The sequence below is a fragment of the Manis pentadactyla genome, chromosome 7 (assembly GCF_030020395.1).
Source record: "Manis pentadactyla isolate mManPen7 chromosome 7, mManPen7.hap1, whole genome shotgun sequence".
Lineage (NCBI taxonomy): Eukaryota > Metazoa > Chordata > Mammalia > Pholidota > Manidae > Manis > Manis pentadactyla.
This window is the reverse complement of record NC_080025.1, coordinates 101,719,539-102,293,839: the sequence shown is the minus strand read 5'-3', so window position 1 is coordinate 102,293,839 and position 574,301 is coordinate 101,719,539. Positions and strand designations below refer to the sequence as shown.

The 574,301-nt window shown below is 39.9% G+C and overlaps 3 protein-coding genes, 1 long non-coding RNA gene and 1 pseudogene across 7 annotated transcripts; 2 read left to right on the top strand and 3 right to left on the bottom strand.

The window, feature by feature from the left end:
* The first annotated feature begins 34,084 nt into the window (after positions 1-34,084).
* Positions 34,085-39,353, top strand: TRIL (TLR4 interactor with leucine rich repeats). Its single transcript, XM_036897478.2, has one exon. It carries the CDS (start codon positions 34,619-34,621, stop codon positions 37,055-37,057), a length of 2,439 nt encoding a protein of 812 aa, XP_036753373.1. The 5' UTR covers positions 34,085-34,618; the 3' UTR covers positions 37,058-39,353.
* A 7,471-nt stretch (positions 39,354-46,824) lies between these two features.
* LOC118918577 (S-formylglutathione hydrolase-like) lies at positions 46,825-47,874 on the bottom strand. Its single transcript, XM_057504614.1, has 2 exons — positions 47,690-47,874; positions 46,825-47,572 (listed from the first exon to the last, which is right to left on the bottom strand). Exons 1-2 carry the CDS (start codon positions 47,843-47,845, stop codon positions 46,880-46,882), a joined length of 849 nt encoding a protein of 282 aa, XP_057360597.1. The 5' UTR covers positions 47,846-47,874; the 3' UTR covers positions 46,825-46,879.
* A 93,281-nt stretch (positions 47,875-141,155) lies between these two features.
* CREB5 (cAMP responsive element binding protein 5) lies at positions 141,156-527,100 on the bottom strand. Of its 4 annotated transcripts, XM_057504613.1 has the most exons (13): positions 527,011-527,081; positions 523,541-526,536; positions 463,640-463,711; positions 458,420-458,513; positions 438,836-438,957; positions 378,220-378,392; positions 237,901-238,027; positions 232,950-233,060; positions 160,517-160,840; positions 156,382-156,612; positions 148,431-148,539; positions 147,840-147,868; positions 147,398-147,536 (listed from the first exon to the last, which is right to left on the bottom strand). In XM_057504613.1, exons 2-12 carry the CDS (start codon positions 523,541-523,543, stop codon positions 147,864-147,866), a joined length of 1,371 nt encoding a protein of 456 aa, XP_057360596.1. In that variant the 5' UTR covers positions 523,544-526,536; positions 527,011-527,081; the 3' UTR covers positions 147,398-147,536; positions 147,840-147,863. The 4 variants fall into 4 exon arrangements, with proteins under 4 accessions (XP_057360594.1, XP_057360595.1, XP_036753297.2 ...); XM_057504611.1 differs by lacking the exon at positions 147,840-147,868 and having other exon boundaries at positions 141,156-147,536; XM_057504612.1 differs by lacking the exon at positions 147,840-147,868 and having other exon boundaries at positions 141,156-147,536; positions 156,382-156,609.
* Positions 219,627-223,809, bottom strand: LOC130684299 (uncharacterized). Its single transcript, XR_008998518.1, has 2 exons — positions 222,790-223,809; positions 219,627-222,332 (listed from the first exon to the last, which is right to left on the bottom strand). It is a non-coding gene; the product is annotated as an uncharacterized LOC130684299 (long non-coding RNA).
* On the top strand, positions 328,181-334,676 carry LOC130684395 (40S ribosomal protein S2-like; annotated as a pseudogene).
* Positions 527,101-574,301: the final 47,201 nt, after the last annotated feature.

Below are 574,301 nucleotides of genomic sequence, written 5' to 3'. Positions count from 1 at the left end.
TTTCACCAGCATGTACTTCCCTGGGTAGGGCTGTGAGGGACAAAGCAAACGGGGTCCCCACTAAGACCTAGCTCCTCCAATGAGCCCCTGCTGCCCCAGAAGAGTCATGGTACTTGCTAGGCCAAAACCTAGGAACAAGTCTTTAAGAGTTCTGGTTTCTTATGTAATAAGAAATAGAATTCTCCTTTGTCCTCATAAGTAAATTGAGTTCCACATAGCTTTGCTTCTAGATCATTTTCTTCCTCTAATGAGTAGCCAGAGGTGAGATAGCTGCACCAGCCCAGGAAATATACGATCCTGAACCCAGTTCCACATTTCCTGTCATTTCTAACTCTTCAGTGGAAATTTTTTTCTGGTAGGGTACAAAAAGTTGATAGTCTCATTTTCAATGTGGAAACATTACAAAGACAAGAAAAACAATTCAATAACTGTGTTATTAAGATATGCCCGGTTATGAAATCTGAAATAGGATGGTTTAAAAATAGTGGTGTCAATCTTTCCCATGCTATTGTGTTTTGGTGATGACAGGGTAACGCTGAGATTTCTCCAGTTTCTCACTGCAAACACCCCTGAATGTCCAGTAGAGGTACTGTCCAACAAAAGAGATCAGCTCCAGAGAGACAAGGGGGGTGAGGGAAACCTTGGAAAAGACCAAAAGCAGGTAAATAGAGAGGGGTCCTGAACCCCAGAGTGTGCTGTGCCCACCCCAGAGAGGGAGATGGATTTGAGGCTCCCCCTTTCCCCAGTCATAGATGCCACAGTGGCCCGGAAGCCACAAGTGCAACTGGGCTTTGCAGTGAGCTATTTCTCTCCATTTACATGGGGCCACCAAGTAAAGAAAACAACTTGGCATTAGGAGTACAGAGCAGGTGAGGATAAGCTTTTCTGGGGACTTAAGTTCAATACCAGGAAAGACAGCATGGGAGCTGGGAATGTTGGCAATGAATAGCTGCCACAATTCCATGTTTATTATGTTGAGGGATTCTGGCATCTTAATAAATTTGTAAGCAACAAATTCCTAATGAATGGCATAACAATGTGTAGGGAAGAGAGATGTGTCTAGCAGAAAACAGAATGATACATTAACATAGGGCTCAAACTATAAGGCGTAAAGGTTAGTTCTTCTCACGTCTGCCTGGACACATTTCCTAAAACCATCAAAGAAGGATTCTGTATTTCCTGGAGGGAAAACCTGAGGTGGCACAGGTGTGCTCTCTAAGTCCTCAGAAACTGGCTCTCTGATCATCACCAGGGCAGCTGTTTCAAACTCTCAAGTTCCAGCATGACCCAGGATGGCTCCTTTACTCTCAGCAAGAGGCCTTGCCTCCTACCTTGCTGAGACCAGCCAGCAGCCTGACGCAGGGCCCCCAGCCTCCTGGCACCCTGCCGCAGCCGCAGCACCACCACGTCACCCTCCTATCGCGGGGTCAGACCCTCTCCTCCGCTCTCTGCGCCGCAGCCCCAGCGCTCCTGACAGAAACTCAGGCTCAGCATCAGTCTGACCATCTTCCCCCCAAACCAGCAGCTCCTCTTGGTTTTCCCTGGTCTGCAGAGAACACCCCCATTCTGGCCCACTCATCCTTCTCTTGCCTTTCTCTCATATTCAGCAGGTACTCAAATCCTGTTTGCTCTGTTTCAACATCATTTGCATCTCCCTTCTCCTTTCCCTTCGTGTCTCTAGACTAGTGCATAGGAGAGTTCTCCCTGCTTCCAGCCTCCCCATCATAGCCCCGACCAGTAACCCCTCTAGATGGTGCTCGCACTTCGCTTTCTAATGCACAACTCCAGTCTACTCTATGACCTAAAGGCTGCCAAGCACTTGCAAGTTAATGTCAAAATGCCCTGGCTTTGAAGGTCTGTTGCAAACTGACTCCAACCTCCATTCTGGGGGCTGCTTTTTTTACTACCCAAACACATCCAGTCAGATGAGATTATCTGCCCTCGGTTGTATACCATCTTTATTTTCTCCCTGATCAAGTCTCTCTATGGGTCGCACTCTATGAAATGAAATACTGCCCGGGCCTCAAAGCTCACTTGACAGTGCCACAAGCATTAAGCCATCCTCTTGCCTCGGTTTCTCTCTTCCCACCCCTCCCTCAATAGAATCACTTTCTTCTCCACATTATTTGTCTCATTCCTGTCACACACATTTCTGCCTGGTGTCAGAGTTGTTTGACGTTTGCCTTTTCATTCTCCATTTGAGCAAGTAGCAGGCCCTGCATCCCCTTGCTTCAGGGAGGTAAGTGGCAGGATGAGAAGCAGAAGGATTCTGGCTTTTGTTTTCTAAAAGCCAGAGCCCCAAGGGGAGGATAGTGTTTGAGAAAAGCTTAGTGGCTTAAAAATACAGATGAGAAACACTAAACTAGAAGGAAACTCCCCAAGTTGCAGGGCAGGAACAAATTCTGCAGGCTCTGTTTCCTGGCAGGGGCCATGTTGGGGCAAGACCCCAGAGAGGTGGGGTGAAGGGCTTTGAGGCAAAGCCCCAGGGGAGCCGAGGAGGGCAGTCCACGGGCCACCAAACCCTGTGGACTGACACAAGCAGAAAGACAGACCAAACAGAGTGGAGAGAGAATCAAGTCAGGAAAGCCCACTAAAAGGGACTCAAAGAGTTAGCCAGATAAAACTAGAGAATCAGAAAGGACTTCACAGAGTTAATTAGTTAATTAGTTGAAGTTTCAAAGGCCAGGAATGACTTGGAATATCCGGATATTCCCCAGATGAAAAACAATTCCCCGGATAAAGAAAAACATCAGAGCCTAGCCCATGTCTCCATTGTACTTAGATGAGGCCTCCAAGGCCAAAGGTTGTCAAGGTCTTCTCTGCCCTTGATTTCCCTGCCCTACCTCATGCCCTACTCAAGAGGTAGGGCAGAGAAATGGGACAAGGGTCGTGCCACTGTAAAATCTACTTACCCTGTAAGAAAGGCCCAGCTTATTCTTTGACTTAACCTATATGCTGTTCTTCCTCTTCTTCCAGCCCCCTAATCAATTAAGTAACTTTGTAACCAGGACAGGCAATAGACCTCCAAAGTGTAAATGAACCTGTATGAATAAAGAATGCTGGGATCTGTACCAACAGCCACCTAAAAAACCCTGTTCTTAAGACAAAACTTCAAAGGAATTATGAACCACCTGTATGCATCATGCCTTATGCTGACCCCTACCCAAAAGGCCCTATAAAACCCCAAACCTGATTGCCCATACTCCCCTTTCTTCAAGTGTGTACTTTTTGCCTTAAATAAAGACTTCTTACTGTGTTATATCTCTGCACTCTTCCAGTGGTAAGCTGGAAGTAAGTCTTTGTTACTTTGCTTTTCATTCTATTTTCTAAACCTAAACATAAGGCTTCACACTCTCTGTCCTACTTCCGACAAGTAGGGAGGGGCTACTGAGATCTCTGATTTGGGCTTGCAAGGTCCCATCGCCAGGTGACCAGGACAGGGCTGCAGCTGTGTGATCATGCTCTCTACTAGCCTGCCTGTCGCACCCTAGGCAGGCCCACTCTGTTACTCTATTACAGGGTGCAGTAAAACTGACTTTGCTTTCTTGACTTTGTTTTCACTCTCACTTCCCTGAGTCTCCCAACGGAGTTCCTTCCCTGTAATACAGGTTAACAACGTGCTGGCCTGTGGCTTCTGGCTACAGGAGTCTAAGTCTGCTGTCTAACACAGTGAATGTCCTTGCTTCACAGCACACAGGGGTTTGTCAGTATTTAGCAAGATGGTGCCTCTGAAATTTTCCCCTCTCCATTTGGGCTTGAGGCACTGGAACATTCCCTAGAGAGGCATTTTGTTCCTCTGGGGTCTCAGCATTTACTAATAGTGGCTGCCCCCAGTTGTTCCTAATTCACTGTGGGTGAATGATTCAGTTCAATTCAGCGTCTACAACTTGTGGCTTCTTAAAGGAGCCAGGCCATTTTGCAGCACAATGAAACACAGCTCAAATAAAGTAAAACCACCTAAGAGCACAATCATAAATTAGAAAATATGAACTGTATTTATTTCCAATGTCCAGAATTATAAACTCTTCAACTATGAAAACAAATGTATGCCTGGGTTAAAAAAAAGAGAAAGAACTTAATAGAAATCAGACAGTGATCCTAAGTGCTTTGATGTGGCCTCCTGTCCTTCCATGCGCTTGGAGGATTGGCTCTTTCTGATAAAGTTGTGGGGCCCCTGCTGAGGTGGCTTCTTAGTCCCCAGAGAAATAGAAGGGCATGTTCATGGCCAAAAGGGAAGGCTTCATTGTGTTTTTGGAGTAAATGTGAGATTTCACAGGTGAACCAACACTATTACAGCCAGAAGGTATTTTGGGCTGATTGTCAGAGCTGCTTTTGAACACGAGCAAAAAGAATTTATTCAAGATTTGCATTACTTAAAGGAAAACAAACCAGGCAGGACAAAATAAATGGGGAATTTAAGAAAGAAAACCCACTGCCACCAAACACCACCCTGAGTTTGGCAGAAATGATTAAAGCCAGATGGAGGAGGGAGCCCAGGTGCCCAGACAGGGGACGGGGTTGGGGGGGCGCGTCGAAGGACAGAAGCTGCTGCGCCTTAGCCAGCAAGGTCCAAAACCTTCAAATCACTTGCATGCAAGGCAGACAAGTATTTTCTTTCTTCCTCCATGTCCTCCTCTTGCTTCTTCTTTCCTCATTCCCTGTAGTAACAGGGATGTTCTAGGTTGGAAGTTTCCAAATGAAAGGGCTTTGTGACGGGGCTGGGTGGAGCCTGAGGAGTGGGGTGGATGCGGTGCAGCAAAGCAGCCAGCAGCACAGTCATGATTCCTCGACACTCTCCCCAAACTCTGAATTTCATAATAACACTCCCATCCCAGAGATGATAAAAGGTGCATTCGGCTGCCTCGATGGCAGTCCTACAGGCAGTTCATTGGTGGGTCGTTAGACGCTTTGAGCTTAACCAGACCTACACATATACTCAATCTAATTCTATCATGTGGCTTCTAATGCCATTGTATGTAGCCCCTGGCAGCAAAGCCATTTTCCAATTGCTGGCATCCTCTTCCTTCAGCTCTCATCCTTCCAGAATCATTTACAGCTCCATGTCTGAATCTCCCCAGAAAATATATTTTTTTCTTGGGTAAGATGGTTTCCAGAGAACAACACTTTCCATAGGAGAAATGAATCTAAAAGTTCTTTTCATTGCAATCGGCACAATAGTGAAGAAATTCAGGGACCTTGATGCTGTGTAAAGGAAAAGAATGTCACAGAAGTTCTTTGTGTCGTATTTTTTTATTTATAGCTTTGATCACATTTGTGACTTCACCCATTTAGTGAAGAACATTATTAGTTTGTTCATATGAGTGCTTTGTTCATGTTTTGATTCAATCCAGAAGCCCTTAAGAGAAGCTGCATGAGCTCTACAAAGACAGGGACTTTGGTCTAGTGCGTTCGATCCAGTATTCACAGCTCCTAGTAAAGTACCTGGCTCTTCATAAGTGTTCATTAATATTTATTGTTGAATGACTAAGGTATTCTCTAGTGGGGAAACTGAAAGTTTTGACCATCTTTTGAATGTTGTGGTATTTTGTGTCAAACAGATGCATTTATCTATCTTGGAGTGAAGAAGAAAAATTCTGACCTGATTTCACTCTTAGGAAGAAGTGAGGCTCTTAAAATAGATTTTTATCTCGTATACTTTAAATTTGCAAACTACCACGAGGTATTTAGAAAGTCAATCTCTTCTGCCATTGCAAGTAAAACTTCTATTCTGTGTCATACAGTACTCTTTTGTCAGCTGCAAGCTAAGCCCTGCCAGCAAGAACAGACTGTTCCCTTTACAATATGCCTGAGAAGAGGATTCGGGACTCTGGTAAAAAGGATGTACTTCAAATTAGATACACTAAGCTAAAATTTCCTCAGTCCCCTTCATTTTGAGGTAAACAAAGCAAAAGTGAATGTGTATTGTTTTATTCTTCATCATCCTTAGCTAATTGAGCCAGTGGTTTGAGGATTTGAGAAAATACAAAATTTCAACCTCTGCTTTTCAGCTGAGTCAATAGAGCTCCAACAACTGTTGGCCAAATCCCAGGTGAAGCTGTGCAGTGATTCTTAAGCAACATTTTAAAAGTCTCTCTTATTGATAAGGAAATTATAAACTGAAACCTAGACAGCTGTACGACCTTTTCCCAGAAAGAAAAGTCTGTTGCCAGTGTGCTGACAGCTGAAGAGAAAGCCAGGGGTGCTCCCAACAGTAAAACTGGGCTGGAATGAGAGGCAGCACTGAATCTTCTGATGGAAATTTGGATGGAGACCTAAGAGTTTTCTTTGAACCTGAGCATAGGGGAAATGTTACCAGCAAGAGGTAAAAGGACTTTGTGATGATGTCAGACCTCAAGCTTCTAATAGTGCCTTCTTCCACTTCACAACTTGCTTTGGGAATTCCAGCAGAAAGAAAAGCATATGCTTTCAGAGATCCCCAATGTGCCATTGAGGATTGCAGGGGCTGGGGGGGCATTTCTATGTTCCTCCTGTTTCGATAGTTTTAAAATCAATTACCCTGAAATGGGTGGATGATCCAGTTGTGGACTTAACCTGTGGATGTGGCTGTCGAGCAAATGAACAAATCAATGTATACCATTTATCTTAGATAACTGCTGTTTAATGTGTTAAACGCTTGATATAAACTACTTTGCTAACTGTATTGGAAGTGACTATTACTGAAATACAAAAAGTAGAAAAGTTTTCCTTGTCATGCCTTCTCATTTCTTCAACTCTTTGGAAATATAATCCATGCATATCCTCTAGGATTCAGCCCACAAACAGGAAATGTGATTTAACAGCATTTAAGCTCTTGAGATTTAAATGGATTTGGCTATTGATTTCTTACCAGCATTAGCTGGGTTATTAGGAATGGATTGTGTTAATTTGGCTGACAATGAGGTTGACAGTATAACAGCATTACCACCAAAAAGCTGCTTTGGCTTTTGCCCTTAATTAGAATTTTTTGTACCATAGCAGCTCAGATTTGCCAGGCATCGTGCTTTAAAGGGATTAGGGTGAGGATTATGAAAGTGGAACCCTCCTGGAACAAGGCTAGTTATTCATTTTAGGAATGCAGCCCCAAATCCCGATTGGCCAAGATACTTGGAAATGTTTGAGGATTCCTGTCACCCTTGAAGTTGCTGTGACAGCGTAGAACAGCCAAAGAAAATCCTCCTAAGGAAAAGGCTGATTGGGAGTTGGCATGGCAACTGTAAACAGGACCCAACCTTTCTCATTTTAGAAAATTCAAAGGAGGCTAGGAGCTGAAAGTAGGTTACCAGAATACCTACAATGAGAAGATAGCAAAGCGCTGTTTAATTAATTAGAGAAGATAAAATCAGAAAGCAGAGTTGTGGGATGGTGTTAGCAAAGAGCTGAAGAGGACTTCACTCTAAAGTCCAGCGGAAGCAGTGCATCAGATGGCTGAGATTGGGGGCCGAGGCAGCCTCGTGGGGCCAGGCATTGTGCTGGCCCGGGCAGGCCTCCAGCCCAAGGTGGGCCCGGCCGACAGGCTACACAGGCTGAGTAAGAGTGCAGCCCACAAATCACTTAAAATATTTTGTGATTAAGGGAAAATAGTACCACCTCCATGAAAAGGACTTGGAATAAGACCAATAGTATAATTAGCTGAACCTTGATTTGAGCCACTCCCCCATGTGGCACCGTTGGCTCTGTCATTGGCTTCTCTCTAAAGAGAAAATCTGAGCTCTATTCACATAAAGGAATGTAGGACTCCTCCTAGATTGGCAGTCAGATGACTCAATCGGATGACATAAACCACCCCCCAACCCTCCCACCCTCCACCCCCATATACATAACCACACTTACATATTCAAAAGGTGACATAATATCAAGCTGCAAGGTGCTTGCAAACCTTTTGGAAGAGAGTAGGCTAGGACATACATGGACAATATTTTAAATACTTATTAAGCAATAAATAACTAGCTGCAGACAGACACACTCTGGATTCCAAAGTCTAGTTTAACTCATTTTCAGTCATTCAGACCCCTACATAAGAGCTTTGGTGAGTTTAATTCCAAATGGGGGAAGACATAGTGTCAGATATATGCCTTGACAATTCTTTCCTAAAATTTATGTGTCCTTATTGCTCTTACTGATTAAAAGAGAAGATTGAGAACAACTTAAATATCCACTATTTGGGTCTTCTTATATAAATATGATGCATTCCTTTTTTTCTCTTTTTAAACTAGAGAATGAGGGAGCTCACTTTATGCTGATACAGAAAGATCTCTGTATCACTCCATGTCCAAACAGGAAAGTAGAAACCACTGTATGTTTCAAGCAGAGAAGGAGGCAATCTAGGGAACTGGTTAAAAAACTGCTGGCAGGGCTGAGGAGGAAGGAAAAAAGGGGACTCGTACCTAAAGACGAGGCAGCTGCCCCTGTCCCTGGCTCAATCCTGTGAATGGCTATTCCTTGTTCATGTCGCGGAGACCACCCCAGGCTGGGGTGAAGCCAGCTGCTCAGCCCTCAGCCGGGGAAATGTCTCATCTCCTCCTCCCACACTGGAACCTACTGCCAGTGCCTCCCACTGGAGGAACCTAATACGAAATCAGCTGGATGAGTGAATCTGGGGAAAAGGATAGAGAGAATCTAGTAGGATGAATTTGAACCCAACAGTCAGGAGACACATGTGGTACATTAACCCTTTTGTTCCTCAGATCAGCACATTACCCTGTGCCCATTGAGCAACAAGCTGACACTTCCACGCAACAGAATACAGCTCTGCTCCTCAGACACATGAATGCTGGCTCACTGTCTGCCCTAAAGGGGGAACCCCAAGAGGGCCACTGTGAAGAGGCCACCTTAGCCACTGTACTCACCCCTGGTGAATTTCCCTTCTCTTTCAGTTCCACCAGACCTTGGATATTCTGTAATGTAAGAGCTACATTGTAAAGTTAACTACAGACAAAGTCAATGTTATATAAGCAAAGAAGAGATGTACAGCTGCTGCAGTTCTTGTTTCTGTAACTGGTAACAAAACTAGTTGATTAATAATGATTTTGATAGCTGAATTTGAAAGTTGAATAATAATTGATAATGAGCTTCTCCCCATGTCTATTCCATGTTCCCTTGACTTTAACCAACACCTCAGTTTGGGATTCAAGGATGACTTGAACCTTCATTTCTGAAAGGTCAGTTTTTAGTAGTCTGGCAGGTTGCAATATTATTCCATTAACTTTCATCTCCCCTGCCCTGTGGCATCCATGTGTCTTATTAAGGCATGTATGGCATGTGCTACTTCCTGCTTACCACGTCAATAACATAATTATCAGCATGATGTTCCGGGGGATATTGAGATGATCAATGCCCTGCAGACCAGATCTTGTCAAAGAGCAGAAGAGTCACCACAGGCCTGTGGTAAGGCAGTGAGGGTGTTTTGCTGATTCTGGTTGTTGAAAGCAAGTTCCTTCTGGTGATCTTTGCTAATTTGGTATTGAAGAAAAAAGCATCTGCCAGATCCACAGCTGCATACAAAGTGCCAGGAGCTCTGCTGGATTACCCAGTAGGAGACCAAGTCTGGTCTAGTACCTGAATCATTCTACGGGAACCCACCATTATCCTCCAATAACCATCTTATTGCTGCAAATGCCAAACAGATGAGATAAATGAGGATACAATAGAATAACTCCTGTACTGTTCAAATGTTGGATGGAAATACTTATCTCTGTGATTCCCCCAGGGATATGGTATTGCTTCCAGTTAATCTTTATGTAGGAAGGCGAAATGCTAGGAAGCTTCTGCATGGCCATGCCTGCTGTAATTTGGCTCACTATCCAGGCTAGGCAATTAATACGGGGGTCCTTCTGGTTGTTGAAGGTATCTATGACAACTTTATCTGGGAGCAGAAAGACGACCAGGGTAAGTGAATGGCCCACTGGAGCCCTGGGAGACAGCCACAGGCCAGAATTTTCATGTATCACCTTGTTATCACAAGTGACCCCCTGACTCCAGTGGTCCCAAAGCATTTGGGGCCTCTGGAGATTACCGATGCTTAGAGCCAGTGTTCAGAAATCCCTAAAGACCTGGGTATTTGCTTTTCCCCAATGCACAGTGAGTGGCTGCAGGTCTTTGGGGAAAGACTTAAGGAAGATTTCTGCTAGGTATTTGGCAGTTATAGAGTCGCTGCTTGAGACTTTCCAGCCTCTCCTCCTTCACCTAAGGTTAGAGTTCTCACACTTGAGCTGAAGTGCTTGCTAAAATGAAGTCTGCTGGCCCCACCTCCAGAGTGTTTGTGTCAGCAGGGCTGGGGAAGGGCCTGAAAATCTGTATTTCTAACAGTTTCAGGGGCTGCTGCTACTCCTTAGGCATAGTTTGAGAATCAGTGATCTGAGGATTTCCGTGTCTTTGAACTGAATCAGGTCTGGGGCTTGGATGACAGGCTTTGACCCTCCATTGAACAGCTCAGCTTTCAGTTCATTAGACCTAGAAGTTTTCCAATTACATAAATCAAGCAATTTTTAGCAGATTGCCCATCCATTTTGGTCCTAGGACCACCATGAACAATTAGCCATCATCAAAGAACCCTGTGTGCTAAAATACTCTGCTTCCTGCTGCAGGCACCCTGGAGGAGTGCATATGGGACGTGTGGGCAACTTACTCAGGCAAACAAGCCCTCCCAAACCTGCTGGTGGTGCTGTACACTGGTTCAGGCTGTCTGAAGGGAAATTTGGCATTATGTATTATCAAAATCAGAGATGCACATATTCTTGGACATAGCATTTTTACCTCCAAGATTCTAATCTGCGGATATACTAGCATCTATGTGCAAAGACCTACCTACATGTTGTTTATTAGAACCCTGTGTATAATGTCAAAAGCCTAGAAAAAACTTAAATGTCCATTCACAGTGGATAGTTCAATCTATACCTGGAATATTATGTAGCATTGAAAACAAGGTTGATCTACCTGTTCTGTCCTGGAAAAGTCTCCAAAATTACTTAGGTGAAAAATATCAAGGTACAGAAGAGTATATGGTATGCTTCCATCTGTTAAAAAAAAAAAAACAGGGAATAAGAAGATACATACAGTTATATACAGAACATATATTTATATGTATATAGAACATTTCCAAGAGATGGGACTTAACTTTCCATTAGATAGTCCTTTCTTTCCAGTGTTTCAATTAAAGAAGTGTATTTACTATTTTTCATTAAAAATTAATAAAAAGAGAAAAAATTCATTGTCAAAAAGAAAAAAGTAAATTTGACAATTCTGTGTGCATTATTAATGTAAAGGAAATTTTCTTAGGTAACATTTAAGAGAGAAGTGCTATTTTCTTCTAGGTGTTTTGGAAGGTAAGGGGAAAAAATCCTTTTAAACTGATTTTTACTGAATCAGCAAGGCCTTTGTTCGACAATTTGCAATACTGGAATATAAATTCTCATTAAGTATACCCAATGTGAAGAATTTTTGTTTCAAAGTGTATTTCTGTTTGGCACATAATAGGCATCCAATAAAAAAACCCGTTGGGTTGGATTGCATCACTAATTAGATGAATGTCAACCCCCAGCATTTGAGAAGTGGGATTTAAATACTAAACATCATCGAGACTCCCTTCATTTAAAGGTGATTTTGTAGCTATGTGTATTTAATATAGATTAGCATCTTTTCCTTTAATTTTCAGTTTATTGGACAGAATATAAGGATGCTATGAACTAAACCAAAAAGTCATTTTGATACAATTAAGCAAACTATTTAACCATATCAGTAACAATTAAAAAGTTACCAAGTAGGAATGGAAAGGAAAATGAGAAAGAGAAAACCAACCTCCAGAAGCAGAAATTACCCGAGGTTGGAGTTGAAAAATGTACCTATACTGAATTAAGGGGGATTTTAAACATAATCATTCTCAAATTAATAGTGCTTAAAAATAAATAACTATACCCATTAGTTACTTTTGGAAAGGGAACGTGGAAATTCATCATCTTTGGTGTCTGTCAGCTTGGAATCTCTTACTTGGTACTTTCGTGACCCACATTCACATGCAGACCGCACTGATGATCTTGATGGATGACGAGACCTCGAACTGCCTTCTGAAACATCAAGTCAGACTGCATTCCTTTCTCTGTTTTTATGTATTAAACATACTTAGTGTAATCAAATCTTCTGAAAACGAGCTCTTATGCTACATGATAGCATCAGATACTATAATCCTCTCATTTCCCAACCTTAAAGATATTTTAAGCATAAGGGATTCTCTGCTATTTATTTAAGCTTGCATGTTTTTTCTTTCCCAAGTTTACTGAATTATTTATTAGTTACACAGTATTCATGCTCTGTGCTAAGTGCCACTTCTCTCCCTTTTGCAGCTGGAGTACCAGTACAAATTCTATTTCATTATTAATTTTAAAGCTCACCTGAAGCTAAGAAAGCAACCATTCATTGTGATAGAATCACTGGGGTGGTAGTATATTTTCAAAAACATTAGGATTTTGTTCTTAATATGAGTCTTTTTTGCTGCTTTTTTGTTTGCTAAGAGACAATGATATATAGGCAATATATAAAATCTTCACACTAAGGTGTGATTATTTGTTGGCAAGATCCATACCTTGACAGGTTTCCAAGATGAAAAAGCTGAAATTTGGTTTGCTGACAAAATGCTTAGCTATTTGATTCAAACAGGAATTGATTGATGGAGCATTCTCACACCTGTATGCCAGTCTATGCAAAATGCTATAGACCAGTATGTTTCAAACTTTACGGTGCATACAAATCAACAAGAGATTTTGTTACATGCAGAGTTGATTCACAGGTCTGGGATGGGGTGAGAGATTCCACATTTAACAAGCTCCCAGGTGATGCTGATTCTCCTGGTCCACAGACCTCACCTTGAACAGGAAAGTATAGAGCAGTGGCCTGCTACCGGGGCTGCAGGCTACTGGAGATCCTAAAAGAAATACAGATGTCCAGGTCCCACCTTGGATCAGTTGAATCAGAATCTCTGGGGACTTGATGGAAGCATTACTAAATTTTTTTTAATATCGCCAAGTACTATGGACTGAATGTGACCCTCCCAAATTCATCTGTTGAAGCCCTAATTCCCCCATGTGATTGGATTTGGAGATGAGGCCTTTGGAAGGTAATCAGGTTTAGAAGAAGTCATGGGCAGGGGCCCTGCTGATGGGATCAGCATCCTCATAAGAAGAGACACTAGAGAGCTTGCTCTCTGTCTGTCTCTCTCTGCCAAGTGAGACACAGCGAGGAGATGGTCATCTGCAAGCAGAAAGAGAGGCCTCCCCAGAACCTGACTGTGCTGGCACCCTGGTCTTGGACTTGCAGCCTCCAGAACTGTGAGAAAATAAATCTCTGCTGTTTAAGCCACCCAGTCTGTACTACTTTGTTAGAGCAGCCTAAACTGCTAAGACACCAGGTGATTCTAATACTATGCAGCCTAGGCTGACAACCATTGTTGTAAAGCAATAATCATAACTCTGTTTAGGATGCTTTCAGACTACCTGGGGAGCTAAGACTTGGACCTATAAAAGTCAGGTAGTCAAGTGTGAGATTGGGTCAGAGGGGTAAAGAGTATTAGGAGATTTAGAACAGACCAGCCAGGGTGGGGGTGATGAGGGAAGAAGGCTGTGTCACTTCTTAGAGTTTTGCTGAGGACCAAATGTTTAAAGACTGAAGGCATAATTTACATTATACAACAAAAAGTCTGCACAGATTTTAAGTATTTGGTTATAGCTTTTGATCATTGTATAACTCAGGTAATCATTACCTCAGTCAAATATAGAACATTGCCATTACCCCCAGAAAGTTCCTTGGTTCCTATCCAGCTAATTCCCACCACTCATAGAGGCAACAACCATTCTGATTTCTATCGTCATAAACTAGCATTGTCTGTTTTAGAACTTCATATAAATGGAACCCACAGTATGTACCTTTTTGTGTCTAGCTTCTTTTACTCAGCATAATTATTTTAGGATTTACCCACATTATTACAGTTATCAATATATATAATTCCTTTTTATGGCTGTGGGAGAGATGTTAAACTTTATAAAGAAACTGCCAAGCAGTGCCCCAAAATGTGCATATCATTATATACTCCCACCAGCAATGTACAATAATTCTAGTTACTCCATATGTTCACCTCAGCATTGTCAGTACTCTTTATTTTAAGGTTTCATTTTTTAAAATGCACTCAACTGTGTAATGAGACCAAGGCCTCTGAAGAGCAATTTAGCATAGTGATTAAGAATACTGAGTCCTTGAAGGATAACCTAGAAACATAAAGAGAATTATAGATGTAATGACCTCTTGACCTAGGAACCCCACTTCTAGGCATCTACCTACATTTATATCTGTTAGTACAAGATAATAAATGTACAGATTTATTCATTGCAATATTATAAGCAATAATAAAAAGTTAGAAAGAATGAAAGGATCCAGTAACAGGGAACTGGCTGAATAAACTAGAGTACATCCACACAATGGAGTTCTAAGAAGTTCCAAAGAAAGAATGAGAAAGGTTTGTATGCACTGAGGTAGAGAGAGCTCCAGAATATAACATTAACTGAAAGAAAATTTTAAAAAGCAGTATATGTACAAAGTGAGGAGGAGTTACAATAAGGATATACAATCTACACACACACACACGAAAAACAAAACCCCACTACATGGGACATATATATAAGAAACTAGTAAAATATGGTTACATGTAGGAGAGAGAGACAAGGTTGAGGGAGGAAATAAGGCTTCTCTGTGAATATTTTTCCATATAGTTTTTTTTTTTTTTTTTTTAATAATTATTTTTTATTGAAGGGTAGTTGACACACAGTATTACATTACATGAGTTTCAAGTGTACAACACAGTGGTAGAACATTTATATACATAATTCTAGGTTCCAGCTATCACCCTACCAGGCTGTTACAATATCTTGACTATATTCCTTATGCTATACCTTACATCCCGGTTACTAATTTATTTTACCATTGGAAGTCTGTCCTTTTTTTTTTTGTGAGGGCATCTCTCATATTTATTGATCAAATGGTTGTTAACGACAATAAAATTCTGTATAGGGGAGTCAATGCTCAATGCACAATCATTATTCCACCCCAAGCCTAATTTTTGTCAGTCTCCAATCTTCTGAGGCATAACAAACAAGTTTTTACATGTAGAACAAATTCTTACATAATGAATAAGTTACATAGTGAACAGTACAAGGGCAGTCATCACAGAAACTTTCGGTTTTGCTCATGCATTATGAACTATAAACAGTCAGTTCAAATATGAATACTCATTTGGTTTTTATACTTGATTTATATGTGGATACCACATTTCTCTCTTTATTATTATTATTTTTAATAAAATGCTGAAGTGGTAGGTAGATACAAGATAAAGGTAGAAAACATAGTTTAGTGTTGTAAGAGAGCACATGTAGATGATCAGGTGTGTGCCTGTAGACTATGTGTTAATCCAAGCTAGACCAGGGCAATAAAACATCCACGTATGCAGAAGATTTCTCTCAGAACGGGGGGGTGAGGTTCTAAGCCTCACCTCTGTTGATCCCCAATTTCTCACCTGATGGCCCCCCTGCGACTGTGCCTGTCTTAGGTTGTTCCTCCCTTGAGGAATCTTACCCGTCTCTGGCTAACCAGTCATCTTCCGGGGCCATACAGGGAAATGTGAAGTTGGTAAGTGAGAGAGAAGCCTTATTGTTTGAAAAAGTTAGCTTTTTACTTCTTTGCATATTTATGCCCTGTGGCTTCTATGCCCAGCATTTGTCTTGAGGTATCTTTACCACTTGGAAGAATTATGATACTCGGTAAATTTGATATGAGGCACGAATTCTATTTAAGGGTTGTAATTAGGAAGGAAGAAGAAAAGCTATAGAAGTAGCAGGCGGAAGAAAACATGGGAAGATTGATTATTTCTTTGATATATCTTCTTGTAGAGTAACTTCAGCATGTATAGGTTTTAAGCTACTACTTAAATTGCACACACACATTAACATAATAGGAGTATAGTTACATAACCAAAGCATATCTGTAATTACCAGCCATCTGCAGTGAAACCAAGAAAACCAGTTAGGCACCTTAGGCATTTGTGAAAACTTATCTATGATATGGTGGATATTGTCCAACTGAACTAGAACAGTCTGAGAGAAATCAGACAAATTAAAACAACCCATTCCTGGGGACTGTTCACATGCCATATGTTCTTTTAACAGTAAATAGTTTTTAGTTGTAAGACTTTGGAGCGCTACAATTTGTACTTCTCCAAATTCTTGGTTGAGTTCCAACAGTATAGATCCAGTCCAATTTTGTTGTTTTACTGTATGCACAGGCCAGCTTAGATATCTCCTTCCTCATTCCCATGGCAAGTCCAGGAACTGGTGGGATGAGTGCATCTACAGCTGTAGCAGTGCGTGGATCTTTGTTGGGGTTTTTTGATGATCATCTTCTGGCATGAGTCTTCCAGAGAGTGCAGATGTTGGAAGTTCTTTTTCATATCGTATCTTAGTTCATTTTCGGGGTAGCCCAATTAGGCTTTGATCCTCTGTATAAACACAAACAGACCCTTTGCCTACACTTTTATATGCCCTTTATACCCTTGTGTAGAACTCGTTGGAGGTTACCACACAGGAACTGCCCTTTTTTTTTTTTTTTTTTGCTATCACTAATCTACACTTACATGACGAATATTATGTTTACTAGGCTCTCCCCTATACCAGGTCTCCCCTATAAACCCCTTTACAGTCACTGTCCATCAGCATAGCAAAATGTTGTAGAATCACTACTTGCCTTCTCTGTGTTGTACAGCCCTCCCTTTTCTCCTACCCCCCCATGCATGTTAATCTTAATACCCCCCTACTTCTCCCCCCCTTATCCCTCCCTACCCACCCATCCTCCCCAGTCCCTTTCCCTTTGGTACCTGTTAGTCCATTCTTGAGTTCTGTGATTCTGCTGCTGTTTTGTTCCTTCAGTTTTTCCTTTGTTCTTATATTCCACAGATAAGTGAAATCATTTGGTATTTCTCTTTCTCCGCTTGGCTTGTTTCACTGAGCATAATACCCTCCAGCTCCATCCATGTTGCTGCAAATGATTGGATTTGCCCTTTTCTTATAGCTGAGTAGTATTCCATTGTGTATATGTACCACATCTTCTTTATCCATTCATCTATTGATGGACATTTAGGTTGCTTCCAATTCTTGGCTATTGTAAATAGTGCTGCGATAAACATAGGGGTGCATCTGTCTTTCTCAAACTTGATTGCTGCATTCTTAGGGTAAATTCCTAGGAGTGCAATTCCTGGGTCAAATGGTAAGTCTGTTTTGAGCATTTTGATGTACCTCCATACTGCTTTCCACAATGGTTGAACTAACTTACATTCCCACCAGCAGTGTAGGAGGGTTCCCCTTTCTCCACAGCCTCGCCAACATTTGTTGTTGTTTGTCTTTTGGATGGCAGCCATCCTTACTGGTGTGAGGTGATACCTCATTGTAGTTTTAATTTGCATTTCTCTGATAATTAGCGATGTGGAGCATCTTTTCATGTGTCTGTTGGCCATCTGTATTTCTTTTTTGGAGAACTGTCTGTTCAGTTCCTCTGCCCATTTTTTAATTGGGTTATTTGTTTTTTGTTTGTTGAGGCGTGAGAGCTCCTTATATATTCTGGACGTCAAGCCTTTATCGGATGTGTCATTTTCAAATATATTCTCCCATACTGTAGGGATCCTTCTTGTTCTATTGATGGTGTCTTTTGCTGTACAGAAGCTTTTCAGCTTAATATAGTCCCACTTACTCATTTTTGCTGTTGTTTTCCTTGCCCGGGGAGATATGTTCAAGAAGAGGTCACTCATGTTTATGTCTAAGAGGTTTTCGCCTATGTTTTCTTCCAAGAGTTTAATGGTTTCATGGCTTACATTCAGGTCTTTGATCCATTTTGAGTTTACTTTTGTATATGGGGTTAGACAATGGTCCAGTTTCATTCTCCTACATGTTGCTGTCCAGTTTTGCCAGCACCACCTGTTGAAGAGACTGTCATTTCGCCATTGTATGTCCATGGCTCCTTTATCAAATATTAATTGACCATATATGTCTGGGTTAATGTCTGGATTCTCTAGTCTGTTCCATTGATCTGTGGCTCTGCTCTTGTGCCAGTACCAAATTGTCTTGATTACTATGGCTTTATAGTAGAGCTTGAAGTTGGGGAGTGAGATCCCCCCTACTTTATTCTTCTTTCTCAGGATTGCTTTGGCTATTCGGGGTCTTTGGTGTTTCCATGTGAATTTTTGAATTATTTGTTCCAGTTCATTGAAGAATGTTGCTGGTAGTTTCATAGGGATTGCATCAAATCTGTATATTGCTTTGGGCAGGATGGCCATTTTAACGATATTAATTCTTCCTAGCCACGAGCATGGGATGAGTTTCCATCTGTTAGTGTCCCCTTTAATTTCTCTTAAGAGTGACTTGTAGTTTTCAGAGTATAAGTCTTTCACTTCTTTGGTTAGGTTTATTCCTAGGTATTTTATTTTTTTTGATGCAATTGTGAATGGAGTTGTTTTCCTGATTTCTCTCTCTGTTGGTTCATTGTTAGTATATAGGAAAGCCACAGATTTCTGTGTGTTGATTTTGTATCCTGCAACTTTGCTGTATTCCGATATCAGTTCTAGTAATTTTGGGGTGGAGTCTTTAGGGTTTTTTATGTACAGTATCATGTCATCTGCAAATAGTGACAGTTTAACTTCTTCTTTACCAATCTGGATTCCTTGTATTTCTTTATTTTGTCTGATTGCCGTGGCTAGGACCTCCAGTACTATGTTAAATAACAGTGGAGAGAGTGGGCATCCCTGTCTAGTTCCCGATCTCAGAGGAAATGCTTTCAGCTTCTCGCTGTTTAATATAATGTTGGCTGTGGGTTTATCATAGATGGCCTTTATTATGTTGAGGTACTTGCCCTCTATTCCCATTTTGCTGAGAGTTTTTAACATGAATGGATGTTGAACTTTGTCAAATGCTTTTTCAGCATCTATGGAGATGATCATGTGGTTTTTGTCTTTCTTTTTGTTGATGTGGTGGATGATGTTGATGGACTTTCGAATGTTGTACCATCCTTGCATCCCTGGAATGAATCCCACTTGGTCATGGTGTATGATCCTTTTGATGTATTTTTGAATTCGGTTTGCTAATATTTTGTTGAGTATTTTTGCATCTACGTTCATCAGGGATATTGGTCTGTAGTTTTCTTTTTTGGTGGGGTCTTTGCCTGGTTTTGGTATTAGGGTGATGTTAGCTTCATAGAATGAGTTTGGGAGTATCCCCTCCTCCTCTATTTTTTGGAAAACTTTAAGGAGAATGGGTATTATGTCTTCCCTGTATGTCTGATAAAATTCCGAGGTAAATCCATCTGGCCCGGGGATTTTGTTCTTTGGTAGTTTTTTGATTACCTCTTCAATTTCGTTGCTGGTAATTGGTCTGTTTAGATTTTCTGTTTCTTCCTGGGTCAATCTTGGAAGGTTATATTTTTCTAGGAAGTTGTCCATTTCTCCTAGGTTTCCCAGCTTGTTAGCATATAGGTTTTCATAGTATTCTCCAATAATTCTTTGCATTTCCGTGGGGTCCGTCGTGATTTTTCCTTTCTCGTTTCTGATACTGTTGATTTGTGTTGATTCTCTTTTCTTCTTAATAAGTCTGGCTAGAGGCTTATCTATTTTGTTTATTTTCTCGAAGAACCAGCTCTTGGTTTCATTGATTTTTGCTATTGTTTTATTCTTCTCAATTTTATTTATTTCTTCTCTGATCTTTATTATGTCCCTCCTTCTGCTGACCTTAGGCCTCATCTGTTCTTCTTTTTCCAATTTCGATAATTGTGACATTAGACCATTCATTTGGGATTGCTCTTCCTTTTTTAAATATGCTTGGATTGCTATATACTTTCCTCTTAAGACTGCTTTTGCTGTGTCCCACAGAAGTTGGGGCTTAGTGTTGTTGTTGTCATTTGTTTCCATATATTGCTGGATCTCCATTTTGATTTGGTCATTGATCCATTGATTATTTAGGAGCGTGTTGTTAAGCCTCCTTGTGTTTGTGAGCCTCTTTGCTTTCTTTGTACAGTTTATTTCTAGTTTTATGCCTTTGTGGTCTGAAAAGTTGGTTGGTAGGATTTCAATCTTTTGGAATTTTCTGAGGCTCTTTTTGTGGCCTAGTATGTGGTCTATTCTGGAGAATGTTCCATGTGCACTTGAGAAGAATGTATATCCCGCTGCTTTTGGATGTAGAGTTCTATAGATGTCTATTAGGTCCATCTGCTCTACTGTGTTGTTCAGTGCTTCCGTGTCCTTACTTATTTTCTGCCCAGTGGATCTATCCTTTGGGGTGAGTGGTGTGTTGAAGTCTCCTAGAATGAATGCATTGCAGTCTATATCCCCCTTTAGTTCTGTTAGTATTTGTTTCACATATGCTGGTGCTCCTGTGTTGGGTGCATATATATTTAGAATGGTTATATCCTCTTGTTTGACTGAGCCCTTTATCATTATGTAGTGTCCTTCTTTATCTCTTGTTACTTTCTTTGTTTTGAAGTCTATTTTGTCTGATATTAGTACTGCAACCCCTGCTTTCTTCTCACTGTTGTTTGCTTGAAATATGTTTTTCCATCCCTTGACTTTTAGTCTGTACATGTCTTTGGGTTTGAGGTGAGTTTCTTGTAAGCAGCATATAGATGGGTCTTGCTTTTTTATCCATTCTGTTACTCTGTGTCTTTTGATTGGTGCATTCAACCCATTAACATTTAGGGTGACTATTGAAAGATATGTACTTATTGCCATTGCAGGCTTTAAATTCGTGGTTACCAAAGGTTCAAGGTTAGCCTCTTTAGTATCTTACTGCCTAACTTAGCTCGCTTATTGAGCTGTTATATACACTGTCTGGAGATTCTTTTCTTCTCTCCCTTCTTGTTCCTCCTCCTCGATTCTTCATATGTTGGGTGTTTTGTGCTGTGCTCTTTCTAGGAGTGCTCCCATCTAGAGCAGTCCCTGTAAGATGTTCTGTAGAGGTGGTTTGTGGAAAGCAAATTCCCTCAGCTTTTGTTTGTCTGGGAATTGTTTAATCCCACCGTCATATTTGAATGATAGTCGTGCTGGATACAGTATCCTTGGTTCAAGGCCCTTCTGTTTCATTGTATTAAATATATCATGCCATTCTCTTCTGGCCTGTAGGGTTTCTGTTGAGAAATCTGACGTTAGCCTGATGGGTTTCCCTTTATAGGTGACCTTTTTCTCTCTAGCTGCCTTTAACACTCTTTCCTTGTCCTTGATCTTTGCCATTTTAATTATTATGTGTCTTGGTGTTGCCCTTCTTGGATCCTTTCTGTTGGGGGTTCTGTGTATTTCCGTGGTCTGTTTGATTACTTCCTCCCCCAGTGTGGGGAAGTTTTCAGCAATTATTTCTTCTAAGATACTTTCCATCTCTTTGCCTCTCTCTTCTTCTTCTGGGACCCCTATAATACGGATATTGCTCCTTTTAGATTGGTCACACAGTTCTCTTAATATTGTTTCATTCCTGGAGATCCTTTTGTCTCTCTCTATGTCAGCTTCTATGCGTTCCTGTTCTCTGATTTCAATTCCATCAATGGCCTCTTGCATTCTATCCATTCTGCTTATAAACCCTTCCAGAGTTTGTTTCATTTCTGCGATCTCCTTTCTGGCATCTGTGATCTCTTTCCGGACTTCATCCCATTTTTCTTGCGTATTTCTCTGCATCTCTGTCAGCATGTTTATGATTCTTATTTTGAATTCTTTGTCAGGGAGACTGGTTAGGTCTGTCTCCTTCTCTGGTGTTGTCTCTGTGATCTTTGTCTGCCTGTAGCTTTGCCTTTTCATGGTGATAGGAATTGTCTGCAGAACTGGGACGAGTGACGGCTGGAAGGACTTCCTTTCTTGTTGGTTTGTGGCCCTCCTCTCCTGGGAGAACAGCGGCCTCTAGTGGCTTGTGCTGCGCAGCTGCGCGCAGACAGGGTTTCTGCTTCCTGCCCGGCTGCTATGGAGTTAATCTCCGCTGTTGCTGTGGGCGTGGCCTGGCTCAGGCAGCTACTCCAAAATGGTGGAGTCGCGTTGGAGCAGGAGCTGCTGGGAGGCTATTTATCTCCGTAAGGGGCCTCCCTGCTCCCTGCAGCCCAGGGGTTAGGGTGCCCTGAGATCCCGGGTTCCCTACCTCTGGATTAAGTGACCCGCCCTGCCCCTTTAAGACTTCCAAAAAGCACCCGCCAAAACAAAACAACGACCACAAAAAAAAACAAGAAAAAAAATTTTTTTAATTAAAAAAAAAAAAATTTTTTTAATTAAAAAAAAAAGGTGGTCTTTCGTTTTTCTTTATTCTCCGGTGCCAGCCTCAGGCTTCTGCTCACCGGTCTTTCTGCCCTGTTTCCCTAATATTGGGGTCCCTGTCCCTTTAAGACTTCCAAAAAGCGCTCGCCAAAACAAAACAGCAAAAAAGCAAAAAAAAAAAAAATGGTCGCGCGCTTTTCTTATGTCCTCTGTCGCCCAGCCTCCAGTGCCTGCTCACTGTTCTTGCTGCCCTGTTTTCCCATTATCGAGGGCCCTGCACTCTGGCCCGGATGGCTGGGGCTGGGTGTTCGGCAGCCCTGGGCTCCGTCTCCCTCCCGCTCTGCCCGCTCCTCTCCCGCCGGGAACTGGGGGGAGGGGCGCTCGGCTCCCGCGGGGCCGGGGCTTGTATCTCACCCACTTCGCGAGGCGCTGGGTTCTCTCAGGTGCGGATGTGGTCTGGATATTGTCCTGTGTCCTCTGGTCTTTATTCTAGGAAGGGTTGTCTTTGTTATATTTTCATAGATATATGTTGTTTTGGGAGGAGATTTCCGCTGCTCTACTCACGCCGCCATCTTCCGCCCCCCTCTCTTCCATATAGTTTTGATATTGAATTATTACATGCATTACCTACTTCCAAATTGCAACTAAAAAAAAAATCCTGTAATTGAAAAACAAACCTAAACATATCTAATTGGTAACTTGATCACACAGAAAAATTGTAGAAAGAAACACACTGATTTTGTGAAAATCTGTGAGCTCATAATGGTAATTAAAAAGAGAAAGAATCAGTCGTCATCATTGAGGTTGTCATTAAGAATCCCCTCTCTTTAAACTGACAAAGGAAGAAGCATATATTGTAGACACCATATAGATGCTCCTCCTGATGGAAAGCCGTATGAAACATACAACAACACCCAAAATACATTCTCAACAAAATTTGTTAACATGCATTAGCCAAGTTCTTAGATGTAACTTCTGATTTACAGGAAATACAGGGGACAGAGGAGCAAGCTAAGTGACCACGTGAGGAAGCATTCAGACAAACACTGAGAAGGAATATTAGTAGATTAAAAAAAGGACTGTTTTAGATTTAAAATACCTAAGGGACATACAAACTAGATAAAATGCCTGGTCTTGACCTAAATCCTGATTTGGACAAACCAGCTTTGGGAGAACCGTTACAATTAAGGTTATTTCCACATAATCAAGGTATTAGTTGCCATGGAAATTCACTGACAATGAAAGAGATTATAAAAAGAAAACAAGCTATTTACAACATGATGATCTCATTTTAATAAAAAATACATACATGTATACTAAGAGATCTGGAAATATATATAATAAAAGATTAACATTTAATGGTTTTTGGTTGGTGGGTGTATTAGTTTTATATTGCTGCTGCACAAATGACCAAAATCTTGGTGGGTTAAGACAATAAAAAGTTAATATCTTACTGTTCTGTAATTCAGAAGTCCAACATGGATTCGTGATCCCACTGCGCCCACTAGGATAATCTAGGATACTCTCCCATCTCCAGGTCAGCTGATAAGCAACTTTAGTTTCATCTGCAATCTTACTTCTCCTTTGTCACATAATTTAACATGTTCAAAATATCTGGGGATTATGATATAAACTTTGAGGGGCCATTATCCAGCCTACCACAGTGGGAATATGGTATCAGTTTTCTTATTGTTGCTTATCTGTATTTTCTGGCTTTCTACAATGCACATGTATACTGCTTCTGTAATAACAAAAGGCCATCCTTTGTTTAAAAATAGGCATATTTTAATATGCCTATTGTGGGAGGAAGCAATACCATAAGTGATAATGTTGTGGAGACCATGAATATACACCTGTAGTAGGAATAAATAAAAAGTGTGACCTGACCTAATTTGGTGGCTTGAAAAATTTCCACTTACAAAATCACATTAAAAAATGCTATTATTCAAACAATGTGTATGAAAGGGCAGATGATATGACACTCTGGAATATGTTATGTATCCAAACAATGACTTCAGTGATGATAAAGATACTGTGGTCAGATATTTATGTAGAAAGTATGAATAACAATTTTCATGAATTGTGAGTTCAAGTCCCAGCTCTATCACTTACTAGCTGTGTGACTTCGTGCCAGTTATTTAACCTCTTTCTTCACTTCCATTGTGTTATCTATACGATGAGACTAATAACTACTTTCCCCCTGGGGTTGCTGGAAGATTAAGTGACTTAATCCTTGTAGAGGACTTAGAACTGTGTCTGGCACATGATAAACACTCTGTAAATGTTACTCATTAATAGTTATTATTCTGGTAGCTGTTTGTAGCAACCTGTTTCAATGGCAAAGCACTCAGGTATTTTAGTTAAGTTGGTACTTATTTTCCATCATCTCAGGGAATTATCACTGAATATCACTGGAGCTCTTAACACCCAAAGATCCAGGAGTAGTTAGCCTGAGGGTGTCACTATGGGATTTCTCTCAAATGGCTAGGTTCCCAGGAAACACCCCTTCAGGGCTAGCACAGTGGCTGATTGATATTCTTGAAGTGTCAATGTTATCTTGCCCAGAATTGTCAACATGCCAAGTGGTACTTACAACTATGGGGGGTCTAACACCTGTACCCTGGGGGCAAGAAAAGTCTAATAATTTGCAACTCTGGCAACTTGGAGGCAAAGCAAACAAATTTTCCAGGACTGACTGTGAGAGACTGGAGACAACTGCAGTCTGCATTATCCTGCTCATGGTGGATGACTATTAAGCCTAACAGATACCATGAGATGTTGAGATCAGCCAAGCACAACACTTACCACCATATTTAAAGAAGTTTATGGTTAACAAATTTTAATGATATTGAATAATGTCCCACAGAAGAAATGCAATCGATTCCCTGATGTTGAAACCTGGAGGGATCTTAGTGGTTGTTTTATCCCAGCACGTCTCAGATGAGGTTAACTGCATACCTGCTGCTCCACCCCTTTGTTTCCTGCAGGATTTCTCCAAGCCTGGAACATGCTATCGTGTGTGCTCTGACTCTGCCAGACCAAGACATAGTATATGGCCCACCCTGATCGCAGAACTGCCCCCCTTTTACCCCTCATAGTCTTTTAATGCCACAAGGACCACTATTTGTGATAAGAACCCTCTGGGCAAAAACAGATGTATTATATAATCACATTTCATAGAGTAGGATGCCCAGAGTGGTCAAATGACTCACTGGGTGATCTAAATGATCACAGAGCTGGCCGAGAATCTAGGCCTATGTCTGTATAGCTCTCTGGAGAGACATGGTTGCTGAAGATCGTGCTCCCTGGGCCCAAGCAGCCTGGAAACAGTGAAAAGATGGAGACAGAACCTACAAGGAAAAGCAGAAGATCAGTTACCTGAGCTTTTGGCTTCCTCCTCTTTACTTTTTCTGCTCTACCTAACATTTAGGAAAGACCTGCAACGTAAGAAAAGCCCTTGGCAGGAGTGTTACAGAGGACACCCAAAAGCTGTGCCTAAGACTTGGTTCTGTCTTGGAGGACCTGAGATTCTCACTTAGAATTCAGACACACATGCGGTTGAATGTTAGCAACAATCCTATTTTCATAACACTTGTAGTTTCTAAGTACTTTTACATACATGTCCCAAAACTCATACGTTGGGCAAATGTGATTTGTCCCTTACTATAGGTGAGAAAACAAACAACTGACCAGAGAGAATGCAAAGTGACTCCAGGTCAGAGACCCAGCAGGTAGGCATCATCTTCTGTTCAGTCCATACACATCATGTGAGTAGTTGATGACAAATGTTTGGCTTTTTGATGACATCTGTAAATGCCTTGGGGGTTTTTTACACTGTATACAGTAAACTGTTTGACTCTCCAAGGTTATTTCCATTACCAAATTGGTATTTTTAAAAAGTTGTAAGAAAAATCATTTGTAACAAGGACATGGCAGGGTAATAGAGAAAAGCAAGACTGAATTTGGTACCATGGATATTTTTGCCAAAGATTTTGAGCTGCAAAAACAAATGTTCATGGCAGGAAATTGTGATCAGAGAAAATAGAATGAAAAAAAATACCTGTTCTTTCACCAACTAAAATTCTTTAGTTCTACATATCTTTAAATGGAAACAGACACCTCTTTTTTCAACCTACAGTGTAATACTGTGGACACTGAAAAAGTTGCTAAAAGCATTCACGTTTGAGCTATGTCAATGATATTTTGGAAATTAAAGGGATGTATGGGCAGCTGGAGGAGTGTCCTTACAGATCTGTTAGCATCCTAACAATGGAAACATTTGCTGCCGCCTGCAACAAGGCTCCACTGCTGTGGCTGGAGCCTTTGATGCTGAGTCCTACTCCAGCATGTGGCACTCCTAAGCATAATCAAAGTGCAAATCTTCAGAGACAATTGCAGAGACTCTGAAAAGGGGATGGATGCTTCCTTCCTCTGATTTCCTTCCCTGCCATGTTCCTGGTCATAAGTAAACAACATTTGGCCTTTTGATGAAATCTGCCAACACTTTGAGGGTATTTACACTGTATATTGTCAATTATTTGCCTGTCCAAGATTATTTCCTTTGCTGAGATTGACAGGACGTTTCTTGCCAGAATAGAGCCAGAGTTTTCAGCTGTGTGGGTATGAAATGGCCTCCTTGTCTGGCCCTATACAATGACATTAGAAGTACGAGACATCTGCACCCCTGGAGGAGACAGAGTTTGAGGGAGGGGGGTGTGACATGTGTACATCCAGGCTTTGTAATAAATCACTGAAAATTCACGGGATGAATTGCTGCTAATCTTTGATATCAATACTTTTCAAAAGATGTGCCCCCCTGACAAATATTTTGAAGCCATTCGACAGAACAATTCAGGTCAAGTTGTGAGAAACAGGTAATTTTGTATGAATTAAACTCCCTTCAAATACACATCAGCCCACTAAAGATATTGGGAAAGAGACAATTTTTAAGTTATAAATGGAAAATGAAACCCACACACCATCAAAGTTGATGATCTTTGCCCTCTCACTAACTTTTTATAGTTGAGATTTGGGCTCAGAGAAACAGGCCCAGGCAGGTTTGCACTTTGGAAGCACCTGGACCTGGAAAGCTTTGTGTGTTGTTTCTCATGGTTATGGATCATTGTACCCAAGTCTTGGACAAATTGTTTTTAATAATGTAGTTATTAGGGAAAAAAAGGGAGAGAGATATCTAAAGCACCCCTGAGAATTCGAATTGAGTGTAGGGGAGCCCAGTTTGAGCTGGTGGGCACTTGGCATGGCTGGGCTGGCTGCTCACAGCCTCCATCTGTCCCGACAGGTCAGCACCAAACCTAACCACTGGTGCTCTTACTGCGCCAGTTGCAAAATATCTTGAACATCACCTTAACTGGGCTCATTAGTTGTGCACATAGGCATGTATGAACAGGGACCTAGGACCTAGGAAGGTGCAGCTATAAAAACTTGGGGTCAGATGCCAACAGTTTAGATTGTGATCTGCATTCTAGCAGTGGTGGGTCATTGCAGTGCTTCGCTAACTTCTCTAGTTCTCAGATTCCTCTGCTCCAAATTAGAGATAGGAATAATCCTCACCTAATTGCCTCATAAGAATTATGTGGAGCCTAAAACCACATATTAGATAGGAAAGCATTTGTGTTTAAAAAATTGTATTAATTTCAAAGAAATGCAGTGTAATTGTGCATCATTTCAAAAATGCTGTAAAGGGATAATTCCTTTTCTCATCGTGCAAAGACAACCATGAACATTTAAATACATTTTCTTCTAGCTTTTTATGAAAACTTTTTGGCAATTCAACAACAGCTGCTGAGTACCACAGAAATGAAATAAAACAAGGCTGTAGTCCTTCCAACTGGGTGGGGATATAAATGGCTGAATAAATGTTATTACGGCAGTGTGAAGAAATCCAAATAAAAGAATAGTGGGAAGTTGTACCATAAAATACAATTATAGGTCTGGTGCCTAGAGATTACAAATATTTTAGTATTTAGGAATAAGAGACACTTGTATACCTAAAGCATTTCCTTAGGCTACTGACTGAATTCTGTTCTAAGGACATCATCAGAACACTGCTATAAAATTTCAGTTACACAGAAACAAACTCTATACTGCAACAATAAACAGTGTGTGGCTTTGCTTTCTTTCCTAAGTCATTATGCTCAGTCAACAACTGCCTTTTTCCTTTATGAGCTTGTCAGAAGTGCCTACAATACACACTGTAGTTCTTGTAGATATACAATCTCTTTATTCGTGCCCATTAACAATAATCAGGCATCTTTGAACCAATGGATAAGAATTTTCCTTGGACATAAAAGCCAGTGTGTTGAATGCAGTCACCTTATAAATTGCCATAAACATATACAATGTTATGTGTGCTGATGCTTTCTACAAAGGTTTTAGCTCTCTATTATTATCTTCCCAGAAGATAACTGCTATTAATAATATATATAAAATAATATAAAAATAACAAATGGTGCTCATCTATGACATCACTACCCTCCTTAGCATCTTATCTACATTTAACTCCCAGTCATGTTGAGGCTTTGCCTCACTTCTCTTTCCATCCCTAGGCTCCTGGCAAAGGGGACACTGAAATGTCTGAATAAGCACCTAATAATTCTCATTCAGCATCAGTACCAAGACAATCCCTGCGAATGTGCTCAAGGAAGATCTGTAGGTCCTATTTTGGAGGATCTGAATGAGATTCTTGGGGGTGGGCCTAGGATCCTGTCTGTATTTTTAATGAGCTCCTCAGTTTTCTCCTCTGCAAAATGGGGATAACAATTCTACCTCACAAGGTAGTTGTGGAAATAAATGAGTCACTTTTGTATAGAGCACTCAGACCTGGGCCTGGTACTCAGCACTACATAAGTGCTGGTCGTTATTACTGTTATTATGATAGGATCAGCCAATCGTGAACAAGTGTTTTGGAAATATTGTCTATTAGTTTTCTCAGAGTTAACTGTCCATAAAAACCATCTGGTGGCTTATAAATGCAGGTACTGGGGCTTCTCCTCCAGAGATTCTGATTTAATGAGGTTGATACCTAGTTGGGTATCTGCACTCCTATATTTTCTTAAGGGTTTTGGAAAATGGAGAATTAGCAAATATACCATAAACCAGTGGTTCTCTTATTCACATTCCTAATCCCCAAGGCAAAGAAAGCTCCTCTCACACTGGAGCTAAAATAAGGCTCATTCAGATAGAGAAAGACTGATGGACCATCTGATAACATGCCAGGGGACCACTGGGGACTCTCAGTTTCCTACTGGATCTGCATCAGGGACCACACTGCCTGTCTGGTTTGGCTTGCACGGGGTGGGGCAACAGCTGTGTCTCTGTAGGCTGCCCAAGTAAGCTCTGAGTGGTGCTTCAGCAGGACTTGGCAGGCCCATGTCTCCCTGCAGTGGGGAGCTTGGCCCCAGCTCTCCTCCTCCAACCTGTCCTGCACCAGGGCAGCCTGGGCCAAACAGGCCGGCTCCAGGGGCTGCTGAAGACGTAGGCTGGAATCCTTTCTGCCTCTACAGCTGAAGTGCAAAGGAACCCCAGGTTGCTTGAAAAGAAAGCAGTGTACATCCCTGGCAAGCCCAAAGAGATTCCAGGCCTGGGCAAGAACACCTGAGAATCCTTAAACGACATGTATATGCCAGGGAATCAGCCCGAACTTGCTTGTGCTTCTGACCTCTGAAACCACCTCACAGTGTGCTTGAGATTTAAAGGGCAAGCCTTCCAAAAGTAAAATGATGTTATCTCTTATGAACATGGATCTCTATTTGTTATTATGAAAATTATATATTTAAGCATAATCAATACTTGAGTCTCCTGGAACCTGATTAAACATGGCTCCATCCACAAAGACATTACAGAGTTATGAGGTAAATATTTAAATGGAGGTAACTCTGTCCTTGCTTTTACTAAAAATTACTGCTTTTTATAGAAAAATTAGGTATCAGCTATGTTATGATAAAGCAGAATTTACATTTAAAAAAGTGCTTTCCTTCAAACTCCTATAATTTTTCTCCTTGTTCTTTCTAAATCCAACTGCATATACTTTCCCCTCCTAAAATCTACATAAGGACGTGCCTTTCTCTAATATTTGAGAAGCCTGGGGTTAGAGTGTGAGAGATCCCTGGCCCACGGTGCCTCCTCTCAGCTCTGGTTCCCACATTCCCAGGAGTCTCCCAGAAGCCTCCCAGACATGCCAGTGGAAATCCCAGCTCACACCTCCAGATTCTTTTCACACAGCTGTCCTCTGACCGGTATATACACCTGTGGCATGACCGGCCCCCAGGAAGACAGATGGGGAAAAGGCTTGCAGAGACTTAGGCAGTTGAGTAAGGAATTCCAGGGTCCATTTCTTAGCAGGAGTGGGAGTATGGGCTGTGGGTGAGCAGATCTCTTTGGAAGCCTGATATCCTGCTCTTATGGGGAGGGACACAAAGTGAGATGGACTGGTCTAGGGTCCAGGGTAGGGGCCCAGGTTGCTCTGGTCCAAGAGTGGTACTGAGTATCTCTACAGTGCCTGTGTATATCTCATGTAAGTGAAGCTTGGTCTGGATGGATGATCTTTCAACACACGTCCTGCACAAACCACAGTCACAGATTTCAAAGTTCCAGAAGGCTAGAACTAGATACACAATATTTTCTTTGTATAGCATTGACTTTATGTAGCCAGAGATACCGTCCATTGATGTTGCAGTGCAAATATGATTATGTCAACTGGCTCCTGAAAAAAATCCTTAAAGGGGAATAAGGGAACATTTATTTGGAGGTCATTGTATGAACAAGGTTGTGTGCTGTCAAAAAATACAGATGTCAAAAATATCTCAACCAACAAAGATTTGGATAGAAGATTTAGAGCTTCCTAAATCACTCTTTTGCACATGTCCCCAGGCCTCCCCTCCATGAGTGCCCTACTGACCTTAATCTAGGTAATACTCGGCACTTCCCTCCTCTGGAAGCTTCCTCAAGCCCTCAGTCCAGGCGAGGTGCCTTTCCTCAGGGCTCCCACAGCTCTTAGGCACTGAAATTGCTCCTTGCCCAACCGCCTTCCCACTGAACTGTTGCATCCTAAGGTCTGGCACTGAGTATCAGCCACGGCATTCCCATTGCTCATCCTGGGCTGTGGCACACACTCAGTTCTCACGAGAAGCTTCTTTGCCTGACCTGCTCACCAGCAGCAATAAGAATTCCAAGCAAATGCAGTTCTGGAGTTACCTTTGTTGCTCTTCACTGCCAAGGGCTCTAAGTACTGCCAAATTCAACCAATATAACATTCTAATTCCTAGAAGAGACAGATGGTCTGAAAATAAATCAACATCTGAATGTGTGTGACAGAAATGAAGTCTGATTAGGGCCACATATGCCTATCACATAAATGTACTCTGAAGTATTTAAATGTCATTCATTTGTGAAGTTGTGATCAGGTTATATGCCTTTTAAAGGGAAGCATTTGTTAAAAAGATGGTATTCATACCTTCACAGAAAAAATTTATATGTGACACACACACACACGCACAAGTGTGTTATCTCGTTTTGATCTCAAAAATCTTACTTTTACTGCAACTGGACTGAGGTGCTAGCAGCACCAGTATATCACTGCTTATACTTATTTGAAACATGGTATGCTACATCTATTTTAAGCAAGGTATATGTGGCAGATGGATTACTTCAATAAAATGGAATGCTATGGAAAAGTTGTTGTCTTCTGACATGAAACTACATATGATGTTGTTTCTTCCTGCAATCTGGGACTACTGGTAACACTGGGCAATAATACCAAAGGCAGCCCAAACTTTAAAAATACCGAGTATCTGCAAGCATCTGATAAATCTTACTTCAAGGCATCCATAAAGCACACCCCTAGTGGAGTGGTGATTGGTGTGAACCACAGTGGCCTTTGAGGGACCGCTACCTGCTGTCCGCATTCACTCTGGAGTTTTCTGTGAAGAGCAGGAGGAGAGGCGGCTTATGCAAGGGGGTAGGGCCCGACTTCTACTTCTCCCTCTTCCACATTACATCACTCTTAGCTTCCCAGCCTCTTCTCTGCTCCCAGGGCTGCTTGTGTGTCCCGTGGCTGGGGGTTCAAGGCAGCTGCTGCCACAGCCCATCCCAGCTAGATCCAGTGGTTCAGTTTGAAAGGCAGCAGCTTCTTAGTATTATTTCCTTGAAAAATGGGGGTGACCTGTGTTTCCAGCAAGGATTGAAGGTCCTCCTAACAGCTTCTGGGGCCCAGATCAGGAGAGCATGTGCTGCACTGTGGAAGCTTGGGTCTCACTCTCCAGGGCAGCCAAACCTTTATAAAGAGGACTCGTCAACAAGTAAAAGGGCTCAGAAGTCTCTCACAAGAAGAACTAAAAACCAAACTACCAGGGCAACTTCATCTTTCATCTTAACACAGATACTTGGTTCGCCAAGATCATCCTTTATTTAGAACCTCAAAGCAAATCACAAGCAAACTTGGTGTGTTCATTGTGCCCTGAGTAGACATGCTGCTGCCTACATCCAACACCCACCTCCTTGGAGCAGAGGTCCCTGCACACCCATAAATCTTCACCGACCACCTGCCAGTGATCTCATCTTTCCTTAAATTCTGAACTTGTGTCTATTGCTTGCCTATGTGAATTGCTAAGTGAGGCATTTAATCACTGCCAAGTACTGGAATTACCCCAAATCCTCTATCTCAGCAGTTTTCTCATAGTATTGCCTTTATTATTATTTTAACCTTTCCAAGTCTAGCCTTACTACTAGATCATCAGCCTTCTGAGGTGAGGAAATATCTCTTTAATTTGCCACAGACTAGGTCCTTAAAATTACACTTTCTGAACGCTTTGGGAGGCGGGGGTGTCTTTATTTTTAGCAAGATTGTTTGCATGAACAAATAGCAGTTAACAGTTATTCCTGGCCCATGCTCTTCCTCAGCAGGGGCTGCCCTCAGAAGCCATCGATAATACTCCACCTTCTGTAGTTAAGAAGTGATAATGCTTCCCCAACTAAGCCAGGACTGAGAACTTTCGGGCCTATAGATGGAAGATCACGGCAAGCCCAGGCACCAAGTGGGAGGAGACCACAGGCAGCAGTTACCAAGACGGCCTGCGAGGGTTATTCTCTATGTATGCACACGTGCAGAGCCTACCTAGGGGGAGAATTAATGGGACTAAATCACCAAAAGCTGACAGACACCTCCCGGTGGTAGAACCAGTTCTGAACTTTCTCCACGCTCTTGCCTACAGCGGGGCCAAGCACATACTCAGTTCAGATCCCTAAGAGGGGGCGGTGCCTCTCCTTCGCTACCAGTATAAGGTTGACCTGGCTACTTCTGACAGTAGTCCACCGACAGCTCTGCCGACAACCTTTGCTCTCCCAAACTTCCTGCAGTATGCTGGCAGACTCATGCTGTCCGAACTTCCCGCTGAGTGGCACCTGAAAGACCAAGTGACTTAAAAACTTATAAGACGAGCCGTGCTCCACCGCTCCGAAGCGCCTGGTGTACTAGTCTAAAATAAAAAGGTCTCTGTCTGCAAATTCCGTTTGCGCGCCCGGTAATCCCTCCGCCCGCCCCCAGCCCCGAGTACAGGGCCGACCCCTACAGCTGTTTTTAATCCCTACTTTTCTCACTTGGCGTCCTGGGCTCTGGCTGACCAGACGCGGAGCCACTTAGCGTTTCCTCCTCCCCCTGCCGGGGTCTGTCCTCTCTCCGCCGTCTCCTCTTTCTCCGCCTGCATCCCCGGGGGGCAGAGTGTGCGAAGAGTGAATTTCCGCCCGGTTTGCCCGCCACTCGCCGACTGTGGTCCTTTCCGGACGCAGCTTGAGCACCCCCGGCTCCTCCCCCGACTGTTCCACCGAGGCCGCTCTCCAGGTCCGGGGCAGAGAGCGAGGAGGCGCAGGCTGCGGGGGCCGAGCCGCCGTAACAACCAAGCCGCGCCCGGAGGAGCTCCTTGGAAGGGCTCCCGCCTGCAGCTGGGGAATCCGCTTGGCGGAGAGAATCCGTGCCAGGGAATCCAGCTCTCCGGACTCAAGCTGCAAACAAAAAACTCAGGTCGTGTTCCCTCCCTCCGCCCCCGACGCGCACCCGGACAGTTTTCTGCAGAAATGCAACAAGTAGCATCCGGAGCTCGCGGAGTTCCCTGCGCCGCCTGACTTGGCCCGGCGAAGCCCGCTTGCAGAGCCCCAAACCAGCCACCGGACAAAGGCGGAGGAGGGGCCGGACCGCGCAGCGGAGTCCGAAAGAGGCCGTTTAGCCACTCTGGCCAGGCCAAGGGGAATGCAGAGAAGACACGGAGCCGGTGGGCCAAGAGGACTATCCGGCCGCAGCACGCAGGGCGGGCGGCTATGGAGGCTGCCCGCGCGGTGCGCTTCCTGCTGGTGCTGTGTGGCTGTCTCGCACTCCCGCCGCGGGCCGAGCCGGTGTGCCCGGAGCGCTGCGACTGCCAGCATCCCCAGCACCTCCTGTGCACCAACAGGGGGCTCCGCGCGGTGCCCAAGACCAGCTCGCTGCCGAGTCCCCAAGACGTGCTCACCTACAGCCTGGGCGGCAACTTCATAACCAACATCACGGCCTTCGACTTTCACCGCCTGGGACAGCTCAGACGGCTGGACCTGCAGTACAACCAGATCCGTTCTCTGCACCCCAAGACCTTCGAGAAACTCTCACGGCTGGAGGAGCTCTACCTGGGGAACAACCTCCTGCAGGCGGTAGCCCCCGGCACGCTGGCTCCGCTGCGCAAGCTGCGCATCCTCTACGCCAACGGTAATGAGATCGGCCGCCTAAGCCGCGGCTCCTTCGAGGGCCTGGAGAGTCTGGTCAAACTGAGGCTGGACGGGAACGCCCTGGGGGCGCTGCCTGACGCTGTCTTCGCCCCCTTGGGCAACTTGCTTTACCTACATCTGGAGTCCAACCGGATCCGCTTTCTGGGCAAGAACTCGTTCACCCAGCTGGGCAAGCTGCGCTTCCTCAACCTCTCAGCCAACGAGCTGCAGCCCTCCCTCCGCCACGCGGCCACCTTCGCACCGCTGCGCTCCCTCTCCACCCTCATCCTATCTGCCAACAGCCTGCAGCAGCTCGGGCCGCGCGTGTTCCAGCATCTGCCACGCCTCGGCCTACTCTCTCTCAGGGACAACCAGCTCACGCACCTCGCGCCGGAGGCGTTTTGGGGGTTGGAGGTCTTGCGCGAGTTGCGCCTGGAGGGCAATCGGCTGAGCCAGCTGCCGGTGGCGTTGTTGGAGCCTCTGCACAGCCTGGAGGCGCTGGACCTGAGCGGCAACGAACTGTCCACTCTGCACCCCACTATCTTTGGCCACCTGGGCCGGCTGCGGGAGCTCAGCCTGCGCGACAACGCGCTCAGCGCCCTGTCTGGGGACATCTTCGCCGCTAGCCCAGCCCTCTACCGGCTGGATTTAGACGGCAACGGTTGGACCTGCGACTGCCGGCTGCGAGGCCTGAAGCGCTGGATGGGCGACTGGCACTCGCAAGGCCGGCTTCTCACCGTCTTTGTGCAGTGTCGCCACCCTCCAGCCCTGAGGGGCAAGTACCTGGATTACCTGGATGACCAGCAACTGCAGAACGGGCCTTGCGCAGATCCCTCGTTCTCCGTTTCCCCGACCGCCGACGGCAAGCGGCATTCCTTACCCACAGCCACGGAGGAGGAGATGGAGCCCCCTACAGGTAGCCTCATGGATGAGCTGCCGCCGCAGCCACAGCTACAGCAGCGGGGGCGATTTCTGTCTGGGGTGGCCTGGGATGGGGCCGCCAGAGAGCTCTCAGGCAACCGCAGCGCCCTGGGGCTGAGCCGACGGGGTCCGGGCCTCCAGCAACCTGGCCCTTCCGCCGCTGTTGCTGCGGGCCCAGCGCCAACCCCTCTGGACCTGCTGGAGAAACCTGAGTGGGGACGTACGACTCCCGCTGAGCTTGCCCACGCGGAGCCCACCCCGACGGCGGAGCCCACCTCTGCGCCATTGCCCGCCAGCGACTCCTGGCAGCTAGCGGTAAGGCAACGCCTGGCCGCGCAGCAACAGGAGAGCGCAGACCAGTCCGACGGCGGGGTCGGCCTGTTGCCGCTGGTGTCCGATCCGTGCGATTTTAATAAGTTCATCCTGTGCAACCTGACTGTGGAGGCGGTGGGCGCCGACAGCGCCTCGGTGCGCTGGGCAGTGCGCGAGCACCGCAGCCCCAGGCCGCTTGGCGGCGCGCGCTTCCGCCTGCTCTTCGATCGATTTGGCCAGCAGCCTAAGTTCCACCGCTTCGTCTACCTGCCGGAGCACAGCGACTCTGCCACGCTGCGCGAGCTGCGCGGAGACACCCCCTACCTGGTGTGCGTGGAAGGTGTGTTAGGCGGCCGGGTCTGCCCGGTGGCCCCCAGGGACCACTGCGCGGGGCTCGTCACCCTGCCTGAGCCTGGGAGCCGGGGCAGCGTCGATTACCAGCTGCTGACCTTGGCCCTTCTGGCCGTCAACGCGCTGTTAGTGCTCCTGGCCTTGGCCGCCTGGGCGTCCCGCTGGCTGCGGAGGAAGCTGCGCGTCAGGCGGAAGGGCGGGGCCCCGGTGCACGTCCGTCACATGTACTCCACCCGACGGCCGCTGCGCTCCATGGGCACCGGCGTGTCTGCAGACTTCTCTGGATTCCAGCCGCAGCGGCCGCGCACCGCCGCGTGCGCCCTCAGCGAGGCGGACCTCGTCGAGTTCCCCTGCGACCGCTTCATGGACAGCGGGGGTGGCGGTACCGCAGGCAGCTTGAGGCGGGAGGACCATCTCCTGCAGCGATTCGCCGACTAGATTCGGGGCCTCCGTCTGTGTGGAGACCATCTCATTGGCCTTGAGGAGCCACTCCTTCTCAGGGCCCCTAAATCCCCCTAAAGGGAAGATGTCATTTTATCGGACCTTCTCCTTTCCTCCTTTTGTGCACTTGCCAAGAGAGACCAAAGGGGACAGCCAGCCAATCCGGCAACATCCCCTAATTCCCAGTACTCACTCATGAAGTAGGTGAGCGGTGCTTGGTGGGGTCAAGGCCAAGACTCGGAGTCAAATGGGTTGTGAGGCCTGGAGGTGGGAGGTGGGAGGCCTTCTTTAGATGGAGCCCTTGGCACAGCTATTTGAATGGCTTTTGTGGCATTGCAATTCAATAGCCTGCCCCCTTGGGGGTAAAAAAGGGTGTGTACCCCCAACATGGCTAGAAAGAGATTTGGGGCATGCTTTCTGTTCAGTGCTAACCAGAGGAGTTTTGTTTCTCTTTAAGGAAAAAGGAATTTATTACCATTACAAAGGAGGCTTAACTGACTCCACTGGTCTGGTGGTCTTTGCCAAGGAGGGTGGTGGTGTAAACAGGTGGTAAAGTTTAACACACTCACCAAGAAACTCTTTTATGTTGGCTAATAGAACATTTTTTAAACATTAACTTTATGTTTAAAAAATTAGGGATGCTATTTTTTTTTCAACAATGTGAAGATCTCTGACATTTAACAAACTAGTGAATAAACTCAAGGACTATTTTTGTTGAGCCAGGCAGTTCAACTACTTTCTTTTTAATACTACCACCAGAAGCACATTCGCTGACCTTGAGGTTAACTAAGATTACATGCTTTCTCAGGAGAAGGCTGCATGCAAGACTTCTCTGCCAACGTTGCTCCTACGGCTTAATTTTATTTTTTTAAATCTATATGTGGACAAGGAAATCTTAATGCCATACTTGATCAAAGAATGTAATGTGTATGTAACTGATGACCCGGTAGGGAATGCCAGCATTCTTGTTCACTTACCACATCTCTGACAATGTGTCCAGATTGAAATAAATGGGATGTGGTACTTCTCGTGGGGTTTTTTTGGTGACACACAGTTGACTGTGCCCTACTCTCTTGAGTTGCAGTTAGCTGATTTTCTAACAAGAAGAAGGGAAAGGGGGTTGTCAGTTTATAGTATAATGTTTGATCACAATAATGTCTTACTCTATATGAAATAGATGGGAAGAAATTATTGGGGAAAATGTGAAAAAATGTGCATCAGTGGTTTGTTTCTATTAAAACCAGAAGACTGTTATGAGTACTTAAACCTCACTGTGAAATAATTATGTGTTTTGCAAAGTCATCCCTCCATGATCCAGTGTTTTACTGTGTTATTAAACCATGTTTTTTAGTTAATAATTACAGTATTTCTTTTAGATGTTTTTGTTTTAAACTTAGGGTTAGGCTCCTTTATTTGCTCAGTTGGTTTCAACTATTTTGGGATACTTTTTTCCCTGCTATTTATGAAGTACATGTTTATCATTAAAAGTAGTGCTTTGGTTTACATAAATAATTTTGAGTGTGGTCTAAAAATGCAGTCAATAAGAGGGTGTACATGGTATAGTCACCATGGTTATGGATATATTGGCAGTGGGGTGATGTGGAGGCTACTGCAATGGTGCTAAGGCTAACAGGGAATCTTCTGTTTAGGGCCTTAAACCCCTGAGGGTCCTGATGACTCAGGGAATCTGTCATAGTCCAGGGGTTCTTCAACCACAGTCCACTCCTTTTATGTTTGGCCTCCACTGAGCGGGGCCTGCCCTTGTCCCAGAAGCTGAGCAGGGACCAGGGATCTAAATGAGCTGATCTTTGTTAATATTCAGATGAGTAAATGTCCAGACCACTGAAAGTACAGCTGCTTTTTCTGGCAGCCTTATCTATAGGGCCCAAACTTAATAAACCACAGGAAATAGACTGTCACACTCAGTTTGCTGCCAGGCCTGTTTCAGATTCCCAGCATATTGGTACATAGGCAAGGTGCAGTTCTCTCTTACTTGCAACCCTCAGGCTATCTTGCACCTTGCCTGCTTCTTCACCTTTTTCATTCATAGAGCAGTTACATCTCTTAGCTATTTGTTTTGCACTGCAGTGTAAATTGAGTTCCATTGAAAGTCTGAAAAAGACCTCTGGTTCTTCCCACCACCTACCCTTTCATCTGCAGAACATGACTGAAAATGCTTAATGCCTGGATCTGTGTAAAAAACAGTTTGACTGGAAAAGTCATTCAGTAGGAAATGAATAAATGTTATACATTGTTATGCTCAGTTATGTCAATAAACCCACTTACTAATGGAGGTGTTTTATTGTTGGAGTTTCATAATGATACCGCATCTTTCTGCAGCAATTCTTGTCAATGAAAATGAAACAATCTTGAAGTCTTTCTGTCCTCTTTCAGTGTTCTTAGATTTCCATTTCCATGATATAGAGTATGGACTTCATTTTTAAGTAATGGTTTTGTGACATTATCCCAGAGAAAAAATGAGATGGCTCTAACAGCAGATGGTCAGCTTTTAGATGATAGGAAGATGCTGTTAAACACCAGGGATAGCAAGATGATTAGGTCTCAGCGAGCAATGGCTTTTTAAAGGAAACAAAGTCAAGCCCTTTGACTCTTAACAGTCAATGATAAGGAATTATCTTGAACTGGACAGCATTTTTACCATTAAAGTTTATGAAAAGGTAAAACTCCTTTGAAAAAAGAATAGAGTTTGCATGAGGTAGGAGTGTTCAATGAAAGAGCCATTGAAGCAGTCTGGAATGTGGTGGGACCCTCAGCTCAACCCGTAAGATTATTGCTTTCATAAAGCAGATCATTTTGCCAGTGCTGCCAGATAATAAGTAACATGTGATCAGAACACCTCTACTAACTTGCCACACACCTGGTTTTTATCAGAGGTACAGCAATATGGGCAGCTACTGCACATTAAGAAATCATTAAAATAGACAAGGGTATTTCCATTTAACTCCTCCCCACTCTGCTTCTAAGACTTACAGGTAAGTGACAATGAAGCATATTCTTGTACCTTCACCATCTCAGAGTATCATAGCATCATTAAAGTTCAGAATGATTTTAAGGAGGTGATGAAAGAATCTTAGTCATCTGAAATTGCTTGCCTGCTGTTTGCCTAATCTTTTTGTGCCTCAGTTAAAATAGGAATCCAAGTCCTGACTACAGAGTGAGTAAAAAGCATTCAACAGCACCAGGCACATGGCAGATGTTCAATAATTATGAGATGTATTTCAGTAGCAGTATTCTGTGCACAGGTCAACAAATTACATGATGCATTTCAGAAATTTCATGGATGAAGCATTTCTGCTTAAGCCCTTCACCAATCAGAAAATTCAGATAATGAGGTTATAGTGACCCTTCCCTCCCTGAGTTCTGGTTAACTGAGGCTCTTTTGAAGCTCTTGTAATACTTTCTCATTTTTTTTCAAAGTGAATATACTAGTACTTGGGTAACCTTTTCTATATTAATCTCCTGGCATAAGTTAATTTATTTTTTAAGTTGAAACTATGGATGCGTAAATGGTCTTGTGTATTTAGCACCTCCCACCCTGTAGTTTAGTGATCACATCTCCAAGTGTCCTTTTACTCTTAGTTTACTTAAAAGAATACTTTGTGCACAAATACTTTTGTTCTAGGAATTTCAGGTCATTTCATCCTCAGTTATGTGGCAAATAGTATTCTTTTCATTTTGCATGAGATACTGAAGAATTTGGAAATTATACTTACTTATATTTATTACTTAAATAATTAGGGGGAAAGTTTAGCTCCCAGATATCTAGTTGCTTTATCTGGAGGCAGAATACCTAAATATCCCATTACATCTGTTTGAGAGATTTTAAGCTATAGGTGGTATGATTCCTTATTGACACAGAAACGTGACTTTACAATTTGCCTGTAAAGTGACATCAGATTACTAGGCAAATTGTCATGCACCAGCATTTCAGGCCACAGTATCTTCTGACTATGTAAATCCTTAACATTTCTTTCAAACTGACCAAAACTTTATAATGCTAGCTCTGTGCCATAGTTTGTGCCAAGATATGGAGGGCAACACTTTTGTGTGGTAAGACTAGCTGTATGCAGTTAGTAGCACTTATTCACTGTTCCAAGTTAGAGTTCCTGATTAAGTAATGCTTACCCCATAGCTGATTTTACACTTAACTCTTATTATATGTACACTGTGGTGTGTGGAGGCATACTTTTATTAGTAACCACTCTCTTACATCCTTATCTCCCAACTATGGTGCCTTCTAAGGCTTTTTATTTTTAGGAAATTAAAATGATTGCAAATAATAACAGCACCCATATTAGCACCACTCAATAACCATTAACATTTTGTGATGTTTTTTTTGCAACCTTAACTATGCCTATTGACAAAACCCAATTTTCTTCCCCACACCCTGTCCTCCAAACCAACTACCATTATGAGTTGGATGTGTTTTCTTCTAAGTCAATCCCTTTATTCACAGAAATTATGCTGTGTCAGTTTGCAACGAACAATGACTTAGCGAATACTGTACCATTGCTCCTAAGGGAAATTCAAGTTTAGTTCCTGCAAGCCTTGGACCACAACATTTTCATCAACCTATCAATAAGGAACCTTATGTGTGTTTCTCTGTAAAGAATCCTTATTTAACACATTGAACCTGTGGCCAACAGCCTTGTAACTCAAGCCTGAATGAAGCTTATGTAACATACGTGTTCTTCCTAGGTCGTATCACAACCTTCCTGGGCTTTGCAACTCTAACCAGCACTTTAACACTGTGCCTGAGAGCCCTTCTAAACAGCACTATCACCAACTAAAAGCATGGAAGTGCAAAAAATGTGGCACTAAATAGACTGTGAAGAGGACACTTGTTTATAGTATGAGAGTTGCAACAATAAAGTGAAGTACTGCCTTGTTCAGGCTTAGTGGAAGGATGTACAGACAAGTCAAATTGTCCGGGTCCCTGTGCATGTCTGAGAGTGGCCCTGAACAGGCTGTGGAGTACTATGAGCTCACAGATAGATGATGATGAGTAGGGGTTCACAAACACGGAATCCTCAAACAGGGAAGATCGCCTGTACTTTTCACCTTCCCAGATCCTCCTCCTGTGCACTCCTCCCCTTTTCTTGATGCCATAAATTACCAACTTTTATCCCTTGAGCAATTTTATTCCCACCCACCCTCCCCTCCCCCTTTCCCTTTGGTAACCACTAGTCCCTTCTTGGAGTCTGTGAGTCTACTGATGTTTTGTTCCTCCAGTTATTGCATTGTTCTTATACTCCACAAATGAGTGAAATCATTTGGTACTTGTCTTTCTCCACCTGGCTTATTTCACTGAGAATAATACCCTCTAGCTCCATCCATGTTGCTGCAAATGTTAAGATTTGTATTCTTCTTATGGCTGAATAATATTCCATTGTGTATATGTACCACATCTTCTTTATCCATTTGTCTACAGATGGACACTTAGGTTGCTTCCATTTCTAGGCTCTTGTAACTAGTGCTACGATAAACATAGGGGTGCATATGTCTACTGAATAAGGGTTCTTGTTTTCTCTGGGTAAATTCCTAGGAGTGGAATTCCTGGATCAAATGGTTCAAATGGTATTTCTATTTTTAGTTTTTTGAGGAGCCTCCATATTGCTTTCCACAGTGGTTGAACTAATTTACATTCCCACCAACAGTGTAGGAGTGTTCCCCTTTCTCCACATCCTCACAAGCATTTGTTGTTCCTTGTGTTTTGGATGTTGGCCACCCTAACTGGCGTGAGGTAAGATCTCATTGTGGTTTTAGTTTGCATTTCCCTGATGATTAGGGATGTGGAGAATTTTTTCATGTGCCTGTTGGCCATGTGAATTTCTTCTTTGGAGAAGTGTCTGTTCAGATCCTCTGCCTATTTTTTAATTGAGTTCTTTGCTTTTTGGGTGTTGAGTTGTGAGAGTTCTTTACATATTTTAGATGTGAACCCCTTGTCAGATATGTCATTTACAAATATATTCTCCCATACTGTAGGATGCCTTTTTGTTCTGCTGATGGTGTCCTTTGCTGTACAGAAGCTTTTTAGTTTGATGTAGTCCCATGTGCTTATTTTTGCTTTTGTTTCCCTTGCCCAAGGAGATGTGTTCAGGAAAAACTTGCTCACGTTTATATTCAAGATATTTTTGCCTGTTTTCTTCTAAGAGTTTTATTGTTCCATGACTTACATTCATATCTTTTATCTGTTTTGAGTTTACTTTTGTGTATGGGGTTAGACAGTAATCCAGTTTCATTCTCTTGCATGTAGCTGTCCAGTTTTGCCAACACCAGTTGTTGAAGAGGCTGTCATTTCCCCATTGTATATCCATGGCTCCTTTATCGTATATTAATTGGCCATGTATTTGTGGGTTTATATCTGGACTCTATTCTATATCATTGATCTATGGATCTTTTCTTGTGCCAGTACTAAATTGTCTTGATTACTGTGGCTTTGTAGTAGAGCTTGAAGTCAGGGAGCATAATCCTACCAGGTTTATTCTTCCTTCTCAGGATTGCTTTGGCTATTTGGGGTCTTGTGGTTCCATCTGAATTTTAGAACCATTTGTTCTAGTTTGTTGAAGAATGCTGTAAGTATTTTGATAGGGATTGCATTGAATCTGTAGATTGCTTTAGGCAGGATGGCCATTTTGACAATATTGATTCTTCCTATGCATGAACATGGTATGTATTTCCATTTATTAGTGGCTTCTTTAATTTCTCTCATGAGTGTCTTGCAGTTTTCAGGGTATAGGTCTTTTACCTCCTTGGTTAGTTTTATTCTTTGGTATATTATTCTTTTTGATGCAATTGTAAATGGAATTGTTTTCCTGATTTCTCTTTCTGCTAGTTCATCATTAGTATATAGGAATGCCACAGAGTTCTGTGTGTTGATTTTGTATCCTGAAAATGTGCTGAGTTCAGTTATTAGTTCTAGTAGTTTTGGAGTGGATTCTTTAGGGTTTTTTATGTACAATGTCATGTCATCTGCAAACAGTGACAGTTTAACTTCTTCCTTACCAATCTAGATGCCTTTTATTTCTTTTTGTTGTCTAATTGCCTTGGCTAGGACTTCCATTACTGTGTCAAATAAAAGTGGAGAGAGTGGGCATTCCTGTCATGTTCCCAATCTTAGAGGAAGAGCTTTCAGCTTTTCACTGTTAAGAATGATGTTGGCTGCAGCTTTGTCATATATGGCCTTTATTATGTCGAGGTACTTGCCCTCTATAATCATTTTGTTGAGAGTTTTTATCATGAGTGGATGTTGAATTTTGGCGAATGCTTTTTCAGCATCTATGGAGATGAAAATGTGATTTTTGTCATTTTTCTTGATGTAGTGGATGATGTTGATGGATTTTTTAATATTGTACCATCCTTGCATCCCTGGGATAAGTCCCACTTGATCATGATGGATGATATTTTTGATGTATTTTTGAATCTGGTTTGCTAATATTCTGTTGAGTATTTTTGCATCTATGTTCATTAGAGATATTGGCCTGTAATTTTCTTTTTTTGTGTTGTCTTTGCCTGGTTTTGGTATTAGAGTGATGCTGGCCTCAGAATGAGTTTGGGAATATTCCCTTCTCTTCTACTTTTTGGAAAACTTTAAGGAGGACAGGTAGGTCTTCTTTAAATGTTTGATAAAATTCAGCGGTGAAGCCATCTGATCCAGAGGTTTTGTTCTTGGGTAGTTTTTTTATTACCAATTCAATTTCATAGCTGGCAATTGGTCTGTTCAGATTTTCTGTTTCTTCCTGGATCAGTCTTGAAAGGTTGTATTTTTCTAGTAAGTTGTCCATTTCTTCTAGTTTATCCAATTTGTTAGCATATAGTTTTTCATAGTATTCTCTAGTAATTCTTTGTATTTCTGTGGTGTCTATAGTGATTTTTCCTTTCTCATTTCTGATTCTTTTTATGTTTGTAGACTCTTTTTTTCTTGAAAAGTCTGGCTAGGTGTTTATCTATTTGTCTTCTCAAAGAACCAGTTCTTGGTTTCATTAATTTTTTCTATTGTTTTATTCTTCTCAATTTTATTTATTTCTGCTGTGATCTTTATTATGTCCCTCTTTCTACTGACTTTGATCCTCATTTGTTCTTCTTTTTCTAGTTTCATTAATTGTGAGTTTAGACTGTTCATTTGGATTGTTCTACTTTCTTGAGATAGACCTATGTTGCTATATACTTTCCTCTTTGAACTGCCTTCACTGTGTTCCACAAAAGGTGGAGTTTTGAGCTGTTGTTTGCATTTGTCTCCATATATTGCTTGTTCTCTGTTTAGATTTGGTGATTGATCCACTGATTATTTAGGAGCATGTTGTTAAGCCTCCATGTGTTTGTGGGCTTTTTTGTTTACTTTGTGCAGTTTATTTCTAGTTTCATACTTTTGTGATCTGAGAAGTTGGCTTGTACAATTTCAATATTTTTGAATTTACAGAGGCTCTTTTTGTGGCATAGTATATGATCTGTTCTTGAAAATGTTCCATGTGCACTTGAGAAGAATGTGCATCCTGTTGCTTTTGGGTGCAGTGTTCTGCAGATGTCTGTTTAAGTCCATCTTTTCTAATGTGTTGTTCAGTGCCTCTGTGTCTTTACTTATTTTCTGATTGGTTGATCTGTTTTTTGGAGTGAGCAGTGTGTTGATGTCTCCTAAAATGAATGTGTTGCACTCTATTTCCCCCTTTAATTATGTTAGTATTTGTTGCACATATTTGGGTGCTCCTATGATGGGTGCATAGATATTTATAGTGGATATATCCTCTTGTTGGACTACACCTTTATCTTTATGTAATGCTCTTCTTTGTCTCTTGTTACTTTCTTTGTTTTGAACTCTATATTATCTGATATAAATAAACTTCAACTCCTGCTTTTTTCTCCCTATTGTTTGCCTGAAATATCTTTTTCCTTCCCTTCACTTTGTCTGTGTATGTCTTTGGATTTGAAGTGAGTCTCTTGTAGGCAGCCTATAGATGGGTCTTGATTTTTTGTCCATTCTGTACCTCTATGTCTTTTGATTGGTGCATTCAGTCCATTTACATTTAGGATGCTTATAGATAGATATGTACTTATTACCATTGCAGGCTTTGGATTCTTGGTTACCAAAGGTTCAAAGGCAGCTTCTTTACTATCTAACAGTCTAACTTAACTTGCTTACCAAGCTATTATAAACATAATCTAAATATTCTTTTTTTTTCTCCCTTCTTTTTCTTACTCCTCCATTCTTTATATATTAGGTGTCATATTCTGTACTTTTTGTATATCCACTTGACTGAATTTGTGGGTAGCTGATTTAATTTGCATTTGCTTAGTAATTAATTGATCTACTTCCTTTACTGTGGTTTTATTTTCTCTGGTGACAGCTATTTAGCCTTAGGAGCACTTCCATCTAGAGCAGTCCCTTTAAAATACACTGTAGAGATGGTTTGTGAGAGGTAAATTCCCTCAATTTTTGCTTATCTGGGAATTGTTTAATCCCTACTTTAAATTTAAATGATAATTTTGTCATGTAGTGTATTCTTGGTTTGAGGCCCTTCTGTTTCATTGCATTAAATACATCATGCCACTCCCTTCTGGCCTATAAGGTTTCTGCTAAGAAATCTGATGATAGGCTGATGAGTTTTCCTTTGTAGGTGACCTTTTTTCTTTCTCTGCCTGCTTTTATTTTATTTTATTTTTTTTCAGGTTTATATATTTATTCAGGTGATTCAAACATCAGTGAAGCATTTTAGCATTATGAAATCCAATGTTTGAAATCTTTTTTCCCTGCAGTTTTATTTATTATAGTTTTATAATCTTGAAGAGACTCTCTTAAGTTTTTTATGCATTCAGGTATTTTGCATGATGTCTGATGTGATCAGTAATAAAGGTTGCAATGAAGTAGTAACTATGATTGTAACCCTCTTGTAATCTAAAAACAACAGGGATTTTCTTTTCTGTACAGGCAGCTATGAAGTTATCAGGCAATAATTGTCCATCAGAAAGAAACTGGTCATCTTTTCCTTGATCAATCAGTATGTCCAGCTGAGAACCTGGATAGGACTTCACAAGATGGGTAGCATCATAAACCTTCCACTTATTTTGATCTGTTCCCAAATATCCACTAAAGGCTTTTTTGCCCCAAGGACAGAGCACTGGGTTGCAAATTGGAGCAAATGCTGACACAGATTTGTATTTTCCAGGATTCTTCAAAGCACAAATCAGAGCTCCATGTCCTCCCATGGAGTGGCCAAAAATAGACATCTTTTGAGGGTCCACTGGAAAACTGGTATTTATGAGTTGGGGAAGCTCCTTCATTACATAAGAGTACATTCTGTATTTAGTTTTCCACGGATCTTCAGTGGCATCCACATAAAACCCAGCACCAGTGCCAAAGTCCCAGCTTTCATCTTCGCCTTTAATATTGCAGCCACGGGGACTGGTATCTGGAGCAATGATAACAAGGCCATGTTCTGAGGCAGCTTGATGATAACCAGATTTTGATATAAAATTTTGTTCTGTGCAAGTTAAACCTTTTTTCAAAAATCAAGCCTTAATTTCCAAGGTCTATCTTCAGCATCTAAGGCAACTGTCCTTGGTACTTCTGATCTGAATTATTATTTTTTTAACCAAAACCAAGACTTTAGTAGCAGACAGCCAATACAGTGCAGGACATTTTCCAGTTTCTGCCTTTGGTGGTAAGTAGATAGCGAATTTCATCTTGCAGTTCAGTTCAATACTGTCATGTTCAAAAACTTTCTGCAATCCCCCAAAACACTTGTTGCTGGAAATCTGTTTCAATGCCATTCTTCCCTTAGTAGTGAAGATTAATCTCATTAATTTCTAAAGAATTAGTGCATTTACATGTCTAAGTACTACTTGTTTTCTTGTAAGCACCAAAGGGTAGACGATCTCCAGCGGCTACGGAGAATGGAGTCGTGGGCCTGGAAGCTCCGCCTGCTTTTAATACTCTGTCCTTGTCCTTGATCTTTGCCATTTTAATTATTATATGTCTTGGTGTTGTCCTCCTTGGGTCCCTTGTGTTGGGAGATCTGTGCACTTCCATGGCCTGAGAGACTATTTCCTTCCCCAGATTTGGGAAGTTTTCAGCAATTATTTCTTCAAAGACACCTTCTAATCCTTTTTTTCTTTCTTCATCTTCTGGTACCTCTATGATGTGAATATTGTTCTGTTTGGATTGGTCTCAGAGTTGTCGTATTATTCTTTTATTCCTAGAGATCCTTTTTTCTCTCTGTGCCTCAGCTTCTTTGTATTCCTCTTTTCTAATTTCTATTCTATTTACCATCTCCTCTACCTCTCCTCGTCTGCTTTTAAATCCCTCCATTGTATGTTTTATTTCAGGTACTGTAGTTTTCAGAGTTTCTCTCTCTTTCTTGATTTCATCCCTGAGATCTTTATTATTTTTCTGTAGCTCTGTTAGCATGTTTATTATTTTTATTTTGAAATTTTTATCAGGAGAATTGGTGATTTCAGTTTCACCGAGCCCTCTTTCTGGTTTTGTGGGATTTTGGATTGAACAAGTTTCTTCCACCTTTTCATAATCCTACTGAATAATGTGAAATAATAGCTTTGTGTAGGTGGCACCCTCTAGAGCCCAGAAGCTCTACTCTACAGAGATGCCAAGCATATGGGAGTCACAGACAAGTGGTGCTGGTGACTGCAGGGAGGAAATAGCCCTTTCCGCTTCCTGGCCACAGTGCCTACATCCACTGCCAAGGTCAGCAAGCTGAGTGCACAGGTACCAGTCTCTGCAATATGCCCCTGCAGTTGCCATAGGTGGGGCTGCCCTCCAATTGGCCTGGTGCGATCACGGGGGCAACAGATTTGTGAGTAGGTGCCAGCTGGGCAGAAGGAGTGGCAGGCTGCTTATTGCAGTGGGGGGGCCTCAGGCCTGAGTTGCCAGTCAGGGGAATGGAGCCCATGAGGTTCCTGAAAGTTCCCCACCTGCTGTACTGAGTGTGCCAGGATGATTTTGTCCACCTGTCCTTTCTCCTGAATAGCAAGCTCTGTGCTATCCTTGCCCCTTTATCAACCCTCTCACTGTTTAGAAGTCTTTCAAAGCGCCCACCTTTTTTTTGTCCCAGAGCAGCTGGTTGTGGGTACCTGTTCTCCACAAGCGACTGGAATCTCAGTCTCTCAAAGTTTTCCATCTGTCTTTGCTTTCCGACTCCTCTAATCTCCAGAGCACTGTGCAGTGTGGGGTTGTGCTTCCCGAGTAGATCTCCAGGGATGGGTATTTAGCTGTCCTGGGCTTCTACTCCCTCCTTGCTCTGTTTCTCTTCCTCCTGCCAGTGAGCTGGGGTGAGGGAAAGGACTTGGATCTGGCCAGATCGCAGCTTTGCTACTTCACCCTTTTTTGTGAGATATTCTCTTTTCCCAGATGTAGGCTGGCTGGTGCAATCCTCTTTCTGGTCACTCTTTTAGGATTAGGTGTATTTGTTGTGTTTTCCTGTTATATATGGTTTTGGGAAGAGATTTCTGCTTCACTTCCCACACAGCCATCTTTTTCCAGTCTCTGCCAATATTTTGCCTCATTTACCATTCTCTCTCTCACCTATTTGAAAGTTATCTGCAGCCATCATGCCCCTTACCCCTAAATATTTGAGTTGTATTTCCTGAGAACAAGGACATTCTTTAAAATACCATAGTACATATCAATATCAGAAATTTTAACACCAATAAAGTGCTATTTTCTAATATACAATCCATAGTTAAAATTGCTCAACTGTCCCAATAATGCCTATTTCTAGTTATCATCCCCATGGTTCAATGTAGGATTATACACTGCATTTAATTGTCATGTTATTAGTCTCTTTCTCCATTTTCTTTGGTTTGATTTCTTTTAAAGTAAGATTTATTGAGGCAAAATGGAAATCTAATATGTATTTTAGACCATTTGATATTATCCTACACAGCTCTTAGGTATTCCATACTTCTTTTTCTTTCACACTTTTAAGATCTTTTTAATTCAGCTTGAATAATTTCTATTGACCTAGCTTTAAGTTTACTGATCTTTTTCTAACAGGTTCCAGTCTACAAATAGCCCTTTATGGAATTCATCATCTCTGATATCTTTTTTTCCTAACATTTCTTTTGTTTCTTTTTAAAACTGTTTCTTTCTGTTAAAGCTCCATATCTGTTCATTCATGTTGTATAATTTTCCACTAGATATTTTAATATATTTATTAATTTCAATTATATTAAAGTCCTTTTCTTATAGTTTCAACATTTGGCCTCTGAGTCTAGTTTTACTGATTGCTTCATCTTCAAATAGTAGGTCATTTTTTCATGCTTTGTTGTCTTGTTGAGTTTTGTATGAATTGTAAGTTTTAATTGAATGCTGGACGGGGTGTCAGAAGAACACTCAAGACTGAGGAAAACAGTATTTATAAGTGGACACTACTCTTCTCTGTCAGGCTAGTGAGGAGTTGAGTCAATTAAGTCAGCACTTGAGCTGGGCTTGGATTTTGCTGCTACTATTAGTGCACCACAGACTTCAAATTCCTTCAGCCATATGCACATTTTTTGCCAAATAGCAGGGTTAGCTTTAGTTATTAAATTTCTTATTTTCAAAAGTATTCTTTATGTGTAGTAAATAAAAGATTTTCTTAATTTCACAGACTGTGTTTTTAGAGATTTTGCACACCTGAACAGATGTTCTTAAGTTAAAATTCTGTAATAGTTTATCCTAACATATATGCAAATTAGCACCCAGGAGTATGTTTTCTTTTTATTTAAGTCTTTTGCCCCCAACATTATGTAAAGCATGGGGACCCCTTGCCAGATAAAATTAACATGAGATTCCTGTTGTGATGAACAGCTCTATGAATCAAATTATATTTCAGTAAATCGGAAAGAGTTCAAGTGAAGGAGAGTGAAGAATTGTGTACTTTGTAAAGCCCTATGGTTGGGCTTTTAGGGTCAGCTTGAGAACATCACCAATCTTGGTATCATAAATTCTCAATTAGACATCTCTCTATATACTGTGTTTGCTTAGGAAGGAACCCTGTCTTATAAAAGGCAATGACTTCCTAGTGTACACACTGAACTTTAAACAAATGCTTGACCTGAAACCAAGTTGGTGAAAGAGGAGCACAAGGAAATAGATATAGTTGGATTCTTGTTTTGTGGGATGATCCACTGATGACCCTCTCCTGGTAAGGATTGTGCAAACCCAATACTCTACAATAATCACCAAACTCAAAATGTTAGATAGGCAAAATGTTAGAATGACAACAGCTCATTGTCACAGAGAAAATAAAAATACAGAATTTTAACATTGCCAACATCAAAGGTATTGGTAACTGACAACTTCTTATAGAAGGAAGAGGCTGTATTTGAGATGTTTATCTTGGTTTGTATATGCATTATGTACATACACATTATGTATATTATATACATATGTATGTAAAGACCTAAGGTGGCTATTACAAAAAGTGAGTATGTAAGACTCAAGTCCCGACTATTTGAGGACATCGGGTATTTGTCTAACAGACTCTTATAAGCATGTATTTTGTGTTAGGCACTATTGTAAGAATGTTCCCTACACTAATTCCTTCAGTCCTCACAATAACCCTACGAGGTAGATGCTGTTACAGTCCTCATGTTGGAGATAAGGAAATTGAGGCACAGAGACAGTTTGGACTCTTGACCAAGGTCCCTGAGTGGGGAGGTGCTCAAGTCTGGATTGGGAGCTAGGCTGGCTGGCTGGCTCCAGAGCCCTAGGTGTCAATCCTGACACCCTGTGACCTTGTATGTACACATGACAACTGATAAAACATCAGGAATTGTTCTTATAATTCACCATGATCATTTCTTTTTTCCCCAATGCAACACTTTAAAAATCATCTTTAACTAGTTTGGCCTTTATTTTCTGCCTATTTTTCTTAATCTGTGTAATACACCAAGGGCAGTATCCAGTGTTGCATTATTCATGCTTAAATATTTAATGAGAGACATGTAGTCCATCTCACAGACACAAATGCTGCCGTCTGTCTGAGATGGGTGGGTTCTGCTGTGTGCTGGGGGTTAGTTCTTTCCTCTGGTTCATGAGCTCCCTTAGACCAAGAATCCCATCTTGTATTTTCCTTTGTGTCTCCTCAGGGCCTGGCTGGCTTGAATAGAGATCACGGCTACCTGTTTATTGATGAGGGCTGCAAGGCAACTGTTAACCTTTTCTCACCAAGACACACATGCCCATGTTTACTGTTCACATAAGCAATATACATTCATATATTGGGGGCAGGTCATTTAATAGTTGTAATTCCACACAAACATACATTTATACAACAAAGGTTGAAGACAGATGATGCTGTAAGATGGGGGTACTTTATGGTTCTACTTTTCCTATCTCTAATGTAGGAATACAGTTTTCAAAAAAGTGAATGTTTGGGAAACAATATACATTTCTTCCCTTTGTGCACTATTTATAGATTTCATGTTGCTTTGAATAAATCTGGAATTTTGTCTTATTTATGTTAGTATTCCTATCATCTACCACAGTGCATTTCACATAGTAAGTTCTCAATAAACACTGGTAGTTTTTTTAAATTTAAGCATTAGTCTTATTAAGTGAGTTATGGTAGGAGTTTTTCAACAAAGATCTCTTCAATCTACTGAAGCCTGAGTTTTTGCTCTCTGGGACATGGAACAGAATATTGTTTAGACACACTGACAACTTTGTCTTCTACCTAGTCCCCTTCTTTAGTAGCCTTTTGCTCCACAAAATCATGACTGAGACTTTTTAAAAATCCAAAGCATAGCAATAATTCATGAATTTCTTCTTGCACCAGAAAGACACAGTAAGACACGTGTTTTTGTGAGATAAGGAACATTTCAGCAATACTGTAAGGCATGAATTGAAGTATAGGCAACTAGTCCCACCAGGTAAATGATTATCTGCAGTTGCCAGCATGAGCAGTCTCAGTGGCTGATAAAGCTGCTAACCTTGGCATATTTATCATCATCACCCCAGGGGACAGAAACCAATATCTCTATTCTTGTGAATACACATCCATAAAAGGAGGCACACTCCAGTGGAAAACAATTTGTGCATATAGGGGTGTCTGTGTGTGTGTGTGTGTATGTGTATGTGTGTGTGTGAGAGAGAGAGAGAGAGAGAGAAAGATGTTGCTTTTTATATTTTCTTTCCTCTTTTAATTTTTTTCTATTTTTACTGAAAAGGGAAGATGACATCAGTCTGTCATCTGCAAGCTCAGATTCATGACAGTTACTCCAGCCCATAGACTTCAAGGAACATAGTTTTTCCTTATAAGGGAGCTGAAAAGGCTGCCAGCCATGGACTATCTGTGCCGTCATCTCAGTCTACGACTGCCGTCTGATTAGGGGAGGCCAGAGGTGAGGGATGCGACCTTGGCCAGCGGTGCTGTCCCTCCCACCCACTCGCAGCATGGCGCTCACTGCTCTCTGGCCTGGAATCCAGAGGCAAACGCTGGGAGCTGAGCTCGCAGTCAGCACCCAGCCTGCTCAGGTGGGAGGTGGAGCAGAGCCCCATGGAAGCTGCTGTGGGTGGGGGTGTGTGGGTGGGGGTGGGCAGTGCTCAGTCCGCAGCCAGCTGGGACAAAAGTACAGAGGTGAGAAAGGCTTTATTTGCAGAAAGAGTGGTTACTTTTTGTTTTAGTTCGCTAGGGCTGCTGTAACAAAGTACCATGAATTGGGGGCTGAAACAACAGAAACTTACTGTCTCCCAGTTCTTGTGGCTACAAGTCCAAGATCAAGGTGTTGGCAGAGTCGGTTCCTCTGAGGGCTGGGAAGGAGGATCAGCCCCATGCTCTTGCCCAGCTTCTGGCCGTTTGCTGGCAAGGGCATCCCTTGACTTGTAGACACATCAGCCCAATCTCTGCCTTCAACATTGCATGACGTCCTTCCTGTGTGTCTGTCTGTGACCAAATGTCTCCCTTTTATAAGGATTCCAATTATATTGTAGTAGGGAATCCATTCCACTCCAGCGTGACCTCAACTTAACAATAATTACATCTGCAATAACCCCATTTCCAAATGTCACATACTAAGGTTAGGACTCCAAAATCTGAATCAGGGTGGGGGTCATGACTCAGCCCATAACAGAATTCAGTCTGTGATGGTTGATATTATTGGGGGTCTTTTCTTGATTAGTAATTAAAGGAAACAAGGAGAGGACATGAAAACAAGAAAGGAAATAGTGAGCTGTTAATTTTTTTCTAACAAAGAAAATCAAGAGTTGGGAAAGTGAAATGAAGCCTGTGGGGCAAACAGTAGGATTCCCTCACCCTTCATCAGGAGAGTCACCTTTCTGAAGACACTGACAGTATCTGCGCTGAAATATGATCTACAGGTCCAAGAAGACCTAAGTTCCCAAAACTTTTGCAAACTCTCAGCAGTTTGTGAATTTTAGCTACCCAGGCAAAGTTACACAAAGCCCTTGACTGAACGGCTTCAGAAATATGGTGGTGCTTCCTGGAGGGGCCTTTCCCTCTCCTGCGTTCTCAAATATGGTGGGAATTATTTGGGAAGGAGCAGCTCCCTCAGAAGAACCCTGTCCTTTCAGCCAGTTGTCTTCCTAATAGTACAGTGTTTTTATGGTAAGTGATCTATTTCATTAACAAATCCCAAGGTAGAATGAAATTCAGCTAAGACCAGGTGCCAGGTCTTTGTTAAGTACTTGTAGGTATTATCGTAGTCCTCAAAGAAGCCAATAATGCCATTACTCTCATTTTCCAGATGAAACAATCAAGGATCAGAGCTCAGCGACTCGCCTGGGGGCTCAGGGGTTAAGTGTTCGAGGATTTCCATGCACTCCTGTTCTTTGGGGCCTCACAGCTGCCCTAAGTATTTGAGATTGAATTTTTGAAGGATGTGAATTTTTTAAAAAACATCTTAAGTATCACATGTATTTAAGAATTCATTTTACTCCCTTGAGCCACCGGTGTAAAACGAGGACACTGCATTGATTTAGATGATCTCTGTGTGGCTGTGTAGTCCTAAAATGCATCTAAAATTGTGATGTTATTTTCCTGTTTTGGATGTAAGAAGGAGAGGATGTATGCTGTCAATTGGCTTTTTTTTTTAAGATGGAATTTCAGCATCTCCTTGTGGAATTTCCTGGTTCTCAACCAAGCATGTAGATCCTGTCTCTCAAAAGCTTGTCTATTTTTGACTGCAATGGGATTATAATTTGGTTATTTGGGGGGAGGGGAGGCAATGTCTTCAGAGCCTCATATTTTTCTGTCTTCCTCAAATGTCCCTGTGCTTCTGCTCTCTGGCAGATGTTCAGAGCTGGCCACATACTATTTCCTTTGCACCCAGCAGTGGCCATCCTCCCTGGCCAGGGAGCCACGCTGGCCTTTCTGTGCTGAGATCAACTTCTGCTCGGGGCACATCTCCTGTGGGCCAACCAACAGGCTTTGACTGATTTAGTTCACGAAGACTTGCTTGTTGTGGATATGGTAATGATGCCAGTAAAATTCAATTACTCTCTCCCAGAGGACTGTAGCAAGCCATAATGAATTAGGAAACATGAGCCTTGGAGTAGCTGAACTGAAATTATAATGGGGCTATTGAAAAACAAACAAAAATCCTAAGCATTCATTTAATAATAGATGCTGCCATTCTCCCCACCAAAAATTAGTCCATCAACTAACCCTTTGTTCTTGTCATAAAAGAATGTGCCTTAGACACAGCCGAGAACATTTTATCTTAATTACTTGGTGGTGGTGTTGCCCCCAGAGTACACCTGGCTTCTGGTGACTGGAACACAGGGAGGAAGAGCCGCCTGCAAGGGCCTCCAAAGGCCACAGCATTAATCCACACTGGACTCACAGAGGCTCCCTGCCCATGGCTGGGGTTTCAGGTTGCCATCCAGGGCTGAAGTCTGAATGGAGATTGTCATCTCAGAAGGTCCAGCTAGCACTTTACCACTGACATCCATCAAGAACGCCAAGGTTTGTATTGTCTCGTTAATTTGAACCAGCCTTCCTGATGTCAGATCCTTTTACAATCCTAACCTTTCCACCCTGCCTTGTGGTGCCGTTTATAGCCTCTCCTGTTCGTGCCACTGCCTGTGTGCTGTGCCCTGGAAGGGCACTCTTGGGGAGGAGGTGATTTGCCCCACTCCATTCGTGGAACTTGTAAAATTAGTAGATGTTTCTTCTTCAATATGAATTTCAAGCACATAAAGGAAGAAAGAACATTTAAGGCAGTCTGGATGTATCTGCAGACTCCCTTGGGCAGGTAATTTTAGAGTTAAAATAGTTTTTCATTGCTACCTGCCCTCACTTTTTCTTTCTCATCCAGATTCCAACATCCAAGTGTATAACACAAAATTGATGGGCAGAGGAGGTATGGAGAAGAGGACAAAGGTGCTAAAAACATTTCTGAATTAGCAGCCACCTGCAGTATTTTTTGGTTTCTACTGAGACCAAGCCCCTTTCTTGGAGAATTGTTCCCCCTGCCCACCAGCACATGAAGAACTGTAACCATGGATCATGCCTGCTTCCCACAACCCCACGAGGCTGGCCAGCTCTGCCCAAGCTGAACACAGCAGAACTTTGCTCTAAGGAGCTGGATCATCAGCCAGGCATTTGGTTGTACCGAAGCTTTGAGAAGGGACAGTTCTGGATTTGGGGCTGCCTTTTTCAGTCATGTGTACAGAGAGGTGGAAAGTGAGGGGGTGGGTCATTTTGCCATGATTCAGAGATGCTGAGAGGACTACAAATTGACCCCCCTTTTTATAAAGGATGACCGTCCATTTCTTCAATGGCTCCCCCCCAGCTCTTGCCTGTGTCCTCTCTGTAAGACCTTATGCCTAAGGCTGCACCTGAAGCCTCAAACCTTCATTACCTCTTCATCTCACTGCCTCCTTGACCAGTACCTGCTACATGTAAAAAGTGATAAATGAATAATTTTATATTAAAAAATCTTAATGCATTTATTTATCAGGAGCTAGAGAAATAGCAATCTGTGGCTTTATCTTAGGACTTGTCCAAACTAGGGTGTTCTTTCTATCACAAAGAGATGGAAGTTTCAGGATATCAAGAAACAAAAAGCAGCCAAAGGGTTTTACTGTCCCTTTATTTCCCATGAAATACAACGCTAAGCAGTGTTATTTTACCCATACCTCTTCCTGTCCCCTGCCAAAGGAAAGATCTGATCCAATGTCCCATCTGTTCCTGGGCCTGCACTGGGGTGGTGTTGGGCAGGGAAAACACACAAAAGGGTTTTGCTTACATGTCACAGCCATGCCTGGGCCCCGTGCAGGCAGTCAAGCGAACTCACCTCAGGGGAGAAGGCTGTGGAAATGTCCAGTCTGACTCTCTCCTCATTTGGCACAATGAAGGGTAAATGTCTCCATTATCTGTTAGAAAGCGAATGGGCAAGCACAATTCCTAAACAAAGGGACACTTAAAGAGGGTATTAGATTTCTTATTCCCTCGGTTTTAGTTATCCCCTGGAAAAGGGAATGGGTCTTGGTGTAACTTGTTTAAGAACTGTGGTCACTTTATTAGCCTCTGATGTCCCCCTTAGCAGGAAATAATCAGAATAAAAGATGTCTGGGCCAAAGATAACACAAACCTAGGCATGCCAAGCTAGGTATTTTTGCATGGCTCCATTTAAATGTCACAGTAACGTCCTACAGAATGATCACATTACTACTAATTTTCTAAGAAGTCAAATGAGTGCCTAAGAGGCCATACAACTGGTAAGCAAAAAACCTAATAAGTTAAAAAAGGATCATACAGCTGGAACACAGACCCACATTTACCTGACTTAAAACTATACTAATTGCATTGCGCTCTATTGCAGTATTTCCCGCACGTCTCTGATAAGGCTCAGGGTTGAGTGCTTGTTAAAAACCCAATTCTGGGTCACACGGCAGATGTAATAAATCAGAATCTCCTAAAAATAGGTACAGGAATTCACTTGAGGTGAATCTGATCAGGTAAGTTAGGTAAATGCTGCTGTGGCGGCTTAAATGCTTTTTTAACCCAGTAATTGTTGGTGAGGTATATGCTAAGAATGTCTTTTCTTCGAAGAAGAAGCTTTTTATTTTAGAATAATTTCGGGTTTACCTATAGGTTACAGAGAGAATGCAGGGAGTTCCCAGATACTTTTTCTCACTTGTTTCCTTCTCATGTTACGATCTCATACAACAATGCACATTGTCCAAGTTGAGAATAACACTAACAAATTACTATTAACAGCAGAGACAACCACTTGTTGGCATGATGACATGGAAGGAAGGGGAAAGATAGGACAGCCCACTGTTCTCTTCTCTTTCCTTCTTTCTGAGTAGGCTGAAGGCAGAGTGTGTGGACAGAAGGCTCCTGAATCAAGAAGCAGGTTGAGGTCATTTTGTGCAGCATTTCCACCATTCTGGTGGGAATGAAATACATATGCGTGCATAAGGAATGAAATGCAAATTGTGTAAGTTTGGTTATTTCATGTATGAGTTAAATGCACTTCTATTTGCCTTTAAAACTTGCATCGGAGTGTATAAATGGTAAAAATTCATACTAATGATTTAAAGTCTTAAGTTTTCTTTACTTAGATTATAATATTAAATAGACAATTAAATGACAATAAAAAATAGCACAACAAGTCAAGGCAGAGACTGGAGAAGAAAATAAAAACTTTACATTTTAGCTCCTTGACTGTACCTTTTCCCTACTTTTTGGACAAGGGGCTCCATATTCTTGTTTTGCATTGGGCCCCACAAATTATGTAGCCAGTCCTGCTGCCCCTGGTCAAGAGCCATTTTCTCAAATTAATGAAGCCACTGATGGTGGCGATTGTGGCTCTCGGGCAGATAAGTGGAAAATGTCAGAAGATTTTCTGACATGCTAGGCAGTCCCTGAGACGGAGGGGGCTCATTGTCCTACGTTAACCAGTCCTGCCTGCCCAGATGGCTCCACGTGCCTCAGGATGGTTACTAATATTTTAGCACTCCTACATATGGCCCTAGGAGTAGTAGAATTCCTTTTGGATCTTCCCAGTGGCCAAATGCTTTTTGATGCAGAAAGTGTAATGGCAAATGCCACATCAAGAAGCAGTTAGATGCCTGACCTGCCCCAGGCCTGTGGCTTTTGCATGTACCACTCTATATTGTACTGCTTCGTTATTTCCGTGCTCCAGTGGGTAGATTTGCTCTTTCAGCTTGACTATTAAATCAAAGTAACATCTTCTGTATCTACAAAACCTGCTAACTCATTAAACATGGAATGAGCTGTTTCTGTGAAAAAGCAGCACAGTAGATTTGGGACAGCAGCTTTACTTTATATCTGAAAGCAAATTAGCCTAATGGAGCAGAACGGATACAAATGGCTGTATTGCCAACCTGCACTAGGAAACAGAAAGAGGCTCTTTGGCTAATTAATGGATACCACTGCACTCCGTTCCACACTGGAAATTTTGTTGCAACGTGCCTTTTAGCATAAGAAGGATTGTTCCTTTTAAGATAAGAAGGATTTCCAGCCGGTGCGGGAGGTGCATCCTTGCCGGCGCAGTGAGGCCACGTTGCTTTTGCCCATGGGAAGAAATGCTGGCCACGCGCATGAGGAAAAACCCTGTGCGTGCGAAGGTGGCTGCTAGCAGCCCAGGGTGTGGGCTTGCCCTTCTTGCCACGGTGAGAGTTGTATAACTCTGGGGTAGGGCATGTGACCAAGGATCAGGCATAGTTAATAGACTGCCCACTCAGACATGCCCCCAATCCTTCCGCCTGGGAAACCAGCCGGGGACTCACTGCCTCCTCCATCCTCTCTGCCTCCTCCTCGCCAGCCAGCCTGCTGCGACTCCTACCGCCCCCAGTTCTCTACAGCCCTTTTTCTCAAGGCTTTCCACAACATACACATATTCCTAACATACACAAGATTCCTTCTAGTATCTTGTCTGCTATTTTCTGGAATTGTTTTCCAATTGGTCTCCCTGCTTCTTTCTACCTACCGCCTCTATAGAATTTTGAAAATTGTCCTTTAAAAACAAACTTGACGGTTTTGATCCTCAGATAAAAATCCATTGTCTCCATAGCTGTGAGGACAGAGCTTTCTCCCTTGGATTCAAGGTCCTATAAGCTCTTTGTAGAATGTTCTTCCTTAGGCTAACAGCAAGCCTCACTCTTCTTGTCCTTCAGAACATGTTTCAAACGTTCAAATTGAAACTACAACCCCCTCCCCCCCTTACTCCCCCACCCTTTGAGTATTTCGCTATAGCACTTGCCAACCTGTCTGCTAATACACTCTATCTTCACTCGTCTGCCTTACTGTCTTTTCCTTCACCTACACCAGTGTGATTTTTGTGAGATGGGGATTTTTCTCCATATTGTTCATTGCTGTATGCCAGTCCCTTGTACATAGTAGGGACTTAATAATTATTGTTAAGTGAATTGACAAACAGATCTGAGTCTAGCCAGCTTCTCCTGCTGCATCCCCTGCCACAGGCCTGAAAACCTCCATGTGCCAGCCACGTTAGATCCGGGAAGTTCTGCATCACACCTCCACAGATGTGTGCATGCAGTTCCTTCCTTCTGTAATATGTATCGCCCCTTTCTACACATGCCAACCTCTTCATCCTTCTGCAATCCACTGGAGCCTCAACAACCCATAAAACTTTCCCATAGTGCACGCTCATCACCGGGCCACACTAAATGGAGATTGTCAGCATCCTCCCCCAGACAGGCTAAGCAACCCCAGAGCCAGATGGTGCCGTTTGTCCCCACCCCACTACCCAGTGCTTTAGATGTTTGATGAGTGAATACACAAATGACATGTCCAAAGACATACCACCCGTTAGTGGCAAGACCCAGACAAGTGCCCAGATCTTCTGATATTCCACCCATGGTACTTTTTTATTTCCATCAGAGAACTCCTTTGATAAGCCATTCTCGACAGCTTCTCTAAAACCCACAGTGTAGTTTCTGCACATCTACATACTCCAGCTTCCTGGTACCAGGCTGTACCAAAACCAGACTTTGTCTTTCTTCCAAAAACGAACTTTTCTTTGATTTGTCATTCTCTGAATTCTCTACATTATTCATAGTACTATCTGATTAATTGATTTTTGCAAAGTGGCTGTTAAAACACAGAGAGATTTTAGGTGTGAAGATTTTGTTGAGATTTACAGATGTTTTGAAGTTACTCAAACCAAAGGAATATATCCTGGGCACATTTGCAAGCTTCTGATGTCTGTCCCATGAACACATTTTCTTTTTCATGCAAAATTTCAGACACACACAGAAGTATCACAAATAGTACAATAGTAAGAATAGTACAGCCTCACAGATTAATCACTGAGATTAACAATTATCAAAGATTTGCAACATTTTCTTTTCATTTTCTATGCTTTCTTGAATTATTTTAAAGCATATCTCAGACATGATATCATTTTATCTTACTTCAAAATGCATCTTTTTTTCCTATTTAAAAAAACGCACATAATCACAGTGCTTTTATCTCCCCTAACAAAATTACCAGTAATACATTTTCATGAAGGTAGTGAGGTACAGCTTCTCAGTACCTCACTAATTGTGTAACACAACAGAAATAACTCCTTCTAAAGAAGGGGATATGCATACATTTTACCTCCTTACACATCTTAGATGGAAGTTTGAAAGCCCCTTACTTTCTTTGCTGTATGAGGGGGGCTTCATTGGGGCTTTCTTATTAATCTGGAATTTTCTCCTCTTAGAGTCTCAGTAAATGCTGGCTTAGAGGGCTGAAATCTCTCCATGGCCCAGCCCTAGGCATGCTTACCCACTCCACGCCCTTTGAGGGCTCCCCATCTTCAGGCAGCCAAGGTTAAGGTTGAACTTAGGTGACAGGTGTTTTCATTTTCTGTCTTCCTTGCTGTTCCTGGCATTTCAAAAGCATAGTGTCCAGGAACAATAAGGAGAAGGCATTCAAGTAAATGACATTCAAGTTTAAACTCCCAAACTCCCCATATCACCTATGCCATCTATAGGGCCGGTGTGGGGAGAGAGCACCAAAACGACCACAGCTCCAGAGGTCAAAACACCTGGCAGATCTTTTGTTCCCAGAAATCCCTTGGTCTTGAGCATGTCCTCCCACAAGACCTTCCTGGTACTTCCCAGGGCCAATGCTGTGATGCCAATCACTGCTCCCACCCTCCCAGACTTGGCAGGACCCAATTCTTCCCCACTTCCCTCCTTCCCCCACCCACCCCTGAAGCTCATTTCCCTTCCTTCTAGAAGGCTGCTTGTTGTTGCTGTTGCTAAGCAGCGGGTGCACTCTGGCAGTGCTCACTGCCGCGTGTCCACTCTGCCCCACTCAGGTCATTCAGATTAACCCTGTGTGGCGGGAAATGGTTTGAAAACCTGGGGCTGTGTGACGGTCTGAAGAACCACCACAAAGAGTCAAGAACAATTCACACCTTGCATTTCCTAGCCCTGTGCCCTTTCTCGAGGCAAGGAGGTGAGCTGGCTCTTGGCTCCCCGGCCACACACACTGGACTTTCTATTCTGGCTCCACCACTTAGTAGCTGAGTGACATAGTAACTTCTAACTTCTAGGATGTTATTCATCCTCTCCAATTAAGTCTTGGTTTTCTCATCTGTGAAAGGCGATAATAACATAATGGTTTTTGCATTTATCTGCTCTGAGGAGTAAGCATGTTGAAGTATAGTCTGTTATGTAAGAACTCAAGACAGATTAGCTGATATTAATGCAATGTGCACAGCACAAACATATTTATCAACTGCTTTCAGAACAGTATTTGTTAGCTGGTTGAGATAACTGGTAATACTTCCATTCTGCAGGTGGGAAGGCCCAGAGGAAAAGCAACTTACTCAAAGATAAAACAGCAAACCCAGTGCTGGAGTCAGACTAGTTTTGTGCTTTTCCCACTTTGTTGCCAGGTTCCCAAAGATATCTAAGTCTCCGGGTCAATTCCCCCCTGACCTTTCGTCATGGAAGAGAATTTTACTTTGAGGCAATTGACTCTGTGGGCCTTGTTTACCACTTTGAAACAGTTTATCAATATGAAGTCATCCTCAAGATGAAAATACACATGCATCCATTTTCGTGTCTGGCATAATGAGAATGAACAAATAATTTAGACTTCAATCCAGAGCATACCATGAGGACTCGAAAGGAAAATTTGGCCTTGCAGCACATGCTGTTGAATCATACATACAACCCACCAAAGTGACAGGGCTGAGGAAAGCTGAGTTTCATAAAAGAAAAGGTGGTAGGCGTACATCATGCTACCCAGGGAATTTTAAGTCTTTTCCACCAGCTTCCTTATGATTCTGATTGTACTGCTTCCACTTTCTAGAGCTGGTCAATTCAGCTGGTCCCCAAGGAGGCAGAGGCTCAGGTCTGATGCCTGAAACGACTTCCCTTATTCTGTTTTGTGACGCTGGGCTGCACTTGACTTCAGCCTGGTCCTGGTGCCTCCAGGGAACCTAGTGAGGGCAGGCGGGCCATGGCTTTTAATTCTTTTGGTGGGTCAGCTCTAAGACTATACAACAGTAAGTGGCCTTTGAGTAACATGATTTTCATCTGGACCACTATTTACTCAATATTTTCTTGAAATTTATTCACTTCTTTTATAGTTAAAAGACATTTAAAAAATCTTTGTATTAGTATAGGATGGGCTTTATTGCAGTAATGAAAAAACCCTGATACCTCAATGGCCACCATCTCAAAATGTGGTGATGGCCTTCAGGATGTGTTATGCCACAATGTGGCACTCTGGTGTACTGATAATTTTGAGCTGAAGGCACTTGAAAAACAGCAGAGCCAGAAGAGGCTTCCTCTGAACTCCCCTTCCTGCCTACAGACAGACCCTGCAGAAGCAGCTTAACTGTCATCATCTCCCCAGGAGTCTCATCAGCCAGGGGAGACTGGCTCTTACCACAGGGGAGGAGACTAGAAGTGAATATCACCTCAGACAAACCTTCACACCTCTCTTCTGTTCTTCTAAGGGCACAGCCATCTTTCCTAAAACTTCCCAGATTAAGATGGTATATAAACTCTCAAATCTCACTGGGTTTTTGGGTATTCATGTTTTTTCCTGTGATGCCTTCATGCATAAAATATTCAAAATGAATAAATGTGTATGCTTTTTCTTCTGTTAAGCTGCCTGTTGTTAGTTATTTTATGAACTCCACTACCAAACCTAGGAGGGCAGAAGGAAAGTCTTCCTTCCCAGCTGTGGCATCTAGGGCCACTGAGGCAGGGGTGAGAGGGGCTGGAGGGCTGCACGCTGGCTTATGAGTGCTTCAGCTTGCAAGCAACGTAGGCTTCCACTCTCAGTTCATGGGCGAAGACCAGTCACGCGGTCCCTCCTACCTGCAAAGGGGCCTGGAAGGGAAGCACCGCATGTGGGATGTTTGCTGAGCATAAATGCCCCTGCCGCAGGATGGAAAATGAAACACTGAGGTTATCACTTGCTGGAAGTAAGAAAGATCATAAATAGATGTCATGAGCACAGTTATTACATTCTAGGTAGATACTTTTGCCTGGCAAACATTCTTATTACTAGGTTTATTTAGTTTGTCCAAGAGATGTTGGGGGTGGAGAGTGGGGAGGAAAGACAGAGAAAGAGAAAGAGAGAAAGCTAGGCATTAAAGATATTTTAGCACCAAATTGAAACTTTCTCCCTGGAACCAGAGGGATTGAAGTACACTTGAAAGAGGAATAACCTTCTCATTATATGATGTAATGTTGCTTAACACCTTGTCCCCGTCCTATCTAAAATCATCTCTCTTTCCACCTGAAATCTTCTGATGGACAGCAGCGGTCCATGGGCTCCACTCTAGGAAACGCCTCCCTTGTGGACCTGAGCCAACATTGCCTCCAAGGCAGCAGCAAGGGCTTATGAGGTTTGCCATGTGCCTGGTGCCTGAGGCTGCTGAGGGCAGAGTGGATGATGGTCATTAAGATGTCATAGAATGGAAAGGCAGAGATAAGCTAATAGTTATAAAACAGTGTAAGAAATGCATTTGGGAATTACAAGGTATCATTGGAGTGATCCCTGAAGGACAGGAGAATTTTCAAGAAAAGTACTGTAAAGTCCTAATTGTATTCTCTGTTTCATTTTGTTTCCTTTTAGTTTTTCTTTCAGTGGCATTTATGGTATTCTTTTCAAGGTGACTCCCTCTGATAGAAGAAAAGAAAATCAGCTAATGTTTTCTAGGTACTTTGAATTTACTGCCCCTTGGAGACATCAAATGTTCTCCAAGGGCCACATGATAAGAAATGTGGTGTCATTTCAGGATGTGGGGAAGCCGGATTGCAAGATGTGGAGAAGGTTAACAAGAATGTCAGATCAATACTGCAGTTATTGATCAAACTCACTCAATACAGGGGAAAGGCAGCAAGCCGTGGGTCTAGCCCAGGTCCTGGTCCTTTGGGTCGTGCAGTATTGACTCACTTTGTATGAAGTTGTCTGTGGTTCCTGCACAGGTTCTTTGCAGATGCAAAAGAGCCTGCTCCCTTATGCCCACCCATGAAGAAAGGGTGACCCGGGAGGTCTCATACTCTAAGCTTAGCCTCAGTCAGTCTGTGATTTGTTATTCTGGCACATTTGGGCTCTATTTCCAGGTGCTGAGAAATAGTATTAACGTAATCACAGTTGTTTTCATGTACTTACTTAGTACTTACTATGTGCCTGGCACTGCTCCAATTGCTTTAGCTACTTAATTAATTTAATCTTTATAACAGTGAGTACTCTTATCACAACCATTTTAGAGATGGAAAAACTGAGGCCCAGGAAGATTAAGTAAATTGTTCAAGATTAGATATCTAGAGGAGAACAGAGAGAGAGTTCTCAGGCAGTCTGGGCCTAGAGTTTGTGATCACTACCCTGGACTGTTTCTGGGCAAAATAGTTGAAAGTGTTAATCATAAGATGAGGAATGTAATAATGACACATACAAAAGAAGTATTTATAAAAAGTTCAAAGGGATCGGTGATAGGTGTTGTACATGCACTTGAGTGAAGTCCTTTTAGAGAAGAAACAGAGAGTGGATCACATACTAGGAGGCAGAAGGGGGCAAAGGCCTAGTATAGTCATGGACCTGCCAGGCTTTACGTGTATCAGCTCATGTGCTCCTCCCAACGCCCTTGGAGGTACATGCCATTGTCAGCCTCATTTTACAGACCCGCTGGGTGATTTGTTTAAGTCACCCAGCGGGCAAGCAGGGCAAGCGGGGCAAGCGGGTCTCAGACCAAAGTGCCTAGAGGCAGAGCTGGTGCTCCTGCCCACTGCCTGGCCACCTGCAAGGGCAGGGCTAAGGGGTTCATATCTGTGCCAGTCGAGGGCCCAGGAGTCTGAATGAGGTGAGGAGGCAGCTGGGGACACCTTTGCTGGGGACAGGAGGGTGTCCTGAGTTCAGGCACCCCTGGGGGCTGATGTCTTGCAGTAAATGAGTCTCCCAGTGCTGGTAGGATTCGGAAAGACGGGCATACCTGCCTTAGCACATTGCAGTCAAATTCACAGGGCTGCTTAGGGGAAAGACACACGGAACAGAGGGGGCGCATAGGGACCAGAGGAGCGTGCCCGGCTGAGCGCTATGCAGGACTAGGTCAGACTGGCGTTTGGTGGACGTGCATCTACCACCCGTGCGGATGCTCTGGACCATGGTTCCTCCGCCTGCACATTATCGACATTTTGGGGTGCATAGCCCCCTGGTTAAGAACCACTTGTTTGATCTTATACTTTGGGCTTTTGAGCAGAGAATGCTTCCGGAAATTAGCTTGATATGATGTTGAGGAGTTCATGTATTTTGTAAAATTTCTTCCACCTCTCAGAACCTAAGAGAAAAAAATGGTGAATTAGCATGCACGGTACTTTATCACTGTTAATTTTTGGTATTTTGGGAGTGCATCTATGGAGAAGAGGGGTTGAAAATCATATTAAGCATACTTCTTTTCAAAATCTCTATTATTTTATTTATTCTGTTTTTTATCGGCATGTCTATTTTTTCACCTCAATGTGACATCAAGTTCTCTTCTTGCACCATACTTCCCCCTAGCGGTCACCTCGTTTAGTAGCACACAGAAGAAAGGAGCTAATAAGACAGCTTTTTAAGAATGACTGTAGGGGAAGTGGGTGAGGTTCAAAGAACAACCTTAGCTTCTGGCTTAGCTGAACTGTGATCCGGCTTCTCCGCCGAGCCGCGCCCCTTTCCTTCCCGAGCCCCCACCCAGTCTTCCTGCAACCCCACTCTTTCACATTCCAGCACCCAGTGACCCCATGCTCCTTCCCGCTGGCATAACGGGCCTCTTCTTTGCAGAAAGAATTCAAAACTGCTTTCATTTTAAGTAGAAAGAGCATCCTGTGGCTAGAAATATCCCACAAGAAGCGTTTTATGAATGCCCCGAAAAGAGTTGCTACGTGAAAAATAGCCATGATTCGGCTGGAAAAAATATAGATTCCTTGTTGTTTCCAGGTTGGAGCTTTAAAAATTCCCCAGGATGTTTTCCCCCTAAGTGGAGACAGTGCCCATCCTTTCTCCTCTCCCACCTTCCCACCATTTAGTTAAGCCCAGTGGGAGGGGAGGAAACCAGCAAATGCACGTTATCTGTCATCGTAACAGCTCCGTTAGCTGCCTTCCGTCTGGGAGAACTAGGGACCATTCTAACGGCTTCCTTCTGTCTGTAGATGACATCGTGTAATCAGCAATCCTGTAAAGCTTCGAGGGTAGCTTTTGAAAAAAAAGATGGCAACCAAGGGAATAGAGACAAAGAAAGCTCCCGGAGAGAGTTAAACCTTGTCTTCAAGGAGGACATTTTTAAAATAATTTTACATGGACATGTGGGCTTCAGTTATATATTTCACTGTCTTAAAATAAAATGTTCAAACATCAACCCATTTCAAGCTTGGATGGTGAATTCCTAACAGATACTTTTTTTGCAAAGGTTTTTTTCTGATTCCAGAAAATAACATTTTATTTTAGGCTATGAGAGTTAGAATTTCTTTCAGCAATCAGGTAAAATGAATGCCCAAAAGCTTAATTCCAGACTAGAGCTATTATTACAGTAGTTCTGATTTTAGGCCCTAACTAACAAAAGGACAACAAATAATGAAGAGCTTGGAAGGTCAGCTACTGTGAACAGGAAATTTTCAGAAGTCTTGGGGATGGGCAGCAGCTGGGCTTTCTTAAGGTTTATAGCCTTAATAGAATATACATGCATTTGTTTATTTCTACTTTATATGAATCTATAACAGATGAATAAAGTCCACCACTCTCTTTACCCTGCCCCATATTAAAAGAATTTCCCCTTCTCTTTTCTTGTCTCTCAATGTGAATGGCTTTAGCAACAGCTTGGGTGTAAAAGTATAAAATGTGCAATGATGTTTTATAAAAAGAAATGGAAATGACAGAAATTCCTTATGCATTTATTTATATTTCGGAAGCTTATATAACTTCTCTACCTTGTCAATTTACTAGGTTTGACCCTGAGAGCCCCCAGCTGACATGAGCCTGAGACCCAATACTCTGGTGACAGATATTACCCGGAAGAAAAGATATCAACTGAGGCAGATAGGAACTTGTCAATATGATCAATATAGGTGGTGAACCCAGGTAGTTTGGGCCAACAGTGATGGTGTGGCAGTTGAATTTCCCATCCTCAGATCTAAGAATCTAAACCACACTTACAGCTCTAGAGACACGGCACCCAAGGTGACTGGTTTTCTGCATGACACAGGAGAGAGGTGGCTGTACAAACTTCCATCACAAGTGGTTGAATTGGTAAGGAATTTCAAAATTCTCCAACTGCTGAAGCAGGATAAGGGCAAAATGATACATCAGTGAGCATCATATTGAGAATCTAATATAATCAGATGATTCATGTTAACAAAATGTCAAAAATCACATGATCAAAGTCTAGATCTTGTCTGCAGCCGTGCAGTGTCCAGGGCCATGGGACCCTTTGCCTCATTGTCGGGTGGCCTACTGTCCAGAGTGTGCTAGAACCACTGTAAGAAGAGATCCAGTTTATTTAGAAGGTTGTGTTTTTTAAAGAAGTCCCCTCAACAGTGCTAAGGATGCCTCCATGGATGAAACCAATCACTAACTATGCATTAGCCTGTCAAATCACTTCCTTCTTCCCTCCATTCCTTATTTCTTTTCTTCCCTCTTCTTTTCCAGGATAACTATATTTCAGGCACTACTTTAGGCGATGAGAGGCAAGATATTTAAGGACAAAGGCACAGGTGGGACAGATCCTGAGTCGTTGAAGCTAGAAGCTTATAGAATTTTAGGGACTTAAAAAAAAAAGAGAGATAAACAATTACAAATACAAAATCATGTATGAAATCGAGAATTTACTGAGAATGAAGAACACAACAAACTATTGATAAACTCAGAGGTTTAGGTCATTTCTCCTGGAGATCACTTTAGGCAGTGCACCAAAAATGTTTAATGAGAAGTGCTTTCTGACTGCAACCTGGCTTCCTCAGCTCCCCACTGGAACATTCGACTACTCCGCCTACAGCCCTCGGGGGCCTGCGCTAAAGAAACCCCTGCCTGAGGTTTCAGCTTCATTCTCCTCTTCCAATTCTGAATTCCACATCTCCTCTCAGGCGCCAACACTCAGAGCGGTGGGCAGCTGAACAGGTGGGTCCTGAACAGCAGAAGAACGCATGTCCCAGGAGCACGCTGGGAGGAGTGTAGCTCATGGTCAAGGATTTGGGTTTGGGTGTGCTGGACAAGATGTGTCCCAAGTCCTGTTTGTGAATTTCACTTCTAGGAACCTCTTTTTTCCCTCAGCCAAGTGCCTGATGTAGAGCAAACATGCCTTCACCTAATGGAGGAATTTACTTTCAAGTTTGATACTGAAAGTTATTTGTGTCTCTTTGCATTGTCTCACCACCACCTCCCTTCACTGTGGACTACAGCAGACACTGATTACCAGTGAAAAATCCATTCCCTAGTGAATGTTCTCCAGCTTGCCTTTTACGCTGTCTGTCAGATCCAGTCCATCACATAGGTAATCATATTATATATTGCCTTCTCTATGAATAAAAAATGAGGGGATGGTATTCTGTTTTCTGCAGTTCCCTATCATGAGAGACTAGACACAGGATGCAGATTTCAGCTCCACGGCTAAAGGGAGAGTGCAGATAATAAATCATTTCACATTTCTGGGATGGAAGACAAGCTCCGTGGGGATTCTGTGTGGAAGCTTTGGTCTTCTTCATGATCAGCACTTCGGATGGTAGTCTGCGCTGTCCAGGGGAGAATGAGTGGAAACTTCAGGATGGGACCATATCCGCCAGAGTGGGGTGTGGGAGACACGCAAGAACCAGAGTGCCAAAGAGGCTTCGGTGAGGTACCTGGAGGGGTCCCACTCTCTCCAGTCATCATTAAGGTGTTGCGACTCAAAATGTTCCTCAGCTCTCCGAAGGTTGCACAATCCTTGGAAGCCAAGTACAATCACTTAACTTCTTAACATCTCAGTTTTCCTTAGCTGTAAAATGGAGGATAAAATCTCCCTTGCCTGCTTCGTGGGATGATATGGAAAACAAAATATAATGATGAAAGTGAAAATGCCTTGTAAGTCCAGGGAGAGTTATGAGATGTTGCTATTAGAAGCAATAGCATAAATTAACATTATGGAGCCTTTTTATATACAACCTCTCAAACAACTTATGTTTCAGCAATGATTGCCTCATACTCCTTACGTTTGCATTTTGGTCCTGCTTTGTTGTTTAAATAGGTCATGGAAACTAATTCTAAATGTTGAATTCTACCGGATCCTCTCATTTAGACTGGAGCAATACAGGGAAAGCAATTCATTCATACATTTACGGTCTCCGTGTTTTCAGCCTATTGTCTAGCACGTTCCTAAGCATTTCTCAAATCAATGAAATAGCGCCACCGTGTGGCCTCACGACTTAATGTCCTTCGCTACTCATTTATCTTTGAATTTTTAATTGTAGATACTGGTAAATAAATATCAAACACTCCGTTTCCTGTTTAAATAAAATACATTTGTCTATATTTACCTGTAAAATATGTGTACTTGACGGAAACTTAAGGAAATCCAGTGTACCTTTCCTCAGCTGACTACCTGTTAGAGAAAGAATGTATTCATTCCCTCCTTACCACGAACCTGCCTCAGTAATGCTTGTGATAACAGGCTTAATCGCAGTCACAGTTCTGCCTTTGTGATGGTGGTAACTAAGAAAATGTACTTTTTCCAGGATATCTCCCCCCAGTTCTTAGATGAGAAGGTGTGCATAATGTGTGTTTCACAAAATACATTTTGTTGCGGGGGGTATAATATAAGGTAACACGTACTTAACAAAAAATAAGAATAAAAAGTATTTAAGCATACTTACCTAGACTCAGTCACCTATACTAGAATGAATTAAACAATTCAAGGCAGAAACACTTTTGGAAATGGCGCTATCGCATTGCATTTAACTGATTTTAAATGGAAGAGCCTGAGCAGCCATACATTTGTTAAGGAGAATATCACAGCACGGAAGGGTTCTCTTTTTTTTTTCAATGAGATGTGAATGACAATAACTAACTAAATATTTGTTTAGCAAGGCACTGTATAAAGCACTTTACTTACATGTGGCATGCAATAATTGGGAATTGGGTTCACCACGGTTCTTAAAAAAGTTATAATGAAATTAAAAAAGAAAAACTAGCCAATGTAAGCGGAAACACACTTTCAAGCTAGGAGCTAAGCTTCTGCCTGCAGTGCTAGGAGCTCAGTAGCTTTGAACGCTCTGGGTGGTTGATGCCCTCTGGTGGCCATTACGGGAATTTACAAATTTAACCCTGCAGTTTAACAGTAATGGAGACAGGTAACAGGATGCCTGTTGGCGAGTAGAGTCCTTTCAGGGAAACTGAAGCCACTGGTATGTGACCAGGAAGTAAGGTATCTTTGTTCTCATTAAATTTCTGCTGTAGATGAAACAGATAGGAATTGAATCAGATCCACTGATGTGTTAGGATTCAATATGGAATGTGTGGCTGCAGCCTAAAAAATGAAGGTGTTAACCATGGGCTAACAAGGCCGTGGTCTGTTTTCCCATGTTAGCTGTTAAATCAAATGGAAGCAAACATCAAAAACATTAAACAAACCACCAAAAGAGTAAACAAGGTGTGGTATATTCATTTGCTCTATTTAAAACTGAAGCTTCTTTTTTGGGCCATACATCACATATATACCCATGCATCCACATATTCGTGCATGTGGACACATAGGGAAGTGCAGATATGACACTGAATTGTCAATAATCATAACCTCTGGGAATTAAGATGAGGAGGGGAGGAGAATGAAGACTTTTGCTTTTTCCTTTAACATTCATTCATTTATTAACCCAAATTTGCATTTCTTTCATAATAAAAAAGTCTTAAGTAATACAAACAGATGAAAGGAAGAAAAAGAACCAAACATATGCTTCTCTGAAATATAACATGCCCTGAAAATGTGATTAACAGGGTAAGGAAGTGTAATTTATTTTACTTTCAGAATTTAAAAACATGTAGTTTTATACATTCGTTTTCATAGACTTTGTAATAATTCCCTGGCATTTTCTTTGCTCCTTAAGATGAAAAGGAGACATTTACTCAACCACAGATCTAAAATATTTTCATTACATGCTGAAGGGTGTGAGCCAGTTAGAACAAGAAGTTTGGAATCCTTCTTCCAAGTCCCAATGTCGCTATTTCCATATTTGTGATCTTGTTAAAAAATGTTTCTTTACAAAGCTAACAGAAAGCAAATAATGTTTTATAGCCCATCTTAAAAGTCACTCGGGTGCCATTTATTTATACCAGGCCTTTGTGTCAAAGTATTTAAGGTGTTTTTTGAAATGTCTACAGAATACAAAATACCATAAAATAAAAATAGGTGTGAGGGATAAGGAAAAGGGAAAAAAGGGTAGGGATATAAAATAGAACCAGACTTGAAACGAATGCACAATTGCAGCAATGGAAACGAAGCTCGCTGAGTACGAAAGCGAAGCTTGCCGAGTAAAGCTTTCAGTAAGGGTGAATCACAAGTTTAGCTTGGAGTTTGCTAGCCGCGGCACCAAAGGAACACGGCTAGTTTCAGGAGTCGCAGGCCCGTGAGACACAAACTAATCAGTCATTAAGGAGGGACAACACCTTCTGGGCTATTAAGAAAAAATGGCCCCTGCTTGACTGGTTCTGGAAAAACTTAATGTTGTTCGTCCACCGGGGAGGGAGATGGGATGCAAGAGCCGGAGCGCTCCCCTCTCTTGGGCCTGAGATGAGACCACGACTGTCAGTCAGTCTCGAAGCCTCCAGAAGTTCTCTGTCTATTTTGGACGCCTCTATTTTCTGTCTGATGGGTCTCCACTGCAGCCCCACCTTCTCCGGACAGGCCCTGCCCTTGTCTCCATTTCTTCCTGGTAAGCCTGTGCTCAGCTCTGTAACACACTTTCACTTCATGTGTAAGCAATTAATAATACAGCCAAGCCCCCGCCCCACTTGGGACATCTGCATTTCCTTTTCCTTCTCCTAGAATGGGCAGGTGAGTGCCATTATTCATTTTTTATAACAATGGTTCCATTTCGCTTGGCAGCATGGGTCAGCGTCTCACTCTGACTCTTCACTGTATTTCCAAATTCTCCTTTGGCTGAGATCACAAGTGAACCATAACTGATTACATTATGTCAGCTTTGTTTAGTGCATCCTGGTTCAATCTTCCACATATTTTATTCTAGAATTGTTTATTTTCTCACAGCCATTGCCCACTGATATTTGGGTCAGGGTCCACTATGACCCCATCTTCTTTTAAATCAGTCTTGAAATGAGTCCATTCGTTTGTGCTGGCTGTGTCCTCCCTCCACTCCCTCCCCACTGCAAGTGTGCATGTAGCATCCAAGTTCACACATAAAAAACACATTGCGCAGTGGCGGTCAGTGATGCCTAAACCCAGAGCAATAAATGGACTATTCATCTCCCCAGGGTCTTGGCCTCAGAAGGAGATTGAAAGGAAAATAAACAAAGCTGTGAGTTGGTGGAGGTGAAACCCTCCAGATTTCCTTTCCCAGACAGCACAAGAAAATTAGGCCCAATGCCCGTGAAAGTGTAGGCATGCCATCCTTTGCTTTTGCCCAGTTTTCCTATATATATAAGACAGGAGAGGAGTGCCAAGTCTGTCAAGTTTCATATGCTAGGAAATGGATGGGCTAATTCAGAGACCAGAGATTCTCTCTAGGACCAGTGTTCCTTCTCACTATTTTTGGTCATGAATGGATGATCAAGGTCTAAAGGCAACAAACTTTTCAAAGTGGGCACACAGACCGAGATCAGTGATGGCCTTGGATAGGAATCAATGATTCTAATAGCCCAGAAACCTTCTTATCCCACTTTGGCCCATCCGAGGCAACCTCATTTCTGCCATGTCACCTTCTCTCCCAAAGTGACGACAGTGAGGGCGAATTATCACTCCTTCTCTAGAAGAGGTCCATGCATTGAACCTGCTATTAGTAGGTGGTCGGTCCTCATGAGGAACAGAGCCACATTAGGTGACAAGGTTTTCAATCAAGGAGGCGGCAAAAGTGCGATTAGTCCTATGAGAGGAAGCTCAGGTTACACCCTGTCTCTGCTATCATCAGTCATGTGCATATTTGTATATGGGCATCTACGTTGTATATGCTCAACATATACCCTAAAAATTTTGAGGGGTAAATATTTAATCTTCCAAATGTTTTGCTTACTATAATTTGATGCTAGTTTATTTGAGGCAAAAAGGTTTACAACTAATTGCTTTTCAGTGCATTGATCTGTTGTCAATATAAAATGACATTCTTTGATTTATGTAATACTTCATATCATGCAATTACCTTTTGTGATATTGTAATTGCTATCTTGCTTACTTTTAGTTTGCATTTGCTTGAAAAACATCTTTATGACCTATATCCTCTTTCACGTACACAAATTTCATATTGTTTTTCCTACTACTCTACCAGAGAAGGGAGACATATCTATGTAGTGTTTTTGATTACTTATTTAAACCCATATCAGCCCTTTTGTAAAATACTATCACAAGAATCTATCTGATGGGTCAATGAATTATCACACGAAGCTAGAATACCCAGATGTGAATAAAGAAAATAATCTCCAAGTCTGAATACTTTCTTTGCACTGGCTGAACCTGAGTACTTTACAACAGCGAGCGGCATGACCGGGTTTTCTATGAACTTTTTGGAACTGTGTGCGTGGGACACGTGTGTGGGTGTACGCACAAGATAGGGGATCGCAACACACTTCTTTCATCATTTTAATGACTCCCTATAAAACGAAATAATTGTTTTCAATTTTAAAAGAATTTTGGGAAAGATTTTAAATTGTCGCCTTCCAAAAAGTTTTTTTTTTTTTTTAGTCTACCATGGGAATGATTTTAGCATCAAAGACATTGTTTCCAATCTGTAAAACACCACTTTTATTCACCATGAAGCAAAGTTTAATCCTTGGGAAAGCAGGGTTAGTACAGATCTCTGGTATTTTAGTACCAGAGATTCTTGGTAATGACTTGTAAGATTTATAAAAAGGTTCCACTGGTGAATTCAGAGGGAGGAGAAATGAAATGCATCCAACACTCTGGCCAGGCTGTAGTGGCCTTGCATCTTAAATGAGAGACAGGTGTTGCTCTGGAGCCAGGTGAGACAGTGATCATAAAATACACACAGATCTACTCAAAAGTTGCAGGGCACATGACCATTTTTATCAAAGGCAGCACTGGAGTGTGCGGTGATCCTCAGCCAGGCTGTGCACACAACCATGGGTCAGAATGTTTTTAAAATGAGAAAAATTGGTGAGGAAAGATTTCAAACAAACGGCCCCTGTTTTGAGGTTTTTAAAAAGCCAATCAAAATTTAAGGCAACTTAAAAATGACCAAAAAGGTGTAATGCTGAAGGAAAAGTAGTATAACACCAATTTAAAATCTGTCAGTCAGCATGAGTTGTCATTTTCAAAACAAAACATTGTCAGGTTTTTGCATTAGGAGGTTCTTCATTTAGGACCTAATCCAGCTCTGTATCATATTCCTTTGGGCCACAAACATTTATTCAGCTCTACAATGCACCAGGCAGAAGAGAAAACTAAGGCCTGGAAGAGAAAAATAGTTTTTCCAATATCACACAGAATCAAATAGTTATTTATGTAGGTATCAAATTACCCCAAAAGTTAGCAGCCTAAGACAATTTATTATCTCACAGTTTCTTGTGCAGCAGGAATCTGGTGGAACTTCGCTGGGTCCTCTGCTTCAGGGTTTCCTTACAAGGCTGCAATCAAGATTTCAGCCAGAGCTGAGACCTCATCTGAAAGCTCACCTGGGGACGAGTCCCCTTTCCAGGGTTCATTTATGTGGTGTTGGCAGAATTCAGATCTTTGAGTTTGTTGGACCGAGGACATCAGTTTATTGCTTGTTGGTGTCTTGAGGCTTCCCTTAGCCCCTTGTCACACAGGGCTTTTCACAGTGTAGTTTACTTCATTAAAACCAGGAAGACAGTCAGTTTGCTAGCAAAATGGAAGTTGCAAACTTTTGTAACCCCATCAAAAAGTGAACCCTAGCACTTTTCCATATTCCATTAGTTAGAAGCAAGTCACTTGGTCCAGCCTGAGAGAGGGGATTTTTATGAAGGCATGCAAGTGGAGGGAATTATATTAGGGCATAAATACCAGGAGATGAGAATCACTGGGACTGTCTTAGAAACTCACCTACTACACAGAGCAATGGTAAGACAAAATACACTACAATGTGTTTTTCCATGCTACAGACAACATATTCTACATAAGTAACAGAAAAGAACAGATTCCTCTTCTGAGCTATGTAAAGTGGTATCTATGGAGAAAGCCAGTTGATTTCCAGCAATAAAAATTTTTAAAACATTCTATAAATTACTTAGTATTTTGAGGAGGTGGTCAAAAAATATGTTCATGATAGCAGTCCTAATCCAAAGGGCCCTGTCTCCTCAGTTCCCACCTTAATCTACTTCAATTAGGATGACCATGTAATTTATCATTCGACACTTTGGGGAGTGAAAAGGAATAGTAAAGATATTAGAAACTCCAAGAGTGAACCAGGACCATCTCTGGTAAACCTGGCTATATAGCCACCCTACTTAGATCCACAGTGGGAGAACCATCCTCCTCCAATTTGGTAGCTCAAAGCTTGGGTGGAAGGAAAGAGACCTGGGGACACCCCTGGCCTTGGTGGAGTTATAGATCAGCAGCCAGATAACCCTCCCATCCTGCATGTGAGGTGGCTTCTCTGGGAGCCTTTTCATGAACCAAAGGTCTCTAGGAGCCCACAGAGATTCTTAATGCCATTGCCTCCCATCATTGTCACTTCTCATTCTTTCTCTGTTAATTTATTGAACAAACATAAGGTGCACCTTACCTCTTTTATGGTTTATGATAGCTCTGTTGTTACTCAGCCCTTTTAATTTTATTTCATTTTTAATATTTCCAAATTCAGTTAGGCAAAATAGATGGCCACATTTGTCAATGATTGACATTTGGATGAATGGGTCATTTCTGATATAACATTGATAGCAGATTTTCAATGGAAAATGATAGTCCAGTGTTTCATCAAATGCTTACTTAAAAATGAAAATCTGTAACACCATTGTCTATTAGTGGTCAATTCCTCTTTCTCTTTTAACACTCACGCCATATACTTCCAAGTTAAACCATGGTAGGCATTCATAGAACATGATTAGATTGATTAATTAAAGGCAGCAAGCATTTGCAAATATTTGTTGAAGTCCATGCAAATACTGCCTGCAAAGCAAGCATTTCTTTGGTAAATATATCGGTTGAAATGAATACTTTCATTGAGAAACAAAAGCTGGTAAAACATTAATTTGAATTGATATACTTACTGCTTTAAACAGTATTCCAAACATGAAAATCGTTTCTGTATGCCTGGGGCATCAATTAAAAGTGAGGTCAGACAAAGACAAATATTATATGACCTCACTTATATCTGGAATCTAAAAAAATCCCTGTATTTGTAGAGACAGAGAACAGATCGGTATTTGCCAGAGGTGTGGGGGAGGCAGTGGGCAAAGTGGGTGAAGGTGGTCAAAAGTACAAATTTCCAGTTGTAAGATAAATAACTCCTAGGGGTATAATGTGCAGCGTGGTGATTATCATTTGTGTGTTTCTTAAATGAGGTCTAGGGCAATTTCTCCCATGAGAAACTTGCTGGGGATATAGTATATGCATATCGTATGCATATCGTGCTTGTCCTCTGGGGAAGAACTCTAGCCTGATAACACACCCTCTACATTTCAGCTGTCCTTTAGGGTCTCATTGTTTTTCAGCCACTCAAACAGGAAAACTATGATAATCTTCACTGTTCTACCTTCATACCCACCAGACCATCTCTGTAATTTTTCTTGAATTTATGTATGTAATATGATAATTATAATATGAGTCATAAGAAATATGTATTTAGTCATTCAGATGAGCAGATATATATTTCCCAAATATATTTCGTCTTCATTTGCAGTCCCTGAAAACACTGCGGAGGCTTAAAGGTGAAATGGGTGCCTTGTCATGTTAATGAGAGACTTTTGGACCCCCACCCAAGGGGATTGGAGGCTGAATCAGCCAATGGTCAGTAATTTAGTTTACCATGACTATGCAATGAAGCCCTCACATAACCCCTGAGAAGAGCTTATCACTCTCTTGGACCCTGATTCTCAGTCTGGGAGAGCTTCTAAGCTTGGGGAACCAGAATGCCTCCATGTGCCACCCAGCAAGGCCCCAAGCTCCACGAACACAGAAGCTCCTTTATTTGGGAACTTGTCCTATTGTATCTCTTCATCTGGCTGTTAACTTGTATCCTTTACAGTAGTATCCTTTATTAAACTAGTAAACATAAGTGTTTTCCTGAGTTCTGTGAGCCACTGGAGCAAAGTAACTGAGCCTAAGGGTGAGGTCATGGGAACCTCCAGTCTGTAGCCAGCAGGTCAGAAGCACAGGAAACAGCCTGGGGGTTGTGACAGTTGTTTGGGGCTAGGGGTGGAGGGCAGTCTTCTAGGAAAGAGCCCTTAATCTGGAGAATCTGCTGCTATCTCTGGGCAGATGGCACCAGAATGGAGTTGAGTTCTCTGACACCCTGCCAGCATTCAAGAATTGTTTGCTGTTGTGTGTGTGTGAAACCACCCCCAACACACACATATTGAAATCAGGTCTGAGAATCCAAACAGAGTTATATCACTATTACTGCTGTGTATAATACTATTACTGTTGTTGCATGTATATATACAGGAAAAGACAACATCACAATAACATATTTCAAACTTTACAAAAAGCCTCCAATCAAACACATTACAATCCCATTCTGAGGTAACCGTTAATGATTTCTCATACATCCTTCCATAATTCTTCAATATATATGCAAGCATATGTTTCTTTTTTCTTCCTTTTTTACACATAAAGGAGAATATTATCACACTTAGAAAAATACAACTTATGACTACATTTTGAAGATCTTTCCACATCAGTACTTATTTGTTGATCAGCCTTATTATGTCCAGCAATTCTCCAAGTATTCCACTAATGGATGTGCCATACTTAGTGTAGCCAGTTTCACACATTCAAATTGTTTTCTGTTATTGAAAACTTGCCTCTATGGACAACCTTGTCTTGTATATGAGTGCAAGTATATTGTAGCTCTGGGGGAACGCGTGTTCCCCGCCCAGGGTGAAGAAATCAGTGAAACCGAAATAAGTCTAGGGAAAGGCTAGATTGGGAAACACCCTTTTATTGCTCACAATGAGACCCGGTTCCAGCCCCTCTGGCTGCCGCTCTTGCCCCTTCCCTTTCTCCTGGGGCCCCACTAGCAATAGCCTCCCGGTGCTCTCTGTCTCTGCCACCACATCATGTGCCCACTTTCCCACCTGCCCCTTCCAGGAGGAACTCCATGGGTGGGTCCTGGTGACTGACAGGTGCCAGACCAGTTACACAGTGAGGGGGAGGAGAGAGTGGCCTCTGTCCACCCTGTCCTGGAGGCTGTAGTGGTAAACACCTGTTAATATATAAAAGGATTAAGACCTGGCAGGAGATTCTGGAAATATTGCAATTTACCCATATATGTCTATTTGTAAATGCCTAGAAGTAGAACTGCTGGAGTAAAGGATATATACATTTTTTTATTCTGATTAATGTTGCCAAACTGACTGAGTCTAATCACACTCACAACATGTCCACATACATGGCCAACTCACACTTCCATCCACAGAGAATAAACATGCCATTTCCCTACATCTTTAACTTATCTGTCACAATCTAGTTCATCATTGTTTACCTTATAGGTGAAAAATGTTCCTTTTTTTAAATTTGGCTTTCTTTAATTATGACTATGGCCAAGTATCTTTTCAAATACTTGTATTCCACCTATATTTCATTTTCTGTGAATAGCATGCTTTCAGATTACTTGCGCATGTTTCTCTTAGATTTTTGGTTTTCCTTGCTCTGAAGTTTGAAAAGTTGCATGAGCTTTGGGTGGAGTTTTATACAGATATATTCCAAATTTATATAGATATATACCAAATCCTAGATCAAGTGTTCTTGGGAACAGCCTAGCAACTATAATGTTCTTAAGTATGATTTTTATGAGCCGTTAGCTGCTATGGCTTTGGGCTTTACAAAATACACAAGGCCTGTCTTTTACAGAATGGATTTCAATTTTTAATGTCAGCCCTAAGGAAAGCCTCACCCCATCTTTCCCTTAATGATGTGCTGGTGCTCAGCACCAGCAAATGCGGCATTTTGATCCTATGAAAGCATTAACTCTATCTGGCCCTGGTTTTCATTGGCTTTCTCTGGATTGCTGTCAAACACTATGGTAATAACAAAAGTAATTCTGTACTTCACTTTGAAGTGTTAAAGTTATGGGTCACTTGGAGAGGCTGATTTTTTTTTTTTTTTGGTCAGTGAGGGAAGGCTTTTTGCAAGCAGGGTACATGGGTTTGTCTTGATCTAGCTAATGCAAGTCTTCAGAGAGGCTATGCAAATAGAATATATTTATCCATTCTTTTGATTTATATATTTTCTTAAAGGTCATGATTTACAGTACAGTCTGGTTCTCTATCTCTCCTTAAGTTGCTTTCTGAGAAATGCAAAACCTGTGGGGAGAAAGAACTGTATTCCAGAATCTGGCTTTTGAGAGATTTTCAAAAGTAACTCCCATTAGTATCACTAGAGGCGGGGCTCCCAGTCCTTCCTACCCCAGCCAAATGCCTGGAGGGTAATGGATTATCTTCCTCTCAGCCGACTCCATGGGAGATATTCTCAATGGTTTATGCATTCTGGCTGGAAAAACTCCCTGCGGACATATGGGGAGATTTCTTCCTGTGTTCTCCAGCAAAGGTCTGCTGGGATTGAATATGGCTCACAAAGTGTAAACCCCATGTACTGTAAAAAGAAGATCAAGGGCAGCATTGGCACTAAGTGCTTGTTCAAAAGTTTCCAACTGCTCTAACTTTTTAAACACAGAGAGTGAGTTCTTGTTGCTTTAGCCTTAGGGAATACTTGGAGAAAGTGTCTTTAAACACCCTCTCAAAATGCCCAGATTTTAGGAGGAGGAAAGGAAACCATAATGGGAACAAAGCTATTGGTTTCATGTTTGGATAAGAAAACAGAAAGGCAGGAAAAAATATAAAACACAGATCTTCCAGAGCAGGCGGTTATGTTTGTCTGTGCAGAAGGCATTTTCAAATTTAAAGCCAAACAATGGGTAACCAAAAAGATATTTGGTAGCTCAATTCTATTTCCTTCACGTGTAATTGGATTATGTTAGAATTTAGGTATATATAACATCTTTTGTGATGAAGCAAGAGATAAGCTTAGTAAATGGATAATGTGCTTTTGGAAAATCAGCAAGCAAATCTTTGAGTGCAATCCAAAGAAAGAAAAGAGTGCTCTAAAAAAATTTTTGGGGGTGGAGTTGTTTCTGTATCTCAAATCCTGGATCAGGAATATTGGAAGATCAATGCCATTACCCAGCGCATGTTCAACCAGTGCCACCTCATCACGTAATATTTTTCTGGTTGTTCCACGAGCTTAAAGGACAAAAGGTTAGCAAATACTTAAATTACCGGTCACATTAAGCTTTTGTTTTGTGATTCTTGAGCTCCAGGGAGGCCCTACAATTTTGGACATGGGTTGCTAAAAGGTAGATTTGGGAAATTATTTACTTTTCTCTTTTTCCATCCGGGCTTCCACATTAATTGAATGGATTCATTTGGTGCCATTTTTGTTCCCTTTAGAATTTTGGTCATGAAAATTAAAGAATCATAACTCTAATATCTCACACAGTCTCTGAGTAATGGCAGGATGCTTTATTGCTCTGACCTTTCCAGTTTCCTAAGTTTTGATTTGCTGAGGTCTTTCCTCCTCTTTCTTGCAGTTTACTTATTATGATTATTAATGAGGAAGCAGAAAAATGACCATTCAGTCAAACTTTAGGGAATAGGACATAATAAATGGTCTCTGTCTAGGATCTAACATTTGCCCCTAAATACAGTAATTATTAGGTTGCCTGATGATATGCTGATTTTTACAAGGCTCTTACTAGGGAAAGAAAAAGAATATAATAAACCCACTAATGTGGGTAATGACTGGTATGGAAATTGAAAATGGTCCAAAATTAACCCACTCCTTTTTTCCATCTTCTAAATGCCCCCTGGGTCCAAATATTATTCATCATATAAGTATACTTGCATTTCTCTCATTTCAATTAGTTCTGCATTGCCAAGAAGCTCCAGAATTATTTGCATTTAAGTGCTATCTGATCTTACCCAAGCACTGCCAACGAATTAAACAGAATCTGAGGAGAAATATAACAAACCTGCATTGGTAGATTGATTCAAAAACTGGAATATATGCCCTTTCTGTCTTACCTCGTTGTTCATTCCCTGGCACTCTGAACAGCAATGGAACTGAGAGGCACCCAATGAGTGGAAATTCAACATTATCACTGCATACTCAACAGCATACTTTCTTCTTTGGGCTTTCCCAACTGCATGTGAAAGGGCAGCATTATAGTAAATGCAGGACTTTCTATGTGCCTTTTAGAGAAGTTAAAAGACAAAGAATGAATGGGGAGGAGGGTCATGGTGAAGACTGAGGAAGGGAGACTGTGAAAGAATATGTGAGGTCTGATCTTCACTATTTGCAATGCTATTATCTACCTTTTGTACAGGTTGTATAAAACACTGCATTTAAAGAATGCATCTTTCTAATGAATTCCATGTCATTCGTAAATGTAGTTTGTTGAGGATGAAACTGAAAAAAATAGAGGGATTGAAAAGAAACTTTAACATCACCTCAAGTCTCATTTCCACATTGGTGTTTGAAAATTTTTAAATACTTAACTGAAATTATGGTAGAATAGTGGATAAAAGTCAAACTCAGTTAGGTCCAAATACCAGCTCTACCAAAAAAAACAAAATAAAAACACAAAAGAAACAACCAATCAAAAAACCCACCAAATCTTTATAAGCTGTAAGAGAAGGAATTTGCTCAACCTAAAGAAGATTACCTACCAGAAAAGAAGAGTAATTATCATACTGAATAGTGAAACATTCAAAGTACTCCTAGTAAAATTGGAAAATAGAAAAGGATTTTCATTATTACCATATAATGCAACACTATATTAGAGAGATTGTCAGTGTTTTAGGAAGAAAAGGAAATTAGAAGTACAAATAGAATAAGAGAAAGGAACAAAACTATCACTATTTGCAGATATGATTGTGCTTATTGGCTGATTTGTGTCCCCCCAAGTTTACATGTTAAAGTCTTAGCCCTCAGAATGTATCATATTTAGAGATAAGTTCTTTTTTTAAATTAAGGTATTATTGATATACAATCTTATGAAGGTTTCACATGAGCAATATTGTGGTTTCAACATTCACCCATATTATCAAGTCCCCTCCCACCCTATTGCAGTCACTATCCATCAGTGTATTAAGATGCTATAGAGTCATTACTTGTCTTTTCTGTGCTATACTGCCTTCCAGTGACCTATCTATATTGTGAGTGCTAAAAATAATGCCCCTCAATCGCCTTCACCCTTCACCACCCCTTCCCTTTAGTAACTGCTAGTCCCTTCTTGGAGTCTGAGTCTGCTGCTGTTTTGTTCCTTCAGTTTTGCTTTGTTATTATACTCCGTAAATGGCTGAAATCATATGGTACTTGTCTTTCAATGAGGTTTCAGTGTGGGTCCTAATCCAATATTCAGTGTCCTTATAAGAACAGGAAATTTGGGCACATAAAGACACCAGAAACATGTGCAGGCAGAGGTGTGAGCATGTGAGGATACAATGAGCATGTGAGGATACAATGAGGCCATCTGCAAGGAGAGAGTCCTCACAAAAACCAATACTGCCAAATAACTTGATCTTGGACTTCTAGCCCACGGAACTATGAGAAAATAAATCTCTGTTGTTTAAACCCCCAAATCTGTGGTATTCATTATAATGGCAGAATTAGCAAACTAATAAAGATACTTACTTAAACATGAAAATGAGTCAAAGAATGTCAATAAAGTGGCCAGATAATGATCAAAATAAAAATCAATTGTATTTTTATACCTTATTGTAATGTGGGGGAAAAATATCCCATTCAAAATACCAACTGGAAACATAAATACTTAAGAATAAATCAACCACAGATATGTAGGACTTTAAAAAAAAGAAAATGGGAAAAGTTTTTCTAAAGGACTTAAACAATAATGTACCATATTTAGGAAAAATTGATTTTAAAAATGGCAATTCTGCTCCCAAATCAATCTAAAACCTCAGTTCAATTCCAATGAAATTTCAATCAAGATGTTTTTATATAAGACTTAATAGAAAGATTCTAAATATTTGTAAAACAAAATATGAAGGAACAGTAAGAAATTTTTGAAAAATTAGAAGGGGAGAATATTTTTGTTAGCTATCAACATACCACAAGGATAGAGTAGTTAAATGAACAGGTATTTCTTTAGGAACTTGATCAAAAGAGTAGAATAGAAAGCATGCATATGTATACAGGAACTTTTTAGATTATAGTCTTTCAAATGAACAGAGAAAGTGTGTCTGTTTAATAAATGGTGTTGGTGTAATTGATTTGCCATTTGGAAAACAATAAAGCTAGATTCCCACTTGACACTAGGAAATTAAATAGATTCCAGATGGCTTAAAATATTAAATATTGAAAACAAACCCAAAGAACTACTGGAAAAAAATACAGGAGATATATTTCACTACAATCTTGAGTCAGGGAAGGGCTTACTAACCAAGACACAAAACTCAAATTCATAATTAAAACAAAACATTTTTAGGAAATATGTTTCTCTAGGCTAGATTATTCTTACAGCAGTGGCCTTAATTTCTGTGTGATATCATACATAAAATTTTAAATTATGCACCAACTTTGGAGGAAATAGTTATATAATATGTAATAGATAAAGGATTAATATTCAAAATTTATAGAGCATTTCTACTAATCAATAAGAAATTATTGTGAATCATCAGAAAAATGGACCCAGGAAATAAACAGTTAATTCATACCTGAAGTACTATAAATGGCTGATAAACTTAGGAATTCTGAGCCTCATTAGTAGTCAAGTAAAAATGAAATATCAAAATTTATCCATTATTGGTAAAAAATTGAAAAGATTTATATGTCAAGGATCAGCAAACATGGAGAAAACAAGAATGATGAAGACTTTTTGGAAGGCAGTATGACAAGATCTGACAAAATTAAAAATTTATTATATGCTTTAACTCAGGGTTCCTCTTCTAGTAATCTAGCCTAGAGAAATACTCACACATGTGCACAAATACATATGTGCAAGGCTGTTGACCACAGTGGTCTACGTAACTGCGAGAAGTTGATGTATTAGTTTGCTGGCATTGCCATAATGAAGTGCCACAGACTGGGTGATTTATTTCCTCACTTGGAGTCTAGAAGTCCAAGACCAACATGTTGGCAAGATTGGTTTCTTCTAAGGCTTCTTTCCTTGGAGATGGCTGTCTTCTTTCTGTGCCATTACATGTCTTTCTTCTGTGTGTGTGCATTTTAATCTGTCCTTCCAAAGACCCTAGTCATATGGATTAGGACACACCTCAGTGACCTTTAACCTTAGTTACCTCTTTAAGACCCTACCTCCAACTATAGTCACATTTTGAGGTATTGGGGGTGGGAGGTAGGACTTAAACATGTGAATATTGGGGGGACACAATGCAGCCATAAGAGTTCAGAACATACTAAATGCAAGATGGGAAAGTGGTAATGGTACATTTAGGTTATGGAGTAGTATACAGTCATTAATAAGAATGAAGTAGACTTATGAAAGATTATGAAAATACTGGTAGGTGAGAAAAAGAGTTGTTATATAAAAGTATACAGTATGATTCCATTAATGTAAAAAGAAGAAAAAAAATTGATATGGGTACATATCAATATATATTTTTGAGAGAGAGAAAGACAGAAAGAGAGAGAGAGAAAGGTAGGGGCGAATTGCAAGGCTATACACCAGAGAGCTGGCAATGCTCGCTCTTGCTTTGAGGCAGTGGAAATGGCTCTAGGATGGAAGGCGGGCAGATAAACTATGAATTTTATGTTTTGTATATATGTTTCTATTTACTTGAATGTTTTTAAATGGGAATGGATTTTTAAATTACTTAGTAATAATTTAATTACTAAATTACATAGTAATTTAGAAAAAATGACACAGACATATAGAAAAGGAAAATTTGTGTTTTGGGTTGAACAAAACAGAATTTACAACTAGTTAACACTGTTGAGTGTTTTCAAAATTCTACTCTCAACAGAGTCCAGAGCAGCCCTGATTCAGTTTTTCTCCTGTCTGCTGTTTGTTCTCATGGGGAATGTGAAATGATGCTCTAATCAACTGGCAGAGTAGTGTTATAGTGTAAAACTCAAAGGAGGAGCTAGAGAAAAACCCTCCAGCGTTTTCCAAGGAGGCACCCGGGGAAGGCGATGGATGCGAGGTAGTGCTGATGGAGCAGGACTCTGGTGAGAGAGGGGCAACTGCTGTCCTTCTGGCTACTCCCCACCTCCCCCTGCCCTCGGGTCCCCGGAGCTGTCAGTGAGGAGACTGGGGCAGCAGCTGGCTCGGAAACTAAGTCTTCGGGATAGGCTGGGGATTAAGCCCCACTTGTCTGAGAGCTCTGAACTGGGGCTTGGCAGGAAATTAAGCTGGTCAACTGGAAACCTAGCCTGGCAAAACTTCAACCCCTCTGCCCCACAGCCTTTGTGTGTGATGTTGCCCTCAAAATAACTTAGATCCCAGTATAACACTCAAGTCATTATCAGACATGCCATAGTTTAAATAAGAGCAAAAATAAATGATCTGTGTGTTCAGTCAAGTGTGGCTTTTAAGGCCAGTGCCTATTCAGCTATGATTTAGTTTTATTTTATTTTTAATTACAAACAGTTTTCTTCCCATAGAAACTGCCACAGGGAGGTGTAAAGTTGGGGAGGAAGGCTGTGAGTGTCAATGTAACATGAAGATTCTCAGGAGGTAAATCAGTTTGCCACCAACAGTTTTAAAAATGTGTTATGGCAAGAAAAATGGGTCAGGATTGAGGAGATTTGAGCTGTGATTTCTGAGGCATTGTGGGATGGCCAGGAATTGTAAAATAAGAAGGGGAGGTTACTCCTGGTATAAGGGAAGCTGAGACAAAGACTTGGGGTGCAAGAGTGTGGCCAATGGGAAGACTATTCACATAGAGAGAGCCATTAATTGGGGAGGACTGAGGCTGCTGGTAGAAAATACTCAGTCTTTTGTGTGGCTTAGGCTGGCTTTCTAATATTTCTGCTTCTTTGTTTCCATAGGAAAGTATATACATTATACTGTCCACCTACCTTAAAAGCATTGTGAGATTTAATGAATTCAATCTATAATGTAAAAAAAAATCAATACCTTATTTACAATTTTAAAGCATTCTTTATTTCTAATTTTTTAAGTGTGCAATTTAGTGGTATTAATTTATTTTTTAATGTCTGAAGTGTAGTTGACATAATATTATATTAGTTTCAGGTGTACAGCATAATGATTTGACATTTATATATATTACGAAGTATTCGCCATGGTAAGTGCGGTTACCAGCTGTCACCATACAGAGTATTACAATAATGTTACCTATATTCCCTATGCTGTACTTTTCAACCCCGGTGTGACTTACATATTTTATAAGTGGAAGTTTGTACCTCCTGCTACCCTTCACCTATTGCACTTATCCCCCACCACCCTCCCCAGACAGCCATCAGTTTGTTGTCTGTATTTATGAGTCTGTTTCTGCTTTTCTTTAATTTGTTTGGCTTCTTAGATTCCACATGTAAGTATTCTTCATGTATTAGGGATATTAGCCTTTTTGTCTGTGGTATATGTTGCAAATATTTTCTCCCACTTGCCAGTTGTCTTTCGGCTTTTTAAAAATGGTCTTTTGTCATGCAAAACCTTTTCAGTTTTGTTAGTCAAATTTGCTTTCCATCCCTTCTTATATTGCATCTAGATTCTGAGTCACATTTGGGAAACTTTTCCTACATTAAAGCTAAAAAAAGAATTCACCCATATACATTTCTAGTATTTACTGGCTTCATTTCTTTTTTCATATCCCCAAACCATTTAGAGTTGTATGAGATGCAGATTAAATTTTATCTTTTTTCCAAACAGCTATGCAGTTGTCCAAGATAACTTATTTTGGAAGTCCATCTTTACTGCAGCGGTTTCAAATTCTTCCTTATAATACACTAGATTTTCATAAATATTTGAGTTTATTTCTGGATTTTCTTCTAGTCCACTGGCTCTGTGTCAGTACTACACTGTTTTAATTATAAAGACTTTATAGTATGTTTCAGTGTCTGCTAGCCTCTCTCATAAATATTCTTTTTCAATGTTTCCTGCCTATTCCTACATATTTGTTTTCCAGATAAACTTTGGTATCAATATAACTCCATAAAATAGCTTGTCAGTATTTTTATTGGGACTGTAATGCATGTGTAAAGTAACTTGGGGAAAACGCACGTCTTTATAATGTTGAGCTATCCTAAGAATACATATCTTTACATTTATTTCAATTTACTTCTTAGTCTTTCAGCTTATGACAGTTTTCCTTGTATAGGTCTTACACATTTACCATTAAATTTATTCCTAAGTATTTTAGCTTTATTGATGCTATTGTGAATAAAGTATTCTCTGCCACTCTATCTTCTAACTTTCATTGCTTAGGCATATGAGAGCTATTGATTTTTAATGTTAATTTTATATCCTGATACCTTATGAAATTGTTTTATTCTTTGAGTAACCTTCATCATTGATTCTCTGGGGCTTTGCTAGTATATTATCATATCACCTCCCATTCTTATCCTCTAATTGATTTCTCTTGTCTAACTGTGTTGACTAATACCTCTAGTACAATGTTGAGTAGGAGAAGAGCTAGGGGTCTGTTCATCCTTGCCTTGTTCTTTATCTCAATGAACATGCCTGGTAACACTTTAATAAATATAAAAATATCACGGACATTGAATATGAAAAACTGTCAAGAATCTGGATAGTGTTATTTCCTGAAATTGGACACTACACTAATTTCCTTCTGGCAAGCATACAGCATAGAGAAGCATCACCTTGATTCACTGGAGGACTGTCTCTTTCCCATTTACTGTTGCTTTTAATGTATCACTTCCAGGGCTTTCAGCTAAAAATCACTAGAAACTCCTTTTTGCAGGCTCTGGTTCCAATTTTGCTTTCCCAGCACTCTGAAACTGTCAAAAATCTCTACTTAGTGGGTACTTTCAGTTTAGTTTCACAGATGTCACCCTGCACATACACAGCTTAGGAACCCGCAGATACCCCAGGAGAAACCAGCAGAGCATTGGCCTCTCAGCGCAGTTTTCTTCCCCCTGGGATCTAAGCAGCTCAAGTCCTGGTTTCTTGGATATTCCCTGATAGCTTCAAACAGCTGGATTCTTTTTCTCTGTATTTTACCCAACTTTGATGGTTGTTCTCAGCAGAAGAGTCAGGCTATCTCCCTAGGATAGTCTGATACCAGGTAGGTCATTAACCTGGTAGCAAAAGCCATCTTCAGATCATCTTTCTTAAAGTGATTGTTACTCTCTGGTGAATTTTGAAGACCCAGTCAGTCTAAATTTTAAAGATAATTGGGTACTTACATTGGGGATTTATGTATTTTTAAAATTCAGATTTATCACTGTGCTGTCATGCAAGAAACACCATTGCCTCAAGGTGCTTTCAACTGGAACATAAAAGCTCTGTTCTAGTAGGTTTCGGTTTCTGAGGATCCCAGTTTGAAGTATGGTTACATCTTCCCTGGGCTGTGGAACGCCGATTAGAAATCTTAGGCATTTTTAAGGAGTTCAGACCACCTTCACTTCTGTTATTTGGTCAGCCTTCAAGACCTATTGATCTTACCTCTTCATCCTTTACTTTACATTCTCAGTAATGATGCCCATATTCAGACTTTATTGTTCTATTTCTGGGCTACTGCAGTCATCCCTTATCTGGATTTCCAGCCTCTCACTTCACCCACCTGTCTCCCTTCCAGACTACCCTGTGTGCTGCTACTTGAGGCGGTCGACCTAAAACGCAGCTCCTAGTATGAAAGCCTCCTCCTCGGAAACCACTCCGCTGTTTGATGAGTGAAGTTCAAACTCACAAGTATGGCATTCATTACCTGATCTCACACTGCATTCCCCTCCACAACCTTTCCCATTCTGCTTTCATGAATCTCTAATCTAGACACACTGTCCTTGAACCTGGTACACAATAGCTCACCCTCGTACTTTGGCTCATGTTGTTTTCCCTGATGAAACCATCCATTTAAAATATTGTCAATGTTCTGAAATCCTACTCATCCTTAAAAACCCATCTGAGAAGCCATCATCATCTTGAAATCTTCCCTATTCCTCTAAATCAGAGGAACTGTTTCTTCCTTTGTAGTCCCATAGCATTGCTTGTAACAACATATATAGCCTTTACCTTATGCAGTATTAGAGTTAACATATATTGAGGGCTTATTACATGGCTAGAGAGAAAGTTAAGCTCTTGAAAAACATATCTCATTTATCCCTCCAAATTGATTGAGAAAAGGATTATTGCTATATCCATGTCACTTGAAGTGCAGAACTATCTCGTAAATTAATAGCTACTATTCCTGTGCCTTCTATAATGGAAACTCTTATTAAATTGATTTTGCTAGAACAAAGAAGCTCTTTATTAGATGACTTGTCCTCAACCTGGGAGTCTTATTATTAACAAGAGGTCAATTCCTCCCTTCAGGAAACTCAGTCAAGGAAACATTTGTTGAACACTTACTATGTGAGCACTTCTATATTTCATATAATTTTTATCACTGGTTATGTTTCCCATCTTACAGTTGAGGAAATGGAGATTTTAAGGAAGTTAAGTAATCTGCTTATGAACATTCAGCTAGTGAGCCCAAGAGAACTCATGGCTTTCTGTTTTCAGAGCTAAGGCTTAACCATTATACTATAGTGTCTTAGAGAACTGATGGTGATTGGAATTGGTTCCAGACTTCATACCTCAGAGTATCTGTTGTAGACCACTATTTTTCTCTTTCAATTTATCCTCCTTTTCTTCTTGGGAACATGGCCTGCCAGACAGAGACTAAATTCCCAGACTCCTTTGCAGTCAGGAAGAGCTACGTGGCTGGTTTTGGCCAATGAAATGTAAGCTTCTGTGATGTGAGTAATTACCACCTCACTTGTGTGAAAGAAATTGTCTGCCTTCTATTTCCTCTCTTTCCCTTTCCCAAGAGTTTAAAACAGGAAAGGAAAACCCCTGTTTAGATCATTTAGACAAAAACAACATTTTAAGGATGTCACAGCAACAAGATAAATTAAATATAAGTTCCTCAATGGTTTTATAGAGCAGAGCTATCCCACTACCTACTTAACATAAGAAAGAAATAAAATTCAACCTCATTTAAGGCACTGTATCTGAAGGGGGGGGAGAGGGCTTTGTTACAGCAGCTTAGCCTTTATTACCCTAACTAATCTACCATCTATTTCAAATTGATGCTTTCCATGCTTCTCTGAAAACAATCTGAAGTTTCTTATCACCAGATTCCTAGACTTGGGGATGGATGTGGATCAAGCAGGTATTTATGAATTCATCAATATAAAAACCAAGCATAAATGAATAAATTAAAGTGCTAATAACACAGTTAAAGCATTTTTCATCATGCTTTACGATCCCTAATTAGAATTTCTTTCCATTGTAAATTTCATTTCTGCAACCAATACACTTTAAGTTATACTGGCTTGCAATCCAGTCACAGACTGTTAATATTTTTTTTCAGCTAATATGGAGCAAGCCTAGAAAATTCAATGAAATAACCAGCTGGGTGATACTGAATATATTCTTTGCAGTTTTCTGGATGCACAGAGTAGGAAAGAAAACTATCCCATCAGGGGAATAAAGATAGGAAGACACCTGGCCAGAAGATAATGAGAACCACACTAACCTGGAGAAGGGAGAATAGGTTCCAGAGGAGTGTTCAGATACCGAAGTGTCAGAATATGAAAACTGTCCAAGAGAAAAATCATGTTTATTCTATATGTGCCATAAGCCTGGTTTGGAAGGCTAAAGAGCTTCAGGTCAGCAAAACCAAATCAAAACAAAACAAAACACAGGTCAAGTTTGAGAGAATGAAGTGGTGAGAACAAGAAAAAAGAAAAAGACGGGAAGAAGAAAAGAAGGAAGGACAAGTCGGAAGAGAAAGACAAGGGAAGGAAAGGGTTCTATGGAGAAAAACAAAAACAAGCTACACAAACTGTACAGAGAGGTCAGTTCACATCCCTCCCTTAGTGGTCATAAAGCTGTCGTGTGGGCCTCACTCTGCAGATGTGTGACACGCCCAAAGGAAGTCCACACCTCACACCTCATCGCAAGGCTCTTCCAGCTTCTGGCAAGGCTTTCTGTGAACTTTACACTTACGCAGAGTTTCTCTCCTTAGGCAGCCACCTCCCCTGTATGAATAGAGGGAGGAGCCAGAGGTAGCAGAGAAGCATCCTTGCCCAAGGTCTAACTTCTTTGGGGGTTTTATATTTTCCAATGGCACATTTGCCATGTCACCATTTATACTCATGGTTGAGTGTGCTTGGAAGAGCGAAGGACCCCCAAAGCAAGTTTGTTTCTTCACCCACCAAGGATTGCAAGAGGTGGGCTGGGACATCTGCAGGCCGCCCCTGCGACGGAGCAGGCCTGGGGTCTCCCATGGGGTAAAATGGGATAAGAGGTGCAGGACCAGGGCGTCGGCGGTCCCAGAGGTACACCAGTTTCCAAGTAAAGTCCATCTTTATTATCTTCTCTCCTTCCTGGAAAACAGCCCTTTCACTCTTTGTACCTTTTTTTTCCCCTACAGGACTTTAGCCAGTGGTCCCTGGTACTGGAATTTTTTAGTTATAATAGACCTTGATGATGAATTTGCAGTAATTTATACTGATTATCCAGGAAAAAAAAATACAAACCTCTATAGCCCAACATTTACTGGAAGGACTTTTCTGCCTGAAGTCTAATATGAACTCATATTTCACACTAAATGTTTTCTGGTGTGAATCATTTAGGGGTATTGGTGAGTTGGTCCTTTTAAAAGCATCATTGATAAAATGTTTTAATTTAATTTAAACATTCTTTAACAGATTGACCTCAAGAGCTTGGCTGGAGGACTGTGAAGGATGGTAAAAACACACATTACTTACAAGCTATTAGAAGTTGGAAAAGAAATAATTAAAAATTAAGCCAAATGATGGCAAGAAAAAAAATATCAAAAAGGTCAAATAGATAGAATGTGTAGGAAAAAATGGCAAGATGACAGATTCAAACTCAGATATATTGGTAATTAAATATAAATGGATTTAAAATTCCAAGTAAAGACAAATTTTGTTAATGACTGATAAAACAAAACCCATGTATATGCTACTTATAAGAGATTCACCTTAAATATAAAGGATAAGAAACATTGAAAATCAAAGGGTGGAAAAGTATATAAAATGTATACATAATATAATGAAAGCTAATGTAGTTATCTTACTATGAGAAAAATTGGACTTCAGCCCAAGAAATATTGCCAGAAGTAGAGGGATATTTTATAAAGATAAAAGAGTTAATAATCAAAAATTGTATGCAATAAAGAATATAGTCATACATTGTACAAAGCAGAAACGGACAGTACTAAAAATAGGAATGGCCATATGCATAATCATAGTTATACTTTATAACAAAGCTCTCTCAGTACATGATAGAATAAACAGATAAAAATTCAATAAATACATAGGGTATTGAAATAGCAGAAATAGCTTTACCAAATTTGTATACAAAGAACTCTGCACCCAGCATCTGTAGAATAAACATTTTTTTATAATGCACAGAAAACATTTACCAAAAGAACCGTATACTTGGCTATAATGCAAGTCACCACAAATCTCAAAAGTTGGAAATAGGTTACCTGAATATCATGGAATTAAACTTAAAATCAATAATAATAAAGAACTACTATGGAAAAAATCCCCAAATGTTTAGAAATTAAGCAATGAACATCTGAATAATCCATAGGTAAAGAAGCAATTACAATGAAAAACTTACAAATAATAAATTGCACTGAATGATAATGAAAATATGACATATGAAAACCTATGGGATGCAGCCAAAGCTGTGCTAAGAGGGGTATGTATAGTTTAAAATCTGTGTATTGGAAAAGAAGGCTACAGATGAACACTCTCTAAGTATTCATCCCAAGTAGCCAAGAAAATAATAGCAAGTTAATTCAAAAGAAAGTGGGAGGAAATAAGAAAGATAAAAGCAGAACCAGTGTGAGAAAAGATAAATACTAGAGAAAAATCAGCAAAGCCAAAAGTTGGTTCATCAAAAAGACCAACCTCTTCCATAGGTAAACCCCTACAAATACTGTCCAAGAAACAGAGAGAAGTGAGAGATTACCAAAATCAGGAGTAAAGAAAGGGAATTTCCACAGAAAACCTCAAGCATTTAAGAAGGAAAAATTACCAGTTCTATATAAATTCCTCCAGAGAATTAAAAAGGAAAGCTAATTACTCACTCATTTTATGAGGTCAGCAAATCTTGATAAGAAAACCTGAAGAAGAACATCACAGGGAAACAAAATCATAAGCTCATCTCTCTCATAAACATAGATTTTGAAAATCTTCAACAAAATGTTAGTAAATAAATCCAGCAATATATAAAAAGGACGATCCTTTATGGCCACTTGACATTTCTTCCAGGAATACAAGGCTGGTTTAACATTTGCAATTATTCTGTGTAATTCATAACATTATCAGAATAAAGAACATGTGCATGATTATCTCAATAGATGCAAAAAAAGCATTGGATAGAATAAACCTCTATTTGTGATCAAAACTCTTACCAAACTAGGGATCTCAAAGGGAACTTAAAATATTTTTTCAAACTTTGGAAAGCATCACAAAAAACAATTCTGCCTCCTACTTAGTGTGGAGACATTGAAAATTTATGCTGTGAGATTGCAGATGCAACAGGGACATCTCTGTCATTGCTTCCATTCAACATTGTGCTGACAGGTCCAGCCATGAACAACAGGAGGACTCCTGGGGCACTCAGAGGGAGCTGAACCTCAGGCAAAGTGCCAGTCCCTTGAAGGGTGGGACCCCAAATCAAGCAACTTATTCCCAGAGAAGTCTGTGGTCTCAGAAGAGTCGCAATGACAGGCATGAGGAGGTTAACTCTGATACTCTCTAGGTTTGACAAGAATGCTTGGGGACTTCCTGAATGTCCAGGAGATAGGTGAGAATAATCTATTCCAGAGAGCTGAGAACACAGCTGAAGGGCCTAATGGGTGTAAGTGAGGCATATCAATAATTTTTGCCAGTATCTATCCTTCCCCAGCTTTTAGAAAGTATTTGTGTTGGTTCTGCCAGATATCTTGGCCTTTGTTGTACTTCTCAGAGTAAAGGGCGACAGCAGAACAGAAAGTGACAGGAAGGGCTCAGTTAGCATTTGTAAGGAAGTAATGCTGCCCAGTGGGGATGGAGGGGGGAAAGCAAGGATAGTGGTGGTTGGAAGAGGGTAAGAGGATGGGAAACCGTCAGATGGAGAAGAGAGATGTGCAAGGCAGCCAGGTGAGTAGAATCTGAGGGGACAGGTGGGTAAAGGGGATTTTTAGAAAAAGAACTCCAATGAAGACCTGTTATGCATTACTGTTCAAGAATTTCTGAAGTATTTTTAGAGGAAGTGGCAAAAATGCCCAGTTTTATTCATGCTATCTCTAGAAGAACCTCTAATTAAGGTTGTTAAATAAAATATAGGGTGTCCTGTTGATTTGATAAACAGTGAATACCTTTTATAGCATTGAAATATCCTAAATATTGCATGGGACTATTAAAAGATAAAGTGAGACATATTAGAGATTTTAAGAGTTTATTTGAGCAAAAATCAATTCAAATAGGGTGACACCAACCTGAAAGTGGTTAGGACCACATCATAGACAGGAGCTCAGGGAGAGACTCTTATGGAGAAAAGACAGAAGCAAAGCAAGGAAATTACTGATTGGCTATAGCTTGAAGCTGGTTGGCTTGTAATTGGTGTCCTTAAGCACCTCAATTTCATAAGCTTGAGGCATTTACAACCTTAGATTTTGGTTTGCTTATTTAGGCCACAACCTCAGTCTAATGGTCTCCTTGTTTAACTGATTCAACAGAACATACTTATCCTAAAAGAACTATTAGCTGTTTATATGCAATTTATTTAACTACATGTCCTGTATTTGTATTTGTTAAACCTTACAACCCTATTCGTATAAGAATTATAAATGACATGGAAGAATTTTTATTATAACATCATCATTTATCCACTCCAGTGTCCTTTTGCATTTTGGCATATATCAATACACATGTAAAAATGTAAGAAATATACTTATCTTCCCTTGATAAAATTCTCTTATAATTCACTGTGGCCAAAGTGCTTCTAAATGTATAGTCTGTATTGTCAATATACTTCTGGGTGAAGACATTTTCCTAGTTGCAGGGCACCAAAAGAAATATGATCTGAAAGCAGGTTTTACAAGTACGGAGGGAAGAAAGTTTATAGGACCTCCAGGAACCTGGGTGGCAGGAAAGAGAGGAAGATGGGAAACCGAGATCACCCAACACAAGATTCAGAGAATGGACTCTGAGCTGCACTTAATTTGTAGCCATAGCAAAAATCAAACTTCCTATTACTGCTCTCCCGCATGCTGAAGCTCATTAACTGTGACTGTTTCCACCTCAGCACACACTAAAAGTGTTGTTGTATAATAGACACTCTGTTTTTCTGCTCAAGTCAAAATTACTGAAATATCATCTCCCTAGCATCTTAACACATTTATTATAGAAGAGACTTTTGTCACTATTGGTTTCAATTCTGCTTTCTTTTCATTACATTATTTATCTTGCCTGAATATATTTACTGCCTGTATTTCATTTTTCATCTTTTTATCCATTTTCTCCTCTTGATTTCTGCTCATGAATCATGAGTATGCTCTCTCTAGTAAGTGATATTTAAATGTATATTGCCAATTCCTTGCAAATGTAATATTTCTTTGTAAACCAATTTCCAAATTTTCAAAATACACATTTACATAGGTACATATTTAACAAGTCCAAGGCAGCTTTTTATGTCCTCTGTCATACTGGACTGAACTGTACTGTGTGTATGGCATTCTCTCTCTTTCCACACTCACAGAGAATATAAGCCTCCATTCATAAAAATGACTTACAATACATTCTGGGCACAACATTTAAAAGATTTTTCAATTTGTACAAGTATATCTCTAGTGAGGAAGTCCAAATAAACAGCCAAGCAGTCAATGTCACCACTGAAAAGAATTTATTCAACATTCACTGGATGGAAAATACTCAAAAGACTTGTGCTGTTAAATCAGATTGAATTATAAGATGTGGGGTCCATAGAGAGCAGAGAGCTTATTGCAGAGTCCCAAAGACTCCCTCCCCCAGAGAAAACTTCCAGTTCATCCAAGCACCTTGTCTTAGCTTTATAAACATGAAACCTTGTACAAATAACACTGAAGAAATATGCACATTTCAGAATATGCACAAAAGTAACAATTTAACATGTTTTTCGAAGGGAGCTGAAAGGGTGGACCATTTTTACAGCATATCTCAATTAATGCCTTGAAGCAAAAACAGTGGAGTCAGATCTTACCACTTCCATCTGAATCACTTGGAAATCTAAATTATTTCTGTTTAAAGTAATAGTTTACTTTCCTGAAAATGGAGTATATGTAGCAGCTAAAATAACTAACATACATATCCAATAACAGCAATCTTAGCCTTAAGGAGCAGAAACTAGATAACAGATAGTATTTTTAAATAAACAAGTCTAAAATCCTTAACATCTTTTCTCTGTTTTCTTAATTCAAATATTTGAAGCTTGTTTTTTCCCTCAAAATCTATTGTACTCTAGTTACCAGGAGGCCCTATCAGTTATCAAGACTTATTATAAGGTCAGAGTAACTTAGATGGTATAGTTTTTGGTGCAGGAAAAAATGTATTGATCAACACAGTGGAGCAGAGGGCCCAGCAATGTCCGACATACATAAGGCAAATGTGCTCCTTGGCAAAGGTGGCCTTGCAGATGACTAAAGAGGTGGATACGTGGAGGTGTCTCTATCATTACATATGTTGAGGTAATGGGTTGTCCATATGTGAAAAAATTCAGTTGGAACCCTACGTCACACCATAGGCAAACAAATATCCCCAATGGGTTAAAAATTTAAATGTTCAAAGCAAAACTTTAAGACTTCTAGGAGACAAAAGGAGAGAATATACTTGCATCAAGGATAGATCCCTTAAAGAAGACACAATGGAAAGTTCCATACATTTGACTGACTACCTCAATATTGAGAATTTCTGCTTATCAAAAAACACCATAAAAGGAGTGAAAAGGCGAGCCCCACCATCGGAAAAGATATTTGCACTACATATAATTGGCAAGAGGTTAGCATCCAGTATTTATAATGAACTAGAATAAGTCAATAAAGGAGAAATGAATAGAAATAAGAAAATAAGCAAAAGAAACAAGCATTTTCCTGAAAAGGAAACATACAGGCTGAATTAAATTGTGAAAAGATGCTCAATCTCATCAGTAACCAAGGAAATACAAATTAAAATTATAATGAGATTTGTTTTTTCTCTCTTAACTGGTAAAAATTTGGAAGTCTGACCATACAGTATTGGTGAAAATGTGTTTCAGTAAGAATGCTCATACCTTGCAAGTGGCTTGGAAACTTTGGAGTAAAATTACGAACAGTTGAAGAGCTTTATAAACCAGATTCCACTCTGAAGCCCACTGAAACTCTTGGATGGAGATACATACAAATGCTTTGAGAGAAGAATTTTCAGTATAGCAAAAATGGAACAGCCCAAAACATTTATGACCAGGAGAATGAATAAATAAATTGTGGTATAGTTCTAATAAAATACATATAGAGCAGTGAAAATGAATGAACTACAGTGACTCCAAACTCCAAACCATGCAAGAATTTCAAGAGCATAATAATGACAAAGTACAGGAGATTACATATAACATCATGCCATTTTTATAAAACTCAAATACTGGGAAAACCAAGCATTGTATATTCTTTGTTCAAGAATACACAGACAGAACATAACAATTTTTTTTAAAAAACAAGAGAATGATAAACACAACACTCCCACAGAGGCCTCCTTCTGGAAGGAGGTGAAGCGTGCAGGTAAGTGCTGTAAAACACCAGTTTCTACATTGAGAGGTTAGGTCACAAGTGTCATTTTACAGTTGTGTTTCAAAGCTTATGTATGTTACATAGCTTCTCTTTTTGTATTAAATATTTCATCGTCATCATCACTGTCATCACCAGAGAATCTTAGAGCTTTCAAAGACAGGGTCTATATAGCTTCCATCCCCTTATGAGAACTTGGCCATGAGACCTGCACAAAAAGCTTTCTCTCCTTCCATCCATTCGTCCAGGATTTAGACCCTCAGGAGCACCTTCTTTCCTCCCTTCATTTTGCTGGTTTTCTGCTGTGCATTCTGCTCTCTGGCCACCTTCTTGGGCTCTTAGCCCAGGCTGTCCTTGTGGGCTCAGGAATACTCACGAGCACTCAGGTTGGCCATACCCAGCTCCCCAAAGACCTCAGCCTCAGATTCCCCCCTTCAAATCTTGCTGGCCTGGGAGAGGGGCTTGGACAGCAGGCCCCAAGTGTGGCAGGACCCAGAGCAGCAATTAGCAGAGAGGACAGGTGAACAGCTCTCATGCCTGGGCAAAGGGAACACAGGGGGACTTGTAGACCTTTTACCAAAGTATTTCATAAACCCTTAGAGCTGTTTTGAGGGTATATATCTTATTTAGCCCAGGCTGGGACAGATTCTGAATGGGGCGGGATAAGTTTGATGCAATTCTGTTGTCACATACTACATTGAACTTGAATTTGTGGTCTCAGTGTTGTGTGAATTATTTAAACAGACAGATTGCATTTTTTTTATTACATGGTTCCAAGCTCAATTTTACACATGGGTCAAGGGAGACTGAATAACTGGTTCCATTTCTTCATTGTTCCCCGTGTCCACAGCTTTTGCACTGGGACTTTGCAGTTCTTCCCACTGGAAATGGAGGGGAAATCCCTGCCCTTTGACTAGGATGCAGGCACGGTGCTTGGCGATGCATCTGGAGGCATTCTGCCTCCACTGTGAGAGGGCTGTGTGCCTGCGGCAGCCAGCTCATCCCAGGCCGGTGAGAGCTCCAGAGAGCAGACCTGATCTGAAACCCCAGGCTGGAGCCAGACCCAAATGAGGTCATCAGAGCCACCCCAGCCAGCCTGCAGATGTGCGCAATAGCATAAATGCTTATTATTGTGTGTCACTGAATTTCAAGTGGTGACACCAGCATTGTTTCACCACCAGGTGACTGATAATCTGGTCTAAGGGTGACCATGGCTTTCCAAGGGATAGCAAGTACCACAGGGACCACTTGGCAGTATCGACACTTTCCACTACACCACTACCACCATCATCCCTTATCATCACTATTAGGGAAACATAATTGCTATGAGCTCTGAAGCAGAGTTTCTGAATTTGATTCCTGGCTCTGCTTCTTAACAGCTCTGTAATGCGGGGCAAGTTACTGCTTTTAGCCCCAGCTTTCTTATCTACTTACTGTGTCTACCCCTTGGGGATTCCTAGTGCTCATTAACAATTAAATGCTCTGAGAAATTCTATAATAAAGAAAGCTTTAAATTTCTTTAATCTGTTTTTTTCCATAGTTGTTTAACCATGAAATCCTTTTATTTGCAGAACACCACTTACTATATCACAGGACACACATCCCTTGGGACATGAGAACTGGTTTTCAAGTGTTGCTTAGTGGCCTGTAATGTGGTCAAACACCCTCCATGCAGAGGAATCTTTGCCTGGTTATACAGTATTTCCTTTCTAACAACAATAAAACCATACTGCCTTTTCTCATTTTCTGCTTTATATAATAACGTTTAACAAAGCCTTACTTTAACTCTCCAATTTTAAGCATTAGTCTTGGGTACCTTTTCAAGTATGAGACAGAACTCGATCCATGTAAAAGTGAAAGATGAAAGTCGAAATTATACTGCCTACAGAATTACCAATTTTCCTTCAGTTTTTCACATCTATGCACAGTGTTCCAAAAGCCAAAACTTCATCTCTGAGCCATTGGCCAAAGCACCAGATTGACATTTTCAGCCTCCTGCTGAACATTTTCCCCAGCACCTGAAACTCAGAATGTCCAGAATTTAACCAACCATCAAGTGGAACTGCTCTTCCTATTTTCTTCAGTTGTAGTTAATGACAATGCCATTCTTGCTGGGATCTGGGCCAGAAATCCCAGGTTATTGGTGCTTTCTCTTGCTCACTTTATCTCCTAAGCCCAGGCAGTTACTGGGTCTTATAGACTTGACCCCTGCACTGTCCTATACATCAGTCACCTCTTTTTTACTTCTGATACTCAGGGTCAGGGTGGCAAACTTTATGTAAAGGGCCAGATAGTATGTATTTTAGGCTTTGCAGGATCATATGGTCTCTATGACAACAACTCATCTCTGCCATTGTAGGTTGAAGGTAGCCATAGACAATATCTAAATGAGAGTGTTCCAATAACACTTTATTTGCAAAGACAGGCTAACTTTATGTGACAGAGAGCTGTCGCTTGCTAGCTCCTGCTCTAGGCCAATCTTCTTTATCTTCAGCTAAAACTTGCATTTCTTTAGGGATTTACAGGTTGGTGTGTGTGTGTGTGTGTGTGTGTGTGTGTGTGTGTGTGTGTGTGTGTGTATGTGTGTGTGTGGAATGCTTTACAAGCTCCCAGCCATTCCACACTGCAAATAATATCTAAGTTGGCAGAGGAAAAAATTGAATTTGGAGGGATTAAGTGACTTCCAAAAGGCCCATAGATAATAAGTAGCAGAGCCAGGATTCAAACTTAAGTTTTCTGTCAGAAAATCAAATGCTCTGCACATGGAAGTCATCTATATCACTGGCTCTTCAGTGGCCTCCCCATCTTCTGCCTCCATCTTCAGCACTGGTCCTTATAAATGACTACACCATTTCTCTACATTATAGCATGCTGCATGTCATGTTTCTATGTAAAGTCTTCAATGGCTCTCTATTTCTCAATTGGGTACAGACTCCTTATCTAGCCCTTCAAGACCTTCCACAGGAGAGTCACAATGCCTTTTCAACAATGATTACATGGTTGTCCTGTTGAAATCATAGTTGTCACTCAAGATCTACTTCATACACCGCGTTTCCTTGTGAAGAATTTTTGGATCTACCCAATTGGTATGGGTTGGGTTCTGGGAAGCAATCTCTGGGCCAGAGCTCAGCATGCAGGATGTTTATTAAGAAGTGTCCTCGGGGTCAACACTGAGGAAAGCAGGGCACAAAAGCATCAGCTGCCATGAAAGTGTGATAAAAGATTCAGCCAACACCTGGGGAGCTTGGATGCCAGAATGGTTCTTAAGAGTTGTATCAAGTTGAGCCAAGTTGACCAAACTTTCACTTCCATATCAATCAGTTAGTGGGCTTCTCAGAAAGGGGTGTGGCTTTGGACAAGATAACTGTAGACAGGACAATCCCTGAAGGGGCTGACAGCTGAAGGCTGTGTGTCACCAGCACTCCCAGCAGCTGGGACAACAAGCCCTTCACTGAAAGGTGCTCATCAGTGTCCATCACATCAACCATATGTCGAATTTCTTTGTAACTCTTGGATTCAGTCATACACAATCTATTATAACCCAATTTACAATTTTGGGTATACATGCATTTCCATATTTCCATACATCTATTATCCCCTTCTGCTCAAATTAAAGGATGCAATATTAAAAGAGCATGGACTTCAGAGTCAGGTATACCTGGCTTGAATCTCAGATTGGCTTCTTACTCCTGTGTAACCTTGGGCAAACTCCTGAACCTGACTGTGCTCTTGTTTCCTGATGTGGAAAATTGCAGTGCCATCGTATCACAGAGCCATCCTGAGAACAGCATGAAATGACAAATACAAAGCCTGAGAGTGCTTGGCAAATATTAGTTTCCTCCCTTTTGAGGGAAGAAACTCATTTTGGTGTCCCCCATAGCAATTGTCACAGTGCCATGAACATATAAGACACTTGATACATCTTTGTTGCTTGAACTGAATCCTTTGAAAACTTCCTTAAATTAATTCCTAGTATTGACACAAATTCTTCACATATAGATGTCCTATCTAACCTAGAGACTTCAGTTAAAATAAAAAAAAAAAAACTAAGTGAAAGAGAGTGAGAGGTGTGGGTGGGGGCCAGGGATGACAAAGGATCTTTTCATGTTTCTTTGCATATGTTTGAGTGTCTGTGTATGCATGAGGCCACTGGGACCACTGGGTAAATACTTCAATGAGTGTCTCTTGTTCAAAATCCATCATTTAAAAACCATCTGTCTTGAACCGTAGGACAGTAACAGAACCACAACATTAACCAAGCCTTTGTTCTGGTAGTTGGCGGGGCTTAATGACCGTGCTGGCCCGCTCCTTGAGGCTATAGTCTTTTGCAGCAACCAGCAGTAAATGTCAGCTCTGAGAGCCACCCAGTTTGACAACAAATGATTTAACCACCAAGGGTGAGAAGAAGACCATATTTTATTGAGCCACTGAGCTGGCTTTGAGGACTTACTTGCTGGCGTTTTATATCAGATGGGCAAAAATACCTACAGTGGCAGATGGGACATGTCAGCCTGGGAGTTTATTTCCTTTTTTTAAATCTTAGCTTACAATAAATGATAGAAATTGAAGCAGACTTTTCACATTTTTCAAAAAAGAATTTTTGACCTTCTCATGGTCCATATTCATCTAAGTATAAAATTCCAGGGAGTGATACAATCCTAGTGCCAGTTAAAAGCTAATCACGCATTTGAATGCTAGCACTCATAACTTGCCAAGAACCCCTGAGACTGGGGCAACTTCTTGATTTAGCTGAAAATTCATCATTTCAACAGAGTATTGTAAATTGAATTTCACCAAAAAAAAAAAAAAAAGAGGCTTAGTAAGGCATAATGTCTCTTTTCTTATCACTGTTATCACCTTGAGTCCAAAGCCACAGCACATGTTTGTGCAGGTTGTACCTGGTGCAGAGGTGCCTGTCCGAGTCACGAGTTGGAGCTAAAGCCATGTTTAGAAATCCCAAAGGCAAATAATTTTCATAATTCCATTTCTCTTCACTATGTATAAAAGTTCAAAGAAGCTCAAAGTAAAATAGATACCGTAAGGGGAAGGGAGAGGGAGGGAGGTGGGTATGATTATGAAAGAGCAACAAGAAGGACCCTTGTAGGTGTCAGAACTGTTCTGCATCCTGACTGTGGTGGTTGATACACAAAAATGCAAGTGGTAAAATTGCATGGAACTTACACACAAGTGATTACAAGTAAAACAGGGAAATCTGACTAATACCGATGTCAATAATCTGCTTGAGATATTATTCTGTGGTTTTTGCATGATGTTATTTCTGGGGGCAAATGGGCAGAGGGTACATGGCATCTCTATCATTTCTCACAACTGATGTCAATCTACAATTATCTCAAACTAAAAATGTTTAATTAAAAAAATAGATACTCCAGATTTCACAAAGGGCTGTTTTTTTTTTTTACAGGGTGGTCCTCTTCCTATTTATGGCAAAGCATCAACTTTCTCAGCTAGTGGAAAAAGATGAATGGCTTACCCTGTTTTATTAATAATAACATGACTTGGCCAAGACTGGAGAGAAATGATTCTTGATCACTGTCTGTATGCATTACAATGACCTTATCTCAAAGATTTTTTCCATTGACATTTTAAGAGAGAATATAAATATGGGTGTGCATGTTTTAAGCAAGCCCCAAGAGACAGGAGCTTGAGATTACAAATCTTCAGAAGTGTTTTAATAGTCTGTCAAACTCAGTTGACAATGTTTTATCAATTATGGAAGCTATTTCCCTAATGATAAAATTAATGGTTTAGAAGGAGAAGGAGAATTTCTTTGACATCTAAGCACAAAAGTCATCCAAGGGGTTTTGCAGACAAATCAAACCCAGCACTTCCCCTGTTAATGAAGAGAACTCATTTCAAGAGCATGCTTCAGTTCCAGAAGCATCCTTAGCAGTGAAGGAAATAATAAAGAAGGTTCAGGGAAATGTTCCAGGATGTCAGATAAAAGGCAGATTAAGAAAATATTAAATACTAACTAAAATGAAGTCAGACCTCACAGAAAACGCACACCACTGTGATGATGGCTGGACTATAGTTTTCATGCTCTTTATATCTGCTATTTGTATAAAGGACTTCAGGGAGCACAAAGGGACTCCCCTAAAAAAGAGGATATGTATTATGTTTCCAAACACCACACAGAAATAAGCTCATGTGCAAAAAAGCCATAAGAACCTCCGAGACAGTACTAAAGAACCAGTTTTTAAATGTTGTTAGTGTGCCATGGTTCTTTGTCTTTCTTTACACTTCTTAATTTTGTTTGACTCCTTTTCTCCTACACTTACTACCTCTTTCAGATTTATTTAGTAATGTTTCACCAGTGTTGGAGGAAACTTAGGGACGGGCCCTTTTATTTCTTAAATAGCTATAAAATTAAACAAAAAAAAGCACATTAAATGAACCTGACACAAAATAACAATTTTTATTTTCCCAAGCTATTTCAGAGAGGGATAATATCACTCACATGGAAGGCACTGGGCACCTTTGTGCTTTTGTAGTGAGATTGATGGTTTCATTTGTTATTGCCAATATTGGCAGTAAACTTATGACTGATGGGTTTGTCCAGATCACCCGAACTCAGAGCCTTTCAAGACAAAACCTCATGAGGCGTAGCTGACACCCATCAGCTCTTAATCTGTTAATGACAGTTAATCTGAAGTTAATCTGAGCAAATGGCAGGTGAGTTCCTTCCCCATCTGCCATGTAGAATCAGAGAAAACTTAATCTTCGAAGAATGTTTCCTTACTTGAAAATAGTAGGTTGGTTCAGAATCATAGTAGTTCAACGGGTTGGTTGGGGATTCCCTAGGGACCCACTGATACTGGTCAAGAACATAGTTTAACAAGGCTCTTTGTGAATAAACATTATTCTTTGGGAGCTTACACCAGCATTGTTTATGTTTGTAGCACCTAAGCTTTCTTTTATCTAGCAAAGGGGAATTCTGGATCTAAGGCCCTTGAGGACAGGGATCATCCATCTTTCTATCAATTGTAAGAATGAATCTCAGTGTCAAAACTGGACCCACCTGAATTTCTACCCAGTGTGCTCATGTTTCTCTCACACACTCCTCTACTCCTCCATTCACTGACAGCCCTTCAGGGGAGTCCCGTGGCTCTTCAGACCTCAGGATATGGCTAACGTCCTCTGTGTCACTATCCGGGTGGCCTGCACCGATTTGCTGCTGCAGCCATGCTGACCTCTCATCTTTCTTGATTCTATCAAGCTCTCATCCTCACAAAAGATCATCACATCCTTAAAAGTCTTCCCTAGCCCCTTGACCAGCTTGCATGAAGGGCACTCACAGCATGCATACCTCTCTGGGCAGCTCTCACCAAGAGGCAATTTTCCATCTACTTGTGAGCTTTTAAAAATTAATTACTGGCTTCTTCACTAGACTGTAACTTTCCTGGTGGCAGAGATTTTCTTCTTTTTATTTGCCAGCATCTAGCATATGTACAAAGCATGCAGTGAGTGTTCAATAAATGTTTGTTGAATGCATTCATGAATGCATGATGCAAAAATATTTTACTGATGACCAGGTTTGGGAGTGGGTGGTTGTGGGAGAGAAGGAACAGAAAGAAGGGAGTAAGGGGAAAGCAGAGGGAAAAGAGAGAGAGGGAGAGAGAGGTGGGGGGACTATAAAGTATATCTAGCAAAGAAGGATCAAGTAATTACATCCCAAACACAGGAGAATTGTACAATGTAAACTGAACCCATGCAAATCTTTAAGGCCAACTTTGCATCTTTCAAAAATATATTTCTTAAGTTCATTCATTAAAAAAATATATTTCTTAAGCCCCTACTGGGAACTGTGCCCTTTGCTGGGGACACAGCAATGGACAAAACACTCTAAGTTCCTGCTCTCAGGCAGCTTGAGTTCCACATATGCAAACAGATATTCAACACATAAGCTGGTACTCAAGCTATGTAGAAAAGTAAAGTAGGGTGCGAGGAAGACAGTGTAGAAGGTGCTATTTAGATAGGGTGGTCAGGAAAGACCTCTCTGATGGGGCAGAGACCTGAAAAGCCAAGGACAAGCTTTGTGGATTCTGGAGCAGCAGGAAGAACAAATTCAAAGGCCCTGAGGCAGTGGTGTGCTCCGTGTGGTGTGGGAACAGTTAGGAAGGAATGCAAATGCTGTCACCAGATGTGTGTCTTTCATCCTATGTCCACCCATTTGTGTCCTTCTCCTTCTCTGGGTAAGTTCTCTAGGGCCTAGTTGGGGAAGGCTCTGCTCCTTTAAGGCATGAAGAATCTCAGGATCTATGTAAAAGTATCCAACAAGTGGAAGTTTTGGGGGGCCTTGCACCTGATTCTGTTTTCACTCCGACTTATTGGCCATCTCTCTTTCTCTTTGGATGGTTCTCATCTTCCCTTTACACCTGACAGCCAGCATGTTCTTGCCTTCTCTTGCCTGTGACCCTCTGCCTAGGGCTGCCAGATTGACCTGACCGGGGATCGGGTTCTCCAAGGCACTGACACCTCTCAGGGATGCTTCCTCAGACTTCATTAGGTTCCTGGAGCAGAACCAGCATGGGTTAGCCATCAGCAATCCTTGCCAAAGTGTTATCTGATAGACTTTCAATGATGGCCCTCCAGAGGAAACTTCAGTGTCAAAAATATTGAGTAATTTCCAAAGACAAAGGATGCAGAAGGTATTACACTATAGGGGAGGTGGCTGTCTCTGCTTAGCACACTGAAGTCACATCCCTGTTATAGTTTCTATATCATTGTACCTTAAACTTGCCTAACAATGTCATTGACAGTCCTGTATCTCCTGGGAGTGGGGATTCATGGCCATCAATGGCTCCCTGGGTCTGTTCTCAATGGTGCACCTGTAGAAAAGGGTGTGGAAGACAAATGCCACCACCCCTCCCTCAGAAATACACCTTAATGCTCAGTGATGGTGCTGGAATCTCATTGCCTGCTTTCTGTCTTTCCTCTGGACTGCTATGAATGTTTGCATTTCTCTTAAGACTGTTAATCTGAAGACACATAAAATTGCATGCAATTGAATGGTAGTTTGGCTTCTAACAAATGCAACTGGGGTAGTGGAAAGGATTGTAACAAGAACCTAGATGGAGAAAAAAATGAAGCCTATTCTTTACTATTGCCCCAATATGCTATTAAAATAACCTCAAATATTATAATGAGAGAAACAATATGACCTTCTAAGCTTAGCTAGGACAGAAGGAATTCTTTTAAAGTCTTGAAGATTATCAAAGGATCCAGTTTATAAGCATCAGCTATTAAACTGCAGGTGAGAACTTGGATTCCAGATGCACATGAGTGCATTCAAGAAGAACAGAATCCTCTCAGGATATTTCTGCTAGAGACAGTATGCATTCCACAATAAGCAATCATTAATTATCAAGTTATTGAGAGAAAGTATCTCTTTGAATGTTTATTTGCTCACCTAACAGTTCGTTATTTGAAAAAAAAGTTTCTGTTATTGGTCTTACACATCACACTGACACAATGTTTTTTAAGTCTTCGCAAGTGATACGTTATAATACATTATACTAATGGCTGTTCCTTTGTTCATATAAATAATTTGTCCTATTGAAAATACAGTGTTTAGAGACTAAGGACCTTTAATAGGATCTTTATCTGCTGTTTAACATGAAACAATGATGACTATCAATGACTACCTGTATCTTTCTGATAAACTCACACAAATGCAGAGAATACAGCAGTAATTTAAATGATAAAATTTCCACATGTATGCACTCAGTTTAAGATCACTGTAATTTATAAAGTAATATCTGTAAAAAACCAAAATACAGATATGTTGAACTTTGTGGTGGGCATTCCCTCCTGTCTGGCTGTCCACTCCTATTGGCAGTCCAGTTTCCTTTGGGGAATTATGGAATCTTAGGGCAAGTCTCCCTGGAGATCTGTGGTGTAAGAATCCCTTTGGCTTAAATTTGCCGGAAAAACTTTAACTTTAGCCAAGAATCCTAATGTGCACTTTATGAAAAACAATGAAAATAAATAAATAATGGTCAAAAGTTTAGATATATTTAGTAACTGCTACTTTGATGGAAAACTAAAAAATTAATGTCAGGTTCTATTACTGAGTGACCTAGTGGGGAAGGAACTTTGCATCTAGTCACTTTCTACTTAGACACCAAATTATCTTCCCCTCAACAGTAACATATTTTTTAATGTCTTCCTATAAATCACAGATAGAAAATATCATATCTTAATGTCAACAGACATGGTGGAAAAAAAATGGGTTAACAGTCATGCTTCATCTTGTATAGCTTTGGATGGGAAGTGCTTTGTTAGGACAGCAAATTATTATTACTGACTTCTCACTGGGGTAGGAAGAGAAGAAAAACCAATACTCACTAACTTCCCTGGTTAATAGTGTTTTGTAAAGCCCCAGGTAGTCTGACCTGAGTTATTCCACTTTTTAAAACTGGGAGTGATGAACAAAAATTAGCATAATATAGATGCTTCTAACAGTAAAAAAATTATTTCCTATTTGTTTTCTTCTATTTTTTACTCATTAAAACCCTGCATGTGCAGCCTCCTCCCGTGCTGTAATGCAGCCTCTCTGACAAGGAGAGTGTGTTTTAAGGTCTTTTATGCACCATACAGATCGAGGGTGGGCCTGAATGACTTGGCCCCCAGGCAGATCCAGCCGTGGGAAAATGCTGCTCCCCTCCCACCCATCCCCTACTTAAATTTTGCCACAAAGTCACCCTCTCCATGGGCTACTGAGATGCACCATTTCATCTTAGTATTATGGTTCAGGATTCATAGAACGTTAGATGTAAATGGTACTTTAAAGATCATTTGGTTTAACCTAGCCACCTTTTGGAGGAGAGAATAGAAGCTAGTCTAAAATAAGTTAATTGGGATGTGGGAGAGTGCATACTGGATTTTTATTTCTAGACTTAAGTTCAATCCTTTTATTGAAGCCCTTGAATTTCTCCCACAGAAATCATTGCTCAGTCAGTGCCTCACCTAGTAAAATGGTACATTGGTTTATACTGTAAGCCAACTGTCCAGTAGACCTTTCTGCCTACATGGAAACAGTCCCTATCAGTGCTGTCTATGTGGCTGATGGGCACTGAAATGTGTCTAATGTGTTTGGGAAACTGAATTTTCTTTAACTTTTTATTGGGCAAATACAGAGAGTTCCTGTACGTCCTTCCCCATTCTCCCGATGTTAACAGTAGAACCCCATTACATTTGTCAAAATGACGAAATCAGCCTTGGTACAAGATTTAACCTACAGGCTTTACTGAGATTTCACCAGTTTTCCTACTTATTTTTCCGTTATAGGATCCAATGCAGGATCCCACATTGCATTTACTCATCATGTCTTCTTAGTCTTGAAGAACTGAATATTTTCTTTGATTTAATTTAAATGTGAATGGTCACATGTGGGTAGTGGCTTCTGTAAAGGACAGTGCAGCCGTGGAGTGTACAAAACATGTTCACACCAACTGCCTTCTTTAATTCTGACAACAGCCTAATGGGGAGCCATTATTACTTCCAAGTTACGGAGGGAATTGTGGCCTAGAGAGCCTGTGACTTACTCTCAGCACATCAACAGTGAGTGGCAAAGTGGCTGAAAGCTTCTAGGGTTTTCTGACCCTCGGTGGCATGCATTTTCCTCTCTACCACAGCTGCTTCCCCACTGTGACACGTGTGACTTAAAACTCACAGGAGACTCTGATGTAACATTTATTGCTAAGATATGTGGAAAAATCTATATGTCTTAGGACAGCCTTTAAAAAGCAAACAGCCCTTTGGAGTGGAAAAGGTCTCACTATTCTGGAAGTGCGGCTCCTCCTCTCCCTGACCTCTAGATAAATGTTGGATCCCAGACCCCAGTCTTGGGACCTCTTCTGTATTTACACTCTCTCTCTAAGTGATCTCATTCAGTTCCTTGGCTTTAAATAACATTTATAAACTGATGGGCCCAAATTTATATCTTCGGGCCAAACCTTGCCCTGAAACTCCACCTGCTTCCCTCCCATCATTGTGTGAACGTCTAACAGTGTCTCAAGCTGAGCATTCCTGACACTGCACCCTCCCCCAGGCCCCTGGGCCAGGCCTCTCTAAGCCTCCCATCTCTGTAAATGGCACCACTACTACTCAGTTACTCTAGCTGAAAACCTAGAGGTCGTTCTTAATTCCTTTCCCGCTCATTCTCATTCGCAGCACCCAAACCACCCACGAGGCTGTGTCCCCAGTGGACCCCCACAGGCCTCCTCCTCCTCTGAAGCCCCGTCCTTCCTTAACTGGGCTGCTGCCTCGGCTTCCCGCTAATCTGTCTCCAGGCAAATCTTCCCTCCTTCAAATCATCCTGTAGTCCTTAAAATGAAATCCAAACACCTCGTGATGGCTTAAAAGACCCTAGATGGTCCCCTGTCTACTTCCCTGTACATAGTCTTCATTCACAACATTCAAGCCAAGCCAGACTCTGGCAGACTGAAAACTCGAACCCACCAAGAGCTCATCCACCTCAGAGCTCTGCAGTTACGATTCCCACCGTTTGGAAGTTCCTCCTCTAGATCTTTGCGTGGCTAGTTCCTGTCATTAGGGTCTCAGTTTAACTGTCACCTCCTTGTGGAGACCCTTCCTGATTGTCACTCACTCTCTACCACATTGCCCCAGTTACTTTCTTAATCACAGTTATCTACTCCAAAATGTTCTTTTTGTTCCCTTGATTATCTCCAACTAGAATGTCAGCCCCATGAGACTAGACACCTTCTCTCTCTTGTCACCAAATCTCCAGTGCCTATACATGTTATACTTGGTAGAAACTCAAATACCATAAAGGAATAAAGGAATGAGGACTCACGCACCAATATTTATGTGGTCAGCTCTCAATAGAAATGAAAATCTATTCTATGGCCCAGTTAACAATTTTCTGAGTGGCACTCCAGGGCTAGCCCATTATTGGGTCTACCTCTCCAGTGAGATTAACAAAGTGGTCAGCCACAGGTTCCCTGGGCCTCACAGTCATATGGATAACAGAATGACATGCCAGAAGTCAAAGCCACTGTATGAGATAGGCTAGGCTAGTCGAGGCTGCAGAAACAAATACCATCAAAACCTCAGTGGCTTATATAACAAGGGGTTTTACTCACATAAACTCCACTGCAGGATGGGTCTCTCTCTAGGGCACCTCTTCCCCTGGCTGCATTTCAGCAATCTAGACTGCTTTGATATTATGATGTTGCCATCATAATAAATGGCTGCCTAGTCTCATAGCCGGCAAGAGACACACCATCTTCTACATGCTTTGACCCAGAAGTAACAAACACCATTTCTGACCACAGTTCATTATCCAGAACTGCTCACAAGACCCTGACTAAGTACAAGAAGGCCTGCAATATGGAGAAATAAATGCCCATTTGGCAAGTAGAAAATGTTTCTGCAACAGTCCACCCTTGAACACACATAAAACAATTAATGCTTCTCCAAGGGGGATTATCTGAAGTCCCATCTAGTTTTGCATCCAGCTCTAAGTCCAGAATCTTCAGGGATGTGCTACACGCAGCATCTCCGTCAGGCCAAGCTGACCTCATCAGGGTCCAGAGACCTGAGCACCTATGATGACAAGTTATCTGTTCTTACCCCAAACCAATCAATATACAGCAGTGGTACAGGGGCGGGGCAACCACGAAACATGCTCCTTTTAGAAAAAAGAGAAGATTGTCAGATATACAGTACTCTCTGGTAAATAACAGTGACCAGGGTCCCCATGGCCTTTGGTTCCATCTCTGGAGGTTTCTTCCTTTTCCATTGTTTTCCTTGGTCAGATATGGAGTATTGGGAAACATGCCCTCCTAAAGAAATGCATGGCTTCTCAGCCCATTTTCTGCTCATAAAACATTGTCTCAGATAGCCTCTTTCAAACCAACAGCAGTTTTCTCATCTGTCTACTTCCAGTCAATTCTACGAGCCCACAGCCACATCCATAGTTCTTTTCAGGAAACAATCTAAACTTTATTTCCTTGCTTTCTTACCTCCATGACCCTCCCTGTCTCAGTTTCACGGTGCTATCTGCTTTGGTGTTAAAGCTACTCCTTTCATAGGATTTTACCCTGAGTCTTTTTATCAAACAGAAAGGTTTTATTGAGCATCACACCATTAGTCTGATCTCTTCCTCTGAGTTACTTTGGGTCTTTGTAGCTCAAATGTTTTCCCAGTACTATTAGAAATCAAGAAGTGGTCTCTTAACCAACTTTATCAGGTTTCCAATTTCTGGAATGTATTTCCCTTCTCTTCTGTTTGTAAAACAACCAGTTCTTTCTTGAGTTCATCTTTTTCTTCTAATACCTTGCCACACGTAGTCTATAGTAACCTCCTCCCCTGGAACTGTAGGTTCACTGCTTTGTGAAATCCTACATTATTGCCTTCTCTTAGGCAATAAGCCACATAACATAGAGGGCCATTTTCCCAAAAATTGACATTAGTTTCCTCACTGTCCAGGGTCACATATTTCAATTCTGAGCTTGAACTGGCAGTACTCCTAGACTAGGTGATCTCCAAGATCCCTTCAAAATGTAATGTCCTATGACTCCAAGATGATGCCCCTTGGTTTCTCCTACAGTAAAATCCTTGCCAGAACCCTATTGTTGGAGGCAAGTGCATTACACCCATAGAGAAATCAGTATACAGAGTAAATACTAATGTGTATTTTCCTCCTACTTGTTTAAAAAGAGCAGAAAGAGAATGAAGAGGCAGTAGTGTGATCTTGAGTGGTAAGTCTTCCATATATTTGGTGTAATGGTACCAGGTCAATCCAGTAAAAGGAGAGCAAGTGACAGAGAGCAATGGAAAAAGCAATCCAGCATGATAAGGGAGGAAGGAACACAGTGCTAAGGAATGTATTTGAGAGGAGTAATTCCTATAGTCAGAGAGGGTGTGGTGGTCAGAGGCAGGAGAGACTCCACCTTTCGAGTCTCTGACAGCTGCTCAGGCAAGCAGTTTATGGCAAGTTTCAGCAAGCGGGGTTAGCAGTGAAAGCTTAGGGTCTTCGGGAGCACTGGTTATGCCAGGCTTCACTTTCTTTAGGGGTATTTGGAATTCTGTTAATCACTGGTTTTGTGAGAGTCGTAGCCAAGTTAAGAAATGAACATGGCCATGGTGAGAACTGGTGGCTTGGTGCAAACACCAGGGCCAGGGGCTATTTGACTTTGGGCAAGTTACTGGACCCCTCTGAGTGTCGTTTTCTTTGTGACAGGGATATAAAAATAGGTTATGGTGAGAAATAAATAAGATAATGTGCATAAATAGGATATAGCCAGTGCTCACCAATTGCTAGTGCTGGTAATAATGGTGATGCCAAAAGTAATGATGCCATGTAGGAGGTAATAGAGGTTTTCAGCCTTATTTGTACATTATAAGCACCTGGGAACTTTTAACAGCCTGAAGTCTAGGAGGCATCTCACCCATTAAGCTGGAACTGTTGGTGGTGGAATCCATTTATTAGTTCTCTACTTTTTCCCTGACTGATTCCAATATGCAGTCATTGTAAAGAACCACCGGTTAAAGGTAACACTTCTGGAGAGCAGGTTTACCTTATTAGAATTAAATACGTCTTAAAGTATTGTACATTAATCAGGTAAAATTTTAAGAGATCACTTTCTAATTTCATAAAGAATGGCTCACAGGAGTCAGGGGTGTGGATCCATCCATTCATGTAATTCTTCAACAAATGTTTTACTCAACCCCTTTATTAGCTTTTCTCTGAATGAAAAAGAGAGAGGAACTATTCTTGGGGAATTGATAGTCAAAGTGCAGGACCTAAGCGAGAAAATCAACCCCAAACTTGAATAGAAGTTGGCTGACAAGGGGATCTCAGGTATTTTTATAGTGGCAAATTTCCTTGAAAAAGAAGTACTGCAATCAAAATGTCAAACACTTGTTCAATTTGGGTGGCGAGTATGTGGGTATTTGTTATACTATGTTTTGCATTTTTCTCTATGTTTGAAATATTTCATTAGAGAAAAAAAGTGCTGTATTGTGCTTAGTGCTATGACAGAGGTAAGTTAGAATGCAGTGGGGAAACGGGGAGGACCACTCGTCAACTAGCCCAGAGTGGATGTGGGAAGGTGGGGGACAGGGCCACTCAAAGCTTTCAAGAAACCATTGACACTTACAAAAGAGGAAGGTGTCACAAGAGGATTTGAATTTTAGAACAATGAATGGGAGGCAGCAGAAATATGGAGGCAGGGATATCATTAGAAGACCAGTTGCCCCCCAGTGTGAAGTTTGTAAGACCTAAACTAAGGCATCTACAGTGGGGATGGGAAGTGAGAGGAGAGGCCAAAGGCATTCTGCAGTGGACTGACAAGACTCAGATACAGTCATAAATGACGTGCAAGGTAACCAAGAGGAAATCCAGGACGCCTCTTGAGTTCCCACTGTGGGCTTTTGGGTGAACACAGGTCTTGGCATTACTGACTCAGCTAGGGCTTTTAGGATGAGGAACAGATCAGAAGCTAAGGCAAGAAGATGATGAGTTCTTTAGAGAAAGTGGGACTTGTCATACACTTTACATGAATAGAGTGCGTGGGCTCAGGAGAGTCCAACCTTGAGATACAGACATGGGGTTGTCAGTTGTCAATTCATCTCCTGAGGAAAGGGACTAGATTCAGAAAACACGGCGACCCATACAGAGCTCCTGAATACATCTGCCTCGGTCATGAGGATTGGCGTGAGAAGAAACAGATAGGCAAACAGGAGGTCAAATAGGGAGAGTTCTGACCAGGCCCAAGTGATGGTGTGAATATCAAGGAGAAAATAACCCAAAAGGTAAAAAACCATGGAGAAGTCAATAGGATACCCGTGAAAGTTACCTCTGAATGTAGCAATTCATTTGCAAGCCAATAGTGATTACAAAAGCTATTTCAGGACACTGTACTATGGAGGGTGGACTTGTAGTATGGAAAGTACTCATTAAACGTTTGTTGGATTGAAATGCACTGGGTTGCTGCCATCATGGAATAATCTTTGAGCCTTGAGGCAAGTAGGACATGTTGGAGAAGGAATGAGGTCTTTTATTGGGCTTCTCAATTTGGTGTAGGGCCAGTGGTTCCACTGATGAATCTAGAGAGAGGGCTCCCTTTGCCCAGCCTGGTTGGGTTTGCTTTTGCCAAAATTCTACAGCTCTGATCCATTATCAGTAAGTGTCACCCATTTGCCATAGATAGAAACAGTAAGTGCAAAGGAAACACACGGTGGAGGCGGATGACTCAGGATGTTTGGCAATGGGATAAATGGGCATTTTACCATCAGTTGTGATAGACTGCAGGCCCTCAAGGCAAAGACTGCTGTCTGGTTCTCCTCATTGGCGTCCTCCTCCTACTCTATGTTGTATAGCTCCAAGCTTGCCACCAGTACCCACAACAAAACATTAATTAAAGCTAGCTTCTGGTTCAGGTTTGAAAAGTCCATATGGAACTGGGTGTGTGTCAGAGAGCTTCCCGAACCATTATGGCCATTGCCTCTTTCATTCACCCACCTAACTTAGTAGCACATACTGAAACCCCAAAATAGGGAAGAAACTCTGTCAACTCTATCCTTGGGTGCATGTCCAGAGCATAGTGCTTGTGTCTACCATCAACAGACATTCAGAAAATATCTGTTGACTGACAGGAGGAACTGAGGTAGAATCTTCTGGCACTCTGAAATGCCTTAATATTTTTCCTTAGTATTTAATATTTTTCCATGTGAGTTGTATCAGCTAAGGTTGAATCAGACACACACACCACATACATATATGAATATAGATGGTAGATAGATAGATAGAGAGAGACAGAGATTCATTACAAGGAATTGACTAATACTATTGTAAGAGCAGGCTGGCTAAGCAAGCCCAAAATTTGTAGGACAGGCAGTCAGGAAGAGAAGATCACATGAGAGTGGAGCTCTGGGGGCATGGCTGAAGCTGTTGTCCACAGGCAGAATTTCTTTTCTGTCTCTCTGTCTCTGGGAAGTCTCATTGGGCTTTAAAAGGTTTCCAACTGATTAAATCAGGTCCACTCAGATTATCCAGTATAATGACCCTTACTTATAGTAAACTGATTAGTGACTTTAATGACATCAGCATTTCACAAATACATCTAGGTTAGTGTCTGATGGAATAACTGGGGACTTAGCTTAGCCAAGCTGACATTTGAAAAGCCATTACATGGTTTTAAGAACAATGTTTTAGAGGTCCTGGGGATCAGTAGAGAATGTAGGTGTGTGTGTGCATGTTTGCAGAGAGACAAATAAGGGCTGGAAGTCGTGGGACCTTGCTCTCCCTTGTGAATCTGGAATCTCACGGAAATCCGTTTGAGGAAGGTCATTGGTGTCTAACACATTGCTCAGGGAAACTCTGAGCGGAGCTTCTGTAACCGTGACACACTGGAGAAGAGCCTAGTCTAGTGTTTGGGGCAGGTGGTAGGCCACCAGAACAGACAGCTTGCTTCCTTCCCTGCCAAAGCCAGCGGGCGCGACAGGGCCTCTGTAATTTCCTCTGAATTCTCACAGGGTGGATTTCTCCATAGGGGCACCAGGGGGCGCGCGAGCTAAGGAAAACGCCACGGGACTCCAGGAGGAGCCACGCAGGTGCGGCGACCGCGACTCCGAAGCAGCGCCCCGGAGACCCCCGCACGGGTACCTCCCTTCCCCGGGACACCCACCAAGGCGGCCACCCTTCTGTGCACGTTTCGGGGATCGGCAGACGGGACTCCTGGGAGCAAAGAGCTAAAGGTGGGGAAGAGACGTTTGTTGGGGAGGGAGGTTGAGACCCCAGGACAAGGGAGGAGGGACCGAAGATAACTCGGGCCTCACTTGTCAAATTGCTGACCCCTACCTCCTCCTCCTGAGACCCGTGGGCAGCTTGTCTCAGTGCTCGGGATGTAGAGAGGCCAGCGCCCGGGGAGGAGGGCACCTTGCGTCTGCTCCGCCGGCCTGAGGCCCTCGTGGGTGCGCACAGACCCGACCAGGGCGCGGGCGAGATGCCAGCTGAGCGCTCCGCATCTCCGCAGCTGCAGAGCGCGCAGCCGGCATCTGCATTTTTCTCCCACCTGACTTCTCTCATCAGCGGCTCTACCCTCTCCCAAGTCCAGGGCCCAAGGCGAAAACGTAGAGCTTGTCTTAGCTTTTTTTCCCCCCCTAATTTGGGGATTAAAAAGGACATTGTTGCAGCTGACAAAGGTCATCCATCTCTCCTCTTACCTCCTGAAAAATGCAGAGTCCTAACGAAATGCTTTTAAAGCAATATATATTTTGAGGGCAACAAAAATCACTAGAGGACTTCAACCAAGGTTTTAATGCAATGACATTATTAAAAATAATAATGGCTTTATCACAGTTCTCCAAGGTGAATGGTGGACGAGGACAAATAGAACAGATCAAACAGTTGGAAATTATAAACAATGGCTGCTGCACTCATAATTTGCACTCATGATTTGCACAATAGGGACATTGAAGTGCTCAGCGAGACTGCACAATAAACACATTTCTCTCTCAAACATAACCGAGGTCACGGAAGGAAGCTGTGTTCTTCTTTTCTTGTCTGATGTAGGCACCTCATGGCCTCAGCTTATGTGTGGTTTTGGAAACCTCTGATAGGAATGAGTGTCTGGGAGACTTCTTAGTTGTCAAGAGGCTTCTTATATTTCCTAAAGAAACTCAACCTAGATTCATTAAGCCATGTCACAGAACAAAGAGAATTAAATATTCCTTTAAGACTGCAACGAATCCTGAAACTTAAACATGTGGGAAAGACATGAAAGATTTGTGAAATTTTTATGGGAAATGTGAAAAGATGTTGTTTAAATATCTTCAGATGAGGAAAAAGTGGGATTTTCCTCCAAAACTCAAATGATTTTCAGCCATCTATTCTCAGACCTCTCCCTGTAGATTTCAATAAATAAAACATCTTTTTTTGTGTTATTTAGGAAAATACTTATGTATCAATGAAAGCAAGGAGATTCTTTGAATGATGTTGCTAATGTGAGTTCCAGTAAGGCCAAACCTTGTATTCATGTTGGAAGTTTTTTTCATTGAAACTGTAGGCTCACATTAAGGATTTTCCCTCCCTTTATAAACTTCAGCGCTGTGCTATAACTTCCTTTATTTGCAATCAGTATATCCCATGCTTAACAAAGAACTTTTTAAAGAAAAAATGTGCCCTAATGAATTCAGTACTTCTTTATATGCATTTTTATATGCACTAAATATATAAGTATAGTGTGTACCTGGTAAAGTTTATTTCTGCTGATGGAGTAACCCAGGTAAATCAACACAGAGTCCATAGCACATTATAGGGTACATTTTATTGGGTTTTACCTTCAGGTAAAGACTATTAAGAATGTACAAGTGCCTACATACCTAACCTTCCTTGTTTTACACAGTGCTGTATACATAATCTCTTTAAAATTTTTTTTAATCAAAGCTTGCTATATTGAATACATTTAATTGGAATCCAGTGGTTAAAAATATAAAAATTTACTGCTGTAGAAAAGTTTTGATTAGTACTTTCCATTAGCAAGTGTTGTTGAGTAAACCCTCTAACAGTCTATTTGCAGTCAGACAAGAACAGATTTAGCAAAACAGGTGATGTTTTCAACTGTACAAATATATTATTTCCCATAAATATTCCTAATGAAAGAGGTGGTCTGTTTCAGAGGAAGTAACTGCAGTGAAGACTTCTAAATAATTGAAAAAAAATCATTCCCAACCTTGATAAATACGGGCGTGGAGGCTTGAAGGGTGAGTTATTAGGTGTGGAAAGGTAGAGTCTAAAACCTTCTCCCAGGTACATCATAAAGTAAACTGCCCTAAAGCATGGCTGTGAAGCACTGCCATTCTCTTATGTCACAATCTTACCCTTTCTTCCTTTACAGAAAAAACAGTAGACTCAGATACAAAGAAAGGGTGTTTTACCCTAATGAAACGTTTCAGAAAGATGAGGGTTTATGCTGGAATTCCTTCTCTTGACTATGCTAGAAATTTTTAAAGAAAAGAGAAAATATTAACAATTTTAAGCAAAATAAAATTTTTTTTTAATTCTCAGAATTTTTAAAATTAATTTTCATTGCTTGTTTAATTATCAATTTGGGCTTTTTTAGTTCACAACAAAAGTAAAAATAGGATTCAGACTTGGAAGGGAATTTTTGTCCCTTTTTTCCGATTTATGATCCTCCAATTCAAGAAGGGCTATATTTCCCTTGAACTGTGTGTTTAAATCTGGAATCAAGATGGGAGTAGTTATACTACCAGCTATTTTTCCTAAGTAACAAGTCAGTGTTCTGTCTTTCATAGCAGACAGACCTCTGACTTCTCACAACGAAGCATGGAAAAGCTCCATGTGCTGGAGCCAGAGGTCTGAATTTAGACTTTTCTAGTACATGGTTCCAGCCTATTCTTAGAGTTCAGTACAATGAAGATCTTCATTTTTATTACTATGCTTATGTTTTGGTAAATTCCTAGCTACTATAATGCTGTGTGTGTATACATGCACATGTGTGTGATGGGCACATAGCCAAAGAAGACAGAGCCGTAGGGAAAGAGGGAAGAGAATTAGGGATGCAGAGGAAAAAAAGCAGAGAAAAACCTCTGCTTTACGATGTTACATATTCTACCTTTTCTATTATCTTACTCACAATGAATTTAAAGGCTAACAGTAGAGAAGTAAATCTCCTTTGTTTTTCAAAATATCACAGTTACAGGAGACTATTCTGTTTCATTATTGTTCAGATGTAATGTTTCTATTCTATGTCTTACTCTGTGTGTGTGATACAGACACACAATTTTTCTTGCTTTTTATATTACCACTGTTGGCTGACAATGAAACTGTGATTAACATCTAATTCGTTGTTACATACCAATGTTCTTTCTTTGCAAAATTGATACCTCTATATAATGAATGTAATCCAGTGACAGCAACAAAAACAATACCAGTTACAATGCTATGCATGAAAAGAACGTTATATCACAAGAATATTTTACAGAAAAATGACATTTTATTTTGGAATTTTTGATTGGATTTTGGTGAAGAGAAAAGGTTAAGGTACTCCAGTCAACGAGTAACCAAAGAAGCAAAATATGTAAAAGAATCTCAATTTTTAGATGATATGTACTTGATCACTACTCATTCTACTCCCCATTTGCAGTTTATTAATTAAATCCAAAATTATGTAACCTGCTAACATTGTAGGTTAATCAAGGATAACATTGAGTTCAAAGCTCAAGTAGAATATAGTTGTATTACTTTTTGGTATTAAAAAAAAACCTTTTCACAGTGTTACTTCCAAGTAGTTTTGAATGAATGACTATTAAGAACTTCCAGTTATAAGAAACAGCCTTATTTGCATATAAGGAATGCACTGTTTTATGCATAACAATATGCCATATAATAATATAATATATTAACATAATGTAATAATAAAAACCCTTTTATTAACACCTGTGATGCTTCTGGCACCACACGGAGCAGACTTATACAAGAAATAAGAATCATGCACTTTGTCCTAGAAGGTACAGTCCAGTGACTTTTAGGACCATTAAGTCTCCATGTAATCCATTTTATTTGCTGCTTAATAAATCTATTTTAATAAATAGCTTTCAAAAGGTAACTTCCACTCAACTCCAAAAGACTTTTCACACATTCTGAACTTGTGGGGTTTGCATTAACAAAATGTTCCTGTAATATTTCCAAAACACTCTTTAGGTTGAGAATGTAAAACACCTTGGCTGTGTGGTCTCTTCATTCTGTCGCCTGCTTATATGACTTTAATACTTCTAACCTACTCTTTCACTTAACAATGTGTCATGAACATCTTTTGATATGTACACAGAAGTCATCACTATTTTAAAAGCTTTAGAGTGTTATACCATATCAAAATTAATTCAGTCAACTTTCTATGATTAACCATGTATGTTGTTCTCAGGTTTCTTTTTTTGGCATGAAATACAATTGTGTAACAGTGACTTTGTGCTTTATCTCTTCCCAGAAAGGACCAGTTAAAAAAAAAAAATCCATGCAAACAATCAGGATGCTGTTTGTGGTCACATCATTATTCTGTTTTCTTAGATTGCACCAAGGATCCTCTCCCTAAGATGTATTGTTTTAAAGTAAATTTGGTTTCTTGATGTTTGGAGTGTTATGGAACACACGGGTTCTGCTTTCATTCCTTATGAATCTGGGAAAAGACATTCTGCCTGTACAGAAAACAATAGCATTCATCAAACTTACAACAAATGATCAGAAAATAATGAGAATTTAAAATTTCCATGAAATCTCATATTGCTATGAAGAAAAAAAAATCTTTCTAAAATCAATTACCATGTTACAGGCAGCACAGATAAAGCTTAAGAAAAGTTCAGAAAACTTCTTCCTTATTTAGAAATGACATGTGATCAATATAGGGACTTTTAAAAAGGATGAATGTTTTGTAGATGTCCAAATCACAAAATTATTGCTTAAAAAATCAAGAAAGCAAAAAGAATAGTAAATGACTAGAACATTTTGCTAACTGCCTTCATTCTTTATCACATTCCACAGCATCTTGAAGGAATAACAGAGCCGCCTGCCTCAGCACTACACTTTCTGCTCATTTCCTGTCATAGGAGATGTGATTTTTCAGTGACAGTCTCCATTGTCATTCACCTATGACTGCTAGATCAAGAGGATGACATTATCTAGAAATCTATGAAGTAAGAAGCATCCAAGACCCATTCCCTAGGGACTGTGTGCAAAAGCAGGTACAATAAACAAGGGAAATGGACATTGGTCTTAATATATATATATATATATATTTTGGATCTGTCTCCTCAGCAAGGGCAACTAAAACAAAAATGAACAATTGGGACTACATCAACTAAAAAGCTTTTGTACAGCAAGAGACACCATCAACAAAATAAAAAGGCAAACTACTGAATAGGAGAAGATAATTGCAAATGACTTATCCAATAAAGGGTTAATATCCAAAATATATAAAGAACTCACCCAACCCAACAACAGAAAAACAAACAATCCAATTAAAAATTGGGCAGAGGGCTTGAATAGACATTTTCCCAAAGAAGACTCACAGACGGTGAGCAGACACATGGAAGATGCTCCACATCTTTAATCATCAGGGAATGCAAATCAAAACCACAATGAGATATCACCTCACCCAATCAGAATGGCCACTGTCCAAAAGACAAGAAATAACAAGTGTTGATGAGGATGTGGGGAAAACGGAACCCTCCTGCACTATTGGTGGGAATGTAAACTGGTGCGATCATTATGGAAAACAATATAGAGTTTCCTCAAAAATTTAAGAATAAAAATACCATACAGTCCAGTAATTCCACCTTTGGGTATTTAGCCAAAGAAAATTAAAACCATAATTTGAAAAGATACATGCACCCTTCTGTTACTGCAGCATTATTTGCAATAACCAAGATATGAAGACCTAATTGTTTATTGATAGATGAATGGATAAAGTGGTACATATATAGAGAGTATTACTCAGCCATAAAAAGAATGAAATCTTGCCATTTGTGCCAACATGCCTGGACCCAGAGGGCATTATGCTAAGTGAAATAAGTCAGAGAAAGACAAATACCATATAATTTTATTTATATGTGGTATCTAAGAAACAGAGCAAATGAACAAACACAAAAAGAACCAGAAACAGACTCATAAATACAGGGAACGGCAATTTGAAAACAGAATAGAAACAGGTTAAAGGATTTGAAAATTTTTATGTGTTTAACAAGTTTTGTTTTTTTTTTAAAAAAGGACTTTTTTTGTATTTAAAAAAAGGAAGTGGTAATCTTGAATTAGCGCTCTGGTCATTGTGTACAGAAGGTTCTAGAAAGAACAGGAGTGCTTCTGAGTATTCCTTAGTGAAGATAGATTCTAATTCTGCTGTGGAATTTTCTTACTTCTTTGAAGTGTCCAGTTAGAGGCTGGCTTGAAACTCTTGGTCCTGGATGAAAATCCAGCCTCCGGGGGTGGGGAAGGAGGCGGAGTTCCCTTCGCCTTGCTGCTTTCTGTCTCTGTCATCTCCCACAGAACAGCTGCCTGGTATGCGAGGCCACGTTCAGCTTACTATCGTGAGCATTATGACTACAGCCCAGGGTTGCCTGAATAACTTCTTCCTCTGTCGTACTTGGGTAGTTCCCTACTGTTTTTTTAACACAGATGAGGAAGGGTGAGCCTCTTAGAGGAAGTTATTGTTTCTTTCCTGAGATGCTCAGAAAGGGCGATTAATATGGGCCAGGGTGGGGCTGGGACCCTGTTGAAATCTTGGCGAGAGCCTGCTAGTGGACCCCACCTAAAAGCTGACATAACACAAGGTCCCGGTCCAAGCTGTTCCACAGATGGAAGCTGTTGCCTCCCAGTTCCAGCTGATCTGGCTCCATGGCTGAAATGGCATCTTTCCCTTAGGAACCTCCATTCCTGAAATTTCACTCAAGAGATATGCTGCTTGTGAGAACAGCGAATCGAAGAAGACAGCCTTTTACGCCCAGGCCTTGGGTGACCTCAGATACAGGAGACATACCCATAATCTTTTTCTCTTTCCTGGGAGAGCAAGACCCCTTTCTTGTTTGTGGTGCCCACTCAGTGCTCCCCGCAGAGCATGGTGACTGGTGAGGGGAGCTGGCAGCACTGCCTGGGGGTTATGTGGGGAATGGCTGATGTGGATGGGCAGGGCTGCCAAGGTAGTTGTTATTTCACTGGGTTACTGTGGAGTGACAAGGACTCCTTGCATCCTAGCAGGCTGGCATCCATGGAACATATTTTTAACATGAATTGCAAAAGAAATAACAAAAATATGAAATGGCCAATTAAAGAGCCATTTCACAAAGCTCCTGCCTGATGACAATTCCCTTGGTCAGTCTCGCCATTTTCTAATGGAATGAAATCAGAGTCCATGAATGCAGGATGTATAATGGGCCAGGGATGAATGGGGGCAAGGAAAGAATAAATAAGGCTGAATTCCTGAATATACCTTACTGCATTCCTAACATATTGGCTGAGTTCACTGCATTTTAGAAAGCTCTGGAGGGGCCCCCCTCTGTGTTTGGTGGAAGGTATGGGCCCATATAGTCACATAACAAGTGATTCTAGCCTACTCTGCTATTTCTAAGACTAAAATATTCCCTGCCTAGTGTAAAACTCAATGCCCTTAGCAGATTTTTTTCCTCTTCCATATTAACCATGCTTAAAAACTTCAGCGACTCTTTCCCTGCAGTGCTGTGAAATACTACATTGTTCTCTAGGAGATTTTAAAAGCCTTCAAAGCAGGTAATCATGCTTCTGAGGTCACATAACTGATGAAGACCTAAGTCTCTATTAATCTCTGTGTGTGAGCATGCCATTGGAGTTTATAGTAAAGATGAAAAATGGGGAGAAAGTGTTTTTTCCATTATTTGACAGGCTAACACTTACATAGCTTCTTACTTAGAGGCTGGGCACAAGGAAGGCAACACTCTGATAGCTTCCATAGCTTCCACAAAAGATCTTTTAAGCATGGGAAGGAATATTATGACTTGCTGTACTGTTTTGTCTTTGACCTCCATAAAGGGAGATCAGTCCCAGAAGTGGAGTGGAAGCACACACACAAATAGGGGAAGACACAAAGGCACTTGGGTTTTCCTTTAATTTCCATATGTATGGGCTGGCAAGGGGACTTCTTAAGTCACGTTAGAATTCTATTCCCCTTAGCATCACAGCAGACCACTCTCCGCCTTCAGACCTCTGTGTTTTGCTAAGTATTTCACTGCACAAGCAAACTATCTCAAAACTTAGTGGCTGAAACCAACCATTTTATTTTGTTCACAATTTTGTGGGTCAGGCATTCAGGAAGGGATTGACTGGGCTGTTCATCTCCAACCCACATGAAATCATTTGTAGCTGCTGGGGCTGAAGCCTTTCCAAGATGGTCTCTTCACTCATGGATCTGGTACCCCTGTCCTCCTTGGCCTCTCTCCTCCGCTGCCTTCTTTGCGCTCTCTCTCTCTCTCTCTCTCTCTCTCTCTCTCTCTCTCTCTCTCTCTCTCTCTGTGGCATCTCATCCTCCAGGTCATTTTCACAGTATAGCCTTTTCATGGCAGGACCTCAGGGTAGGAAAATGTCTTACATGGGGCTGGCTTCCAAGAGGCAAGAGGTGAAAGCATCCAAGCCAGTGGAGGCCTAGGCCTGGAACAATCCGTGTTACTTCCACAGAATTCCCCTGGTGAAATCAGTTATGGGGCCCAGCCGCATTCAAGGGCTGCAGACACAGACCCGCCACTTAGTGGGAGATGGCCAAGTCACCTTGCAGAAGTGGGTGGGGGTGGGAGGTACTGTGGTCACTTTGAGAAACTCTAATCCATCACAGTAAGAAACAGAAGTCTAAGTGCTATGCTGAAGAAAATTTTGTTGTTGTGAAGACATAACCTATAAAGCTTTCCTTTTCCACTCTGATATCCAGGGTTGCATTTCCCAATGCTCCAGTCTGTGAGCACTGGGAATCTCCATGTGGGTCACCTCCACTCCCCAGGCACCTGAAGCCCACAGGCAGATCTGTCATGCCTTTTCTAGGGCTCCTGCACTGGGCTCCCCTGTTACGTCACTTGTCAGCCTGTTCTGGTGCTGCCTGTCTGTCCTCACTAAGAGACTGGGAGCTGAGGTGGGAGCTGTGTTTTATTTATTGCCATAATTTTTAACTGAGCATTCTTTTATAACTTGAGCTCAGTTGAATGATGTTGATTGACAAGAAATATATAAACGCCACCCTGATTCCAGGAGCTTGGCCCTGTAGGTTCATTGATGTTGCTTCAGATAAGAGAGTGTAAATAGAAATGAAATAATGGTCTGCCTAGTGGGAGTGTTTCATTCTGTAGGACTGGCACAGATACACTATGTTTTGAGATACAGAGGTGGGCATGGAGGAGATTTTGAGAAGCAGAGGTAGGCACGAAGAAGTTATGAAAGCAGGGAGAGCCAGCTCTAGCTTCTTTATCACTCTTCTTACCAGATTAGCTCCTGCGGACAGCTCCCACATGAATGTGGCTGTAGTTCAGGATGGACCCAAATGGGTTCTTTCTGTTACTTAGACCACTGGCTTCTATGACTCCCCAAAACCTCTTGAGTTGATCCAGACTAAACATTTTCTGCTTCTAAAACACCTAAGAGACTTCAACATGATGATATATATGAACATGTGCATGTGCATGTGCATGTGCATGTGTATGTGAGAGACTGAGAGAAAAATGGAGGAGGAACTGCTTAAATATGACTTTGATACTATTATTGATAAACACTACAGCTTTGTTGCAGGGAAGTTAAATAATGGAATTACTCCAACCCTTCCCTAATCTAGGTCATATTATAGAGACTTTTATTTATAAGATTTTTTCCAAATACATTTTACCAATAAAAGAAAAACCTAAGGATGAGGCCAGGAAGACTTTGTCCTTCTTGGAATTGTCAGTGAACCAAATCCATGCCTTCTTCAATTGGTAATGCCGCTGATAAGAGAGAAGCTGAGGACTGGTGATTAGCAGCTAACTAGCCAATTTATTTCTAGAAAATAGGGTTTAATTAAACACTCTCTTTAACAGTTCTTACCAGTCAAAGGATTAGAACTGTTCTGGCTGCCAAGTACGACCTGTCAGCAGGAAATAATCTGGAAGAGAAATAATTTTCTTCACCTTAAAATAGGAGCAGAGAAAATATGGAAACCAATATTTTTCATCTTACACTTAGTAATTTTGAAACTCCATAGTCAGCTCTCTGGTGTCTATTTTATTATTTTAGACTGGATGTCATTTTTGCCCAGAGGATTTTACTGTCATTTTTTGGTGTTTTAATCACATTTCTGCAGCTTATCACCTTTGAGATTTGCCTGCTGTCTATGATGAAGAGTTTATGTGCTAAATTGAGGAAAATGCAGACAGAAGTTTGTGCTTGCTAGTTGGAAAACAGATCGGAATGCTCAGATAGCAAGGGTGAGCTGGCAGGCGGCTCGGAGCCAAAAGCACCGCAGCCTCTGTCATGAGAGGGTCCAATCCAATAGGAAATTTAGCAAGTTCCTCCTGACTTCAGCAAATCTCACCTGCAAATCTGGTAAAAATTGTTAGCACAGTGGCCACCTACTAGGTAAGAGTCAGGAAATGGCTGATGTGGGAGAAAGCGACCTACCGCATCAGAGAGATGACAGCACTGCCAGGGGAGCCTAGCGTGACTGCCTGAGGGAGCGTGTGGCTGAGGTCCCAGGGTAGAGAGCTGGGGCTCCTGGAGGAGTGGCCCCCAGTGCAGGCAGTGTCCATCACCAGGAACGGCCAGGAGCAGTACTGTGCCTCTCAACCCCCATGGGCTTTTCAGGGAGCTTGCAAGTTACCTGTTCTTCACATGACTATTTTACTAGTTGCCTGAAGAAGTTACATGAAAAAAGTGAAGAATATAGGCTGCTCATCGTTAGCAAAACATTCTCTCATGTAGGTATCAGAGCCCTTAGGTAGGACTTTTTTTTTGGCTTAGTATTTTTATTTGTTTTAAATTGTATACAATGTTTTGTACTGAAGGTATTTGCTTTTTTTTTATTAAGGTTTCACATGAGCATTCACCTATATTATCAAGTCCCCCCCACACCTCATTGCAGTCACTGTCCATCAGTGTAGTAAGATGCCACAGTCACTGCGTGTCTCCTCTGTGCTGCACTGACTTCCCTGTGACCCTCCCACACCACCTGTGCCAATCATAATACCCCTCAATCCCCTTCTCCCTCCCTCCCCACCCACTCTCCCCCAACCCACCCCTTTGGTAAGGAGTCTGTGAGTCTGCTGCTGTTTTGTTCCTTCAGTTTTGCTGTGTTCTTATACTCCACAAATGAGGGAAATCATTTGGTGCTTGACTTTCTCTGCCTGGCTTATTTCACTGAGCATAATACCCTCTAGCTCCATCCATGTTGTTGCAAATGGTAGGATTTGTTTTCTTCTTATGGCTGAATAATATTCCATTGTGTATATGTACCACCTCTTCTTTATCCATTCATCTACTGATGGACACTTAGTTTGCTTCCATATCTTGGCTATTGTAAATAGTGTTGCGATAAATATAGGGGTGCAGCCCTTAGGTAGAATTTTTATTTTGAGTTTGGGTCTACTGTGTGTGTGTGTGTGTGTGTGTGTGAGAGAGAGAGAGAGAGAGAGAGAGAGAGAGAGAGATTGTCTATTTCTGACATTATTATACAAGTCAATGGCATATATTCAAACATATTTCTTAGCTCTTTTTCAGTGCTAAACTGTGTGCTAAACCATATGTGATTCTAGAAATGAGTAAGCTACAACACTGATCCAATAGATGCCATAATTTAGTCAGAGAGTGAAAAACACATATAAATATTGATATGAATGTGTTATGAGAGGATATGTGTATGTGAGGATATAATTAAAGCACCATGAAAGGAGATGGGTAGATGCATTTTAATTGGCAATACCTTGAGAAGGCTTTGTAGATAAACAAGACAGCAGGCCTGGGCTCAGAGGATGAGTGAGCTTGGCAGACTCACTCAGGGTAACAGGGTCGGGGGAGGATTCTTGCCCACGGGAACTGTGTGAACAGTCACTCGGGGAGAAGGCACAGGCCTTGTGTGGGGAAAGGCATCCCTGGAATGGTGGGAGCAGAGTGTGAGTATGGGAAGAGGATAAGAGGATGGAGACACATGGAAGGAAAGGGCGTGTGGAGTGACACTGTAGAATAATATCTGAAAGTTATTAAACCTGGACTCTGCTTGGTACACAGTGAAGAGCCATTGAAGGTGTATGGGTTGGAGCAGGAGTGTGTGTGTGCAAGAGGGAGGTGGATGGGGGAGAAGCAGGGAGGTAGGGAGAGGACATCTGTGGTTTAAAAAAGGGACAGTTTGTGAATGGAAGCAGGAGAGGCCAGTACTGCAGTAACCCAGCTCAGAGATAATGAGATTCTGCAAAAAGGAAGTGCAATGGCAGAGAGGTGGCCGATTCAAGTTTTACTGGGGAGGCAATATTGCCAGCGCTTGCTAACTAATTAGAACTGGGGTAAAGATGGGGATGAAGGTGTAGGAAATAGGTATGGAGCTCCATAGTGCTGGCTTGAGACAGGGAATAAGCAGAAGGAACAAGTTTGCATATTCATGTATCCATTTATTTATTAACGCATGCAGCAAATTGTTACTGAGTGTATGCAGGCAGTGAGCTGGAGACTGGGATACAACTGAGAACTGAGACAGATATGGAGCTCCATTGGCCCTGGGAATTGGGGCCAAGAAATCACGAGAATAGATAGGTTCTATGTTATGGACTTGGGAGATGTCCCTCTAGAAGCAGTCAGTGAATCCAGAGGCTTGAATATCTCATCAAGGAGGAAGTTCATCAGTGGGAGTAGATCTCACAAAATGACCTGATCCTCTAATCCTCAAAGTTTCATTTAGTGTGATGTACAGTACTTGTGCTGAGAAAAAGAACACTAAGAAAGAGAGACTAATTGTTTCAGGTCTTCTTCCCAAGAGGAAGAAATACAGGAGTATTTGCATACAAGAAAATAAGTATACAAAGCATCTTTGCCCTGCAGTCAAGATCACCTGCTGTTGCTTTTTCCTATGATTTTAATGCTATAGGTACAAATATTTAATCTTTCCTAAGTAAGGTCACCTAGATTCAGTGTCTCTTGAACCTAATAAAAATAATGAGACTATTAAATTAGAGAATCCCTTCTCAAGGTGGGTCTGGGGTGTCTGGGCTCTGAGCTTGCAGCAGTCCCCACCTTTGCACTCTCTCCTTGCACATCAGCACTGCAGCCATCGCTGGATTGTTTTCCTGTCCTTGGAGATTGGCCTGATCAGGTTCACTAATGGTTGGACTTCTCTTGGTATTTGCTTACATAACACTATCAGGACACACGTCTTAAATATTTTATCAGGTTTAAAAGATCGTGTTCATAATATGGCATTATGTGGCCTGCAGAGCAGAGTTGGAGGGGGGAGGAAGGTTCGTGGCCAGTCCTAAGTGACCATAACTTTAATACACATTCTGAAAAAAAAAATTTCATTAACTTGATAACAAAACTGGAGGTATTAAGATGTTGGCTTTCCCTATCTTGTAAAGACAGCTATTAAAGCATCACACACTTTACTTAAGTGCATCTTCCTTAGCCAGTATAATCGACTCCTGAACATAAAAATCACATAGTTCTGACCTGTGTCTGTGCTGCTCCGGGTTCTGGAGAACCGGGCATGGGCTGATTGCATGATTTGGCTGTTTGCATACCAAAATGGAGCTCAAATGCTTCTTATGGTAAGTGAACTCTTGGAAGCAGAGTGGAAATTTATCCATTAGCTGAAAGAGCTGAATGCACTATATGATGTAGAAGAGCCACTCTATTTGATTATTAAGTGTTCTGTCATCTGAAACTATAAGTTAACAAGAATAAAATGAAATGACCCAGGAGCAGAATGTTTTTTTAAAATCTTAAAAGGAGAGAAGCAACACCTGAGAAATTGCCAGATTCCTTTTAGATATTTTCTAGGCAGCTGGCTGGTTATAAAATAGTGTCTGCTTTGAAAACCGTCTCAAGTAAATGAATATATTAATGTTTATGACCAAAATCACCCTAGAAAACAATTATTTCTACCTGACTCTTTAAACAATGGAATTCCTCCTCAAGTTCTGCCTTTCACTAACCTGGATCTAAGGATGACAGTCATGATCCTAGTTGGAAATACTACCTGTGAGGTTTTTTTTCTGAAAGCTTCTTGGCTCTCTGGGCATGATCTGTCTTCCTGATGGGTCACTCTGTTCTTAAATTAAATCAGTAACTTTTCATTTTGAGTGGGTGTCAGAATCTCCTGGAGGGCTTATTAAGACACAGATCACTGGGCCTCCCTCCCAGGATTTCTGATTCAAAAATTCTAAGGTGCCGCCGTGCATTTCTTACAGGCTCCCAGATGCTGCTGCTAGTCCCAGGACCGCAACTTGAGAACCACTGAAATTGGTGATTTCTAAGACACCTTGACTCTAAACGGGCCCATGAACTTAATGGAGGCTTTTCTCTCATGATAACTGACCAACTTAAAATAATAAAACCTTTTCCAATTTCCTACTAATCAGAAAACTACCTGAGCTCGACTAGGAAGTAGATTTTTCACAGGTACGTCTGTGTGGAGTAAGTGGCAGAGTATTTGTGACAACATGAATGGACCTTAGGAACTTATGCTAAGTGAGTTAAGTCAGACAGAGAAAGACAAACACAGCATGATATAATTTACACGTGGAATCTAAAAAACCAAACTCCTAAAGCCAGAGAGTAAAATGGTGGCTGCCAGGGGCTGGGGGCTTGGGGAGTAGGAGAGAGATTGCCTAAGGGTAGAGGTTTGCAGTTGGTAGCTGGGTAAGTCGGGACATCCAGTGCACAGTATAGTGATTGTACATGCCACTATGGTGCTGTAATCATCCAGCTTGCTACAGGACCACAGCTCAATTATTCCTACCACAAATAAATGATAATTACACGATGACCTAGAGGTATTAATGTGGCTACAATGGGCCTCATATTACAATATGTGTCAAATCAATATGTTGTCCACTTAAACTTATATATGTTATAAATCAAATGTATTTCAATAAAAATAAAGAATAAAGAAAAAGCATGGTAGTGGTGATGTAACATTAAATGTTGGATTCTATTCCCAACGAAAAGGCTAATTCCTATTTATGAGTTTTGTTTATCAACAGGATGAGTTTGCTGCTTTAGAAAAAAATTAAAGTAGGCATTCAATATGGATAATCTTTCCCCTTGAGGAAGACTGGAGACAAGTGCTGGGTGGGGAATATGAGAGGAGATCAAGGCTGAGTTAGAATAAGCAGTGGAGGCTGTGTGTTTATGAGTGAAAGAAACCTGTACCTGCACCACTGAACAAAGGTGGTCTTCTTAGACCCTTTGGTTCCTTTCCTATCACTTTCTGTCATGACCAAGGTCTCCAAACCAAGGCCACCTAATGGAGAAAGTCTACCTAAAGTACTTTTAAACTTTAACTGCTTATCAGTGACTCAGGGTTCTTTCTAAAATGCAGATTCTGGTTTATTAAGTCTGGGGTGGGCCCCAAGATTCTGCATTTCTAACCAGCCAGCGTAGCTGGTCCATGATCACCACAGCTGGCTGCATAGGAGTGCACAAGAGCAGGCATGCAGGGTGATGTCTTAAAGCAGCACATTGTTTCTCCTGATTTTTCTTCTTATCTTACAGCCATGCCATCAAATGCCTGGTTGGCTTGCATAACTATTGACACATACTATCCAAGGGAGTTAAGTTTCTGTTCCTTTAAATGATCCTGATACTGCCTAGTTCATATCTGCAGATGGTTTAGCAAATACTTCCTTTACCATTTTTCACATCTAAGATAGACATCATTTTCCTGTGCTAAATTGTTAGTCTGACTTCATTTTGAAATGAACCTTATTAACTGATTTCTGAGTTTTGAAGTCAATTCTAATTGTCTGGACTTTCTCCTTGATTCTGGGCCAAAAGATACCATAGGAGGAAGCAATTGGTCATCCCCATGGCTGTCTTTGAATCACCAGTAGCCCCCCAGCCTAGGGAATGGATGATATCTGGTGATTTTTTTTTTACATGGAATGCCAGCTTTTTTCATCTGAACAATTTAAATCCTTTTTAGTGCCTGATATATATCCAGTTCCAGTGAACTGTGGTTCATTACAGCTGGATGAATGTTTATTGAGCACCTTGTATATTTAAGGCACTCAGAAAGATACCAGTCTAGTTTCTCAGGTTGTTTATAACCCAGGAGAAAAACGTGGAAGAAAGGGGAATTAGTTCAAGTACAGACTGAAATAGTATGTCTGTGGAGCAGTGAAACAGCAAGTAAGGGAATACTTGCCTGTGTAATGATGATGGCCTTGCACGAATCAGGGTTATTGGGTAAGGTTGCTTCCTCCTGATGTTGCAGAATCCCTTCAACTCTTAGTTAGGAGTCCAGCATCCATGTTAGGCAAAAATAGATCCAGCTAATTTCATGGATCTGCAACTTTCATGAACTTTTCCTCCAGTCAACATATTCATTAATTATATTTTGTAGCTAGTACAGGAGAAGTTCAGGTTTCTTAGTCTGAAGCTACTTCCTCACTTAAAAAATGAACATTTCCTAAGCACTGTGCTAACCTTCATTTACTGCCTTATAGACGCCTCATGGGATGTATACTATTATCCTGATTTTACAGACGCAGTAACTGAGGCCTTGAGAGGCTAATTTGCCAGGTTAAACAGCTGGTAACAGAACCAGCACTCAGGCCTGGAAATGCTGACTTCAAGTCCATTGCACTGGCTCATGGGATTTGTGCACTTAAAAATATGTTCCCTACTACTTAGTTCATTTACAATTTTTTTAAATTGTCCCTGATGAATTTGCTCCATACTTTACTGTTCAGAAGGGCTTTAAAATTGTTTAAAAAATAAATAAAATGAAGTGACTTTGGGGGATTGGTTTTGGAAACTTTAACTTTAATCTAAACATTTTAATCTCTTATTAGTTAATGCTATTTTGATTTAGTCAAGAAGTGGCCCAGACACAACTGAGTATGTATTATCATCCCATCATTAATGTTTAATGCATAATGTTTAGATTTAGAGACTATTATTAGAGCAACCTGACCTCCTAGTCCAAGTGCCTGGGATTTGAGAGGCAGGCTGCTTACCAAGACACACAAATTGGGCCATATAACTGGGACAATATTGGAAGATTTTCATTTTCATTTGAATGAACTAGAGAATCAGTGTGTAAGTATTTTTAACTTACCTTGAGGTCTAGTTAAATGCCATCTTCTCTCCCTTTCCTGTTTTATTTTAAAAGAGAATTTATCTGTTTGCTCTTAGGGACTCAGTTTGGAGGACAATAATATCTTCAATTCCTAGGAACAATAAAATAGGAAACCAATAGTGCTAATAGGAAAAACAAAATAAACATTTGCCTAGAAATCAGGAGACATGTTGTCCAGTTTCAACTGGGTGACCTTGAGTGAGTCATTTAGCCACACTGGGCCTGATTCCTTACTGTAAAATGAGAACATTGAACTAGCTGTTCTCTGAAGGTTTCTTCCAGTTCCAAGTCCTATTTTGCTATTATTGTTTATTCCTATTAGACAAAAGCGTGAAAGTGAATCTTCCTTCTGCATTAGTCGAACTAGGTTAACTGCTATGAGGAGAAAAAGAAAAATCCAAGTGCATTAACTAAACAGAAGTTTACTTCTTGTGTCTACAAACTCCATCATGGCTGCTTCTGATCAGTCAGCAGCCCTGGGCACCTGTCCTACATGCAGTGACTCAGGGACCCAGGTGACTTTCAAATGGTGCTCCTTCATCCTCCAGGACCTTGGAATCCCATGCAAGGTCCTTGTCAAGGGAGTGATGAGAGAGTCGGGAGGATCTGGCAGAGGTTTTCAGGACCAGAGCACACTCCCTGGGCCATCACGCGTCACATAGCTCCACCCAGCTACAGTGCTATTGGGCAGAGGTCCCTAGGTAGTCATCACAGAAACAATTTCCATTTCCCTCTGGGTACGTTTATACTGACAAAGAAGATAAGTCAGGACCAGAAATCTGTGTTTGTTTAAGGTCATATAGGAAATGAATAGGCAATTTGGTATTAAAATGAAGAACTGTTCCTTCTCACTCCAGGTTGTTCTATTCTCTTTTAAACTCTTGCTCTAGTCTTTGTAACAATTCTCATCGCTTTCTTGGAGGCTTGTTGATAAGAACTGCCCTGTTTCCTGGTCACAAAGGCTTCTTTAGATAGTTAGGAGAGTACCTAGAGGGAGTTTTTGGACAAGAGCATTTCCTAACCTCACCCTGGGAACATTATGTCAACATCCTTACAAACGCAAATGCGCTGGAACCACCTATGGAGATTATAAGAAAAATCCAGGAATGATTTTTCTTGGAAAGTGTAAGTATAATCAGTCAGTCTAAAGTAAGAGAGTAGGAAATTGTAAAACATTACAAATGAAAATCTCACTCTTGTTGATGGTTAATTTTTATATTTTGGATATTATAGCCTATGAGATGAGCCATAATATCCAGAAAATTTCTTAGCTTTGTAATTTTACTTTTACCTAATCTATAATGAATATTCTATTTGTTTCAACTCCAAGCTTTCAGTGAAACAAGAATTAATTAACCATTCACTACTTCAATAAACACTTGTTAACATCTACTCTATGCCCGCCCCACTTTGTGTTAATCTCCTCACTGTATTTTTTTTTCTCTTAGTATGTTCTAAGGGTAAATGACTAGATTTCAGTGAGGTTGCTTTAGAAATAACAACTATTCCCCTTCAGCAATCATTCTCCTCACTCCCTTTTCGAAATTCCTGCCCACCCCCTTAAGGAGGAGCTTTCAATACATGTAGCTCTGCTTGCTCAGACATGGTTGATTATAATAGGGATATATGCGTGACTCCATTTGGACAGATTCTCTCTCCTGGGAATCTGGACTAGGAAGGAGGAGACTGAGTCTGTGTCAGGTGTTTTAACTAGAAGACTGTAGATATGCTGGAGGTTGCAACTCTCATTTTGGAGCAGAAATGATGGGCCCACATAGAAGCAATTAAGTGAATATACAAACCAGTTGAGAGGGAGGGAGAGAGAAAGCAGACACGGAGCAAAATGAGAAACCAGATGGCCACAGAGACAGAGACAAGCCAGATTAGCTATTTACTGACTTTGCAGAGTTGTGATAGTTGCTACGGCACCTGGTTGGGCTCCACGAGCTACACCCCTCTTACAACCTTAGAAGAAATCCACCATAACTCAGGCCTACCTGGCAGGGTTTCTCTTCCTTTTAAGCAAAAGAATTCTTAACTAGGAATTAAGTCGATTAAGATCAAAGTCAGTAGGCAAATTTAAATAGAGAGTGTTCCGTTTAAGGTAACTTGTAGGTAATAATAGTAGAGAAAGGAATTATCTTGTGAATGGAATATAATCATGTTTAGATATTCAGAACAATTTTTTTTTTGCTATAAGAATATTGAGGAATTAGAATGTGTTGTGAACATAAGCTCTTCCTTTTTTATTCCTTTAAAGGAACCTATAGGCAGACCTTTTTCTGAGAAAGTGCAAATGACTTATGGGAGACATTTTATAGCCCATTGGGTCTATATTAGCACCACGCTCTAACCAACTAAGCTAACCGGCCACTTCACTGGGTCTATATTATAGTAACACTGGTTGGGTCTATATGGTAGAAATACCAGTTTCAAGAGACTAGGAAGTTGCTAAAAATTGCTGTGATTCAGCCTCCAAATGGTACAAAGAAATATGATGTGAATGAAGACACCGCATCTGACAACAGTAAGATAAAACTTAGTGGTTCATGACTTAATTTCCAGATTTAAATATAACCATTTTCAATAATCATAAAAGTAACAATAGTGACATTTTTCTAGGTCTACTATTTAAAAGACTGTTTTTCAGATGTTATAATTTATCCATCTTCTCAGCCATTTTGAAAACTATCTATAGTTGCCAAAAAGAAGGAGTTTCTAAAGTGTGCAAGTCTAAACCCAGACACTATATATTTTAAAAATCAGTACATTTTTCTCTTTTGTGGCCTCATTTTCATGCTTATTTTGATAAAGTCGGCATTACTACCATGGGAACAGGTCTCACAAAGTGTCTTGTTTTCAATTAGAAACAAGGGGGCCTGTCAGGCTCCAGAATTTTATGATTTCATAATGAAGATACTTAGGTTCCAAATCATAATGAAGATACATAGTTCCACACCTTTTTGCTTAAAAAAGAAGACAGAAAGGAATTATAAAAAAAAACAAACTATTTTTCTTGGATAAGAAAATATGTAATACAAATTAAAATGTGATCCAGTAACCAACCAATAACTTGCCACGATTGCAAGTTCAAGATAAAAAGACATGAAGCTCCAGAGACACATACGGATGAAAGGTAGGATGGAGACTAGAGTTGTCTATTTTCAAAGTACAAATATGGGATCACAACAATTTTTTTAGCCAAAAGTAATGGCTTTGAATTTGCAAATGAGTGTGGAATGGGCATTGGAAAGACTCCCTTGGGAACTATGAGTGTAGTGAGTGGCCTAGATGTAAATGGAACAGATGGGACTGCCATTAGAACAGCAATCATCCCTCCCACCCCAAATTGTTGTTTCTGTTCCAGTTTCACATATCCTGTCCCACTGTCAGGTGATGTGTCAGATGACATATCCTGGTAGTTGGTTTTAAAATATGACTGTTACAGCCACAAGATGAAGTGGATGAGTTGGAGTGTTCTTAGAACAAGAAAGAAGACAGAAAGGAAACAACAGATCATACACTGCACAAATGTTTATTGTGTGCCCATTATGTATCCATTCTTCTAGAACTAGGGACACAAGGGTGAACAAAATAGAAAATGGCCTTGCTCTTGTGGAGCTTACATTCTAGTTTGGGAAGACAGACAATAAAAAATAACAACTAAATATAAATTATGTTCGATGGTGGTAAATGCAATAGAAAATCTAGTCTGAGCAAAGCAAATGAGAATCAAGAATGAGGGTGATATCATTTTAAATAGGTTGGTCAGGAAAGGCTTAACTGATAGGAAGACAGCTGAGGAAGTGAGCTATGCGGACATCTGGGGAAAGAATATTCTGGGTAGAGGGAATGAAGAGCACATGAAAATGTTCTCATGTGGCTGGTGTGAGGGATGTCGGAGGAACCTCAAAGATATTAATGGAGCTGGAGAGGTGTGAGAGAGAAGGAAAATGGTAGGAAATAAGCTCAGGGAATCAGCAGGTCGGGGAGGCAGGTCATGTAGAGCCTTTATAGAACTTGGTAGTAAGTATTTGACTTTTGCCCTAAATGAGGGGAAAAGTCCTCCTAGTTTGGAGCAGGGGAGGGACATGGTCTGACCACCATCTTCAAAGCCTCCCTCTGGCGGCCAGTTAGAAGAGTATTGGAATAGCCCAGGTGGGAGATGCTGGCGGTCTGGACAGACCTGTAACAGTAAAGTCGGCGATAAATTAGGGTTGGAATATGGCCATGCTGATGGATCAGACACTGAGTATAAGAGGAAAAGAAGCATGACTAAAAAAATAATAAAAGAGATGGGAATGTAAGAGAGTTCAACCATTGTGGAAAGCAATATGGAGGTTCCTCAAAAAACTAAAAATAGAAATACCATTTAACCCGGGAATCTTACTCCTTGGAATTTACCCAAAGAATACAACTTCTCAGATTCAAAAGGACATATGCATCCCTATGTTTATCACAGCACTATTTACAATAGCCAAGATATGGAAGCAATCTAAGTGTCCATCAGTAGATGAATGGATAAAGAAGAGGTGGTACATATACACAATGGAATACTATTCAGCCATAAGAAAGAAACTAATCCTACCATTTGCAACAACATGGATGGAGCTGGAGGACATTACGCTCAGTGAAATAAGCCAGGCAGAGAAAGACAAGTGTCAAATGATTTCCCTCATTTGTGGAGTATAAAACAAAGCAAAACTGAAGGAACAAAATAGCAGCAGACTCATAGACTCCAAGAAGGGACTAGTGGTTACCAAGGGGAGGGGTGTGGGAGGGCGGATGGGGAGGGAGGGAGAAGGGGAATGAGGGGTATTATGTTTAGTACACATGGTGTGGGGGATCACGGAGAGAACAGTGTAGCACAGAGAAGGCAAACAGTGACTCTGTGGCATCTTACTACACTGATGGACAGTGACTGCATTGGGGTATGGGTGGGGACTTGATAATATGGGTAAATGTAGTAACCATATTTTTTTTTTCATGTGAAAACTTTATAAGAGTGTATATCAATAATACCTTAATAAAAAATTAAAAGATAATAATAAGAAGAAAAGAATTAAGAAGAGGAAGGAAAGCAGGGGGAATAACTAGAAGAGCACACACACAAAGGGCTGTGGCCACCCTTAGGACTTCTCTGGAGGTCAAGCAAAGAACTCCAGGATTTGATTGCCTGAGAGCCAGCATGTGATTCTTGGTTCTTAGGCATAACTTGGAACATGAATTTCTGCATTTCTTGGCTGTTAAAATCTACTGACCCCAAAGTGGAGCTCAGTTGTGTGGCTAACCCACAGTGAATGTGTTAGACTAGTGGCCTCAGTTGAGCAGTTGAATGGAAGAGGCAGTGGGAGTGTAGTGATGGTTGGGGAGGGAGAAAATCTCACCTCCTTTTGTCCCTAGAGACAGTGATCCTGAAAGAGTAAACCCTAGCATGAATGAGAAGGCATGTGCAGAATAGATGTGATTATCCCCAAACCCAAATTCATCATACAAAGGTTACATACATTATTTGCATTTGAGTGCTTTATTATATTGGAATTGCAGTGATATCAACATTTGTACAAATGCACAAAATCTTGTCTCTTCTTGCAGAAAGAGATGTAAAAATCTGACCTAGTTGAACAGTCTTAATGAACTCACTGTCCATTGATAACAATAAATGTGTTCACAATGCAACAAAAAGCTTAACATAAAATTAAACATATTAAATGCTGCAGCAAGTATTTACATGTATGTACCCCTAATTATTTTTCTCCTTCCAATAAGGAAGGTGGTTGCTTCACAAATAGACAGACAAACACAAATGCTTTGTTGTTTACAATTACAAACAACCCCCATGTCCAGAACTTAAAGTGACAGCACCTTTTTTGGGACTTCCTTAGTTAACACACACTTTGCACAATGCTAAATTTTTTTCTTTTAGTTCTGTTTTTGGACAATATTTATATTCCAATTGTCCTAGAACATTGTGTTTGAACTGAGCCCCTTTTCTGGGCATTTCTAGAAGATCCCAAACCTCATGTCCCCTTCAGAGAGAACATTTCAAGCTTATCTTTTCTCCAAGACAAACCTCAAAGGCAGAACTCCTCTATGAGGCAGGTGTGATTTAGCAGAACTCAGAAGGAAAGAGGGTGGGTAGGTCTTCTTATGTACTGGCTGGCTGGTTGGGAAGGGTCCTTTCTTGGAAACACCCTCCACTTCAGCCATGCTGATACCTTTCATCATCTCCTGTAGTGTCTAAAGCACTTGTACTCTAAAGGAGCAAACTAGAATCTCATGAGCTTATTGCAGATAAGATTTTAATGATGATTTTAAAGCTAATTTATTCAGGTTCCACATTCTCAGTCTGCGGCTAAAATGATTCTGTTAAAAAAAAACGCTTATAAAGTTCTATAATATGAAACTCAGTGTAAGAAAATCTTGATGACTTCAGAAGAGCTTTCTAAATCCTGGCTTCTAATAAGCTACATATTGTAAGTTGGTCTATATAACAGTTGATAATTATTGATTCCCCTCTGATGATAAGCATGGAAAGGTATCAGAATACCACTTCAGAGTACTAATCTTTCAACAAATGCTGGCAATCTGGCCTTACCCGCCTCTTCAACTTGTGGTTAAATAGTTTTTTTTTTTAAAAATAGACAATTTATAAGGAAAAAAATATATAAACACTCTTTAAGCAATTTGGCTATAAGCACTACGTCACTGAAAAACTCCAGAAGGTATAGTAAAATATTTTGAATGGACATCCACTTTTTCATTTTCACAACAAGCTAGGACATTTTTCTTCCTTTCTTTTAATTTATCTGTTTTGGTATTGGTTTTTACTTGTAAGTTTATTGCTTCAGTGTCTTCTTGTCTTTTCTTAGATTATAATTGTGAAATAGAGGTGCTGTCCCTAATTATGGTACAAGGCAACATTGTAGTTTTGAGACCAAGGACTGAAATATATAGGGCCCCTGCCAGTCATTTCAGCAGCCTCAGCAAGACAATGGTAGGGCCACAGCCTAACGTGCACCACACGCACAAGAGTAAGTCTCCTGGCTCATTCAGGACACTTTGGTTTGGAGGATGAGACAGAAAAATCTTAAGGGTAGCTTAGCTGCTGCTTCACATCTGTTGCATAATATACCATTTTAAAAAACATGCTATGAATAAAGAGATAAAGAATATAAACTGGCTCTTCTTGGTATTCTCGAAGCAGGCTTCATCTAGGCTGATGAGAGAAACATGTCTTCACTATGTTACCAATGAACGCTTGCAAATGTACCTGGTGCAAATATTCTGTATTTTAAATGATGCAGCTCAGAGCCTTAGAGAAAGGGTGGGGGAGTGCCACAGTGGGGAGTGAAGCCAAGTTTGAGGACAGGGAGGAAGGGCAAAAGAGAACAGGAGAAATAGAAAAGGATCAAAAAAGCTAAAGTGCAATTTTAAAATATAAATTACTTTAAAAGCAGAAGAGAGGTTCTAAACTGCTATGGTTCGCATAGGCACAGTTTCATTCAAATTCAAATGTGTTGTTTCCTTTTCCTTCTCAGATATACTGCATAATGGAACTTGAATGGCTTAAAGCTACTGCACATTGTTTGGGCAGGGACAAAAAGGGCACTGAGGAAGCCTAATAGTGCAAGGCATTCTAGGCAAGTGGGGTAGCGGGGAGAGAAGCAGAGAGGAAGTGGGTTTACACTTTTCTAAGAAAGCTGTTCCAGTTCCAGTTACTGATTCCCTTTAGCTGAGCTCTGCTTCCTAAAAGAAAGAGTTTACTTTAAAATTAAAAGAGAAAAAAATGTTTTTAAAAACCGTTCAGAACATAGATAAAAAAATAACTCACAGATCAATACAAATCCTTAAAATTTCTATGCACAGAGATCTAAGCAAACATTTCCACCAAATGATGGAAAATAGCCATTTGAAACCCTGAAAAAATGAAGATACAATTAGAGTAGTTTATTAGGAACTAACACTTCAAAAACAAGTAGATCCTACAGAAGAATACTGTTCAAATGGAATGTTTAAAAATAACATTTATTAATAAATATCTTATAAAATTCTAAATTAATAGATTCCTGTTCAAATTTTGCTTTGGTCCTTGAATTCCACTGTATATACACATACATACATATATATTTTCTTAGATGGTTTTTATTAACCAGAAAGAAGCACATTCTATCCTAACTGGATGGCTAGTTTTATAGCAGTTACTGATGCTTAAACCCCCCCAGCCAAAGGCTGGTCTTTTACCCCAGCTGGTTTAAGATTTTAGTGATAAACTCAACTAACACACTAAAGTTCACTTACCTAACAGGCACCAACCCCCTGAACATTCACCATTGTCGCCCCTCTATTTGGAGCATGTGCTGCGTTTGATTTCATTGACTGGATAGGCTCCGAAGAGCATTTGCTCTAAGTCACCCTAAGTATAACAATGCATGAGGTGACAGAGCACAAACTGCTTGTCTCCCACAGGCCCTGTTAAGACTGTGACTTGCATACGTTGCCACGGAGGTAGGAGAGAGTTGAGTGGGAGTGGACAGGGAAAACATCCAACCTAACACTGGGTTTTCAAATGAGTACATTCATCCATGGCTGGGATTTTCATGATACCCATCCCCACATCATATGTGGAGAAATGTCTTAAAAGGAAAAACAAGATGTGGATGCCTCCGTGCAGTTGAGGATTCACCTGGTAGAGACACCCTCAGATGTACCTAAGTTGTTAACTCCCATTGCATAGGCAGGGGAGGCCCAGGAGAAGCTTCCAGGTAGGCGAGCAGTGACTTCAAAGCCAGTTCCTGCCAATTAAAAAACCACATGGGTGAGGCAGTACACCAGGGCCCTGGCCTCCTCATGGTGTGCTCTGAAGGTCGTTACAACTGATCTGTGAAAATATGGATGCGTGAGCCGGTAATTGAGTGGGAGAAGAAAATGGGATAGAGAGATGTTTTCCCAGATTGGTAAGAAGGGGGGATTTTTCAGGCCGACTGAGTATTCCGTGGTCTGGCGAAGGCTAGGCCTTCAAGTGAAATACTTAATATTGATAAGCCTACTGGCAGGTCCGACCACTGAGCCTTTCTGTTCAGGATTTCAAGAAGCTCTGACAGCTAGCTGGCTTCTCCCACCTTCTGTATTTTCACACCGCTAATGAACATCCCTGAAGGCCTGGAGTACAACAAGAAGACAGTTTATTCTAATTATATGTTGAGGCCCGTTTGCTAACGTGTGTGGTTGGTTTGCCTGCTTAGCATAAAAAACAGACATAATTGAGCTATATATAATGCACATCAGTCAAACTGTCAAGTTGCTGAATTAAGAAAACTCTGACAAGTTCTTAGTTACAGAGGCTTTCAGTTTAACAACGAAATATTTCAATCAAGAGGTGGAACAGAAAGTAAACCATAATTTTAGTGACAGCCCACTCCCTGGACACTTTGATATTACCACTGGATTTTTAAAAAAATCCATTTCATTAAGTGCTATGCATGCAGTAAAGAAAGAAGTTTTTGTTTACTTAAAGTAAAAAATAAAATAAAATAAATTTTAAAAGCCAAACATTTCAATGAGCTCTTTTTCCTTTTTAGGGAGACATGCAGATGGTCCTAAGAAGGAGTTCTGAAAAAATCAATTCTGTTGTCAAAGTAGAGATAAGAATGTTAACTACTTTTTTTAGCTAACTCTTAAATATTTCTTAGGAAGCCAGTTAGTTTAAACCAGTCAGCTATATTACTTCTGAGATTCAAAATAAAACAAAACAACTATGTATTCAGTATTTAAAATACTTAAATGATATGTTTGTCTAAAATATAATAGAAAATCCTTTTCATTTGCATTTTTCTCTTTTTTTTTGTTTGTTTTTGCTTTTGTTTCACTTTTTAGACTATATATCCAGTCATGAGTTTCATTGGACACTCAGAACTTTCTTTTGAAAGCACTGTATATGTGAAAAGATTGTTGATAAATATTGATTTAAAAAGTAAGTTATTAGATAAAACCGAAACTAGTTATAAAAATCATGCTTCATGACCCTATTTTCTTTTGTTCTCCAAAATAGATTCTTACAATATAGTGAGAAAAAAACAAAACACGTCCTTCCCTTTTCTGAACTCTTATAAAAAGCTACACCTCTTGTAAAATACAATTCTTTTAAATCCCATGCACACACTCACACACACATACACACACTCGTGTTAGGAGGTCAAGCATTCAAATGGAGATGAAACACCAGCACCTGTCTAGATGGCTAGAGAGAAACATCAGCCCCTGTTATTTGTGAGATGCTATATTAAAACATTAGCACAGTAGAATGGCTTGTTTCAAGGAGGCACAACTGTGGTTCGGGACTATCTGCTTTTTATAATGGGCAAGTCCATGAAAGTCATTGAAAATATAAATCAGAGATGTGAAGAGTGGAGTGGCTATATCCATGGGATTCTTTCAGCAGCCAGAAAGTGCTTTAACTGTTGTGGGATGGCTGAAAGCAGCCCTATGGAAACATTAGGTTTTCTTTCTCTCTTTGTTCCCCTCCAGTAGTTTGTCTACTTTACCCACCAGAACAGCAAAGCTGGTTCCATTGACGTAAGAAGAAGAAGAAAAAAAAAAGTCTTAGGCTATTAGCAATGTAGTCTGTGTAGTGAATAGAGCCCTTCTGAATTATTACATAGTACACAGACTTTCAACGTTATAGACAGGCCATATAAAACCAGTTGTAATTCGAGGGTGTGATGTTATAGCCCCGCATCATAATTTGGACTTTCACAATCAAGGCTTACAAAGTTCCCTTCCCTGGTGTCTCCACAGCTGGCATTCAACAGTGCTTCACCTATGGCTAAGCCACCTTTTATTTGCTGTGATTATTAAAAACCTTAAATCAGGCACATTAAACATCTCCCAGTTACTATTTTGTAAAAAGCAAGAGTTGAATGAACTCCAGCTGTGGGTCATGGGCGAGGGAAGCCATGGCTAGATCCACATTTTTGAGGTTTGCTTTCTTTCCTTTAAACATTATTTTCTTCTTTACATGCAATGCTAAAGGGGGAGGAAATAAAATGAACAAAGTAAAAATGAAGAATAAATAGGGAGCCCAGGAAAAAGTGGAAATGGAGAGGAAAATTGGGCATTCAAGGAAGTGGGCCAAGAGGAGGAGGAAAGGTGGTGAGATGCTTGATGATTTTATTTGGACGTCAGTGGATCTTATAATTTTTTATAGTTAAGAGAAAAACAGTTATGGAAAAGGCTTTGTGTTTATCTGGGGTTCTGGTGACATCACAGCACAAACTCAACCCTATGTCATGATGTCCTCAGACTCATCACCCAGTTACTTTGTGTCTGTTTACTTGGCATCTAGGTATGCCTCATTTGGGCTAAAAGCTGCGGTATAACAAGAGTCAATATTTCAGGCAAACATTGGACTGATAAGAATGAAACTATGACTATATACAGAAAGACTTCAGTTTATAAACAAGTAATTGGTACCAGGAAATTAGAGAAAAGCACCAAAGCATTTCCCAAGCTGATAGATATTAATTGCATAACTCCCTTCTTTCTTATATAACTAAGTATAAAAGACAACATTTCCATAATAACTGTAAAAATGAAAGCCAGTCTTTGAAGGGCTGAGGAGTCTTCCAGGTCTGAGTTAATTCTAAAAATGCCCTTAAAAGAAAGGACGCGTGATAGACGACAGCGCTTCTTGGAGGAAAGGTCTGAGCCGTGGATTTTAAAGAATGGGATTCAGGTCTGTTCTGTGGGTGGTGAGCTGGCTGAGGGTGGAGCTTCCTACTACCTCGCTCCCTGCCGAGGAAGTGGTGACGGTGTTGTGCTGGATGACCTGCTGCTGAGAGCAAGCTGGGACAGGGCTGGCAGGAGGGCTACTCTCTGGACCTAGGAAAAAACACACACGCACACAGATAGAGCTTTCTTGGGCGGACTTGCGGACTACTCAGAAAAATACCACTAGATGTTTACTAGAAATAGAAGCATTTCACGCATTTTCTCCTGGAGGTTAATTTCAAAACTTTAAACTGTAGTCACAAAGCTATGCCTTCCCAGTTTATAGCTACAAGCAAAGCCATGCTTTCTACACCAGCAAAAATGATTTTATGTGTTTGAGTCTTGGTATATGAACTTCCCCATCTTGTATTTTCACATTAGCCATCCATATATCAAATGTGGAAAAATACTCACATGTGGTGGGAGAATCTGTGTTGCTCAATCTAAAAAATTATTTGAAAATAAATTGACCTTCAGCCATGAATCCCTGTCCCACCCACCATCCTCTACTCAACTAGCATTCAACATATTGACATTCCAGATGCAGAAACTGGGGTCTAGAAAAAGGGATCTGCTTTACATATTGGCAAACTGAGACAAGGCCATCAGCTGTTCAGTCTCATAAATAACACGCAGCATATCCTGAAGCATTCACCAATGCCTGTTCCCCAGCCCACGGATTTCTCTGGACAACTGCTAGCCTGCTGGGAATTGGGTTCCACCAAGCCATTTTTTCTTACTGGCTTTGGAATTGAAATTTGGTAGGATTTGACAATGTGAAAGTCTAGCCAGAAATTATCAGGATGCGGTGGGCACAGCGAGGGACAGGGGCCAGAAAGGAGATATTCCCCCTGGTGCAATAGCCTGGAAGCCACGGAAGAATTCTAGTATGATATCTGCTCGGTGTGCAATCTACACTTTACCTTTGCTCTTTCAATAAAACTCAATGCAAAATTAGTGGCAAAAAGTTGGGCACTAAAAAAAGCAAAAAAGCCGATAACTTACTTAAATATCCTTGAGATTCTTTCTGCATGGCTGTTATTGGGCAGTCTTTATGCGTTAACAATAACTGTTTCAGCTGTGCGACCTCATTTTTCAACATGGACACTTCATTCTGGAAAGACACATATCAAAGCCATGTTAAGAATACCAGAGAATACAAACTCAAGGCCCAGGCCCCTGCTTTTCAAAAGCAAAATTGGCAAGCTTTTCTGTTATGTATGAATGATAGTAAGAATATTTTTAATGGGATTACCTGTAAATTTGTAGCATGCCTTCAGTTTGGCCCTCACATTTACCAGAGGCTTTCTGAAGAGGCTAGATTTTAACTCAAGAGAGGAATCCTATTAAAAGTCCAGCATACACCCTTTAGGTGATGGAGGCACATTTCTTGGGTGGGAGTGTCCAGTCTATACTTACTAGGTGACTCCAGGCAGGTAACATACCCACCTGAACTCTGGCAACCTTGTTGAAAGGACAGGTAAAAATAGCACAAAGTTTTTTAGGTTGAGAGGATTAATGAAATGATAAATATAAAACAAACCCTTAAACTATGCCTAGTAATTCTTAAGCACTTAGTAAAATCAGCAATCATAATAATCATTTTCACACTGTGTTACAAGCTCAGGTTGACCTTCAGGGTGAGAAGGTGAATGGGAGGCATGCATTGGGAAACTGTGTGTGGCAGGATTAGTGGCTTTGAACTGAAATGTTCTCTGAATAAAATGACTAATCTACCCTCAGATTTTCCCAAAGAAGTTCCATATGGGCTATAGAGTTCAACAGAGCATATTCTCCCTGCCTGGTGCCCACTTAACAGAAGGCATGGAATCACACTGAGCAAATACTGATCTTCTATTAGGATGAGATTAGCCCAAGGAGGCAAAAGGCAGTGACGTTTGGGGGCCACGACTGAACTGATTTCATTGGTTCATTAACTAGGTGGGCTGATTTTAGTCTATAAACTCTTTTCTCCCACAGGATCAGGGTGTTGTGTATTGTGCATTGGGTTTTTTTTTTTCTTATTTACTTAGGTAAGTGCCACAAAGTTCTACTTTAATGTAGTAATTCACAAAAACAGGTGCACAGCTTTGTAAAGTAAAGCACTTGGCACCTTTGTCTACAAATACAAATGTAGAACAGAAGGTTGGTTCCAAGGTGCTTCCACTTGATAAAAGTAAACTGTAAAAACACCACTATCTCAAATAAGCCATTACAGTTGTGATAAATAATACCCTCTTTCTGGCCAATGTTCATTTGTGGCTGTCTGGCATTATATTCCCTAGTAGGAGACTTTAAAAAATATGCATACAGAAAAGCGTGTTTGAACATTGCTGTCATTAAGTTGTAGCTATACTTGCAATATGAACTTAGCTTTTCAGGCATGTATTTATCACCTAGAAAAGCAACTTTGGGATTCTAGAAGTTAATTAAAAAAAATTTTTTTGAAACGTGTTTAAAAGAATACCTCCCATTTCCAAATTCATTTGTGAAATACATTATAAGCAATCAAATGCTGAGTAACATAAATAACAAAATAATTGAAAACCTCATCTACAAAATGTTTTGTCATTCTCCTCCAAACCTCACAAAATAAAAATGCCTATTTGAAAAATCAGCATTAATGAAGAATAAATCACCTAATTGCATGGGAAAATTGCTCTTAGCTCTGAGAATGTTCAGGAAAGTGAACTGTACCTCTTACCTCCAAGTAAGGGTGACTCATAAGGGGCCTAGTCAAAGCCAAAACTGATCCTTGTCAATTCTGGGGTCAATGGGACAACTTTATTTAGAAGACAATATATTTTTGCCTTAAACACTCATTCTTTTCTGTCTGATTTTATGCCCATTTAAATTCTGACATTCTTCCTTGCTTTCCCAGCTCCCCTCTCCTTAAAATACCATGTGTGAAAGAAAGTTACCATCAGACCATTAAGTAGAAGGCAACCCCTGGTTAAAAGCAAAAGAAAAAAAGGAGAGAAAGAAAACTAAGATGTGTGAATATATATTTTCTTGGCCTCCAGATGGAAAGTTGTATTTACATTTGGACTATAGAAAGGTCATTTTTCTGAAACCACAGCTGCTAGATGCCTGCACCCTGAGGAGAGGCCCTCAGCTCCGGACCATGCAGACAGGGGTTCTTAGAAGATGGAGTCAAGCTCCAGTTTTTAGTGAATCCTGCCAAACTTTTCTTCTGTGACCTAGGAACAACAAATAAGGAAGGTATTTAAAACAAAACAGGATTCTCCTGTTTTCTTGTACTTCTGGAAGAAAAAAAATAAAAACTCATTTGGAGCCATCTTGGAGTGGTTGATCTTAGTCTCCATTTCTTCCCTCACTATGTGCTGGGCAGTCACATCTTTTCTAGGGAGAGTTCAACTTCCCAGATATGAAGTGTTCACTGTCCCTTCTTTAAGAAAATACTTTGAATTCCATGTGGGTTTCACAATTGCAAGGGCTCACTGTCTACAGTACTTGGTATGCTCCAAACTGTTTTACAATAAAACTTTTGCTTCCATGACATGTCAGAATAAAAGCACCAATCACCACTATGAACAGCATAAGTGGTGTCCGGCCTATAATCCCATGGAAAATAAATGACTTTGGTGGCATTATTTGTCTAGGCATAGCAATAATAGACAGTTATGTTGTAATATAGAAACCGAGGCTTTGGGAGTTGTGAGGGTCTGTAAAAAAGTAGGAACCTGGAGAGTAGTATGACAACTGACCATCATTTAAAGATATATGTGAATATGGACATATTTCTTAGTGTAATATGTTAGTAATTATGTTATTTAGCTGTGTTATGGTTGGAAAATGAATGCCAATTAATAGTCTCCGTAGAGAACAATCAGCCTCTTGTTTAGATCATACACATTTAACTATGATGCTGAGCAGGGTTAAGTAAGAGTCTAATGGCCACAGAAGCAACAGAAGTTTATGGGGCAGCTTCCCACAGAAAAAAAGGAACTCTCAACTAGGAGTTGAGAATAATAGGGTTTGGCTTCCCAAACTGCCACAACAAGTAGTGTAAAAAAAGATGGTTGGACTAGTTCTCTAGTTTCTTTCAGCAAGATTTTTACTCTATGAATGTTTCTGTGTTGCCTTCTAATGAGAAAGCTAATAACCAAATAATCTAATGAAGGACTTGATATTTTATTCTTTAAAGTTAACTACTTTTGCTATTCTAACATATGCTTATATTTCAAGTCTTATATTTCCTAAGGGATCCAGTTCTAGCACCTCGTGCTTCCAAATCTAATCAGATTCCAAGCAACATTTATAGTTTCATTGCAGCATAAAATTTCATGTCCATGTTAAGTGTCCATATTATTCAGAGAATTTATAGAGCCTGTATATATAGATCCTATGTGGGAGCCTTTAGGTTAAGAAAGATCAAGAATGGCTTCCCTAGAGAAAGCAGAGCAAATGTATGCTGTGCACATGCATAATCATCTTAACGTTTCCATATTGATGGACTGACTGATGTAGGAAATACACAAATACTAGACCACGCTTTGAATAAAAATCGTTTTCAAGGTAACATAAGTAGAACCACCTTGAATTCATTTTGAAAGAGAACAACCAGATAGTAAATGTTTCAAAATGCATGAAAGAAATCAAATTTGGCCTGTAGCTCTAGTAGGGAAATAAAAACCAGGACTTCTGAAAGGCGTTTTCTTACTCTGAATTACCTTGCTTTATGAATTGAGGCAAGTCACCATTTTTTTTTACTCCCCTGTGTAGGTTATAATAATAGTTCAAGATCTTCATATAGAAGTACTTTGCAAACCCAAAATATTAATAATCAGTATTGATTCTCCTGCTGAAGTCAGCCCTTCATTTTTTTATTTCTCTAGCTAGTTTGGGTTTACTACTCTAAACCATTTAGTCATTTGAATGGGGACCATAAGGGGGTGGATGCAGTTGGATTAATCTGTTTTTTTTGTTTTTTGTTTTTTTTTTGAGAGGGCATCTCTCATATTTATTGATCAAATGGTTGTTAACAACAATAAAATTCTGTATAGGGGAGTCAATGCTCAATGCACAATCATTAATCCACCCCAAACCTAATTCTCGTCAGTCTCCAATCTTCTGAAGCATAATGAACAAGTTCTTACATGGTGAACAAATTCTTACATAGTGAATAAGTTCTTACATGGTGAACAGTACAAGGGCAGCCATCACAGAAACCTTCGGTTTTGCTCATGCATTATGAACTATAAACAATCAGGTCAAATATGAATATTTGTTTGATTTTTATACTTGATTTATATGTGGATCCCACATTTCTCCCTTTATTATTATTATTATTATTTTTAATAAAATGCTGAAGTGGTAGGTAGATGCAAGATAAAGGTAGAAAACATAGTTTAGTGTTGTAAGAGAGCAAATGTAGATGATCAGGTGTGTGCCTGTAGACTATGTGTTAATCCAAGCTAGACAAGGGCAATAAAACATCCACGGATGCAGAAGATTTCTCTCAGAACAGGGGGGGTGAGGTTCTAAGCCTCACCTCTGTTGATCCCCAATTTCTCACCTGATGGCCCCCCTGCGACTGTGCCTGTCTTAGGTTGTTCCTCCCTTGAGGAATCTTACCCGTCTCTGGCTAACCAGTCATCTTCTGGGGCCATACAGGGAAATGTAAAGTTGGTAAGTGAGAGAGAAGCCATATTGTTTGAAAAGGTTAGCTTTTTACTTCTTTGCAGATTTATGCCCTGTGGCTGGATTAATCTGTTTTTAAACCCATAAGGTTGCCTTGGGATGAAGTAGCACCCCTATAGAGATGTTTAATACTATAATAACATACTTTAAACAAGCATTCTAAAAAGTCCCTAATAGCTACATTTGCAGTTTTTGGCTTTGGGAAATGTCGTTTTATTAATATGATAAGCCCAGAAAGCTTTCTGATGCAAAGGAGGAGTCTGTGCCAAAAAAATCATTATCAAAATGGGCCCTGCAATATGGCCCCTCCTCTGCGTTTTTTGTAGATTGGCTGAGGCCAGGTTTGGTTCATTCTACAACAAAGGACTTTCACTTTGTAAAGCAGCAGTTCCCATCTGGCCTCTTCTCTTGCCAAGTCCCAAACCTGGGCTCGGGTGTCTAAAATTTCAGCGGCGACTTGGGCCATGTGTCTTTGCACTAAAAAAGAAAAGCAATTATTTCTACAAGTGACCAGATGATTTCCATATCATCTACTGAACAAGAACCATCCACTGAGCACCATATTAGCAGTTGATGAATTTAGAGCTGATCTTAGCCACCATATTCATGAAAAGAATGTGGATTCCTTACGTTTAGGAACTTCTAGAATAAAAGATCAGAGCAGTGGGTTAGGTCAACAGAAGACTTGCTTAGGTCCTCCTGTGACTACTGGAAGACTCCTCATGTCCCCTGAGCCTCTCAGTTCCTTCCTATATAAAATGTCCCATAGGGTGGTTTCTAATATTTCCCTTAATTCCTATACCTGTGTCGACCTCTTGGGCAGAGATTTGTTGTGAGACGAGGAAATGAAGTCTGGGAGTTTGACTTTGTTTTCTTAGGTCTGATTTTTTCCAATCTGAAACTCTGCAGCCTAACTAGAAGGTTCTATGCTGGAAAACATCTCAAAAGTGGCAGCTGGCCATCCAGACCTTGGATATTCCGTTTGGCTGGAGTTTGTTTGCTTAGCACCTTCCACTTCTGTTTACTTAAAATTTGGCTCATTGGCCCAGCCTCAAGAGACACCTTTTTCTTTTGACAAAGGTCCAGTGAGAGGGAAAGGGTCATTCAAAGGTAGCAGAATCTGCATATCCTCTCCAGCATCATGAGGCATAATGCAGGGCACACACATCACAGAAAGCATGGAACAGATGTGGTTTCTGTCCCTCTGGGGAAAGCAGTGGCTGGAACAAACCAATAATTGTCACAGACTGTCCCTTTCTTGGCTTTAATGACCAAACATATGGATGCCTGTTGAGTGGCCCCAATAGGATTTTTTTTTTTTAGTTATTTAGGTATCTAAATATCTTGTAGATTTTGCCCCCACAGGGGACATTTGGCAATGTCTGGGACTTTTTGGTTGTCACAACTTGGGGGTGGAGTAGAGGGTGCTACAGATATCTAGTAGATAAAGGTCAAGGGTACTTCTAAATATGTAAATGAATAGGACACAACAAAGAATTACTGAGCCCAAAAGTCCACAGTGCCAAGATTGAGAAAACCTGCACGTTTTCATTGTCCTCTTGCAGACTTCAGAACTGAGAGCAAATTCCAGGGATTCCCACACTCCAGTCACTGCAGAACCACTGCTGTAATGTTTGTTAGGTCCACCTATACCAGAGTTTTTCTTTACTTAATATGTTTGTACAAATTAACTCATTTTTAAATGATTTAAAATGATTCAAAAATAAAAATATGATTACTATTAAAAATGCTAATTCATGTTCTACCTAAAAGCTTCTCAAGTAACTACTGTGCCTGCCAGATTCTAGAATTATAGACTTTCAAATTGGAGTGACTTTTGAGGCGTTTGAGTCCAGCCATCCCCATCCCACTGTGGCTTGACTCCCTTCAGATATACCCCTGCCAAGTGGCCAAACAGCCAGTTCTTGGACACTCCAAAGATGGGGAACTCACTCATTTATTTCAAAAACAGATACTGAGTGTGCACACTTGGGAACTCACCATTCTAGCTGGGTACCATACTAGAAATGGGGTAGGTGGTGGGGAGAGATGGTAAGAAGACGCAGCCCCCTCTTTCACGTAGCAGATAAGCTAGTGGGAGGAATTACTATCTTATTTCCTCCATGTCTGCTATATCTGTTTCCCATGTTTCTCATGTCTATCACAAAAAGAATAATAAATTTAGGGGAAAAAGTGAACATCCATAAAAAACAATTTTCAGTCCTTGTATTCCCCAAACTTTCTTTGTATATTTTCAATTTGTACCCTGGATGCCCCAAAGCCACTTCCACTTAATGGAATTGAATATGCAAAGGCTTTAGGGGTTTGGCACCCTAATTGCCCCTTTCTAAGGATGCACAGAGAACCAGGTGGGAGAAAGGGAAGATGACCTATGAACTACTGAGGTGCAGATTCTTCCTGTTCTGGGCAATCTTTCCCCCTCTTCCCTCCACTCTTCAGCCATTTCTCTGCTCCTGGCAGCACTGGATTATGATCCACAGCTCTTACATCCATCCTTGGACTGCCTGTCACCTAGCTATTTAGTTGCTTTTTTCCTCCTGGTGAACAGTGCACTCCTTTTTGCATTAGAACAAATGCCTTGAACTGCATCATTTGTACAGTCTGCTGGAGAAGCCCTGGGTACTGCAGTTTTGCTCCCCTTTTCTCAAATACTCCTAGAGGTGGCCTTGATACACAATGTCCCCATCTGAGCCACCCACAAAAAGCAAAAAATCAAGATTCAAATCTTGGTGAGTTGAAAATGAAATGGAAACATGTCTTTCCTTATGGAGCAAAATAATAACCATAAACCTTCCTTTCCTCCATAAACAAAAATATAGATAATCTAGCATACATCAAGGCAACCCCCTCTCCAGTGAATATAATGAGCTGCCTTTCAGTTGAAGATTTATTATGTGCTAAGCAAACTGCTTTCCTCCCAACAACTCTATGGGGTTATTATTCCCATTTTATAGATGAAGAAACTGAGAGCCATAGAGGTTAAACACAACACGTAATTGTTGAACAGGAGTTTGAATCTCTGCCCAAAGCCTATCCTCCTGACCGTAAAGCTCTGCCTGTCAGGTTCTTCCTCTTCAGAGCTTTGCAGGCAGGTTGATTTAAAACTGAAGTTATTCTGTTTTGTAGACATTAATACAGTCTGAGGAGTAAGACTGCAGTTGCTCTGTGGGCTAACGTGTGGTATGACTGCTTAGGTCAACAAGAGCCTGCTGGGACAGGAAATGCCAACTGTACACAGGGCCTTTGAGTCCTGAGAGACAGCGGCCTGCACCTGAAGCTGCATGTTTGTCTGGGTGAGTTCTTCTGCTTTCTTTTCCAGTGACATCACCCAGACCTTCCTCTTCTGTCTGCAGCGGGTGGCGGCTGCCCGGTTCCGTTCCAGAAATTTCCGCCGCCTCTCGTCGGGATCCTCATCCACCACCCTTCGCCGGCGCCCCCCTGCGGGCTGGGGCGGCTGTATCGTCTGGGTTGGCTGCATCTGTTGTGTGGCTGGTGAAACCTGCTGGGAACGAGGGGAGGAAACCAGGATAAGGAAGGAACATGTAGGGTGCGGGAAGAAACCCAAGCTGGTGTTGAAATGCAAAGCACAGAGAGTCAGTTGCTTCAGCAATGACATCAAACTTGTTTTCTAAGAATGAAGTAAACAATGAAGCCACACTCATGAAAAGAAAAGGCATCACTGAACTATTTCCTGTGATACTTTGGCAAGACACAGGAATGACTGGTGAAAAGAGAGTCAAATGGATTCTTCCCTCACAGGAATTTGGCTCAATCATGGCAAAGGAAATATTTGTTTCTCCTTCAGATGTTAAAAATGTTATTTAAAGTGCCAAAGTATGGCTACTGATGAAAACAGAGAGGTCAAGGGTTACTGTCACAATCGTGATGAGTCTTCCGTCATCTGCAGAAAACTCCTTCTGGGCGGGCTGTGAGCTCTTTTTATTCAAACCGTGTTCATGGAACACACCGCTGGGACATGACCGCTACTGGGACTCCTGTCAAAAGAGCCTCGGGAAGCCGGGAAAGCAGCTGAAATCCTATTTTCACGATTTCACAGTTCTTAATGCAAAGGACTAGCTGGACTTGCACACTTCAGGTGGGTCTGCCTGCTCCTCAGAGCTCTCAGACAGGAGTTACAGGAGGCTTTCCTAGGTGACTGGGAAGCAGCGCCTCTGAAAGGACACGATCGATGACCAAGAAGAAGCGCTGAGCGGGGCTGTGCGCCTGAGCAGTGAGGAGGGACGGCTGCACGTCACCACGCACTTTCAGCTAAGGAAATCCTTGGAGGGGCAGAGCGCTTTATTAGAAAGGTTTACTAAGCTTGCGGATTCCTTGTAAGGCCTGTGTGGGGCTCGGCTACATAGAAGTTTTTGTAGAACTTCCACACCTACAGCTTTTATTTCCCTTCCTGAGGCAGACACACAGCACCTAGTGACACTTCTACGACTGACACTTTATGTGTCTGGACACCTAATGCTTTCCTCAGTGCACTTCACTCCTTCCCTTTTTTTCATTCTTAATAAAGGGTGTTTTTTCTGGTTTCCTCTTGTTTCTCAGTCACTCAGGCTTATGGCTGTAGTACCTATAAAGTTGTTTTACAAGCGACATTTAACTTGTAGAAATAATAGGCAAAAAGTTTTAAAAATGAAGCCCAGCAACCTTTTCAACCACATTCCAATCCTAGGATAGAAATCAATCAGAATGACTGTACAGGCACTGCTAATGGCTGCCGGCTGACACCAGCTGACTGACAGTGATGTAGTTTCATCCTAACTCTATCAAACTGTATATGACTAACTGTAAAAGAATCAGGCTCAGGCTTGAGATTGGACTGCATCTCAGTACCTTTATTTAAAGCAAAGGCATTTTCTAAAACTGTTTATTGGTAATTCCTTTCCTCCCAATCACAGAGGAATAGCAAAATAAGTTAATTGTCTACAGCCTTACTCATCAGAGTGGCTACTGAAGATGTAACCCTTGCTCCTGGCAAACGTTAGCACTTGTTTCAGATGCTACTTCTGAGCTAACTACTGCAAAACAAAGCTTTAAGGGGGAACATGCTACCCTGGCTGTTTTTGCCTTTACATTGCTTTTTGTGAATTAGCGATCTCTAATTGCCAGCCCTAGACAAGACTCTCAAGTAAGCAAAACTGGGTTTTAACCTCCATTCCAAGTACCTCTCTTTCAATACTGTCCTCCTACCCTAACTTCAACCAGCCTGTATTCCCTGAAACTTTCCTGCACCTTCACCCAAAGGAGTAAGTTATGTGGTGGTTTCAGGATCACTCCAGGTTCAGGGCTCAAGGTGTGGTTTGGTTAAGAGAAATTCCTAGTGTCCGAGGAGTGACTCAAGAACTCTGAAATGACATCCTTATATGCAAGAGAATCATTCGATGATAGAAGAAATTGCAAATGCAACCCTACAACCAGAATTGGTGTCCCTGGTAATTATTGCTTCTTACCCTTTATTTTTAAGATAGAATTCTGCTGGCATAGACAGTCTGAAATTTGGGGTAAAAAATAATGAATTGTGATTTCAAAAAGACAGAATTTATTCCAAATCATCTTAGAATCTCAGAGTTGGAGGGACTTTAATAAACTTCTATTCCTATTATTCTAATAATCATACAGTTAAGCAACAAGATAAGTTCTTGGTAATCAGTCAAGTTAATACAATTTAAGAGTGAAATTTTGAGTATGGTCTAAATGATCTGTCCAAATTTTACCAAGTCAAACCTGGACTCTTTTTAGTATAAGCTAAAAAAGCAACTGTTTGTGCAGCTAATTATAATAGCAATTAGCTAATTGCATATACAATTGACCACTTACTTGAAATGGAGGGCGACTGGCTCACTTGTAATTAGTTAATGAATGGTTTTTATATTCAAGAAGTATTAAGCTTGTCAGTGAAGTAACTTGTCTACAAAGGCAACCAAAATGTGATACTGCCCTTTTCCTTAAAAAATAAGGACACATGGATCTATTTGTTCAGATGTTTTGGATAGAATTTTATTGCTAAACTACTTGCTAAATTTCTGTCACATTACTTTGGTTTGGAATTCATCATGGCTAATGTGTATTGAAAATTGTGCTAAGGGCTATACAGGCATTCTCTTATTTAATACTCCTAAGAGATTATGAGTGTAGTCTATCTTTACCCCATTTTGCAGATGGGAAAACTGAGGCTTAGGGAAGCTAACTGATCAACCACAGTCTCACAGCAACTAAGGTGGGAAAAGAAATTTTTCTTGCTCCAAAGCCTGGACTCTTACTTGCAATATAAAATACATCTTAGGACCTCTGCAAAAGTAAGTTTACTTAATAAATAAGTTTATCTACTGAATAGATTAGAGAGTTGCTTGTAGATGACCCATTTCGTGAATGGCTCTCCAGGTTTGGGATATGTTAGAAAATGGGGTTCCAGAGCTCAAAAAGCTGCCTGGTATGAGGTACAGAGGCAGATGGAGGTGACAGTGAATAAGGGTTCTTTGGCGATCCCAAGCTTCCAACACCATTCTGAGCCAGCTGGTTGGAACCTGGCAGTGTGGAATGGGTGGAGGGACTGACAAAGGTCATCCTACTTGAAGATACAGAGTCTAGGGCTAGCCATCCCCTTAGACATGCCCTTCATCTACTCACTAAAAATTTAGTTGGTTACAGGGACCTGCCTCTCTTTTTGGGTTGGGTGACATAACGTCTGCCTGGTCCCCCAACCCTCTTTCAAATGAGTCTAAATGCTGGCTTTTTTTCTAGCCATTCCTGGTGACTCTCCACCTCTGGGATTTGGCCCTTCTGTTGAACTGATCATCTGCAGAACTTGGCTCTGTCTGCTCCCTCCAACGCATTTCACATTGGGTGGGATGAGTCACCTTTCTTCACCATTTACACAGCACCTTATGCCCTAACATCCATCACCAGGCCTCTTTGTCTGGAATCGTTACTCTTTAGATTTTTAACATTTACTGTTACTCAGAAGATTGCCCATTGTATTTAATCGCCATTTTACAGGTGACAAAACTGAGTCTCTGATGTTATAAAGCACTGCAGCTAGGACTGCAGTTAGAGTTAACTTATTTTTCTTATTTTTTATTCACATGTTCACATGCTTAAATTCTTTCTAGTGCTTCTATTGGTATTACGGTCTTAGGGTGAACTTTGTAACACACTCCAGAAATACATTTTGGAGAACTGGAAGTTTACATTTGCCCTTAGAGACTAGAGCTGAAATTTACCGTATTATTTATAGGCAGGGTCTTATCTGTCAGGGTCTTATGGGTAACTGTTACCTTCTAGGAATGAACAGAACTCCCCAAGGTGTCAGAGAGAACACTTGGCTTGTCAATGACCCCCACATTAGAGCTTGACCATTATTAAGAAGGGGGAAGAGATGATGGAAAGGGTCTCACCTGTGCTTGGTTGCCGGAGTGCAGGGGTGGGTGCGGCGAGGTCTGGTGATGTGCTGGGTGTGCGTGAAGGTGGGCGTGCGAGTGGTGATGTGGGTGGTTCTGCTGGTGGTGGGGCTGTGGATGGGGGTGGTGTGTGGGGTGCTGGTGCTGGTGAGGGTAGGGATGGTGGGTTGGCAGTGTCGGGTGCTGATGGGGGTGTGAGTGCATGTGATGGTGCGGCGTCTGGTCCTGCCGGGAGCCCATCATTTCCATCATGTGGCCCATGGTGTTCATATTTCCATTGGACATGGCAGCAGGGTGGTGAGTCAGCGCGGCCTTCAGCCTCTGAAGCAGAACAGAAGGAGAGGGGACAACTGAGGTCAGTCCTGTACAGAACAGGGATTTTGAATAAAAATGACTCATATTTTGAACTCCATAATATTTTATGATACTACTGTTAGCATTTATTTTTACTGGTAATAGTATGGCTTTTATGTTAGTTTTCAAATTTTCATATATATTATTGTAGTAGGAGGTCAATGTCAGCCAGGAATGTTAATTAATTCAACTGTCACAGCAAATGAGAGGGTAGATACCCCATCAAGATTTAGACAATCAACTACAGGGTATTTCCTACTATGTAATGTTTCATCATACCCTATTGACAGCTGAATGCAAGTATAAACTAAATAAAAGCATTCAATACAGTAATGCCACTAAACACAGGGCTCATCTGATGTGGCACTGTGTTTTGTAAGGGTCACAAGAATAAACGATTTTTGTCTCTCAGAAGATTTCTTGGACACATAAAGCAAACAGCCTCAAAGTTTAGAATACAGGAACACACAGTACTAATGCTATTTTAGGACTTCAAATTAGATTAGTAATCCATACATTTTGGAGGCAATGTGTAGTCTTTTCCATAGGTTACCATGCTATTTCTCATAATCTCTCCCTATAATTTAATTTTCTCAAACAATAACTTTCTTCTGACTTTGGGAAGGAAGTGAGGCAAAGTAGAAGAATAGGGAGTATTGCACTTCTACAGCTTCTTTGGTGGCCACATCGACAGGAATATTTCTAATACAAAAGCACTATCATTAACAAACAGATACACACACAAAGAACTTCAACAGGGATCTAAAGAGCAGGTTGGCAAACTTTATCTATAGCATCAGATAGTAAATTATTTTCATCATTCTATGCCTTATGGTCTCTGTCACAACTACTCAACTCTGCCCTTTCAGTGCAAAGGCATGTACAGGTGATATGTAAATAAATGAGCTGCTGTGTTTCAATACAACTTTACTTAGGGACAGGATGTTGGAATTGCATATGATTTTTGCGTGACAAGAAATGCTATTCTGTTTTTGATTTTTCCCACCATTTAAAATTGTAAAAACAATTTTTAGCTCACACACTGTGCAAAATTAGGCAGGCAGCAGGCCAGATTTGGTCCACAGGCCATCATTTGCTGTCTCTGATTTAAAAAAATCAGTTGATAATCAGCTCCGTTGCAGTTTCTTCAAAATTGTTTTTTCTTGTACACAGATAATTATCATTATGTCCTGAGGGCACAATGTGCTAAGTACTATATAATACAGTTATTCAGTGGAAATGAATCTCCTGCAGAGGTGACAGTGTAGCTGGCAAGCTCACATTGGCTTCATGAAGTATTTAGCAGGGGACCCAAAGTTCTCTCCTCATTTGTGTACTTATCTGATTGATAACAGTGGTGTGTAATCACTGTGAAAAAGAGGTGTTGTGTTTAAATGCTGAAACTAAGGATTCTCAAGCAGTTAGAGTAAACTTTTGATAAATACCAATTCAATTCATCAACATCTTTAGTAAAACATAAAGAGCCCCTATTTGTAAAAAAAAAAAAAAAGTTGGGGGAGGAGACTTTGGCAAACTATATCTTAATATTAAATAATCACTGAAAACATTTCCTACGTCTTAATTTAGTATCACTGAACCCACTTGCCTCCTGTTTTGAGCAAACAGCTCCTAACCTTTACCATGAGAATCCTGAAAAAGTTAAGCTTCTGGAATCCCTCAAAAAGATCAGAGGCTAGGTGTTGTGTTTACTGTTAAGCAGAAAAGTGCTAATATGCCTCGTCTTCAGTTTTTAGAAGTGATTTCATTGTTTTTATAAAAATGCACATTATAAAAAATTTAAGCATTGCTTTTTACAAGTACAACAAAGTCAGCAATAAATGAACCAAATGGTTTGTTTATATTTGGTGGGTGGACAGCATTCCAGACAATTCTCTATATGTGTATGAAGAGATGAAGGAATAAGTAGAACAATATCATAACAGTGGGATCAGAATAAAATGTTATTTTTAAAACTCTTATTTGAATATAACATAAGAAAAGAAGTGAAAATGGAATGAATTGCTGGTACATGTTTCTTTACCCCAAGAAAACTTTCTAAATGTTATCTCCAAACCCAAGGATAAAGAAAATTATGAAAAAAGATCATATCAAAATCATTTTTAAAAGTGACATGTTAGACAGTATTGATGGACTTTCTGGACTATTCTTTGTAGTTTCATTATTATAAAAATATATAGCTTCATAGTAAAATCTACTACAAGAATATGAGGTGTCAAAGTAAAAGTCATCTGCCCACCCTTCTCCCTGTAGGCTCCAGTCCCATTCCTCAGGTGTAACCACCGTGAATCCTCAGACATACCCTTAGCATTGATAAGAGTACATCTGTGCAAGCCCTTTTTATGATATATGGTTTCATAGCTTGCTTTTTTTCACTTTAGCAATATATCTTCAATACCATCCTCTATCAATAAAAATAGCTAATAACAATAGCCTGCATTGATTGAGCACTCTCTAAGTGCCATTCCTCATTTATATTTTACAAGTATTAACTCACCTAGTTCTCAGAACCACTGTTAAGGCTCAAAAGAGAGGCTAAGCCATGTGCCAGGCTCACACTGCTGGGAGGGAGTAGAGGCATGTTATCCCCAGAGCCTAGGAGAGATGGTAACAGATGGTTCTCTACCAGAAGAAACGGTAACAGAAGGCCACACTTTGCTGAAAACAGGAGTAAACTGTGTTCTGCCACCTACCCATCATGGAAAGGAAAAGAAAATAGAAAGAGAAGGACCTAGAAAAAAATGGCAAACACGATGCCATTGCTGCAGGGTCCAGCACACTGTTACCCTGCACAAAATTGGAGAGTCAGACACACTCTTTCTGAAATTTGCCAGAGGGAAGGGTGGACGGTAAGAATTTCCTGGAAGCTCAACTGCAGCAAAGGATCATGGGGGCTCAGCCTAATCACCTCGTTGGTATTTGAGAAGACCGAATCCTTAAATTTTCCCAACACACAGGTCTGCATAAGTCCACCTGTCCTTTCTCTTTGCCCCCACTTCCTTGGGTTGATGACCCTTCTCTGTCTTTCTAATGTTCAGAATATGAAGGTCCAAGTCCCTGGTAGAGCTTATGCATAGGCACTGCAGTGGGGGCGCCCTGCCTTCCCATCAGCCTTGGTTTTCCCAGGCAGGCCTGCACAATTGAGAGTCTTGTCTGGAATGCTCTTTGCCTTTCTCTTGGCGTTCTTGAGCTCTCAGCTCCAGGCTCCTCCTTAGTAAAAATCTCCCTGGTCTTCTGGGAGACCTGTTCTAAATCAATTCCTGTTGCTACATGGGCCCAGAATAATCATCTTCCTCTTTTTAAAATTCAGTTTGTAGAAACGATTTTTAGTATGATTATTCAATTAATAACCCAAATTATAAGCTTCATGAGAGCAGGAACCATGGTGGATTTGCTCAGTGTTAAATTCAGTTTTAGCACAGTGCCTGGTACATACTCAGCCACTGAACTCAAATGTTTTGAATGAAAGAATGAATGAAATAAAGAAAAAGGAAGGAAGAAAAAGAAAGAAAGAAAGAAATGTTCTGAGGTTTGTGATGAGAATGAGGCATTTTCATCTTAGATCACTGCAGGTGGTATTTATGTGGGAGGATGATCTTATCAGTCAGCACAGATCAGCAGAGTCTACTACAAAAGTCAGGCAGGCAGATGGGCTATTAAAGTCCTATCAAATGAGCTCCCTGCTTTATACCCTTCCTGCCCTCTAAAAAATGATAGCATAAAAAAAAACCATAAATAAGCAAAAAGAATGCACATAAACTTCATCTGGATATACTATCCCTGAATGAGTGGCATGGAAAATTGAAATGCCGTTTAGGAGTGGGTGACTATGTTATCCCTTCAGTGCTACAAACAACTTTTCCACCTTTAATAAGAAGCAAGTGGATTCTATGCACCAGATTTTCATCTCTCAAATAATTAGCTTGTACTGTTAAGGGAAATTACCTGATTGCCTCAAGTCTCTTCTTGCATGTTTCATGCCAAGACAATAATACTAGTAAGGCTTATAACATTCCATTTAACTATTCACTTAACAAATATTTATTGAGCATCTATTATGTGCTGGGCACTGTGTTAGGCACATCGCCATCTGCCCACTACCTGAAGAAAAGGTAACACATAAAACCAAAGCTTCTTCAAAGCACTGAAGAGAAAAAATACACACTTAAGTGCAGAAATTAAGACTTTCAAGCACCCCTTAGAGAATCTCAGGCCTTTCGGTTGAGTCCACCCTCCAAACACCAGTCACTGTCACCTTCGAAGGAAAGCAGTGAAGATAAATGATGATGAGGCTGCTCTGCATACGCCATTTAATATTCTCCATGTCATATCTAAATAGTTCAGAGCACTTCTCAATCCTAAAGAGCCTACTGCTTCCCTGTATCCAACAAGAGTCATTGCACTGTAAATCATTAAAATATACCAAATATAGGTATTTGTACCCCACTCTCTTAGGGATGACAAATGGCCAGTAAATGAGTCCAAGCTGTATTCTGCAGAATGATTTTTCTTTCTGAAGCTGAACTGTGTCTTGTTTTAAATAACATTCTACCCAATGCCAAAAAAAGGCAAGGGAGAGAGAGGGAAATTAATGAGCAAATAAACATATATTTTTCAGCTATAAAAGCCAGGGCTATTACTGAGGTGTGACTGCAAGAAAGAAAAAATGATTCTGTTTACTTTCTATCGTCCTCTACCACATCCATTTATTTGAGAGAGCAAATCAGGAGAGGCAGCGAGAGGCCCAACACAGCTGGTTTCAGTCAATAGGGGTCATTTTCATTCGGTCTGTGTATTTTACAAGCTCCTTGTTCACTGGTACCGATGGGACAGTGGGCCTGCTGCCTGAGATCTGAGTCCCGGTAAGAAACCAGCTGTCCATCTCGTCCCATACTGTGCATGGCCCCTGCCATGAGGGCCTCTCTTTCATCTCCAGCTTAGCTCAGTTTTGCATCGCACGCACACTGGGTGAAGCCCAGGTACAAGCTCATGTCATTACTGCCATGTGGGTGTATGTATGTAGGCCTGAGTGAGCACATGCACTCATGGCACACCCACCCACACCCACTGCAGGCAATTTATCTCCCATTAATAACTCACTTGCCAATTAGAAACATTTGTGGAACTGTAAAAACATTTCTCCTCTATCTTCAGCGAGGCTGATTGCTTATGCTTTACAGATTCTGAAAGCCAAGCTGGACTAAACATTATTTGAAATTCAGTTGGGTGGGGGTAGGGAAGGTTGGAGCATTCTTTCTAGAAAGGTTTTCATTAAAAATGGCTGTTGGGTTTTGTTCCAGAAAAGAATGTGGTAATATCAAAATGTAGCGTTGCTGAGTGGCCGCAAGGGGCTGTCTATAAAAGACAGGACAAAATCCATATCTGTACTTCCTTTCCAATACAAAATAATTGCCATGCGTGGCCACCCCAAGGCATTGCTATAAATGTAATTTCTTCTTTCTTTCTCCCCCCATAGTCGATCAGACGAGGTGGTCAACACAGGCTTCTTGAATGGTTCAAAGGGTCAGTGGTGTGAGACTGGATGCCTCCACTGGAGCAGTGCTTACAATATCAATGATTACTGTATCGAGCATTTTTGAAATTGTCTCTGATTTAGTAAAAATAACTGATGTTTGTCCACTGAGTTTTATGACTCTTCATGGCCAGTTTGGATCCCAAAATGCTTCCCAAACTTGAGGAGAGATAGGGGTGGGCAGAAAGAGAGCTGTAACATGGTGCTATGGGACAGTTACATAAACTTTGAGCTTTATTTTGCCAATGTAGAAATAGTTTTAATGCCCACATTCACATCTGGGCTTCAGAATGTCCATTGAGAAAAATCATATAACTTGGATAGCATAGTGGATCCCCAAATCCACATTTATGTCAGCATCACCATTACAACATTTACCTAAAATCATACCTGCTTATTCACTTGGAATAAATATGCTCCTTTCAAAAGTTTATAATGTAACTCAGCTCTGATGATTTCACAATTTAAGTATTCTGCTTTAGATTTTGGGTTGGTAATAAAATTTCCAATAAGGTTACCAGGTTGGAAGGAAAATTACCTGGGAAGGGAAGGTTGCTAAGATCAAGAAGAAAAAGTATTCATACTCTTAGTCATGTTGTCATCAAAAAGTATTAACTCTGAAGATATTAAAAATAATCTAAAGTAAAAAAACAAACAAACAAAGGAATTGTATTATAAATCAATACTCTGGCATACTGGAAACTGATGCTAGGAAATCTCACAAATAAGAATGGTACCTCAGAAGAGTGGTATTTCAGCAGTTCTAATATAAGCAAGGAAAAGAGAATGGCATATGATTTCACTTTCCCATTTTCCACTTGTAGGGATGACTTCTAAAGTAAGGTAAAGCAGACTTAAGTGTTAGGTGGTGTGTAAAATTGTGGTGGTTAACAAGCCAAACAAACCTCAGAGACAAATATTCATGATTTCCTTGCCAGTCTTTTTCATATTAATACCTAACTGATATATTAATTACAGCTCTGTTAAGAGCAAGTCTTCATTTTGTTTTTGTTAAATGAAGAAATTAATAAATGCCCAAGTACAGAATTATTTTATTTCAAATACTACTTCCCTGCATCTCTTTGACTCAGTGGCTGACTTTAATAATTAACCAGGATGGTGAGCATTTTAAGATGTCATACATTTTAGTGAATTTCAGAACAAACTGCTTTTCTGAGAGCAGGAGCTAGTCTTAATTCTACCATAAGACAGCTTTTGGTCCTTAGATAAGTAAACCACCTGGTTCTTTGTGCCTTAATCTACCTTACACATGAGGGCAGGATCCTAAGCTCTCTGTTCCATCAGAGGAATGATCTGAGTTGATGTTTGCTAAGAGTAGAAATCTATTGGAGAAATGCGTTGAATGAATGTCTAAAATAGAGAAAGAAAAGTGATTGTTTCAGAGGACTTCAGAAGAACAGAAGATTTGGAGTGAGAAGTCTTGTTTAAAAAAGCCTGCCTCTAGCCTGGGTGGTCATCTTGAGCTTCAAATTCTTCCTCTGTGACACGGGGATATGTAATGGGATAAGAAACTGTATAGGCCAGAAGGATACACAGAATAATTAGTGGAACAGGGTGGAGTTGTTTTGTGGGCAAAGGGTAATACCAGCTTTTGATTAAAAAAAAGAAAATGAGGTATTAAAAAACTACTTTTTACTAGCATGAAAATATATTCACCTCAGATTCTTATAATTCAAAATTAAGCATAGTAGAATATTTTTCATCCATAAAAAGGAATAAAGTATTGATATATGCTGCAATGTGAACCAATCTCAGAAACATTATATCAAATGAAAGGAGCCAGACACAGGAAGTCACATATTGTATGATTCTGTTTATATGAAACATCTAGAATAGGTAAATCCATAGAGACAGAAAACAGATTAGTGGTTGTGGGGATGGGGAAGGGGAGAATGAGGAGAGACTGCTTAATGGGTACAGGGTTTCCTTTTGGGTGATAGAAATGTTTTGGACCTAGATAAAGGTGGTAGTTGCACAACACTTTGAATGTCCTAAATGCCACTGAAATGCACGCTTCACAGTAAGTAATTTTATGTCACATGTATTTTATGCCAATTAAAAAATATTTTAAGAAAATAAAGCAAAATAAAAATCTTATCTTTCAGCAGACTGCTGATAGAAACTCTTGACTTCATTTGAGAATTACTAATGTTCATTATGATGACACCTTAAGAGAAACACTGTATTGTGAACAATAAAAGCCAAAAAGATATTTTCCCCTATAATGGCTACAGTCAATGCCAGGCTTTTAGTCTATGTCTTAGGGAATTTGGCCTCTCTGCAAGACATTGACACCGTCTTTTCCCTACATCTCTATCATCTTCTAGCTGGCCTAGAACTAAAGAGAAAATGCAGAGGTCATAGCCATCAACTGTGTATGATACAAAGCTAGTAAAGGGTGTTAAATACATTGGAAGAATCAGTATCCAAAAAGATCTTGGCAGACTAGCAGCAAGGAATCTAATAAGAGGAATTTCATGAGGATCATCTTATTGTAACAGCTTATGCTTGTTTAACAAAAACAAAACCAAACAGAACGCAAAAAACCCCAGTATGGTCCAAAGGCAGCTTAGCGGAATATCAGAGGCTACAGAGATTTCATGTGACCTTGTAAAGCATTATTACGTGACTTTCAGCTGCATCAATAAAACTAGATTAGAGAATTTAGTGCAAGAGAGTGAGAGGCCTGTTCACCTCTGCACAGGTCATGGTTTGGCACCATGCAGGTGCATGTTCTCTGCATCCCCTGCAAATCTCAACCTCACACCTGGTAAGTGTTGGATGTTCTCTATAGGAGTATCCCAATTCTCAACTGATGGCTGTACAAGCTTTTACCATTTTTCCCCTCTATAAAAACACTTTGATGAACATCCTTGTATTTACATTATCTTGGCATGTTTGCCTATTTCTGAAAAGTGTTCATTATTTTTTTAAAAATTGGATGAATTGTTCAACCAGTCAGATTCAATTTCTGGGAGAAGTGGTGGTGGTGGTGATGGTGGCAGCAGTGTGCGTGTGTGTGTGTGTGTGTGTGTGTGTGTGTGTGTGTGTGTGTAGGGAATGGGGACTGGGTGTCTGCTGAGGGAGATCTGAAAGGAAGAACTGAGGGTGAGGACACCTGTCAAGTATCAGCTTCAGTTAAAAACCTTTCTTGGGTCTCATTTCTTATTCTATCAACATCCTCACTCCCAAGTGAGGTGTTGCATATTAGAGGGCACCAGGTTCCTTAGGCATTCAGGGATGACTTTGGGTACTAATTTGGTCCTAGTAGATATTATATCCTCCTGGCTGGTTTCTCTGGCAATTTTAAAGGTGCTGAATACACAGTGGGCTTAGAATAAATATTTGTTGATTGCCTGCCTGCCGACGGCCTGCCTGCAAGTCTCCAGGAGTGGTGCCTAACCATGGAATGTCTTTGAAGCGCTGGCCTATAATTTTCTCCACAGAAAGAACACCTTTAGGTGGTGGTTGCAGGGAGAATAATGCCCTTTGTCTTGCTAGCAAACACTATTCACCCCTAAAAACCCAGCACCTGCAAGGCTGGGTAATTTTAGGTGAGGGCTTATTTCCAACGTTTATAGAAGAAGAAAGTCCTATTGGAAAAAAGTAATCCTTTGTTATTTTATTTTGGACGAGCTTTTAATCAGAAACATAGGCAAGAACATATGTTAGAAAAATACATATGAAACATAGAACTTTTCATTTAAAACTCACTATGGAAAATCCATGCTAATGCAACATTAAGTTTGGGATTTTAATTGCACAGAAGTCAGGAAATTCAGAGTTCAAGTTCCCACAGCAAATTTCACTCCACATGTGCATCCTAGGACCTTTCCTGAATGGGAAGACCTAATTATTTGGCAAAAAGCAATGCAAGGAATAGTGAGGAAAGGATTTCTTCTCACTGCTACACCTCCCATAATCCCAAGCAAGATGGACAGTGGTCAACCTCAGCTACCTAAATAGTACTCTTTCTGAAGCACAGCAGTCCTTGGTGACCCTCATGACGACCAGCGCCACTTACCGCCTGAGGGAGGAGGTCCAGGTCTTGGCAGCATGCTGTTTGGGTGGCGCAGCCAGTCGCCATCACAACCCCAGGCCTCCAGCAGTTCCATCCAGTCCCCACACCCTTCTGAGGGCAGCTATCTTCAGTAGGTCCTGCCACCCCTGACCCACTCTATCCCCAGAGGACATCTCTCAGCAAACTTCTGAACCTCAAAGTCTGACTAACAGGCCCTCGGGATTGGAAGAAAGGTCTTCTTCACATCTCAGCCTGGTCCTGAGGAGACTTGTCCAAGTCAGCTGTTCTATATTGTCCTCTTCCAGCTTTATTCCAGTTGTTGGGAGATGGCAAGATGTGTGCATAAGGTGTCTGGCAAAGGGGCTCGAACTTATTAACGTAAGAAGTCACCAGGGGTTCCTCTCTACAGGCAGCAGACTGTATGAAGTATAAGTTGTCCTGCCCCTTGGTATCTATATCCAAGTCTATCTAGCATGCTCTAGTGTGACCAGTTCTGGTTTTCTCCTTGGTAAAATGGCAATGGTATATTCTGGTTCCCATGCTCTCCTTTGCCTCTGGACCTGACCCCTGCCCAAATTCCCCAAAGTGTGCAACACTGATATGGGAGAAGGCGAGGGGGTAGGAAGGTGGGGGTGGGGACAGAGAGAACGAGGCCGTAATAAACTGATTTTTAAGGGCTACTCAACTTCTTTTTTGGGGTTTTGTGAGTGTTGGTGGTCCAAAGTCGCTCAACCAATAGCCAAATCAACTTGCTGTGATGGTTGTACTGTCCTGCTCAAGAAAAGATCCAGGTCTGCCAGGGAATGGTCTGGGTTATATGGTGCTCAACTCAGCAGCCCTTTGACAACACAAACAGCACATTTATAAATAGTCCCTGAGCTATGAGCACATCAAGAATCTATGATGCCACTTGTAAAGTACTTGGTGTGACTGAGTAGGGTGGACCAGGAGAAACCTGCAGGAGACTCCAGAGAAGAAGCATCATCATTAGCAAAAGCTTCTATCAGTGTACCATCTTTAGTATTTTAGGCAAACCACACCAGCGAGAATGAAGCTGTGCTCAACACAAATTCTTTTTTCCCTGCATGTCTGCATTTTTTCCTCCTGCATTTCCAAGAGGAGCCATTTATAACACATAAAGAATCTGGCCACTTGTGTGTGTACAGAAAGTTACGCTTAGGAGAGCATTTGAATTATGCCCAAGGAGATGATGGTGCCAAAGCATTTCCAACTGAGAAGTGAGTCCACTTCTTTCTAAGCTGATATGTTTCCAAATTATGTTGGTTCTCACATGCATGTACACAGTTCCATTAATAACCAGGGACTGAAGAATATCAAGTATTCTATGCTCTTTCCTAGCTTCAAAGTTTCCTCTGAAGTTTTCCCTTTTTTGTGTCAGGATGCATGACCTACAGAATACATGAAAAACTTGGCACATTTTTGAGAGTGGAATTACAGGTCCTTGCTAAGCTTTTTACCTCTACATTTCTATTGTCTCCATGGTGTACAATTCAATGAACCAGAGATCTAAATCTACTATTTTACTGCCTACAATACAAGTAATGGGGGCGGTGGGGTGGGGAATGTGGAAACATCTCTTTAAATCACATTGTCCAAACTGAGTACCATTCTAAAACTGCCAAATAGAAAGCTTTCTGGTTGATTTATTAATTGAAAATGGCCTAAGAATTTATTTTCTAACAAGCTTAAGATATCATTTTCACGATCTGTCTTCTTTTCCAGCTCAAGCAATTTCTTTTCTGTCTCCAAATTTCTCTTAAGCAACTGCTCACCAGGGACTGACAATAACATAGTAACTTGCCCTAAATCAGTACCTTCCTTCTAGAGAGAGAAAAGCGCTTTGCAGATATTAAACTTCGGAAGTAGGTAATGAAGATCATTCCCCACATTTTGGAAATGTAAGAAACTCCTGTGAAGAAATGTTAAGTCACCTGCTTGGAAGCCAGGGCAGGGAAGGGATCTGACTCTGATGTTGTTTTTGTGGTGCAGCCTGACAGCTTCTGGTTAGAAGATGGTGGATAATAAAGACCATGGTGGGAAGGACGAAGGAAGGCAAGAAGCAAAAGGACCGAGGAAGGGAAGAAGACATAGAGGAGAGTAGCAAGAAAGCAAGCAAGTCAGCTCTAGTGGGAGGTGGAGAACATGCTCTTCCCAAGGGCTCTGATATTTGCATTTATTAACTTACAGTGATAAGTCAGAGAATCATGGTAAAAGGGAAGTGGACACAAGATTGAGTCAAAGTATTCCAAGCTCAAAACAAGCTCAATTCCCTTTTTAAAAGAATTGTCCACTCCACCTTAGTTTCCAGATAAATTCATCACCAAAATGTATTATCAAGTGGTTTTCTCCTTTTACCATATGCCAGCAAGAGAGAGTTTGGATTTGGTGTGGCAGAAAAGGAAGAAACTGCGTTCTGTATGGTTGTTTTATATATGAATAATTATTATATATAGAAATTATCCCACTTCTGTAAGGTTTGCAAACCATGTGTGGTTAACCAGAAGCTAACAAAATGGTTAACCAAACGTGTCAACTACCAAACCAAGTGGAAATAGTGATGGCAGATCAAGCAATGGGGATTTGTTTTCCCAGTTCTGTGACCCATTCTCCCCAGCAGCCAGACTGACTTCCAGAATGGCAGCATATTTAAGGAGCCTGTTTGGGGTGGTGGTCTTCACATAAACGAAGCCTGGCTGACCAGGGGAAGGGTCATCCGCATTTAGACTGTTGCTTTTGCCAGGCAGATGTTGCAGCTCTGGCATGAACTGAAACATCTTCTCCAACATGTTCACAGTGAGTGAGTTCACCACTGCTCTGACTAACGCACGGGACCAAGCCCTTCAAGCGAGAATCTTTTAAAAGTAGGAGATAGATTGTTTGTCTTGGTACCATTTCAGTGCCTGCTACTTTTTTCCCTTTCTTTCTTTTCTTCTGCTCTGACGTATCCTTTGATTTCCTTCCAAAACCCATTCACTATGGGAAGTATATCATTATTAAGCTTCCTGGGTGGGACACCACACACTGCATGCTTTGCCAAAGAGGACAACTGTCTGGTCAGACACTCAATTTATTACAGGGGGAGGAGGGGTAAAATTTGCTATTTAGAGGAGGACTTTTTTTTTTTTAATGCACTGCATTGATTTGTATTATTTAGTAGCTTAAAATCCTTTCTGAAAGTAGGAGAGAGATGTACTAAAATTCATTGTATACTAACAAAGAGACAAATGTTATACTCTTCTGCAACCAACCCCAACTCTTTTCCCTGAGGGAAAACAAAGTCTTTGAGTCAGATTCCAGCAAAAGAAAATACATACAACATTGCTTCCCTTGGTGTTCTTGGATGGAAGACTGGACAGAGGGAAAGTGAATGGAAAGGGGGCAGGTCCTCATTCTTTTAAATCTCTTTCTTCTATCATCCCATATTTAAAAATTTTAAACTAGTCTCTGTTTTTCACTCAAAGATAGTGTATCACAGAATAAAAGTCAGTAACTCCAGGACTGTGTATTCACCATCCATGCTGATCACAGCAGTAGTAATTACTATATTAATCTACCTTATGAAGTAACAGTTACCAAATTATCTAATTCTGGGCCTTGGTTTCACATGTAGGAATGGAAGCCCTCTGAATGCATTGTCTTTCCATTCCACTGGTCTTCACTTAGTTTTGGTCTCAGAATTCTGATCTCTGTATAATCAGTTGTCAATTAATTAAGTATATTCTCAAAAGGATACCACAACAGAGAAATTTTTACCGAGTGCTAATAAGGCATGGTACTTCCAAAGCACTTGCCACTGGGACACACAAATAGATTTGTTGGGAAGACCTCTATTTTTAAATGGAGACACCCCCAGTGAAGTGCAGAGGTGGGGCTGGAAGGCAGGGTGTAGCATCAACTTAGTTGATTTCCTTCTAAACAAAAGTAACTACCCAGGTAAGATGCAAACATCCTCATGTTTAGTAAATTGTGATCATTTCAGAACAATAAATTATGTTATTGCATCTCTAGCTACAGATATAGGTGGAGTCTATTTATTTTGAGAGAGGACGATTGTCAGGACAACTAACTGAGACATTTCAAATGCAATTTAAAGTCATACTCTTTAAGCACATTAGGAAAAAGAGTGAGGTTATCATTTTAGGGAGAATAACACATCAGATGCACATCTGAGAATTCCACATCACATGTTGCCAAAATACATGCCCATTTAGGAATACAGAAGACTTAAAGTAACTTAATCTTCCACTCTAATGTGCTCTTGGGTAGCACGGTTGATGTGCCCAGCACTGGCTCGGATGCACGAAGGCAGATCATTAAATGTTCCATGACACTTTTCTAACCAGAGGCGGGTTTTAACCTGGCTCCACTTCAGCTAGGGTAACAGCAGTCTCCCTCCCAAAGATTCCTTCTACTCCTCCAACTGGCAAACGCTTGCTTCATTTCCCCTGTAGAATAAGGATCATGCAGAACGACCAGCTGAGCATGGCAGCTCCTCATTCTGGACTCCCCTGGTATCTGGGGAGAAGCTGCTCATGCTTTCGACATACATTTATTGAGCATTTGCTCTATGCACAGTCAGAAATGCAAAGACAATACTGCCCATTTCCAAAAAGCTTGAAGTTGAGTAGATTCCATTGCCAGGAGGTACTGAGACGTTACAGGTTAAATGGGCTGTTTCTAGTGAGATTTCAGATCAAGGTTGGAGTGCTCTGACCAGACTGAAGTAGATACTGCAGGTGCCCTGGGGCTAACTAGCATTTTAGATTGCAGCACATTAAAGGTATGAAGTTAACCTGGACTTTGACTGGGACTTTTTACCAGGGCTTAATCCAGCGGTTCTCAACCAAGGTGATTTTGCCCCCTTAGGGACATTTGGCAATATCTGGAGACATTTTTGGTTGTCACAACTTGGAGCAGGGCACTGCTGGTGCCCAACAGGTACAGCCTGGAGATGCTGCCACACACCCTATGATTCACAGGATGGTCCCTCACAACAAAGACCTATCTACCCCAAATGTCAGTAAGGCCACGGCTGAGAAACCCTTCCTTAAATTAACCTGACTGCCAGGTTAACTAAGTCATGACTAAATGGCATTTATCAACCAGTTATTTATCTTATTATGTTGAAGGGGATACCACGAGACCATTGTGATGTGGGCATTAAGATGGGCTGGTATCAGAATCCAAGTAAATAATAAAATATCCTCTGTGTGACATTTCCTCTCTGTCCTTAATGAAATTCACCAACTCACTCTGGCTCATGAATGGCACTGATAATAACAACACGGAGAATTTAGTTTTCTATAATCATAGGTACCAGTAACTAGAACAGTTTTGGAGCTTGTCTGGACCAAAACACAGGTTAAAATTATTTATTTATTAAGATGCATTTCACAGATTAAAAAGTTGAGGGTCAGTGAGATTAAAGGCCATTGTGATCACATGACAAACTCAAGCTTGATGGCGGATTAGAACCTGTGCCTCCTGCTCGCCAGTCTGGGCTTCCTCTGCTACCCTAGAGACTAATCTGGGACTCAGCTGCATCTTGAGTCGTAAATAAGAAACAGAGATGACATCTGAAAATGCTAACCAGCCCATGTGCTGTGTATTTTCTGTGGCATTGAGTCAATGTGTTTTGAGGTGGGGCTACTTGTCGTCAGGAGCCATGGCGACAGTGTCAGCCACCGTGCCGTGGGGGACCTGAGGGGCAAGTTTTGTTAGACCTGTAGGCATCTGCATCTCCCCCGGCTAGAGATGGGTGCTCTCCTGGTAGGATCTGCTAGCCTGTGAGGCCGGGCAGATCCCGAGCCCTTCTGGGGAGTGTTATCAAGGGCATAACCGTGTCCCCCTTTACCAGTGCCAGCTGGGGTCTCAGCTCAGTTTTCTTCCTCTGGCTCCCTAAAATGATTATTGAATAGTATTCTGTTACATTGCAAATAATTCCAGCCTTGAGGAGGTCTTTCAAGGGAATTATCTAAAGTTTCAGCCCTGATATCCTCTTCCTAGTAATTTATTAGTTTTGCTCATGGGAATTTGGCCTGTACAGTGGAGAAAGGTACATATGCCACTTATCTGCAGAAAAGTAATAAAAGTGGGCTCTGCATCAGGCAGTGAATTTCACACGTCTATTGTCAAATAATCAACCCAAACCCAGAGATTCCAATAAACATTCCCATAAACCTTTTCAGTAGGTAGACTCAACATTTATTTAGTAATAAAGGTGGGGAGGAGGACTTCCTTCCCACACTCACCCTGCCTTCTGTCTATAAAGAATTTCAAGAGGGGGCCTAGAAATATGGAAATTAAAGTATCTACATAACTTCCCTTTACTTCCTTTTTCCTCTCAGATCTTCTGTAAAATAAATACAAGGTATTTCAAAGCAACAGTTATGCTTGACATTTCTGTTTCATGTTGCTCCTTTTCTTTGAAAGGGTTAGGAGATAGGCATTAAAATGGGCAGTCATGAGCTTCACACACACTAGCTGTCTCTTCTTCCAGTTTACTATCACCAATATTCTCCTTGAAACTATCACCATCTGTCTCCCCACACGACTGGATCTGCCTCATGACCAAGGAAATAAAACAAAGTATGAGGCCAATGTGTGTGTAAGATGAAGAAGGGGAAAGATGGGGGAAGATACCATGGCATATGACCAGGTCCCAGCAATACTGCACAAGTCTGCTCTGAGATTTTCCTATAGACCTTTAAACAGAAACTTTGTTGGAATTTTTGGATTCTGTCCATGGAGTTCAAGTGCATTCTTCAGGGCAGCCAGTTACTGTTCCATAGAGGTGTGAATGTCCTGGGGTTTCACAAGCACAATACTTCACATTGTTGGTTCAGAGTTACTTTAATTCCTCTTTCTGCCACCCCACCCCCAGCCACATTAAGAAGTGGTTGTATCTGCTCAGAGGCCTAGCACAGCCAGGCTGAACATGACAGCAAAACCATCCACAGGACCTGCAGTGGATAGTCCAGTATAAGAGTATAATCAAATGTTAACAAGGAGCACGACTCCATTTTTGCTTGACCATGGTAAAGTCTGACCGTTATCCTTAGCAGTTACATGCAGTTTACCCAAAGAGCTCTGTTTTCCTGAAAGATTAAACAAAAATGGGTATCCATTTAAGTAGCCATCCCCAGGTAAGGTGGCAGATTAAAGTTCTGCTCTATTTAGACAGTAAGGCACATATGCTCTGGAAAAAGCCCCCTGTTAGTGTGTTTGGATATCCATGAATCAAACAGATCAAGAACCCCTACATTCACCCCGCCTACATGTGTTGCCATTTCCAGATTGTTCCCTGTGGATTTCTTGTATATTATACACAAGGCAACATCCTAAAATCAAATCACCTCTAAGAGAATTACGGTGTTAAACTGAGATATACAACCCGGATGCTTCCCAACTTGGGGAACCCCAGGAGGTCTCCACAAGATAGAACGAGACAACACAGAAGAGCCTAATGATGTCTACACATGCACTGAGCCTGATGGTGACTTTATTTCTCTGACTTTGAGAAATTGCACTGGGGACCAGAAGAACAATGAATAAAGAAAAGTCTTCTTAAATTGTACAGAACTTTTAATAGATATGTGATTCTGGTGGAAAATCCTGAAGAATAGCTTGTAGATATCAATACCTTTAGCAATAGCGACTTGAAATCAGGTCTTAGGATACAAAGAACAGAGGGCGGAAGGGGACACCAAAGAAAGTTGCTAAGGTGCAAAACTGGGTGAAGGGTCAGACTGCATCAGGTTACCACTTACATTCCCTAAGATCCTGGTGAGCATTCACTCCAGAAAGGCCTAAAAGCTGCTTGGCATTCAAGGTGGAGTGAGAGGCAGACATCACACGCTTTGCTAGTGAACCACATCACACTCCCCTCCCTTAATGAAAATCTTGTGGCCTTAATCCACAGGCTCATAACCGAATCTTCCCTGCCAGGGCAGCAGACAAATCTTGCTTTCCCACAGGCTGGCGTGGAATTTTAGCATCCCACCATGGTGCTTGGGGCCGAAGGATCCATCATCAGGACAGCCAAATACGTTTCTCCACCCATTGAGACTCTGTCCTGGACTTTAGCCAAAGTGAGAAAACCAGGGAGGAAAAAATCCTATAGCTAAGCAAACTGAGCAGGAGGGTTGAGAGCAGCAAGAAAGGGTTGAAGTGGCTAATTTTTCCACTTTCACCCTGCTGTGGTTAATGCAGTGACAGATAATTTATCACACATTTTGGTTGCACACCAGCTGGCTGTAAAAAAATCAAAATAAAAAAAATAAGAAAGAGTTGTTTATTAATTCAATTAGCTGGCTTATTTATCAGGGCTGGGTTAGCAGCGGCAGTGAGAAGGCCAGAGGATGCCTGTGTCAAGCTGTCTCTTGCAGGCCCTGCAGGCAAGTGGAGACATGCATTCTTACCCCTCAAGACTTGGAGTGTAGCACTAGCTGTGTTTACCCTGAATGCCTGGTGCAAAATGAGAAAGCCCATCAGTTGTAATGAAATACTAGGGTGGGAAGATGCTCAGAACAGGACATAGTCATTTGAGTGCTGACAGTTATGAGTATTGATCACCCATTCAGGGGCCACGTTCTGAGACAATACGGTGTCCCTTCTCTACCTAGTTTGGTTGTTGCTTTTGTTCTTTTCTCATTTATTGGTGTTTATTTATACATGAGGCTGCCAGTGTTGCCCAGGATCAGAGAAATCATTCATTCAATAACTGGGTTATTAAGTAAAGAAAACCCACAAGAGGTGTATTAACTGCTGCTTTGTGCCAAGTTCTGTCTGTGGTGCTTTTACCCATGTTACTGCATTTATTGGATCCCCATGTGGTAGCCAAGCTTTGTGCCCACTTGACCATGAGCCAGCAAAGGCAGAGATTTTAACTGATTCACCCAGGGTCTTTCCCAAGGCTCGGAAACCAGTGTCCCACAGCTGCTGTCCCTGTGACCCTGCTCTTCACTGGTTTAAGCCAAATGTCTGCTTGGCAGCCTACACTATACGGCTTCTGCTGATCCTGTGGTGGCAAATAGAAAAGAAAGGAGACAAAGGAAGACATGCCTACAATTTGGCAGTTTCACTTCAAAATAACCTAATCCTAAGAAGCGGTTATAATGTATACTTTTGATTTTGCTTTTATTCAGAATATAACAATTTCCCTCATTTGCCTTACAAATAAAATGTTTTAAAAACCTGAAGGAAAATGGCTTTGGGACCAATATATAAGTATATGAACTTTCACATGTAATCTGGAACAAGTAACATTGTGGGTAAAAAAGAGGGGTATCATCATATAAGAATACAATAAATATTCTGGGTAATCGGCTGGGTAGTTGGGCAGCAAATGTGCCAAGAAGATGCTGCCAATGGTAAAACCAAGTCAACCACTTTAGTGGGGACATTGCACTTGAAGGGGAAATGTGATTTGTGTGCCTACACCAGGGCTGGGTCTAGGGTGAGATGCATGTGACACCCGAGCATTCCACTGAATGTCAGGATTCTGGATGTATATTGGGTTAGTTTCTCTGTATCATGTGAAGAGTTATGGAACCTCTTTGTGGTTCCTTATCAATCACTAGTTATACAGGGCCAAAGATTTCTCCCCAACTTCTGGAAATGTCCGGTCTCTACCTTTCCTTTCTTGCCTCCCTGCCTTCCTCCTCCTATGCATGTAGTACCAAGGGTGAGAATGCAACACAACTTTAGGGGCACAGGGGGCTATATGTGGGAAAACTCGCAGAAGTACCACCTTGCTGTGACTCCTTTGGCCTGTCTGGTCCGTCCAGCCCCTCAACGGGCCTATATTTTCCCACTTCCTTTGGCCATTGGCTAACTCAGTCTTGGCTCCTTGCACTTAGCTTCTACCTCCATAATTTACTAATTTGTAAAATGTCCCAGGAAATACCAAATCTTTAATATGAGCTGTTCTTGATAATATTTCCAACATTTGCCTTGCCATACCTTAGAAAATATCTACTGAGTTGAATATAATCAAGTAGAATATTAAATCCCATCTTCCTGTGAATATCTTCTGCCTCTTCAGTTGTAACTAGTTTGGAGTCTCTGCTTTCAAACATGGGAAAGAAGTTTTATGTGGCAGTACACCAGTATTTCTTCCATTTCTTCTTTTTATTTTCAGATCAACTTAAGCAAGAAAAAATAATTTTAAAACTGATATAGTTTATCCAACTTTGGGTATTCTCCTATTTTTCATATGTTTTCAAGCTTTCCAGATAAGCATACTGTCTCAATTTCTACTGCTGACCATGTTATCAACATGGGATTTTATAAATTTTGTGTGACAATGGCTGTAACATAATGACCATCCTAGCATTTATTTAACTTTTTATACCTTAAAAGATGCTATGTAAACCTGTTTAAAATTTCTTCAGCAGTCTTGGGTCAAAAACATTCCTACTGTATTTCCACCAAAGTAACAGATATACGTGTATGCACATGATCTATTTTTGGTTAAGAAGTTTATTCATGTGTAGGAAAATCACTCAATTTAAATTTTCACATTGTTGAAGCCTAATGTTGTTTTGGATTCAAAAATATCTTTAGTAAGTGTTCAGTTGCTAAAGTTCATTTTCAATTTTTAAAATTGGAGGAAAGCCCAAGCCCTTTGCCCCAGCACCATGTGAGTACTAGATACAATATTTCCAGAAAAAAACCCAAATTTTTTTATAAAACAGTCTACTTGATTGACAGATAATTTCAGGGAAGAATTCACAGCTTCCCTTGTAACAACTTCATCTGACCACTCGAGTTATTTCAAATGATAATTTATACTTTTAAAAGTGAAGGAAATATCCTAGAAGCGAGAAAAACATCTTTGTATTTTGTGGAAGCCACCTTAGCACTGAAGGTCTGGCCTCTCACACTGGGTAGGAAAGGCTGTGGATGTTTCCCCACAAGCATTGCTTGACTTGCCACAAAGGTATTTCTCAGACTGACTTCTGGAGTTTCCTTCCAGAAAAGACTTATGACTAAACACAATTTTACATTTCAAACCTGATTCCTTCAGAAATATGGAAACACTGACAGATAATTTCACTTATGTAGATTTGTTAAGACCACATACCAACATTTGAGAAATTCTTAATTTTCCCATTATAGCCTATTGAACAGCTCTATGAAAATAAGATACATAATTTCCATGTAAATAAAGCAAATAAGGGATTTTCAGGATTGCTCTTCATATTTTCTCTAGAGAATGGGTATCCCATCTGCTTTGCTGAACACAGGATAATCGAAGGGCACTGATCTCTCCAAATGGCTTCATTCATTACTGTCTCTGGATCCTCCAGGGCATGTGCCCTGAGAAAGGTCACTTCAGCTACCCTCTGGCCTCCCATACATTATAACACAGCCCACCCACACCTCCTTTTGGATGTAAAATATTTGGAAACGCATTGGCAGGAACGAGTACTTCTCCCCTCAGAGTTCAATGCTATAGAAATAACATAATTCTATTCCTCAAGTTCCAATTTAGTATGCGTTCAGAATCTAGCACTATTTTGGCTAAAACAGTTTGAATATACTTTACTCTTCTGCCATCATAAATATAAACTACAGTGCAAAAGGGGAAAATACAGGTGGCAGCTACTGAATGCTGAAAGAGAAGAAGTGTTGCCTTTTAAGTTGGATAGATGCTTCAATATACTTCAAGGAACAACAGTTAAAAGACCCCTAGAATCAAAGTACAGTTTGATTTTGAATAATTTTAACACAGCACTAATTACACTTTGAATTGTGGAATGCCTCCTTAGTTAGAACCTATTTCCTCTATTCAGGATGGGAAAGTTGTGTTTTCTTTAAGACACAGTAAGAAAGTTAAGTAGTGCAGAGTATACCGACTTTGTCAGGGGATTGGCTGGATAGCATAATTGACGTTCAGCTTCTTATTCTCCCAGGTGTACAGGCAGGAGGGTTACACTGCAGACTGCGGTTTCCTTGCCCAAGACACAGGGAACAATCAAACAGACTGACTGTGTGCAGGGATGGCGGGTGGAGGAGAGACAAGATCTGGCTCCTACCCTCAAGAAACTTACTGTCTTGTTGGAGGAATAAAAAGCATACACACCAAAACCAAACAGCCCAAAGGGCCAAATTAGCGGAAAGGGTAGAAAGTGAATGTCAGAGACCGAGCTTGGCAGCAACGGGGGTGGCTAGGAGGGTGAGTCACTGTCAGGCGCTTTTCAGCTGGGTCTTGCAAGACCATTGGAGGGGGACAAATTCCAAGTTTCTAACAAGGCTTAGAGATCTTGTCTAGATAACAGTATGAGCTTCTTGGAAGAAGTCTCTCTCTTCTCTTCTTCTGTTCACTGACAAGAAAGATTATTTAGTTAAAGAGACCCCAGTGGTTTATTCCCTATGCAAGTCTTCCTTTTCCTTTCACCATCCAAAACAGGTTATGCCTTTGTTTGGTTAATTTCTTCTGTAAACAGAAAAACATGGTCACTGCCACGTGGCAGTTGGGGTAATCAGGCCTGGATGAGGGAGTCAGAACAGTTTAGAAAAATGCATATCTTTTTCCTATAAGACTCCTCATTTCCCTTCCTTTTCCTTTTCCTTTTCCTATGAAGGGCTACGCAGAAACAAATAATTCCAGTTAATAAATATCCCAGGATAACAAATCCAGCAAGCCCATTTCTTCAATATTTAAACTGTGGACATTCCTTGTGTTTACCCTCCCCCCCGCACCCCCCACCGCCCTTTCTTTTCCTCTGAAGCAGAGCTGGATATGGCAGGCTGTGTTCCAAAACAGTACCCTTTACTCTTCTTCCAGGAAAGAATTTTTCAAATGAGGCTTTAAATGCTCATACAGTATTAGTGCGCACACATACACCTACACATAGTTGGGGCCTGCCAACTCCTGACATGGGAATTCTCAGAAGCACACCAAAGTCTCTGTTTGATTTAAATTTATTTTTAATCACATAAAATCCAATTTGGAAAATTGATGCATGGGATTTTCTGAGTCACCAGAAGCTCTTTATAAGATTGCAAATACATTGAGAAGAAAGAAATCTGTCTTGGCATGGCTGGTATTTCATAACAACGGCAAAAATGATCGGTTTCCTCAGTTTAGAATGAATGAGATGAGTTTTTAAGTCTATAAAAATATTCTATTAAATCTTAACATAAAGTCAAAATACATTTGATACATCTGACTCATAAAGAAGAATTAGAGGAAAAAAGTAGTCAGACTTTTGAAATACATTTATTTTGTTAACTTAATTTTCAGTCTTATTTAATTATCCCAATAATATTTATTATTCTGGGTCATATTGATCAAATTATAACAGTAATATTTACTCTCTACTCCCAGTCATTTTGTTGTTGTTTTTGGCAGGATACTAGGACATTTTCCATTTCCTTAAGGAGTTTCCCCAAATGATAATGATGAACATAATTTGAATTCATTTTAGACTCATACTCCTTATTAGTTATATGCCCATGGAAAAAGTCTCTGTGTCTGTAAGTGGATTTCATGAGGGAAGGCATGAAGATTTTTATTAGATCTAACAAAACTTGTATCACCAACATAACTGGGAATCATAGATAGCTAACAATAACCAATTCTAATGATAACTGATAGTCAAATTTTGAAAGAGGGGAGGGCTAATTTCCTATCTCCACATATTAATGTGCCTAAATCCTCAAAGTGTTATTCAGGCTCTTTCTATTCCAAGTTACTATAATCCTCTACTTTTAAGTCAAAACCTATTGCATTGATACTATCAGCTTAATATCACACAACCTTTTACCAACTGCACATTAAATTATACAGCATAACTAGGAAAATCTGTTAACTGATGATGTTTTTCTAATTTCTGCAAGTTGTCAGTACTTTCTTATGAAATTTTCTTGTTTCCTATTCTTTCCATGGGAAGAGTAAGCAGGCTCTGTATGCCTGGGCCATCTTTCCCACCATAATGTGAAAACAAATTAAAGGTATTCACAATTCCATATGGAAACATCAACATACAATAGAGAAAAGATCAATAAACTGTTCTCCATCAGGGGAATGGTCTCATAAATCACTGTACATTTGTATGAAGACATGTCGTTCAACCAGAGAGATGTTTTTAAAGAATACTTGTGCTTAGACCAAAGACCCAAAGAAAATATTCTGTCGACAGTAGTCATCCCTGAGTAATTGGGTTATAGGGTTTATTTTTTAAATTTTTATTCTCTTCTTTTTTTGCATTTCCTAAAAATTGTTTTTGAAATTTAATATGTATCAATCAGAAAAAATATATACTTTTTAAAACTCACAAGCACATGGAATTTGTCCCCCTCAAACCATCCTGCAAAAGATTTAAAAGAAACAGTGTGAAGGTTTCTATTTGCACAATTTAAAAAGCCTCCTAAGAAGATGATTCACAAGTCCCAGAACTTTCGATGGGCAAACATCTGGCCAGCAGATTAATTGGTTCCTGTTCTGATTGTTTTGCGGTGGTGCTTGCAGGACTTCCCACTGTCTATTTTTTTTCTTTCATTCAAATATGAATCACATACATTGTTACTGCAATGTAGTTACATGAAAAGTTCTGTATTTTTAAACCAGGGGGTATTTTTCTACTAATCTTTTTATACCAGAGCATTTATGTTTGGAAGATAAAATAATCTTGGGAGGGAAATTACTATAAGGATTTTTCTCTACAATGGACCTATACCAAATTGAGCATAATTTATAAGTGCAGCCTGGAATAAGACTATTTAATTCGCGAATGGAAAGGCAAGTCAGAAATCATTAGAGAAAAATAAGTGTAGGGACACACCAAGAAATACTACAGCGAGTTCAAACATTGCTTTAAAATTTAAAACATTAAATTGGGGACCACAGTGGTAACAATTAAGCTAGGAATGCCTTTGGAGTGTTGAGTTCCTCAATAGAATCTACTACGTAAAATGGTTGACCACTATGTTGTATACCTGAAACCAATATAATATTGTACACCAACTGTATACGTCAATAAAATAAGTAAATGAATAAATAAATAAAATAAAATGGTACAGATACTTTGGAAAACAGTTTGTCTGCTCTTCAAAAAATTAATCATAGCGTTGTCATATGATCCAGCAATTCTATTCATAGGTATATACCCAAGAGAATTGAAAACATGCATCTATATAAAAACTTGTGTAGAAATGTTCAAAGCAGCATTATTCATAAAAATCAAAAAGTGGAAACAGGCCAAATGTCCATCAGTTGATGAGTGGATGAATAAAATATGGTGTAGCCATACAACAGAATATTATCTGACAATAAAAAGGAATGAAGTACTGATACATGGTACAACATGGATGAACCTTGAAAACATATGTAAGTGAAAGAAGCCAGACACAAAAGGCCACATACTGTATGATTTCATTGATAATAATGTGTCCCAAGCAGGCATCCTTAGAGAGACAGGAAGTGAATTACTGGTTGCCAGGGGCTGGAGAGGGGGGAAGTAGTAGTGATTGCTAATGATAGATGAAGTATTTATTTTTGGGGTACTGAAAATGTTCTGAAGTTAGATAGTGTTGATGGCTGCAGAGTTCTGTAAATATACTAGAAACCACCAAATTGTACATTTTTAGAAGGTAATTTTTATTGTATTTGAATTCTATCTCAGCTAAAAAAATTGTGTGTGTTTTTTTTTAATGGCCTTATTATGAGATGCTGTTCCTCTAAATGAAAAGCAGGGATAATATGACTTTTAAATTTTTCCAACGAAGTTTCAAGCTCTGGACTAAAACATTTAGAATTTTAATGCATTTAGACAGAAACATAGAGATTTTTTAAAAATCTGGTCTTCCCTAGTAAACAAGAATATTTTTTAAAGCAGCACTGCTTAAGTTCTAGCCAAGAGAACCACAAGACCTAACTTCTAAGCTGTGCTCATGGGGCAGTGATAGAGGGGCAGTTTTCTCATTTGTAAAATGGTGGTAATACTTGCTGGCTTTCTTGTAGGGACTCAATTCACAAGGACAAACATGTATGGGTCACCTATTGGGTTCATGGGACAGTAGCAGACATCAGGCAAATATAAAGATGAACAAAATGTGGTCTCTGGCTTAATATTGCAGAGGGTAAAAAATAATATGGGCAAATGATCTTAGGATATAATAGTAGTGTCATAATAGTGATTCAAAAAATGTTATGGGCTAGATAAAAACAACTTAAATGCAAACCAACAGAATGATAAGTACATTTTGATGCTGGAATACCATATAGCAGTGGAAATGAATCACCTATGAGAATCAACATGATCAATCTGATATACATAAATGTGAGCCCCCCAAAATCAGATTTTAGAAGAATATATGCAGCATAAAAACATTTATATAAAGCTTACAATATGCTAAAATATTATATATTATTGACACTATGTATATTTTATATATACATATAATGTAAGGATGTCTAATGGAATGATAAACACCAAAATCAGATAGTAATTCTTCTGGTACTCAGGGGGCCTCTGCACTGTAGGTGGCGGGAAAATTTGTGTTTAGTGTATTATTTTTTGTGCAGTTTTTGTGTATGTTAAATACTGCATGATCATTTTTAAAAATTGGATTAGAGAAAATTCATAGGAGTAAGACTAGGAGATAAGGGAAGATTTTTAGGTCGAGGTGCCTGAGCTGGGCCTAAAAGGATGCATAATTTCCACAGGAAGAGAGGGTGGGGAAGGAATAGTGAAAGCAAAGAAAAAATAACCAGGCTTCAGAATTAGGGACTGCAAGATTTCTTTAAGACACAAAAAGCATTTTAGATCTCAGCTTCCTATATGTTTTGACCTGTAGAACACAAAGGACAAGGAGATTTTTATGAATCATTATGCCAAAAGCCTGATACATTAAAAGCAAAACATAACCAGAATATCAAATGCTGTTTGGAGAGTTGCAAACTTGTTTTTTCTTTTTAATAGTGAGAACAAATTGGGATCCCTGGAATATACCACTTGGGAGATGGTGGGAGAATAATTTTATCCACAGTATTAAGTTGTTGCCTGAGGACAGCTGAGTAAACAGTTTGCTGAAGTCTGTTTGAGGACTGCCAGCTAGTTACACCCATAATTTCATCTCTATTAACAAAAACAACTCATACTGTCGCAGTGCCCTGCTTTGGCTACCCTGTGGTTTGCAGCATTTGAATTATAGAGTGTCACTTGAGTAACATTCTATAGCAATGGGGGCTGTGTTTTGATGTCCTTTCATTACCCACCCCCACACTGCTGATTTATGGCATACCACGCAGAGACCTAAATCAAAACTAGAAAATATGTGTGAAATAATGCAAAACAGAGTCACAGGGTTGACAATTCTGTAATTATACCTAAAGGGAAAATAATTATGTAATACTTCATGGCAAGAGTGAGTCTCAGAATAACAAATGTCCATACTGTAAATGTAGAGTTCTGGGAAGAATGCGCAGGGTCTTTGAAGAGAAGCCGAGGAAAAGGTTGCCTTTTAACAAGACCCAGACACAACTTTGTGAATGATACCAGCCTCTGATAATAATGTTTATAGTCCAGGAAATGAAGGCCCAAGTGAGTGAAGTGACACGGCCCTGACAAAATGAATGCCAAAAAAATGGGACAAAACTTGAGTTGTTTATTGTTTGAATTCAGTCTTGACTATTATCTGCTGTAGCCATTGGTTTTACCTATCAGTTAGGATTCTGAAAGTGTGAAAGCAACTTATTGATAGAAAACAGAAAGCTCTCAAGTCTTGACAACTATCAAATAGAAACTAAATCAACATTTAAAAAACAGAACAAAAAAAAACTTATATTGGAGACCTTTCAGTTAAAGAAAGAAAGATGAAGGAATTCCTCAGTGTCAAGAACATGGAACTCTCCCCTAGAATCTATCAGTTAATGGACAACCTCTAAGTAGAGGAAATATGAGAGAAGTAACCTGGGCAATAATCCCAGCTTAAATCTTCATGTTGGAAAACAACTCTGCATCCACCTCTGTATTGTACAGTCCTGACTTGGGAACTGAAAGGAAAGATGCTAGGAAAAGATTAGGTGACTAAGTCTCCTACAGGCTGACTTCCTCATTAAAAATTAGCTCTGAATTTAGGTGTTCCCTAAATCCCTCAAGCCACTCACCAGGGAGGAGCCATGCTAGGTGAAATTGTGTGAGGTCAGGGGGTGGGGGCATCCATTAAAACCACTCCAAACAGGGAAATCAGGGAAAGATATGAGTTTCTTGAAGAAACACAGGAGTTGGCAAACTATGGCCTCTGGCCCTGAGTTTCTAAGTGAAGTGTTACTGGAACACAGCCATGCTCATTTATTTGTGTTAACATCTATAGCTGCTTTTGAGATGTAATGGGAGGCTCTGGTAGTTTCAGGTACCACACGGCTCACAAAGCCAAACTATTGATTATCTGGCCCTTGTCATAAATAGTTTGCCCACCTCTGCTTTAGATTACCAGTTATCTGGAATAGCTTCAGTTGTTAAAAACTTTTTAGAGTAATAATTCATAAGAAGAGCTATTTAATGGGCATAACCTTTAGGTATTTATGCTTAAGCTTTAGAACAAGAAAACTACTTCCCTAGTTTCTTTCTGCTTATTTTACTTTCCTAATTAAGGGCAAACATATACTATCTATTCAATGATTATTCAAATAATCATTTGAAATCAGGTCTTAATTTTTTTTTTTTTCGCTGTGTAGGAAAGAATGACAGTAGCGGTGGGTTGAGGACAACACAATCAGTGGTAAGATGAGTCCTGTTTGAAAACCAAGCCATTTAAGAAAGTATTAATAAGGTATCAAAAGGAAATGCTGAAATGAGGGCTTAAAGGAGCTATTTACATGCTTGAAAATAATAGTAACAATCTAAGGCTCCTTAAAGCATTGTCTTTCAATAACTCATTTAATCCTTATAAGAACCCATACATGAAGTTATTACTTGCTCCACTTTTAATGATGAAATTGAGTTCACTGAGGTAAAGAAAGCTGCCCATGATCACTGACTAGTAAAATATTAGATCAGAGCTAAGTCACAAGGGTCACCTTCAAACCCACATGCTTTCCACACTCCACAGTGCCCTGAAACCAAGTGAACCACAAATGGAGACTTTGCCATTTTTGTCTCTTATATTCAACTCAAGTGAACCTGGGCACATCTTTTATTCTCTTTGGCTATCAGTTAATATATAAAAGATTGATGATGTTCTAACAAAGGTTTTACTGCTTTGCTCTGTGAAGCCATAATTGGGAATTTTTACTGCGTTTAGTTTGAAAAGGTCTTTAAAAGAGACCTTGTGTTTCCTTTGTTCATAACAAGTCTTGCTTCTATATCTTCTCAAGTATTTGGCTGAACAAATAGGTAGTTTCATGTACAGGGTAAGTTGTGTGGTGCACACACCTGGCCCTCACACTCTACCACTTCTGCTGCCCCTGAGGAGTCAAGGTTCAGGTCTCCTGGGCTCATGTTTCTGTTGGTGGGTGTGGCTGCAGTCTCCTCTGGGCCCTCCTGGATGCCCCACTCCCCATCCAGTCTTGCCCCGGAAGCTGCCCCCGCAGCCTGCCCAGGTCACACTGCTGCCCTATTGCTCTGTTGCCTCAGCTTACGACACTTTGGAGTGTTAGCCTGAGCACTTTCTAAACCTGAGCCCACCGCAGCTAGTGTCTGGCAGTCTCTCAAGTGGAGTGTATCTGAAGAGATTTCTGCCAAATTCAGCAACCTCCACCAGCGTCTGCTATCTCAAGAAGTGGCATTTGAAGTGAAGCTACCCCATGTCCCTTAAAAGTTTAGTCTGGGCAGCCAAGGTAGTGGCTGCCCAAGGAAGTGGGAGAGTTTCAGAATGAGAAAAACTGTCCTTTGCTGTCTAGTTTTTATCAAGCAAGGGAGAAAAAGGTGACTTGCCTCTCATGAGAAATTTATCACCAGAAAAAAATAGCGACTCACACACTAGCCATGCAAAGGAGGACTGGGATGTTCTCTGACTCCATGAAGCACAGTTACTCAACCTTTTTCTAAATGACTAAAGAAGAAAGTTACAAGCAAGAAAAATGTCTTCTCCTGAGAGATTGGACCCCACCCACCCACAGGGAACTGTAAATCAGATATTACCGGCACAGCAAATTGGCATCCAACGCTTTAAACATTATGAAGTGCCAGGTCTGGACCTCAATACAGATCCTTTTTGTTTTAGGCACTTGCCATTGAAAAATGAACTTGGAAGTTTCTAGAAAGGGTAGGGCTATACATGAAATGTCCACACGGGGAAAGCATGATATGAGAAGGGATGTCCTGCTTCCAACATGTGCTAGGAGTCTGATAAGAAGCATTTCATGTATTCATACAACTCCTTGAGGTGGGTGTCATTCTCTTCCTATTAAAGATGAAGAGGGGTCCTAACAGGAAGAGGAAGTTTCCCTGGCTCAAAAGTGAGCAGAATCTCCCAGTTCTAAGCTTCCTTGACAAGGCAACATTAACTGACTGAATATTTCCCCTGAAAAATCCTGGGGATGTGACCATGAAATTTCAAGCTTTGTTTTTCTCCCTTAAAGGCAGAACAAGTTCCTCTTTACAGGATCACTGGGGCCTCAGAGATCAGTTCACCCAAACCCCCTCACAATATGAAGAAGGAAATTGAGGAGCAGAGATATAGGGTGTTATTCAAAGACAGAAGCTAGTGGCAAAGCTCTTCTTTTTGGCCCTACTATTCCGTAATGGTTTTTATAACAAGAGGAAACACCCCAGGTAGTGAGAGAAAGAAAAAAGGGACTTCTGATTATGGCAGCTCAAAATTTAAGGCCCACCCACATTTTGTTCACAAAAACATCGATTATCAACTCACAGTGTCATCGTTGGTGTAACTGTTTTTACTGTAATTGGTTTTTCTCTCCTTTTTCTTATTTTTCTGATTATGAAAACCAAAACAAAAAGTGATGAAGAAAATGGATCATGATTAAAGGTCTAAAATGTAATACCCTTATATCCAACAAAAATATTCCACTCTCTCTCCCTGTACTTATTCAGGAAGTTTAGCCAATGAAGACGTTCTGGGGCAGTACTGGAAGAGGATGTGTTAGTGCTCTGGTTTTTGTTGTGTTTCTCCTTCCCTACTCCCAACTATGGTGGTGGGACGAGGCTTTCTAGTAAATGCAAGCACATGCACCAGCATACAAGGCAAAGGGCTTCTCCAGACGCTCAAGAAAGTTTGGAGTGGAGGCCCCCTTTCTGCTCTCATAGGTGGGGCAACAGAAGGAGCTGCAGCTGAAGCGCTGTTAAGTTCACTCTATTCTTCTCTCCCCTTCTCTCCACTGCCTCTCCTTCCTCACAGCTCACTTTTTTACAACTCTCACCTCCTCTACAAGATTTTCTATTAGAGGCAGGAATGGTTATGGAGGTTCTGCTCAACTCTGAGATGGTTTCCACATCTGTCACCAGACAGCAGAAACTAGCTCTGGGCATGGCTGTACAAAACTGTGGGGCCTAATTGCCAGTAATGGGCCTAATTTCTCCATTGGCAATAGCCCCCCTCTTTTACTGTAATGGACATGCCTCATTTTAAAGTTGGAAGAATGTGCCAATGATCTTAATCACCTTTTTAATCTGATCCCAATTTCCAGCTTCCTGGATTGTCCTATTGAACCAAATAATGGATCTCCTCATTTTGGTTATGTCACATTCCAATTGTCCCTATAGGGTCCAAGAAATTACATTTCAGTCAGGTACCCAAGGAGCCTTCCCCAGTCCTCCTTACTAAGGAGTTAACTTCAAAGCCTCATTGCACCTACTTGAATGAATAGTTGTTTACTTCATAGCTGCAACAGAACATATCTTGTGAGCTCCAGGACACCCCCATTACATGCATGGCATGGGGAAGGGGGTTCAGAAGCAAATGAGTCACCCACTAAATGAGGATACAGCTATAGGCCTGGTTAAAATAGAACTAATTTATCTGACTGAGTCTCAGTAAATAAAAAAAAGAAAGAAAAGAAGGTAAATGTTATTTTTTAACCACCTCCCCAACTTTTGCATGTTAAGCCTTTATCATTCAGACCAAAGACATGTGCTTTCTTTAGAGGACTGAATTTACAACCAAAACCTCATGGCCAGAGGCCAATGCTCACCCAATTATAGGGTAGGGTCTTCTGAATGGTCTGGGAGAACAAGAAAGGTCTTGCCTTACCCAGGAGGCTGCCTGGTAATGAGAGGGGTGAGACGGATTGAAGGCTCTCCTTACAGAAAGCTGCTTAACTCAGATTGTTACCAATTGATTGAAACTGTCTCCTTATGGGAAGATGGCCAACATGGTTAACTCAGTTGGGTGGGAGGAATTTCTCTATGTGGCATCAGAAATGGTCAGACTAGATTGGATCTCATGACCAAATTTCAGTATTTGTAAGATTCTCTTGATCCTTGTCCAGTAGTGAGTGCTTAACACCTTAACTTAGTCACAGAACTAGAAAAGACTGCAGGAAACCCTTTCCCCAAATACACACACATTATCCTCAGAAGGTTGCCATTTTTGTCTTCTGATCCACAAAGGGAAAGCTCACAGACTCTAAAGCAACTTATTCTACCCTGAGGTTTTCTCTGAAACTCTAGCTCCTTTCCAAAAATGCAAATTTTCTAATATATGGGGATGATTATCAGATCTTAAATTAGATATTGGGATTCCTTCATGCAACACAGTTTTCAGATGTTTTACACATTTTGGTGAGATAAAAGTTCCCCCAAGGACTCCACCTCACTTCTACATTTATGAGAAGATTAAAGCATGGGATGTAACTGCCTCCAAAGCCACTGGTCACCTCCTTGAAACTTCTCCATCCTCACATCCTCTTACTTCCCTCAAGAATCCTTCTCATCACTACACATTTCCCCTTTCCCTTTTGAGGAAAGGGAAGACATGTCTCTCTCTGCCACAGGGGCATGTCACACTCCCAACACGCTCCAGAACCTGCCCCCGCACTCTCCCTCCCCTCCCTCCCAACTCTCCATGATACATGAAACTCAGACTTAGTTCTGCATTTTCACCCAAGAAGTCTAATATGATAAAAAATCTGAAGGTTTTATAAGTGACAGCACTGTTTTCTATCTTTATGGGAGATCTTTCCAACTGACCAACTTTCAAATACTTTGAGGACATTTGGATGTCTTTTTTGAAGAACTTTCTTCAGATTTTAATTTTTTTTCTTTTTACAATGAAATTAAACTTGAATGTATTTGTAGGCCACCTGAACGCAGGGATTAAATTTTAGATGGGTCACAAAAGGACTGATCTGTAGGGAACTGCTTTACATTGAAGAGGCTTTAGGCAAAACTGGGCTGCTTCTGTTCCCCAGCTGGGAACTTTGAAGCAGAAGCTGGATGGATCTGGATTCTATGCAACTTCATTATTTTGAAAGTAACTGTCTTTTACATGGAAAAAACCACAGAAATAAAGTTGAGGGCAGCAGAAAGGGTGTTTGCCAATTTGGAGTGTGCCTCTCCTCCTAGCACCCCCTCACCCCCTATGCCAGGTCAAAGGTTAAAAATGCTCACCAGATTATGCTATGTCTGTCCTGATTCATCTTGGAAACTCTAAGTCTTCAGGGCCATATTGAGCTGAATGGCTATTTTGTAACATTTCCAATCAGAACCACTGCCAAGTTCAAAACCAACTCAAGTTTGGTAAGATATTTACTAATAGGAAGATTCCTGAAAGGACAGAGCAAAGCCCAAACAAAGAAAACAATGTTATGAACATAACAACTGGAGAAAGCCTAGTGAACCCATCTCAGAATTTCCATTCATCTTCTCACTCTTACTCTGTCTCAGATATGCTTCCCGACTTGTTAGTAACATACTGCCTATAGTTAAGTCTGGTACATATAATCACAATAAAATTTTAAAAAATCGCACAGAGGGAGGTGGCAAGAACTTAAAATGGGCTAAGTTATTACTTGGATACATAAAGGCTGAATGAAGTCATTTGATTTTGCAAAAATTAAGTCATTACATGAAGACAAAACAGGGTCCTGAGTGATTCTGCTTCCAGAATTTTCTCCTAGCATACAGTTTAAAACCAAATGTGATTATTCTTCATTAAAACAAATGTGCAAACCAAAGAAGCAGAACTGGACACTGGTATAGAAATGTTTAGACTTTGAACTGGCACATGAATGACTTGCACTTACTTCATACTTTGTGAGGCTCAAAGCACAGTATCCCCCTAACCCCAGGCGTTGTCTTGGAAATGAAACCTTGCCAAGGGGGCATGGTTGTCCCTGTGTTCTTCAGGGAAGACTAGCAGGTAAAGGGAACTAAAAGTCTAGTCGGTTTATCCAGTCTGACAGACGAGAATCTGTGGGAGGGTCTTCCTCATCATTACTTAAGGCTTAGTTACCCACAAAAGCCATTCCCAGGTCTCCAGCTCAACAGCCGCCGTCTTATGGACAGTTTTCAATCTTGTGGCTGAAACTTGAGATTCCCACTTCTGGATCTGCACAGATTTGTTGTGCGCTAACCAATTCAACTTCTGGGCTTTCCAGAGGAGGCTAGACAGCAATCAGACAGGGTTTGAGATCACTGAGGACCTAGTGGGAACGTTAACAAAAGTCTTGGGACAGAAAGCATCACATTTTTTTCTTTTCACTTGACTGTCTTTTATTTCTCATTTTCTCAGCCAACTGATTTTTAAGTAACTTCAAAGAGAAGGTGTATAACATAAAGAAAATAAGCATAGTGGCTAAACCAATTAACAATATTTAATGAGCTCTTATTATGCATCAGGCACGTGCTCAGGAAGATATGGATATTAACTCATTAATTTTTTTAATTTGGTGTGTACAGGACTTTCAGCTTATACTTTGGAAAACAGTTCCTCCAAAGCTAAGAACTTGTCCAACATGTTAAATTCACATTAGTCTGATTTCAAAGCCCTTGCTTTTTCCCACTGTACCATCCAAAGAAAACTTGAGATTAGAGTCAGCTATGACTTGCAGTTAATTTCCAAACTGACCTGCATATAGAATTACCTTCATCAATATGCTACCACTGGTGCAGAGAGGGGGCCTGAAGCAGGGTGGTGGCCCTATTTGTAAATGTGCTGTATCTATTTACTACCCCACTTACTCTCTAAGAGCACATTATTGTGCGCCCACCATAAATACTGCTGGGTTTGAGACCTGGGGCAATGTATGAGAAACAGGTTTTCTGCTGTAAATACCAATAGGCAAAGAAGAGATTCCTTCTCTTCAGTCATTCATGTCTTGACCAAGATTTTCCTTTCTTTTTATTGCTAGTGCTGATTCTCTTTTTTCAGCTGTTTTTGTTTTTTATTTCCCCTTTCCTGTCTACTTATGTCATGGCTACACAAGACAGATAAAAACAGAGTTCATGCAAAGATACGGGTAAGGCAAACGTGACTTTGTGGCATTTGCTCTACCTGACAGAGGAATGCTGAAGGAAAGCACAGCAACTAAATATTTACTGGCACACCAACAAATGCATTCATGGTTCTTCAAATGAAGTCAATAATCTTGAATAAATGTTCTCACATTTTAAAGTGCTGGATTTGTATAAGGGGATAACATCTAGGAAATACAGATAAAACATCTAGGAAATACAGTAACTCTTTGTTACTGCCTTTACAAAAAGCACAGATTGTGGTTCAAGAAAATCTGAATCAGATCAGATCGTAGGCACGGTAAGTATGTCCACATTGTCTACACTTTTTTACAGTTTCTACCATTGACACAAGTGACAATGATAGGTGAGATATTCAGAGGCTAATTTGTAATAAAGTCTGCTTTGGTACCCTATCGAACATTTTATTATTCAAAATAATAACAACATCATTCACATAAAAAACTAATATAATTAGCTCATCTTTGTCACTATTTTGATGACAAATAGTTTAGATTATTTCATGGCTGTATAAGCAGAGAACTTGACCATAAACTTAAAAATATATCTATCTATGAAGGACTATGTGAAGGCAAAATTTTGTTTGGTCAGATTAAGGCACTGAAGTGACTAAAGATGATTTATGTGACATCAGCAGAGTGTAAGTGACCCTTCTAAATCTCATTATCCTCAGAAATAAATCCTTCACAACAAGAGAAAAGAAATTACCATCAACATGTATAACAAGACACTGGGAAAAAGAATGAAAGAAATTCTCACTTGCTTTTTAACACGTGTAAAACTAACCCACATTTAAAAATCTCGTAATCTATGGAGAGGGATTTTATTTCTCATAAGAAGATAGCAGCTTTACAAATCAATAATATTTGCAAAGAGTTTTAAAAAGTGGAAAAGCTGTGAAAATAGAAAACAAATAAATTACAGCTCAGACTTTTCTTTTAACCTACCAGAATCAAATGGTCTAAGACCATCCAACAGGAATATTTGCACTTAGCAAATATTTGTGCATATAAACCCTCTCGTTTTAGTTTTGATCTTTCTCTTAAACATCATGAATTTTACAGCTTGGCAAAGTGTTGTGTTTGCCATCCAAAACCCAGATGGCTAATGGTAGATTAAAAGCATAAACTTCGAGGTCAGTCTTAAAAGAAAATCAGGGCCTTCTCTGCAAGTTTTGGCTCCAGTTTATGTGTAACACTGTGTCATTTGTTATAATGTTAACATTGTATCAATTGTAGTTTGGTTAAAATTTTTTAAAATAATGAGTGACATAAGAAAATGATAAGAGAACTTAAAGGTGAATTCAGGTCCATAGAAAAATGTTTTTTATATCTATTGAGTAGTCATTGAAGGATACTCTCAGGGCCATGAATACATTTCTCCACTATCTTCATCAAGTAAAATAATCCCCACGCTTCTGATTATATCATCTTTCATGTACCATGGCTAAGAAAAAAATCAGGAAACATTCTATTATCAATCACTAAAAACCCACAATAAAAGGATAATTTATAGGAATATTAAGAATCACTGAAAATAAATTCAAGGGGCCTTCTTATTGTCAGGTCCATGCTGCAGAATGCCTAGGCACAGGGGAAAAGTTGTGCCTTGCAGCAGAACTAGCTTTTAATGGCTCAAGTGTGGCAGGATAATGAGGACTGGGGGAAGAAGGTGTTTAACCACATGGGAGCTTCACAGATTTCTTGACAATATTAAAGCAACAAGCCCAAGATTTTCATATTCCCTGAAGACTAAAATTTTCTCCACATCCCCCAGCTCCTAAGAAATGGTGGCCTGTCTTGAAAATCAAATTATAGAAAGAAAAGTGGACTCAACCCCCTTTAACACAGGATTACAGCATTTATAAAAAGGGGTAGATGTGTTTATATAATGTATGCACACCTGAGAACTCGAATAACTGTTAATAAGTACTAAAGATTCAGAGGTCCACATAAAGTATTTTCATGGCTGTGAGAGCAAGAATGTTTTTATCTTAAAGAGCAGAATATATCATTGGGAAAAGCTCATAGGAGAAATAAGGTAATCTATGATCTGATCACCCTCAAAAACCTCATATCAGTCATGTTTTATGCAAGGTTAGGCCTCTTTCTGTTACCATTCCCCCTCCTGACAATCTCTATCTACCCTGGGTAAACTTGGCAAAGGTAAGAAACAAGCCCCTCATTTGAGTTGAACACTTTTATAAGTAAGATCCTTTAGGACTCTGTATTTGTAGTAATTAAGGATGAAAGCCAAGAATCTCTAATGGATTTATTACATCTCTTAGCTCTAAACAAAAATGAAGCACTAAAGATGTATGAGGAAATAAATGAATGAAAAGAAATGTACCAGTTCAGTTTCATACTGTCTTGACGTGATCTGAGAACCTTAAATAGGAAAAAAAAAAAAAGGCCAAGAGTTTAAGGTTAGGACAGATAACTATTTTGCTAAAGAAAAGAAAAATCTACTTAAGTTTATCAGGTTTTTGTTCTATTTTGTGTTGAGTAGGAAGGAGGGTTCAAGGCACAGAAGGTTCTCAATTCTGGGTGCATAGTGATATGGAAATACAAACAATTAAACAGCAGTCACTCAAAGTATGTCATAGTATTATTTTGCTTTAAGTTCCATAGCAATGGTTGTGTTTCAGCCGGATATTTGCACTTAATGCTGTGTATATAATTTCAAGCCCTGGTCCACATCAATAAAAACAACAAAAAAAGTTACTTAACAAATGTTCACCAGAAAATCCAAAACACCAATACACTGTATTAAAAATTATCTTGAGATTAAAATTAAGTTTAATCTATGTGACCTGAAAATTTGAGCACATCATTTTGACATCCAAATCTATAAAATTCTATTCCTATAAAATTTGTTTTTCTAAAATAGTTCTTTATCTTAAGATTTTTGTATAAAATGGGAGGTGTTCAAGGGAACTGATCCAAATTGACAATCAAAATAATAGTTGACACCAAATGTCATAGGCAAGTTTAAAAACCAAATTTGGGTCACATCATTGCAGTGCTGCATGGATATCTGGGGAAATTTATAAAGCTTTAATTTAAGTTAGTTGGCTGGCAAATTTAGCTTTCTCCTCACTACAAACTTTCATCCTTAGCAAGTTTGAGAATGAGGTCAGTTTTTATCCTCAACCAATTATGTGATAGAGTCAAATATTTCACACTATTTTATTTTTATGTCACAAATTCATTTCTAAAAATTATTCTACCTCCAAAAACAACCTACATCATGCTATTATAAAAAATGATTTAAATATTTAAGGAATCACTAAAACCTTCTCAAGTCTTGGCATATATAATTGGTTATTTTCCTGATTTATCACTTTTACCCCCACACAAGTATTTCCACAAGACGAATGTTACACACACACACATACACACACACACACCACGTATTTAATGTGACTACAGATAGGAAAATATTTGGACTTTCTCCCAGTCATAGTGAGGAGAAAGTTAGCTATATGACTTTCTCCAGCTGAAAAAGGCCCTACCCTATTTGCTTGTAATATTGGAAAGATACCATGAGGGAGACATGTTTAATTAGGGCTTGAGTTTAGATTTCATTACATAAATGTCCCCTCTCAACAGTTAAAGAGGTGCCCACTCAGAAAACATTCTACCTAGACCCTTCTAAGGAATGGAGACAAGCCTGTTGACTCACCATTTGTCTTGAGCAGAGAACTGCCGCATTTGAGAACAAAAGGGACCTTAGAAATCTTGTCAACACCCACAATTTTATAGGTGAGGAAACTGAAGTTCAGAGCAGTTAAAAACTTGCCCAAAGGCCCACCACTGGTTAACAGCAAAATGGCACCCATCTGTGATCTCATCCCAGCTCTTTACTGCTCTAAGCAACACATTTCACACCTAAGTAAACAGTTACATGTAAAAATATATTTCTTTACATCTTAGTTTTTTCTTCTCTTGAACTTGAGCTCATCGGGCCTATGTTAATTTATTCAGAATTTCTGGATGTTAGAATCCACTTCTTTGCCTCTCTAACCCCATCAATTTTACAGTGTTCTGTCATCCCCATGTGACAATAATCACTGCGGTTTAGTGTGTGGGAAGCAGGAGGAAGTGTATGTAGACAGAGCCTTCCTAGGAGGTAAGTGCCCTATATGTGCTGCTCTCAGCACAAGTAGAAGAATATATGTCCCACCACTTGGAAGGATTATGGGGATTAATTAGATAGCATTTGTAAAGTGCTTTAAAAATGAAATGTGCTATTATTACACCTAATTAAATTTCTCTCTTATATATTCAGCAACAATTTCATTTGTATTTGTTCTCATGCCAAGAAAAGAGCTGTGTAAGCTCACAAAAGCATTAATATGAAAGCTAGTCATATGTAAGCTCTGTTTCCTTCTTTTTCCTTCTTAAAAATGTTCTATTCTTTTATCACTTCTTCTCGTCTCCAGACACAGATCTACGCTGAAGGGACACATATGCATATTCATATGTCAGTGACATATTTTGGAGTGAAATGCTTTTTAATAAATAGCTTTGCTGTGTGTGGCAAAGCAGTTTACTCTCAAGGTAAATGCTGATTCATAAAGAGACAGCCACACATGATAATATATGTCCTATGTAAGTTATGGCAAGATTGCCCATCAGATGAACACAAACATGCAGAGGCGCATTGGTTGAAGCAAAAACTTTGGCGGGTCTGAATCATTCCCTCAGATCTTCGGTGTGGCATCATCAGCAGGACCTTGTAAACATCTTTCCCCACTGGTTAGGCTACTGTCTTAACCTGCCATGATGCATCAGAAGCACAGAATAATTTGGTTGGTCTGGTTTTGCTGCCACATGTAGATACCCAATGGAGTCTCCAGGGAGACAAGGAGAGGTGTGTGTGGAAACTCAATCTGATTTAGAAATCAACTCTCCTGTAGGTAATATGTTCTAATAAAGACCTGGAAATACAGACTCAGGGTGCAATTAACAGTTGGGAAATCATCAAGCTAGGAAACTGTTGATAGAGAAGTATTTCTATTGTTCAAAACATGTTTTGTGCATTAGGAAAACAAAACCAAATTCTTTCTCTTGGCATCTACCTTGAAAAGCACATCAGCTAATGAAGGGGGCATCAGGGTTGACATCACAGCATAACCAGCAGCCTGAGACCTATTTGTATGTGGTTAGAAGCTAAATTCTAGTTTACTGCTGATGTCATTAGTCAAACTTGCATTAGCGATGTGGATTGGCAAGCTTTCCATTTCTTCCACATAATAAACAACCATGGCATACCATAGACAAATGTAAACCTGAGCATGTCACGCATTCTGAAAGGTTGCATGGCATGTACATTCTGAACAGTTTCCACTGCCAGAGCTGCAGGAGCAGAGACGAGCTGGAGTGATGACACCTGACCCTCCTACTTTGCATCCTCTCTACAAAGGCAAGTGATCCTCCCCCATTCTGGCCTGAGCACAAATGAATGGAAATGTTTTTACAGCAAACTTACTTAGCTAAAGATGCTGGCAGCTGATGCTCCACTTGGTAAACTCAACAGAAAATAAAGAAAACTAAGCCCTCATTTAAGGAACACAGTTTGACCTACATGAGTGTGTACATTGCAAAAATCTCATTGTGCACCTACAATTTCTGGTGGACTGCACATATCTACTGTAAAAACCACAAAAGCACAATGCACATCTGCTCTGGCTATTGAAATTCTGAGACAGCATTCTTCGAATACATTATTCTAAGAAATCCCATATAAGTATAAATAACCAAAGTCAGACTTCACATATCTGGGAAAAGTAGATGTCAAAATTGGGTAAATTTATATTTTATTGCTCCTTCTCTTTATTTTGGAGCTATTTCCTTTGTACTTGGCAAGATAAACACTACCTTACCCCAAGCTCAGCTGAGCTTCCAATACTATCTCTGTGGCATATTTATCAACAGAAGTACATTGTGTAGGTGTTCCAAAAGCTCGATCAGTCTTTATTTACTTGTTAAAGAAAAAAAGTATGCTCGTGTGTGCTGAGCATGCCTGTACACTCACACACGAACACACATACCCTTTGCCTGAATGAGCTCCAGAGGTGTCTACTCAGTGTTTTCTAGCAAGGAAAACAGTTGAGTTAATCACCCTAGTACAAATTAGGGGTGCTCAGAACTGAACTGTTTGCTCTTCCACTGGCCTCCTGGTAGTGTGTGCTTTTCATTAACGCCACCCCCGCAGGGGAATTACTGACGTCTCATTTTAAATACATTTTTCTGTAAGTCAACTAACAAAACTAATTAGGAACTGTGAAAGGCTATATTGATAGAGTAAAAATATATAAAACAGCTCTGACAATTCTCCTGGAGGACTCCATACATCATGGGCCTTTTTGTTCAACTTTGGGCTCTTTTTTGGCTAAAATATAAATAAACTAAAGTAAAATCTCTGGTTTTAAAATGACTTTAAAGGACCAAACGTTTCCTGAAAGAACCATTTTCAAATTACATAAAAACATGTTTAATCAGTCTTTGCTGCTCTAAGTGGCAGGGGGATTTCACAGGGCCTGACTCAGTGACCTGCGGCCTGGTGGCTTGGACCCCAGCAGTGTCTCCATGAGGCTACTGGGCTGATCCGTCTCACTGAATAGACAAGTTAATTCTGTCACAACTAGGGCTTTTCCCAAAAGACTCCTTTTTCTTCACATACTAGCCTTTGCACTTCCCAGCTACACAGCAATAAACTGGTAGCTTTAATATGACAGAAATTCAACCAACAGCAACAAACACAGCAAGACCATTCAATGCTGTATGTTATGGCATCATTGCCTAGCTGATGGCTGTGCTGTAACTGCTATAAACCAGGTGAGCAGTGACTTCTACAGGCTAGAGAAACAGCTGTTTTCTTAGGTGTTCATCCTGAGATAGCAAAGAACCCAAGATACACATGGGCACAAATCCTGGTCTTATACTTACTAGATACCATGCCTTCCTTAGCCTTAATATCCTCATCTCTAAAAGGAGACTACACTGGCAAGGACCACAGACACCATGTTGGCTGTTACTACCACACACTGCAGCTATGCTAGTGCACCACCACCACCACTGCCACACTACGGCTGCATTAGTGTACCACCACCACCACTATTACTACACACTACAGCTATAGTGCACCACCACCACCACCACCACTGCCACACTACGGCTGCACTAGTGCATCACCATCACTACCACACACTACGGCTGCACTAGTGTACCACCATCACCACCACCACCACCACTACTACACACTATGGCTGCACTAGTGCACCACCACCACTACCACACACTACGGCTGCACTAGTATACCACCACCACCACTACTACTACACACTACAGCTATAGTGCACCACCACCACCACCACCACTGCCACACTATGGCTGCACTAGTGCACCACCATCACCACTACTACTACACACTACAGCTATAGTGCACCACCACCACCACCACCACTGCCACACTACGGCTGCACTAGTGCATCACCATCACTACCACACACTACGGCTGCACTAGTGTACCACCACCACCACTACTACATCACTATTACATTGCCACCACCACCATAACTATTCCAACTACTACCACTGCTATTAACACTACCACTACTACAATACTACTACTACTAGTACCACCACCACTTATTCCCACAATTAATGCTCTTACTCTCTCTATTCATTTCCTCAGATTGCTGTCTGCTGTCATGGCAGCATAGTAGTTAAAGGCATGAACTCCAGCAGTGAGACTTCTGGTTATGTCAGTTCTGCTATTTATTAACTGCATGAATTTGAATAAGCTATTTAACCTTTCTGTGCCTCAGTTTCCTCCTTTATAAAATAAAGATGGTATTAATAGATATCTCAGAGATCATTATAAAGAATCACTGTGCTAATATTTATAAAGTATTTAGACCAGTGCCAGGCTCAGAAAAAACACTATGTAACAGCATGCTAAAAAATTAGCAAGGCTAATTGACAATTGGAAATAATGTTATATGATGGGCATTAACTGTGTTTAACTTGATACCCATAAACAACATGTTGTAGACTGTCAAAATTCATTTATTAATGGTTGATTATACAATCTTAGAAAGGTGCGTGCCTGTACCAATCACCCCTAAGACCACAGAATTGTTGTAACCAGCAATTTAAACATGATGCAAGGATAACCAACTGACCTCTCTCTCTGAAAACTGCTGTCAGCTCCCAGTGAATGTCTCTGAACATTACACAGTTCGAAGTACACGGTTGTGGCTGACACTAATAAACAATGTGGTGCTTGAAGAGGGGCCACTTTGAAGAACACCAGTGGTAGCCATATTGGCTAGGGAAGTTTTGGGTTCTCTATTAAAGCTTCTGGTAAAGATTCCTTCCTAAGTGCAAAATAAACAGGTCTCCATTGCACTGAAATGCAGGGCTACTTAGACACAATTTGCCTTTGGCTGAGAAAGGGAGCTGGTAGGCCCCTTCTCTGGCTATGACTTGCTTTCACTACTCATCTCTCTGTATGCAGGGCCATCGAGCGACTGACCCTCTGCAAAGCCAGTAAGGGCTTACTGACAGGTAGGTAAACCACTCAAGGTAGGATGGTTTGCACACAGTGGTACTATAAAGGCTGTAAATGTTGGGCTTCTGCAACTTCCTATGTACTGTACAAAAAGTCTACAGCAATTAACTAAGTTTTTTGGGAATACAGAATGTGTTTTTTCTGTATACCCCTGGGGCCTATCATGGTGCCCAACACATAGTCGGTTTGAACAAATAATTGCCAAATGCTTGAATAGATGAATGCACTTGAAGATCTCTAAAACACTTAGCATCTGAGATGTACGGACTTGAGAAGCTACCCAAGTAATAGCTGGGTCTTTGGCTGTCAGCATTTATTTCATTCTTTTCACAGTGAGCCTCTGGCAGCATCAGTGTTTCACATCCCCATCAGCAGAAATTAGCAGAATTCATTGTTTAATCATTGTTTAACACTGCCTAAAGTGGAATCTTTAATATTCCTTAGTGAGGTTTTTTTTTTTCTTGTTATTAACTGATATGTACTTCTTGAACATCACTGCCAGATTCATGTCCCAGAAAAACTGATTTCATCATGTCCCTCCCTACTCATAATCCTCAGTGACTCATTATTGCCTAAAAGATAATGACCATTTCCTTAAAATGGCATTCCAGAGCTTCCATGGTCTGGCTAGCACCCAGTGTTTCTTGCCAACTAGACCTCCTGTTTCTCTCACACGAATCAATTTCTCAGGTCAACAGGTCTACCACCAATCCTTGAATACAGAGTTGGTCATCTCTCAGTTGATTCATCTGTTTGAGAGTCTGTATCTTGAACAGCTGTTATAAATAAGGCATCACCACCTCTCTCTTGATACTGTTTTCCTCAACTAGAGAAGTCAAAGCCTATTCCTCCTTCAATGACCTGCTCATTTCCAGCTTCTTTTATCAGGTCTTCTCTACAGATTCACCAAGTCCAGAAGCATGTTTTCCTTTCTTGAATTTCTAAAGTACTTCCTCTTAGAGCATGCCCATGGCACATTGGTCATAAACCACTTTGCATTATTTAATTTACTCCTCCCCCTCTTCAGCTGCCCTATAAACTTCTCAAGGGCATGGATCATTATGGTAGACCCATAATGCCTCGCTTAGTCAACCTTAAGCTTTCTTTTATCCCAAGGACTGATTCCTGAAAGACAATCTATAGGGCATGGTAATTTAACCTTACCCATTTCTTACAGTGTAGGTTCAGGGAGGGCTACCTTTTTATGCAATGGGGGTTATCAACTTAGACCTCAGGTGAGACAGTTTTTCTGGACAGTTTTTAAAAGCTTTTGCTATTCATTAAGGCACCCACTGAGGCAGATAGAAGCAAAGGCATGGTATTCATACCTTTAAAATATCTTATTGTTTAAATTGGATGCTGCCTGATGCCAAGAAGAGAGTGAAGCATCCCTCTCCACTGTAAAGCAGGTGATAAAAAGCTTGGATAACTGGTGTACCCTTGAGGGAAAAAAGGAGTGGTTTTTTCAAGTTCTCACAGCTCTAATAACGATGGTGTTGGCAAGGGGCTACTTGCCAGCATGCCTTTGGCAACCAACTTTGATTCTAAGTTAGTAGGAATTGTAGATAAAATATGAACTGACTTGCATCTTTAACCAATCTTTGGCAACTTAAATCTGAGATGTCACCCTGCTGCTGCCTGGGAAGGAGACACACCACAATGAAATCACATAATTCCAGCAGAGATCCCTCCTGGATCTTGTGACCAAGCAGTAGGAAATGGAAGGCAATGTCTTTTTCTTTGAGAGCAGGTGGCCAAACTGGATGTTCAAAGGAGCAGAAACTATACAGTACCATAGTTCTGGCCACATGCTACTCCTTGCATCTCTGGCTCCTTTTTGGAACACTTGAATTATTCATGACACACAATGCATCACTACACACAGGCAAGCAGTGCGACTGCCCAGCACAAACAGACTGAGGGCCTTTGGTGTGAGTCTGGCAGTACTGTGTCTTTAAGAAAGAGCTGGTGCACCCTGCAGCAGAAAAGCCTGTAGATTCAGCTGTGTTCTTACCTCACTTTCCCTTCTGCAGTGACCTCACCCTCCCACAATGCTACTATTCATGCAGATGGAATGGAACACTGCATACAAAAGTTTCATTTAGTCACATAAACATGAATATTTAGCCTGTTTGATTAAAAATGAAACCTAGGTATTTGGCTTTCTGCAAGTTGATGGGGTTGAATAAGGTGTTTCTTTTTCTAAAAAAATAAGTTTAATTTTAAAGACTAACCTTGAACAGAATAATAGAAAAAAATACCCCCCCACACCTTTTTTTCCTGAACAACTGTATTTCCTGGTAGGGTTACCCTTCTCTTGTCACAGTCCTTAGATCCCACAGATTTTCTACTTACTGTTAGAGAGTCAACCATAGAAAATATAGACACTGAATCTTTTTCTTGAAATACAGACCAATTTAAAATTTTTTATTATTTTATTTAACAAGCAGTTCATCATGACTCTCTCAATCTGTGTGTGTGTGTGTGTGTGTGTGTGTGTGTGTGTGTGTGTGTGTGTGTGCATAAGTATACACATAAATGTTCAGAATAAACTCAGGAATTACATGCCATTTAGTTGCTTTCAAAATTGTAATCTACAGGGTTGAAAAGAGGACTTGGAAGAGGTTTCAAAGAATCTATCTCCCCGAGGGTACCTGTGGAATTATTGTTAATTTTAATTTCTCAAAATATCTTTTCCTTGTCAATAAAAGAAGCCTAGAGTGGAGGAGTTGGTAAGCAATAAGTATAAGAGGAAAACAAATATAACTTATCCTTCTAACACCTAAAGATAATTTTCTGATATAATCCCACCAATTGCACGCATGCACATGTGCAACAGAAAAAGTTATGGCAGGGGTGGTTAGGACATATTGTATAAACAGGATTATTTCTATTTTATCCACATAGTATATTATTTAAATCACCTGAGCATCCTGTCCTGACATTATTTGGCTTTTGAAAACATGATTTTGATTGTTGTACAACACCCCACTATGTCCTTAGTGTTGGGCATTTGCATTATTTCCAGTTTCCCAACTCACTTCCCCAATACTTTATAACAGCATTGTAGTGAATACCTTTGATCATAAATTTCTCACTAGGTCTGTCATTTTCTTCTTGGGACTGATTCTTTTAGGTGAAATTAAAGGAAATAGACATCCTCAAGGCTATGACCCTCAAAGGGCTTGGTACATCTTTCCAAAATGTTTTCCAGAAAGTAGAATCATACGTATGGCATAAAATCAACATTCTCTTAGCCTATCTACGTTGGTATTAAGTATATTAAAGAACAGCATCTCTTAAAACATTGTCCACCAAAACCATATATTTTCCTAACTTCCTAATTATTTCTGACAATAAAGAAAAATTCTCTTTAGGAAAGAAGAAAGAGTGGAAAATAAGATCTAGTTTCTTCTTTGAATGACCTGCCAGGGTATGAGAAACTCTACTTATTTTTCTAATTACATAAGGGAATGAGAACATATTCATACATTATTTGAAAAGACACATATTATCCTAAAAGAAGACATTGTCTCAAGAAGTTGTATAACTGTCAACATTTATTAAATGAGCCATATTTTAAATGTACTAGAACTGAGGTTGCTATTTAAAATGGAATCCTGGAGCAAGTCCTTTGAAAAAGTGAAGAATCCTTTGTTAATGCAGGAAATGACAACAGTATTGATTTCACAAGTTCAGATTTCTATGTGAAGATTTTCCTCAAAACATGGAGTACTTTAGTCTCAAAATATTCTCCTAAGATACTTATTAATTACAAAGGGAGAGAAAGTAACTTTACAGTAGAGACATCTGACAAGTATCACCCTAGCCAAGTAATATTATACATTAATATCACCAGTAATAAGATTTATCATCACCCATATACTCCGGATATGACACATTGAAAAGGGCACTACATCACCCCTGGAGAATTCTTCTAAAACATCCATAACCTCAGTAATCATAAGAGAACACCAGATGAACACAAATTGGAGGACATTCTATAAAATGACTCTTAAAAATGTCAAGTTCATAAAAATCTGAGGGAAGACTGAGAAAATGTCACAGATTACAGAAAGCAAGGAGAGATGACAACTAAATGCAATGTGAGATCCTGAGTTGGGGGCCAGAATAGAAACAAGACTTTGGTGGGAAAAAAATGGGGAAGTCTGAAAATAGTCTGTAGTTTAGCTAATAGCACTGCACCAATATTAATGTCCTTATATCGTCCAAATGTTTTGAGAATTATACCATGGTTGTAGAAGATGCTAATATTAGAGTAAGTTTGATGAAAGGCATATGGGAACTCTCTGTACTGTCTTTGTAACTTTTCTGAAAGTCTCAAATTATTTCAAAGTAAAAAGTTGAAAAATAAAAAATTAAGACATCAGTAATGAAAAGACAAGACAACTTGCACCTCTAAGTTACAGAAGTCTCAAATAAGGAGGCAAATCCTATCTGGAAGTCCCTGGATCTTCCTGGATATTTGCAAACCACAAGTAATTCCATGACTGAGTAGAAAATCACAGTCTGTTCTGAAATGGTTCATTTAACTTTCTTTACTGAAATCTGAGAATACGTTATAGACAAAATCCACTGGACCTTCACATGGCCAATGTTTAATTTCCAAATATGTCAGTTTCTTTTTCCTGACAAAAAAAGACAATCTTCAAATTCTGAGAACAGTATATTGGCTGATAAATTATACATAGAAAAGAAGGAGCATCTCTCCTCTCCCCTGCATCCCCTCTGACCCATGCTCAGTCTGCCTGTGCTATCTGATAATTCCCAGCACTGTGGGTAACCAGACTGTGTCCTTTGTTGGCTCATGAAGAAGGGAAAAAATTGCCTTGATATTTAGGATAAGCCTAGAGAATCTAAGCAAACCTTTCATCCAGAGATGTATCATTTAATTCTTGAAAAGATTATCAAATATCCATTTCTACCCTGAAATCTTAAATTTTTTTCAGTATCTGTACTCAACCAGATGGATAATTGAAATATTCCATAGGGATAATAAGGCCTATGTTTAGCACAGTCCTGAAAGCTGGTAGAAACCTGAAATTTCATTACCTGACAGTCATTCCATAAAAATTAGACTTCAACTCATGATACTTCAATTATATATTTAAAATGAGTGTTTAATATGATAATTATTACATGCTCATTCAGTGTAAGTGTATTGTGGAAAATATATCTTCTCTGGGTTTAATTTCCATATTGCAGAAATATCAAAATAAGACTTAATTCATAAGTTTTAATCATCTTTTACTGATTAAAATAAATATAGTAAGTATGGAAACTGCAAGCATCTCTAACTCTGATAAGAAAGAATTAACATATCACACATTGAGGCTCAAAATGTATTTCTTATATTTCTTGCATATCAGATACCTATGTGTAGGTTTTAAATGGATAACATATAGTCATCCTCTCCTTTAAAATGAAATTCATGTGTTTTCTTGTCAAAAACTTGTAATGTTGAGTGAAAAAGCAAGTCCAGACAACTCCACACAAGATATCATTTCATAGAAAGCTTAAAAACAAGCAAAAGCAAACAATGTTATTTTAGGAAACTCATACATGCATGATAAAAGTTGAAATGCTAAGGAATAATGAGCACAAATTTCAGGATATTGGTGACCTCCAGGGTAATGTAGGAGGATGGGCTGTGGAGAATCACACAGGTAGTTAGAAATGACTGGTGATCTAGTTCCAGGGCTGGGTGGTGTATTCACAGGTATTTGTTATATCACTGTGCTTTATAATATACAAGATATACAACATATTTTTATTGTAAAAATATTAAGGGAAAGAAGAAAATTTTATTTCCATTTGAAATGCTGACTGCTGTTATGATCAATAGTTAGGAAATATACTTCATCATTTGCATACATTGATTTATTATTGAAAGTTATATTTTAGGTCTAATACTATATTTAGAAGAGATACAGTATACTTTTTTTACATTATGCACATTAAAAAATGATCAGTTGCCAAAAATGATGTCAAATTTCAGCTTTTAGCCAACTTCTTGGCCAATTGAATTTTACTTCTGAGACATGTAAAACTATTTATCTTGCATAAAAATCTGGCAACTGTATTAGACACTTATTCTACTCATACTGATGTATTAGGTACCCCTAGCAACCTAATAAACACAAAATAACCTTAAAGATTGCCTTGAAAAATCAACTTATTCCATCATTATGGACATTGTTGTAATGAGACCTATGAAAGGCAGATGACATTTGATAGAATGTCTGATTTAATACCAGCATCTCTATGGTCTTTTGTTTTAATAAAGGCAACATACAATGAACATATGGAAACTGATCAGATTTGGCCAGTGTACAAACTGCCTCACAATTTGAAGTATCCAATGATTTCTTATTCAAGAACGATTTCTTCCAAGGTAGTTATGTTCAACCCATTTCTTTTAACTATCTTTTTAAGCAAGTGGACCTTCTAACTGCTGGGTAACACCCAGTGGGACTTGAAAAAGAGGAGGCAAGAGTGACTCAGATCAAAGGAGTGCCTTGTAAATCAGCCACATGCAGCACTGAGACATCCATAAGGGCGGTGTGCCCTTTCTCTACTGCTGCAGTCATGAAGTCATGGGCCTGCCATGGGGCTAACATATTATTAAAATAAATCACTGGCCTGGAGACTTGAGTTTAAATGCCAGTTCACTCATAAGTAAATGAGAAGGAGCTGAGTGTCTCATCCAGAATGCTGTTTGGAGAAGTTGCTGAAATTACTACCACTCTGTGTTGAGGCTTTGGTTTTCACAGATGCCAAAACACCCAGAGAATAAGGGTCAAGAGCATGTGCCTTACAAGGCCAGACTTGGATTTTGCTTACAAGTTCCCCTCCCAATTTCCTTCCTAGCTCAAGGTAGCTTTAGTAAAAGAGAGAACTTTCAAGAGCATTAAATTCTCACTGATTGTTAAATGAAGCACACAAGCAAAAAAATCACAGGTACCTGCTCTTTGGTTGCTATCTTTGTCTCCACACTAAAGTAGCTATGACACTGGAATAAAAATTGCACTGAGATTTTCCTTCCCTCTCATTTTATTCCTTTCCAGGCAGCATCTAACAGAAAAACACAAGCTCATGGTCTGGCAGACTAAGACCTACAAACCATTCTAAAATCCTGATTGCATGATGGGACACAGGCAGGCTTCTTACCCTTGCCAGCATCCCACAGTAAGTCAAGTCTCTTTGAGTAGAGGCAATATGCTCAAATGCCAAGTTCTGGCTTCATTTGTTCCATTGATAATTAAGTCTCAGCTCTCAAGAATGAAGTTGCCTTCACAAAGCCAGCTTAGGACATTCAAAGAGTCTTCTCCAGAACTCTGGGATTCTTCCTATTTCACAACACTAACCTCCAGTAACTCGTCCTCCTTAGGTAGCACACATTCTCTCTAGTTTCAATAGAATCATGCTCAGAATGTACTGTTTGCCTTCAAGATTTCCAAGTCTGGCACTGAGTAAAGAGATTTCTCTTACCCCCAAATTGTTCTTTCTCATGATGACTAGATTCAGATTTCAAAGGGGTCCCACACATCCATTTGCTTGCCTCATTCATAAAAATCCAAGATACCCACAGATCTAGGGATTTACCACTAAATTTGGCTTGTGTATCATTTGGATTTGTATAGACTACCATGAAGGTAATCCAGGCCTTGCCTGTAAGAAAACGAAACAAAACACTGTGTCAGCTCTTCACTGTCCCTGTTCCAAGTGACCTACAGACATGTTATTAAAACATAGCCCATAAAGTCATTACTTTTTATCTTACTTATCCAACACCATCAGGTAACAAAACATAATCTGAAGCCAGCTGAATGGCCACAGATCCCACTGGAATATGTTCAGTGACCTGTCACATCGCTCTGGCTTTTCTCCTGTGAGGACCAACACCGCCACTGTGAACAGTGATTGGGAGGGGCCTTCCCCGACTCCTTGCAGGATCTTCTCTTATCTTCCACATCCAGCTAAGAAATCTCGCTCCTTCAGAGAGGGGTGCTATTAATAAATTAAAGGGCAAAATGGTAAACAAAGGCTGTTTTTCATCATCCATTACAGGCTAGGAGGCTGCGATCTTTGTATCATGCAAAGTAGGGTCAAGCTATGCCTCTCCATCATTCATAGGACAGGCCATAGGCATCATGTCAGCACAGCCGGCCCACCCTGGTGTCTAAACCTTCCTCAGAGGGAGAACTAGAAAAAAATGTGCTAGGACTACTCTTCCTTGCCTGCAAGTCTGGCTTCAAGAGAGTGTGTGTGTCTTCTCTCTTCCCAACCATGAAAGCAGAAAGGTGAGCCCCTTCACCATTACATGTTCCAGATAGCTGCCAGCAAACACCTATGACATTGCTTTCTCCCTCACTTAAAGGGAATTGGCTGTAACTCCCTTTGGACAGAGTTCTGCCATGCTGCAGATAACTGTCTTGTTGCTCAGCCACTTTGCAGTTCTAAATGATTTTTTCTCATTATGGGATCCATTTTGGCTTTAGCCTCAATGAAGAGTGATTAATGCATTCATCATCTATTATAGAAATGATGCTGCTGAGAATATTTAAAATATAGATAATGAATGATCATCAAATCACTGACCAGGTGCTGTGTGCATGCACACGTGTGTGTGTCTGTGTGTGTGTGTGCCCCTTTTCTCTTTCTCTCCACCTGTCCTTCTTTGTCATAAAAGATTATAGACATTGGCAGCCCTCATCTTATTTGCTTACAGCAGAAATCAGGCATTCCAGAACTGACTCAGGAAAGAAAGTCTTATTTCTAATATGGAAAAGGAATGAGAGAATAGGGTCTTAAAAAATAAGGTATAAAAAAGCCTTATTTGAACTTTTTTGAGGAAAAATAAGAGACTTGCTTGGAACTGAAACTATACTGGAGTGTAAAACTTCCAGCTCCATCAGCCTCTCTGCCACAGAATCCTAAGAAATGTCTGTGAACCAGTAACGTTTTCTCAGGGGATTTCATTACTGAAAGGGCTCATTTGAAAAGACATTAAAATACGAATTACCTCATAAACTATTTAGTTGTGTACCCAGTGGGAGTGTGTACTTACTAGGCCTGAGCTCTTCACAAATAGAGCTAATCAATTAAGCTTCATTAGAAACTGAAGGAGTCTTAGAAAGATTCAGTAAGTCAGGACCAACTACAAAAAGACTTGACAGAAAAAAAAATCTGTAACATAACTACTGAAGTTAATTAGCAGCTTTTAGGAAAAGTAACTCCAATATTCTGGTCTTGGGCCAGAATCTGCTCCTCATAACATAATGTGTCTCTGAACCACCTATGGATCTTATTGAAATGCAGGTTTGCATTTAGTAAGCTGAGGTGGGGCTCAGAATCCTGCATCTCCAACAAGCTCCCAGGGGACGCTAATGCTCTAGGTCAGGGACCCTACTTTGAGTAGCAGGGCCTCAGATTATACAATGCAAGCAAAAGACACAATTCAAGTAACCTTCATGGTGTTAAAACAGGCTGCCACAGACTGATGCCACATGGAACATCATTTTTCTTGTTGCTCTACATGGCATTATAGAATGAGAAAGTTATAGACTGTCTTTATTAAAACTGATACTTTTTTCCCCTCATGTCACTGGTGAATTTGTTTTTGCTAATATTAATGTGAAACATTCACAGAACACTAAAAACAGGGGCCCATTGTAAAATTAGCTTTCTATCTCCTTAGAGACTAACTTCTTAAGGAAATTCTACAGCACATTTTTAGTAGTCAGATGGAAAGGTAGAAATAGCTTTTACTTTACCCTCAGAATGAGGAAATATTTAGTCAGGCTCTACAGACTCACATCAAGCACTGAGCTCACATGGAGCTGGACTTCCCCCAGGAGCATTCATGTAGGCTCTTCAGAGAAGGACATGTTCACAGGCAAAATGGGTGGGGAGCAAAGGGTCCTATGCAGAATGAACATGTTGATCCTGAAAGCTTTGGATGGAGCTAGCCTCACTGGTCTCTCAGAAAACAGCAGTGTTTGCTGCCTTACTAATCATGCCGTTTCTTGAAGAAAAACATCAGCATCGCTTCTGCAGTCAGATCAGTTGCTGCAGGGAGTAACAAGGAAATTTCTCTCATGTCTAGACAGCTCCAAGCCAACCGCTAGAACAGCAGCTTGCTCCAGCAGTGTGGACATACCTGCTCTGGGCCACACGGCTCTGCTCTGACATAGCAGCAACGGGTTTCTCAAGTTCACGGCAAAGGCAACAGCCAAAGGCAGAGATGAGGCTTTGTGTGCTCCTTTTCAGCTCTCAAAATACAACAGGGCACTTAGGAAGGGTCACGGCACTGATACAATACCAAGAGCTCATCATATTCTGACCCTGGGCAGAGACTCTTGCAGGGGGCACCTATACACTTCCTCCACACTGTTCTCTAGGTCATCAAGCACATAGCTGAGAATAAGACCAAATATGAGCAAGTATCTCCTTGGGTTATGAATGGAGTATTATGGCACATGAACCTCAAAATCTATTCCTGGCTCAGTGACTGTCACTAACAAAGTAGGGGATCAGGACCCATATTCCCTCCCATGACTCACATTGGCAATTACCCTTTCAGCCCACTTCTGAGAGTGCTTGGGCACTAGGAGTTTGCCAGGTTGTTGAACGAGCTATGTGAATATGGCATGGGCAGCTTTCACCCTCCTCTGAAGCGCTGGGACTATGGTGAGGCAGGAGAGGCACCCAGGGCACAGGACTTTAGGGGGCACTCATTCTCAGAGTCATGCAAACAGGCCAGTGCCAAGGTATCACTGGCACTACCCTGAGAGTGAGCGCTTTCTTAAACTGGGGCCTTGTGAACCTCTCGTCTCACTCTAGTCCTAGCTCTGCTTTTAAGCTTCAGAAATGGATGAATCTAGAAGCTACTATGTTTACCAAGGGAGAGCTCGTCACTGGAGAGGCCAACTCAGCACCGTTAGTCTTTACAGATTCCCACAGAACGTCCCTGGAATTTGAGATCTGAGTTTGCAAAGCAAATCGTGGAGGGTTTATCAGGATTTTGCTTGATATTTTAAGATTTAAGTCATCTTAGGTTACTTTTGGAAACTGTTATGGGCTGAATTGTACCCCCTTCACCCAACATGCCCGCCAACTAGTATGTTGAAGTCCGAACCCCCAGCCTCTGAATGTGACTACATTTCCAAAGAGGAAATTCAGGTAAAATGAAGTCATAGGGGAGAGCTCCAGTCCAGTATGATGAGTATCCTTATGCAAAGAGTAGATGAGGACACCGACACACAGAGGAAACCCCTGTGAAGACGGCTGGAGAAGGTGGCCGCCAACAAGCCAGGCTGAGAGGCCAGGAGCAGAGCCTCCCCCACAGCCCCTGAGGGCATCCCACCACTGCCACCTTGATCCTGCACTGTGAGACAATGAGTTTGTGTTGTCTAGGCCGCCCCGTCTACACTACTTTGTCATGGCAGCTCTAAAAAAGCCAGTACAACTGTGTATCATAATTCTTCCAAGTGGTAAAGATACCTCAAGACAAATGCTGGGCATAGAAGCCACAGGGCATAAATCTGCAAAGAAGTAAAAAGCCAACCTTCTCAAACAATATTGCTTCTCTCTCACTTACCAACTTTACATTTCCCTGTATGGCCCCGGAAGATGACTGGTTAGCCAGAGATGGGTAAGATTCCTCAAGGGAGGAACAACCTAAGACAGGCACAGTCGCAGGTGAGAAATTGGGGATCAACAGAGGTGAGGCTTAGAACCTCACCCCTCCTGTTTTGAGAGAAATCATCTGCATCCGTGGATGTTTTGTTGCCCTTGTCTAGCTTGGATAATACTTAGCCTAATACTATAGCCTGATCATCTACATTTGCTTTCTTACAGCACTAAACTATGTTTTCTACCTTTATCTTGCATCTACCTACCACTTCAGCATTTTATTAAAAATAATAATAATAATAATAATAATAAGGGAGAAATGTGGGATTCACATATAAATCAAGTATAAAAATCAAACAAATATTCATATTTGACCTGATTGTTTATAGTTCATAATGTGTGATCAAAACCAAAAGTTTCTGTGATGGCTGCCCTTGTACTGTTCACCATGTAAGAACTTATTCACTATGTAAGAATTTGTTCACCATGTAAGAACTTGTTCGTTGTGCTTCAGAAGATCGGAGACTGATGAGAATTAGGCTTGGGGTGGATTAATGATTGTGCATCGAGTCCCCTGTACAGAATTTTATTGTTATTAACTGTTAACAACCATTTGATCAATAAATATGAGAGATGCCCTCTCAAAAAAAGAAAAAGCCAGTACAGAAACAAGTAATTTCCTACGTGTTCTAATGTCCATGTCTCTGTTTTTGCTTTTTTTCCTTTTTTTTCAAAAATAGCCTTGGTCACTATGGACAACTAGCCATGCTCCCTGGGGTCTGCATTATCAACCAAGTCTCAACCCTCACAGAGTGAAAGCAAAGAAGAAGCAAGAGTCTGTGATACTGGTTAGAAATTCCCAAATGTATCACTGTAGGTGAAGGAGCATTGGAGGGATAGTGACATGTTTTAAGGAACCATAGATACAGTCTCCAAGTGGACAAAAATGTTGGAAAATGTTGGTTTTACTAATGATTAGGAGATGAAGGGCTTTTTCTCTAAGCTGAAGTAAGCATACAATCACTTCAATGAGTTCAGCCCTCAAAGTGGGGAGATTTAATCTTTCTCTATGTCATCTCCATCACTCCTGTCTCTGATTTCAATGCTGAAAAAAAAATCAATCAATCAATCAATTGTTCTGACATTAGAAAGTCACAATATATCAATCAAATGTGAGAACAGCACACTGTGGCTATTTTTAAGAGCTATGAAAATGTCAGTACCTTAAGCCAGTAGCCCTAGCTAATGACGAGTCCCAGGCACATTGATTTCCATGGTCATATGATCATCATTCCTCTGGTTTCTAAATCCAGTAATGGTGTGGAATAGCCATAATGGAGCTCACAGTAATAAAAGAAGAGAAAGTTCAAAACATACTTAATTCCAGAGGTATTGAGCTGTCTTTTAAAAAAATAATACATCATGACTGATAAAAGTTCATGCTACAAAAGACGGTACCAGGGATATTAGGGACCCACTCCTCTTAGAGAGAAATGTATTTGCTTTCCTTGTCACTGAAGCCCAGGTGGCTGCCTCCACAGCAAATAAAAAGTGTGGTCCCCAGGGATGGTGGGAGGGAAGTCCTGTCCCGAATTCTTCATTTCTTTCTCTCCACACATGTGTAGAAAGACTCAGACACACTACGGAATAAAAGGCTTTTGTGGGCAGCCCTGGGAAAGTAACCATCTCTGACATTTCTTGTGCGGAAAACTGTGTTTTGAGTTCTGAATGACTGACTTTTAAACACACTTTGGGAACACCACTCCTGTGTGAGAGTCAGGCCTGCCTTTAATAGGATTGTTTGCAGAAGATCCACCTTGGAGTTCCAAAGGCGACACTGTAAACCTTTTGAAATGTGCTCAACCCTACAGCACTTTTGGTGACTCAACAACCTTTAGTCGAGTAGAAATCAGTTAATCTAACAAATAGAAAATCCACTGTGTGGTCAGGTAATATGCTCATAATGTATTCTTGGTCTTGAAAAGCTTGAAACATAAAATCCATGTAAATACTGTCCTTTTGAATTCCTTGTGCCTAAATAAATATCAAAATACATTTAACTAAATTTCAGAAATTACATACTAAGTGATAATGGGGAAAAAAAGTTCTGCCCCAAACCATTTATGCCATCTTTCCAATTGCCTTTTTGTTTTTTAAAAAGCTAGACTTATGAAGAGTTTTCCACTGGAAAAGGACAAAGAAGCAAGCATGGGTTACCCCATTTTAAAGGAGATTTTTACATGGTGATCTACAAAACTGTTTTCCTCTTTATTTGGTCACCATTTTACACAATTTATAAAGACCTGATCTCAACCTGAGTCTCAGAAAACGTTAAGAGTAGTTTTTGTAAAGGAGACCTTCTCTGTCATTCTCTTGAATTCTTCTATTCCTGGATGACTGAAAGAATGCCTTCAAACAGATTTTTGTGACTGTTGTTTCCCAAACAACAAAGTACACCATAATCCTAGAAATAGAAGGCCAAGTGGCTTTTGTGATGATCAAGACCTCAACTGCACTTTGTAGACACTTCTGGCGGAGAAAAAACACCGAACAGACCTGGGAAGTGTTCATTGTCTGTGACTTTAGGACATGAATGGCTAGGGAAGAGTTTTATGAAATCTGATTGTACAATTCAGAAAACAAAATTTATATATGTACACATTGTTTATTGATATTTTTATTGGGTCTACCTAAATTATCTGCTCCAGATCTGCCTAGAACTCCTTCCAAATTCCTTCACCTACTGGCATATAAAAGCTGCTTTCACAGAAGTCTCCCATTTCCAGCCTACATATCAACCAGTGATTTGCATAATCCTTAATACCTCCCCCACCTCAATCCTTTCTTCAGCCACCTAATGCAAACAAGATCTGGCTCAAGCTTCCCTAAACTAATCCATGCTAACACCATTTAGAAGGGAGACTATTCGGTGTAAGTTGGCAGAGCTGAATAAGCTCCCCATTGTATAACCGGCAGTCTTAGTAGAAAGACATTAATGAATATGCCAGTGGGAAGAGCCCTCGGCTTCTCAGTTGCTTACTGGACCCTAATACTGGAAGAACTCTGTGAAAATTGAATGGTTTTTTAACCATGGTAAGGGATTTAACTCCACCTCCCTGTCTGAATCCTAACAGCTCTTCAAGACCCAGATCAAAAGCAACAACATGGTGAAGAATGAACTGGCCTGACCCTCCAATTCTCCTTTCTAACACCCAATAATCAGTCTACCCTCTGAACTTAAAAGACAGTTTTTGGTAATTTTTTTATGACTCCTACCTTGCCCATATATATATAAGTTATTTACAGGCTGACACCATGTCTTACACATCTTTGTAAAATCCACAGCTATAGCATAAACAATAAATGTTTCTTTATAATATATATAATAAATAATAAAATAAATAATCTTTATAATAAATAAATAAATAAGCACATGCATGCATACATTTTAAAAATAAATGTTTTTAGCTAACACATTTTAATGCTATTTCTTCCCCAGCATCTACAGGCTTTGGCTCACTCTAGAGAAAACCCTCTTCTCTCATCCTTCCAATCTGCCTAGGCCAGTGCTGTTGAATAGCAAATGTTCCTCATCTGTGCTGTCCAATATGGTAGCCATTGGCCACATATGGCCAGTACAACTCAGAACTGAGTTTTTTATTTTATTTTAATGTACTTCAAATTTAAGTAGCCACATGTGGAGAGTGGCTGCTGTACTGGAGAGCACAAGAGCTGGCCTCATCCGAGAGGTCTTCTTGGAGGGCCACTCTGGAGGTCTCACCACCATTACTGTGAAGACAGATTAGGCACACACTTTGTGTTCACCTTTATCATAACATTTATCACAACATGTTTAGTTGTCTAGGAATCTGATTCCCTCATTGGACTGTATGTGGCTAAAGGCTTGAGTTATGTCTTATTTACAGTTTTATCCCCCAAAACAAAGTATAATATTGGCATTTTGGAGGTGCTCAATAAAGAGTTTTTGAATGAAAGGATGAATAAAGGAACTGATTACTCAGTGGACTGGGAGAAACACTTCTTCACATGCAATAAATCTACAAAACAGATCTCTTGGGATCAAGTGAGCTGGGAACTAAGAGATTAATGGTGGTGATGTGACAAATTATCTTTGTTTAAGGTGCATGCATGGCTCTCTAGCTTATCTTTCCTTATAAACACAGGCCCCATCTTTGCATAACTGGAACTTAGGAGCAACTTGCTTGTAGAGACCCCTGGTCATTAAGCCATGAGTCTGTCCAGACTTGTTCTTTAAGAAAATTCCCAGGAGATGAAGTTCACTGCAATGATGGAGTGAGATAAACATGCTTTTGCAGTGATCCCATGTTCTCACATACCCCATACTGGTCTACAGAACAGCTGGACTCATTCATCAGATTTGAAAATAATCAGGTCTTCACACTCTGTTATCACGGGTATGGTTGTTCCAAAGGATATGTTGGCAAAAAGCCTTCTTAACCATGCCCCACAGACTTGACCACCTCCGTCCAAGGGGCTGAGGAGCTCTTCCTCTCCTTCACTGGCATTTCTTCCAAACCCAGTTGCTGAGCATAAGGGAAGCTCACATTCAAACCAATAATGATCCTAGGTGTTTTGGAAAAAAAACAAATGCCGAAAGTTGGCATGGCACTGCTTGTGTCATTTTAGGGCACATAGTTGAGTCTCATGGTTAGACGTATTCCAAATATTTATATAATTTAAAGTAATTTGTACAGACATAGTAAAAGTCTATTTTAGGCAATGGAATTTAATATATATTTCTTGTTAAACCTTTGGTCTTTTGTGTAATTTTAGCCTGAATATTTTAACATTAAAATATTATAAAATTTTTCATATTCATATGTTTGTGAACTAGCAAGCCGTAAAACAATAACATGTGTTTGAAATTTGAAAAAAAATGCTGCAGTGAACTCTGTTTTCTAAAATAAGTTTTTAACTATTTAAAAACATTTCTGTAAGTCGTCTTTATTTTTGTGTATTTCAATTAATTGGTGAATGCAAAGGAACAGCTGTAAAACTCCCATGGGTTTTTATATCCAAGTCTCTGTAAAGAGCACAGTGATTTAGAGCATTAATCAAAACTAGGAATTGAATTCTAGAACTGAGTTTACTACAACTTTGCTGAATGATCAAAGGTAAGGTATTAATCTCTCTTACTCTCAGTTTTCTCTTCTGTGAGACTATGGACTTTGTACAACTATGTTTTGAACATCATGAATTAAATCAATAAAAGAAAGAGAAGTATCCTTTGAAGCAGGAAAACAAAAAAAGAAAAAAGAAATGTACAGAGAGAAATTTCTAAATGCCAGTTATTATGCCAAATTATTTCCCTGTATTACCTCATTTAATTCTCAAAATAACTCTGTAAGAGAGGCCCTACCTTAATCCCCATTCTATAGATGAGGAAATAAACAACAGAGAGGTTAAGTAATCAGACCATGCAGCTAGGATTTGAAGCAAGACAGTCTGATTTTTGGGTCTTTGTTCTCAACCAATGCTTCATTCTGCTTCTCAAGAAGAAAAAAAAAAAAAAGAAAGGAACCCTCCCCCAACCTTATTCTTAATTCCAGCTGAGAACTCTGGCTCCCATAAAGGGCTAGCCTGACAGTCTGTATGAAAGGTGTGAAACTGCTCTGTACATCTTAAAGTATGAGCTAGTGGTCCTTATTTACATTATTGCTAAAGACACAGAGACTTAGTATTTTTCAATTTAACATTCAAGGTTTCAAATATTAAAAAAAAAAACAACCTTGAATTTCATGACCTATAGTAATTTGAACTTCTGTTGGGGCACAGGTTTGAAGTGCATTTGCTATACATCACAGGGCAGGAAGATGACAGCCAGCCTGGCACTCCATCCAGGGTCAGGACTGCAACTGGGATTTGTTCTCTGCTTGTTGCCTGGTGCTACATACAAAGATTTGGGGGTTCACAGCAGTGCCAGGCAAAACCCTCAAAAATGTCAGGGGTCTACTGTGAGAAAAAAGTTTACTAATACTACTAATAAATATTTGCCAATTAATTGTCACTGCTTCCATGCTTCCATCCCTACTACAATTCATTCTCCATGCTGTTTTTAGGTTACCAAAGCAGAGACCCAGCATGGAAAGGTCAGATCCCAGAGCTGGGTTCAAATCCTTCGTCTGCCATTTGCTGGCTGAGTGATCTCGGGCACTGTCCTCTGTCCATCAGTTCATTTGCCTGTAAAAACATGGATAGCCACCTCATAGGATAGTTGTATGGATCAAATAATACAGGTAAATGCCTAGTCTATGTGCTTTATGGGCAGCTCCTCACTAAATCTTCACTACATGAATGTTGCATAGTAACATGGCTTGTGATCTGTACTCCCTGCACATTTGATGTTATTATATAATTATTCTCATATTTGTCCATTTGACAAAGATACATTTTTGCCACTTGTGTGCTACATATTTAGATCCCTCCCCCTCAGGAGCCCAGGCCTTGGTAAGGACGTTACACTCTGGTTAACAGAAGACTCACTCAACCTTAAAATAATGCTCCATTAATATTACCCCAGGGTACTTAAGCTGTTTTATATTTTCTGTTTAACTTTCTTGCTTGAGAATGGATTCAGTGACATTTAACCTTTCAGGAATGATGATAAAGTTTAATCAATATAAATCCATATACTTACACAGTGACTGGTGAAATAAAAATGGTCAGAGGTTGATTTCTCACAAATGGGCTAACAGCAGGATCCATATAATGCCACCTCAGATAATGGTGAAAGATACAAACATATCTTCAGTTTATGTAAGATATTCATGTGTATATTTAAATAAACAAAGGCTTGGCTAGATAAACACAGAAAATGTGCAAGAGCCACATTTATATTCCTAGGGAAGCCAATGTTTTTGAAATAAGTAGGTTGAGTAACTATAAAAATCAGAAGGCTGAAGGAGATTGTCTTAAACCCTGATAACACTATGCTTCCAAGCAAAAGAGTAGGTAAGCAAAACAAAATACAAAAAAACTACTTAATATATTTTTAAGGTGTGCACTTAGTCTTAGAAACAAACTCATAATCAGTAAAGCCAGCTAATTAATAAGCATTTGAAAAACATGGTGGAGAGAGGACAACCTGCTCTGTCATTTGTCCCTGGATTCCAGTACTAAGCCCAGTTAAGAAAAATTACCTTTTAAGAAATTAAAAGGTAAAAATTACCAGTTAAGAAAAAGTACAGAAATGTATCAAAGAAGAAAATCAAGTTGCCAACAAATATAGAAAAAGATGTGCAACATTACCCATAATATAAGAAATGCAAACAAAAAACTGGCAAATATTCTATTAAAAAATGATAATGCTTAATACTTCTGAAAGCGCTGTAAGATGAATATCCTCTGATACTCCAGGGAGGAGTGAAATTTAGTATAAATTTTAAGAAATATGACAGTATATATAAAGTCTTTAAAATGCTTATTCATGTTGACCTGGTAATCTTGGAAATCTATTATAAGAAAATAATCATAGATGTAATTAAAGAATTTCAGATCAGTTTTCTAGAATTTATTTTTATACTCAAAGGGTATATATTTTCTAACACAGAAAAATCTAAATATCCAGGAACAGAAATAAGAGAACAGTTAAATTTTTCATGTGATACCATAAGATAAATGATATGATTATTAAAATGTTTTCAAAAGATACTTAATGATATGGAAAAATGCTCATAATACTATATGCAATTTCTAAACAGCAGGATATAAACTGTATATTCAATATGAACCTAATTTTGATACATTACATATGTGAACAGGGAACAATGAAAACAATATTTCCATTTTAACATATCCCTTAAGTTTTGCCACTACATATTAATTTTTTACTAAAATTACACTGGAATCCATAAATTTATGTATTTTTTAAAGTACTAAAGTCTTGGGCCTGTGCCAAGGGGATTTCAATATGAAAGTACTGAATCAAAGCACCTTGATAAAAGGCCATCTCGCCTTGAGGTGGTGCCACACCACAGGCCCAGAATGTCTCATGCAGGGCTTGTTGGGAGATCTGTACTAGGCTGTGGCTGGCAGAGCCCCCAGGTACCGATGCAGGAATCTGGGAAGTTGTGAGAAGGGTTCTTACTTGCTCAAATATACCTCTCCCACCCACTTGTCATGTGTCCTGAAATTCTATCATCAGTGAAACAATCATCTGAGTTAATTCCTACCTTACTCCAGAAACTTAAAAAATAAAAAGCCTACAGTGTGCAATGACATATTAAGTCACAGTAACATCTCCATCTAAGTTAGTTTATCAGACTCACCTTCATTCTATCAACAAACACATAAAATGTGTAGGAGAGATGCCAGTCTGGGGACATGGAGCTGAATCAAACTGGCCTCTGTTCTCAAGGGGTTCACAGGCTGGCAGTGAGACAGGTACACAGACATGACACAAAATAAAGGTCTACAAGGAAGAGAAAAATTAGGTACAAATGCAGTCTACCCAAGCAGAAGGCATGGTTCCTTTCTAACTGAGGAAGGTGAGAAGACTTGACAGGAAAGGTGCATTTGAGCCAAGTCTTGAGAAAAAGGAGTTCGCAGAAGCCTAGAAAATAGGATAAGCTGGGCAAGGCAGCCGGAGAGAGCAAGAGCTCTCAGGAGGAGCTTTCAGAGTGACCACACAGTGCACAGCTGAGCGGAACAGAAGAGGCTGGAAGGGCCGCAGGACCAGACTGAGGCCGAGTGTACCCTGGCAACATGGGCACATTCCCTGTGGAGGCGCCAGAAGGGTGGCAGACGTTCCAGAAAAGGGTGCAAGTGAAGTAATTGCCGACTCTGGAATTCTACCCTAGCGTGCTCCTGCTCCGCCTCGCACTTACGTCCTGGCTGTCTATTGAAATCAGGTTACTGCCTTGCCTCCCTGGTTGCCCTTTCAGTCTTTAGAATCCAAGTCCACAGTTGGATGAAAATCTCGTCCTCTTTAAACCTCTTGTCCTCTTCTGTTCTGATGACTGCAAAAACCATTTTTAGAATAAAAATACTTGATATTTATATTTACTGTTTGTGACTTAACTATTCTGAAACCTAACAACTCATCTTATTCATATTAAGGCAAATCCAACAATCATATGGTATTGTTATAGTATAGCTAGCTTTTCAAACTAACAGGAGAAAAAAAGACAATTTTTAAAGAATTCCAACAGGGAAAATATATCCTTTGTGAGTTTTCCGCTTGCAAGATTGAATACTCCATTTTATTTTTTAAGAGAAAAAACCCCCCAAACTTTAGGAAAACTTTTTCTCCTTTATCTGCCCTAATGTCCCATCTTCCACCCACCTCAAGGCACTAGTTTGCTAACAGATCTTCTGTACCTCCCACATAAAAAAACCAAATCAAGGCAAAGCCATCATCCAAAGTGCAAAGTAAACTTTCATTATTAGTTGTGCTGGCAAAAATCTTGGAAAGTGTAAGCTACATAAATTCCAAGACCAAAATATATCTCTGCAAAGCAGAACTTCCCTATAATAAGATTTGTAAAATTTCCTTTTTTTTCCCTTGGCTATTCTGACACAAGCTGAATTTATTTGCACAATGTTCCAAAGCAGATGGGGACACACATACGTGAGCACACGTACACAAATACACGAAGAAGACGTGCCTGAGAAAGCTGTCTGAGAAGGGGTGTTCCGAAGTAGACCATGGGCCATGTCCTTGCCCAGACGCATCTGACTTCAGGCTTGGGAACATTAAACAAACACAAAAACAAGACCCGGCAATGCGCGTGCTGGGCTGGATGACAGAGGCAGCGAACAAATATTGGGATTGTATTTCACCTATTGCCATGGTTACCAGAACAGGGTGGATACTGGCAGAAAGAGAAAGAAAGAAAACCGGGAAGACAATGAGTCTTATGAGAATGTCTGAGTGTGTGGATGCAGAGCCACTGGTGAGGGCAGAGGGGGCAGAGCCAAGAGAAGAGGTTTGATGGAAGGTGGCATTTCAATTCTGCTTTGTTATGTGTGCACAGCGAGCTCAGTCACCACTCTACACCAGCACATGCAGATCTCTGAAAGCCCAAGCAAGATCCATCCAGCCCCAAAGAAAACAGCGATGAGACATGGGAAGTTTAGTTTTTACTTGGTGGCAGGGAAAATCGAAGCAGTTTATACTAGGTGCCAAAAAATGAAATACTCAGGGTGTATCCACACTCTGGATGATAAATGAGGGTAATTTAGCAGGCTCACGTCAAGACCCCAAGTCTCAGGAACAATTACAGAGAATTGGGCCCTTCCTTCTAGCAAGCTGACGGTTAGCTTCAATTCCCAGTTGACATAAAGGAAAAAGCTGATGGACCCTTTTCTGCCCAGGTACTTTGCCTCACTAAAAGAACTGTAGAATATGCTTCAGGGAGCAAGCTCCTTAGAAAGTTCACTACCACAGCAACTAGCAGATAAATGGCCTTTCCTGTTAATTGCTGGCTAGCAGGTGGAGAGTGAAGTTTTATAAACTTGAAAACCTGGATATGGATTCTAATTCCCTTTCATCTGTTAATTAGCTATATGACCTTGGACAAGTTATTAACTTGAACTTCAGGCCTTTGCTTCTCAAAGAAAAGGATTTTGCTAAAATAATTCCTGAGCTCCTTTCCTGATTTGGAATTTGGTGACTTATAGGCAATTGGTAATATCTCAAATGCTCATTTTCAAAAGAAATATAATCAAATGTATGGGGTTCAGATCAGCATATGGAATGTAAATTCTGTAGGAATTTATTCTGTTCTGTAGGAATATAAATAAATGGTGGCTAGCTCTTATCAAGGCTCTCATAACCTAATTGTTTACATTTTACCAAAAAGTGGCACAATATATTCTTAAACTTTCTACAGTTTAAATGGGCAAAGTGGAAATGGCATATGAAAGGGTATATTTTGAGTCAATAGAAAGGAGCTTGGGCTTCTATTAGCTCTTAGGGAAGAGTTGTTGCTTTTAGTTTTTAATAATACAGGCTAATTTCAAATTCAGCACTTGTCTTGGCCAGACAGAAATATGGATTAGCCTTCTCCACAGTGTTTAGCTGATGAGGACTGGAGAATCTAATAGGCACAAATAAATCACAGAGGCACTAGAAATTCTAATAGATTTTATTAATATAAACTATATAATAGGATGATCATCCCCATTGCTGATGAAACATTATGGTTTAGAACCAGGACTAAATGCCCAATGCCTGGGTTCAAATGCCAGCACCACATTTTACCATCTTGTAGGTTCTTCACAAGCCATCCAACCTTTCAGTTTAATCATTTGTAAAATGAGATTAAGAACAGCATCTCCCTTATCAGATTGTTTCAAGGATTAAATGAGATACTGTGTTGCTTAACATGGTTTCTGCCACACAGTCTTAATTAACATTAACACATACTATTTTCTACCATGATGTTTGAAGAAGGCAAAGGCCTTAAAAATGATATTCATCACACATATTAGTGAGACAATAGATTTTTGTTGCTGTTGTCATGGAATCTTATATAATTCCTACTCATCTGCACATTTGACAGTGGTTTTCCACCACAGTGAGGGAGGAAGAGTCTTAAAAAAGTATTCAGTCCATCATCGTGTTTTGATCACTGACTACAGGGACACATGGCTGCTGGCACGATTCAAACATTAGTGAGAGCTTCTTTAAAGTCAACATTATTTCCTGCCTCACCACAAAGCTTCTGAGAAGCAGCCTATTCATTCACTGCTTTTTTTTATGCCTGGACTTTTAGGAAGTGAAGCTGGGGATGATTAAAGCAAAGAGGCAAATCGAAGGGCTTCATTTCTCAAGAGTGCCAGAGAGATGTTACCTGGAGACTGTCTTTTCATGTGTATAAACTTTCCAGGCAACTCCACATGGAGCCAGGTTTCTCTGTGATTTATCTGTTGGACAGTGGGTGGCCAAGGGGCACTGTAGGCAAACAGTTATCCAGCTCGATAATTAGGGAGGGGAAAGGCAAACACAAACACACCCAGGTTGACATTCAAAACAAAGTGAAGATTTAACCACGGATTGCTCACTATACAACCCCAGTTCTTGTCTGCCAATCTGCCAGGAGGGAACCATGAGCCAAGAAAAGAAGTGCTGTTAGTAATTTATCAGTATAGCTGGTGGAAAAAGCACAATTCTGGGTAGAAAAATGAAGGCCTGAGTTTGGGTCCCAGCTTTGTGTTTAAATAATGGCTTGATCTCCCTAAGTCTTTATTGGGCTTTGGTGTCCTCACTTATAAAAATGAGGAAACTGGGCAAGATTTTCATTAAGTATCCTCCATCTCTAAAAGACCTCAACTCTTCCATCTTTTTGGTTTCTTTCATTCATTCATTAACACACACACACACACACACACACATTCAATCACTGCAAACCTAACTGTACATGACAGTCAACAGCAAAAATACAGCAAAACCAGTCTATCACAATGTAAGAAACAACATTTGGTGCTGATTCTCTCAATTCGTAGGAGGGCAATGCTATTCCAACTTTTATTTTTGAAGGAACAGACATACAGCTTTTCTCTCAAGGAAAAAAATATGACGGATGTTGTTTCTAGATATCTTTCAAAGAACTCAAATGTAGTCAGCTACTCTTTATAAGCTGATTACTTAGCTTAGTTTCATCTAGTATTACCTGTTCCTGCTCAACCCCACCCTTGTCCCTTACCCACTCCATCCCACCCCCATTCCCATTGCTAGGGTTTGGTTCCTTCCCATTATTTTAATTCAGTTCGATTTGAGTTGAGTCAATTCATGGGACCTTTCTCAGTACAAGGAGCTTACACAATGCAAGTATTATCTTCAAGTTGCCCCTAGTCAACATAGTTGGGGGACACACATGTAAAATAAGAAACATCAAGATAAAAATATGTTTGGATAAAGAGTAGTGAAGCTGAACCAGTCAGTGAGGCAACAGAGCTCTGGCTAAGCCAAGGGGAAAGTTCCATACTACCCACCACTCCTCTTTTCCAGGTTATCCAGAGGCCTAAACTATCCTTGCAATCCTTATCTCCCATTTGCATGAAAATATAAATTAATGCCAAAGAATTTGATGTAATATGCCAGAAGCGGTATGATATTTTTATCTGAAGGACCAATATTGTGATGAAAAAGATTTTTCATTGGAGTCTGAGTCATTAGCTTTTGCTAAGTGATGTGCTGTTGGGTGACGTTTTTAACCTCTTGGAGCCTCAGTTCTGCTGTAACGTGGTGACAAAGCCCCTGTAATGCTGCTTGGGGATGAAATAGGTCACAGCTGTACATACTGTCTCCCTAATAGCAATACTCCCTAGGTTTCACTAACTCTGCCCAAACTTAAGGTGAAATCTGGGCAGAGTGGCCACAGCCTGCCCCAAAGAGCTGTTTATATGCCATCTTTCATTTTGGTGGGCTTCAATATGGTAGTAGTCACCTCAGCATTAATGAAACACAAGACAGGTATATTGCTCCCCCAATTCCTTATTTAACCTCCAACTTACTGGTTTAAAAAAAAAAAACAGGAAAACCTCTTTCAAAGCTAGATAGAATTAATCTAATTCTCACAAATAAAAATGAACTCAAATCCACATAACTCTGAGGAGACCAAACCCACATCACTACAGAATTACTTGTACCCAGAAAAGCTGGAAATGTGCCCCAGTCTGGTTGGTATTTCCTCTCCCCACTCTGTCTCCTCCTTCCTCCCCTTTTCCATTTCTCTCTGTTCACACATTTTCCTTTTACTTTTCCCCTTGGAATGTCAAAAACGTCCACCAGGTATCCCATGAGTTTCCTTTCTAGCAGACTCCATTTTTGTGGAAGACACTCACTGATCCCAGGAATCTGGGAGGAAGAATTTGTTGTTTTGGGTAGTTAGAAAAATGGAAGGCTCTCATGGTTTGGAGTCTGTTCTGATCCCCAAAATTAAATCCAATATGCACGTGTCTCTTGTATAATTGTGAAGCCATATGTTTGTTGACTTAATTCTTCAGAAAAAGAATCCATAAAACTAAATTATAATCTGCCAGAATCACGATAAAGCCAGCTTGGCTATATGTGGCTACAATACATTGAAGTGCACTGCTTAATACTAATATACGTTAAATCAAAAGAGGAGCACATGTGCTCCTAGATTTAGTATGTCCCAGATTAATGTGCTCTAGAGCTTCTTGGGGACACCTGTTTTGCTCTCTCCCACGATAGAAATGACCAATTTGGGGCAAGGAAAATGGATGTATTCTATTGAGCAATCACTAGTCTGACAGCTCCCAACAAAGTTGTGCATTTAGAGCAATCCTGCCTTCAGCTTTTTGTCCTTCTCCAGGACCTCCAAGTTTCACCAGAGATTCAGGATGATGGCCTTTGTCAGTGGCCAATAGAGAGAGTGAAATGGACAGTGTGACACCACTGTCCCCAGGAGGACAGGTCTGCAGTTGTGGTGCGGGCAACACCCCCTGGCAGCACTCTGGTTTCTCTTGTGCTCTGAGAACACACCCTGCAGAGTGCATTCATCACAATGGCCCGTGTGTGACCTTTAGAAAAGTCCTTGAAAACAGTGAAAAAAGAGTCTTAGTTGAAATCTGGAATCCATTCCAGTCTTACACAGGAAGAAAATTAGGCATAGAACAACAAAGCCCATAGTTCAGAGAAACCTGGGGAGGCTCTGGCTGACATTAAAATCATGGAAGATTTTTTTTCTTCACTACTTTGTATTTCATAAAAGCTTTTCATCTGAGCAGCCCAAAGCTGCTAGAAAATACTATACAGTTGGTAGACGGCAATAACTGGTTTCTCCAGTGAATAAAACAAGCAAAATCAGAATAGAAATGCTGAGTGAACATTAAAAGTTACTTAACGCTCTCCTGAGCTCCTAAGTAAATGCTATCCTTCCAAAATGTAAGTGGCCAATGCTATCATTTTTCCCTCTGGATTAATGTATCGGCAATAACGGGGTAGGGGTGGGAGCTTGGGGCAGAGAGAATAGTTGTGCTCCCTAAACCCCAGCTCCACGGTAGAAATCATCAGCTCAGATATCATGGATCTGGACATACTCATTCACTAGAACATGAATCAGCAGAGTAGTCTGCTTGCTCAGTAAATTTAACTCCTCAAACATTTGTGGGGTAACCCTGTTTTATAAGTACAGACCAATTCCCTTTTAGCTCCAGTTATCAGCTAGAATATCATCAATCACTACTAATTTTCCATATCACATATTTTTATTTCATAATACAAATAATCATAAACCTGTACTCCCTTTGGAAGCATTTCACTTCTTTGCCAGCAAGAAGAGGGGTAGGACACTTCTGAGTCAAGTGGTGGCATAAAATACAGTGAAAATCAATTGGCAGGGAAATTTGGTTTGAAACTGTGTTTTAGAATTCACCTTAAGTTTGTCTGGGAGGCCCCTCAAAAGGGACACAGACCCTGAACCAAACAAGATGATTCATAAATAACCCAGCTGGGGGAGTAGCATCTGATGTTCAGACCCAGAACACTTATTCATACACAGGAATAACTTAATTTTGTTTTTTCTTAAGTACCTTCACAGTTCATTTTTATTTTCCTTTAAAAAAAAAAAAAGTAAAATGGCATTACTCTGGTCTCCAAAACAGATGCCAGTTTGAACTTTGCTCTGCCAGCAAGTATTTGGTTTGGCTCTGCAGGGCTTCAGTTGAAAAAATATTTGCCGATTCCAAAAAGATTTAACAAGCTTTGCTGAAGATGCCGGTGCCATTTGGCATGTCACAGGGACTGTGGCGCAGCAAAGAGAACTCTCTTGACCACAGATTTTATTTTCCCAAGGTAGCCAACACTGGGTGTTCAGTTGCTTCCTTGAGTCAAGAAGCTGCAAGACCAATGAGTGAAGTTTCCAAGAGAAAGTGACCAAAGCAGGCACCAGAAAAACTTGCTACCATTGAAAACGATGGCTGATTTTCAAAACTGTCATGAAGTCCTCACACCAGCCAGTCCTGAACACTGGCAGTCAGGTAAACAAATAAATCTCAAGCTTCTAGCAAAAGCTCTCCCTCTCCAAAATCAGATACTAAAAACTCTGCTGCAGTATATTTTGTTGTCAACTGATACCTTACTAATTGTGGTGTCAGAGTTTAACTATACGAAGGCTGAACAACCTGCTTCAAGTAAGGCCATGAAATATAACCAGCAAATTGATTGTACATTGTGCAGATGGATGTGCATTGCTTCTATTAATATTTAGTAGAATATAAATGCATGAATCTATCACTATGATTGGAAATACTGACTTTACTGTATGTGATCTGATATGTAAAAGTCACTGAAAGTTGTCACCTGAAATCATGTATTTCAGTAAGAGTTGCCATTACCCTGCAAGAAGACAAGGCTCTAATCTGACAATTATAACAAAAATGAAAAACACTTCCATAACAGTATGTGCTTAAAACTACCATTGTTTGAATGGATATGGGGACAAGAAGAGTGGCATTGAAACTGACCAAAGGAAAAAGGGAAACTCTGGATTGTTTCTGTTAATAACATATTATGAGCAAATACACCCACACATGTACCTCACCTCAACTTCTATGGATCTCCCCAAACTTCCAAATTACATGAACAATTACATAAACCCTTACATTAAGGCCACCTACTGACTGAGCCAATGCTATTTCATGATCCTCTGATGGCAAGGTTCATTAACCATGCATCCTTCAAGAGAGCCAAGCTCTGCACTGCCCTTCCACAGATCTATTCACCAAAACAAAGCCATCTACCTGACTTTAGTGAAATTTGGAAGTAATAGAAGAAATCAAAAGAAAAAGTCACAAAATAATAAGAAGATGACTATGACTGATATTTACCATTTTGGCTTCTGAATGCATTGGCTGGACCTGGGGAGAAGCACAGGGATTGCTGAGATTTGGACCTTGCATTCCCAGGAGGTTGGAGGTCACTGACATTTGTCTCTCCATCTAAGAGAAAGGAAAGCAACAGAATCAGAAGTCGGAGAAAGGCAGTTGAGGTCATAGACAAAGCTACATTTCACTTTCAAATGGATCGTTTAGAATTTCTTTGAATAACTCCAGAGAAAGTTGTGGTTTGGGGATGAGTATGCAATGCACTCCTGAGCCTTGAACTCCAGCACATCAGAGGATCACCCAAAGGTGCACCTTCTGTGGAAGATGCCCCATGCCGGACAGAACTATGTTGTGATGGTAGGTTATTTCCAAACTGAGGCATGGAGTATTTTCACCTTTGCAAACACTCAAATTACCACTAATCATATTTATTTGTTATAACTGTAAAGAATAACATTTGCATAGAAAAATGCCAGAAAGCTATACAATATACCAAATGGTTATCTCAGGTGGTTTTTTTCCCCTCATTAAATTTTACACAGAAACAGGAATCATGTCGGTAGTAAGAAAAAATAAAAGTAATGCTGTCAAATATGGTGGGTCTTCCTGTCACTCTTACAGGCAAACACAATCAAAATGATCCCGCCTATCCTGTACTGCTCCAGTGTTTGAGCTGCCGCCCTGGCTGCACATCTCCTCTTCCCTGTTAACCTAGTCCTGACTCTCCACAGCAGCAGCTCTCAGCCGCACAGCAGGGCCAGGCCTCCGGGTAGGTGGTGAAAGCAGCTGAAGATATTGCATGACACATGATCAACTGCTCCCACACTGTCCTGCTGGCCTGCCACCGTGGCTACAATTAACATCTTTCAAGTACCTGCACGGAGTTCTGGCATTTTTGCTCCGGGGCATCCCTGCTCAAAAATAAATACAGCAAAATCTCCATTTCAGTCTGGGAAGGGTGTGTCTGATTGATATCTTCTGTTTAGTAGAAAATTAGGAATTTTCAAAGAACTAGAATAAAGCAAGTACACTTAATACTAAAATCACACAGAAAATAATTAGACTTTCCTCAGGGGGAAAACAGATTATTCAATGCAAAAGTTTTTCCATTTGCCAAAGGATGGAAATGAAAACAATAGTCAGAAATCTTCAGGAACCAAGTTTCTACTCAAAGTTAGCTTTGGTAGTATTGGAAAAAAACAGCATTCCTTATCACTGGATCCCTTCAAAGAGCAGAGGACAGAAACCTCACAGGCAAGACCTGAGAGTGAAGTTTGAAGTTAATCACCCTTCCATTGTCAATTGCTGCACCACCCCCAGGCGCGGGGGCACAATGCTGATGTCAGCGTGCAGGTTAGCAAAGGGGCTCCCTAAAGGCCTTCTCATGAATGACTGGCGGGCACTCCTTGTCATAGCAAAGCACTGTCAGCTTTCCCTTCACCCGAATTATTATCGGTTACCTCGCCATGTTATGCATGTGTGAAACTGCTCCAAAAGGAGCTACTTAAGGAAGGAGAATTTTCTAAAGGTTCTAAAGCACACCAGCAGAACCTTCTGAGGCCTTACCAATTTAGTAAAATAAAATGTTCCTTCCTATATACCCACTAACTCTCCAAGCATCCTAAGTACTCTAATTTTTTTTTAATAATTGTTTTGATCCTGGTAAAATATACACAGTGTAAAATTTACTATGTTATCCATTTCTGAATATACAGTTCAGTGCCATTAAGTACATTCATGTACTTAATTGTTAAGTCATGAATACGACTCTAGAAAATGATTATCACATGCAATTCTCGGTTCCAGAGGCTGGGGGAGAGAAGAGTTGCAATACCATTTGACCATTTGTTCTAACAGGTGACCTCCTGGAGGGAAATCAAGTTCAGTTGAGTTTTTGCTTTCAGTCTTCTGAAGGAAGATCACTGAGAAGTACAAATGATTATCCCAAGGTTTCCAAACTACAAGCCATCATGCACTACAAGGAAGTGAGAACAGCCTGCCTGCCGCCTCAGGATTCAAGTCAGCCAATCTTCTCATTTTTTGGAAAAGTTAGTCTGTGACTATTTCTACACCATGACTCACAAATTAAACAAAACGTTGAAAACAGGCTGATTTCTCTATCTTAAAAAATTGCATTTTTCCATCTTAGTGATTATACGGACTCAGCAAGAGGCTCTTCAAAGCAACTGTTTGGTGCTTTGTACTAATAAGACTTTGCACTATGAATGCGGCTTTGTAGAGTTGCCTAGAATGAAGAGGTCAGAAAATGGAAGTGGTTTTGCTGAATACTAAGCAGCATCATTCAGCCCTGAAGGTGAAACATCCAGGTAACAGAGTCCACCTTTTTCAGAGATGCTTCTTTTCCCTTGAAACAAATTGGAAAATGGGACCTAAAATGTCTGCAGTTCCCTGGGATTTTGTAATTATAAATGGTTGTTCACATTCCCAAATTATTTAAGCATTTGACTTTAAAGATAGGAAATTACAACTCAATGAAGTCCTTGAAGGCAACACCTGCCTTGCTCTTCACCACATGCCCAGCACTGAGCACAGCATTTGGTCCACAGAAGGTGCTTAACAAAAGTCTGTGAAATGAGTGAATGAGCGAGTGAACAAATGCATTACTATGATTCAGACTGCTGTGAAATGGGTGGGTTGGCAGCACGCAGTACAAACCAGTTAAGAATCTCACTGACAGCTACAGACATAATCTCATTTTTTATACTAAGGGAATCATGGGTTCCCAGGACAGGAACTCTACTGGCAAAACATGCTTAAAGTGCCAAAGTTATAGCACAGGTGCTGGTGGTTTGATGATGAGAAGGAAAAGGCCTGGATTTCTGGGGCCTATAACTCTTTGGATATCCTTTTTAGAGATTTTACATTAATTTTCACTACTGATAGCAGTGTCATGCTAGACAAGGGTGTCTCAGCCTCAATGCTACTGACATTTTAGGGCAAATAACTCTGTGTGGTGGAGGCCACTCTGTGCAGGCTATCCAGCAGCACCCCTGGCCGACACTCGCAGATCCAGCAGTGCCCCTCCCCCAGGTGTGATGACCAACAGCGCCTCCAGAGACAGCACAAGATTACCCCCAGTGGAGAGTCACTACTCTCGACGGAGGCTACTGTCACAGCAGTTGTACTCGTCACTGACATGGGTTTGGGAGCTCCTGTGGGGTGGTGTTCCTCACTTCTTGTTACACTGGCTCTTGACCATTAGATCTGATCCTTTGCTTCTATTCTGAAGCATCAACAGGAGGTCAAGTCTACAAAGGGGTGATGTGGTGTAAACAAGTGCCAGGCATGACTTCACTGGGCCTTTTCAGCCCAAGGGTCCACCTTTGTCTCTGGGAATGGTACACAGTTTAGTCAAATGGGAAGAAAGGTCAATGTAGTGGTGTTTTTCTGGACAATGCATAGAATTTCTGAAAGGAAACTAATTTTTGACAAGTGGGATTAAGAGCCTAATTGAAGACCGCTTGTGGTGGGTGTCTTCATGCAACTAGTAGGGTTGAATAAAACCTGGGACAATGGCATTAATGGTGCTATCTTCCTTCATCTAAAGATGTTGAAGATGAGCAGCAGAGGAATCAGTCGGTCTGTCCTTCTGGTCCCACTTTTTAATGACTGTTTTCAGCCTGGACTATGCAAAATTTGCAGCGAGCAGGTCCATTTCTCTAAGCATGGGCCACCAATTCTCTATCCCTGCCTCCAGTTAGGTAAGTGAGCAAATTGCTGGACCTGTGATAATTTGAGCTGCTCAGCATGAGTTGAGATGTGGGCTCCAGTTATAACTCTCCATTCACAAGCTGTGTGACGTCAAACAGCTCCATTCAACTTCCTACTCCTCAGTTTTAACTCTGTGAAATGAGTACATTAATAAAGATTGCTCTCACATGCCCACAGGATTGCTACAAGAGCAAATGTAGACAATTCCTTAAGATGTGAAAATGCTCTGCTCTGCCAGGCATTGCTGACACTGTTGTTTTCCAAAGCACAATGCCAGGGAGGATGAAGAAGTACAGGGAGTTGATCCTATGAAAAGAAAGCCAGGTTTTCTCTGGAAGAGTCTGTACTTCTGTTTTACATTAATCTGTAGTTTTCAGAGGATGGTAGTAAAATACAATGCTTATGAGTGTAGGCTCAGGAGGCAGACTATCCAGATTTAAATCCTTTCTCCATTACCTACTGGCTCTGTGACCTTAGTCAAGTACTCTGCCCCTTGTGCCTCTTTTCTCATCTGTAAAATGGGGGTAATAACAGTGGCTCCCTCATAGGCTCTTGTAAATGTGAAAGGAAAGAATGTATATATCATGCAGTGGTTAAGAGGGTGGGCTCTGGAGCCAGAATTCCTGTGTTCAAAATTCAGCTGCTCTGTTTCTCAGTCAAGCAACTTACTTGTCTTACTTTCCTCATTCAAAAAATGGGGACAGTAAGAGTACCTGCCTCATAAGATTGTTTCCTGTATTGATGAAGTGCTTACAGTGACTAAGTACATGGTAAGCTCCAAATAAATGCTTCTAGCATGATTAATAGAACATGATATGCACAAATACATGTTAACAGCTATCATGTGTTATTGTTATTATTATTACTCTGAGTCCTGGCTAGGCCATTCACTGACAATTTAAGGACACTATGTATATAGAGCAAGCTATAGACTTTGGAGTAGTCAAACAACACTGTGCCCCTGAACACACTGCATTCCCTGGGTGTGCCGAGTTCACTTGTCACCAGCAGGAAGATGGAACGAGGCCTCACTAGGGAAGCACTAAAGGATGGAAAAGCCAGCAAGACTCCTAGGGATGGACAACTGGACACTCTAAGCAAACTGACACACAGCTCAACTCTCTACCCGGAAGTAGCCATTGTCTTTTGAGTTAGCTTAGATCTCAGTTTACCCTTTACTCTTTCAAAAGGGCGAGGCTCAGCGGCAATGAGGTGAACTTACTGGCATCAAGACGGCGGAAGATCCTGGCATTGTAGGGTTGGGTAGGGTCCCAGGCATGGAGGCTGGCATGGGCTGTCTCTGTCTGTTGTGGAGATGTAGCAGAGAAGATAGAGAGCCTGGGACAGGCCTGGGAACAGAGGATAAAAGCAAACATTATTCCTGATGCCTTGAGCAGGGGGTTCACTCCCAGTCTCCCTGTGTCCCGAGCCAGCAGGAGCAACACCATTACATGAGCAGCAGCTCCCATCCTCCGATGGGAGCATGTAATTGAGGATATTAGGGAAATAATAACAAATAAAACACAAGCCTGGCTTCCTATGCTGCTTCCTAGTTAATACATCAAATTCCACTTCATTTCCTGACTGTGTTATCTAACTGATGTTCAATAGACCACAAGCTGGGTGAATCTCATATATCCCCAATATCTGAGGAAAGGCACTTGGGAGTGAAATCCTGTGTTTACCGGAAAGTCTCTGCCCTCTGGAGGATCTCAGAACCAGAGCTCTGTGTACATTTGTTTCATCCACCCCTCTGCCAGGAAGCCCTCACGGCTTTGCTCTGGATGCACTTTCAGCATCCGGGTTTGCAAAGCCAACTTCATTCATGAATTCCCAACAGAAATGTATTTTGACTTTTTCATAGTTCTCTACTGTGAATGGAAGAAAAATAAACCCAGGACACAAACCAAAGTAGCCAGATTGAGGTTCATGGCACTGCAGCCAACTGTTCTCAGGCAGGTCCACAGCCCAGCCCCCAATGACCAATTCCTCATTTCACAATAACTTGAGGTGTTAGGCTGTTTGACAGAAACTGATTTTGACCTGACCTGCAGGACTTGGGTAAGCATTCCTCAGGGGAGTACATAGTTTGAGCTTTTACTTCAATTTGCCAGAAAAAATTTTAAGGGCCTCAAATTGATTTAATGAGCCAGGGAATGTGGGACTGAGGGAAAAGGGAATTATTTGTTTATTAAAAATGGCAAATAAGTGACCTCTTCAGCTAAATTCCCAATCTTCTGATGTTTTTGCTCTGGGGAGCTATATAAATGTCAAGCCATTAAATTAAAGGCTTAACAAACAAATAAAACAAAACAAACAAACAAACATCCTTCAGGACCTCTGTGTCTTCCATGTTCAATCATCTTATCCTGAACATCAGGACAGAAACTAGTGCTTCCAGAATTAATGCGTTTTCTAAGAAAAAAAAAAAGATTCCCTCATGCTAAGTGCTGGGTAATGGTTGCAGAGATGTTCTCTATAAGCTGTCTCCTTCTTGTGCTTCAGGGAAGGACAGCCCATCCAGACCCCCATGGGAATAGCACAAGAGGTCTCTTCTTAGGAGCTCATTTGCCTCTGTGGGTGACTCAGGAAGAAATGGGAGATTGAAATGGGGGAAGGAATGCTAACAGGTTCTTCCTTCGAACTGCTATTATAGTTCCAAAAAAAAGATTACATTTTCCACTCTTTTTGGCTGACAGCTCCTTTGGAAATATAGCTATCACAGTCACACACATCACTGAAGGATTAGTCAAAAATTAGTCAATATTTTTATGTTTAGGAAGTTGTATATATGAAAATATAAAAGAATATGAAACCTTACACAGAGATTATGTAAACGTACACAAATTACACCCAGTTTTATTAATAGAATCTATGTATGAGAAGTTACAGATAGGCTAATGTAAGTTGCTTATTAACAATGAAATGGGTGTTTTCAGAAAAGCAAATGAAGTACAAGAGTACTTCTTGTCATGTGCCCTGTGAACCTCTGGAGTATGGATTAACAATAAGGATTAGTAGGGCCTCTGAAAGCCTTCAGCTTTCACAGTTCTAAGTAACTGTTAGTATTGCCCCAAAATTCTATAGTAGGTTGTAACTTCACTCGGTCTTAAAGTCTATCTCATTCAGAGGTGGATAGCTTGAGTCAGAAAGTATAAAATGTGGCTCAGTCAATAGACAATGTTTGTTTTATATTCACCAGTCTTAATGTTTTGTTGGGGACCTTTGCTAAAAAGAAAATAGCTGTATATCAAAGCATACATATTTAATAATGATCAGTTCCTCTAAGTACAAAATTAATAATATGAATTGTCTAGTTTTATAATAAGAAAGATTCACTGAGAGCATCCCTACAGATAGCTAACCAGCCCTTCATACATTCATTCACTCATCTACAGATACCCAGATAGAGGACAGAAAGAAGTTCATATACCCATCTATACATACAGACAGACTTCTTATTTCCCTGGTCACTAGCAGCAATGCTTTGAGTATAGACAGGGACAAGCAAAAAACTGTTACAGGAAAGGCAACAAACAACATTTTATTATGTTGATTTGCAATATCATCCTCACGAACAAAAGGCAACATATTATCATCATTTTACATTTTGTTTCCAACATGATGTACTAATAATAATCTTGATGACCAGTTTTTATTGACAGGTTCTTTTAAAAAAGAAATTAATTAAACAATTCTAATGTGAATGGAGAGGCAAAAGTAATTAAATTTGAAACGAATTCTCATTCTTCACAAAACTATGGAAAACTCCCACAGTTGAATAGAGTAATTGGGGACTAGTATGTTTCATTTAAATCAATGTTCTTATTAGGTCAGTTATTTCCACACCATGCGCAGATCTACTAGGTTTAAAAATATCAAGTATTTTCTCATTAATTAAGAAAGGCCTTTAGGGTACAGGGTTCCTTTGGGATTATAATAACTACCTAATGGTAACAATCAGACCAATTAACAATACATACTTGGTGGGGAAATGGTGATTTGCGAACCCTGTATGTTTGTATTCTGAATACTTTTGAATCACTGTTTTACACAGATTCTATAAATAATTTACCCAAACCCACCTACAAAACCAATGAAGTTTTCTAGGCTTCTTTCTTGGGCTTTGAAAACTACAAAAAAAGAAAGAAAAAAAAAATCTATGCCTATCCATCACTGGATATACAAAGGACTAGACTGGGGTACTTACATAGCCTGGCCCAAGAAATAATCACTTGTCCAGAATATTCAGATCATGGAAGCAAGAGTGTTACCAGAATAATTACATTAATTGTCTAGTTCCCTCTGTGTATAAAGGAATAATTATTGAATATATTGCACTTCCATAAAACTTTTTATATTGCACTTATCCACTGTTTTATGTTTTTCAAAACATTTCCACTTTCATGTGATGAGAAACAATGTAATGTGGTTTGTAGGTCATATTATTCCCATTTTACTAAGGAGTAAGCTAAATTAAGAAACATTTAAATTTGCCCAGGGTCATGTGGGTCATGAAAAGAAACAGGATTTATACTCAGCTTGCAACATAGGGCTTCCCCCATCACACCTTGATGGCTCCCATAACTAAGTTACTATTGATTTTTTATACTAAAATAAATTCATGGTCCATTTCCTTTGATATTCACACTGCTCCCTGGACTTTCCAATGAAGTAGTAAAATTCTGAAATACTGCTAACATGAGAAGTCACTCATCCATGTGAAATTATGTTTTCTTCCTTTAAAAAGGAAAAAAAAAAACTTCCCAAACAGCACATCAGTTAGACTCTGAAAATAAGATGGCAAATTGCAGTAAAGTCGTGAAAACAAAGACCCAACAGTCTTTCTCCAGTGCAGGCTTGTTGCCATGAGCTAATAATTCCAGACTTTGAGCAAGCCGAGCCTCCTTTTTAATAACCATATGCCTCTAGGTAAAGTATTTCTACTAAAAATTATTGAGGCATGGAACAAGGTAAGATGTGTGAGCTCATGTTGGATTGTTCAATTACTAAACTGAGTCCCATAGCATTAAGAGTTTTCCAACTTGACAGATTATTCCTCTTTATACACTTGTATAAACATACTGCTTACAGCTAAAATCTATGTAAGCTTTTCTTTCAATTAAAATGTCAAGGATGACAGACTGTGTTTTCACTGTCCTTAACAGAATGATAGGTAGGTACCACAGCAAGCGATTTCATGTCCTCATTTCCCACTCCCCAAGGATGTTTTCCAGTCTAGGGTTGTCTGAAAAGTAAGAGCTGAGTCTGCTGATCTTCCTTGCCGCTGGACAAGCCCAACTATCTTTAAGAAGCTAAGGGCCAGTGGTGGGTGTTTGGAAGGTCTCAGGAGGGTCACTGCAGACTGCTCTTCCTTCCCAGATCTTCAAAAGATCCACAGTGCTTCAGAATTGTCTATCAGACTCTAAGGACAGACAGATCTGCCAGGTATGTAGTGAGACAGGGAAGAAGCAAACAATGACAAAAAATAAGTTAGGGAATTGGAAGATCAGCATTCGAATTGAAACCAGACCACAGACATCTAAGGAATCTTGAGCAGATTAAAAAATAACAATAAAAGAGCTTGGTGAGGAGAGAGGAACAGAGTAAGAAAAGCTTCAAAGCAATACAATGGAAAGAAGAATGGGCAGGGAGCAGGAGATCCAGACGTCATTGCTCTTAGAGTTTCTGACTCTGGGGAAGAAACTAACTTTAGGGTTCTTCATTTCATCATCTATTCAATGAACGGTTCACCATCTGGAAATCCCTTGGACTTCTAAACTTTAGATTCTGGGACTTGAAATGAAAATGAGATGTTCTTAATCTAGATGGAACTATATGTTCCATTAATAAGAGTATTCTTCACTGCTCACTGATGTACCCATAGTGATTAACCCAGCACCCGGCACACAGTAGGTGGTCAATGTCTGTATTAAATAAAACTGAGCCCGTACAGCTTTAGATCTTAATGTTAAGACTACGTATGAAATATGAATTAGCCCCAAACAGAAAGTACCCACAAAAAATGAAAGAAGTTGCTAAAAACAAGACTTGATAATATACTACTTCTTTCTCATTTGACTGTAACATAATTTCACACACAGACTAGAGAGAATATTACCTACTATCCTTGTATTTGCTTATGAAAAGAAATGTATGCTTCCTCTGACCTTCTTAAATGAAGTGTTGTGGCCTAACTTGGCAAATTAGTTTCTGCCTGGGGTGGAGAGACTGAAGAGAATTTTGCCTTTGTATCTATATCCTATTCTTCTCCTAAGTGGACTTTTAAAATTCTTGTTTTTGTAAAAAAAAGAACGAAGTGTCAGAATAATCATGTAGAATGTGAAATGGAAAGACAACATAATTAATTTCTTCCATAGATAGTAATTATATTGTAAAATGGGGTGGTGGAGAACATGGACTCAGAAGATGGTCTGTCAAGGACTTGGCCTTTCTGTACTTCAGTTTCCTCAACTATAAAAGGGGATGACAGAGACAATTACCTCATGGCATTAAATGAATTACCATATATTAAATATATTGAATATGCTCATTAGTTGTTTTTGTCATTATTATTTTTTTTCTGAAACTCTGATCAAACCACAGATTAATCACTAAACTACAATCAACCCGTGGTTTAAGGCTGGGATCTTAAAGAGTGCCAATCACTGGCTTTAATTAATATAAAAATGCCTAAAACCAACTGCATATATAAGATATTTCTTTAAAAACCCATCAATTTTAGATGCCCAAACCTTTCTATGGTGGTGAATAGACTCTTCTCACCACAATTTCACAGGACTTCAACATGACTTCACGTTATTTCTCAGAAAGGACCCTTGAAAATATTTCCTCAAAATGGAACCAAACTAGTTCCCTAGGGATCAATTCTTAGCATCTTGTTTTCCCTGAAAACAATGACAAAAATCCAACAGAAGTAATAATTAGGAAAACAAGAAAGCTCTCTGACCCATATTTGAAAAGACATCACATTCCCTGACATCTTTTCCTGAATGAGCTCATGCTCAACACCAAGTCCCACTGCCAAGCCTGTGAAGTGGGATGGCAAATACACTCTCCTTTAAACAAATGGGGAACTTCAGACAAAGCAATAGAAATATTTAGCCTGAGAAAAGGCACCAAAATATCAGAGTTCAATGAAAATATTTATTTTCCTTTTCAAAGTTTTCTCAGGTTCAAGGGAGGCCCTCTGGTAAAGATCTGGAGTTCCTCTGCAAGAATTACGCCCCTGCTTCTCCTTTGAGAACAGATGTCTGGGTGTCCAGGGATTGAATCCTGCCTTTGCATCTAGTCCATCCTCTGCCTCACCGCAGTCCACATCCAGTCCCAACAGCTAGTAAAACAGCCAATGCAAGAGTTCCAGCTCCTTAGAGACATGCTAAGCCCATCCCCTTGTGCTAGAACTCACATGGCTCCAAGGCCTTGCACCATCTGGCCTCTCGCTGCTTCCCCGGCTCCTGGCCCTGGGCTCCACACATGTGTCATAGGGACTTTCTTCCAGCTTCACGGAAGCACCACCTTTCTTCTTGACGCAGAGCCTTGAACATAAGTAACCCCAGTCACCTTCTCTGGGCAACCACACCAGGTTAGCGCCTTTTCCAGGGTGCAGTCAGGGCTCTGCACTCTTCCCTAGGCATATTTATCACCATTTATTCAATTAATCGATCAATCAAAAATCAAATTAAGCACCTAATACATGTCAGCCTCCCATACACTCTCATGTGAGAGTAGAAAACTGGTTTGGTATGTTAGGTCATTTGCATAATAATTTATTTACATATATCCAGTTGGTGACAATATGACGATAAACAAAATTGATGTATTTCATTGTCTCTTGGAGTTTACCATCTCTGCTTTATATTTATAATTCTTCAATGATTTTGAGTGATTTTTTAAAAATGTCTCTGCTCCCAACTAGACAACAAACTTCATAAAAAAGAGACTGTGTCTGCTTTACCACTGCAGATACTTCTGCAACTTAAGTGCATGGCACTTAGTAGGCATTAAAAACATTTCTTCAATTAGTGAAAACAGATATCAAGGATCTCTTTGACTAGCAAAAGGCATTGCAAAAACAGTGTTCAAGAAATTATCTTTGCTAACTAAAGAGAAAACTTAATTGATTTACAAGTCGGAAGTGAAACTTCAATTTACATTAACGGCCTAATATAACCCATTTCTGTTCTTGAAAAGCATAAATGGTTACCCCCCAAGGTAATCTGTACTTTTTATCAGTGCCCCTTAGATTAAACTTGAGCTTTCAGATGAGTTCTAGACCCATTTGTTTTTGCATCAATTAAATTAATTTCCATTTGAAATTCTATTCTAGGCATTTCATAAGGAAAGGCCAAGAATAATTCAGGAATGCTCATCTGTCTCCAACCCATGTAATGTTTTAAAAATCGGATGCCTGCCCTGCAATAAGGGTTGCACTTTCTAACGTTCAGAGCTCTGGGCTCGAAAGTACCAGTGACACCCATGCCATGGTCAACTACACATCTCACTTCTGCTTTGCACTGACTGACAGATAAGACTTACTGACAAGAACACTTTTGGAATCATTATCACCAAGGGGATCAGAAATCAAATTTACCATGGAAGATAAACTTGGGAATCCTTTTTTTATGAATTTTACACTACTGCCACCATTATTTTATAGAAGTAGTACCTGATATCTTGGAAATGTAACTTCTTTTTCTTTAAATGAAAGCCTGGCTACAGGAAAGCCAACGGTCATAGTAGAATGTAATACAGCCAATGTAGCTGCATCCTGCTGGAGTCTTTGCTGGGTTTTACAGCACATATGTTGCATCTACTCAGGCAGAGGAGATGTCTACTAGTGCTTTCAAGTGTTCTAAAAGTGAAAGCGGTCATAGAAGGGGAGATGTGAATTTATGGACATTCTGTTAAGACTTTAAAATCAATCTTTTTTCTTCTTGTTCTTTAATGACTGATTTCTGCATCATTAATCTCAATTAGTCATACAGTCAGTCTGATTCACTAAAGTTAACCAAAAACAAGGTTAGTTTAGTCTCTAATGTATTATTGTTGGGAAAAAAATCCATTTTCAAAATCTGATATTTTTTCCTCGTAAAGAGAGAAAGCCTCTTAAAAAAGGCCCCTTTTAAAAGGCCCTAAATGCCTGAATGGTTTGGCTTTGGCCATGGGTCAGACTTAAAGACACGAAGAGATGGCTTTTCAGTTAGCCAATAACTTCTCAGATGCATCAATTATTCATAAAGTTACACTTAGAAAAGGGAAGTAAATGCAGATCAAAAGACATAAAATAAAGATGAATTTGAATGCAGGCTCAAGTAAATGATATATATCTGGCTGGCTGGGGGAAAAATTCTTTATAGAGACATATCTGTCTCTAAGTAAAATTTCTTTCTGCTTGTGAGTTGTTAATAAGCTTCCTTCTTGCTTCATAAGGACAAATAAGTAGCCCTCTGATTTTGAGCCTTGTCATTTACATGTGATTGCTGCTTGTATTCATTCACCATAAATGAATAATTCATGAAAACATTCACTAACACACTTGCCTGGATATTCTGGGGAGTGAGAGCGCTCCCAGAGTTTACAGAACCATCCCCCACCTCCACCCACATGGAACTCTTGTAGCAATTGTTTCAGTTTCTTCTGCACTCTCAGCTTTTCAGTTATCATATTTTAATGAGTAATTTGTGGTGGAATTCACACCCAGCACCAATGTTTCAAATACACAGCTTAATTTTGCAGCTGAAGAACAAAAGCTCCACCGCAAAAGACTTCAGTGAAAACAGAGGAGCTCTTGAAAAGATCATCTGGGCACCTGGTACTGATCCTTTTTGAAAGGCTCCCCCCTAAGTCCCCCTCACTAACGCCTTTATCTAACCTCTTCTTGAGTCTCAAGATAGGGTCTCTTAGGCAGTTTTCATATACATCTGCTGGGAGGTCAAATTTATGACACTCTCCACCCACCCAGCCACTTGCCAAGATTCTTTCAGCTCCTTAGGAGGAGGCGCTAGAAATTAGCATCTCCACAGATACACTGGCAGGAGAGGGGATGTGATGCTGAAGGAGGGGGTAAGGGCAACTGAGAGACATGCGCAGACTATGCGACCTTCTAAAAACCCAATTTCTCAAGTTCTGTTCTTAGTGATAAAGGAACAGTAGCACTAAGAGGATAACTTGTTCACCAAGGAAACACAGACAAGAAAAGGGCACCACCTAAGGCTGAGCAAACCCCTCACTAGGTTACATCCTAACAGACAGCTGCAAATGCTAAACCATGGCTGTCATCAAATACCCCCAAATCAGAGGATCGGTGTGAAATCCTGAAGAAATCCTTGTCAGGCAAGGGCCAAACATGGTACAAGGGGAGGGAGGAGCCAAAGGTATGGAGAACTTGCAGAAGGTTCCAAAAAGGGACAGAAAAATACTGAAAGGACAGAAGGGAAGACCTACATGGCGAAGTAAGAGGAACAAGACTGGGAGATGACGAGAATGAGCTTCAAGTTCCCAAATTATTACATTCAGAGAATGGTGACCAGCTACCTTCAAAGCTAACTGAAGGAGAATAACAACAATAATAAAACAGCGGTGCATGGGATTTAAGTGAGAAGAAAGAATATCTCCCAAGAATGAATAATGTAAAACAAGTAAATGGCTTACTTAGGCTTTGGAATTTCCTCTTATTAGGCTCTTAAAAAATAGATTTGTCCCCATCTGGCATGGTTTCTAGGGAGGAGGAGGAGGAACTGGCAGACCTCTCACAGCCCTAAATTAGGTCTATTATTTTCACTTATTCCAGCCGGAGTGGCTGACAGAAATGATAGAGATAATGCTGGCTGCCATCATTAACCAGTAAATTGAATAAAGCAGCCTTGTGTGGCTGACAAGGCATAGGCTTGGGCTGCCTGCTGGCTCTGCCACAGACCATGAGTGTGTGATCTGCACAAGTCATTTAACTTCTCTGTTTCTCACTGGCAAAAACAGAACTATAATACCCACTTTTTAAGTATGGCATGAGGATGATCTGATAATCATATACGAGATAATATTTTGTGTGCGCTTGGCCCTCAGAAGGCGATCAATGTATGTTCTCTTCAAGACATAACTAATCCATTTTAGAAAGTAAAATTATTGCTAGGATCATTTTAAAATACAAGGTAAAACTATATTGTTCTAAATTTCAGGGTGAAGTAGTTTGGGAAAAAGACCCAGAAACATCCAGCCTCTAAGGGCTCTGAGTGTCTTCTTCATTACTGTGAGCGCTGGTGTATCCTGGCATATTCTCTTCTCTGGGAAACCTGCTCTGATTTCTCCCAGCCAAGCCGGTCCCTGCTATGTACCAGTCTCTTCCCTAGACTGGAGAGAGAGTATCACAGACCATGGAGCTTGGCACACAGTAGGAGCCTTGCAGAGGTTTGTTGTGTGACTCAATAAGGTTATCTCACTGTACATGGTCTCTCATTTCCTGGCAGCTGTGCCCCCATGACACATCGATGACAGGTCTTTTTCTCAGGGTCATGATAACTGAAATACTACCCCGAAGGGACAGTCAACTATCATTGACTTGAATGGGGGAGCCTGGGGGAGGGGTGGAGTTTCAAGGAAGCTTGTGTGTCCTCCTTTTGCAATCTCCTTTGAGCTACCTTTCAAGTTCTCCCACTTTGCAGTAGCATTTACCAAGAGCTGAATTGATATTATCTGAAACACTTAATAAAATAATAGCAATAAAGTTATAATAATGATACTTGGTATTTACTTTGCACTTTGCATCCAAGCATCTCAAAGGGCTTTTCAACTAGGCTTTGCTATTTTTAAAGCTACTCATGGGCTGGTCATCCAAGCAAAGCCAATGAGTACAACTTCCTTGGAGACTGCATTGATTCTGTCATTAGGTTCTGAGATTGATGTTGTGGCCATATTATATGCAAAAAAACAGTCACTACATGCAAACACCCACAAACATCTACATGCTTTATTTAACATCACCCACAAAAGTGATACAAAGACTTTTGTTCCCAAACACACTTTTGTCTACATTAGTGGAGTCAAACCTTGGAACATAGGTTTGCACTTTGATAGATGTTTTAGCATATTTCCTTCAACCCCCTTCTTAGTGTGTTTATAAGTACAATTGGGGCTTCTGCATCTGTTCTTCAAAGGCACGAAGTTTAAAGGGCCTTATATTTCCTTTAAGTTCATTCTGAAGGAAATTTTGTTTAGGCTTAAATGATTAGTTAAAAGCCACATGGGGGTTTATACATAAAGTATCTCATCTAAGGCACTTTGCCCTTTCCTGGTGGCCTTGCATTTTGCCAAAGACTTGCTCAGTTCCCGTAGTATTCCCCAGACAGTCCTTTTCTACTTCCAAACAAATGCAGTATTTGGGGTTTCAAGTTTAAAACATAATCTGGTATCATTTTCAGATGTCTTCCTACAGTTTAATAAACATCTTCCCCAAAGGGACTTGGGATTTAATTTTAATTTGTGGTAGGGTTATGTCACAGTAAATGTCAATTTTAGCTATCAACAGTAAGTTCCTTCTAGAAATAGAAATGGAGAGTGACAGTACATTTAAAGGACATGCACCACATTACACTTATTCACAGGAGTTGAGTGTTCCCAAGAAATCCCTTCCCTGATCTGTGACAACAGCTTGGTTTCTCCTCAAGCCCCTGAAAATCAGTTCCTCACTAGAACAGAATGTGTCATTCTGAAGGCCTTGAAAAGAGATGGGAAAGTAACTGAGCCTTCAAGTGTGGCTTCAAATCTGAATATCCCACCAGCGTGTCACTGCCTCAGTCCCTGGTCTGCCTGGTGCTCCTGGGCCATGTCCTTGAGACCACTGGGTTTCCACTTCTTCATACATAAAATAAAGTGACTGTTCCTGTTGTCTTCAAGGACCTTTTCAACTTTAAAGTTGCATGAATAGATGTGATCAAGTGTGGGCAGCCTGACTTATGGAGAGGACCAGAAGTATTTATTTCGGGAAAGCAGCACATGACTTGTGAGTGGGTTTCCCTCAAAGCTGGGGGCAATGGGGTAATTTGCGTCTGGGCTCTCTTGGACACTCCCTTTGCTTGAATAAAAAGGCAGGCTCCAAAGATCCCTACATTTAGCAAAGTAGGGCAGGAACCAGGAGTCCTGAGGGGAGGGGAGAGGGGTAGTTTCTTCTCACATATGAACAATGATCCTTTTAATTTGCACAATATAAAGGTTTCCGTTTTTTGTGTGCTAGATTAGTTATTTATTATTAACCAGAATGATATTCTTTAGGAGAGGAAGGACAGGTCTCCAAACAAATAGCTCTGTGTTTTCAGTGTGGTGCCACCAGATCTACTGGGGTTGGCATTAACTGGGCATTCTGAGAATGACAAAAATCTTCCAAGTCTGTGAGTTGTCAGGCAAGATTTTCACTACTGAGTGGTTAATGCTACCTGACCCTACCTGCTGAAGAACTAAGGTAACATTCCCTGAGTGTCTGTCTTGAACCCTGAGGATGACCCTGTTCATGGTGCCTGGGTAGGCTAATTTTCTGTGCCAGCTTGACTGGGCCACGGGATGTGCAAACAGCAGGTTAAACATTTGTGGGTGTGTCTGTGAAGGTGCTGCTGGAAGAGATGAGCACTTGAATAAGTGAGCTGAATAAAGCAGATTGCCTCCCTCAAGGTGAGTGGGCATCAACCAACCTGTTGAGGCCTACATGGAACAAGTAGTGGGAGAAAGGTCGAATTCCCCCTCTCCACCTAACTGAGCTGGGATATCAGTCTTCTCCTGCCTCTGGACTGAGAGAGCAGCAGTGTTCCTGGCTCTCAGGCTTTTGGACTTGGATTAAAGTTTCTAACAGCGGCTTTCCTAGGTCTCCAGCTAGCAGACAGACAGAAGATCATAGGTTATTTTAGCCCCCAGAATTGGCATGAGCCAATTCCTCATTATAAATCACACACACACACAAATACATATAATCATGTACATATGTATGTTATATATACACACACACATACCTCCATGTCTTATTGTTATTTTTTCTCTAGAGAACCCTGAAACAATGCCTCATCTTTAGATCCTTTTCCTTAGAAAGTGTCCTATATTTCCTTAACTACATATTTGATAGTGGACGTGTGGAATCCAGGCTTTAACTATGACATCCCCCATCCTCTACTTCTAATCATCCACCAAGCTCTATATGCTCCACCCCAAGAACAGATCTGGAATCCACCCACTTGGCTTCATCCCCACTACCAAGGTCCTGGACCAAAAAACGACCTTCCCTCACTTGGTTCTTTCAATAGTTTCCCCCTCCAGTTTGGCTCCTCTCCAAACCAGTCTCTGCATTGCAGCCAGAATGATCTCCATGAACAATGATCTAATCATGACATTTCCCTAGTCAACATTCTTCTACGGCTTTCTTCAGCAGTTAGGATTTAATAAAACCATCCTTTAAATGTTCTAACTCTTTGAGGTCGGTAGTACTACTTTCCAACTGACTTAGTGTTTCCCCCACCCTGGCTTTCCTAGAATTTGCCAAGCTCTTTCGTGTCCCTAGACCTTAATACATCCTTTTGCTTTTGCCCGAATGCTTAACTATCTGCTCTTTTATTGACCAGCCCTTATTCATCTTTTAGGTCCCAGCTTCAATATCATTTTCTTAACTTTTTCTCTGATCCCCCAAATACAGGTGCCTCTAATTTAGAGTGTTGCAGAGTTCTCTGCATTTTTCCCTTCATGTTATATTCCTAGCATGTTTATAGGTATGATTATTTATTTTGTGTCAATCTTTCCCATTAGACTCATACTTCCCTGATGGCAGGGACTATGAATCTTTTGACGGAGGTAAAGTCATTCTGATTTCCTTTAACCACTGGGAAAAACTGTGCTTACTTTCTGGAATATTCTGCTCCATTTGGACGGAGAAAGAGAAAGGAGAATATCATACTATAGTTGGAAAGATTCCTAGAAGTTAGGCAGATTGATCCAACATAAGTGAGTACCAGGGTATTTGCCTACATGCTATTAGTAATGGATCTTTCTGCCTTTCTGAAGCCTGGGGCTATTTCTTTTGAAAAACATAAAAGCAAAAATGACCAATGGAAATGTTCATTCCAGCACTTATAAGTTTTGCTTTAGGTTGATGCTGAAACATTCAACTGTTCTTATGATAGTTCAGTGTTTTCCATTTTTCCCAGTGGTTTCAATTGATGAGGCTCTCCAGAAGGGTCAACCTAGTAACTTTTAAGTAAGGTTCCCAAGCATCAAAAATACATGCCCAGCAAACCTCTTTTGTTAAAACAGGACATGAAGAACTACAGTTATAAGTGACTTGGATGCCTTCCTTATAAAGTAGAAAACTGAAAAAAGATCTAGTTTTTTACTCAAAAACAGTAAAAAGAATCAGTGACTTCAAGGTCCATTGTGGCTGAGAGAATTCATTTTCTTAATAAGGAGTGGGTTCAGGAGTGGTTGGGGAGAGAGTGGCCATGCAGAATGACTTGTCTACTGCAGCCTTCTGGCGCCCTCTTTGGCCTATTGGTCTACAGCCAGCGTTTTTCTTCATAAATGAATTCCACATCTTTATTAAGTTAAGTATTCCTTTTTTTTATTTGAAACATACTTTAAATATTTTGTTTTATGACGTCCTGGAAATTGATACAATTCCTTCTGGATCAAGGAAGATGGAAAAATCAATTACAGTTTTTTATATTGCAAGTGATTACACAAAAATTATGCCCCAATTTATCCATTTCTATGAATATCATTTGACGTCATGTGTGAACAACTCAGGAGAGCCAGAATATATGGTGTCCTTCTAATTAGATGAATCAGTTTTTCCCCCACAAAAGCCCTAAATGATTATTAAGTAGAAATATACCCTTAGTGTGAGTTAATTCATAGAACTATTTAGTAAGAATTACAGATTTTAAATCATAGTAACCTTTTATAAGAAAAACCCCTTCAAGAACAACACAAGACATCAAAAGCCTGAGTGAGCATCCAATGCCAGGTCCTTTACACAAACAAGTTACAGTTTGTAATCCAGAGAATGAATCTTATTAAAATGAATTTCATCTGACATGGTTGGAATTTCAAAGCTGGCCCATTTACAGATGAGTTAATTGGCTTTATCCAAAAATAGAGGAATTTTTAGGGCCCTTTAAATCATAGAATTGTTGGTTCAGAATGCAGAGAAGGACTAGAGACAGAAATGAAGCCCAGCCCTCACCAGAAACTAGAGTTGCCGTCCTCACTCCAAAACCGAGTTCTCAAAACCTCCTAATGGGTTTCACTGTTTTCTTTCAAGTGCTTATCATAATCAGGGAACCACACATTTGCATCCCTAATGGACGCTTTTCAAAAGTGTGTTGACATTTCAGTAGGTTTTGAATAGCTCTTAATGCTTCTCTCAATTTGGTCAGGTGCCCACAAATCTCCTTATATGGGTCTCAACATATAGACTGCCTGCTTTACTCACAGTTTCTTTTTTTCATATCCCTGGGAACCTATCTTAATTATACCCTTAAAAAACTGAAAACTCAGAAGTCAGATGACTCAGAAAATGAACATCTAGTCGGATGTCCACGCATGGGGCAGAATCTTAACTACATCTGTGAACTCAGGCAGGAGTCAAAAGTATCATTCTATGTGTGGTAAATTCACTTTTTTGAGCTTCTATTTTTATCCGAAGGAAATAGATATAAATAAGACCATCAAGATAAACATAGGTTAGGGTAGAAAGTTGGAATCAAGCAGGGAGCTCATCATTTGAGCAAAAACTCCCCTGCATTTTACTCCTTGCATTTACTATCAGGACTAAGAAACCTGAGGGCCTGCAGAGAGGCAGTTGCTGTCCCACCTACTTTTTGTGGCATCAGTCAAAACATGATCCAATGGAAACATAAGTAAAACTATTTTTTAAGTTTATTTATTTAAACATTTACTCAGCTCCTGCTAGGTTTCAAGACTTGTGCGGGTAGCCCAGAGTGAATAAAAGGTCATCCCTGCTCTTAAGAAATTCACAATATATTAAGGGAAATAGACAAGGCATGGAAGTCAAGGAAGGGTATAACAGGAGAACCTCCTAAGTGATATCTTATGTCCTGGAGGTAACAGGGGAGGGGACCTAGACAAGGAGACACACGAATTGCTCCAGCAAAGATGAGAAATTAGTTCTGCATTGCATGTGCACACGTTTGTGTGTGTATTCACATACATGAATGCATGAGGTAGGGGCTCCAAGCCACTGAATTAACCATCTGTGCAAGGCAGGCCAAAGAGATATTAAATAATCACTGTTGTTCATAGCTTAACATGAAATGAATGCTATCTCTTTAGATGATACTGATCCCTATCTGATGTGTGTCTATTCGGTCTGATCCCCTTGTAGATGCCAAATTGGGAACTACATACATTAAGAGATTTTTAAAATTGATTTTCTAGCATTTCACATGGGTGGCTGAGTCACAAACTAAGAGGACTATTTGACAGTCATACAGCATGAATGCGATCCTGTCTCAATTAGAGGGCAACAGGATAAAAGGGAGAGAGAGATTTGGAGTGCATGGAGGGAGGCGCCAGTTGCTCTGGACAGGGGCTCAGCGTTTTTCAGAATAGGGCTTCTTGGCCCTTTTATCCTATATTCAGCTGCTTTGGAAAAGGAAAAATTGGAACCAGAATGTGGCTCTACTTTTTCTGATTCTGAAACCTTTCCTAAGATAGAAAGTTGGTATAACTGAATTTTCTCTTCAGTATTTTAAGGTTTCATTTATTTCTTACTTTGAGCTCAATAAATATAGATAGGTGTGAGATAAGGGAGGTGGGTATATTTTTTTTCCTTTTTTTTTAAAATTAAGGTATCACTGATGTGAATACACTCTTCTGAAGGTTTCACAAGAAAAACAATGTGGTTTCACCATACTGAGACCCCACACACCCCATTGTAGTCACTGTCCATCAGTGTAGTAAGATGCCACAGAGTCTCTACTTGTCTTTTCTGTGCTACACTCTCTTCCCCATGACCCTCTCACACACCATGTGTGCCAGTCATAATACCCCTCAATCCCCTTCTCCTTCCCTCCCTATCCACCATCTTTCACTTCTCCCCTTTGGTAACCGCTAGTCCCTCCTTGGAGTCTGTGATTCTGCTGCTGTTTTGTTCCTTCAGTTTTGTTTCGTTGTTAGGACACTCCACAAATGAGGGAAATTATTTGGTATTTGTCTTTCTCTGTCTGACTTATTTCACTGAGCATAATGGGGAGGTGGGTATATTTTAACAATCACTGTTATGTAGTATTTGCATTAGAAGTATTGAAAGTAGTTTTCCATGTTTCAGGTAATTTCCTTTTCCTTTCGGGTACTATTTTTACAACAAATGAGTTCTGGTTCCTGGAGAAGAAGGCCTTGCCTCAAACCACTGTGGTCAGATACTGCACCTGATAATATATATGCAACAAGATAAAAAATAATTGTTCCCATTACTCCCAGCATTGAGTTAAAACATATAGACTTAAAGATAGCTCTTTTTTTTTTTGGTCTCCATTGACTTGAAACCTTTTGAAAAGTACATTGTTTTCCCCTAGTTTCCAAATCGATATTGGCAGTCACTGAATGCATCCTTTCTGTCAAAGGAAAGGAAGAAAGGAAGGAAGGAAGCAGGCAAATAAACCTTGGTCATCCTGGCTTCAGTATGAAAATGAAACAAGGGATTGAGACAAGGCAGCTTCTAAAGCAAACGGCCCAACCCAAGCCTTCTCATCCAGGCTGTTCTTCTCACTTGTGTGCGGCCCGCTCAACTCTCCCTCCTGTGCTTCTGCATATGAAAAATGAGGCTGCAAAGGTGTCAGCCAGCTTTTGTCAGGAATAGCTAGTAAAAAATAATTGGAAGACATTTAATACATAAGATGTACAGCTCTCATAAAATAATCAGTCCGTGGGCCCTTAGTGTGTTGCTCCTGAGTTTCCTCGTGCCAGCAAGAATTCTGAAGTGTGGAGAAGTTCTAATAGAACCTATTAAATAAAGAAACTATAACAGAATTTGAGTTTCTAAGATCACCCCCAGCAACTGGGAAACCTCAACCCATGCCCCGCCTCTATAATATATAACATTTCCACACTGTGGCTGTTTTAATAAACCAATGGATATTTTCCTCCAATCTGTTTGCTTTTAGTGGAGTTTTTTCCATTTCCAAAGAAGCTGGCATTATATGTCAGACAAATGACTAGAATAACCGTGCATTGCTCTAGACACCAATGAATAAAATGGATCAAATACTGCATATCCCTAGAGTGTATTATTCCACTTAGAAAATGGTATAATTGACTTTGGGCAGCATGAGGGAAAAATCCAAATATTTTTTAGTTGTGAGGTTATTTTCTGGTAATTGCCTGACCTGAAACTTTAGTTTTTGCTATCAGACAGTTCTCTTAGCCCTATAAATGTTTTTCCTTTATTTAAGGAGTAGGAGTTATTGAAGGAGAGCTGAGAAAATAGCTAAGTCCCACAGACCTTTTTTCTTGTCATAAAGTTGTTGTCAAAAAGATTCGCTATTATGTCTGGGATGGGTGAACTCCATGGCATTTTGTGTTCAGTAAAAATGTCTCAACCATTTTTCAAACATTTTGAGGTTTGGCAAGAACCTGAAATCTATCTTGCCAAGCACTTTCCCCCCTTAATTCTTAAACCCATGTGTCTTTCAAAGGAAATTTAATCCGTATGTTTCTGATTCATTTACACTTAACTCATCAAAATGGTGTTTTGTAAGAGTTATTTGATGTTCAAGAAGTCTTATGAGCTTCTCTTTTTATAAGTCTGAAAGCTTTTTTTCTGAGAACCAGAAAATTGTATTTTACCAGCTGTAAGCCAAATGATTTGAGCTGTGTTAGAAATCAAAAACCTGATGAATTTAGGAGGCAAGAAAATAGCAGACACAATGACATCAATGAATGCCCTCACATGTCTGCCTGCTCAAACATCTACCAAAGGCCTTTCAAACTTATTCTTTCCCTGATGAAGCCTATCTCAGGAGCCCTAAGAACAAGCTATAAATCCAAAGACAGCAAAGAACTAGGGTCCTAGAACAAAAATTCCCATTGATTCTGGAGATTCCCAATTGAGAATCCTCACAATCAGTGGAAGTAAAACCTGGTGTGTTTTCATTAGATAAATCTATTACCTAGGAAAGAAAATAATTATCAGATGCCAGAACCAGAAGGGACTTATGACATTTCTAGTCCAGTAATATTTGGATTGTGTTCTAAGGACTTCTGGATGGAGATGGGGGCGTGAGCTCAGTTAGAGACTCTGGGTCAGTCAGGAAGCTGTTTTTCACACTGGGCTTCCACATAAGAAAACTCCAAAGGTAAATTCAGTTTGCAAACAAATACCTTAACTTTATATGAGGACTCTGAGGTCTGGAGAAAGAATCATGGGGTTGGGACAGAGGAGCAGTATGACCCAGGTCTCCTGACCGTTGCCCAGCAGACTTGACACTTCCACTATGCCAATGCTTTTTGAACTCATTAGCTGTAGTTCATTAGTGGGTTAAATAGCGAGAAATTGGTGAAATAAATTTAATCTGACTAGTATTTTAGAAAAAATAAATAGAATACAAGATATCCAAAAACATTATACACAGTAAAGATTAAGTATTGTTTCATTAAACTATGCACACACATAAACATACAAATGTGAATATATTAGGCTATGAAACAAAATAAATTTCATACTGTTGTTCATATCAAAAAGTTTCAAAACCACTTAACCATACAGAAAACCATGTTTCTTTTAATGGTAGTTCAGCCAAGATCAGCTTCCACTTTGGGTCATTATAGACCACATGGCTGGAGAGACCCAACCTGGTACTTCTCACCTCATGGAGGAAATCCTATGAATCACTGGCCTATTCCACCAAAGGAGGCTTAAAACACAGAGAAATGGACAAAGAACAAATGTGTGGTGGCTGAGGGAAGGGGGACAGATACCTAGTTGAGAAAAGAAAGGGTTATATTCATCTTAACATGATTTACAAAGGATGATTTCCAACTTGCATACAGTGCAACCGTTCAGGGGAAGACCCAGACATAGCACCAGCGTATTTCCAAAGTGCATTTTCCAAGCACTTAACAATCATTATTTAGTTAGAAACATCCTTTCAAGGTTGAGAGGCACAATCATTCATCTCCACACAGTGGACAGAGCTTCACAGACTTCAGGGAAGCCAAACAGTACAGCACCTGGATACCTACTATGGGAAGATTAATTGGGTTAACTGGCTGTGAAGAGTCTTGTGATAAAGCATTATGAAAAATGCTGCCCCTGTCACACTGTTAGATGTCACAGCAGGTGTCCTCTATGCCTAACAGCGGAAAGCTTCCTCTACGGGAAAGGATGCAAAGTCACTTAAACTATGAATTCCTCTTTGCTCTCTTTTTTCAGAATCAGAATCAAGTTTTCTGCTGTCACGAAGTGCCTGAGTCTCTTCGGGATTAAAGTGCAAAGCAGGGCTGTGTTGGGAATTGTGGTCTAAATCTGTTCCCTAGGTGGGGAGGAAGAGGGAGGATGCAGAGAGTTTCAGAGCCCAGAGGTCACATCCTGCAGGTGGGTGGGTGCTGGTTCTGGGGCAGCTTCCAAGCTCTGTGCTCATGGGAGGTGCACTCAGTGTAGTCAGGGCTGGTGCAGAGCGAGGGAGGGACCGAGAGAGCAGTGGGAAGCAGAGACAGCCTGACTCCAGGACACTTACCCCATCCCATTCTGGCACAGGGATGGCGTGCCCCACCCACTAACTAGACACCAGGGAGCTTTCCACGGGAGGCAGAAAGCAAGCTACCTTGTCCCCTCCCTGTACTTCCCCCCAGAATACAGGGTGGAGTCTTTGCAGAGCCAGGTGCCTGAATAACTCCCAGCTCAGCCAGCTCCTCTGTGCCCCTGCACATCTGTTTTTTTTACACTTTCCCACTGCACCATTTGCAGGAGTCAAAACTCAAAAGAGGACTGAGAAGCATAAACCTGAGCAAGATGATGGAGTTCCTGGAGTCGGGAAGCCCAATAGCCTGGCAGGGTGGAAATGTGCTCCGATTGCATCAGAGCCAGGTTCTGGACCTGCCACCAGGTAGCTTTATGATAATTCATCACTGGGTTGTGCAGGTACCAGTTAATCCATCACACCTTTGGGGGTCCTCAATTTCTGAAACTGTAAAATGAACAGGTTCAGCTGAAGGACCTCTAAAGTTCCTGACTTACTGACGCATTTTGAATTATGGGGTTATTAGTTTGCTGCTAAGGAAGTTCTGGATGGTGAGAGTAAAGCCAAATCAGATGACGTTCCTTGTGACCTGTACACTGGAACTTCCTCTTTGCTCTGGTTGGAAGGAAATGGCAGAAAAGCAGCCATGTACTGAGCTAGGGTAAGATCTGAATTAAGAAACGTAATTTGGCTGGAAAGAGGCCACTGTGTAATCTGTATTAGGGTGGATGCTGGTGAGAGCAAAACCAAAGGAGAAAATGCTACGCAAGAGCAATTTACATCTACACTTACACTAAATGGGTTTATTACAATTGCTGTTATTATGATTAATTCCAGAGGAATTAAAGGAGATCAGCCCTTTATTACACTGTTGCTGAGCTGACTGAAGTATTATGATAAATAAGAAGGTTAAGAAGAGGCAGATGCAAAAGAAAAATCACTTTATGTCATCTAAAAAAGAAATCCACTTAACTAAAAGGGAAGAAAAAGACCAGGCTCTTCCTGGTGCTGAAATAAACTGCTTTACAATGAGACCTTGATCCTCATTTTCGGTCCAGTGAAGAGATGGTCACAGAGAATAGAGTCAATGTTATGATTCTCTCCTCCTGCTCACAGTCTCACCTGCATTGTGTGACTCAGATTACCTTTCTGGGAAGGAACTGCTAAATGCCAGAATTTCTCTCTACATTATTGACGTGAAAATATACCATTATACAGCCTTCCAAAAAAGTCAATTGATCCCATTATTAATTAACACTTACTGAATATTTACTATGCCACATGCATTATAGTCATTATTTCATGGATTCCATTTCATGGATGAAGTAACTGAGGCTCAGAAACTTTAAACAGATTGTCAAAAATCACACAGCTAACAAGTGACAAAGCCAGAGTTTGAACACGCATCTGTCTGACTCCAGACCAATCCACAAGGCACAGTGATAGGGCCATGCTGATTCTGCACTGACTCCACTTTTGCGAAGGAGCTTGCCTTGCAGCCCCTAGCATGCAGCTGGGCCCCACAAGGCTGCAAGAGACCCAGCGGGCCTCTCTGCCATGTCAGTACATGTGTCCAGCTCGACATGACTTCAATTCTTCAAAAATCTTTGATTTAAAAGAAAAAACCATTTATAGGCTCCTGTAACACAGTAACTCAGGGTAGGCATTCCAGCTTATACAACACAGCCTCCTGGACTCATTTTCCGTCTCCCATTAAGATGAGTGATTGATTCTGTGCATTAATAGATACTGTGGCATTTCATTCATTTGAAGCCTTAGTATTGTTTTTTACTGGCTTTGCTTTTTTGGATGCATCCAGTTCTATTTCAGTCATTCAGATGGCAAAGAAAAAAAGTAGAAAGTAGAACTCAATTTCAGGTATCTTGTGGAGGAAAGGAAGACTTAGCTGGTAGTGAGATGGACCTTGGCTGTTGTATAACTACTGTCGCACTCTCCATAATGATTGTGAACTATTGATTAATTCTTCTCGGGTGCAGTGTGGCCTCATCAATCATTAAATAAGCTCTCCTGACAGGGTAGGTACGGGAAGAAAAGATGTATGAACTTGTTATAACGTGTACAGTGCCATATAGTGGACTTTGGAGTGTGAGTAAAGCTACTTTCAGTTCTCAAGGATGTAAGAAGTCAAGGAGCTGTTGTTTCAACCAGAGCTCATGCAATGCACCCCTCTGAAAGCGTCAAGCCTCTGTATACAATTTAATAAAACTAGAGAAGTCTGTTTAAAAATCACAAACTTAAATTTGGACCACAGAGTTTTTACTGGCCTGGCCCACAAGTCAATGCCACCCATTTCTCTTCCTCCTCTCGGCTGCTCTCCACATCCCTGTGCCATGAGTACTCGGCCAGGTACTTGGACGCACACCTTTCTGCAACCCAATGCACAAAGAGTCCCCTTGGAAGGTCAGAGGCCCCTGAAGACCAAACAAAAAGAGTTCCAGCCTTGTCCACCTTACTTTCTGTCAGGCAGATGACAGTGCTCATATCTTAAGTCCAGACAAATTTCTTCCTCTTAATGTTAACCTGGCCCTCCTACCAATGCTTACTATGTAAAATATGAGACACTGTTTTCATCATACAGTTTGAGAAAGTCTAAGGCCCATCACATCCAGCACAGACTCGGGGATCCTAGGCTGGAAGCCTTGATGTGTGTCTGGGCCCCACTGCTGTTACCCAGTTCCATGAACTTCACCATCATAATGATTTTCCACTTGTCACCTCCTTTCTTCAATCTCCAAAACACCATTTTTACCACCAGAAAAGATACATGAGCACAGGTAGCTAGCCAGAAGGTAGCCTCATCCAACTAATGATATGCATTACACACATTTGCTATTGCAAATATAAACTTGTCTTAGTCAACCAGGAATGGAATCCAGTTCTCATGACTGAATTCACGCGTCTCCATTTCACTTCATTTTCCCATTCACAAAGCCACAGCTGAGCGTGAATGGGGACGCTAGGGTCTCTTTTCCAAGAGATCATTGTTTTCCTCTCTCCCTCCACTCAAGTTGCTGGACATTTGGCAGTTTTTATCAGTACTAGTCCTCACCTCACTTTAATCAGAATAGTACTTGTACTTCTGTTTCCAATACCTGGCAGGATCTCAGACCTGCTTGATATTCTGAATACAAAGAAGCAGGAGAGAAGCAGGCTGGAGAAGGAAGTCTGAGGGGTGCTGTGGACAAGATACCCTGACAGAGACGAGTCAGTCACCAGCACGGATCCTTCTGCTGGAAGGACCCTGTACTGCTGTGCTCACGACAGCAGCAGCCAACACTTACTTCCTGTGATCTCACTGCATGCCAGGCACCTTAAAATGGATTTTCCCCTCACACACCACACAGTTGGCCTGGTTAGCCTCATTTTGAAAAGACAAAGAAACTATGGCATTTATGAGTTTAAGTGGCTACCAAAGTCACACAGCTACTGAGTGAAAGGGTGACTTGAATCCAGGTCTTTTGAACCCAAAGGCATGCTCTTTTCAGGAGACCCCACACCACATCTCTGATCAGTTGATGCCTTCCTGCCTGGCACTGTCCCCTTTCCTCATGCCATAGACAAGCCCATCAAGGGGAAATGGGAGGGCCAGAGAAAGAATGCTGAGTTCAGCACTGGCTTATGGTTAGGCTTAGGCACAAACAGTTGGCATTTCTCTGCTCTGTGCCTGGACACAGAGAGGACAGATTTGTGCCTCTTCTGCTGTTTCATCAAAGCCTTGCCTCCTCCTTCACTTGCCGATGTGTGAGGCATGGTCCCAGGGGTCCCTGTGGAGGACAAAGCTGCTGCTCAGGCTTCCCACAAGGGAGTATAAAACATGGACAATGGCACCAAGATTCCCCATTGACAAGCACAGCCATCAGGCCGCGGATAGACATGATGATGGGGGAGAGTGTGTCGGAGATGGCAAGCTAGAGCCGGTGTGGATTCAAGGAATTAGAGCCTGTGTGAACTGTGGCAAGTCTGGCTTTCAGTTTCCACACTGAAAAAAAAAAAGACACTCTCACAAACAAATGAGTATAACTAGGAAAAGCTGAGTAAGAGCAGTGGGTTGTGATATTTACTACAGTTTTATCCTGGTTGTGATATTTACTAGTTTCATTAAGTTGTTACCCTTGAGGGAAACTGGGAAAATACAGGATCTCTGTATTATATATTACAAATGCATGTATGTCAACAATTATCTCAATAAAAATTTCAATTAAAAAACAACCACAATAATCAAAACAAAACGATCACCAAACAGTGGAGCTAGTGATTGCTCACCCTTCTGGGTTACTGTGGGCTGAAGTGAGGTAATGTAAGCCTGACCAGGATCGTGGCTGGGCTCACACTCCTTGACCTGTCAGTCATAAGTAGGACATTTCTGATTATGGGTGAACAATTCAGAGCCAAGTCAACATAAATTGTAATGCTCTAAAAAAAGAAATCATACCCTCTTTATTCCTGAAGAGTCTCAAGCATGCATTTGGCACTCATCAAACTTTGCACAATGACTAATAACCTTCACCAGTGATTTTGTTTCAGCTCTGGGTAATTTTCCCCCCAGATAGGCATAGTTGTGGTCCTTGCCTATAGACCATTAAGCTAGGTCCATAAATACATACTTTATAATAAGGCCACTACCCTGAAATTTGGCTGAAGAATAGGGATATTGTTTGGGAAAATTATCTTTCTAACAAGCACATAGTTTTGCCTTTCATGTTCTTTGAAGGTTTTAAAACCTTCAATCTCCTCTCAAATGAGATTCAATCTCACTTTAATCTCATCTAAAAACTTGAGTTTATGTTAAATTAACGAAACATATCAATGAGTCATCAATTTAGGGGGAATAAATTCGTTGCAAATACCATTCTGTATTGTATGAGTGAATGAAACATAAATGTTTCCTGCATTTTTTGCCCAGTTTTATGCATCTGAGATATTTGTGGGATTTTAGAAAAGTTTGCTGGTTGGGTAAATTCTCCTTTGCTCTTCTGCCACTCTTTTTGACAGGCTTACCTAAGTAATTATCTCTCACTGAGGACTCCTTGCAGGTAGCATTTGAAAACTGAGAATTTCACAAGAGGAACGTTCTTGCCAAAAAGCAAAAACAAACCCCCAAAGTGGGGAAAGACATGTTCCTCTTCACCCTCCCCCATTCATTCCTTCTAAGGTATGAATTCACCTTGAATTCAAATGTATTTTTCTCTGAAAAACTATGCCAAATACCTTTTAGCAAAACTTTTGCAGAACGTGGACATAAGCACAGAACTTTGGGGCTGGAAGGAGCTTCATAGATCATTTCAGATTGGTTCCACAAGTGAGAAAGAAAGAGGCTTATAGCCCACTTTGTCTGCTCCCTCATTTTAAAATAAAGCCCAGATGCTTGAAGTAACTTGCTCAAGGTCATCAGGATTAGCACTCAGGCCTCTTGACCTCCAACATACCATGGTGTTTCTTCCAAAAATTACCCCTGCCTTCCTACCTGCTTCTATCTCTGTCCAAAAAAGGAGAAGGGGGAGATAGAGGATCCATAAAAAGTCATGATTAATTATATCCAAAATATGCATTAAATAAATAAACATAAACGCCTTCTGGTATGTGTCCTGTGCCTCAATATGCACCTAGCTGGATGATGATCAAGACAGAACCAGCCAGAGAAGTTTGGTGTGGCCGAGAGTCAGGGGTTACTCTCATGGGACTGAGTCTCTAGTTGTAGAGGGCTTCAGTTTATCACTAGCTAGTAATGCTGGATGGTTTCAGAAAGCACTCTGCCCAGGCAGTGTATCACAGCACTAAATACATTTTATGGAACACACAGAAATGTGGTAGTAATTCTCAAAATGTTAAAGTCTCTCTCTGGGTACACTAGATCCTTCAAGCATTAAGAACATCATCATATACCCCACTCTCCATTTATTTAGTGTTAATTCCTTACTCACAAACATTAACTAGCTGTTTCCAGACATATCAATCAAGAAGTATTCATTATCTCTCCCACAATCGCTCGCAGCATATCATCTTAAAAATTCAAGAACATAAAAGTCTCAAAAATAGCACTGGAATTAAGTTGTCACATGAAACAACAGAAAGTTAAAATTCTCAAGCAAATGCACAGTCACTGTTCACATTAGCTGACGACAGGTAAAGACTGTTCATAGCTACTTTTGAGGTTCATCATGTTACTTTACAAACCTACACTATATTCTTCATAATAAATGCAATAAGCATAACACTCCATACTCAGCACAACACACCAAATCGTTTTCCTGGCATTTGCAATTCCCCAGTTACACTCAAAAAGCTACCTACCCGCCCCCACCCCCTCTACTGTCACTTCACTTAGACCTTTTATGAAAAGATAACCGTTCTGAGCCATTTGAAAGAGAGAGACAGAGAGAGAGAATCTTGGTGGAAAATAATACACAGCTGTGATAATATGTTTTTTTAAATACCATAATATAGTTTTACTTTTAATAATAAAAGATAAAAAGGGGGCGTCTGTGAATAATTAGCGATTGCAGTCTGAAGCCAGTTACAGTCACTGCAATTGATAATAAACTGAAAACCCCTTGAGAGCAGGTAAATGCTTTGCAACCCTGACCCCCTTGCTCTCACATTACTTAACTACCCTGCGGTTCTTGCATTACATCACCATTCAAGCGATTGGTTCCTGCATTTTAACTCTCTCCCTGTCTCCTCCGATTAGGAGCGACACCGCAGCAAAGAAACTTCGCCCGAGTTTGCTCTTTCTCGCTTCGCGTTTTATTTGTGGCCTTCTCGCTCCTGTCGCTCTGGCTTGCTCTGCCTTTTTTTTCCCACCCCCCCAGCCCAGCTTCGGTTCAACTCATTCAAGTCGCTGTATTAGAACAAAAACTCTTATCAAAGTGAAAAGAAATGGCTCTTCGGGACAAGAAGAGAAGCAGAGGGGCTGGGGAAAGAGGAGAAAGAAGAGGAGAAACAAAGACGGGCAGAAAGGGGAGAAGGGGAAGAGAAAGAAGAGAGGGAAGAGGACAAGGACTCAAGAAAAGAAGGCGGTAGGGGCAAAAAAAAAAATCCATAAAATTAGAAAAAAAGAAAATAAAATTAAAAACAAACCTCATGGACATCACTGAGGCTGAATTCCCTCCTGAGGTGCAGAACATGAGAGCTCTGGAATGAGTGTGTGTAGAATTTGAGCCAAAGCTTAACTAGCCTGAGTGAGTCATATCCTTCCCACTTGACTCCAGGCCAAGCGGTGATGTCATGCGCCGCCCCGCTCGCGCCCCGCTCTGGCGCTCTCCCTCCGGCTCGCTCCCTCACGCTCTTTCCCCGGGGCTCGCCCCCCTCCCCCTTCTCCCTTTTAGCTCAGTGCTGGTGAAGTCACCATTTAAATCTGGCAGAACTGAAGCGAAAACTTCAATGTAACCAAAACAGCCCCAGGCCGAGTTCCAGACTCAGGGAGCCTTAGTGGTGCGATTGCCCTTAGAAACGAGTAAACAGAGGGGGAAACAGTGCCGCCTGGGGACGGCCCAGCAGCTGCCTAGGACTCAGAGGGACCGGGTGTTTTGCGGGCTGGGGTCCACTGGTTCCGATTACAAAAAAAAAAAAAATGCGGGTTTAAAAAAAAGTCTCCGGGTTTGGAGAAGGATCAATAACAGTGGAGACACACACAGAGGTGGAGACCTCGCGGGGTGGGTGAAGGAGCAGGTAGGAGGGAAGGAGCATGAATAACCGAGACAGGTGACCAGCCCAGCCCGGGCGGGCTTTTCTTCAGAACCAAGTGACACAGTTTCCATTGCCCATGGCCCTTTTTTTCCTGGAGCTGGATGGGATTTTCTGTTGCCGAATGCCAACCACCAGCCCTCCAGAGATTTCTCGCATCTGACCTCCCTGTCAGCAAGGGCAAACCCACTTCTAGGCCAAACACGCGCCTGCATCGGGAGCCATCAAGAACTGGAAAATCACAGTCGCTTCTCCGCTGGCCCACAGCGGTCACTCCCGTGTGAGCGGGAGGGAAAAGGACCCTAGTTGAAAACATAGATCTTGTCTTTCTGAGATGAGCACTGCGCTCTCAGGTGAGCTGTCTAGAGAAGAAGGAATTCAAACATGTTCATCCTCAAAATGAAAGACAAGCCGTGCGTTCCAGTGCCTGCTGACGGGAGTACTGGGGCAGGTGGGGCTGTCTGTGTGTTTGAAAGGATGCAGGGAGAACAAACAGTATGTGTGTCTCTTTGTTAATTACAGTGTGAGGAAACGCAGCCTGGGGGTTGTGGGGAGAGTCAAACACGAATGACAGTGAAGGCCTCTTGATTGTGAATTCTACCCCTCAGTTCACACCGGCTCAGGATTTTACCTAGAACAGTCCAGACACCTGGTTGCTTATGAGCACAGCTTTTTAACTCTGTCTTCTCTCCGTTCCTTTCCCTCGCCCTTACTGCCTCCTTCAAAAAGAAAAAAATGATTTTTAAAAATGGGAAGTTCACTAGAACTTTTTTTCAATACCACAAAAGCAGAAGAAAGGCATGAGCTTGCAATTTTTTTTCAAAAATAGTCATAGCTTTTGCCACAGTCTATTGCCTTTCATCACTTTTGTGACTAGTGAATTGAGTAGGTGATACAAACATTCGTCTCTTCACATGTGGCCAAGCAGGGAAGATGCCAGCTTCTAAATGCTGCTTTCAGAGGAATCTCTTAGCTTATTAAAGATATCTTGCTGCTAGGGGACAGGGCTGTTAATCCGAGGGCCTTAGAGTTTAAATCACAGCTTCAGGGACTATCACCACACTCAGGGTGAAGAGTTAAAAAGCAAGGTTTGCCCAGCAATCTCCCTGACCCTGGGGGCTGGGATGGGGAAGAGCTTTCTCCAGCAGTCTGCCCTGGAGCATGACACCCCCAATTGAGGCTGATGCCACAGTCGCTCCAGTGACACCTTTATCAAAGCAGGCAGCTCTGAATTAGAGGTGATCAGCCGTAATTACAGCTGGCGCCACTGAAGCCCATGGCCTGACAGCAGCAAATGTGGTTGTTATAAAGTTTGGTCCACCATGTCAGTGGCCTGTATAACTCACTTACGTCTGACTCGCCAAGCAGCTATTGATTTTTTCTTCTGATGCAGGGAATAAATAAAATCTTCAATCACTCCTACAAGCCTTTCCACTTCAAGGCAGGTTGACAAGATTTTATATAAACTACTTTTTCCTTTTTATAAGAGACATTGACCATGTTGGTTAATATAAAGCTGAGAACTTCCATTTTCTCTTCTCCATTCCCCACAGCATGCCCCCATCCTCACCGTAGTTTTCATATTTACATGTTTTCTCTATGTTATTATTTTAGGCATATCAAAATGGCTCTGTGGTGGAGTTTTCCAAATTGACATTTTCCTGTAACTTCAATGGAAAAATGCTCTCTCTAGGATTTTTCTTATACCACATCAGAGGTGCAGGGTCAAGCTGCTAGACAGTGGGCCCTGCTTTTTTTCAGTGTAGTAGGGAAGAGACCCTGTGCTATAGGTAGAGATTATGTTAAGGCAGTTTTCCTGCACCTCCCTTAGGAAGTAACAAAGGAGATGACAGCTGTGGCCTCTCATGAAACACACCAGCATCTCTGCCCCTTCCAACAGGAGGAAGGGACCAAGAAGTCCCAAGGAGGCACGTGAGCCTCTGATTAGGGAGTGGTGTGGCCAGGCGGCTTAGCACATGAAGAGCACATCCAAATGCTGAAGCCCCGAACCTGATGATGATGCCCCTAAGCCAACAATGTGCCAGGGCACAATCAGTATCAGAGTTCAAAGGGGTCTGAGTATTTATATTTGTACTTGCTGGTCTGAACAGTAGTACCACGTCCCCACTCCCACCGCCATTCCAAATCAGGCATTTTCATTGGCTGCTGGGTTTCTCCCCACTTGAAAAGAAAACCGGCTTTCCCATTTTCCTTCCTGTGAGTAGCTAATGATAGAGAATATCCTGTTCCCAAAAGGAAACTCCCCTCCAACTCCAGAGCTTCCTTTTTCACCCATTTGGCTCTCTCGTTGTCTGCCCCCTTGCCCCTCCATGTCCTCACTGCTCTTCCAAAGAAGGGGGGTTTTGCAGATAGGAGTTGTGAGATGCTAGAATTCCAGCGGGAACCTTCTTAGAAGTAGCTCTCGGCCAGCAGGCCAGCCCTCCAGATTAGCTGGCTTGTTCAGGAATGCTTACAACACTCTCCTTTCAGAGCGTGTTCTCCTTGGGGAGAGGGTGGTGGGTACCGCGCAGCTGGTCGGTGTAACTCACATTCTCCCAGCTCCTGATGAAATGTTCGGCTCCAAAGAAGTGGAAACCTCTGAGATTTGAGCTCAGAGTTCAGAATGCATTTGGACTATCTCCAAATCAACCCACTAGAAAAGGCACAACTTGGATTGTAGGATTGAAAGGCCCAACAGCCAACAAAAGTAAACTGTGTGCCTGGATGAGTTTCTGAGCTCAAACACATTGCAGAAACACATGGCAAATATACGAAATGATGACGATCCTTCCTAGAGAGAGCTGCCTTTTTTTCTTTTAGGTTTGAATTTATTATCCTCAAGGAAAAACATATCATCTTCTTTCAGATATTGTTTTTAAAGTTTAACCTATGGTTCCTACAATCCCAGTGGAGTTTGAGGGGCCAGATAATTTCAGAGTTAAATAAGCTATAATCACTATCACATGTACCCAACCATACACCAAATATTAAAAATTATTCAGAAAAAAGTGGCATCTCTTCCTTTTTTAATTTACAATAACCATCCAGGTGGCTTTCTAAGGCCTCCTTTGCAAATTGCTTCCAGCAAACCTTCCTGTCACAGATCACTGCACACCCACGTGGTGTCATTCAACCTTGCCTTCAACTTGGGTGTCCCGTGTTTTCACAGTGGATAGATGCTGAGGCACTGTCTAGGAGAAGCCATGCAGGATGCATCTCACACTGTGTGTAAGCAGGATTCGCTGGTTTAGACAGTTGGGCCTTCTAAAGCCAGCTCCCAGCACTCTCAGCAAGAAAGAGAGTGGTTATCCCTTGGTTACTTCTCTCTCATGCCTACTGCAACTCCTATATCCCAGCCCTGACAGCAAGTACCCTCAGGCAACCTGCTGGCCTCTCTGTAATCTAAACCTGTTTGTAATGTTCTGAAGTGGCAGTGTTAAATGTGGCTCAGACAAAGGAATGAATTTCTAATGATGGAGGTATTAGGAAGTCTTAAAGCCTTAGGGGGAAGTATTGGGAGGTTATGAGAGCCCTCTGATTGGCCCTAAAATGCTATCTTCAATTCTACCTATTCATAGCATTATATTTCTAACTTCTCTATCTTTAAAATGCATATATTATTATATCACTCAAGCCTATCCCAGTGTCTTGAAAGGCAGTTGACACTCAATCGATATTTGTTTAGTAAATGAATGTACTCCTCAGCTCAGGAATTGCCTTTCCCAGGAACACTTTGCTGGACTATCTGGCTTGGATAGGAGTGTCTATTTCTCTGGCTCATGTTACTTTCTGAACCAGATTCAATCCCAGCAATAAGTTCATTATATCCATGCCTGTCTTCCTCAGGAGTCGTTAGCTTCCTCAGTGCAAAGACTGGGCCTACCCTCTCAGCATTCCTGGTATCTAGCAAGTGCCTGACTCATACAAAGTAGGTCCTCAAGAAATGTGACAGAACCTGGAGTGGTGGCAGCATAGGCTGCTCTGTCTTGACAGAGTATTTTCCCTCCTACGAGTCTTTTTTCCCTTTTGCATTGTTGCTCACACTTATCCTGTGGCTTCCCTTCTATTTGGGACATCTAGAAAACAAGGAGTAGTAAGAAAATCCTAGGAAATCTTCTGGTTGGCCTTCTCCATTCTTGTACTCTGCCACTTCTTGTAGGGCCTGAAGTCCTCTTGCTCCCCTCTTCCTGGATCCACATGGCAGCAATGCCAGAATGAGCACCCTGGGGTTTTATCAGAGCAACTGACACTGGGCTATTTTCACCAGTTTCCTATATGAAGCATCCAGGGGAACTGAAACTTGAGGTGAGAAGAACTGCCATTCTCCTTTGGTTGAGCTGCTATGGTGCCCTCAGGAAAGGGAGTCTGACACCAGGACTTATTCATCTCCAAAGCAATAATGGTGGCAGTTCTGACAAGCAGTCACTTTGGCTCAGGGTTGGAACTACAGGAAGAATACAACAAAAAATGGTGGAGGACAGGAGGTTCAAACGTTTGTAGGGAAAAGTGTATACAGGATCAGGGCCTAAGGGGGCTGCCAGATTTCACTGAATTCATGTCAAAGTGTTGAGTGAAGCCAGGACAGGCATAGCTGAAGGGCAACCCCACTTGGGAGAGGTGGGCAAATGGTGAGGTGAGAGAAAGAGGCCTCTCCACAGTCTTTATGGAAAACCTTGGTTAAGAGAGGTCATGGACCAAATTCCCACTTCCCATTTAGACAAAGTACAATGAGTGGGCCAGTGTAAGGTAAAGCAAGTCGGGGGCCTAGGGTGCAGAACTGAAGGAAATGCTCAGTCTTGGGGGCATGCAGGGGCAGGTGGGCAATTACCCAACCCCGAGGGTGAGCCCCTTCCCAGATGTTGAGCTATAGGAGGCTCACTGGCTGCTGAAGACTTATACTCTCTGCACACTTCAGGAGCACTGGGAGGATGAGTAAAATGATATGCAGGGAAGCTCTGTGTCTACCTGGCCAGCTGGGGGGAAGGGAGGTGATGACTGCAATGGATTGGACTTTGCTTTGGGAGTATCACCATTAGCAACAATCTTTCCTTCTTTTCAATTTCATGTCCCTCAGTTTGGCAATCTATTTTCTTCCCACTGTATCTGTTGTTTGTGCGAAACATCAAGACTGTGGCATTGTCCATCCTGTTTGAATTTGTGGTAATTGATCATTTTTCCTTGTTGTGTAACTATCCTATATGTCTTAATGACACATATATGTATACATACATATATATGAATATATGTGTATGTACATATTATGCATGCATGTACATGTATAATTACATCTATTTGGGAAAATACAATCACACACTCATTATTGGCCAACATTTATTGAGCACATATTCTTGGTACGCTTTGTATTACATGTCCCACAGGTGTTAATTCTTTTTATCCTTTCAGTATCACTATGAACTAGCACTTTCATTATTCCCATTTTATAAATGAAGAAACTGACTCAGGAGATTTAGTAACCTGCCTAAATGGCACAGTGGAGCTAGACTTGAACTAAAAGTTGTCTAATGCCAGTCAGGGATATGATCACGACACCCACTGTTGTGTTTCAGTGCCTGAACGTCTTCCATAACCCAGATGCTCCTGGTGGCTTGGGTAAACTGTGTGTTCAGAAGCAAGCAGGGATCTGGGACCTCACAACCTGGATGGGAAATGTGGGTCTTATTAACTCATGATTCTGATCAGAGAGATTTTTCTAAACAAGAAGGGCTGGAGTGGAGGCAGAGAAGAATGGAGCATTTTTATGGCATAATATCAAAAAGTTAGAAATGCAGGAGGTCGCCTTTCTCAGGTGATCAGATGGCGTTGTCTCACACCACTCACCGGGCTTACACCACCTCCCCTTCACACCCTGAAATCATCGCGGGTTTCCAAGGTGGGTCTTTCCATTTCACGTGGAGAAAAACGTGTGCCTGCCAGAACCTGATGATCATTTGCTGAGAATTCGATTCTGGAAAAACAGTCCATGGGGACTTTCAGACTCAGTGAAAAATGTTATTCCTTTGCACATGATAAATTCAAAGCATGGGGTGTCTTCTTTCTGAATATTTGTCCCCAAATACTTTGCAGTTACATGAAAAAGACTTTCTGAAAATGATTACTTACTCATTTGGATAATAGCCCTGAAAATATATTCTATCAGCTGTTTCCATTGTTAAACATCTTTAAATGAAAAGAAAAAAATGCAAAAGTAAGAATGAATTTGAAGAGGTTTCAAGGGTATTAAAAGTAAAAAGGAAGGCTTAGACTTGGGTATTGTATGTTGGTTTCATTTCTTTTCACAGAGATTCCAGCTGTAGGGCTCTGTGTGTATTTAATAACAGACCCACACTTACTCTGAGCGAAGTTCACCAGCACTGATTTATTCAGAAGTTCAGCAAGGAGAATGAGACCTCCAATAATTTTGCCTGGAGGGGCTGAAAGGAATTTTTTTTAACCCCAAATACGAAGCTGTTGGGCCTTGCAAATGAAATTATCTATGTTTTTATTAACAGAGCCCCTGGGTTAAAAAGTTGGTTTTGATAAGAGAGAATAAATGAAAGAGAAAACTGCTGATATAATATTTTGGGTTCCAAACCCTCTTCCACATTCTGCTGCCCCTCTCAGGCGTGTGCATGACTGTGGTGTCTGTACTTACACCAGAATCCTGGGTAGAAAGGTGCAGTTAATCCTGCCTTCTGCTGAAATTCAACTTTACAACTTTAAGAAAATGATCACAGTGACACTTCCATAGGCACTGGTCTATGCTTCTGTCTTTCTAGAAGTATTGTACTGTATGATATAAATAACTTAATCTTGTCCTATCCATTCCTTTGAGAGGAAAAATAGATATGATGATGTCCAATGGATCTTTCAGTATGAGAGAAAAAGACCCTAAATTTCTTATTCTTTATAAACTTCAGAATTCCTCTGCTGTTAATAGAAATGGGAAGGAAAGTGAGATTCAAGTACCCTCTAGGCCAGTCTGAATGCCTGATTCCTTTCTTTTAGTGCTCACCCAAATTGGAAAGCGTGCTTTGAGACTGGTATTAGAACATGCCTTTCTTGAGCAACAATTCCCTCTGAGAATCTAGTGAAAACTGTGAATCTTCCTTTCAACCATGGACCCCAGGTTAAAAATCCCAAGAAAAAAAAGCAAGCTCTCTTTGTTCTTTTACAGGTGAAGGAAAGCAGGCATGTACAGGTGAATCTCAAGGCTTTGAAGGCTGACCCCTGGCACTATAACAGCAGACCTAAGTTTTTTTCTGGCTGACTGATTCTTGGATTTGGTGTCCCTGAGAATATCTGGAGAATAGATTAAAATGAAAATTTCCAAGTACCACCTCAAAGATTGTAATGGTCAAGATGGGGCCGAGGTATATGTATTTTTAAGCAAAACTCCCTAGAGAATTTGATGCAAGTGATCCACAGACTATACTTCAAGAAAAACTGAATTCTAGCTGGTCATCCTATGGCCATAGAAATTTTACAAACAAATAAAAAGTAAAAGAAAACAAATAGAAGTGCATATGTATTTTCCCTGCTGCACAGACTCCAAAGGAGCTGTGATTTTCTTTCATCTCTTATTTTGAAAGTTAAAAAGTATAGTAATCTTCCCTAAAATTATCAAGCCTTTAAAAATTGGCTATAGAGCCTTTTCCAAAACAGTTTGCCTACAATGGATGGAAATAAAACACATGTGTTCACAGTAACATAATGCCATTTAAATGGTCTATGGAATTATGGTCTCCAGGACCCCAGATAAGATTAGTGTTTCCTGACCCCTGGCTGGTTTAGCAAGGCATTTCTCTCCTGTTTACTATCAATGCTTCCAGATGTTTACTTTGCCGTATTCCCAGTCTTCTAATGTGACTATCACAGGGAGGGTGTTTTAACGAAGGGAAAGGAATATTAGTAGTAACCCACACATGTATTTCATGGTACCAGCCCCCTACACCTTGGGCATAACTTGGTTATTGTCTAGAACTCCGGTTGAACACCAAACAGTGTATATTACAGAACGCTACAGAATTCTGCACAGCATCCCCTTCTCTGGGGTTCTTTACCCAGCACTGACTCCAAAGGATATTCTAAAAAGTTTTTCTGAAGTCTTTTATTTTTAACCTAGCAAAGTGCCATAAGCACTTGAGAGAAGAAAGTGGCAGTCCATCCACAGACCCAAAAATGAGAGTGACTGATGAAGGGGAATGAGGATCATGACCTCTGAGTCATCAAGGGCTGCATCTACTGCTAAGTGGGAATGAAGTGTCTGAATTACAATGATCCTCCTTGTATAATTTGTTTGACCAATTCTCTGTCATATTAATACCATCCTAGTGCCACTGAAATAGCTATTGACACAGACACCACACACAAGCCCAGAAAACAAAGGGAGAAACCTGGGTAGGTGCTAAATGTCTGGGAAAATAATGCTGCGACAGGAGGTTTAGCAATGTTCTAAGGAATGAACTTGAAAATGATGATGGATATGACAAGAGCCAAAGAGGCCTCTTAAGCATTGGTTCGGGCACTCGTCACTCTTCTAGCCAGGGGCCATTGTGTCCCTTTCACTCTGATGCTTGTTGAAGCTTTTTACATCCATTTACTCAGAGAAGCTTTGTGATGACGGAAGAGGAAAGACTCCAAGATTTGGAGACTGAAGAGACACTGATCATTATTAATGACCCTAATCTTTGAATGAAATAGTTTGGGGATACCAATCCTCTTTAAATTTCTGGATACTCAGAAATAATCTATAGTTGCCAGCAAAATGCTTTCTCCATTTGGTGAAAAAAATGCCCTTCCTGCAGCCTTCTCCTCGCCACACCCGGAGGCTGTCCTGTCTCAGACCTGAGGAGCCAGCGCGTGCACTGGGTGCATGTGAGCCTCATCAAACTGAGACAGTGTCCGTGATGCAAGGTGGCACAATTTTGCAAGGTTAAGTGGTTTTGAGCCTAGAAGGTCCCATAACTCAGTCTGGGCAGCTCTGTTTTAACCTGTCAAAATTTGTGTTATTTTAACAAAGGCTATTTGGTGTTACCTGATATCTCTTGGCCTGGCCAAACCTCAGCAAAACTGAGATCCTTTTGTTTCTCTCTCATCTCTTCTTTCAATCTCTCCCTTCACACTTCCTGACACCCTTTTGTTCTTAACTGGTTTCAAATAATGTCACAAAAGATTTTAGCTAATAAAGGCAAATCTGCTCCATTGTATATGCTGAGAACTCAAGGAAACACAAAGTCACAGGTCTTATGGTGGGTAGGGAACACCAGGACAGAAGAATGCAGGGAAGTGTTTTGGTATAAGGATGTTGCTGAATCTTTGGCTCTAGGTTTCAAAGAAACAGCTGAGAAACAAGTAAGGTATAATACTTGAGGTATCCTCTCATGGAGAAGGAGATGACAAACAAGTAAACAAGCAAGAAAATAATTACAGATAGTAATAACTGCTACAAAGAAAATAAAACATGGTGATGAGATGGAATGTTGTGTGTGGTAAAACATTATAGCTAAGGCATTCAGGGAAGTCCTTTCTAAAGAGATGACAAGTTCCCTGAGACTTGAATAATGAGATATGAAGGTGTAGGTGTAGATAATGGAGAAGGAGGTGTGCAGAGAGAACAACCCAGATAAATGCCTAAGGTAGCAAAGAACATAGTGGTTCCATGCAGGGGAATAAGGTCACGGAGGGAAGGAGGAGAGGGGAAAGAGATAACCTGAGTGAAGGACATAGGTCTTGCACTGCCACAACAAAGAATATCTATTTTATTTTAAAGCAGAGAGAAGTCACTGGAAAGTCTAAAAAATGACTGACATAATCTGATTTTCATTTTAAAGAAGTTGCCTTAACTGCTACATGGAAAACAGATTGTCATTGTCAGGAAGTAAGATTTTCAACTTGGGGAATAGTCAAGAGATTTTGCAGCAGTCTGGATGAGTGGTGAAGAAGACTTGCACTAGGCTGGTAGCAGAAAATGTGTGAGAAGCAGGCAGAGCCAGGAAAGGTTGAGGCGGAGCTAGAGCCAGAGGAAGAGGAGTAATCATGGATGACTCCCCTTTTTTACCCAATCTAGTGGGTAGTGTTGCTATTAACTACGAGCAAGAAGACTGGTATCGCAGATGACTTGGGGAGAGTCAAAAGTTTTGCTTTGGACAGGTTAAATTTGAGAGGCCTAGTGACATACAGATGGGACAATCAGGAAGGCAGAGAGGCAGTCAGGGCTGAAGACATCCACTGGGAATCAATTCTGATGGTCTCTAAAAGCTGTAACTCTCAGAACTGAGTTATGTGGGACACTCTTACAGTAAGAGGGGCAAAAGAGGATTTGCTAGGCAGGTGGGTAGAAAACCAGGAAGGGTGGAAGTCAGGGTAGGTACAGTGGTTACTTCAGGTGACCAATAAGTATAAATTTGTTAAAAATCACCTATTCAGTTCCTCCTGTGACTATGTTCTGCCCAGGAAAAGATTAAAAGGCAATGGAGAGTCAACTGAATGAGGGAATATTCCCTCCTTTACCCTACTGCCTTCCTGCAAATACACCACCTGCTTTCCCCAGGCTTGTAAATATTAAGTAAGAATTACTGTGATGCAGAAAATTTAATATTTTATTTGCAAGCAATGAAAGGATCTTTAAAAAAAATTCTACCTGGGCCAAAGGCTTTTAGATACCCTCTGCCTGGGCATCTTTCCCTCTACAGTTGCTGTTCGCAGGGGAGTTAAAACATGGCTCTACTGCCCAGATAAATATATACAGTTTTTATTAGTAAGAGATAAACTCACTGTCAACAAGGGCTTCTGCTTATTCATTACCATTTTTGAGATTTAGCAGAAATGATGAAATTGAAATTGCCCACGGGCATTATTAGATGGAAACCTTCCTTTGTCTCAAAGACTGAGGAGCAAGATTAAAAAGAAAATCCTAAAACATGTTTCTAAACAATAAACTTTACTAATATATGTGATTTTTATAGATTTAGGACATTTCTCACTTGAGATAGTCCCAAGGTGGTTTGGGAATGTGGGCAGCTCAACACGTCATAAGAGCTGTTGGGGGGGAAGCAGAAAACTATCTTATAATTTTCAAAGTACTTTGTTAACACAACCTAATAGAGTGTTAGACCATGAAGGTCTTCCTCAGTTTGCCCTGAAGTGTCACTAGCTCAAAATCACCCCTGTTCCCTTATGCCTATTTCAGAGCTCTTTTATCACACCCCTGGGAGGCCTGGTTTCTCTGCATTGTAAGGAGGGTCTCCTTCAGTCAACTGCCTAAATTCCTGTTCTTGGCTTTGGGCTCTTGGGAGTGGAGGTTGTGCCCTGAACAAGGTCAGTCAAGGGGCATTGGAAATGGCCCATGGAAACAACAGCTGGGGCCCAGGGCATTTCCCTTAACTGAGTCAAGGCGGCCAGTCTCTGTCAATCAGAATTTGTCAGAGCCTATTTCATAGTACATTATTAAATGCCCTGATGCTTTTGTAACCAAATAAATGCATTATGAACAGGACACTTTTCCTGCAGTTCTCTACAACATCCTGGATCTGTTAGCAGTGGATGAAAAGCAGTAGGGGCTCTGGCCACAACCAGGCCAATTTACATGTGTTACCTTGTTTAATCCTCCTAGAACTTTTCCCAAGGAGAGAGCAGAGGTCAGACAGGTGTAATGACCTGCTCAAGAACACAAGGCTTATTAATGAGATCCCAGGTCTTAAGACATCTTAGTTCAGTGTTTCTCCATAATGTCATTATTCTCCTTGTCTTGTCTCCTGGATAAGTGCTGTATTTCAGAAAACAACTTTTGTATTTGGTTGGCCGGGGTGGTTGGAACTCTTTTTAGAACTCATTATGGTTGTGTGTGTGTGTGTGTGTGGTAAAATATTCGGAACATAAAATTTACCATTTTAACCTTTTTAAAATGTGCAGTTCAGTAGCATGAGGTACACGGTTGAATCCTTGAGGTAGAAAGAATAAGGAAGTGTAATAATTATTATAAAAATAAAAGCTAAATGCATTATGAACAGGACACTTTTCCTGCAGTTCTCTACAACATCCTGGATCTGTTCTTACCAGTGGATGAAAAGCAGTAGGGGCTCTGGCCACAACCAGGCCAATTTACATGTGTTACAAAGCAATCTGTTACCTTGTTTAATCCTCCTAGAACTTACTTATACCATATACTCTCCTTACTAAATGCCAAACAAGGTGCTAAGAGCCAATCTACAATATCTCATTTAATTCTAAAAGCAAATCTAGCTGCAATTCTTAGCCTCTTTTTCTAGATGAGGAAACAGACGTCCAGGGAGGTTAAGTAATTTGTCCAAGGTCACCCAGCTGGCATGCTGCAGAGCCAAGTCAAATCCCGGGCAGTTGATTGAGGCATTCACACTCTAATTCACCACACCTTGTTGCTTTTTCTTGGGGCTGCTGTTAAACAAAACAAAGGAGAACTGAAAGGCTCAATTCTTCTTTTCTGGCCTCTCTTTCTGGATTGAACTCTCACATATGGATTGGCAAATGAGCAACCCAAGTGGTACTAGAATTTGAGAAGTAAGAGACAAGGAAAAAGGCCAAAGTCTCTTGCTTCTTCCCTGACAATCTGAAAAATTAGGATTTCTCTTTTCTAATTAAAGCTAGCAACAGCTAAGACTGGTATCCAAATTATGCTTATGCTAAAGCAAATTGTAAGAGAACCTCAGTTTTTTGAGAAGAGATTATGGAAAGCAGGAAACATATTTATAAATAGGAAGTGTCTAAATTCATTTTGCAATATATTTCACTAAATAATTCAAGCAATCTAGTACACACTTTTGGATAATAGATTGTTGTAGGAAATGTAACTATAACTTTATCACAAAGGAGGCTGCTATAGACTGGTGGAAAGATACATGCATGCTGTATAAATATGTACACACCTGTGTCTTTATACATTAGTGAATTGTTTTGACTTGTACTGATCTGTACCCTCAGGTTTTTTAGATGGCACATAGGAGATACCTGGAATTAAACACAAACTTTGGACAATTATATCATACATGCCATGTATTTTCTCATACCCTTCTCTTTGTATATAAGTGTTCATAGAAAAATATGTTTATATTATTCTTGGATAGGCTATCAGCTTCTCTTAATCTGCATTAATGACTATAGAAAATATTTCCAATGACAGAAACACAGTAGCCCCTAGAATCCCAAACTCAGTTACATGGCCTTGATGGAGAGATACACTTGAAATCACCTATTAAAAGGCAGTGAACTCAAATAGGGCTTTTCAAATTATGTGCCAACTGGTTTTAGAAACGTTTTATTTTGTATCACACGTGGCAAAGAAAATTCAGAATGACATCAAGAGGAAGGGGATGGTGGAGAACTGATATAAAAAGCAAAAAGCTCCGAGAGCTGGGTCCACGAGCAGCCCTCAGCTTCCAGCTGAGAGGTGTCTCCTTCATGGGCACAGGAACGAGCTGACCCCAGCAGCAGGTGAAATACAGAAACCAAGATTGCTGACACAGGAAACAGACTTCCAGAGCTTACAACAAAACAACAAATGCTTTACTTCTGTTCTGGGATCTTGGCTTGTAGCCATAGCCCCACTGTCCCCTGATGCCTCTGAAGGGAGGAGGGTCCTGTGTTGGAGAAAAAGTCATATAGAGGTATTTTGCTGTTGTTTCTTTTAATTTTGAAGTAATTCCAATTTCAGAAGAGTTGCAAAGATAGTACAGAGTTTCCTTATGCCCCTCACCGAGCTTCCCTGATGTCCACATCTTCTTTGAGCCTGGCCCATTTGTCAAAACTAAGAAATTACCATTGGTGTCATACTATTTCCAGAGACTTCCTCAGTTTTTTCACTAATTTCTTTTCTTTTCCAGGATACCACCACAATGGGACTTTCATAATATTATCCCCTTGCTCAAAAACAAGCTCTCAATTTTCTACTCAAAGTAAAATGTTCTTCAGTTATTTAGTTGAATCCTATGTTTTTAGAATCATCTGCCAGCACTCACCAACATATATCCCATAAGGTTTGGGTAAAGCCTAGCTGGACATGTTTGCTTTCTCTGAATACATTCTGATCTTTCCTACATCTACAACTTCGCTCCTGCTGTTCCCTCTACTTGAAATACCTTCCATGACTCATGGTTCCAGCCTTTCTTTAAGGCTCAAATCAGGTGCTCTCTCCTTCAAGAAAGCATTCCTAGTTCCTCAAGTCAGATGTGTTCTTTCTTGCTTAAGAATCTCTGGTATGCAGCATTTATGCATTTCTTGCGCTGCACACTGGGAAGGTACCACCGAATGGGACATCGGAGCAGGGAAGGGTGGAAGGGCAAGGCCCAGGCAGCTGAGGGTCAGTAAGAAAGGAGGCCCTGGCCCCTGAACGAGGAGGTACAGGAGTTCCTGGATATAGGCATTGAAGTGAATTTGAAAAGAAACTTCACACTGTCACCCGCTGTTAAAACCCAATGCCTTAGAATACCTGAGGCATAACAATGTAATCTGATTCTCAAATAGACTGAAATCATATCATAAAAATTATATAAAAAGAGCAGGTTATTTCCTACTTAAAACGTTCCATTACTGTAACTGGAATAAAGCCTGTTTTCACCTGAACTCTGTTATAGGAAAACTTAACTCTTTGTAAACATTATTGTTTTGGTTTTGTATTATGTCCTCCTTTCCCTATTAAAGAGTGTAATTAATTTTTTCTTCTGTAGCCACACTTTAGGAGAAAACATATGTATCACTGACTACAACAATTGTTTTGTATTTTTGTAATTCTTTATTCATATTTGCATAATTACAATAGAATTTTGTATAGTTATAGATATATAACAAAAATGATAACTAAAAAATAAATAAAGTTTGACATATCCAGAGATGTTTTCAAAATCCAGACAATGGAAAGGGATGTATGATGTGGCCCCTCAATCAGCAGAACACTGATTTTTTTTCTGCAAATGAAAAGATGTGATATGCTTTTTACTAGTTTCGTAACTTAATGCTACATCTTTTAGTATTAAGTTAGCAAAGACATTTAATAAACACTGAGCTGTATAAAGTGAGATTATACATTAGAGGGAAATTTCATGTATTTTCTTTACATAGCCTTACAATGAATTCTGAAACAAGGAGAATTTAATAGAGATTAAAATGTGATCTGACCTGACTATGCAGCATTTTATGAAAAATTTGATTTTTGTGTATGACTATGCAATATCCAAGGCTGGGGAAATTATGCAGGAAGACATATGATTAACTTAATGTGACTAACAGGCAGACATGCAGTTTTAAACCTTTAATTATCTTATATACTGTAACTTTTTTTAAAGGCAAAGCAGAAGTTTAGAAAAATCTATTAGTAAGAACTGAATATTTACCACCTGCAGTTTATACAAAGTCTAACACATCCCTCAGATAAAAATATAGATGTGGACTAATTTCAAGTCCATTGAGGAGGTTTTTGTTTTCGTTTCCTGAGCTTTGCTTTGGCATTTTAAGGAGACAGGCTGGATGTGACTTCAAAAACAATTGTATGGAAAAATGTTTATTTTATTTGCAAACTTAGAATACTTTGCAAATTTACAAATAAACAGAACACATTTTTCTCTTATGTGACACTGAAAAGTGTTTTTTTAGCTGTTTCATCTCTTTTCTTTTCTTTCTTTATTGTTTCTTTACATCGTCCAATGGGATTTACTTAGAAAATGATTCAGATCCCAAAGAAAATATTTAAGAAAATTTATTCATATCCTTCGTTTAATATGGATAGAAGCAGCCTATACATATATTATTGAAGAAAGGAAATATATCCACAGTTCCACTTGCATATTAGCAAGTGTTTTTACCCCCCAAAGCTCAAAACATCTATATTCTCTAAACATCCTCAAAATAGTAGATTCTAGGGAGGGGCAGAGTAGCATTTTAATTGCCAACAAAAAAACTTGGTGGCAGTTTCAAGCAACTAGAAGAGCAGGATAAGTGCTTTACAGGAACACACACTAAGGACCAGTATCCTTGATGGCTCTGGCTGGCACTGCAGAGCTCACCCTGGGACTAAGGGGTCCACCCAGTGATGGCATACATCTGACAGCTTTAAATGGTTCTGTACGAACCTGGATTTGTTTAGAGTGGTTAATTCAGGGGCAAGTCAGAACTCGACAGGATCCCAAGGGCATCAATCCTTGTTTCACTGTCCATGTCAAAGTAGACCCCAAATCTTGTCACTGATGAACCACTTGGGCCAAGCAAAATTCATGACAACCAGACCCAACACAGTCAAAGAATTCGCGACACTGCTGTCAGCTCCTGAAGTGGGATTTGGCCTGCAGTGGATCACTTCTCTCTGGTTTTGGCTGCTCCCTTCCTTTTCCTCTTCTCTCTCCCTCTGGTCGTCCTCCACCCTGACTTTTATTTTTAAAAATTTAAATCTTTTCTTTTTTAGATTTAAAGCAAATAGGCTTTGGACTGATGCTCAAAAAAGCTGCACCTGCATATATGAAAGACCTGTTAACACCCAGAAAAGAAAGTGATTTGGGACTGACTCAAGGCAGGGAACTACCCACTGAATCATCTCTGACACCTCCAGGCTTTCTTTGGAGGTCTCCCATAAGAACATGGACCTAGCCCAGCCTTGTTCAGCTTATGAGGGCTTAGCTAAAGGTGGTATGGCCGCCAGCCATATTACTCATTGGGGATGTTGAGTCATATACATTTATAAGGGGTGGGCACAGAACATTAAATATCCCTAAGGTGTTTTGTAGCTTGAATGATGCTGCTGAACCACACAGTGCTGGAGCTCAATTTATAATTCTGGGTATAATGTGCAAGTTTCATCTTCACAGCATGCATTTCTTTTTTATTACCTAAACTTTTGGCAATCACTGCTTGTAACAACCTTCACACATTTCCAAATAAAAATATTTGCTGTTTTTTGAGACAGAAATTCAAAGACAGCAAAAGGTAGATACCATTAGATAGTTTAGACCCTTCGCTCCATCACGGGTGGCATGGTGTTTATATGGGATTTTGCATGTGTTTAAGGTGTAAGTAACACTCTTTTGTTTTTCCTTACGCTTTAGATTTGCCTCTTAATTCTATTTGGGGTAAATTAAGCTCAAAAGTTAGATTATGCTCATAGTAAAGTATGTGAGATTCTATTAGGCACCTCTGCTTGCTTTCTCTTCAGGCTGAATGCAATCTTTGAATGATGGCTTTTCAAAGAGAAGAATACATCTTCTGTTATCTCAACTACAATTTGCTGGGACTTAACAGTTCAAGCCACCTCCCTCACCCATATCTTTCCCCCATTTCTCTTTCTTAATGAAAATAAAAAATTGATAAAGCTTGCTTGTTCATTTTCCCCCCTACCTTCTTTATAAAGTTCCTAAATGCATTCTTTTAAGTTTCGTTTAAACTGGGGCATTTGGTAAGTTGATAGTTATAGAATACTCACAGCTGTAGGAAAATTGACATAAAAAAATAACCAGCTCAGAAAAATGGCCCATGCACACCATCTTTGAGTTTTTATGTTTTATTAGCAATTTGGACTCATTACTATTTGGGGGAGGAAGGAAGGGAGGTAGATGTTTCTGCAAGTTGTTTCTTTAATATGTTAAGCAGAGTTTTCCAATCAGGTTTAATGGGACTCTGCCCAGTTCTTTTAGCTGGGCTCCAGGAGATCCAGGGAATGTTGGCTATTGGCCCCTCCCCATGCCTCCTGACTCCTCCTCCTCCATTTTCCTTCACTGAAATTCATTATCTAGCAGCAGAGGTCAAGCTGAGTATTTCATGCAGCTTCCACAGAAAAATGAGATAACCTGCTTATCTCAACCCAATACGCTCTCTGATCTTTCCCAGCTTTTGTCTTCTTAGTCTTTTCGGCAAAGGCAAGATTACCACTTGCAGCTACCAGTGTCACTGTAGTTTTGAATTATGACAGCCAGAAAGAGCTGGGTAATATTTAGTAGACTAAGATCACAGACTTTCCTGACATAAAATTTAGCCAGGTCTTTTTTTCAGCACTTTCATTATTTGGACATGTTCTAGGGCTTCTGTAGAGAATACACTCTCAAACTCTTTTCCTTTCCTTTTGCTCTTCCATGGTATTAATCACCTCCACCCAAAAGAGCTGCCCATTTTGTTATGGGAAAGTGCTAAGGCAGACTATAAGAGTTATGGGCCTAATCTTTATGCCTCTTGGTGAATCTTTGGAATATAAAGACAAACTGCATGCTGAAATAGCCTTCTGTGGCAAGCCTCAGGAAAATGACCAATTATCACATTTGAGAAAATGTTAAACACACAGGCATCATGTCTTCCAACTCAATTGCTACTCTTCCCCTAGGAACACAGGAATGAGGATGATGGGAAAATGGTAGGCAGAAGCGGAGTCAGAAAGATGAAGTAGGAAAACTCACTTACTTGAACCCTTATCTTCAAAGGAAAGAAGGAGGCGAGGAGAAGAGGACAGGAGGAAGGAGGGAAAGAGGGTGAGAGGGAGAAAGGAAGGAAGGAAAAAAACCTGGTAGTATCTTTCATCTTTCCATAGACAAAAACTATTTTAAAAGTCCTATAAGGAATTGAAACTGGAAAAGATTTGGAATCTGAAATATCGAATCATACTTGAAGGGTTGAACTAGCTCAATGCTCCTTGATTTGACACATAACTGGGAGAAAAAAATGTTAATTCCACTTCTATCAACAAAATGACTTATTCAGCTCATCCGTCATGACCAGGTTGACAGCTCTCAGAAGGAAAGATATTGGAAGCCAACTAAGCAGAAACGTCCTGTATGATGGGTTTCTGGGGAAGCACAGCTCCTCACTGAGGTCCTGAGACCAGAAGTATCAGCACCACCTGGGAACTTGTAAGAAAGCAGATCAGTGGGCCCCACTCCAGACTTGCAAATCAGAATCTCTGGGGGTGGAGCCCAGGAATCTGTACAATTGCTTTCCAGAAAATTCTTCTGCAGGCTAAATTTGAAAAGCACTATAAACATTCTCTCCCAAAAGATGTCAGCAAGCCCTCATTCAATGAAGTATCAGTAGTACTAAAACACAAGAAAGAATACAAGACATGGTGTAGAAGAACACATTTATTATAAGCAAATGAGAGAGAGGGTAGAATAAATACATACATACACACACATAAACAGAGGATATTAGAATTATCAAATTCCTAGAAGAAAAATAAATACCAGAAATGTATGGGGAGAGAAATCAAATCACTATATGAGCACAGGCTCTCAGTCTCTGATATGCCAGTCTAGAAACCAGAGATGGTTGCAACTGGAAAATATAAAAATGGAAATCTTAAACCAGAGATTTATGGTCCCATTTTGCCTTAGAGACTCCTTTAGGCTTCACACACAAGGGGAGAGAAATTCCTTCAGGTAATATCATATCCACTATACTGACACACATAAGAAGTGGATTTTAGTAATAGAGGAAATTGTCATCTTTCAACTACACTGATGCCTTCATGTATATCTTCCTCTGCAGCAGTCAATGAGTATTAAATGTTAAAACTGATAGTTAAGCAAAATAGGAAGACAATGGCTAACTCATAAACCAAAAAACTCTCTTGTCCCATCATTATCCTCCTTGACAGAAACAGACAGAACTTGTCTGGATGGAAGGCTCCAGAGAAGCTTCCGCACATCTCACAGTATATTCATTGGTCAGCCCAACAGGTCTGTGTGTGTGTGTGTGTGTGTGTGTGTGTGTGTGTGTGTGGTATATGTGTGTGCAGGTGTGGGTCATCGTTTGCAAGTAAGTGCTTAAAACAAACTTCAGAGAGAGATGACAAGCCAGCTTTATGGTTTGGCCCCCAAAGACTTACTGTGGGGAGCAAAAATCAACAACTTTGCACTGCACAGGTTTCAGCGGGCCAAGTTTAACCACCGCCATTTCCTGCCGAGGCAGGCATGAGAGCACACTTAACCCGCATAGTGTTTGGAACTCCTCTCAGTGGCATAAAATCCTGAGCTGTGGTGAAGCCACCTGGTGAAGTCACTTACCATTAGAGCTTTTTAGGTACTTAGAAGATCTCGGCCTCATAAAAGCCCAGGCCCCTTGAATATCTTGTCCAAACCACCCTAGGTTTTTCTTTCACCTTTTCAGTCAAGGTTGATAGCTGACCCAGAGCAATAAGGCACCATTTCAACTCATTAGACCATCAGAGGAAAAACCTGACTTTTCTTCTGCTTGCTCCCTTCTGTTTCCTCACTGTGATTTTTAGTATGTTCTCTAGCTATCAGGAGGTCTGTGCAGCTGGAAGAGAAGCATATTTTCCTGCTGTTCACTCAGGGGCAGTCCCTGAGGGGCTGGCATGTACAGACCTAATATGAAATGCATTCATAGGAAATGGATCCAAACAAAGACCTGTGTTTCCCTATTACATGATGTTTCTGCCCAAGTACAGCATGTTAGGTTCCTTCACAGCTGGGGTGTTTGCCTATTGTTATAGGAGAAGCAGTGATCATTTATAACATTTACACTTTGTCCGCAACTTTCATATCAAGCCTTCATTATCTTCCCTTAAAAATAATGTATTAGATTTCAACTGTGTAAATGCAAGGGAAGGGTAATGATCCAAGCAGAATCCCCACTACAAGCATAGGTGAATGAGTTTATTTTAAAGCTAAAAGACAGAATGAACTTGAAAAATCAATCAACTGTTGCTTACTAAAGAGAAAAATAAAATTCATAAAATACCAGATCTTTAATTAACTGTGTGATTGTTTCAATAAAGACAGTTTTGTTTATGAAGTGTAGTCTCTCTAAACCTACAATGTAATTTAAATCAACAAATATACAAATAGCCAAGAGAAAAGAGGTGAGAATGATTTGAAAACAATTTGTCTTTCATGCAGAAAAAGGGGAAGGCAGTTTCCAATGACATGCAGACCAGGTTCCATGGAAGCCAGGGCGGGGGGGGGGGGGGGGGGGTGCGGTGGGGGGGCAGGTGGGAAGAAGAAAAAAGGAATATTTATGGAAAATCCTTATCCTCATATTAATTCAAGAAACATTGAGCATCCAGCAAAAATGATATGTATAACTAATAAACAATTATGATATAAAAAAACGCTACTGGAGAATAGTATGATATATCAGGAGAAGGACCACTGGGAATTGATATTCAAGAGGAAGGCGGCAATTAAAGAAGGCTTTACTAAGAAGGCAACATCTGAACTGGGGTTTGGAAGCCAGGAAGAAAAATAGGAGAAGCAGAAGTAGGAGAGAATAAGATCCTTGAAGAAAGGGGCCACGTTTTCATCTTCCACACCTCCCTGCATCCCCACCCCCTCCCCAGTTCAGTGCATAGCGAAAGCTTAATTGGTGCTCAGTGAATGAGTGTTGAAAGTCATTCAGACAGAGAAAACAGCACTGAAGAAGACAAGGAGTTGCCAAAGTGGCTGGTATGTTCAAAGAGGCAAGTGATGAGGCAAGCAGTGGAGAATGGCTAAGGGCAAGGTTTGTGGGGAGAGAGAAAACAGGGAAAGTAAGCTGAGGTCAGACTGTGAAAAAGCTTTGTATCCTTTGTCAAGGAGGATGGCTTTTTCCTCTGGAATTCAGCACTTCCCAGAGTGTATTGTGAGGAACATGAGTTCCACAAAATATTAATTTAAGAATAAGAATGGAAGCAGAAGGCCAGGCTGGTGGCAGGTGGCAGGTTAGAAGAGGAGACATGATCATATATTTAAATAAGCTTGGTGAACATTAGGTTAAACAAAGTTATCCAGGTATTTTACTGAAAAATTTCTCCATTTTTAAGAAAGTGATATTTTATCTCCAAGTCAGTATGGGTAGTACTAATGGCAGAACTCATGTTTGTAATTATGCATTTATTTAGTGATTATTTATCTCTATTTCTCTGAGTAAATTATCAATTCCAAAAAGGCAAGGATTAACTGTTTCTGCTCACCAGTATATCCTCTGTGAATAACACAATGTCTAACACATAGTAGGTGTTCAAAAGTTGCTGAATGAAAAAACGATAGTTTGGCTGGACATAGAATTCTAGGTTCAAAATAATTTTCCCTCAGGTATTTTTTTTATTTTGAGGAGAACTGTGCTTTGTTTTCTAGTCACTAGCATTACTGATGAGAAGTTTGAGGCCCTTTTGAATCCTATTCTTTTATTAGTAACCACAGCTTTTATTCCTTCCTTTAAAAACTTATAAATTTTTTCTTTATTTTTATCAATAAGCTATAAGCCATAGCAGCTATGTAATTTTATGTATATCACATTTTTGGCATTATCATAAAGATAAAACACACCACTGACAGAGGAGAAAGGAGAGCCCCAATAATCTCAATTAATTTGAATGCACTTTTTAAATGAGTTTTTGTTTCAAGGCCACTCTTGCACTTTAGAATTGTTAATATGAAGTTTGGAGCATGGCTGAGGGACTTGGGGAAACATCTACTTGCCCCAGATGTCTTGGGCAGCAGTTTTTTCTATTTATATACTACATATACATAAATATACAAATAAATAAATAAATTATACACACACACACCTAACTTATTTTATTCATATACATATTATATATGGATTATTACAAGGAGAGTCAGATGTATGCACATGGTTTGCCATCTTGAAGTACAGTGTTTGTATTTTTAACTCATCACTTATTAGACATATCAAAATCATACTGAAATTTCAGTTTAATCCAATCCATATTGAAATGGATTTCTTCTGTGTATAAATTAGGAGGCAGCTCAAAAACTAAAAAGAATTGCAAAATATTGTTGTCATAAAATGATATATATTTATAACTTGGTTTCCAGCTCTTTCTGCCAAAGGATACCATAAGGATTAACAGTAAAATGTTGGTCTAAGTCTTTAGGCTTTTTGCATGCAAGACTACTCTGGCTACAGGACAGTGTCACAGCATACTGAAAGAAGAACAACAAAGCTTTTGAAATGGATTTAAGAAAAATGTTCTGCAGCTGACACCTTAAACTTCCTCCTTCATGGCAAAGTGCCTTGCTGCCTCTTTTGAAGCCCAGCTTACTCTCTTTTGCCTAAAATATCCAGCATTCTATCAGATATTTAACTCCAAACACCATTTCCATCTTCTAAAGTGCCACAGGAACCAATTCCAGCTGCTGAGGGGACTTTCCAGATACTAAATAATTGCCTGCAAAGGCTTTACTCATGCGTGTCTAATAAACAGGAAAAATCCCATCCGCCCAGTACACTTGTTGAGTAGGTTGTTTAAAACACTGACTCTCTTGCACATTTGTAAAAGGACTGGGTCAGTAGTTGGTGTACTGAGGCAGATGACCAAATAAAATGTTCATTCTCATTTTGGAGGTCCCTAAACATGAAGACTTCTTATAAATCATAATATATATGTCATATATAAATATATAGATATATAACTTACATATTTATACATAATATTTAGTGCAGTGACTTAAAGTTTAGAGACCTAGCCAACAGAGGAACAACTGAGAAAGCATTCATTTACTGCAAAGAATCTATAGCATATCTTGGTGCTGTTTTATTTTCCTACGACAGGAGGCCGCTATCTCTACCCATGTTTGTCTCCAGTTATTCAGCAGCTGTTAGCCCTTTTCTTATCCCCCTCCCCAAACGAGAGACTCAACATAGCCTTCCCACCACCCCTTGTTTAATCAGCTCAGAGTCTGAGAAAGCCAGGCTACATCCTCTTGGGAACTCCATGAATTACTGGTGGGCCACTTGGCCAGACCTCAGCAAGCTGTCTATTTGATAGTGTCTCCCAGGCTTCTGTGTGCACGAGTGCAGACGTGCTTTGTTCAAGGATGCCTAAGCTCCCAGTGCAGCTGCCAGGACTGACTTCTCTTGCAATGAAGATAATTGGTGTATGCACAGAACAGAAACTCCTGCCTCCTCCATCATTGTTAAGCTAGCCTGTGTGAAACTCCAAATAAAAGTCGATTTAACAAAAGACTGTAAAACAAACACCCAAATCAGTTACTGGGCAGGGGTAGACAGGAGCTATTGTTTTGAGCATAATTCTGTTTACTTGTGGGTTCACACAACCATGGAGTTGGTCATGAAATGACACTCCTGGAATGGAAATTTTATCCTTATTCTTTGGAAAACAAAAGTCATGGGCATGGACAGGAGAAATGGCTCCAAAAAGCAATTAAAAACTCATCGTATCATTTGTCTGGAGCCATAATTATCCCTGGTGTGCAAGCCATGATCCATCCTTATCAGTGCATTTATTTATATTGCATGCTCTGCATTAAGTAGGACAAAGGTGTGGAGTGAATGATGATCATGGTCACTAATACATTTTTTATGCAAGAGTAACCTCAGGTAGACAATAATGTGCCTGCTCAGAGAGCAGACAAGAAATGGAACCAGCAGTCCATCATTTTGTTCAGTGTTCTCTGTATGCAAAGAGATTTATACACACAATAAAGCAATAAAAATATCCTTCAGAATATTTCCGTGAATGAGTTTATGATTGCACCCTAATGAGCCATGCCAACATATATCTAAGCAGCTGGTTTAGGATAGCTGATTGGTTCCACTACTTTATAAAGGAGACACAATGACTAGAATAGAGTTTTCGAGCAATTTTTTTTTAAGTGTAGGCCAAGGGGTAGGTTGGTAGGTTGGGGAGGGAGGGTGGAGAGGAGCAGAACTGCAGAGACAAAGGGGACTCAATTCAGTTCTAATGTCACTAGATGGACTTGTTAAAGCAGGCTCCGGCTTGGCCACTGAATTCCTCTTGATCTGACAGGTTACATTTGGAAACCAACTGTCCAGAGACATCCTCTGGGAACTCTGATTTGGTTACCTATTTTTCTAATACATGGTATGGAAACATTTATTTTACAACCACATCCACTGTATGTTTATGTTTAGCAGGTGCAGGTGATGGGGTTGCTGCCTTACAGATGAGACAGGTGTGTTTTCAGAAGGGATTATGTGTGCTTGGGATCATATCTGCATGGAAACATATTCTATGCATCCCATCAGTTGAAATTCGTATGAAAAGCCTCTTTTCCTCTACTTTTCTTCCCTCCACAATAGTCTCATGTGTTGTCTTATGATTTGACTGACTTGCAATATTTTTCATAAAAGGAAGATACTGAAGAAGGAGTTAAATTTTCTTAGATGCCAATATAAAGGTCAGAAAATTGGCTTTTTATAATCGAAGATGACTGCACTACAAATAAACTCTGCCCTGGAATAAAATGTCAGTAACTTCCCTCTTAGCCTGGTTGGGACATTCATATTTCCCATTTTGCACAGTTTGTATCAGTTACACACCATGCTATTGTGCAAATCATCTGATTTTAACTCAGAATATTGTCTTTCTCATAGCAAAGGAAAAAGTTATTAGGTGCAAATAAATGAGAGTTATTTCTTTTTGGTTGTTCATAAGAATGTTGCATGCAGTGGTATCACTCATAAACCATATTGCCATATTGACTCTGGGAATGAGGAATGCTTTGCCCATGAGGATACACCGAATTTCTTTAGGCATAATGAGTGTCTCAATAAGACTCTTTCCTACCCTCATCTTCAGAAAGTATTTTATCTATTGTTTTTACTTTCAGCTGAACTAACTAAAAAAGTTAAATTTATGTCCAGAGTCCAGTTTTCATCAATAGTGCCTTACTGGCTATTGTCATGAGTAATTGTAATGATACTGTTATGTAAGCAACCCACAAAGGGGTACAGCTGGACTGAATTTTAGACAAGTGCCCCCTAAATGCATCTCCATTTCTTTTCTCTTCTAATTGATAGAAATATCATTCAATAGGCTCAAGTACTTACATTTAAAAAATGTTTTAGAATGTGTTAATGAACTTTTGGCTTTGATGGGGATTAATTAAACCCTGGTTGTTATTCTTATTATGGTCTTTGCACATAGACAAAAGTTAGGACAGGTAGAGCTTCCAGATTGCATTGTTGTGTAAAACAAAGACAAAACAAAAACAAAGCAAAAACTCCTACTCATTCATTTGCAGGTATGACATCATTATGAAATGTAAACTCACACATATCATGATTAATAGAAACCGTTAATGCTTTGTTTTATTTAAAGACTCTTTGGTGTAAGTTTTCAGACAGACAAAAGTTTAAAGAGTAATTAACAATAAAAACCTAAGTACCAAAATCGTGTGACTATAGACTATCTAATGTTAAAAGAACACATGGGATGTGAACAGTTCCCAGGAATGTGTTGTTTTAATTTGTCTGATTTTTCTCAAACTATTCAAATTCGGTTAGACAATATCCATCATATCATTGATAAGTTTTCACAAATACCTAGGGTACCTAATGGTTTTCTTGGTTTCACTGGATATGGCTGGTAATTGTAGGTCTGCTTTTGTTATGTAGCTGTATTCCTATTATGTTAATGTATGTGTGCAATTTAATTAGTAGTTTAAAACCTATACATGCTTATGTTACTCTACAAAAAGATATGTCAAAGAAATAATCAATCTTCCCATGTTTTCTTCCGTCTGCTACTTCTATAGCTTTTCTTCTTCCTTCCTAATTACAACCCTTTAGAAGAATTAGTGCCTCATATAGAAAATTACCGAGTATCACAATTCTTCCAAGTGGTAAAGATACCTCAAGACAAATGCTGGGCATAGAAGCCACAGGGCATAAATCTGCAAAGAAGTAAAAAGCTAACCTTTTCAAACAATATTGCTTCTCTCTCACTTACCAACTTTACATTTCCCTGTATGGCCCCGGAAGATGACTGGTTAGCCAGAGACGGGTAAGATTCCTCAAGGGAGGAACAACCTAAGACAGGCACAGTCGCAGGGGGGCCATCAGGTGAGAAATTGGGGATCAACAGAGGTGAGGCTTAGAACTCACCCCTCCTGTTTTGAGAGAAATCTTCTGCATCCATGGATGTTTTGTTGCCCTTGTCTAGCTTGGATTAATACTTAGTCTATAGGCACAGACCTGATCATCTACATTTGCCCTCTTACAGCAAAAAAACTAAATTATGTTTTCTACCTTTATCTTGCATCTACCTACCACTTCAGCATTTTATTAAAAATAATAATAATAATAATAAGGGAGAAATGTGGGACTCACATATAAATCAAGTATAAAAATCAAACGAATAATCATATCTGACTTGATTGTTTATAGTTCATGATGCGTGATCAAAACAGAAAGTTTCTATGATATGACTGCCCTTGCACTGTTCACCATGTAAGAACTTATTCACTATGTAAGACCTTGTTCACCATGTAAGAACTTGTTCTTTATGCTTCAAAAGATTGGAGACTGTTGAGATAAAGGCTTGGGGTTGATTAATGACTGTGCATTGAGTCCCCTATACAGAATTTTATTGTTGTTAACAACCATTTGATCAATAAATATGAGAGATGCCCTCTCAAAAAAAAAAAAAACCTAAGTACCCACCCCTCAAATAAATAAAATGTTATGAAGAGTACTGAACCCTCCCCTTGGAAACCCTCTGGGTCCTAGTCACCACCCTTCCCAGCTAGTGTCTTGGCTGTTGGATGTGGCAATTATTATCCCTATGCCTGTCTTCCTACTTGTCCCCATTTGTGTGCACTTTCAAACCTCCCACTTTTCAACCAGAATGCCTAGTTGGGATCCACTGTGATGCCTGGTTATATGGGAGATATTGAAATACAGTAGTTTTTCTTCAGTTTGAAAGAATATTGCCCATATGCCACCCTGTGTCTCCAATCCATTTGTAATCCCCTTCTCCAAATGTACAAAATGGGGTACAGTGAAGGTAAATGAATTACCCAGGGTCATATGTCATCTCAGTAGCAGGATAAAGAAGAAAACACAGCACAGAGGGTTCCCACTCATGCCTCCCACTAGCCTATGATGCTGTTGTGCTCTGGTTCTTCATAATATATTTATAAGCGCTCCACAGTATGCAATACATCATTATGTATTGATTTAAGCTGTGCCATTTGCAAGCCTCAAAGTGCTTTACTGTATTACATACATAAAGGAATCAAATCACTTCACTAGCTGCTGACCGGCAGGCAGCAGTTAGAAGGCCTGATTCTTAGAGTAGTGTCAGCAAATCTCCATAGCAAGCTGACAACCAGAAGAGGAGTGAATAGCATTGACTCCTGTAAGAATCAAGCTTTGGCTAATTGCTGAGGGAATATGTGCTCTAGGGTATCTTAGATTTTTAACCATTTGGATAGTGAGAGAATCTTATTTGTATAAATCAGTGTTTTCATGAGAGGTCTGTTGTATCTATAATGTATATTGGCTACTGGAAATGAAAGACAGCTTTAAACAATGCAGTAAAGGCATGTAAATAGGAAAAACTCCACACACTCTTTTATGAAGCTTCAAGTGACAGGCACCTGTCGGTTTCATTAAAATGATTTTGGAGCCAAAAGAAATTCAAGTGGTCAGGACTTGAGATTGTAAAACTCACTCCAAAGGCTATGGTGTGCAGAAGCCAGTGGTACTAGCCTTGTGACAGCCAATTGCTAAATATTTAGAAATCCTGTAAGCAGTTCTTAAACTGTTGGTAGGTGGAAATGGACAGTGGTGGGAGCACAGAAGTCAGTAAATCCTGTAAATCAGGACTTTCCACTGCAGGAAGCTGGTTTGCCAGCATACCACTGCCTCTACACATCCTTTGGGGTGATGGCGTTGGCACTGACCCTGATTTTTACTGGATTCTAAACAGACTCATTTGAACAGCCTATGGATTCATTCACAGATAATTGTTATGGAAAAACATCTTTGTACCTGACTGGCAAATAATGTGAGGTGATGTCAATCGTGTTCTCCTGGATGAGTGGAAAACTCATATTGTCCCAAAGTATAAATCAGGAAATGGTTATCATGGAAATAGCTACTTCTAAAGAAATAAAATAAATGTATAATGAATGTTTTTACCCACATTTAGTCAAGCTCAATATAACACTATTCGCCTTCATGCTGGAAATCTGAAAGGGCATTGACAAGTTACAGAATTACTTCTGTTCCTGAGAAAAACACCAGCACCTCAAAATCCCATCAACTCAAAGGGCCTCAAAGGGAAAAAAATGGCAAACGTTCATAGAGATTAGGGAAAACACCCAGTTCTACTTTTCAAATGGTGACTCTAATTATTTATGGATGACTCTTCTAGAATAAAATTTGCTGTTAAAGTGGTACCTTCACAACTTTTGATTAAAAGAAATATTTTCTATTCAGTGTTGACATTTTGCATGGAAACTATCCCAGGTAATTATTCCAACTCCCTGCCAATTCAAACACATTGGGTTACTTATTTTCCTAATTTTAGTTTCTTCCAATTTTAGTCCCTTCCTAATTCGTGTTTCACTCATGTCTGGGGGTACAGGGCTTAATGCTGTACCCAATCTCTTTGAAAAAGATTTTCACACATAGAAGAAACAAGATTGAATTTGGAATATCCATCACCACATTTTTCATTTTTCGGGCATGTGTGCAAAGGCAGCTGGACATCAGTCACCTTTTATTGAATTAGATATTCCTCTGTACTGACATGACAGCCTGCAAATGAAACTACATATTTAGGTAGCATCACAGGAATCCCGAGGGATCCCCATAATCCCAATTATGATCATCTCATTAGCAAGGGGCCCCTAGACCTAAGAGAGTTCATCTCAGATGGGCATGTGTGGGAGGATAGTTATGTAGTAATAACTTACTGAGCATCTAATCTATGTACAAAACACCTTGCATATATTCTCTCTAATCCTGACAATCTTACTGCAAGATACTATTATTCCCATTTTATAGATGGGGAAACTAAGGCTCAAAGAAAGTAGAGGGACCACACAGAAAGTTTAGGAGACAAAATTCAGGTCAGCTCTAGCTAGCTTCTTTCCATTATACCACCTGTCTCAGTTAAGATATAACGCTATCTTAGCTAGACCACAGGATAATATTTTCCCTTTTATATCTGCTTTCTACAAATAGTCATGGTTCTGCCATTTATAAAATTAGAACCATTAAGGATTTAGGTTACTAGAATAAATTTCTTTAAAACCATAATGTGAAAACATTTCCATTATAGCTTTAAAGCAATTGAAAATGGGAGCTTTCACATTAGGAATAAATAATGAATTATGAAACACTATCCTTTTGTTCTAACTATAATAACTACTATTGAGGTTAGAAAACTTGTTGCTTAACATATTAGATATGAGGAATTAACATAAAATTTGAATGTTAATTTGTTATAAATCTACCTGTAAGATAAACTTATTTACTAATTATTTTGGGAGCTAGAGATTACTCCATAGCCAAAGTACATACTTGGGCTATTTTTACCAATTTGCATAATAATGTCAATGTCTTTTACTTTTAACCAGAAACAGCAAGTAGGTCAAATGTTATTTACCCTGTTTTACAAATAAGGAATTGAGGCTCTGGCAGTTATAAAGTAGAGCCAGAATGGGATTCAGCTCTTAGGATCTCATGTGGTGCTTTCCCTACCATACCGCACAGAACAGTGAAGACACAGCTGTAGCACTTTTGAGAAAAGTGTAACAATTCTTACCTCAAAATGTCACCTGCACAGTTCATAATGCAAACGGCACCTTGAATAGGTACGTTTTGATGGGAGGAAAGAAAGTGAAGCAAATGTTATGTTTGGCATAGGTTGCTATCCAGTGCCTGGTGGATGAAAGAGGACCAGAAAAAGTTGAGCCAAAAACAGAAAGGACCAAAGTCTTCCTAAACTTGTGTTTCAAGTTCATTTAGGGCTTACTGTGTATGTGGCTACCAGTATGCTGCTAGGATATTAATAAGGCCACTTTTTAAATCTATCCACGGAGGAACACCCTTCCATGTGTCCCTTCCCCCAAGAATGCAGTACAGACTTTGTATTATTTTTAGCATAGTTTCCACATATCCTAAAAAGACAGCAACATAGTATTCTTCTAACTCAGCCTGTGGTCACTACTGTGATTTTCCATAAATTTTACTTGCCCACACTACAGTATATTTGTTAAAACATATATTTGTTTTACAGGTTAATTTGCCAGGAGGTACAAACCTGCTTTTCCTACTAATTGAAAAAAAAACAGTAAAAGCAAAATCATGTCCTCCAGCAATGAGCTGTCTTTGTATTCCCATTCTCTCTATTACCACCAATGCCAACTCTGGATTGCTGCCACTACTGAAAATAACTTGTAAAAGGGTTTTGTTCCCATTTTGCACAGCACTTTGTTTTTCCAAACCACAGACTCATGCCATCTTTATGTGAACCAAGTAAATCCATCAGAAAACTTGAGTCCAATATGCCAACACTCAATAATTCAAGAGGATTAAAATCACCATTTGTTTTCTCTTTTTTTAAAAAAAAAAGAGAATTGAATTTGTGATGTAAAAAGCCATCTGCCATCAAAGGTGTTTTCCCATCTAGGTAAATGCATACTTACTTTGGATATTCTTTTTCTTTGTTATTAAGAAATATGTGTTCCAGAAATTTCTGATTTATTTTGTATTATTGAACAACATAACCTCCTGGTGACTTGTTTACTATTAATCTTAACATTAATTTCCTATGGAAAAAAAATATGCTAGACTAATTCTTCAGAGCCTGGTGTTTTGATGTTGTAGTATTCCACATAAAAGGTTTGAGACTACCTGGATCTACACGATTGAAACAGCGTAACTGTAGCCAAGCAGAAGCAATCAGTTCAGGCAGCTAAATGATGTGTAAATGGAAATGGCCACACAATTGATTTGAACAAGGCAATCAATACTGCCTATGAAGACAGCAAAAAAAAATGAGTGGATAAGCTGGGCTATGTCCCACACAGTGGCTGCAAGTTGATACAATTTACAAAGAATATGTAAGACAGAAAACCTTGCTCCAGAGAATCTGGATCTCTATATATATGTGAGATGCCCAAGATGGCACCTGGCTCAGAAAAGGTATTTAACAAATGTTATTTTTTCCTCACTCTATTCTGGTCACAGAATTTTTCTAGTATTTAATTGGACTATTCATTTTCAATAATCATCATAGCAGATATTGGGACTATTGGTATACAACTCAACTGGGGGAAGCAGGTGTAAATGGTAGACAAAGAAAGTTACCTGTTGGCTTTGCATGTTCTGTGGGACATGGTCATCTGCTGGCACATTCTAAAAGGAAATGGTTAGATGGTTTTCAATTAAGAGAGCTTCTTCTGTTACACTCTACTGTTCTTGATATTGTCCTAAGTGTTTTCTAGTAATAGGCTGGTTAATTAGCTCATAATTTCTAGACTATTATAATTCTGATATTTCATATGTAGCAATAATGAAAAAGTCAGTAATTTGTTCCAAAACATTATTTCTCTCTCTCTCCATCCATAATTCTATCTATCTACTCATTCATTCTTTTACTCATTTAATTATTAATTCATCAAATAACTGTCAAATAGCTTATATTTGTAAGGCACTACAGAGGATATCAGAGATAATAAGATGTGGTCTATTTCTTAAAAACAGTTACAGTTTAGTGGGAAGCTGGTGAAAACAAGTCTGAAATGAAAAGGCAAAGCTATCCCTTTGGATCCTGAGTGAAATACATTCCATTGTGTTGAATATTCTCTGTGGTGACTTGGAGGATGACCCACACTTGCGCCATCACCAAGGTCAGGGCTTGGCAAACTTTCAAGTGCCATCTATGCCAGCCATAAGGCCATACGGTCTCTATTGTAACTTTTCTATTCTGCAACAATAGATAATATGTCAATGAATCAGCATGGCTGTGTTCCAATAAAACTCTATTTGTAGACATTGAAGTTTGATTTCATGTAAGTTTTACATATCACAAAATACCATTCTTCTTTTGATTTTTCCAATCATTTAAAAGTATAAAAACTATTCTTAGCTTTTGAACCACATGAAAACAGTTGGCATGCTGAATTTGGTCCAAGAGCTGCAGTTTACTAAATCCTGTCCTAGGTTGAAGGAAGGCGATTTGGTGGCTTCCCTCCTCTGAAAGATCTTGCTGGTAGCCAGGTGTCAAGGAACTTCAATTACCCACTTTGTATATAGCTCACCTTTGACCACATAAGTGAAGTCAGCCATATAATCTGTGCCTTCCAGGGAAAGAAAGCACTGTGGGCTTTCTGCACATCTACAGAAAAACATTCCCTTTCACTTTGTCGTCATAACTGCCTGATCACTACTGAAACCCAGTAGTGTTCTATTTGGGCTCACAAAAGACATGATTTCATTGGTACATCAAAATTATTCATGGTATAGCTTTAATTAGAAAGAGCAAAAGAAGAGAAACTTCAGAAAAGCACAGGTTTCCTTTACTTTGTAATAAAAGGATCGTCAAGCATGTTTTGGAAATTCACAGAAATATCTTAATAGCTCTTGATAACCAAATATTTAATAGAACTTTTTCAAAATCAGCATCTTATAGCTCATGAGGTCTAGCTTTAATGGCAAAGTGTCTTGTTCATTGTTCTCCTATCAGTGTTCTGGTTTATGAATTGAGTCAGACACTCCTTTTCTAAGCTCATAGCCCATTATCTTTCTATCTCCTTTTCAAATGAAGTATTACTGAGAGAAATCACACATTTTGGGGTTAATCTGTGGTCCTTTTTCAACATAAATTCTTTATGATCCTGATTAGCTTTTACCTTACTACTAGAACAGTGTCCAAATCCTCTCAGCCCCTTTTACCAGGTATAAATCTAATTATCTTGTATTCAACATATTTTATGTTAAAAATAACAAACCTCAAACTTGCTATAGGGATCTCCAATATCCCTTCCAGCTCTACTCTGTGAAGCTATGATTTTCATAAGATTTCAACTAGGTCTGCTGTGTCCAATACAATATCTGCTAGTTATGTATGATCATTCACTTTAAAATTAAAATTGAATAAAAGTAAGTAAGATAAAAAATTCAGTTTCTCAGTCACAGTGCCATATTCCAAGTGCTTAAAGCCACATTTCCATCACTGTAGAAATTGCTACCGGACCATGCTGATGTCAATGGAAAAAATAGGAAGACAAGCAGTTGTGACTTGTCAATCTTCTTGATTGATTTATATCAGTTAAAAATATCTGACCAACTTGGCTGACTACTTCTCCAAAATAAAATAACAGATTTTTTTGAATTACAAGTATACTAACAATGTGTTAGTATTAGAAAGCTTTGCCCTCTAATAATAGGTTAGGATGCTTTTCTCTGTATGTCTTCTATCTCCCATGTTTAGGACCAGAAATTAGCAAAGTAATTTTAATCATACCACCTATGGTCAACAGATGCCTTTTTAGGGAGGTATCTAGTATTCAACCTACCTCCCTCTTTTGGGGGGAATTCCTGAGTGAGATCTTAGGGGAGCACAATCGAATGTTCTACTCTAGTTTATGGTTCTGGGGCAAGTGAGGCCAAGAAAGGGCAGACTGAATCATTTGTGCCTCTTTGTGATGGTGTCCAGTAGTGATGGTAGTCAGGCCCAGTAGCAGCAGCTGATATCCTGGCCAGGCTGTTTATGCTACAAGCTTCCTAGGCTATCTGAAACTACTCTGATCTCTGCCCCCTTTATAATTTTGATCTGCTCCAGCCTCTGGCTAATTACAGGAATCCAAATATCCCTTGATCCCTTTTCCTGCTCTAGATAACAGGAGTGAGCTTTTTCTTCTCATTACCAACAATCTCCATTGATATATCATCCATGTTACCATCATGGTATGTTATTTCCATAATCTATAAATATTTTTTTCAGGTTAATCTAGTTTTCAGCCAAAGAAATAGATCCCATATGCAAAGGATTTTATTATTGTTGCCATGGCTGTACCATGGGCTACTTTTTGGAAAACTTACAATCATTATTAATTACAAAATAAATAATGTAGCAGCCCAATTTAAAAAAAAATCTCTTTTGCCAAAGGGTTACTTCAGCTTACAAACAAAGATGGGAGAACATAAAGAACACACATTTAAAATTCTTCCAACCTGCCCTTTGGGTCTCTGTGTCAAAAACGTTCTTCCTTCTCTGAAAGATTTCTTTCTTCTAGGTTTAAAAGCTTTGTTCTCTGTTATCCCTGGTTCATGCTATCATGGTAACCAGCACTATCTCTCTTCAAAACACATGAAAAAATCCTGATCCAAAGGCACTCAGAGGATAGCCTTTTGCCCTGTTAACACAGTCATACTCGAATCTGTGCAAATGGGGATGGCTTTGAAAGGTAAAGTATGTGTCATCTTGAATGGTTCCTTCAAAATACTTCAGGAGATTACAGCATTGGGCCTCCATCGAAAGGTGTGGCTGATGGTTCTCTTTGCCGCTTCTTCTTGGTTTTCTTGGGATCTCTGGATTGAAATATTGCTCATGGGAAAACAAGATTGTGAGGGTTTCTCTTTGAAGAGGGAGCTACAGGTTTTTCTAACTCTCTGGCAAAGACATGTCTCTCCAAACAGAAGTAGCAGCATTTGCATATCCACCTATTTCCTGGTACATGTCAGCATCACAGGAACACTGATCATGTGCCAGCACAGTTCTTCCTCCGGCCATAAAGAAAAACAAAAATTTCTAAACAATCATAACATAAGAATAAACATTCTCTCTCTCTCTCTCTTCTTTCTTTTTCTCTTTTCCACATTTCCATATTTTATAATCTACATAAGTTCTGTTACATACAAGCATACTATATATATATATATATATATATATAGGACAGATTCTAGGATCAGAAAAAAACACCCTGATTTGTCACAATATTATATCATCTCAGTAACAACCAGCTCTGTCCAAAACCTACATGCAAACCAGACACTTGACAAGGTTTCCCAGAGAGAAGATAAAGTCACCATCAGCTGAACAACTATAGATTTCTGCTAGCAACCTGGGAGACGGTGTTTTCAGCCACTTCTTCCACGTTATGAAGATTCAAATATAATTAGGATTTTTATCACAGCAGTAATTATAGTATCAAGAGACCCACGTTTATAGGATAAGATGAGAAAATTATTCTTGGCCATGGACTGCTGGAGGAATTGCCCCCACGTCCCTTCATGTGTCTGTGTTCTAATAAACATGCACTGCCTGGATTTTGCACAATAAGTGCAACTGCTCATCATTCAAAGGGAGAGCAATATAATAAAATCGGTACAAAACCACACTGGTGGGAACACAAAACTAGCTTTTTGGAAAAAAAGAAACACATCTAATATTGAGGGTCAGTAGTCCTCTTAATCCTAACAGATAAAAAAATTTAGATGCAAAAATATGAACTAGAATCTTCTGGCTTTTATTTATCTTTTTAACCATCAGGAATATCTGCCAATGAAATCTCAAATTGGATCATAATTTTTAATCCCTTCACCTCCCTTCCCCTTCCTCTCCCCCTAGGTCCACACACATATGACATCCTTTGTGTCTTAGTTTGCAGCAGGGTGAATGTTGGGGTTTGAAGAAGGGTTTATTTGTCTAGCTAGAGTTGGTATTTCTGCCATAATGAGGATCAATTTCATTGATAAAGTCTGGCCCCACCAAATGGGTTCACATTTGAATAATCTTAACTTCCCATTGGTAAACCACTTTGGTGCTATTCTGGAAAGCCTGAGGGAAAGGACTCAGGAAGAAGGACGATCAGCCATCATTCAGCCCAAGGCTGTGTGTGAGGCACATCTACCACCAATACACTTAGCTCCAGAGTGCGCTGCACTGCTATCTTACACAGGTGTGCCTCTAGCTCAAAGTAGTGATGATGGTGGTGGCAATAAAACCTGATACTTCTTGAATCTTCCTATGTGATAGGCACTTGTTTTATCTCCTTTAGCCTCATGACACCTGTTAAAGTACATACTTTTATTATCTCCCATTACAGATAAACACAGAGGACTTAATTAGCCTTTCTGAGTTCAATATGGTTCCGTTCAATTTAGAGAAGATATGTGTCTGAGAGGATGTGACTGTATGTTGTGGGGGGTGGCATAAGGTCACTATGGGAATGGGGTGAGCACTACAACTGAGTGGAGAATGAAATGTTTAGAATGCAATAGGAGTGCTAAATACACAAAAACACCTAGAAATTCAACCCAAACACTGCAGTCTTTTCAGACGCCTTGGACAAATATGCCCTAAAATTAGCTGGATGATTTCCTTTGGGGATTTGCAAGTGTTCTCAGAAATTCTCAAGAAAGCTAAGAATCCCAGATTTATGACTGTTGGATTCTTAGACAAAGTCACGTTATTATATAAATTGAGTGAGAAAAAAGTTCATAAAGTCTGAGAGTTCGACACAGTTGCTGCTGCAAACCTTCAGAACTTGACAATTAAGAATTGAATGTTGAGAAAACAGGATTTCTCATGAGTTGTCTAGAACTTTGGGGAACAGCTAAGCCAGGGTGTGTGTGTGTGTGTGTGTGTGTGTGTGTGTGTGTGTGTGTAAGAGGAAGTCAACTCCTCAAAAGTAGAGCACCAACATGAAAAATAAGGATTAAAATCTACCTCCTTCCTGTCTCTTTCTGGCAAATTTTGAACAAGATTGATACATACTCTGGGCAAAAGTTTTGCCATGCTCGTCTTCATCCACCTCAACAAAAATGCTAATTATTGTGTATGTGCATTTCCATCTGCTCCTATCTGTATTCTGGTTGCGTACAAAAACTCACAAGGACAGTTTGGTCAGCTAGAACTACAAATCTCTTTCTTAACAGTATTGGGATGAGACTACTACATGAGCTATCAGTTAGAACATTTTCAGCAAAAGGAATGAAATTCACATCTGAAATGTACATCGTGGCCCTGACAAGTGCTGTCCCACTTCAGGCCAACATGTCTACTCCTTGACAAATATTAACAGGCTAACTGGCAAGTCATACCATAGCACTTACATGGAGAAAAGGCCTTTGTATGTGAAATACCAAAATAAAGTTCAGCCTGAACTTAAAAAAAAAAAAATGAAGTTGGTAAATGCATGATTCTATTGCATTAAATAGCTATGCTAGTATTAGTAACAGCTTCTCACTTTCTGGAGTTTTAATTATGTCTCTTGGGACTGGGAGAGGGTGAGGGGGTGGGGTATAGATTTTAACGGCTTATTTGGTTGCTGTCCCTACCTTTACTGCTGTTGAACTAAAAAATCTCCACAGGCTAAAATTCTTTACATTGCAAATAAAATAGTTTTTCCCTGGTTTTTATCAGCATAGGTCCCATAAGGAACCAACAGCCGGTTTATGTCAATGAACAAGACTTATTGTTTTCAGATTTATTTTTTTATAGCCAAAAAAAAAGTTGGTGTTGAGCTTAAAACAAAGGCAACAAAGAACAGTGAAGACTCTAATTTGGGGTTCCAGCACAATTGCTGGGTTGAATAAAGGCCATCTTGCACCCAACTATTTGTGGGAGAGCTCATTAATTTTGGTGCTCTTCTCAAACTTGTTTCACATTATGACATGCACACACACGAACACATAATACACATGCACACACATGCTCTTCTTTTAACCCAAAGGGCAGATGTGTTTGCTGTGTGGGTACTTCTGGTTTCTACGATCCATCCATAAAAACTAATGGGATAAGGACTGGAGGTCAGAGAAGCAGAACATAAAGAACAAAAGGGAAATCCTGAAGGATTTAGGATTATTTTTATCTGCGACAACAACAAGGTGACAATACTCCTTGCTAACCTAGGTTTATAAAATCTTCTCTTATTTTAGTGGAATTCACCATCCTTTCTCCTAGAGAAAATTATGTAACTAGAAATGTGGGAGACCCAAAGCACATTTTTTTCCAGAAATAAATGTCTGTACTTCTCCACCTCCACCCTTGCCATGCCTGAAGGTAAGTCCCTTCTGATAGAATGGAAAGAATATGAGTTGGAAGACAAGAAATCCATGTGGTAGTCTGGCCCACCACAAATTTTCTATGTGGCTTTTGGCAACTAAACTCCTTTGTGCTATAGTTTCTTTATTTGAACAATGAACTTTCCAAGGAGCTTATCTGGATTTGATATTTCTTAATTCCTGCTTTTCTTTTTGAAATTTTAGCCCCACCTTCCATAACCCAAAGATGGTCCCTCCAGCCACCACCTGATGGGGATTTTTGCTATGGTCCTTCACACCCAGCTTCTGGATTGTTCTCTTTGAACTTATTAGTCATCAGGTCCTGATATTGATGGGAACCGCCTGGAACAAATAATCTCCTCCAGGGTACTGACTAATGTTAACCCAAGGTTGTTGGTCCCCAGGAACATTGCATGTCCAGTAGGAATTCTTAGAGGCCAAAATGTGCCTTCTCTAATAATGGAATCTTGGCCCTGGACTTGATGTGGAGAGGAAGGAAGGGTTTGGGTGAGGTCTTTCAATATGACACTTATCAACCATTTGGAGAAAGCCAACATTCTGAAAGGAACCCCAGATATGCCAAAGATTTAGAATCAGGACAAACAGAAAAATGTATTTGAGAATCAGACTTGATTTTAAAGCACTGTCCATAAAGCTTTGAGGAAAAATAGTACTAGATATTAAAACTCCTTCTCAGGGCTATGCTGCTACAGTGACCAATGAACTGAAGGTGAGGAAATAATATTCTCCTAGCACACTGGGGAAGGGGGTCCTGCTCTGTGGAGCTAGGTAGGAATTGTCAACTTGATGAAGGGGAAACATATGAGTTTCATGCATTTACAGGAAGTATATAATTTTAAAATGCTGTCCTGTCACATTCCCAATATTAAGGCTCATTTTCTTACAGCATGTGGCCAGCTCACACTTTGTAATCTCTTTTAATTATGGAGCTTAATGTATGAAAGTTACTTCCATAGTTCTTCCTCATGATCACCATAAAATAAAAAAAGCTCTCAATCTAATTTTCCTTAATCCAATTGTTACAGATGTTCTGTCATTTGATAGAAGTAATATAAAACAAGCAATTCTTTTCCAAATGGTGAAATGAACAGCCAAATATCTGTACTTTCAGGCAGTTGTTGAAATCGTTATTTCTGCATTGTTGTTCTGAAAGGTGTTTAATAAACTTTTCACCAACATCAGTGTTTCTGGCATTCTTTCAGTCCATGTGTGATCAAAGGCAAAATACTTCAAAATTGTTGTCATTGAACTCATGTGGTAAAAGTGGAAAACTTCTACATAGTGTCAGCTAGGTGAAGGTTGCTCATCACAATTTTTGCTACTAGCAGCCTGGGTGGAGAAGTAGGCTCTGTGGCTCAGGCTCTTGATTTACTAGCTAGAACATCACCATCTGGGGCTGAGCTGACAGAACAGGGCACTGTGCTCACTTGCCTGTGATGCTCTAGCACAGGGAATCCCTGAGGTTAACTGTGTCAACCGAATTCTTCCCAGACCTGACACTGTGAGGCGAGGCTCAGGCTTTACCCAGACTGGAGATAAATGGGAAATACAGAGAGATTATTTTCCTTTTTTTTTGCCCATTCAATTTGTGTGTGTATGTGTGTGTGTGTGTGTGTGTGTGTGTGTGTGTGTGTGTGTGTTCACCCATGCATGTGTGTATGTGTTGTTAGGTTTTTGCAGCAGTAGGTGCATAGAAGAACACAATCACGACCAGCTGTAATTGAGAAGCAACTGTTCTGACTCCACAGCATCACTGCTGGCCTCAGGACTGAAGTGCTGTAAGTGTCAAAAGAACCTCATTATAAAAAACTTTTGCCTGTTACAGTACAAACTTAGTGGAGAACTAGGTTCTCCTCCATAGCCGATGAGACAGGACATCAGGATTCCCTGTCATTGCTCTTGATGAGCATAAGAGAAGTCTTTGTGTGGTCCCTGAGCCCATGTTTAGTGCCCAGCCTGCATTCTTCAGGCTCCAGTGGGAAGCCAATAGCAAAGAATGATGGATGCTTGGTTTTCAATTCACTAATATACTATGCAAAATTGAAATATAGATTCTTTTTATTGAATTTGGATATACGTTCATTGCTTGTTTTTGAGAAATAGTGTGTAGTTGAGATAGAACATAATAAATACCATAAAAGTCTGTATTTCTGCTTCTTAGTTCATATCTCTAACCAAAATACTCCTTAAATTTCTGTTGACATTTTAACACAGCACATTTGTTTTAAGGAATTTTATTTTGTTATATTCTGATTTCTTTTAATAAGAGACTCCGGTTTACATCAGAATATTGGACTTATTTTTAGAAAATGTTGAAGGCCAAACAAAGATAAGACTAAGGCCTAGAAACTTATCTGACCCTAGTTGAGTACCAAGAGAAACTGGACGCATTATGCTGAGTCGTTATTATTCAAATGGTCCAGAGAAACAAATGTATGAAGCATTCATGAAGGCTACTGGGCTTAGGTATGGGCATCACATGTTCTAAGCTCAATATATTCCATTAAAAAATTTTTTTTAAAGCATAGTCAAATGTATTCCAAGTGAGTAGATTTGCTAATTTTCTTTTCATGCAATATATAATCAGAGCAAAAAAAATCCATACAGACATTTCACCTCTTTGGAATTTGGGAAAAAGTACACAAAGTATTCACTACTTAGGATCTAAACTCCTTTCCAGAGGAGATAAAATGTCCAGGCTTTGTTTTCTGATTTGCTATGCGAGTTGAAAACATTGGTAGATTATCTGTCTTAAGTCATTCATATATAAAATGAACTAATTTCTAAAGGTTATGTGAAGTATGTATTATTATTAATAGAAATTGTAGTAATATTAATTGGTGTATTCACTCTTATTTAAGATTAAGAGAGAAATAAAATGTATACTTTCCTAACAACCTGCTCTACACACACGCATGCACACACACACACACACACACACACACACAATACATATATGTCTGATCTTTTTAAGATAGTGAGTTGAATGAAGCCTGGACCAAGATTTTCTTGACCAATACTGTCTACAGTGATTGCTACATATTATAGTTTCTTAGTCTGTATCTTTGATAATATACCTCACAAGAACCCTTGTATCCAGCACACACTAACCCAGAAATTTGACAAACATTGGAAAAATCCAGGAAGGATCATTAATTAAATGTTGTAAGTCAATCCTTATATCTAAGGAAAGAGATCTCATGACTAATGGAGCTAGTAATGAAGATTCCAGAAGATGTATATTGTTACCAAAAAGCATGTTTATGCTATAAAATTGATAAGACCAGTGAGCTGTCTCAATTTCTTCTCATTTCTAAACCTAGGATCTGCTAATCTGCCATGGTCAAACTATTCACCAAGTATTGTTGGAAAACAGTGACAGTAAAAATAAAAATGAATATTGTAAATCACCCGATACTACATTTAAACATAAGTTTTGAATTGACTGATTTCTAGAACTAGAAGGACTCAGATAACATCTACTCAATTCACAAACTGAGAAATACAAATTCTTTCCCACCAAAGGGCCTTCATCCCATTGTTCCTTCTCTGCAAATGCTTCTGCCTCTGTACCTTCACAGGTACAGCATGTGAGATCCAAACATCTCATTTGAAATGTCACTTCAGATGTTTCCTACCTGACCCATCTAAATCATCTTTCTCTGCCTCCCTCTCCCCCCTCTTCCATTAGTCTCCACTTCAGCACCCTGTTTCCTCTGTACTGTCATCACAAATTGTACAAATTGCATGTATAAGTAGTTTATCCTTGTTTATTACCAGTCTTCCTCACAACTTTGTAAGCTACTTGACAGCAAACTATTCTATCAACTTCTACATAGGAAGCTCCTCATTCAGTGCTAGCAAATGATAGCCTCTCTAGAACTATTTCTAGTGTGAATGAATGAATGAATGAATGGATTAACTTATGAGTCACTATTAAAGCTGGCAATATCCTAAGATAGGAGACATAATGTTTTCAAATTTGCATTTGAGAAAAATAACTCGAGCTGCAGCAATGTGGAAGCTGGATAAGACAGGGCATTCAGAAGACTAGAGAAAAGGCAAGGAGGGGCTGCACAAAGGCAGTTATGGTAGGGAAGAAATGAAAGGACAAGCATGAGGCTTTCAAAGTAGGTAAATAATATATAGAATACAAACTTACCAGGCTGTCATTATTACTGAAAGGGAAGAGTCAAGGGTGATGATGATTATTTACCCATTCAAGAAGTAGTTGGGGATATAACAAGCAGGCATAAAACCTCTTATCATGGAGTTTATATATCATTAAACAGATGATTATACATAAATAAATTATTTTATCATAGCAGAAGTAAGTACTATACAGAAAAAAGGTGAGCAGGTATGTGGGAATGCAGAAAGAGGAGCCCAGCCAGAGGAGGAAAGGAGGTAGATGGCAAAGTCATCAGTAATGTAGTGTTAATAATTCTCGCCAGTCCTTTCATATGTGATGATGATCACACAAGAAAATGCTCTAAACACATCCCACAGATGAAAGTTACTATTACTCCTCTGTATCTGTCACCCCCCTCTGCTGAGAGCCTCAGACACAGTCCCTCAGAGGAGCAGACAGCATGAGCTAGAAAGCACAAATGTGGCTTCTGGCCACTAGCTGCGTGGCCTTGCCCTTCATCTTCCTCTTTCATCAAATGGCAGACATTGTGTGAATTCATTTGCTTATCAAAAAAGAAGATTAAAATACGAAAATAAAAAACCCAGCACATTAAACTTAAAAAAAGGAGGAATTGGAACAAATGGTATCTAAGATTTTATCCAGTTCCACAATTCCATGTTTTTGCAGCTCAGTAATTATTTCTTGATTTTATGTGATTCCTTTGGCATGCTTAGTTGATGAGTTGCTAGATACGCTTTGTTCACCTCTTCAGAAAGCTTGGTTCAGTAGTCTAGGCTATGTGCAAAAATGGCATGGCTTCAGAGCAATTCAGAATCCTCAGGTGGGCTGCCAAAATTTCAGGAAGTACTGTGTCTACTGACACATGCCATTCTTGAATGTGACTGGACCCTGAAAACAATATGGATGAGTTAATTAAAAAGTCAAGAGACCCTGTAGAGTAGAAAACTGAAATAGGTTGGTCCAAAAATAAGCAACCTTAAACCAAAATAAATAAAGACAGATGATAGATACATACATACATAGGTAATAGAAAAAGGACCATGGGAGAGGTATGAAGATGGAATACTATTGACTAAATTGGGCAGTTCATGGTTTTAAAATGGCTAACGTCTCTTGTTTCTACAGTTTTTCAGCTAAGCTAAACATTCTAGTAACCTTTTCATGATGATAAAAAAGACCAAAAGATTCATCAAGTTTGGTCTACTCATTTAAGTATATACTAAATGTTTCTGTCTCATGAGAACTATAAACCTCTTTTTGTTTTTTTCTTCCTTGCAAGCAGATATATTCCTAATTGACACAGTGTTCTACCCTTAAGCTGTTTTTATCTCCTTGAAAAGGCACAGTAATATGTACAAACTATGAAAACATAAATGAAAATATAAAATTAAAGGAGGATACTACAGATAGAAACTAAATTTCTCTAAGAGTTCAGAAAGGAAGGTGGGCCAGAAGGAAGAAGGATAGGTAATAGGATTTTGATTTATGGAAAAAAAGAGAGAAGAACCACACAGCTGGAGTTCTAGGCATGAGTCGCTGAGAAGAACCAGCTTGACAAATGAAGCAATAAGGCAAGACCCACAGCGGAGGGCACGCAAGGCCCTTACAGTCAGGCCATCTGAGGTTTGTGAGCAGTAGATGGCATGATGAAAATGGAGTCTTCCGATGCATAGCTCATAATATTTTTTAAATAAAAATTGTCAAAATGATGGAACAATATATACTTTAAAATATTTTTTCCTTAAGGCGAGAATAAAGCATATGAGGAGGGGATTTGGACATTTTCCCATGGTAAAAACAATTTGGTTTAATTCATAAGCATGCATTTATCTGTTCAACTGGTCTGCAAGGGAAATGACATGTTTAAAACTTTGGATGAAAATAGTTTCTTAAAAAGAAATTCTCTTTAGAGTCCAGAGATGCCAGTCACTATTCAGAGACAAGCTGGATGAGTAGATTAAAGCTCAAAAGAAATTCATGTGGAAATCTGTCTGCTGTTTTATAAAGCTATAATGGGAAACATCAAGCTCACAACTTATAAAACACTGCCAAGCTCTGAGAAAAAGATGAGGCTCAAAATTGTTATCAATTACCTTCATTTTAGTTTTTATTCTGGGAATCTTAACTGATCAGATAGACAAGAAGGCAGGCTAAGGTTTCAGACTCATCGATTTTTCTTTCACTCTTACGTTTAAGAGCCAGACTCCTTGCTGCAGATAACAGTGATTTAGAGATTTGGTCTCATTTGTAGGCAGCACAGAATTTGTTCTGTCCAGTAATTGGAGACAGTAATTGAAGATGCTCCTTTTTCTATTACCTATGTGTGTATGTATCTATCATCTGTCTTTATTTATTTTGGTTTAAGGTTGTTTATTTTTGGACCAACCTATTTCAGTTTTCTACTCTACAGGGTCTCTTGACTTTTTAATTAACTCATCCATATTGTTTCAATATGTTCAAATCTAATAGATTATCATCTTTTAGATTTGAAGATGCATGACCAAGGGACCCTAAGTGAGATGCAGGGCCACTGACACATATTTAGTTCTTTGGACAAGCTTATGAAGCCCATACATTCATGATCCTCCATCCGTACTCCCTTGACCATGAGCCTCCACCATCGCTGCCCTCACTGTTCAATTCACACACAAAGTGGCCAGCGAATCAAAAGGATGCCAGTAAGTTCCGGACTCACCATTCTTGACCATGTGAGTACCTTGCATAGGGTAGAAATGACATTTGTTGATAGAAGAGAGACTTTCTTTACCTTCTTTTCAGGTGTTCTCAAAGGTATTTTTCAAAGTGTGAGATGCAGACAGCATATCTAACTCCTGATAGCCAAGAGTTGTAGCTGAAAGAATATTCACAGTGCCAAATTTTCTAATTTCTTTACACACACACAAACACACATGACTGAATCCCCCTTTAGTTAAACTGATCAAGCTTCTCACTTGTAGGAAATAATTGTGCTATAATACAATTGTTCTGTTTTAATAGCATCAATATTTCTTTTGGGACAGCAGAATGTTCTACAGATTATCAGTGTAGTGGATAAAAGTGTAGATTCTAAAGCCAGACACTCGGAGTTGGAATCGTAGTTTTGGCACACACTAGATGTGTGACTTTGAGCAGATTATTTCATTTCTCTGTGCCTTGGTTTATTCACTTACAAATAGGAATAATACTAATGCCTACCTCATGTTTATCATAGGATTAAATGAATTAATATGTTTACAGTGTTTGGAGAAGTGCCTAGAACTTGCTGAGAGCTATAGAAGTAATAGCTTTATATATTACTGATACAGTGTTCTACCCTTAAGCTGTTTTTATCTCCTTGAAAAGGCACAGTAATATGTACAAACTATGAACAAATAAATGAAAATATAAAATTATTATATATTTGATTTATTGGTGCAGTCATCATTCAGCCATTGAGTATCCATTATATGATAGATACTATTCTAAAAACTGGGGACACAGTGAAAGGGACAGATGAGCATCTTGAACTTATGGTGCCTCCATTGTAGTAAGGGGGGACAGATAATAAACAAAACAAATAAATAAAAATCATCATTTCAGAGAATGATAAATGCTGTGAGGAAAATGACAATGGGTGATATCATAGAGGGTGACTAGAGTCAGGGGCTGGCTAACCTACAAATGGATGGGTAGAAAATCTTCTATTGATGACACTGTTGCTGAGACCCCACTTACATCTCCTGTGTAAGAAACACTAACCAGAAGCAAGGTGTGGAATTCTCCATTCTCCAAGGACCCCATTACAATAGGTTCTTCCTGCTTTAGCATTACCAATTCTTTACATACTCTAGATATGTTTAAGGGCAGTGAACAAAACATTTAAAGACCAGAACATCTGAAAGGTAGGAGCTCAGCCCTACTGCCAGTCAACCCCAAATCAACAGGAGAGAGGGAGCAAAGAATCAGAGAAAGACCCTAGTTGCTCCTTTTCCAACATCGCACTCTAGCTCTAGTCAGGCAGTTTAGACTCCAGACACCTATGTCCTGTCATCAGTCAACTTCAGGAAATTTTTAGAAATTGTTGCCCAATCTGCAAAGACAGGAGGTGGAGGAAATGGAAAAGTGAGAGAGGGAGGAAGTTCTGCTCCTTGGTAGATGATGAAAATCAAGGAAAACATTACCACTTGTGTTTGTTCAGTCCAGGCACCTAAAATTTTGGTGTGGGGGGATAAAGGCTGTTATCTCTGGAAATGGAACAAACTTCACTGGGTTGGAATGTTAGTCTCTACTCTTATGGGAAGAACATGGTCCCAGCTGTATTTTGCAAGTGGCTAATGCTATTTTTCATTTGCAATAAAAGATTTTACATGTGTTTAGCCTATTTTAGTTTACAAAGTGGCCTTATACACAGGTACAGATAAATTTTCATTTAATCCTATTTCCCAGCTCAGCACCCTAAAAGCTGCCGTCAGTCCTAGGCCTGAAATACTCCCTGCTCTTCCCTTGGCAGATGCTTCCTCAACTTTGGGACATGTTCTTCTCAGAGAGACCATCCCTGGCCACCTTTTCTAAGCAGGTGCTCCAACACATTCAACCTCCCAGTGCTGACTTCCATTTCCTTCAGCACCCTTATCTCAATCTGTAAATGTACCTGTGTGTGCTTACTTCTGTTTGCCTAGCTTCGCTACTTGACTGCAGGCTCTACAGAAAGGCAGCACCTATGATTATTTTATCTACCAGCACATCCCCAAAGCTTCCCCAAATGCTTGGTATGTGGGGGATGCTCAACTTTTGTGGAATAAAAGAATCTACACCACAAATCTGGGAGGTGGACATTTTTACAAATGAAGAAACCGAACCTCAACAGATGAGTGCCTTGCCCAAGGTCACATAGCTCATACCTGGCAGTGTTGAGGCTCTAACTCAGGCCTTCTGACTCTCAGTTTTAGAGTTCTTTCTATTGCACACCACATAGAAAGCAACTCACAAGTGACTGTCAAGGGCACTAAAGAGAAATGAGGGGTTTCCAGGTATCCCAATGGCAGGCTGTGATATTCTGACTTATAATAGGAAATACATATATTTGGTCCTCATCCTCATTTCTGGCACAGTTCAAAATTTCCTTAGGTGTCTTTTGTTATGTTAATGAGGTAACTCCTGGGGCTGGTTACCAGGAGTATCAACCATATGATTAGAGGGTTGGATCTCTCAGTCCCACCCCCTGACTTCCTGGAAAGGGAGAGGGGCTGGAGGTTGAATGAACTGCCAATGGCCAATGATTTAATCAATCAGGCCTGTGTAATGAAACCTCCATAAAACTCTGAAAAGACAAGATTCAGAGAACCTCCAGGTTGGTGAACACATGGAGATTTAGGGAGACATGCTCGGTAAGCTCAGGAGAGCTCTGCACCCTTTCTCCATACCTTGTGCTTATACAACTCTTCCGTCTGGCTGTTCCTGAGTTACATCCTTTTATAAAAAAACAGCCATCTAGTAAGTAAAATGTTTCTCTGAGTTCTGTGAGTGCCTCTAGCGAATTAATCAAACTCAAGGAAAGGGTTGTTGGACCCTCTGATCTGTAGCTAATCAGTCAGAAGCACAGGTTGACAACCTGGATTTGCAACTGGGGTCTGAAGTGATTAGGTTTCAGAAAAGCAGTCTTGCAGGACTGACTATTTAACCTGTGGAATCTGATGTTATCTTTAAGCAGATAGTGTCAGAAATAAGTTGAAATGTAGAACACCCACCTGGTGTTGGAGCTTCATTATGGATGGACGGAGAAAAGCTCAGCACATTGGAATGGGGTACAGAGTTTTCAGAGGCAGCTGCCCAAAATATACTCAGCAGCTCAGCATTAAAAGTTTTCCATAGGTCTCTGAGTCCCACTGTTGGTGCTGGGTAGCAGTTCAGACCATATATCTTGGGGCCATATTTCTGGTTCAAACCTTAGTGCAACCACATACTAGCTGTGTAACTTTGGGTAAGTTATTAATGTTCGTGTCTAGTTTTCTGTAACATGGGGATTATAGTCGTACATTATTGCATAGTGTTGATAACCACATATATTCTGCCTAGAATACAAGGGAGGTGCTGAATAAATGTTGAGTCAATACTGAAGGAACCTATAGACCTATCTCTTCAGTTGCAGAAAATCACTGTCTTAGCTAGCAGGGTGGTGATCAAGGTGAAAAATGGTTGAAAATGTATTTGGAATATTTTGAGACTCTTAACCATCCTTTAATATGTTAATCTATTTGATCAGAATGATTAAAATCCCTAAGCTATAAACCAAATTGCTTTATGCTGACTGCTTTGTTTTACCATGTATCCCTATATCACTATAGTTTTGAGCAACTACATTTTTTCAAACTTTTTCAGCTGTTGCACACCCAGCATGATGCCTTAAGATGCAATATGTCAGGTGCAAATAAAAAACATATGTTTTTCAGCACTTGGTCTCAAATACTCTTGGGTTTCCAAAAAACACAGACTTGAGAGTAAGATTTTCAGACTAGACTGAAATGTAGAATTCCCATTGTTCCTGAAGTTGCTATTAGGAATAGGTAATTAATCAGCTACTATTAGAATGAGCAATGTTTGTTACTTTCACAGATTGGGTGGCAGTAGAGAATTGTGACAAATTAGGGGGAAAAAAACTATCCAACTTGGTTGTTTGGTCCGAAAAAAGAAAATTCAAAAGAAAAAAGCTATCATTTGGGAGAAGGGATAAATGGGTTTGGTGTTGAGTTAGATGAGTAGAACTAAGTCCTATGGGTAGAAATCCCAGAAAAACATAATTGGCTCCATAGAAGTAGTTCTTTCTAACAGTTCAAGCTACCCAGGCAGCCATCACATGATCAAGGTGCTATAGCAGCTAGTGAGTGCAGGGTGTCACAGAAAGGCTTGGGCAGAAGCTGGGCAGCCACCTATCAGGGCTGTTTGGAAGTTATCCACTGCATAAGAAGCTTGGAATGGAGACCTCTGAGGGTCTTTCCAACCTTGGGAGTCCATTTTTCTGAATATGTCATAGAAGACCATCCTTCCAAATCTGTCTTTGGTCCATCATTGGTTAAAACTTGTTTGTTTACAGAAGCATCATCAATACTGAAGCTTCTTTGACTAATGGTGGAAACTCAACACAGAAAAGAGCCTTCACATGTTAACAATGTCTCTGATAAACAAAGATTAACTTCTGCAATTTGTTAGATGCTATCCCTATGCAAAGCTGAGAAAGCTTTGGGAAGACCTGTGACTCCTGAGAAATGAAGGCTATCTCAGAAGGGCAATGTGTGTTTAAGGGGTCCTTCCTAACTCTAGAAGGCCAACGAGTTTTCTGAAAACAGCACAGACTGTTCAACCCCTTACTGGCCCACTATCTTTTGGAGCAAAGAAACTCCCCACTTGCCAGCCTCCTGCTCAGCTGTGAGTACAGTTTGCTGGCTTCCCTGGAGCCTCTCTGCTCTGTCTGTAGAAGCCAGAAAGAAGAGTTCAGGAACCAGCCACAGCTGAATAGCTTGGCTGACCTGTATATCAGGTGCGTGATTCCAGAACAACTCTCCAAGGGCAGGGCAGGGGTGAGGAGCGTGGGGCAATAAAGTAGTGCTTTGGATTTCCCTACAGGGCTGTCTTTGTGGCCATCTTCACTCTTCTTTCTTAACATACTCTGGTGGATTAATACGAGTAATCTAACCTTTGTTGAGTGCTTACTATCCGCTACACACTTCTCTTAGGATTTTGCATGTGTTATCTCATTTAATCCCCTTTATCAATATTTCAGTCTCAATTGAACTCAACAACCTGTAAGTACTTTTGTTATGTCAATTGTCAGAGAAGTAAAGTGAGGTATCATTTAGCCCAAGCTCACACAGGTAGTAAGTGGTGGACCCACTCTTCAAGCAGATAGCCTGATTTAGAAGTCTGGGCTCTTAACCACTATTCACTGGTTGGGTAGGAAAAGGGTCATGTAGGTGGACAGACATTGGAAGTTTGGCTTACTTTTTAAAACTTGATTGTTTTTAATACAGTTAAATCTTCCAGTGTTCAATACCCGTTTAATATCTTTTTTGATCACTAATGATCAGACTGTACTCCATGAAGCAGGGCTATCCTTCCTTCTTTTCAACTATTAGTGGGAGTGCCTGACCAATGACATGTTTGCTGAATGAATGAACACAGCAGAGGAAATGCCTAAAAGGAATTTCCTAGAAAAGTCAGAAAAATATTACTTTAAAATAACTAACATGTAGCATAGCACCTCTAATTTCTCAGGTGCTGGTGTTTGACTCCATGATTATATCCCTTGAGTACCATCTGCCCTGATCTCCATGCTACCCAGCCATCTTCCTGCCAGATGTGATATTCTATGGTTCACACTTTCCTCTGCCCAGTTCTGTCACCTCTGGCTGCCTACACAGAAGCTGCTGATTTTTCTCTACAGTTGTCTCCTCCTTCTCTTACTTCTTGAAACCCAGATTTCCTGGCCATGTCCCCTGGGTTCTCAGGGAGCCTGTTTATTCCCTTGGGTGCTGGAACATTTGGAAGGTTTTGAGGGCAAAAGTAGGTTGATGCTAATTAAGCTTGCTGGGGCAAATCAGAACTACAAAAGGTGACCAGACAGGAAACAGACAATAAGCAGGCATGGTGGGTTTCTGTGACAGCCCTGGCAGTAACAGGTTTTCAGTAAATAAATGGAGGTAAGTTCAGGAAACCTGCACAATCTTATTGTGGGTGCTGTAAGCACAGACTACACAAGTCCTTGATCACTGTCTGTCTTTAGGGTCTTACAGATGAGAGATATGAGAGCCATTCCTTGCTGACATCCCTGAAAGACCAAGCTGATGATGTTGACCAATATCATAGTAATGAGAGAATGAGAGAAATTCCCTCCTCTAAACTGGGAAGTTTCCAGATCATTAGGGAGGAGAGGAAAGGAAAGAAATGACTGCTTGTGTGGTAGTGGGTAGATCAGGTGCTTTCACATAAATTATGTCATTGAATTAGTAAAGAAACCCGTAAGACAAGCACCGCTGCATCTATTTTACAAACACAGAACCAGACTCTTCTCCAAACTCACATGGTAACAGCAACCCCTGCATTTCATACTAAGTGACATATAAATTTTGATTTTTCAAATACCCAGTGTGTACTAGGCACTGCCATGAAATGACTTCTCTGATCATCCTGGTTTGTTTTGGGCTGAAAATAAGCTGACACATCTCAGCCATGAAACACACTCACCCCCTGCAAAGGATGTGGCCAGGGGAGGCCTTGGGGGGACACCTCAAAAGTGCCATGAACTTCACCCTTTCCCTTGAATGTAGGGATGACCATAACTCTAGAGAAAAAATTCCCTTTTCACATTTCAAGAGACAGGTCATGGGAACTACAATTGGCCATTTAAATGAATTTTACATATTCCTGAGCCTTTCAAGGTCTTGGTATGCAGATTTAAGCCAAAAGATTAATTTAGCCTAGTGTTTCTCAACCATGACTTCACATTTAAAATAAAAAAAAATTGCTGGTGCCTGGGCTCCACCCCAGAAGAAATGATTTGAACTTTCTGGGGTTGGGGCCCAATCATTGGTACTTTTTTTTTTTTTTGACACTTCTCAAGTGACAGGTAGCCAGAGCTGGTCACTCTAAACTAATGGTCTGGGTGCTGTTTTATTGAATATAAAGAATTGAAGCTCAAGTCAACTTGAAAATTCAAGGTGATCTTACATTTTTCTCCATTGGATATTGGCTACCAGAAACTCCAAGCTGATCATAACATGGCAACTGTGATGGAGATTTTAGTACAAATGCCCAGCCGCCAGGGCAAAAGAAAGGGAAAGAAAGATTATATGAACCACCTTGCTAATTATGGAGAAAGCAGATGCCCTGGCAGAAGGCCAGGGGCGTGGCAGAACAGATGAGGCGGAGCACAGGAGAAATTTAAGGAAATTAGAGATTTTAATAACTTTGACCATCAAGGGTTGCAATTGGATGCTGAACTCTTTCTAACTTATTGCAAGCCTTGAGAGCAAAAACAGATGAGGAAAGAAACTCATATATCACATTCTGACTGCTTTTCATTTCTCAAGTTTAGGAACAGAAAGGAAATGAAGCCTTCCTGGGGCTCCCTTCCCCAAATCGGACTAAGGGTCCCCCCTAGGCTCCCTTTCTGAACACCAGGGGGAGGAAGATATATTCAGCCTCCTTCATTAGGCCTTTCAATAGAGCATGAGAAGGAACCAATTCTTGCTTATTGTTTAGATCCCTTCTTGAATAAGCTCTTCCTTCTTCTGACTAAAGATAACAGTCAATTGTGCTCATTCCAAAAGAGTAAGTAAACACTTTAAAAGCAAAAAAAAAAAAGGACTCTATTCTATCACTCAACAGTTTGACATGGTACTAAAAGGGAGGGGTGAAGGCAGCAGAGGTTAGGCCCAACTCTTTGAGTTTGAATCCCAGGAAAAGCATTTCATAGGTGTGTCACCAAGGGCATCTTACTTCACCTCTCATGCTTCCTTTTTCCTGTCTGTAAAATGGGCATAATAATCATAACACACCTAGTAAGATAGATGGGTTAATATACATAAAGCTTGGAACAAGATCTGACATATAGCAATACAGGGAGTATTAGCTAGTGCAATTATCAAAGAGATTACCAGGAAATTTTTACTTGAATTGTTCCATACTTAAATTTTTTCCAGATATTTTATATGAAAACCATGAAACTCAAATAGCAGGAAGGGTAAAGTCAGAAGAGCATTTGAAAGAGGTGACATATTAAGGCAGAAATTAGCATCATTTCTCATACACAACAAATGTCACTTATTCTAGTGCTCTGCAATAAGGATATGAAGAAAACAATGGATTATACTATCATAAAATGGCTAATACATATTTTAAACATAACATACCCACAAAGAATGAACTAATAAAATGAGTATGCTGTAAACAAGAAAGACAATAATCTGTTAGGATATCCTCATTGTAAACTTTCCCCAGAGGATGCAAGAAATCAGGTGAAGAAAACAAACACATGGTACCGAAAGACAACATTATACATTTTTAGTCTGATAACAGTCAAAAAGACTCTAACAGTAGTTATTTCACTAAAACGCATGTACTTTTGTAATTCCACAAAATTGTTTTGATTGGAATAGATTATCCTCTATGATGCTACATCATTTTAACAAAATGAGCAGCCAATAAGGAAGCCCTGGGTCAGTTTTCCCCACATGAAGACTGATGGCACATTTTCCATGGATGGAGGCCATAGAATAAACATTGTTGTAGCAAACATTCCTGATGATGAGGGAGAACTCTGCTTGCGTGTTTTTTCGTACTAGCTCACATAACTTTTTTCCCCTGTGGATCTTCAGCAACACAAGGCAGTTGCCTTGACTGTATGGAATTCAGCAAACAGAAATGCATGACCAGTGACCACACACTCACATCTGGATGAGGTTTTGGCTGACTGTGCTTTGGGATTTTAACTCCAGCCACTAACAAGGATCCCCTTCTTTTTGACTATATAAGTCAACTCTGAGAGCCACAGGGTAGAGTGAATTTTTTGTACTTCCTTCCATGTCTACCAAGCCCTGTTAGTGTAGATAGCAGAGATCGACTCTCCTGTCCTCTGTAGTAGTTGGAGGTACTGAAGTCTAGCAAGAACTCTGAATGATGGGTGAGGAAGCTGTCTTAAAGAGTAGAGTGAAACTCATTCTTTTCACTATTCTATCAACATGTGTAGGGAAAATGTATAAAGACATCTGACAGAATGAAACAGTGGTCAAAGCATGGCATGGGGCTAGCCTTGAATCTAACTCCACACCTACTAGCCCTGTCACTTGGACTCAGTTCTTAACTTCCCTGAATTTCATTTCTTTATCTATAAAATGGGGTAACAGCAGTCTCTTCCTTACAAGACAATCATGAGTTTAAACAAGATGGTACTTATATAATTCTTTATCATACACTGTATCTTTAAATCCTCCCCAAACTCCTATGAGGTGGTTACTATCACATTCATTTTGCTGATGGGCAACTAAGGCTCAGAAACATTATGTAACTGGCCAGTAGTCATGCATCAGTTAAGTGAAGGAAGCAAGGCAGAGGCCCAGGGTTACTCTAAAGCTGGTGCTCATCACCACTGCTCTGTGCACCCAGTGGCCTGTTATCATAAAATCTTAGGACTAGTGGGCTCTCAGACCATCTAAGCCAGCCCTTCCTTTAACAGGGGAGGAATATAATTAAGAATGGTTCAGTAGTCAGACCAACTAATTAATTTTTTTTCTTGACTAGTCTGGCTAGGGGTTTATCTACTTTGTTTATTTTCTCGAAGAACCAGCTCCTGCTTTCATTGATTCTTTCTATTGTTTTATTCTTCTCAATTTTATTTATTTCTGCTTTAATCTTTATTATGTCCCTCCTTCTACTGACTTTGGGCCTCATTTGTTCTTCCTTTCCTAGTTTCATTAATTGTGAGTTTAGACTGTTTATTTGGGATTGTTCTTCTTTCCTGAGGTACGCCTGTATTGCAATATATTTCCCTCTTAGCACAGCCTTTGCTGCGTCCCACAGATTTTGTGTTGTTAAATTATTGTTGTCATCTGTCTCCATATATTGCTTGATCTCTGTTTTTATTTGTTCATTGATTCATTGATTATTTAGGAGCATGTTATTAAGCTTCCATGTGTTTGTGGGCTTTTTCATTTTCTTTGTGTAATTTATTTCTAGCTTCATACCTTTGTGATCTGAGAAGATGGTAGGTACAATTTCAATCTTTTTGAATTTAGCGAGGATCTTTTTGTGGCCTAGTATATGATCTATTCTTGAAAATGTTCCATGTGCACTTGAGAAGAATGTGTACTCTGTTGCTTTTCCATGGAGTGTTCTGTAGATGTCCATTAGGTCCATCTGTTCTAAAACGTTGCTCAGTGCCTCTGTCTCTTTACTTATTTTCTGTCTGGTTGATCTGTCCTTTGGAGTGAGTGGTGTGTTGAAGTCTCCTAAAATGAATGCACTGCATTCTATTTCCCCCTTTAATTCTCTTAGTATTTGTTTCACATATGTAGGTGATCCTGTGTTGGGTGCATAGATATTTATAATAGTTATATCCTCTTGTTGGACTGACCCCTTTATCATTATGTAATGTCCTTCTTTGTCTCTTGTGAATTTCTTTGTTTTGAAGTCTATTTTGTCTGATACAGGTACTGCGACTCCTGCTTTTTTCTCCCTATTAGTTGCATGAAATATCTTTTTCCATCCTTATATTTTCAGTCTGTGTGTGTCTTTGGGTTTGAAGTGAGTCTCTTGTAGGCAGCATATAGCCGGATCTCATTTTTCAATCCATTCAGTGACTCTATGTCTTTTGATTGGTGCATTCAGACCCCTTACATTTTAGGGTTGTTATCAACAGGTATGTAGGTATTGCCATTGCAGGCTTTAGATTTGTAGTTACCAAAGGTTCAAGGGTAATTCCCTTACTATCTAACAGTCTAATTTAAGTCACTTCGTGTGCTATTACAAACACAACTTAAAGGTTCTTCTTTTTTTTTTACCTCCTTTTTCTTCCTCCTCCATTCTTTGTATGTTATGAATCATATTCTGTGCTCTTTGTCTATCCCTTGGGTGACATCTATTTAGCCTTAGGAATACTTCCATCTATAGGAGTCCCTCCAAAATGCACTGTAGAGGTGGTTTGTGGGAGGTAAATTCTCTCAATTTTTTCTAATCTGAAAATTGTTTAATCCCTCCTTCAAATTTAAATGATAACCTTGCTGGGTATAGTATTCTTGGTTCAAGGCCCTTCTGCTTCATTGCATTAAATGTATCATGCCACTCCCTTCTGCCTTTAAGGTTTCTGTTGAGAAGTCTGATGATAGCCTGATGGGTTTTCCTTTGTATGTGATCTTTTTTCTCTCTCTAGCTGTTTCTAAAAGTCTGTCTTTATTCTTAATCTTTGCCATTTTAATTATTATATGTTTTGATATTGTCTTCCTTGGGTCCCTTGTGTTGGGAGATCTGTGCACCTCCATGGCCTGAGAGACTATCTCCTTCCCCAGATTGGGAAAGTTTTCAGTAATTACCTCCTCAATGACACTTTCTATCCCTTTTTCTCTCTCTTCTTCTTCTGGTACCCCTATAATACGAATACTGTTCCTTTTGGATTGGTTACACAGTTCTCTCAATATTCGTTCATTCTTAGAGATTCTTTTTTCTCTTTGTGCCTCAGCTTCTTTGTATTCTCTTCTCTAATTTCTATTCCATTTACCATCTCTTCTACTACATCTAATCTGCTTTTAAATCCCTCCATTGTATGTTTCATTTCATATATGGAATTTCTTAATGATTGAATCCCAACTTAAATTTGTTCCCAAGTTCTTGAATATTTTTCTGTACCTCCATAAACATGTTTATGATTTTTATTTTGAACTCTCTTTCAGGCAGATTGGTGAGTTCAGTTTCATTAGGCTCTTTTTCTGGGGTTTGTGAGATTTTGGTCTGAACCATGTTCTTTTGACATTTCATATTTCTGTGTGGTGCCCACTGGTGCCCAGAAGCTCCAGTCTCTGGAGTTGCTCAGCCCCTAGAGTAAGGTTGGGGGTTGTAGGGGAGTGGAGCTGGTGCCTGGTGGGGAGGAAAGATCTGTTTCCTGATTCCCATCTGCAGTGCCTGCCTCAAGTGTCAGAGCCAGTGGGCCAAACACACAGGTGTAAGCCTCTGTGCTTTGCATCTATAGTTGTTGTAGGCTGAGCCTCCTTCTGGCTGGCCTGACACCAGCACAGTGATTGCTGGATTGCAAACCAGTGCCAGCAGGCCAGGAGGAAGGTGCTGCAGGCTGCGTGTCACAGTGGGGAGGGCCTCAGAGCTGAGCAGGCAGCCAGGGGGATGGGGCACCTGAAGCTCCTCAAAGTTCCCAACCAGCTGGGCAGAGTGCACTCAGACAACCTTGTCCAGCTCTCCCTCTCCCCCACACAGCAAGCTCTGTGCAAACCCCGCTCCTTCAGCAGCCCTCTCACTGCTAGGAAGCCTCTCAAAACCACCTGCCTTTTCTTTGTCCCAGAGCAGCCAGGTGTGGATCCCCCCCCCTCAACAAATGGCCGCATCTGTCTCTCAAGCACTCCACCTGTCTGAGCTCCCCAAAGTCCAGAGCACCACATAGTGTAGGTTTCTGCTCCCAAGGCAGACCTCCAGGGCTTGGTGTTCAGCAGTTCTAGGCTTCCACACACTCCCCCGCTCCATTTCTCTTCCTCTCGCAGGTGAGCTGTGGTGGGGGAAGGGCCTGGGCCCTGCCTGATTATGACTTTCCTTAGTTACCCTGTGTTGGTGAGGTCTGCTCTGTTGGTAAGGTCTGCTCTGTTGGTGAGCTCTGCTCTGTTGGTGAGGTCTGCATGCAGTCTGGTTCAGCCTTCTTTGTTGTTGCTATTTTAGGGTTAGTTGTATCAATTAACTATATTTTCATACTATCTGTGGTTTGGGGAGGAATTCTCCGTCTCACCTCTCACGCTGCCATCTTGAATCTAGACTAACTAATTTAAACTAAACTCAAGGGTGAAAGGTGGATACAAGAAATCAGTTTTTCAAACTCTGCTCAGTGTTTTTTTCCTCTGTTGGATTATATCCTCAACAAGAAAGAACAGGAAGTAAATTGAGAAAAATGTTCAATTGAGAAAAATGTTCAACTTAGATACTAATATAACAAGAGTATTGACTGAAGGGAAGGCAACAGTAGAGGGATAAAAAACAAGTCAGGTAAACCCTCTTTTTTGGTACAAAATCTGTTAGTTTAAAATATCTAAAAATGTTGGCTAAATGTAGTATAAAATATGACCATTTTGAACTACAAAAATTTGAGATTTCCAACCTGTTATTATTAACTATCTTTAGTAAATAATAATAGGTCTTAGCCAAACCAAAGAACAATTAGTTTTTTCGAGTGTGAACACAAAACTAATCCACAAATTCCCAGCTGTTCTTCTCTGCTTCTGGTATTGGCTTCAAAAATACATACTCAAAAACTTAGAAAAGTAAATTAAAATAAGCGAGTTACCAAATGTCTGTTTCTTCTCTGGCTTCCAAATTAACACAAATTATACCTGCAGAGTATAAAGGTTTTACTTTTTACTGGCCTTAATATTCAATTTGCATTTATGCATTGGTCTGTGTATTTGAGAATGCTTTACCTGTTTGTCTGAATTTAATACCATCTGGTTTAGATCAAATACCTGCAGAGGGCAGCATGCCATATTTATTTAATGGATGGATCTAGAATCTCTACTAATGGTGATCATAATTATCATCATCATCATCATCATTGTTCTTATCAGATTCCTGGGTTTTGATCTTAGAGAAAATTTCTACTGCAAAGTAGCAAGGTAGAAAACAGGTATATAATCTTTCTATCTTTATCAATATTAATTGTCTTCATTTACTTCTGACTTACAATTTTACTTAGAATCCAAAAAGATATCCTAGTTGCATACCACAAAACTCCTTTACTATGTAAGATGTTGGCATAAAATTCTAATATTCTGCCATTTAAATAATTCAAAACATTTTAACACAAGATGCAAAGACCAGACCTACCACTAACAGAGAGCTGTGGGCAGACGAGTCAAATGGAAAGAAAACTCCTCACTGAGATATGTTTTCACTTGCACTAGCTGTGGTCAGAAACAAACACTCCCTGTAGAATCTGTTTCTTTAAGATTCTAAAAATAAATTGATCTGTAAGTGACTTTGCTGTAATACATACAGTGAGTCAGATCAAGGAGTAAGAGCCATTTATAGAATGTGAACTAAACTCTGGCCTGAAACAACCATTTAACCCTCACCAAACAGAGAAGTGACATTTCAGATTCTGCAAAGTTTTATCTGTAAAGCTATTTTGAAATAAAAAGATTCTTTTATTATAATCCTGGCTAAAAAGATTAGGATATAAGCAGAGGCTACCATAAGGTTAAACATCTGGTAACAAGAAGGCCAATGTGAACATGTGCAAGTGCCCATCTACGAGTGCACGTGTGGGCGCAGACATACAGACACATCCGTATTCATGTGTAAAGTAATGTAAGTAGAGACTGTATTTGGCTCAAAGTAACAATCATTTCATACTTTCTCCTATAAAGAAGCAGGTGGGAGTAGTTTGACTGGCATTCCATAGAGGTTTAGAGTGGATGTGGGACTATGAGTAAGTCATATCTGAGCTTCAGTTTCTTTATCCGTAAAATGGAAATAAATATAGTCCCAACCTCAGGAGGTTGATGTGAAGGTTTAATAAGATAACGCATATAAAGCATGCAGCACACATGATAAAATTCTTAAGAAATGTCAGCTACAATTCTGCGCTCCTTAGCCCAGGCAGTTACAGGATGGTGCTGTGTCCCACTTCCCTGTTGCAGGAATTCAGCGTATCTTCACAGTCTTGGGAATAGCTGTCTTAGGGGGCATGTCTGATGGCTGCAGGTTAGTAAGGGTTTTCTTTCCCTTCCTGCATGGCTGATGTAATGAACATCTTTAAGAAGACATAACGATTGGAGAGAGAAAAGGCATGTGTGTGTGTGTGTGTGTGTGTGTGAGAGAGAGAGAGAGAGAGAGAGAGAGAGAGAGAGAGAGAGAGAGAGAGAAGGAGAATGCGTGTATGTGTATGAGAATTCACATTTGCAACAGAAGGAATTTGCCACCCTCCTCACCAGAGTTTCACTCACAAGCAAACATGTAAATCTCAGACACAGATCTCAAACCTGGCACACTGTACAGAGCTGCTTTGCAAGGCAAACTTTGTATCACAATGTTAATCGCTGACCTCCACCCTAGTAATAAGATCTTTTTTGGCCCTTGTACAATTAGACTCCACCTGAGACTTCCTAGCCATCTACACGATAGCAAATTGGCAGTAAGTATTAGGAAATTCCATGTTGATGTGTAGATGAGTCTTTTCCATTGATATAGTTTATTTGGACTACAGGGTTTTCCTCAATTAAAACAATAAATCAGCCATTTTACTGATTTTCTTCTTCACCTCTGGATACATGTTGCCCTCAATACATTAAGTTGCAGCCAGAATGCATGCTGGTGTGACAACACTGTCCTGTCTTTCAGGTGTGGTTTCAGGGTCATACAGAACACTCGCGTCTGGAAGGCTGACTTCACAGCACACCACAGACACATTCTGCTACTCAGCGGGGTGACATCATGGAACTGGCATGAATTTATCGCTCTTTTAAACGAATGGGGTTGAATTGAATCTCCTGACCTTGATTGGAAGGCTAGTGATACAGGCTGTGTAGAATAAAATAAACGAGAGTAAACCACAGCACATGCAGCCACTTTGTTCAGGAGGTGACACTACTGAATTTGGTCCATGAAGGTCTTGTCACATGAAAGTCTAGAAATAGCTATGACCTAAACACGGGGGTGGGGGGTGGTAGGGAACGACCCATTTAGAAATGAATGGACACATTCCATTGTGGTTGTATAGTGGTTAAAATCTATTTTGGGGCAAAAGGGATATTGTAAATACTTTGCTTCGTTCACAACTCGCATAACAAACTGTACGACTCTCAAAGTTTTTCAGTAACCCTGCATTCCATTCATTTCTCAGATACCACCTGATGAGGCAAACATTATTCTGTCATACAGGCAGGACTCCCAGTGACCACTCTCAATCCCCAAGGCCAGCCAAGACTACATGCAACCACATGACTGGTCCCAGTCAGGACATTTCTAGGGGCTGCTCTAGTCTCACTGCACAATTCTAAGCCACTCTGTTCTGATGGCCTTTGGGAGATGCTGCTGCTGTATCAGGCACATGGGAATGTCCATGTCATTCTGAAATTATTTTGGGAGTAGAGAAATAACACAACTTTTTGTTTACCATTCAATTCCAAATAGGGAACTAAGTTTATGCGAAATTCATTTTAGGGACTTCTCATTGGTTTTGTAAAATGCTAACACCAGCAAGCATTCCTTCATCTTCTGTACCAGATGGATTGCAGGCTGTGTACCTTCTGCAATTTGATCTCCCCTTGGTTACACCATTTCTATGGGAGAAGATAGGGTAACATGTGCAGACACCTCCTGACTCTAAAGTGCTTAGCCGGATAGGCTTATTACTGAATTTAAGCTGATCTGTGATCTCCTGACCCCTGACCATGATGGCTTTGGATGTCAATAAGAGGGTCAAAGGGGAGAAGCCTGGGACCAGGTAAGGAAAAGTAAAAGGTCCAGGCATTTCCTGGATATATGATTTCTAGTATCTCTATAAGACCAAATACAAATTTTATCTAGGAACTGTTACCCGATGAAGACCTTCATGACATAAAGAAGCGTCATCCCAGAGATGATGATATTTCATTTGGCACCAGGACTATGTGAAGATCTGGAGATACCGAGACGTGGTCTTGGTGGGTGTGAGTTCACAGGAAAAGTGGATTCTATAGTGCTCCCTTTAATAACAGAATTCCCGTGTAGCACTGTTCACAGAGACACTCCATATAAATGCAACCACCTCTTTCAAGCAGATTTGGTTATTGAAGAAATAAAAAGGATTCCTTACAAGGCAGCTTTTCTCATCAAATGGCTCTAAAACAAAGACCTCAACAATATCAGCATAAATGCCTCTGGAATAGTTATTTTTGGCATTTCCAAAGAGTAGCTTCCTTCTATTTCTGCTACCTCAATAACAGAATAAATCAGGGACTTGGCATTGGCTACTTCACTGAGCTATTCTTTTTTAAGTCTTTCATGGATTAGGTTCCAATTATATGTTTGATGGAGACAACTTTTATTTGTTGTTTAAATCAAACAATAATTGAAGCAAAGTCATCAATTTAAGTCTTTCTGTGACTGGCTGATTTCATTTAGCATAATGTGCTTGGCCAACAGATATGTGGGAAAAAAAAATGCTTAGTGTCACTAACCATCAGGGAAATGCAAATCAGAACCTCACACCTATCAGGATAACTATTATATATAATAAACTTGCTTATATATATATATATATATATAAAAGACAGCAAATGTTGGCAAGGCTGTGGAGAAATCAGAACCTTTGTACATTGTTGGTGAGAATGTAAAATGGTGCAGCTACTACAGAAAAAAAAATAGAACTATCATATGATTTAGGAATGCCACTTCTGGGTATTTCCAAAAGAGTGGAAATCAGGATCTCCAAGAGATATTAGCACTCCTGTGTTTACTGCAGCACTATTCACAGTGGCCGAGCTGTGGGAACAAACTAAATGTCCATTGACAGATGAATGAATAAAGAGAATGGAATATACATCCAAGGGAATAAAATTCAGCCTTAAAAAAGAAGGAAATTCTGCAATATGCAACTAAAGAACCATGCTTTTTTCAGAATAAGCTAACAATATTTGAGCACTTACCAAGCTCAGTACTTCACATGCATTATTTCATCTAATCCTCATAAACACCTACAGAGTTTATTATATACCCACAGTTCAGGTGAGGAATCAAGGCCAAGAGCAGCTCAATCTTGCCTAAGGTCTCCGAGCTGTAAGTGGTGGAGCCAGTGCTAAGGCTGATTGTAGGTATATTTTGCTTGGCTCTGAAGCCCACATTCTTCACTGCCACACAATACTCTTTCCATTCAACAAGATTTAATCTCAACTATAAGTCTTTTTTAATTCTAAAAAATATCTAGAAAGTTTAATTCTGAATTTTCTAGAAGAACTTTTGAGAAGATTGCAGAAGCTGTTTCTCATATCTATACAAATTAAATATATCCTTGGCTCAAACTGTAAGGGGTGAATTATTGTACCATCTTAAAAGTCAACATTTTGAGAATCTTCCTAAATCAAGTCCATTTTGTCACCATGATGCTCGAATTATGCAGAAGTTTATAAGACCCTGTCATATCTCATTCTTAAAAGTCTCTTACAGTGAGGCATGAAGATGAGCTTTGAGGAAAGGAACTCCTGGCTAGAAACAGCAAAAGACAACGGTGACCCATTTCATGACTATGATATGCTACAGATTTCACAGTAATTTTTACAATTGTTTTTGACATGAGATAGGCAGAAGAGTCACTACCTGGGGCTCAGAGAGGTACAATAACTAGCCTACACATGACTCCAATCCAGGTTTTCTAGCACTGTATTCAGTGCTATTTCCCCACGAGCCTCAGCTCCCCACAAGACTTGGAAAAGACCTTTTGTTCCCAAGGTTTACTTCATTGTCATCCTGGAGTAAAAAGTTAGGATGTGTGGTTTTCTCACTGAAGAGGGTGGAGTCTGTCTCAATGTAGAATGACAGGGGAAAACAAACAGGCATCAAACAGTTTTCTCCTTAATAGATCTCTCCAAATCCACTCCAGTTATAGTAGGTCAATGACATAGAAAACATTCATCCAGCAAAAACATTTGCTGTTGGGGATACCCATTGATGCCCAGGCACACCATGCCTCTTCACTGGGTGAAAGGTAGATTTGGATAACCCTTCCATTTCAGATGCAAGCTATGGGCCACCCAGTGCAAACTTGTAGCTACGCTAGCCAAATTCAATCCCACCTCTATCATTTTCTAGATGTGGACCTTCAAGCAAGTTATATAACTTCTCTGCCTGTTTTCAAAATGGACACAGTGATTTACCTCACAGGACAATTTAAGGGCTCCAGTGAAATAAATGGGAAGTGCTTAGAACAAGACTGGACAATGTGCCCAATAAGAGCAGTTTTTTTTATTATCTCAAGGAGCCCCTCTATTTCTTTAGCTTTAAAGGGAGAATAACGAAAAGCCTTGTAACAAGAATCAAATTAGATACTACCTTTGAAAGTTCTTTATAAACCACAAAATGCTCTGTACATCTAAAGAATGATTGCTACTATCTTGAAGAGAAAATTGCAAGGTTTGAACTATACCCATCTTTCTATTGTGTGGATTACCCCCTTCCTCATCAAATGGAAAAAGTCATTTATATTCTAGGTTAACCCACTGATAGCTTGTTAGGCAGGAGTCCATGGGTAAAAGTGTTGTCTAACCAGGTGTGGGTGCTTACCCATAGTCTGGTGGGCCTCTACCTCCCCGGGAAGGTTCATGAAAACAGTACTTGCTTGGATGGAAGGTCTGTCCCAGCTTCATGTGGCTGTATATCTGTGTATAGATCTAGAATAGGAGAGCCCTATGAGTCCTGCAAGATCACCTGCCTGGAGCTCTGAAATGTGGGACAGCCACACACTGTGTGGGTGGCTACTCAGCGAAGCCTGGGACGCCACTGGTCCTGAAATCAGAGCTGCATCTGATAGAGAGGCCGATGTGTCAATTCAGCATCAAAAAGTTGAATGAAACAGATTTTTTTCCAGAGTTTGAGATAAAATGCTATTTCTGACAAGGTCAGCGGGAGTACAGTTGACAAATGAGGGAAACTTTAAAAAAGTCTCCTTTTTCCTTAGCATCACGGTCTCACCCAGTGACACACATGGACTCCAAGCTGTAATATCTTCAAGGAAGACACGATGCCAAGTGGGGACAGTTGTTCCCCATGGCCTTTGCCTGACTGCCCCCAGCCCCTCTCCCTACTGCCAGCTTCCCTGGGTAAAATTCTACCCTGTTCTCCAAGTGCAGTTTCAACACCATCTCCTTTACTACACTGCTCTCAGTCCTCCACTAGAACTAATCTCTTCCTACCACATCCTCATGAAATGTTTATTTGTATACCCTTAATGCAGAGCTATCAAAGTTTGCCTTGTTTCATATGTTCCATAATGAGTTGTGCAAACTGTCTCTGCCCTACTAGCTTATAAGAAACAGCTTCTTGTCATCAGTGTGTCCTGGTGACACCTCCACCACATGCTCCTCAAAGAAGCCACTCAATAAATATTCATTGAGTGAATAAATAAATATTTGCTGGTGATAATGAAATTGAACTGAGAATTTCATGGCCTCTAAGACAGGCTCTGAATTTTTGAAATGGAGTAGTGCTTTTCTTCCCTTTATTACTCTTAAGGTTGTTTTATAATATCTCCCACTAGGACCTGCTCCTATTATTAAATTATTAAGTGTCAGGGAGCAGCAGCACCTTCTGTGATTAAGTAATGGGGGAAACTGTGATGAAGGGAGCCCTCCTTTGCTCCTAGTTTCAGAGGTGAGGGCTGTTGACTTTATTTTTGTGCTTCTCCTGTCACAAGCCAGTGTGACTCAGGGGTAGATTCTGGAATTGGATTTTCTGCTTTCCTTTCCCTACTCCCATCTCCTTCTCCTGGGCCACTTTTAATAATCCTACCCAGAGTGGGATATAAGTGCATTAATGAGAAAGCTGAGTCTGCATTTCCTCTTTGGAACCTGGGACTGTGATAAAACTAGATTTCAGGCTTCTACTTGGTATTCATTCATTAGCTCTATGGGTAAAAGAGAAATGGCAAATGGGGAGGAGGAGTCTGGAAGCAGAACCATTGATCTTCTTTTTCCTCCACAATTTGAGATTAACTTTTATCATGTAAACAATTTGAGTCCTCCAGATGTCCTTCTAAGTTGCTTTTCCCTCTCAGCGATGTTGTTAAACATCCCTTAGGCTGGCTCTGCCTAGCAAAGAGACTTTCCATGGGAAAAATTCCAAATTTAGCTCTCAAGTACATAGAATCATTCTTTCCATGGGGAAAATTCCAAATTTAGCTCTCAAGTACATGGAATCAGTCTTATGGATGATTTCAATGAAGACTTCCAAGAATGCCTGTACCCCTTACTCAACTCTCTCAACTTCAGACTGAGGCTTCAAGAATGGTACCTTCAGGGATCTCCAAAAAGGTTATTGCTCACAACTCCCATTCCCAAGCATTAGACCTAATTATGATTTGAAACACTTATTTAAATAATGAAAAAAATTAATGAACTATGTAATTAATGGATGAGCAAGTGAAATAATGCATTGTGAGAGATAACAAAACTCTTCTTGGTCATTGGATTCTATACCCTGAGGATTTATTATTATTATTTTTTAATCTTAAATCATTAAATGTTTTAATTGAAAGAGACCTTAGCAATAGACTCTTTGTACAGTCTTTAAAAGTCATGGCCTGATTTATTCAAATGACATTAGAAAAAATACCACTTCTCTGGATGAAATGTAGGTAAGGGTCTGGAGACCTGCCAGCTCTGAGGAATTACATGGCTTGTCCAACATCATACAGATCTCAGAGTAGAGCCAAGACTCTTGAGACCTGAGCCTGGTGTTTTCTGCTACATTATCCTTCCCTTTATGAGTAAAGGATTGTTTCTCAGTCCTTACTAAGTAAGAGGACATCTCTCTGACACCAAAATAAATGAACTGCAGGCTTTAAGAAGTTTTGAAATGGACTTCAGGATAGCCACATAGTTGAGAGTAGATTCTCTTTGAACAAATGTTCCAGTTAATAAATGAAGAAAATGATACAGTTAGACTTCACCATTTTATAATCCCAAAAGAAAAGATGGATCTAGGCAAGAATTGTCAATGACTGCCAACATTCCAAAGAAAGACAGAGAATTGGTGCCTCCTGATAGAAGTACCCCACATTGCTTACGAAGTACTCTTGCTAAAAAATTGAACTTGACTCTAAATTAAATCCAAACACCCACAATTACCAAGTTACAGAAAATACAAGAAACAGAGGAACTTGTTAAACTGACAACATGGAAATACAATCAATAATATTCAGATTATACAAAACTCTACAGGCTCTTCAACAAATAAATGGCAAGGAAAAACAAAATAAGGATGGGGGGCATGGATCTGTGATTTAAAAGTGTCTTTTAACAAAGTAAGGATGGGGTGCATGTATCTGTCAACCAATTTCAGTGTATAGACCTTATTTCAGTCCTGATTAAAATAAAGGGTACTTCTTCTCTAGGAAAACAATAAATGGCAGAGGTACACTGGGGCTCCTGGAGTCCCGGAGTGAGAGGCAGCAGCAGCCTGGCCTGAATCACGCACCTTGAGGAAGCAAGGCTGAGCAGGGCCACCTGGTCAAGAACATGAAGATCAAATACCTGAAGGAGTTCTCTCTCTTCTCCTTGTCTATCAGTCTGAATAATCGACTTTTTCCTGGGGATGTGCCTCAGGGATGAGGTTTTAAAGATCATGCTCATGTAAAAGCAGCCCAGTGCTGGCCAGGGGCCAGGTTCAAGACATCTGTCACCATCTGGGACTACAACAGCTATGTTGGTCTGGGTGTTAAATGCTCCAAGGAGGTAGCCACTGATGTCCTTTGGGCCATCATCCTGGCCAAGCTCTCCACTGTCCCTGTGTGGTGAGGCTACTGAGGGAAAAAGAGGCAAGTCCCACAACGTCCCTGCAATGTTCCTGCCTCTGTGCTGAGCACCTCATCCCACCCCCAGAGGTACTGGCATCGTCTCTGCCTCTGTGCCCAAGAAGCTGCTGCTGACGGCCAGTATGGACGACCGCCACACCTCACCAGGGCTGCACTGCATCCTTGGGTAACTACCACAGGGGCCACCTGTGACGCCATCTCCAAGACTTACAGCTGTCTCACCCCTGACTTCTGGAAAGAGATTATGTTCACTACGTCTCCAAATCAGGAATCCAGTGACCTTCTCCTACAGACTCACACTAAAACCTCCCTGCCAAGGACCCTAGGCTGCAGCTATGGCCACCACCAGAGTGTTTTATACAGAGTGCTTTTATAAAGTGAATTAATTTTTTTTATAAGGTGAGGGGAAAAAACATCCTGAAACAATCAAGGAAATCTAAGGGATATTAAAAAATATTAAGAAACTATGGGTAACATTTTTAGTAGGAAATGGTATTGTGGTTATTCATCTTTTAAAAATACTTACCTTTTATACTTAGATGCTGAAATACTTATGGGTAAAATGCTGATATCTGGGATATGCTTTAAATAACTTTGGGAGATTCTGGAAGTAGGTAGGGACACCAATGAAACATGGCTGATGGAGAGTTGTTAATTATTTAAGTTGGGTGATAGGTCCATGGGGAGTTATCTTGCTCTTTGCACCTACATAATATAAAGTTTGAAACTTCCCATAATGAAAAAATTTAAGAGGTTTTCTTCATATTTATAACAAAAGGTAGTTTTTCTCAGTTGTTAAAAAACAAAAAACAAAAACAAAAACAAAAACAAAAGCTGAAAGCCAGAAGGGATTTCCTATGAAGGTAAGAAGCTTTCGGAAATGCAGGGAACCCTCATTATGAGTCGGGCCAGAGGAATCTCTCAGAAGTGACAAGAGTATCCAATCTGTTTTGACTGAAGCTAGACTAGACCAGGACAGGTGACCTACTGGTTGTGAAGGTGATGTCTCAAGGGAAAAGCATGGTCTCACTGACTTAGTCCTGGTCTTGCAATGCTATGGGTGACACTTAGCAGCCTAGCCTCCATATGTTTTAACTAATTCATAACAGGACAAGCGAAACTATATATTTTGCAATGTAATTAAAGGATCATTCCATAACCACAAGATCAAGTCCCAATTGGGTAGCCCAAGTGACTGCCATCTGAACAAACTTTAAAATACTATTGTACTTACCCATAAGACATATCATTCTAAAGCTATCCAAATGCTCCTGGCTGGAAAGAAGCCTCTGTGGATTGCAAGTTGCCCTGAAAGGATGTACAGGCTTAAACTATGGAAAGGTAATTTCTGACTCGAAGCCACCCAAGATGATTGGTAAATTATTGCTAGCGTCATTTACTAAAATTGAGATTTGACAATCCGAAGAAATAAAGGTTTCCACAAATTCCCATGCCCTTGTGCAGACACTTGCTGACAAGATCTTGCCTGAATATCATGAAATCAAATATGTCATCAAATATGGCAATTTCCAAGAGACCCAGAGCAGGTAATGACCAGTAATCAATGTGTCAAATCAAAGCACATGAAGGGATCCTAAAGCTTACTTCTAACTGTCCTTCAAAATCCCAAATCCAATGCAGTAATCATTCTTCATTCAGTTCATATAAAATCAAAGCAATCTTTTATTCTGGGAGTAATGGCTTGATGATTTGACACCTATGAGTCATAAGTGGCCCTTTGTAAAGGGCTCCATCGACAATGCATCAGCTCACATTTATGCCTCAGTGGTGTTTCACACTCTGTTCCTATCAGTCCTCCATCTTCACTGCATCCAGGGCAGGGTGGACTTCCCGGCACCCTGGCTCAATGAGTGTCCTCAGTTTCAGATCCAAAATATTGCAATGAACCTTAACAATTCTTAAGACAGTCACACATTTGCAAGGAGGATATTTTTTTTAAGTTATTTGACCCAAACAAGCAATATGCTAAAAGTATTGAGATAATACTGCTTTGCTGAGGCACAGAAGGAAAGATACTTTCCTTTGTAGTGCCAGCAAGCAGATATACATTCACCAACCAGGATGCTCTCCAATGGATGTCTGACAAGATACACTGATCCCCTGGGTAATTCCAAATTCTTGCATAGAAAGACTTTGGCTTCTTTTCCTATAGTGAATGCTTTTGGGTTTCCTATAATGAATGAACGAAAATGGCCAAAATTCTCAATATATCTTTGAGAAGGGGTGAGCACAAAAATCCCATTAAACAATAATGGGATTTGTGTGTGAAACACTACAATCTCTGAACATTTTTGAGAAAGTTACTCTCCTCTTTCCCTTCCGACTAATAACAATTCAACATTATTTAACATAATCCTACTGACAGGTAATTTCTGACATGAAATTTATTACTGGCTTGCCCTTTGAGGACATGTTTCACTATTAATGTTTCCTTTTAAATGCTATAGCATATATTAGATTCTCATACAGAGTTTCCCCATGTTTTCCTTGGAAACCTCTACTTTCTGTGGTATTTTACATTGCCCAAGTCTGTTTTAACTCTGTATCCTGACACACACACACACATACACACATATACCTCTCTTCTCCCAATGTCTAGAAATACCCTTAACACTGAAGCATTTTATTCTACTGTTATTAGATTTATCTATAACTGAATAGATAACATTAGTAGAGCATAAGTTTAAATAAGTTCCTTTTGTACCTAACTGGGCATGTGATTGAGTGAGCTAGAGGGCTTGAATTTGATCATGCCAGGAATAAGCTGCAGATTGTGGATATTGTCCATATAGGGCCAGTGAGACCTGCCAGCAGGCATCCTGATTGGTGCCTTGAGCTTTTCACAATGCAGGATATATGAGACTGTACAGAACACATTTGTGATTCTGACTCATTCAGAGAAATGATTTTTTACCTGGTGAGTCAGCATGAAGCTAGGTAGTTCCCTACCTGTGCTAACCATATAAGGGCATTGCTACCTGGAGGGTTAGATCATCTGCCCCAGAAGGAAACACATGCCTCCTCTGCATTTTCTGGAACAGCTTTTCTGGCATTATGAGTTCATAGGCTGTAGTTGACTATCTGATGTCCTTTCTTCAAAAGGGAGGCATCATCTAAATGGCCCAGTGGCTGGCAGGGCAGCAAGGGGACAAGTGAAAGGAATATCCATTCATTCATTCACAAATAATTTATTTACTCATTTGTAATTTTAAATAGGTCAGTTTTTTGAGTTATGATTTACAGATATCAAGCTGTACCTTTTTAACATGTAGTTCTATGAGATTTGACAAATGTGTATAGTCACGTAACTATCTCCACAACCAAGATACAGAATAGTTCCACTACCTCAAGAAATTCCCTCACCCCCTTTGTCATTAACCTCTCTCCCCACCCACCATATTTATTTAGAAATAATATTCAGATGGTTTACAACAGAGACATGAATTCACCTGCAGGGTGATTCATGGAGACCCTTGCAACTTGACCTTAATATAGTGGCAGGATTTACTGATGACTAGTTCTGTGGACTCTCAATATCACCAGAAAACTGAGAATGCATGGGGGGAGACCTACAAACTCACATATGCCCCAGTGGATAACCTGTTTCTGCAGAGAAACACAGAAACAATTCCAACTAGGTCAATTCTTCACCTCTTAACTCTTCCACTAACTTGAAGAGGAAGACATATTTTCTAAGCTTAAAGAAAAGACTAAGTTCCCTTCAATCTTTCATTCAACCAAATCCTAACTGGGAAAAGCTGGGGATACACACTCTCCTTTACCTTGGCCTCTACCTATCTCCCCACAGACTCACACATATATACAATTCTCTCTCTTTCTTAAACACACACACACACACACACACACACACACACACACACACACACACAAGAAACAAAAGACGACACAAAAACTGCTTAGACAGTCTGGCCTCTGAGGTGGTCATTAAATCTCCAAGGCCATGACTGGACTCCCTAGGCCCAGAACTGTGCAGAAGCCTGGGTGAAAATCCTTCATCCTGAGGAGTTGGAACTGATCCGAGGTCTTTGCACATTAGGGAAGAGTTAAATTCCTAGGTTACTGGGCCATTAGCAGCTCAGCCATCCATTTTTCATTTGAAGGAACCTTTTTAAAGGTTGAATTCTTATCTTCGGGAGGCCTGTAAATGCAGTTCTTGTGTTTTCATTGGGTTTATTTAGCCTGGGGGACTTAGGTCCCTCTGTTTAGGCAGTAAATTTTTCCCTTTGTGTGAATGTATGTGGTTAATATACTTAAAAATCCATCAGGCCAGGCTAACAAAAATGCAGCCGCCTTTACACAGCAGTTTTTGGCAAGAATATAGTCACTCAGGATGGCTGTGTGGTGCTTATAATTGAATTGTGGTCACTAAGCCGAATGCTATCAACTTCTGTAAAAACCCAAAGCCAGATACCTCTGAGTATACTTTTCACCACCTTCTCTCTGGCCCCTTCCCCTTGCGGCCAGCTCCCCTATTCAACTCAGCTGGCAGAGTGGAACCCAGAAAGAGACGCAAGATGAACAAAAGGAGACACTGGTACAGACTTTAAACATGTACCATAAAAAAGTGACTCCAGGGCCTGAAAGGACAGAACTGAAGACCTGACACCATGAGTCACAATACTTGGGAGGCCAGTGGAGGAGAAGCTGCTCAAGAAAAGGAAAGCTACAAATGTCCTTGAAGACATCCTTGGAGGCCTTCCAACTCTTGCTTGAAAATAATGTTAATATTTAGCCCTTTGCATCAATGTTGTCTGACACCAGGGGTGCAGATTCCAGGCCCCCCATGGTCCCTCTCACAATGGTAGCCTTGGACAATCTACAATCCATTAGCCGACTCTTCTCCTTCCTCCTCTGACCCATGTGGGTACCTCTCTGACATCTCCCTCCTTGGCACTTGCGACAGATCCCAGTCAGCCACAGCCTGATGTGCACAACAGCTGTGGCCTTTGGCCAACAAACCTGCAGGCTTCTCAGCTCAGCGACCCCTGCTGCCAGCAGTAGAGCAAACTACCACCGCAAACCCCATGCACCAGCTTAACAAAGTGGCCTTGGTTCCTGACAGAGCTGAAACAAAAGGAGAAAACCAGCTCATTGAATGGAGTTGTGGCAGGAGGAAAGAAAAAATACTGCCATAGAACTCTCCCTAAAGACAAAACCATACAAAATAAAAATACAGGCAAGAGGATTGTGCTATTTTAAAACTGCCCTTTTCATTAGGCTAACAGCAAAATATTCACTATTATACCCAGACATTGCATTTATTCAACAAATATTATTCTAAATAGGTACTTGCTAAATGTAATAACAGCAGGATTTAGGCTCTTCATGTGCATATGCCCATCCCATGTGCCAGGTGAAGTGTAGGAAAAAGCACTTTAGACTCAGCCACCATCCCAGAGTAGTCAGCTGAAAGTGTGCTCCTGGAGCTAAGAAGTCTAGAAGCAGGCGAGTTCAGGGAATAGAAATTCAACAAGATGGAAACTATAGACGGCCCAGCACAAATGGCTTCAAAGCATAGGCCACACTGTCCAATAGAGCCAGAACCTAAAAGAAAGTAAGCCATGTCTAAAATGCATGACTTGGAAGAGCACACGTTCCTCAAAAATTGAACACACAACTTACTACTCAAGAAGTACTGTGCTCATTCAGATTGTTGCTGCTTACCACTGACAATGGTTGCATAGCTATCTCAGGTTTACATTTTTTGAAAAAAAAAAGTATCTGTAAGGCTATTTAAAGTTGCACCTCTGACATCCTGCTTTAGATGGTAAATACCAAGAGCAGTTATTTGACTTTCTTAGAGCCAGATACAGCAGGATATACAAGTAGGTCATAGACTATGAATGAACCATAATGACTAATTGCTATTAATATTTATGCCAATACAAAATCCCCCTTTTTAAATTAAGGTAATTTAAGAAGAAATATAGAGATTGTATTCTTCCTATATTTGAGCCAGGCAATACTTAGGCTTGCATATAACCAACAGTCCCTATCAGTAACCTTTATCGACTATGGCTTACTCACGAATCAACACATGTCAAACTATCAATTTGCCCTGAGGAATTTCAGAGCCCTGGTTTAAAAGAAGTAGTAAGAACTTCTGAAGGAATGGACAATGAAATCTTTTCTTAAATAGTTTTAGGGTCACTGAGGTAAGTCCTGTGCCCTGGGTTGCAGCCTGTTCCATGTGCAGTGCTGTGGGAAGGGAGGAAGGGCAAGGCCAGGGAGGCAGAAAGACGGGGAGTTTCGAGCAGCGTCCTTAACAACCAAATTCCGTGCACCTCTGCCCACAGGCTAATCAGCAGTTTCAATGACATGCTATTTCCCCTTAAATATTTCCCATCCCCCCTCCTGCCTCTGCTTCAGAAACCAATAATATTATTTCTATTTTTTGCCAAAAGGATCTTTCTGACATTTTACTGCTGAAGTCCTACCTTCCCCACCTACACTCCACTGCCTCACCACTATCAAAAAAATCACACCTGAAAGAAAAGAAGAAAATGGAAAACATGAAACTTGTGAATACCCACCCATCAAGGAGAGGGCCGTGCCTATCTTGTCTTCTCCAAAAGAGTGGGGAATGACGCAGACCAAAATGAAGGGCAGAAGGAGTTTGAGTGTGTGTGTGTGTGAGTGTGTGTGAGTGAAATCTGTATGGTACAAGAGGAAGCCATATAAGATCTCTGAGTGCCCTAATGTCATGACTAATAAACAAAGCTCACAGCCAGTGACATTACCCAGGAAATACCACGTCCTGTGCTGTTCAGTGTTTGTTTTAAAGGGCAAAGTCTGGAGGAAAATAAAAAGAAGCCAGAGGGAAGAAGAGAAATTCAGTGTAACTATACTGTTGTGAGCTCTAAAAGCAAACAAAATCCCAAGTCTGCCTTTTTGTTGCTGTTGTTAGGAGAATATCTTTTCAAGTATGCCCATGGTAATGAAAAAGCTGTGAGCACGGGTCTCCCTTTGGGTAAATCAATAATCTTTATCATTTCATGGTTTTACAAATAAAAAGGCATTAAACAACTTCTCTTACAATACTTCCAGAGTTTGGTCCTGTAATAGCTCAGAGTTGTGAGCTTCATTAAAACTCTGAGATCCTACCTGGCTTAAGGTTTTTAGATCCATAAGGCAATAGTTTAAATGGGTACAATTTTCTCATATGGCAGCAAAGTGGATGCAGCCTGTATTTATGGATTGGATCCTCCTGACAATGAGCGCACTAGAGCCGCATTTGCACTTTTCAGTCCCTGGAAAGCTTCACAGGCCTCCAGTGAATGTATGCACACACTGCTTTGCTCTCACTCAAAGGACACGCACCATGCAAGGTCTTTCTCCTTTCTATTTCCTTTTACATTCAGTTGTGTGTCACCGCATTTACACATTTTTGGATTCTTTACCCTTAAGCTCCAATGTGGATTTTTTTGGCACATTTGACCACCTTCACCAGTTTCACCCCCTTCACAGCCCACAACTTATCCCACCTCTGGCAACCACCAATTTGTTCTCTATATCTATGAGTTCATGGTTTTTGTTTTTGCTTTTGTTTTAAAGTTTCATATATAATGATATCATATAGTATTTGTCTTTGGCTAATTTCCATTACTATAATGTCCTCAAGGTCCATCCCTGTTGTCACAAATGGCAGGATTTCCTTCTTTGTTGTAGCTGAATACTATTTCAGTGTGTGTGTGTGTGTGTGCATGTGTGTGTGTGTGTGTGTGTGTGTGAAGATATCCCATCTTCTTTATGCATTCAGCTATCTATGGACACTTAAGTGGTAAAAAAATTATAAAATGTTAACAAATAATGTTGCAATGAACATGGGGGTGTGTATATCTTTTCCAAGCTCAGATATTTTAAATACTTGCCATTTAGCTCAAATCTGTCTGAAATGGGTCTAGCAAGATAATCAGAAAATCACAATTTCTATATTGGCCTCTAGAACCTAACTAGAGAAATTGCAGTCCAGTTTTTCAAAAGGATCATTAAATTTGTAACTAGACAAGTCTCTGTTTCTGACTACCCTGTATGAATGACATAAAATGATACTCCTGAGATGATCAAAAAGATATGGAAAAAAGGGCATACAGAAAAGGAAGAGCCATACTCCATCCAACAAAGTTTGCAAAGGCTCAATAGGAATCAGATATGATTAGGAACATTTTGTAATCAAGAAGCAAAGGGCAAATTAATATGAGCCATTTCTGCTTGCCGAGGGCCCTTTTCCAGGGGTGAGTGGCTGTTCCCACACTAAAGCTGGGCAGGGACACCAAAGGTGTCTGCCAGAAATGGCATACAAAGGAAATGAATCAAGAGGACACTGGGGAAACTCATTAGATAATTATTCACACTGGCTTAGCAGGGCAACAATGAAATTAATATATAAATATTTTTAAAGTCAAAATAATAGTTCTACCCACAGGCATAGGATATCTTGAAGAACAGAATGTAAACATCTCAAATCAAGTAGAACAATCTCGCTTCATGAGATGAATTACCCAGTGGTGGTACTGCATGGACATTTTAATCTTATGAAACATAAAAAGTGGTGGTTGCTCTCAAAATATTGTCCCAAAATATTATCATTTCCTCTGTACTGAAGATAAGAGTAAAGGACAAGCAGGGAGTTGGCAGCCGTGCTTTTCAAATTGTATTCTAATCACATTTTTAAAAAATCAGTTTTATTGAGATATAAATTACACACAATAAAATGTATCCACTTCAAATGTACAGTTGTTGAGTTTTGGCAAGTGTCTCCATCTGTGTCACTACCAACTCAATCAAGATACAAAGCATTTTCATCACCGAAAGAGATCTCTCATGCCCCTTCGCCACCAGTTCCCTTCCTAAGCCACCACTGACTCGCCCTCTGCCTCTACAGAGCCTTTCGCCTGTTCTTGAATTTCATGGAAGGAGAATCCTACCAAAACCATTCTTTGTGTCTGGCATCTCTAATCTCCATTTGCCAAATCCCCAGTTTTGCTCAAAGCCCTGTGCCCCTCACTCTCATCTCATGTCAGGAAACCAGCTTCAACTCTGATAACAAGACCAGAGGTGGACGAGTGCCATTTTTGAGAAAGTCGCTAAAATAGCAGGAAACAAGGAGCAGGAAACAGGAAAGGTCAATTCCAGTTCATTTCCTTTTGGGGTATTAATTTTAGAACATTGTTTGGGTTTCCCCAAAAAAGATATTTTTAGAATAAGGGAATTCCAAGCATGAAGGGAAAAAATAGAAAAGAAGAAGACCCTCTGGATATTCTCTCCCACACTTGCCTTGAAGTGTTACGTCTTTGACCAAACCAAGGCAAGATAAATGCTTGATGATGCAATCAGGGAAAGAGAGGAGATTTCTTGCTAGAGCTAGAAAACTCTGGGAAAAATGAAGTACAAAACAATTATGGATTGTTAATTTCTGAATTTACCAATGTTCTTTTCACAGTAGAATTTTCCTGGTTTTATAAACTAGAAAATTTCACTTACCACCACTTACACCAAACATGAGTATTTTCTTTTTCTTGTTAGGATGATGCAAGGGTATTTTTGATTGTGTGTTATCCACTTCTCCATGGACCTGATACTCTCTGTATAAGCCTTCCCAGCATTAAAAGAATATAAATGATCAAAATTATTAGCTATTCTGTTCCTGATGTCTTTTAAGACCTTCCTGTGTGACGCAACTTTTTTTAAATGAAAAAAGGCATAAATTTTTACGTGTCTTCAGTCTTTATGTAAGCATCAGCTCCCAAGTTCTATTTTCCCTCAAACTGCTGTTACATAATGACTAGGAAAGAATACATTAATTCTTCCACGGCCCTGGGGCATAATGCAAGTAACAAATCAATTTACATCATTTTTTGAAATGAAGCAAAGGGATAACTAGTTAAAAATGATTTAAGAGTAATGTTTGCCATTAATAACCTTTCTACTTCAAATAAAATAATTTTGATCCCAATGACAGGATTATTTTAATCTATGATTTTGTAATAGATGAAGGAAAAACTAAGGCATGAACAGAAAACAACCAACATTACATATGTCAAGAAGAATTACAGAAAAGGCTGTGTTTCTGACTTTCATTATTTTATTATTTACTTATTTATTTAATATTATTTTATCATTTATTGCCAAACTATCTGCTGGATTCTTGCCCTAGACAGAGTAATAGTTCCTTAATTGGAGAGATTATCTGAGCAATGAAAGAACAAAAGAGTAGGTTAATCAAACTACTAAAGTAGAATGATATTTGAAAGAAGAAAGTTTCTTATTTCTCTGAATATAAATCAGCATCAAGCATTACTTTGTAGGCAGTCTTTTCTTTTATTATCTAGTCTATAGAAAAAAGTTTATAAACTCTTTTAAACATATACATTCAGAAGATCAATGGGCATTAAAAATTATTCCTTCACTGACATTTTTCAAGACTAATCTCTCACCAATAAGCAACTTACAGCAGAAAATGAGCCCAGATCTTACTATAGACATATATTCTTTCAAATATCTGAAGCCAATGTAAAGAAGAAACAGAATTTATCATAGTTCATTGATATCAAGGCTGTATACAGCGGCAGTGGATTCTACTGAAAAGAACACCAAAATAAACATTTTATAACTAGTCCTTGATGCCTCACTTCCTGTAGTGGGGACCTTGAATAAGTCATGACCATTCTCATCTTCTTTTGTTCTTTATTTGTTAAAAAAAAAATGTAGGTACAGGGTGTCACTCTTGTCCTAGTTGATTTACATAACAAAAAGATTCACGAAATAATTTAAAATGTTTTAAGTGTCACACAAATGTAGAGAATTACCACCCTTTTATGCGCTCCATCTCTCTAAACACTATTATGCTACATGTATTCTTACGTAAGCACTGGCCTTTAAACCTGTGAAACAATTCAGCTCTCAGACGCAGATCTCCTGAGGACACATTCCTCCTTACATTAACAATGGTTAGACCTCTGTGAATATATTTACAAATTACCTAAAGTCCCTAAATCCACTACAAAACCTTACACACTCTGTTTCCTAAACTAAAAGTACAGCTGACTGTAACTTACCAGCTAACTAATTGACTAACCAATAACTAAAATGTAGGAACATAAAGCAGCATGTTGTGTAAGCTTACAAAGTTTTTAACCAGAATGAGAAGAAAAAAAATCCAAATCTAAAATATGGGCAGAGAACAGCCCCAGACAAATCAGTTATTATTCCTCAAAAACATTACACTCCTTGGAAGATCTACAAACTAAATACAAACTCCCACACCAAGATGTCACACACATTTGGACTGCAGTCATTGCTCATTAGCAGCCACTGCCAACAAAGACATTCTTTGAGAAAACGTCCACCTGGCTGGGGCACTCAAATTCTGAACAGTCTGTGGCATTATGCCAAATGCATCTCCTCCCCGTTTTGCCATCTGTTTGAGATAGGAAGCTTACAGGAATAGTGACAAGGCAGCCAACACTACATGGAACAAGGATTCAGATGAGTGTCCAATTCTTCTTTAAATGTGACCAAAAGGCCTCAACAAAGAAGCTGTGCTCAAAACAAAATGTATTGAGTCATACCGGCTAAATTCTCAAAGGCTGTGGAAAATTACTCTGCATGTTTTTTGGAGTTCACCTAATTACACATAAAGGTTTCTGTCATTGAATCTTCATCTAGTAGCAATGGAAGACAGTGAATTTAATGAATTTGGGGGTAGTATGCCATTGCTGACCCTAAGATGCTCACATTCAAAGAGCAGTCAGTCCGTCTTCTAAGTGGTGATCATGGGTGCTTTTCCTGTCATGGTAGGATTGAGGAAGTCAACTAAGTTAAAAACAAACTAGAAACAAACTTACCTTTGATCTTTCAACTTTTTATTTTGAAATTATAGAGTCACAGAAAGTTGCATAAAAATGTAGTGGGAGCTACTGTGTATTCCTCACCCAGTTTCCTCTGATGGTAACATCTTGCCTAACATCAAAACTCACTTTGTGTGAATGTGTGTGTGGGGGGGGCGTGCACATGTACATGCTTAGTTCTGTGAAATTTAACATGTGTCCCCACCACTACAAATGATATGCAGAGCTGATCCATCACCATAAGGATTAGCATCATATCCCTTTATAGCCACCTTCAGCCCTTCCACCAGCCCTAACTCCTGGCAGCTACTAAACAGTTCTCTATCTTTGTTAACTGTCATTTCAAGAATGTTATATTAATGAAATCAGACAGCATGTAATCTTTTGAGATTAGCTTTTTCCATTAACTATATAATTTTTCTGAGATCCATTCAAGTTATTGCATGTATCAAGAGTTTATTATTTTTCATTGCTAAATTAAAATCCATGAATGGATGTACCACACTTTGGTTAACCATTCACCTACTGAAGGGCATTCAAAAACATATATTTACTTTAAAATAATTCAAGTTTGTGAATTCTCAAACATATCAAATTAGTAATATAAAGAGAAAAGATTTTCCCTTATTGGAGAATAATATACAGTACCATAACTTATTCACAAATCTATTCCTGATTTTATAAGAATATTGTACATTCACTTTATGGCTTTTACCTCTCAATGACTATACATGAAATTCTCAATAATATGTCCTGATTTTATTGTACTTAAAATACCCTTATCAAAAACATTCTGCCCAAACATACCTTTTTTGTCCTAGACATTTGGTGATTTAACTATAATAATGTTACAATGATCTCCATGGAGTCCAGAATTTTAAAAGGTACCTATTTTTTCCAGATAGAAGATTGAATAGCCAAAGTAATCCTGAGAAGGAAGAATAAAGCTGGGGGGAGGGATTATGCTCCCTGACACAAGAACAGACCCACAGACCAATGGAACAGACTAGAGAGTCCAGATATAAACCCAAGCATATATGGTCAATTAATATATGATAAAGAAGCCATGGACATACAATGAGGAAATGACAGCCTCTTCAACAGCTGGTGTTGGCAAAACTGAACAGCTGCGTGCAAGAGAATGAAACTGGATTATTGTCTAACCCCATACACTAAAGTCAACTCAAAATGGATCAAAGACTTGAATGTAAGTCATGAAACCATAAAACTCTTAGAAGAAAACACAGGCAAATATCTCTTGAATAGGCAGACATTCAAGATGGTGGTGTGAGAGGTGAGACGGAGAATTCCTCCCCAAACCACAGAGAGTATGAAAATGTAGTTAATTGATACAACTAACCCTAAAACAACAACAAGAAAGAAGGCTGAACCAGACTGCACACAGACCTCACGAACAGAGCAGACTTCACGAAACAGGGACAGGGAGCCAAGAAACATGAAATGACAGGTCAGTCATCTAGAATCACTGATCAAGAGAAGAAACTGTCCACCAGTGCCTTCCAAGCTTTCACAGCTGGAAATTATGATGTCTGTCTGCAACACCTTGACTGCTTACAGGATATAAATAAAGATGATTATAAGAAATAAATAAATAAAATCTCTTGAATATAAACACAAGCAACTTTTTCCTGAACGCATCTCCTAGGGCAAGGGAAACAAAATAAAAAATGAACAAATGGAACTACATCATGCTAAAAAGCTTCTGTACAGTAAAGGACAGCATCAGCCAAACAAAAAAGGTATCCTACAGTATGGGAGAATATATTTGTAAATGACATATCCGACAAGGGGTTAACATCCAAAATATATAAAGAACTCACATGCTTCAACACCCAAAAAGCAAATAACCTTATTAAAAAATGGGCAGAGGATATGAACAGACACTTCTCCAAAGAAGAAATTCAGATGGATAACAGGCACATGAAAAGATGCTCCACATCGCTAATTATCAGGGAAATGCAAATTAAAACCACAATGAGATATCACCTCACATCAGTTAGGATGGCCAACTAGGAACAGAAAGACTAGGAACAGAAAATGTTGGTGATGATGCAGAGAAAGGGGAACCCTCCTACACTGCTGGTGGGAATGTTAAATAATTCAGCCATTGTGCAAAGCAGTATGGAGGTTCCTCAAAAAACTAAAAATAGAAATACCATTTGACCCAGGAATTCCACTCCTAGGAATATACCCTAAGAGTGCAGGAGACCAGTTTCAAAGTTTCAAAAAGACATATGCACCCCTGTGTTTATCACAACACTATTTACAAAAGCCAAGAAATGGGAGCAATCTAAGTGTCCATCAGTAGACAAATGGATAAAGAAGATGTGGTACATATACACAATGGAATATTATTCAGCCATAAGAAGAAAACAAATCCTACCATTTGCAACAACATGGATGGAGCTAGAGGGTCTTATGCTCAGTGAAATAAGCCAGGTGGAGAAAGACAAATACCAAATGATTTCACTCATCTGTGGAGCATAAGAACAAAGCAAAAACTGAAGGAGCAAAACAGCAGCAGACTCACAGAACCCAAGAATAGAATAACAGTTGCCAAAGGGAAAGGGACTAGAGAGGGTGAGTGGGAAGGGAGGGAGAAGTGGAATAAGGGGCATTGTGATTAGCATACATGACGTGGTGGGGGGGCACGGGGAAGGCAGTACAACACAGATAAGTAGTAATTCTATAGCATGTTACTATGCTGATGGACAATGACTGTAATGCGGTATGTGGTGGGGATTTGATAATGGAAGAAATCTAGTAACCACAATGTTGCTCATGTGATTGTATATTAATGATACCAAAATAAAAAAAAGAAGAATTGAATTAACAGTCTTCAAGACTGCCAAAAGGTTTTGATCTGCCTTGCTAAATCTTTTTAGCTGTTTTATTTGCTGAATACATACTGAAATATTCCCACTGCAACGAGAAGTTTCACGTGTAAAGTTGTCTTTCCTTTTCTGTTAAGCTCTTAAAACACCATATATAACAGTGAATGTATGATATGATGAGCTCTTGCCCTGTGCCCCATGCTTGTGAACTCCTCAAAACATTACAAATATCCTTTGAAATTGCCTCTATTATTATTTCCATTTTGCAGATGAAGAAACTGAGACCCAGAGGGGTTGAGGTACCTTCTCCTACTCACATTTAGCAAAAATGGTGTACTCAGCATTCAAGTGCATGGGGTCTGGCTCGAGCCCCTGTACTTTTTAACACCGTGCTCCCACTACTTTGCCACCTTCCATGTGCTTGTCCATTTTGCCAAATGTCTTCTTCATTGCCAACCCACCCCTCCCATTTTTGTTTCACATGGCTCCTACTTTCATGGTTTTTTTTTCTTAATTGTTAACTTCCATGTCTCTAGAACATTCCTTTTTTCCAATCCCACCCCACTGTCATACACTAAAATAAAAAGTATCTACTAAGGTTTACTTTGTAGGGTGAGGCATCATCTCCTCCCCAACAACAACAACAAAAAAGAGAGATGAAAGAAGATCTAAGGATCCCCCAAGATAAAGACCAATAAGGTGATTATTTGAAAGGAGACAATCCATTCTTGAGGATTTTACACATTCCCTTCCTTTGGTCCTTTTGTTCCCTCGTTTTGGAGTGAATACACCCAATCACAATGTGGACAGAGAAAAAGGTAAGAATGGGAAACTCAAATACACTGAAATGACCCTTTACAGAAACTATAGCAGGGCTGGGCGGGAGCGGGGAGGCAAAGAGGCTGTTGTAACTTAGCTGAAATGTGATCGAGTTGAGCTATTTATTTATGTGTCTTTACTGAGTCCCACAACTCCTCTAGAGAACACATACTGAAACCCCTAGGATATGTACTGAAAATATTGTTTCAGTAGATCCCAGTTCTGTCCCTCACACTTTTGGCTTTTATATAACATGGACAGTACTACAATTTTTTCAAATTTTACCTTTCTCTTGTAGGTAAATATAAATAATCTGAAAGTCTGCTTTCACAACCATATTTAGAAGTAAATAAAAAGCTTCAAAAGACTATCTGGCCTGCAAATTTTTTCTCTCTCACATAAATTGTGTATTAGTCTTTCCACCCCACTGCCCACCATCCTTGGTTCTCATATAATTAGATTAAACAAATGCAGGCATTTGCCTGTAACAGTGAGTTTTCTTACAAAAGGGATTCCCAGGAAAACCATGCTGAAAAAAGACTTTGCATATATGACATTACTCATTAGGCCCACTCTCTGATCTTCACGTGGCTGCTCTGATTAATGTTAAGTTTTGTGCCTGCGTGCTTGGCTGGGCACACCAAGGATATGTCAGGATAGTTTTTGCACTGCTTCTCCACTTCCTGTTTAGCAACTCCTGGATTAAATAGCATTTTCTTTCCAAACCACAACGGACATTAGAGAACACAGGGAGATGCAAATGATTAGGAAGAGATGAGACAGGCAGGTCTAGAGACACAGGGATGTAAAAGATGGGGGCACAGAATTGGAAGCGGAAGTGGGAACAAAGGAAGGAGTGAGACACTGAAAGTGCTGCCTCCACCTTCAGAAAAACCCCACTCCCACACATAAATTCTACACCATAAACACCTCGGTCCCCACCCTCTCAATATGGCATGGTCCTTTTAATAACTCAATTATTGAAATTAATAAACAGAAATTAAAACATAGGAAGTAGTTCTACAGAGTCAGGTTACATCACAAAAGGATAGACAATACGTATCTTAAAGATCATTGTATAACAATTCTTATATCCTGGCATTGACTGAAAATTCCTGACCTGTTAGATGGTTTATAAGGACAGTAAGATGATCAAAGAATTAAGTTCTTGCTAAAACAATAAAGAAATGGGACTCTACTTTGATTAGTTGAACTATCTGTAAAAGACCTAGTGAATGCATCCTCCCCTCCCCAATGCACAGTCTCATGTAAATATCAGATCAAAATGCTTATTTTAATATTTTATTAAAAATTATTTTAATATTTCCAGAAGTTCTTGTGGACTGACTTTTAATTTGCTAAGAATAAAATCCAAGAATATGTATTTATGGGCTTATTTGCACATCTTTTATAATTAACATTATTTTAGGCAGAAAATCCCAAATACAACAAGATAATACAGCATACCCTTTACAATCCCTCTCTCTCTTTCTTTCTCACATCTTTCCTGTATATACTTCAAATGACGTTAAAATGAAACTTTAAGAGACAGACTTTAGCTATAGCAATTTAGTTCAAAGCTGGAGTTTCAATCACCTCCTACAGATCAAATTGCCAACAAAATTTGAAGAAAAGGGAATGTTTCTAATCTCATGTAATTTACTGTACAAGAGCAAGCATCTTTTCCTTACAGAAAATTTTCATCAAAATCTGTCAGTCAACAAAACAGGAGGAGGGTTGAGACTGTGTATCAGAACATCCTGAGTCAGAAAAGCTCTAAGTCTCATTTTTGCCTTTTCTAAGTCACTTACGATAAAAAAAAAAAAGAGACACCCCTCACATAAAAAAATCTAATAAAACTTCCTTCCATTCACAGAGCATAAAAATAATTCTGTCTTACTTTAATTAACCAATACCCCCTTTAAACTGTGTAGGGAAAATTCCCCAGCTTTACATACATCGAGTTTCTTAACACCATCATGTCATGGCACAGAATGCAAATTGAACAAGTCCAGTTCAACAGAGTGGGCAGTATTCAGATAAAGTAATGATGGATAGAGTGCAGTAAAGAAGGAGTTTTGCCCATAAGATGCTCAATCACTGCTTCTGGGTTAGGGGTGAGTGATACTACAGTAGCTTAATGGACTTTCCCATGCTAATTAATCTGGGATGAAAGGAAGGGCCAAATGCATTATGAGAAGTTGTTACAATTCTTCAATTAGATCTAACAATCACAGAAATATTTCACAGGCCAAGCATCCAATGATGCTTGATGGAAGCTTTGAAAACATTTGCCACACACTAAAGATCCTTCCCACACCTCAGAATGGTTATCCATCTTCTTCACACATTGCTTCTCTTAAAAGAGATAACTCATTAAAGTACCAAGTTCATAAATAAATTAATCTTAGTTCCAGCTACCTTTCCTGCCTTTTCCTGTGGAGGGAAATCAACATTAGTTTGCCAAAGGCGTATAATCCTAGGCCCTATTTTAAACCTAGAAGTGAATAAGTATTATTTCTTTTCCCTCTGCTGGAAGTCAGTCTGAGGAAAGACTTTTTTAAATTTACTCCTTGTTTCACTCTCCATAAATTGGAAACCATACTTACTCCCATACAAGCTGGGAATCCTCCCCAAGTAGAACCAGGAAGACTAGCTAAGCTGTGGCTCACCAGGGTCCCAAAGTCAGGAGACTAATGAGGCTCCAGAGTTGAGATAGGGATTGACATGGTCTGAGGATGGGGCTAAAGACAGGTTATTCACTCCCTGACAATCTGGTCCAACACCAATTAAAAGAAACAACCAACCTAAAGTTAAACCCTTCCAAGGATTATTTGCATGGACTATGACTTGCATGTAGGCCATACCCTCCGCAGCCACTTCTTTCTTTCTTGATCTGGAATCAAGTCTCTCTAAACATTCTTAAGAGTATTGTTATCACATTTTATTGGTGGAGAATACACTGGAAATGATATATCATTCAGAGTCCCCGAAGGACATCTGAAAACCATTGTGGCAGAGCAAGCAGGACCAAGAGATCAGCTTTCTCTTGCAAAGAGGTATGCTCTTCTGTATCGCTCTTGAGAGAACGCCTGTTCCTGGTGGCCGAATGTCTACACCTCATCAGAAAGCAGTAACAGAGGATCAAATGGAAGGCCTCATGCATCTCCTACTTAGCCAACCTCTGGGTCCCAGGATCGTCCTGTCAACAGGCATTTTGTATCTGGGAAAGGAAAAGAGCTATATTGCTTATCCTGCCAAGGAGATAATAGATCCAGTAATTTCTGAGTTTGCCTCAGGAAGGTTTAACTATCCATTAACCGCATTCTTGTGTTCAGGCTAGAACATCATGCATTTCAGATTTCATACTAAATCATGGGCTTGGTCCCAGAGCAAATTCAAGCAGTGAGTGTGTTGAGACTAGCATCATATGGTGCTTTCTTGGCCCCAAGGTTCACAGCTCATTAGACAAACTGGGATCCTCTTCACTATTTAATAGCAATAATAATGATGGCTAATTTTTTTGTATTCTTATAATGAACTCAAAGCTAAATACTTTACATATGTATTATCTCATTTATTTCTGATGACAGCTATGTGAATTGATTGCCATAATCCACCCTTCAGAGATGATGTAACTGAGGCATGGAGAGGGTATCCACATTTAAGGTCACACATCAGCTAATCAGCGAGGCCAGGGCTTGGACCTAGGTCTATATAGCTACAAATTGATGCCTTTAACCCATTCAAAAGACTTCTCTTATGGCACAAGGAACTTATTTTATTTGGATAGGAAAATAGGAAGATATACTTCTAGTGCATTCTCCTTTCAATAATTTAATATAAACTATTCAAAGTGAGCAACTGAGATGCTTCTAAGCACCTGTAACTCACTTCTTTCAAATCCTAGGTTGCTGTTATAGAAATAAGTTTCCGTGTAGATCATGCTTCCCTTATAATATATGCAATGCGAGAAATTCAGTTCTGAGATATTCAGAGTGGTTGGCTTTTATCTTTGCCCTTTGGAAAGAGTAAAATTTTGGTTTGTTTTATTTAGAGCATCTCTGCCTTTGAAGTGATCACCTTTATCTTGTGACAGCCCCACTGGCCTGGCTATCCAAGTATTCAGTAAAACTGATTTGGGGTAGTACTCACTCATCATATTTGATTTGGGAGAATATTCACTCATCATATTCTATGGAACTGCTGCACACCCCAATGGCTCATAAAATTGTACCATATCTTCTTTGAGGAGAATGTTCGAGTCAGAAAGGTGGCCCCTTTGGGAGGAGTCTAAATGAAATCCCCACATTTAGGCCCACTGGATAGAGGGGGTTGCATGACATGTGATTTAGGAGGTCTTGGCCTAACGCACTGTGATAGGCATGATGGAAGTAAGGGCAAGGATCATGTTTCCCAAACACCATACCAGAAGTAGGTGTAAGACATCTTTCTGCTGAACATGTGATGCCCAAGAACTTCGACTGGAGCAACGTGAAAATGGGCCTGGCTCCTCCAACTTCAAAAGCATCACTTCCTGTCCCCTTTGCTTTGATGGTGTGCAAAATAAGGTCTGAAATGTGATCTCTAAATTATTCCCAAGGTTGCTGCTGGCAAAAGAAAGAGCCATAAGCCAGACCCTTCCCATGTTCAGTCTTCATCACCAGCTTTGAAATTAAGACCATGTTGGTGGGAAGGGTTGAGAGGTAGAAAGAAGAGGCCTCTTTTGTTCAGACTTTGGCTAAAGCTGAAAGTGGTTTATCCTTTCTGCACAGCTGGGTGCTTGCTATATAAAGGGTGAGACATAAATAGAACCCACCAAAGAAGGCAGGTACACCATGGGGCTTGAGGGAGAGGCAGAAAGAAATGTTTAACTATATAAAACTTTATTTCAAATTAGTTCACTGATTGACCATTCATCTATTCATATATACACATATTATATATATAATACACACACACACACACACACACACACACACACACACACACACCATCCTTAAAGTTTGAGTGAGATTACTATGGTAATGATACCCTAACTTTCAAAATTCCTCAGAAAAATCTTCCCTGACTTTCCTAACAAAATCATGCTCCCCTACTAGATACATAGCAGCATGCATTTTTACTTTACAGGGTTACAGTTTTATAGGTATTTGAATAAATATTCAATTAATGACCACTACTCTCACTAGACCATGTGTTCCATGGTCATATCTGTTTATTTTTCTCTCCGTTATTTTCATAGAGCTCAGCACAGTGCCTGGCACATAAGATGAAAAAATTATATATAAATATATGTGGAAAAAAACCATATTCATTCATATATGACATATATATGAAAATAAATATCTGTAACATATAAAAATATATTAAAATTTTTTTTCAAAGAGGAGAAAATAGACATTGGATTATGGAGGCAGGTTGGGGGGTGCTGAAGAAATATTTATTGAATGACTAGAGTCAGAAATAACTGAAGGATGTTCAAGGACTAAAGTAAGGTATAAAGAGATCATTGGCAACTCATTTTCCTGAAGTTAGAGGATGCTGTATCCTTATGTAGCTATAGAACATAAGGTTTGTAGAGGCTGCTGAACAGAAATTATAAATTCTAGCAGAGAAGACAGAATGAGGAGGAAGAGTTAATTTAAAATTCTTTGGAAATCAAGGGATTTGGTTACCTGGACCTCATATATACAAGGATCTTGCCATAGGTTGGGTTCTCTGAAAGCACATGCTAAGATAGAGTTTGATATGAAAAATCTTTATTAGAGAGAAAATGGATTTTTATCCTTAATGTTAATGAAGGTCTAATTCCACTGTGCACCATTCACCATGTGCTCTTCAATAATCATTTACTTATTATCTACTGAGCTCCAGGCACACAGTGTGCCCTGTCAAGCTGGGTAAGTGATAGGCTAAAGGTCACACAGGCATATGCTATAGGAAGAGGGCAAAGTCAGCCCGGCGAGGACCTGAAAGTTTTTTTTTTAGAAAGTTAATTGTGATGACACCATAACCTGGGAAGTGTTTTGGAGACTAGGCAGCCTGTGTTTATGCTGTAATCCTTGAAATTAGAGTCGGAGAGGGAGGTGACTAGATTTCCTCTACTTTCAAGTCAGACAGACATCATATTCGTCAAGTGTCATCAACTGTCTACTCCTCCCGCTAATAACAGAACAGGGGCTGTGAGAATAATTACCTAGTCTAAGACACTTTAATCAATCATTTGCCTTATCTTTGAGGCTAAGGAAAAGAAACCAGGGATAAGCTTTACCTTTTTATTATATTTCATAATTTTAAGTTCTGTTTGGGGGGCTCTAGCAGGCAAAATCAATACCAGTTTTCATTTGATAAAGAGAAAGGAGGCAGATTTCTCACATTTTGGGGAGGAGTGTTTGCAAAAGCCTGGCAGATGAACCTGGCATTGCCTGCAGCAGAGACTGACAAACTAATTTCCCATTGCTCTGGAAGGAACCCGCATTCAGGGGCTCAGATGAGCCCTTTCACTCACCAGTGGTTACTTGGCTCCCTGATGCTGGTGATAACCTCTCAGGAGTTTGCAAAGAACATTTCTTCCTGCAGTTTTACTCTTTCTCACTGAGCAGGCTTTCTGTCACTAATGGATCTGAAATTAATGGGTCTTTTCTCCCTTATTCCTTTGGATCTCTGACAAAGTCAGCACATTCTGGGAAATGCAGCAGACGGTAGTTATCACTGATGGCCCATCTTGCAGGGCTGGGCCCAGGATGACTCTCCCATCAAGTGCCTGGAATTATATGGACATCGGTTCAACACACACACAATAAGATCTTATTCATAAAAATTTCTCTATCCACGGATGGAGCACATCAACCATTTTTCTGGAGGCATCTTCTATGTGTGTATAAAATCCATCTCAACCAATATGAAGGGAGCAACTATAATGGAGCACGCATGGCACCCTGTGGTAAGTCTGGATGTGGTTATCATCGCAGTTCTCTCTTGGTGAGAGGCTAATAGCTCATTTTGAGGCTTATGCCATTCGCTCTCACTATCAGCAACTGGATTTATCTTTAGGTTGTTTAACTTGCTACAGTGGTATACTGTGGTTGTGCGGGAGCTCTTCATATCGGATGCCCTGGGTTTGAATACTGGTCCTGCCACATATTATCTATGTGACCTTGGAAAAGTAATTTAATGTCTCTGCTTCAGTTTCCTCATCTGTAACATGAAGATTGTAATTGTATCCCCATTTTACAGAGGGATTCAGTAACTAGGTTAGGTACCTGGTGCTAATTGTACCTGAACAATGGCTGGTACATAGAACATATCAACTATTATTATTATTGTCTTAGAGTCTCATTCCTGGGTCACCATATAGACATGTGGGAAGTATAGGCTATGATACTCAGATGGGTTTCGCTTCCCCACCTCCTCCAGTACAAGGCTAAGTGACCCATACAGGGCTGAACTCTCGACCTCTGCAGGCTTAGCCCTGCACCCTCACTCACCAAGCTAACTGCATTAGACAGCAGGGAGAATGCAGGGCTACTAAGTACCAAGCTATCAGTTCTAAAGGATGTCAACCTTCTTTGTTCCCTCATCCAAAATCCCTTCAAGACTTAAGTACATCTTCTAAATTAATCTGTTTCAAACATTTGCTTAAAAAATAAAAGAAGTCAAAGTGCCTGCTGCTTTACTCAAAGTTGAAAGTGAGATACCAGTCTGTTCCCCCACTGGTCCTGCATTCTATTCCCCCCACCCCAAGTTCTTTGCAAGAAAAAAATTAAGTTGGCCACAGTTGCAATCAGCTTTAATTCATTCTTTATTGCTGCTCTGGTTTTGTGTTATTTGAGCTGGTTTAACTGTTAAAAGCATTTCAAATGTTCACATGGTCTGCATTAGGTTACTGAATTAAAACAGGAACAGTCCACCAAATGTAGCTTTCTGAAATGCAAACCACATGAGTTTGATTTCTTTGTGGTATAACTTTAATTGGGTTCAGAGGTCTCTGAGACTTACCTGTCTATCTGCTCCATGATGGCCTGATCTGATAAGACTCACTTAAAGGGGCTGAGGGATCCAAATTGCTTCAACTCTTGTTTCAGAACCAGTGCTAACCACACAATAGCTCCATCCCATTTGTGACCATCCAAACTCAATGCAGTTGATAATTACAGTACACTCCCTCAGGGCTTCTTCACTTGCTAATCTAGCCAGTGTCTGGCACACACACAGCGCACAGGTCCCAGGCGCAAAGTGCCGGGAAATTGCTAATATGGATTTAGCAATGTGTTAGGTTGCCACTTTCCTTCACTCCGTACACTCTACAGTCCTATATGCCTGACATTTGTCTTTTTCTGACTCAATAGAAAAGAAGGCATTAGATCAGATCGTCTCTTCTTCGGTCTTTTGATGGCACTTTGTGACCAGTCTTCCTTAGACCCTGTCCACCTTCTGGAACAGCTTCCATAGCTTCCAACTTCTCCTAAACTGCTCTCTTCCTCTATCATTTCTGAAGGCAGGTAAAAGCAACAAGGAACTATGATTGAGTTCCCAGGAAGAGCTGAACTTCTGCCATGTAGGGGTCTAAGAAAGAGTCACACAACCTGAGCAGACCTACATCTATTTACTGAATATTACAAGCACCGTACCACGCAAGCCACTGTGAAGCAAGAGGCTTTGGAGGGAAAAAGGGAGAAAAATATTCTAAATGTGTGGGTGATCTAAGATAGAGAGCAATGGAGAAGAGAATTGAGAGGATGCCTGAGTTTTAAGCCTGGCTGCTTGAAGGAAGGGCATTATGCTTGAGCAAAAAGCAAACCACCTTGTGACTTCAAGCTACAGAGGGAGCCCTGGGAAAATGCAGAGGAGACATGACGTCCTTTGGCTCTTTCCTTATTAAGTTGTGATTTCAGGGACACAAGACAGAGACACGGTGAGGGAAATGCAATGGTTCTCCCTGTTCGAAGTAACAGCAGGCATCTTGGTGGAGACCAAACAGTGCTCATTTCCATTAAAACAGTGAGAAAAATACATTTTCAGTACTTCCTCACAGAAGAATTACTGTGAGAGATGACTTTGGTAATCTGAAAAATGTAGTCTTTCTAAATTAACTACACATACATATACATTTACTGCTAACCACACACTGAGCTGGTATTCAGGTGGTAATAATGATCAGAGTTAATATCATTGAGTACATATTATGTGCCAGATTGTTTTCATCCATTATCTTATTGAATCGTCACAACCTTAAATGATAATATTATCCTCATTTTAACAGGTGAGAGAGCAAAGGCGCTAAAGAACTTGCCTAAGGTCCACGTAACTTGAGTCTGAATTTAGCCTCTATGATGACAAAGCTTGTGTCCCTCACCATCCCATGCAGCTGCCTCTCCTATTGCAGTAATATACTGCCTTAAGGCAAAGGAGGCAAGTACAGAGGCGGTAGAAGGAGCTTATGTAGTCTGCAAAGTGAGACCTTCAGTGTGCAAGCCTTACACATTCCTTTTTCTCTTTAGGCTCCTTCATAACTGGAACAACTATCACCAGGTAGAAAAAAAAAGTTATGTGAATGCTTACCACCTACATATGCTAATCTTGGGTATTACAGAACTTTTTCATCTTCATGAGTAGCTATTGATAATGGAAAAAGCTGGAAAATAAAATAACATCCTACATTAAAAGTGGTCATAAACATACTTAGGGTTTGTGCATGTCAGTCTTTGTAAACTTCAGAAAAGAACCATAAACAAATAATGAACTCTAATGATACAGATGCTGAAATGGTTAGGAGTAAAGTTCCTAATATCTGCAACTAATTTTGAAATGCATCAAAAAAACATGATGGATTGATACATGGCTAGAGGGATGGATAAATGTACAAATATATAAGTGTATGATAAAGCAAGTATAGTGAAACGGTTATATAATTAAGATGGTAAATAAATAATTCTTTAATTTTCTGATATGTTTGAAAAATTTCACAACAGAATGTCAGGGTGGGAAGTGAGGCTCACACTCCTAAGCTGCTAGTTTCCTGACACTGTACTTGAGTTATTTAGAAAGCTGGGCAGGCAGGTGAGATGAGAGAAGCTACATCCCTGGGAAGAAAGCCAGCATCAGCCAATAACTACGCTGTCCCTTCCAGAGCAAACAGTGGTTTGGAGAACACCTCCTTGACCACTTCTAGCCAGATCCACAGACCTGAGAAAGACTTTCATGCCAAGAGACAGCAAAAGTCAAAAGAACAGGTAGGAAAATACAGAAGAGGCAAAGAGAAGATGCCAGATTTCAACATCACTGCACATTTTGTCGCATGCAGAGCTGGAAATGAAAACTAGAATTGTAAATAATCCTTTTTGATTTTGCAACCTAGACTTGGAAGGCTTGTTGTGTATGCTCAGAAAAAAAATAGGCCCTTGGTAAAGGCTTGCTAAATGAATGAATGATGACTACTTTGTTGAATGGTAGTGAAGAAGATAAAAATACATACGCAACCATCTCTTCTATTGATCTTTTATTGTTTAAATTAAGGAACTTGCAGTAGACTTGAGACACTGAGAGGTAACTGGTGGTTACCATGGGGGAGGGGTTGAGGTGGGTGGGTTGGGCAGGTGAAGGGGATAAAGAGGCACAAAAATCTCAATCATTATAGAAGTTGGTCACGGGGATGGAAATGCAGCATGGAGAATATAGTCAGTGGTTCTGTAGCATCTTCCTATGCTGACAGATAGTAACTGCACTAGTGGAGGTGAGGATTTAATAATGTGTGTAACTGTTGAACCACTGTGTTGCATACTTGAAACCAATACAATATTGTATATCAACTACACTTCAATAAATACATAAAAGAAAAATAAATAAAGGAACTTTGCATATACATGATGTCTCTTTTAACCCTTTTATTTCCAAATGTATGAGCATACTTTCACTCATATGGCCCTCCATATTATGTAATGTGGTGGGTGTTATAGGAGATATAGGAAGGAATACACCACAGTCTGTTTCAAAGGGAGAGACAAACACCAGGTAACTATAATACAAGGTCTGACATAGTAAGTGCCATGAACAACAGAGATCCCAGTTAATTTTGTTAAGGTCTGACTTTACAATATAGGTCTTACAAACCATTATTCAAGTCACTGGGAACATTACCGACATATATGGGAAAAGGTCCCATCCTAGAGAAGGTGTGGGTCCAGGACATCAGAGGCCAAAATTAGAACTCTGTACTGCAAATCAGAACTCTCTAGAGAGCCTGAGGTGGTTTCTTTATTTTAACCAGAAGGATGAAATTATCCCTTTGTGCCAAGAACTTGATATCTCACAGAGGGGCTGGGAGGCCTGTCCCAGTGAGCCCTGGAATCCTGATCTAGAGTGAAAAGTTCTTTATCCTTAGGCACACTGACTATGGCAACAAAACGTGCTTGTGCAACCAAGTGATGGGAAGTGGTCAGGGAACTGGATGGGGAAGAGACCAAATCAATGCCCATAAAGAAATTTTAAGTATTGCAGAGGAGGTAATGTTTTCCACCAAAGGGCATCCAGTTGGAGACTGGTTTGAGCTGGCTCTCGTTTTATAACCTCTTGACACATGTGTGTAGTCAAGGCTGAATTTAAAACCTATACTGTGAACCTTAGGAAAATAAACCACATGAAACAAGCACAAATTGAAACTATTACACAAGAGATTTCACAGGAAATTGGTCCAAATATAGCCTCACTCTTTATGTATTTAAGCCTCTTATTCGTCACTTAGAGCTTTATATCAGAATTTTAATATGAGTTTGCCCTCCCCAACACGCCCCACACCCCTAGTTCACCTCCACAATGGCTTTCTTAGTTTTACAAAACTAAACTTTTTAGCCCCCAAAGAATCCTGCTACCTTTGGCCTGCTCTTTCAGTGCTCAGTAACCCATGTTCCAAAACAGTACACTGATGATGCACAACATCAATGGTTAGGTGAGCCTGAACACAGACCTAAAAAAATCCACTGCAGGACCAAAGAGAAGCTTCATTTCTCCCTAAAAGTCTGTGGCTTATGCAAGAAATGTCCTGTGCTGGCAGACTCTTGACAGTGATTTTACTTAGAAGATGACAGCAATCCTAACAGATACCTTCAGCAGCAAGCCATCTCTGTATCTTTCAGTCTTATTTAGAATTTTCTCACACTGCTTTCCTTTCTTCCACAGGTTATTTTATTTTTAATCGTGCTATACTATGCTTTCTGTAAGTCTCCTAAAATCCTTTTCTGGAATAAAGCCAAGTGTAGATAAAGAACTGAACTATTTAGAATCCTAGGGATTTAACAATCTGGCATTTACAATAACATTTGAGGTGAGCTTACGTTATTGTGGTTGGTCACATAACAAGAGGCTCACTGCCAGAAGGAATGGCTGGACCACTCTGTCCACTTCAGCTCTGGCTTTTTGCCATCAGAAGTGCCCAGTGGGGTGCTGCCAGGACATTACTGTAGCCTTCCAAGCCAGGCAGTTGCCAGGTGGGAAAAGTGATGCCCAGCCAGCACGTAGTTTATGGGATAGACAAACATGCCCTGAGGCCATGTTGGGATGTCCCATCAGTTCTCACGTGTTGTTCCCAGCCAGAATGTGATTATTTCGTGTAAGTTTGCTTGCAAACCACTTTTTAGAAGGCTTCTTACATTGAAATTAGTTTCGTATTTAGATTTAAATTTTTAAAATCATTTCAAAGTCTAAGATTCATGATGCCTCCTTATCATGCCAAAGGAAACTGCTGGCTGGTGTATGTGATTAAAGTATCTGGGCTCCTTTTCTTCACTCTTACCATTCTCTACTTCTTTTGGAAGTTCTAAAGCTCCAAAAGGATAGAAAAAGCCCTGAGAGGAGTTCAGCATTAGTTCTTCGTGGGGAGAAGTGGGGGTGGTCAGAGGGCTGGCAGGGACAATTACCCTGTTGCTTTTACTGGGCTGAACAGCAGGAAGTTTCTTTACAGTTATTTTTATTTTACAAAAATTATAAGATCATCCTGATCCCTCCCAGTGTTCTGAGCTGCTCTATGGAGCTCTGCTTTCTCCCCCTCTGTGTTTAGATTGGGCTATAGCAGCCACCCGCTCACCTCCGGGGTCTGCAGCAGGACTCAGAGAGGAACATGTGTTTGGAAAAACCCCAGCCAGAGTTCGAGCAATAAGGATGAAGCCCACAGACAGCATGAGCCTGGGGAGGTGTCCCTGCAGGTCACCTCAGTGGTTTGGCCAGGGGAACTGCTTCAGTTTTCTGGTTGATTAAAGATATTAAGTGAATCAAGGTGACAAAGTGATCTGATGAGCCCCTTAGAAAAAAGAAAACTCAGATCACTCTGGATCCCCAAAACAAAGTTCCTAAGGTGCAGGAATTAAACAAAGCTATAAGGGGGGAATAAAAGGCAAGAAGAGACCTTTGTGTCTATTATACTGAAGGGTGAACAAACTTCCCTGAATGAAAATACAGAATTTTCTAACATTCAAATAAGTGTTAGTCTAGTCCTACCTTCAGGGGTGTCAGCAGCCTGTAAAACCCTCTCCCCGGCAGTCTCACACAGGTCGACTTGCTCTTAACATCCTCCCACTGGGCCGCTCGCTCTGGGTGGTCATCTCATAGCCCCTCACCCCACAACACAATTCTGGCGATGGGATTTCTCAGAGCATTAGGTTTCTTGGAGCATATAAACTCCAGGATTGTTCCTTTAAATCACTCAGAGCCACAGAAGAAGGCCGAAGGATGCTTCAAAAAGAATTAAGAAAAGTTAACAGATCAAAAGAACAGCACTGCCACATACACTACTTCCCTTTTCAAAAACATGTATTAGGAGAACAGCAGCTAAAACTCTGATCAGTCATGAAAATGAGCACCAGCCCACAGGCTGAGCTGCTGAAAGGAATTAGGCACCACCTAAAAGAAATCTTTTGGTGATTAAGCTCAGTGTCTGAACACACACACACATGCACATACAGGAAAACAAACAACAAAACCCATCACCCACGCTGTCCTTCTTAGGCCAGTACTTAGTTGAACACTGAACATTCCTTGTTCAGGGAATGTCATTAGTTGCTGAAAACTTCTGGAGGGCTGAGTTTGAAAGCTCCCATACCTACATGCAATGCTGATCTTCCATTCGTTGCAAATTATAGGGTAGGCAGCTTAATCAACAAAAACTGTATACTTCAGAATCCAACAGATACCACTGAGCAGAGCCTGGATAGCTAAGAAAAAACCCCACATTCTCCCTCATTCACCTCAAAGTGGATTTTTATGGCAGGGAAGGTTTGCAGCCTAGGTAAAATATCTTTTATCAAAAGGTATTCATGGTGGATCTGTTTAATCTAGAACAGGCCTCCTCATTTCTTTTCTGTACAAATGCAGAATTGTGGGTATCCCACAGAACAGGTCCCAATTCCGAGATGCTGGTTCTCCAGAGAACAGTTTCATTTTTATTCTTAGTTAGCTTTTATTCTCTTACCATTTTTGTCTGCACATCTGTTACAGGAGAACAGAGTCATAGATTTCTTTTTTAGCCATGATTGTTGGCAAAGCAAACAGGTCCCTAACTACATGAAGACGTATGTATTATTTTCCTAGGGCTGTTGTAACAAACTGCCACACACTGGATGGTTTAAAACAACAGAAAGTTATTCTCTCACAGTTCTGGAGGCTGGAAGCCTGAAATGCAGGTGTCGGCAGGGTTGGTTCCCTCTGGAGGCTCTGAGGGAGACGTGCTCCCCGGCTCTCTCCCAGCTTCAGCGACGGCCAGCAGACCGTGTCTTCCCTTGGCTTGCAGCCGCATTGTTCCTCTCCCTGCCTTTGCGGTCCCATGGTGTGCTCATAAGGACACCCCTCATTGGGCTTAGGCCCTAAACCACCCACCCTAATCCACTATGACCTCCTCTTAACTTGATTATATCTGCAAAAGATTCTGTTCCAAGTAAGGCCATGTTCAAAGGTACCAGGGGCTGGGACTTCAACAATATCTTTTTGGGGGACACAATTTGATTCACAGCAACACAGGTACAGTAGTTGAAGATGGAAATAACTGAGTCTTGTCTATGAGACAGGCCCTGAGGAGCCTGTAAGGGAGTCAGAAGTAAGGGATTATCCCAGGGGCTGAGCCCTTGGGGCAGGTTGGGGGAAGCTTCTGAGGAAGCTATCTTTATACTCCTCCAGCTATGCTGAGAGGCAGAGTTCAGGCTGGACTGGGGGAGGGGTGAAATTGTAAAGAAGAAAATAATAATAGTGATATTCCAGACAACTAAAGTGAAACAGAGAAAGAAAGGAGGTCTGCAGATTAAGGTGGAGCGGGTGAAGCAAAGGCCTGTGGGGTTCTCAGTCATGAGAGCTGCCTCTCCGCCTGCCCGGGTCTTAGGGTTTCAGACCTTGTGAAAGCAAGTGTTAATGTATCCTGCCTAAGAGAGTGGACTGAAACAATACAACTTCCTTTGTGGTTGTTTTACCTTTTCCTGATAGATTAAAAGGTACAGATTCCCATGTAGTCTTTGTTTTCCTTTGGACTATTTTCTAAGTCTTTTCATGTTGTAGCCCCAACCCATCACTCTGGACACCACAGCTTATTTGGCAATCTCATTTACTTTCCAGAGTGGTGGTGGTATCACTAGTTCTCCAGGAAACTGGTCTTCAAGACAGTACCTGCAAAAGCATGCCCCAGAATTAATTTTTTCTCTCATAGTACTCATAGAGAAAAGCTTGTAAAATTGTAGTTTTCAAACTTTTTTCTGGCTATGGAACTCTTTATTCAAAGAAATGCTATGTAGAAACTCAACTAAGTGGACCAATGTGGAGCTGCTCTGTGTGAAGGGATACCTGGGAAATGGGGTGCCTGCCCGCCTGCCAATTTTTGGCAGCCGTCAAGCAGGCTCTGTAGAGTGCAGTTTACTGGATTCTGGTTGCCCATATTTTAACAATTCATCTTTATAACATAGCATATAGACATCATATTATAACGTGCTGGGGTCTACCTGCTCATCGTTTATACCAGCACTCATTTATTAAAGGAAAAATCTCTGTGTGCTGAGAAAATAGCTGCCTAGCGTTGTCATATGCCAGCCTGTGATGTCACCTCTTCTCCCTTGAGGTCTGCCATCTAATGTGACTCTGGACTCTAGACTCTAGACAGTACTCAGTTCTGTTTGGAAGCTCCCCCCAAACTCACGACACACCTCATTCTAGAACAATTAACACAATTTTCAAGCTCTTTTCATTGCTTGGCTAAAATTAAGTCAATTAATGGAGAGACAGCGCTTAATAGAAGAAGCATCATACCCATCACTATAAAAGCCAATATAACAATTAGACTTTGGAAATCTCCCAGCTTTCCAGAGAAATCCATTATGAAAACATGAAGGATCAAATGCTTCCTACAGAAATACCCTTAGGACAAGCACTTCCTATCTTACTCAAGACTAAAAAGAAAGTGGTACAACAGACTCTTTCAATTAAAAAGGTAACAATGGGACTTATTAAAGACTAATTTAAACAATACACTCTACACAGCTGTGTAAAAATGTGGTTTATTGTGAAGGTTCCCTTTGAAAATAAACTAATTAAGCTTCCATCTTTATTATACTCTATGCTGATGGAAGTCACTTCCCTGGCCTTTCTCTATCCCTAAATTCCTAGAACAAATGAAAAATGAAAAAGCAATTCCATACTCGCAGGAAATCTTACCTGAAGACAGGCTTTACTACTACTGAGAAAGTGCTGCATTTCTCTTTCTATGTTACTGTTTTGCAATTTTTATGAAAACCCAGACAGGAATGTTCCTTTGTAATATTTTCTCTCTACACAGTTTTCATATATATTATATCCAGGACCACAAATCCCTGGGAATCAGTAGAGTGAAACTTTCACTTGCTGCTTATTTGTACAAGGGCATTTACCCAAGGAACCCACTTAATGAAGTGTAATAATAAAAGGAGTCTCTTTTCAATGCCTAGTCCAGGGGAGGGTATTCCTGTCACTCACCCCATCCAGGTATCCCATCTGGGAGACGGTATGTACCTACTTGCCTCCCTTCCTGACCCACTGGGGAGTATTTATTACACAGATATGGCACCTCCCCTAGCACCCAGCAAGGTCACCCTGGTCTCCCCTGACCCTATCTAGGAATCTTGGTTGGCTTTTGGATGGAGGTCTAGGAGTCTATAGAGATGAAGTCAACATTCACTCAGTTGTGTTGGGTCTGACATACTGAATGGAAGCTCTTGGGTCTTTTCTTCTGATTCAGCAGTTTTAGGAGGCTCTTGAGGGGCCTGAGTCAGCAGCTTTTGCTACAAACACTCACTATAGGAGGAAGAGGTTATGGGGAGGGGGCAGACACCCCACACTTAAGGGTGAGTGCTATTCTTTTTAGGAGCCTGCAGTCCTGTGACGGGTACAGACCTTGGCAAGCAGCCAGTGAAGTCTGATGGGGAAAATAACATCTGGAAGAACATTTTGTCAAACTCTTTGTCTTTAATGACTTGGTGAGCCTCTCTTCCAGGCACAGCTTCTGTGGAGAGCACTCCACTGGTTCAAAATTCTACCTGCGGTCCCCGAGGAGAGTGTGGGGGATGCCCATGGTATAGCTATTTCAAGATGAGAAGGCAAAAGGGGGAGGAAATAATACAGAATCTGGAATCTGGAGAGTTTGTGTGCAAGGAGACAAAACAAATCAGGAAAAAACAAAGGTTGCAAATATTCTGCCTCTTAAATAAGCTTGCTGTTTTTCCATTGGGTGCTCCTCCTGTTCTCTATTTCCCTTATACAATGTCAACTCCAGCCTCTAACTGAAGACCCTATCTTATTATTTATTTTTCTATTTTTAATTAAAGGGACACAGTGGCATAAAAAGAACTCTCATTTCCAGATCTGACAAAAGCTAAGGATTCCAGCATCCAATCAACAAGCTTTCCAAGTGCCAGAACTCATTCATGCTCGTTTTGTATCTGATGAACTTTTCATTAAATTTGAAGCTCAATGTGTAAGAAGCCCAATGAAGTGAACCAAGAAAAGGATGCCGTCCAAACATGTTGAAGCACTTGCGGGTGATTGCTTGGTCCTTTGTGTTCTACGGCTCCTTTGAGAAGCCTCTGTCTCAGGCAGGCTTCAAACTGCCAACTCAGTGAAGCAAATAATAATTATTCCTAATGGCAATAATAATTATGGAATGCGGTGGACCCAATATAAGGTTGGTTGTCTCTGGCTTCAGTGAGGCAGCCAGAGTTTCACACACTCTTTTTATAAAAATTTCTCTTTCCCATACACACACACACACACACACACACACACACACACACACACACACCAAAAGAAGTCTGGACAAACTCACTCCTCTAGTTTCCTGAGAAGTGCTTGACTACAGAGATAAATTAAATAAATAGCAGGTATCCACACAATGAGAAGGGATTGGGACTTGTCTAGTAATGGACACCACACACACACCATTTCTCAATTTCCCTTCAGTTAAAGTTTTAAACTTTCTCCAGTTCCAAACTTTCAGCCAGAGCCATAGCAAAATGGCAGACATGAATAATTTCATGCATTCCTCCTTTCTTTCTAGAGGATATGGGAAAGAAAAGAGGAAGAGAAGGAGAGACAGAAGGAGATGAAGTCAGAACTCGAGACAAGTTCCCTGACACCCGCACTCCCCTTTAGCTATAAATCAGAAGCTCCCAGTAGATCAAAGGCTTTCTTAGTGAAGCCCCAAGTCCACAGTTAGTGCCACAGCCAATTTTCTATGAAATATTCACCCTCCTCCTCACAGGGAGGGAATCACCACCTGAACTGATACACCTTTCCCCCGCAACTCCAGGATTGGGCTGTCACCACCCTCCAGGGACGTCAGCATTAGCACTTAATTATTTCACCCCACATACCGACAATGTCAAGGTGTTAGATAAATAAAGAGTGGTTCCTCCTGAAAACATCAGCCAAATGGTCATTTTCTAGATAGTGCAAAATTGTTTCAATTTTCTGAAAATTAGACAAAGGGGCTAATGTGAATCTACATGAGTGTTTTCTTTTTTAAACTTATTATACTTGTTGGTCACTGTGACTATTCCTTAAAAGTGGTTCCAAGGTTCTTGTATAGTTTATTGTCATGTAAGAGGGAGATTATAAGGAATATTCAGGACATTATGAAAAATGATGCTATATAGAATACAGAAGATACTCCTGGAAAAATTCTTCAAGGGCTTTGAATAAGGTTACACACTTATCAAATGGCCTACATTATATTCCAGTAAAGCAAAATATGAAATGTGTGTACATACATGTATGCACATGTACGTCTATGGGCGCACACGGCATGAATGATTTTCAGTTGGATGCTAAAATTCCCATGTCTTTTAACAGTATACAATTTAGTTCAGATTATTTTTAAATTTATTCTTTCAGTGTTTTAGAGAGGCTGTGATTTGGAATATGTATCCATGAAGTTGCAGTTTTGTCTAGCTTCGTCATCAAAAATAGACCCTGACTCAACATAGGATCACAGAATGACTTGAGTTTCACTGAGTTTGCAGGTTCATCAGAATGGCTCCCCTCATTCTATCCAAACAACACTGAAATGGAAGCAGCTCCTGTTTCTCTTTAATCTAGCACAATACTGCTTATCTCTTCAGGTACGCCATTTGAGAAAGATGCTGGGAAAAGTGAGAAGAAATGTCACGCCGAGTGGTGATTCCTGAGAGTCTTCCAAATGCTTGGACTCCAGCCCCTCCAGATTCTCAGAACAACAGTGTGCATTTGACAAGGGTTCAGTGACTTGGGGATGGGTGTTTTGTTGCAGTTATCATTATGATTATTTGGTAGAAAATGTTTATGGGCTTTATGGACAAAAATAATAGATTGGAAGTCTGCTGTAAAGTCCTATGCATTTGGCTTGAGAATTACCACATCTGAACCAATACATTATGGGTAATTGGCTATTCAGGAAGTCGTTTTTGGCATTTCAAAGATGTTTGGGGCCATCTGTTCTCTGCAAAGATCTGCAACCCTACGAAAGCAACCCAAACACATTCCTGCATGTGTCTACCCAACACTCACAAGGGTCCTATCATTTTACAGACTTTACCGGCCTATTCACCAGCCAAAATGCACTTTGCCAAAGGGGGAAAAGCTATAAAACTCCAAATTCTTTTAAATATTTCTGGTACTATTTAAGGATGTTTATTACTCTACAGGAATTTTATGTTGATATTTACCAAAAGCAAAACATACTTGGCAAATATACATTACAGATAGCCTGCTAAATGTGAGTGTAACTATTTTATGGAATTTCTTCCACAATCCACACCAGACAAGCAGTGTTGTGATGGAGTGTTAGTCAGGATAAGGAAACAAACTTGTTTCTAAGAGCTAGAAGAGGGCACTTGTTAGACAATCTAGTTTCATTCTTTCTTTTTTATAAGATGAAAAAGTAGAGCCCAGAGGGTTCAAGGAATATGTTTAAAGATCCAGAACTTTAGAGCCAGAACCATCAGCCTTAGCTTTCAATCACTACTAATGGCTTTGCACTGCCTTATTGAAATAGGATTCCATCTGTATGTAATGGAAGCTTAATATCAAGGATTCCCTTTGTATCCAAAATTCAAAACCAAACTGTATATGTGTTATTCTCATCTAACCAATGATAAAATGTCCACAGAGTTTGTATAATCTTTAGCTAAATCCTCAGTAAAAAGAATATTAAAAAATGACAGTACATATAAAAATCCATTTGATAAAATATTATTGAAAAATACATATGAGAGGACCTATTAGATCATTTATCTTTTAAATCCTATGAATACATAGAATATGCAGTGGGTACCCTGGGCTATCTGTAAATACCTAAAACAGTCCTTTACTCCTAACTCAGAAAATACTTGTCAAATAGCTCAGACAAGAGTTATTTACACTTTATGAGACTTACAGCATTTAAGAACTTACCTTGCCAAGTAGTTTTCAAAATTCAACTTGACATGAAAATCATTAGCTTTTTAGTGCTGGATAGGGCTTTAAGGATTTTTTTGTAACACCTCCCCATTTTACAGGTGAGGAAACCAAAAGTAGGGGAAGTCAAGCTCACTTGGACCCATGGGACAGTACAATGTTGTGGCCTGGCTTCTAGGTCTGGTTCTTGCCATTAGTGGTATGACCCGGGGCAAGCTGCATTATCTCTGAACCTCACTTATGCAACTGTAAAATGGGTATGTTCATTACAATATAACAGAACTAGAAAGTTGTTGTTATTCACCTAGCAGTTGAGCCTGGAAGTCGATTTTCTCTGGCTTCATATGTTAGGACCCTCCTCTGTCTGCACTGGCACTCTCTTCCCAAGTATTCCTAAGCCCTTTTCTGTTTTCACCCACTGGGGTATGTGAACATGTCTTGGAGCTCAGATACTCTGTAGTTCCTACCCAACTCAGCTCCTGGAGGAAAGCAAACCAAAAGAGAAAATAAATTGGAGACAGGAAAGAACTGAATAAGGATTTTGTTGCTGTAATTGACTTAACAATCAGCTGTTAATTTAACCTTTTCATATATAAATGAAGGAAATGAGGTCTAGAAAAGTTGAAACCTTTTGAACAACAGAGCCTGGACCATCCTAAACCCATGACCTCTGAACCCATGGCCAATACTTTTCCAGGAATCCCTTCTGATCCATATGGTTTGGCTCTGAGCAAGCTCTTGTTTTCCAGGTGTATCTTTTCAATATGCTGCACAAAAGAACAAGTGTCTCGGTTTACAATAGACACAGATCAAATGATCCTGGGCTATTTACTCTAGAAGCAGACCTTCATCTGTGTTTATCTGTTCTAAAAATAGGAGAGGAAATACACAGAGAGACACTTACATGGGAGCTTCTGGAACTATGTGAGCAGAGCTTCTGTTCATAGGATCCAGAAACGAAATCCTCCTCCAAGAGGAGATCACAGGCAAAGTCACCTACCCACAGCAGGAATCAAAATAAGAGGACAGGGGTTTCCTGCAAACCAAGAAGCCAAATGTAGAGCAATCAAGTGGTTGGAGAAAGGGCAATCACATACTGCGGGGACTTAAGTTTTCCTGCAAATGAGGGAATTTGGCTCAGAGGTCTCCCTGGCACAGGCCCACTCTCCATCCATGTGCTCAAGACAGACCCTGATCTCCCTTTCTTGAGGGCCAGGGAACTTCTGTGTATTTCTTCTGAAGGACTGAAGCAGTTGCTGGGAGCTCAGTGTGTGTACCTCTGCTCCTGACCACCCCGTGAGTGTGTGAAAACCCAGAAGCTCTGCACACCGAACTAGGTAGACTAACGCTTAGCCAACTCCTATGCGGAGGCGATTCTCCCAAGTGGTCAGATGTGCTCCTGTGTCTTCCTTTCATGGCACTGGGATTGCTGTGACAGGAGCACGGGCAGAGCGTGTGCTTTGGAGACCAACAGACCTACATTCAAAACTCTGCTCATCTCATTGGCTGAATGATGTTGAACAAATTACTTCTCTTCTTTGACAATAAAACTGGAATATATAATGTGTAGTGCCCTGGGCTCTCAGAAAATTATAAGAAACAACATGTAAAGCTAGCTCAGTGCCTGGCACATAGTAGATGTTGGATAAATGTTAGCTTCCTTCCTTCTCTTCAGTGTCAGTCTGCTAATCAAGGGTTTTTCTAACAAAAAGCTTGAGCCATTGAAGAACGACTTCCAATTTTCTCTCTCAGGTAGACTACCTGTTATGGACTGAATGTTTGTGTCTCCTCCTGCTCCAAACCCCAATGTTGAAGCCATAACCCCCATGGTATTAGGGGAGGGGGCCTTTGGAAGGCGACTAGGTTTAGATATGGTCATGATGGCTGCGCTCCCATAACGGAATTAGTGTCCTCGTTAGAAGAGGAGGAGACACCAGAGGGCAACCTCTCTCTCTCCATGAAGAAGAGGTCACGTGTGAGCACAGGGAGGTGGCAGCTGCCTGCAAGGCAGGAAAAGGGCCCTTCCCAGGGGCCGAATCTGCTGGCATCTGGCCCTTGTACTTCCCAGCCTCCAGAACTGTGAGAAATAAATGTCTGCTGTTCCAGCCACAGTCTGTCTTATTTTGTTGCAGTGGTCTGGACTAAGATACCAGCCTTGCTCTACTCCACATGAGGAGTGAAGACACTAAGACACATGAAGCTGGCCTCAGGAGACAGAGGCAAGAAGATTCAGAGACAAAAGCACGGATGTTTTTCTGCTTCTTGGAATATGCAGCCATGTGTTCTGGTGTTCTGGCTCTGCCGCCTTCGTCTGGCCACAACATCATGTGGTGTTACAACTTTTGAAAGTCGAGAAACCTTATATTTCCTCAAGTATCAGTATTAAATGTTTCGTTCCACACATAAAACTCTGTGAGTGGAAGGCTGCTGGCCCCCTTGTCAGAGGTAATTTCTCAAGGCTATGCACGGGATTTAACGGGAGCCATATGGTTAAGTCCATCAACCCTCCCAGAAAGCATCCCCCTGAAAGACCCTCGTAAATGTTCTCAGGGCTGTGAAAGATCCAGCAACTTTCTAACAATAAAGCAATGTTCATAGCTGTGATATTCAGCAAAACACAAAGCAGGAAATAATGGCTTCTGAGATTCAAGCTGCCCTGGCAAAGGGCTGCTGGCCAGTGACAGCCTGGGACCTGCTGACCTGCTGCTTCCAGCAGGAAGAAGGCTGGCTTGGATGTCACTATCATTAGCCTGGGCTGGGCAGCAACAGCCTTAATCATGCTCAGTGTGTTTTGTAGTGTTTAAGAAAACTCTTAATAATAGATTTATACACCTATGCATTTGCAGGGCAAGCACATTCTTAAACTGTAAGCTGATTTGTTATTTAAGTCTCCTTTAAACTGTGCCTTTCTATGACAGTACCATTTACTGATTGCCCCTTACCCCTGCCCTTGGCCCTTTTATTTATTCTTTCAGAGCAACAGTTACACAAAAATCCTCAAGTTGATTAACATTCTCATCTCAACTGGCACCTCAGATAGTAACTCCAGTTCCTACAGCACAGCCAGGGACTCCCTAACAAAGAAGGGCATTGCTTTCACCACCAACAGAGTCTGAGATATAATAAGCTGCTCTTTTCATTTTATTATTATTTTGCCCTTGGTCATATCTAGTGAGCTATACCTGATATTCTACAAGACGCTCAGGGTCAGGGATTGCCCAGAGAAAAGAGGAAGAAGCACAGAAAGGGCATGTGGAGGCACAGTGTATGATGAGGGTCGGTCCCCTTTTATTTTTACATAAAACAAGATTTGCTTCTGCAACATTTTATATATCTTTCTAGCTAAGTATTAGATCTCTATGTAGCCTATCTTTAGTCTCATGAGAATAGAGATTATGACCAAATAACTAATATAGCTACATATAATGGGCCAGGACTAAAATTGGTATAAAATCAAGGAAGGGTTTCATATATTAATGGCTCCCTATACGCTGCTGTTGACAATATTTTCAAGTTTCCTGATATCTTCCTAGGATATTTCACAATGGGCCACATGCTGTTAGTCCAGATAACAGCCTTGGTAGGAATATTTATATATTCTGATATTAGAGATGTAAGCAATTACGATCAAATAATTTTCCCCAATAATCTAACAAGCTTACATATTTGCCAAGGTCCCTATATAGAATTATATCTGTAGACCATGTGAATACAGGAAGAATATAAGAAGAAGTTTTGTGGACTATTTTGGCATTGTCTTCTATAAACTGTCAAAACTCTGTATTGATATCCATTCTTACAAAACTCCATACTCCATATTATCTTCATTGGTCTCCTGAAGAATAGGTGAACATGAATTATCTACTAACATTTACTCCATAAAGAGAAATAGACTTCTTAGGAAAGCTGGGATCTATTAAGATTATAACCACCTACTCAACTAATTACTGGTTCCTACAAAAATGCCTCATGTGAGGAGAGACAAAGAGAAAGAGAATTTATGCTACCGCTACATGCTCATCCCCCATTTCCCCCAGGTATTGCTGACTTGATCCTGAATTAATGAACCTGTTCCATGATATCTAATAAAAATGACTGGAATAGAGATACTGCTTAGAGTCTGCCACATATTTGGTCCAAGGCTGAATGGATTTTATCGATATTTAACACATGCTTGCTTTCTGTGTCACTTGTCTCCCTCACAGCCCATGGCTCACTTTTTTTTCTTTTTTCATCTGGAAAACTTATCTCCTAAAACACTACCATTAATCAGCCAAAGACACTTTTCCTGCACAGCACAGCGTCTGACAGTGTGACTAAGGACAAGTAGTCACTAGTTTGGGAATGCCTCCCACACCCTCTAGAGCCACGTTTTTCTATCCTGCCTAACCACACGAGTGCAATGTGGGATATTTATACTGACCTCCAGTTCTTATCAGGATAACAGTGCTACTTTGACAGAATTGGGCCTAGGCATAGTAGGACATGATATGGGATGGAATGGAAGCTGCCCATGTTGTCTGTCTACCTAGTTTTAACCTTACTTCTTTGGATTTTTGTATTTCCACCCATTTTGGTCTATTTTGGCTCCCTGCCTACTCAAAAAGTATGAAAATCAAATGCTCACATGGATGCATTCACTCTGTCCCCAAAACCTTACCTGAGAAAGAATGCTACTCCCATTTCACAGTCCTCCATGTCAATCCCATTCCCAATACATTCAAGCCTCTCAGCTTAAATACAGCACGAAAGGAGGAGGCAGAATGGAGAGCAGAAGCGGGCTGGCATCAGAAGCCAAGCCCTGGTAAAGGGAAGGGAAGAGGGGAGTGGGATACAGGCGCCCCCACCCCACACGAGCACACCCACGAGCGCTCGTGGGCACAGGTGGTCGCAGGCTCACTGGCTGGGTGCATGTGGTGTCGGCTGCGCCTGAATGAGGACTTTCATTGCTGTTTGCTGTTTTTGTTGGCTGGTCGCCATGGCAAACATTTGCAGGTGGCTTGGCCAGATTTTGACACTTAAATATTTGAGGTTGTGATAAAAATCAGAATATTACTACAATATGGTTCTGTGCAGCCTCAAAAAAAAAAAAACTATCTGCAATTTCAAATGCTCATTTAAAGACACAGTCTCCAGAGGGAACTCATGTTTTAAAATAAGTACTCATTTCCTCTTTGCAGAGAGAAATAAAAGAGCCAACCACCCCAAATGTTACCGCCTAGAGTTTCAAGCTGGACCCACTGGTGAGAGGGGCTGGGTGGTTCCTTGCTGAGTCCCCACGATCATCCGGGCAAGGGTTTGGATGGGTCACAGGGAGAAAATGGAAATGACAGGATGTGTGGCTGGAGTCAGCATGCTCAGCACAACAGGGAAGAATCGGAACAAAAGAAACAGCCCCCCTCCAGCTTGGCAATGAGACAGAGTACTAAAAGTGACAATTATCTCCTAGAACACACCAGGAGAGACATCCAACACCCCAGGATTGGGAATAAATGGGAAGATGGAGTGGTCGGGAGGTCACACGTACCAGAGAAACACCCCTACCCGCCCAGGCACAGTGACACAGCCTAGAAATATCACCAAACTGTACAACTCTGGGACAGCTGGGTAAATTATTGACAGAGTCAAGAACCATCTTAAAATTTAGTGCTAACCCTTAAAAGATTGTTTCACAAAACCAGCATTGTATTAACAATGGTCAAATACTAAGGGCCTCCAAGAGGGTAGCTGGTGGAAGAAGGGAGGGGGTGTGAGGGGTAGGGGGCGGAGAGGAGAACTCCAGGGAGGAAGGAATGTTGTAAAACTGCTAGTAAACTCTTGCACATTTTATGCTTTTTACCCCTTGAAAGAAAAATAAAATAATTATAATTAGCTAGCCTAACTGAATTGTCTGCCCAAGGCCAAGCCACTAGAGTAAAGGAGTCCCTTGAGATTTAGATGCTGCCTTTAACAACCCATCCCACCCTCTTTAGTATATTATAGGTTTTTGCTTTAGATGGTGGCAACATTTGCTCCTATTGTCATTTGAGAAGAAAAGAAGTCTCTAACAGACACTTGCTAATTTAGTGTTGGCTTCTTCAACAAAGCCAAGCATTCAAATGGCCAGATTAGTTTTCTGTTTTTTGAATGTCCCCATGGCAAAGTCACAAAATAGTCACTGCTCACAACTCTCATTTGTTCAGGTGGGTCTTCACATGTCACAACCCATCCAGTAAGGTGAGAAATTTGAGATATGTGAGGAGACAAGGTACCCTTCTAAAGCATCTCAAGAGGAATAAGCCAGTGTTGTCCCCAGTGCCCACTCTTGGTCTGGAATTCTTATAAGTATCACAAACAAGGGGGAAAGAGCACACTGACAAACTGTGGGAAAACTTCTAGGTTTTTTTTTTTTTTTAAATCACCATAGCCAATATTCAACTAAATATTCAAAGTGAATTCTGATGCACATACCAAGCACAGTTAAGTTCCCTTACCTCCTTTAAACAGAGAATTCTGGAAACATAGAGCAAGAAGTTCTCAGCATCCAGCAATATGAATTTGTCAGAGCTCTTTGGCTTAAGCTTTTACCTCTTCTTCCTGAGAACCCAAGTATTCTTAAATTTTTATTTATTTCCTCCTCTATTATTGTGAGGATGGAAAGACACCATCCTCATCACGGAGATAAGGAAGCTGGGCCAGAGACTGTGCATTTCTAAGAAGCTTCTGAGTAATGCCCAGCTGCTGGTCCTCTGACCACACTCAGGGTAGTAAGGGGCTCAAGCTACCTCATGATACTCAGGAGTGAGAGATTTTTCCATCCCATAACATGGAGTGTTTGGGATTTTGACAGGAGCTTTCTACTAATTTTTCTCAATGCCTCAGTATTGTCTTTTTTATGTAAATGAGAGGTAAGGGGCTTGCTTTTTTCCTTTAGTCTACTGCATGTATGAGTATGGACCAATGCAAAGGGAGGGGGAGGTATTAACAAGGAAAAGAGGCAAGGAAGAATAATCAGAGGGAAGGAAGACTGTGGAAATATGCAGAAGACACAGGTAAAGGGCTCCAGAAGTCTAGGAAAGGATGACTGTGTGGGGGAGGAGGCCAGGCTGGTGAATTCCCTCTATCATCCTCAAGCCTGAGAGCTATGTCCTTTGTCCTGAGAACTGTGCTCTAGTCTCCACAACACTCATGGGGGGTTTCCCACAGTCATCTTAAAGTTCACAAATCTTGTTTGAGAACAATGACATGGAACAACTTGCTTTTGCTTGCAAAGTCCAAGACCAAACCTCTTCCACTGAAAGGAGACTCCCCTTCCCTTCTCCCATCGAAAGCATCACTGAGCGCTAGGAAAACCAGTTTCTGTCTCATCCATTCTGAGCACCAGAAACAAGGAGAAAGTCCACGACATTCTCTGAGCTCCAGCCAGGACCCGGAGACGACTGAGGAAGTCTCCTTACCCAATCTGGCGGTTGGTGGAAGGTGCCTGTGTGATGACAGAGCTGGACTGAGGTGACGGCATGGCTTGCTGAATCACAACGCTGGTGTCGTGGTTGGGCATCCGGGTGTTGCCAAGATGGTGAGTTCCAGGCCCCGACATGGCCCCACCAACTGTGCTGTGCATCGAGATATTCTGCCCAGATAAGACAGAGGGGGAAGACAGAATAAGTCAATGTTTCATTCTACTTTCAAGTTCTCAGGAGGCCAAAATTGGGACTCGAGTTATGTTAACTAAATACAGAGTTATGGCTTCTGGCAAGCCATGGATCCATTCATCTTATAACTTATAGCTACAAGAAAATGAAAAATAACTATTCACCCTAAGAGTAAGGCACATATGAAAATACCTTTAAGTTCACTGATCACTCTGCCACCATGCTGATGTGAAGTTTACTCTCTGATGTGTGTATCCTCTCTGACTTGGTGTGATATATACTGCACTTGAAAATTATTTCTGTGGTAAGTGCACAATACTGTGATTAGTGGAGAGTCACTCAGCATCCTGCTTTGAATGACAAGCACACTGGGATGTTTTTTCTTTTCCAGTCCTATAACAATGGCCAACCACCAATTTTTTTTCCTCAGGAAATTACTACTTTTCCAAATCATAATCTGGGTATTCATGACCCAAGCTCAACAACAGGGAATGAGGATGGACAGCTGGAATAGATGACAGGGTGTCTGGGATCCAATGATGAGAGCGAGAGTTGCAACTTCTGCTCTATTTCTACAAAATCAATCTCTAACAATTTTATGGAATAATGGAATACAGAAAATGATTGCTTATTCATTTACTTGTTCATTGTCTTTCTTATTCTTTACTTATTCATTCTACATTCCTCTAGAATATAGAATGTTTGTATTTATAACTATCCCACAGTGCTTGGGGCAAAGTAGGCATTCAGTAAACACATACTGCATGAAAATAGTAAGAACAAATTAGACAACTGAGTCACTTAAGGGACCTGATATTTCTGATGACTTAAAGAAAGTTTTTTCTCTTTAAAATTCAAAAGGAAGGTTAAATATACAAGATAAAGCTGCCTTAAGAGACAGCTCTTCCTAGAAAGTCGCTGGAACAATAAGAGAGGATTCACTCTGGAGCAGAAGGGGGAGCATCAACATGGTGGAGTTGAGATGTGAGAAGTTCAAAACCTAGAAAAGAAAGAGAAAATGCAAGGCACAGCAGAGTGGGTAAATGGGCCTCTGTAAACAGCTAGGTGCAGCTATTCAGCCTGAAAGGGTAGTGAAATTTGAGAGGCCCACTGGACAGTGGGTTGAGGATGACAGGAAAGAAAAGTAGTGTCACTAGCAATTTACTAAAGGAAAATATATATCTGTCTGCACTTTAGGGTTAGCAAAGCTAAAAATGAATGTTACCCAGGAGAACTAGAAGTGGTTCTTTGAAGTTCTTCTGCAAAGAACAGGATTTCCTGCACTATGTGTTAAATGATGGTGATAACATATATGGTATTTGGGTGGTTGTGTCCATCACATTGCACCTTTCCCAGGTTTCTGATTTCTAAATCCTGACCACACAGTTTGTCAGAAATCCAGATGGAAACTGGGCACCTGGCTTAGACTGTGAGCCGACTGTGCTGTTGTGGGATCCCAAAGGCACGAACAGGCTTATATATACACACATGGTCCAAAGGCTCCTCTTATGTATTGGAAGGTTTTCTTAATGTGAGAAAATATTGTGGTTGGTTAAAGTAAGAGGAAAGGAAATGGCGATTTGTATTGGGGTGGCAGTGCAGGAGCATGCTTGAGTTCTTTTTAGAGGATCTAGAGATGAAGAGAATCAAACAAAATAATAATAAAATTAAGTTAATTGTGTTATTTCTTCTTATAGTTTACCTTAAAAAACTTATTTCTCTGACTCTTATTAAGGTCTTGATGAAGTAAACAATTTCAAGTATTATTTTTTCCATTGTTGGGATCCTCAAAGATACTCAAAATTTTTCATATTGCCTACTTTGTCAATAACAGATCTGAGGTACAGAAAGATTTTTGACTCTCTTTAGAATTTTTACTGTTGTGCTACCAATGGTTATCAAGAGAGCTGTATAATTTACTATTTTAAAAATATTATTTAAATTCACAAACAAGAATTTAAAATATATGGACCCCTTTAAGTTACCCTTGACACTTCTTTTCTATCACTCCCATATAAGAATCCCTGAGCACTACAAATTCAACCTTAGCATCTTCATCTCTTTCTATCTTTCCATCTCTCCTTCCACCAATCTGTACCAAACCACTATCATCTCCTTTCCTGGACTAGGCAATGGTCTCCTAACTGGCTGTCACTCAGTTTGGCTTTCCTTTCTCCTCTTTTCCATATTACAGCCACAGTTATCTTTTCAAAAGCCAAAATTGATCACATCATGCATAATTCTCCTAACATGCCTCCTCTACCCCAAGCTTTTTGGGTGGCTTCCCACAGTTCAGAAGACACAGACATTGTTTTTTGTCTGAACTCCAAGGCCTGTATGGGGCTCCTTCCTACCTCCCCAGCTTATCTCATGGCACTTCACTTTTCCTGTCTGTGATTCACTCCTCCTTGTTGGAATTTCACTGCCCTCACACTGACCATGCTCCATGTCAGCACAGGCCTTTGGAATATAATATTTTCTGCTACATATGCTCTTGCCCTGACTCCATCTTCAAATCTCAGATTAAGTAAGTATCATGTGAAGAAGTTTTCCCTGATCTCTCCATTGATGGGCACCATCTCTTCTCCTTTGTAGTACTTTCTACAAGTTTACAGTTGTTTAAATTATTTGATTATATCTCTTTCTTTTTCTAGAATATAAGCACAACAAGACAAGGGACTAAATCTGACTTTGCTCCCCACTGTGTCTCCATCTCTTAGGTCACTACCTTGCATTTAGGGGATGCTCAATAAATAGTGAGTGAATGAGTAAACAATAAGATGGCATTCTTAGAATATTCAGTAAGATGAAATTTTATCTTTTGTTCCATGGGCAATTTTGAGAATGCTAACTTCTTGTCTGTTAACCTTGAAATCTCAAAGTATGCTCACAATAATAGTTTTATGTATTAAGGTAGTTGGTCGATTATGGGCTGGAGAAATAGATAGGATCAGGATTAAGAAGAAAGCCACAAATAAAGTACAAAGACTGAAAAGTAAAGTCTTTGAGAAAATACTAAATGAGCCCTTGGAGGAAGTACCAAGAGGTGAGCATCAAGTCTTTGAGTACTTTAGTTCAAATGACGGTGACAACCATTCTTTATCTCCACCACGAAAACCAAGAAAAACTGATTTGTGTTGCAGCACAAGGAAACTGGTTTGATTTCTTCAGAGTAAAGCATGTTAAGTGAGAGAAAGAAGTAGCTCTTCCTCCTAAAAGTTTAAGAATATTTTTGGGAATTAAAGAATAAAGACTATTTGGGAATATAACTCACCCTCATCAACATTTTTGAGACATCTCTCTGTCTCTGTGATCTCCACCAGAGATGGAAAAGGCTTCTGAAAGTTAAGGTTTAATACTTCACTAATCTCCTTCCTCCCCAACACATGAAATCAGCAAATCCTCTAGCCTCCTTCGCCCAGACCCAGAAAGTAATTTCAAAACATTTTAGAAAAATAAACAATTAGGCAAGCATTATCAGTTCACATTAAGAAGAGATGATGTTTTTCTTTAAGCATTACATAGTAACTCAAACATGAAATTATTTTCTGGGTTCACATTTTCCCAATTATGAGTTCTAAACATATCTTCATTTATAAAAGAATGGCATTTCACCTCTGGATAAATTAAATATCCAATTCCAAAAACACAAAGAGTGACTATATCTTGCTGAGTTATTTTTGCTAGTAAAGATGTGTAGATCTGGAGTTGGTGAAACAATGTCACCAAACCAGTGGATGGATGTCAACATGCAGGGAAGGATCAGAGGTATTACTTGAGGCTCAATCTTTGGTATTTCCTTGATTAACATTTTTACCAACAGCTTGAATGAAGATATAAAAGTCATGCTTGTCAAATCTGCATTTGACACAATGTTGGGAGGCACAGCTAATGTTCTGGATAGTAGAATCAGGTTTACTTGAGCCAACTGTGTGATCTGGCCTCCAAAAATGTTAACAAATATCTAAGTTAGAGTAGGAGAAGTGCAATGTCCAAATCAAGGGAAGGAGTAATAATGCCACTGTAGAGCATGTTGGACTGACCACAACTGGCCACCACATTTTAAGGGGGAAATTGACAAATAAGAGGGAATGAAAGCAGTGAAGGCATCCAAAATGCATTACAGGAAGTACAGTAGAAGAATCAGGAAATATTTAGTCTGAAGAAGAGAAGACTTAGAGGGTCATGATAATTGTTTTCAAATATTTGCAGGATTAGGCATAGTCTATGTTGCTCCAGAGGGCATAATTTCAAAAAATGGGATAAAAACCATAATAACTACAATTTGAGTACCTGTTTTGAAATAGCCACTAGGTAGGTGCTTTATAAACTGCATCTCTAATCCACACAATCACCCCACAAAGTAAGCATTATTATCCTCATTTTTAATTGAGAAAAAGAGTAAAACTCCTCACCATCACTAATACCATGCTATTTCCCTCTGGCCACCCCTATTCCTTTTGTACTGATGTTTTAAAAATACAAATTTGACCTTTTGTTTAAAGACAAAACAATTTGCCTTATAAAGTCTTGAGCTTCCTGGCATCAGAGTCAACTTGGAGAGCTAGTGGCTATCTCTCAAGGCTGTCATCAAGAGGATGCTTGTATCAGGGAGGAGATGGCACACGACGACCTCCAAAGTCTCCTCTATTGCTAAGATTCTCTCACTTGTGATGCATGGTTCATACTTTGGCTCAAATCTTGCAAATAATTAGTAATGTGTGATAATATGGAAATTATACTGGCTTAGGATTTAGCAATCTCTTCTAGTCCAGTCTCTCTTCTGCTCCTTGTAGCCATGTGACCTGGATAATTCATTCAACCTTCCTTGGCTTTGTAGCCTTGTTGCTAAAAGGAGGAATTGGACCACATGGCTCCATGACCTTTTCCAGCTCTGATATTCCACAGGTCTCTTTCTATGTTACATTTTATAAGACACTACATATCTAAATATACATTTTAGACTCTGATTCATGGACCTACAAACACTGATTTTTCTCCATAAACTGTAAGCTTTTGCAGAGATAAGCCTTCTGAAAATTAGCTTTTTTTCCCACTCATGGATCTAACAAAAAGTTAACTTCTCAAACATCAAAGGTGACAGCTCCACAGACAAATTATTCTCACCTAAATTATTCCCTTTGTTTCAAATTTCTCTGCATGGTCCTTTGACTTCTTCCCTTCACCTTGCTCTCTATTCATTGTTGTTCTGAGACATAAAGGGGGTGAATGCAATGAGAACCAGGGGAATAATGAGTCTTGATTGCATACTCAGTGAGCTTGAGGTAGAGTGGTAATTGTCTTTCTGCATGCATGGGCTTGGAATACAATATGCAAAAAAACAACCTGACGAATATGAATATACGTCCGTGTTCTTACAAATAACTATAATTTCAGGGTGTGGTAATGAAGGATGAAGGGAAGTGGACCACAAATGAAAGTGAAGGTGGAGCAAAATGATGTTGATTCCCATAAGGTCCCAAAATGTTATCTTCAAATCTATATTCCGTCCAACTGCCAAGGTGTGGAGACTTTATGGGTTTCTCTATAAACAGTCAGGGTCATCCCGACACGCGTTTACAAGTCGAGTTGTGCAATCTTGGAATTGTCTGCATCTTAATGATGCCCAGGAAGTTATGAAGACTTTCAGAACTCCCAGATGTAAACATCCATGAACTGCATCCAAAAGATGTCTGAGACATTCACAGAATAACAAGGTTATAACCTTCTGGAAGAGACTAAGGTCTCTGGAGGCATGGGAGGAATCCTAGAGGGTCTTGGCTCCTCCTTTCTGGTGCTCTTGTGAACTGGAATACCAGTATGGGTATTTTGAATCCTACTAAGTGGTGGGTTGTACCATAACAGAGGGGACAGTGAGTTATTAGAGGAAACATGATGGACTCGGTGGGGGGACCAAAGGCCATGAAGGCTGCCTCTCTCCATAGCATTCTCCTTAGCATAGTCACATGTCAACATGGACAACATAAGATACCATCTCAGGCAACTTCTGCAGGAAGGGAAGGGAGAGAGAGCACAAGGCACTATGAAAACTCCAGCCCTGACATGCACACTTAAGTTCTGCATTTTCAGAGTTTGCTATTTATTCCTGGAGAATTCTATGAGGAACCATGGTACAGAAAGAAAACATGAGCACTGGAATTGGGGGTTCAAGTTCACATCAGCTCAAATCATCTGTGCCATGTTATTAAGTTCTCTTAGCCATACTTTCCCTGCTTTTAAAATGGAGATAATCATCTAATGGACAGGACTAAAGTTAGTATCACATGAGATAACAGATGTTCCAGCTTAGTGCATGACAGCAAATGCGTACTTCTTTCCTTTTAGTAAAGTTCAGAATGTGAAGCTTAGAGAGTAATGGTTCACTCTGGGTGGCTACTCCCCATGACTGATATTAATAGAATATTATTAATAATAGCTAACACTTATGTAGTACTACCATATATCAGAAAATTTATTTAATCCTTATCATCAGTCTAGTCAGTAGGTATGGTTATTATCCCTTATTATTATCCCCATTCTACAGATGAGGAAACTGAAGGATAGAGCAGTTAAGTGGCTTGCTCAAAGTCACATAACCAAAAAGTGGAGGAGTTCAGATCTAGTTAGTTTGGCTTCAGAGTCTAGACTTTTACCTACTAAATTTACTGTAGTCTTGCTGCAAAAATATTTTCTAGTGGAAAGTGACGTGGCAAAAAATAAAGTGTACCTGATATTTTTTCTATGGACATAAAAAGAAGTTATTAATTGAAGCTGGTATGTGATCCTGAGAATTACATCTGTCATACCACTAATTTGGATCAATGTCATCACCACCAGCTTCATACCTAGAAAAGCCTGGTAATACACCATTAATTCATTTCAAAGTGATTGATAGTGACCCTTGTCTTAAAGTCATGTTGCCTGCATAGGCACTTCCAGACTGGCTTATGCTGAACAGGGAAGGTTAAGATTAGGAAGGGAAAGCTATAGCCCAAAAAGTATTGAATACTTTCATCAAACTACCAAAACAAAAAACCCTTGCTCACTTACTCTTTGATGTTAGCTCACCCTCCTCAATTCAGGATAAAACTGAAAAAGAGATTATTTCTCTAGCGTTTGGATCAAATTCAACTTCCACAGCAACTTCCCTTGCAATGGGTAGAAAGGCAGCTTGCATCCCTGATGTGACCCTCAGTGACCTTAGACCACTCATCCATTTCCAAAAGAAGGCTGCACCCCTGAGCAGGGCTCTAGACTTGAGTCTGTAGGATTTAAAGCAGTAAGATCAATCTGCCTGGTCTCATTCTTTTCTAATCCCAGACCTGTCATCCTTTCTAATGCTGGATTTGAGGCAACGGAGCCCTGAACTATCCCTGAAGCATTTTATAGCTATTCATTTAATACTGTAGTAAAATGCTCAAGACAATAAATGTCTTCTCAGGTGCCACCCCTGACTGTGAGAAACAGTTTTCAGGTGTCTCTCAAAGATCCTGTTCCTTCCTGTTCAGATTTTCAGTGTCTTTGACTGTCCATGTCTCTGCTCTCATCTCCAGATTTATTGTCTTGGTTGCTTTTGCTAAATATAATCATATGGATTAAAAAGGAGGCAATGGCATTACTTCATTCAGTTTCTAGAATTTTGGTGGAGTATTGTCTGTGGTTAATGTACCTACACATAGCCTAGAAGTTAGAAAGTAGTCTAACACCACTGAAAAAAATACTATACTCACGGCTCTCTGGTAAGGGTCCTCATTTCTCAAGAATCTTTCTCCAGAAAGCTGTACATTCCATCATGGCACTGGCCTACTTAAACACTTCTGCTGGCCGCACATCTTACCTATGGCTTCATGTTGACCTGAGCGTTTTACAATCTGGTCCCAATCAATCTTTCCCATATCATCTCCTGGCAACCCTTCCTCCCCAACCACACACACACACAGACTTCAGTGCTTCTTCACTATTCCACACCATTTCATGCCTCCTTTTCATATTTGCACAAAATATTCATCTTTGCAGTCAATTCATTCTTCAAGATCCAGGTCCAGTGTCCTTTGTGGTCTGAGAAGTTGGTTGGTAGAATTTCAATCTTTTTTAATTTACTGAGGCTCTTTTTGTGGCCTAGTATGTGGTCTATTCTGGAAAATGTTCCATGTGCACGTGAGAAGAAAGTGTATCCTGCTGCTTTGGGGTGTAGAGTTCTGTAGATGTCTATTAGGTCCATCTGTTCTAGTGTGTTGCTCAGTGCCTCTGTGTCCTTACTTATTCTCTGTGTGGTGGATCAGTTCTTTGAAGTGAGTGGTGTGTTGAAGTCTCCTAGAGCAAATGCAATGCATTCTATTTCCTCCTTTAATTCTGTTAGTATTTCTTTCACACATGTTGGTACTCCTGTATTGGGTGCATATATATTTATAATGGTTATATCCTCTTGTTGAACTGACCCCTTTATCATTATGTAATGTCCTTCTTTATCTCTTGTTACTTTCTTTGTTTTGAAGTCTATTTTGTCTGATACAGGTACTGGGACACCTGCTTTTTTCTCCCTACTGTTTGCATGAAATATCTTTTTCCATCCCTTGACTTTTTGTCTGTGTGTGTCTTTGGGTTTGAGGTGAGTCTCTTGTAAGCAGCATATAGATGGGTCTTGCTTTTTTATTCATACTATTACTCTGTGTCTTTTGATTGGTGCATTCAGAACATTTACATTTAGGGTGGTTATTGAAAGATATGTACTTATTGCCATTGCAGGCTTTAGATTTGTGGTTACCAAAGGTTCAAGGGTAGCTTCTTTACTATCTATTTGTCTAGCTTAACTCACTTATTAAGCTATTACAAACACAGTCTGATGATTCTTTATTTCTCTCCCTTCTAATTCCTCCTCCTCCATTCATTATATGTTAGGTGTTTTAATCTGTATTCTTTTATGTTTCCTTTGACTGCTTTTGTGCATAGTTGATTTTATTTTTTGCCTTTAGTTAGTATTTGGTTGGTCTGTTTTCTTTGGTGTGGTTTTATTTTCTCTGTTGACACCTATTTAGCCTTAGGAGTGCTTCCATCTAGAGCAGTCCCTTTAAAATATCCGGTAGAGGTGGTTTGTGGGAGGCAAATTCCCTCAACTTTTGCTTGTCTGGGAATTGTTTAATCCCTCCTTCATATTTAAATGATAATCGTGCTGGATACAGTATTCTTGGTTCAAGGCCCTTCTGTTTCATTACATTAAATATATCATGCCATTCTCTTCTGGCCTGTAAGGTTTCTGTTGAGAAATCTGATGATAGCCTGATCGGTTTTCCTTTGTAGGTGACCTTTTTTCTCTCTCTGGCTGCCTTTAATACTCTGTCTTTGTCTTTGATCTTTGCCATTTTAATTATTATATGTCTTGGTGTTGTCCTCCTTGGGTCCCTTGTGTTGGGAGATCTGTGTGCTTCTATTGTCTGAGAGACTATTTCCTTCCCCAGTTTGTGGAAGTTTTCAGCAATTATTTCTTCAAAGGCACCTTCTATCCCTTTCTCTCTCTTTTCTTCTTCTGGTAACCCTATAATGTGAATATTGTTCCATTTGGATTGGTCACACAGTTCTCTTAATATTCTTTCATTCCTGGAGATCCTTTTATCTCTCTCTGCCTCAGCTTCTCTGTATTCCTGTTCTCTGATTTCTATTCTATTAATGGTCTTTTGCACTTCATCCAGTCTACTCTTATGTCCTTCCAGAGATTGTTTTATTTCTGTATTCTCCCTCCCAACTTGATCCTTTAGCTCTTGCATATTTCTCTGAAGGTCCATCAACATGGTTATGACCTTTATTTTGAATTTTTTTTCAGGAAGATTGGTTAAATCTATCTCCCCAGGGCCTCTCTCAGGGGTTGTCTGGGTGATTCTGGACTGGACCAAATTCTTCTGACTTTTCATGGTGATAGAGATAGTCACAGGCAGGTGGCACATGTGTCAGCTGGGAGAACAAAGTCCCTTCCTGCTTGCTGGTAGCCCTGCTCTTCTCCACTGCTTGTGCCAGTTATCCGCACACCGGGAGCACCCCTCAGGACAGCCCAGAGCCCTGTGGGGAGAGGCAGACACGCCAGGTGTTCTCTCCTGTGAGAACGGCATCCCTTTGTGCCCTGCCCTGGCCAGCTGTGTGCCGGCAGCAGCCCCGGGTCTGGCCCACGCAGCTGTGTGCTGGGAGGAGGCTCTGAGCGGCTGCTGTGGGCACGGCCGCTCCCAGGCTGCTCTGCCAGAGATACACAGGAAGGGGAATGAATGGCAGGCTGCTTATCACTGTGAGGGGCTTCAGGGCTGCATTGCCACCCAGGAGGCTGGGGCACCTGGAGTTCCCTGGATTCCCAGCTGCTGGGCTGAGTGTGCCGGGACAATTCTGTCCATCTGTGAGGCCCCTGTCCCTTTAAGAGTATCAAAAAGCACTCGTTTTTCTTTTGTCCCGGGGGAGCTGGCTGTGGGGACCCACTCACAGATTTTACTTTTCCATTTCCCTAGTATCCAGCATGCCGTGCAATGTGTGTCTGCGCTCCTGGTGCAGATTACTAGGGCTGGTTATTTAGCAGTCCTGCGCTTCCACTCCTCCCCCGCTCCAACTCCTCTCCTCCCACCGGGGAGCTGGGGTGGGGGAAGTGCTCAGGTCCCGCCGGGCCACGGCTTATATCTTACCCCCTTCATGAGATGCTGAGTTCTCACAGGTGTAGATGTAGCGTGGCTGTTGTACTGTATCCTATGGTCTCTCTGTTAGGCGTAGTTTTATTTGTTGTATTTTCAAAAGTATATATGGTTTTGGGAAGAGATTTCTGCTGCCCTACTCATGCCACCATCTTCCAGGATGTGTCTAAACTCACAATTATTGAAAAAGCAGTCATCCCGTAACTCTCTCACAAACTGGCAGCAGAAGAACAGAGCCGTTTACTTATTTTTAAGGTCAGTCTCCCCCTTCTAACTATGAACACTTTGACAACAAGAGCAGGGGGTGATTTCGTATCATTGTCATCAGGGCCTAATACAACATCTGTCATATATATGTTTCCTGAGTGAATATATAGTAATTGTAACTAGTGCTGTGGGAAGAGAAAAAAAAGTAAGCAGTCTCCTAAAAGGCCTGCAGTTTAGAGGGAATATGGAAAATTAGGGAGAGAGGGGTATGAAAACCTAACTAATCTGAACAATACCTTGACATACACACCCAGCAGAAACAGGGGAGACACATCCTCTGAGCGGGTCAGACCACGGCCTGAAGCAAAGGGCTAGTCCACAGGTTTGCGTTTTCATCCAAGCTCCACACTGAGCACATGATCTTGCTTAACTTCTTCAGCCTGTTGATTTTGCCTTCATGATTCCCACATCTGTCTTTTCTTTACCATCCCACAAACTCCAGAGATTTCTCACCTCCTGTCCTGATCACACAGTAGCCTCCTACTGTTCTCCTGGCTTCCAATCCCTCTGCTTCCTCCCAGCTCATGCCAGACCCCACTGTCCATTTAATTGGTATAAATCAGCATTTTCCTAAAGCCACTCCTCAACCCTAAAACCTTCCAGAGCTCTCTACTGCTTATAATACTAAATCCCACTCTTAACTTTGCCCTCAGGGACTTATGTATCCAGCCCCAGCTCACCCTCTTCCCTGGGCCAACTCTCAGCTGCAGCCACACTTCTCTATTCACTACACAATTCATGAGTTCAAATTCTCACTTTCACACATTTGCAGGTCCATTCCCCAGGCCTGGAATTTCCTCTCTTCTTTTTCTGCCTAGCTAAATCCTATTCTCTGGGCAATAAATTTGTTGACTGATGGATGACATTTTCTCAAGTACAAAATGGGATAGAATGACCTTGCATCCTTTGAACTATAAAGTTAAGTTACAGTCATGGCTTGATAAGAGCTATAATAACAAATGTATTATCCTACCACCCCTGCTGTTCTTTCCTCTGGCATCTCCTCATTCTTGGAAAGACTGCCTTCCTCTCTTTATTCAGGTTCATCCTAAATAACACCTTCTCAATGTGACCTCCCTACTAAAGATATCCCCCATTATTTTCCACCACAGCACCCCAGTCCTTTCCTTTATAGCACATGCCATGATGTGCAATTGTCATCATTGTTATTTTCAGTTCACCATATTATAAATTCCTAGAAGGAAGGGACAGTGCCTGTTTTGTTTTCTATCACTAGTGCCAAGCTCAGTGGCTGAAGAACTAGACAATCAAAGATTGAATAAATGAATTATGATTTCTGAGGTGATGATATAGGAATAAAGAGCAATCACTTTAAACTTTAATTTGTCTAAGTCAGACACACAGTCATCTTCAGCCTGAGATATAAAGAGATAACATTTGCTGGTTCAAGTCCTCATAAGTCATGTCAACAGACAGAGACCAAAGCACAGCTAAGCAGTCTCCTCAAATTGCCATGTGTTTGGCTATCTCAAACCACTAGTTGAAGTGAGGGAAGATGGGCCTTCCTAAGCAACTGGAAGACAGACAAGAAAGGCTGAAGCAAGGAACTGGAGTCCTGAGGCTTGTATGAGAACAGGAAGTGGATGGCACCAAAGGCACCACCAGGCTTCGACTTCTGTGTAGCATGGGGAGAAAGAAGGTCTTTAATATAATGAAAGGGGTGCCGAACATACAGGGAAAGGCTGGGAAGTCACACTGAGAACCTGGCATAGCCATGCAAGAGGCAAATGGCCCATTCCAGAATCAGTAAACAAATTTCTCTCCCTTCCTTACTAGAAAATGTAAAATTACTAAAAATAAGAGTACATATAAAACTACCACAGGGATGGTAAGGGCCTATTTCTTTAGCATTTCAAAGAGAATCAAATACTTACTTAATGACCAGAAATACAAACACAGCACTCTCTTGAAAACTGCTAATGATATACTGCAGCTCTGAGAAGAGACTCTCCTTTGCCTTTCCCTTTCCCAAGCCCCCATTCCGCAGCTCCTCTCTTCCTGGCCAAAAGAGCTGGAGGGTAGGGCTGGCTCACTAAGATGAATTGGCTTGAAAACTCCCTTGTCTGGAGCATTGGTTGGGTATCTGCATTCCTGAATATTTGGCAACATTACACTCTTAACATAGACGAGAAATGTGATCTTCAGCAGGAAGGAAAATGTGCTACATGAGAGACTTCCTCCTCCGAAACAAGAGAGAACTAGAGCGCTTGCCCTTCATTTCACTTCTGGTGGAACCCGTCAGGTGGCTCACTGTGAATGGCCTTGCTTTGTAAATTGTTTAGTACTTCACAAACATAAGTTACTGCTATGCTGTTCTAATGATCGATATTACCTAAGCAGGACATTCTGTCTGGGGAAGTGGCTGTTTTATTGGAGTGCAAGTACCCTTGAACTGTCTGTGCTTCCAAGCAAACTGAATCAGAACTACCAGGGTTTGTTACATCTCATAGCCAAAACCAAATGGCATAATGCAGCAGAAGAAATTAATGAGGGACTTAGTCTGTCTTATTTGATGAAATCCATCATCCCAAAATGGAGAAAAAACTAGTATTTTACTTTATCTCTCCAGATATTTTCTCTGCACACACACACACACACACACACATATGTACATTATAATATATATACATATAATATATATGTGCATTATGATACACAAAGGATTCAAGACCACAAACCCCAGTTTGAGACCCAGCACTCCACCCTACCTAACATGTCTAAAAAAAAATGTATCTGTATCTTTATTTCTTTTCTCTCGAATTTAAACCATCTAAGAGCAGGACTGTCATTAACTGAACTTGTTCTGCATTTAACTGTGTACTTAATAAATCATGACTGGACTGATAAAAACAATAGAAGGCAGAGCTAAGATGTGCCCATCCCATGGTGTGCCCAAGTAACCCAGCTCCACCCTACAAAGATGAGCTGGGGCAAGCAAGGCTCCTCTGAACCCAGTACACACCCTCAAAACAAGGTCTCACTTTTAGGCCACAGCTTCCGATTTGTCTACATTCCTCCTGGTGAAACAATCAGGCTTGGAATAAGAACTCTTTTATATGTGGGAGTCATAGAAGTAGGAATTTGGCACCTGGTGACTAGGCACCACAGAGCCATTACAGTGCTGAGCTCAATTCTCCTTTCTGCCAAAGTTACTGGATGACAGGAAAGTGAGTACATTTAGAAACTACATTTTTCTACCCTTGACAGTCAGGATTTATGGGTTGGCTTGCCAATGAAATATTTCTGTTGAGATGATCTCCCCCAGTAACCTCTCACTTTTGTATTAGAACACCAAGGCTGTAGGTCCTTGCTCTTCAGCAACTTGAACATCCTGTAATTTTCCATCTTGAGTTCATTTTCATCCTATTTGTGCTCTACTAACAACTTCAAGGTGGAATAAATGCACTGATTACTTGATAGACTAAGAAAGAATATTTCTAAACTTAAAATAAAGATAAGATGAGATCTCAGAGAAGTCAAGGACCCACATAAGAACAACACCCCTATTGCTGGAGCTTTTGGAATGTCCTCAGATAAAAGGCCTGACATCTTTCCCTTTGTGTTGATGTTCTTGTCCTGAAGCTGATTGTTTATTTTTGCTCCACAGATAAGTTTGGTTTTTTGTTTTGTTTTGTTTGTTTTAAATATTTGAATGTTGTCTGTTTACATTTAAAGAAAGCCATTTGCAGACCTATGTATAAAGAAATGTTTTTCAGATGACTTTTCACACTTATAATTTCACACCTATAATTACTAATCACTTTATGAAATTGTTTTAAGCCCCTATCAATGAATGTAGAAATTTAAATCTGTGATTAAAAGTCAAATAGAATTTCAACATGAAAAGCCATTTTAAATGTTTACAACCATTCAGAAAAAGCATGTTCAGGGTAAAAAATGAAGCAGAAGTATTTGAATTTCTTGTTATTATCTTCACTCGGTTAAGCATGTTTGCCTACAAGTTAGTTCTACAATTATATAAAATACTGATTTCTCTGAGTAGTTAACTAACTCTTCACTCCTTTTTTAATGAAAAGAGAATGTTTAGGCATAAAATCCAAGCTCCCGTCTGCTGGCACAGAAAGAACCAGTCCGCAAAGCCTCAGGGCCCTCACGAATGCCTTGTCTTGTATATTGCTCCATTATTCTAACGTCCTTTCACACTTCCACCTTTGATAGAGGGTAGCCTCAAATGTCTGAAGAAGTGCTGATAAGGTTAAAACGCACCTCTTTCCCTTTCCTCTCCTTCACTTACTGGGATTACTTGGTCAGGAACGCCCCTTGTTGATATTTTTAGTGCTGTTCCAGCAGCAGCAGAGGGAAAGACCTATGTGATCCGTAGTTTATATCTTTGTGTAGAGGGAATCCAGAGAACCTAACTTTCTAGCACATGGCGAGCACATCTGCAGAAGCTTTATACACATACATGCACATGCACACACATGCACATGCACACAAACTGCTGCTTACTCTTTAAGACACTCTAGTACACTGAACCCTTATAGTAGCTGAACAAAATCCAAGTGGAGGCCAAGGAGTGGTAGGGGAAACCCTCAGCTAGTGGTGGAGGGAGAAGGGTGAAGTGCTTATAATCTTTTATCTTAATTTTTGTGACATGATCCAATTACACCTATTAGTGCCTTCTAATTACTAGCAGAGATGAATAATGAAAGATTCCCCTTGTATTCAAGCCTCTCCTCTTCAGCTCACTTCCCTCCTCAGCTCACTCATGTGAACATTCTAGATTCACATACAGACCATACCTAGAGTTTGTGGTATGCTCAACTAAATAAAGAGTTACTTTAAAAACTGGGAAAGTCCTTTCAGGCTTCAATAAGAAGCTGTGGCTATAGGCTGACTTTGTGAATGGCAGATGGAGATGGAAAGGCACCCTGTCCTGCCCCAAGGCACAATGTTTGTAACTAAAGAGATGTTGGCCAGCAGTTATAACACCATTAATATGCAGGAGTTAGCTGTTAGGCTTTGATGGTAACTTAGGAACATGAAAAGGAACAAAGGAAAAGCAGATCCACAGAAATTAAATACAGCTGACCCTTGAACAACATGGCGGTTAGAGTGGCAACCCCCTATGCAGTAGAAAAACTGTATATAACTTTTGACTCCCCCAAAACATAACTACCAATAACCTACTGTTGACTAGAAGCCATATCAGTAGCGAAAACAGCCAATTAACACATATTTTATTTGTTACATGTATTACATAGTGTATTCTTACAATAAAGTAAGCTATAGGAAATGGGTTTTTTTCCAAATTGTCACAAATTTCCAAAAAAGTTTCCAATATACTTGTTTTTCAAATGTGGCATATAAGTGGACCTACACAGCTCAAATTCAGGCTGTTCAAGGGTCAACTATAAGTACTAAAACAGTGGAAACTGGGGCTGTGAAAAAGAGGGATGACATTATCTCCACCTCATCAGGAAGAAAGAGAGGGCTTCAGATGAATAAACCCAAAATAGGAGATCCAGCTTGGATATAGACTGGGAGGACAGGAAGGAAAAAATTCCAAGTTCAAGGAAAATATTTTTTTTTTTATGAGACTTACTAAATACCTGGTCTCACAACTTTAGATTTGAAAGATACCACAGAGAGTCTTGAATACAACTCCTTGACTTCACAGAGAAGAAAATAGAAACCAGGGTTGGGGATGTGACCAGACCAGCGGAACCTATCTAAATGCAGGCAGAAACAGGACTAGAATCTAAATCTCTTGACTCCTAATTCAGTGCTCTTTTGGTTATAATGGATGATTTTAGAGAGTTTTATTTCTGTGAAGTGGAAGGAGTAACTGACTTTATTTCATGTTCACATTTGGACCTCAGTGTGTTGGACCAATAAGGTAATTATTTATCTTGGGGATGAGAAAAGCTGACAGGCACTCACTCAAAGTAAGCAGAAGTTAGGGTCAAGTCCAGAGGATGACTATCTTGGCAGCATTACCACTGAGGGTCTAGAATGAAGGGAAAGGGATTCTCTTTGATGACAGTCTCACTGGTCTTTGGGCCCTGCCAGTCTCCCACCAGTCAATTGTAATTTCTGACAGCAGAAGGTCTGAGGACACTCTTAATTCTTTTGGAGGGACACTTCAAGCCTCCCCAAAGCATAGCACAGTTATAAGGCTGAGTTCTAGCCAGCTGCTTAAGGTATTTTTCAAAAAACAAAACAAAGCAAAGCAAAGCAAAACAAAACAAAACAAAAAACAGCAAAGAGCTCCTTTTGTTTGGACAATTATTCCTCACACTTAAAGTGCTGAGCACAATTAGGGCTGTTTATTCTAGTGCACACTTTCATAATACTCTGATAAAAAGCTGAAACTGCAGAGTGTGGCTGCAGGGACAGGAAAGCACTATTGCTTCTATGGTTTCATATACAGATTGTGTCATACTTAATGCTGAAATCATAAACTATATGTTTTTGCCCCCTCCAAGCTGCCTATTGTGTGCTTATAAACAGGAACCTGGCAGCATGTCAGGGGTGCAAATTGATTTCCTTTCCCAAATAAAATTTTAAAAAGCAAATAAACAAGGTTATGTTGTCTAATGAAACATTACATGCCAGGCTGGGGAGAATTCTTTTAAAATGTAGTTTCTTAAGCAAAGGCAACACAAAGCATCCATAAAACGTTCTTTCATAAACAACATGTTTACACAAAAATGCATTACTTGAAAGAAAACAAAGTTATGGTGCATCTCCCATGATATATTTGGATTGTGTTTTAAGAAATAAATTAGGGATGGGAAAGAAGGAGTGGGTCCTGCAATGCTACAGAATTTGGAAATTAACTAACATTGCTCAGAAGTAAGATGAACTTGTTCTTGTTTAGAGACTGTTTGATCTTAGTGTTTTTATAATTTATCATCAAGACATAAGTAGTGCACTTTGAGTGTATCCGGTTGGCATGAAGAAAGCTGGAAGGGAAAACTGAATCACATGCACCATGCTTACAGACACATGATAGTGAGCTGATGACCTGGCTGACTGGTGCCAACTGAAGCATCTCCTGGAGAGTGACCTACTTCCCATCATAGAAGGCAACTGCAAGCAGTTTCAGTAATCTATAAGGAAGAAGTGTCTCCTGGGTCTTCCTTACCTCACCATTCACCACAGAGAATGAACTTCAACCCAGCACAGGAACCAGAGCCATCTCTAGGGGAGTGTGAAACCCAGATCAAATAATCCTGTATCAGCTCCCTCCATCAGCCATCTTCCTAATACCTTTCTGTTGATGAGTCCACATAGCAGAAACCCAAGTGCACCCCGATGAACAGACAAAGTTCCAGGACAACATGACATGCAGCCCGAAGGACGGGGCTGAAGCGGTGGCAGAGCAGTCTCAAGAATGCCCGAAACTGGAGCTGCTGCCTGCCAACGTTGCTCATATCCATGAACAGGACAGCATCTTCCTTGTTGCTTTGAACCCCAATGGTGCGTCCTTCTCTCACAGTTACTGCCTGTCATCAGGGATTGGTATCTTATCCTAGAGCCTGGGGGCATAAGGTGGAGAGTCCTCATAATCTTGGGATGGCCCAGACTATAAAGTAAGAACAGGAGCCCTTTAAATCTACTCAGGAGCTTTCATCCAGCTTAATGTAACTCAGCTAGCTAGTTAGAAATGAAGAACAAATCACTCAGAAATCACAGAGGTGACCCTGAGACCCTGCAGATCCAAGGGCCCTACCCCAGAGGGTTTTAGGTGTTCAGTGGTGACAGGGCGAAAGGTCTGGGGGATGGAATAGCGCCTGAAATGCCAAGTTCTCTGCCGCTCACATCACCAGCCCACCAAGCAACCTTGGTCAGGTCTCGGGGCCACTGGGAGCTTTCTTTTTTCCACCACTTTTAATATAAGGCAAACACTGTCAGTCTGATGGCTGTGGTGATTAATGAGGTAACATTTGTAAAATGCTAAGAGCCTTCCAGAATACAAATGCAAATACTTTAGACCAAATACTCTGGATAATAGTTAAAACACAAAAAGAGTTAGTCACCAGTTGGCTGAGGATATGAACCTGGGAAGGAATTGCAGAAGGAGTGTGTTTTGTGACAGAATTTGACTAGGATTGGGTAAACAACAGGGGAAGGGAAAAGAGGAGGAAAGAAGCTTTCAGGCTTGTAAGATCTGAAATGTAATTTATTTTGCTTCCAACAGACGTAATTAACTTTAAAAACTCTGCAGCTTTTCAACAACACTAAAGATAATTTAATCACAAAAAATCTTTTTCTATACACATGATCCTATAAGGTGTAATCTAATGTGTGAGAGTAGATTATACTTAAACTTTGGTTCTTACCCCAAGAAAAAGATACAACATGAAACTGTAGGGGCTGTATACCAACTGGCATGGCACTTAGAACCATCAACTTTACTTCCCCATTTTCTGTAGAAATGGAAGAATCATATTAATCATTGGCAAATTTGATAACAGATGTGTTTCTCAGCAAACCCACATCAAGCACTCAAAAAGTAATTACCCCCTAAAGCTTGCTGTGTTCCTATGTACATTTGGCATCAACTAAAGACTTCAGCTGCTTTGTTTTTATCTGACGTGTAGCTTAAGCCTTGGGGTGACACTCCAACTGCTGCTTTAGATTATAAAGTCTTAACAGCCCCTCCTTGCTTTAGGGCACTGTGTTTATTGATGCTTTGTAAGCAATTTACAGTCCCTTAATAGCACATTCACCACAATGTTACAGTGTTTAACTTGTTAAATTATATTTAGAGCTTCAGGGAAAATTACCTCACTGGCTTCACTAACGTGGGTTACTGATATCACACAGGAGTTATGGCAGCATCCACCTGACTGCGGATGGCGACAAAGTATTTTACAGGCTGGGTCAAGGATGGGGTGCACAATTCAAGTGGAGGAGTTGGGGCAGTGAAGGACTGAAGAGAGAGATGAAGAGGGTGATGGAAGGAGGAAGGGAGGCAGGGAAGGCAGCAGGAATGGAAGCGAGCTGGGTCAGCATCTGATAGGGTCATTTATTAAACTGTAGAACAAAATTATTGCCAATGATGGCCATTTTGATTCCAATTTCAAATAAGCCACTTTGACAACCGGGCAGTGTTCCTGTTCCCCATCTCCCTTTTGTTGGAAAAATGTTCTGGATCCAGGGACCTGCGAGGAGGCATTGACCTCCAGCTGCTACAGCCACGCATCCAATGGGCTTGGTGTTTAGCTCTTTAGGTTTAAGGTTTGCATAGAAATAGTGGGCATGTTAGTAAGTAAGACAAGGAAAAGAAGGAGGAGGTGGCAGAAAAGGGGGAAGAAGAGGAGGAAGAGAGAATGAGGAGGAAGACAAGGAGGAGAAAAACAGCAGCACCAGCAGGAACAGCAAGAGGAAAATCTTTGTTGGAATAAAAAGAGACACAAAGTAAGGCTGACACGTCACTGAGCCTGAAGCTTAGTGATGGCATGAGACTTGTTGAGAAAAGATGCTAAAGGCCACGGCATTAAAACCCAGCACAGAGGCCCGAGAGCAGGCGTGTAAAACCAGCCCAGTGGCTGCTGCCCCCTGGGTCTCAGTTCACATGACATCTGCTGGCTCACGGCAGAGGGTCTGAAGCAAACCATCAGAGACGACAAGGGCCACAGGGTGGAACCTCTATAAGAAAACTGCATTTTCTCTTTCCCCATATGCAGGTTATACACTAAGTTTCTCATGCTCAGGATACTTAATAATAATTAATAACCAAAAAAAACAACAAGCATCCAGTAGGATAAACAATATTGCTCACCAAGCTGCTCTGGCTAATATGACTGCTGACAACAAATGGAGGGAAATAACAAGTTGTGTGTATTTCAAAAGATAGAGCATGAAAATAGGGGGAAAATGCTATCCTTAACATAAGCAGACATTTTTCTATGAAAGTGAAGAACAGCTAGGTGTATAGATAGGTATACATCTTAGAATGTGACCCCTTGAAAAGAAATTTTGATCTAAAGTACAAATCAGAAATTCCTGTTTCTCAGATTTGATAGATTTTCATGTTTGATCTAACAATTCACATTCAATGTCTAGGCTTGTGGCTCCCAAACTGTGTGCTGAGGTACCCCAGGTGCTGCACTGAGCTCACAGGGTTGAGGCTGGATCTTTTATAGTTTGAGAGAAACACGACAATACTTGACATTTGTTGGACACTGCACAAACTCGAGGTCGTCAGTGTTTCAACATTAGATCACACTGCATTCCTTTGTATTCTATCACATCTTTACAAGGCTGAATTTTGGCTGGTTGCTGTGACAAAAGTAAATACCATACAAAAATAAGTGTGGAGCAGAAAACGAGGGTGGTGTCCAAAGCGAGTTTAAGGTTTAGGAAGTTGTAGAGAGCCCAATAGGCAAAAACCTCCCATTAGTAAGTAATTATGGTTACTTAACAATGAAATAAAAGTATTCTCTTTTTTCTTTCAATATCTGTGTGCTATTTATTTCAAACAGCTACTGAGATGGTTATATGCTTATTAAGTTGTTTGGACCTGACTATTGCATAAGCAGAATGATGTGGTGTTCCTATTGACCAAGGCAAGCTGTGAAAAAACTAATGAAATGCTAAGAGTGCCTGGATCTGAGAAAGTTTGGAAGCTGATGGCCTAGGGAAAACTGAGACAGAAAATAATGTCTGGTAATATTTAACAAAGAAGTAATTATGAAAAACATAATTTGGGTTAATTAGCCAATCAGGACAGCTGGTCACGGTAAAATAAGAATCTGCTATGCTTTCCAAAAGGCAGTAGAGGTTTAAATGTTCTGAATACGTTACTGAGCTACTCGCATTATGGGGATTTCTATGCTCTAAATTATAGAAAGTTCCCAACACATATAAGACCTAGATAGTCAAACATTTCTATATGTTTAACTCTCTCTACATCCATTTGGCCTTACCAATGTCCTGGTATTCAGTCATCTTTAAATTATTCTTTGCTTTTAGGATGGTACCATGAATGTCATCTATCATTGACAATAATCATTCTATTGTGGAAGTCTGAGACAGTTTAAGACATTTTAGGAAACATTTCACAGGTGACTAAGAAAACCCCAGAGCTCAGGTTCACCAAAGCTAGTATCCAACCCCCAAAATACATTGGGGCATCATGCATTTAATTGAAAAGGGTGTGGAGCAGGAAGCTAAAATGGGCTGGGAAAGATGGGGACACATAAATAAAAGGGAACCTTTTCGTTATGCATCAGAAGATTGGAGACTGACGAAAATTAGGCTTGGGGTGGATTAATGATTGTGCATTGAGCATTGACCCCCCCTATACAGAATTTTATTGTTGTTAACAACCATTTGATCAATAAATATGAGAGATGCCCTCACAAAAAAAAAATATATATATATATATATATATAAACACACTTCCAATTGTAAAATAAATAAGTAACCGGGATGTAATGTATAGCATAAGGAATATAGTCAAAATATTGTAACAACTTGGTATGGTGATAGCTGGTACCTAGAATTATCATGTATATAAATGTTGAATCACTGTGTTGTACACCTGAAACTAATGTAATACTGTGTGTCAACTACCCTTCAATAAAAAATAATTATCCAGGAAAAAAAAAATGACCTTACAGACGGCTGGTTAGCCAGAGACGGGTAAGATTCCTTAAGGGAGGAACAACGTAAGACAGGCACAGTCGCAGGGGGGCCATCAGGTGAGAAATTGGGGATCAACAGAGGTGAGGCTTAGAACCTCACCCCCCCTGTTTTGAGAGAAATCTTCTGCATCCGTGGATGTTTTGTTGCTCTTGTCTAGCCTGGATTAATACTTAGTCTATAGGCACAGACCTGATCATCTACATTTGCCCTCTTACAGCACTAAATTATGTTTTCTACCTTTATCTTGCATCTACCTACCACTTCAGCATTTTATTAAAAAAAAATAAGGGAGAAATGTGGGATTCACATATAAATCAAGTATAAAAATGAAATGAATAATCATATCTGACTTGATTGTTTATAGTTCATAATGCGTGATCAAAACTGAAAGTTTCTGTGATGACCGCCCTTGTACTGTTCACCATGTAAGAACTTATTCACTATGTAAGAATTTGTACACCATGTAAAAAAAAATAAATAAAAGGAAACCTTTAAGACACAGAATGTCCCACCAATAGCCAGGTGTTTCAGATATGAAAAAGACAAGGAGAATGGCATCAAATTCACAGGCAAGTTTCAGTTTAGACTTGAGTTCATACCAGAAAATGGAACTGAAATGCTTGCCTGGACAAAAAAAATGACCCTACAAAAATCCCAATAAAAAATTACCTGGAGAACCTGGTGTCTTTTGGTTTGTAACTAGGGAGTAAAAAGAATGGGATACAAATACCAAATACCCATCTTAACTCCAAATATTTGCTTTGATGTTATTTTCAAAAAGCCACTTCCATGCATTCATTTTTGGGTGATAGCTTATTAAGCACAACATGTGTAGCATACCACTAGGTACTCCAGGGAACCCATAGCAGTATAAGACATGATCCCAGTATTCAAGAAGTAAGCAAGATAAACCTTATATATATATATATATATATATATATATATATACTTACAAAGTAAAATGTCAAAAGAAGATAGTGCCAGAGGTGTCACTAGCCAGCATATGATTAAAGAAAGGCCAAGTGAGTGGTTCAAAAGGTCAGTGTGATGGTTAATTACATGTGTCAACTTGGCTAGGCTATGGTAACCAGTTGTTTGGTCAAAAATCAGTCTAGATGTTGCTGTGAAGGTATTTTTTAGATGAGATTAACAATAGAATTGATAGACATTGGGTCAAGCAGATTATCCTTCATAATGTGGGTGGGCCTCATCCAATCAGTTGAAGGCCTTATGAACAAAGATTGAGGTTTCCCAGAGAAAAAACAATTCTGCCTCAAGACTGCAATACAGAAACTCTCCCTGAGTATCCTGCTTATAGATTTGGACTTAAGACTACTTCAACTCTTATTGAATTTCCAGTCTGTGAGCTTGCTTTAGACTTCCTAGTTCCTTCCCCCACCATCTCTCTCTCTTCTCTTCCTCTCTTTAGAGACAGAGATAGAGAGACAAATAAGTATATCCTATTGGTTTTGTTTTTCTGGAAAACCCTCTAATACAAGAGGATAAAAAGGTGATTGCTGACAGGGGCATTCAGGGAGTTCTTCAATAAGAAACTGAAGATAGGTTTTGAAGAGCTGGTGGTGTTTGATGAGGGTGAACTTCTTTGCTGCTGCACTCACTGTTAAGGCATGAAACAGTAAAAGCTAAAAGAAAGATATGGCCTCCTGACCTACAGAGAAAGAAGTAGAAAGGATAAACACTGTAAGTGGATACTCTTCCAAAAGGGAAGATTGAGGAAATCATGTTGGCCAAGCAGAAGGTGGAGATGTCAAAACAATTCTTGTGAATACTAAGAAAGGCCCCATCTGCATTCTTCCTCCAGCTCTGGCTGGTGTGACATGGCCCCTCAGGCAGCCTCTTGAGTCTTCACTACCCTTCCAGCAAATTCAAGGAAAGCAATACCCAGTGACACCAGGTAGCATCTTTGCCACCCCATACAAACACTGATTCCTAAGAACAGGGATAAAGAGGGGAGAGTGAAAGGGAGATCTCCTCCGCATGCACACAAGATTCAAGCAAAACTGTTTGAGACCTATTCCTATTCCTAAGAAAAAAAGATATGATCTTAACTGAAAGGCAGCAATCTACAAGGACATATTCTAAATCTACATAACTATAAAAAGTTGATTCCTTGGGATCTATATTGGAGACAACTGTCCACATACTTCTCTTATATATGTGTGTATGTGTTCATGTGGGTGTATGTATATGTGTATGTACATATACACATACATAAATTCCACATGACTAAAATATACTGGAGTGAGTGACTAGGGAAAGAGAGGAGAATGGGTGTGGGAAATGAAGACTAGAGGGGACAAAATAGAGCAAGAGTAGAGATTTTCCCAGACCAGTGATGACAATATATTCTGATCTGAGAAGTTATTTAATGATGTTGATTAACTAAACTCAGCACCTGAAGGAACTTCGGAAGAAAATTTAAGAAACATAAAGAAAGCAAAATAAATTTTTAAAAATATATGGCAGCAGTAGTGGGTGGTCTTCTCCTAAGTTTCTCAAAGTTTCTAGAACAACATGAGCAACAAAATGGCCCAGGTATCACACTGCTGTAGGAGCAAGGAAGTGTTTCTGAATCCTTTTCTGCAGAGGCTAGTATAATGCTTGGGGCAGAAGAAAAGAAATATATCTTAGCTTCCCTTGGAAAGGATAAGGTAGTGCTTGCACAACACATAGGCAATGAATGAAGTATCTGTACAAATTAATCATGCAAAGACACATTAGTCAAAAGATAACTTCACACGATCCTCAGATTCCAGAAAGAGCTTCCAAAGTGGATGGAGAGAGTTAGTGACTAGAGATAAAAGAAAACGTTTTTCTATTCTTTCTACTTTATTGTTATATTTTGTTGGTTTTGGTTTTGGCTTGGGCAGGGGCAGGGAGAGTGAAGTGCACTTTTTAGATTTCGTTTTTAAGGAATTTTTCAAAACTAGAAACGTCACTAACTTGAAGAGGGTTGTCCCAGGCTGTATCACTGATCTATGCAGAGCTGAAATGAAAATTCCTTCTTCACAGTGATCGACAAAATCTGCCGCCCAATCCTTTATCTGCCTCTTCCTACTGTCCCCATGGCTAATGGGCTCACAGAGAGGGGCTGACCCTGCCAACCAATTACATTATGCTAATTCGTCTGTTACTCTAACTCCGGCAGGGGCATTCACTGTGCAGAGGAGCTTCCAGATTTATATTGTCTCTTGCAGCCTCTACACCCCAACTGGGTTAATGGAGCTTTCTGCCCCACCCTCCCCACTCCCATCTCTGCTTCCAGTTCAGGATGCATGGCAATATCTGCACAGACAACAGTGTACTTTTGAAATGATAGCTCTGCAGACTTGGGGCTGTGCAGAGGAAAGTGGGAGCATTATCCCGCATGTCTCCACACAATGCACTGCTTATCTTAAGAGACCTGTCCTCTGGAGAATCTTGTTTTCATAAGAATTTTATTTTTTAACACACTACAAAGTGCTAGGCAAGTGCGTCAGCCTGCTGGGGCTTCTGTGTTTTATGGAGTACATATCAACTTGCCAGAACTCTAGCAGAGCAAAAGTTAAATTAAAAAGTCATGCATACTGGCAAACCTGCACTGGACTACTATTCTGTTAAAAAGAGAAGATGTTAGAGCTTTGGAAAGTGGACTGAAACACACATCTGAGAGTAGACCTTTCTCCCAATGTCAAGAATTCATTGAAAACCTTCTATAGTTAGCATTTCAATGCAACAACCAAAGCTCACAGATCTCTGAATCAACCAGGATTACAAAGCACCAACCATGGACCAGGCTGAGAGAGAGAAAAAAACAATTTTTAACTATAAAGTAATGAGACCAGCTCCTGTAAGTCACATTTCAAAGCCAACTTCATTACACGAGAAGTCTGCAATCTATGGGACAACAATAAATGCTGTCTTAGAAAGACCATAACCATTAAAAACCCAGCCTCCTCTGAAGAAAATTACTTCATCAGCTGTGAAGCAGCCTTAGAGTACTCATAAAACTCACCATTTATCAAGGCAAAAATAATCATTTCATTTAATGACCACAGCACTCATATGAGGTAGATATGATTAATTCAACTTTACAAGTGAGAAAACTGAGCTCCAATGGGTTAAATAACTTGCCCAACATGGTGAATCAGTGATGGAGCCAGAATTCAAAATGAGCCCATGTTCTAAACCTTCATTCAGCCTCTATCAGATCTAACAAACTACCCAATTTTGCAGATGGAGAAATTGAGGCCTACATAAATGAACATGCCCCAAAAAACAAAACGGCAGCCCAGAAAGGCTCCAGATTGTATGTCTGGTCTCCAGGCACCTGGTCCAGAGTGCCTCCCTGAACACCATGCCCACTCTCTGTCTCAACTCCTATCAGCCACACAGCAGTGTGGCATTGTATAGGATGTTCTACTTTTATCATACACACAGAATACAAGATATCATTTTCAAAGCAAAAAATCAATTTCCTTTTCCTCTGATGGACTGGGTTGAGATATGTTCTGACGAGAGCTGGCTAATGTAAGCCCACCTCGTACTCACACATTTTATGACCTAAAATAATATTTGGAAAAGACTTTTAAATGATGGACATTGTTATGTGGTGGCTACAAAGAATGATGGAAAGCTACTTATAATGACATGGGAAGAGTCTAGGATATATAATTAAGTATTTAAAAATAACATTGTCAAATAATCTCATTTTGGTAAAGAGAAAAGGAAAGATGGTTGGATAAATGAATAGACAGACACACAAAACACATAATGTTTTTTCTGGGATGCTATAAATTATGGTATATGAATAATTTTTTGGAATGAAATAAAAGAAACTATTAATAAGGATCACCTGTGGAGAGAGGCACTATGGGAAGGCAGAAGGAAAAGAAACTTTACTTTTCATTTTATGCCTTCCTGCCATGTCTGAGAGTTTCCAATGTGCACACATTGCTTTTATTCTTAAAAAACGGCCAACAGACATTTGTTCCATATAACACAAATAACTAAATTTCAGATGTTCCAGTGGAGAAAAAAAAAAGCAAAAGTTTTGAAGTTCTTATGAAGCTAACAAGAACATGTATGAGAAAGCACTCCATGAACTGAGAAGAAAGCTATATGAATACAAGAAATTATCGTGATGCTGATCAGGCTAATTATGATGACAACAAATAATAATCAGAAGAATCAGGGTGAAGGAGAATAAAGATCCAAAATTGTAGGAAGGCTGGGATGCCAGTATGAAATGGAAAGAGCCAGATGGCATTAGCTGATTTGTTTTTAACAGGATTTAACAGTAAGTAATGTACCCCCTAAAATGTACACCCAGTAAATTAAGGCTGTAATTCCATCTTGGTGTTATGGTGACATGAAAATCCACTCAAGCTTTTCTGTCAGGGTTTATGAAGTTATCAAAGCCCCTTGATGGAATTACAACACTATTATGTACAGCTGGAGGGACATTACGCCTTATCTTAACAGCAGTTAAAAGCACAGTGGCACAAAAGGGCACTAAAATACCAGTTCCTCATTAGTGAGCAGCAGGGAAAGGGGACACATACACACACATGCATGCGCATACACACATGCATGCACCAGCTCACGTCCATCTGCATTAATGATTGTTGGTCAGAGGTGCAAAGTGCTACATATCCACACTGTCTCTTCCACAAGATTTAACAGAATTGCTCCCAATAACAGTGTCTGAAACAGTGTTTTACCACCTGCTGGACATAAAGGAACATTGGCAGGTAGTCAGTTTTGCTCCATAGCACTCCTGCCCTCCAAAAAGGAGCTATAAACATAATAAGCAGGAAAATGACTTAAGATATTTAAAAATAATAGCACAATGGTACTGAGCACAGGCTCTGGGTTCAATCTGAGTTAGAATCTGGCTCTGCCTTGTACTAACTGTATTACTTTAGGCAACGTACTTCCCCTTCCTCTGCTCAATCACCTACAAAATGGAGATAGTAATGGCACCTTCTCTTTTGGTTGTTACGATGATTAAGTGAGGTAATACTGGGCAAATGCATAGTACAGTCTAGATATAAAGTAAACCCTTGTCAAAAGTTACTACTATTATAGTGTCAACAGCATTATCATCTTCATTTACCAGCAAGTAAGCATATTTAATATTTTAGAATAAAATTATAAATAGCCTTAAGACACTAATGAACTTCAGAACTGTGCATATATAATAGGACTCTCAGGAGAAACAAGATATAATGGTCAGGATAATACTAACCTCTGAGTTCAACATAAAGAATAATAGGGACCTTTTTAACTACAGTAGAAGCCATTGAAACAAAGCAGTTAGTTGATTAAAAGGTTGAGTAAAGGGGAAAGGACCATAAAAATGATAGGTGTGTATCTTTTATTGAAATACAGTTGATATACAGTATTATATAGGTTTCAGGTGTACAACATAGTGATTGATTAGACAATGATATACATTACTCAGTGCTCATCACAATAAGTGTAGTTCCCATCTGTTGACATACAAAGATACTGCAATATCATTGGCTATATTCTCTATGCTGTACTTTCATCCCCATGACTAATTTACTTTCTAATTACAAGTTTGGACCTCTTTATCACTTTCACCCATTTCACCCATCCCCCTAGCCTCCTCCCCTACTGCAACCACCAGTCTGTTTTCTGTTTATTAGTCAGTTTCTGTTTTGTTTGGTTGGTTGGTTTTTTAGATTCCACATATAAGTGAAATCATATGGTATTTGTCTTTCTTGGTCTGACTTATTTCACTTAGCATAATAGATAGGTGTATACTTTAAACATCTTGTTAACTTAAAGTGTGTAAACACACATGCAATGCCAATCTTCTGATATAGGACCAATGTCTTTCCTGCATATGACTACTGAGTTCTGCATGTTCTATTTTGCATAAACTACATTCTGAATGTATAGCCAGTGATTTCTAGTTTTAGATATCTAACAGTGGAGCAAGAATAAAGACCACTGAGAAGCAATCTGAGTGCAGAACCTGATTTTATTTCCACAAATACATTCCCAGTCTCACACAGTTCTTGCCTATACTTAATCTGAAAGCATTTCTAAGAAAATCTCTTATATTAAGTCTTTGCAAGCATTCAAATTGTCTTTCCTTTCATGCTCATATTTTATTCATGTATACATTATTTAAGTTATTATGGAGTTACAACAATAGGTCTTTCCACTTTGGAAATAATACAACTGGTACTTAGTAAGCACACTAAAGAACTGGCAGTTCTTAGCATTCAAGATGTCATGGACATCAGCAGGTTTGTTTTAATGAGAGAATGAAGAGCATCAGTGAATCTGCCAGGTGGGCTTAGTAGGGGTCCATGAAGAGAAGTTCTGCCATGTGTTCATGAGTATCATGGCACAGGGAGGCAAATGGGCGGAAAGAGCCCTAGGTGTCTTCCACTATAACAATTCTTACTGACATCCTTAAAATCGTACCTTACTTTCCTGTTCTCAGATCTTCTTTGCCATCAACACCAGATGCAACCCTAAGAGCTATGACTAGGAAGAAATAAAAATGTGCAATCAATCAAAGAACCAGAAAAAGAACAATTTTAAGTATAAGTAGAATTCTGTTGTGACATGACAGTAATGGTGTTACTCCTAAAGGCCTACACAATTATCTAATTAAATGTCATTTGGATGTGTGGTTAGAGGATGTGGGCAGTGGCATCCCCCAGCAAAACATGCAGGCTTCTCTGCTCTCACATGTCCTGTCTCTGACTTACACAGCTTTTTCACGTAATACCCCCCAAGCCCAGATGCCCATTATACCTACATGCTCCCCCTCTCCCTTGCCCCTCCTCAGTCTAAATCAAAACATGCTCTTAGGAGCCAATCTAATAAACAAATTCACCCAAAGTATGGATGATAATGAAATTTAATGTTACCTTTCCCAAGAGACTGGATATTAGAAGCAATAAACAAAATATCAAGGTGACATATTAGAGGGATAAAATAGTACAATTACAAGGAATCTAAAGAGATTAAGGATACTCAGAAGAATTATACCAACCCCTTGGAAAACTGCACTAAACAAAAGAGCAGGTGAATATTTTATAATATTCATATTATAAAATAGGTTGAGAAACTAGCATCAATATGGTTTTGGAAATGCCTTTTTAACATATGTTCAAGTGTTCAATGTTCCTTAAAAATACAAACTGGTCTCTCAAGCCTCTAGAGAAATTTCCCTGAAAGACCCCCACATTATACATGTATCATGCATCCTTGGAAATAGCCATAACAATTTATGCCCAGTGAATGGGAAAGAATGTTGATTTCACTTGTTTTATGACTTGGGGGATGGTGGGCTGGTAACCAAAAATGTCTGTGCTTATTTTCAGAACTGATACCATGACAGCCATCAACTACCATTTGTGGAGTTGCCACAAGGTGACGATGGCGGATTCTGTCTTTGGAGGATGGTAAGGGTGGGAACCTGGACATATTTTTCAGCTCACTGGGACTCTGCCTTCTTCAGACTGAAACTGAGTCGCTGAAGTGAGGCTAACCTACCAACTTGGGAGACCTCCTCCACCCGAAGGATGTAGATGTCCACGGGGTACACCTGACGAAGGTGTCAACCACAAAAATCACTTGATTACAAAATGATTTACTTCTTTTATTTTATGGAATAAAATGTCAGCTAGAAATATAGACATAAACTAGAGGACAGGCTGCTGCTAATTTCTTGAGAAACAGTTTTCCATTCAAGTTTCTTACCAGATCTGTACTTTAATCCCCTTATTTGTAAAACAGGTAATAATAGTATCTACTCTTGGGAATGCTCTAAGACTTCAATGATATTTAAGACTGAGAAGGAGTACAGATATGCAAGGTGAACTACCAACAGGCAACAGTTGTTTTTATTAGATCCAACATAATAACCAATGATAATATTAATTAAGGATAGCTAACATTCACTGAGTACTTACTATGTGCCAGGTACTATGTTAAAAATTTTCAATATATTACCAAATTTAATGCTCACAAGCCCTCTTTGAAGAAGACACTATTATTACCTCCATTTTTATAGACAAGGAAACTGAGGCACAGAAATATTAAGTGTCTCATCAGTGATGTATACAGTAACTTCTCCAGTAGGGGTACTAAAAGATGTCAGACTAAAAGTGTTAGGGAAAATGTGGTAACATGTTTTCAGTTTCCAGCCAAAAAGCAAGTCTCAGCAAATTTCAAAGAATTCATATCATACTGAGTATATTCTCTGATTACAATGAAATTAAGCTAGAATCAATAACTAGAAGATGACTAGAAAACTACCAAATATTTGGAATTGAAACAGTATGCTTCTAAATCACAGTAAAAATTAGAAAATATTTTAAATCAAATGATAATAAAAATAGATTAAAAATTGTGGGATATAGCTAACTCTGTGCTTAGAAGGAAGTGAATAGTTTGAACTATATATATCAGGAAGAATGGCTGAAAATTCAGTGATCTAAGTATCCATCTCAAGAAGTTCAAAAGGAAGAGCAAATTACACCCAAAGAAAGAAGAAAGTTATGAAAAATATAAGTAGAAATCAATAAAATAAGAAACCAATACACAATCAAGAAAAGTGACAGAGCCAAAGCTTGATTCTTGGGAAACACTGATAAAAGCTTAACCCCTAGCAAGACTAATAAGGGAAAAAAAGAAAGGAGGCATAAATTATATTAGGACTAAAAAGGGGGAAATTTCTACATATGCCACAGATAACAAAAACATAAAGAAACAATTTTCTACAACTTTATCCCAGTAAGTTTGAAATTTTATCTAAAAGGACAAATTCCTTAGACAATCTCAGTTTACAAAATTGACACCAAAAGAAATAGAAAATCTTGATAGGTGGAGACAGAAAAAATATTCTTACACTAACTGGGATGAGCATTTAATAATGTAGATAACTGTTGAATCACTATGTTGTATACTTGAAAACAATGTATATCAACTATACTTCAATACAAGATACATAAAAATAAAAAGATACATTCTTTCCCCAGTGTTTTGAGATGCTGTTTTGCAGTGGATGGGTATAAATATACCTTGACCACTGCTAAAATATTATCATAGAATCATTATTTAAAGTAGCTGCAAATACTTTCAAGCAGGCAGGAACACTTTTGATCATATTGTCTCTGGCAAAATCTCCTAGCTTCGAGTATTAGGATTTTACTTAAAAGGAAATTAAAATCCAAAGCCAAGTTTTCTCCTTAATTCCAACAAGTCTAAAATAGCTTTAAGTTCACTACAACGATGTCTAGGAAAGGTATAGCATCTAATCCCTTTAATCTAAAGTTTTTTAAGATCTCAAAATTGTGATGATGTTGGACTTTACTCTTTTCTCTCCATCTCTGTAGACTGTAGGAGATTTTTAGTTTGTTTACAAAGGACAGTTCTCATTTCATCTCATGGTAACCCTGTGAAGTAGAAAGAAGTATTACTGTTGCCCATTTTATTGATACTTAACAATTGAATGATTTGTCTAAGTTTCCCATGGCCAGTGATGGAGGGAGTTAGAACTTGACCACAAGCCTTCAGACTCCAGATTCAGTTCTCTTTCCAATTTTCTGACACATTCCCAGAGGAACCAAAACACAGCCAGGCAATTCTATGAATTTTTAACCTATGCATAATCAACACAAAGTCTCTTAGAGAACTGGCACAAGCATAGCAGTGAGTCACCTGAGACTGTGGGAAGTTGATCCTCAGGATTGTTTTTACCATGGGTTTCTTGCAAAATAAAATTTTCTTCAGTCAGGGGTGCCCCAGAATGATATAGGGGTCTTATCACTTTCACAGTATAAAATAGTGTCTAGTCTGGAGTTAGGTTTACCTGAGTTCAGATCACAGCTGTATCATTGACTAGCTCTGTGACTGAGCATGCTGCTTAATCTTTCTCTTCCTCTGTTCCCTTATCTATAAAATGGGGATGATAGTTGCATCTGTCTTATAGGTGTTCTCTGTTTTGTCTTTAATGAGAAGAAACACAAAAGCACTTAGAACAGTAACGGGCACATAGTTAAGGTCCTGATAAAAATAAAATATACCTGTCAGGCATCTTTCTTCTTCCAGTCCACCACCACTTCTAACTTTATTTCAGCTTTAAATTTTAAAAACCAAAGTCTATTTTTGATCATTGTTCTTTAAATCAAAAAAATTGGCATTGGAACCCAAATGCCCTCTGAATACTTACATAGTGCCCAGAATAGAGGATTACAGCTGAGCAAATGATATTAGCTGTACCACAAATACTTTCAGGAAATGGCAATGTGTGAGACTTCAGCATGGGACAGAGTCTATGTGCTTAGATGAGATGTGTTAAGAAACCATGGAAGCAATATATAGATATTTTCCCCAGTATTACTGTAAGTGACATTGTTAAATAATTCACATGAGTTTGGTCACATTCATTTACAGGGATTTATTAGTGAAAGGTATAAACCTTCCTGAACATCAAGGTAGAGGATGACTAGTAGGCATCTGGTTAGAAAACTAAACTATACCCCAAACTGCTTAATATAAAACAAAGATCAAGTGAGAAAAAGAAGGATGTGCATATATTAAGTATATGCATCATACATGCAGGGGGCTGCAAGCTGAGACTTGGTTCTCCTTTCCCTTGACAGACTACTGTCCCTACATAACAGCAAACACAAATGAATTTGCAAGATGTGTAAACATAACCCTTTTCTCTCGCTTATCTTCCCTCCCTTTTCACTGACAGGAGCACCAAGCAGCCCCCTAGTTTGGCCTCAGTGACTTCTCCTGGACTCACCTAAATAGACTAGGTTTTCACTTCCTCCAGTAATCCTAGCAGTCACCCCACTCTGCATGCCCATCCACAGGCATTTACATCAGGTGAGCTGCCTCGGGGTGCAATTTTAAGTAACTATGTGCTCAAAATAAATTCAGGCTCTCTACTTGAAAAACAAGAAGCTTTAAATGCATGTTATGGAAACTCATTTTGTGTTTTGGTGGTAAAGTTTAGAGGTGTCCTAAACATTTATTGGACTTCAGTGAATATGCCTGAATGGCAATTTTCAATCTTTCAGTTTTCTTACCTGCAAAATGGAGCCAGTCTTCCCATCTTGCAAGAAGAGAGTGAGGATTAAATCAAACTGTACACATGAAGCTTCCAGCACAGTTAGGCACATGTACATGCTTAATACACAGTGGCTGGTATTGTAGGAGGTATGATGACAGGGATAAGCAGTAGCACTAACTTCGGAGAAAAACAAACCAGTTAGACTTTAAATGTCTCCACTCACTGACAGAATGACCTTAAGCAAGTTACCTAACTGCATGGGCTTCCATTTCATCTATAAAATGGGCATAAAATAGCCACTTTCTAGGGTTGTGTGAGAATACAGTGAAACCAAATAAGATTGTACACATAAATATTACTTAATGGACAAGTAACACTCACAAGCAATTAGTATATTGGTGAATGTTCAGTAACCAGTGATAGATATTTTTTATAACAGTACTGATACTATTAATAACTTTAATAATTTAAGCCTGGTGACTGTCTCTCGACTGGAATGCTGGAACTGAACCTTATTCATTGTGAGATTCCATAAACTCCAGGCTGATCAGGCCAGCAACTGCTACCTCCAGGAGCTGTTAGGTCCTATTGCAAAGAACTTGAAGTCTGGACTGGATCAGGCCCGAAAACAAAGAGAGTTCCCATACTAGGAGAATTGCCGAGTTTCACAACTGGAAGGAAATTCAGTACTTGGTAGAGGCAGGCAGCAAAGATCGCATTCAAGGGAGACACCCTTTGCAGTGGTGTGCAAGAAGCCAAGAGGGGCAAAACAGACCGCAAGAGGGGATGGAGAAATATGGACACCATGTGGCATAGGCTTTGTAAAGTCTAAAGGCATGCATTTCCCGCTGTTCTCTTAAAATTATTCTGTGTCTTTGAAACAGAAAAAGGAAGTTAGAGAGTCCCACTCATGTGCCCTACAGGCTCCAGGTGTTGTTCAAGTGCTAACCTGATGGTTTTTCAGGTAGGCTGATACACACATAGGGAAATCAAGACACTCCAGGAGGAGTGACAACAAACGATTCAGCAACCCCAATTCTAAGGGTCGCCCAGGGACCCATTCACAGTTCTAGGCCCAGAACCTTGGTTTACTCTCATGTGTTTCAATTAAGTTGCCACACATTTTTTTCGATCCTTCTTTTTAGATAGAAAACCTGAAGAACATAACCAGGCTTCCAGATGTAAAATACTGGTGGGATAAAAGTGAGTATGGCCCAACCAAGGAGGAAAAAGGAGAGCAAGGAGCCGGCAGAAGGCTCTTCAGGGAGGAGCAGGCGGGGCTAAGATGCAGAAGCCAGAGCACCCATCTACCCTCTTCCTCAAAGCCAGGGCCTCCCCATTCTGTTTCATAAAGAGTCCCTTGTCTTTTGGCATACAGAGTAATCTCTGAGAGACTGCACTCAATCCGATTTGAGAATTAGCCAAAAGCCAGTGGGAAATTCTCTAGCAAATTGGACAGGGAGACAACAATATGAAGGGCAACTGGATCAAAATGCTCTTTTTTCCTTCTAGAAATTCCTATTCCTGAGGCCCAAGGCACTGATGGTCTGGGATTTTTTTTCACAAGATGTTGCCAGGATCACACTGTTCACAGGGCAGATACAGATTTGCTTTTCCAAGGTTGAATGACAGGATCTGGGTCCCCAGAACATAACTGAGAAACCCTGTGTCAAAAGCAAATGTTGGAGTCCATTATCTGACCTGTTTTTGTGACTCATAATGTTTATACTAGTTTTTTATTTAAAAAAAAGGTATTGACCCAGCCAATGCAGCATAATTTAGAATGAGTAAGAGGGGAAGGAGAAGGGGGAGGTAGGGGGGCAGGGGAAAAAGGAGAAGGGGAAGGAGGCAGAAGGACGAGGACAAGGACAGCTTCTCGGGGCTTTTGGCTCAGGATGGGAGCTCCACGATATTCTCAAGTTTGGTTACAGTACCAATACGTTAAAACAGGCACAAGAATTTCAAGCTCCTTCAGAACAGAAAAGGAGGCTGTCTCTACCCAACACAGGACTGAGCCCACTGAAGGCTTCTTAGAAAATGTCATGTAAAATGCAGAGCTCACAATCCTATAAAAATATCCTTTAGCCTTTTAGAAATCATGAATAGGAAACTTCTTAGCCAGTAGAGTTTAAAACACTATGCCCTTCAGGAAGTCCTCGTGGCACTCTGTGACAGGACTCTTTGACGGTAAGGCTTAGGTCACCACCTCCGTACCAAGCACAGGTACAAACGAAAGGACAGGACACAACACTGGTGGAACTGCCATGGCAGAGTTTCCATGTGTCTTACAGCCCTAAACAAGTTTCCTGGCCTCGGTATCCCTTCTGTAACTAGGCACAGTTACTTTTTCTACTGAAGTAGAAAAGTTTATTACATTCATGTATTTATAATAACTGAAGAAAGTAGTTTAGGAAAGCATGGTCTGACCTTCATTACACAAGCTCTGAGTTCCCACTTCCTGGAAGATTGCCCCGTTCAACATGCATCGTAATTCAACTCTCTGGTTCCAAGATGGGTCCCTCATACAGCTGTTTTGGCAGGAGGACTCAGTTCCTGGCTGCATGGACCTTTCCAAATGGCTGTTTGAGTGTCCTCATGACATTGCATAGGCTTCCCCCAAACACTACAAAAACCTGCTTCACAAGAAAATACTGGAGTCTCAAACTGAACCAGTACTGAAAATTATCAGTAATTTTCACTGATAATGTTTTACCTTCGGTTTTTAGTTAGGGTCTTCACACCCCTCTCTGTTGGTCTCCTTTCAGAATTCCTATGTAAAAGAGAATTTAGATTAAGTCCCTCAGATGGTGATATGAGTTGAATTGTGCTCCTCACAAACTCATTTGTCAAAGTCCTGACGTGAGTATCTGTGAGTATCTCAAAATGTGATCTTTTTTGGAAATAGGGTTGCTGCAGATGTAATTAATTAAGATAAAGTGGGTTGGGTCCCTAATCCAATATGATTAGTGTCCTTACCAAACATGGGAGTTTGGACAAGACACACCCACAAAGAGAACAATATTTGAATATGAAGGCAGAGATCAGGGTGATGCATCCACAGGTCAAGGAACACCCCAAGATTGGAGCAAACCACCAGAAGCTAGGAGAAAACTGTGTAACAGATTCTACCTCCCAGCCCTCAGCAGGAACCAACCCTGACAATATCCTCATCTTGGACCTGCAACCTCAGAACTGTGGGACAATAAATTCCTGTTGTAAGACACCCAACGTGTGGCACTTTGTTACAGAAGCTCTAGGAAATTCATACAGATGGTGAGAAGAAGAAGAAGAAGAAAAAAACCCTAGGTATCTTTAGTACCAAGAGATCTCCAAAGGACAGGAGGTCTGGTTATCTTGCATCCATGGATGGACCATGCAGCTTTCCTCAAAAGACTGTATTGTGCCTATTCCTTTTCACCCATTAAAAACAACCATTTGACCTTCCGAAAGCACATTCCCAAATAAAACTGGCAAAAACTCAGGGTGGACAGTCAAGGTTTCCTGATCTCGCCCAAGAAAATGGAAATTTATTACTCTTTTCATGACCACAAGGTATTTCCTAAGCCCATTAAGCACATTTTTCCTGCTGAAGAACTTGTCTTAATAAGGCCACCGCCACCCCATTCTTCCAGCCTCCGTCATCAGACAGGATAAAAGGCTGAAGTGCGGGTGGAGATGAGAGGGGGCTCTGGAGAGCTCCCATTCTGCTTGTTTATTTTGAGACACACTTGTGCTCTGATATGGGCCATCACAACTGTGGTCAAAGCATTTGGAATCTGAAGAACACAAATAAAGCTAACTCTGGCTAAGGGCCAGGGTAAAGTTTTCTTCAACAACTTAAAGGGAGGGCAATTTTGCATAGCCTTTTATATGATAATCACAGCTCCTTCATATGTATTGAACTTTGCAGCAAGAAGTAAAAATAAATAAATAAGGCTGACTAATGGCTTGTTTCCCCAGAGGTGGCTTTTTATGGGATCATATGTTTTTTCAGCTTTTCAGTCACAGTTTCCTGCTTGGACGTTAGGAGCCCTTGACATTGGCTATGGCTTAATGCTCTCTGGACAGCAGACTGAGCCACCCCTGAGCGGCTGGAGAGGGGGGTCCAGCTGGACCACGGCACCTTCCCAGGTCACAGCAGTGGTGAACTTTGTCCATTTGCATGAGCTGGATGTAGTGGCAGGTCTTTCAAAACCTTCCAGGTAAAGTGTAACACTCCTTATTCGGTGCAGTGAGGAAAACAAGAGTCAGGCAGATTGGAAGTCTGTGACAAACAGTCTGTAAGAATTCAAAAGCAATAATAGCAAATCCAAACTGCTTTTGTTTCTGTTACATTCACCACTGCTCCTTCCAGCATCAGAGGAGACTTTCAGAATCAGACAATCTTTATTTTAAATCCCTGCTCTGCCAATGGATGACTAAGAACTAACTGAATTTCTGAGTTCATTCTCATCAGTCAAATTGTAGGTAATAAAACCTTCCTTGTGCACTTCTTTATCGAGATTAGAGATAATGTCTGTAAGACACTTGGCAGATAATAGGTGCTCAATAAGCAGTAGGTAGTGTTAGTGTCAAGTGTCCCAAATAGCCCGGCATCAAGGAAACTTTCTTGGCAGATGTTAGCATGGAGAGGTAATGCGAAGTGTGTTGGAGCCTAACATATCTTGAGGGTTGGACTGAGTTAACAAACAAGTAAAAAATCCATAGTCCTCCAGCTCCCTCTATGTGACTTTCACTTTACTCAACCACTTTTGAGTGGGAGGAAATTATTCTGGAATACTTTGTTTTGCCCCCTCTTTTAGAGATTCACAGATCAAGGGGAGTTAGGATGGTAAAAGGGAGAGAGACCATTTTTCTTTATTTTTCCCACCTTCGATTAGGTGGTTGAGGGAATAAAGAAGTTGATTAAAATATACCATGTTCTTACTCCTGGGTCATTGCAGTTTAATTAGGGTAATGGTTTTATCATATTCAATTTAGTAAAAAGTCACAAGATGAGTAATGGAAAATGTTTTGATAAAATTGTGGAAACTTGGGACATCTGTGATTTTTTTTACCCTTGCCTCACTCCTTTCCTACTTTCCTGATCCACCCTTTTCTGCCTGCCAACAGGGATCCCTGCAGGGGTCCATACTGAGAAGGCTCCCTACATGCTCAGCATCTATTCCCTGGACCTCAGGCTATGCTGAGCTTTGCAGGCCTCTTCCCTATATTTGAGGTAGAAATGTTGGAGCCCATCTCCTTCCAGAGGGCCAGCTGGTCCCACAGTAAAATTATGGAGGCCAGTGTGTGCTCCACACCACAGCTTCAGAGTTGCTCCCATAGAAGGACCAGCAATCAGTTGCCTTTCTTTGTAAAATTTCATTGCCTCTCTGGGGTCCAGCCTTAAAGCAACAGGTTCAGAATATCCCTAAAGTTGTGGAGATCCCCCCTACAAAAGAGATTCTGAGATAGATAATGGTCAAAGGATGGCCAAAGAAGAGAAAGAAATACATTCTTTCTTAAAAAGTGAGAAACACACCTATTCTGTAATGGCAAGTCTTTTTTTTTTTTTAACTGAAAACATGTGCTAAGGTTGTAATAATATAATCACTCATTCTCATAGTACATTGAAGCTTATAAACTACTTCACATAATTTAGAATTGAAATGCTAAGCACGTTTGATGCTGCAGCATCCTCAAAAACTATCCTGCTGGTTGTTTTTCTTCATCATGAAAATATTCCCTTGACAATTACAGAATGATGGAAGTTGGATCAATATAGCCCAGGTCAATAAGATCTTCTCACTTGAAAAGAGACAGAAACTATGGGACCAAGTTTCAAGAAATCTTTGGACACATAGAAAATGTCTGAAGTCTCAGTATGTTTGCGGAGAGTATGGGTGGAGTAAATGTCGTCATAGCTCTGATTTGAACTAAACAACACATACTTTCCATTTATGGAGCATATTTTATATGCAAGGCAACTTGCTGGAGCCTTTACATGTAATTATGCCTAAACCTCAACATAACTTTGCAAGGTGGGTAGAAATGGAGGCTCAGAAAAGTTAAGGCTCAGAAAAGTTGACTTGGTAAGGTCACATGACCAATAAGTCTGGATATCTCAAGCTCTTTCCATTACAGTCATGCAAAGTAAGTTCCAGTGGCTCATGGCTCTGTGGGATGTTAATGGCTGTTCCACAGAGAGAAAGGGTTCTGTGGTCAAATAATAAGTTAGAAAAATGAACACGGTTTCTTTCATGCAAAAGTTCTTCAAGGCTTTAAAATGCCAATGTACATTGTGAGGCCACAAGAGAAGGATGAGATTAAATGAACAGTGAACATATTTCACAAGGGAATTCTCACAGTAATGGTCTTCTCAGAGCAGTGTTTCTCCAGGTGTGGTCCCCAGACCAGCAGCGGCAGTGCTCTGGCACTTGCCACACCCAGACTTTCGAGGTTGGTCTAGAACAACACACCAGCACTTGCAGTGTTAGCGAGTTCATGGGCGATGCTGGTGATGCTGTGATTCTGATGCAGTATATTTCTCAGGAGCAGTTATCCAGGGAAGATATTTTGGTAAGTACTGAAATAGAAGTGGTTGTGTGGCACTGACCTTACAATATTTGATTCCAGTAGCAAAAGGAAAGACAGGAGGATAACAAGTTTTCAGTGGGGTAAAAAGATGCTCTTTCAGCTGTTACCAAGGAAGGGATAATAGTAATTGTGGTTGTGATGGTCCCAAACCAGTTCTGGGAACCTAGAAAGGCCCATTCAGGCATGCATCACTGCAACTAGTGAAATTTGCACAAGATGGCCAGGGTGTATGTCATATGTCATCTCTAATTCCATCCATGATGAGCTGCCCTCCTCCGATACAAGGTGAAAAAGTCAATATTCTGCCACCATCAGAGATTTAATAGTTCACATTTTTCACATTCTCAGTAAGGGCTTCAGAGTATATGTCCAGGTGTTAAGTAAGCACCTGCTGTCACAGGAGTAATAAGGTGTGGGTGAATTAGGTACCACAGATACAAAATGGAGGGCCTCACTGGGTCTGTAACATATGTGACAAAAAGGAAAACAAAAGTGAATGAACTCTATGGCTCAGGTGTGGACCTGTGTGTAGACCCACATTCTCTCCAGGACCCCTACCTCAAAAGGGCCAGGGCTGCCAGGCAGCCAGCATCTCTTTTGTGCAAAGCTACCTGGCCTTGAAACTTCCAGAATGACCAACCCACATGACTGCCTAGACTGGTTTTCTCCAAACGGGCTGAATTTGCCTAACCATGAACTCAGCCTTGACAGTGGACCTGCCCAAAGAGAGGGTTTGTTTTTCTTTTCCCAAAAGTGTTCAGTAGTAACCAAATCCCTGGAATTCCTGAACTCCCAGACACTGGAAGAGGTACCACTTTCCAGGAAGTTACTCAAATTCCAAAGAAAGCAAAGTGAGATGGTATCAGTGGGATGAACAGTTTTGTGAATAAGTATCTGAGGAATTAGATGAGTGGTTACAAAGATGTTAAGGTTTAATTTCAATTTGTCCCTCGGGAACTTCTATTATACTGCTCTGAAGAAATCATCCTTGAACATTTTTTTCTGACCTGGAAGTCAGCCTCGCCAACATCTGCCAAACCTCCCTAAAAATAGTGTATATACTTTATTACCTGGGTTGTGAAAGGAAACCGAGGGGAAGCCCTAGACTTTGGATTTATATAATAATCACCTGTAACAACAGAAAGACTATCTCCTGCTGGGTATGCATCATAGGCACTATGCATCATAGACACTAAACCCACCTCTGAGTTTTGACTAAAGCCTTTTGAAGGTTTTGGTTTCTTGGCCCACTGAAGTGACGAAACGGACTTCTGAATCACAACTACTAACTAAAATACAGGAAAAATTATGGGGGTAGAGTATTTGCTTAACTTCCCATTCCAGATTTGGCACTCAATAGCCTCTGATCCTTTGTGTGTGTGTATGTGTGTGTGTGTATACACATACAAGAATTATTGAGCATCACTGCATATACATTACAGCACTTTATATAGAAGGTTTCATTCACCAACAACAGCCTATAAGTACAGGCAGACCTCAGAGATATCAAAGATATTGCAGGTTCCAGATGACTGCAATAAAGTAAATATCATAATAAAGTGAATCAAATTAATTTTTTGGCTTCCCAGTGTATTTAAAAGTTGTATTTACAGTATATTGTAGTCTATTAAGTGTGCAATAGTACTATGTCTAAGAAAACAGTGAATCTACTTTATTACTAAAAATGCTAACCATCATCTGAGCAGGGTGGTGGCTGCTGATGGCTGGAGTGGCTGTGGCATTTTCTTAAAATTAGACAGTAACAAAGTTTGTTGCATCTATTGATTCTTCCTTTCATGAATGATTTCTCTGTAGCAAGCAATACTGTTAGAAAGCATTTAACCCACAGTAGAATTTCTTTCAAAATCAGAGTCAATCCTCTTTAACCCTGCCACTGCTTTATCAATTATATTTATGTAATATTCTAAATCTTTTGTTGTCATTTCAAAAATTTTCAAAGCATCTTCACCAGAATTAGATCCATCTCAAGAAACTACTTTTTAGCTCATCTCTAAGAAGCAGCTCTTTATCCATTCATGTGTTACTATGTGTTTGCTTCAATTAAGTCACATCTTCAGTCTCCACTTAGAACAGAGTTGATATGTTCTCAATGTCATCTAGAATGGTGAATCATTTCTAGAAGGTTTTCAGTTTACTTTGCCCAGATCAGAAGAATCATTATGGCAAACTATAAACTTCTGAAATTGAATGTATTTCTTGACATATAAGACTAGAAAGTTAAAATGACTCCTTGATCCCCGGGCTGCTGAATCAATGTTGTGTTAGCAGGCATGAAAACATTAGTCTTGTTGTACATCTCCATCAGAGCTCTTCATCAGTGACCACATATATTATGTAATATTTTGAAAGGCTTCCTTTTTTTTGAGCAGTAGGTCTCAACAGCAGGCTTAAAATATTTAGTAAACCATGTTGTAAGCAGATGTGCTATCATCCAGGCTTTCTTGTTCCATTTATAGATTCATAGGCAGTGTAGATTTTAGCATAATTCTTAAGAGCCCCAGGATTTTTGGAATGGTAAATGAGCATTGACTTCAACTTGAAGTCACCACCTGTATTAGCCTTTAACAAGAGAGTCAGCCTGTCCTTTGAAGCTTTGAAGCCGTCATTGACTTCTCCTCTATAGGTATGAAAATCCTAGATAGCATTTTCTTCCAAAGAAGGCTGTTTCATTTACACTGAAGATCTGTTCTTTAGTGTAGAGTGACCTTCATTAATTGTTTTAGCTAGATCTCCTGGGTAACTTGCTGCCTCGCCTTGCACTTTGTGTTATGGAGATGGCTTCTTTCCTTAAACTGCAGGAATCAACCTCTGCTACCTTCAAACTTTTCTTCAGCTTCCTCACCTCTTTCAGCCTTCATAGAATTGAAGAGAGTTAGGGCCTTGCACTAGATTAGGCTTTGGGTTAAAGGAATGTTTTGGCTCATGTGACCTTTTATCCAGGCCACTAAAACTTTCTCCATATCAGCAATAAGGCTGTTTTTCTTTCTTATCATTCATGTGTTCACTGGAGTAGCACTTTATATTTCCTCCAAGAACTTTTCTTTTGAATTCATAACTTGGTTAACTGGTGTAAGAGTCCTAGCTTTCAGCCTATCTCAGCCATCCACATGTCTTCCTCACTAGCTTAATTATTTCTAGCTTTTGATTTAAAGTAAGAGATGTGTGCTATTCCTTTCACTTGAATACTTAGAGGCCATTGTAGAGTTATTATTGGCCTAATTTCAATACTGTTGTGTCTCAGGGAATAGAGAGTCCCTAAGAAAGGGAGAGAGAAAGGTTCTGGGGAAATGGCTGCTCTGTGGAACAGTCAGAATATACACATTTGTTGATCAACTTCACCATATTATATGATCACGCTTTGTGGCTCCCCAAAACAATTACAATAGTAACATTAAATATTACTGATCACAGATCACCATGAAAGATATGGTAATAATAATAATAAAGCTTGAAATATTGCAAGAATTTAAAAAATGTGACAGAGACACAAAGTGAGGAAATGCTTTTGGAAAAATGGTGCACACAGACTTGCTCAGTGTAGGATTGCCACAAACGTTCAATTTGTAAAAATGCAGTATCACTGAAGCACAGTAAAGTGAAGCACAATAAAATGAGGTATGCTTGCAATTATTATTACTGTTTCACAGATGAGAAGACTAAGGTTTATAAGGCTAGTTTACTTAACCACGACTTATCAATGACACCTACTAGTCTCCCCAGCATACACACATGCACACACACACTACTGGGTTAGGAAATTCTTGGCTTAGCCTTATTATACTATTATGGGACAAAAAATTTGTCACACTTTATTACAAGTGTTGGCATTTTAAGTGTTATCTTATTGTATATCAATGACTGACACATATAAAACTGTTGAATGAATAGATGAATTTCTCATTCAAAGCCTTCCTGCATTCAGCTCAAAATTCTCTACACAGTATGGCTATTAAGCAACAACTATGTTACTGGGTATTTTTTATCCACAGTCATCATGATTTAGCAAATTTCTTGAAAAGAAAATGGATATTGAAACTCTTTGAGACATCTTTCCTTAGAGGTAGAAGACACTTCAGTTCTCCTTGCCTTAGGTAAACCAGGTAGTGTGATCTTGCTGTGGAAGGACACTCATTCACTCACTCATGTTCATTTGTTCACCCATTCCAAAAAATCTTCATGGAGCTTCTTCCATGTGTAAAGTAATGGTGCTGAGAGGGACAGAGAGGGTAGGTAGAGGCTTGCAATAACATGGCTTATAGTCCAGGGTGAGATATGAGAATACAGCAAATATCAGAACACAAGATTGGCAGTTAGAAGTGTCATAAGAAATACTTGAAAAGCAATTTTGGAATTCATAGGAGGCCAATGTTGCATCAGGTAAGGGGGGTTCAGAGAAGGCTTCATGGAGGTGGCATCTGACATAGAATTACATGGATGGGGTTAGATTTGGTCCGAGATGAGGGGGAGGGGAAAACCTTCCAGGCAGAGATAACTATATGGGCAAGCACAATAAGGTGAGGAAGCAACAGATAGGTTTAGGGAAGGAAGACTTACTCCATTTTCCTGAAGCAGAAAAGACACAAGAAAGAAAATGACACAGAAGAGAAAACTGATAAATTAAGTTGAGATCAGATCATAGACCATGCAACTGAACTGAGTAGCCACAGACATTGCTATTTTTACTGTACACATGATCCCAGAGTAGCTTAGGATCCGTTAGGAAAGCCTAACTTTCTCCCATACCTCACCACTAGCAGCTCCCCCACTAACAGGCAGCCTTGGCAACTGGCCCACCTTATGCAGCACCTGGGACATACTGAACCCTCAATAAGAGTTTGTTCAATTGAATTGGGAGGGCATATTAAAAACATCTTTAAAGATGGAAGCCAAGGGTGCAGGGAAGGTGCACAGCAAAGCTTTCCTTTAAAATCCAACATCTGAGTATATAACACTGACTATAGCCTATATGTCAGCAATTTTCTTTATCCTAGTACCAAAACTCCATGAACTCCAGAAATAATGGGGTGGCAACCCTCTGGATCCCAAGGCAACACCCCAAGAGACCATAGCAGCATTCTCCTCAGTGGGCTCTCCTTACAGGTAGGCATTCAAGTAGATATCATTCTATTAGAATCTAATGTAAACTCCAAATACATCTCCACCTAACAAAGTTCATTTTACTCCAGAAAACCAGTGGTCACTAGGACCAGATGCAGAAGGAAATTCCCATAGCAAGAGGACGTTACTCATAAAATGCTAGAGATGAGAGAACTGTCCCATATCTGGACTGGAACTGGAATTTTGCATCTTGCTGAGTAGGGCAGGTCTCAGGGCCAACCTGCTGTCTGCAGCCCTGGCTGTAGAACACGGAAGAATATGGAGCTAAAACTAGAGGCCTATAGAAGAATTTTAAGGACCAGGATATAGTGAGTACAGTCAAGCTGTTTTTCATGTATTTGTGGAGGTCAAGCACATCTTGATGTTTTACAAAGCTTCCACTGAACCTTTTTGTAAAAACTAGCATATATATTAAAATGTACATGTACTGTAAGGAAATAAAGATAGGAAGAGGCAGTCTGAAGAAGTGGGAAGCACATGAATTTTCCAGCACACAGACCTAAACACAAATAATGGATCTTTAACTTCCTGGCTTTGTGGCTTTCAGCAAATTATTTAAACTCTTAAGCTTTAACTTATTAGGTAAAATGAGGGTTAAAAACACCTATCTCATAAAATTATTGTGATGGTTAGGGACTAATATAAACAAAACTTCTAGTACCATGCCTGACAAACAGTAGAAATCCAATGAATGGTAGTGAATTATATTACTTGTTTATAATCTCACTAATAATTTGCTGTTATATTTCCCCACTAGGTCTAAATTGTATAAAATGGACTTTTCACTTAATCTCTATCTCTAAACCCTGTTTTTAGAGAATCATGGAAACTGTGAATTGGGAAGAAACTTGAAGGTCATATAACCCAACCTGGATGTAATCCTAAAGGATAAATTAATATCCTTTCCTAAAACATCCTCCTGGCATACAAGCACTGTCCATGCACAAAAAAATAGCCCTTATTTATATGGATAGAAACACAGGATTCTGGAGGAGTACCATGGAAGAGCTTTGAAGAATGCCAAGTGAGATGCACAAATACATGACTTGTCTGTGGAAGGTAAAAATAAATCCAGTCATTTAGTAAAAGCCGTGCTGTTTTAAAATCTATTAAATACAGCAATTGATGCAGCAGAAGGGTCTATTAATAAACAATAAATCATACAATTATTACTGTTTGAATTTTGGCAAGATAATAAAAAGAGCAGGGGTATAATAGGGAAATAATAGAAAAGATCTGCAAGGCACCCCTGCAATTAGTGATAAACAGAACTTGGCTCACAGTTAGAGACCCAATATGGCTCTCATTAAAGAGCCTTGGGACCTGTTCCTGGGACAGACCTCTCCTAGTTTGGGGAAAAGTGAGGTAACCAAAATGTCAGTGCACCCTCCCCCCCACATTCAGATAATCTTTTACTATAGTATTATAACCACCTGGGCTGAAATGACTACCTTATGCTGAGTGAAGACCAATCCACGGTCTTCCGAAACTCTAATTGAGATGTTTCCTGTTCTCAGTTTTTTGACTCTTTCCTTTGTAGTACCATAAACACACACACATACACACAAGCACATGTGCACACATGTGCTCATACACACAGGAACTGTGCAGTGGGCACCTCTGCTCATTTTTCCTTCCCCCTCTCCTTTCACCTTCTTTTATTAATGTTCCCTCCTAAAGAGATAAATGCTCCCACACAAGTGATACCACTTAAACAGATAAATAGTCCTCACTGGAGAGACACAGAGAGCATGAGAGAAAACCCTGTCTTATTAGACTGGAAACAGACACGCTGTATTAATGCACAAAATCAGCATATGGTTCTAATAGGCTTTCTTAAAATGATTTATCAGCTGTGATTAAGCCCTCAACCAGCATGTCTATCTTCATAAATAAAGCAAAAGTGCACCTTGCTCTCAAATGTATCTGCAGTATCTTATTACCCAGCCCTGTCCAGAGAACTCCATTTACAACACAGCTCTGGGGAGCCAAGAATTTGTGTGCAATCACGGAGTGTGTACTCTAAAGAGACTGCCAAGATTTAGGACTCTTATCTCAGAGATAGTCTTACTAAAAATCCATTACAATGAAGGTTTATCCCCTTTCTCTGTGCCACAGAGCTCAGCATTGCTGAACTATGAACAGGTAATTAAAAGGATATGCCTGATTTTACAGTGAGCCCAGTGACACAGAATCACCAAACAGCTGTTGGGAAAGGCATTTGCCACTAGGAGCAGGTCACGTCTGCCAGGGGTGTAGGAAATGAGGACCACTTTAAAAATCAGACTGGGTCTCTTTCTCTTTTCTGTGGAAAGGAAAGGCAAATGCAAATATTAGTCATCTTTGTTCAGACCTCATTGTCTGACTGGCAAATATATCAAATGGTTTCAGCAGCAAACTTGAAAGAAAGGGGCTTCACAAACACCAGAGAGGGGATGAGAAACTAAGAGCTATGACTTCGAAATGAAGGAGGAGGAATTGGATAAAAGTGTGTGAGTGCAGAAAGTCCTAAATAGATGTTTGAAAACTGCACCGAGCCAACATTCCATACTCACGGGGCATGGTTTTGTTGGAGTGGTATTTACTGTTTGATAAAAAGCCAGTAAGTTCAGCAGGATGAACTGAATAAATCCCACAAAGCATCCAGGCAAAATATTTTAGTGGCTAAGTTCCTTTCAAGCCATGCCTAGCATACACGCAAGCACCATTCACACTCTCCCATCTAACACCCACCCATACGCAAATATCAGAGACATCTGTCCCCTGTTCTCTATGAGCGTCTCAGGCATTTCTCTACATGTCCATTTTTCAGTTTGACTGAAGCACAGATGTGACATCTCAACACTTGTTTTCAACACCAAACCACTGTTCCATGATCATCATCATGAGATTTTGTCAAATGGCAGTAGACTTTAGGAAGGGCAAATGTTAAATCTCAGAAGAGAAAATAATGCTTGGACTATTCCACCAGTGTTGTTAACAGACTGTTTTCCTGCTAAATATACCAGTCCATTGTGTTAGGAGCACAGCACCAGAGCTGTAGTCTGGGACTGTAGCACTCAATTAAAAGAACAGCACTAATGAGGTCAAAGCAACTCCCCTCTCCTCCAGTCACAGACTGTACCCCTGGCTCTGGCCAGCTGTCTGGCAATATGTGCCTCTGGTCACAAGGGGGTCTCTAGGAGGGCATGTGTGTTTGGATACATATAAATCTGTCATCACTAATGGTAAATCAACTCAGAGTTCACACCCAGCTGGTAGACAAATCACTATGCCATCTTCACCATCAGAGGACAGTAGGTAGTTATTCTTTGACATCAAATGTCTGTTAAACTGGTTTTGAATTGGACATTGTTGGCAATTCTAGGTAATGGTCAGAATCATGAGGAAATTTTCAAAGCTGCGATTGATCAGTTTGCCTAAAACATGTACACATATATGCATGCATTATTACTGTGCAAATAAAAAAATCTAGCAGAGATCTGGAACAAGGAGCTATTTCCCTCCCCACGCTGTGCAGGGAGAGACACTCCTTCAGGCAGTGATGTCACCACTGACTTATTGTCTCTGTAAATATAGAGCTTGGACTTCTGTTCCCAGGACCCTTTTTGGACACTTCTTCTAGACAACATCAGACAGAATGTTTGAGGTAAGATGCTGCAGTGATATGCACATCTATCACCATCTATCCAGGTATGAGATTTATTTTCTATTCTCCAAAGATCTCAATATATTTGAAATATGTATGTGTATAACTCTAAGGTTGTTAAAAGACCCGGGTTAGCAGTGAGAAAATGAAATCATGCATGACTTTTGGAGAGTGAAAGAATGGAGTTAGGATTTCTTGCCCTCACCCTTAATTCAGACAGTATTCTACATTACAGTAGTCCCCCCCTTATCTGCAGGGGATATGTTCCAAGACCCCCAGTGGATGCCTGAAACCATAGATAATACCAAACCCTATGTACACTATGGTTTTTATCCTCTATATACATACCTATGATGAAGTTTAATTGATAAATGAGGCACAATAAGAAATTAACAACAATAACCAATTATACAAGAACAATTACAATGTACTGCAATAAAAGTTAAATGAATGTGGTCTCTCTCTCAAAATATCTTATTGTACTGCACTCACCCTTCTTCTGATGATGTGAGATGAAGTGCCTACATAATGAGATGCAGTGAAGGGAATGACCTGGGAAGTATGACACAGTGTTAGGCTACTTCTGACCTCTGACCTATCCTCAGAAGGACCATGGTTGACCACAGGCAGCTGATGGGGCTCCTATACTCTGCCACCCACATCTGGGCTGTTGTGAATAGCACCAGAAGTACTAGGAGAACATTTTCAGGTGGACCAGCAGCACAAGAATTCATACTTCACACCACACTTTGGCACCTCATACTGCAACATGGGTTGCCAGAATTCTTGACTGTCCTGTGCCTTCTGGCCACTTGGGGACCAACCAAGTGGGGCTAGAAGGGTGGAGCTCACATACACGCTATATTCTAGAGTGCTGTGGATTCTGGGCTTTCCCTGGAAAGGATAGGAATGCCTGGGCCAATGTGCCAACAAATCCAGCAAAAGCCTCATGTTCATAAATCCTCTGGGAAAGTTCCTAAGCTCTGTGCATAACAAATCATACCAAGAGAAGCCAGGAAGAGGACAACTTCTTTGAGAGCGGCTGTGATTCAAAATGCCCAGTGCTGCATCATCTGTAGTCAATCAAGCCAAACACAACGGCTTTTCTTCTTTGGGGACATGACTGCTTACAGAGCCCAAAAAAGCCTCCACCCAAACATAAAGTCACAGCAAAAGGCCGCACCCAGCCCCAGCTCAGGCGGGATTCGGACAGCACTGTGATCAACTTTCAAAGTTTTTGCATAACAGCTGGTGGACTCTGCACATAATGCAGATCCCAGCGATGCCTGTTGCTACAGCCACACCAAATTCAAATGCAGGGTTTGCCTCAATTCACCGAGAGGACTGGGGAAGCCCACACTGTGCCAAAAAATGAAGGGGGTGCTTGGAGGTGGGACTATCCAAAACCATCAAATGAAACAGCTCACATTGCCTTCAGGTCAAAGGTCAAAAAATCATCTATATACACACCGGTCTGATTTTGCCAATGCTAATGCATTTTTTTTTAGAAACTATGTGCTTAGAGGAGATGCTGATAGTAAAAGTCCTTCTGGCATTCCATATCTAGAGCCAAATAAATGAACTAGCTTTGTCACACAGAAGAATCACAGGTTCAGACTGACCAAAAACACCCTTTAATATCCCAGAAAGCAAAGAACAAAGTGAAGCCCAGCAATGTTCTGGAGGAGACTGCACCTGGGAAAGATCATCCTAGCCAAATAATAAGGAGCAAGCAGGTGACACTGTGGGTGGCTACCCAAGGGAACAGCCTGACCACATCCCCAATCCAACCAGTTAGTGAGCCCTCTGGGGGCTAGTTCCCCAAAGTGTGGGAATGTGCTACAAGTAATTCAGGAGGATATGTCCACCATTTTACAAACTTTCCTAGGTGTTTGGGCTTTGGCGGTAGTTGAGTGAAGAACAAGGAAAATGTTCCTGAAGGGTTCTGATGCTAAAATCAGTAATTGCAACACAGGTTTGAGTTGACAGCCAACATGCTTGGAAATACGGACGGAGGAATGCTTGGAATCCCATTTCCTGGCCTCAGCCTTATCAATATGAAAATAACAGCATACAAATGTGAAAGCAGAGTTCCCAGAGTAAATCACTCCCATACCTGCTCTAAACCATACTTAATGGTCACCTGGATTTATGAGATGATAGAGGCAGAGGCTCTTGAAACTATTATTTTCCTTTTTTCTTTCTACAATGTCAATTTTTTTCTCACTTCTCTGTGAGGGGCCCAGGTAAGTGGTTCTTAGCTACGGATGCTCACTGAGTCTAACATTTGGTCCAGTTTTCCAAATGTGAGTAATGCTTACTGCCTAGAACAGAAGCTTTATCTTTTAGTCATTTTGCTTCAATCTGGCCCAGAAAACAGATCTGTTTTCCTGCTTGCCCTCGAGAGCACTGACACAGGGCCTTACAAAGGATAGCATGAACTTGCTCTACAAATGCAAAGGCCTCCTGTCCTCAGGTCCACACCCGCCTCTCTGTGGCTGTCTGGTGTGTTGGAAGTACTGAATTACTCACAGCTGGAAACTGATTCCTTCAGAGGAGAGTATCAATTCCCTGTTATGACTCCATTTGGGCTAATACCTTGAAATCCCAACCTGGCTTGTCTGCCTTGCTTGCCTTGAGACAGGTAAGGAGTGATTTTTAACCAGCTGAGAACCCAACCTAACCTGAAGAGAAAAATCACCCTGATGATGAGAAAGTCTCCTGCTAGGAAAAACTGCCCTTTTCTGCGCCCTTAAAGCTGAGCTTCATAATTGTTTTAGTCAGGAGCCTCCCAGTCAAATAATTCAATTGGGCTAATTTTCAGCTACAGCAAGTCCGCCTGATGGGAAGGCAGGCTAAACAAGCAGTCTGAGGGTGGGTTAACTGCACTGCCTGGGGAGCTTCAGGACTCCACTGTGTTTGGGGCTATTTTTGGCTTCTTTTATTTGTCTTTTAGTGCACACCGAGCCCCATCCCTGCTCTGGTCCTTTAGATACATTCCATGCATAGAATGTCACAGAATCAAGATTATTCTCTTGATACTCTCAGCATTCTCCCTCTTACACCTGTAACTGCCACAGGCAAACAGCTCCAAGAACAATTTATTTCTGTTTATACATTCAGTTAGTTTTCATCTATTAAAAATTCATTTGATTTTGTAGTAATGCTTAATGCCAGGTACTTCTTTCAAGTTAGGTTAGAGGTCAAAAACCTTTCTTAGAATTCACAGCAATAACCCTGTGAAGTGATGATGGCCTGGACTTGAGGTGATAGAAATGGAAAATAAAAGGAAGAGAGGAGTACTCTTTCCTAAGAAAGTTGATGGGATCTAGGGAATGGGGCAAAGGAAGGTGGGATGCAAGGCTGACTCTGATGGTAGGTGGGCAAAATATGCCTCTGACAGACCAGGGAAGTCAGACACGGCAGTTAGTCTGTACAAGAATGCCCTGAGTGAGGTTTTGGGCAAGCAGTGGCATATTCAAATGGGAAGGTGAGGAATTGCTGGAGATTAGAGACTAATATTCAAGTCCAAGGTGAAGACTAGATGTATCGATACGGGGATTGTCTGGGTGGAATTGTCTGTTAAGCTTTGAGAACAGATGAATTTTCTGACAGGAGGTGTAAACAGAAACCTTTTTAGAATGCATATAGTCAAAAGACAAGGAGGCAGAGACAAAATAGTCCAAGATTATTCCCTGTTAACAAAAGGGACCAAAATCAAATTATCATTAATAACATGTTCAAAATGTCATCTTCAGACCTGAATATGCTTCAGATGTATATGATACTTTGATCATTACCATACCCAGTAACAACTGAACAGGAAATACTGGTGCAAGAAAATACTATTTTATTCTGCAACATTTCCAACACAATTTGAGGTTCCCCAAATCAATGCCTAGTTTCCTCTAGTAATCTTCATGTTAGATCTCAAACAGGGCCCAATCCTCCCAGTTTATTCAGCTCCATAGCTGGAAACATCAGCATGTCATATTAGAACATGTACCACAGCACAGAATGGATGTAAAACCTTTCTAATTCAAACTTTAGCCTCTGATGGCCTTGCGATCAGTCCTTGAAAAGACTTCAAGCAGAGACCTCCATCTTACCAGGACAAATGTCATGTGATAGAAATATAAATAAAACCTATGACAAAAACACTTAAATGCTTAATACTGAACTCAGAGAACAATGAAACCTGACACTCACAGGCTAAAAGACATCCACTGGCAGTTACTGCCACCACCACCACCACCCCCTTTAATTTGGACTCTAACACTGGCTGAAGGCAAAGCCATCAACTTCCAAATGAGTTAGCTTTAGAAATTTAATCCTCATCCTCAGGAGGTAAGATTTTCTTTATTACCTCAAGAGGTAAGTTTTTCTTTATTGAATAAATCAGGTTGTGAGGACTCAGCCATTAAGGACCAAATTATCCCAAAATACTAATTCTCCAAAAGAGGAGATAACTAAGCACTTGTACCCCTCCAAGCTGTGAGCCATCCCTCATCATCCACACCAAATGTATTTGATATTCAGTGCTCATTCTTTGTAAGGCAATAAACAATGTTTTCCCTGACTTTCTACCAAAAAAAAAAACTCTACAGTATTTTTATTTCCCACTTCATTGTAAAATTGAGACAAAGCCACAGATCACATCTTGATTCATTAACATATGTGAAGTGGATACCAATTCTTAATAATCTCTGTTAAAATTATACTCATTAATTCTAAATCCCAGGGAACTAAAATACATGAAATAGATTCCAGTCTATCCATTGGTTTAGTCATTCCCCTGAGTGGGATTCCAAGACCAAGCCAACTGCTCTTCCAGTGTCGAATTCCACCTGAGCTGCGGGCATGATTTAAATCCCCAAGGAGAGGGCTGGAAGTACTTTGCATTTGTCATGTACTGAAATGGGGGGACAGAAAGGGACCTCATAATATAAGGGTTAGGTTTTCCAGTCACTGAGCTGGGGGAAGACATAGGTTATAACACTGGCAATGGGTGTTTTGTTTCAGTCATGCCAATTGAAAAAAAGAAAAGAAAGATAAAAAACAGTCTTATCTACTAGGATTTAGCAAACATGGTGACATTTTCCAAACCTGGGTAAAACCAAGTTTAGATTTCAGAATATTCTTTTTCTCCAGACCTCTCGAGGAGGGAGGTATTGTTCTATACAAATATCATAGAAGCAACATGTTACCATAACCGGAAACATGTAGCTGTTGCAAGTTTGCTCAAACTGGTATCTTTTATTTTCTGCCCAATGCCACTCGCACCTTCCCCAGAGAGCAGCTGTGCCAGTCAGAGGCTGACAGAGTGCGACTGTGCACAAAGGCAAAGCACCTCCCTCTCTCCCTAAGTAACTGGTGGCATCAGGTAACTGATCTTCAGGTACAGAATTTAATTAGATTGAGAAGCCTATTTTTCTGAGCTGGGGCTGACCTGGCAATGGCCTGTTCCATAATTTCTGTTGTGCTGGTATCCAAGATCTTAGGGCTGTAGCTTGTTCCGTGTTCCCATGTGTTAAACAGTGAACACCCTCTGGGAATAGACTGCCCTTTTCATCATTTGGGTAGGAATTCTAGAGTATGGAAATGTCCTAATTTGCTATTGCTGCATCAGCATAATGAGTCAGATTTAGGTCCTAAGGGAGAATAACAACACTCAGCACTTATACAACACACTTTTCATCTTCAGGGCCTTCAGCGTTGGGCTGTAATGTCATATTTCTCTCAGCAAGACAAAGGAGTTCATTTTTGGTCCGTTCAATTCTCCTTTTTCTTACACATACCTGCACAGACACTCTCATATGACTGCTATCATATGATAAAGCTTTCTCCTACTACCTAGATGTGCATTTATTAGATTTTATTTTTTAAAAAGGAAATCAAATGGAAGAGGTCAGTTCAACCTTCTCTTTTTCTTTTTTGGTTTTGGTTTTGGTTTGTCCTCTATCATGGAACACAAAATCAGCCTGCTGATTGCACGTAATTACAGTCCATTCAGCATTTATGCTGGAATTCCCATACTTGACTTGATACCCCAGGAGTGTTCTGCGTCATCTCTGGCCACTGAACAGAGTTGAACACACAGTCTGTCAAGTTCTATGTTCTGACCTCTTCGCTGTTTCACCTCTATTCACTCCTGGCCTAGGAGATTCCACCAAGTTTCGTGTGCCTAAACACCACTTATACGCCAATGACTCCCAGATTTATATCTCCAGATGGGCCACCTCCTCCTGAATTACAGCCCTATATATTCATCTGCCCACTCAATATCTCCACTTAACAAGTCTAAAACAACCTCCTCAATTTTATCCTCAAACCTGCTCCTCACGAGGGCAACTCCATCCTTCTAGTTGCTTAGATCAAATACCTGGTTCATCCTTGAGTCCATTCTTTCTATTACTCCCCAGATCTAATCCACTAGCAATTCTTGTTGGCTCTATGTTTAAAATAGATCCAGAACCTAACTATGTCCTCCATCTCTACCTTAAACCAATCTGCCATCATCTTTAATTTAGATGGTCTCTCTTTGCTATTGCCCTTCAACAGTTTACTTTCAACTGAGGAGCCAAAGAGATCTTTCCAATATATAAGTCAGATGCTATTGCTATGTCCAATGGTTCCCCATCTTATCTGAGTAAAAGCCAAAGTCTACAAAGCCTTCCTGGATTTGCTGTCCCACATCCACTCTTTAGCATTATTACATACCTTCCTTCTTGCAATTCCTCTAGCCCACAGAGCATCTGTCAGCCTCAGGGCTTTGCACTAATTGCTCTCTCCACTTGGAACACTCTTCTCACCAGCACACACCTGGTTCAGGCCTCCTCCTCCTTCAGGTCTCTGCTGCATGTCCACTTACCAGCAAACTACCCTCTTTGACTACCCCCAGCACTCCCTGTGTCCTTCCCTGCTATATTTTTTTCCATGGCATTTAGCACCTTGTCATACATTTTATTGTTTTTACCTGCTTATTGTTTGTCTTGCCCATGAGAAGTAAGGTATCCAAAGACAGTGTTTTGTTTTGTTTTGTTTTGTTTTGAATCAGCTTTAGTCTGTGATATATTCACCAGTGCACTGGACAGTGCCTGGAATATTGGGGGGGGGGGTGGCACTGGAAATATTTATTGCATGATAAGTGTTGAGCTAGAGTTTTTCATCTGTTTCAGGACATGGACTAGCCTGATTTCTAAGCCATAGGCAAAAGGAGATTTGTGAGGCCTGCTAGTGATGAGTGTTTTCCAAGGGAAAAAATATTTTATCAAAGAGTTTTGAAGCTATGAGCTTATATTAATCTGGAAGATTAAGGCAATTGTGGAATGTGTTGTCTGCTACATATGATATGAATACAGATATTGGGGCTTTTCCCGTTGATCATGACTTGCCTCTAGCCTGTCTTCCTTCTATACACACACTGGGATGTTTTTGGAAAAGGATGTCAGAATTAGAAATAGTCTGTAGGACAGTTTTTCCCAATAGGCAGCTACACAGGCTAAGCAAGAATCAAGTCTCTATTTGCTCTTTAATAAAGAATTTTCTAGTCAAAACTGAGACTAGAAATTTAAAGATAGAGGGAAGGACTGGCCCAAACTTTCCAATATTTTTGTATAAAATACTTAGAAAGCTCAAGCAAGAATCTTTTTAACCAAATTCTCCAGATAAATTAATCCATCTTCCATTTCACTAAAACTTGAAGAAACTAATGCAAGTCTTCTATTAAAAGACTTAGAGAAAAATATATTCAAAGAGTTGGAAACACAGAATTAAAAAGATAATTATACGAGTGTGGATCAAAAGGAAGGAAAGAGAAGAGGGCACTCAATAGTAATGAGGGTATACACTGAATTAAGAGCTTGTATTGCTATTTTCCAAGCAGAGAATAAATGAAGTAGGAGCTGGGGGGCAGTGTGCCAAAAATGTTGGTAGTTGGAGAAATGTGATCAAAATGGTGGGTAAAAGTGTACCGGCAGATTGGAAAACATCTCCAGCTCCTCATTTGAACATCCTATGGCTTCCAAAGAAATGCTAGGGCAAAAATCACCAACATAGCCCATTTGGCTACTGGATGAGTTAACATGCATTCGGCCTCAAGAAGATACCTCCTTGTGTAGCCATGGCCACCAGAAGCTGGGTTTGGTCCTCTGTTTGAATGAGGCAAGAGTGAAGGATACCACAACAGCTTGAATGCTGTCCAGTTCTCAGTCTATGCGAGCAAAGGTGGGACTCAAGAGAGTGGTCTCCTGAGAGGTCCACCCAAAACCACAGGGGAAGGTGGCTGAAGGATCCCCCACCCACATACCCATCATGAAACTGTCACATGGCTAAAAGCAACTTAAAGACACACTTAAAAAACATTTTAAAATACATATTTCTACAACTATAATAGTCCTCTTTCTCAAGTTTGCTTGCTTAATTACTTTAATTTTTAAAGTTTATTTCTATTCTTTCTCAACCTACAGGGAATCAAAAGCAACTCACACTCACAAAAAAATGTATAGCATGAAAATTTTTTAAAATTAAAAATCAGGTCCAGAGGAAAAACAAACTGGAACTGAAAGTCTAATTGGGGATGGGGCAGAGAGAGGGGAGTAAACCTTGCTCATCGGAGTGTTCTAAAAAGTTTTCAGTTGAGCAGTAAACTTGGCTTTTTGTTAACTAGGCAGTCAAAGCAAAAAGAGAAACAGAGCCAGTTACATGATTCTTATGTCCATGAGGAGAAAATATTTCAGTTCCTCAGGGGAAGCAGACTATTTCCTGGAATTCAGACCTGCAAGAATTTCCTCCCATGGGGCTTCATATAGATGGTCATGAGCACAATGTAAAGGAGAACATCTAAGACCACACCCCTAGCACAGGCTTCCTAAAGCCGTCCTTGGTAAATGTCTTTATGAAAATCTATGGCATACACTTCAGTTAAAACCATTCTATCAGAAATGAAGACAATATGAACAAAGTACACACCTTTCTTATAGTTCAGTTTAATCTAAGAAGTCAGCCTTGACTATCTCGATGAATTGCTCAGTCTTTATATACACTACATCTACCAGGAGAGCTAAATTTATTTATCACCCAACCAGAGGAAATTTACTAGACTTTCTGACTCTTCTTCTTCCTTGCTATTTTCATGTTTTTATTTAAAATCTATTTGACTGCAATGAAACAGAGAATGTGCACCTTCTATTTTCATTGAGTTAAAAATTTTTATGTGCTAGGAACAGCACCTGGCAAATGAGTGTTTAAAAAAAGAAAAAATGTCCTTCATATCATGGGGTGGGATGGCATCAAGTATGAATGACAAATTAATTATAAATAAGTAAAATGAGTTGATTGGGATTTCGTACCCTTCCTGTAACTTTCAGCTGTTTTTCTGATTTTTCCTAAAGCAGTACAGACTGAATACAAGCCCTTAACTATTTTGATATGAAAATGTGACATGAAAAATCTGGTGGAAGGGGATTATTATAATTTTGCACAGAGAAGGATTCAAAGGTTTTGAAACACTCAGAGAGCTATCAGAGCTTTTTAAAATTTCTTCTCCAGATAAACAGCTGGAACTTCAGAATTCACTATGACCTAGCTGGTCCTTCCTTTTAACCAACTTTCCCATTTTAAGTCTCTTTCATGGAATGTGTCTAATTTGTTGTTCAGTACATTATGGACATTCAATAATGCTCTGTCATAACAATAAGAAAAATGCTAAAAAGCTCTGTTACCACATTTACTTGTGACCCCACTTCCTTTTCTTAGTCTTATAAAGTGATCTCAAAATGCAAGCACAACATTATAATAAAACTGAATATATCCTAGAGGGATTCATAAAGTAGATTTTCTACATTTTTAAGAACAAATATTCCACACTTATATTAACCTATTTGTCTCAACAATAACAGATTTTCAATAATATGACTAGGAAGTAATTGTGAACCTGGTGGAGAGCTACCAGGAAGATTACAGAAATCAGACAGTTACAACCTGGGTCAAAATCAGATGAAATCCCCTCTCCTACTGCTATGATTATTCACCTCTTGTTTCTTTGACTCATCTTCTGCACTCATCACCCATGTAAGGCTCACCATGAAATATTTAACCAAATGAAACAGCTAGTTTTGAATAGAAAAAGCCTGTGAATTTATCTGACTTAGGGACAAAAATCAGGTAACTTTTTTTGCTTGAATTTTGTATTTCAGATATCTGTTTTCCCCCTGATTTTTCTAGCTTTGGATTCTACCAAATTCAGGGGTCCATCTTTTTTTTTTTCTCTAACAGAAGAACACTTGCAAATGGATAACATACTATTTAGGACCACATCAGTACAATGTGCAGGCCCAACTAGTTTCCACCCAAGTTTTTAGCAGGTGTTAGAAGAAGTGCCTGTCAAATTGTCCATCCAAGCAAACCTACCCGTTTGCTGCTCTCCTCCTCCTGGGCCTTCCTGAACTCATGTTCAAGAGAGCAATCCAGCTCATTGAAGAGCCCCACTTCCTCGCAGTTCTTCAGGAATCTTGTTGGGGTCGGAGTCTGATCTGAAAACAGAAACTGAGTCATCACACAAGGGATCTTTTCCTTGAAAAACAGTGGCAAGAGTGAGCTAAATTCACGAATCCCCTCCCCTCACCTTAATTAAGATGCTGATTGGCTACCCATCAACTTAGAGCCTTTTAAAATAAATGAGAATAAGGAAGAAAATAAAACCATAAATCCTGAAGGAGGACCACAATCTGTAGTGGGCTGCAGTGTGTGAGGGTTTTGCAAACTTCCCTCCAGACAACTTCAGGAGATCCCGCCAACTTTTTGGGATCCATATCTTTTGAATATGCCCTGCAATGTGTGGAATGACTTTTTTTAACTGGGAAAAAATGATTTCACTAAAATCAGGCCAAAATATCTGATAAGCCAATGGTAAGCCTGATTTCAGCAGATTAGGAGAAAAAAAAAGATTTTGTAAATCTTTATATCAAACAAAAAGAAACAATCATGTTAAGTCCTTTTTCTTAATGGAGAAGGAAAATTTAGTAATACTATCTCTCATTTTGAAAGTCACAGAGGACGATAGAAGGTTCCAAGTCAAACACATTCAGCTTCCATCTGCTAAAAATATAATTATTAATTTTATTTTCCTTTTCTATGGCCAAAAGAATGTCTGAGAATACTCTTTAAAAGGAATAGAATTTCTTTCATATTTTTGACTGTCTAGAGAGCTTACTAACTTAGAAAACTGCAGGACCTGAAACCACTATATGTGGCTTAAAATTTACCCCACAGTTGCAGTTTACAAAATATTTTTGCACACATTCTGTAGAATCTAGATCTCACAATATCCTCTAAAATAAATAGAGGAGAATTGTAATCATTAAGGATGATCATCTTCCTTGGTAAAGGTGTATTTGAGTTAACATGAACAAAACTGTATAAACTGCCCCTTTTTCAGAAATGGAAGATATAAAAACCAGACAGAGCAATGGAGGGAAGTCTGGCTATGCCAATTATTTTGCAAATGAGGAAAACTAAAGCCCTGAGTGATTAAGGCCTTGTTCAAGGTCTCCCAGGTAAATGTGGTGACACGAGGATTATACCCAAGGTCTCAGTGCTATTTCCACAACGTACATGTACTATTACCCCTTGAGCCTACAGCAGTCACTGCTACATTCATAATGGCACTTGTCTGGGTTGACCTGCACTCAGTCTCAAAATCTTTTACTGCACAGTTGTCTAGGACATCATCACGGTTCAACTGAAAAGTACCTGAAGTTAAAATGAATTTGCCATTTCTGCATTCTCTTTATAAATTCCTATGATGACAATAAACTAGAATCATATTTGTTTTTCTAAGTCAGAGAGAGAGCAGATAATCCCAGTAAATTATCCATTGATATTCAAAGAAAAAGCTTAATACACATGAAGCTGAAAATAGTTTGATATCCCCATTCATTCAGCCCTTCTGGGGCAATGTCTCATGATTCCCTATGAGCAAGGGGCTTTCCAACCTATTCATCACCCAAATGGTTGACTTGGAGTCCCATGCAGCAAAATCCCATCTACACTCTTCTCCATTCTTAGCCCCACATCCAAGATAATGGGATCTATGTGCAGTACACAGACAGCCTACTACAGATGATCATAAATTGGATATTACAAGTAAAAGGTATGCAAAGGATTGGGTTTAACTGAAAATGGTTTTATTACCACATTAATTTATTAATGTGCACACATATACATTTATATATCCAGTATATTATGTATTGTGTATTTATAGAAGATAAAATTAGTATTTATGAAGAATTTTGCAGTTTACAGACATTTTTCACCTACATTGTCTAGGATCTAGATCTCACAAGATCCTATGAGATAATAAAGGTTCATATTATTTTTTAAATGGATAAATAAGTTAAGTACCTTGCAGGGGCTCACAATTTGTAACCATCTTGTCACTATTAAGTCCTCTCTTACCTTCAGACATAACCCCTTCTCAATCTAAAACCCATGTTTTGCCTGGACTCTCCTCTCAGGTCTGAAAGACTCTGTTGTAGGTGTAAAAGACAACACTGACAACCCAGAAATCTAGCCTTTAGAATCATGTGATTTAATATTCCTCCTCTTTCAAATGAAGTTCTAAAGCTGTATGATTCTGTGAATCATAAAATGACCACCATAATGAGTTCACTTCAAAAGCCACTGATAGCAGGTCAAAGAAACATGACCATTTAAAGGACAACTGAATGGGAACATCAGTAAGACGTGAGTAAACACTAGATATTAGGCCAGAAGTAAGGGCTAGATACACAGATGTTTTCTGAACAGAAGGTATAAGTAGACAAAACCTGACAGTGGAAATAAAAGGATATGTGTGGTATGTGTGTAATATATTCTTCCATTTACAGGGTGCTTATTCCATAAGCATGCCATGCTTATTCCAGGCATAGTGATAAGTGTTTTGTATACACCATCTCATTAATTTTCACAAAAAGCACATTAAGTAGAAATCATTTTCCTCATTTTACTTAAGAGAAAACTGAAACTCACCCCAGGGCCCATTTAGAAACTGAGTCACATAATTGTATTAGTCATTAAAAATCCTAATAATCCTTGGTTTTTTTTTGAAACATCTTTTATATCGCTCATACAATAGCACTGCATCACAATCCTACAGAGTCTACTATCTTGCAGGAACATTTCTAGGACTAAAGACCTGAGAAAACATCACATAAAAGAACTAAAATATTAGAACACTTGTCATCAGTAGGAATTTAGTTTTCCAGGCTTTAATTCTATGTTTCTTTGTTAGAGATTTACAAGTTGAGAGCCATGACTCCGGGTACAGGCAATAGTAATCCTGCTATGTAGCAGGCTCCATATGAGATGAGTTCCAATTCATGAGATGACTTCATGAGATGATCCATAAAATCAAATTCAGACTAGCATTTGGGGGACCGAGCAAAGTTGAGGGATATTTTCTGTCTCCTCTAAAGTAAAATTATTCCTAGATACCAGCACATGCCCACATACATCAGCAAAGGAGACTGAAGTAGCATGGCACAGAGATAGTAACGGCATTGTCCATCATCATGAGCCTCTGCAGCAATAAGGAAATAAAAGCTATGAGGCAAGGGGGTCACAGAGAGTTAGTTCCCTCCCACCCCCACAGCAGAAGACCCAGATGAAGGCCCAGTGGTGTGACCAAATATGACTGTGCTGGGTGACATAGTGAGGGAAAAGCAAAATAGGCATCTATATCCACATTTGGAATAGATAAGATACCCTGTTCCTAATTTTTAATTCATTGTCTTATTGTGAATGAGTTATTCTTTCTAGTTACAACAGCAACCAGACAATGTAATTTAACTTTTATTTTAACATTTATTAGAATTAATACAGGGTCTCTAGCTGTCTTTGATCCCACATGGTACCAGTTCCAAGTAAGCCAGGAAATGTGCAAATCTTCAAAAAGGGGACAGCTAAATCCATCAACAGCTAAAATAAAAGAAGCAGAGTTTCTCAGCCACAGGAATGCCTTGTCAAATAACAATTCCAGCTGAAATTAGACATGAGGTAAGTGGGTAATATCCAGGGCCATAAATTAAAATTCTTGTAAACCATACCTATGAGAACCAAGAACATGCACTACTGGCTACAGCACCAGCAGTTCTAGACCCTGAATAATAGTGACCACAAATCTATTGATGTGTAATATCAAAGGTGTGCTCAGGAGTAACAGGCCACATCCCAGTGACTTACAGGAACTGGTTCCAGTGGGAACTCAGAGTGGAGATGATCGTTTAAAGACTTCTGCTCACCTTTCTTTTAGTACATCCCCCTTAGTGAGGACTGAGATAAAAGTGATATCAAACTAAACTAAAAGTTCATACGTTTTGAGTCTGAACTTTACCCAAGTTGCAAGCATTTTACCGCCTTTGTAAATCTGAATTGGTGCTGCCTGAATACCTGCAAGTTACCTTCTAGGCGAGAGTTTGCAAATAGCACACCAGGCTCTCAGGAGACCCAGGCACTTGGAGCCAGAGCAAGTAAGAGACCTTACCCACTTCTACTACTTGTCTCACATCCTTGGGGATTTCTCTACCAATTGGATAAGAAAGAATGGCACCAAAGGGGATTTTTAAAATTCCTATGTGAAGTTTGTCATATTTTAATGTCTAGTTCACTTCCTGGGATGGTGAGTCTGTTACTTGAAAACAGGGGCACCTTTCCATAGAATCATGCCTCTGATTTCATAGAATCATACCTAGTAAATACCTAGGTAGAGGACACTTGCCATGCAGAGACTCTACTTGTATATCTACCCAGAAGGGTGCCACAAACTTGGCATTATGATTTAGGAATTCACCCATCGGTTATATGATAGGAAATCCTGTACACATTGCAGCTGGAAAAGACAAATATATGGCTAGAACTATTACAACAAAGAAAAGCAACTTGTTAAATTTTCCAGTCAATCCACAGTCTGCCTAGCATCAACTGCTTCAGCCACAGCAAGTGTGATTATTCCAAAGCCTAAATGACAAGCACAAAGCTAAAGTCTGAAACCTGATTCTTCTTTTAAAAAGTGTTTAATCTGTTCTGCATTTAATAATAGGTTGCTACCTTCTTTAGTTTCAGAGCTGTGTTTGAGTTATACATATATATATATATATATATATATATATATATATATATATGTTTGTCTATGTTTTGTTTTCTTCAGTGATAAAGAAGGAAGGTGACAGTCACCAATTTTAAAAAATAAAAAAAATAAAAAACAAGCAGAGCTTCCATCATATAGCAGAGGAGAAGAATGTGAACACCCTAAGCAAAATTTTCTCTTCTTTTGGTCTGATATTCTCAACTATGATATTATTAAAGGACTATGTAAAGTAATCTTATATCATTTTGTATTAAATTAAAGCCTTACTAATTCAGTGATAAGAAACATGAGTTTGAATTAATGACCATTCTAATTATATGATTTTTTAAAAAGACAATGGACTTTTATTATTTGCATGAATCAGATTCAGCCAACAAAATGTGGCTTAATGGAATTCCTCAAGAGTACCATTCCAAAATGAAAAGATGGAAGTATTGGAATTAGCATATCCATTTTAGGAAAAGTTGGGATAAAAGGTATTTTTCTGAGGGAGGCGGAGCCAACATGGCGGCGTGAGTAGGACAGTGGGAATCTCCTCCCAAAAACATATATACTTTTGAAAATACAACAAACACAATTAGCCCTAAAAGAGAGACCAGAAGACGCAGGACAGTGGCCAGACTGCAGCTACACCAGCGAGAACCCAGCGACTGGTGAAAGGGGTAAGATACAAGCCCCGGCCCGGCGGGACCCGAGCGCCCCTCCCCCCAGCTCCCGGCGGGAGAAGAATAGGCAGAGCGGGAGGGAGACGGAGCCCAGGACTCCCGAGCACCCAGCCCCAGCCATCCGGGCCAGAGCGCAGACACAGTACATGCCCAGGGGGCCCTGGATACTGGGGGAACAGGGAGTAAGACCTCTGAGCAGGTGCTGAAGCTGATGCCCCTGTGACAAAGAAAAGCGGGGGCTTTTTGAAAGTCTTAAAGGGACAGGGACTTAACAGCTTGACGGAAACAACCCAGGTCACAGTACAGCAGCTGGAAATTACAGGGAAAACCGGGTGCACTAACCCCCTGGGCAACAGCTCTGAGACCCCTCACGGAGGCAAACAGTCAAGCAGCACCCCCATCCATCACCCCACCGGGCGCTGCGAAAGCAGAGAAGCAGCCTGAGACAAATTCCGCCCACAGAAAGGGAAATTTCTCCCTTCCGGACAGGCAAGACACAAAGACCCACTCTACATGCAATTACCCAACACAAGCCACTAGGGGTCGCAGTTGCCCCAGTAAAGAAAGGCCAGTAGCAAGTGAAAATTTTGGCCCTCCCAGCTGACAGTCAATAGCACCTGTCAACATGAAAAGGCAAAAAAATATGATCCAGACAAGACTAATCCAGACAGCTTCAGCATCTGCTACATCTTCCCCTGAGAAGGAATCTGGGGAGATAGATTTAGCCAGTCTACCTGAAAAAGAATTCAAAACAAAAGTCATAACCATGCTGATGGACTTGCAGAGAAATATGCAAGAACTAAGGAAGGAGAATTCAGAAATAAAACAAGCTCTGGAAGGACTTCAAAACAGAATGGACGAGATGCAAGAGACCATTAATGGACTAGAAAACAGAGAACAGGAACGCAGAGAAGCTGATGCAGAGAGAGATAAAAGGATCTCCAGGAATGAAAGAATTTTAAGAGAGCTGAGTGATCAATCTAAAAGGAATAATATAAGAATCATAGGCATTCCAGAAGAAGTAGAGAGAGAAAAGGGGATAGAAAATGTCTTTGAAGAAATAATTGCTGAAAATTTCCCCAAACTAGGGGAAGAAATGGCCTCTCAGACCACAGAGGTACACAGAACTCCCATGACAAGGGATCCAAGGAGGGCAACACCAAGACACATAATAATTAAAATGACAAAGATCAAAGACAAGGACAAAGTATTACAAGCAGCCAGAGAGAAAAAAAAGGTTACCTACAAAGGAAAACCCATCAGGCTATCATCAGACTTCTCAACAGAAACCCTACAGGCCAGAAGAGAATGGCATGATATACTTAATGCAATGAAACAGAAGGGCCTCGAACCAAGACTACTGTATCCAGCACGAATATCATTTAAATATGAAGGAGGGATTAAACAATTCCCAGACAAGCAAAAGTTGAGGGAATTTGCCTCCCACAAACCACCTCTACAGGGCATCCTACAGGGACTGCTCTAGATGGGAGCACTCCTAAAAAGAGCACACAACAAAACACCCAACATATGAAGAAGGGAGGAGGAGGAATAAGAAGGGAGAGAAATAAAGAATCATCAGATTGTGTTTATAATAGCTCAACAAGCGAGTTAAGTTAGACAGTAAGACAGTAAAGAAGCTAACCCTAAACCTTTGGTAACCACAAACTTAAAGCCTGCAATGGCAATAAATTCATACCTTTCAATAATCACCCTAAATGTAAATGGACTGAATGCACCAATCAAAAGACACAGAGTAATAGAATGGATAAAAAAGCAAGATCCATCCATATGCTGCTTACAAGAGACTCACCTTAAACCCAAAGACGCGCACAGACTTAAAGTCAAGGGATGGAAAAAGATATTTCAAGCAAACAACAGAGAGAAGAAAGCAGGTGTTGCAATTCTGGTATCAGACAAAACAGACTTCAAAATAAAGAAAGTAACAAAAGACAAAGAAGGACATTACATAATGATAAAGGGCTCAGTCCATCAAGAGGATATAACCATTATAAATATATATGCACCCAATACAGGAGCACCAACATACCTGAAACAAATATTAACAGAACTAAAGGAGGAAATAGAATGCAATGCATTCATTCTAGGAGACTTCAACACACCACTCACTCCAAAGGACAGATCCACCAGACAGAAAATAAGTAAGGACACAGAGGCACTGAACAACACACTAGAACAGATGGACCTAATAGACATCTACAGAACTCTACATCCAAAAGCAACAGGATACACGTTCTTCTCAAGTGCACATGGAACATTCTCCAGAATAGACCACATACTAGGACACAAAAAGAGCCTCAGTAAATTCCAAAAGATTGAAATCCTACCAACCAACTTTTCAGACCACAAAGGCATTAAACTAGAAATAAACTGTTCAAAAAAAGCAAAAAGGCTCACAAACACATGGAGGCTAAACAACACGCTCCTAAATAATCAATGGATCAATGACCAAATCAAAATGGAGATCCAGCAATATATGGAAACAAATGACAACAACAACACTAAGCCCCAACTTCTGTGGGACACAGCAAAAGCAGTCTTAAGAGGAAAGTATATAGCACTCCAAGCATATTTAAAAAAGGAAGAACAATCCCAAATGAACGGTCTAATGTCACAACTATCAAAATTGGAAAAAGAAGAACAAACGAGGCCTAAGGTCAGCAGAAGGAGGGACATAATAAAGATCAGAGAAGAAATAAATAAAATTGAGAAGAATAAAACAATAGCAAAAATCAATGAAACCAAGAGCTGGTTCTTCGAGAAAATAAACAAAATAGATAAGCCTCTAGCCAGACTTATTAAGAGGAAAAGAGAGTCAACACAAATCAACAGTATCAGAAATGAGAAAGGAAAAATCACAACAGATCCCGCAGAAATACAAAGAATTATTAGAGACTACTATGAAAACCTATATGCTAACAAGCTGGGAAACCTAGGAGAAATGGACAACTTCCTAGAAAAATACAACCTTCCAAGACTGACCCAAAAAGAAACAGAAAATCTAAACAGACCAATTACCAGCAACGAAATTGAAGCGGTAATCAAAAAACTACCAAAGAACAAAACCCCCGGGCCAGATGGATTTACCTCGGAATTTTATCAGACATACAGGGAAGACATAATACCCATTCTCCTTAAAGTTTTCCAAGAAATAGAAGAGGAGGGGATACTCCCAAACTCATTCTATGAAGCTAACATCACCCTAATACCAAAACCAGGCAAAGACACAATCAAAAAAGAAAACTACAGACCAATATCCCTGATGAACATAGACGCAAAAATACTCAACAAAATTTTAGCAAACCGAATTCAAAAATACATCAAAACCATCATACACCATGACCAAGTGGAATTCATCCCAGGGATGCAAGGATGGCACAACATTCGAAAGTCCATCAATATCATCCACCACATCAACAAAAAGAAAGACAAAAACCACATGATCATCTCCATAGATGCTGAAAAAGCATTTGACAAAGTTCAACATCCATTCATGATAAAAACTCTCAGCAAAATGGGAATAGAGGGCAAGTACCTCAACATAATAAAGGCCATCTATGAAAAACCCACAGCCAACATTATATTGAATAGCGAGAAGCTGAAAGCATTTCCTCTGAGATCGGGAACTAGACAGGGATGCCCACTCTCCCCACTGTTATTTAACATAGTACTGGAGGTCCTAGCCACGGCAATCAGACAAAACAAAAAAATACAAGGAATCCTGATTGGCAAAGAAGAAGTCAAACTGTCACTATTTGCAGATGACATGATACTGTACATAAAAAACCCTAAAGACTCCACCCCAGAACTACTAGAACTGATATCGGAATACAGCAAAGTTGCAGGATACAAAACCAACACACAGAAATCTGTGGCTTTCCTATATACCAACAATGAACCAACAGAAAGAGAAATCAGGAAAACAACTCCATTCACAATTGCATCAAAAAAAATAAAATACCTAGGAATAAACCTAACCAAAGAAGTGAAAGACTTATATTCTGAAAACTACAAGTCACTCTTAAAAGAAATTAAAGGGGACACTAACAGATGGAAACGCATCCCATGCTCATGGCTAGGAAGAATTAATATCGTCAAAATGGCCATCCTGCCCAAAGCAATATACAGATTTGATGCAATCCCTATGAAACTACCAGCAACATTCTTCAATGAACTGGAACAAATAATTCAAAAATTCATATGGAAGCACCAAAGACCCCGAATAGCCAAAGCAATCCTGAGAAAGAAGAATAAAGTAGGGGGGATCTCACTCCCCAACTTCAAGCTCTATTATAAAGCCATAGTAATCAAGACAATTTGGTACTGGCACAAGAGCAGAGCCACAGACCAATGGAACAGACTAGAGAATCCAGACATTAACTCAGACATATATGGTCAATTAATATTTGATAAAGGAGCCATGGACATACAATGGCGAAATGACAGTCTCTTCAACAGATGGTGCTGGCAAAACTGGACAGCTACATGTAGGAGAATGAAACTGGACCATCGTCTAACCCCATATACAAAAGTAAACTCAAAATGGATCAAAGACCTGAATGTAAGTCATGAAACCATTAAACTCTTGGAAGAAAACATAGGCACAAACCTCTTAGACATAAACATGAGTGACCTCTTCTTGAACATATCTCCCCGGGCAAGGAAAACAACAGCAAAAATGAACAAGTGGGACTATATTAAGCTGAAAAGCTTCTGTACAGCAAAAGACACCATCAATAGAACAAAAAGGATCCCTACAGTATGGGAGAATATCTTTGAAAATGACACATCCGATAAAGGCTTGACGTCCAGAATATATAAAGAGCTCACACGCCTCAACAAACAAAAAACAAATAACCCAATTAAAAAATGGGCAAAGGAACTGAACAGACGGTTCTCCAAAAAAGAAATACAGATGGCCAACAGACACATGAAAAGATGCTCCACATCGCTAATTATCAGAGAAATGCAAATTAAAACTACAATGAGGTATCACCTCACACCAGTAAGGATGGCTGCCATCCAAAAGACAAACAACAACAAATGTTGGCGAGGCTGTGGAGAAAGGGGAACCCTCCTACACTGCTGGTGGGAATGTAAACTTGTTCAACCATTGTGGAAAGCAGTATGGAGGTACATCAAAATGCTCAAAACAGACTTACCATTTGACCCAGGAATTGCACTCCTAGGAATTTACCCTAAGAATGCAGCAATCAAGTATGAGAAAGATCAGTGCACCCCTATGTTTATCGCAGCACTATTTACAATAGCCAAGAATTGGAAGCAACCTAAATGTCCATCGATAGATGAATGGATAAAGAAGATGTGGTACATATACACAATGGAATACTACTCAGCCATAAGAAAAGGGCAAATCCAACCATTTGCAGCAACATGGATGGAGCTGGAGGGTATTTTGCTCAGTGAAACAAGCCAAGCAGAGAAAGAGAAATACCAAATGATTTCACTCATCTGTGGAATATAAGAACAAAGGAAAAACTGAAGGAACAAAACAGCAGCAGAATCACAGAACTCAAGAATGGACTAACAGGTACCAAAGGGAAAGGGACTGGGGAGGATGGGTGGGTAGGGAGGGATAAGGGGGGGAGAAGTAGGGTGGTATTAAGATTAGCATCCATAGCGGGGTGGGAGAAAGGGGAGGGCTGTACAACACAGAGAAGACAAGTAGTGATTCTACAACAGGTTGCTACGCTGATGGACAGTGACTGTAAAGGAGTATATAGGGGGGACCTGGTATAGGGGAGAGCCTAGTAAACAAAGTATTCGTCATGTAAGTGTAGATTAATGATTAAAAAAAAAAATGCAGTTCCTATGTGGTGACCTCTAATGAGTTCTACACAATGATATAAAGGACATATAAAAGTGTAGGCAAAGGGTCTGTTTGTGTTTATACAGAGGATCAAAGCCTAATTTGGCTACCCCGAAAATGAACTAAGATACGATATGAAAAAGAACTTCCAACATCAGCACTCTCGGGAAGACTCATGACAGAAGATGATCAGAAAAAAAAAAAAACTTCAACAAAGATCCACACACTGTCACAGGTGTAGATGCACTCATCCCACCAGTTCCTGGACTTGCCATGGGAAAGATGAAGGAGATATCTAAGCTGGCCTGTGCATGCAGTAAAACAAAAATTGGACTGGATCTATACTGTTGGAACTCAACCAAGAATTAGGAGAAGTGCAAATTGTAGCACTCCAAAATCTTACAACCACAGACTATTTATCGTTAAAAGAACATATGGGATATGAACAGTCCCCAGGAATGGGGTGTTCGAGTTTATCTCAATTCTCTCAGACTGTTTAAGTTCAGTCGGACAATATCCACCATATCATAGATAAGTTTTCACAAATGCCTAAGGTGCCTAACTGGTTTTCTTGGTTTCACTGGAGATGGCTGGTAATTACAGGTATGCTTTGGTTAGGTAACTATATTCCTATTATGTTAATGTGTGCGCACAATTTAATTAGTCGTTTAAAACCTATCCATGCTGAAGTTACTCTACAAGAAGATATGTCAAAGAAATAATCAATCTTCCCAGGTTTTCTTCTGCCTTCTACTTCTGTAGCTTTTCTTCTTCCTACCTAATCACAACCTTTAAATAGAACTCGTGCCACATGTCGAATTTACCGAGTATCATAATTCTTCCAAGTGGTAAAGACACCTCAAGACAAATGCTGGGCATAGAAGCCACAGGGCATAAATATGCAAAGAAGTAAAAAGCTAACCTTTTCAAACAATAAGGCTTCTCTCTCACTTACCAACTTAACATTTCCCTGTATGGCCCCGGAAGATGACTGGTTAGCCAGAGACGGGTAAGATTCCTCAAGGGAGGAACAACCTAAGACAGGCACAGTCGCAGGGGGCCATCTGGTGGGAAAATGGGGAGCAGCAGAGGTGAGGCTTAGAACCTCCCCCCTTATGTTCTGAGAGAAATCTTCTGCATACATGGATGTTTATTGCCCTCGTCTAGCGCGGATTAACACATAGTCTACAGGCACACACCTGATCATCTACATTTGCTCTCTTACAACACTAAACTCTGTTTTCTACCTTTATCTCGTATCTACCTACCACTTCAGCATTTTATTAAAAATAATAATAATAGAGAAATGTGGTATCCACATATAAATCAGGTTTAAAAATCAAATGAATATTCATATTTGAACTGACTGTGTATAGTTCATAATGCATTAACAAAACCGAAAGCTTCTGTGATGACTGCCCTTGCACTGTTCACCATGTAACTTATTCACTATGTAAGAATTTGTACTCCATGTAAGAATTTGTTCGTTATGCATCAGAAGATTGGAGACTGACGAAAATTGGGCTTGGGGTGGATTAATGATTGTGCATTGAGTATTGACCCCCCTATACAGAGATTTGTTGTGGTTAACAACTATTTGATCAATAAATATGAGAGATGCCCTCACTATATATATATATATATATATATATAACACACTTCCAATTGTAAAATAAATAAGTAACCGGGATGTAATGTATAGCATAAGGAATATAGTCAAAATATTGTAACAACTTGGTATGGTGATACCTGGTACCTAGAAATATCATGTATATAAATGTTGAGTCGCTGTGTTGTACACCTGAAACTAATGTAATGCAATGCTGTTGTCAACTACCCTTCAATAAAAAAAAAAAAAAAAAAAAGGTATTTTTCTTAGATATTTTTTATATTTTTTTATAGATATTTATCCTAAGAATTTTGTTAGCAAATGCTGAAATATTCTTTAGTATATTTCATACTTAGTCCCTATCTGAATTTCACTAAGTCCTAATTAAGAGAGTTCACATTAAATGAATTTGAAAACACACAATCCTTTATAAGAGCAATAATCAGCAACAACTGACAGAATTCCATGTAATTTTAGACAGGCTTCTTTGCAATAAATGTGCCTTTTATTGAGTGTGAATATACAATAGGAGCAATAGGGTCCTCTTGGTAACACAGGCACTGCTATTTCCCTACATCTGTTTCAAGAGGCAGTGCTACCATGGGACAAACCCAGGCAACTCTGTGTTTTAAACAATAGCTGTGGAATGCTTAAAAATAGACCATGACTGGGGTGATCCAGGTCAGTGAGAGATGACACACACTGTCATACTATTGAATCATATGCTGGAATCTATTTACTGCCAAGGTGGAAAACTGGTAGACTAGGTGCCTGTAGAGTACCTATGAGCCCACCAGAAAATGCTCTGACAAGGGCAACTCTGAAGACACATGGCTCCAGAAGATGCAGATTCAGATTTTAATTAAACAAGTATATATTCCATACCTCCTCACTGTCAGCCATGGCCTACCCCAAGTATTCCAATAGCAGTCAAGCCACAATTTTAGTTTGCTTTACAGGAGTGGAGCTGGTGAAAAGGGTTATTAACACTGTGAGATCATTGCTGGCCAAGTGCACGACAGTATCCAAGGAGATTTTCTTATCAAAACCTGCCCTGAATAGTGGAAGGTAAAACTTAATGTTTCCACTTGGTCACTAATTGCCTGAGTTCTAAATCCTCCATCAAAAAGGATTGGTTTCCAAATAGAAGAGACTGGAAACCAGCTTTTCATATATAAAGAGCACTGCAGATCAAAGCTTCTGAGACATTCAAGTGAATTATTCAAAATTCTGTTTTGCACAACCAGCTAGAAACATGAATGACAAGCTGACAACTCCTATAAATGCCAATAGACACTTTCACAATGGAGGAGAAAATCTGATTTAAAAACACAACTCTTTGTTCTTGTAAATGCTAATGTGTTAGTATAATCACCTATTGGAAACTTTTGACTATTTTCTCCATTTGATGACTATTGAGGAGATAAGCCAATAACATAAGAAAAAACAGTTCATAGATTTATATCCAAATATAAATCTACCAAAAAACATTCTTACTATATGTTCCTTATCAAATCGATGAGTACAGTGAAAAAATTATAGATAGGCACTTTGAGTAAACTGATTATGCTCTTGATCTTGTTCCCTTGTATGATAAAGTGGCCAGGATTAAAATGACATAACATATGTAAAGCAGGGGCACAAACTATATTCATAAGATAAGACAATAAATAGTAGCTATTGTTATTATCATGCTGTCCTCTAGTACAAGCCATCTCCACCACCCTACACTCCATAAGATCTGATTAATTTACACAGCGGGAAGTCACTATATACCTTCACCATCAATGGGAAAGGAGGTAAATATGTGCCACGTGCATGTGATTTATTTACTCATTGGGGTTTTTTTTTTTACATCCCAGTTCATTCCAAAAAAGAATTTGGAGTGAGATATGTCACCTTTCCTCTGGCATCCCCCTTAAAATGCCCATGGATTGATGACTAAGGAGGGTTTGTAACAAAGATCCAGGAGCAATGGATTTGGGTTTTGAAATTGTCTGGTTGATCATGATCAATCTCTTGGAGACAAATGTTTACTACATTGAACAACATTCTTGCTTTCTTCCTGGTGAGAGTTAGGTTTAGAGCCTGGGGCTAAGATAGGCCCTAATTTTAGACCTAATCCAGGGACACAATTGGGTTCTGAAGGTATATTGTCATTTACATAGATGCTCTGCATCAGATAGAGATGGTGATAAGGAAAACAGAATTAAGAAGCCAGTCTCTCTCGCCTGTCTTCCGTGCATCAATTGAAGATACAGTCAGCTGCACCAAGTCTGGTTTTGTGGCTTCACCATCTCCAGTCTCACCATATTCAGAAGTCAGGAAGAAAAGGCATCTGCTCCCACAGTGCTGAACATCAGGTCCTGGCTGAAATGCCACCCATGCAGAGAAGCCTTTCCTGGACTCCCTTAGGCAGCCTACTTGTGTTATATTGTCATGTTTTATCTTCATCATAGCACTTGTCACTAACTGATACTTTCTTGTTTATTTATCTGGACTTCTGTTTTTTCGTCTATCCGTCTTCCTCTCCACCCCCAATAAGAGAGGGACCTCCCCTGTCCTGTTCAGTGCAGCATCGGCAGCACCTGGCACAACAGGATCCAGACAGGTGCTCAGTAGGTGTTCACCGCACGAATGAGTAAGTGGTGTAGGGGGACAACTTCAGTCACTCTCCCCACACCTCAGCCAATGCCTGTCCTAATTTCCCTCTAAGCACACACCAGTTCCCTGCAGCATCAAATGAACTATGATGTCTGGTGGTTGGATTACTAGATTTTAAAGGCATGGACTCATGTGCCTCTTTCTCAGGCTTCCCACTTATGATGATGATTGGGTTTTACCTTTTGAAGAAAGGTCTAAAACACTCTTGAATTTCACCTTTTCTCTTATGAAGCAAAAGTTTCTGGCAGGTCAATATTTCCACCATACTTCCTTAACATACACACACACACACACACACACACACACACACACACTTACTTCTCATTTGGAATATTATTTGCTTGTTTAGCTACAAATAAAGTTGCATTTTGATTTCCATTTTGCTTTTTCTTTTTTTTCCTATATAGACCTGGGTTCCCTGTAAATAAATAAGGTTGGAGATTCCTGAGAATGCAAGATTTGGGAATTTCTGAATGCCTAACCATATTACCATTACAATAGACTCAAATACTGTACTCCTTACCTCTAATACTGAAATTTGATCATCATTTTCAAACCAAATAGCTCTAATAATAGCTGGTAATTTTGCAACCAGTGTGTGGAACTATATTGTCCTCAATGGATTCCCATTTCAAAGTTGGCACCTAAAAACCTTTGGTATCACAATTTCTCTCACCATGAAATCATCTTCTATCAGAATGAGAACAACTACGGGGAAAGGTTCATGTCCATCACCATATCAGGATTCTGGAAATGCACCACATGGGCCAAGTAAGAATGGAAGAACCAAATGGGTAGAGGCTGTTAGTCTTTGTCCTCAGAATTCAACACTGCCACCCCCATTCATGTCCCTAATGGTACCATCCCTTTAGAATGAGAGGTTTCATGTTTACTGTTCATCCATAAGAGCAGACTCATCTTAATAAAATACCAGGACTGTCACTTTCACCAACCTGCGTTGTAGCATGTCAAAGATATTTTACAGTCATTTGGAGTAGCAAATTCTATCTGGCCTAAATAAAAGGGGCTTTATGGCAAACTATGAAATTTTTTCAGATCTAACAACTCTTTGGACACTTATCTTCAAAAAATATGTCTGTGGTGTCTTAATAGCATCCCTAAGTGTAACAGCTTCCCTAAGTGTAATATTTGCAATTAATGGTGAGTGACTTTTCAAAATGCAGGTTAACCAGATATTCTGAAATTAGTAATGAATACCTACCATACTTTATCTTCTTAATATATGTCAAACTCCAGTTCATCTGAAATGAAATTTTGTGTAATTGAATATTGCTTGAAAAAAATGTGGCCCGAGTGGAACTTGAAGATTTTTGCCCTGATAATACTTTCTGATTTAAAATTTAATTTATACTGCCTTTACTTTTATTATTTCTATATTTCAAACTGTATAAAATCATTCATCTTCATTTTAGGCCACAAAATAGGCTTAAGTTACATTAAGAAATAAAATTCTAATGAACATTTTCAGAGATTCCAAAGCTTTTCATAAATTCAAATCTAAAAAAATGAAGATATAGACAAGTAAAACTTCAGCCATATTTGCAATCACAATCCAATATGCTAAAATTAAAAAAGGTTTGAGATAAATATACTGAAGTCTTCCCAGGAAAAAAAAATAGCAAAGCAAAAATATCTAATATACAACTGATTACAAAACAGTGTGGATGTTGTCATATGACATGTAGTGCACTTCAGTCCTTAAATGCAAAATAATGAAGCTGTACTAGATATTTCTGTATTCTGTTACAGCAAGAGAAATCCTACAAGACCACAAGCATACAACATGGGCTGCAAGTGTAAAAATTTATCACTGAAATTCATTGGGAGTATGAAATAGCCTCATACCAGCTTCAAAATAAAACATTAGAAAGCAAAAGAAAATATGCCAATATATATTATCCATTCTGTTTTTCCTTATATTTATTTCTCCCTTCATTTACTTATCCAAGTTTGACATGGTAAAAATTAGAGTAACTTTTCTCTCACTCATTTTCCACCTGGCACTGTTAGTTATTGGCAGCAACAGCCTCAAACAAACTAAAAAGGATGTGGTAAGAACAATTGAAAAGCTGCAAGGGCTTAATCAAAAACTTGCTTATGGGCAATGTATGGCCATGTTCACACATCTTTAATACTTTGTTCAGACCTTCAGATAGGGCCCCTCATAGGGCCATCCAAGCAGTGTGCCTGGAAGCTGACCACCATGGTAGTAATACTGCCACATAACTACCACTCCCTAACACTCATGCCCACACTCCCACTCCCCTACCACCCAGCTATGTCAGAGATCCTATCTGGGAAAAATAAAAGGAGAATTTATTAATTTAACTACTGGGAATGTAAAGTCTGCATCCTTGCTACTTGCATATATATGTTCATTGCTGAACTCTAAAGTCACACATGTGACTCTATAAAACATAATAAGAATAAAACCAAAAGAACGGACCTCTTTCCTAACACTTCTAAGTGTTCATAATTTTTACAGATTTGAGTTTCTGCATCTCTTTTTCTAGACTTATAGGAAGATAAAACTATTTCTGAAGAGCCAGCTAGTTCAATAAAAACAAACAGGCTGAGAGAGAAGTGGTGGGTGGTGGTGGAGGGGAGGGAAGAGGCTGCCTTTGAACTTGAAGGGTCTTCCAAACCACAGCGCATTTGCACTATTAACAAGCTGCTGGTGGGTTTGTGAAGATGTATGGATGCTCTGTCACCAGGAGCATTCGATTGTGTGCATAAACGGGTGAAGCGTGACAATGGAGCGGCTGGTGTAAGTCAGTGAGTTAGGACAGCAGGGTCAAAGGCCCTCAGTTTTGCCCTGTTTGGTGAGCCTGGGAAAGCTGCTCCATCTCCCTGTGCCCCTCCTCCTCAATCAGGAAAATATGGGTTTAATAATAACTTGGCTGACAAAAGTCTTAGAGGATTTACTAATAATAGGGATAATAAAATATGTGTAAAATTTAAATGCCATAGCAATGCTAAATTATATGAGCCAGGTCTGCCAGGGCAGTCAGTTTCTCTTCTGATATCATCTAAAACATGTTCATGGGTGTATTATCTCTTTCACAATGCCAGGGAGACAGTGGCTCAGCTGAAATATTTCTAGCCTGAGAAGGTAACAGGGGAAATGAATGCTTCAATCACCCTGCTAGGTTTATGAAACACTCTCACTTACATTCTTTCATTGGATCCTCACAAGAAGCCTGTGAAATAGACTAGGCAGATAAAATCATTCCCATTTTATGGAAAAAGAAACTGAAGCCCAGAAGGGTTCACCAACTTGCTCAAGGTCATCTGGCTGGTGGAGGCAGAGGCCAGACTGTAGTTGGAGTTTCCTCACTCTTGGCCCTGCACTCTTCCTAATTTACTGCACCACCCTATCAAAATGGGAAGGAATGGCAATTAATTGATGGATTAACTATTATTATTTATTTCTGCTCACATTGGCTGAGCACTTGCTATGTTTTCATGCATTATCTTGTTTGCTCGCCCACTGACAAGGCAGATACTATTCTTAAGGAAACCTTCACTGACCACCTCTGCAAAACGAGAGCTCTTTCTATGAAAGTCACACAGCAATTTTTCCTCACTACACTCCTTAGGTATATCATGGACAGTTCTCTATTTTAGCAGAATTTTCACATGCACATTAGATTGAGATGTCCTCAAGAACAGAGGCATATCCATCTTTGCACCTCCCATGGCACTCAGAACAGTGCAATGTGCGTTATACAAGCTCAATTAATTTTTTGCTTCAGTGACTACAGGTATGTGATTTTTAAAAATACTTAAATGGAGCCAAGTTTCATAGTAATAAGTACTTTACATTCTTGAAAATAAGAAGTCACATCTCTTCAATTAGTTGAGTGAACACCACATTAGCTGATTACATTTCTGTTTACAAGGATTTTAAGTCTCTGCTATACCTTAGAAATGTATAGTTTCAAGGTACAGAATTTGCCAGTGGAAATGATCCTATGATAAGTAGAACTCACATGTACCTAATCTGATCACCAAAAGACTTTGCCTTATGGCTCCTTACCTGATAGCATATTGTCTGTTTTTATTGAGGGAAACTTCAAAGTCATTTCATGCTTGTGCCTATGAATCATCAAATGGTCTTCTGTTGGGAAGCGCTGTCAAAGAACAAAAGGGAGAGGGGAGAGCAGCCATTGAGTTTTGTAATATATAATTGTCAACATAGAGAAAAAGATTTATTCAGCATTGCAAACATGAAGGGCAAAACAATAAATTAGTTCTGAAAAAGTGTGTAAGCATGATGAGTAAAATGACAAATTATTTTATGCAGGCAAATGTGCTGGGATGTTCCTTTGAATTACACCCAAATATATGCATCATTATTCCCACTACCGTTTACAAGGGGCTAACTATGTTGCACTAAAATCTGGCTGAATACTAATAAGACATAAGACATCTTTGCCTTTCATCATCTCTGACTCCCTACATCTTCTGGTAACATGGTAGGATTGGATTTCCTGCACTCTTCTTCTAGTTGGGTAGGGTAACTGACTAGTTCTACCTATTGAGTCATGAATGGAAGTGACATGTCACCCAGATGCAAGCACCTAATTCCTGGTGCAAGACCCTCTAGAGGCACCTCCACTCCCTTTTAGCATGGTGACTTACACTATTAGAAATAGTGACCCCCTCAGTCATCCTCAATCCAGAAATTAATGAAGAATTATGAAGAGCATTTTTTAATTCTGGAGGATCACGAAGAATATCCTGCCAATCTGTAGTAGAAGTACATGCATGGGCAACTGAAATAAGCTTTTGTGGTTTTAAACAACTGAGCTTTGGAGTAGATTTTTATTGTAGCAGATCCTAGCCTATCCCAACTCAAACTAGTATGCTTTAATAAGTGAACTTAACAGAATAACTGCTTTATCAAAGTCAAAAGAAAATACCACAAAAGACAATAAGCTCTGCTGAGCATTTCTGAATCTTCGACAATTTAGAAAGTCAGTTTCCCAGTCCCTCAGGATATTGATTGCAAATTTCAATTAGTATTGTATACTACATAGAAGCCTTTTCTGCAGGTAATATGGATTTGTGTTCAAGAAAATAGGGAATTTACTGGGCTAAACCTGTTGGGATATTCTGAAAGTAGTTCTTTGAATAAATATCACTCACTTAAATATTTGTCATTTATATCATACAAATTGGAGAGCATAGAATTTGCCAGGCAATGTAATTATTCCTATGGAAGTCTGATTTATAATGGCACATGGATTTTTGACACAGAGTTCATCTAGTTTCTTGGTCTTCTATACTACCATCTAATGATTGCATCAAATATGTGACATTATCATATATGGCTTAGAGACATAGGTTAAGTTTCTTAGTCTTTCTGTCAAAAGCCTTATTATAATCTCTTTTGTGATATATATATTCAGGAAACAACATGGCAATAGCCTTCATTTTATATCCATAAGCCATTTTTTGGCTCTGTAAAATAATAGCCTAACAAAGATTATTAACCAGATACTTATTTTAAAAAATAATTTCCATATTATCTCATATTACCTTTCCATATATATATCTCATATAATTACTTACCAAAATAGACATACAGGATATCTGTGCTTTTTAAACAGTTTGGTAGGAAAATAGCAGCAAATTGTAAATAACCAAAATGTACAGTCTGCAACAGATACAGACCTAAGAGAAGCCACTGCAACTCGAAACATGGTTAACACAGAGGGCAAAGAAATAGTGACATTAACACTGGACTCTGTGAGATCAGAAAGAGCAAGAGAAGATTGTCTCTCTTTACTGCTGGGACAAAGCTAATGTATAAGGAGCTATAACAAAATCTCCCAGGTATTATAGGCCTTTCCTAATAAAGCCAAGTTTCTTTCCAACAAGGGAAAAAAGGAGAAAAATCCTTCATTCAACTCTGATGCAGCAGAAGCACAGATAATCCATATTTACTCCTCTTTCCGATGCCCAGTCACCCTTTTTTCTCCATATAGATTCCCTGGCTACAGAACATCACTTAAGTAAATGTCATGATCACAACTGACTTGACTGTGATTTCCTAACACCCACCAGGAATCTCTTGGAAGTCACTGGGCAGCTACTACAGTTTCTCAATTCTAATACCTCTTCAGTGGAAAAACATACTTATTTTTATAATGGTGTATTTTATATATATTTTTTATATTTTATATATACTGTTATAATTATAATTCATATATAATTATATTTTTATAATATTCCTTATCAAAGAAAAGGAATACTTCCACTTTAAATAGAGACATCAAGTTTAGATGTCTCCTTACATTTAAATTTGGCAGAAGGTTGAAATTTTACCTCAAACACAAGAAATTATATAAATCCTCAATTCTCTTGTTTTCCAACCTTTTCCTCAGTCTGCTCAGGCTTCTGAAGGAAATAACCTACTCCTTCAGTGAGAAGTTCAAAGCCATTAGAAATGCACCCCCTTCAACCTTTATTACTATCTCTGCCTCAGAATTTGCATGTAACTTCATAGATTCCACTTCCATGCCTTCCTCTTTCAAAGGAATAAGTAACCCCGCTCCTCCACAGGCTCCTCCACACCAGTATCCTCTGGGACTGGTGCCACAGTTGCCGTCCTTCAGGCCGGCATGCTCACTCCTCCTTGCCCTTGGCTAAATCCAGCTTGGCTAGCCTTTAATTTAAAAAGAACCTCTCTCAAGCTGCTTCCTCCTCAAGCTACCATTATATCACTCTGCTTCCCGTCACTCCCTAGAGCTCTTGAAAGAGTCCTCTATGCTTTCCACCTCCGCTTCCTCACCACCCACTCACTCGCTAATCCCTTCCAATCTGGTCCCCACCCCACTCCTCGCTCATAGGTCGACCATAAGCACCCAACTGCCAAATCCAACAGCCTCTGCTCAGGCCTCTCTCTGTCCCAGCTCCAGCAGCGCCCGACACCAGTGACCACATGTCTGTGGCGTTTATTTATTTATACCCTGCCTGATTCCAAAAAGGAGAAAAGATGGCTTATAGCAATACATAAAATAGTGTGGGAGAGCATCACCTAGAAGTAGGTGACCCCCGAAAGAGAAGGAATCCGAAAAGAAATATGGCTAAAGCCAAAGTGCAAACCACCAGGCAGTCATTCTCAACCAGGGACAATTTGACCCCCAAAGGGACAGTTACCAATGCCTAGAGACATTTTTGGTTTTCACAACTGGGGAATGCTACTGTGATCTGCAGATAGAGGTCAGGCACTGCACACATCCTGTGATGTACAAGACAGCTCCCCACAGCAAGGAATTATTTGGTCCCAAACATTCATAACGCCATGCTTGGGAAAATCTGCTGCACAGTCCAATGACCTGTGTGCAGTTCTCTCCTCTCTGACTTATCTAAACATTACATATGGCTACCAATCCCCTCCAATGCCCTCCTCTACTGTTATTCACAACCGTGGACTCCACCGGAATCCTAACTTGCTATGAACCTTCTTTGGGTTTGGCTAGGTCTCTTGAGGATCCCATTCCCTTTAATGCCCTTTCCATAGAGCAGCCCCCATTATCCTCCCCAAGTAAAGTAAAACCTCCCAAGATACTCTTCAAGGTGGTCTGTGCTTGTCCTTCATGGAAAATTGCAGTTCACTATTTAATTGATGAGTTGATCATATGGCTACAGATTCGATGCCTAGACTGAAGCTCTGTGAGGACTGGAATATATGTATGCACATAGTAGGCCCCCCAAAAATATGGTGAGGGACTCGTATAGAATAAAACTATATGTCACATTTTCAAGGCCAAAGCAAAGACTCAAATTATCTGATTGCCTTTGGCTATTGAGACTTCTCTTTAAAGAAACCAAAACTAAAGGAGAATCAGTTTCACCTTAATTAGGTAAGGTGATTTTCTGCATTCACAAGGAAAGTCATGGTCTAGCAGAATTTTCCCAGTTACTTACCAACCTATCTATGTTTTCCCAGTGTTTTCTATTTCAAAATGACCTCTAAAACCAGTTTCCTGAAAAAAATAATTGAAATTCAAAATAATTTTCCCTATTGTTTTTCTTATTTATAGGTTGCAAGTCAGTGTTCACACAGAAGCCCATGAAGAACTTGCTGGAACCCGAGCAAGGACTCTGGCTTCTCAGTCAGTGGCTGATAACTGATCACCAGCAAGAAAGCATCAGCAAAATAGCTCATGTTCCCTGGCATCTTTCCCCCAGAAGACTCCCAGAACCTTCCACAAGGGAGACATAATAAGAAGGGGCTTCAATAAGCCTCACCTCTCACCCAAACCTAGACGTTGCTCTGTGCTGTGCTATCAGCCCCACCACATAAACAGGCAAGAGTGGGGCTTGAGTCCACATGAAACTAAGAGGCAGTTTAGGAGAAGAGAGCACACCCACCCACAGTGGGGAGAGGCCTGTGCTTTGAGTTTGAACCTTATCCTGTATCCCATAAAATTAGTATCTTGGCATGAGAGTGCCATATGTGGTCATTTTCCAAAGACTAGAACAAGTATACAAAAAGTCACCACCAAGTTCCAAAGGGAAAGTATAAAACTCTGGTTTTAGGTGATGGGTATTTTCCATTTCTTTCAAGGAGGTAGATTCCAGTGTAGTAGTAGTAGTGATAGCAGCGGTAACAGTATTGACAGGGAGCAGTGACCGATGATGTGCAGGCCCCATACTAAACAGTCTCCATGCAGCATTTCATCTAATCCTCACAGCGATTCCTCTGGCTTGGAGCTGCTGGAGGTTTAATCCAGCCACAGCAGGCCAACTTCCCCTCTAAAAGTTTAGATAAATGGGAAAACTGCGGGTTCTAGAAGAGTTATGGCAGAGGTATTTTACTCAGAGGGGAAAATAAAACAAAATAGAATTCAGCCTCTCACGGTGAGCTATTTCACCAGGAAACCGAAGGCCCAGTATTCAAGTGGCTATTATAAAAGCAGGCACCCCCTGACCCCCTTTCTGAAATAACAATCCCAAACATCTGGTGGGCAGAATGCATCTGGCTTACTTCCAGGGGAAAGTTTGGATGGAAATAGCCAACACTGATGTATTTCAGGGGCTGGGTGGGAAGCAGTTCAAACTATTCAAAGTGGAAAATAATGATGATGATCATGGTCATCGTGATCATGACAGTTAAGGGGAGTTTGAAGATACCTTGATAAAGAAAGCAAGCCCGCAGCAAGCATGACTGCCAAGTGAGAGGGGCTTCACTGTTGGAAGGCAGAAGTGTCCCCTGCAAGGTTGAGCAGAGGATCCCCACACTCACCTGGGAGCAGCCTGGAGCACTGCAGACAAACGGCCTCTCCTGCTCCAAATTCATCTTGGATTCCTCATAAATCTGAAGGGTCGGGGGAGAGGGAAGAAGGAAAACAGAAATCCGTGAATAGCTTCTGCTTCCACCTGAGAAACATGAGAAAGGCAATTGTTCAGAGTTCCCTTCCTATGCCAATTCCCAAATTAAACGAGAAAAATATTAATGTGAACGCATGTCCTGCTTTGCTGAAGTTCATTAGGCTCCCTGCAGTCTGGGTTCCTGTGGCTTCTCAAGTGCAAAATTGCTGTACTTTGAAGAAAAATGCCACGGGGCTGTTGCAGCAGAACTCCTGCCTGTGAAAAACCACCTGGTCAGTGTTACTGCCAGGTAAGATCCCACCTGTGCAAGAAGATTCGTAGGCAAAGTTTGCATGGGTCCTTTGGGGTTGCTACTTAAGACAGCAAGAGAATGGGCAGTAACTGGGTAATCATCAGTTTAAGGACAGCAGGTCAAATGATTCACCCACGATCAACCCATCAAGCTGCAGGATGACCAAGGGACTCAAAGTAGCTCTGCAGCCAGCTTAGCAAATGACCCTGGTGGCAAGTCATGATCTTAAGTTCATCTCACGCATTCAATGATACCTCAACAAAAATTATCCAAGTTATTCAGGGCTAAATAGAATTCAGAAAATGCAAAACAAAAAAATACCTTGGGTATTTTGCTAATTTTGTTTTACAGACTGATTTGAAATTAATATTGGATTAAGGCTACTGCCGCTCTGATCTAGATAATTTATCTGGAATAAGGTAGCTTTGCAGGGAGAAACCTTATGTTATAATCTCAGACATAAATTAAATTGTAGTGTGGTCTTTTCTTATGTAGAGTTAGGTTCTAAGGTAAGTTCATTAGGCAAAAATTGAACATAATCCTCCCAAAGCCAATAAAACTACAGTTTACATGGTGATGGGATTCTTAATCTATATAGCAACATAAAATTTGTAAAAATGTCACAGATTAAGTTCCACAATTTAAATCATTTTCTAAATCATTCTTTTCTTTTTTGTCAACTTAAATAAGCTCCATGTGCCGCTAGTGGGATATGGCTCTGTAACGGAACTAAAACCTACTGTTTTGTCTCTGCTCACAGGAAGTAATTTGCTTCCTTAAAATGCTACTTGTAGGTGATTCCAAATGAGTATCAATTCACCTTCGCCCTTGAAAGAGGAATTCTGCTTGACTCATGGCATAGCTACCCTTTGTTCAAGGAAGCTTTATTATCTTACAAAAAAAAAATGTTCATTTGTAGTCATTATACCCTTCCAGCAAACACTAACATATTTCACATACATTCTTGGTGAAATAGATGCATACTTTCACTTTTCTGAAACACAAAGCAAAATTTTGCCTTAGATAACACTTCTGGTTAAGTATTACAAAACAAATTAAAATGTAATTTTATTTATTTGTATTACAAAACAAAAATATTTAAAAATGTAAAATCTCTTCATACCACTAATTCTCCTCATCATACAATTTTCACCAAGTAATGTCTTTTTTACTCTTCATTTGGAATGATTTCCTGCTAGTCACCTATCAACACAGAAATATAGCATAATTTTACAGCTTTCCTGTATCAGGCATATTGTCTAAACTCTTTCACTCTATTACATTTAGGAGAAGAAAAAATCGCAAGTATTTCAGAAGCTTTCCACTTTCCGTTGTCTGAGGAAAATCACAAGGCATTAAAATAACTTCTCGTGTCTGATTATTCATTTAATTTTTGCCCTCACTTAACTATAAAGCATCCTTCCTCTGCTCTGTGAATGCCAACAACTTATTTCTAGGCCTCAAAACAAAGGGTGACTTTACAGCTTAGAAAGTGATTTTGGTCCAAGATAGAATAAACAGCAGAGTAATTGGGTTATCCATTAATTAAATATGCCTGTTTTTCTACTAAATTTTTTTAAATGCTTTCCTGGAACTCTTCTGTCTCTGTGGCCATGATCTGCCAGTGCACTGCCAGGTCATTTAATTGCTTCAAGCCTCAATTTCCCCTCCTTTAAAACAAGGGTATGGCTACAAATCAGCTCCTTCATTCCTGTGTCATATTGATCAGTTAGGAGCCATCAGTAAGATACTTCCAAATTAGAGAGAAAGGTCTATATATTTTAGTGTGTGTGTTTGGAGGTAGGAGGGAGGCGCTGTGGGCAAGGGCCACTGGAACCTCACTCTAATATTGACTATTCCTTATTTACAAAAGACAATTTTCTACAAGCTGAGTCTTTCTTGGCCACTATGTAAGAGCTTCAGTTGCTAAAGAATGGTAACATTAGTAATATTACTAACCAATATTAATATTACATGACAGTAAAATAGGAAATTTCCTTATAATATTGGAATACAAGTCCCAAAGTAAAATGGCAGTTGCTAAAATAAAACAAGATTTAAGTGATTAATAAGGTCTCATGTGAGTAGGTGTATATACACAAGTGTGCAAACCTCAACTGCTTTATTTTGATGCTTTGCAGTTCCCACATCTAGCCCTCTGCAAGCATTCCTTTCTGTGTGGGTGTTTGTGATAGTTTTATTAAATGGTACCACTGTACCACACAGGCCTCATTACTTTTCTCAACTAGTATGATCTGGTTTGATATATTAGTGAAGAGCCATGGTCTATTTCTATGTTCTATTATTATGGTTCTTTTCTAGCAAATAATAATAATAACTATTACCTCAAAGAGACTCTTCCTAAAGCTTTGTGTATATTCGTTTATCATCCATCAAGTGCAGGCAAATTACTGAGATATGATTTTTGCCTGGTTGTTCTGCATTTGGTCCTCAGAAATCAGGCCTCATAGTCTCATTTCCCATTTAGTTGTTTTACTAGCTGGGATGTTTTAATGAACCAAGTTTTGCTTGGCAATCGCCATGCCCCTGGCTCCACTGTGTAGAGCTGACATAGTAGGCGTTCAATAAATATTTGTGGAATGGATAATGAATCCTGAATCATCACAATAAACCACCCCAAACAGTTTGTCTTTGCTCCTAAGGCAATGGTTATCAAACTTTTTGGCCCAGTACCAAGTTTTTGGCAAGGCAAGAGGTTGTGCAGGCCACTCATGCCACCTGTTCCTGGTTATGGCCAGAGAAGAGATTTCACAAAATCTAATGGAAAAGAGTTCAAAGTGCGTTAGGTGAAAAAAATGAGGTGAAGCTAGTTTTCACTAGATTTTGCATGAAAATGTATTAATTTATTATAAATTCAGTCTTTTAATATTGCCATAGTCATTGAAACCAGTGAAGTCCAGTCTAACAGCAATGCGCAGGCTGTCTATGACCTCCACAGAGCACCCTTTGAGGAACATTGAGTAGTCCTATAACTTTGGTTAGATATAGTTGTAATTGTGGCAGACACTGTCTAATCATTAAAGTTTCTAAATAGTTTTATTTTTTTGTTCCTCTTTTCCAAAGTTCAGATTCAATGCTCACTGAGAACAAATGCCTCATGAGTCTAATTTTGCTTCAAGTTTTTGGAAAACAACACAAAACCCTAATAACAAACCCTAATAGGGCATAAAGTGAGTAGGTTTTTTTGTAGATGACAAGGGGATGACAGGCTTGATTTACAATCCAGGCCCTCAACTGCCACTGGATTCCTCTGGCCTCACAATGAGGAAGAATCCCTTTCATTGTTCAGCATTTGACCCCACAAATTCCTCCTAGTCTAAAATGGGAAATCTTCCACAATGGCTGATGCAATCCATTCAAATGCTTTGCCAGGCATTTAGGGATATATTTGGAATTACCATTTCATGCAGGGCAAACATTGCAAGAAAACAAATGTTACTAAAAACTTGATAGTCTACCCCAAATACTATAAATATGTATTTTAAACTTAAAGGCAACAACTGAACCCAAAGGGAAAAATCTTACATCATCTGATTAGCTATAATCGGCCAAGAGTAATGCTTCCCCATCTACATCATAGGAAGTCATTACTAATCCTTAGTTAGTGCCAAACTCCAATCTTAGTAGAATGGCACAAATATCCATCCCACTAACAGCAGATAGATTCATGCTGTGATATGGGATTTGGAACAGTAAGACAATAAAAATGCTTCAGTCTGAAAATTGGGCATGCACATTTCTCAACCCTGAAAGTAGTAAGAGCTTCAAAGCCACAAATCAAAATTGTAAATATAAATGATCACTAATACCAATATTTTTACATCCCCACAGCTCTGGTATTGCTAACTGGACATGAATGCGTTATAGCTCTGAAAGGGGGCATGAATTTTAATAGTGATGTTAATAACACCTCTCAGCATTTGCTGTGCTACTGTGAGTATGGAAAGACTCTTCTTGGCAAGACTCATGTGAAACAGAACTTGCTACCTTGTCAAGGTTTACCAGATAGCTAAAAGGGTTCTAGAAGAGGAAACAGGTCTTTCCTAAAGTGCCAAGGAAAGCTGACAAAGAAGAATATCTTGAGTTAATCATACGATGTGGGCATCCAGATCAGTCTTAACTTTGTTTCTTGAAACAAAGATTGCTCATTAACTAAATTAGCATAGCTAATTTGTACTTCATGTTTCTGAAAAAAAAGCAAATATTTCTCTCAATGTATTGGTCAGAAAGACAAAGAGCCACACACAATAATAACCCATTGCAAATTCACCAGAAACACCCTGTAAATTATTTTATTCTAAGATGCCTAATTCTATTTTGAAAGCACAGATGCAAGATAGTTCTCCCAATACATGGCTAAATATTGGAAAGGAAATATACACTCAATTTGGGGCTAAGACTTTCTTTCTTTATGGGTGGTATTGTACCCTTCACTATCTTATTTGCTCATCTATAAAACAGGACCATTTTAGTAAAACATTGTGAAATAGAACCATTCAAAGAGATGAGATGTTATTTGAAAAATAATTAATGGAATCTAATTGCAAAATAAGAAAAAAAACCCTTTTATTTCAAATATATCTTTATTTTTCAAATCTGAATTTCATAACTTCAAATAGAAAAATAAACTCCCTTGAATCTCAATCCAAGAAAATCAGTTATTTTGTGTGTCTTTATATCTCTCTCTGCATCTGCGTGTATCTCTCTGCTTTTCTGTATCTTCTCTCTAAAACTTCTTCCTTGTATGCCTAGTTGTATGTCTTTGTCTTGTTATGTATCTTTCTCTGTCTCTCTTTGTGTGTATCTCTGTTGTCTGTTATATACACACATACACATATTTTATTAGATGTGTTCTTCCTAGCTTTACTGTTAAAAAGATCTAGTAGGCTTGTTTCCTGTTTCAGGGTTATTCTTGAAGTAGGCTGCAGCTAGAATCTGAATTTCACTGGGCTATTATTATTTGCAGCTGTGTGACCTTTTTAACCCTGCTTTTAAAGTGACATTTCAGCCCTCAAGCTTGAAACGCCTTGAATACTGCAAAGTTTTCAAACCAGAGATTTACAGAGGGAACAAGACTAAGAGTGGGACTCTACCTTCTAAGTGAAAATTTCAACAGAACTTGAAGAGAAGGGGGTGTTTTACTGGGCAGCTTACAGCCATGACTCTTCCCTGGAAGTCCTAAACTTTACACCAACCACTGCAGTTATATACTACTATTCATTTCAAAACAGGAAATCATTGTCATTAAAAGATGGACCCTATTCACTGGTATCTCCCAAAAGTTCAGAATCTCACAACCTGCATCAGTAACCTGTTTAGGATTGCTTCACAGACTGCATCATGCTAACCGACTGCCCCAAGTTCACTTCAAACTTGGTTCACTGTTCTCAGGAGGAAGGATTTCCAAACAGCTTTTGTCTCTGGAAACTCACCCAGGTTTACTTCCCGAAGGAGGCCCTAATGGGAGAGAGTGCTGGGGGCTCACATCCTCTCATGTACTGCTACAGAGGTTTGTGGTTTTATTTATGTGGTGTTTATACTGTGTATGAAAAAACATTCCAGTGGGATTGGGTTTTCATATGTTAGATTCCTCTTTCTTTTATTTTTTTTAAGTTTTCCATATGTTTCTTTGGATATGGTCATCTTTTCGATGTTATTGGCTAATTTCTACTTAAGTTTGCACAATCCTATCACACAGCTATCATATCTATGGGTTCAGTAGCTTAGGACACACTTGTTTAGCACTGGTGCTGGGCACCAGAGGTGCAGTATTGAGTAAGTTCCTGCAGCATGTGTGTCTGTGCCTGAGTATGTGTAATTAGGTCCTTGTTCCTCTTCTTGCTCCCAAGGAGCACAATACATTTTTTTGCAGGGCACACTCCATCTCTAAAGAAGTATTTGGTATACCTGTGGCTAACAAACACTGACTAGGGGAGAGAGTCTCATGTTTTGGAGGAAATATTGGAATATAACCAACTCACTGGCTTGTTTCTAATGGGGGACTGAAGACCTCAGAAGATGTGCTGAAAGGCAGCAAACACTTCCTTTTTACCGCTCCCAGTCAAACAAATTGAAGAAAAAAGGGAAGAAAGGGGAAAAAGAAAAGGACAATTAGAACAAGAGGTGACCAGGGGTTTGGTGGACATCATCATCTTCACCATTCCAGAAGGTGTTACATTGCAATTTAAAGTGATTGCCCCAGAAAAACCTGAGAGGAAAAATTACAATAGCAAAGAAATTAAATACAAAACTGGGTATATTCTTCAACTGGTCAAAGGCAGCTTGCCTTTAGGAAAATCAGGGAAAAGGCAGCAGTGCAGTTTTTTCTTTTCCTCTTAGGCTCTCCTACAGTAAAATTTGCCTCTTTAGAATTATAAACCATTTCCAAATAAGACTCCTTTGCCTCTGGATGATTTTTAAGACATTTTGGGTATGCTGGTTTTTAAACTGTTTTTATATGCAATGAATATTTTAAATATTCTGGAAAATCACAGCTTTCTAGTCTTATTTTGCTTTTCACATTGCCAAACGATTTTTATTGGATAGCTCTGCTTTCTTTGAATTTTATTCTATATAAGTATCCTTGCATTTTCAGCAACAATGTATGTTTGGCCAATCTAATGTATGAGCTGAAGTAATACTTAAACAAAACATCTGAGAAGTTTTCTTCTTGGGCATGAATCTGAGCTTTAAAATGTAAGACTATTTATAAACACAGTGGTGATCATGCCAGACCTCTCTGCTTTTTGCAGGGACCAGTGAGAATCTATTTCATCTTACTATTAAATCTTAACACTACTATTATTGAATCACTATTAAAAGACATTTGAGAATGATTTTATTGAACTGGATACTTTTTTTCCCTCGGCTCCAGCAGAAAGCTAGGCATTCCCAAGTTCTATCTCAAGTAGCCAGCAGTTGTGTTCAAAGCCTTCTACATCTCACCATGTCAGTTGAATACAAGGTAAAAATACACTGGAAGACATAATTCAGATTCCTTGCACACTGCACTTCAAATGTCAAGCCATGTGAACGTTCAACTGCACGCACAGGTCACTTAAAAGCCATGTTAAGGCAAAAACCTTATGTCATCTGAAGATTCTGCCCTCATTCAAATAGGGTTCCCTTTCTAAATTCTAGCAAATACTAGCACATTTTCATCTGCCTTCCCAGAGAAGGTATACTTTCCTTTGATGGTCCAGTAAAGGGGATTTGGAAATGTGTGAATCCAAATTGTTAGTTGCCACTGTTACTGGGGGTCACTTCTGGCAGTAATGGATGGGGGTCAGGTGTATGAAATATCTATGCTGTGCAACACTGAAGTCTCCTGACCCAATACTCACTAGTACAGCTTTTGCAATAGTAATAATGGTCTAGGCACCCACTGCCCCCTGGCCCAAGACATTGGTTTACAGATAAAAAGCAAGTAAGAGTAAGAGAATAGTAAGAGTAAAACAATAAAAACAAATCCAGCATACAGTAGAGGAAATGAAAATAAGGGACAAAATGCACATCCACCTCTTTATACTTTCCAAAGAGCTATGAAAAACTCAAAGTTAAGTATAGGATGAGATTAGATTCCATGCCCATAAAAACTTTATGAATATTCAAAAGAGTATGTGAAATTATCATTCCGTCTCAGAGTGAGGGATGGTTGGGGATTGTTGCCAGTTTTCACTAAGCATATGCATTCCCTTTCAGGTTCACTCCATAGAGTACACAGATGACTAAGCTAATATAAGCTAGTCTAGGTTTATTTAGATGAATTACCTAGTTTGGTTACTGACAGTCCCTTCTCTCCAGTTAACTTACCACACCATTTTAAGCACTGTTGACTCAACAGAAGCAAAAGAAAGCATTGGCCCAAGGTGGAAAATGGCTCTTTGCTCAGATGCCTTTTCACTCCTGATAATTGTCTGTTGATTTTATTTTACTGCTGAGGATAGCTCCATCAAAAAGAGCATGTTTTTGTTTTCTTTTTAAAATTCAAGCAGAGAACACCACAAGCTTCTAAATTCTGTTTTAATGATGCTAGTGCCACCAACCATCAGCTCATATAATACTTACTAGGGGAACATTGGCCTCCTATCCAACTTATCAAAAAGAAAACTTATTATTAGGCCAAAAACTTAATGAATAGGCCAAACACACACACACACACACACACACACACACACACACTATATATACACATACATATATACATACACACACACACGCACACACAAATACATAAATATACATACATATATACACACAAATATATACATATATATTTAATTTTTTTCTCTTTTGGCCTGTTAAGCTTTCTTATTCAGTAGTTGGAGTATGTGTATATATGTATATATTCACACACAAACTACAGAGATTATTTCATCCCCATAAACTAGCTCAACACTCAAAACCAGTGCCTAGTCCTAACGTAACATAGAAAAGGATGCTGAGCTTACAAGGAAGCAGAATAAGAAAATCCAGGACTGCCTCTCAGCACAAGGTCACCACAGTTAAGGATCATTAAACTTGTATTTTAAAAGTACGAAAATAAACTGTATTTTTGAGGATCACTAAATCGTTTCCATGAACTAGAAAAGTCCTTAATGTCTTTCTCAACTTCCTTTTAAACAAAAGAGTCACTCACTAAAGCCTACAAATCTGCTAAAACACCCTGGAAAAAGGACACGGAAAGAAAAGGGCTTTTCCTTGAACCACCACCCATGAGAGGTTACACTATACCAGACTCCAATTCATCAAAAGGTCCAAGCCGTTCACAAACAAATGCAGGGGCTAGATCCTTCTATCCCCCAGGACTCAGCCCCCAGACAACAACACTATTTTTCAGTCAACACTCCAAGTCAGCATGGAAAGGGAAAGAGGATTTTTTTTAATGGCCCAGCTCTCCAAAGCCTAGGGCCCCCCACTCAAGCATGACTGTGGTCTCTTTGCTCTAGAGGTATAGGGCTAGTGCAGGAAGCACCCTGAACCTGGACTTTTCTGAGAGGGAAGGTGAAAGGCAGAAAAGGTGTACCAAGCACCCAAAGCAGATTTGGAGGCAGGCCTATCAGGCATTTCCATTGAAAGGCTGAGTAAGGGGGAAAGGAAAAGGCAAGCACCCAAACGCCCACAGGGAAATTCAGTGGCTCAAGGAGGGAATTCAGGATCTTCACTGGGCATTGTTTATAGACTGCTTCAGGGAAAGTTGGCCTGTAGACAGTGATTGATTACCTGTCATAGCAAACTTGTTCAAAAGTGACTCAACCTCAGTTTATGTTGGGGGTCGGACCAGAAATGAAGGACACTGGTCTCTTTCATTCCTTGTTTCCGCACATAGTCACTGAGCACCTATCATCATTAGGCCTCATGCTAGGACCATGAAGGCTCCGCAAAAATAGCCTCTTCCCTCTGATCACTGACTGTCCAATAAGGAGGTCAAATGCCTGTGGTAGAAGGAAGAATTTTAAAGGCCATAAAGTAGTTTTAGAAAAGTGCCATGAGATCAGAGGCCATAAAACACCACGGCTGTTTAATTAACTACATCAGAAACCACATAATCTTCTTTCACAGCTAAATATTTATCATAACAAGATGCCAACTTTAGGAATGAATGCACACATGCATGCACACACATACACAATACATGGAGCACCTCTTAATGTTACTAAATAATCAGTGAAATTTTTTGTATTTGTTTTTAATTTGGGCTTTTACTTTTAATCCTAATGAGAAAGACTGCATTATTTGTGATAAAGTTAACATTGTGGCCAGAGGACCAGACTTTTTTAGAACACTGATAATTAAATCTCAGCTCCCTTGTTTATTAGCTGTGTGTTCTTGGGCAAGTTAACTTTTCTGAACCTTATTTTTCTCACTTTGGCAAGTTAACTTTTCTGAACCTTATTTTTCTCACTATAAAAAGAGATTATAGACAGTAATATCTGCCTCACAGGATACTGAGGGGACTGAACTGATGATATTTTGGAAATCACTTCATAAACTAGAAAGTGCTGTGAAATGTTAATTATTGTTTTTATTATACAGTCACCTTGTAGTAAGCACAGAGCTGATGAAGTACTGGATGGTGCAAAGAATTATGTCTACACTTGTCAGCTTGTGTAAAGAGATTAAAGATTCTGAAGGATGTTGGAGGTGATGATCTTTACAGAGATCCTAATCTTGTATGATTCTCTGATAATCCAAGAATTATCAAGCAAAACTTTATCTACTAAATTTTTACTTAAAGCCTCCTAGGTAGAATTATAATTTGTCTTCTATTTGAGATGATATGTCAAGAATGATTCAAAGTCCAGTCTGTGTTCAAACCCTACCTCCTTGACATACAGATCAAGGAGATAGGGTTTGATCACCTTAGGGAACAGGACATGTGACCCTGGGATAAATTTGGCTGTTGCTATCTGAACAAGTCAGAGAGCATCAGACCCTCACCCTGGGCTTGGAGGGGCCAGAGCCAGAAGTGCATGTGAATCCACTTCCCTCCCTGCAGCACTGATCCCAGCAATGGCAATGCAGATAAAGCCCTTTCCTAGGCAAGTCCATCCTCTCATGTGTGCCTGGCGACACTGTCCCTGCAGTCAGACTCCAGGCACACTGAGGGCAGGAAAAGAGTACAGTTTAGAAGGTGCCAGAGTTAGCTGAGAAACTCAGCCTCTTCTTATTAGTAAGTGCTTTTAGGCTTACCTGGAGTCAGTAGAAATAAGACTAATACAAATTACGACATTTTTTATATTCACTCTTGGGCTATCAGAAAAGAAATCGAGTCATTGTTTTGTTACTGTTTCTTTATCAAATTATATTTTGCTTTATCATCTTACTGCTTATTCTTATTCCTGTTCTGCCTTATTTTGTCTTTTCTTCCCTCTCCTTTTCATTCCCAAAATGTCCCATGTGACATTTAATAAAATACTTTGAAGAATGCATGAAAAATGAGTTAGTTGTGGAAAAAGCGAAGTCACCACACAACAAAGAGCTGCTCAGGTCAACCACTTGGGAAACTACAGAGATGACATCTCAGTAACAGCGACATTTCCTAACCCAGGGCACTGGGGAGTTTAAGATGAATTGCCCAAGACCTCTGTCCCTGAAAGCAGGTTACCTCCCAATGTGTAAAGGTCGGTATGTGTAGACAACCTAACAAATTTTGAGATTTTTTAATGCTTGGGAGTAGTTGAAATTTTATTTAATGAAAACATCTTTTCCATATACCACTACATCCTATGTGTTGGGCATTTTTAATCTCAGAAAAGCATTTTCCATCAAGGCTGAAAGAAAGCCTTGATTGGATACAGCTTTGATTTATGTTCTCCACTAAGTACCTCTGTAGGGAACACAACAGGGTAAAGCAGTTTGAATATGAGTCAGGATGGCAAAAGTCCCAGTTATTTCCAAAACCTTCAGTTTTCCTATCCACCTTTGTGGTGTCTGCATCAAAGGATTTCTGGTATTCTAGAAGTGACAGGATTATTTAAATAGTGACACCAAGCTAAGGTTTGTAAGATGATTCAAAGACCACAAACACAAGCTGAAAGTAGTAGTATCATCATTGTTTCTTCATCTGTCCTCTACTGTTTCCAAAGAAACAGAAACAACCACTTATGCAAACACACACACAAAAATCCTCCGGACACCCAAGTTCACCAATGTCTCCTTTCTTCCCAAACTGCCAATCAGCCAGTTACTGGGCAAACAGCTCAAAGAACCAGGCAGGGAAAACATGTCATTTTTCTGGGCAAGCCCTCACTTCACTGCCTACAAAACATAGCCCCAAGGGGCACATCCCACACATTGTGAGATTAAGAATCTCTCTCTCAGTGGAAACCAATAGTTACCCTCCAACACCTGTGCAAACTGAGATCAGGATTCACCAGCATGTACCCTGAAGTCCAAGATAATTTATTCTACAGCTTTCCTGCACAGACCAATACTCACATCCAAGCCATCCTTGCAATGCCTCTCCTACTGATAATGCTCAAAGAAGGCTCAGAATGTAGCAGCATAAGAGAAAAAGCTTCTTTCCACAGTGTCGTGCCTCAGCAGCTTTCTCAGAAGGAGAGAATTTGCTCAGTGTCAGTGCTGGATAGTGAGTCAACCTGGATTTCCAAATGTACCCTGAAACAGGCATTGCAGTGAGGCAAGGTAAGAAAAAGAAAGGAAAAACTAACAACAAAACAAAGCTTCAGACAGTCCCTTAAAATGAGAGTGCCAGGAGCCACAGTGCACATGCTTAAAAGCTCACCCCAAAACACTAGTTAGAAGCCTTCAGAGTGCTAGGGAGACTGTCCTGCCATGGGCCGGGGTCACAGACCCCGAGCTGATAATGAGACACTCCCAAGAACATCTGGCCGAATAAGCAGGGTGCTGGGCCTTTCCAGACAGTGGACAGCGGCCTCTGTCTTCATTCGTTGGCTGACCCCAGATTTCTGTCCTGGGTTTGGCTGCTTTGTGCAGACTGCAGAGCACAAACCTCATTCACCCAAGCCCAGTACAGGGTTAGGGTTTTAAGGCAGCTGAAAGAACCACTCTCTTCCCTTATTTTCCCTGTCTTCCTCCAGAAAACTGCTCAGTGTTCTAGCAACTCTCTCTAGAAGGCCTCCTTAGGTGTGTGTTGGGGGCGGAGGGCAGAAGAATCAGGAAGGAGACAGATGAGGTCCCTGCTCTCACAGAGCAAAAGGAAGCAAAAACCACAGCACACAAATCATGTAAGCAACCAAGAAAAGCAACTGCACATTTTGGGAAGTCAGTTGAAAGAGACAGAGAGGATATGATAGACAGAAGGGTGAGCAGAGGAACTTTTTTAAGGGGGAGGTCAGGTACACCCCCATGTACAGGCCACATTGGAGCTGAGGCCTGAAGAATGCAAATGAGCCGCTTGAAGAGAGAAGGAGAGAGGGTGTTCCAGGCAGAAGGGACCACAGAAGCAGAGCTTGGTGTGTCTGCAGGACTGAAAGAAGGCCAGTGAGGCTGGAGGCTGGTGGGTGAGGGAGACAGGTGCCCAGGGTCACTGAGGAGCAGGCAGGCCTCAAATCAAGTGTAGGACTGATTGATTCTAAAAGTAAAGAGAAGCTCTGAAGAATGCCAGGCTATGGTGAGCAGGACTTTGAGCAGTTAACTTTTCTGCTTCTCAGTCCTCATATGAAATATGAGGATCATAATAACTCACTCTGGGGCTGTTGTGAGGGTTAAAGTTTTATTAGGACTAGGATGGAGGCTGGACTGGACAGAGCAGACACTCATCTTCTCATGAACTAAACAACACAGCCTATCCCATGCATAAATAAACATGCAGACTTCCCCCCAAAATTAGAATGTTGTCCTAGGAGTGAGAGGTAGAGAGACACACGAAAAAATTAATAGCCCTTGTGACATAGCTAACAGGCCAGCAATATGAAGGTCTACAGACTGACCTTGTGATTAATTCTTTCAGTTACCACTTTAGTTGCAGCTTGAAGTCCCCACTGCCTGGTCACGCATGGCTGTGTGACCTTGGGGAGATAACAACTTCTCTGTGCATGTTTCCTCATCCACAAATGGAGATAATAATACCAAATTCATAGGTTTATTTTAAAGATGTAAATATAATATAAATATATAATAATTTATTATTACATATAGAATATATAGAGAATAATTTCTGATACATAATGAATATACAATACATTATTAGCTACAATTATAATAATTCCTCTTTTTCCTATCAGAAGAGACACTGATTTGTTGTTCAAACAAGACATTGAAGCCTTTTCAATTCCATATAACCAAATTTAGGACAATGTCAACTACTTGGTTTTTTGTTTGGTTTAACTATTAAATACTATACTTTGGATTTAATGGGTTAAAGAATATTTTCATTGGGGTGGAGAAAGTACATCAAATATAATTTTTAATCTCTTGGTAGGTTAGATTTGTTTTGATTGGGTTTGGATTTACAAAGCTGAGCAATTGTAAAGATTTTAAAGTCTTTTTATAAAAACTCAGTTTATCCGTTAAAAGTTGGTTAAGAAAACTTTGGCAATGGACAAATTGCATTTCACCTCAAGTTAGGATCTTACACATATAAGATCTTGAAGGATATGACAAAATATTAACAGATTAACAGTGGTTGCAGCTAGGCAATGAGATAATTAATTTTAATGAACATCTATATTTTCTTTTTCTCTATCATGAACACTGGTTGTGTACAAAATAAATTAAAAAGTCAATATAGGATAAAAGAAATATATCTAGAAGCATGTGAGGAGACCTAGGACACTGTAAATGCCCATGAGCCTGTCTTGCCCTTTGCAAGATCTGTTCCATCTTGGGCAAATTTCTGACCTTCTCTAAATTTTAGTTTCCTCATCTGTGAAATGGACAAAACAGTCCTTTTTACACACAATTGTGGTATAGATTGAATGAGGTATATAGTGACTACTCAATAAATCACAGCTATGTAATACTATATAGTTTTTAAGAGAACCTGGGTTCATATCTTGGTTCTTTCATTAATTAGCTGTGTGACCTTAGATAAGTAACTTAGTTTCTCTGTGCCTCAGTTTTCCATATCTTATAATAATGGCACTTACTTCATAAGGATATAAGAATATATGAGGATTAAAGGAGTTAACATATGTAAATGATTTAAAACAGTGCCTGGCACATGGTAAGTGCTATGCAACTGCCAGCTCCTATTACTATTATGAAAATCTGAATCTAAAACCTCTGAAAAACATATGGTTACATAATCATGTAAATATGGTTTATTTTATGGTGACAAAAATAACAAGCAAGGACAGCATGGCATTTTAGTATCATTCATTGGCAGAGACACTAATTTTTATTCATGTAGGAACTTGTTATGTTTATGTGACAAAAAAATCAAGGTCCTAATTTTTTATTTGTTTCCATATATTTAAACACAGGCTATAATTTCACAACTACCCAGCAAACTCTTAATTGCCTGAGCTAAGATTTCTCCAGTGAGCATTTTCTTGCCATCATTCTGTCTTTATATTGTTCCTCTAGTACAGTACACTAAGTCCATATGCATATTTGTTAGAGTATGTAATCGCATGGTGTAGCAAGCACACAAGAGGGGCTCAGGTCATCCAGTTATTTATCAAATATAATTTTTACTGGAAGTCTATCTTGCTTGGAACCATGTTAGGTACTGGGAAGACCTAGATGAAAAAAGATATAGTCCCCAAGAAACAACAGTTAAAACTCAAGAGTAACACAGAATGAATTTAATCCTTACTCTATCCGTCTGCTCTTTACCATGAATAGCTGCATGTCCTTGGGCACACTACTTAATTTCTCTGAACTTCAGTTCCTTCATCTGCAATATGGGAGTCATATAACAACAACTACCTAATAGTTATGTTGTGAAGATTGAATGAGAAGCTTCCCTTAAATCATTTAACACATGGTAAACTCTCAGTAAAATTAACTATTGCTATATAGTCTTCAAAGGAGACAGACACAAGCTGATAACTATCTATGTGAAAAGTGAGATCAAATTTCAAGGAAGGCTGTGACAGCCCAAAAGTGGGAGTCACTCAATTTACCAGTAGAAGACAGAATTTAGGAAAATGGAATTAAGCTATTATTCTTAGCATCTTCTGTTCCCCACTCTAGTGCCTGCCCAACCCATTGCCCATGATCCTGGTTTGAGCAGATCTGTCCCTTTCTCACACAAATAAGACCCCCTTCTCCATATCTCTAGGCTCATACTCGATCAAAACTTACTCTCATCCTCATCAAATGGGATGGTTGTTATCTTCAACCACACATCTAATGCTTCAGTCTATTCAACAACAGAAGGAACTCACCATCCAGATGTGCAGCTGAAAAACCTGCAGCGATGGTGAACATGCCCTAGGAGGGACTGGACACCATCTTTAAGATGCTCAGTAGCACTGGCAGGCAGGCCCTGGCCCTGGACTTTGGAGCAGCCTGAGAAAGGTGAACTCCATCCCAGAAGTGAAGCCAGCACCTCATACCCATGGCTTGTCTGCCACAGCAGGTCAGGGACCTCATTTCTATTCTTCTGGTAAGCTCTCCTCATCAGCAACTCCTGGCCTTGCTTCAGGGCACTGGGCACTACCTCACGCTGTGTCCCCAGACTCTCTGTCTGGATCTGCTCTCTTGTTACAGCTTCTTGAGTTCTGACCCTTGAATTAAATTGCTCTTCAGAGAATATCTAATGACCTTCTATGGCCACTTGCCCATGTTCATTTGAACTCAATGTTAAAAACTTCCTCCTCATAGGGAACTAAACCTCATTTCCCTGTAACTTGTAGTCATGGTACTCATTCCCACCCTAGGCACCATCCTTAATCTTTCTTGAATGTGGCAGAGTTTCAAGTATCTGCAGGCAATTCAAAACTGCCTGCCACTCTCCACTTTTCTTGAATAACCAAATTTCCCCAGGTCCCTTCTGCTGCTTCTCCCAAGATGTTCTCTCATTAATCCAACCTCTTTTCTATGATCATGCCCTGTCCCACTTGATATGTGCCTTAAGCTGGTTATGGCTTTTCTCTTTCATCTATCCTAGGGAACATCTGCTTTCACATAGTAGCTTCAACACGGTGTCCCCAAGAAGCCAGCACTGGGGAAACTCTGACAGATGGGTACACTGATGCGATCTGGGATGACTTCCATACACCTCTTACCACCCACAAGAGCAAGCTTTCATGGGTCAACAGGAGAAAAACAAAGAATTCAAAGTATCACCAGGAGAAGTAACCTACTTTCATCAATCCTCCATGGGGTCTTGTGAACAGATGCTGTATCTGAAATGTATACTGTCAGAGTTGTGCCCAAGAGTGCCCAGCAAACAGGAGATAGGACACCTCAGAACCAAACCTGGGAGATATTACATTTTTTCCTTTCTAGACATGCAAAAGAACAGAAGAAAAAGAAAGGGTGAAATAAAGAGTGGTGCTTGTTTGTAATACCCTTGCCCTCTGGTTCCAGGGACTGGGATAGTCACAGCCTATGCATGACCTTCCCTCACTGACAGGACAGCTCTGCTGTCTGCCTCTTCTGGCCCTCCTCCTCTTCCTCTTCAGATCCATTTTCTGTTTCCCTCTGGGTGCTAACAGCCTGCCCTAGACTCCCTTGACTGGAGGGCAGAAGAGGAGAGCAGTCAAGGTCTACTGCCCACCCTCCTGGGGTTTGGGTGACAGTAGCTGTATGTCTGTCTCCACAAATGGTGGGCAGCTCCTCTCTCACAGTTAACCCTCCCTAGTGGGTTCTCACCCTGGGCCCTCTGGCCCATCCAGGTCTGGGGCTAGGAGTATCTCCCTGCTGTGGCCATATCCTGGTCAGCCTGCTCTGAAGTAGTCCCTTCAGTACATTTTCTCCCATTATCCCTTGAAGAGTGCCACCTGTTCCTGTCAGGCCCCTCACCGACACAGTGGTCTATGGTTGGGGAATATTTAATTATGTTCATATGCCCAGAACTACTCTGACCACTAAGTCGCCCAGAGCATAGCCCAGGTTTCTGAGGCCTTGCTCTAGAGGCTTGGAGGGATGCTGAATCCTCTGGGGAAGTTAATGGACCAGGTAGCTATTTGAGGACCATGTTAAGGTAGCTCTCAGCACCCAGATGCTCCTGGACAAAGAAAAGTCAGACCATTCAGGTATGTGATATGGAAGCACTAGACTGAAAATGTGTCCTGATCAACTGATTTTAGTCTTCAGATACAAAAAGCTAAATTAAAGGGAAGGCCGGGAAGGTCACAAAGATTTATTGCTGTTTATTTTAGTCCTCATCACAGCCCTTATTGAAAAGGTATTTTATTATCCCTAGTCTGCAGATGAGAAAATCTGATGTAAACAACTTCCCCCAAGGACTTACTGAAAGAAGAGACCAGAAGCGAACACATTTCTGCCAACCCTGACACCTACAATCTTTCTACCACTGAAACACTTTTGCCTTCCAAACCTGACTGAAACTTTCTCAAAATAATCTGTGAAAAGTCCCTGATAGCCAATCATAGATATGACATTCTTCAGAAACATTATCGTTCACAGTTTTCATGAGTCACCAAGCTAAAAACTTCAGAGCTTTTTTTTTCTTAGCTATATACTTGGGATAAACGTGACCAGGTAATAACTACATGGAATTTACTAGAAAGACCACAAAAGAAACCTAAGAATGTATTTATTTTAATAACACTTTTTATAAATGAAGGTTCTATTATGCCCTTCAGGCCTGTTTTTATTTCATTTCTTCAACTTGCCTGAGTCTGGTTTCTCAGTCGTTCTTATTTTGACTGTTTCTGCCCCTGTGAGGTGCTGCAGGTTCTGTGAAGTCATTGACTTTACAGCTGTGCTTGCTATATTGCAGGGAGGGAAGAGAAATACAGTCTCTCTGCTTCCTTTTTAAAACCTGACAGTCACACTTTCTCCACTTCAAAGCCACACCATATGACCTCAGCAGGCTGACATAAATGGACACTCATGCAAGAGATTATTCATTCAGCGGCTTTTTCCAAATGGGAAAAAAAGAGCCATTTGTTAACCTTTGTAGAGTTTAACAGTTTACAAACCCATTTTCCATACATTAATTTAATTTGGTTCTTAGAATGATTTATGAGATGAACAGATTTTTTTGTCATACTGCAGATGACGGATCTTGAGATTTAGAGAGTGAAAGTAATATGACTGAGGTCATATCATCAGTAAAAGGAAGAGCTAAGACTTGAATTCAAGCCCTCTGCCCCTAGATACCTAGAATATTCTCAGAACAGAGCAAAGTATTTGCCAGTGTCTTGGGATATTTCTGCACCTGGGAGAATTAATCTAAGCACAGTGAGTCCTAAAAATACTTTTATGACACAAATATATAAGTATTGCTCTAGAAGGCTTTGTGCCCTATGGGGTATTTCCAAAGATGGAATGTAAGTTACCCTCTCACCTTGGAGGCTGGAGAAACTACATAAAGCCCCTTTCCAGCACCTTCTGCCCTGGGTCAAACTGCAAAACACTCTGGGCTATATCCCCCAGTACAACTGAAGAATTAAGGAATACCTAAATATAGGGAAAGACATTCCAAGTTCATGAATTACAAGGATTAATATTATTAAATGGCAATACTACCCAAGTTAATCTCCAGATTCAACCCAACCCCAATCATAATGCTAGACATCTTGTTTTGCAGATACTGACAAGCTGATCCTAAAATTCATATGGAAATACAAGGGACCCTGAATAGCTAAAACAATCCTGAAAAAAAAGAACAAAGTTGGAGGAGTCACATGTCCTGATTTCAAAACTGAGTACAAAGCAATAATAATCAAGACACATAGACAAATAAATACATCAGTGTACCAGAGTTAGGTGTCTACAAATAAAGCCTTATATTTATGGTCAACTGATTTTCAAGAAGGATGCCAAAACCATTCAGTGGAGAAAAAACAGATTTTTCAACAAATGGTGCTGGAACAACTGGAAATCCACAGGCAAAAGAATGAAGTTGAACCCCTACTAAATACCATATAAAAAATTAACTCAAAATGGATCATAGAACTAAATATAAGAGCTAAAACTATATAACTCTTAGAAGAAAACATTAATCTTTGTGACCTTAGATTTGGCAACAGATTTTTAGATATGATACCAAAAGTACTAGCAACAAAAGAAAAATAAATAAATTAGACTTCATCAAAATTTAAAACCTTTGTCCTTTAAAAGGTACCATTAGAAAGTAAAAGACAATCCACCCACCTGGGGAAAACATTTGGAAACTACCCAACTAGCCAAAAAGCACATGAAAATATGTTCAGCATTATTTGTCAATAGGGAAATGCAAATCAAAAGCGGAGTGAGGTATCACTTCATGCCCACTATAATGGCTAAAATCAAAAAGATACATAACAAATATTGGTAAGGTGGAGAAATTATAGTCCCTCATACATTATTAGTTGGCTTGTATAAAGAGGCAGCAATGTTGGATAACAGATTGGTGGTTCCTCAAAATGTTAAACATACAGTTACCATATGATACAGCAATTCTATTCTTGCATCTACACCTAAGAGAAATAAAAACATATGTCCATACAAAAACTTACAAACTTGCACACGAGTGTTCATGGCAGCATTATTCCTAATAGTTAAAAAGTGGAAACAATCCAAATGTTCAACTGATGTCTGGATAAACAAAAGATGGTATATCCTTACATTAAAATATTTTTCAGCCATAAAAAGGAATGAAGTACTGATATTATGCTGCAATGTGGATGAGCCTTAAAAAATTATACTAAGTTAAAAGACCCAGACACAAAAGGCCACATACAGTATGATTCCATTTACATGAAATATCCATAATAGGCAAACCCATAGAGACAGAAGTAGATTCAGGGTTGCCAGGGGCTGGGGGGAAGGAGAAATGTGGAGTGACTGCTAATGGATATAAGGTTTCTTTTTGGGGTAATTCTAAAATTAGATAATGGCGGTAGGTACACAAAACTGTGAATATACTAAAAAATGATGAATTGTATACTTTAAAAGGTGGAATTTTATGGTATGTAAGTTTTATCTCAATAAAGCTGTTTCATATTGTTTTAAGGTCTACAGGTGGGTTAACCACAATTTACTCCAGTTTTCCAGTTTGAAAAATGGCAGTGGATTTACAAGTTAAGCTCTTTAAGACAACAAGTCTCATAACTTCTGAAACAAAATCAGGACACATTCGGACATAAGAGTTTTCTGTGCCTTAATTTATGCAAATGAAAAGGTCTACACATTCATGTCACATGAATGTAGTGGGACCATTGTAATTAGCAGGTAGTGAGGTTTAGTAAAAGCAATAACAACAGAAGACACAGAGCAGTGACAATGCAGTTGTAGGAAAATCATCAGCTTCAAAGCCCTATTTAGCCACTTAATTTACTTCTCTGAGCCTCATTTTCCTCATTGTTATTATAAAATGAGGATAATGACACATACATTATAAATAAAGTATAATGAAGATTAAATGAGATGACATATATGAAGCATGAAGAAGCCAGGAACCTACTAAACACTCAGTGAATAATGACAACAGAACCCCGCAAGGGCAAGGTCACCACGCTGGTCAAAGGCAAGGCCAGCACAAACTCAGGTTGGGCTATACACTTTCCACTATGACAGCCTGCCCTTCCTCCTGAACATAGCCTGCTCCTGTTTTCAGTACAAGTGAGTCAGCTCAACCATAAATGTGTATCCTGCCTGCACTCTGCTTCACCTGCAAGAAAAAAAGGGGTTTTGGAGAACAGGAGTGTAGAAGAGGGGATTTAATGCAGCCATGATAATAAGATTTCAGAACCTAAAATTGCCCCGGGCCCTGCCTTAATGGGTGACCTAATGAAAAACCCCACTGTTACATGATTCTGATCTAATGACTAGTCACTTCTCTGGAGGCTGTGAAAATAGGCAGGGGGGAAAGGCCCCTTTGCCTGATTCTTATTTTCAGGGTTCTCTTCCAAACCAGATGAAAGGATGGTCAAAATGCAAAGTCAAATTCTGATTGATAAAACAAGCGAACTAGATGACTGGGCAAAGGATGAAAGGGCTGGGGTCTGCAGAGGAGGCAGAACACGCGGTCTGAAGAGGGACCCCTTCTCTCAAACTATTGCCACTGCAAGACACCCACGCTGATTTTTCCAGAAAAAGCCCAGTTCCACTGGGGCATTCATGGAGAGGGCTCAGCGAGGGAGTAGATGCTCCAATGAGTATAATTCAGCTTGGCAGGAAAAGTGACAGGGTGTGGTTGTCCTGTCATCAAATCTCCATGACATCGACCCAGCCCATTACATCAGCAAGAATCGCATCACTCAGGGAACATAAGGACCAGGCCCACCAGGACCTTCAAATCCCACAGAAAGGCATTAAAAGCCGCCTGCCTCTCTCTTCATGGTTCTTCAGAACTGTCTATGGCAACTGCCACCCCCATGGCCCACTACGTCTCAGGCACCACCTAAGTATGTAACTTATGTTAATTCATTTAATTCCCATAACACCCCTTCCAGAAATGCAACAGCCTCCATATTTTGCTGGTGACTAAGATGGGCTCAGAGAGGTGAAGTCATTTACCATGATCACATAGTCAGTGTTTAGCAAAGTTGAGATTCAAACCCAGGTATCCCTGAAACTACAGCCTGTGTTTTGTTTTGTTTTTTCCCCCGACCAGACTATACAGACTCCAGCACAAGTTCAGGATCCCTCACTTGACACAGCGCTTTCCTGCCTGCCTTGTTGGGAGTTATATAACCTCAATAGTAGTGAAAGGCTTTTTTTTAAATGTCCCTGCAAATGCAAATCCAACTTTACAATCAGATTTCAGTGCTTTTTTACATTTTCAAAACACCACCCAGGTCACTCATGCAGTCCATTACTTAGTGAGTAATACACTGCCAGGCATCTTGCTAGACACTAAAGGATACAAAACAAGGAAGACGCAGTCTCAGGCCTTCCCTCAAAACTCAAAACCAAGCCTGCCTTAATGTAGGGATTCTTTAAGGAGCCACTACCTGAATCTAAGACATCGTTTATTTGGCTCACTTCTCATGTGCCCTAACTTAGACCCAAGTTAAAACACCTGGGCTTCTACATGCCCAGAGATTAAAACTCCCAACTCCAGGTTTCTTCTCTAGGTCTTGGCTCCCTGTTCAGCTGACGAGTAACATGATTCCTCTTCAGGCTCATGAACTGCCAAGTCTCCTCTCCAGGCCTAGCATCTTGTCCAATGGAACAAAATGTGGTAAGACAACCACCATCCACCGTGTGCTGTTAGTCGGTCTGCTTATTGGGAAAACCCCAACACCTCATGTTGAGTTCCCATCAGAAATCCCTCATCAGGACCGTGATCAGGTACTGCTATGGGCACCAGGCTAAACTTACGTTCAGTCAGGTGGTCCAGAGATTCTGTTCTGAAGCAGGGGCAACCCCAGTTCTAAGCCCACTTACCACCAATCTTGCTTTGCAAGTGACCAAGTCATGCCCAGCTGAGTCCTAGGACAAGACAAAACAGCCCCTTTGTTTCTCTGTCTGAAAGCCAATTTTCTAGAAACCTGCTTTTTTCTGCATGTATCTAATATACCCAAGCACATCAACATAAAATCTAATCCCTAGCATGGCCCATTATAGGAATTTAAAATTCATTTTGTTTAGTTTTTGTGTAGCACCTTCTCAAATTTAAAAACAAATGTTAAAATCATTTTGACAGAAGACCGATAGGAATTATTTTAAGGTCAACTATTTCCCAATTCCACAAAGGTGTATTAAATGCCTGCCACATATAGGACACAGGGTCCCTGAGATTAGAATGCCAGTCCAAAATCTAGCAGTGTAAAATCCAGAATGTTTTACTCAGCAGTGATTCTTCTGAATGTAGTTAAATTAGTAGAGAGTGTGCCCCAGGCACAGTTCTGTAAAGAGAGGTTGAGAATAAAATAGGTGAGGTCTATCTATGTGCAAACTGGATGCAACGTCCATATTTAAGAAGGCCTGCTCACCTACCTCTTTTATAAAAGGACATGTTCTTTAGCATCTTTTTCCTTTCCTTAAAAATTCTGCAAAGACTTTGGAACTATACCACCTAGATGGTGATGAAGGGCTCTTGCCTAGAGAGAATTATTGTGTTACCAAAAGGGTCTTTTAAAGTAGCCTCTTGGCTTGGGGTACAGTGCCCCCATTAGCAAGAAGTCCATCACACTGAAGCCCCCTTGGCCAAGGACCACTGTCACATGGCTGCCAGTGATCAATCCATAACCACAGGGAGAGCATTAAAACTAGCCCATAAGAGATTTGTTTTCCAAGAGCAAAGGAAACAAACTAGAGACAATTCTCCAAAGACTGAACATTCACAGCGAGCAAATGCCTGCTGAAAATTTATATGCTGTGGGTGTAAAAGCAGTGAAATTCAATAATCTCAAAGCCACAGATTTGTAACTTGCACTTATGTAAATATTTATGGATTCTTTGGGGGAAAAAAAATCAATCCTCTCAGCCTTTCTCTTTAATACATGCTTCAGAGGGAACTTTATTTTTTTCTCAAGATGAGAATGTAAACTCTAGCTATAGCTTAGGAACATTAAATCAGCAGCCTGCCTAAGAATAATATGAATTGCATTTATGATTTCACATGATAGATTATATCACATTCTCCTCTCCAACAGCAGAGATGAGAGCACAGAGAAAATGTGATCCTCCTGTGTGGCCTGGCCTTGGTGGACTGAGATGGTTAAAAGTTGATCAGGTCAGCAACACTTCCTACATAGTAGGAAAAGAAAGAAAGTCATCAGTCATTCCTCTATCATTACTGAGAAATCAAATGCCTGAAATTCTCTACCAGCATCTGACATAAACACATAACCACCTTTTGTCCATTCTATCTTGGCCTGATGGAAAAGGATGCCAGTATTCACAGCCTTCAATGGCTGACCAGCCCTATGTCAAAACACATCCCAAGACAATAGGCCAGATCCTCCAAGTGATGAAGATACTGTTGACTTGGCATGCCCGCCTCTTCACAGTGTAAAACAGCATTTGCATACTGGCATCTCCAACTTTTAGAAAGGAATTTTATATCCTTAATAGCATACCCTGGGAATACCATTCACTCCAGTGGGATTTGCGGCCCTGAAATACAGATGCTGACAAGTGGTGTCATAGGAATAAGGGGAGGACAGGGCCACGCAGACTGACCATGACATAAACTGGCCCGCTATTCCGTATCCACAGATGCAGGTGGCAGCAGGAGGCCATGTGGCCAACACAGACAAGGAGGGGAACTGGAAGAGAGAAGTCCAGGGAGAAGACTGAGGAATGTGGATAGGACGGTAGAGCAGCAGGGACTCAGGTGCTGGCGCCTGTCATCACAAGTACCTCAGGAGCCACCCTCAGGCCATGTTAGTACAGCTACCACAGTTTTGGCAGGGGAGGGACTTTTGGACTGGGAACAAATTTGGAGAGAGGTGATGAGGAAGCTTTTCAGTTAAATTGAGGAGGGTTTTTTCCCAATTTACAAGAACTGGAGGAGAGTATCTTTTAGGTAGTGACTCTTCTGGACCATATCCTCTTCCAGCAAAAAAAGGTTTACAAAACTCCACTCATCCCAGCAAGGTGAAGAAGGCAGCACTTTTATTTACAGAGATTTTCTTTTGTTTTATCCCAAATGCACTGGAAGAAAATTGAACCTCTAGCAATTTCATGAGTAATGACATAGGAAATGACACCCAAAGTAGCTGGAGTAATGGCTCGTAGCAGGACAGGTCCTACTCTGAGGGCACTTTGAAAATTGTTGGGTGCTTCATTTTGGTTTTTACCATGATTGGATGGGCCCTGTGGGCATTTAGTGGGTGGAAGTCAAGGGTGCTAACTGTCCTGTAAATGACAAGACACTCCTGCTGAACAGATGCTTACCCTGTACCCACACACCCAACTCTCAAACGCCATTTGTGCAGAAGAAAAACATTCTTAAAAATTTATGAGAAATGAACTTACTTTTATAAGTATAAACTAAAAGTATTTTTGCATGATTTTAGTATATGCTGACATTTTTAGAAATGTAACCTGAAAACAGAAGACTTTGGAACTTTACCAGAAGTTGTTCACCATTTGAGAACCAAGTGGCCAACACAGGCAATACCTCTAATGCATTCCCATGTTCACAGGGAAATCCCTCACCAAGGTGGAAGAACTTCATCCCACCAGTCTTGCTGTACAGTAGCTCCTAGCATGTGCATCAGAAATACTGTGCTGGCTTCTGTACCTGCCCCACCCCACCTTGATTCATTCTCTTTCTCTGTCCTCCTTTCTGTATCAGGAGGCTGACCTTTATGGGCTACATCTCTCAAGCTCTGTGGCCTCCTTGCCTTCTGGGTCCCAGAATTCAGCCAATGAGAGGCAGTGGCAAGAGACCGAAGGGTAGGAGGAGAGAGGGGTTGGGGTATTCATTCTCTTATACCCTCCTTCTGATCCTAAAGTTTGGGCGTTCTGCCTCCCATCTTCCTGCCCCAGCTCCCCTGGGGTTCCTGTAGGCTTAGGGGTGCTAACAGCTTTCAGCTGTCCCCAGTCCTTGGGTCTCTCAGTATCTTTGGTTCGTTCCCTTATCCATGCCCTCATCTTCATTTAAGTCTTTCTGGTTAAACTCTTTAACTGTGCTATATCTATCCTGTTAGGACTCTTGACTGGTACAAATACATACTATTTTACTAAAATTATATTATTGTTTATTATATTAAATTTAGGGCATTTTTATAATCATGTGTCTGGGGTTAGGTTTTTTTATCCATATGCTTCATTGCAGGATTATAACAGTTTATTATAAAATATTTTTCATTAAGAGGGATCATTTGGATCTGATGGGGCAATGAAGACACAGAATGAGGCAACATAACTTGAGTAACGACAGGCAAATTGCTGAGGTTGTGTAGGGATGCTAACACCCATGTCAGAAAGAACCCACCAGACCGAGATGGACTGGAGCAGCTCAGAGGTAGACTGACAGATGATGCAGGAAGAGTAGAGGGAAGGGGCAGGGACTATTCCCTTATTAAGAGGAACTTGTAGCCAACATGGAAACACACAGCAGTGACACTTACACATCACTTTCAATTTTTGTAATTTTTGCAAATGCGTGTATGTTATACATGTAGATACTTTAAAATGCATGATCTGTGTGGGAAACCCTATGGAGGTTAGCCAAGAATGTGAGTTCAGGGATCCTCACAAAACCCATCAGCTCTTTTCTGTGACCCCGCTTACATTCAGGTTCCCAGGATCCAGGATGGAAAGACCAGTTTAGCAGTACTCTCTAGAGAGTGGTACCTGAATAAAGGTGCTCCTACAGGAATGACATGCTTCTGTGTGTGCACAGACCTTTATCTCCCATAGGACATATGACACTATGCCACAGGACATAAAGCCACAGGACATGCACACGCACACACACACTATACAACCTCTCGGTAGATTCAGATCCCACTGTTGTTAAGCTGCAGCCTCACAACCAGCTTTACCTAACACCAATTTTCCAGAGGGGAAAAAAAAGCATAACACACACACACATTCTGGCAAAAGCACAGAATGGCACCCCAAGAAAGTGTCTAGAATCCAGATCAATTGTAAAAGACCAGAACAGCCCAGGCCCTACTTCTTTGTACCCAAACCACAGAAAGGCTTATACAGCTGGTGTATTATAAAGCCTAATGCAGCTGGTATAACTTTAGGTCTTAGGAATGTTAAATGCCAGCCATAATACAGACTAGCTACTTTTCAATAAATATACTTCAATAAATGCACAAATTAACAAGGAGTACCCTTCAGAGAGGGACTCCCAGGCAGGAACCCTCCTGATAATATTCTTACCTTTGTCCCTTAATGTGCCCCACAGCCATTCCACACATAAACACCACAGACCCAAAAAGGGTTTTTCAGATCACAGCCAGTGCTAGGGCACTTGTGACCAACCAAAGAATCAATGACTTTTTTTTTGCTAAAAGTGCCTTGACTGGAGCCACAGAGAAAATGCCTGGTTCTCCCTTAGAGACCTGGGATTCTTTGTAGACCTACAAATGGTAGATAGCACACAGCAGAGGCCCCAGGTTTATAATGCCTTATGGAAATGTATCTATTTCATCATCAATGACTCCAAACACCCATCATCCCAAAAACAAAATAACTGTTTCAAAAAGATTTATTAATTGCAGAGAATACACGTATAACCCATTGTCAACATTTTGCCAAGACTGGAAACACATCTTGGGAGCCAATTTTCACCTCCTGCTACCCCCTGTTTCTTTTCTCCCATCTGAGATCCACAGACAGACAGAGGGAAGGAGATGCAAAGCTATGATGAGATGGAGCATCTGGCCAAGCAGAGTCTGCTCCTGTGGTAATCCATTATCTGGGGGGAAATTATGGTTTAACATTCACCGTTTGAGTTGCTGCAAATTCTAAATCTATGTTGGGCATTTCCTAATTGCATATTTTCTTTAGCGTGTGAAATTGTAAGCTTGGTAAATTATCTTTTTCAATATTTCGCATAATGTACAATTCAAGCATCAGAATGGCAGTTTAGAACAGCAGGTATCACATTTTCCAACTGAGATAATTTTTAAGATGTTCCGGGCTCTTCCTTAAGTAGCTATTTCTAATGACATATTATATAAAGCCCTCAGATACCCACTAATTGATTTAAAACCCAGTTAGGCATATTATAAATACCCTTGGGCTTTTTATTATCTGGGCCCAACAGAAAGCATCATAATCATTATTACCAATTGCAACAGGATCCATCAAACAAACAGCATGTATTATACTGACATCCTCCTTGAGAACAAAAGACCAAAAATAAATAAATAAATAAACAAACAAACAAAATTAAACTCATCAGCAATATCAATTGATTCTCCAAAGTAATAGCCTCTCTTATTATTGTAGAGCACATATGATTTCATTCAGGGGTCCAAAAAGAAGGCCAAAAATTCAATATCATCCCTGACAGAGCTTACTTCACAGATTAAATCTTTATATTCTGACAGTTCCTTGGTCCAAGAAAACTCAGCAGTATTTGACTCTATTTTACTGTGAAGTGAATGAAGTATGGGAAAGAGATAGGAGAAAGAAGTAGGAGAAAAAAAAAAAGGAAAGGCTAACAGGGACCTTCTCAGGAGAAACTGACAGTTATTATCAACCTCAGCCAAACTATTTCAAGCAACCAATGAAACATTTAAGAAAGCCAATAATAACCTGGATGTTAGGTATATTCCTCTTTGATAAGCCCTCTAATTATGAAAACAAGTGGCCTAAAGAAGGATCCTAATACAGTATTTGACCAAGCAACAAACAAAAATTGCATAGTTGTAATATGTAAATGCTATTCATTGGTTTTCAACTTTCAGAGTTAACCAAAAGCAAAGAAGACCTAATAGTGGTTGCAAGACAAACTGGAAAGGTAAAACACCCAAACAACGTGACAGTGCCTATGGAGCTGACAAAAGAGAGAATGCGGAAGGGAGGATGGTAAGGAAAGGGTCCTCAGCGGGTTCAGAGCTTCACGTTAAGAAACTGATTGAAAGATTGATGGAACACAAGTGAAGGTGCAAGTTATAATTTAAAGGCACAGGCGACCAATAGAAGGAGTTAAATAATAATAGAACATTGAGAGAAGGCAGGGGATAGAGAAAAAACAGGGCAGCTGAGCTCAATCCCCATTTTCAAAGCAGCGATTAAATAAATGTTGTAAAAGCATGATAAAGAAAGAAGCATAGATATTAATATATTATTTAGAGTTTGGCAGTCACTTCCAGAAAAAACAAGAACAGGACCAGTTAGAAAAGATCCTCTGGTGAGTGGCCAAAAATAATATTTCACTTACATTATTTTACATGTGATTTACTTTGCTTCCATGTGCAGATTATAAGGAAGAGGGGAAGGAGAGAAGAAGAAACCGGGCCAAGATGGAGATTAGGAAAATGTCATTTTCAAAGAAGGGTTGGGATATGGTTAACAATTGGTTAAGAAGACAGGGTTTGACTTCTGCATTAGTCCAAGATAGGTGTGGGAGCAGAGAATGACAGAAACCCCACTGAGGAAGGGGTCACAAGGCCTGCACCCTAGCCATGGCTCTGCTCCTAGCAGTGTGACCAGGATTTAACCCCTCTGGGTCTCAGTTTCCACATCTGTAAAATGAAAAGGTTAGGCTAAATCATCTCTAATGCTGTCTAGGCCCAGGACCCCTGTTCCTGGCTTTGCATTCAAATCCTGAAAACAGAACCAAGTAATTGTGAAAGTAGCACTTCACACATTCTTTTCTTAGGTCTCGTTTAGTTTATGTTTTCAGGATTTGAGTATAAGCCCAGGAGTAAACACTACTGGGGTGGTTTTTTCAATTCCCACCTCCTCTGGCTCCATCAACCTCCACAAGGACTAAAAGATTCAGGGATCATATGTGGTGCATGTCACAGCTGGAAACCAGTCAAGCCTTCCAAAGATAGTGGGAGGCTAAAGGCCCACTTCAATATTTGAGAAGTCCTCCAGAGGACACATGAAGAAGGTAGCAAAATCCCCCAGCTAAACTCACCAGCTCCATATCACTAACAGAAATACAGTCTGAAGAACAAAGAGGCTGGGACCAGGGATCTTGTCAGAGCCAACCAAACTCTAAGATATGCAACACTAAATTAAGTAGAGCTGGAAAAAAGTTGGAAACAATAAAAATGAAACCACCCAACATCCTCCCCAAAAAAGTTAGCTCACAGAAGTGGTTTCTTGCTGCTTCTTGTCTCTGTCTTTAGTAGATTCAAATCTTTATACATATCTGCTCCAAATCAAAGGAAAAAGCCACCGGGAAGAAGAGAAGGCCTGAAGTGTACCTAGGTCAGCTAGGAATGAGGGATAGTTGTGGCATCAGAAACCTCCTTTTGAAAATGCCAGGGTAAACAGAAGTCCCTTGAGTCATCCACTTCTTTATCTTGCTCTCTCAGATGTGACGACCCCTCACCTTGCAAACATGCACAAACATACACCACCCAGCCACCCCCTGCAACAGATGCATGTGTAGGGTCCATGTTCCAGTGACATGCTGAGCGGACATTCTCTCACTGCTTTCTCTCCACCACAAACATGACTCAGGATCACTGAGGTTGGGCTCAAATGAAGCAAATAGCTACATTAAGGGAATGAATACCTTAAGATATTGAATTGGTTGGTCCACATTTCTCCCTTTGTAGGTTTGTAGCGACTAAAAGAACAAACATGTGCAAAGGGACCATTCAAAGTTAAACTTCCTCTGGAAAAACATTACCATTACCTTCCTTTCTTGGGATCAGTCCCATGGAACATGCCACCATAACCTGTTACATATAAATGGGAAGACTTGTCAAAAAAGGATTATGGAAAATGGAACCAGCATTTATTGAGCCCCTACTGTTTACCACATTTCAAAAAACAGGTATGTGCCAGGCACTGGGCTATAAGTACAGTAATGACCATGGTTGACATTCATGGAGTGCCTCCTAAGTCCTAGGCTGTGTATCTTACTGAGTTCTCAAAAGAATTCTATGAGGTAGGTGGTATTGTGATCTCTGCATTCCAGGTGAGAGGTGAGTGACTTGCCCAAGGTCCCAGGGATAGCAAAGAACAGAGACAAGACCCAAAGCCAGCCAGACTCTACCACCCAGAATAAGTGAGAGTAAGAAATGACCTTGCCTTTCTGGAGCTCATGCTTCAGCAGAGGGGCTACTTCAGCACCCAGTACCTGGCACACAGTATGCAGGCCATAAATGACTGTGTTTAGCCCCAAAGGCACTCTTATGAAGTGGGTAAGATGACTGCTTTTTTCTGGATAAAGAATTGGGTTCAGAGATATCACCCAGCTATTAAGGGGTAGAGCCAGGGCCGAGACCCAAAACTGTCTGGTTCTTTCGTGCTCTCTGCTCTGAGAAAGGCGTGATGAAGACTTCACACCCTTGCATACAAGAAACATTTGGTTCATATTTTCACTGGTGTCATATTTTGGAAGCTGCCAGCAGCCACGTCATCCTGCCAAGTCAGCCCCAAATGCTCCAGTGTGTGTACAGCTTCCTGGAGCTGGGGGGAGCAGGGACCCAAAACAACCAGATCAACCAAAACAACAACAAGGAAACTGTGGGCAGAATCATCAAAAGGAAGAAAGTGGGAGGGGAAGACGATCTGCAACGAAGGCTCCTTGGGAGCACGTGTGTCTGAAGGCATCTCACATCCTTCACTCAAGGAAAGGCAGCCAGGCTGTGCTCGGGGAATAAGAACACAGCCGAGTGACTATGAAACTAACACCTCACTTCTTGGGTTTTTGTTTGATTTTGTTTGTTGAGGTGGTTTTGCCCAGGCCTTGATTATTTGGAGCAAAACAGTAAGCATTCCCTCACCCTGTTGAGTACATGGGGAAAATACTATCTTCTGAGACCCACTTTCATTCTTATGTAAAACCCTGTTCCAAAGATTCTTACTTTCTTCCTCTATTTGGCTTCGCCCTTAAGGTGCACAAAGTAATTTCCTCTTCTGTAGCTTAGTCTAGAACCAGACAGACAAGAGCTTGCATGAAGAGAGAATTACTTTGCAAGATAAATGACTCTAGAATCATCTAGAATCATATGCTCTGAAAGAGGCCTGGCTCCATCTCAGAGAGTTTGTGTATAAACTTTTTTTCTTTAACTTTTAAGATTAGGAAAAAACCCTTGACAGTAAAGGCCTCACAAGGAAAAGTCAGGTACCAACTCTGCTGAGCTTTTGGGGTGGCAGAGTTCTCTCTAAAATTCTTTCCTTCAAATTCTTCACTAATTAGATTTTTCTCAGGCATCAAAGGGAGTTGAAATAAGCTCAGGCAACAGGGCCAACAGCTTCAGGGGCTGAGGAGTAGGCCAGCAGGAGAGAATTTCTCACCATGTTATGCTAATCCATAAGCATACTGGCAGGGCTAAATGAGCATCAAAGTAGGCCTCTTTCCTTCATATACATACACATATATATATGTATGTATATATATATGTATATATATATATTTTTTTTTTAAGGCACAGCTTCTCTGACAGAGAGATATAGTGGAAGAACATATTCTCCTGAAGTCACAAATCACTTGGTGGAAAGGGGTAATGGCTGACCAGCTAAGTTTACCTTTGTTTCGTTACCATAGTTTAAAGCTTGACACCAACCCTCTTCATTATTCTGTGTTTACCTTAATTATTTTCCTAGGAAAATTGGCAAAACGATTTCCCTCAGTGGGGCTTATGCTGAAGAGGAGAGAATTTGCAGCCTGGGAGGCCTTTCTGTGGGGTGGCGAAGGCCTCTTTTTTTTGAAAAGATGTTTCTAGTCATATTGGGACAAAGACCTTTTCTTCTCCCCAGATTCCAACTTTATAATCAGTTTATATTTCCTGGTAGATTGATCCAGGCACATGGCAGAGAAATACCACAAGCTAGCATGGGCACTAACCAAAACCATCCAGTCTTTTAATGGTATCATTATAACATCATAAAAGAGCACTGATTGATTGGGGTGGGGGGGAGGCAACAAGGAGAAACGAACCTTCTGAATTTTGCACAGTGACAAAAGTACTCCCAAGTTACAAAATTAAATTTTCCATTACAAAATTATTCATATTTAATGTAACTTCCAAATCACCTAACAACACTATTTTCCATATGGCCCAAAATATAATCTCAAAAAGCCATTCTGACTTCTATCAGGATCTGTCAATATCACTCCTACATCTCAGGAAATCCTACTGCGTTTGGGTATCCAGGGCTGGGTCAAGGTGCAAAGGGAGAACCTGATGGCAAGAGAAGCACTTGTCCCAATGGGTCATTATCATCTTAAGTTAATTACCATTTATATCACTGGTCATTAGATGGGGAGGCAACATGGATATTGGCTGAGTTGGTAAGGGGGTAAGCAGCTGAGGTACAAGTTAGTGGCTTAGAGCCTGTGTTGACTCACCTCCTTCCAACTTTCTACTTATGTGACCTTAACACATACAGGTGCTCAATAAAAATTTCTGGAATGAATGAATGACATAAACTCTCTAAGCCCAGATTCCTTGTCTGTAAAATGGAGATAGTAACTGTGGTGAAACAATTCTCCATGGGTCTCCTGCATTATGTATGTCATAGAAGCAGAAGCCTTTGTACCAGAATCTTTTCAAGCATGTTTGTATTGCAAACAGTCTTAGAAGATAGACTTAGTGTGTCCCTCTGAAGCAGATGGCAGTTGTTTACTGTTCAGTATAATAAAGATAATATCCCCCAAAAGGGCAAAAGTCAGGCGAGGTTGCTAACAACAACAGTAGAAGAGATTGAGATTTCTAAGCTCAAAGTTCCTTAGCCCCACTGCATGTTCAGCATCTACTTGGGCCACTCCACCTCACCCTGGTAGGACCTGGGGCATAAGGGGAACTGATGTGAAGTTGAAGCTGAAACTGATACTGCTCGCTGGCCTTGAGTAATACACACTTTTGCTTCTGACCCAAGAATCTCATATCTTCTGCCAGCACCCATGAAACCTGCAAGCTAATTTAGCTTGCAAGAAGGGTAAAATCCCAGATCTTCACAGTTCTTGACAATAACAGTGTCTACCTCATAGAGCTATTAGGAGGATTAAATAAGGTAAGGCATATAAAGAGCTCTGCAGTGTCTGGTCCAAAGTAGGTATTCATTACAAGTAGGTTCTACTACTGTCCTATGTAATGAATGATTTTTTTTATTGAAGTATTGTTGATACACAATCTTATGTTAGTTTCAAATATACAACACAGTGGTTCAACAGTTATCCATATTATTAAATCTTCAGCCCCTCAGTGCAGTTACTATCAATGTAGAAAGATGTTACAGAATCATTGACTATATTCTCGATGCTGTACTACCATCCCCATGACCAACTTACATTGTGCTATTTTATACCCCTCAGTCTCCCGCTAAACCTGCCTCAACCCCTCCCCCTTGTTAACCACTAGTCACTATTCAGTGTCTATGAGTCTACTGCTGTTTTGTCCCTTCTGTTTTGCTTTGTTTTTCTATTCCACAAATAAGTGAAATTAGAAGGTATTCATCTTTCTCTGCCTGGCTTGTTTCACTGAGCATAATACCTTCAAGATCCATCCACATTGTTGCAAATGGGGGGATTTCTTTTTAAAGCTGAATAATATTCCATTGTGTGTATGTACCACATCTTCTTTATCCAGGTAATGAATCATCTTTTAATATGTATATATTCAAACAGCATATTATTGTGTATGCATTCATTACAATTATTCAATAAGAGAATGAAATAGAAAATGTAAGTGACTTTAACAATATGGAAAGACTCAGTTATGATTCAGGATAAATGCTATTTATCATTTGATATCAAATCACATTACAGTGATTAACATAGATTCACCCATATACTATACAACTTAGCAGTTAAAACCCATAAAGAGCTGAATTTATATTCTAGCTCTTCCTCACAAACTATAAGACCTTGGAAACATTACACAGAGGAGTTTTATCTTCCAAAGTGTAAAAATTAAAAGTACATACCCTTTTCCAGGTTCTACAAGGATTAAACAAGATTGTGGACTTATAAAATGTTTACCATAGTGCTTGGCACATAACACTTATTTCATTCAAAGAACAATAACGTGAAGAAAAGAATGTATTCTCTTTGCAGAGCTATTTGTATTTGTGAATTACTTTCATGGTAGCCCCTTTAATCTTCTCAGTAGTTTTGGGAGGCAGGCAACACAAATATTAGCCCAACTTTACACATGGGAAAACTGAAGCTAAGGGAGGTTATATGGCTTTCCCAAGATCAAAGGTGACCAACTTTGATCAAAGTTCTAGCAAATGTCAGACATTTTTGATTCTAGAGTTTCTTTCCATGTTTACAGCCACCAGAGATTATCAAAAGGTGAAAATCCCTCTGTGCTTTTGAGTAACAGATCTCACACATTACCAGGAGCTAGAGAATGCATTTGGCCCAGCATAAGAGCCTTATAGGCTTGGAGCTTTCAACCAAATGCAAACTTTTGATGTGTTTGCATTTAGGTTTTGCCAAGAGTAGATGGCTTTCTATTTTTAAAAAGGAGGGGGAAAGAACATTGGAAGGTCTTTAAATCAAGCTCTAAAATCTTCTTGGACACCATGGAACTCTTAGAAAACAACATTTTGATGAGTTAAGTATAAATGAATCAAAAACACATGGACTAAATTTCCCTTGAAATACACTAGGGTCTAAAACTTAAGGGGGAAAATGGATTGATAAAATACATTTGGGATTTTATGGAAACCAAAACATTTACAAGACCATTACACACCAAGATTCACCCAACCTCAGTGTGTTCTCTTCTGAAAGCCATGGCCAGGCTCCTTGGACCTCCCGAATAATAGGCTACCCATTACGTCCTTTCTTGCCAAAAACATCACTAGACTCCAAGCCAGCCCACAGCAAGGCTTGGATCATATCTTGTGTGTAGGTTATGAAACACCTTCAGCTCCACTGGTGCTAATTCCAATTCTACTGTATCTCAAAGAATCAGTTATGATCAAATGGCTCTGTGTACCCCATCATATTGAAGGTCTGACAACCAGTTTCTGCCTAAATGGTTTTATAAGTGGCTGTTAAATTAAGCTTCCAACTTGCAATCCTAAAGCTAGTAAACCATCAGGTTACTTGCCAGGCCTGTAAAATTAGCTAAAGATGAATTTAAAAGCCTGGGCAGGGGCTGGCATAGAAGAACAGGACTACAATATATCAGGCAACTGTGGGCACCCCTGCAGTGGCTCCCTGCAAACTGGCAATAAGTGTGCAATATTAACTGCAGCCCTTAATTTAAGGAAACAAAGTCAACCAACTAGTAATTAACAAATTATTCTTAAACAGATTTCACTTAAAAATTAAATTGAACTACCACTTTTCTATAGCTCGTTAGGAAAACACTGACTGGTACTTAAAGTAAACATAACTTAAGCAGATGGTGAGCTCTCACAGAGCACCAAACCTATACTTAAATAAATCAACATTGTTGAACAAGAGTGCTGTGTGGACGCTCAGCAGAATTCATGGGTATCTTTGCAAGATTTGGAAATGATTTACTGTCACTTGAAGATGACAACTGAGAGCTCTAAGTTTCCCTGTTGGAATGTTCTGTACCCCTGAGACAGGTAAAGTCTACTGGAAGGAAGTATTTTTCAACTGATATCCCAGAAGCATTTATAGAAGGAAAGATGATACTGACCCATCTAAGCACAGACATGTGCTTCTGTGTTTGTTTATTCACTCAAGAATTACTTAATTAAGTGTTTACTCGGTGGCAGGGATTTTGTTAGGCCCTGGGCATATGAAGCTGAATGATACTCAAAATTACTCTCAAATCACACAGGCACAAAAGGCAGAAATAACAATAGCACTTGCTGAATTATATTACAAGAATTTTTTAGAAAGCATTTTGGGAATCCTAAGAACAGAAGATCTAACTCATCTGAAGGATTTAGGAAAGCCTTTGCCTGAAGGGAGTGGCAGCATGGCATGGGGATTAAGAGTGTAGGTCCTGAAGTGATAGGCCACAAAGGTTAAATCCTGGCTTCACCATGTGACTTTGAGAAGTTTACTTAACCTCTCTAGGCCAAGTCTGTCCTCTCTAAAATGGGACTGATCATGGCAATCACCTCACTGAAAAATTAGAGTGCCTGATATATACTAAGTGTGATTATCTTAGCTAGATATTAAAGGAATTTATCCAAGAAAAATTGAGTAGAAAGAATATTTCAGTAAGCAGAATAGCATGTGTAAAGGCAAGGGTTTATGAAAGTTCTAGTAGTTGCAAGTATGATGAAAAATTCAGGGTGGAAGTTTCATAATGTATATATAGAGAGGAATCAGGTGTAATTATGGTCATTTTGTCAAAGTACTTGTACATCTAGCCAAGGAGACAAGATTTTGGCCCATGGGCAGTTGAGACCAACAAAGATTTGATACAGTTAGCTTTAATTTTCCAGATCATTCTGCCTGAAAGTGGGGCCTCGGCTAGAGGGTTGGGTAAGGTCCACTCCAGATGTAGAAACAAAGCATCACAGGAAGGGTCTGGTTTTTGTTTTTGTTTTTGTTTTATCACAAGTAGAACTCTCTGTGGTCAAGTATGACAGAGCAGGCATTACTACTTTTGGTTGCTTCCCAAGGAAAATTGTCAGGCACACCCAAAGCACAGCAATTCCCACATCATCACCCTGTTCTCCAAGTTTTGGGGGTATCTAAACTTGCCTCTTCCCTCACCCCACAAAATGCTGGACCTGGATTTCAAAACTCACTGTTAGCACATTTGCAACCAGTCAGTTTTATTAGTTTTAATGGTGTTCACAAATCACAGAATGTTAAAAGTAGGAGAGAATTTATTGCAATTGCTAAATCCAGTTGGTCCCCACTTGGGGGTCTCTGGATTCCTACTCAGTCTGTGAAAGTAATAACAGAGATCAGTTCTATTTTCAGTATTTCCAAAAGCTTAACATATATTTAAACATTTAGTCATTCACAAAAGAGCTTTCACATGCCCAGGAAAAGATCCGATTTCTTTACTTTCGGCTAGAATTGTTTTCAGTATGGTACATCAGTCACCTCACGTTTATCACAATTTCTGACTGGCAATTACAAATGCTTTTAATTTTAAAAGAAAGTGAATTAATATACAGCAAGTAGAAAAAAGTATTTCAAATGTAAGAGTAAGGGAAAACAAAGAGCTCTTCATGGTGTAAAGTTGGGATCAGTGCTCTCTGGTTCATCCTCAAGCAGCCCTCTCCATAACAATAACTTACTGGCGGACTCTACACCCTCATTCATACCTCACCTCCTGCCCATTTTTAGAGTGTAAAATGTACCCTTTAGTGTGAATGTCTATGGGAAGTGAAAATACAAATCAGCATCTTTATGTTATCTAAATGTCAAAAGAAACTCTGAATTTCAACTCCCAAGAAATGAATGAGTTAAGCAATATCTACTCTGGGGTGAAATTCTATTACATAGCAGTAAATGTGTCTTTAGATAGTAAGGGCTTTAGGCAGAATTCTTGTGCTTTGTCTCTTGTACATTCTACCCAGTAAACACTTAAGGCACTGCATAAATGATGCATCACAATGCATTCCAACCACAAATGGTTCCTGAATAAGAGCCTTTTTGGATAACTGGAAAATATTATGCAGGGATGAATGCCAGTGTTTGTAAATTCACCCTGAGACTGAAAATTATGAGATCTAATCTCACAAATGTGTATTCTCTTTTCTGTTCCAGAACAGATTTAGGACTATAATTCCAAAAACAAGCATACAAAGAATATAGAACACGTTAATCACTAAGTGACCACACTGAAGAAGTAAGATGATATGACATTGTTTATAGTTAACAGGATTGTATCTTTAAATACAACTATTAATAATATGATTACTAATAGCAGTAGTCCATTTAGCTATATTGGAGTAATAATTATACCTTAGCTTTCCTTAAGGTTAGGTAAAATGATATGCTTTTATTGTACTTCTTGAAATCAGTGGTCACTAAAACTAGGATTTTGTAGCCACTCAATAAAATATTTTGTGACAGAACTAAAAAGCACCTTGTACTTGTGGAAGGTGATAGAAAAAAGATTTAAGGAGCCAAGATTTCAGTGGTATTTTCACCATATAGTTTCATCTTAAGAAGATGGAAGGGTGGTCACTCTTGGCAGGCTTTTCAAAATATGTGCATTGTACAGTGATTAGGAACAAAAAGGAAAGGAAGAACCCATGACAGAGAGCAAATGCTGGCTCTGCCACATAATAGCTATGTGATCTTGAGTAAAACCTTCAGCCTCTCTAAACTTCAGTTTTCTCATCAAAATAGAGATTAGTACCTACTAAATAAAACAATGTAAGTACTTAATAGTTCCTAGCATTTGGTAGACACTAAACAAATTACTAGATTAATCTATTTTCTCTACATGAAGGGAGAGTAGCATGAAGGTTTTGGCCACAGACCTTAACAGGTGCTCAATATCCTTCAGGTTGGGAGAGTCCTTTCTGCTTATCACACAGATCTCTGTCCTACTGAATCAGTGACATCAGGCCAAAGTGGAGACAATATTACGACTGGTTTACAAACCAAAGACCTTCTGATGCTTGCTTCTTCTAAAGCTGGGAAGGGACAATTAGGGACACTTCATCATTTGCCCTGACACAACCTTTGAGTTACCTCAAGGGAATAGTATATAATTCCAGTTTGAAATTTTACATATTAGAAAAAACACAAAATGCTCTACTAAACCCCACCATCTTGATAACACAACCTTAATTCTTACAATCAAATGCTATAAAAGGCTAGGCTGGTCCCGTTTATCAGATGCAGTGATTAGTTCAAGTAGAATATTAGAAAATCTCAGGAACTTTCTTATACTTTGGAGTATAATCCTAAAATTCAACATTTGATTATCTCCTAGAAGAAAACTGTGATGGAAACTCACTAGGGAAAAAATGGTAACTGCATTTAAGCACAGGCAAATTATTAGCCATCACGAGTGTCAGATTCTTTGTACTTGGCATATTTAAGATGGTGTAATTCAAGTATGAAGGGAACTAAAGAGTTTAAGATTTTGCTACCCCTCCAGAAATCCATCTTCCGAAGGAACAATACATGGACAAGTAATCAACTGGCTCCATTCTGAGCCCAATCCCCAGGGATAACACTGGGGGAGGAGGGGTGCGGGGGATAGGGGGGGAACCTCTAGCAAACACACAGAGAAGCTAAGCACAAGCCAACAGTTTGTAGTGGGGCTGAGGCTCAGATATGTTTTAGAAACATCAGAAAACATAGGTAATGAAAGGCCATATGCACAAATGCACACAATGGACACAGGCTACATAATAAGACCTCCATAGCTTGAGCATCAAGGGCAAGAGCATTGATTTTCACTGGAGAGGGCATATCAGGTTACAGGAATGCACACATTTAATTTTTATGAGGCTGAAGGCTCCCAGAAACAACAGCAAAAAAAAGATTCCCATTTTGGGACACATTAATGTGACCAGTAAGGGCAACTTTAAGATAAAACAAGGGAAAGGTTCAATTGCATTATTAGAAGGCCTTTGAAAACACTCTAATGCCACAAGCCACTCTGACATGTTCTGACACTTTCAGTCTCCTGGCTAGAGAAATGCTGGACCCAGGTCACATCTCTAAATGCTCTTTTTTACATAAATACGTAGAGATGGTATTACTCACCCCTTTCTTGTTTCTCTACAGAATAATTTTCATTTTCTAGGTAAATCCAAGTGTTACCAATCTTCCAGCTTTCAGCCCCAACCCAAGAAGAGCAAGTAAGCAAGGCAGAAACGTGGTTTCATACCAGAGCGTCTTCTTCCAGCCAAATGTAATTTACAGCAGAGTGTTTGGTTCATCTGTCAGATGAGAATTATACAGCCTCACCACTTACCCTGAAAATAAATATGCACTTCTCATTCAGGTAAATGAGATCGTTTCAGAAATAAATTGACTCCACTAAAACTTGCCTTTTGCAAAGAAAATAAATGTTTGAAATTTTTTTTCCTGATGAAGATGATGCAGCTGACACTTAAATTTAAAAAGGGTGGTTATACGGCCCTCATTTATATTAAGGCCAGCCCAGGAGAAGGCAGAGGCCACAAGAGCCGGAAACATCTGTTAATAACTCTTCTAAATCAACTCTCAGCTCTTATCAGTATGCAAAATCTCCCAGGCAAAACGGGAGGGAAAAGGTCAAAACACACATCTCCACTGACAATCATACATCAGGAAATAAAACAACCTTACAAAATGACACTGAATTTTTACAAGCCCACACAAAGCTTTTAACTACTCATTCCCTCCTACAGAGTCCCCTTCATTTGAAAGTCACAATAGCCTTATAAATTAGAGAAGATATCATTTTCCCATTTAGAGATTGGGAAACTGAGGCAGCACGCAATCCTCTAATGTCCAAAGACTCACAGCAGGTTTTAGGTTGAATCAGGATGAAAAAGCCAGGTGGCCCAGGTGATAATTCCAGCATTCACTCAATTCTTCTGTTTTTAGAGAATTACAATACCTGGTTTCTACTCTTCAGTTGCTTATGGCCTAATTACAAAAATAAGACCTTCACACACTAAATTAAACAATGCAATCAATGAACAATCACCATTGCTAATTATACTCTTTTCACTATTTTCAACTCCGACCACATCAATTTTATGTATTTATGGAATTGACAAGAAGATTCTTAATAAGTTAACACACATTTTCAAACTTAAAACTATACAATAAAAGCCAGGGTCACTGTTCAGAACATACCATTTGTTAAATTATTTATACCCACATGACTTTCCTGCTTAATATGTAGGTAAACTGCAATAGCCTTAGGTATAATTATTTATTAGTGACTAGATTATAAGGCTCCCATGGAAGGAAAAAGTTAATGTGGTTTAAAAACCAACAGTCTCAAATATTTAGCTATTTTATTACTGAGTTACAATGATATCTGGAGATACAAATTTTATAAGTTCTTTGGCATTCCCTCTTCTTCGAACTCCAAAATTTCTAAATATTTTCAACAAACTTTCAAATTTGTATATTTTAAGGAACCTACTTTCACACTGGGTAAAATAAGCATCAAGAAGCTATGAAAATTATAGGCAACAGAGTCTCCACAAATAACTAGAGCTAGATGTTGAATTCTGGCATATGATTAAAATTTTATAACAGAAATGAAGAATTAATGATGTCAGTTATAATAATTAGCAATTATATTTTCAGAGTCTCTAAGTATAATTAATTAGAGCATACCTTTGAGGTATTATCATCTCCATTATAAAATGAGGCAGTGGACACAGAGCAGAGATGAACGAGTTGCCTCTGGCCACAGGCAGAAAAAGAGAGCAGATTGTCAGAGACTTGGAATTCCTGAGTCCTACGGTCCTGCTAAGTCTGCTCACTCTGAGACGGCACTGGGAAGTTCATTCTTTACATGACATCGACAAGAAGCTATCCTTTTCCTCTCACCAACTAGTTCTCTCAGCTAGAGCTATTGACCCCCTTCAATTTTCACATGAAATTCTTTTCAGAATGTGGTTTCCTTGGCAGGCTGCCACCTAAAAGTGCAATTGAATAAAGTAAGATAAGTAGAAGTCTGCATCTTCTAAAATTTTTATTAAGGTAGAAGGAAAAGGGAACTAGAAAAATATAAATAAGATTAGTGTAAATCAACCTATAGCAAACAGAAGTGGCATTATTCTAAAAGTAAACTGTGTTTACATATTTACAGACTCATATGTAAACTACTAAATCAGGAATTAAGAACCACAAAAAATTTTTAAACCCTTTTTATGCTAAAAGTATATGGTTATACTTGTGCCTCTAAATTTTGAAGATAATGGGTGCATATCCTTCCCATATTAAAAAATGTAAATTTCAACAAGTGAAACATTAATACTCTATGCCAAAAGGCATAGACAGACACAATTGACAAACTGCCATCAAATAAATGGAAATAATGTCCAATGTTGTTTTAATCAAATAAAAGCAAATTAAAAGAATTTTTACCTAATAAATTGGGAAATAATTCTTTTTTAATGACTACCTGAACACTGGTTAGAGGTCAAGTTCAATAGGCACTGGATGAGGAGGAGGCAACTGGTAGCTGTTCAAAGGCAATTTAATAAAATGTATCAAAATCCATTTGTTGAAATAATTCCTTTGGGAAAATAAGAGATGCAGATGAAGGGTTATGTGCAAGAAAGTTTATCACAATATTATTTATTACCAGGGAAAAAAATTCAAAAGACTACACATCCAATAATAATCAGAATAGCTTAAATAAATTATAACAAATAGAAGATTATACAGTCATTAAATTCATATTTTCAAAACATAAATCATGACCTTGGGGAAATATTCACCAAATAATACTAAGTAGAAAGAAATCCTCATACAATACTGCAAAAACTCTATGAATTAGAGCTAGGTGATATGGATGGATAAAGACATAGATTATGTGAAGGACATACATCAAAATCACCAATAGTGATTATCTTTGGTTAGACATTTCTTCCTTACATGTTTCAGTATTTTCTATGAGTTTTTTTAAGTCAGAAGACACTAAATTTATCCTTAAAGATTTTAAAAGGAAGAGAATTCATTAACTTGAGGTATAATTAAGTTTCTTTTGACAGTTCTGTCCAAGCCAGCTAAAATTCATCTCAACTGAGAAAGGAACACACAGGCAAGTAGATTTTTACATTAGGATTGGTTGGTTTCCAGTGTTAAAACTTGGCAACTTTGCTTTCCTAGTTACTCTTTCAGGAAAAATAGATGCCCTGTTGGTCCTCTTTAAGGTATTTTTCTCACAAGGTCAGCTTCGGGGGGAATCTGAAGGAAAGAGAAGTTACCCAGACCACTATTTTAAACGGAGTGCTCTAATTTTAAAATCCCAGATGACGCTGCCAAGTTGCCTGCTGGCTTTGAAAAGAGCCACAGGACTACAAACAGGGAACAGCCATTAATGACACAACTGAAAAATAACTGCTGCTTGTTTGAGAAAATAGGCAGAGAATATGCCAAAGAACTCCTACACTGGATTTTTTTTCTGAATGGATTTCTTGTAAGTTCTGTCACATGACACTAATGTAATACTAGGAATCCCTATGATATGAGAACTTCATTACATGAGAACTTCATTCCAAATGCATCTACCACATTGCCTTTGTCATTGGCTGGTCTAAATACATGACTCTTCAGCTCTGTGTTACACATACTGCATGACTGTTAACATCCTATTATAAAGTCTCAGTGCTTGTTTTATCTTTGCCCAAGCATGGCATTTAGTTAATAGATTTCAGAATTTCTCTTCCAAATACAGCTCAGTGCAGTAACTAATGCAATTAGAATCACCAAAAATAAAAAAGGACATAGCTACTTGCAGTCACCCCAAAACCTGCAATCGCACTCCACTGCACAAGGATTGAAATCTGAACTCTTAACCTGGTTCACCACATCTCACCTTCAAAGTCATCTCATTGGATTCGTCCTCTTGCCCACTACACTTTGACCTCCCTTAACAATGTTATCTATAAAGATAGTAAGTTTTTTCATGCTGTTTCCCAACCAACATGTTCAATCAACAGATCAAGCAATTTCTGTGCATGCCTATGTAACACACAAAAATGTATTAATGGAAACAGTATATGTGTTTCTCAGACAACACAGGAAGCTCTGAAAGCTCACTCTAGCTTTAAAGACAGTAAAGAGATCATTCTCTAATTTAATCCTGTTTCTCATGCAGTTCTAAACTGCCAAACAGAGACCTGGAGCTCTTTTATGAGCTAACAACCCTTTCTTGGTAAATCAAATCTGTCCCTCACATATCATTTCCTATAATCTCCCAGGATGAGGCTGGAGACCAACTATTTTAAGAGTCACCAAAGAAAGAAAGTCATCAGCCAACTGTGTTCCCCTCATCCCCCACAACACTCCCATACCTCCCGTGCCATGCCTGGCCTCTTCTCCCCCTGATAAATGTGGTGAGGAGGAAATAATAGGTCTTGTCAAAAGTCACTATAAAATAACCTCAGGTGAAGTTAGATAGAGGTGTCCATAAAATGCAACAAAAGTGTATTACTTTGCTGACAAGGAAACAGGAGATGTGGGGTGGGGGGAGCTTTTTAAATTAGTAAATTTATATAAGCCTTGAATTACTTTTCTTCTCAAAGTTTTACAGTCAAATAATCATTCAATCTATATCTACAGTCCAGTCAGTTCCTTTCTCACTATTACCTAGTGAAGTACTTTATCACAAAAACGCATGGAGCCATTAAATGATCAATTAGTCTACATTTTAAGAAGAAAATCTTTAGGTATGTTTACTCTTGGAATTGTATAATCACAAATAGGGGAGTTGCAACAAATCCCATGTAAAGTAATAAATTAATAATAGTCATCCATTCATTCAGCAACTACAAAGAAGTGTGTGTGCCAGCACTACATGTTGGGAGAAAGGTGATGAACCAAACATACATAATCCCTGACATTTCAGAAGTTAGGTTCTAGTGGGACATATGGATTTCAAATTTTTAAAAATTAAAAGAATTTAAGTTTGAGAATTGATAAATGCTATGGAGGAAAAGTTCAGGGTAGCAGGAGTATTTAACAGGAGGACCTAATTTAGGTTAGGGAACAAGGGAAAAGCAGCAGTTGTCTACACAGGAATGGTCTTGGCAGAGGGATAGCATATGCAAAGGCCCTGCAGCTGAAAAGGGCTTGGTGCTTTCAAGGGCCTGAAATTCCAGAATGTTTGGAGCCCACTGATTGAAGATATGTTTTGTGAGATGAGACTAGCCTATTTGATGCCAACTCTATCCATATATCTATAACCAATATGTATATCTATACCTATATCTATATCTATTTATACCTATCTTTACACACACACACACACACACACATACAGAGAGAGAAGGAGCCCTAACCCCTTCCCTGACTTAGCATCTCACTGTCTACTGGACATCTCCTCACACAAAGCATGCCCAAAATTGAGTTTCTCCTCTCCCCCACCAAAGCTATCCCACATGCTATCTTTCCCATCCCAGTTAATGGCAACTCTACCCTCCCAGTGTCTCAGGACAGAAACCTTAGCATGCTCCCTGACTTCTTGCTTACCCCCACACCTGTCAGCAAGTCCTTTCATCTTTACCTTCAAAATAAGGCAAACTCCCTCTCACCACCTCTCCTATAATCACCCAGTCCAAGCCGCCATGGTCTCTTGCCTCCTAGCAGATCTCCCTGCTGCCCCCAGACCCTTATACAATCTAGTCTCCTGCAATTAACAAGGAAGGTTTTTAGAAGTGATGAATTTTCTTCTCAAAAGTGTCCAATGGCTTCCTTTATTGCCGACATTAATATCCAACACTCATAACATGGCCTGCAAGCCCCTACATGATATGGCCATCAACCACTTCCTACTCTTTCCTCACCTTCTCCCTATCTGCTTCCTTGCAGCCTCAAACACACCAAGTCCTTTGTATTTGCAGCCCCCTTCACCTCAAGCTCTTTCTCCAGATCTATGCAAGAACTGCTCCCTCACTTCAGCAGCTCACCACTTAAGTGTCACCTCCTCAGAAAGGCCTTCCCTGACCAATCCATCTGAAACATGAAAGAGTATGCAGTATCCACTTACCTGGCTTCATCTTTGTTCTCAGCACTTACTGCTATATAATGCATTATATATTTACCTGTTTGTATAGAGATTTTATCTGTTGGTTCACTGCCATATCCTTAGAGACTGGAAGAGTTCAGGCTAAAAAGAGCAACGGCACACACCTTCAACAATGCACTTTGTTGGGCTGCCACATGGCCATCTCCACAAGTCCTTTTGCAATAAAATTACAAACTCCCAGGAAACAGGTTAAGTATCTAATATCTTACTAAGATCATGGCTCTGGAGAAGAGAAGGAGAGAGAAGTCTGGCCAGGAGGAGGGAAAGAGAGCAGAGTCTGCAGCAGACAGGCCTTTGTCTCAGGGAGGAGGCAGCCCTGAATGCCTGTCACAGGCTCTGTGGTGGAACAGAATGTGCTGAGAGGAAGAGGGCCAGAAAAAAAAAAGGAACAAGTGTGAGGGTGCCCAAGACAAACTTGGGTTACATCACATTTTTGCCTAAGCACAACCCCAAAGAAAAGTTTTTTCAACCAGCATAAAGAAAAGGAGATTAAGTTCTTCTGAGTACATATTTCTCTTGCCAAAAGATTGGTCATGTGTTTTTTATAATCATAAAACAAAATTCCACAGCAAACTTAAATATCTAACAATAGCAGATGGTTAAGAAATTGTGGTATAGCAACTCAATGGAATATGATTCAAAATCATAGCAACATGAAACAATGTGGTATATAGTTCTAAATGAAGGAAACAGAATTTTAGATGTGCTTATGTTCTGACTGAAACTATTTAAAAATTATGTTTAATCCGATTACAACTATTTAAAAATTATATTCAACTCTGTATAAGGTATGGAAGAGAACATAAAAATGAAAAATCAATAATTCCTTAGGGTTGTGAAAATTATCTGTGATTTACTCATTTCACCCCATTTTTGGAGTTATAAAATATTATTACAATAGTTTTTAAGCTATGGTGACATCCTTCAATATACCTAAGAATCTCCCTAGATGTCCTCCCAGGAATACCCACCAGAGACCAAACATCTCACTCTGGTAATAGGAAATTCATGACAAGGAACAATGTTTGAGAATCCCTACAATCAATTCAGTTGGGATTAACCACCTACTCTGTGTAAGAGACTATATGCTACATTCTAGGAAGGAAACCAAAACTGAGCAGGTGTCAATTCTTGCTATTATGAACCTTACAATCCAGGAGAGGAATTTATGAAAAACAAAAATAACCGCAATAGAAGATAATATTTTTTTAATCAGAAGAAAAAATATTTAACGAAGCACTAAGGAATTAATTCTGCATTCAGTTTTTGGTTTGGGAGATCAAGAGATGTGTGTTTCCACAAAAGAAGGTGAGGGAGAAACAGTGTGCTGGATGAGACCAGCAGATATTCCAGGGAAAAGGAGAGTCTGAATGTGGTGGAGAGGCATTCAACACAAACAAGAGTTTATTATCAGTCTGGCTTAAATATTGGGCATGCCTACAGGGAAGCTGGTTAGGATTGGCCTAGGGGCCTTAAAGCAGATGGTGGTGGGGCTCTTGAGCAGGGAAATGAGATCTTCAGAGCCACAGAGCAGAAAGATTCATTTAGTACCCAAAATGCAAAGAGTCTGAGTTCAGGACCAGACCGAACAGTTTCAAACCCCAACTCCTCCATTTACTGGTTTTGTCACAATAACTGGTTTGTCCCTTAATCTTGGAGCCTCACTTTTCTTATCTATAAAGAGGGGTAACTCCAGTTCCTTGGTAGGTTTATATGAAGGCTAACATGGTAGATCAAGTGAATAGGCTCAATAAAGACTCAGTAATTCTTTTCCTCTTAATTCTCAGTTCCTAGAAGGAACTGATTGAGAAGGAGAAAGAGTGAAAGGACATAATCACAAGATATTGCTCAAGTGGGATCTAGAAGAATTGGCAATGATATGTTCATGATGGCCAAAGGAAAGGCAAAATCAGCAACTGTTATGAAGGTTCAACCTGTGGTCCCAGAGGATGATGATGGCCCCACTGAAATGGGTGTCAGAGGAGAAATGATACGAGAATTACTTCATATTTGAACAATCTAAAAATTAAGGAATAGCAGCAGTCTGTCTAGAAAGAAATGGCCAGGGTGAAGTTGGAAGTCAGAGTTTATATCCCAGGAGAGAGATATCAGCTGGAGATACATGGCACATGCTGCAAGATTTTTAGTAGTTGACCATTCCTATTACCAAGATCTGTAATGTTCTTCTCAACCTTTCTCCACTGCTCATCTTGATATATTCATCCCAAATACATGGAGAAGTTGTTGGATCAAAATACCCTTTTTGGCATATATTCTAGCTAAATTTAGTATCCTGTATTTTCCTCTATGATGTGTTGACTCTTTTTAATTGCTTTACTGAGATATAATTTACATATCATAGAATTCACCCACTTAAAGTATACAATTCAATGACCTTATTAGAATATTCACAGCTTTGTGCAGCCATCACCACAATCACTAAGAATATTTTTATCATCTCAAGAAGAAACCATACCTGCCTTAATGGTCACCCCCAAGTCCCAGTCCTACACTGAACCCTAAGCAACCACTAATCTACCTTCTGTCTCCATAGATTTGCCTATTCTGAACATTTCATATCAATGGGATCATATAATACATAGTCTTTTGTGCCTGACTTTTTTCCTTGGTATAATATTTTCAAGGTTCATGCATGTTGTAGCATATATCAGTATTTTATGTCCTTTTATGACCAAATAATATTCCAATATATGGATATACCATTTCTGGTTATACATTCATCAGTGGATGGGCTTTAGATTATTTTCACATTTTGGCTACTATGAATAACCCTACTGTGAACATTCATGTATAATTTTCTGTGTGGACATATGTTTTCATTTCTCTTTGGTATATACCTAGGAGTGGAATTACAGGGTCATAAGGTTTTGTTTAACTTTTTGAGGAACTTGCCAAACTGTTTTCTAAAGTGGCTGCACCATTTGACAATCCCACTGGCAATTTCTCCACACCCTCATCAACACCTGTTATTGTCTGTCATTTTTACTATAGTAATCCTAGTGAGTGTGAAATGGTATATCACACTGGTTTTGATTTGCATTGCCCTTATAGATAGTGATGTTGAACATCTTTTCATATGCTTATTGGCCATTTGTCTAACCTTTTGTGTAGAATTGATTACTCAGATCCTTTGCCCATTTTTAATTGGGTTATTTGTCTTTTTATTATGATATGTTTTTAAAACACAGAATTTTGCCTTTTTTCATTGTGCAAAAGAGATAGCACATAGGCATAAACTGTCCATCAACAACTAGAAAACCAGAATTTTTCTCTTTTTGCATTGAAACATCTATGCTCAACATGGTGTGCATGTTGTTTATGGGAACTTGTGGCTTTTGTCCGTGTCAGTAAATATTAACACAACAAAACAATGATTGTGTGTACATTGACAAACTACAGTTGTATTTAATTCTTTGTTCTCAAGGTTAAAGTTGGTTTTACCATTTTGGCAATGCTCTTCACAAACTCTGGAGACAAATTCAAGGTCAAACCAAGGACAATGCCCACATGAGCAAATTCATTAATCAGTGCAATACATAATACATCTGTAGCCATGTTTTGCTGGCTTGTCTATACCTGGAAATGTGTGAACTTCTCTGAAGACTTATTCCAAGATTTTCTAGCAGTCCTCAGAAGTTTATTTTTAACATGTGCTAAAAAATGTCTGGTTATGATCCACACCTCTTCAAATCTGCCAGCTCTGGTGGGATTCCATAATTACTTGCCTTAATTCTTAATTCTTAATTCTTGATGGGCACACTTACTGTTATGGGTTGAATTGGGTCCCACCAAATTTCCAGTACCTAGACTGTAACTTTATTTGGAAATAAAGTCTTTACAGAGGTGGTGAAGTTAAAATGAAGTCTTTAGGGTGGGCCCTACTCTAATATGACTGGTATCTTAATAAAAAGGGGAAATCAGGACATAGAGACAAGAACGCACAGAAGAAAGGCAATGTGAAGAGCCACAGGGAAAAGACAGACATCTACAAGCCAAAGAGAGAGATGTGGAACAATTTTCTGCATGACTCTCAGAAAGAACCACCCCTGCCAACACCTTGATTTTAGACTTCCAGCCTCCAGAACTATGATGGAATAAATTTATGTTGTTTAAGCCACCCAGTCTGTGGTACTTTGTTACAGCAGCCCTAGAAAACTAATACAACTGGCCATGCACTGGTACCCCCTGAATTCCAGAGCTATTGCTGTCTTGGGGTATGGGTACCTCTTTCTCTGGAAGGGCCACTCTCTGACAGAAATGATCAAAACTGCACTACCCTGCACCCACCAAGTGTACTACAGTTTTTAATCATAGTTGTTCTTAGAGTTTTTGTTCAGTTATTTTCTGCTCTCTTCCAAGGACTCAGACACAAGCCCATGGGGCACTGGGCCAGAAACCCTCCCCTCCTCTAGGACAATTCACACTTCATTACTGGGTCAGGGTCATCCTGCCTAGCTCCCTCTTCCCTTGGAATAAATAAAAATTCTCTCCCCTTTCTCTCATCTTCCAGTTAATCATTGCCCTAGTCATATTGATTCTATCTCTTCAATGGCTTTTGAATATGGCACCATCATAGCCCAAGCCGACATCACCTCTTGCCTGGACAACCACAGTAGCCCCCTAAGTGGGCTTTCTGCCTCTACTTACAGCCCTGCACCCTTCCTCGACATCCTGCTTCAGTGACCTAGGTGGGATCTGTCCTATCAGTCAGTTATGTGAAGACAGGGGTGGTGTCTGTTTTTGATCATATATCCCTAGTACATGGCACCTAATAGGTGCTCAGTAAGTATCTGATGAAGGAAGGGAGATAGGGAGAATGAGAGGGAAGGAAAGAGAGAAGAAGGGAAGTAAGGAGAAGGGTTGGGGTTTTTATTCCTTTACATAAACTACAAGCCTATGTTTTGTGCATTATCTCTGTTGAGTATATCCTTGCCCTGAGAAAGGCATTCAAGTTGATACAAATAGAGATATTCAAATAAAGCCACATGGTATGTTTTTCAAATTAAATAATACAGTTTTCTACATACAAGGCTCATCTTGATCCAAGCCAGTCTCCAGAAAAGAAGCATTCAATGCTGTGTGCCTAGCTGTTGTCTTCCCTGGATTATTATGTCAGAATCACATCACATGCCTGTCACCTCTCTGCATTGGCCTGAAGTGCAAAAGTCCTTTTTAGATTTTGTTCCTCCCATTAAGACACTAAAGCTGCTATACCTGACTTTGAACAAATGGTCTATGCATTCTATTTCTCCATCTGGAGAATTGGTAAAGGAAAATCTTACCATATCTCTTTTTTTATTGTGGTAAAATACAGATAATATAAAATTTACTATGTTAACCATTTTTAAGTGTATAGTTCAGTAGTGTTAAGTATATTCACACTGTTGTGCAACCAATCTCCAGAATCCCCTTTTTTAAAACAATATTAAATAACTAAACCTATGTAAAGGCCTTTCTAAATATACCTCCTAAAATATCTGCTACATGTTAAAGATAGAGCATCCATTTATAGCCTTCCTTTTAAAGATACTGTAGACAACAAAACAACCAAACCCCTGCCCCGCCCCCCAACACATTTCCTAGGAAGGATAAAAATGAACATTGGGTTAAAGGGTTAACTTGTCTGTCTTAAGCATGTCCTTTCCAAAGGGCATGTTAAGTAATTACAGGTAATTTTTTTTCCCCCTGATTTTTGTAAGCTCTTCTGAGGCACATGAAAAAAACAATTGTACTTCTCTGCCCGTGCTGCCTCCCTCTAATGGACAGACATCACTGTTATTCTTTTTTTTAGTGTTTTGAATGGTTTAGAGATTAGCATGAGTATTTAGCAAAAAGTACAATTTCAAATTACACGCTGTTTCATGGTGCCAAAACACTGTGCACCATCATCTTTGATGATGTCCAACAGCACGGCACTAAGAATTGTGGTTGTTAGTCATCTGGCTTTGCAAAGCTGGAAGATGAAATTGTAAACAATGTGTGCTAAGACAGGTCTTATTAGAAAAGAAGAGTGTCTTAAATATGGTTTCAATTTTTTAAAAATTGAGCAATATCTTTTAATCAACAATATGTGTATCTAAATCAATGTGACAAATAGATGCTTGCTCAAAAGGAGGAACAATTTAACCATGGGCATCCTTAAAAAGATGATAATCACATTTACAAGTACATATACTAGTAACATTCTGGTCCTCATTGGCCAAGGTTTTTATTTATATACAAGCTTAACCACCATAACCACGTGTATGTGTGGATGTTAAAATTGTTTAAACTTTGATATAATACTTAGAAAGGGATCCAAAATAACTCACCCTTGCACTGGTCACAGAGTGCATTATTAATCATGGCTTGTATCTCATGCATTGAAGACACAGAGGTGTAGACAGAAATTGCAAATGGCTAAGTCCATCCCTAGTCATCATTAGGAGAAAACAAATACTCAAAAGCAGACGGCTCCAGGCCAACTATGAAGACAGTACATTGGTAAAACAAGAGCTAAAATGTTTTATTAAAGAGAATTCAGGAGCTAAGGCTAGAGTCTGTCTTACTCAATGAATGAATATCTAAAGCCCTTTACTCCCAAACCCCAAAAGAGTTGAACTAATCTTTAATCTATTGTCTTTCCATGACATCCTCTAGCAGTCAAATCAAAAAGTAGCCTGAGAGAAAGCTTCCCTAGATACCATATGTCTCCATGCAACTTTTAGAATATTGCCCATGTTAAGAGGTTGATATACACATATGTATTTGTTAATTAGTCCACATATATATAGCTTAAAGTTGGGAAGCAAGAGTTATTAGCAGAGAAACCATTTAAATGCAAATATTGCATGGAAAAGTATCAGAAATAATGTGACTTTAAAAATTCAAAGACAAATGCAATAGCATACACAATTGGAAAATCCCCACCTGGAAGCCATCCAAAGTAATGCTTATATTTAGGCACTAATAAATGTGAGTTCTTTTCTCACACTGACCATCCTTCTAATTCAAACACAATGCTTAGCCTTGTCAGCCCCTCAGTTTCTCCATCTATAAAATGGGAGTTAAAGCTGAATGTTAATAAATGGAGCTTAAAAATCTTCTGATGAATAATATTACAGAAAACACAAATATTATCACCACAAAATGTAAAGAACCATGTAAGTTTGTACCTAAAAATGTTTTTAAGTCATGGTTTAAAAGCACGCAGTCAGATAGACATGTACTTGGAAACAGACTGCTACGCAGGGGATGAGAAGAGAGGCTCAGGGCGGAATGACTCACAAATACGGGAATGCAGAGGCTTTCAGCAGCATGAAGTCACAGGGGACCATCCCTGAGGTCTTGCCTCCACATACAATGCTGTTTGTTGACTTCGAAAGAAGATGGGTGAGGAGTTCAGAAATTATTTTTTGTTTTTTAGTTCTTTGCATTCTTTAGTGAATGCACAGACTAGTATATTGTTTAAAAAATGTATTAAAGCAAATATTCTGGGGTGCATTGAGAAATACTGGTTCTTCTAATATTTTAAAGGATGACAAATAGAGTGAACACTTTAAGTCCAGCATGTTTTAACTAACATCCTGACATGAGCAAAGGGCAAGTTTGGTCTACGCAGTGACACAAAGCTTATTAAAAGCCTAGGTGGAAGAAACACGATGGGGATCCAGATGTCTCAAAGAGAGTAAGAGTTTCCCTCCAAAAACAGCTAAAATCAAGTAGAGTCTGGGGCAAAGTAGTAAGCTAGCAAAATAACTGCAATGTGATGACCTTGACAGCTCCAAAATGGGGGGTTTCTAAGAGGCTCATGCAAATCAAATCATAAGATTTTTCAGGAAACAAATCATTTTAAACATCCATATTTGAAACTTTACAGAGTTCATCTGTAGTACAAAGATATGTCTTCTAAATTACTCAACTGTAAATTTTATTAATTATATTTTCATAAATGTTTTGTAGTATGCAGTATGCCTATAACAACCACTTGCTGCCCTTGAACTCTGCATGCTTTACTGTAGTCCCTTAGTGATCAGTTATAATTGTGGTTCCCAACCTTGGCTACACTTTAGAAACACTTTTGGAGCTTTTAAAAAAATACAGATGCCTAGGACCATGCTTCCCACCCCCTAAACTAATTATGTCAGAATTGGGGCAAACTAGGTATCAATATTCTTTTATAAACTCTACAGGTTGTTCTATTGGGATGACCAGATTAAGAACCATTGATATGGAGTACAGATTTGCATTGCCTGGTACCATAGTCACTGGCTACATATAGCTACTGAGCTCTTGAAAAGTGGCTAGTCCAAATTGAGATGTGCAGCAATTGTAAAATAAACACTGGATTTCAAAGATTGAGTACAAAAAAAAAATTGCAAAGTATCTTATCAACATTTTTATATTGATTATATGTTGAAATGATAACATTTCAGATATATTGGGTTAAATAAAATGTTATTAAAATTAACTTCACCTGTTTCTTTTCACCTTTTTAATGTGGCTACTATGACTTGCATTTGTGGTTGTGCTGGAGAGTGCTGGTCAAGACCAACATTCTTTTCACAAGTTAAGAAACTGAGGCTGAGAAGCATAATGAGCTCAAGGCAGCACTTTGGGAATTCCCTCTTCCTGTCTTCTGCTTTTCCTGTTGCCCTAAACCACATTGTTGCAGGGCCATGAACAGCAGACCCCATATTGCCATCAATGAGATTTCACACCCTTCCTTCTTTTGTCTTGCTAGTTGTTTTTTTCTAATATTTGATATTAAAATCTATTACTCTTGAGGAAAAACACCCTCTCTCTCTGGTACGTGCACACTTGTGATTTGTTATTATAGGGTTATTCAGGGAAGTAGAGTTACAGAATGAATGCTAAAAAATAAATCTAGAAAATGCATAAGGAAAAGGCAGAGAATGGATGAAGAGACTATTAAGGTTTTTAAGATATAGATGGTCAAGTTCTAGCCTGGGAATGTTTACCATGTTGCAGTTTAATAAATAACCCTAGAGACCCTCAGCATTCTGAGAGCCATCTGTGCAAGCCCAGAAACAGTCCCTGCTCAGAATTTAGAAGTTTCACTGACTACAATATTGTCTTTCCTCCCCAAAGGCAATGTTTTCTGGACAATGTTGTCACCGCAGTGAGCCAAGTCAGATTCTGCATACTGGCATGCCATGTCATACCTAGCTAGGTACCATGGTAGAAATGGACTTTATCTTACAATGCCTTCTACCCTCTGATGCATGGATTAGTATCTGGTCATCAGAAGCAGAACAGCAACATTGCTTGCTTACTTCAAGAAAAAAATCTTGTTTTGGTAAGTGAAATGGTCCTACCAGATCTGGTAAATGGAGATAAAATGTATTCTTCTAATAATCGGCTAATTCAAACAAAAACAAAGATGTTTTTTATTGTATGTGGTTTTTCTCCCTTGGGAAGCCAGCAGAGACAGAATTGCAAAACCCTGGCTGAAATGTGTTCTATTTGAGAAATCAGGCAACACAGGGGCTCCTCAGTGTAATAAAAGAAAATGAGACCTAAATTCTGATATAAAACCTTCCTGCAAAGAACTGGTAAGGAAACCCATGGGTCAAACCAAGAAACACATACAGTGGATGCATTCAAGATTTCTATTGAGATATTCTTGTTCCCCATCTAAAACACAGCATAACCTAAATGTCATTTTAAATCAAATGTTTGGTGCTCTGGAGCCCCCTATATTGCATGCATGATTTCTATTAGCTCTGATTAGTCAAGTTTTGCTAGTCAAATGTCAAAGAGCATACTTCCAGACTCAACTCATTTCTCATGTAGTAATATTCACCTCCAAACACTTGCATTTACACCAACCTGGAATATTTTACAGATGGATCCTTGGCAAAAGTATATCTGTCAGAGTGAAAGTAGCGTTTGTTGCTTTATTTAACAAGAAGAAATATTTTTAATTTTAACTTTAAATAATTTTTCAGATCTTTTCCTCAAAGATAATAAAGAAAAGACAGAATATAAATTTACTGCCTTATTCTGAGACAGTCTTTTAGGCCATTTTTAGTTTAGCCTGGTTTTTAGTCTCAAATGAAATCTGGATGGTATACTATTATTAGATAGGGCATATCTAATAACAACGGTGAAAAAAAGAATGGCCTTCAAATAAGAAGGTCAATATTAGAAAAATGAACATTGTAGATATATTATAATAAACAGAATAGAAACTATAGTTTATATGGTTAGGGCATTCATTCAAAAGATCCAATAAAAATTTGTGTTTGAAAAGTTAGTGATCAAAAGGCTTGAAAAGAGCAGAGCATCCAAAGCCATGGGTTATGTTTCATTCATGACATGGGTATTCATGGCGGCCTTGAGAAAAGAGAACACGACCCGAGGAGGGACTGAATTTTGAGGCTAGGTTTGACAATCTAGCTCTGGGCCTTGGGTGGGCCAGGGGACACCATCAGGCCTTAGGTTCTCTGCAAAGTGGAGAGGCTGGTGTATCATTGAGAAGTCATTCCCAGTTCCAGCTCTGCATAGGCTGCGACAAGCCTTTCTCTCTCTCCAGCAAAATCCCTAAGCCGAAAGGCAATCTTACTGTCTAAGATTAGTTCAAACCCAATGTCAACATGGTAGTTTTCAACGCTTGTTAATTTTAAGGCAGAGATTAGAAGTGGGAACCGTGAGGAAATAGAAGGAAGCTACTAAAATATGTATTTTTAAAGCGTTAAATTGATCTATTTCTCAGAAAAGATAATTGAACAATAAAGTCTGGTTGGAGGAAAGAAATAGGAAGTGCCCATGTAATATCTTATACATTGAGAAATTTATCCTAAACTTCGTAAGTTTTATTTTGAAAGTCCCAGAGTCTTAATAAGAGCTTCAAAAAGCTTTTGTTCCTGGAACAGTGTTATCACTACCTGGAAATTTGTAAAAGTCTCCTCTTTTTTGTTCTTCTTATATTAAATCCATGATTTGCAATTCCCATCAATGGAATACTAATGGATCCTCAAAAAATACTAATTGCCCATTTTTTTCCTAATTACAAAATGTAAGAACTTTTTAGTGAAAACATTAAACATGACGTCATTTTTAAAGTGCCAGAAATTCTATTTTAAGCAATGCCACAAAATAGCTTATTTAGTTCACAAATAACAACACAAAAAAGTTCTTTAAGTCTGTTTAGCATTTCTGGAAGTGCTTCTTTCTCACACTTAAACATTTGAGGCTGCTGCCTCCCAGTTTATTACCTTATCTCAATTGTACAATTTTCCTAAATAGGATTCAGAGAAATAGTTCTAGATTTACATTTTTAAACACTAATTTATAAAAGCATTGGTAGATTCCCATAATACAGCTGGTAGTCAACTGAACAAGATAATGAATTGCCTGAGATCATTGTTTCATCTTCATCCAAGAAAGCTGCCTCTAAAAAAAGATTTTAAATTGCTGTATAAATCCAATTTGTAAGAAGCAAAAGAAGCATATAGATGGGAAACACCAGCCATGATTGCATTAATTTTATGACTAACAGCATTGCTTTGAAAAAGGAAAAAAATAAAGAAAAGATGACAAAATTCATAAATCCATTCAAATCCTCAATTTTAATCTATCCACACAACCAGAAGAAAACCAACTACAAATACAAAGTTTACATCTTAGGGATCCAGCAAAAATCACCCTCCCGCAAAATAATTTTCAACTTAATAAGAAGCAAACTCCAAAGCTAAGGAAATAATATAGGATGGTGTGGCATCATTGCTAAAACAGCAAATTACAGTAAGAAATCGGGAGACCAGAAACTTGATATCAGTACAAATAGCCATAGAAAGTTCATGATTGATTGGTCTCGAGTAAGGAAAATCTTCAACTTACTGTAATTGAAAAGCTATACAGGAAAAGTCTCTCTTGCAAACTACCATTCATTTAACCTATTCAAATAGAAGCTGCACCGTCTCCGAGATATAGAAATAAGGCAGAGTTTCCACTTGTTTGTGGGAATGTTCTAATAAACTATCTGCTCATGTATAAACTATATAAGGTCACAACTGACTTCCAGTTGACAGGTAATTTATGAATATCACTGAATTACATTAAACAACAGTTGTCTGGAAGATATTATCAATTGAACAAACATGTTTACTTTGAGTAAAGTTGAAAAACAAAAATGGTTATGACTCAGTCAGGATTTAAAATTAACAGATCTATACAAAATGCTACATGCAAAGGAAAATGAGAACATTTATAGGGGGGCACAAGTTCTTTTATTGCTCTCATTTTAAGTTTTAAAACTAAATAGCTGATATTCAATCAATAGCATCCTTTCTCAGGAGAATACAAATCTAGGTTTGGATATGGAGACTGGGGTTCTTTTGTTTTATTTCTAATTTTTAGGTCTCTTTTTTAAGAACCTCCATATCAAAACATACATACTTTTTGAAGTGATTCATGAAAACCCATGGAAAAGTGAATTCTTACCTGAGAAGCTACTTAACATGTTTCATAGCTCTCCCACTACAGTTCATATGATCATGAACATTATTTTAATTGGGCAATAATGGTCTTATTCACACACACACATATACATACACGTTTACACACTCACAAAACCTTCCACACAAATGCTACCAAGTCCCAGGAAACTGACAAAAGTAACACTAAAATTCAGTGCAAAATACGAATTCCATTTCTGAATTCTGTCTACAAAAACACAAGATTGGCCTCATTTAACCAACTGCAGAGTTCCCTTTCTGCTTAATAAGCATAATAAACATCATCTTACCATTATCTGTAGAATAAAGCAGCAACGTGTTGCTTCCTGCAGCCACCAAATCAAGTTTTCTCTTCCTTTCTTTCTATTTAACTTCTTTTCACCAGCAAGATTAGGAAGAAAATCAGTCTTTGAGTATTTGCCTCAGTATTTCAGACCATAAGATTGTGAAAATAGCTCTTAGTAAAATAAGAACAGGACTGGTATTTTACAATCACTCCTACAACCCGAAGGTACCTCCTAGACTCCCGTACCTCCTCTCCTCTCGTTCTCTAAGTTTCTTTTAGTAATGAGACTAATTTTTCCAGTAGTCTTGAACTCCCTAGATTTAACTGACATGGAAAAAGTGACTAAAAACTTGTAGAACTGTCTAGCCTCCAACCCTACACAGAATCAACTTTGTTGTAAGTGTTGAAGAACACCTCACAAGCAGCTACTTGCTCCTTTAGACTTTGCACTTCACAGCACAGAACGCCAAATAACAGTGCGCCATCTAGTTAGCAAGTTGCATTCTCCATTCTAGAAGGGGGGACACCTTCAAACCCTGAGAGTTAAGAACTTGTCAGGGTTCAGCTGCTCTAAAGGTCCAATTGTTTATTTAAATAAAAAAAAATATATCGCTACTGAGATAATCCACATCGAGTGGATATGGGAAAATTTAGGTTATAATGGCACTACAAACTTTTACATCTAACTTTGATTTACAAGATAAAAGCAAGTTTTAAATTAAAAGGGCTTTCTGTTAATAGAGCTTATTATTCTGAAGACGGGAATGATTTTCTTCGAAAGTTGTCCCTGGGTGCATGCCTATTATCTTTGCTTTTCCCCTTCCACTAATGAGCATTTATCTAAAGAGCCTGTTAATCCTCTGATGTGTGCTTCTGGTCAGAGGTAACAGTTTGAATAAAACCACTAATCAGTGATCACTAAATCACTGATCATTAATCACACTCTCCAGTGCCAGTGACCCGGGCCTTTTTTTCCTTTAGGTCCATGCATCACAAACAAGAAGTTTAACATTTTAGATGTATATACATTATGTGGGGGTTATACTATTCCATCTCTGAATGTGAATAAATAATAAATACTGCTGCAAACTTAGGAAAGGATGTCAATTAGACCCCAGACAAGAATTTCACAAATGCCTACTCTACAGCATGGTTTTTACTTTGAAGAAAATAGATTTGATTATAACAAAATACGTGTTCTTCAAGAAATTCCCACATACGCAACATAAATTTTCTTTTATTTAGCTTTCACCAACTCCAAATCAGAGAGCACTCAAATCCTCTGCCCCTCTCCATCCAAAATCCTGTCAGTTAATTTTTTGATTTCTGCTTTACACCCCTACCCCTTAAGAGTTCTTTTTACTTTTATCCCTTAAACATGTCACACACACAGTTTTTATTTCAACTGCCAGATATGGAGATTTTGACTCAGTTTAATGACTTAGGTATTTAACTTCCTCTTTAAATACAGAAACTTCAGGTTAAGAGAAAGAAACACACGCACCAATTTATTGTACGGTACTTTGGGTATAACAACTCACATGCCCTCACTTTGGAAATGAACTGTTTAATCTTGATTCTTTCAGCTAAATTTGATTTAGTCAGCATCCTCACTTCGTCTTCCCTCTTCGGCTTAAGCGGTTTGGAGGAAGGCGATATGTAAAATTAAGTACTTTGTTAGCAACAAGTGTGTCGTTTTCCTAAATCACTACAGGGTCACACTTTTATCATACCGTCTCTATAACCATCTACTAAGATGCCTTTTCTATTAGCGCTGAGCATTTTCGCCCTGGAGAAGAGCGGCTGGCTGGTGCCTTTCTTAAATAATAGAAAAGGGCAGATTGTGTGTGCGCTGATCAGGTACTGTGCTCCCCTCAGACACCAGAAGCTCTTACCCACACTCCAGGGAAAGCAGTCGCCCCAGGGAGAGCAGTAAAAGGCGGAGGCGGGGCCAGAGTGATAACGGTGTGGGCGGGAGAGGGGGTGAGAAGGAGGGGTCCAGGAGGAGAGGGCAACAAAGATGCCCAGGGAAAGGGCGACTGTACGAGAATGTTAGGAGGTGGGGATGGAAAGCAGAGTTGCTTGGTCAGCATTCTAAGTCCCCGAAACCCTTGAGTATCTGAAACTGTTAATCAAACACTGGCCTGCAGAATGACGTAATGGACCTGTATCCAGCCCTTATTCCTTGACACACGTCAGAGAGGGAGGGAAAAGTTCAAATCAAACACACTGCACACACTGACGACGAAATACACAAGCAGCCCACTCCAGTTCCTGGCCTTCAACAAGCATCGGTGGGGGTGGCACCCTTTCAGGGAAAATTGGGGAGGGGGTAGACAACGTCTGGAGCTTTATTTACCTGATACCCCTCTCCCCACCCCCCGAAATAAATCTATAGCAAAGAAGCAGGATGCAGCCGCCGGGAGAAACATCTCCTTGGTTCCTTCGCCCCTCTTAAGAACTTCGTAAAAAGTTTAAGCGGTTTCATGGAGAATCTGCTGAAGAAGGTTCCGCCGCCGAGTCCTGGGAACTGCCACCGCGCCGCAGAGGCAAAAGTGAGAGCTGTCATTTGGGGCAGCGGCGGGGAAGAGACAATGATGCCTGCGAGGACAGGACGCGGCTAGAGACGTAAACGCCAGCAGAGCCTCGCCACTCTCGAGCCTTCGGCGCCTGGAGCGAAAGCCAAGTGCCCTTCAAGGGCGACGTCCCCACCCCTGGCGCGCGCCCCCACCATCTGCGGCAGGCAGCCCCACGGGGAGGTGCAGCAGAAGGCTCAGCACCTGGGAGGGAGCGAGCCCCCTGCGCCTGCCCGCCCGCCCCCTAGGTGACCCGGCGTCCTCGCCGCGCCCGCTGGAACTTTGCAAACTTTCTCCGGGGGTTCCGCCGCATCACGGGGAAGTTGGGGACGCGGGGGAAGATTCCTGGCTCGCCGTCTCCGCTGCCGCCGCCGCTGCCGCCGCTTGACCGCACTTCTGGAGGGTTCCGCACCTTGCCAGGTCTCTGGAGGCAAACACACACCCCCGATTCATAACTGTTCCCCGAGTCAGGGAAACACACGCGCGCTCCCACACACGCACGCACGCCGGGGCGGACACGGCGCTCGCTCCACGTTAGCATCCCTCTAGTCGCACGGCACGGCGGCCACCAAAACGCGCTCGGGGACGGACACGGCGTGGGGCCTCTAAGGTGGCCTCAGGACACAGCAGAATTCCACAGTCCACCAGCATCTGGGGCCGGACTTCCTCTGGTCCGCCAAAGTGTTTACAAACACAGATGACCCTCCAAAAAAATGCATCGCGTCTTCCCTACTCTTTGCCCTGTGACCTGCCCACTGAACCAAGTAACCTCGCTGCTGCTGCCGAACCAACCCTTGCAAACAAGTATGCTCACGATACGGCTCCCGCAGCAAGTGCAACAAAAGTGGCTAAATGCAAAAGCCCCAGAAGTGGCCGAGCCGTATTTTTAGGAACTTACCAAGCAAGTGTGGAGAAGGCAAGAGCGGAGCCCGGGTGAAGGGACCACGTTGGACTGAGCAAAGATTACAATACATTCTATTTAGAGTGCATTACATCACCCCCCCGGTGACGTCACGTGGGATTCCTGAACTTCTAAATCATTGCGGTCCGCTGGGGAGGGAGATGGGGGCGGGGCCGGCGCGCTGAAGGGGCGGGCCCCACCACGGCCCCGCCCCCGCCCCACATGCGGACCCTAGTGCCCCCGCCCGGGAGCGGCGGCGGCTGTGGCGACCGCGAAAGCAACAGCTTGCACAGCCCAGCGCCGTGTGACACGGTTCCCTGACATTAGTAGTGTGAGTCAGCTTGGAAACAATCCTCACGCTTTGAGACAGGCCCACGGAAGCGGCATGGACACGGGATCTCCTGCGAGGAGAGTGATAGCGTTTGGAAGGTGTGGGGTCGCGGGTAGGGGAGAGGTTGGAAGTGGGCTGCTGAGGATGCTGGAAGAGACTTTCCGTTAACAGAAATGCAGGACGCACTTCCCTTCCCCCATCAGATGTCCGGCTCCCTTTTGCCTGCGACAGTTGTGACCTCATTACAGTGTTCCCTGCATCCTGGTTTCTCAGAGCACTAACTCAACACCCCTTTTCTATCGTCCTCCACCCCACCTCATCTCCAAGGGAATAACTTCTTTATTGAGCACACTCACACGGAATACACAGCCCTCACCCTTTTCCAAGACCCCTGCTTCATGGTTCTGAAAAGCCGGAGGGGAGTTGCTCCTGGAGGGGAAAGGTGAATCACTGCTAGAGCCAAGTGTTGAGCCTGATTTAGACTCAGCGTCAGAGCCGGAAGGGCCCTGGGAGATCACTTGCAGAGCCTCCTCTGTAACTCACCCAAGCTCACAGGCTGGCAAATGGCAAAGCCAGAACGCAGGATCTGGGTGCCTGGTCTGCAGTACCTTCCTGACAGCTCCTAAAAAGAAGCCATCACCATTCCCTGCTTAATTTCCATTCAGGTATCTCCCTGTGAGTAGGACCCAAAGAAGAAGCATAGTCTAAATTCTGGCTGATCCTGGATGACTATTGTCACTCTTGCAGCAGCTCACACTTTCCAAAGCACTGGCACCCACGTGAACTCCCTTGATTCTCAGTACAACCCAGCACAGGGAGAAGTAGGGCAGGTGTTATAACTTGCCCCATTTCACAGATGAGCTAAGGTACACTCCAGAATGTTAGAGGGCTGGCCTGAAGTCACTTGAGCAAGTGGTGCACTGGCACCACCCTAACCCGTTTCCAAATCCCAAATTCCAAATGGGCTCCTTTCTAGAACCAGTGGTGAATGTTCCCTTCTCATGGGTTATTGGTGTTTAGAATCTCTGCTAAGGATGTGTTGCCTGGGAGTGGGAGCTTTGCTTAGGGACAGTTTAGCCCCCATTAACAATAATCATTCCTGACATTTGTGTAATATCTGACATTTACGGGCACCTCTTATCCCAGAGCATCATAACCATGACTGTGCAGTTTGCCAGAGAATCATGACTGGACTGGCTAGAAATTGTAATGCTTTGCCAGGACTGCCACGTACTTCTGAACTGGTTTTGACATACTAGATGTAAGAGCTTTTTATTTCCTTTCTGTTTTGGAGTGTTTAAATAACTCCCTTACATTCAGTGTTCCTTGAGATCATGGAGACTGACAAGTGTTCTGTGTTCACAGACTTACTCAGAACTCATCACTGAGTTTTCTATTTGTTCTTTTCAAATGTAACCCTGAAGGAACTGCAAAACAAGGGCTTCAGTCTTAACGTGAGTCTTAACCAATAAAAGTTTAAATATGACAGCTCAATTACCTGAGTTTATGGAAGGAAGCAATAGTATACTGAAGAATAGCCTCCTTGCCCACATTCCCACTCAATTCCCAGGAAAGCCTTTTACACCTAAAGCAAGTGTCTACCTACTTTTCACTCAAGGAAAAAGCGTGAGCCAAATGGGGAGCAAATTTGAAGCAGAAATTTGATACAGTTTGGCATATCAAAGCTCAGGATGGGCAAAGTGATCATCTCTCAGACTGAGCTCTGAGAGGTGTGGACCAAAGGAATTGAATGGAGAATTGAGAATAAGAACAGCCAAGGTGATAAGCAAAATACTTAGTCAACATGTAAATTTAAAACATTTAATTCCCAGTATTCTCTAAACAGAAGCATATATGAGTTTTAATGCAAATTTATCAATTTCAAATACAACCTCACTTGCCGATTTCTAAAAGTGATTGCTAACCTTTGGTTTGATGTGCTGTCTGTCACTAGGCAACAATGTCCCAGTCTGAAAATGATTGACATAGGAACACACATAGAATTATTCCAATGACTTCCCCAATAACTTGATAATCATTAGGCTATTTAGAGTCTCATTAGATAGATAATTTATCATAACATCAGCAATATTGTTCATGTTGCTGACTCCTCTCTCAGCTTCTGCTGAACTGACAGCAATTTCATTCAAAATGTTTCTAGCCCTGGACAGCTACATGTAAGAGAATGAAACTGGATCACTGTCTAACCCATACACAAAAGTAAATTTGAAATGGATCAAAGACCTGAATGTAAGTCATGAAACCATAAAACTCTTAGAAAAAAAAATAGGCAAAAATCTCATGGACATAAACATGGGTGACTTCTTCATGAACATATCACCCCAGGCAAGGGAAACAAAGGCAAAAATGAACAAGTGGGACTATATCAAGCTAAAAAGCTTCTGTACAGCAAAGGATACCATCAATAGAACAAAAAGGTATCCTACAGTATGGAAGAATATATTCATAAATGACAGATCCGATAAAGGATTGACACCCAAAATATATAAAGAGCTCACACACCTCAACAAACAAAAAGCTAATAATCCAATTAAAAAATGGGCAGAGGAGCTGAATAGACAGTTCTCTAAAGAAGAAATTCAGATGGCCAACAGGCACATGAAAAGATGCTCCACATCGCTAATCATCAGAGAAATGCAAATTAAAACCACAATGAGATATCGCCTCACACCAGTAAGGATCACCATCATCGAAAAGACAAACAACAACAAATGTTGGCGAGGTTGTGGAGAAAGGGGAACCCTCCTACACTGCTGGTGGGAATGTAAATTAGTTCAACCATTGTGGAAAGCAGTATGGAGGTTCCTCAGAATGCTCAAAATAGAAATACCATTTGACCCAGGAATTCCACTTCTAGGAATTTACCCTAAGAATGTAGCACTCCATTTTGAAAAAGACAGATGCACCCCTATGTTTATCGCTGCACTATTTACAATAGCCAAGATATGGAAGCAACCTAAATGTCCATCAGTAGATGAATGGATAAAGAAGATGTGGTACATATACACAATGGAATATTACTCAGCCATAAGAAAAAATCAGATCCTACCATTTGGAAAAACATGGATGGAGCTAGAGGGTATTATGTTCAGTGAAATAAGCCAGGCGGAGAAAGACAAGTACCAAATGATTTCACTCATATGTGGAGTATAAGAACAAAGAAAAACTGAAGGAACAAAACAGCAGCAGAATCACAGAATCCAAGAATGGACTCACAGTTACCAAAGGGAAAGGGACTGGGGAGGATGGGTGGGAAGGGAGAGATAAGGGCAGGGAAAAAGAAAGAGGGCATTACGATTAGCATGTATAGTGCGTGGGGGGCACGGGGAGGGCTGTGTAACACAGAGAAGACAAGTAGTGATTTTACAGCATCTTACTATGCAGATGGACAGTGACTGTGAAGGGGTATGTGGGGGGGCCTTGGTGAAGGGGGGAGCCTAGTAAACATAATGTTTTTCATGTAACTGTAGATTAATGATACCAAAATAAAAAAATAAAAAATAAATGTTTCTATCCATTGTATTAGTTTTTTTCTGTATATTCCAGATCTCTGTTACCAAGTAAGTCACACACAAAAAAAAATTTTTTAAACGTAAATTGAAGAGGGGTGATGTATATGAGGGTTGACTCTAATGGCAGTCAGACCTCCTGAGTTCAAACTGTGGCTCTGCTATTTGAATTTTAAATAACCTCTGAATCTCAGTTTCCTCATCTATTGAACATGGATGGTGGTGATAATTATAGTTACTCAAATGAGTTAAGATATGTGCTTGGCACAGGACAATTACTCTGACAAGTACTTGCCCTCATTTTTATTAATAACAGTAATGTGGCTAATGCTATGATAGGAGGACATCCAATGATTTAGTAAACTTGACAAAATAAATGAGAGAACCTGTTTCCCCTTACTTCGCCCAGCCCCACACTAACCCCTGCATGAACCATTTGGACCAAACAGGCTCTCATCTGTCAAACCATGCCAACAGAAGCCTCATGTTTGTAGACTCGAATTCCTGCATACCTAGTGCTTACCTAGTCTTTAGCAGAATCTCTGAGAACCAAAGTCCAATGGAGGCTGCAGTTCCCAGAAGCAGCCATGGAAGAGCACCTCTAGGGGTAACTCAGCTGGTGGTGGTTGTAACCTGGGACACTGCCCTCTAGGGTGCCATTACTACCTCCAGAAATGCCATCTCACTCCACTCATTATGACCTGGGAGACATGTGGAGATGGGGAAACTTAAACCAGAGTCAAGGTAAACTGGCTGGGGTACCACCCATCCAGAGTCCTTCCTACCCCCACCTAAGAGCATAGACAGGGCACAAGTCTGCCCATAAGCTACCTCATTAGTTGGACCTATGAGGGGCTGGCTGGCACCTAGGCTAGCCAGTAAGACTAGATGAGATCCCTTGCTAGAGCAGGGGTTAAGCCTTTAGTTGCTGGATAACAGGGCAGTCCAAAGTAGAGGCCTGAGCAGCTAGACCAGTGTGAAAGCACAGAAGTTAGAGCAATGGGTATTTACTAACCCCTATGTTAGAATTTTAATATTTTAACAAATTTACAACCTTGTGAGTACTAGATGTGGCCTGAGTAGAACCATCCCAACTGTCCTCAGATGGGGAGAAATCCTTGTACTCCAGGTTCAGTCATTTCTCCAACATTCAACAAAAGTTGGCAGGTCTGCCTGCTGCTGGGGATAAAATAAAGAAAAGGTCTCCTCCCTGCTCCTAAAGCTCCCACAATTCTCATACTTAGTGGTCTAAGAAGAACTTGGGCAACTTGTTAAAGGCAGTTTCTTGGGTCAGAATTCCCCAGGATTTCAGTTCAAAGGTCTGGCATTGAAGCCAGGATTCTGCATTTGTGAATCTATGCAAGCATCTAGAGACCCCACTTAGAGTGACTCTGTTTTGGTGAATTACATCGTCAGTGACCCAGGAGGAAGCTGGGGAGGAAATAGGAAGAGTCTGCTGCCTGCAACACTTAAAAAATACGTATATATTTATATGCGCCAAGGGACTCACATGCTTAAGATCAGTCCTCTAGCTGCTTCCCATAATGACACGCATACCCTTAGGGAAGGCTTCTCGTCCCCACTCAGAGGGACCTTTCCCATGTATTTTTTCATGTAAGGCTTTTCGCAACTGAGTTAACAGTGGTGGTGGGAAGGACGCTGCTGGGTTTGCGGTTACACCCCTAGCTAGACCTGCTGGGAAGTTTCTATTTCTTCTAAGATGCATCTTCACTAAGTTTATTCATTATCTTATTTGAAGGGATAAAGATTTTCAAATAAATGTAACTGCAAAATGCCACAAAGACAGCAACCACCACAATGACCACTTACCAAGCATGTACTCTGTGCCAAGCCTTGGGCTGCCAGCTCTAGGTATACACTCGCAGTTACTCCTCACAGAATCCCTAGAAGGTGGTTGGAACCATTCCTGATCCGCAGTGAGGAAACGGACTCCCGTCCCGGACCGCACAGCCCGCGGGGTGGGGGCGCTGAGCTGGGAGGGGACCCGGATCACCGGCGCAGGGCCCGCGCTCGCAGCGCCTGATGGGAGGCGGAGCACGCACGTGAGCAGAGCAGGTTCGCGCCATGTGCGCGTCCACTGTTTCCTCACGCTCTTTCCTGCGTGTAGTGCTCAGGATGCCTCCTGGGCTCTAAATTCTGGTGGGCCCTCGGTGCCCGGGAGTTCAGTGAGCGCGAGGTAAGCCTGCTTCATCTACGGTTAAGTGGAATGAGGGTGAGGCGGGCGCTGACGGCTCGCAGAGGCCATGCTTGCCTTCCAAACTAGAACTTTCTTGGAACTCAGGAAAAGGCAGTGGCGGTCTAAGAAACAGAAAAAAACAAGGAATCCTATCTTACCCGTGTCACAACATTGTTGGTCAACAAACTACGTACACCGAAAATGACAAGGGAAAGGGAAAATAGGGCAGCCCTTACTTCCTTTTCCTTCCGGTCTTTACTTACTCATGAGTGAACAGAAGGCAGAGTGTTGATAAAATGTGTGCACATCAAGAAGTAAAATAAAAATAGCTGAATTCATTTTGTGCAGTGTTTCCACTGCTCTGGTAAAAACAAAACAACTGCCATGAAATATTAATTGGGTGAATTCAGTGATTCTACACATAAGTTAACTTACATTTAAAACTGGTATGGCACAATATAAAGATGGATAATACATACTAATAATTTAATATTTTAATTTTTGTTACTTAGAACAACATTAAATCGCAAATTACACCACCATAACAAGGCGAGAGATTGAACCTGGAAGAGAGAAAGAACCTTTCTGTTTAGTATCTTTAATGGCACTTTTTACCTGCCAGTTGAACAAGGAGCCCTGCATTTTCAGTTAGCCCTGAGTCCAAAAATTATGTAGTCATCCCTAACTACAAACAATGATTGATGCTATCCACCATGGCCCCAGTCCATACTGCTCTGCTGAGAGTAGAGGCAAGCAGAGCAGGCGGTCTAACAGCTTCAGCTTTGTCACTTACTATGTGTGTGACCATGGCCACTTTTTTAACCTCTCTCAATCTCATGTTATTCATCTGTAAAGTGGAACTAATATTAGCCTCTGTCTCCTGGCATGGACTCAATGAGTTAATGTATGTAAAGAATTTAAAACAATGGCACATGATGATGACTGAAAAAAATGTCAAATGCTGTAATGTCTTAGCAGGTTTTCAGGAGAATTAGATAATATAATTCATGTCAAGTGTTTAGCACTATGTGTGGCATTTAGAATGTGCTCAGGAAACGTTTGTTACAGAAAATTGCACATCAGCTATAATGTTGAAGTTCTGTGGATTAGACTAGAGGAATCAATCTAATTAGTCTTCAAATTAAGGGCCTTACTCCAGCCACTTGTATTTGAAAGAGAAGGTACAGTTACATTTACAGATCTTCTCTGGGTTTGTGGGCAACAGAGCAGTTTTATACAAACTGGTGTTCTAGTTGAAACCACAATTTTCCCTTCTAGTCTTGATATACAAATACAGTTTTACACCAATAGTTGTGTCATTATGTTAACTCTTGTATGGTCTAGATTTTTCTAGAATCACTTCTTAAGATCTTAGAAGGTAGAGCTCAAAAATGCCATACTCTTGCGTTGGCGGTGAGGGTGCATGTCACTTCTGAAATGTTTAACAAGGGACAGTCTGATCACTCAACTCAAGCTTGGGAAATCTCATCTGGAAGGCCATCAGTTGCTGATGGCTTGACCTATTCCTGTAGGGAATTCTTATATTCAGCACATTATAAAATTTAATGTTTTCTCTTGAACCTGGCTGAAAATCAAAAGCTTTACCTATCCCAAAGAGTATGAAGAGTGTTAACATTCTTATGAAAGTTACACTTATCTTAATGTGTTCTTTTTTTTTTTTGAATGAGAGACTTGATTAAATGAAAAATTACTTTTTTTTCTGCTTTGGAATTAATTGAAAGAGATTGACACCTGCTCTGAATAATGACCCAGAGTAATAGTGCTGTGTCAGCACACTCCAAAATTTTAGTCATTTCCTTAAGATCAATGGTAAGTGGAAAGTAACGGTTTTACAGTAATTAAGAGTGTTTTATATATAGGGAAGTTTCATTTAGACTAAAACATTATTGATATCGCATAAATTAATATTGATCATTGCCTCACATGAACTGATATTTCACATACAACCTCTTTTTATATCATTGTTGACCACATATTTAACTCATGTACTGCTGACATGGAAGGTTATTCTCATCTTTTTAGGGGCATCTATAAGTACCTTATTTAAATGATTCTTGAGAATTTCAGTAGCTTTTAAACCTAATTGATTAGTGATTACTCCTCATTCTTACATGATACAGAATATTCAAAACCTGGAAAGTTACTCTCAACCTCATTTGAGTCATGAAAAATTACCAGCTGAGGGAATCAGAAAACGTAAAGCTTCCCATTCCTATTCTTCTCCCCTACTCTTTTTAATATTTTATTAAAATTTAATAATATTTTATTTTTAAAATATTCTGTCTATAGCTTTCTCAACAGTGCCCTTACTTGACACGTTAAAGAGAATACCATCCAAACAATACACTGCGACATGATGCTGTTTAGAAAAACCATCTATTTTCAAGACTGCTATGGATATTTAATATTATGCCAAAGTCTGAGGGAAGGAAAGAACACTATCATTTGTGAGCATCAATTTAGGTTCAAGCTGCTTGTATATTTTATCTCATTCAATTATGACAACTCTGGGTGAAAGATGTTATTACTCCTGTTTCATTAGTGGGAGTATTGAAGCTCAGAGAGGCTAACTAATTTGGCCAAGGTAGCACAGCTAAAAAGTAAGGCCGCTGAGTTTTGAACCTAATTTTGATTCCAGAATCCCCATTGTCCATCCTGCTACAGAAGCCTTTATTTCAAGACACTCCATCTCTCCTTTCACCCTCCTGCATAATGTTACAGTTGACTCTTGAACAGCATAGTGGTTAGGGGTACTGACAACTTACCCTGCACAGTTGGAAGTCCGCATTAACTTTGACTCCCCAAAAACTTAACTAATAACCTACTGTATTTCATTTTGTTATGCAACCCACCACCACCCCACATACATATATATGCAAAGTGAAAAATTTTGTGCCTCTCAGCAATCATTTTATGGGGAGTTGTATCCCTTCATAGGCTGAGTCCTGTGTCTGTGGAGGGGAGCAGTAGAACCTCTTTGATAAAGAACAGAGGACCCTGCCTAGCAAGATCCTGGCCATCATAGGTGATCCAGGCATATCACAGCCCCATTTGTGTTAAGGGACTTGGGTTAGAGAGCCATTAGCTACCCTAAGCATTTATCATGAGACTGGGCTGGTGAACATGGGTTTGACTTTAGTACCACTGAGAAGAAAAATCAATGACAGAGAAGGTGGAGCTTGCTCGTGTGGAGGTTGGAGGGATACTCAAAACCCTGACTGAATTTGCCAGAGAAAGACAATGCAAAGATAGATTACTGAAACTCTGTTTTTATCACTGCAAAAGTCATTTCATCCATTTTCCTTTAATGGACTTAGATCTGGGGAATACTACATAAAAATGAAAAGGTTTAAATTAGGACAAAACCTTGAGAAATAGAAGAGCTTACTCTTCCTCTCCATAGCCAAAGAGGCCCCTTATGGTCTTTCATTTTTTTACTGAACGTCTTTTATTTTTTCTGTGGACTATAAAAGTAATACATGCTTTTAAAATTAAAGTTTTAACGTGAGAGCCTATCAAACAGATGAAGTCTGTCTTATAAGCAAAACTGAAATTGGTGGTTTCTACAGAGAATCCTATAAATGGAGGACCATACCGCAAATGCAAGAGATTTTCACAACAGAATTCACACTCATTAATCATTATACAAACAGCTAACATTGATTATTATGAATCAGCATAAGTTTCTCCCACATGTCTATTCAAATAGAATAGCCCTGTGAAGCTAAGATCATTATTAACATCCTCTTCCATTGCACAGATGAGTAAACTGAATTATAGAGAGGCATAGTAACTTTCCTATATAAGTAGGAAGAGGTGGAGCTGAGATTTTTTTCATCTTTTTTTTTATTGTTGTAATTATATACAATATAAAATTTACCTTTTTAGCCACTTTAACAGATACAGTTTCGTTACATTAAGTATATACTTACTGTTGTGTCATGATCCATACTATGTATTTCTGGAATTTTTTCATCATCCCAAACAGAAACTCTGTACCCACCAAACAATAATCCCAGAATTGGGATTTGAACTCATGAAACCTGAGATTAAAGCCCAAGGCTTAAATACCAGGGCCCACTGCTTTAAATGGCTCCACTATTTTCTCCTTTATTGTGCATCTGAACTAAACTCAGGTTTTAGTGTTTTCTTTTTGTGATTAGGGCTTTGTTGGTAAAGAAATAGCAACCATAGAATACTTCCAGAATAATGGGAGATTTTGTGGCAAAGATGGTATTGTCAGGGCACAAGTCAAGCCTTAGAAATGCTGACTTAACAATACTGAACTTGTGTGTAGTAGTTCTCATTTCTAAACATGAAGGCCAGGGTTTTATGTTAGGCTGATAGATCAGGTTAAAAAACAAAAAGAAACATTTATATTTTGAGTCACTAATCCAAATAAACTGACCAAGGGGCAGCTGTATGTGTGGGTATGTAAGGGTCTCTTAGCATATAAGGACCTCCTCAATGCAAATCCTTAATATCCCACAATCTGGAAGGAGAGGGAGATGCTGCATCCTCCAAAGGCTGGCTCCAACCCAAGAAACCCAGACAGATGGGATCCTTACATCTCCTTATCTTTTTATCTTGGTCCCATCCTATCCTAAGTTTTGCTTCCCCAAACAGATCCTTCTGGAATACAGCTGCCATCACTCATTCTGTTGTCAAGGGGTGAATGGCTGCCTTTTTGGAGGAATACTACTCTGTAAATCAGCCACCAGGTGCTGTTTATCTCACTGATAGATGTCACACATCCACACATATGGGTCCTAACCCAATACTATGGAGTTTTTTTCAATCCACATGTTGGATTTTTTTTTCTCTGTATTTTCAACTTATTACACTGCTATTTTAGAATGAATTCTTCTGGAGTAATCAGTTGCCACATATCATTTAATGCTCCAATCCAAGGCACTGTCCTGACCAAGAAAACACCTTCAGAAAATGTCTTACACCCTTGTAGGATTTAAAATGTATTAATAAAGTATTCTGTCTTCATAAAAATAGACACAGTTTTTTCCTCTTTTTGTACTTACATCCGAGTGAAATGAATAAAGTTAAATAATCCAGAATATAAAGAGGAGGAGAAGAGAAAAGGAGACAGATAACAGAGATAGAATAGGGACAAAGCAGAAGAATACAATAGTTATGGCTTCATTCTCACAGTGTTACTTCGTATTCCTCAACTTGCTAGAAATAAAAAGAAATAATAGTATCCAGGAGTATGTCTTTGTTTTAAAAATAAGAAATTGCAGTTAAAATGATTAAACTATGTAAAATGGACACAGGAAACATACAGGAAAAAATTTTTCCTATGCAGTAAGCCTCTGATCCCATTAAATACTTAAATAATATCTTGTTGACATCATGACTCTGTAGAAATAACATGTTTTTTTCATATTTATGACATCGAGATATTACTAGTTTATGAAAAAAAAAGTTTAACTTGTGATTTTTAAATGACACTGACATAGATTAGTATGTATTATAGAATTACATATATATCTATACTAGCTAGCTTTATATTTTATTATAAACATCCCCAAAAGGTACAAAAATACCACCTAAAATAAAATAAAAGATAATGTATCTATGACAGTAAAAGCATATCTGCCTTGCATCCATAAAGAAAGAAAAGTATATGTATATTTCCATCATCCCACATTCTTTTTTATAAAGCTTTATCTGACTCTTGGGCAAAGAGCCATATATCTATAAGCCTTTGTATCTTCTGATTAAAAGAAAATAAGTGTAGAATCATGTTTGCTATAGTGTGCTGCCAAAAGCCCATGTCCATAATCCATCATTAAATTGTGACAGTGTATGGCTACAAAGAAAGAAAAATCTCAGTCGTCATGCTCATTTGCAAATGTTTCAGGGGCTGGAGATTGTTTGGCAATCCTGCTGTTTCTAGGTTATTTGTAGAATAACCAGTTTAATTGAGCTGATGATTGCCTTGTGCCTGCATTGCACTTCTAACTTAGATCCTTATTTTCTTCAGTTGGCATCAATTTGTGCTACATGGCAAGGGAATGGCATGCATTCAGCAAGCCCAAATTCCAGAGTTCCAGTCCACTCCTTCTTTGCCCTTGCCAATCTGATTTCTGAGGAATGTGCCTTTAGAATTGATACAGCAAAAAAAAAAAAAAAAAAAGGAAAAGGAACTCCTTGCCCTTCTTTGCAAACTATTTCATAGAATGCCTCCTTTGGCTTGAGGTTCTTGGCCCCAGTAAAGAAAAAAGGTTTTATGCCTTTATTGAAATGAAGGCACATTTAGGATGTTCTCTGTAATTGGAGCACATCTCACTGCATGTAGTACACAATGTAGACCAACCTGTTGCAACCTGGAGAATACTGCAAGTCAGATATTTGCTACCCAACAGAGCCAGTTGGAAAAACGAAAGGGTGGGGGCAACCTGAGTTAACACCAACCTTGCCCTGACATGCACCGAGGCTAAAGCATGAAGGAAAATTGAAAACAGAAACATCAGGAAGATCAGTGAGAAGGCAGGGCCTCTCTTTCTTCCTTCACTTTGTTCCTAAAAAATGTTCATCTTCACCCACTCTAAATCATGTCACTCGAATGAAGATTGTATAAAAAGGGAAGTTCGTATTGCAAAGCCAGTGTGGAGATAAACTGCCCTAGACCACTAATGGGAATGGCTATATCCTGCTTTGGAATGGATAGGGTCATCCTCTTGAGAGTAGGCAAGTACCCCAAGCTAGCTGAATCTTGTAATCTGAGATTATGATGAGATCAACAGACATCATTTAAAAGAGTTTGTGTTTATCTTCCATGAGAAGAGCCTAAAATAGGCCCTTTTCCAAGGAAAATTTAGATAAACATTCTCAGGTACATAGTGAATTTCATCTATAAACCTCCAAATAGTTTCCTCCTAAAGTCCCCCATGGAAGTAATTGCAGTCCTTTTCGTCTTTCAGGGAGGAGAGAGAAAAGTTGTGTCCTTTTAAAGTAGGAAGGAAGATAACTTAGATGAACATTTCCAAATACATAAAAGTCACTCCAGTTCCAAAAAGGTAAAAACAAACAGGTATGCTAAAGCAAAACAAGAAAGCACAAGAATTCTTTTATTCTTCTACAAAAATTAATTAAAATTAAAAAAAAATATTAATTAATTAATTAAATTTAAATTTAAGGGTTAGAAAATGAATTTACAACAGGTTTCCTTTCTTGACAAACTTTTGAGCACTGTTGCTCTATCCTTGGTGAAACCAAATCAGACCTGAACATTCACCAGGCATGGCATACCACTGAATTACAGTGGGCACAGAGTCAAATGCAGGTGAAGTTGGTACCAAATATTGAAAGTCTGGGGACTCTCCTTCAATATGAATTATATGAGGAGAAAGCAAAGGCTTCTAAAGAACACTTGGCTCTCCACAGGACTGTGTTACTTACATTAAGGACTAATATGTCTGAAACTAATATAGCTACTTCAGCTTTCTTTGGATTAGTGTTATCATGGTGTATCTTTTCCCATCTCTTTACTTTTAATCTATATGTGTCCTTTTATTTAAAGCACATTTTTCTGTAGATAACATAGTTAGGTCTTGTTTCTTTTATCCTCTCTGATAATCTCTCTCTTTTAATTGCTGTATTTAGACCATTCACATTTAAAGTGATTATTGATGTAGTATTGAAATTATATCTCCCATATTTGTAACTAGTTTATATCTGTGGCCCTTGCTCTTTGTTTCTTTTTTTATTTATTTTTTATCTTCCACTCTTTTTCTGCCTTCTCTGCTTTTAGTTGAGCATTTTATATGGTTCTGTTTTCTCTTTTCTCTTAACATAATCAATTATACTTCTTTTTAAAAATAAATTAGTGGTTTCCCTAGAGTTTGCAATATACATTTACATCTGAATCCAAGTTCACTTTTTCACAGGTAGTCCAAGTGCCTTATGACAGGAAATTCCCAACTCCTTATAACTTTGCTTTCCTTTCTTTTATACATAAGCTATAATCTACCGAAACATTTTTGCTGTTGTTATTTTGAACAAACTGTTTTCTGTTAGGTGGTTGTTGATTTTCAATTGTGAGGATGGGCTTGATGACTTCTAACTCTTAACATACTGGAGTGGAAGCCAAGGGTTGACCTTAATTTACATCACAGTGAAACTAGGAGAGATCAGAGAAAGGGTAATTAAGATCTAGCAGAAACAGCAATGAGACCAGAATCCATAATCAGTCATCCCATTATCGAAGTAACCAAGAAAAATTGAAGCAAGTTGGGAGATGGGTATAAATGTAGAGAAGGGATAGAAGGAGAGATGTGAAAATCTTTGAAAAGCTTTAAGCTTGTTGCTTTCTTTATGAAATGCAAAACCTGAAGAAACAAGGTTTCTAAGAGAAGAGTCAAACCCAAAAGAAATATTTGATGTTTCCTGACTGAAAAGTATCACTAGTTTGTAGGTTGAGAAAGATTGTTATACTTAAAAGAACAAATGAGTAAACAGAGGCAGCATTAAGCTGGAAATAATGAAAGCTGAAATCATGTCACAAGACAGAGAAGATATGTGTTATGGGAATGAGGTATCACCTGTACCTAGAAAATCTCTCCAGCCCTTCCAGCCTCCTTTCCCACCTTTGACTGGATAAGTTACAAGATTGCTCCATAACGGAATTCTAAGATTCTATGAAGGGTATATGTAAAATTAAAATATTGATGTGTCATTGGTCAAGAGCAAGAGTGAATTAGAAAGATACAAGGGTGAAACTCTACAAGAGAAATATTGCATAACCCATGAGGCATAGTCCCACATAATCTGGGCTGCCAGAGCAAGGCCATGACATGTCAAATGAGCCTTCCACTTGAGGAGAATCAAAGAAGAGGCAACCATAGCATGAAGTCTCAGAGACCAGGACCTTTGGAAACTTAGTGCAGCCCATTGGATGGACAATGGGTAGAATAAGAGAACTCTTTTGACGTTCTTTAGATAGCCGCATTAGGAAAAGAAGGATGCCTTATGGATGGACCCTGGTCAGGAATGCAGAGGTTACTGAGAAACAGACTACAAAACACAGAAAAAAAAAAAATTCTCCTTAAAACAGGGCATGTGATGAGCAAAGAATCCTAGGGTAGAGAAAAAGAAGTGAAAAAAAAAAAAGGCAACTGAGATAGAAGATTCATTTGTTCTGATATTTAATTAGAAGAACCACACCCAATTACTCCTGGAGATCACAGAAATTCTTAGGGTGAAGTAAGTGAAAGAGTGTCTTATAGGCAGCCATCACCAAAGGAGATACTGAGGGCCACTGACCGATGACCAACAGAACAGACCTATACCACAGTAAAACTCATGGTGGCACAGAGCCTTCACTGAGCAATTCTTCAGTGGCCAGTTGATCTGATTTCATTTATTTCATGTTATAATTCTATTGGAAAGCATGCAAATATTTTAAATACAAGTTTTATTTGTTCATGTAATTATTTTCCAAAAGATTCATGCTACAGCATGTAATGGCCTATTAGTAGTGACAGACAAAATCCAATTAAGATCAGGAAAAGAAGAGGCAAAAAAAAGCAAAACATCTGTTGAGTATTTGTGTGCCAGGCACTGTGCTAGAAGACTAAGATGGAGTCATTTAATCCTCACATCACCCTTTGAGAGGTATGATTATTCTCATAAGAACAATGCCTGAAGTCCCAGGAACACATTTAAATTGTACTTACTAAAATCTGTAAGAGGTTTGAACACCACACCAACACATGAAAAAAATTGTTTTTAATAAAATTATGATGTATACTAAATTTTAAAAAGAACAGAAAACCAAGTGATGATACAAATATTTTATCCTATGAATACTTTTTAACTGAAAAAAAATTAACAGCAAATGCATTAAGGTGATGGGTGAGACTCTGAGTGGATTGTTTTGTCAAAAAAAATCTAAAAGTTATCAACAAAGGCTTTTAAAAATTCAGTCAAAATAATATAGCAAAAGGTATTCAACCCATATTATATTCAACCTAGCTTTCAGAGTTAAAAATGCATAAGGGAAGTCTAAGCTTGAGTACAAATCATAAACTTGACTTGAACTCTGTTGTCAATTGCCAGGGAAAGCATTCCAGACTCTTAGAACTGTTTGATTTTTTTTTTCCTTTATAGCATCAAGAAAATGCTGAAGGGCTTATAGGGCCCCTGGCATGTAAATTGTAGCCATCAGGAGAAAAACTTACTGTGCGAACAATTAACGCTTTTGAAGTCATTTTCTTACAGTCCCTCATAATGCTGTCACACAGACAGGGTAAAGATGGGACAGAGAAGTCTTCTGGTTTGAAGTCAACCAAGTGATGAAGAGGAAAAAGAAGCACTTTGCCCAAACCCCAAGATTAGAAGTAATAAGGAGAGAGAGGTGACTGTCAACATCGAGAAGAGTTTCACAAACAATAGATGCAAGACATCAGAGCCTCCAAAAGGAAAGATTTCTTTCAGTGCCTTATTGGAGAGTGATCAGTAATGTATTTCACTTCTGGTTTAATAAAGTTAACAGTTTCTTTTTAGAAAAGAGCAAAATAATATTTTCTGTGAAGATTTGTGGATAAGCATTAGTGTGGTAAAGAGTTGAGTGCCTTTTTATGAACAGTCTACACAGTAGAATAAAACACTATCTACATGAGCTTTCACATAGCAGAGCAATTAATTAACTTATCTCTGTGAACATTGTTCTCACTGAAACTTATTAAAAGTCTGATTCATGCACAAAGCCCCAGGCAATCATCAATTGCCTCATCAGAATATGAAAGAAAAATAAGCTATAGTTATGTTCTCATTTAATATCCTAAGAAGATCCTCTTTGCCCTCTGTCTTTGTTTGAAAATATCTCTATTAAGAGCTTTTTTTTTTAAATCTTCCCACTTGACATGAAATATGTTATGGCAGGGAAATGTGGGAGTAAATTACAAAGCCTCCAGGATACCAGATTAAGAAGAGAAGCTGGACTTTCTCAAAGACACACAAATCATTCAACATGTAGCACAACAGGGCATACAGTGTGTTACCGATGCCGAGTTCCAAGCACCATTGTTAATACAGACCAGAAGAGGAATTGTTCATTAAATAATATAAGGGGGGGAGGGAAGGGAACACTCAGATTTCAACATTAAAGAAGCCAGCAACAGAAGGACACTGGTTTCACAAGTATTAATAAAGCTTAGAGTTAATGTTAGTCTGCTTAGGGTTTTGTTTAATTTATCTTCCTTAAATATTACCCTAATGACTTCTAAGCAGAGACTGTAGTTTATGGACCATGCATTTTTTTTTTTAATGTTTAATATAGTTGACAATGTCAATAGCGCCCTCTACAGGAAGTTTAAAACCTACAACTTCGGTTTTCTTAAATTTCAGGAAAAGCTTAGGTGAATACCATCTGAGAACAAGATGAAATATTGAAGAAAACTGATAAAATTGAAATGCTGATGATGTCTCCATTTCACATGGATGTTTTTGAATGTGTAATGAAGCAGAACAAAACCAAAGCTAGTTACCGTAGGTTATTCTGTATTTGTGTGTGTACATATATACTTTTTGGTAGTGGTGGAGTATGGGTTTAACAGTTATTTGAGAGAGATTTGAAATTCTTAATGTGTCTTTTTTTTCTTTATATTGAAACCTCAAAAACATGTTAGCTTTCCTTACTAGTTGCAATAATGTATAATATTACTCAGATTCCTTTTAAGGTGCAAATAGAGTTCACTTTTTTGAGAATGCATAAATAATTTACATACAATTCAAATTATGCTTACTTTCCTAATATGCAGTAGAGATGATTAATGTGAGGCTTTTGCGTGTGAGAAAGTCCTGATGCTGATAAAATATGCCTGTATGAATCCTAAAAATGTGGCTGTTTAATAACTATACATAGTTCCTGTCCATGGTCAGTGGTTTGAAATACAGTTTCACAAGCCAGAAATTGTTAAGAATAAATTCTTCTGTGTCACTACTGCCTTGGAAGTCAGAGATGAAACCTTCTTACCTTACAGCTGTAAACATCAAATGACCTCGTGACAATGATTTAATCTCACCTTATTTTAGCAAATTATCACAATTTGGGGGAAACTGACTTCTGATTTCAGAGTTATTGCAAGTTACTAGGAGTGACATAACAAATGCCAACTCTTAAGAGCTGAGGCACTATTAATTTGTGTGATCTATGAAGTGAACAAGTAGTTCAGAGGCTCAGTGGATTTCTGCTTCACTCACTGTGAATTTTTAAGTCAGTTAACTTTTCTGGGCCTTAGCTTATTCATCAGAAAAAATAATGGAAAAGTTCTGTTTGGAGAAATATTTAGGCCTAGATACCTAGAAATATTGGCTGAAATATAAGAAACATCTTTTTAATTGAATTATATGAGAAAGGAAGGATAAACAAATAGTTGAGGTCATAAGAACTGTAAAACAGGTGTTAACTGAAGCTATGGCTATCCTGTAGGCATTTGCCAATTTTTATAACCAAGAGCCTTGGATTTAAGTGGCCACCCTGGGGCCTAAGGAAGATGAGGAATTGGAACTGAGACTGGATATAAATCCAAAATAATGAGGGTGTGTGTTTCCCACATAAACCACATAAAGGGAAATAGCAAGGAAGTCTTCCATCTCAGATGTGGCCCTGGGTTGGACTCTTAGATCTTCCCTGAAAATTTATAACCACAGGCCTGTTCTGTGAAGGTTGAGGGTTAAAGTGATACTACCTATGAAATGTAGGAAACTTTAAGCCAAGAAATTAACCCAGTGTGGACCCTGTTGTGTATCAACCTGCAGCGCCTAGCAGAGGTAAACACAGATTCTCTCTGATAGACTCACCCTTAACTCAGGCCTTACAAGGTAAAGCTAAACAGGAAGTCAAAATCCAAAAACATGAGGAAACAGGTCCCATGAGTGAGAGTCAGCAGAAACAGTAACAGCTGAATTAGATGACCAAGAATTTTGAATATTGGAATGGATAATACAGAATATAAAATAACCAGGCATAAAATGTTAATGAAATAAATATGAAATTTAAAAACCCAAGAAAGTAATAAGATACTTGCAAACACTGGGTTTGAAAAAGAACCAAATATTGAAAAAACTAAAAATGTAATTTAAAGGCACAATGGATAGCTTAATAGGTTATAGCTGAAGAAAGAATTGGTAAAATGGAAGATAACACTCAAGAAATTAACCAAAACACAGAAGAGAGAGACAAAGAAATGGTAATAACTGTGAAATAATATTTATGAGAAATAGGAGATAGAATGAGACATTTATAAATGTCTAATTGGAGTTCAAGAGGAAGATTTTAGAGAAAATGCCAGTAATAGCATGAGTTTTCAAGAACAGATGAAAGATAAGAATATTCAGATTCAGAAAGCACAAGTCCCAAGGGGGATATATAATAAACTCACAGCAAGACCTATCACAGTAAAGATGCAAAACACTAAAGACAAAGGCAGTACTGAAAGCATGTAGAGGAAAAGACAGATTATCCGTAAAACTAGCAGTCGACTTCTTACAGCAGCAACAAATGCCAGACAAGTGGAATAAAATCTACAAAATGTTTAGAGAAATGATCGACCTAGAATTTTATGTAGCAAAAGTACAAGGGTAAAATAAATACATCTCACACAAGCTGAAAGGGATGGTGTTTAATTCCAGAGCATCCTCTCTTAAGGAAATTTCTGAAGTATACAGTTCAGAAAGAATAATGATAATAGAAAGGAAGTCTGAGATACCAGGAAGGAAGATAGACAAAGAAAATCCAAATAAGTGGGTGAATCTGAACAAACATTGACAGTATAAAACAACGTTTAAGTTGGGAAAGTGGAAAGGGTGTCCCCAAAATAGTGGACAAAAATATTATGCAAGGTGCTAGGGGAGTGATCAGAGTAAGCAGATATACAAGTACACATATGTATTTGTATAAGTATATAAATTGGAATGAATGGGAGCTATTCTAGTAGAAATGAGGACAGGAAATTCCTGCCACCTGGGGTTCACCAGGAGCTATGACCATGAAGCCACAGGGCTCCAAAGAATGAGCTGGAAACTCACTAGGAACCTTGCAATACTAACATTCTATATCTGTATTTTGTTTTTGTCATATTCATATTTTTATTCTTAAAAATGATTATAAAAAGCCAAATACTCTTTAAATCGTTTTTCACTCTTCATGCACTTAGCTTCTTCCATTGACTTCAAAGGAAAACAATTTACTTAAGGAAGCTGAACAGGAATCATATCTGTGATTACTGGGTTAACTAGCAAAGGTGATTATACATAAGCAAGATTCCTGATTTTTTTTTTCTAATATGACTTGATTTAAAACACAGTTCTGCTGCCATGTAAAAATTGCTTTCAGAGGACATCAATACTCTTTGTTTTTTCAACTATTAAAACATTTATGCAATCTAACACTGGACTAAATGTGTGTATATGTGTGCTGTATTGCTATTTTATCATCATTTCTTTTAAACTATGAGTTATATTTGTTAATTAAGAAAAAGCATGGCTAGAATCAATGAAAGACCCTTCTCCTCAAAGAAAACTAATGTTATTACTTTTGTTGCTTTTTAAACAGAGAAATCTTAATTATATAAGCATTGATTTGGTATTTTTTAGTGAATTAGGAATATTAAAGATCTCTAGATTAAGAGAGATACAATTTGAATCTTACATATATAATTATTTTAGTTTTAACAACAAGGAAATACAAATTTGAGTTTAAATTGATTATAGCATTCAATGACAAAGGGTTTCACAGGAACTCAGATTAGCTCTCCTTTTTATTTACTTCAGTAGAAAAAATAAAAACTGAAAAATACTTCCACAGAGGTCTCGTTTGTCTGTCCTGCTTTTCTTTTTTGTACCAAGTGTGCTATCAGCACTTTGATTGTTGCTATACTGTGTTAAACTTACCTCCTTGTCAGACTACATTTAGTAAACAGAACATATGTTCATTCATATGTTTTAAAGACATTAATTAAATGCATAGCCTACCTTGCGTTTTTTAGGTTAGGAGAACTAACAGTTCAGTTCTTTTTAAAATGAAATTATCTTTTTTCAAAAAAGAAGCTCCTCATTCTTGCTCATGCGGGGTTATCTGAGCAGTAAGGATTGGAAGTCTTATTGGAAGCATAATGCTGCAATACTGGGATAGGCAGAATAATTTTAAACCACTAAATTTGTGATAATCCATTACAGCAGCAATAGGAAACCAATACAGATACCATTCAAAAGACGATTGTAAAGCTGTCACACTGTGGGCTTTGAAAGCAAATTTGCTGCCTTTCTTACTGTGTTTATGATATCATACTCTTGTTTCCACTAGCAGTAATGCACTGGGGTTGCCATTGTTAATCTTGGAATTGTACTTTTCCTGCTAAAGACACTAGACCTTTGGCCTCTTTTTCATTCGCAAGGTGTCCAGTGGGTGGCCTGTGATGTCTCACTGCTAACCTTAAACGATATTTCATCCAATCTAATAAGCACGCTGCTCAGATGGTCGTCTGTGCAAATGCCACAAGGAACAGCTCCCATGGGATCCAGAAAAGTATTCCTTTTCCAAAGAGAATTAGAGCCCACATTGATAGCATATAAAATAAGGACTCCATAAATGTAAAGAGTGATGAGGTTACTTCTCCCTTTTGTTAGGCTTTTAGGAAAAAGCAAAATTTAAATCTTAAAGAGATCTGTATGCCCACTTGACACTTCAAAGAAATAGAAATCCAACAAATAAAATTTATCCTAACTGCCTTCCCACTTTCCGTACTCCCAAAATTACCCTTTTCCAATTAACTTTCATTTTTTTGCTAGTTTTCTGATCTAGAAGTTTCTAAGTAATATTTTTTTCTCCCTCTGATTTACACCTTCAAAAAGGTTCTTCTTGTCCTTGTTTTTCCTGAGTCCCCTCTTCTCACTGTTAATATGCATGCACCTAACATAGCTGAGTGTCCATGTCTATACCCAGTGGCATGCTTGCTGGTCTCTGTCTCTTGGGTTCATTCTTTGCAATCTATGCCTCTTTCTGCCTTCATCTCAACACCACTCACTCCACTCTCTACAGTGGCTCGCTGCTGCTTCAGCCTAAGTATAAATCCCTAATGCTTGGTTTTTAAGTCCTAACTAACTGCTTGGCCTTGTTCTGAACTCCTCTCAGCATACCTTCCCCCTTCCAGACAGCCAGGCAATTTCCACTAATTCATTACATTTAGTTTTCTCTCTTGGTAACTCAGGAGAAAGAGACAAAGCTGAATTAAGACACTGATTCCTTTCTTTGACAAATATGTTAATTTAGTGCAGATGGGGTTGGGGGGAGATAAGCTAATCAGCAGATATGCAGTCTAACTAGATTTCTTAAATTCTACTATCATTGGTTTACTCAACTTTAAAATGGGAATAATAGTAACACCTCTTCTGGGGACTAAATGAGCATGAATATGAAAGCATGCCCTGAAGAAGACACTCAGTATGTGTGGGTTCCTTTTCTCCTTAGGGCTGAAAGATGTTTAAATACTGTTAAATTGCATTGAAAACACTAACACATTAAGTAATCCTAAATCATGTACACCCTAATCTTGGTTAGCACATTAGCTGTCTTCCAAATGATTGATAAGTGAAAGTAAATTTCAGAAGGGTTAAGAGAGTCCAAGGCCCCAGCTTGAGGAGGAATGATGCCAGGAGGAAAAAGGGAAGTTTCTGAAACCAGGTTCCAATGAGGCTCTGTGGACAGACATTCTGCTCCATAGTTTTGCTGAGCTCTAGTTATGAAAGACTAGCTGAAGACAATACCATTATTTGACGATGGGTGCACGGGAGGAGGGCCACCACTTACTAGTACTGTGTTGGGCCTTTTCACAAATATTAGCTCAGTTAATCCTCAGAACAACCCCACAAGGTAGATAGCATCATTCCCTGTTTTTACACATGAGGTAACTGGGGTTCAAAGAAATTTATGTGAGCTACTCAAGGTCACACTGTGAGAAAGGTAAAGAACCAAAAATGGCTACCGGTTTCTCCAGGGACAACCTCTGCTAAGACAAGTGACTCTAGCCACAGACAGTACAGGTCTGGGCCAAAGTTTCTTCCAAACAGTCTGCCCCCAGGCATGATACCAACGATCTTCCAGTTTCTGATTGCCTATAGATGTTTACTTCTTTTTCCTCAAAATTCTTGAAATAGCTATAAAACTTGGATTTTAACATCCAGAGTGGTATTTTCCCTTTGTTTCTTTGTAGCTACTCATACTGTCACAGGTAGACCTTGTATCAGCCATTATAGCTCAAAGGCTTTCACTAGAAATTGAAATAAATGGCAGGAAGGGAAGATACACCAGAGTGATCAGCAAACTCAGGTGACAAACCTCAACTGGGAATTAACTATCATGTGAAAATACTAGATGAAAACATCATTTTATGTTCTGTGGGCCAACTTGCTGGCTGAGATATAATCAGCACTCCAAGCTTTCTGCCTTGCTTACCTGCCCACTCCTGTGGCTTTAGAGAGCTTTAACTGGCTTCAAACTAGACATCTTCAGGGTCACTAGACAGGCAGACCTTCCAGGAGAGAGGAAAGCTCAGAGCAGTGGTTTTTAAACCTTTGTATGCATCAGAATCCCGGAGGGTCTGTTAAAGCATGCATTCCTGAGCTACTCTGGAGTTTTTTATCCAGTAGATGGGAGGCAGAGGGTCGAGAGGTGGGAGGAATTGGGGGGGATGGAGGTGGGGGCGAGGGTGAGGGGGGGAGGATTTACATCCTGACAAGTTCCTGGTGATGCCGATGCAGCCAGTCTGGAACCCCACTTTGAGAAGTGTTTGCCTAGACCAGTGTTCTTGACATTGGCCACACATTAGAAAGCCCTAAGAGACCTTTAAAAAATCCTGACTATGCATCCTCACCCAAGCCAGTAATCCAAACTTCTAGGGATGTGACCTGCATGCTAGCATTTTAAAACTTCCAATCTGGGAGCCATTGGCCCTCGATCTTTGAAAGCCACACCTTGTCCTTTGTGATAACTTCTGAGGTCAACCCTCTGAGCAGAGGAAGCATCCTAACATCTACTTTTTCTGACCAGAAAATGTCTATAAATCTTAGTGGGAAAGCATTTAGCTGTTCTAGACATAAAAACAAAATAAACTATGGATATCTCAAGATAATAGCTTCCAGAACCTTAAAAAACATTAAAATTCAACAGAGAACAAATTGTGATAAACAAATTTAATTGCTCTTGGGGAAAAAATGGCTTAAATTGGTGGACAGAATATATTAGAGTGGTAGATAGAGTCTTTATCTAGGCCCCTGGCATCATGTAAGTTTATTCTTTAATGCATCATTATTCATTGTCACCTTTTATTACTGTAGCTCAGCTATCTTAAAAGCCTCTTATTTCCCATTTTCTATCCACTGTAAATTCAATTTTCAACCAAGCCTTTATCAAGACAATTGTTCCAATTTTCATAAAGATGTTGGGAAATAGAGGAAATAGACTCCAAAAACAACAGCCCTGTGATTTTGATGTCAAACCTCTAGAAACATTCTGAAACAAACTCTTTAAAAACCAGTGAGCAGTGATTGCTGAGAGCCAGTATAGGTTCCACAAATCAGTCTTTCACCAAACCAGTCATATTCCCCTTTTTGACAGTTTTATAGGTCATGGAGATCAGGGGAATATCACAGACAAAAATATATCTTGATTTCAGTAAAGAACTTGACATCCTGTACACAAGAATGACATGAAAGACAGTACAGTTGAGTAGATTTGTAGCTGGTTGAACAACTCCACTCACGGAATGTCGACTGTTTGATGAATCACTACCTACCCAAAGGGCAGTCACAATGGCAGCCTCCCAAATGCTATCTATGGTATATTCAGTCCAAAATTTCAATTAATGATGGATGAAGACAGAAAAGACATGCTTATAAAAACTGCAGGTGTGACAAAGCTGAGAGAGGAGCCTAAGTCACTAAATGTCAAATGAATCGAGAGGCAAAAGGTCTCGAAACTGAAACAGGCTGGTGTGAATGAATAAGAATAAATTTGATAGGGATAAACTATTTTTAATCCCTATTTTATCCCTAATGTAATAGGGATAAAGCAAAATCATCCGTTTAAAAAAAATTAAATGCCAAAGTTAGGGGAATGTGGGAGATTAAGATTAAGAATAATTTTGTGAGAAAAAAAATCTCAGGAGTTTTAAGTGAATATATGTATAGCTTTAATACAATTGAGTGGGTCTCAGATCTCTTGGAAGTCTATGAAAACTAAAGACCATCTCATAGATGAGAGCCCATAATCATAAAATTTGTTTACAGCTTCAGCTGGAGCCCATCTTTGACCACCAAGGATCATAGACCCCATGCTAAGAATCCTTGAATAGTATAATTGGGTCACCATAAAAACTACAGCAAACTATGTGCGTTAACAAAAGTATATCAAAACGGAGATAATGGCCCCAACGGGCTTCTTCGTACATCTTAATTATAGTCTTCAGTTTGCAGTATTCAGCTGAATGTAGAGACTGAAAAACTGGAATACGTTTAATGGAGAAGGGTCTAGGAATTATGTTAAAGAGCATGTGAAGGAACCTGAGACGTTTACTCTCAAAAAAAAAAGTTGGGGGGAGGGGACACAATAGCACTCTTGTAAATCTGAAGGCTGCCATTTGTGAGAAGGTATGGTCTTGTAATATTCTATAGCAGTGCTATCCAGTAAAAATATATTGGTAGTCACATATGTAACTTAAAATTTTCTGGTTGCCACACTTAAATGAAAAAAGAAACTAGTGAAATTAATTTTAATAATATACCAAATATATACCCAATATACCAAATACCCATTTCCCACTGCCTAGAGTAAATTACTTATTAATACTTTGTCACTTCTATATTTTTTTAGCATAATGTGCATCATTTTTAAAAAATATTAATTTCTAATATACTTACTTCTTAATGCCAAGATCATAAAGAGCAGCTTTATTACTGAAATCTCTGATGTCATGCCTTTCCTACTACTATCCTGATGTTGTAGGAGGGACATATCCCTACTGTCATGATGCCCCACTTAAGAGGGACAATCCTGAATTTAACAAGCAAGGAAACTGAAGCCCAGGGAACCAGAGTGGCTCTGTGACCACTCAGCAGGACCTGGGAGTGGTGTGTCCTTAACCCCACATCAGCACCACCCACCTCCACACTACTCATACAGCATGATTTAACCTTACACATTCTAGCTAATTTGGAGTCCACTTTCTTCTAGGCATCTTTATACTTTTAAGATAAAAATTATTAATTGCTTAAGTGTAATTTTTAAATAGTTGCATTGTACTCATTTTGATAATAGGAAAGTCATTTATGGCACTTTATAAGCCTGTTCTTCTAAAGAAAGCTCAAAAGAATTCTCTTTGCCATGTGAAAAATATCCATTCAATTAATATGAACACTCTTATTACTAAGCAGTTAAACTGATTAATTCAAAGAGCTTTGTGGTCATACCTTAATACCAATCCATAATAATCAGGAGAAATAAAAGCAATAATAACTTATACTATTGCCCTAGTTAAATATAAGCATCATAAATAATATTTGCATCTTTAAGCAATTCATGTATCCTTCCCAAATAAGACTGTAATATGAGCATTTGGTTTACAATGGGATAAAATATACTGCTGAGCTTTGTTTTATTTTTTTGCAAGGCTAACACTCAAGGAAAGACTTTTCCTAATCTATTTGGACTATTTGTCTCCTTGAGAAGTAAATAACTTTGACATTTCAGGTACACCTCCATGATTACCTGGCCACTCCTCGCCACAAGCAGAGAAGCAAAGTTACTCACCCCCAGTTCCTAGTTCCTATGCTTTTATATTACTTGCTGTGTTGTATTGTAACTTACTTGTTGTCTATTAGTAATGTATTTATCTGCCTCTCTCATTAAATTATTTTTCTTCCTCCCTTGAGGTCAGAGGTGGCTATGAGGATTAACTAATAGTCTGTATAAGGGATTTATCATACTCCTTGCATAGAGCAGGGGTGACCTAATGTTATCTGTTGTTATCATCTTTATTATTGACTTTAAATATGTGCTACTGCCAAGAACAGAGTTTGGAACACCCAAAAATAGGTAGAAACATGGGTCCTTGAAATGTCTGGTGTCCTAACCCTCTAAATACTGAGCCATTAAAATAGTACAGTTTCAGAAGATTCTTCCTACCTATAATTCTTAAGCAGACTACAATTAGGCATTATTGGGAGAATGATGTGAGGCTGGCCTGCCCTCAAAGAGGTCCTAAATAGATACTGGAGGAACAGAGTACCTAGTCTTAGGACAAGTACAAGGAGAAATGCAGAAGCAGAGTGAGACTACAGCTCTATCCAGAGGACTAAAAAAGGCACTCCAAGTAGCTGCCTTTGTCCTGAATATTGTGCTGGGAAAGGTGTACCAAGTCCCAGAGGACAAATAATAACATTAAACCTTTTGTTTTCTGTAATGAAGAGACAAACAATGTCATTTCCCTGTGTGGCACCTGGAGAAGGAAGGTGCTGAGGAGGGTGTGGGACTGAGGACCTGTTCCAGTTTCAGGTCTAGCCTCCAGCTTACTTTGTTCTCCTTGAATGTTTAGCTGCGCCTGGAGCCTTTTGCCTCTTCTGATTTCCCCACCTATCACTGCCACTTTCTTAACCTATCTGCTCCTGCTTTCCTTTGTTCTGTCTTATCTTTTTTTCTGTCACTTATTTTTTGCTTCTTGGCTTTGTCCCAATCCCTTTGAAGTGCTTATTCTCTCTAGGGAATAACTCATTCCCAGGCATCCAAGTTACCTTCAAGTTGTGGGTTCCTCGAACTTTGGGGTTCCCATTTTCATGGCTGTCTCTCTCTGCCACCAGAAGAGTGTTAGTTTTCTTATTTCTAGGTTTGGCAGTGTTGGAGGTGCCAAAGAGCAACCTTTGAATCAGTAAAGCCTTATGTAGGCAGCTCTGGGAGAATTTTTGCAGCTAATAAACCCTATGAAATACTGTTCATTTAACTTCCCTAAATAGTTCTCAGAAGTTACTGGAGCTGCAGGTGATATATGTATGTTTATATATACATATATTTATTATTTACAAAGTACTTCTACCTTAGTCTGCTTTTAAGTATGAAAAATAGGTTTTCCACAATAATAATTACTTTAAAACACAATGCATATAACTCTAATGCAATTTTCCCTATTTCTGCATATTTAAAGGGGCTCATACTTATGGGCAATATCTTAATGCCTTCACTTCCAGTTCCTGAACTAACCAGAATGTCACATTTATATCTCAAACACCTCACCTTTATGATGTGTTTTATAATTACCAGGCTCTTTCACATAGAAGGTTCATTTACTTCTCTCAATCGCTCTGAATTTTTTTTTCTCATTTTACAATTGGCAAAAATGAGACAGATTTTGAGTATTTCTTCTCTGGCCTCACAGCTTACCTGTGAGTGACAGAGGTCATTTGAATGCAGGATTGCTGCAGCTCAGACTAGGGCACATCCTACTGCTGCCTTATACGTCATTAGAAGATTGAAAGGCCTTAATGTTTAAGCTCTAGGGCCTTGTCCCATATTCCTCTAATAATAAATGAAATTACTTCTCTTTTCCATTCCTTCTTTTAATAGGTGGCTTCTCCAATCATCATTAAACCAAGGCAAAAGCATAATCATAATTCTTACTATGAGCAAATTAATAGAAGTAATGGGATTGACATTACCTGAAAAAAATAGCTCCCAGGGTTATAAGCCCCATAAATGTTTTCTAGTAAAACAGAACCTAACCACTGGTTCCATAGAGGCAAAGCCTGAGACAGAATTCATGCACACATCATTTGTTGAGGCATTGCTCCCAGGAGAAACTGATGAGGAGTGAAGGAAACAGGAGAGAAAAGGGGAACAATGTGCTGTTTGGTGAAGACTAGCCTTAGCCTGAACTTATAGAAAGATTTGCAGATACAGAATTCCTGCCCCACTGTTGCAGAGCTCCCTAGAGTCTGCCCTTGAGGATTTTGTAATCCCACCCCAGTCTATCACTGGCCATGGGACAAACCAGTAAAAGGAATTCTAGGACACCCAGATTGGGTAGTAACAATAATTTAAAATAACAGTAATCCAGTAATTACATTAGTTGAATGCCTACTATATGACAGTCACCTATATTATTTCCAATTCTTATAACAATTCTGTCATTTCCATTATAAATATGAAGAAACTGAGATACAAAGAATGATGTGACTTGTTTGAGGTCATAGAACTAGACACTGGCAGTTCTGGGGTTTTAAATCCTTGTAAATCCTTATATAATTCCACAGCCCATAACTGTGCTATTCTGTGATACCACTTCCACTCTATGTCACCACACAGTAGTGAGAGGAGATGACTGTTGTTATCTAAGCCTGCATGGCTAAATTACTGTTTCTTGGAATCACCACTGAGACATGCTCCTGTACTTAAACAGAAAAAACAAAAAACAGCAAAGAGTGAAAATTTCTGCATGCATTCAACAAATATTTATTGAGCCCTGACTATGTGTTTGATACATAGACATTGGAGATAGATAGGAAGATCTTTGCTTTCAAAGAGCTTCATACATAACTACTTGTTGTCTATTAGTTTATAATCCATTTCTAGTAAGAATATACTATTTTAAAAAACAGGATAATGGGACAAAGAGGAAGCTAGTCAGAGAAGGGTTCTAAAAGGAGGTGTTCTGTGAGCTGAGGTTTGAGGAAAGAAAATTAGATAGCAATGGATGGTCTGGGGGAAGAGAATTCTAGACTAAGCACACAGCATATACAAGGCCCTGTAGGGAAAAGGAAGTTTGTGTTTGGGAACAAGAAGAGGGTCTGTATGTCTAGAGTCCAGTGAGCAAGGGCGACACAGACATGAAGCTAGGGTCAGAAAGGAGAGCGGCGTCCAGACCACACAGCCCTCATAGACCCGGGTAAAGAATTGGCATTGTTTTTCATATAGTCTTTTAGGTAGTGGAGTGACGTGATCTGATTGACATTTTTAAAAGCCACTTTGGCTGTACTGTGTAGTATGAATCATTTGGGTGGGTGGTTGCAGAGTGAAAGCAGAGAACCAGCAGAAGGTGTCACAAATCTGCAGGTGAGCCCTGAGGATGGTGTCTCCTACTAGGGAGAGATCAGTGATGATGAAGAGAAGTGGATGGGTTTGGGATATGTTTTAAAGGTAGTGCTGATAAACTTTGCTGTGGAGGGTGATACACCAGAGAAATCAATAGTTCCTAAGTTTTTGCATTTAATGACTGCTGGGGTGATATTTCCCTTTTCTCAGGTGTAGAAGGCTGCAGAGGAATAGGTTGGCTAGAAATGGTGCTAAAGAATGATGAATTCTCTTTTATACATGGTCATTTGAGTTGCCAATTACGTGTTAACACAGAGAAATCAAGTCAAAAGTTGAATGTATGAATCTGAGCTTGGAAGAGAGGTCATGGTAGGAGAAATAAGCTTGAGAGCTTCAGTTTATTTACAGTATTTGAAGCATTGGGGCTGACTTTGATCACCTAGAGAAGATATGGTCAAACAGGGAATGAAGGGGGCCCAGGAATGATGCTCAGGACACTTAACATCTAGAGGAAAGCAGAGGAGGAATAACTAGCCAAGGCAATGAGAAGGAAAGGCTGTTGAGTTAGGACAAAAAAACCAGAGGTTTTCCAAGGGGAATATAGGCATAGATAGTTCTAAGAAAAGTGATTTCCAGATCCTCAACTTCATATCTACTTCTTCGAAAATTTACCTGCCTGAGAATATGTATAGTGAGAGTAAGAAGTTCTACATCCCAACTTCCTGCCACAATCACCTGTCTCCCACTTCTATTTGTCCCAAAACTTACTATAGTGCAGTATGCAGCAGTGTAAAAATGTCCTGAGCACAAAAAAAACAGAAATATGAATGTCAGATGTCAGTTTGACAAAGGTTCTAATTGTGATGTCTAGAAAACAAAGCTAGTTGTAATTCAGGTGATGTCCAATATTTTGCTTTCTAAAAAATTATGGGAGAACCTAATCGAGTTGAGAATTGGTGGATTATTTAAAAACAGTTTTGAGTCTAAATTACTCTCATTTTGGCATATAACTTAGGAGTTTAAAGAATCTAATACTTTTTCAAAAATTAATATACAGTCTTAGTTTCAAGTATACAACACAGTGGTTCAGTGAATAGCACTTCTGAAACAATTTATGTCTACTTCTTTATATAAACAGGTTTTTTCAGACCTTACATCTTTTGAAAACATAGAGAATTGGTGCTGAATTCTCTTACAACAATAAGTAGTAGTATCAATAGGTATATGAACTAACTGGGAAAAAAAAAAGCCCTAATGAACCCACAGAAATTTATGTCTATAATAAAATTTCCTTTAAGGTTAATGATTTTTCATCAAAATTCATAATATACAGTACTTATGTTGTCTTGATCAAGGGTATAAATAGTTAAATGTAATGATAACTGAATCTAGAAGAAACGCTTCAATTTGTAGAGCCTTCAAGTAATAACATTTTTTTAAAGTTTTATTTTCAATTTATATTGGTAATTTAGTTGCAGAGAAGTTGGTAAAGTGATATATTACACTGGGAACATTTTTCTATGCAGAAAGTTGAATGAAAATATAAATTCAAGGGGAAAATGAAGCAGTGTAAAATTTCTAACTGTTAAGAAGTCTGTGTATTTTCTAAATGGTTGATGGTGAATATCACATTTCTATGGTGTTTAGATTCCACTGGGCACATTTAAGTAGAGCAGTATAACAGTTTTATTTTAAGATGTCAATATTTATAACATACTGGAAACTCTATACCTTGCAACTATTTAAACTTATGATGAAAAATATAGATGTCAACTCAAGAAGTGCAAGCGTATACAGAATTTTACAAAATTCTTTTAGGGGCTATATGAGCCAAAATGTTTGAAAACAGGACACATAAGCCAAGAGAAAAAAGGTTTCAAATGAGGAGTAGTCAGCTGTGTTGAATGCTCCTGAAAGGTAAAATGAGAATACAATTAGACTGGCAATAACCAGGTCATTGACCACCTTGGTTAGAGCAGTTTCAGTACAATGAAGGGGCTGGAAACCTACTGGAGTAGGTTGAAGAGAGATTGGAAGCTAAAGAAAAAAGACTGCAAGTAATGATATTGTCAATAAATTCTGCTGTGAAAAGGAACAGAGAGAGTTAGTAGCTGGTGGGATCAAGAGAAGGTAGATAAAGAGGTGAGATACTACAGTATGTTTGTATGCTGATGTGGAAAGTAGAGAAGAAAAAACTGATGATGCATGAGAGAAAAGGGATAGGGGACAAGGTAGTAAGGTCATGGGCAAAGTTAGGCAGTGGAATCCAAACCACAAGTGGAACATAGATATATTCCATTGTTATAAGAAAGAAGGCATAGATGAGGGCATAGAGGCCAGTACTATTATGTTTTTAGATGAATGAGATGCTGGATAGTGAGAAATGTTGGAGGGTCAAGGGATTGGAGGTCTTCAAAAGGTCAAAATTATTGGATTGAAAATAATGACATAGAAGAATAGAAAGTATATTGGAGAGAAGGATGTTTGATGTTGAGATTTTAGAGGAGTTGCGGTTATTGGTTTGATCAAGGGAATTGGGGTGGTGAGGAGGAATGGAGGAAAAGGTAATTGAAGGTGATGAAATTAAGGAGCTGAGAACCCAAGATATTGGATGGATCACTCACATGGATGTTGAAGTCATCAATAATAATAGGAGTAGAGTGAAGAATACAGAGAGCCAGGTATCATCCCACAAGTAAAGGGCATAACTTGGAGGCTAGTAGAAGAGGGCTATAAAAGAAGGTTGGGTAGAATAGCAGGATGTTGTGAGCTTTAAAGGACTGGTGTTTATGAAAGATGAAGGAAGAAATAGTGGGCATTATGTACCTCTCCCATATCAGTGCCCTAATGTATATGGAGCACGAGAAAAAGCAGCCATCAATGTCGTGGGGGGTGTAGGTGCAGTTGAGTAAGAAGGTCAAGTGCAATTCAGAGAACAGGTTGAGGATTCAAGACAGTTTGCTGATGACAGACTGAGAATGCAAGCATGCACAGTGGAAAGACATGAGAGGGAGTCTAGATGATGATGGGTGCCCAGGAGGCATGGGCTTCTCCTGTTGATGTCAGGTATGGAATTTGCCCTATTGGCAAGATGTGCCATTGGTACATTCTGAAGTCTAGAGGATTTAGCTAGAAGAATTGTGAGCAAGTGTATACTTGGCCTCTTTGTTTTTCACTAATAGGAGAGGCAATAGATGTGAGAAAATTGGTCAAAAAATACCTATTAGGAACTCTTTATATCTTGTCCTCAGAGGGCTAGGTTTGTTTTTTTTCTCCATGGTCCTACAATTTGGGTATGTGACCACCAGGGGACCATGTGCCAGAATCATGTGATGTTAAGGTTGGGGTTGACATTTTCTCTTATTCCAAAGATCTTTTTAATCAAGCTTCTGCAGTTTTCAGTACAAAGTTTTTAACATTCATCTGAGGAAACATAAATTCATTATGAGATAAACTGAAAAAATACCAAACATTAAACCATTCACAAATTAGACTGAGCAAATTTTAAAGAAATAAGCAATTAGAGATTTTTACTTTTTCATTTCAACTAAAATAAACTTTAGTTCTAAGTCTAATTTGGTTCACAGTTTTTAATTAGAATACACCTTTACTACAAATGCTGTTCCTTTAAATATGGAATCAAAACCTTTGTGTGCATGTTAATTAAGTTAAATCAGAAATTTAAAAAAATGCATTCTCAAGGGAATATGAAAGAAGAAATTAACATTTGAGACCTACAATAATCATCACCTCGAATCTTGCTCAATCAGCATTATTTCCTTTATTGCACAGAGAAGAAAAGATTTTTAGAGAAATTAAGTAGCATTCTAGGATTATGTGACTAGGCAGTGGACAGCCAGGATCAAACCGAGCTCTGCAGGCCTCCAAATGTCCATGCTCTTTATCTGATGCCACAGTTACTCTCTGTAAGGCATTATATTGAAAATAGAGAGGATACAAAAATAAGGACGATTTCATTCTCACCCGCAGGGTGCCCATAACCTAGTGTGGGTTCATATGCCCACTATAAATTCCATAAGAGATGTTCAAGCCCATTCTCCTATGGATGAGATCAAAACTAGTTGGAGGATCAGAAAAGACTACATGAAAGAGAGGCTACTGGGGATGGACTTCAAAGAATGGACAAGAGTTCAGCAGGAGGAGGATATTCACAGCCATGGGGCTCAGTCCCCAAGCCCCAGTCACACCCCTTTTGGGGTCAGTATGCCAAACAGGTTACTAGCCAGTTTTCTTTAGTTGCATCTGATCAAAGGAAAACTGTGTTTGCCTTCTTCATGTCCCAAGACCAAAAATATCTGCTTTATGTTGCCATATTGAGGAGGGATAGAGAGGAGAGACAGAGTTACATACCTTCATAGTGTCACCAATAATGGAAAAGACCAAGGTTTCTCCAGTCCTAGCTATCCCTCTGGAATATGTGGCTCCTCTAGAGATGTCACTTGTGACACATTTTCCTCTTTTAATTGAAAATGATACACAGTGGGTATTTCTAGTGCTTAGCTGAATTTATCCTTAATGAAGAGTTAACTGACAAAATGCTTTCTTTCCCTAGCATTAGAAATTATAAGATACTTGTTTGTAATCAAACCCTTTGAAAGAAATTTTAAACTCTGTACACACATGGTCTCATTTAATCATCTAAACAACTAGCTGGAATAATTACTATTATGATCCCCATCTTATAGATGAGAAAACTGAGCCTCAGAGCTATTGAACTTTTAACTGCCTTCATCAGAGTGTTAATGACTTAATTTTTAAAAAGAAATCACAAAGCTTGTTCATCCAATTTTCCTTTTTATGCCTCTACTCAATGATAATGCAGATGGTAACTACCACCATGGATGTGTGTAAATTCATAATTTGACTTTACAAATACATATTAATTATGGCTTGTGCTATTCAACCTAAACTTGGAATAACCTGCTAGTGCTTTCTATTGAGGATAATTGACAAATCCAAGAATTGCAACTCTGAATTTCCATTTCAAATATTGTCTTTTGTACCCTCAGAAAATAAAAGTTGCCTATATTTCTCATACACTAGAATTTTATGAGTTATATATATGAGAAAAGATATATGCACAATATACTTTGTAAACTTAAAAATGCTTGACAAATTTTAAACTACTAAACAAATGTGATTTGTTATTAAGCTGTTAATTCAAAACAGATAATGAAACTCCCTGAATTTTTTTTTTCCAGTCATTGCTGGTCCAGAGAAACAACCTAAAAACAATGTTAATGCATTTGTTGATCACTCTTCCCTGGGCTTATTACTAGCCAGTGACATTGCTTGGCTGGACTGTTCCCAAGAGGACACAAAATTTAAGTTTCTATTTTATACAGTTATTAAAATAGAGTCTGGTAAACACAAAAGATAAAAAGGGGGGAGGGAAGATAGCTTCAAATGTGTATTTTACAATAAATATACCATGTACTTCTGAGAATTTACGTAAATCAGTATTTTAAGTCATATTGTTGCCCAATTCTGTTAGCCAAAGGTGAAGGGTTCACGACAAGACAAAGATAAAACACTTTGCTTATTTATGCTTTTTAATTAGAACTTGGCTAGAGGAGGAAGATTCAGCTTTTACTTTGATAAAGAATGTGAGCTCTAGAACTTAGAATTGAATAATATTGCTGCAGTGCTATGGGGAACAATGCAGTTAGAAGCTCTTCACTCTTTTGCTCCCATTTGACTACAAATCTACACCCCTATCCCCGTCTCTTCTACTAACAGACACAATACATTATCAGTTTTATGGTTCTGTTCATTGGGTCATTGATGGGTAAGTGATCAGTTAAGAGTTTTGGTTGTCACCAAAAAAACCAACTCTGGAAATGTATTGGAAGCCTGTGGGAACCCTACTGAGCCCACCAGAGCTTGAAGTATAGGCACTGGAAAAAACAGGAACTCAGGGGCTCTTGAGTGGAGAAGCAGATATTCTAGTAGCAGCATGCTGCTGCATGTTTTCATCACTTCTTCTTACACTGTTGGTCAACATTCTGGGAGAGATTCTTTGATTGGCCAAGCTCAGGTCACATAACCACCCCTTGCTTGTGCAGAGGCAGAGCAAAGAAGGACGTGGCCCCTTTCCCTAACTCAGAGAGAGGCATCTGGATTATGTTGCCACTAAGGCCTTACAATTGGAGAAAAGAAATTCTCAAAAAGAGAACTGTTATATTCTGGAAAAGGGGGGATGAATACTAGGCAGCCAAAACTCTGTGAATATGTACTAATGTAAGATTAGAAAGAATTGAAAATTAAGAATTGCAGATAAGTAGGAAGGATTCTAGGGAGAGCAGCTACAGGAACACCGACCATGGAATAAGTTTCCATGAGTACTTGTATGTCAGGCACTGGGTTGTGATATAGTTGCGTTTCTTTATTCAACCTGTACAACAATTCAGTGCAATAAGTACTATTGCTGTTGTTTCTGTCTTACCTTAATTTGCAATTTACCTAAAATCTCTCAATTCCCAGTTTGTCAAGCCACCACTCAAAAACCTATTTTTGCCTTCTTTAGTTTTTAGTTTCTTTGGTTTTTGGCTTTTTGGGGTCATTTTTTTTGCTTCCACCCCAGTATTTTTTCCACTCTGCAACAGTTTTACTAAACAACAGAATTAATGTTAGGAATAAGTTCCTTGATCAAATGTTGAAGAGAAATATAAATTGTCCTTGAAAGGTTAGGTTTTACTATTTTGAAAGAAGTAAGGAGTCAAAAAGAGCTAAGTAAGGAAAGAAAGAAAGGAAAAATGAATTCATCTGGTTGCTCTGAGGTTCTCCTCTAACTCACCAAAAACAGATATGTATCACAAGTCACTTTGCACCCCAGAAGAACTAGAGATGGGGATAATTGACAAATCCAAGAATTGTGGTCTTTTTATGTTTCATTACAGTATAGGCCCATACTCACTCTAACATGCTTGAGGCATTGTTTTATTTCTGACTCAGGGAGAACTGACTCACAAATACCACTTTACCACTTAGCCTTTCAATGAAGGTCTCATGGCCAAGACCAGGTCAAATTCTAGGCAGCTTGGAGTAAGAGATCAGATGAGTTCATGGCCTGAAGCAGAATGGCTACAGATGTTTGGGAAAGAAAGACTTTGACAGCTGGAATGTTCGTGACTTAAAAGCAAAACAAAACTGGCTAATTAGAAACCAAGACAATGCCTAAAAAAGGAAACAGCATGCCTTGGTTAACCACGGGCTCCCAGGCCTTATCCCATGTGCTAGGAAGTGGTGACCAGCAACAATATCCATGAACCACTAATGATCCTGATGCTCGCCATACACCATCCTCATTGTCCTACCCAGTTGCTAGAGGCCATGTCAAGTCATAGAGCTACCGCAGCTGGCCTAGCCTTGGTGAAATTGTGACTGATATGGGGTGGGAATGGGAGCTGTGAGGCTTATGTGACAGGAGACCCAGGTTAAAACAGCCTGCCAGCTGTTCTTTTCTGCCTCCCTTATGTCATAACCCAGTGTGGGGTAGGAGATCAAACCCCAGCTTTGATTAAGTCTTTCATTTCTTTTGGCCTCAGTTTCTTTATCTGTAAAACAAGATAACTGTATCTGTTTCCCAGGGTTGTGGTGAGGACTAAATGAAGGTCCATATTCAAGACACCTAGGAGAGTGCATGCCATACAATAGATGCTTAATAAAGGCTATCATCTCCTTCATGGTAGAACCTAAAACCCAGGCTCTTTCCTCCACACAGTCTTCCTTCTCTGCTGTCAGTCAGCACATACTGAACGCAGTGATGTGAGTTTAAATTCTGCCCAGCTTATGTAACTCCCCCAAATGCCCTCTCCTCTTACTTCAGGGAGGGATCTTTCCTTTCTTTCATGAGCCACAGCCACTTCTGAGAATTCTTCAATGAAAGCTCTGACTTGGATAGAGTGGCACTAATGCTATTCCAAGCAATTGAACACCTGGCACAATACTGTATTTACTTAATTCTTGACATACACATACTATCCAATGCATACACTCCATGCCTCCAAGAACATTTTCATGTATCTCAAAACTAGAGAGAGAAAAACTTAGCAAAGGAAAAGAAGAATTTAAGGTAATATTTTTTCTTTATTTTTTAATTACATTAATAAAGTGGTGACCAGCAACGATATCCATGAACCACTAATGATCCTGAATGCTCGCCATCCACCACCTTTCCTCCTATGGGGGAAAAAATGTTCCTTTAAAAAAAAAAAAAAACACCAGGTTAACAGAATTCTTAACCAATGCCTGCAGATAGCAAAATCCTAAATAATTCATACAAATACTTCATACAATCCTAAATACCTATTCATACAATACCTAATTTACTATACCTTTCTTCATCTCCAGCAAGTTAGATGGGGCAGTCCCAACCCCATTTTCTCCTAGTTAAGAATTCTGCTCTCAAGGAAAGATAGGAAACTCAGAGACCCATTCAAATTAAAGGGTAAAAAGCTGAGAGACATTGAAAGCTACTGCTAGAGGAAGTTGCTTTTCAAATGAGAATCCAGACTTATGTTAAGAAAGATGTGCTATGGAATTTGGACATCAGCAAAGTGAGATTTAAGAAGGAACCAGCAATGCAGTCTTCCCATTCCCCTTGCATACATGGATTTGAGGAAGATAAATTCTTCCACTTAGGATTTGCTCCTTGGCCAATTATCTCTTTCTGTGGTTTTAGTAAGGGATAGGGAAAGAAGAATGAGGAAAATGGGAGCGGTCCAGGGTCACAGAGGGTTTTGTCTTATTACATGCTACCACAAAGCTTTCTTCCTTGCTAGAAACAAGACTGCAGAGCTTTTTGGTAGTCTTACCAATATCCATGTTCCCCTTCTTTGTGGAAATAACATTCTTTAGGTCTAGGAATGGAGAGATATCATCAGCCCCCTTGAAGATAGGTATGGCCATGTGACTCAGCCAGGTGTCATGTGGCAGCTTCCAGGAACCGAATTAATAAATAGTGTGGGTGTGCACTTATCAAGTCTTCCTCATCCTGTTGCTGACATACAGCAGTCTTATTACATGTTACCCATGGTAACCCTGGAGTGGGGCCATCCATGGTGAAGCAGCTCAGGAGACAGATCCTGGCTTCTTGATCCTGTGAGCACCAGAGCTGCCCTTAACCACCTGCCCACGCTTGTACACAAGACAGAAAGAAACTTCCATCTTGCCCAAGTTGTTATTTGGGTTTTCTCTCACTTATATCTAAATGCAAGCCTAACTAATACAACAGGTAAGTGTAGGTTCTTAGGTTAATCCCTGTAAGCCTATTGATTGCCCCATGGGTTTATTTGTTCTGTAATTCAGCTCATGCTTGATAACCAAAATGCTAATGACTTTTTCTCTAGTTAAATGCTAGAATGCCAAACCATTGCCTAAAATGATGTTGTAAAATAAAATCTATCTAAATATTGAGAGAGCTTTGCACACAAACCCATGTAAGCATACACATACATGTACTACAATACATACACACTTTTCATTGAGATAGCAACTGTATAGGCATGCCACATCTGGATGGACTTTAAGAGCCAGTTGCCTTTGTTACTTTATCGGGAGTAGAAAATGACTCGTTATATCTAAAATGGGTCTAAATGCCCCTTTCTTTATTTACCTATCTGTATTCAATTAGAAAAGTGCCATTGTTTTGTATTTATTTATAGACATCATTTTGGTTATGCCAGTGCTTTACTGTATGTTGTTCACTTCCCCTGAACAGAGAGGCGTGTTTACAAAGCCCTTACCCATAATTAGAGTCACTCAGTGAAACAAGGCACCTCTGTTTTGTACCCGCCACAGCTGTCATGCTCTCTTCAGTGCGAATTGCACTGATGGATGACTTGAGACTCCCTTTTCTTCAGAAACTAGCATAAAAAGTGTTATTGCAGTGGGTCTGGTGCTCAGGGAAGCCATATCAGATGTTATACTCTATGACAGCCTAAGCTCAGAGAGAGTTTCCTCTATTGCATTTCCAGTTAATTATTCCTGCATTTTTCAATAGCTCCATGTCGTAAAAACGTGACACGCAGTCGATTCAGATTAGCTTTATCCTGTCAGGTGATGGCAGATCTCAGACAACATGTTAATCAGTGGATGTTGGCTTGGGTATTCTATACATGTGACTACCATCAGCCATGTTTAAGTGGTGGGGGCAGAGAGCTGGGAAGCATTTTTTTATGAGTATATATTTCATTAGAATTCTAATACAAGTGCCATGTCTATTTGAGAAAAACATAACATGCCCAACTGCTATGTTTAATTTTTCTTTAGGACACTTCTCTATTAACATAAATTGCTTGAAAGAAAAGCATGTTGTAAGTAATGTTTTTCTCCAAACATGAAGCCTTATTAAAACTTCAAGGTACTTTTTAAAAAAATTGTCATGATCTTCTCTACTATTGCTTTTGGTGCCTCAGATCTAGTCACAGGCCAAATGGACTTCATTCTAACACCATGCCAAGAATAGGCAGCAAGAACTAGAATCATGACTGAAGGACTTCCCCAGGTCTTCCCTGTGCTAGCCAGACCAGGTACTGCATTGCATAAGCACAATTTTATCCCAGAAGGAGCAGAAGCTTCACAGAGCTCTGCCTTCCAACCCGCCAGTGTAATTAGTGCGCTGTAGAAACTTCCTTCTCTTGCTCAAAGAATTCAAACAATGTTACATCGTCAAAATGAAATAGAGAATTCAGAATCTCTTGTATTGGATGAATGTGTACCACTTTCCTGGGGATGCTTTTCTGCTGTGGCTAACAGAAAAGGTCACCAACACTGACTTAAACCATAGGCACATTTATGGCTTGCTGGGCAAAACGTTGGAGGTAGCTAGGTTTCACTGATTTGGAGAAATGGTGATATTATGAGGGCCCTGACCTCTTCCATTCCTTCTCCTCCATTTAGACATGCATCCTTAAAAAAGTTGCTGCAGGATCAAAAGATGACTCCAGGCATCAGGTGACCACCTAGTGAGTCTTCTCTATTATCAAAAAGTTAACCTCTTTCCCAGAAGCCCATAGCCAAACTGGTCACATAACCACCTCTACATGAATGGCTAGGAAAACACATATATGGACTTTTGTGTCTCTTGTGTGGGATGTGGGCAAAGGAGAAAGGGATTGGGAATGGCTGATGAGTCAACCAACAAAGTCAGACTCAGGGAGTCCCCAGGTAATGCTGCAGGGAGGACACTTGAACTAGCCAGATAGTAGCTTTTCTCCTCCATCAATTTGGACTTCTAAGCACAGCCTTAACACTACAGGAATCCAATCTTCACCCTGCAGTTAAAGAGACCTTGCTAAAATTTTACTCTGATCAAGTCCCTCTTCTGCTAAAAATTCTTAATCACCCCACTTATCTCAAGATACAATTCACACTCTGTAATGTGCTTAATAATGTCTATAATGGTTCACTTGTTCTTACCTCTAGAGTCTTATCTCTCAGTAGTCTGTGCTTGACACAGACTATTCTGAACTACTTGCAGTTTTCCAGTGGTACCCCATCGAATCATTTTTATATGCTTCTACCTCTAGATGAGGCACTTTATCCTACACACATGCACACATGTACACACACTTTTACACCTGATTAATCTCTTTTTTCTTTACTGAGATATAATTTATATGTAACATTATATTCATTTCAGGTGTACTAATGATTTGACATATGTATATATTGTGAAATCACTACAATAAAGCTAGTAAACATCTATCACCATACATGGTTAGAAAATATTTTTTCTTGTGTGACAGTTTTTAAGATCCACTCTCTCTTTTCTATATACAATACAGTATTAATAACTGTAGTCACTATGCTATACATTACATACCGATGACTTATTTATTTTATATGGCTAATCTTTCTTATTCTTCAGATCTCAGTAGAGGTAATATAACTCACTTCCTCTGGGAAGCTATCCCTCACTTCAAGACCAAGTTTATTGCCCCTCCCATAGACTCTTGTAGAATCCTGTACTTTCCTATCACAAGGTGGAATCTAGGATAGGATGCTGGGAAGAAAAAGAGGTATTTCTAAGGGAAACAATAAAGATGAGAAAAATAAAAAAACTATTTTTACCTATCACTTTCACTCAGACTGACATCAGAGTTAGGAAGGTATCTGCCATGGCAAGCAGTTTAGTGCAGTGGGTGAGAACAAGTGCTATGAAATCAAACTTTCTCAGTTCAAACCCCAGCTTCACCACTTTTTAGCAGAGATACTGGGTATATTCCTCAACATTTCTCAATCTCAGGCTCCTTATCTATAAAATGAGGATAATGAGAGCACCTACCTATAATAGATGTGATTGGTTGCCAACTCAACATCTATTCCCCACCTACCATGAGAGTCTTTTGCAAAAAACAGAAGGTGGCTCTAAAGAAAGTGAGATGCAAGGAAAAGTGAGTCCCCTCTGCTTCCTAGGGTGGCCGTGAAGAATGCAAACCCAGAAACTGTGGCAGTCATCTTGTAACCACTAAGGGAGCCAACCCAAAGACAAAGTCACACTCTCAGAACGGCTGAACAAAAAAAGAAAGAATCCAGATTCTTATGCTGTCAAGTGATGAATTTACCAATTTTGAAGCTGCTCTACCTTTAGACTTTTTTTATCAAACAATTCACTTTATCACTTAAGTCATTTCTAGTTGGTATTTTTCTTGCTTACAACTGAAAAACATCTTAGATAATACATTCCCTCTGAAGACAATGGGAATGAAAAGAATTAGTGCATATGAAGAGCTCAGTGCAGGACCTGGCCCAGAGAAAGCCCTTGAAACATGATGTCAATCATTATCAGCCAGGGGCCTCTTCTGGGTCATTGAGGAGAGATTATTCCCACTGCATTTCAGGCCAGTGCAGTCAGTTGTATAAATTCCTTGAAGGAAGGCACCTTGTCTGGATAAAACTCACTGATTTCCATCATTATCCAGGCCAGTGCCAAAGACTCCATGAAAAATAATTAGAATAATTTCTAACTATAATATTGCAGTTTCAGCACCTCTATGTGTGTCAGATATTAAGCTTCAAATATTGAGCTTCAAATCATGTCTATTTGTTTTTTTTTTAATTTAAGGAAACTAAAATCAGACACTTTAAAATTGGCAATTATAACTAGTTGCATGTGGTTGCCATGAATGGCCCAGTTTTCTAAACTTTGATTTATTTGGGGGAATGGTAATTTACATTTGTCCCTTTCACTCATCACTATCCCTTTATTACCAAACTTTATTCCTCTGGGCTATAAATTCCTCCTTAGCATATGGACCACATAACTTTCCTGCATACCTAATTAACAAGGATTTTTTTCCTGAACTGTAATTATAACAAAATATGGTACATTAAGCTAAATTTTCAATTTAATGCTTGAAGGTGCATAGGAAATTTAGCTCTGTGGCTCAGAGATGGGGAAAGCTGCCATGTATACACTCAATTCTAAAGAGTAGGTCTGGGAAACAGATGTTTGTAGGAGCAAAAGAGAGATGAGGATAATGGAAAAGTGTGTATGAAATGGTATCAATGATTAAAGTCCAGGATGTATTTCATGTTCATTAATAGATGAGGAGAAAGAAATAGGAAAGGGAAATCTCAAAGTTATCAAAGAACATAAAAGACACTCTAGGTGCAGGCAACCTACCTTTTCCCTGGATCCTTCACAACATCTTTTTTGGTCCTTCATGCAGCTCAGCATGCCGACCTGCAGCCACTGAATATGTGTCCTGATGAGGAACTAACCCCTGAGTGGACAAGAACACTGAATGCATTGGAAAACCTAGTATTAGTAACTGTTTAGTCCTAGGAGATTTTCTAGGAGGTATTTCATGAAAATATGAAGGAGAGTGGTTGAAGCTATTAGAGAAAATCATGTGTTACCAAAAAAAAAATCTCAAATGCCTTTTGTACACATGCGTAAGTTCAGTTCCTATGCTCCCTGCAACACTGGCCACTTATCAGTTAGCTCTTAATGTATTTGAGCAGAGATATATATAATCCACCTTTGGATTACATTTTGAGTGCCTTCAGAATGCATTTACCTCCATCATTATGTAAAAGTGCCTGATGGAATTTTAGGAAGAGCTCAAAATCCACAGTACACTTTGGGACCCTATATCATAACAGACACAAATTCCAATTCAAACTGATTCAAGTGAAAAAGAAAAATGTATTGGCTCACATGATTGGAAAGTCCAGAGATATGGCTAACTTCAGAGAAGGTTTGATCTAGCAGCTCAAACAGTACCACCAATGACCTGGTGTCTCTCCATTTCTCTGCTCTTCTTTCCACAGATTGTTTTTATACTTGAGTTCTCCCCCACAGTGCCATCTTCTCCCTGCCTCACCCCTAAAGCTGAAGGCTCTTCCTGGGATGACAAATGAATGTCTGTCTCCATTCTTATTCACTTACACTATGCAACCTAGTAGATTCCATGAAGAAAGGAGTCTCTCTTTTCCAGAAATCCTAGCAAAAGTGCTCTCCCATCTTAATGGATAATATTAGATTAATGGCCTCTCCCTGAACCAACACTGTAGCCAGAGAAAACAGACAGTTACTGGCTTAAGCTCATTAGTACTCTCCCATGACATTTTAAGGGAATTCAAATCCTACCCATACCTTGTAGTAAAAATAGAGGAAGGGAACTCTCTCAAAGGAAATTTTTAAGGAACTATAAATCAGGAGGAGAAGCAACATGTGCTGAGGGAGCAATGACAGCACATCTACTCAGGCAGCTCACCCTCAGCAAGTGGTCACTTTTGTCTCAGAAATATCATGGAAGGGAATACTTTGGAGGGTGTTAGATGAGAAGTGTTAGAAGAAAAATGAATTATCCTAAATAGATATACATATACATATAGATAGAGACATGGATATAGATATATTTCCTTAGTATAGTCCTTAGGTTAACGTTTCCCTTTGTAACTCTGAAGGACAAAAGTCAGCAATTTGTCCTGCATCCCACCAGTGGTGGTTGAATGCCTGTATCCATAGGAGAAATTCAAGGTGTCAATTTAATTTTCTCTATTGGTGCTGTATAACATCCAATCTCACTTAAAAGGCCCTGACTAGAATCAATAGCAATAATTTCATTAAGTAATCTTCAAATAAAATAAGAATTAATGATTTTTGGTGGACATCACAGCCCCCTTTTCCCAGAGCTACCACATAAGAAACAGTATTCATAGCTATTTCTTCAGTATTTAATATAGTGTGTGTCACATAATAAAAGGTGAATAAATATTTGAACAAATATTCCTTCCATGAATGATTGATTTAGTGAGGTACAAACACAGGTATCAAAATAAAAAGGGACATGGTCACAACCCCAAGTCGTGCATCATCTTCTGGCGTCCCTCCATCACTGGAGCTGAGATCTCTGACAAACAAATGACCATTCACACTGACATGGCTTTAAAAAAATATTTAAGTCCCACAGGGCCAACTGTGGGACTCCTTTGTCACTTGGTTCATAAAGTTTAAGGACTTGGAGCAAAAGCAACGTTTTAAAAGTGCACACCTCTTCTATTGGCCTTTTCTCCTAAAATCAGTGCCAAGACTTGCACCCCACCCCCACCCCCTTCCTCTTTTCCTACCACAGAAGGACATTGGATTGACAAGGGATGGGGAAAATTTGAATCAGAAGAATCTTAGAAACCTGTGGTTCCAATCAGAAGAATCTTAAAAACCTGTGGTTCCAATATGTTGCTAATTTGACTTGAAAATTAGGAAAAGCTAAAAATAAAAGACCATTCAATCTATCTGAGCTTCAGATGAAGAGCAAAGAGGCAAAAATTGGAAATAGTCATAGGTACTCTTTTATATATTTTTTCTTCTAACTTTACTTCTAAGTTATAACTACCATCAAAATACCCTGCTGAGAGCTCTCACAACTTCAAAATTACAGAAAAATCAAACTTTGTTCTCTGTTCACCCATCGCTGATGTGCTGCAGACTGTCTTCACAGGGTAGTTATTGCCACCTGGAGTCTGAAATTATGGAGCCAAGAATAAACCGACAAGGTCCAGTGCAGTCGCATTGGTAAGCCTGCACCTGGCAACGTTTGTCTGTGGAATTCAGTTTCCTGCATCACATGTCTTTCCCCAGCACTAACACTATCATTTAAAAAATGAGAACAAGATCTAGGCCAAAGTCAAGGTTGATTATGCCATAAATATCCTCATGTTTGAAGCAATTTACACAGCTTCCTGGTGAGCCAGGCCCAGGAGCCCGGCATACACAGCCGCTGCATGTATGACCCAGTTGGGGAGTGTTCTGTACATGGAATGTGGCTATTGGCACAGTTTTGTTCTGTATCTGGACCAGCTTGAATTGCTTTCGCATTGCCAGGAAACCTGGCAGACCTTTGGGAACCCATTAGGGAAAAGGCCATGTATTTCTTATGACTTGTGAATGGAAAGATGGATACTGTCAGCAAGCCAGTTTTGCCACCAGATTGGACATAAGATGCGTATAATGGGGATTTAGATGATACAGAATGACCCTTTTCATAAACTTTATTAAGTAATGGTTAACAATAATAATAACTTCCATATATTGAGTGCCTACTATGAGTAGGGAGTATACTGAGCATTTTAGATGTATTATCGCTAATTCTCACTACTACCATGCAAGGTGAGTGTGTGTGTGTGTGTGTGTGTGTGTGTGTGTATGGTCATTTTATAAACAAGGAAGCTGATGTTAATGGAAGTTGAATGACTTGCATAAGGCTGGCATAATGTGCCAGTGATGAGATGTAGTCCTAGTTTTCTTGGACTCCCAGGCGTTTCCTTTCCTCCCTGAGTCATACTATCTCCTGTTAGGCCCTGCTTCTGCCCACGTGAAACAAGAAGTCATACAAGTAACTGGTGATCCTCTGTGCACCAAACCTCTGGACTGACCAATGGGACTCTTCAGGAATAACACATGAATCTCAGCACATGGACACAGCTGTGCCCAACCCAGAGAAGCATTTCCTCACCCTCCCTGGGGAAGCCTCTCTTCACACAACTTCCTCACCCAGAGCACCAAGGCCAGAATGAGATCTTCAAACCAGGTGGGCATGAATAGTTTGGAACACAATGATCTTTCAAAGATACCAATCCTCC

Bases quoted from the DNA above. Each gene is read 5' to 3' on its own strand.
- TRIL (XM_036897478.2), top strand. From the start codon at position 34,619: ATGGAGGCTGCCCGCGCGGTGCGCTTCCTGCTGGTGCTGTGTGGCTGT.
- LOC118918577 (XM_057504614.1), bottom strand. From the start codon at position 47,845: ATGGCATTGAAACAGATTTCCAGCAACAAGTGTTTTGGGGGATTGCAG. The intron at 47,573-47,689 runs GCTACTAAAGTC...TTTTTGAAAAAA, and splicing joins CTGCACTGTATTGGCTGTCT to GGTTTAACTTGCACAGAACA.
- CREB5 (XM_057504611.1), bottom strand. The intron at 238,028-378,219 runs GTAAGGAGACTT...CTCTGTTCCCAG, and splicing joins TCCACCAACCGCCAGATTGG to GCCTGTCCCAGGCTCTCTAT. The intron at 160,841-232,949 runs GTAAATATCAGT...GTTCTGCTTCAG, and splicing joins TGCATTCAGAAGCCAAAATG to AGGCTGAAGGCCGCGCTGAC.